The sequence below is a fragment of the Bactrocera dorsalis genome, chromosome 2 (genome assembly GCF_023373825.1).
Source record: "Bactrocera dorsalis isolate Fly_Bdor chromosome 2, ASM2337382v1, whole genome shotgun sequence".
In the NCBI taxonomy this organism is placed as follows: domain Eukaryota; kingdom Metazoa; phylum Arthropoda; class Insecta; order Diptera; family Tephritidae; genus Bactrocera; species Bactrocera dorsalis.
This window is the reverse complement of record NC_064304.1, coordinates 37,137,901-37,614,938: the sequence shown is the minus strand read 5'-3', so window position 1 is coordinate 37,614,938 and position 477,038 is coordinate 37,137,901. Positions and strand designations below refer to the sequence as shown.

The 477,038-nt window shown below is 36.8% G+C and overlaps 15 protein-coding genes and 1 long non-coding RNA gene across 40 annotated transcripts in view; 6 read left to right on the top strand and 10 right to left on the bottom strand.

Annotated features, from left to right (window-relative positions):
• Positions 1-6,334: 6,334 nt before the first annotated feature.
• Positions 6,335-18,163, top strand: LOC105226428 (probable serine/threonine-protein kinase DDB_G0282963). 5 transcript variants are annotated; one of them, XM_049447842.1, is made up of 6 exons: positions 6,335-7,169; positions 11,951-12,067; positions 12,136-12,487; positions 12,545-12,732; positions 12,813-12,902; positions 13,947-15,382. In XM_049447842.1, exons 1-6 carry the CDS (start codon positions 7,005-7,007, stop codon positions 14,730-14,732), a joined length of 1,698 nt encoding a protein of 565 aa, XP_049303799.1. In that variant the 5' UTR covers positions 6,335-7,004; the 3' UTR covers positions 14,733-15,382. The 5 variants fall into 5 exon arrangements, with proteins under 5 accessions (XP_049303799.1, XP_011203593.3, XP_029406119.2 ...); XM_029550259.2 differs by adding an exon at positions 16,721-17,124 and having other exon boundaries at positions 6,336-7,169; positions 12,136-12,732; positions 13,947-14,431; XM_029550258.2 differs by adding an exon at positions 17,152-18,163 and having other exon boundaries at positions 6,337-7,169; positions 12,136-12,732; positions 13,947-14,431.
• A 37,523-nt stretch (positions 18,164-55,686) lies between these two features.
• On the bottom strand, positions 55,687-61,644 carry LOC105226430 (carbonic anhydrase 2). Its single transcript, XM_049447844.1, has 4 exons — positions 61,419-61,644; positions 57,355-57,448; positions 56,368-56,724; positions 55,687-56,292 (listed from the first exon to the last, which is right to left on the bottom strand). The coding sequence occupies exons 1-4, from the start codon at positions 61,511-61,513 to the stop codon at positions 55,858-55,860; spliced, it is 981 nt and encodes a 326-aa protein (XP_049303801.1). The 5' UTR covers positions 61,514-61,644; the 3' UTR covers positions 55,687-55,857.
• Positions 61,645-66,308: 4,664 nt separating this feature from the next.
• LOC105226409 (V-type proton ATPase subunit D 2) lies at positions 66,309-67,317 on the bottom strand. The gene has a single exon (XM_011205270.4). It carries the CDS (start codon positions 67,255-67,257, stop codon positions 66,427-66,429), a length of 831 nt encoding a protein of 276 aa, XP_011203572.2. The 5' UTR covers positions 67,258-67,317; the 3' UTR covers positions 66,309-66,426.
• A 130,042-nt stretch (positions 67,318-197,359) lies between these two features.
• On the bottom strand, positions 197,360-312,817 carry LOC105226431 (TNF receptor-associated factor family protein DDB_G0272348). Of its 3 annotated transcripts, none has more exons than XM_049450547.1 (4): positions 312,661-312,817; positions 305,060-305,956; positions 204,449-204,506; positions 197,360-203,165 (listed from the first exon to the last, which is right to left on the bottom strand). In XM_049450547.1, exons 2-4 carry the CDS (start codon positions 305,492-305,494, stop codon positions 203,020-203,022), a joined length of 639 nt encoding a protein of 212 aa, XP_049306504.1. In that variant the 5' UTR covers positions 305,495-305,956; positions 312,661-312,817; the 3' UTR covers positions 197,360-203,019. The 3 variants fall into 3 exon arrangements, with proteins under 3 accessions (XP_049306504.1, XP_049306505.1, XP_049306506.1); XM_049450548.1 differs by having other exon boundaries at positions 305,060-305,916; XM_049450549.1 differs by lacking the exon at positions 312,661-312,817 and adding an exon at positions 312,610-312,631 and having other exon boundaries at positions 305,060-305,916.
• On the top strand, positions 210,147-211,917 carry LOC105226410 (alkaline phosphatase, tissue-nonspecific isozyme). The gene is made up of 2 exons (XM_011205271.4): positions 210,147-211,418; positions 211,485-211,917. The coding sequence occupies exons 1-2, from the start codon at positions 210,186-210,188 to the stop codon at positions 211,827-211,829; spliced, it is 1,578 nt and encodes a 525-aa protein (XP_011203573.2). The 5' UTR covers positions 210,147-210,185; the 3' UTR covers positions 211,830-211,917.
• Positions 214,658-216,516, top strand: LOC105226411 (membrane-bound alkaline phosphatase). Its single transcript, XM_011205272.3, has 2 exons — positions 214,658-215,926; positions 215,990-216,516. The coding sequence occupies exons 1-2, from the start codon at positions 214,700-214,702 to the stop codon at positions 216,335-216,337; spliced, it is 1,575 nt and encodes a 524-aa protein (XP_011203574.2). The 5' UTR covers positions 214,658-214,699; the 3' UTR covers positions 216,338-216,516.
• LOC125776861 (piggyBac transposable element-derived protein 3-like) lies at positions 285,537-287,867 on the bottom strand. The gene is made up of 2 exons (XM_049450546.1): positions 287,623-287,867; positions 285,537-287,353 (listed from the first exon to the last, which is right to left on the bottom strand). The coding sequence occupies exons 1-2, from the start codon at positions 287,637-287,639 to the stop codon at positions 285,568-285,570; spliced, it is 1,803 nt and encodes a 600-aa protein (XP_049306503.1). The 5' UTR covers positions 287,640-287,867; the 3' UTR covers positions 285,537-285,567.
• Positions 312,818-316,526: 3,709 nt separating the features above from the next.
• Positions 316,527-317,516, bottom strand: LOC105226412 (chymotrypsin-2). The gene is made up of 3 exons (XM_011205273.4): positions 317,342-317,516; positions 316,914-317,276; positions 316,527-316,855 (listed from the first exon to the last, which is right to left on the bottom strand). The coding sequence occupies exons 1-3, from the start codon at positions 317,453-317,455 to the stop codon at positions 316,562-316,564; spliced, it is 771 nt and encodes a 256-aa protein (XP_011203575.2). The 5' UTR covers positions 317,456-317,516; the 3' UTR covers positions 316,527-316,561.
• A 2,674-nt stretch (positions 317,517-320,190) lies between these two features.
• Positions 320,191-326,073, bottom strand: LOC105226414 (transmembrane protease serine 9). The gene is made up of 6 exons (XM_049449731.1): positions 325,903-326,073; positions 325,491-325,850; positions 325,120-325,416; positions 321,193-321,357; positions 320,638-321,000; positions 320,191-320,576 (listed from the first exon to the last, which is right to left on the bottom strand). Exons 1-6 carry the CDS (start codon positions 326,014-326,016, stop codon positions 320,274-320,276), a joined length of 1,602 nt encoding a protein of 533 aa, XP_049305688.1. The 5' UTR covers positions 326,017-326,073; the 3' UTR covers positions 320,191-320,273.
• Positions 326,074-329,757: 3,684 nt separating this feature from the next.
• Positions 329,758-332,722, bottom strand: LOC105226415 (serine/threonine-protein kinase ULK3). The gene is made up of 7 exons (XM_029550254.2): positions 332,287-332,722; positions 332,008-332,229; positions 331,580-331,940; positions 331,158-331,521; positions 330,778-330,962; positions 330,633-330,716; positions 329,758-329,989 (listed from the first exon to the last, which is right to left on the bottom strand). The coding sequence occupies exons 1-7, from the start codon at positions 332,520-332,522 to the stop codon at positions 329,822-329,824; spliced, it is 1,620 nt and encodes a 539-aa protein (XP_029406114.2). The 5' UTR covers positions 332,523-332,722; the 3' UTR covers positions 329,758-329,821.
• Positions 332,723-332,968: 246 nt separating this feature from the next.
• LOC105226417 (hypothetical protein) lies at positions 332,969-335,294 on the top strand. Of its 2 annotated transcripts, none has more exons than XM_011205278.4 (7): positions 332,969-333,045; positions 333,297-333,449; positions 333,512-333,650; positions 333,719-333,848; positions 333,918-334,012; positions 334,371-334,607; positions 334,672-335,294. In XM_011205278.4, the coding sequence occupies exons 2-7, from the start codon at positions 333,379-333,381 to the stop codon at positions 334,771-334,773; spliced, it is 774 nt and encodes a 257-aa protein (XP_011203580.1). In that variant the 5' UTR covers positions 332,969-333,045; positions 333,297-333,378; the 3' UTR covers positions 334,774-335,294. The 2 variants fall into 2 exon arrangements, with proteins under 2 accessions (XP_011203580.1, XP_011203581.1); XM_011205279.4 differs by having other exon boundaries at positions 332,982-333,045; positions 333,358-333,449.
• A 928-nt stretch (positions 335,295-336,222) lies between these two features.
• On the bottom strand, positions 336,223-344,144 carry LOC105226418 (nuclear pore complex protein Nup98-Nup96). The gene is made up of 13 exons (XM_011205280.4): positions 344,013-344,144; positions 343,528-343,833; positions 341,083-343,468; positions 340,866-341,020; positions 340,348-340,799; positions 340,160-340,268; positions 339,666-340,090; positions 339,335-339,599; positions 338,315-339,069; positions 337,863-338,122; positions 337,392-337,801; positions 337,195-337,322; positions 336,223-337,125 (listed from the first exon to the last, which is right to left on the bottom strand). Exons 2-13 carry the CDS (start codon positions 343,802-343,804, stop codon positions 336,775-336,777), a joined length of 5,973 nt encoding a protein of 1,990 aa, XP_011203582.2. The 5' UTR covers positions 343,805-343,833; positions 344,013-344,144; the 3' UTR covers positions 336,223-336,774.
• A 519-nt stretch (positions 344,145-344,663) lies between these two features.
• LOC105226419 (dedicator of cytokinesis protein 1) lies at positions 344,664-411,254 on the top strand. 7 transcript variants are annotated; one of them, XM_049448972.1, is made up of 24 exons: positions 344,666-345,022; positions 345,364-345,664; positions 376,721-376,832; positions 387,992-388,148; positions 388,311-388,580; positions 391,392-392,336; positions 392,410-392,556; positions 392,634-392,832; positions 393,340-393,476; positions 393,548-393,699; positions 393,855-394,075; positions 394,167-394,296; positions 394,369-394,543; positions 399,077-399,190; positions 402,401-403,241; positions 403,482-404,527; positions 404,595-404,868; positions 404,936-405,048; positions 405,305-405,420; positions 405,503-405,586; positions 406,161-406,239; positions 406,326-406,502; positions 407,437-407,593; positions 409,005-411,254. In XM_049448972.1, the coding sequence occupies exons 2-24, from the start codon at positions 345,598-345,600 to the stop codon at positions 409,280-409,282; spliced, it is 5,991 nt and encodes a 1,996-aa protein (XP_049304929.1). In that variant the 5' UTR covers positions 344,666-345,022; positions 345,364-345,597; the 3' UTR covers positions 409,283-411,254. The 7 variants fall into 7 exon arrangements, with proteins under 7 accessions (XP_049304931.1, XP_049304932.1, XP_049304929.1 ...); XM_049448971.1 differs by having other exon boundaries at positions 345,352-345,664; XM_049448970.1 differs by having other exon boundaries at positions 344,666-345,176.
• A 4,118-nt stretch (positions 411,255-415,372) lies between these two features.
• LOC105226369 (shootin-1) lies at positions 415,373-465,301 on the bottom strand. Of its 12 annotated transcripts, XM_049448965.1 has the most exons (9): positions 465,098-465,248; positions 463,735-464,309; positions 445,417-445,659; positions 444,854-445,040; positions 444,466-444,787; positions 444,272-444,384; positions 444,008-444,197; positions 437,884-438,307; positions 415,373-416,215 (listed from the first exon to the last, which is right to left on the bottom strand). In XM_049448965.1, exons 3-9 carry the CDS (start codon positions 445,601-445,603, stop codon positions 416,052-416,054), a joined length of 1,587 nt encoding a protein of 528 aa, XP_049304922.1. In that variant the 5' UTR covers positions 445,604-445,659; positions 463,735-464,309; positions 465,098-465,248; the 3' UTR covers positions 415,373-416,051. The 12 variants fall into 12 exon arrangements, with proteins under 12 accessions (XP_049304922.1, XP_049304925.1, XP_049304923.1 ...); XM_049448968.1 differs by lacking the exon at positions 437,884-438,307; XM_049448966.1 differs by lacking the exon at positions 463,735-464,309 and having other exon boundaries at positions 465,098-465,216.
• Positions 465,302-466,868: 1,567 nt separating this feature from the next.
• LOC125776262 (uncharacterized) lies at positions 466,869-470,988 on the bottom strand. Its single transcript, XR_007421580.1, has 2 exons — positions 469,763-470,988; positions 466,869-469,710 (listed from the first exon to the last, which is right to left on the bottom strand). It is a non-coding gene; the product is annotated as an uncharacterized LOC125776262 (long non-coding RNA).
• A 5,402-nt stretch (positions 470,989-476,390) lies between these two features.
• LOC105226366 (protein Skeletor, isoforms B/C) overlaps positions 476,391-477,038 on the top strand; it is a 97,986-nt gene continuing 97,338 nt past the window's right edge. Inside the window, exon 1 of the mRNA XM_011205220.4 lies at positions 476,391-477,038. This exon is cut by the window's right edge and continues 2,168 nt beyond it. The gene's annotated coding sequence lies outside the window, so the exon portion shown is untranslated.

Sequence of the window (477,038 nt, the reverse complement as noted above, 5' to 3'; positions counted from 1 at the left end):
ACAGAATATGAGTAAGGACTCCCAAAAGGGGGAGTTCATTCGAAACTTTACTGGATCATGGTTGCCAGCGATCCTCTCAAAAAGCTTGAGGAAACCGGCTTTCGGGTGGTTACCTACCTGGTTTGAACTAACTCAGGAGTACTTTTGCATTATACGCAACTAGGCACCTAAAAACGTTGTCTCCATGAATCCTAGCAAGCCCGAACTCGTTTTATTCACTAGGAAGTACAAAATACCGGAGGCGATGAGAGGAACGCGAGTTAGGTATGCTGACATAGTTGACTTCCTAGAGCTCATACTAGACAGAAAGCTCTCGTGTAAAACCCAACATCGAGGAAGGGGTAAGGATGGGATCAGTTGCTCTGTATGGCTGCAGTGGATCTATTGTTAAAAGGTCGGCACTCTTACCAAAGAAAACCCATTTTCTTCTATAGTGAAGGGTGTTGGAAAAATTACATGCACGTCCCACTGTAGGCGGGTCTAAGTAACAGAAACGGTTTAGGATTTTTATCCGGATCTTCTCGCACACTTTAATTTCATTTCAAAATACTAGGATTATCAGGTGACTGAGCTAAGCTTTCTGCTCACATATCTTCGGGGAGGCATGGGACGAAATGACTTCCTGCAGGTGCGGGATAAACCGGAGTTTTCGCATCGATATGTGGCAACGGATAAAACATGGCTCCATAATTTTACTCCGAGGTTAAATCGACAGTCATCCGAGTGGAATGCACACGATGCAACCGCTACAAAGCCTGGGAAACGTAGCAGTCGGCTAGCAAGGTTTTGGATTCTGCATTTTTGGAATACGCATAGAATAATTTTTATGGACTACCTTGAAAAAGGAAGAAAATACTGTATATTATATAGCGTTAATGGACCATATCAACGATGAAATGAAAAGCGGCATCCACTATATTACTAATTAAAAATGTTTTCCATACAAGAAAATACTTTGATCGATCAATTTTAAGTATAGCAGCTATAAAGCTATGTTATAGAGTCCGATATCGGTGGCTCCGACAAATGAACTGCTTATTAAAGAGTAATGGGCGGACGTGTGCAAATCTAATCAGATTGATATGTATTTCGAAAATTGAGGAACCAGTTCGTAATGATATTCGTTAAAACTCAAATGATTTAGTAGAATCAAGCATTCTGCTCCCTTGTTTTCAATAGGTGTGTCACAATAAATCGAGTTCCATTACACAGTTTCGGCGCGTGCAAATTGCGAAACATAATAACGACAGATCCAACTTTGAGACGCAAATGATACAATGACATACCAAGCCAAGCCAAGCCTCTCCAAAGAATTTAGAAATTCCACTGAATAATTCACGGCGTCGTCTTCATTGTCAAGATGATCGATCGTCGGAATTTGACTTTGAATCTTCCAGTTTAAGTCAACAACATCGGTATTTTCGGTAGCTAACATTGCGCGTGCACTTAAGGAATCGTAGTTACGATAATTTGGCCAGTGTCCGAACATTCGTGATGAGTTCATCTTTCGTGAATTGATAAAGGGAAGATGGAATTGATATCAAACCACCGGAAGTATCAACCGGAATTGACCCTTTTCCAATTATTGGCGAAGACGATGTAAAATTTAAGTGCAAAAGTAAATGTCCTACAATGCGATATTTTGCAGATCACGTATCGACCGTATCGTTCAAGACCAATAACCGCCATGTTGCTTCCTTTGGTGACATTAAATGCTGAATGTTCAGCCATTGTCGTCTGGTGAGCGACGCCGATAGAGTGGATAACCATCATTTCTAGTTTGTGTTTCCGAAAGAAAAGCACGTGGACAGTGTTTCGTGCATTTATTGTCAGACATACAAACCGATGTGGGATTGTGGTGTCCGCATGGTCCATGAATCATATTGGTTTTCACCACTTCGTATAATTCTGGATCTATCTCGGGATCAGGAATTTCCACAGAAATGATTTCAGCAATTTGATCTGGTGAAACCACCATCCACCATCCAAAGAAGAATGTGTGCGTACGGCAAACCTCTTTTTTGCTACTCAACCGAATACATTCAGCACCATATATACCAAACGTTGTTTCAGGATAAAGTCCATCAAACATCGTAGCTATTGCTTGAAAAGCCGTGCTGTGACATCGTGACGATCTTACTGATTGATCGCGATTCAATCGATCACTATTTTGCATTGCAAGTGAATGTAACAAACAAATCCGTCCGTCCATAATTCCGCACGTATGTATGACATCGCATCCTGGGAGTACTTTTTGCCTTGCCTTGGGCTGCAATACGTTGATGGCAAAGAGAACGCCGACCGATATTAGCGCGACCTCTTCGTGGCTTCGTAACTAATTTCAATATGTAATTGATCACTTTGCGTGAAACGCACATAAAGTTTTCACTGAATAATTTATCTTTTGAGTAGCTGGAATAAAAAAGTAAGCGACCGAAATTGAACGATTCAAATAATTTACAAATCAAAATTAAAAAAAAAACAAAACAAACAAAAATTGAAAAAATGTGTGTAGAAAAAAGTTACTTTTTGGAATTGTCCGATTTTCCGACTTTCCCTTATGAAAAGTTTTTTATTTCTAGATCTTCCCTGATCCTCAACGAATATCCTCTGAAAATTTCATCAAGATTGGTGCAGCCGTTTTCTTAGCGTTACTAACAAGTAAACATTCATTTTTATATACATAACGTTTGTATGGGAAAGAGAAAAAGGTTGTTTTTAGGAGTTTTCCGGCAAGATATGAGGATCCACGAGATTTTTTGAAGAAATATACATAAGTATAAAATTAAATAAAAATATAAAATATATAAAAATGGCACTTACAGCAAAAGTAGGCGCTTATTAGCTGTACAGTTTTCATTACCAGTCAAATGAAGGGATCTCAAAGTTTTTGAAGTCTTCAAATCGAAAATAAGATTTAAACATATTTTTTTTTTGGAAGAAATAGTATACCAGAGAGTTACTTCACCAGACGAGATATGTATGTGCTTGGATTAAGAAAGTTGAGTAATGGAAGGCAAATTGGAATTATGATGAAAATACAGAGCTTTCCAATAAGAGTGATATAAATTATTATCCAACAAGTAAGGAAGGCTAAGTTCGGGTGTCACCGAACATTTTATACTCTCGCATGATAAAGTGATAATCGAGATTTCATTATCCGTCATTTACATATTTTTTTATTTTGCTGTAAAATTAATTAGAATTAAATTCTGAGAGATTTACCGATATTTTCGGTGAAAAATTAGGTTAGATTAGGTTAGGCACTGAGTTCTTCGTGTTCGATATCAGGGACCTTGAAAAGTTATAGTCCGATCACGACAATTTTTCCACAAGGGATACCTCAGCTCAAATACCGTATTTGTGTAAAGTTTTATTCCGCTATCATCATTGGTTCCTAATGTATATATTATACAGAGAAGGCATCAGATGGAATTCAAAATAGCGTTATATTGGAAGAAGGCGTGGTTGTAAACCGATTTCACCCATATTTCGTACATGTCATCAGGGTGTTAAGAAAATATTATATACCGAATTTCATTGAAATCGGTTTAGTAGTTCCTGAGATATGGTTTTTGGTCTATAAGTGGGCGACGTCACGCCTATTTTCAATTTAAAAAAAAGCCTGGGTGCAGCTTTCTTCTGCCATTTATTCCGTAAAATTTAGTGTTTCTGACGTTTTTTGTTAGTCGGTTAACGCACTTTTAGTGATTTTCAACATAACCTTTGTATGGGAGGTGGGCGTGGTTATTATCTGATTTCTTCCATTTTTGAACTGTATATGGAACTGTCTGAAGGAAATGACTTTACAGAGCTTGGTTGACATAGCTATAGTAGTTTCCGAGATATGTACAAAAAACGGATTGGCCCCGCCCCCGCCCACTTTTCCAAAAAAATTACGTCCAAATATGCCCCTCCCTAATGCGATCCTTTGTGCCAAATTTCACTTTAATATCTTTATTTATGGCTTAGTTATGACACTTTATAAGTTTTCGGTTTCCGCCATTTTGTGGGCCGATTTTGCCCATCTTCGAACTTAACCTTCTTATGGAACCAAGAAATACGTGTACCAAGTTTCATCATGATATCTCAATTTTTACTCAAGTTACAGCGTGCACGGACGGACGGACAGACAGACATCCGGATTTCAACTCTACTCGTCACCCTGATCACTTTGGTATATATAACCCTATATCTGCCTCTTTTAGTTTTAGAACTTACAAACAACCGTTATGTGAACAATACTATTATACTCTCCTTAGCAACTTTGTTGCGAGAGTATAAAAACACCAAACTGTCAATTTAGGTGAATGTAATGGCTGTTCATATATGTAACGGGTGATTTTTTTGAGGTTAGGATTTTCATGCATTAGTATTTGACAGATCACGTGGGATTTCAGACATGGTGTCAAAGAGAAAGATGCTCAGTATGCTTTGACATTTCATCATGAATAGACTTACTAACGAGCAACGCTTGCAAATCATTTGAATTTTATTACCAAAATCAGTGTTCGGTTCGAAAATTTTTATCGACAAATTTTGTTCAGCGATGAGGCTCATTTCTGGTTGAATGGCTACGTAAATAAGCAAAATTGCCGCATTTGGGGTGAAGAGCAACCAGAAGCCGTTCAAGAACTGCCCATGCATCCCGAAAAATGCACTGTTTGGTGTGGTTTGTACGCTGGTGGAATCATTGGACCGTATTTTTTCAAAGATGCTGTTGGACGCAACGTTACGGTGAATGGCGATCGCTATCGTTTGATGCTAACAAACTTTTTGTTGCCAAAAATGGAAGAACTGAACTTGGTTGACATGTGGTTTCAACAAGATGGCGCTACATGCCACACAGCTCGCGATTCTATGGCCATTTTGAGGGAAAACTTCGGACAACAATTCATCTCAAGAAATGGACCCGTAAGTTGGCCACCAAGATCATGCGATTTAACGCCTTTAGACTATTTTTTGTGGGGCTACGTCAAGTCTAAAGTCTACAGAAATAAGCCAGCAACTATTCCAGCTTTGGAAGACAACATTTCCGAAGAAATTCGGGCTATTCCGGCCGAAATGCTCGAAAAAGTTGCCCAAAATTGGACTTTCCGAATGGACCACCTAAGACGCAGACGCGGTCAACATTTAAATGAAATTATCTTCAAAAAGTAAATGTCATGAACCAATCTAACGTTTCAAATAAAGAACCGATGAGATTTTGCAAATTTTATGCGTTTTTTTTTTAAAAAAAAGTTATCAAACTCTTAAAAAATCACCCTATATAATCTGACGATTTTATTCGCACCAGAGTCGATAGTTTTATCTATCGCACCACTCAAATGAAAGTGAGTATCATCGGAGAAGAAGATTTTCTTAAAAAATCGTTATCGTTTTCAAGTTTTTCCGAGGGAAAATCAACATATTCACGACGTTTACAGCGGTCCATGACTTCAGTTCTTGAATGAGAACCTTTTTATAAGGCTGTGAACACAAATCCTTTCTCGAAACCCACCAGGTTGTGGTTTGATGCAGTCCCAATTCTTGAAAACGTCTTGGAGTCGACAAATTGTGGTCTTCTGCAACACTTGCCTGAACGGTATATTTCATCACTTTGGGCGGTACTTTGTCTTATTGGCTCTTGAATATTGTGTAAAAAAATGAACACTCGAAAGTTTCAACCATTAGACGAATAGCGTGTACAGGTGGACGATTATTAGCACATTGTTCTTGCGTATATCTTTCTATGATGAAGTTGCTAACAATACACACCGAACATAATTCTAGGTTCTGTATGTTTTCCATAAGCTCTGCTCTCCCCTATACGGTTGTATAGTAAATGTGAATACCACTTATAAAAGCGTTCATATTGCAGAGAAAGGTGAAGTTGGCGGCTTTTAACTACACATACACAAATTAAACAGTTTAAAATTTTACTTTCAAAATTGTAAACAATAACACAGCAGAGTGCACGAGCGTGTGCAAAGTCGAATGGGAAAATATTTATCTGGCCCGATAACCCAGAGCTTTTAGTGCAGCCAGTTTGCAGTGCAAACGCACGAACAATAAGGCAAACACACGAGTGCGATGTGTTGCGATGCGGTGTAAGCGAAGTGGCAAACAAAATTGTGTATCTCAGCGGAGCAAAAAACAAGTGCCCTCAAGGACGCTTGCCAAACGCGCACGGAAGTCGAAACTTGAGCAAAAGTACACTGCAACAACAACAACAATAAGCACCGACGAGTGTGTGTGTATAGGGGCGCTGCGTGTAATGTCAATATATGCCAATTTGCTGTGTAAGCGAGCGCGCGCGCGCCCAAAACGCCACTATAAATAGGCGAGTGCCGCAGGGCCACGAGTGTAGTTGTTGTCGCAGGAGCTGCACCTGCAGCAGTGAAGCGCCGTACCGAACGCTAAACCGCTTTCAGCGCCAAGACAACGCGCGCGCCATTCGAAAACTCCGTTAGCACCTAAATAACCGTAAATAGGTGGTGCGCCTACGGGTAGGTATTGATTTCAGGCGCGCACACGGTGCGCTTCCTTAATGCAAGTGTGTGTGTGTGTGTTGGCGCGCGAATATAAATGGCATGGTAAGCGCCGTACCAGGCACCAGGCAGCGCATTCATGTTTGGCTTCTGACTGCTGACTTTTTCCACGGAATTTCCTAGTTTGCCTGGTTAGCGGCGCGCAGTTTTGCCTGTGACGCGCCAGTTGTTGTTTGGCAACACTTGAGCAAAGCATTCATTTCCGGCAGATTTATTTGTTTCCTGCGAACGTTGTAAGCGCAGCATAAGCCCTTCAGCCAGCCATTCGTTCTCCACGAAATTCGCATCTCACATCGTCACACACGGTTTGAATTGAGGGTTTCCGCTGCATTTAATGTGCAATAATCCTTTAGTGTGGAAGTGTCATAGATTGAAGTGTTGCAGCAGCAGCTGCGTCCTAGTGTGCCGCAACGTGTAGTCCCTAGACTCTGTTTGCATTTGTGTGTGTGTGTGTATGTGAGCGCAGGTGGCAAAATGACTACCAGTGATGAATTTTGCCGCGATCATTACGAGCATCCATTATTGTGGTGCGACGACAAGAAACGTTTGGTGGAGCGTAAGAACGCGGAGGAGAGTATGCGTATGTGGCGGCGTCGCAAGGCTGAGGAAGTGGCGCGCAAAGAGAAGGACAAAGCTGAGGTGAGTAATTTATTACCTAAGTTTGTGAATTTGTAGTGGCAATTTCTGTTTTGTGTACAAATTTTGAAGATGAAAATTGATTGAAAATTGTCTCAGAAAGTGGTTTAATTGAGTCAATTCGCAATTTTTCATTTATGAATGAAGCGCAGTCATTTCGGTTATTACCATCAATGCGAATAGTGAAATATTGCCGCATGGTTAATTTTAGAGGCTGACTCACAGATCCATTCCCCTCTTAATAAACAGAGTGATATAAAGGTCTACTTAGATAATTTGTTTGTGTTCCTTAAATCATAAGCTTAATTAAACATTTACAGAAAAAAAAACATTCTCTCTTATTAATTTCTTTCCATTTGGAAGAAATATGAATATCGCCATTAAATTAACTTGTACTCATTAACATTTTACAATAAAGTCAAGATTTCTGCAAATGAAATTTATATTATTTAAGGTTTTTACTCAATTAAATATCTTTGAGTAATAAAAGTCGAGTGTCAAAAACCGACTTCATCTGGCCTCCAACTTTTCGATATGTGTATTATTCATGATATCAAAAATAACTCAACTTTATATTTAAATTATGAAACATGTGAAACAACCTATAGAAAATTATTAAAAAAATATTGAAAATCTATAGAAAAGCATTAAAAAATAATTTCATTTTCTAGCGGCTGTCTGAGGATACGCCTAGGTCTTTAGCAGACTCATTGTAAGATTTCCGGCACTAAAATACCCTCACTCTACCACGCGTGCTTCTGCTGAAGTTCATTAGTACCAAAGTGTTTATGTGTGAAACCTAGGCAAAGTGCTTTTTCTTTCTCTTCTTCTTGTATGGTGTGCCTAGTATGCCCACATCTATGCCTATTAGACAGTGACCTGCTAGCACTCATACTATAGTCTTCATGTCAATCCTTTTCAAATTTAATAGTCGGTCTGTAAGGGTCGTATTGAACTCACTCGAAATCAAATTTCCGGCGCCGAAAAGTTTAGAAAGTTGGAACAGGCTTTCGGTGATAATAGTATTTATCGGGCAAGGGTTTTTGATTGGTACAAATTATTCAAAAAAAAGTCGGGAATGCGATGACGATGAACCATTAACAGTTAGAGATCTTACTGGTATCGTTGGAATATCGGAAGGATTAGTGAACCCATTTTGAAAGATCATTTGGGACTTAAAAAAGTGAAAGCACGGTTGCCTCTAAAATAACTAAATTTCTTCGAAAAATCCCGTCGCTTTAATATCTGTGAAACAGTGCTTTCCGACTGTCAGTATTTCATGAAAACGTTTTGAGTCACTTGAAGACATTAAACGTGAATCGATATGCGCAATGAAAGCTATTCCGGAAAGAGACTTTAACAATTGTTTCAAGGATTAGCAAAAATGTTGGCACAAGTATATTGAGGCCAAGAGAGATTATTTTGAAGAGGACGTCATAGCTTTAAATTAAGAATTTTAAAATTATGAACAAAGTCTTACTATTTTTTGGCCACAGTAATGAATAGTTCTTAAGTTAACACGACTTAAAAATGGTTGTGATTGGTGAGATTTAAATAACGACTAGAGACCAGGTCACCCAGAAGCTAGTAATCGTGCTGAATACATAAAAAAAAGTCATGAAGTTATTACCATCAATGCGAATTTTACCACGAGAATGTTGTCTGAGGGAGTATAAACTAGTAAATAATACTATTTGAAGAATTATAGAAGAGAAAGATATCTGTGTTATGTTCCACATTAATTAAATGAATTCTAAAAAAGTGAGAACATTCCAGCCATGTAAGCTATCGTAACCGAAGTGCTGAAGAACATTCCTATAAATAACCTAAGAAATCTATACTTGCGCTGGTTAATAATTTTAAGCTTAAATAGAGCTTAAATAGAGCTGAGTTTCGGTTCATGATTACATTTTCAAGATGACCAATTTCTCAAAATGCAGGGAGTGTCAAGATTACTTATGGCCAAATACGAATGATACAGGACTATTATCTCGATGAACCAACATTAAAATTATTGTGTTTTGTTTCAGGAGAGGTAGTTTTATCAACGACAATTGGCTATGGTTTGAAGATATTCAATGGAAATTATACTCGTACTAATGCTTTGCTCGCGGACCGCCGGACTGTTCTTTCCTGTGGTATTCTACTTCTTGTATTCCGTTCATTGGGAATTGTGGTATGCACTTCGTAGTGAAATAAGGGATCCATTTTCAAATATAAAACTTGCCAAAATAATCAATTCGTTAGTCGATTTAAGCTGTCCAGTAGATGGCCTGGGCACATACCTTTTTCATATCCGAATATTCATAAACGCTGTGTCCAACAGGGTCCTTGGAGTTTTAGCTACCTTGATTAATCTCAATTTATAGTTTTCTGAAATTATTCTGATTATTTTCATTTTATTTGTAACAGCATCTTTTGGATTTCGTCTGGCAAATATTTATATATTTATTAACTTTTTTGGTGTCAGTTATGTTTGTTTTCAACAAAACATTTTGATAAAGACAATGTTCGTTGTTCAGTCTATGTTTTACCACAATATTGTCTGGTCGTGCAGCTTTTATACATTAGGTTGTCAAATATCTCCCTTCCGTCTTTCTGTTTTTTTAATTTCGCGGCTATGTATAAAGCGTTACAGAGCTTGTATCTGGCAATACTATACATCTTTGAAAGGTCTTGACATAACCTACAAAACGACGCAATGCAAGATTAGTTTGTATATTGCGTCCAACAGTTATAGACGTATAAACATGTAGTTTACTAACGCCGAAATTCGCGCAATATTAAAGTTTTCCTTCGTTAAAGGCAAATCCGCTAGAGAAATGTTCCGTGAGATGAATGGTGGTTTAGGGGAGTGTACTCTATCACTTCGAACTGCGGAGGAATTGTTTCGACGATTCAAAGCGGGTGAAAACGACACCATGGATAAGCCACCCAGTGGAAGACCTGTGACGACGAATACCGAGCAAATCATGGAAAACAATGAGTTAGACCGGCATGTGGCTTCTCGTGACATCGCCCAGAAGATGGAAGTTAGTCATCAAACCATTTTAAACCATCTGCAGAAGATTGATGTTTAGGTGCCGCATGATTTGACGCAAAAAAAACCGTCAAGACCGTATCAACGCCTGCGATATGCTGCTGAAACGGAACGAACTCGACCCATTTTTGAAACGTAATGGTGACGCGCGATCACATGCGACAATATCAAGCGAAAACGGTCGTGGTCGGAGGCCGGTGAATCGTTCCAAACAGTGGCCAAGCCGGGATTGACTGCCAGGAAGGTTTTGCTGTGTGTTTGGTGGGATTGGAGGAAATCATCCACTATGAACTGCTCCCATATGGCCAGACACTTAAATCTACCATCTGCGAAAAACTGAACCAGAAGCGTCCTGAATTGGCCAACAGGAAGGGAGTAGTGTTCCAACAGGACAACGCCAGAGCACACACTAATTTGAATTTGCCGTCTAGATAGAGACAGATTAACGAACGAAACGGCGCATATTTGAACTAAATCCGATCACAGTAACACTTTTTTTAAAGCATTGAATAAAGAGCAAAAAGGCGGAAGGGAGATATTTGACAATCTAATATTTATTTATATATTTATTAACATTTAATGTCATTTGCATACAATGAAGCAACAATCTGTCTGAGTAAATGAGGTTAACGACCCAATATGATTAGAAACCCCAATTCAAATGAAAATTTATATACAAGTAATATAAAAGCTGTAAATAATTGGAAATCCAAGCGCTTCAGCGAATTCAGCAATGAAATATTGCCATGCAATTTGCAAGCAATGAAACCAGGAAATCAGTGCCTGACAATGTGATTTCACTTGACTTGTCTTGGCATTGCTGATTGGAATAGTTTAGCATAAATAGCGGCGCGCAAACGTACAAATTACCCAAATATGAAAGTCGGCAGAAATCGTAGGCCAAGAGCCAAGCTCGAGCAGCCTACCACAAGAAAGGCGAGCAACGAACTCAGACAAATATCGCGTGACTACAAATTGTGCGCTACTTCCTAGTTGTTTGTTAGTGTAGTGACGGTGTTTGTAACGGTTGTTGATAATGAAGTTGCGAAGCGGCATGCTAAAGACAAATCAGTGGCGAACTGACTGGTGGCAAGTATACATAATATTTTTTGTATAAAGGCAAGCAAAAAAAACAAATAAAAAATAAAAAAATAATAATTTCATTGTTGTTGTTGTGGTGCTGTTATTTATTTGCAACTATAACAACAACCTATAAACGAAGCCAATTTTGGCATTTCATTTTGGGCAAAATAAAATAAACAAAGTCAGCAAGAAAGTATGCGAAAAGTAACAGAGCTGGATGAGGGTGGAGAAAGCACGTGCTTGTGATACTAACGGTATATGGTAGTTAAATATGGCGCGCGCGTTGTAAAAGACAGTTGCCGTGCCTGAAAGCAGACAATAACTTTGCGCTTGTGCCCATATTTTCTCATTAAATGCGCGACGTTGGAGTGTGAGAGTGTCTGGTAGAGAGCTTTCCGACTTTGCCTGTGCCACAAAAGAGTTTCGCAGACTTTTGCGCGTTTTCGTGAATGTTGTGTTGTAGCATGTATGTATGGGTGTGTGTTTGGGATCTTGTTGTGGTGGTAAGAACTTTGCGCATGCTGTAAATGCAGAAAATAAAATAAATAATAAAATAAGCAAAAACAAATTGTGTATCACTGACCTAGTTAAGCTATATGGCATAGTTACACGCATACACACACACACAGTTACTGAAAATGAAACTTTTCTCTCAACGCAGTACTACGAATTGTTTGTTAAGCATTATCCCTGGGGTCGTCCTGGTGGCGGCGCGCCTAATTTGGATATCAGACGCAAGGACATCACAGCTGTTGGCCTGCATTCCACGCCTACAATTGTAAATATATATTTTTTTCAAATAATAAAATAGATTAAATATAAAAATATTTTCCTACTTCGTTCCAGAGCACTATGCATCGTTTAAACTGTTGGCAACCCTGTCGCTACAATGACTACTTCTCGCAACGTAAAAAATGCCATGACCCCGCCACCTGCTATCATCATCATCTACATCATCACATACCACCATTACCGCCTGCACCGCCACCAGCACCGCACATCACCACCCATACACACACGGTGCAAACCACCAGCGAGACTTGTCATCCCGGCGCCGGTGGCGTGCTGACCGTTTGCGAGCGTAGCGTTGGCGATGTTGGCGTTGGCGCAAAAGTTGTTGGTGGTGCCACCAAGAGCAATGTGACCGGCAGCAGCGGCGTTGGTGGCATTGGTGTTGGTCTGGGCGCCACAAAAAACGGTGAGACCTTGCATATAACGCTCAAAGATCACCCATCTATGTCGTTTCGCAATAAAGGACATCTCGACATTGAGGTACGCTACAAGCCGGGTGCCGCCGCTGCGGGTGGTAAGGGTAAGCCATTGCTAGAAAAGATTGTGGTATCGGATAGCGACAAGTGTCCTTTGGCGCAAGGTGTACAGACGCAGTCTTTGTTAAAGGGTTCGCCACGCAAGAAGAAGCTCGTCGCGAAGCTGGAAAAGCCGGTGAGCTGCAGATACTAAACTTACAATGCAATGATATTATTGGTTGGTTTTTTTGTGTGTGTGCTTCTATCTCATTTCAGCTGAGTAAAGATCCTTGGGGTAAAGCAGGACCTGGCGGCAAACCGTGGCGCAGTCCGAAAGCGGCGGGTAGCACTTTTATGAAATCGTTGGTAAGCTTATTTATGAAAACGACATTCATAATATTCCAGTTCCTTCAGAGCTTGAAAATACTTAGGTAGACATAAACTCGTCTTTGTTCCATCAAAATTCGACATTTTTCCGAGAAACATGTAAAACGTTTTTCTTAAAAAGCTCTAAACTGTAAATTTTAGAGCGTGTGAAAGCTCATTCTAACAGCAGAGATGAAGGAAGATGAAAATTCGACATGTTTTCTGAGAAACTTTCATATACAACTTTTTTCTTAAAAAGCTCTAAGCTCTTAAATTTTAGAGCGTGTATAGGCCCAATATGACAGCAGAGATGAAGGAAGACGAAAATTCGACATTTATTTCTGAGAAACTTTCATGTAAAACTTTTTTCTTAAAAAGCTCTAAGCTCTTAAATTTTAGAACAAGTAAAGGCCCAATGTGACAGAAAAAAATGAAAGTGGATTATCAAAACACCAAAATAGTTTTCCAGAAACTTTCGAAGCTTTCATATACAACATTTCACTTAAAAAGCTGTGGAATATATTATTCTGAGGAGCTTTCGTAGCGTTTTTGTTAAATTTTTCTTTTAAAAATGTTCTTGATGAACTTTAAAGGGTGTTTTTGGACCTCTTCAACAAAAGAAAATGAAAACTCGTCTTTGCTTCATCAAAACAATTTTTTTAAAGTCTTTTTCTAGGGAGCTTTCGAAGCTTTCTTGTTAAACATTTTTCTAAAATTAAATTTAATTTTTCTAAACCTTAGAGAGTGTATTTGGACCTGTTGAACAGAAGAAAAAAAGCTGAAAGCTCGTCTTTGCTTCATCAAAACAATTTTTTCATTAAGAGCTTTTAGTTTTTCTAAACTTTAAAAAGTCTTTTTCTGAGAAGCTTTCGAAACATTTGGGCACAACTTTTTTCTTAGAAAGCTCTTAGTTTTTCAAAGTGTTAAATAGTGTATGTGGAACTGAGATAGCAACAATTTTCAGCCTCTCAAACTCGCGTTTCCATTATCTCCTTAAAATGCTAAAAAAAATCCCTTAATTTCACCAAAATTTCCTCTCCGCAGGGTTGGACGAACAAGGAAATGCTGAAAGATCTCGATCAGGATAATCCCGTTACACCAGCTGAGAAGCCAACATTCCGTAAAGTGCGCACCAACAAAAAGGTGCAACGATGCTGTGAGCTCTGCATTTGCACCTGCCCCGGCATGGTTACCAATAAGGGGTGTGGTGGTGGTGCTGTTGCCATGCCAGCGTTGAAAAAACCACATCAAAGCTCATCTAACAAAGGCCAAAGCCATGCTACTGCAATAAATCCACAAACTACAACAACAACTGCCGCTATAAAACAAAAACACTGCCCACGCTTTGTACGCCATTGTGAAGCGCCAACTTTGGGCACGAGCAACACGAACAATACTGACCCGACCAGTGCCAATACGGGTGGTGAGGGTGTGGAATTGGTGCCGTTGTTGGCACGTCGACGCGCCAATGCACGCCCCGTCAGCCTTTCCAGCACGGATGTGACCAAGCGCACCGCCTCCAAAGATAGGTACGCATGCAACATGATTAGTCGTAGCAAATATTTGCAACATTTGCAACAACTACACTGCAACAATAGGAATAATATCAATATCAACAATATGAATAACAGCAACAACAATAATAATAAGACTAGCAGCAGCATTAGCAAATGCAAAATCAAACGCAATATTGCCAACAAAATTTGTAACCTTAGCAATGCGCTCAGTCACAACAACAACAGCAATAACATTAATATCATTAATAGTAATGAAAATAGTAGCAGCGACACTTCATGTTGCTTAAAGAAATTCACTTTGCATATACGCTAAGCTTTTTAATAATATCGGAGTTATGCTTGAGCTTTCGCTAAGCTTTTTAGCCCTATGAAAACAACGTTTATGCTTTCGCTTAACCTGTTTTCGGGGTATTATCATAGCCGTAACAGGGACTGAATTTTTGGGAGTACGTGAAGAGCAGGTTGAAAGGAGTTCCCAGATGAAAGCTAAATAATCTTATAGCAAGCTTTCATGTGTTCAATTAAAAATTTAGAGAAATAATAAACTTTTGAAGTTTATTTTCCAGTTAATCGAGCTTTATATTAATTTTACAAATAATGTTTTTTACGAAAGTGCGTGAAAGCTTTCATAAAAAAGCTTTTAATATTGAGCTTTCACAAAACCTTTTGGCTTCTTTATTTTTCAGCTTGCAACTATCTAAATAAGGATTAAAAGCTTTCACAATTATCGTCAAAGCTTTTGACTAAATGTAAAAAAAACTTTTTTTTGAATTTTTTGCAACAAATTTTCACTCAGAACCTTGAAATCGCTTGGCTAAACAAAATGGGTTACACAAAAATTTAGTTTCAATTTGGAAAATATATTTTTAAATATATTAATGATCAGCTGATAGCTTTAAAGCTTTATTTATAACCTTGTCAAGTCTTGTTAGTAGGTTGTGAGCAGACTAAGTGTACTCAAGCTTATAATTATCCACTTTAGAGCTTACATTAAGCTTTTTTAAAGCTTTTTATCACATAGTAATTAAAAGCTCCTCAAAGCTAAATATTACAATAATTAATATTGAAAATTAGATAAGAATTGTCGCAGACTTTTATCACCGAAAAGTTCTATAAATAATATTAGTAGAGCTTTTGCCCATCAGAGCTTATTTTATTTATTTTTTTAAGATTTTCAAGTAATTATAATTAAAATCAAGGTAAAATTAACTTAGTTTCGAAAAATAATAGAGATTTTGGTATACTATATACATGTCGGACCAGTTGGTTTAAAAAAAAAGCTTTACACCCTCTCAAGTCTTGTTTGCTTAAGCTGAACAGACTAATAGCATTCAGGCTTATAATTATCAACTTTAGTTATACTTGTGTAATAAATATGCAAAAGCTTTTGCCGACCAGAGCTTAAATTAAGCCTTTTCAAAGCTTTTTATCACATATTAATTAAAAGCTCCCTAAAGCTAAATATTATAATAATCAGTATTAAAAATGAGATAAGAATTTTCGCAAAAGTTTATCGCTAAATAATCCTGTAATTAATGAGATGCCAGATTTTGCCGATCAGAGCTTATTAAGCTTTTTTAAGCTTTTCAAACTATGAAAATTAAAACCAAGTTAAAATGAATTTAGTTCTGCTACGTACATAATAGAGATTTTGACATATATTGCTGACAAGCACATTACAAAAAAAGCTTTGTAGCTTTACTAATACTCTATTCAAGTCTTGCTTGCATATGGTCAGCAGACTTAGCGCATAAAGGCTTATAATTATACATTTCGATTACGCTTGCGTAATAAATAAGGCTTGGCCATACAGCGCTTTTTTAGAGCTTTTTACGCATTTATAATTATAACCAGTCTAAATCTATTTATTAAAAAAACTATAATTGGAAGTTATATTACATACAATTGAGGCAGACACTTGTCAATAAAAAGTCCTATAATTACTTATAGTGGAGCTTTTGCCTTGAACGCTTATTTTAAGCTTTTTAAGCTTTTTAAGCAATGGTTGTTATTGAAGGAGAACAGTAAAAGTGTTAAAAAATATTGTAGTCATTATAATAACAATTCTCTTCTATCATACTCACTCAACCCATCACTTTTATATACATTATATATATCATCATACATATGTATACTTAAATGCATATACCCAACTCATGTAGCTCAACACATAACTAAATATTTGCACACAAAAAACTTGACTTATGAATTTTCTTAATATTCAAAACTAGCGTTGCTTATTGGTTTGTTTTTTCATTTTGTTTAATTTTTCGTAAAATTACAACAACAAAAACAAAACAGAACAATTTCAATTGTAATCAATGTGAAAGTATAAAATAATATAGAACAATTAATTTAGCTGCAATGAAAACTTTAAATGGTAGCAAACAAAATTAGAAATTCAAAGCAAAAGCAAATAAAAAAAATGCAAAAGCAAAGCAAAGAATGCAAAAAGAAAAACAAAAACAAAAATAAAAGCTAGACACATCCAAAGCACTGATGCAAACTACATATATACCGTCTTCTCTGTACTCGCCAAACGCCAAACCAACACCGAATAACTACCAACAACCTAACAACAACAACAACACAACGATTCGAATAAACTCAATCGATTTCCGATGACTTCCTTTTTGGCCAAAATCACTGCCGCGCCGACATGGGCTTCCCTGTGTGTACGTGTGGCATGTGTTTGCCGTGTATATGCTATGGGTGTTTGTGTGTGTGAGCAGACTTGCCACCGCACAAGACATTCGCTATCTGCACGACTTGAACACACAAATGTCCGTGAAGCGGCAGACTACGTGCGCGGAGCAGCAAAACGAGCGCGAACTCTGCAGCAAACATTTCGAAACCTTCGACACCTTCTGGGGGCGCCCAGGGCACGGCGCGCCCGTTGAGGTAACGGCAAAGCAGAAATTGGACAATTTGCTTTACGGCACCAGCAGCGAATGCTGGAATTGAGTAGCGACGCCTTAGCATTGCCGGCATGAAAAGCAAATCTAGTGCAATGACCGCTTTCGCGATGACGCGCGGAATGTGGAGGGGGGATAGTCACAAGCAGAAGAGAGAGGCGAAAGAACACTGAAACACTTTAAATTGATTTTTGTTCGAAAGATTTGGTTACTTAAGCAAAAGTTATGCAATTTCAATCAGACTTTATCTTGCATAAGCAGATACATACATACATACATATGTACAGAAGTATGTGTATGTGTATGCGTATGCATTATTTTTTTTTTTTACCGAAACGAAAGCGAAATGTCGTGGCGCGAGAAATTTTGTCGATTTGCCAGGTTGCAAGTTGCACAAAGTTGAAACGAAAATGTGAAGACGAGCAGAAGAATGGAAATTTTTAGGTTAAGAAAATTTTATTTAACAATTCAATTGCTTAAAATGTTATTTGAATTATTGTTTTCACTCAAGAATCGTTTTTTATTTGTAAATACTTGTTTCTACTACGCTGTAATTTGTAGTTGTTGTAAATTTCAAAGCTGGCTTTCGCTGCATTATGTAAGTCAAACGGTTGGAATTTCTAGAGAATTAGCTCAAATATTATATAAATTATTTCAAATTTAATTAAATTATTAGTAGATATTTTGAAATTGTATTTATTGATGCATGCGCATAGATTAAAGGAAAAGTATATTTCAAATAAAATAATAGTATAACAAAATCGAATGTAAATTGTAAATATACATATACTAATTTATCAATAAATATCAAATGTTAAATTAATTTTGATGTATCCTTTTATTGTTCAGAATTTATAATCGTTATCGGTTCTTTTAAGTAAAGTTAGGTTCGATCGCATATGTAAAAGTGACATGGAGTTAGGTCAGTGGTAAAGGTAGGAACTAGTTTATATTAAGAAGTACGATTGACAACACGAAAACGTCAAAAAACGTTGCACGTTAACAGTGATCACTTGTAAACAGATTAATTAATATCGGGCAAGAGCGAAGCGAACTAAGTGAAGTCAATGGAACATTGGTCAACGAATTCTTTGGCTGGCCAAAAATCAACAATGAATATATTTTTCGGCCGAAGCTACACGGGACGTCGAGGGTGAAAAGTCTGTGATAAAGTGATATTTTCCATTATCCAGATTAGTAGTTCCTGAGATGTGTTTTTGGTCCATGAAGTTTATTACGAGGTACCACTTCCGTGAAAATTTAGTGTTTCTGACGTCTATGTCGGTTACGAGCTTAATCCGTAAAAAGACGATTAAATCCGCCGAATATATCCGGTGGCCAAAGTGAAGCCGAATCCGGAAAACCACATCAAAGAAGCTCAAAAGTCAAGGTAATGGTGACAGTTTTCTTCGATTATTGAGGTGTGCTGTACTCCGAATTCTTCCGACTGGCCAAACTATCAACAATGAATACTATTTGAGAGTTATGCGTCGTTTGCGCGAAGCTATTCGTAACAAGTAAGGAAGGGCTAAGTTCGGGTGCCACCGAACATTTTATACTCTCGCATGATAAAGTGATAATCGAGATTTCATTATCCGTCATAGATTAGTAGTTCCTGAGATATGGTTTTTGGTCCATAAGTAGGCGACGCCACGCCCATTTTCAATTTAAAAAAAAAAGCCTGGGGCCAGATTCCCTTCTGCCATTATTTCTTCCGTAAAAATTTAGTGTTTCTGGACGTATTTTTGTGTCTTAGTCGGTAAACGCCACTTTTAGTGATTTTCAACATAACCATTTGCATGTATGGAGGTGGGAGTGGTGTTATAACAGATTTCTTCCATTTTTGAACTGTATATGGAAATGCCTGAAGGAAACGACTCTGTAGAGTTTGGTTGACATAGCTATAGTAGTTTCCGAGATATGTACAAAAAACTTGATAGGGGGCGGGGCCACGCCCACTTTCCCAAAAAAATTAAGTCCAAATATGCCCCTCCCTAATGCGATCCTTTGTGCCAAATTTCACTTTAATATCTTTATTTATGGCTTAGTTATGACACTTTATAGATTTTCGGTTTTCGCCATTTTGTAGGCGTGGCAGTGAGCCGATTTCGCCCATCTTTGAACTTAACCTTCTTATGGAGCCAAGAAATACGTATACCAAATTTCATCATGATGTCTCAATTTTTACTCAAGTTACAGCTTGCTCGGACGGACGGACAGACATACAGACATCCGGATTTCAACTCTACTCGTCACCCTGCTCACTTTGGTATATATAACCCTATATCCGACTGTTTTAGTTTTAGGACTTACAAACAACCATTATGTGAACAAAACTATAATACTCTCCTTAGCAACTTTGTTGCGAGAGTATAAAAAGAGGCCCGAAATATGGGTTGACAACTATTGATTTTTGCGCCACGATAATGCACCATCATATGTATATAGTACATTGATTCTTGTGATTTCTATTTGAAATTCGGAGGGAAAATTTTGCGGATTAAAAGTTTTTTTGTGTCAAAAGTTTATATAATCGTCTTCATAGCATATATATAATATATATCTTGTATAACGAGTTTCAAACTTCCGATTGACTTTGCACCGCATATATTGATCAATATGTTAGTTATTTATCTTAGAAAAATTAGGTATAATATTGGATATATCGTTAATATAATATTTAATGGCGATATTTGGTAGACGAATTGCCACATATACGAAATAGGTATAATGATTTTCGTTATTTAAGAAGACCTTATGTCGAATATGTCGGTAAGCTTGAGAGTTACTGGCATAAATGAAAACGTGTTCTCGAGTAATATTCAGCACTTAAAATGCAAAATAACGTAACACTATTTATTAATCAAGTTTACAGGCGATTAAAAAACGATATAATAGAAACCACTCTTTTTGAAAAAGAATTACTTTTGGATATAAAATGGTTATGGTTGTTTCACAGCGGAAGCTGAAAATTTGATTTTAAGGCTCTCCAAAACTATTACAATTTAGAACAGTAATCTAGAGAACATTATTTTTTGACGCCGTTAAATCCATGTAATCCAGTTAAAACTAATTTTCATTCTCACTCAGTTTTGATTTCAAAATTTTCATCCGAAATATAGCTTTAAGTCATTTTTCCAGCGCTGGCATTTTAGTATGAGCAAATATCATTTGTGAAATGCTACCGCCCACTCATGACGTCTGTAACGCAACGAATGTGGAAAACGTTTCGTGTATTAAACTGTTATACAGCTGCTTTCGTCATCACAAGCAACAGTTTGGTAGCCACTTTCACTGCTATTCCAAAGCACTGTGATTCAAACTGGAAAGGCAGTGGTAACTGGAATGTGTAATATGTGGAAGGTAAGTTGAACAACGCAGGCAGCGAATGTGGAACATGTTTTACTTTCGGCAAGCCGTTTGTCGGTCATGTCTTAGTTTTTCCAGCTATGTTTTTCTTCACCGGGGGGATACATTGCAGATTTCGGTTTTTAAAAATTATATTATTTTTTTATGTTTTTTTTTTTTTTTTTTTCTCTTAACGCTTTTAGCTTTTGTTTTTTTTTTTTTTCGTTTCTGTATTTAAAAGTATGTGGAAAACGTGGTACAAATACATAGACAGATTTTGATGTATCCATATATTTCTTTTTTTTTTACATATTTCTGCACTTGATTTATCTTTTTTTTTTAATTTTTTCGCTGTTTTTTCAAATTATTCCTTATATGCTCGAAATCAATGTGATAATGCTATAGTATTATAGAACAACGGGTTAGAATAATAAAGTCATTGAATGAAAGTGCAAAGGAAGGAATTTGAAAATCGGCAAAGTAAAGAAAGTAATAAAATGCCAAAATTTAGAATTTATTATAAAATATATTTTAAAAATATGGAAGAGATAGATGATGAAAAGTAAAATTTTCCCTTTAGTCACAATAATTAAAGGAGTTCTCATTAGAGTAAGTATATACGAATATGTCAGTAGTGAAAAGTGCATACCGCCTCTCCTACTATGCTCACAACCTCAGCTACTATTTGTGTAGAAATTGGTGACCCTTGGCTTTCTTGTCAACGAATCTCTGTGGACCGAGGTCAGGTGGAAGAATCTTCCATCAAAATTACGAAGGCTCAACCCTTGCCTTGTAACCTTTCCATGGGGTTCCTACTCTCTTACTATCAAAAAATGAGTTCAAATGAATTATGAATGTCTCCAAGTTGCTCGCCAATCCCTTCACGGAATCCACCTGCCCCGGAAACAGGCGCATCGTATTTGGTTGTGCAAAACTCACGTTCAATTAGAAATGATCTTAGTGTACCTAGCAATAAATTTGCTACCGTAGCCCTATGCTAAGAGCCAAAAGAACTAATAGGAGAAGAAGTTGATGTATATGTATGCAAACTGCCACAATGAAACTAATTGATTACTCATTGAACCGTTAGGTAAAAGGAAGAAAGGTAAAGAAATTTCGATAAACTGAAGTAAAACCCTAAAAAGTAGATCCTTACTTAGGATTTACACACATACATAGAATGCTTTGCAATAAAAGCAAGACGGCTAAAATGTATCCAAGAATCTTATTAGATGACTTGCATTAACAGGGTTGAACCTGACTTGCCAAATGTCAGATATGGATGACTTTAAATTTCAATGGAGAGTAAAAGCCTTTATTAATGCCTTCAAAAAGACCCAGTTTTGAGTCAATAGCTGCATGCCAATGATTAATGTAATTTTTTGTACACTTTTAAAGGGTCCGAATGGTTTTTTGCTTTGTTAACATATTTACTATTGAAACTACCATAAACTCATGATGACTTTTCTGAAGCGAATAATAATAGTTTTCGAAAGTAAATTTGGCATATAACAATTAATAATTAATAATCAACATTTATTTGGGTGCGACAAAACAACTTTAAAAGTTTGTGCTCAGATACTTCTAAAATATCACCAGAATGATGAAAAAATAAATGAATTTTCTACTGAAAATGGATTCATAATTTAATTAGCCCACTTGAGGTTAGCCAATCGAACAAGCAGCCGGTATAAATAAAAAAAACTAACATAAATTATAAAGCTTGTTATAATGAAAAAGTCAGTAAGCGAAGAGGTTTTAGATTAATTGAAAACAAAACTAGCGAACCGAACATGAACTAGTATAAACCACAAAATGTGATATAATATGAGGCTATAAGGTGATACATTTCTTTTCAATTCTTCCTTAGCCAATCGAACAAGCAACTGGTAAAAAAAAACTGGAATAACTTATAAAGACTGGTATAATGATTATGTGATATAATATAAGGCTGTAAAGTCGTAAACACAGTTTTCTTTTTTTTCTTCCTTAGCCAATCAAACTGGTATAAACAAACTGGCATAAATTATAAAGACTGGTATATTGAAAAATTGATGAAGCGAGGAGCCTTTAGTTCAAAACAAAAGTAGTGAACCGAACATGAACTGGAATAGACCAGAAAATTTGATATTATATAAAGAAGTAAAGTGGCATAGATAATTCTATAAATATACACACTAACAGGTGTCATATTGTGATTTTGGATTTGTTTGGAAGCTATTACATATAAATTAATTATTTTATAATAAAAAAAACTTATTGTAGAAAATTTAGTGATTTACAAAAATTGTATGATTCTCCTTTTTAATAGGTCGACTCATTCAATATTCAAAGGTTATTCAAACTCAAAGCCAAATCTTAAATCATGAAGGTTAATTTTTACACCGTTTTATATTTTTAATAAAATAATGCCTCAAAACAATAAATAAATAATATCACGGTATTTAAGAAAAACATATTAACATTTTTGGCCCACCCTAATATTTATAGTCAGATAACATTTAATTAAACAATATGTACAAAAAATATACATTTTCCAGAAAATTTTATTTTATAGAAAAGATTTAGCAAAGAAAAAAATTGGAATTTTTTTGTCTCACCCTAATATTAATTCTAATAAAATCCACATTTAAACAAAATATACAAAACATATACACTTCATAATTTTTTTCTTATTTTAAACAGTTTACTTAGTGAGGAAAAAATTTAAAATTTTTTGGCTCACCCTAGTTTTTATGCTAATAAATTCTATATTCAAACAAAATATACAAAACATATACACTTTTCAGAAAATCTTATTTTAAACAGAAGACTTAACGAAGAAAAATATTACATTTTTTGGCTCACCCTAATATTTATGGTCATAAAATATATATTTAAGCAAAATATAGACCACATTATGCATTTCTTATACTAAACAGAAGATTTAGCGAGAAAAAAAATTAAAAAAGTTTTTGGCTCACCCTAATATTTATGGTAATAAAATATATATTTAAACAAAATATACAAAGCATATACATTTTTCAGAAAATTTTTATAAAAAAGATTTAGGGAAGAAAAATATTAATTTTTTTTTGCCTCACCCTAATATTTATGCTAATACAATCTATATTTAAACAAAATATACAAAACATATACACCTCTTAATTTTTTTCTTATTTTAAACAAAAGATTTGGCGAGGAAAAAAATTAAAATTTTTTGGCCCACCCTGATATTTATGCTAATAAATTCTATATTTAAAAAACATATACAAAACAACTACACTTTTCAGAAAATCTTATTTTAAACAGAAGATTTAGCGAGGAAAAAAATTCAAAAAGTTTTTGGCTCACCCTAATATTTATGGTAATATACATAATATATATTCAAAATATACAAAGCATATACATTTTTCAGAAAATTATATATTAAAGAAAAGATTTAGCGAGAAAAAAATTAAAATTTTTTTTGGCTCACCTTAAAACTTATGCTAATACAATCTATATTTAAACAAAATTTACACACTACGGATTTAGCGAGCTTTCAGCAGTCTCACGACTCTTTCGAAATCTTTCGTAATGTCACCGCGTAAGAAATGTTAAGCTAACTACCATGAAAATAATTATAAAATTACTTAATCTTTAACCACTATGACAGAAGGGTTGGTACGAATATCAAAAATTAGTGCACTTAATTCAATCAACAATACATTTCAGAAAGACAATTTCTATAAGAATTTTAACACAAGGCAAAATATGTTTCATTGCGGCCTCTCAAATTTATAAACTACTAACAAACATATATATGTATTTCTGCCAAATTTTATTCCTGCCTTGAAAAGCCACTTCGGCTTCGAAGTCACGTTTTCGCCATTTTTTCTTAAAGTCGCTTGATAAATTTGCAACTAAGGACGGCGCTAGCAGTGAGTAATGGCAGGCTTTCACAAAAGTGTATGTATGCGAAATGTTTTTCGAAAGTTGCACAAATTTGGCATGAAACAAAGCCTGTGACACACCTGCATATGCACATTTGTGTACATTTATAGGACAGGTATTTATCTTAGGCATCAAATTTGCATAAAGAACGCTCGCAGATATTTTTCATACGTTAGCAAACGTTTGAGCATATTTATCGGCATGTATTTATATGATATATGTACCCTGTATATGTATGTTTTATAGGTATTTTGCATATGATCTGTTTAACTTTCAATATTCACTTGCGACGTTAATATGTAGTAAATATGTGTTTACGTTTTTCACATGTTTTTAGGCTAATGTATACGTGAAACAAAATATATGATAAACAGCAGACGCTGTGCTTCAGTTTCGTTTAGATTGATGTATGTACATATATACATACATATATCACTTCGATACTAAACAGGTCAATTTAAAAGTTCTCGGCCTGCCATAGAAAAACAGACTTTTCGGAAAATTTGTTTCTTAATCAAATTGATTCCTTTAAGAGTAATACAATTTGATACAATTTTTTTTTCCAGCGAGCATTCTTTTGAGATCTGAGAACAGAAAATAATCGATATGAGCATGTGTGTAGCAGTTTTTTTCGGTCGAAAGTTTGACGATAAAGATGGGCTTAGCAAACGACATTTCAAATCTTATTTTCTTACCATATCCTCAAGTAATTGTTTAATATATCCTTCTAGCGAGTAACTCGATCCTTTTTCATTTCAAAATTAGACACTTTGTGAGCGCTATAGGTGGGTTTATCTATAATACAAAAAGGAAAAATTGATTCCCATCATAACATATTTTTTATGAAATCTACGTGAGTCATTAAGCCGATAGCGCCGCATTATAATTCAGTTGTCTACAATCTAGCACTCTTTTGTAACTCAAAAACACAAAAACTCAATAAAAAGTTCTTAGAATGCTTTTCCAATACATTAAATTTACCTGTAAGTTTCAAAGTTGATTGACAGCTGAAAGCAACGTCTGGCGTGAAAAGGGTGAAATCAAGGTGGTGGCAACAAAATGATTGACTACAAGATAGCTTATACTTTTGACAAGGGTACAAATAATGATATGTTCAGCAGTTTATTCATAACTTTAAATTGGCATCAATCATGACGAAAATAAAACATAAATATAAACCACTTTAGACAAGGGGAGGAGAATGCTGCGATTATTACTGGCAAATACATATATAAGAATATTGTTTAAGAAAAGATATTACTGAAAATACGCTGATATAGAAAGTTGTATAGATTATTATATTGAGTTGCTCCTTTGAATGCTATTTTTGGGTGAATTACCAGTATAAATACAATTGTATTTATTGCTGGTATTGGTTTATGGTAGGCTGTCTTAAACGTTTGTGTTGTTGTTGTACAAGAAAATATTTGTATTAAAAGGCTTATTAGCTCAAAATGGATGAGAGCTGGAATTATTGATTTTATTTGTGTATAAGAAAATTTTGAAGCATATGACCACCACTGCGTATACGTAACATTTTTAAGTACATTTGGTGGCTCTTTAAACTTTTACTTTGAAAAGGAAAACACGAAAATAATATACAATATTATTGATTCATTCGAAAAATAATAGAATTATTAACATTTTTGTATGTATTACTATTTGTGGTGTTTACTTTCGAAGAGCCCTTAAGCTAATGGTTTTATAACTTTGATGATTGTGTTGAAGCCATTTTCGAACGGTTTGCTTTGGCTACTGAGAATATGAATTGTTTTTTTGTTTAATATCGGGTTGCTGTTGTTGTTGTTGTAGCGTCTTAATGAGCTCTTACAAAAATTATATTGTTATGAAATTTCCAAGGTTGAGCGCTTTTATAAAATGATTGCTGATTTTGATGAAAGAATTGTAATTTATGGTATAGCATTACATCTATAATAATCCAAGATCCTCATGAAAAAAAGGAAAAGAAAACAATTTAACTTCGGCTGCAAAGAAGCTTGTTATGGTATAAAAAGGTAGTTAAATATCTCTATCTAGATTTTGATAGTTCAATTTGCTTGGAAGCTATATGTTCTAGTAGTCCGATCCGAACAATTTGTTTGGAGACTAGAGCGTTATTTTGCACAATAATTATAGTCCCTACCATATTTTGTGAAGATATCTCGTCAAATGAAAAAGTTTCCCATACAAGCACTTGGTACCGATCGTTCAGTTTGTATGGTAGCTATACGCTATAGTGGTCCGATATCGGCCGTACCAACAAGTGAACAGCTTTTTGGTGAGAAAAAGACGTATGCAAAACCCCAATTCGATATCTCAAAAACTAAGGTACTAATTCATATAGACACTCAAATTCTTCGTCTTAGAGAAACACACAAAACAAAGGTACATATTAAGACTTTTAATCGGTTGCTACCATTATGAATTAAGCAAGCCCATACAATCTGCCTATAACCTTAAGGAAATGTCCAATCCATTCACAGCACCCATTTATAAATGTAGCCGGAACAGCCAAGCAGCTTCACTGCTGTGTTGCTCCTCGAATGTTGCCAACTAGCGTAATTACAACCCCATTAAGTTCATGTGTTTGTGGCTACTCAACACTTCTGCACTTATTCCTCATTCTTTGCGCTCCCTATTTTCTGCTGTTAGTGCTGTATATTTAATGTGGTGTAATTTGCGGTTAAACGGTAATGGAATATGATTACCCAATGTTAAATGTTTAATGAAATTTCCGTAGCACTTCCGACATTTTTATTGTGCGCTCCCCTTTTTTGTGGCTCTCACATACTATTGCAAGCATGTTCATCACGGTGTGTGTGTATGAAGTTATGTGTCGACTTGTTTGCGCTTTTGTAAGTGCCTGAGCTGGTTTTGACGCTGATTGTGAGTTGATGATTGCCGTCAAAAAAGTTGCCATATGTAAAAGCTAATTACCAAACATTTGTAACAATGGCACTAACCGACAAGCTGAGCACGGCATAAGTTCACCCAAATGTGAATAACGCGTTCTCTAATGTAGAAATACTTTTACGGTTTTCTTGCAGCAGAAGTCCACTGTTGTTGAGCTGCTTGAAAATGTCTGAGGAAACTTCGGTGCTTTATACAAAAGCATACGGCGCATAAAAGTATCAAAACCATTTCTTTATAATAAGTTTAAATGTTTGTGCAAATGCCATGAAAAATTTCAACCCTTTTTAGCGTTGTAAGCTTCCTGTGAAAAGGTCGCCGCTGCGTATAAGTAACCTTTTTGGCACTTTAATTACATGCAACGGTTTGCACAGCTTTTTATAACATTTTTTATGCTCACTTAATGGTGTTTATGTTTTTAAGTCGTACTTTAACACGCATACATACGAAAGTTAATGTTTTTGTGTGTGTGTTTTTCAAACGATGTCACTACACAATTTGGGCGAAGGGCAGGCAAAAAGCGCTTGAAGTTGTCAAATATAAGCAAAAAGTGCTTAACGATTGCGTAAATGAAATAAATGTGGCGGTGTATATGATGAAAATAAATAGCTTATGAACAAGCGAAGAGGGGTAGTAAGTGGTGAAAAATGTCACAAAATCCAAACAAGAAATATATTGCTATTTTGAGTTCAGTGATTCTGCTCTGCAATAAAAGTATTTAAGTATATTTAAAATTATAACAAGAAGATGCTATCATTAGGCTTGTTATGAAAGAGAAAAGTATGTAAATAGCGATATTTCAAGTCGATACGTGTTAGTGACCGAAATTATTTCAAAGGAATTTTTATCAAATGAAGGATTGCGAGTAGAAGTTGAAGTTGAAGTTGAATTGAACATCTCTCGTAGATATAATGATAATTACTTAAATTATTAATTGAAAGCATTTTTGGATTGCATAAATTCCTAAGATGTCGTAGTCTTATTCCAAACCAAAGACAGGAGAATGTATATCAGCTGTAATGAGCTCAAACTCGTGGCCTGTTTTAGCAGTTTCTCACCCTATTGGAGTGATTTAAGATTTTTCCAATTATGAGGCTTGCCTCCAACAATGCTCCCAAATTACAAAAAAAAAAAACAAATATGAATAATAGAAAATCGCTTTATTGTTTTTCAAAATATTAACAACTAAGATCTATACATTTTATATGCGTTTAAATGGTTTGCCTAAGCATTTTTGCTACTTTGATGAAGATACCTCCAAATCATGCGTTCTGAATGTCCCAACCGTCTCTTAAGGTGCCTAAAATCGTTAACCTCTGAATTTATTTTTTAAGTACGGAAATGAAAAGAAGTCATTCCGTGCAGAGTCAGGACTATACGGTAGTAAATTCATCAAAGCGATGCTTTGTGTGACCGAATCCGTCTTCGGGGTTGGGTGTTACTGATTTCTTGAAACAAATGGTTGTATAACATTCAGAGTTTACTATTATGCGTCGTTTCAATGGTGTGATTGCAACGTGTTAAAATTTTTCCAAAAACATTTTTTTAGTTGAAATTAATATTTTAAGTTACTGTAAATCACACAAATAGTGCTCATATGTTAAAACGTTCTCAGTATCAATAATGTAAAACTTTTTGGGTAGTTGCAAAAGTTTCTTCATTATTTTGACTAATTTTTGAACTGTAACTTTTTTTTAACTTCGCCGAAATTTTTTTAGGTTATCTTGATTTTGATTAGTTAACTTAAATGACAGTTATATGCTATAGTTACCCGATCAGCACAATTTCTTCGGAGATTATACGTTTGACTTGGACAATAATCTATGCGAAATTGCTTCTATATGTTTACCGTTTGATCCCTTCAAGAAAATATAGACCACTTATTTTGAGACTTTTACTACACAAGAACTTGATTTTGACAGTTCAGTTTGTACGGCAGCTACATATGTATATGTTATAGTCGTCCAATATCGTCATTTCGACAAATAAGCAGCCTTTTGGGAACGAAAGGATCTGTGTAGAAAGAAGACCATAGGCAAATGGTCTCAGCTCGCTACACTGATCATTTATATTGAATAGTCGAATAAGACTTTTCGTATTTCTCCAGTACTACCAAGTACATTGCGTTAATGTCTCTAGCGAAAAAATGACAAAATGTGGTGGACGAAAATGTGCATATTTGTTTATTTAGTTATTAGTATAAATATAAAAAAATAAGTTGAAGCTCGATTAGAAATACGAAAATACTTTTCGACTACCCAATGTTATATACATTATAGGTTGTACGATCTTTGCTTCTGAGTGCTACATACTTCGTGGCAAACTTTATTGCATTTATTAAATCTTCATTCATACATATATATAGCCAAATGCGGTAAAATTTAAACAACGTTAAAGAATCACAAAAAAACACTCAATGGAAAATTTGCCATTCTATGAATATTTACTTACATTCTGTAGTCAGCTCCACCTCTTTGTACCTAGAAATAAATAGAAGAAAATGCCTTTTTACTTTGTTTCGTAACATCTCCAAATATTTACGTAACTAATGCTTCTACAGCGTCGCTGTATCTTCCTCTTTTTGCTTCCCTTGAGTTCACTGCTGAATTTCACAGTTATTCGCATCCTTCTGCGCTGCTTACAGTGCGTGCCTGACGCGCCTCCTTTCAGTAATTGTAAACTGGCAACGAGTCAAGTGTCTTCTACTCATCACTAACAACAACAACAACAGCGCTGCAACAATTAAACTCAAGCACTTGCTCGTGCTTTGAAATTATGTTTTCATGTGCTCACAGTGCTGCGGGCATCTTCAGTTGCAGCTGCAGTTAACTACACACTTGCTCCAGCATTAAAATTGAGCCCACAGGCATGTTAGCGGTGCGTACGGTAAAGTAGCAGAAACTTAACTACCTTTTACTTTGTATTTGCTATTGAAATGAGTTATGATATGACAAGTTTATTAATGTAATTAATGAGTGATGACTTACTTTGGTTTCTTAGAGCTTTTCTAGCTGAACTTTAAAAAGTTTGCGACAGAAAGATTCTGGACTCAGAATGTTTCGCCTTTTAGCTTTATCTCGTCTTTCGTCTGTGCCTAAAGCTATTGGAGATTTCAACAGGTGATATCATGGGCTTTGCAGGTAATTGAAAATTAGAGTCCTCTCTCTCAAAACCAAAACTAATACTCAAAAAGTCACTCATAATACACGTTCTCATATATTTTGCAGAAGCGTAGACGAAGTCGAACTGCGAAGTGCTTGCTTTAAGAGCGTTTGAGAGAAAATTTCTCAGTAAGATTTTTGGCCCGCTACACAAAGGAAATTACTGAAATCGACGTATTATGAGCCGTATATGTATTACCCGATTCGATACCGCCTACTGTTCGACGTAGAAATGAACGACTCAAACTCAAATGGGGAGATCAAGTGAGTGCAGATCTTGTGAAACTTGAAATACTCAATAGGACAATGTAGAGACGTCTTATGAAGGCTTACCTGTCAACCTGGTGATGACAAGAATTTTTTCCACAGAGGCATATTATGTGCTATAGAATAACGGTTTTAAAGCAGTATTGCTGGAAATACATGAACTAGCAAGGATAGGGACTCTTACCCCACTCACAAAGGATTGGGAATGAGCCGGATCTGCTTTGTGCTCTTGTGTTCTAACAATGAACCTGTGGACCTTACGTAAGCTGAGCGTGTGTTCGTCGAGACTAAAGTAGAAAGCAGCAATCCTTAGCAAAGTTCATCTTGTCGCAATTGTTAGAGTTTTTGCAAGACATTGTCCAAAAAGCATTCATGCTGTAGGGCTAAGTATGTTATCGGATTCAAGTTGTCCAAGTTTTATGAAAGAAGTTGAGAGGGAAACATCCAGCCACTTTCTGCTCCATTGTCTAGCATGAACTGACTGACTGCATGACTGAGGTTGAAACATTTCGGCAGTCATAATACCGGCGAACCCACTCTGGGGGTCTTTATGATCAATATATAGGAGTTTTAGGTACCAAAACAGACGACGTTTTTAAACTGGCCAAATGAGATTCCTGTTGAAGCACTGTATCTTTCTTTTTAATCTAACCTAATCAAGTACTGAAAATTTGTTTTATTCGGGGTCCATTGTGTAATGCATTTTTGTGGCAAATTGACTCGTTATACATATTATAACATTGTCCATTGTCTTTTGTGCGATCTTTATTTATTTATTTAACCTTTTTTTTAGTGGCAACACAACAATAACTGCTGCCAGTCAGACAACTAAGTCAGTAGTGAACTAGAGCTCGTGTCCTGAAGAAAACGAGAACAAAGCACCATAAAATAATGACACTCGACTTAAAAATAACTGAGCAGTGAACTGAGTAGAAAAAGGCGGAGTGCATTGTCCACACATACACATACGCCCACTTCCACACATACACTAAAATACACACATTCAAGCCACGTGACATAATATGGCCAGCGAAGGAAGCAATGAAGAAAGCAACAACTTGATGTGCGAGTAGTGGATCTGAAGGCACAACAACACTAACAATAACAAACAGCAACACAAAAAAGCAACAACAACAGTTTGTCTTCACTCACCGCCACATATTGTAATGCTGTCAGTTGCAAGTCTATGACCCGAATGAAGTCAAGAAAAAGTGTCAGCGTCGAGTGGCGGAACACTTGTAAATCACAAAAGTGGCGAACAAACCCCATTTTAAAGCACTCACATGTGGGCTGTTTGTGTGTGCGTGAGTGCGCAAAATTCAATTGTATGCAAAGTTGTGAGTGCACAAGCAATTGAGGTTAGAGTGCAGAACTTTACTGTGAAAGATGTCATACAAATCATAATTTGAGTATCTCTCGGCTCATACGAGTGTTCGTAAGTAACCGTCGCACCGCTTCCGCCTGCTCATTACATACACATATACTTGTAAATCCATACACATTAGGGTATTACGGCCAAAGTGTTCTGTCCTATTGAATTTTGACTCTCTAGCCTGTAGTAGCAGGTCAGTTGCGAAATAAGTTGAAACTCAACTCGGGTCCTGATCAAGGTGTGTGCATTGGACGCAAGAGTAGTAGCCTACGTTATCCCGGGCGAACGCCGATCCGTTCATGTTTTCCGGGATTGATAAAGCAAAAGAAAGGGCTCAGGGTCTGAGGTAGTGGCAGTGTCTCCGAGGGTATACCCGTTCCTGTCTATTTTGGCCCGCACCCTGCACACGATGCGCTGGTGAAAAGAAACATATGAGAAGCAAAAATAATAACAACAACAACAGCAACATTTTTGATATCATAGGAAGCAGCAGCACTGGAAACTTGAGCGATGGTGATAATAAAGTGTAAAACTCTTCACAAAAGACGATTATTGCGGAAATATACTCCTTTAAAAGGACACCAAAACTGGGTAGGCCCGCGACCAAAAATCTTGGTGTTGACAAACCGAGAGAGATCATCACCACCAATTTTGGACGACACTACTGCCCTGTCAAAGGTGATACAATCTGATGATAAGCCACCAAAAAAGATACTGTATAAGCCGCCACCTCGACTCGATGCTATAGTAATAGGAGAAACTGGTGACATGTCATATAGCAACATTCTAAGGACTATTAGGAAAAATGACCCTTTATAGAAACTAGGCAAAGTGTTTGAAAGTTCAAGAAGACTGTCAAATGACAAATTCTGTTAGAGGTGAAAGATGTACAGATGAAAAACACGGGAATCTTCAAGACCGAAATGCTGGGAGAAAATGCGCAGATAAATGCTTTAACCCACGAGATCATGCTAGACGTGACCTCGAAGAAATTTCAAATAAAGAGTACATTGCCGAGGTTATACGCCTATATGTAAAAGAGTTCAGCACTTTTGATGAAATTCCGATTAAGAATCATAGCATCAAAGCGATCTACTTAGGAACTTAAGCTGCTGTGGTAAACCCACCCGCGCGGAGGCGAGGTTACTACTTGATGCACACAAAATTAAAATATGTTGGGTAGTGTGCAAAATAAGGGCGAAGTAAAATCTCAGGAATTGTTTCAGGTGTCCTGAATACGAACAACTGGTGGAAACAAACCAGATAAAAGGAGACAGTGCAGTGTCAAGTGTGGAGAAACTGTTAAGATCGGATTACTATAGCATGGAGCTGCCATACAAACTACCCGAACAAAGCAAAGATAAGGATATTTTTATAATCTTTTATGTTATAAGGAGTGTATATAATAGCTTCGGTGCAGCGCAAGATAAGAGCATGCCTAGGTAACCATGGCGTATGAGCAACATGAATGCTTAGTATGACTGATGCATAACTCTGACTACGTTTAAGCTTTAATTCAATGTTTTTATGAAAAAAATCATTGAGACATGCTTGGTAGAGCAGACAATTTTGTATGACAAAAATATTTTTTCAAAGTTGAAGATTTATTTGTTTTGGTGTTAAAAAAAATTATTGCAAGGGATCAAGAAGGTGATGAAATATACATAAATATGAGAATACTGAAATGATAAAGGCACGGTGTGAAATGAAAACAAAGAGTTTGTTGATGTACAAAAAAAAACAAATTAACTTGGAAAATAACGCACACCCTAATACATACGCACACACACGTATATACATATGTATATTCATTTAACCAAATAAAGCTTGCAAAAAGGTAAGGTTGAAGTCTAACTGCGCTGGCTTGGATAATAAAAAAATTGAAGTTTTGTTGTTGTTGTTTTCCTAGAACACGTTCGTTCGCATGCGTCGCAGGTGTGTTGAAACGATATTTTGCGAGTTCTCCATACCAATTTGCATGCTCAGTAGTATGTGCGGCACTGAAAATAGAAAATAAATAAATATACATGTACTATATATATTATATGTATTTGTGGTTACATTTGCCACTGTAAATAAACAAAGCTTGCATGCAAATTATTTTGTGGATTTGCGTCTTTAAGTTAAGCCAACTGCGGTGACATATTTGCAAGCATATCCATCGCTTACAAATTACATATTTATATATATTGTTTAAGTGCTTATACAGTTACATACGTATACAACTAACTGTTCACTGATGTGCGTCACGAAATGTTCTCAACTGCTTCTTACTGTGCTTCTTATTGCCGTTCGTAGCTTCTTGCATTTGTTAAGGCAACACAGCCGTGTTGTTGTTATTTTTTTTTACCGGCAACTTTCGGCTGTGCAAGCGTATGGGAAGGACACCTAGTTCCTTGCATCGTTTTGCTTTGTGGACTTCGTAGTAATTTGTAAAATTCTGGCAACACACTTTATCTGGTCACATTGCTCGTCTGCTGGCCTGCTCGTGCTGCATTCATTCGCTGTCGAAATACAAGAATATAAATATGGATATTTTGCATATGGCATGTTGCACGTGTGGCTTTGCTGTTGTTGCGCTTTATGCTCGAGTAGATTTTCGTAAATTTATTTTAGGCTTTCAAACAAAATTGCTTGTGTTTCTTTACTAATAAATTGGGAGAAGTTATTTAAATATTAAGCGAAAGAATTTTTGATCTTAGGCCGCTTTTCTTTGAAATTAGAGATTTCGGAATATTCGTTTCAGTTGGAGCATATCAATATTAGGCGGGTTGAGAAGATTGCCAATGGCTAACCGAATGACTTTTGTGTTCCAGTTATCTACTTAGTATTCAATTTTAAAATTTAGGTGGATAATCATAAAAAAATCCTGTTGCATGAGACTTTTGTAGAAAATATCAAGTTCCACATGAATTCGAAACAAAGTAAATCATTAAAATTTGTTCAAAGAGCTTACATCAAAAATCATCTTTTTGTCAATGTTCGGTATGAAGATTGAAGTTTCTTGGTAGGAATTTTATTTCGATTTGTATAATAATGTGAAAAAATATAAAAAGTGTTTGTTATGTATACTAATAAAGAAATAAATAAGGGAGGCAAACATCAATGCCAGTGCGATACCTTAAGGTGTACAACGCCAACCAGAGGATCGAAATCCAAGCAATTTTATATGTACAAGGTGCGGTCCAAAGTAAAGAGGACTTAAAAAAAAACAGAACACATAGTTTTTTCGGCAAAATCAATTTATTTTATTCAAAATAGTCTCCATCAGCTTCAATACAGCTTTTTGCACAGTCCAAAATAATGTCGAACGAGTGTTTTAGCTCGTTGGCCGGTATGGCCGCCAGTAGGGCGGTGCAAGCCTTTTGTATGACCTCTACGTCTGCAGAACGCTTTCCTTTTATGGTGAAATACGGGGAGTGGTTAATGCTTAAGATGTGATTTTTGGTCAAATAATCGGTCACAAGCGTCGATCCATCTTAGCAATTTTGGGAAGTCAGTCAATTTGTGCGGAACAAACCGTGCACACACTTTTCGCAAGCAAATGTTTGGTCAAAATGCAATAAATTGATGTTTTGGAGCTGTTCAATTTCATTTCCATGAATTTCAATGATGGTTTCGGGTGATTTTTGATGAACTCACGCACAGTTTCGATGGAATTACCGGTGATTTTGATTGGCCTACATGTTGATCGTCATTTATGTCCTCACGACCACTTTGAAAACGTTGAAACCACTCATGCACTCTGCAAGGGATAGGCAATCATCGCCATAAACTTGTTTCATCAATTGAAACTTTTCGGTAAAAGTTTTAATGTTGTCTCTTTGTTCGAAGCTCATTTTTGCACCGACAACAGAAGCAAACTGACACTTAAAACGCAATAACTTCACTTCCAATCAATAAAATATCATGGAACTCTCACTGGAAAGTCGACAAAGATAGCAGATTCTAACGCACCAATCGACATTTAGATGGGGTCACCAGGGGGCGCTAGATTCAAAAAGTCATGTTTACTTTGAAAAGCATCTTGTACATATAGTACACTACTGTGATCAAATTGTAAAGTGATTTTTTAATTTATACTTCGCGTGTCAAAGTCAAAATATTCATTAGTATTTGAGATACGCGTCGTTTTGTGAGGCTGTAAAAGTGATTTTTTCGATTTTTACTATGTCTGAACTTATTGAACAAAGAAGTGCGATAATGACCATCTCATACTGCACATACTACTATCGTGCCACAACCACCGCATTCGCCTGATTTACCTTCTTGTAACTTCTGGCTATTCAGCAAATTCACATGACCACTCCGAGAACACCGTTTTGACTCAATTAAGGATATATGTAAAAGCTACATCGAAGAAGGTTTTGGTGGCCATCACGACGGGATTTTTCCAAGTGCTATGATGACTGGAAAATTCGTTGGCATACGTATATTGCAACGGGAGGGAATTACTTTGAAGGTGATGAAATGGACAAAATTCACCTTTCAATTTGTTCACAGTGGTATACCATATATAACTCATATACTGACCGATATATGGTTTCGGCATTCGGTTTGTTAGAAAAACGAAAATCATATGGGGGCTGAAAAAGTATGGACCCGATTCAACCCATTTTTGACATACAAACATATCACTATAAAATAAGGATTATCCCTTAATTTCAGTTATACATATCACACATTGACCGACATTTTCGATCAAAAGTCAACTATCGGTACCGGGGTCTAAATGTTCCTACCTAGAGGCTTGAATCCTTCCAACGGAGTGGAGGTCTTCCTTTCCCTCTGTTTCCCCCGGCGGGTACTGCGCCGAATACTTTCAGAGTTGGAGTGTTTTCGTCCATCCGGACAACATGACCTAGCCAACGTAGCCGCTGTCTTTTAATTCGCTAACCTATGTCAATGTCGTCGTATATCTCATATAGCTCATCGTTCCATCGAATGCGAAATTCGCCGTGGCCAACGCGCAAAAAATCATAAATCTTTCGCAGAACCTTTTTCTCGAAAACTCGCAAAGTCGACTCATCAGTTGTTGTCATCGTCCATGCCACTGCACCATATAGCAGGACAGCTATAATAAGCGACTTATAAAGTTTGGCTTTTGTTCGTCGAGAGAGGACTATGCTTCTCAATTGCCTACTCAATCCGAAGTAGCACCCGTTGGCATGAGTTATTCTGCGTTGTATTTCCAGGCTGACATTGTTGGTGGTGTCTACATATACTGGCTCCTAAATAGACGAAATTATCTACGACTTCAAAGTTATGACTGTCAACAGTGTCATTAGCTCCAAGTCGCGAGTGCGACGATTGTTTGTATGATGACAGGAGATATCTCGTCTTGACCTCGTTCAATGCCAGACCCATTTGCTTTGCTTCCTTACCCAGTCTGCAGAAAGCAGAACTAACAGCGCGGGTGTTCAGACCAGTGATATCAATATAATCGACAAACGCCAACAGCTGCACACTCTTATAAAAGATTGTACCTGCTCGATTAAGTTCTGCAGCTCAAAATATTTTCTTTAAAAAAAAAAAATAGTATTCTCCAAGACACTTTTAATGACTTTAATCTTAAAAGGTGCCAGTAAATTTCTGTAAATTTTTTTTGTTGGAGAATTCTTGGTACATTCCCACGCTTTTATTATATTTCTATTTTAAATTTTCTAATCTTTTAAGAACTGTGTGGACGTTATGAATACTCCAATATATCCTAGCACCTTAAAAAACTTTGCTTAACTTTTACTTTCAGTAACACCATTACTCCACTAATACAGAGAGGGTACAAAGTAAAAACATTTAGAGAAAATACATCCTTTACAAGCTACTAAAAGTCAATTAATAAACAACAAAAATAAATTCTTCTTGTTAAAAATGTACCAAATCGAAACCCTCCACACAAAAACGAAAAGGAAACCTTTTATTTTTGTAACAAAAATGACTGATCAAAAGGCTAAGTGGTAGAGCGACCACAAAGCTCTCAAAGTCATGCAGGCAACCTATACAAATACTACCACATATCACTATATTTATATTTCCGCACACAAACACATACAATATACATAAGTAAATGGGAAAAGCATGTTGTTGTCGAAATAACTGTTGCATTGAATTTTTGATAACTCGCTCGGATAGATGAAAGCTTTTGCAGTTCATGAAAAATAAATGTTGGTCAGTTTTCGACAGCTTTGAATATGCCGCATACAAAGTTTTGTAAATATATGTATATATGTATATGTATATATATATATATATGTATGGATATATCTATGAACATGTGGTGGTGGTTAGCAATTTATGGCTTCTACGAAAAATCGTCCTAAAAATATAATATTTGCGAAAAGGGTCAGCATGTCTAACTAAATAGAATGTGTACATGGTCTATGTGTGTGTGGATTGACTTTGTAGCCACCTGCATAACAGCACTTTTTGGGTTGCTCGCCACTAAAAGATAGGTGTGAATTTGTAAAAAAAGTTTCAGAATTTTAGAAACTGTCGAATATTCACGAAAGTCAATTTCCTATTTGAATTGCGCAGCGTGTATATTGGCTCCAGCCTTTCGACATTTTGGTGAAGTCTGAACACGGGTTAAGTCAAGCTATGTAATATATTAACAATTTGCTTTATGCATATATAAAGCTGTTACAGTATTTGATTAACTTTTGAGCAGTAAAGGCTTAATTTCAATAAATCAGCCACTCACTTCTATATAAAAGTCTTTGAGATTACTCAAAAACTTAGCAAAAGATCTTAATTTATCTTTACAAAAAGGAACTGTTGAAACGTAAGACTAGGGTTCGATCCCGAGGTGGCGTCTCTGGCTAGGTAGCTGTTCACAAGAAAGGGGTTGCGAGCCGGGGCGTTATCGTGGTGCAACTTAAAATCGGTTGCGATGTCTTGTCGGACCCGGTTGACCCTTCCTTTGAGTCTCATGAGGATTTCAATGGTGGACGATGCCTTTGATGTCAAAAAAGACCATGAGCATCATTTTCACTTTGGATTTGCTCATTCTACCGGTCTTCATCAGCGACCTCTTCCCGGCCCTCCAAAAAGACTTGCTAAAGCAACATCTGAGTAAGCCTGCTTGATCATACAAACATTTCTGTCGCAGATTTAACGAGTTTCACACAGAATTTAATCGCGTACCTCTGCTCTAACGAACGCTGGATTTTCGGCTTGCACAAGGCGTGAAAATATCCTCAGAGACAACACACCAACCGCTTGTTCGTTAGATAGGAACGCCCTCTCCCGAATCCAGTCGGTAGGCGCACGCTCCGAAGTACAGACGCAGCAGAAGAAAATTAGTCCCATTACTTTCCGGACAAACCCGTTCAGTTGAAATTTTTCCAGTGCTGCTATCTCGAACAACCTTACTTTGTGGTAATCCAAAATTATTTTATGGACTTTTTTGACGTTTTCAACGGTAACAACCCGGTGTCGGCGTAAACCAAGCCTAAACCAATCCTTGATGGTTGTTTTTCCTGTTGCAATGTTCGGAATCTCGTCATCATCCATTTTTGCATAATAACAAAACTTGCTTCACTCAAAATGCTGTGAAATTTATTTAGATGTCAGGCTGTATATTTTTCAATTTAGCTGTCATATGTAGGCTTAGGGGTCTACTGTGTTCGTGAAGAGCTTTCGAGGATAACATATTACCGACGGTTTTTGTAAAAAAAGTAGAATACTGATGTAAGAAATGTAAGAATGATGAGGTTAATTAGTTGAGTTCGAGACTATTTATTATGCAGTATTTAGGACTCAACCCCTAGTAATGTGGATCAAAGAAGCATTATGCTTCGAGTTCCATGCAGTTTTTTTCGTTGTTTGCTTGTTCTTTAAAAGTACTTGCATCTATTTAGCATCGTTCCCAACAAATTAAAAATTTTACTCTCGTTTAAATTACTGTAGCCTACCAGTCGCGTAAAGAAGCCATAGTCTAAACAAAATTTTAGGTTGTCTCAAGAGAATAGGTAAACAGTTAAACTCGACAGCACGGAAGCCTTTCACAAATTTTTTATAGCATAAATTATTAATAAAGTAATGTGAGCTATTGCGATTGCAGTGCTACCTTTGTCAATAATCTATTCCGAGTTTCGTAATGACATCTTTTCAAATAAAAATATGATCTTAATATTGAACGAAATGAGCAGAAAAAGAGAAAAAATTAAAATTGCAAAAGTTATCGAGAAATCGCCAAAAGTCTTGAAAGACATTACTCCTAATTATAAAAAATAAAATGTTTTGAATCCAAGACACGTTCTGGACGTCTACAGAAATTAACTGAAAGTGAAGAGCGCAATATAATTACACTTGTGAAGTGTAATCCCCGATTGGCAGCGAGCCAAATTTCAAAACATATAGAATTTAAATTCTAAAAGAAGTTTGTCCAGATGCAGTACGAAAAACTCTGAAAAGTTTTAGATTTCGCGGTAGAGTGGCATGTAGAAAGCCCTTCATATGGAGAGCAAATCGACTTAAGAGGATTGAATTTGCAAAAGAACACTCATATAAGTCTCCAGAGTTTTGAAAAAGCCTTATCTGTTCAGATGAAAGTAAGTTCTACATATTTGGTATAAAAGGTCGTAAGATTGTTTGAAAGAAAAGTGGAACAGCATGGGATAAGCAAAATCCAGCTAAATTAGTTGGGTCAGTGAAATATCGTCCATTAGAAGTCATTAAAAGACTTTGATATCCAACTAATTTTCGATTGTATTAAATCATATAAATATATGTACTTTGTATACTTTTTAACCTTTAGCCTTTTCATCTCTTATTCTTGAAATGAAAGCAGACTTTTCCTGTTTGGTTTGAATGACCATTTATTTTTGTGTGAAATCATTTTCAAATTAATTACGTTCTTGGTTCTCAGTGTTACTGAACAGTTGCTATTTATTTATTTTGTATCATCTTTATTTATATCGATTCTGATAATCGATAGATTTATGATGAGTAGGCGATTGGCTGCTGGTAATGTTTCTATTCTGGAAGGAACGTAGGAGTTCTCTCCTCGATGATGATAACATTAAACCGCCTACACTTGAACGTTATTGCCTTTTATGTTGTGGGCAATAATCTGGGGAAGGTGTGTTAAGGATTGAAATACAATATATTTTCCTATAAATAAATAACTACATTTTCCCATTTTCGGTGTTAGCTTAATGGCCCCCTTTACGGGGTACAACTTCTTTGCCCACAAACCAGAACTTATTGAGTTAAATGTGTGTGTGCTGACTCAGCACTTTTCGGCAATTATGAAATTGAAGAAAACCTTACATTGTTTGGAACTGCTACCTGCAGAGATCGCCTAACGGTTGTCCGAAATGCCGGTTTCAACAACACGATAACCGATAATTGGAAATGCGGCAAAACAAAGGAAAGTGAAATGACTAAGGACGGGAGGGGAGAAAAGGGCTTCTTCAATTACCAGCAAAATGTTTTTGTTTGTTTAACCAAGGTACATACATACATAAGTACTTATTCCTATACATATGTATGTGTTTATTTAGAAATAAGCAGCATAAGCTCAACTGTGAAAATAACGGAAGTGAAGGTGGTAGCTACTTGCAACAGAGCACAGGATACAAATGTTGGCAACATGCAGCAAAATATCTGACAGGCGAGCGTTGAGCATGTGTGTGTAACTTACATGTGTTCATATATAACAGTTGTAGTTTTAGTCGCAGGCTTTTGGGTAGCATACTTTCTGGCGTTGAGCCAAATAAAAGGAAAATTAAAATGAAGGAAATCGCTGCACATTGATGCGCAGTAATGGAGTTGCCGAAAAATAGCAGGCCGGCAGTAAGGCCAGCAGTCAACCTACTAGCACCCGCTGCTACGCTTTGGGCTGCTGTGCGTATAGAGAGGGAGAGAGAGGGGTGTTGTACCCCGCTTACCTTGTTGTTGGCTGTTGAGCTGCTACACTCTTGCTTCACTCGCTTTCATATTAGTTTATTTGGGTCATGTTTTTATGCCTGACTGCTTGTCGGCGCACCGTTACAGCTACATACATAGCTGCAGGCACAAACCCATGCACCCAAACGAACATATGCCGCATACGTAGCATAGCATATAAGTAAGTATGTGTTGAAAGTAACTAAGTATGGCTGTTGGTATGTTGAGCGCCGGCGTTCAGCGAGAAAAATGCTGCCATGCTTGTTTGTGGCACTGCATATTTGCTGTTGCATTTTGGTTTGTGGCATGTGGTGCATGCAGTTTATATATTTCAGCTATGTACTATACATTTTTCGTTTACTTGCTGGCGTCTTTGTGAGAAAGCCAAGGCGCTGTTTTCTGTGTGCTCTCGATTTCCAACTGTTTTCGTTATTTCTGTCATGCGATCATAAATTTCGAAAGCTGCTGACAGGCGATAAATTTGTAACTTTTCTTCTTAATTATTTGTTTTACCTTTACTGCATCGACAATAATGATTGCGTGGCAATTTTAAAGACGAAGAAAATTTTGTATGAAGATACTAACACCATGTTTACACAGGACGAGGATAACCTTCAACTAATTGTACTGCAAACAAGGCATATATTATGTAAATTAACCAGAAGTTGGTAACACTGAGAAGAAAATATCGGAGTCCATATAAGGTATACATAGGCTTCATATCTAAAACATTAACCAAAATGTATTGGGTCGTTCCATAAGATATTTTAAGATCCTGTGTTATCTCTCTGATGCCAACGCGACGATTTTCAAGTCTTTAACTTTTAAGATGTCAGCGTCATTAACAGAGATATTTATTTTTCTTCGTATGAGGCAAGTTTTCGATGACATCTCGACCTTCAGTGAATGCTTCATGCCACTCAAATACTTACATATGTTCGTGATAAACTCCCAAATGTTATGACTCTTCAAAACACTTATGCTACAATATATTTTCAACAATTACCATGATTCCATAGGAAATTCAAACTTTCAGGCAAACTCGCCGTTAAATTGTTTTAATTGTTCGCGTCGTAAGGTGTTAAGTTTTCTTCACATTTATATAGCGAGTCGCTTGTTTAAAGACCGACGCCCGCTCGCAGCCCCACCTCTGGTAAACAGATGCTGAATGTAGATTTTAGCGAACCCTTAAACCGAATGTGTGACCCCAGGGTCCGCATCTTACGAGGTTTGAAAATTAAGTAACGATACTGCTTTTATTCCCTTTTTCTTTTTCCGGCATCCCTCCCCTCTCCATTTATATATGTACCATCGCTCTAGCTTGTTTAGTTCGCCTGCTGGGTCAAGTTGAGTAGACGTGTGTTTGTAGTGCTCGTCACGAAAATGGAAAAACGAAATCAAGAGCAACGTGTCGCGATAAAATTATACACCAGATTGGGCGAAACAGCTTTGGAAACGTACGCTAAAATTGTAAGAGTATATGGTGGTAGTGCTTTTAGTCGTGCCAGAGCTAACAATGGTTGTATCCGCGCACCCCGCCCGGAAAAAGCTCACATGAGCAAGTCGAAGGTGAAAATGATGATTATTGCCTTTTTTTGATAGCCGTGGAATCGTCCACGAAGAACTCGTTCCACCGGGGAAAACTGTGAATCAAGTCTACTATTGCCAATTACTCGAAAGATTGCGAAAACGAGTCAACAGGCTGCGCCCAGACATCGCTCGTAACTGGATCCTTCATCACGCCAACGCGCCGTGCCACACCGCCCTCAGCGTGTCCCAGTATGTGGCCTCTAAAGGGATCGCCGTGTTGCAATAGCCGCCTTATTCGCCCGACATGTCACCCTGTGACTATTTTGTGTAATAAAACAAATGAACCCATTTTGAATCGTTTACGGACATCCAGATGGCCGTGACGAGGGTACTCGCGGATATCCCAGTCGAAGCGTTCCAAAAATGTTACGAAGCATGGAAAACGCACTGGAATCGCTATATAGCTGCCCAAGGGGTGAAGGGGGTGGCAGAGTTGTAGAATAATTTTCAAATATACGATTTTTATGGAATTAATCTCATTACTTAATTGTCATACCTCGTAAATAAGCGTTGTTCACGATTCCAAAGTGCGCAACGTGGAGGCAAGGAAGGAATTGGATATAGTAGGGCTATGAACGTAACTGCTTACTCAGAATCATAGTTATACCCCATTGTACCCCACACAAAATAAGGATAGGTACGCCTGCCCGCTGAGTTGCTTACAACTACTGGATATGGATCAAAAATATCCCTCATATCGAGGAAACGCCTAGAGCCTGTTTAAAGAAAGTACGGCAACCGAGAAACTTCAACCTTCGTCTGGCGAAAGCTGGACACTGAAGAGAAAGAGTTTCCACCTCTTCTTTTTCATTGAAACTTTGACAAGTTGCGTTCGCCAAAAACTAAAAAAAGCATCACCGCGTGAGTGTCAATAGGACAGTATCCAGTTAGGTCACCTATTTTCAACATAATACTGATTTGCTTCCACGCCCCGAAGGTAGAGAAGGACGGTATGATCATTCATCCCTTTTATGAGCGGCTGGCTTGCTCATGACGACTGCTCCCGCCTCGATTTAAAAATTGTGCTTAGTGATTTTAACGCCAGGGTGGGCAAAGAAGACATCTTTGGTACAAGAGTTGGAAAATTCAACCCCCATGGTGAAACCTCTCCAAATTAGTTAAGGCCGATCGACTTCCCAGGTGTAGTAATAGATTCCACCACAAGACATAAGCTACTTGGTTGTCACCGGATTGAATAGTTCAAAACCAGATCGTGTATGTTGTGATAGATGGACAACATGTTTTCAGTGTTGTTGACTTTCGTACGCTCCGAGAACCTGACATCTATTCGGACCACTATCTTGTTGTAACAAAGCTACATGTCCGTCAACACATACAGGGAAGGTACGAGAAGCTGCTATCACAACCGAAAGCTAAACGGTTTTCTACTTGACTTGCACTGGGAACGGGGAAAAAACCGGACAGACTCCCTCGCAAGGTTACGGTCGACCACAACACGAGCAGGGTGGAATAAATATCTAGAGTTAAAGAGGGAAGCGAGTCGCATGGATAGCTGGCCGACTCAACGAAAAGATGCGGCAACTAACAGAAGGTTTCAATGCCGGAGCATATTTTTATAGTACCCAAAGTTTGTAATGTCCAGAGCATACTGAAGTTTTGGGGGGATAACACTTCTCCAGCCTGCTGAAAGGGAGAGAAAGCGTAACATCTGGAGGTGGCGAATCTTATCATCCAATCGATAACGATGGAATAGATCTTCCATTGCCGAATTATGATGAGATTCGAATAGCAATTACGCGCCTAAGTAATAAAAAAACGGCAGGGGACGATGGATTAGCGGCCGAGCTATTCACATATTATGAAAGCATGCTCGACCATTGGAACCTAAGTGGGCTCTGTCCAACCCAAAAAAGTGAGATCAGACCAACCGATTTCGCCTTAATTTACCACGTAGCATTCCTATATAACAATCCAAAACTGGACTTAATCGAACTGCAAGTTATCTGAAGGAAATTTACAGAACATTTTTTACTCATAACGGTGTATCCTTGTGCCTAAACTAGATAAAATTGTGCGAAAACGTGACCAAGAAGAGGGAAATGGTAATCCTGGCATAGAGAATATACTTAGTATATTTCTTGTAAAAATAAAATGAGTAAAGTGATGGATTGTTGCCATATTTATGCATTTTTAATTATTTATTCTGAAATTTAATTAATTTTTCTTAATTCACATAAGCATAATGATGTATAGTATGTACATATGTAAGTACAAACACATAAATATAACACTTTGTACAAGCAATAAACGCTTGCAGCTTTTAAAGCGAATGACTTTCATTACAGCCGAAAGAGTAAATCAAATATTTACAAATATAAATACGCAGCGCAATAAATTCAGACTTGACGACGCAAGGCAAACAGCTGCAGACTCGTGGGTAGCCATATGTGCGTGTCGAAATTTATATAGTAGTTGTATCAACTGTGGTGGTGTGTGGTGCGAATGAAATATATAGTCGTGTTGAAGGCTGCAAGTAGTAGAAATAAAAATCGCAGAAAATGCTATGTAAAATATTTATGTTTTTACATAATATACATAGTTATGTATGTACATATGTATATATGAAATGTAGGTGGGTATGTAAACATATTTACATACTTATGTGCGCTTGCTTGTGGGTGTTTCTCTGAGTTGTACTTAAATCCAGTTGGAGTTATTCCCTGATTAAATAGATATTTCATCACCGCTCCGGAATGTGGGTGACTTTTTTCTATAAGGTAGTAAAGTTCAAAATTGCTGAACAATGAATGAGACATATATTTCATGATGATTTTCTAATATTATTATTATAGTTATGCATAGATTTGACAATACAAATGGAAGGAAGAGCTCTTTTAGCAAATTAATATATTTATATTCTTTCAAAAAGTACACAATATATTTATATACTGTATCCTTAACCCTACGATTGTTGAAAGTTATTTCTTTCATTTATTCAGTAACAAAGGGAAAACCGATTTTTGTAAATCAATAATGTTGTGATTAAAGTTCAATATATAACTTAAATTTTAGTAACATTCGAGTAGAAATACCAAAAATATCAATATTTTTAAAAGACTTATTTCCAATCCATCGATTTCGATGAATCGATAAATTTTATGCACACAATTTTGTGGCGAAAACTACAAAATATTAAATTTGTAGGATTTTTCGATAAAAAATTACAAATATATCGATATTTTTAAAGGTGTTTTCTAAATAATCGATTTCGATATATTGATACGTTTCATATTAATACTAAGGTAATAATTTTTTGAACAAAAAATAATAATTTCATAGTTGTTTTGTCTCTTGGACCTAATGTTTGCTTGTACATACGTAATCAATAAAATAATAATCGATATTTTTATATCGATACTTTTTCGGCTTCACTTTTAAATAACATTCAAATACACAAAATTACCAATTACATCGATATTATGTAAAGTGTTTTCTAAATAATCGACTTCGATAAATCGATATATTTAATATTATTAGTACGGTAATAATTTCTAAACAAAACAAAATTTTGATAGTTGTTGTTGCTTGTAAATAATTATTAAAATAGACAAATAAGCACATTTCGATATTTTTAAATCGATACTTCTTCTGTTTCACTTTCAAATAACATTTCAAATTTAAAATCGATAAATTTTAAATTATTTTTACGGTAATAATTTTTTGACGACAAAAAACAATATTTTGGTAGTTCTTTTGTCCATTGGCTCTAATGGTTGCTCGTAAATAATCTATAAAGTAAACATAAAAACGTTTGTCGATATATTTAAATCGATACTTTAAGATTTAAAATTTAGTTACTTAGGAAAATATCGCAAAAATATCGATAATTTCTTCAATATTTTTAAACTACATATTTCCTAACTGATCGACTAAAAATAAATCAATGAATCAAAAACAATGGCTTCGATAAATTGATAATTTTGTACTTGATTACTGTGAAACTAATGAAAAATATGAATATATATGTATATAATTATTAAGCTGGATTGATATGAATATAATACGATACCAGCTATTTGATGTTCATTGCGAAGTATAATTTTAACCTTTCAGTTATAAATATCTGAGACTTATTGACGATTTTTTAAAAAATATATCGATATTGGAAACTTCAGGCACACATCTCTATATAACGCTTATCATATGCCATCGCTGCCATCTAAAGCTAACTTAATCCCACATACAATTAATTTCAATTAATTTTATTATACCAAACAACCAGCTTTTGCCTGAATAATCATTCATTATAATCGATAAATTTGTAAAATAAATATACAAATTGATGAAGGTGACTTATTTGGAGTTTCCTCTAAATCCTTTATAAGCAAAATTATACAAATAAAAAATTTGTTTGGCAAATTGTAAGAAATTTATCACAAATTTTGCAATAAAAGTGTCAACGGCCAACTGAACGATAACTTAAAGGCAAACAAATTTGTATAGAATATGAGTAGAAGGAATATAAAATAGCAGTTGTCCCTTTTTTATGTCTTTCATTAGACGTGTGTTGAGGTTGTGCGGCGCTATGGCATAAAATTGGGACCCTATTTTTTATTAGACGCATTTGACTCCATCAATCACGCGTCCCAGCCGCAACCGGGAACAAGTGACGTCAGCGAAAACCGTTTATTTACGCCGAGCGGTGTGCTGAGCTGACAACATTGACGGCCTCAGTGGTGGCCCAAACAGGCATAACAACAGCTAAAGCCAATGGGAAGAGCAATCATGGTGAAAATGTCCACTGTCAGTGACAGCAGCGACGTCTGCTACTGACGGTGAGTGTGACAGTGACATGACATACTAGCACACAAAAAGCTTTGCCAGACACACAGACAGACACTTACGCAAATGCTTTTGTTTTTCAGTGCCTTCTGTTTTTGCCAAAAATTGCACAAGTTGCCCACTTCGTTTGCAGCGTGATTTATTCTAACGCTTTTTAGTAGAGTGCTAAAAATTAATAAAATCCGCTTCAACTCTCTATTTTAAGCATTGCGTTGCTGTTATGTTGGCATGTGTGGAAATCATCTGCAATTTATTAGAATTTCAAATATTGATAACCATTTATTTTTACCTTTTCCATATGATGTCCAATTAATTTGGAACAGATTTTATGATTTGATTTTTAAGCAAGCACTCAATCAAATAAAAAAAATTAAAATAAAATGAAATGGTTAAGGGATTATCATAAATAAAAAAATACCTGGTTTCTTTTGAATACCCGTTTATATTTTTTGGGTGGTCGAAGAGGCTACCTTTAAATGTGTATTGCCTACATTTAGGCATGCTGTTGATAATTTATCCGAGTCATACACCTTTTCATATAAAATGACGAAGCAAACGTACTGAGTTGGAACGAGTAATGATAACTGTAGTAAAATTAATTTCTAAGATTTCCAAAATCCCATTTATCTTGCTATTTGCGCAACAATTTAAACATTTTTTTAATTTTTTAATACTAGTTAGTTAATAAGAACTCTGCTTTTTGTTTGTTCTATATACAGAAACTAATTACAGTTCGCCCGAAGCTATATCGCTCTTTCTGGTTTTGTCTAAATCTTGCACACATTTAGGAGGGCGTTTAAACTAATTAATTGATCACAAATTTGGAATATAATTTGGTAAAAAACTACTTTGCAATAAACTGTTCTCAACATCCTTTTGAGCTTAATATAACTACATGAAAAAAAAAAAAAAACGCATAAAATTTGCAAAATCTCATCGGTTCTTTATTTGAAACGTTAGATTGGTTCATGACATTTACTTTTTAAGATAATTTCATTTAAATGTTGACCGCGGCTGCGTCTTAGGTGGTCCATTCGGAAAGTCCAATTTTGGGCAACTTTTTCGAGCATTTCGGCCGGAATAGCCCGAATTTCTTCGGAAATGTTGTCTTCCAAAGCTGGAATAGTTGCTGGCTTATTTCTGTAGACTTTAGACTTGACGTAGCCCCACAAAAAATAGTCTAAAGGCGTTAAATCGCATGATCTTGGTGGCCAACTTACGGGTCCATTTCTTGAGATGAATTGTTGTCCGAAGTTTTCCCTCAAAATGGCCATAGAATCGCGAGCTGTGTGGCATGTAGCGCCATCTTGTTGAAACCACATGTCAACCAAGTTCAGTTCTTCCATTTTTGGCAACAAAAAGTTTGTTAGCATCGAACGATAGCGATCGCCATTCACCGTAACGTTGCGTCCAACAGCATCTTTGAAAAAATACGGTCCAATGATTCCACCAGCGTACAAACCACACCAAACAGTGCATTTTTCGGGATGCATGGGCAGTTCTTGAACGGCTTCTGGTTGCTCTTCACCCCAAATGCGGCAATTTTGCTTATTTACGTAGCCATTCAACCAGAAATGAGCCTCATCGCTGAACAAAATTTGTCCGAAAAAAAAAAAACCGAACACTGATTTTGGTAATAAAATTCAATGATTTGCAAGCGTTGCTCGTTAGTAAGTCTATTCATGATGAAATGTCAAAGCATACTGAGCATCTTTCTCTTTGACACCATGTCTGAAATCCCACGTGATCTGTCAAATACTAATGCATGAAAATCCTAACCTCAAAAAAATCACCCGTTATAACTACATGAAAAGGTCGTTGCCGACGAAAACATCAAAAAAGTCCATAAAAATAATTTTGGATGACCGTAAAGTGAAGTTGTTCGAGATAGCAGGCACTCTAAAGATATCAGCTGAGGGTGTACATCATGCCATCTGTGCAAAGTGTATGCCGCAGGAGCTCACTTTTAACCAAAACCAACAACGAGTTTATAATTCGGAGCAGTGTTTGGAGATGTTCAGGTGTAATAAACCCATGTTTTAGCGTCGATATGTGAAAACGGATAAAACATGGCTCCACCATTTCACTCCGAAGTCCAATGGACAGTGATCCGAATAGACTGCACACGTTGAACCCGCTTTAAAGCGTGGGAAAACGCAACAGTTGACTGGCAAGCTTATGGCGTCTATATTTTGAGATGCACATGTACGAGGGCTGCTATATATATTTCTGGCCTAATAATGAAAATAGGCATATTTATCAACGAAAATGTTTTTTTTTTTTCGTTGGATTTGGCTCGTCTTGGAAGACCCACACGGTCGATTGCTGTTTTGTTTCGGGCTCATATGCATGGATCCATGATTCGTCATCTCTGACGATCTTATAGACGTCTTTTGAAGCACCGCGATCGTATTTTTCAGCATTTCTTTACACCAATCCACACGAGCCTTTTGTTGAGCAATTGTCAAATTGTGCAGGATCCAACGAGAACAAACCTTTTTTACGGCCAGGTGTTCATGCAATATCGAATGTATGCTGGTGGAAGAAATGCATAGGCATGCCTCTATCTGAAGGTATGTTACATGACGGGCTTGCATTATCAGTTCACGTACGGCATCGATGTTTTCTGGCACAACGGCTGTTTTTGGATGACCTTCACGGAATTCGTCTTTGAGCGAGCGTCGGCCACGATTGAATTCGTTGTACCGGGTTTTCACAGTGCTATAAGATGGTGTTTCATAGCCATACAAAATTTTAGTTCATCGATGCACACTTGTTGTGATAATCCACGTCGAAAGTTGTCAAAAATGATCGCACGAAAATGTTCACGAGTTAATTCCATTTTTTGGCCGAGATGAATATTTTAATTCCCTGTAAATAAAACAATTCACTATTAAATGACAAACGTTCTGAGTGATGTTATGCTAAAAAATGTCAAACTTTCCAATGGAAATGTCACATTGCACCTGGCAACACTTAGTGTCCAGTACAGAAATATATAGCAGCCTATGTAACCGTTTTTAGTGGTTACCTTGAAAAAGGAAGGGCCATTAACAGCGATTAATAAATAGCGTTATTGGATCATTTCAAGGACGAAATCACTGAAAAACAGCAAAATTTAAAAAAAAAACAAGAAAGTGCTGTTTCACCAAGTCAATGCACCGTGTCACTGGTCAGTGAAAGCCATTACAAAAATCCGAGAAAGGAGCTTTGAATTACTTTCGCTTTCACAGTATTTTCCAGATTAGGCATCTAGCGACTATTTTCTGTCTCAAAAGAATGCTTGCTGGGAAGCAAGTTGCGTCGAAGGAAGAGGAAATCGCCGAAACTGAGGCTATTTGGAAGCAAAGGCCTAATCGTTCTACAACAATTGTATCGAAGAGTTGGAGGGTGTTTTATATGGTAAGGTGGAGATTTTTCAATTGACCTGTTAAGTACACCCTGAAAGTTGGCCGCCTAGTTTGTAAAGCAATGGACAAATCGTACTACAAAAGTGATATTGAAAAGTTGGAGAGTCGCTAGAATCAGCGTATCATCCTTGAAGAGAACTGTGTTGAAAAAACAAAAAAAAACAATTTTTTTTAAATGTGTTTTACTATGGAAAGCCGGCGATTTTTCGAAATCGCCGATAGCGGATCACTATAGCATATAACTGCCGTACAAACGGATCGATGAAAATCAAGTTCTTGTAAGGAAACCTTTTTATTTTTGAAGAATTATAATAGCTTCGGGGCAGCCGACATTAACATTTTTTTGGGGGGTTTTCATTACCTTCTTGCTGTCCCTCTGTTCATTTGAAATGATTTCGGTCCCTCAAACCACTTTAAATTCCATTAAAAAGCCTCAACTTGCTCAGCTTAAATGCGCAAGACTCTAAGCCAATATTGTTCACCAAATGTATATTTTTTACTGCGCCACAACTACTTATATAATATAAGACATACAAAGCATATGCTTTTATGGTAAATAAGTAAAGTCAAATAAATGTTGCGCATACCACCTGTGGTACCCTTATGTTTTATGTGTCTTTTGCTACGAACAAAAGCAGAGAGCAAAACGGTAAACATTTTAACATATTTAACAACGGCGAGCGAAACAAACGGTGTCAACAAAAAGCATTAACTTTTACAACTGACTTACTTAGGCTTTTCAAAACGGTTGACTGTGGCATATGCACATAAAGTCGAAAGCGTTGTGGCAGCGTGGGTATGAGCGAGTTGAATGCCACATTGCATGAAAGGAAATGAAAATCGTTGATTTTTGAGTAGGTGAGAAATAAAATATATTTTGTGTTTATATATTTTTTTTCTTAACTTGGATATACGATTTTAGTGAGTCGAAATATATTTTTTTTGTTAGTTTTATTATCAATAATGTTTTCATCAAACTTAAAACGGAATAAAATATGATATTTTTACTTCATATTTCATGCATGAAGTGGCTTCAGACATAATAGAATTTGACCTTTTATTTTTATTATACTTGTAGGAGCACACATAAAAATATTTTACAACAAATAAAAAAATGCCGTTAACTTTTTTTTATAATTTTTAGATCACATGTTCTTACAGGCAAGCTTATGCCACATAAATGTTTTTACGCCACTGCAAGTTTACACCGTGTACTCGCGACCCCTGCTGCGGCATTTTGTTTATCCGGTTATTTTGTTGCAGATTTAAACGTAGATTATATAGTTGCAGAGACCGCAGCCGAAACCTTCGTGACTTCAGCAAACGCAGCTGCAATGGCAAATGGAAATTTGTACAAGCGCATATGGATGCAGTGAGTCACATTACAAAAACACACAAACAAGTTATGGATGCATATGAACTAGTCCGAGACTTGCATTGTTAAATGTACATGCTTCGTTCTATTTTTTACTCATATGAATACATATGTATGTTTACTCGTACTTGGTGAAAAAGTCACCGCATTACAGAAAATATTAGCATAGCTGGCACCCTAATATTTTTGCTTGGCTAAGTATGTTTCTCTGTTATTTCGACCTTCTTTTGCTACTTTTGGGTTTCTTAATTTTATGTTATTCATGTTTCCGTAATAATTTATATATTTTTTTTAAAGTAATTTTTTGTTGAAATCATATTGTGAAAATATTTTTCTATTAAATCACATGCTGCTTTTTTGCCATATGTTTATTAAATATTAAAGAATCGAAATTTGTGTTTTAAATGGTCACTTTACTACAACTACAAAAAACAACTGTAAGCAACTACCCAAATTTCTACTATAAAATTCAGCCTTAGATCAGTTCTTCTCATCGTCATAATTTCCTTTGTGCAAATCGACTAAGGAATTAATCTGTGCCATTTGATATGGTGCGAGCACATTTTTTAGAATATCTATAGTCTTTAATTATGAATAGGAAAAGTAAATGTTAGATCGTCTTCGAGTGCTGCAGGTTTATCTGTACGCATCTTAAGTTATTGGGCATCTCGGGTTTCTTCGATGACCAGATTCCTTAGCAACTGGCCGGCGTCGTCGACCTCTTCCGTGTCGTCTTCTTCAGCCGCTTTGTCGCCTTGAAAGATTTTTAGTCTGGCCTCGCGAATTCCGAAGCTGGTTTTGTAGTCAGTCTTCTTGAGAGCCTCAATGGACTCATCGTAAATCGCCACCAGTATTGGTTTACTTGCTTTTTCCTTCTTGATAAGCTGCCACTCATCTATACCAGGTATAGATTTGTTCTGCAGGCTGATGTACCTTAGGAGTTTTTCGCCTGGCTCCTCTAGAGGGGGTAGCCAAATGCGAGCACGAGGTCTCCTGGCGCGTATAAGCCTCAATTGGAGGCCTACAAAGGCCTTAGTGATTTTAGCAACTCTACCCGTCAGGAAATCTAGCGAGGCCTGGTCCGCACACTTGATGGCCTTGTAGCCCCTGAGGGTCTCAGAGGAGTCAAACTCCAGGTGAGAACTCGCAGGTTTGACGAGTACAAAGCTTAGCACCATACTGTCGATCTCCACCCATCCTTCCTGTATAGTGCTCTGAGGGGAGGAATTTCCATCTATGATGGGCACTTGCAGGCTATACCTGGCTACCTTACAGAAATGCCTTGCCGTTGTTGTGCTGCTGTGTTCACCTTCACTCCGCCTAGGTTTTTTGGGTAGAGTTTCTGGTATTTCTGTGATAAAGCGATTCCTTTTTTTTTTTGTGAAGTGCTATCTTGTTTGTTCTCTTCTAGATCTTCCGATTGCTTCCTTTTCAGGTAGCTTTCATATTCCTCTACTATTGATTTGAGGCGCTTTGTTTCTGCCTCATCAACTGGGGTACCGGCTGCCTGGTCTATCTTCCCTAGTATGAAGACTGCCCTCTTGTACCGGTTTTTTCTCAGCTGATTCTGGGATTTCTTGCGCTTCTTTTTGTTTTCTCTTTTAGCCGTCAGTGTACTTTGGTTGGTGCTCATGGCAGCTTTGGAGGTGGACGCTTCCTCCCTTATATCTGCTGTTTTCACTGCTGTATCTACCGGTATACTTTGGCTGGTATGTCCAGCAGTACTCTTACTTGTCCCCTGGCTGGAGGCGAGTAATTCGTCCTCTTCGGATTCCGTAATGGGACTAATTCATGTCCTTAGTCGTCGCTGTTTGGTTGTTGTTGAGTTATTGTTTTCGTTTATTTTTGGTCCCACGAGTAAGCCGGAAATTGTTGGTCACTCGTCCGCAGAGCCGGTATGCGGAGAGAAGGCTTTTATACCTCCGATCTCGTCCGGGCATCGGAGGGGACCGTTCGCGATCAGCTATTTATTAATAAAATAATTAATAAAAAAATATGTAATATTTTACATGTGGGGTATTAAGAAAGACAGAAAAGCTCTTGTTATGTTGAGTCTGATATAAATATATAAACGCACCCTTCCGATTCAAATCAAAGATATGGAAAAGGTAGTCTGGTTTATTTAAACATAATTTTTAGTTTAGCTGGGGTACAGCATAATTTTTGATTTCAAAGGTGGCAGTAAACATGAGGGATAAGTCCAAAAGCAAAACTTCAATCGACTTGTGGTGAATAGTGAAAACGTAGACACATGTTAAGAAATCTATTAAACTATATAAAAATTCCTGGATGTAAGAAATTGCAAGGATATTATTATTAATATTATATATTTTTAGTATTTATTGTACATTATGTGAACTATAGTCCAGTATTCAATATTTGGTTGCGTTATTAGCAAGCAAACTAATGTCAAGTGTCTCAATCAGTCTTAACTTTTTCAAAAAATTCTTCAATTCTTAAATTGCTGCGCTTTGCAGATTTTCACTTTCCATCATTCGCCACTAGCTCTCCCTGCGGCTTGAGTTTATTCAACAGCTCCCAATAGAGCGCCGATTGCACCGAGGACTCTAGCACTCTGCGTTTTTGACGCAAAACAACGCTTCGATTACCCTTCGCCTGCAGGGCGCGATAATTGTTCTCCAATGTAGCGCCATGACCGTCGGACAGCCGGCGGAAACGCTCCATTTGGCTGGGCGTAATTGTGATGGGATGCGAGAACACCACCCAAGTGACGGCCTGCGAGCAGGGCGGCGTAGTCAGCGAGCCAGCGTAAGTGTAAAATTCATCAACGTCCATGTCGCCCAGTAAAACGGAGAGCAGAAAATTGTCAATTTCGGTGGAACGATTGAATTCGGAAATGGACTCCAAAACATTTATGACTTCATTTAAGCCGACGAAATCCTCTGTGACAGTAGCCTGAAGTGGAACATTTCCGTTATGTTTTTTTTGTTTCTATTTTTGAAATTTCATTTATATTCTGCTCAAACTTACATTCACCGCGTACAGCACGGCTAGCACAGCCAAGCCGTCTTCGTGTTCGCGCGCCTCCTCCACCGTCGCATATTTGGTATTGCGATGCAGCAGATGCATCTCCATCGAGTAGCGTTCACTGTCGAGCACATGCTCGGAGCCATGCGTGTCGATGGAGCCCCAATGAAAGTGCAAACTCTCCATTATGTAAGTCGTGCCGTTCAGCAGCGGCCCGCCAACGATGTAAGCGCTATCGAGTCGCGCCGTGGGCAACTGTATATTCGCCGTGTGTCCGTTATTCTCACTTCGCACCGCTTTCTGGTAGGGTACGTCATAGTGTATGAATTTCAACGACGGTAGGTCATATGATATAACGGCCTGTGTATAAATAAAAAATTATAGCAAGTCAAGTATAATTTATGGCAAGGCAGTATTTATGTCACGTATTGTTTGTCATTAGTGCATGACTTCCTGTTTGAGATTCTTCAAAGTCATTTTATGGTTTTACTGTGTTGAATGGCTAAGTGATACAAAGAAGTTTTTTTCAGAATAAAATCATGTCATCATCTCGCCTCGTTTAACAACATTTTATTACCCAGTGACAAGTTAAGATTTAGACTGACTGTTGTCTGTGGTCAAGATTTGGTTAATTCGCGATAAGAACCACGAATTTGGTGCGCTTATCTCATGCCTTAAATCTTCTGAGAAACCTAGTCTTATCGAATTAGCTTTTATTATGCTCATAAAAGAATAATATCACTAGTTATATAGATGACAATCATAAAAAATACAACAACAGTTAGTAGAATATGGGTTTAGAAGAATTATTGCGTAGAGACAGAAATGAGGGCGAAAGTTTTTGTGCGTGGGAAACAAATTTTTTGAATTTGACAACAATGTAAGGTTAGCCGAAAAACCATCAACTTTGCTTGACACACATTTCTTATATATTTTTTTTTGGAAATTTAAATCAAACAAAAGCACAAGTGACGGTGCCAAGCGCCTTACCTCATTAGAATTTAGTTCGATCGGAGATTGACGATTAAAGCTGCATTGCCGAAAATCGTCGTACCATTTGGATTGATGCTCATAATCAAACTCACTGCCCGAAAAAGTAGATAATTAAATTTATTTATTTATTTTAATATGACTTGTAAATAAATTTACAGACATACTAGAAAAAAAGGAACTGGCTGCTTAGGCCTTCGTCCCATTTTGTATAGATACATATTAATTTACTTATATGAACATTTCAACTATAAATTAATTTTAATAATATAGGAGGTAGATGTTTTCTTATATTTTCGTTGTCCGTTCGTTGACCGCTATGACAACAGCGGTATGCAAATCAACATTTTGCGATGTGTCATTGTAGCAGTTTATTAAGTGTTGCATGGTCAGGGTATCATTACAGTTCATGCAAATTGGTGGTGATTCTTTTGAAAGTAAATATCCGTGCGTTAGTTTTGTATGGCCGAGTTTAAGTCTCATCAAAAGAAGTTGCTGGTGTTTTGTCTTAAAATTCAATTTGCTGCCATGTTGTTGTGATAACTGATGCATAGTTTTATAATGAACATTAATTTTGTTTTCATAATTATAGACACGCTGTTTTTTAATAAAGTTTGCGAGACACCTTTATTATTTTTTTCGGTGTAATTGTTGATTAAAAAGATAGAATAAGTGTCTGCGTTTTTAGCTAATTGATCGGCATTTTCATTACTTGTAAGGTTTACATCCGCTGGAGTATACAAAATTTTTATATCTTTGCCTCGTATGAGAGTCTCCTTAACCCTACGTGTGAGAATATCGCTAATATTTGCAGATTTTAAAGCGTTTATTGATGAGAGACTATCGCTGCATATTATTAGTTTACAGCGTTTAGGTTTTAATTTTGCAGCTTCTTTAATTGCTGTAATTTCCGCGCTGAATATAGCGGTGTAGCTAGGCAAAAGTCCATTTTTGATTAATTCTTTAGATTCTGTTGCAATAACAAAAGTGTTTTCAACCTTCTTTGAACCATCACAGTACCCAATTAGTCAGTTCTTTTGCTTCCATGTTTGCACTTCCTCAGCATGTAGTTGCCTTAAAGCAAGTGGGTTCGAGCTATTTTTGGTAAAACCACTGTAGATGAAAAGCGATTCTGCAGATTTCCAGGGAGGACAGAAAACTTTGTAAGTTTTTAGTTTCGAAATATCCATATCCATCTTCTTAGCCATTTTGAAGATTTCCGTGATTGTAGAATTAATTGTTAACTATCTTTTCGAGTGAGCTAGTCTGTGTTCAGGATGTTATCTGTTAGTATGTATTTTATTCCCAGTTAATTTAAAATGCAGTCTTCAATAGTAGGGAGTTTCAGTTCAAAGAGTATGTTTGCAATTGGAGTTGTTCGAAACGCGATACTAAACATGCGCGCTGTCATGTGATAATATTTTTTGATTTTCTGCAGACAGCGTTTGGATATTTTTCCATATATAATAAGGCCATAATAGATTTTCCCCAATATCAAAGCTTTCATAATATTTAATAGAGACTTTTTATGTGTACCACTTTTCATACTGCATATGATTTTGAGTGGATTTATTCGTTTTGAAAGGTCTTGACATTCTTCTGTGCTCAAAAAATAAGGTTACATTGTATTTATTTTGAAAATTCTTTATTTATTCTTCCAAATAAATTTCATCCCCTTCAAAGTAATCCCCTCCCGATGCAATGCACTTATGCCAACACTGGTTGTAGTCACTTTCCGGGATGGCCTTCAGTTCCGTCTTCGCTGCGGCTTGAATCTCCTCTATCGTATAAAAACGGTGTCCCCGGAGCGGTCTTTTGAGCTTGGTGAACAGCCAGAAGTCGCACGGCGCCAGATCAGGTGAATACGGTGGTTGCGGGACGATATGGGTTGAGTTTTTGGTGAAATGATCACGAATTACGAGGGCAGTATGGGATGGTGCATTATCCTGGTGTAAAAACCAAGAATTGTCTTTCCACAATTCCGGCCGTTTTAGGCGGATAGCGTTACGCAAACAACGCATAACGTTCAAATAATATAATAGTATCGGCTCTCTTTTGGCACGATATTCGCCCGATTGATCGGTTGTTTCGGGGTCGAAAGCATAGATCCAAGTCTCATCGCCAGTTATAATGCATTTCATGACACCCTGGTAGTCGGAAAGCATCGTTTCACCCACTTCAACGCGACGCCTTTTTTCCAAAAAATTCAATGTTTTCGGCACCAATCGAGATTTGATGCGCTGGAGGCCCAAAACATCCTTCAAAATGGTATTGGCTGAGCCTTTCGATATGCCAACTTCATCAGCAAAGTCTCTAATTGTTAATCGACGGTTTTTCAACACCAAACCTTTGATTTGTTGAACGGGAGCTTCGTCGGTTGAGGTTGATGGTCGCCCTGGACGCTTTTCGTCTTCGACACGTTCACGGCCGGCTTGGAACTCACTATACCACTTGTAAATATTTTTTTTAGACATAGCCTCATCACCAAAGGCTTTCTGCACCATCCTCAACATATCCGCAGCAGAAAATTGATTCCGTAAACAAAATTTAATGCAAATTCTTTGCTCAACAAATTTCGACATCGCAAAAAACGAAAAAATCACTTCACGAATGAATATTTTGACATGAAATTTGACATAAATGTGACTGACAGTACGTACTACCAACCTAAAAAAAAATAATTCTCAAAATCCTTCGACGCGCGCAGTTTAAATTCAAATGTCACCTTTAGGCACAGTAGTAGGTCTTCAATTTGGTATTTCCAAGTCAGTTTTTGATCGACGGTTATTCCAAGGATTTTAAGATAGTCGAACACTTTCGTTTATTTGATTGTGAAATACTGGATCTGGAAGATTGCAGTTCCGCTTCATGAATATATATAGATGATTATACGTTTCAAAATTAACAGATGCACCCGATGTTAAGCACCAATTTGTAAATAAAGTAGACAACTTTTCCAAATCATTAATGTAAGTACTTACATCATTAATCTTCGAAACAAAATAGAGGTCATCTGCGTATAAATAGTGTGATATGTTATGAGCTTTTCCCATTAAAGCATTTATTTTTTCAAATGCAATTAGAAATAACGTCACCGATAGGGGAGAACCCTGTTGTACTCCATTTTCTAATTTTTTTAAAGCTGATTTATATCCGTTTATGCTGACCATAAATGTTCTATTTGATAAAAAAGCTTTTGTATAGTTGTAGATTTTTGGACCACTGATCAAGTTGATTGAGTATAGAGTGGACACCTATACGATCAAAGGCTTTTGTAAAATCAACACTTAAAACAGAGCAGTGATTTCGAGTTGATAAATTACTAGCTAGAAAATGGTCTAGGTAGATTATTGCCTCTATCGTGCCTGACCTTGGTTTAAAAGCAGTTTGTTTTGTACTTATTAGATTGGTTTAAAATAAAAAAAAATTTATACGACAGTTTGCTTAAACATGATAAAAGCGAGATAGGACGGTAATTTTTGTAGTCAACTTTCTTATTCATATTCTTTGGAATGATGCTTGATTTTTTCCAAGAGTGGGGAAACACACCAGTTTTGACGATTAAATTATATAAATTAATTAAACGAATTTTTAGTACCAGAGGAGCATTTTTAATCATTGCATAGATGATTCTGTCCGAGCCAGGAGAATTATCTTTAGTATTTTTAAGATTATTTTCCAGTTCAAACAGTGTAATTTCTTCTTCAAGACTACTAGCAGACTTTGCAATTTTATTCACCTTGTATACTGATTTGAGGACACGATTTTTTCAGAAATGTATTCACTTGAAAATAATTATAATAATATTTGTTTCTGTGAAAAGTGAAGCTCTTGAAATTTTTTTCTGTAAATAATTTTTTTATTTTTGATGAAAGATTCCTGTCTAGATGGATCACTAAATACTTCACTCTATGTTCACCGTGGTTCCAGTTGGACAAATTTGCTCTGAGTTTATTTTTTGAACACACAGAATATATACACTACACACAACAACACAGTAAATAACTTTTATTTGTATTTTTTTTTATTAATATTTTCGCTGCATGAACACTAACATAACTCACGTACCATTAACAGCTATATACGCCACTAAAATGTAGAAAACAAGGAATATGAGGCATTTTCTGTACATCTTCACTGAGTAAAGCTTTACTTTCATTTCGTAAAGTGAATTTCAATTGGATATTAAGGGATATTTTTTAACGAAAAACCACGAAATTTTCATATGAAAAATATGTTCTTCCTCAATTCACTTTCAGCACTGAACTATGAATGACAAGGCCAAATCGCTGCTTAAAGAAATTTATACCAGTCATTAGCGCTCAATCAAGCGCGCATTTCACCAACTCATTGTCTGGTCATTTGTTGCTCTTTTTTTTTATCAAAATATCAGTGGAGATATCAGCGTTATTCCGAAATCCGCGCAATCAAAGGTGTGTAGCGTGTAACGGTATCTAAGGCAACGGCAATAATAATAAAGTAATAAAATTTATCCAAATCGCAAAAAGGTAAATATATAACTGAAGTGTGCTTGTCAGCCAGGTGATAAAACAAACATAGACATTTCATCATACATAACTACAAACGCATGACTTCCAGCCGCTGATTTTATTAGATTTTTATTAATTGGGGGAAAAAATTCCACTCAATAAAGATACATAAAGCGTGTGTAGGTATGTTTTGAATAGAAAGAAGAAATGAGAAAGCAAAATCAAAATGTTTAGCAACGAGTTGGTTTGTAGCTATCTATCAAGTTAAGATACAAATAGCTACATATGAACCTAAAATAACTTGTATGTTAATACAGTTAGCTAATTTTGGTTTAACTGTTATTATATGTATTACAATAAAAGGCGTGTCTCTAATGTTTCATTGACTTCGAGAGCGCAAAAAGCGTGGTTAGCCGAAATGAGCTGTGAGATAAAGATACATACATAGTTACAGAAATATTTATATTTTTTCCAAACTTTATTCTTTCTTGATAAATAATGCTATTAATGCTTTTAAGATTTACTTCTTTGAATTGCTTAAGCTATTTGGGCTGAAACTAGTCATTTGTTTTTCATAAGCTGTCGCTTTTTCGCTTGTAACGGGTGATCCAAATAGAGGTACTTTTTTCAATAGCCTTTTTTTGACAGCTGAAGCGTGGGTCGTGTCAAGCTGTCATAATATTTAAGCACAGTATTGTTTGGCATTTCATCACAGAAAGATTTTTCGACTAAACAACGTTTACAAATTGCTCAAATTTATTTCGAAAATTCACTTTCTGTAAAAAATGAATCCGCGCGCTACGCTCAACTTATGGTCAATATATTTAAGCGGCCTACTGAGCCTACTATTTGCGACTATTTTGAGACCAAGCATCCACTATTGGATAATATGTGTACAGGAAGCCCGTGGAAAGTCGATTCGGCGCCTTACGCAACAACTCGCACTGACGTATGACGTGGTGCATTTTATGTGGAGATCTTAAATTGAAAGCGTTCAAAGCACAGTTTGTGCAAGAACTGAAACCGTTCGACCTTTCTCAACGTTTTCGGGTCAAATTTTGTTTAGCGATGAAGCCCAAATTGTCGCATTTGGGCAAAGAGCAACCTGAAAAGATTCCATTTATCTAGAAAAAACAATGGAATGGTGGAATCATCGGTCCATTTTACTTCAAAAAAGACGCCAGTCAGAACGTAACTGTTAATGGCGAGCATTATCGCGCCATGATAACCAACTATTTGTAGCCTGAAATTGAAGCTCGTGATCTCGGTGATACTTGGTTTGAACGAGACGGCGTCACTTCCCACACATCGCATCAATCAAGGGATTTATTGAGAGAACACTTCGGTTAGCAGATAATTTCATATTTCAAGTCGATCGATTGGACGAGTGATACCACACCGTTAGAGTTTTTGTTGTGGATATAAGTATGTAAAGTCTGAAGTCTATGCGGACAATGGCGCTTCGATTTAGGCCTTGGAGCAAAATACGCGCTTGTCATTCGCCTGTTACCAGTCTAAAGGTTCAAACGAGTCCTCGAAAATTGGACTTAATGGATAGACCATCCGAGACGAAGCCGCGGCCAAGATTTGGAGAGGATAATCTTCAAAAATTTATGCTAACAAATGTTCTTTCGAATTATGATAAATATTTCCCCTTAAATTTCAAATTTCTGTGTTTTTCTTAAAACAAAAGTAGAGAAGCTCGCAATGGATCACCCTTTATAAATAATTATAACTTGTACCAGATTTTATTACATTCTTGATAAATAATACTTTGTTAAATAAATAACTTAGGTTCTTAGATTTACTTCTTCGAATTATTTAAGCTATTTTCACCGAAACTAGTCGCTTGCTTTTCATAATCTGTCAACAACTTTTCGAGAGCTATATTCTATAGGGATAGTGCTAGCAATTGTCATTCAGTTTGTAGAGAATATTGTAGTAACCGGCTTATTTTGTGGTAACATTTGCATTAAACTATAAGTAAGGTCGCGTTCCGATTATGTACCTTTAGTATTTGCTATGGACTTAGATTAGATGAATGGGAGCGGGGCTAGGCTCCGTGGAAGATTGGTCAGCGCTGGGCCACCATCGTCACATGCGCTGTCGCAAAAACCTTTTGGCCCAAGATTGATCGCAAGAGATCTAGTGATCTCCTTGCCCTCAGTAAGGCTAGCCTTTCCCTAATTGTAAGGCTTTTAACAAGCCATTGCCCTATTGGCGTCCATGCTGCAAGGTTGAAAATCTTACCAGAGGCCATTTGCAGAAGCTGTATAGAAGAAGATGAGGTAAAAAAACTCAACACTTCCTTCTTGACAGTAGCAGTTTGGGGGGTCAAGACTTAAACACTTGGGAGCGCATACCTTCAGACATCCCCCCAAGTTGGCGGAAATAATATCTGTAATATTTTCATCGAGGAATCTTTAAAACACACCCACAAAACTATAATTCTAAGTGGACTTAATATTTTAAATGAAATAAGGAACGGAACCACGGTAAAGCTATTACAAATTTTATTATTGATTAGAGGGAACAAGAAAGTGGGGATAAAAAGTGCACACGGAGTGAAAAAATGATTAATTTTTAGAATTTAATTTAAGCATTCCAGGAAATTTTCCATTTGTAGTAATACTTACAATATGTATCTTGCAAAATTAATAAAAATTCTCATATTTTATGAGATATCATATCGACCACTGCTTTCGCCATAAAATTTATAATATACGTTTTTATATTAATATTCATCGCCGTGTGCTACTCCTCTGGAATATGAATAAAGAAATGCATTTGAACTGCAGCACTTGCCGCGCTTGTAAGTACATGAAGCATATGTCAAGATATATGACCACATCAGCTGCAACAAAATGCTATTAAGGCAGTCATGAGCAGCCTCACATGCGTTCAAACTATTTATTTCCCACGTAATGTGGACTCATGCAATAACATTGATGGCGATACATTATAATAAATGTGTGCGTGCAGCTGGCTGCGTTGCCACCGAAGAGTGCAAAGCGACTAAAGTCACACACACACATATAGCAATAATGGTAACAGGTACCCCGGTTATACATAGGAGTTTATATGAGTGCACAAATGTGGCTTACTGCCATACTTAGCTCTCAGAATGTTTCCCTTCATCATTAAATAGATTTGAAGTTGCAGTAGTAGCTTCAGTTGCTGCGGCAAAATGTAATTTTGTTGCATAGAAATCAAATTTGAGCTGCTACTCAGTTCTAATCAGTTTCTTTTATGCGCTTGATCTAGTTTATTCTCCGACCGACTTAGCCGACTTAGCAAGTGAACTCCATCTGGTATCGTAAAGGACCAAAGTTGTCTATGCGTGGCTTATTGACCTACCAGATTAACCTAACATAGTCTAATAAGCCAACTAGGAGTCCTAAAAGATGTAATCAGGCCCACTTTTAAATTAGAAATTCGTTACATATTGTGTCCATTATCAACAAGCCTCCGGGTTCGTAAAATACTTCTAGTTATTTATGAAGAAGACCTTATATAAAAAACTCTTAGAGCCTGCCACAAATTTATTGTGGCGGCTAATATCAATCCTCTCAAGTTTCCGCATTCGTAAATAATATGCCAACCGAGATGCTTCAACTTTAGTCCAGCGAAAGCTGAACAGTGGAGAAGAAAGTGTCTTAATATTTTCACCTCATCTTCCTCATTGAGATTTTGATAAGTGGCGACCTCCAAAATCTTTACACTCACCGCGCGGGTGTCAATGTGACAGTGACTAGTAAAATTTCAAATCATTGCGGCGGTGTGAGTCTTGCTAAAAGCTAGCAATGCATTCTTTACGTTCCATTCTGAGCCAAAAGTCTTTTCATTGGAGGAACGTCTGCTGAGCTCGAATGAAGCCTAAATATCCGAAGAAAGGATAAGCTCAGCTCGTTGTCATCCTGATGGATTTTACGTATGGGTGCCTTTTCTTGCGAGCTCACCGGCTTAATATTTTTTACGATTCCGCTGAGCCCAGGCATCCGAACAAGTTGAAAGTAGTTTGACGCTAGATGGGAGGCATTATTTGCCTTACATGCGTGTGTGCGGTGTAGTTTCCACCAGTAGTAGGTTCCGTGGTGCAGTGGTCCTAGTTTTCGGGGATTCTCCTCTCGGGGAGCCTTCATGGAATGGCAAATAAAACTGTCCTGTAACCCATTTTAGGTGTTTAGCGAATGAGGCTCTACTGACCGCCATTCGCAGGACACCATACATCAGTATTGGCTTAACTACGGCTTCGCAAAGTCGAAGCAGTACTTTTAGTGAGAGGCCCTAACACCTCCAAACAACTCCTTTACGAAAATGTAAGGCAAATAATGCCTCCTTCGCCTTTTCCTCAACATTAGATTTCCATGCTAGCTTTCTATCAAGTGCGCCAAATACTTCATCCCATCAATGGGCTGCATTCAAGAGCAAGAAAGAAAGAAGAAGAAATGTCTAGTTCATATACTTTTTCGAAATTCTCATGGTTTTTGCATTCAATACTATGTATATATATGTTCATGTACTAAAAGCGAAAGTAATCTCTGTTTTTCATTTTTATCATTTCGCGCCCATAAATAACAGTTCAATGTAATGGCCCGTCCTCACTATCTTCCTCTTTTACATCTGACACATCTGCAGCGTCATCGAATTTCTTCATATCAAAATCTTCCACTAGGCTAGGTAACGAGATAGATTTCGCCCTCTGAAATTCTATCTTTTCGAGTTCTGCTTTCTGTTCGGCTGACAAATGCTTCATCTTGATCAGGAGTGCAAACTTCTCTTTTCGGCTGCGTTGTTTCGCTTGCGAACGTTTCAAGCGATAGAAGTCTTCACGTTCATATTCCTCCAGTTCGTCGCGTATATAGTTGACGGTATTGTGAAAACGCGGCAGCACCACATATTCCAAACCGTTCACGCGCATATTATTGTGACGCACACCGTCGCGCAGCGTATTCACCGAGTACTCGAGCGAGGCGAGTGTGACCAGTGTACGTACGGCGTCTTGAAAGTTCTCACGCACGACTTCCACTTGTTCACCGCCACGCGACAAGCCGGTCAAAGGAAAACTGGCCGGATTATCGACGTACAGCTGGAATTGTGGCAGCAGTATGCCCGCTACCCTGGCATTTCTTATACGCATATAAATGTCCGCTTTGTCGATCTGCATGAGTTCGCAGGCCCGCAAGTCGGCGTCGAGGAAGTTCGCTTTTGCCATCGAAAATATTGCTTCGGCCATCACCTTATCCACTACTTCGCGAGCGGCTTCCAAATCGGCTGTCAGTTCACGTAGTTTCATTTCGAGTGCATCGCGTCTGCGCTTGAGCAAATTCAAACCTCTTGACGCGGCTACAATGCGCTGTTTCATGAGCACGAGATTGGCGCGCGAGGGAAAGATGTTGACGCGATCTTGCATTTTTCGGTTTCTCTTGTGCGATGACTTTTTTCAGTTTTTTGCTTTCTTCTGACTCTTTTTCCTTGCGCCAGCATACAAAAAATAAATGTAATGAAATGAAAATTGTTTGCCTAGGTAACTTGTTTCAATATTTTGAGAAATTGAGTGGTTTTTATTTTCTCACTCTGCTCCGTTATTGAATGGAGTCGAGTTTTCTACAATGACCACAAACGCAGGTAAATTAGCTTTAGTTAAGACATTATTATATTTGTTCTCTTATCTCTTATTATAAAGTCAAGCTAAAATTTAAAATACTTAAGTCTAAAAATAACCAGTTGGTTTCGGAATAAATATTTACTTTATTAAGGGCACTTAAATGTTCAATATGGTCCACCATCGATATGGATGGAGTAGCTTCGAACAAACGAAACCATTGGTATTCGGAAAAGACAAAAGAACAGCTGGTATAATAAGGAGTACCGTAACACTGTGGAGAGAAAACAGACTGCCTACCTCGCAACACAATATCAGGAGATGGTGAACTCGATTCCACAATCGATAACGATGGTGGGACGTTCCATTGCCCGACCATAAATAAGTACAAACAAAGCGGTGGAGGCCAATGGACTGCCGGCCGAGCTATTCAAATACGGCGGCGAAAAATTGATTAGGAGCACTGATATCAAAGGTGGTTTTGACAGCATGAAAAGGAGCTGCCTTTATTCCGTGATATCTGAATTTGGTATCCCCGGTAATACGGCTATGAAAACTGACATTGAGCAATATCGAAAGCTCCGGCAAGATCGGGAAGGACCTCTCCAATTTTAGAACTAGCATTAACTCCAACATCCACGTCAGCCTGGAAATCAAACGCAGAATAACTCTTACTAACAGGAATTCATTTTTCATGTTTTCAAAAAGTTGTCACAGTTTTATTGAATATGGAGAGTGGTTTTCGAGCTCCAGTGGTCATCAGTTCAAATACCCGCCCGAAAATGCATTGTTAATTATATAATCTACCGAATTTATAAAAATTTTTCGAGAATATTTCCAAAAATTTATTCGTCGTCGTCTATGTGCAAAGGACAAAGGCCAGCTCATCAGATGTTGTCATCGTCTATACTTCTACACCATATAACAGAACGGTGATGAAGAGTGGCTTGTAGAATTTGGTCTTTGTTCGCCCTCGTTTGGTTTCGAACGGCTCGGAAAGGTCCTTACCGATCTTGGCGGAGCTTTTGGTATTGCTCAACGTCAGCTGACGCAGCCGTATTAGTTTTGAGGGTGTAAATTAACTGAAAAAATATGCTACTTAGTAAAGGGCGTGTGCTCTTTAGAATTTAGGTTAAATTTGTTTTTGAAATCGCTTTATCACCCCTTACAATTAGTCCCGAAATATAGTAAAGTTTATATATGAGAGAGGGAGAGCAAAATAGGAATGTACACCAATACTACTTCTAGCATATTCACAGCTTCATGCCCTGTAGAAAAGTATTGATGTTTGAAAGGCTGTTTATTATTTTCTCTTTTGTCCACAAAATTTTTTTAAATCTATGTTGTGAAAATCTCAAAAGTTTTAATATTAAATTCTTTGCTCTTAACTAGCCGCTTTGAAATTGGATATATTAAAGTAAATTCTCACTAAAAGCAAATTTAGAACCATTTCGGAATAATTGACGGAATTTTGTCCAATATATTCGTTCCTATAGCTAGATATATCTCAAACACTATGTATTTTACAGTTACTTATTAACGTAGATATGCTTATAAATTGCACTGGCGCATTTCCTGCCGACAATTTCATATATGTATGTAGCTTTCACCGCCTCACTGCTGTCGTCGCTATAGTGGGTTGCCGCCAGTCTTAATATATTATTTACGACATTTTAATGGAGAAAAATCTTTAGACTCATAAAATATATGAGGTAAAAAAGAGGTTTTTCTTAGGGCAATGTACAGCATGAGCGAATAAAACAAATGGCGAGAAAAGACAGTGCAGACAACAAAGCAATTATTCTTTTGCGCCAGAGGAAGCAGCGTAAGTGGATAGACCAGATTGTGGGAATTTTAATGAAATATGGCACAAAGCCAAACAAATGCGCTTAATTATGTATGTATATGTAAATATAACTATTCAGATAATGGGTAAAAATGGCGTAACAACATAAAGATAATAAATTGTAATTTGTTGATTGCTTGCGACTCACCCTATGCTTTAAGAGTATTGTAAATTATTTTCTTTGACCTTTTCCAGAAAATTTGAGGCAACGTATTTTTATAAAGAATACATTTCCAATGAACTTTTTGCAATTTTCACACAAAAATCGTCTGTCGAGGTTACCGACAGTTCAACAAATCGTCGCAGTCTCAGTGCAAGTATACGGAACTTTTTACATTACAGTTTCATCGGATTGCAGATCTGATTTTGCTACATCTACAACAAGAGCATCTTATTCTTCATTGCTCAGGTAATTGTATATATATATACATTAGGGTGTTTTTTGTTAACTATTAATTTTTTCAATCCCGAAATTTTCTTGGAAATACCCTAAAAAAAATTCCCTGAAAATTTGAGCCCTTGATATTAACATTAAGAACTGAACCAAGGCACGTAAAAATTTTCCATTAAAAATACACCACAGCCCTGAATCTTTTATCTTTTAAAGTCATACAGCTCAGAGGTATTATATGGCATCGCTTTGACTTTAGACGACAATATTTCTCAGAATCGTTACTCTACAAAAATGCCCAGTTGCAACAATGTTCGTAAGCACACCGGCGGGGTTTACGGCGGCGCTAACCGATTTTCCCACGAATTTCGCATTTTTTTTGATATGTATACTGTGCCAAAGGTGACATTTTTATTATTTGAAAATTCTTTATGTTATTCTTCAAATCAATTTCATCCCTTCAAAGTAATCCCCTCCCGATGCAATGCCCTTATGTCAACGGATTTTCCAATTTCGGAAACACAGTTGTATTCACTTTCCGGGATGGCCTCCAGTTCCCTCTTCGCTGCGGCTTGAATCTCCTCTATCGTATAAAAACGGTTGTACCGGAGCGGTTTTTTTGAGCTTGGTGAACAGCCCAGATCAAGTGAATACGGTGGTTTGCGGAAGATATGAGTGAGTTTTTTGGCGAATGATTACGAATACGAGGGCAGTCAGTATGGGAGGGCATTATGTGAAGAGTCTCTTTCCACAAAATTCCGGCCTTTTTTAGGCGGATAGCGTTACGCCAAACGACGCATAACGTTAATAATATTCCTGTTGACGTTGTTGCACCGGTTGGAAAGAATCACAATGCACAAACACGACGATAATCGAAGGAAAAGTCAAGATGACTTGATTTTTGAGCGACTTTGGCGCGATTTTTTGGTTCTCGCCTCTTTTTTGGCACGATATTCGCTCGGGTAATCAGTTGTTCGAGCCGTAAAGCATAGATCCAAGTCTCATCGCAGATATTAATGCGTTTTCATGGACACCCTGTATCAGAAAGCATCATTCACACACTTCAAAAAGCGACACCTTTTCTTTTTTCCAAAAAATTGAATGTTTTGGTACCAGTCGAGATTTGACGCGATTGAGCCCAAACATACCTCTAAAATGGTATTGGTCTGAGCCTTTCGAATGCCAACTTCATCAGCAAAGTCTCTAATTGTAAGATGGTTTTTCAACACCAAATCTTTGATTTGTTGAACGTGAGCTTCGTCGGTTGAGGTTGATGGTCGCCCGGACGCTCTGCGTTGCTTCGGCACGTTCACGGCCGGCTTGGAATCACTTTACCACTTGTTACTATTTTTTAGACTAGCCCATCACCAAAGGCTTCTGCACCATCCTCAACGTATCCGCAGAGAAAATGATTCCGATAAACAAAATTTAATGCAAATTCTTGCTCAACAATTTTGACATAGCAAAAAAAACGAAAAAAACTCACTTTTAGAAATCACCAAAAACGACACGTACGCACACACTAATGAATATTTTGACAGGAAATTTGACATAAACGTGACTGACAGTACTACCAAACCTAAAAAAATAATTTCCTAATTCTTCGACGCGCGCAGTTTAAATTCAAATGGCACCCTTATTTTTGGGGCAAAGGGTATCTCGTAAATGGGACAAGAGCTCTAGAAAAAATGTACAATGCAAAAACTTTGTAGGAAGTTTTCATTTGCCTATAAAAAAGGATCCGTGGTCAAAATCGCTATCAATTAATACTTCTCGAAAATATTCGGCTTTTTGAGTAAGGCCTTTATAGAATTTGATAGATGATATGTATTAAAAAATCTATGAAATTCCATATCAAACGGTCGTCTCAGATTACCGAGTTTCAACGAATTTAACGCGCACCCTTTATTCTAACGAACGCTGCATTTTCGGCTGCACCACTCAGAGGAGCATGTCGCGCGGAAATTTTGTTCCACTGAATATTCCACGTACTCGGAGGACAACTGAATAGCCGTCGTTCGCTAGCTTAGGAATACCTTCTTCTAACGAATTACAGTCGATGCGCGCACGCTTCGAAGTACGGTCGCAGCGGAGAGAAAAGTAGACCTATTACTTTCGGACTAGCCTGGAAAAAGAGCGATAAATACGACATTTTAATTTACTTACCAGATAAATTGGAAGGAGGAGTTAGAATGGCTTTATGTATTCATGTTCCATATTAAATTTCATCACCGAGGAAACAGCGAAGCGATTGCAGCCTAAAAGGTTTTTCTCATATCAGGCAATCTCAGGTATTTCAGAAATTTGTTCTAATTCAAAGTACGCAGTAAATGCAAAAGTCAAATCTTGCATTAGAGAATTTACTTGGATGTCGCAATTCGTTATAACTAAAAGGAATTCAACTAAAATTCCTAGTAGTTTTACAATACTTTAAGGGAAATCCTGAAAATCTCAGCTGCGGATCCATACTTCTACAAACCGCCAAGTTATGGATTATTGATTAAGCAGATGGCCTTCAGGAAGGCATCAATGTTACTTGGAAACGTTCTTTACCACCCCTCAAAATATCAAATTAGGTTGGGGGGGGGGGGGGGGAATTGTAGGGTGGGAATTTTGGAAAGCTTTCGTTGTCCGCCCATCCATATGCAATGCTCACACACCTTGTGAGCACCGTCTAATATCTCGATTCTTCAAAGTTTTCGGGAAAATGAAAATTTCAATGAAGAAAAAAAAGAGACAGCAATATTATCGAAAGAGAAAACGTTTATGCGAAAAACATTTCATTGAAAACGTTTAAGTGAAAAGTGATGGACGTGTACAAGTACGGTTGTCATTTAAGGTATCACCTACAATATGGGCAGCTCAGAAAAAAGTCAGTCACAAAGCGATCTGTTTTATCAATTATTTCCAATATATTTAATATTCTCGGTTTATTTAGCGCCGTGATCATACGTGGCAAAATATTAATGCAAGAAATTTGGAAATTTGGCGGTGTCTACGCCAGTAAAGAGAAGGAAGAAGAAATTTGGATTTCGCTGGTAGATTGGGGATGAACACTACCACCCGATGTCATAACAATCTGGGTTGCCGATCAAGACGATTTGAACTTCATTAATAAAATCGAAGTCCCTCGTTACGTAAAAACAACATCCAGGAAAATTCAGAAGGTATTAGCTGGAAACACGTACCAAGTTCGCAAAATCTGATAGATATAGTTTCATGTGGTTGTAGCCCTCATAAACTTGTAATTACGATTTGGTTCTCTGGACCAGAATTTCTAATGAAAAATCGACGGCTGTAAATTTTTCGTGTTTTAGCAAATTATTGTTAACAATAAACTTACGCCCGAAATGATACTTCATCTACGGTAGAGGAAATAGAGCATACTTGGTGGCGAAATAGTCGAAGCTATTCAGCAGATCGGATTCACTGAACAAAATTGAAAGAATCTTAGCGGTAGTGACAGTTCAGTTACTCAGAGTCGTGGGAGTTGTCGGTAAGCCTAAGGGGAGGACCCTTAAATAGCCAGTCTCAGACGTAGGTTACCGATTCCTGGCGGCCTACGTAATAAGATAGCATTATTTGCGTAACGAAGACTATGTGAAAGCAGACCTACTTTCGTCTACACAAGTGAGTCCAGATTTACGAACCGTAATAATTAATAAGATATTAACATGGAGCGGAGCTAACTAGTTGTTCCCAGAGGAAAGCAGGTTTCGTAAAAGACTCGGAAGCAACCAGTACAAAGACAGGAGAAGCTTGAACTGGGTGTAAATAACTCTGCAGCTGAAGCTAAGCCTGGATTTAACAGCACCAGTTGCAATCGGAACTAACAATGTAGGCAAAGTATGCTGCAAAGTGAGGCGAGGGTAAAGGAATGCAATACGAGAAGCTTGTAGTAGAGCATCTGCCTAGAAAGGCTGAAAATTTATGAACCAGCTTGAAGAGGTGACCCGAAAGAACAACATTTTAAGATCCCAATGCAGTGGAAGCTTATATTTCAGTATTTGGGTACTTCAAATTACGGAATAATTTTTATATCCTTCTTCTTATTGGTGAAAGAAACAGCTGGCTGAGTTTACAACAGGCGCGCAGTCGCTTCTGCCTTTTCGCTGAAGTTGGGGGTCTACCTCTGCCTATACTCCCCCGACGACGGAGTTTTTTCGTCCATTCTTAGGACATAATCTAGCCAGCGTAGCCGTTGTCTTTAAAATTCGCTGAGCTGCGTCAATGTCTTTGACATCTCGTTATAGCATGTTCCACGGAATGCGTATTCGCCATTGCCAATGCACAAAGGATCATAATAAATTTTCACAAAAACTTTTCCCTAGAAAACTCCTAGCGCAGACTCACAAGATGTGGTCCTTCGTCCATGTCTCTGAACAATATAGTAGGACGGCCCTTAAAAAAGTTATTGTAGTGCTCGTCATCAAAAGGAGGGGCCTCTCATCCTAAGCAGTTCTTTTCACGGGGCGTGGAGGATTTTTCCCTTCCCAAGTTAGCTTGCCTTCAAACGTTGTGTTTTTTGGGCTACCCAGAGGACACTTGGTCTTGGTTTCTCAGTAATAAATCACCTTATTTATATTAAATGTATTATCTTATTATTGTCTGTGGTTTTTCAGTTTTCGCTGTCTCCTGTTTCCAATTTCGGTGGCATTTTTGCTCGTTTTATGGACTGATGTTCATGACCTTAGCCAACCGTGTTCAGCTTTGCACATCTGCACAGACACATATAGTTACAATATGAAAAAAGTTCTTGCATACCTATGCAGTTAGCTGCTAAGAGTTTGCAAATAAAGGCATGCATATCCTTTTACATATGTATATTCTTTCACATATATGTATATGCTGGCGTGGTCGTATAAAAATCTGACCTTAACTTACGCGACAACCGAGTTTTTTCTTTTCGCTGTACTGCTCCCACCATTCGCTGTTTGACAAAAGAAAATATTTGCCACTCGCGAGCGAAGGCTGAGCTGAAATTTTTGAATTTCGACTACAAATTGAGGTCAAAGCTATGGTATATACATATGTACATATGTTCCGAGGCACTATGTGCATGTGTGTTGTTGCGCCGCGATGTATCGTAAAAGCATTGCCCTTGACATCGGCAGCAATGCAACTTGAAGAACTTGTGAAGGTTTCCTCCATTATTCTAATATACCACGACACTCAAACTAGGTACATATTGCTTTGAGGTTTCGGTATGAAAGACACTCCAAAATATATATAAATCACTTTCACTTTTATATAAATATATCCATATACATTAGTTCAGCTTATAAGCATTCTAAAAGAAATATTTCTTATAGCAATTTTATTTTAAAGTGCAAAAATAAAACGTATTTATGAAAATGAAATGAAATCTTGCAAAATCTAGCCATTTCCTACAGCTGCCAAGCAATTTCGCGCCGGCATTTCATTGCATCTACGCCTTCATATTTCTATCTTTCCTTAGACATTTCCTTCCAGTTCGCCATCCGAGCGGCTGTCGGCAAAGCAAACGGAAAGTAACGTTAGAATCAGCTTTCAATGTCACGGCATATCAAGAGCGTTTCCTTGCCACATGTTAGCTTCCGTTTTATTATCAATTGGCGAATACGGCGAAGAGGCGCTCACATAAATAATTACACTGTACGGTTACAGTGGTCGAGATGTAATTAAAAACCTAGACATGCCGATACCGCTGAGACCGTCTTGCAAAGAGAGTTGAGTGCTTGACAATTCAACCGAAAGCTCGTGGGCCCAAAACCCGGCTAACAACGTGAAGGATTCAAGCTTACCAGGGTTCTCGGGGGGCGAAATTCAAATTCGGGTCCGAAATCATGAATCTTCCCTCTTTTGTTGTCACCAACAGGTGCTATATAAATGGCGAGTGAAGTTAATTAAGGTGTGCGCTTTTAAAAACCAAACAACTTAGATGAGATCTTCAGTTTCTTCATAGATTGCTAAGGCAAGACAGGTGGAGCTCTTGAGTTCTAATGAAGTTCATAAAGGTATACTCACTTAAGAACCTATTAACTTAGATTGAGGTCTTCAGTCTTCATAAAATGATAGGGGAAGATGAGTTTCAACAATCAGAAATATAATTTATCATCAAACTAAATCCGTCTTCTGCTTGAATAATTGAGATCGATGCGGACCTTATGCTTGAAAAACACCTCAGCTAAAGATATGATTGCAGAAATCTAATAACTAGTAGTCTTTACAACAGAACTTATGGATGGTTTAATGAAATGAACTAGCCTCTACTTCCAAGACCTGTGAGAAGGGCTCATCGATTCGCTATTATACCCGCTGATATCATGCCATTTTAACATTTAAAGCCGCTTTTAAAGTATGCAATGAGAACGAGATGCTTTAGCTTTCGATCCTGCAGTATTGTACATCATCAATTCCTGGAGTATAGAAGTCTGAATATGCTCACATGAAATTGGAAAATACTCGATTCATCTACGAAGAGTACGATTCCCTACTGGGTATCTTGCCATGTGCATTTGTATGCACGACGCACGGCGAACGCTTGTAAGCGAGACAGGTAACATGACATTTCAACCGTAAATGTTTCGCCTGAACTCGGTTGACGCATGGTGACGAGCATAGCGCAGCTCGTACCACCACAATCCAATATCTGGTTTAAGCGCCAGCACACGCCTGTCACTCTTTACCGCAATTCGTTTTCCTAGAAACCGTCTGCCTTGCTAGTAATTGCATAACTCACCAGTTGCTCGGCGCTGTGCTTTCACCTCGGCGGTTGAGATGCGGCCTTACCCTGTCTTTGGCGCTCTTGCGCTAAATGTCAACAGCGGCATTCTTGCTTGCAGCCGCTTGCTACTTGTGGATGCAGCTATTCGTGTGTGCTGTTTACCTCGGCGTGCCTTTAAATGCGAATTGCGTTTGCTTGGAATTCAATGTTTGCATTCGCGTTGTCATCGCCGTGTTCCTCTTGTGAGTCAACAAATAACAGCTGCCTACACATATGTGTGTACATTTATGCCTGTTTGTACATACGTATATAGCTCCTTGAGGTGCCCATTAGTCATTACTTCTTGATTGTTTGGCATTGCTCAGATTGTGTCTGCTTGTTATAAATTGGAGCATGCCAACTAACTGTTTGGCAAAGGTATTTAGTAAATTTGTTAGAAAATGAACACAAATATTCGTCGCTGTGCCATCGTTAAGGAAAGAGTGATTGGTATAAGTTATATTACGAGTATATCCTGCTTTTATGGTTTTGTGAAAGTTTACCATGGACTTAACTCTCTTTAATAGATATCTTGAACAACCGGATTCCACTAAGTTTATGTCAAGGAACAGGAAACTTGGTCACATTTAGTGTCAACATAATTTTTTTTGAACTCCAAAGATTTGGCCGAAAGTGAATACAATTCGCTTAAATTACAAAACGTTCATGTTTAATGCGACCGGGGGAAATTTCTTTGTGCTATTTACGCGGTAAAAACAAATTTGACGTAAATATTAGTAATTGAAGTGTAGGTTTGAGATAGAGTTTGTAAGCAATCTTAGCGTTCCCAAGGTTGAAGAGGTTTTGAGAAATAGTTAAACTCAGAGTCAGACAATCACTTACAAGTTAAAATATATCCATCTTTTCTGAAGCGAAAACCAAAATACTGTTATTAACGCTTTCATATAGATCCCTTATCTGTAGACGATAAGAAAGTATGGTTACCTAAGTCGCATTTGCGCCGACAAAGATGTCGAATATGAGCACGAGTAACCATTCATATTTTTTGGGAAAATTGAAACTGTTTTAAACATGTTTATTTTAGAGAATTATTTAAGGATTCCAACCGACCAAATGCATGGCATGGCTTGAGGGTAGTGATACCTACAGTCGTTACCTCTCCTAATCCCTAGATTGGATAATATCTTCAAATTAAATTTATAGGATTTCACTTTGGTGAAACCAGTCTAAAGTACAGTGACATTTTTGAATTTTTCTTCGATAACTAAAGCAGAATTTTTCATCTGCAGAAACACATTTCTTTGTAAATTACCTTGTGAAAGAGATAAGCGCTAAATGAAAATTTCTTTTGAATCCTAGAGACAGTTTGTAGTTAACTAAATTCTTATTGCCATAAACTGTTTATTTTTTGGAAAAGTGAAAGTGAGAAATTTTGATACTGTCACTTACTGCTTTTTTGCAGCTTGGTATCCACAGCAAAAATTCCACAAGTTCGATTACATATATAGATATATGATGGAAACAGGAAATAAACTTTGCAACTATAGTTCCATTTAATATTTGTGCCATGTTTGCTACGAAATTTGTAAAACGCAGCAGGAAATGGTGGTGGTATACTACAAGTATATATCACACCATTTGTACATACATATACTATATACTTGTATATATGTTAATTGATCAGTGTGAATCGCTGAATCAATTTAGACATGCCCTTTCATCAGTATTTACGCGAACTAGTCGCTCAGTTCTTGAGAAATCGGTCTGAAATTTTGTCGAAAGCACCAATACCTCTCCCTATAGCGTATAATTGCCATACAAACTCCTTGTATGGAAAACTTGTTTATTTGACAAGATTTTTTCATGAAATTTAGCACGGATTATTGCCCAAGGCAACGGTAAGGGTATAACGGGTGATACAAGTAGAGAAAGAGTTCAACTTTATTACGAAAAATCACATTCTGTAAAGACTGTGTTTCGAAGGCTTCGCTCAACTTATAGTAAACATAATCGGCCTACTGAACGTACTATTCGCAACAACATCAGCCATCTCGAGACCCAGCGTTCATTATTGCATAATATTGGTCCGAAAAGACCACATCCAACACACAGTGAAAAAAGTATAGTAGCCGTAGTTGAGAGTCTACACGAAGACTGTGGAGATTCAGACTGATGTATAAAACGACTTGACACATTTTATGTCGAGTTCTTAAATTGAAAGCGTACAAAATACGGCTTGTGCAAGAACTGCAGTCGTTTGACTTTCGCCAGCGACTTCGCTTCGCCCTATAGGCTCTTGAATACTTCCAAGAAAAAACAAATTTTGTTCAGCAATGGGGCCCATTTCTGGCTAAATGGGAATGTAAAAAGTAAAATTGCCACATTTGGTCAGGAGCAGCCTGAAGAGATTCAAGAGCTGCAGAAAAAACAACGGTTTGATGTGGTTTGTTGGCCAGTGAAATCATCGGTCTGTAATACTTCAAAAATGATGCCAGTGAGAACGTAAACGTTAATGGCAACCATTATTGCGTCTTGGTAACCGGCTATTTCGTGCCTGAAATTGAATCTGGTAATCTCGACGTTTCAACAAGGCGACGCCACTTCTTACGTATCGCATCAATAAATGGAGAACACTTGGGCGAGCTTATAATTTTACGTTTTGGGCTGGTCGAGTGGCTATAAAGATCGTGTGATATCACACCTTTAGAACTTTTTAATTTAAGTATATGTGAAAACCACCAACCAGGTCGATCATGTTGTGACAGACGGAAGACACGTCTCCAATGTTTTAGATGTGCGTGCGCTCCGAGGCCTAACATCGACTCGGACCACTATATTGTTGCAGCCAAAATTCGCACCCGCGTCTGTGGAGCAAAAAGCTCACGGCAACAAGCACAAGGAAAGTTCAATGTCAAGAAGCTGCAATCACAACAGACAGCCGAAAGATTTTCTACTCGGCTTGCACTCCTGCTAACTGAGAGCACTCGTCAACAACTCGGTATAAGGAAACTGTGGGACGGCATTTCAAACTCCTTACGTACAGTTGCAACCGAAACCATTGGTTTTCGGAAAATGCTAAAGAACAGCTGGTACGACGAGGAGTGCCGTTACGCAGCGGAGAGAAAACAGGCCGCCACGTTTTCGGTTCGCCACGTTACGATCGACCACAACACGTGCGGCACACCGAGAGTTGAAGAGGGAAGCGAGACGTATTTGCAGACAGAAAAAGAAAGAAGGCGAAATGCGTGAGTATGAAGGGCTTGATAAGCTGGCCGACGGGGGTAATGCTCGAAATGTCTATGAAAAAATACGGCGGCCTACAGAAGGTTTCAAGACCGGAGCATACTCCTGTAGAACCCCCAAAGGTGATCTAGCCACCGATGCCAGAGCATACTTAGATTATGAAGGGAACACTTCTCCAGCCTGCTGAATGGCAGTGAACACATAACACCAGGAAAAGGAGAACCCGATTCCCCAATCGATGACGATGGAGCAGACGTTCCATTACCCGGCCATGAAGAAGTTCGAATAGCAGTTCCCCGCCTGAAGAACAACAAAGCGGCAGGGGCCGACGGATTGCCGGCCGAGCTATTCAAACACGGCGGCGAAGAAACTGATAAGGAGCATGCATCAGCTTCTTTGCAAAATATTGTCGGATGAGAGCATGCCCAACGATTGGAATTTAAGTGTGCTGTGCCCAATCCATAAAAAAGGAGACCCCACAATCTGCGCCAACTACCGTGGGATAAGCCTCCTCAACATCGCGTACAAGGTTCTATCGAGCGTGTTGTGTGAAAGATTAAAGCCCACCGTCAACAAACTGTTTGGACCTTATCAGTGTGGCTTCAGACCTGGTAAATCAACAACCGACCAGATATTCACCATGCGCCAAATCTTGGAAAAGACCCGTGAAAGGAGAATCGACACTCACCACCTATTCGTCGATTTCAAAGCTGCTTTCGACAGCACGAAAACGAGGTGCCTTTATGCCGCGATGTCTGAATTTGGTATCCCGCAAAACTAATACGGCTGTATAAACTGACGTTGAGCAACACGAAAAGCTCCGTCAGGATCGAGGTTTCAGACAAGGCGACTCTCTATCGTGCGACTTTTTCAATCTGCTGCTGGAGAAAAATTATTAGAGTACAGAACTGAATCGAGCAGGGTACAATCTTTTATGAGAGTGTACAGCTGCTGGCGTATGCCGATGATATTGATATCATCGGTGTCAACACCCGCGCCGTTAGTTTCTGCTTTCTCCAGACTGAACAAGGAAGCAACGCAAATGGGTCTGGCAGTGAACGAGGGCAAGACAAAATATCTCCTGTCATCAAACAAACAGTCGTCGCACTCGCGACTTGGCACTCACGTCACTGTTGACAGTCATAACTTTGAAGTTGTAGATAATTTCGTCTATCTTGGAACCAGCGTAAACACCACCAACAATGTCAGCCTGGAAATCCAACGCAGGATTACTCTTGCCAACAGGTGCTACTTCGGACTGAGTAGGCAATTGGAAAGTAAAGTCCTCTCTCGACGAACAAAAACCAAACTCTATAAGTCGCTCATAATTCCCGTCCTGCTATATGGTGCAGAGGCTTGGACGATGACAACAACCGATGAGTCGACGTTGCGAGTTTTCGAGAGAAAAGTTCTGCGAAAGATTTATGGTCCTTTGCGCGTTGGCCACAGTGATCGCATTCGATGGAACGATGAGCTGTACGAGATATACGAACGACATTGACATAGGTCAGCGAATCAAGAGACCACGGCTGGGCTGGCTAGGGCATGTTATCCGGATATAAGAGAACACTCCAGCTCTGAAAGTTTTTGACGCAGTACCCGCCGCGGGAAGCAGAGGAAGACCTCCACTCCGGTGCCACGTAACGAAGAGAAGAAACGACTGGCGCGCTGTTGTTGACTCGGCTATAATCGCGTAAGCGGTGTCTACGCCAGTAAAGAAGAAGAAGATATGTGAAATCTAAAGTGTATGCGGACCATGTCGCTTCGACTCAGACTTTGTACAGAAGATCAGCCGTGTCATTCACCATTTACCAGTCGAAATGCTCGAATGAGTCATCGAAAATTGGTCTCAAGGTATGGAACATGTGAGGCGTAGCTGCGGCCAATATTTGAAAGAGATATTCTACAAAAAATTAATGCTTAAAAATGTTCTTTAGAATTATAATAAACATTCCTCATTATTGTCATTTTCAGTTTCTGTGTTTATTCTTTAGAAACTGGAAATGGATCACGCTTTACAAATACGTAGTTGCTGTTCGAAATGCATATGTGAAGGCTTGACAATTTTTCTGTATAAAAGCTGAGAGCAAAATTAGAAATCACTTAATCAGACACTTCGAAAAAATAGAAGAATTTTTTGTTTCGAAAGTGATTATTTATTGAATGTGTAATAATAAAAGAATCAAATATGAGCTTTGCGAAGTCTTATTTATGGAATATTTACTTTCATCTCGTTTGGGATTTATGTGCAATTAATACTTGCAGCCAAACATTAACACACATACACACGTACGAGGGTCATGATGCAAGAAGTTTTTAATTAGTTTTTCTTGCAAACCCAAAAAAGCCTCAAACGGTACGGCTGACTGCGTAAATACTCGACCAAGTCTGCTTTTCTATGTGTGTGTGAGTGCGTGTATGTGTGTGTGAGAGTGTGAAAAGTGTTCAACAATTGTGCAAGTGGAAAGTGCTGATGCATTGAGTGAATGAATTTGCTGCAATTTATTACTGCTGCGGAAGAATAGTTCAAAATAACACCTGAAGAGAAGCTGAAGAAGAGCGGAATGAAGAACGAGGTGTGAAAGGGAGGTCAAACGGTGCGTCCAACTCATTCTGAGGGACATAAATCAGCGTTGTTGTTGTTATTTGTTTGCTGGTTTTATTGCCTTACTTTCTGCAATCAGTGGTTTGGTTGCTTTCTTAGCTTGTGCTGTTGTTTGCTACTATTGTTCATGTTTTTTTGTTGTTGTTATTGTTTGATTGTGTTGGCTGTTGCTTTCACAGCCACCATTGTCGTTGCAGAACTTTATTGCTCTTTTCATTGTGGTGTTTAAGTATGTGTGAACGGACTGATTGCTATTGTGCCAAATTACCTTCTTTCACTTGTGTGTGTGTAGACGTGTGTGTACATGGACTATGGTATATGTATATTGTGAATGGGTTGTTGCGACTTTTTCAAACTGCTGCATTAGCTCATTTATAATTGCAAATTTGGAACTTTGATTTCTCTTGGAATTATCTTAAATGACTATAAGCAAAGTGATATTGGTTTTGCAGAAGTTTTGTGTTTGCAACCTGAAAGTACCTGAGTTCATGGAGTACTCACAACTCTGGTTAGAAAATAGCTGAAAAGAAGGGTTTCGGAGCGTAAATAATTTGGTATCTTAGTGCTTAGAAAGGTAATATTCTAAAGAAAACTAACAGACGAAACGGTTCAAACTATCAAATGGCATAGTCAAGTGGATGCTGGAGCTTTTTGGCTCAACGGTAGTAAAATCCTCACCATGGCTTTCAACCGGTCGCTGACAACTACCGAACAAACGATATGTAAAAAAATTGAAAGAGAAGTCATACTACTGAAGTCTAGAAAACTCGCCAACCACAGCGAGTTATCACCCGATGGCTCTTCCTTCCCACAGCAGTGGCAGGTACTTGAGGCCTTGCTACTCAAGATTTTCACTCATAAACTGAGCCTAGCTTCTTACCACCTTCATAAAAAAAAATACAATTTAAGAGGATATCCTAGTAGCGGTGGACTTGAGAAAAGCTCATACGCTCATTCATGCAACTCTAAGACATTGAAAAACGCACTCTTGGTTCTTCACTAAAGAAGCTAAGAAGAATTACATAGGGTGTTCCGCAGTTTGGTGTTGTCTGACCGTTATCGCTTAATAGTTATATATTCGAAACCACCTCCTCCACTAAAGAAACTCTCCATTAGCTCGTACGCTGATGATTGCACGATATTGACATTGGGCACTGAAAACGATGACAAGTATTTCGTAAGGAATCGCTCATTTCCTGAACTCTTCTCATTTTTTCGTTATAAAGAGACTAAAATTCTCTGTTGCAGGGACCTAATTCACCAACTGGAGGAAGGAATACAAAGTAGACCTCAACATTTATGTTTCTAATGTTAAATCAGGACAGTGCACAACCTCAAAATGTTGAGAGTTAAGTTTGGTAGTCTGTTGTCTCTCACTTCGCACACGATCGCATTCATTTCCAAAGTCAATCATTACTAAAGTTACAACAACATCCTCAAGTCGCGGTAACTGGCAGAAATACAATTGTTTTAACGATCGGCCAGCCATTAATTACGCAACCCCAATGTAGTCGCCTGGGTGGAGCAGGATGCCGCTGAAGAAAATGTAGACTGAACACATCACCGCAGTCCACACTATTACAGGATGTATTGTTATGTCTCCAGTCGAACGCTTCCATAGTGAGTACCGCATTTTGCTGGTTAAGGAACATAAATTACTTATTTCCAAGTCATTTCTACTCGGTTGCTTTTGCAGAAATCATATGCTTGAATCAGAGCCGTCTCATAAGAATATCGAGAGAACATACCTACAATGTATGGATGAACTTCAACAATATACCGCCGCGATTTCGAACGTGACTAAATGTGACAAATACTTAACGCTATTTCCAGCGGAGCCGTCTACACCTACATCGTCTCCCTACCAGTAAATGGCAACGTTGGAAACGAAACTCTACCCATAGTAGACTATGAACTCGAGTTACCGCCTGAAACTAACATGACTCCCGGATAACTCTGTTCTGTACAGCAGTCTCAACTCCTAAAAAACTAAACCCCGACATTAAAATTCCTGTCCCGCGTGCAATGAGGCTGACCACCTCAGTGCATGCTCGGTTAACACAACTCTACCTTTGGGCAGATTCCGCCGAAATAGTCCGTTTCCTGTACCTACTATATACTCGTCTGACGACTCTCTCCGAAATATGTTAGACATGATCTTGAGACCTCCATTTGCCAACTTAATTTAATTTGAATGGATGTATATGCAAATACCGCTTTTCCGCTCTACGAAAATATCGTTCTAAAACCTGGTTGACGCGATGCACAAACTGTCTACCTAAATATCACCGCTTTCAATCTGTCTTTAATTGAAGTATAGAGAACTGGTTCCTATAAGGGGTTTTTTAATAGGAACGCTACAAAAGTAGACCGATAGGGACAGCAAAAAACGCCATATTTTTTTACCGTACTTTTGACATTTCTCTTCAGTAAAGTTTGTCATTTCATCAGGGAGAAATATACGATCCAAAAACGAGTAGATACGAGGGCTGTCTGATAAATAACCGACCTCAACGTGAAGCCAGCGGCACATCTGAAAAAAAATTTCTACTTCAAATTGTGCATATTATAATAGCTACTCGCCAAAATTTCAGAAATTTATCTTGCGCAATTATCTGTTGACAGTCGTTTTTGTGAGTCTATTTCGGAGATTTCACCAAAATGGAAAAAATTGAATATCGAGCTGTAATTAAATTTTTATTTTTGAAAGGCAATACGCCTTCACAAATCAAAGATGAGTTGGACTCTGTGTATGGTGACTCTGCACCATCGTTTACCACCGTAAAATTTTGGGCAGCTGAATTTAAACGTGGTCGCAGGAGCTTGGAAGATGATGAACGTCCTGGGCGTCCAAAAACTGTAACCACTAACGATAACATCGCTAAAGTTCATCAATTGGTACTAGACGACCGCCGGATTAAAGTTAGGGAAATAGCTGAGATTATGAAGATGTCAAAAGAAACAGTTTGTCACATATTAAGCCAAGATTTGGACATGAAAAAGCTGTCCGCGCGTTGGGTGCCGCGTTTGCTTACGCTAGACCACAAACATGCGCGCATGAACATTTCCAGCGCTCTGTTGGCTCAGTTTAGAGCATTAAAACCCGTTTTTGGCGCCAATTGATAACTGTAGACGAAACTTGGATTCATCATTATACGCCCGAAACAAAAAAAAAACAATCTAAACAGTGGATTGAAAAGGGGGAACCAGCCCCAAAAAAACCTAAAGCTGTGTATTCGGCTGGGAAAGTGATGGCGAGTGTTTTTTGGGACAGCCATGGAATTATTTTTATCGACTATCTTGAAAAAGGAAAAACTATAACAGGAGCATACTACGCATCATTATTGGACAAGCTAAAGGAAGAAATTTCGAAAAATCGGCCACATTTGCAAAAAAAGAAAGTCTTGTTCCACCAAGACAACGCACCATCTCACACCTCAACAGTCGCCATGGCGAAAATCCACGAATTGCGGTTCGAACTGCTTGACCATCCAGCTTATTCACCGGATCTAGCACCAAGCGACTTTTTTTTGTTTCCTCAACTTAAAACTGCGCTCGGCGGCCAGAGATTTTCATCAAATGAGGAGGCAATCTCTTTCGTGAACTCGTATTTTGCAGACAAAGACGCCAAGTACTATTTGGAAGGGTTGCAGAGATGGGAGCATCGCTGGGAGAAGTGTGTGGAGTTACAAGGAGACTATGTAGAAAAATAAAAAAAACAAGTAAGGAAGGGCTAAGTTCGGGTGTCACCGAACATTTTATACTCTCGCATGATAAAGTGATAATCGAGATTTCATTATCCGTCATTTACATATTTTTTTATTTTGCTGTAAAATTAATTAGAATTAAATTCTGAGAGATTTACCGATATTTTCGGTGGAAAATTAGGTTAGGTTAGGTTAGGCACTGAGTTCTTCGTGTTCGATATCAGGGACCTTGAAAAGTTATAGTGCGATCTCGACAATTTTTCCACAAGGGATACCTCAGCTCAAATACCGTATTTGTGTAAAGTTTTATTCCGCTATCATCATTGGTTCCTAATATATATATTATACAGAGAAGGCATCAGATGGAATTTAAAATAGCGTTATATTGGAAGAAGGCGTGGTTGTGAACCGATTTCGCCCATATTTCGTACATGTCATCAGGGTGTTAAGGAAATATTATATACTAAATTTCATTGAAATCGGTCGAGTAGTTCCTGAGATATGGTTTTTGGTCCATAAGTGGGCGACGCCACGCCCATTTTCAATTTTTAAAAATAAGCTGGGTGCAGCTTCCTTTTGCCATTTCTTCCGTAAAATTTTGTGTTTCTGACGTTTTTTGTTAGTCGGTTAACGCACTTTTAGTGATTTTCAACATAACCTTTGTATGGGAGGTGGGCGTGGTTATTATCCGATTTCTTCCATTTTTGAACTGTATATGGAAATTCTTGAAGGAAACGATTCTGTAGAGTTTCGTTGACATAGCTATAGTAGTTTCCGAGATATGTACAAAAAACTTAGTAGGGGGCGGGGCCACGCCCACTTTTCCAAAAAAATTACGACCAAATATGCCCCTCCCTAATGCGATCCTTTGTGCCAAATTTCACTTTAATATCTTTATTTATGGCTTAGTTATGACATTTTATAGGTTTTCGGTTTCCGCCATTTTGTGGGCGTGGCAGTGGGCCGATTTTGCCCATCTTCGAACTTAACCTTCTTATGGAGCCAAGAAATACGTGTACCAAGTTTCATCACGATATCTCAATTTTTACTCAAGTTACAGCTTGCACGGACGGACGGACAGACGGACGGACGGACGGACAGACAGACATCCGGATTTCAACTCTACTCGTCACCCTGATCACTTTGGTATATATAACCCTATATCTAACTCTTTTAGTTTTAGGACTTACAAACAACCGTTATGTGAACAAAACTATAATACTCTCTTTAGCAACTTTGTTGCGAGAGTATAAAAATTGAAAAAGTCGCGTGCATAATGGTTAGGTCGGTTATTTATCGGACAGCCCTCGTATTATTAAAATATCGGAATTCGGAGTCAGTTGCTTCAAAGTACAAAATGTACCGTGCAAAGGAGACAAAGAAGTGTCAGTAATGTCGAGAATATTGCTGCTGCTAGCGCATCAATTGAGACCCAAATAAGACTCTCACACGCTGGGCATCTCTGTGACGTCGTTGTGGTAAGTTTTGGGAAAACATCTTGACCTACATCCTCACAAAACCAAATTGACATAAGAACTGAAGCCGCTAGACCACACGAATCGGCGTAGGTTCGTAAATTAGGCTGAGCAACAACTTGAAAATGCTCCGAATTTTCGTCGAAAATTCATCTTCAGCGATAGGGCTCATTTCTGGCGGAGTGGCTTCATCAGTAAGCAATATATGAGTTATTGTTCTGGCAGCCAACCCACAAGTACTCCATGGGTCACTATTACGAGTATATCCCGAAAAATTTATGGTTTGGTGCGGTTTATGGGACGGCGCACATTGGTTTCTGCTAGTGCATACTGCGGCTAAAAATATAAGGAGTTGTCGCAGGACAATGACATTTGGTACATCATTGTTTTGGATTCCAATTAAGAAAAAAATGAAAAAATTTTTTTAAAAAATTTTATTTTACGCCCACCTCCCATATAAGGTGAAACTTAATTTTTGACCTAGAGCACTGATTTTTGGTACATAGCATTTTTATGACATTATATATGTTGGTGTTAAATTTCAATAATATCCTCACAATTTTACGCCCACCTCCCATACAACTAAATTCTCTTTTATTAAGTCTCTTTTAGCAAATTTCTTACATCTTCGTGACATTCTGACATTGTTTTTTTCAAGGGGGGCAATTTGGGGCAGCTGAATTTTTTTTATCGTTTAGCTGAGACTTCAGGCTTTAATTCGGTATATGTATGTCGACAGCGGTAGACAGCGCTAAAAAGATGCACCACTTTGAATTTGAAGAACATTGAAATTTTGACGTCCAAATTATGTTGTTCCACAAAATTTTTTATGCATTATTTTTTTCAATGGATTTTGATGCAAATTTTTTCTTTGATACATATTATAAATGAAAAATAATAACAAAGTTGAATTTCAATAGTTGCTTTATTGTATCAATGATTTGACTTTTGAGTAAATTTTTTGCTAATTTTGATGTTCTCTACATTCACCAACTTTGGGTATTTCTGGACAAAAAACTAATGCAGATAGGATCCTAATACTTTGGGAAAATAATGTATAGATAGTTGGTAACAAACTGTGAAATTTTCATTCAAATCAGACAACATGACATTTTTGAATTTCGGCCACAGATATCCCAATGTGCGGCGGCGTCATTGGGATTTACTGCTTCCGTAATGACCAAGACCGACACGTTACTGTGAATGGAAATCTCTACCGCTCAATGATAACCTAATATTTTAGACCCAAATTGGATGATATGGATTTGGACAATATCTGATTCTAACAGGACGATGCCACAAGCCACAGAGCGAATGTCCGTTTATTGAAAAACAAGTTTGGTGAACGTGTTATCTCACGCAATGGCCCAGACAATTAGCCGCCTCGGTCGTGCGATTTGTCGCCGTTAGACTACGAATATTTCTTATGAAGCTACGTCAAGTCTATGGTATATTCCAATAAGCCAGCGACGATTGATGAATTTCCTACTTACAGCGCACGTGAAATTTGCGCAGTATAGGCCGATTTATGCCTGAAAACCGTCGAAAATTTTGTTCAGCGTCTAAACTTCTGCAAGCGTGCCGGCGGTGGGCATGCAAAAATTGAGTTCCATACATATTGGCATAAATGTAGTTTCACAGGAACATAGAATTTCATTGATATCCCAAACCGCTTTTGTATCGCTCTTATTGAAAATCCCGTTATTAAGAAGGATTAAAAATACATCAGGTTGAAAAACGAAGGTCACCCTCCGATTGCAGTGAAAGCTGGCGTCGTTTTCACTTTGTTGTACAGGACTTTCGCTCAAGAAGTATGATACTTATGTTCCCTTGATTACTTTATAAATGGGTCTAAAGATGTAATATTTTATGCCCATACTTTTTCAAAATTTTCTTGCAAATTCTACAGTTTTCAAAAAATATAAATTTATCAATGATATTTTGAGACATTCTTTTATCATCATTCCAACACCTCGCTGTCTCGAAAGCATTTTTAAGTGTTACCAATACGTACATATACGAGTATACTATACGAGTATAGTCTGCGAATACTTCAAAACTGAAATGCTCAAATCCAACACCAAAAAAGTCCAACGGTCATCAATAACACTCGCGCAAGTTTTGCCAAAATCAACTAAGAAAATTGTTTGCACTTATTGAGCGCACTAAGTTCGAACGAAAAAGTTACTTCAACAAAGTATCCACCGAAAAAATGCAACAACTGAAAACTGCAATATAAACACTCGAATCGACCTAAAGAAGTTGTTCAATCTGCGCGCTCAAATGCGGCAGCATTCGCTTGTAACGGGAGTTTTTTTTGAGGTTTAGGATTTTCATGCATTAGTATTTGACAGATCACGTGGGATTTCAGACATGGTGTCAAAGAGAAAGATGCTCAGTATGCTTTGACATTTCATCATGAATAGACTTACTAACGAGCAACGCTTGCAAATCATTGAATTTTATTACCAAAATCAGTGTTCGGTTCGAAAATTTTTTATCGACAAATTTTGTTCAGCGATGAGGCTCATTTCTGGTTGAATGGCTACGTAAATAAGCATTTGGGGTGAAGAGCAACCAGAAGCCGTTCAAGAACTGCCCATGCATCCCGAAAAATGCACTGTTTGGTGTGGTTTGTACGCTGGTGGAATCATTGGACCGTATTTTTTCAAAGATGCTGTTGGACGCAACGTTACGGTGAATGGCGATCGCTATCGTTCGATGCTAACAAACTTTTTGTTGCCAAAAATGGAAGAACTGAACTTGGTTGACATGTGGTTTCAACAAGATGGCGCTACATGCCACACAGCTCGCGATTCTATGGCCATTTTGAGGGAAAACTTCGGACAACAATTCATCTCAAGAAATGGACCCGTAAGTTGGCCACCAAGATCATGCGATTTAACGCCTTTAGACTATTTTTTGTGGGGCTACGTCAAGTCTAAAGTCTACAGAAATAAGCCAGCAACTATTCCAGCTTTGGAAGACAACATTTCCGAAGAAATTCGGGCTATTCCGGCCGAAATGCTCGAAAAAGTTGCCCAAAATTGGACTTTCCGAATGGACCACCTAAGACGCAGCCGCGGTCAATATTTAAATGAAATTATCTTCAAAAAGTAAATGTCATGAACCAATCTAACGTTTCAAATAAAGAACCGATGAGATTTTGCAAATTTTATGCGTTTTTTTTTTTAAAAAAAGTTATCAAGCTCTTAAAAAATCACCCTTTATTAGAACGAATGTCGTTCATGAAAGTTGCAAGTTGGCAAGTTGCAACTAATTTTAGTGAGGTACATGTGTACACACTGCCTTGGACTAACTCGCAGCGAGCTGGACAAATCGTAAAACTGAAAAAGAAAAAAAACAGAAATCCTATCACTTCGGGTTGTACGCTTTTCTTTTGGTTTTATGTTTTTTTGGTGATATTCAATTTAAGTTAGCCAGCAATATTTGCGAACTGGCAACAAGCAGTCGAAGTCTTTGCTCCGAAGAAACGAGAAGCAGCAATGGATTTAGAGGAAAAATCACTTGCAAGTGTGTGTGTTTACAAATCTATAAGTGACTTTCGATATTTGCACTTATGCAGGATTTCGCAGCAACCAAGTAAAAACTAAAGTATTTACACAAATTGAGAGGAAAACCGTTAAACCAACTGCTCAGACAAGTATTGCAGTTTCAGTTTTCATCCATTCCGCAATGGCTCTAGCGTGGAATTGCTTTTAGCATACTTTTATGCGCACAGCCTTGTCATGAGTTAAGCGGGTGTAACTAGAACCGGGCGCTGCCTTGTCGAAAACTAATTTCGAACGGTTTAAATCAATACCGTGTAAAACTGACCAAACGTAACGTGAACGAAAAGGCAGCTAATAGCACACGCTCACACATAAATAGCTGTATGTACATCGCTCACCAGCCGCGTTAGCTGGTGGCTGAAGGAGTGTGGGTTGAACGGTATCAAATTGTGCACTTAACGGTGGCACGCAAAGTTTTATTTATACTCAAGTACCTACACTTTCTTGGAATACATTGCGGAGGAAGTAAGCAAAACTTTTGCGTGGTTTGACGCTGATGAGAAATTCATTGCAAAGCGCCGCAGAAATTAATTTGGCCAAGACTCACCGTGTGGTAGTAACTTGCACGCGAGTATTTATCTGTATATTGCATTGCTTTTGAAAGGTTAGAGAGTTGCATGCAAGTGTGGACTATTTTGGGAGCGATGCTGGCAGCGCTTGTTAAGTGAAAATGCATTTCGTTTTATAGATTTCTTATACATATTTGATAAAGGTGGAATAATATTCGATTTTGGCTTAGGACACATGGGAGCGTTGATTTTAAGGACCACTGTGGTATTCTTTAAGGAATAAACCAGAAACTATCTACTAACTCTAGTTTAAGACTTCGAGACCTCTGCAGCGTACTTCAAGTGGAGGTGGCTGCCTTTAAAATGACGGCAGATCTAGAACTTTGGAGTGAATACACAATTTTCAGTCAGATGAAGGAGTTGGACATCAGGACAGCGAAATTAGAGTTGAATTCAATGACCTGGGCTCGAGATTAGTACAGCATAAATTGGAGTGTACCAAAATAAATTCTGGCCTTCGCGCATCGAGGTTTGAAGACAAGAATATTGACATCGTAGAAAACCAGTTAAGCTTGTAGAGATACAGTCTTGTCTCGATAACGTCAGACTGAAAACAATGTTTCATTGTCTTTTTACGGCTTTCTACTGGGCGACCGAATTTCACGTGAACTTGAAGTGTGCCGCTCAACTATTAATACTTGTGTAGTCATAAGTTCCTGCAGGCACGCTTAAAGTCGCAGAAAGTACGGTTTGTAGCAAGGTTCGTCTTTTTTTTATTGTAGGTATTCTAATGAGTCATTGTCCAGTGAGTTTTCTTGCCAGAGGCTAACGACGTTTTGAAATACCAACTGCTGTAGATCTTAGAAAGAAAGCAAGGAAAAATCAACTCTACACTTCCTTCTTAATATTATAGTACTCCTTTAGTGAGACTAAGATAAAGCATCGGAGTTACCGAACAATTTTCTTCAACAAATCTTTATTTAGTTCTATGGGAACTCTAGATTCTTGGCAAGGTAACTCTGAAACTTATATTCTGCTGAGATCGTAGTCAGGAGGACCGATGCGAAGAACCAGTTTCTTTTAATCTTTTGATATTGAACGAGTTTTTCCAGTTCAACAATAATTCGATCATTTGGTTTAGGTCCCAACCTTGAGCGGTTCTATGAAAAATTGAGTAATCAAAGCAATAGTGTTTAAGATAACTTTTTCCTTCAAACGAACATTCATATACGATATTCGTATATGTTGGTATTACTCAGATAGATCAAGGTAGATAATATTTGAAAGCAAAAAAAAATATCTTAGGATGTAACAAACATGGAAACGAAAAATGAAATAACAAAAATAAAAGGAAAGATAATTAAGTGGTGACCTGAGGTCGGACCGAGGTATGGGAGCGGCTTAGTTGAATTTTATGAGTTAAAATTGATCTATATCGATTTCCAGCAAAACTATGAGTCTAACAGAAAGAAGTTATAATGCGAAGTTGTAGCTAATGAAAAGACTTACAACTTTCCAATCAACACCTTTTTCACATAATCTCAAAATTTACTTGTAGAATTCAAATAACCAAGTTTTTGGTTTTTTTTTTATTATGTAAAAAATTAATCGTAAACAAAATCTGGCGCAAACTTACAATATAAAGACGGAAACATTTGTTGGACCTAATAGGGGAAAAAACACCTCATTTTCAAACCAAAACTCTTACATCGAAAAATTAAACTATTTTTCAAAGCTAAATTCCCAAACTTGTAAAATAATTATACTTATGTGTTTCAAGCGATGTATGACTAAAATTAACTTAACTTCCTTTCAGCCCTCAGTGACTACAATTAACGCTATCTCTGGCTTTAAGCTACCGTGCACACACACAAACACACACACACTCAAAAACTATACATGTGCTGTAAGCGCTCCTCACTATCCTCAGCCACTGAGTGCTCTATTCAAGCGTAGAGAAGTTTTTAATTTCCAGCATTTGTTGACATTTCTTATCTCTCTGTTTGCCATCGCAGGCAAATGGGGGGTTGCACTTTTGCGGTGCACAGCTGAAATAGCTATTTGTCAATTTTCATTAGATGGCAAATGGTTTAATAGACAGAAATTTTAATGAAGGCACAAAGCTTATGGCCGAGAGTGAGTGAGAGCGTGTGTGTTCCGACTGGATTAGTGCATATGTTTTTATTTCGTTGTATGTTTGTACTTCCATGAGAGGAGTGAAGAAGACAGTTTCACTAGTTCTACAAAATGTGCTATGGCAATGTGAGAGACTTTGATTAAATTTCGGAGGAAATTGCTCACAAATAAATAATGTATTCACAAAAATGGTGATTTTCAAGATATCTTCAACAGAATAATTTTCAGACAACTCGTTAACTAGGTATATGCATACATACATATAACTTTTAAACTAGAGAAGTGAAATAACAGACAAGTATCTATGTAAGACTATCCTTCATGCACCAAATATGTTAAAAACCAATATTATTTTAGGACTTTAGAACAATTAACTATTTTATTTCAGTATTTTTGTTTATAATGTTTCAGTTTTTTCTACAAATGTTGTTTTCCATCATTAGTAGCGCGCTTATCTTCAAAAGTTTATACAAATGGCTCTGGTGGTGAACGAGGGAAAGACGAAATATCTCATGCCATCAAACAAACAGTCGTCGCACTCGCGACTAGGCACCCACGTCAGTGTTGACAGTCATAACTTGGAAGTTGTAGATAATTTGGTCTATTTAGGAACCAGAATTAACACCAACAACAGCGTCAGCCTCGAAATCCAACTTAGAATAACTCTAGCCAACAGGTGCTACTTCGGACTGAGAGGCAATTGTGAAGTCTGGATGAACAAAAACAAAACTCTATAAATAATTCATTATTTCCGTCCTGCTATATGGTGCAGAGGCATGGACGATGACAACAACTGATTAGTCGAGGTTTCGAGTTTTCGAGAGAAAAGTTTTGTGAAAGATTTATGGTTCTTTGCGTGTTGGCCATGGCGAATATCGCATTCATAGTTCATAGTTCAGCGAATTGAAAGGCAGCGACTACGCTGGCTGGGTCATTTTGTCCGTATGGAGGAAAACACTCCAGCTCTGAAAGTATTCGACGCGGTACCCGCCGGGGGAAGAAGAGGAAGACCACCACTCCGTTGGAAGGACCAGGTGGAGAAAAAAATGGCTTCGCTTGCAATCTCCAATTGGTGTCACGTAGCGAAAAGAAGAAACGGCTGGCTGTTGTTAGTTAACTCAGCTATAATCGAGTAAGCGGTTTCCACGACAGTAAAGAAGAATAGGAAGAAGATAATTTCAGAATTGCCAACCATTTTATAAAATTAGAAATCATTTTTATAAATTTGTCGATATTTAATTGAAAATTTGCATTCCAATGTAGATATACATGCATATATTTTTTTCCATCGTCTTAGCTTTATTGTCTATTGGACCGTGGTTGCCACTTTTACTAAATTTTTTAATTTATGGTGTTGCCACCTGTTCATTCTTTGCAATTGAAATTTATTTTTGGATTTTCTAATCCGATTAAATTTTTTTTTTTAATTAATGGTGATATGATATAAGGCTTAATTAGGAAAGCAAACTGAATGATCGGAATAAGGTCTTTTTCTAGAAAACTCTTTAACTGACGATATGACACGATATCTTAACGAAATTTGGCATTAATAATTGTCTCAGAGAGTACTATTGTACTATTACCACCGAATATATTAGTCAGATCAAACTACTATAGCATATAGCTACCATTTTATTTTCTATTTTATACTATCCAACCATATCTATTGAATCTATTTCTTATTAAGTTGACTTTTAAAGCTAACAGATTCTAAAAGTCCTGACCAAAACGCAAAGAGTAAAATAATAAATATGTACTAGAAAATATTTAACCTTAGGGAGTCAGTAGGGTAATCTGGCCTGTTTTTTTTTATACTCTCGCAACAAAGTTGCTAAAGAGGGTATTATAGTTTTGTTCACATAACGGTTGTTTGTAAGTCCTAAAACTAAAAGAGTCAGATATATGGTTATATATACCAAAGTGATCAGGGTGACGAGTAGAGGTGAAATCCGGATGTCTGTCTGTCCGTCCGTCCGTCCGTTTTTTTGGAAAAGTGGGCTTGGCCCCGCCCACTACTAAGTTTTTTGTACATATCTCGGAAACTACTATAGCTATGTCAACCAAACTCTATAGAGTCGTTTCCTTCAGGAATTTCCATATACAGTTCAAAAAATGGAAGAAATCGGATAATAACCAAGCCCACTTCCCATACAAAGGTTATGTTGAAAATCACTAAAAGTGCGTTAACCGACTAACAAAAAACGTCAGAGACACAAAATTTTACGGAAGAAATGGCAGAAGGAAGCTGCACCCAGCCTTTCTTTAAAAATTCAAAATGGGCGTGGCGTTGCCCACTTATAGACCAAAAACCATATCTCAGGAACCACTCGACCGATTTCAATGAAATTCGGTACATAATATTTTCTTAACATCCTGATGACATGTAGGCAATAGGGGTGAAATCGGTTCACAACCACGCCTTCTTCCAATGTAACGCTATTTTGAATTAAATCTGATGCCTTCTCTGTATAATATATACATTTTGAACCAATGATCATAGCGGAATAAAACTTTACACAAATAGGGTATTTAAGCTAAAGTATCTCTTGTGGAAAAATTGTCGTGATCGCACTATAACTTTTCAAGTTCCCTTATATCGAGCACGAAGAACTCAGTGCCTAACCTAACCTAACCTAATTTTTCACCGAAAATATCGGTAAATCTATCAGAATTTAATTATAATTAATTTTACAGCAAAATAAAAAAATATGTAAATGACGGATAATGAAATCTCGATTATCACTTTATCATGCGAAAGTATAAAATGTTCGGTGAAACCCGAACTTAGCCCGTCCTTACTTGTTTACATTTATTTTTCATACAAATTTTTATTCTATTATTGAACTTTTTTCACATATTATGAGGTATATCGTGGATTATATTTTTTCGGAATTTTTTGATGACATCTGTCGGAGAAATGGCTGGGTGAATGAAATGTGTTTTTTCACTGGCCAACAAGGTTTCTCATGTTTGGATCATCTGAAACACAAAAATATATTTATTCTTAAAAAGGATTGTGAATGGCTATCGTCCCTATTAGAATCATGAAAAAATGTTGGTTAATAAAATTTTTTTTTTTAATTTTTTTTACATAAATTTTGTCATTTAGTAGGAACGATAGTCAGACATTTTGTGAATATTAAAAAAAAATGAAGCAAATCGGTTGAGTAGTTCGACCGGAATCATATCCGCCAGTTTAAAAAGTGTGTTTTGAGAAAACGCGTTTAAGGTTTGCACACCTCCGAGCTCCCAGCGCTCCGAACGTCGAGCGGTATTATTATTTCTGGGCCTTTTTCGAAACCTTCCAATGGTAAAATGGGGTTTTACATTAATTCCAAGGGTATAAAAGAACAGAAAATGAAAAAAAAAAATAAAATTGAAAAAATATTACCTTACTGGCCCCTTAATTTCGTCAATATTTTTCTATTTGTCCGACATTACTAATTGATTAAACTTCCAGTTGCTCAACAAAACCTTTTTTTTTGTAGCATTCTACAATTATTTTTATTTTCGAATTTCACAGAAAAATTCTTTCGCAATAAAAGCATTTGCAATGTGTAACTCAATTAATGTTTACATGTGAACGCCAACTAAGTTAAATCACAACTTTGTTTGCCTCTTTTCCATTGACAAACCGGAGCAAGAAATGCTGTGCGCTCTAAGAATTCATTTATCCATCACCAAAGAAGCCAATACAATGTACCAGCTACATAAGTACGTAGAATGCGGGGTGTGCGAGGTGGGTTATCCGATTAGATCCATTGAAGCGCAACGAGTGTTGTCAGCATCATTTGATGCTCGGTTTTTCACTCTCTTCACTTCCGCTTTCACCTTAGCTTTTGCTGCTATGCACTGTGTACAATTTCTGTTGTTGTTGTTGTTGTTAATTTGTTGTCTCGGTCTCTGCTTGCTACTTGTTTATCAGATAATAGTTGTCGTCCATCACAGGTTATTCGCATTGCTCCTGCCTTCGTCTAGTCACTAGCTGCATATACCGTTAACCTTGTGCTGTTTACCGGTTCGTGAGTATTCTTAACTCAACACAAGTACTTTATTTGTTCCGCATTTCCCTCAAAAGATTAATTACTATTTGGCACAACGGCAACAAATAACGTTGAGGGATAATAGAAAAAATGAGAGAATATCGCCACATAGTTAATCAATTTGATTGTTGTACGATGTACGTTAGATCTTCTGTCAGCACAAATTATCTGCTGTTGCATAATAGACAAACAAGAACAAAAAATTCAGCATGGAAGTTTTCGATAAGAATTCGATTTTTTCCTCTGCTACCACTTAATGATAAATCGATTATGTTGTGTAATTGCTTGGAAATGCGCTTTTGGAGTTTGCTTAGAACCGTTATATTTATAGCGTTAATTTTGTTGTGATTGTCATAATGATGTGATAATTACAACAAAATACAAATATGTGTAGCTTCGAGGAAAATGAAAGAATTAATCAACCAAATGTTGCTATGAGTTAATGCTCATATGGGAGCACATTGCGTATACGCAACATACTTCTACTGTTCATGCGTTCTTTAACCATAATATTATTAATTCAGTGTAATATTTTTTAATACTCCGCGACTTTAACGCCAGGTTGGGCAAGGAAGGTATCTCTGGCACTACGGTCGGTAAATTCAGCCTCTATGAGGAGACATCACCAAATGGGTTGAAGCTGATCGACTTTGTCGTGGTCCGAGATATGGTTATCGGGAGTACTAGATTTCAGCATAGAAAAATTCACCAATCTACCTGGATGTCTACGGATCGAAACACCACCAACCCGATCGAAGATACTTGTCTAGTGTTTTAGATGTGTGTACGCACCGAGATCCTAACATCGACACGGATCACTATCTTGTTGCTGTACCCGCCTTTGTGCAGTAAAAAATGCAAGTAAATAAACATAGAAAGGAGCGACGTCGAGAAGCTGCAATCACAATAGAAAGCCGAAAGATTTTCTATTTGACTTGCATTCTCATTCTCTGAGAGCACTCATCATCAACTCAGTATACAGGTACTGAGGGACTAGATTGTAAGTTCCTTACGTACACTTGCAAGCGAAACCATTAATTTTCGAAAAGGTCAAAACAAAAGCTGATGCGATGAAGACTGTCCTGTCGCAGTTGAAAGAAAGGGGACAGCCCATCTCGCATGGTTGCGGTTTACCAAAACACGAGCGGAGGGGAATATATACCGACGGTTGAAGAGGAAACCAAATGCATATGGAGACATAAAAAAAAGAGCGTTACGCTCTGATTGTGCAATACTTGAAAATATTGATAAAAGAATCGGGGTGTCCAATGTCCAGTTATGGAAGCACTTTTTTGTTGGCATAGTAGCTAAACATTGCATAAAAAAGTGTTTGAATCCCACAAAGAAAGCGTTGGACAGTAGAAACGAAAGCGTGTTTCATCTCGGCGTTTTGTGTCGGGATGTTCTTATTCGAATACAGCTTGTGCGAGAACTGAAGGCGACATCGCTTTGCTCTCTGTGCTCTTGTAAAGTTCCAAGAAGATCTGACATTTTCGAGACAAATTTTGTTCAGCAATGAGGCCCATTTCTGGATCAATGGGTATATAAATAAGCAAAATTGCTGCATTTGTGACAAAGAGTAACCTGAAGAGATTCAAGGGCTGTCATTTTATTCAGAAAAAAAAAAACAGTTTGGTGTAGTTTGTGAACCGGTGGAATCATTGCGGCATATTTCTTCAAAAATGATGCCGGTGAGAACATAACCGTTAATAGCGACTGTTTCCACGCCATGAAAATCGACTATTTGATGCCTGGAATTGAAGCTCCTGATCTCGATGACATTTGGTTGTAACGAAAAGGCGCCACTTCCCACACATCAAATCAACTTATCAATGGATATATTGACAAAACATTTCGGCAAGCAGAGAATTTCACTTTTTGGACCGGTCGATTGACCACCAAGATCGTGTGATATCACTCTATTTGACTTTTCGACGACAGACTTGAAGCAAAACATGACGCCTGTCATTCACCAGTTAGCTGTCGAAATGCTCGAACGAATCATCGAAAATTAGATTCAACGGATGGACTATCTGGAAGAGATAATCTTTAAAAAATAAATATCAAGGAATGTTCTTTCGAATGATAATAATCATTCCAAATTAGGTTTGAAGTTTCTGTGTTTTTTTTTTTTTTTTTGAAAAAATGAGCAACCTCGAAATTGATCATCCTTTATATTATTTCATTGCTTATTAAGTAGTATCTGTCACAATTTTATGCTTGTACAGAAACGATATGCTGTAATCCCTCCATCCACAATTAATTTTTGTGTTCACCGATAATAACTGTAAAATTTAATTTTACTCCAACAGAAATTCATTTCTTAAAATCCATGTACATTTAGTAATCACATTCAAATATTATGTTCCGTTTAAATTTTATTAAAATTATCATTATTATTATTAGTACTGCATATTACTCCACAAATAAAGCCCCAAAATGTGCAACAAGACTTAAGAGATGCTCAGAAGTTAAATAACAGTGCTTGCAGCGCACAAAATCTCGAAGGCTACAACACTGCGAAAAGGTCGCTGCATTTAATGTTTCGCAATTGTTAAGGCCAAGTAATATGAATTTAATATGCGGCAATATTCTAACACTGCAAATCTGTGTTCCATTAATGTAAATAGGGTTTAAAGGTGAACAATTATGCGCACGCACACCAGTGCAGATGCCGGCACCCACAGGAGTATGAGTAATTGTGTGTCAAGTTGTCTGACATTGTTTGCGAACGTTTATGCCCAAAGTGTGCATTTGATATGCGTGTATGGGCGCACATTTACTAAATAAACACACATCGGCCCAAAATTGAATGTGCTTAAGGATATGTACAAGTATGTGTGTGTAAGGATATTTTTGTGTATGCGTGCCTGACTAGCAGCTGTTCGGTGTTTAAGTGCAATTACAACACCTCAGGTGACTTTGTGGCACTAAACTTCAACAACTACTACACAACAACAACACAAATAAGGCAAAACTTTACGTGGACGTTCTGCTATTGTAAGCTTCTTAAATGTGCAATTTCTAAAAATTAATTTCTTCGGAAACAGGGTAAATGAATTCTATTAAAAATTGGAGTTGTCGGTGAATGGGTTTGTGTTACTTTGGAGCGCTTGTAGCGTATTTTTAACGAAGTTGTCAAAATCCAAACTAACAGCAAAGAACTGCTTGTGGCATACTAGTTTTAGTCTAGCTGAAGATAACATGTAAGAAAAAACTCCTTATTTAATATATTTTTTTAAGAGGGATTAGCGATCCATTTTTCATAACCACAATCCACATCAAAGCTCCAAACTATGTTTATTGAATGACTTACAGATCTAAGATAAACGATCAAATATAGATGATCATCTTATGGTACTTCAGCAGTGACTTAGAGGGTTTGAGATCATTCCGTTCGAAACTAAATAAAACTAAAATTAAATAAATTTTTTTCTAAAAAATGCTCTAAAAATAAACAATTCAATTTAGAAGAGAAAAGTGAAAATGAATAGATCACTAAAGTCAGGCTGAAAAAACAAGTAATTTTTTGTGAAACAAGCAAAGCGTTTAACTTCGGCTGCACCAAAGCTAATATACCCTTCATAGGTGCATTTCTTTTAGTAGCTATGTGTTCAGTTTGTATGGCAGCTATATGCTATAGTTAACCGATCTGAACAATTTCTTTGCAGATTACATTATTATCTTAGAAAATAATCTATACCAAATTTCGTGAAGATACCACGTCAAATGCGAAAGTTTTCCATACAAGAACTTGATTCCGATCGTTCGGTTTGTGTGGCAGCCATATGTTATAGTGGTCCGATATCGGCAGTTCCGACAAATGAGCAGTTTCTTGAAGAGAAAATGACGTTTGCAAAATTTCAAAACGGTATCTTAAAAACTGGAGGACTAGTTCGTATATTTACAGAACGACAGACAGATAAACGGAAACGGCTAAAAACTCAGCTGAACATACTGATCATTTATTTATATACTTTATAGGGTCTCCGATGCTTCTATCCGAACTTCGTGGCAGACTTAATATACCCTGTTCAGGGTATAAACATCAAAATTGTTAGTGACTAAGATTTGAGAACTAATTACTATGCAAAGTTTTAGTCACAGCCATTCATAAAAATAAATTATTCATTATGACTATTCTACCAAAAAACCCATAAATCAATGTTGACTAGTGTTCATTTGAACCTTCACCTTTAAAGTTTGCACTATTAACTGCACAAGTTTGCCTAAATTGCTTTTAATCACACCCTTAAATTGACAAAATTTCATGGAAAAGATTAAATAGACCTTTCAGTTCAATGAATTTGTGCTTATAAATATGTAAGTAAACACATGTGTATACTTGTATATGGACATTTATGCTCTCATAAACATAGAAAACTCATTTCTAATCTGGTATGCAAAAGGTGTAGTTTCTAAATCTCAAAATAAGTGCAGCAAACGTGTAAGAACAGCTTGTCCAGTTCTAAGTTAAAATTCTGCCAATTTAACAAGAATTACTAATTTGGTCTTTCAAACTTCTTTGAACCTTTCTGACTTTTCAAATAGCGATAAACATTTATTAAAGCGGACTCACGTGCAGAACTTTATAGCATATGATTACCAAGTGGTTTAAGTATGCGTTAATAAGTAAAAATTGAGCACCGTTGCGTATACGTAACTTTTGGTTCTGAGAATAATTGTGCGAAAGTGCTTCGATTTCAGTTTAATACTACATTTTTTATGAATGATGAAATATTTTGTTTTTAGGTAGTAGTTATAAAATTTGAAAATATAAAGTCGCTATTTATTGATAAATCAAGCGGCAGCAGGACATTCGTACAAATATCATTTTAGCTTGATTTGAATGGATTTCGGTTAAAATTGTATATCCACAAGTATATGTACGAGTATATGTCACTGCAAAGAACTGAAACAAAAAAAGGTTTCAGCGCATTTTTATTTATTTTCGCGCCATATTTCCGATAACTTTTGATTCCCAAAATTTAGCTGTGTTGCCAAATAATTTTACGACTTTTCGGAAACAAACGAGAAATTTACATTTCAAGCTTATTTTCGTTTTGTGTGTATATTTTTTTCCAAATATAATATTTTCAAATTTTTATTAGTAAATATTTTAGTATTTATCGTGGAAAAGCGCAGAAATTGCAATGCATCCAACTTTGGTAGTGGTATAAATATTAACATCGAGTACTTCAATCAACATTGTTGCCAATATCCTTAAGTATTAGGTACAGTCTTTGTAGAAAAAGATGGTTAGATTCAAAATTCGGTGTATATATGTGTATACATTCTCTCCAAAGAACTGCACTTTTGCCGGATTATCTGATATCAGGCAACCACAGTATATAAAAAATACAAAGCCGATTTCCCCACACTTCAGGAAATGCAATGCACGAAACTTGGCTGTTATTTTTCTGGATCTACCATGAGCTTTAATATACTTGTATTAATAGGCATAAATTTTATGTAGGATTTGTGGTTGGTCGAAAGGCTCCGTCACTTTCTCTTCAGATTCACCCCTATGAGCGAAAGGATATATGTACGTATGATAATCTTAAAGCCGTTTTCGACAACACTGGCAGGAGCCATGTCTAAATTTGGTGTCTCTACGAAGATCATACTGAAAGTGTTCTAGTTTATTTTGTATTAATTTAGTCCCCGTTGGGGTGGAAAGTTCAGATAAGTTGCTATCTAGGCCAGACAACGGTAGGCTCAGGAAATGTGTTGTTTCGACGGTGCCGGACTATAGGTGGATGGATGTCAAATGTGTAGGATTAGCTGGGCGTGCAAAGAGGTGGTTATAGTCACGCGAAGACTCGTTGCCTGCTGGATATATGTTTGTCGGGGTCGATTCTGGGTCCTCTGGTCAGTGGTAACATTTCTTTGTCTTTTCCCCATGTGCTGATGGCTAGCGGTTTGAGAATTTTGTTGCGACCCTGTACTTTTTCAATAATGCTGGTCGTGTGAGGAATGAAGTAGCACAGGCTGTCGAGTTTCAATGTTAACCCCAACGACTACAATATTAAGGACAAGTCTATATCCCTTCGTCCAGTTTGTGAACATGGTCACTGTGAATTTATTGGGGGAGAGTGTTAGGTTCCGTGCTGCGAGAAAGCGAGAAATGTCGGTGAGAAAGCCGTTAACTTTTGAGCATTGATTATACTGGAAACTGTCCTTAGTATGGTCATTGAAGATATTGGCGTGAGCGATGAGTACAAAATAAGGTGGAACTACAAACTTTATGGGCGCTACACAGACAAATAATGTAGCTATAGTTAAGCGCATAGAAATACGAGTAAAAATGTCGTTCGAATTGAAGATAATGGTCCAGCGAAAAGTTCTTTAGATTCAAGGCACATGGGTGAACAACTCGAGCAAGGCCTCACACGCATCCAATGAAAAGACCCAAGCGCAGAACGACCTGTATGCAGTTGGTATGTACAGTAGCCAGGACCTGGCAAAGGATAGAGACAAACGGTGGAGTCGGCCCAGAGCAACTCACGGTTGTAATGCCAAAGAAGAAGAAGATAGCATATAACTGCTATACAAACAAAGGGTTTTATAGCTCTGGGAAACGAATTAATATACATTTTTTCCTAATATTCTTAGTCAAACATAACTGGGGCCTTTGATGCTCCGTAAACTAATTATTTTAAATGTAGAAACTTTATCTTAATATATTAAATATGAAATATCTTATATTACATTCTATTTATTTAATCCTAAAAATGCCTAAACCTAATTAAATGAGACCGCGGCAGATGCAGATTTGCAACTAAGACCGCAGAGCTGGCACCAAGCACCCGCAGTGGTGACATTTCCCCCACTTAGTGAGTGGACTCTTATGAAAATGACCATTTTGGTCACATCTCAGCAGAACCATTTCATTTGCCATTTCAGCTCACAACTCTCACGACAATTTTACAAATAAGAGCAGAACCAACTACCCGCAACTACACTTTACATACAGACCCAAGCAACTACGGGATATATTCTGCCACAATACAGCGGCGTGCAAATGCCGGCTGTGTCCCCAGCAGCTGTAGACCACGGCGTATATACATATGTGTGTGTGAGTGAATGAGCGCAGTGGTATTTGCAGCATGAAAATTGCGCTATAAAACAAATACCATTGTTTATTCTAACGACGAACTGCATAACGAGAAGATACAAGAACCCGAAATGGCAGTAGCAAAGCAAAAAAAAAACAAAAAAGGTATAATGAACCAGCGCTGTGTCAACGTTTGCGGCTTGTAATCCCAGAGATATTGTGACCATTTGGCCAATGCCTCAGGTAACATAAAATTTCGTGTATTGTCCGCACTAACAAGCCGCGCACACACACACCAGTGTACTTGCGCGAGTTTGAGTGTTGTTAGTTGCTTATGTCCAGCTTTTTCTTTTTCACTCTTGTTTATGTACACTGCTGGTTTTGGTAGCGTACTTTTAGGCGCTTGCCACAGCTTGGCGGACTTGTGCGGCAATATGCGTTGACTCTGCGCTTCACGCAGTTGTTGAATGATCTGCAAATGTGCGAATTTCCTACGGAAGGGAAGCGAGTTCCTAAGGGAATCCGGCTTAGACTATTTTTGTAGTTTTTGTATTCACTTTAGACTGTTGAAAGCAGAAAAAGTCTATTGCACGAGGATAGCAGCGTGGCCTACACTTGGTAAGCCAAAGAGTTATAAACACAGAACAGTACATACATATGGCAAATAGCAAATGATTTCGTTTCTTTAGTTTTTTTTTGATAGACTTGATTTGTTCCTTTTAATTTGTTTTGCCATTTCTTTACCATTTCACTCGAATCTGCGTTGCTTCATGAATTTGCTTGGCCTTTGCTTTCATTTAGTGGGTTTCGTTGTCATCATTCTGTTTTACCACTGCTATTTGTCGTCGGTGGTTATAATTTATGCCATATTGTTTTTTTCTCTTCATCCATTTTCTTTGGAGTAGTAAAAACTGTGTGGAGTGTATTTTTGGTACTTTTTTATATTATATAACTGGTTCTATACATTTTTCCATGTAGTGGCATTCCCCTTTTGTTGTTAAGAAAACATGTTTTTATATTTTTGATCAGAATCAAATCAGATTTCCAGATTTGAATAGTCAATGAAATTTGAATAATTTTAAGTCTACGAACTAATAACTACATAAGAATTTTGTTTATTTCTTAGTATTTGCTCCGTCATATCTACCTATAAAGGTAAGAGGTTCCTTACTTTTTTAAAGAAAACCCACACAACTGTCAGTTTAATGGGGAATGTTTATTATCATTCAATAGAATATTCTTTGGCATTTATTTTTTGAAGTTTATCTCTTTCAGCTCTCGCTACGTCTCAGATGGTCCATCCGTTGAGTCCAATTTTCAATGACTAATTCCAGCATTTCGAATGGTAACTGGCAAATGACATGCGTGATGTTTTGCCCCAAAGACTGAATCGAATTGGAATTATCCCCATAGACTTCAAAGTTTACATATTCCCACAGGAAAAAGTCTAACTGTTCGATATCACACGATCTTGGTGGCCATTTGACTGGCGCAAAACGAGAAATCATTTGCTCACCAAAGTGTTTTCTCAATAAATCTAATGGGTTTCATTGCTAAACAAAATTTGGCTTTGAAACGTCGGATTATCTTGTAACTTTTCCAGAGCCCATAGAGCGAAGCGATATTGCTTGGGAAGTTCAAGGAGCTTTCAATTTAAGATCTCAACGTAAAATGCGCCAAGTATAAGTTGCTGCGAACGGCACCGAATCGACTCTCCATGGTCTTCGTGTACAATTTTATGTAACCCAAATCAAGTTACTTAGTCAATCGAGAGATGACGCTGATCTAAAGTTATTTATAATACCTATAGTATAAGCTTATTAACTCAGGGTTGTTATTGCCTTATAACACTATTCAACATTATTAATCAAATTTGTTGTGTACGGAACAGTGAGGGATCATTAGCTTGTGGCTCCAAACCAGCCTCGAAGGTGTGTTAGAAGTTGTATAGGAAGGTGTTTCGTTATACCACAGAATTTGAGTTTATTTTCATATTAAGGGCAAGTATCTCAATGAATATGAACGAGCGACCATCAAAGTCGCTTTGGATATGGAAAAATACGAATACCGGTCTGAGGTCAATATGAAATGGCATTGATCTTATTGAGATCTTCAGTTATCACTCGCCGTGATTTCTTTTTCTGACAATAATTCTAAAGCTAAGTGCATTACTATGACCATAAGCTGAAGACAAATAGTTGTGCAACAATATCACTATATTAAAAGAGTTATTGAAAAAATAATGTTGATAACCAAAGTTTGATGTGTGCGACCTCATGTTGTCGTGATAGAAAAATTTTTTGTCATGTTGGACAACAGTCTTGAAGTTGGCATCGAAAATTGAAGTACGAGTATATATTTATATGAAGTATAAAAGGCAGTTTTTTAAAAAAGACTCTAAATACTTTGTTTTTTCTCCAGTTTAAGTTTACAGCCTTAAACTGTTACTCACTTATTGATAAAGATTATTTTTTCATTTCCAGTTTCGAAAACAGAAAAATGTCACAGGGTTGCCAAATATGGCAAAAACGGTAGCTGAACGCTGACTCTTGTTTCGTGTTTGCCAAAAGCTCAGTGGCAAGCAAGTTAGAATGTGGCAGTACACTCAGGTCTTTTAACAGGAGTTTGTCATTAACAGACTAACAGATGTTGAAAACTTCTGTCATTTTCATTATTTTAATACGACGATTTTCAAGGATGATTGTTTTGACTTTTTCAAAGTTACCACCATTATCATAACCTCTGGATAGGATGACTCGCATGAGGTAAGTCTTCGATTATCTTACGATTTTCACTCAATGATTTAGGTCACTCAAATACATGTGCGCGTGATAAAGTAGACTCCTCTAAATTCTTCCGCAAAATCATCAACACCTTCCAGTCGGGATTCCATTGAAAACACAAAATTTCGAGCAAACTCGATGTCAAAAAGTATTACCACTAAGTCCAAACTCACTACCCAGTGTACAAACTTGTCTTCGGTCAACAGACCCGTCCTTTATAGTGACGAACTGCCTGTGCGAAAGCCTCCAGTTAAATGTACATATATCTGAAGGATAGATTGCCCATACTCAGCGAGGCAAAAGTTAAAGAAGAAAAATTTGTTGATACACAAAAACGGCAAACGATAGAGAATAAGAGCTTTGAAGTAAAACTGAATGATCAGAAAAAACTTAGCTAGAATTGTTTTGTGAACATTGTCCAAAAATTGCGTGGAAACCATAAATCGAAGAATTACAAAGATTTAATAAATAAACTTACAAAGTCATCTAAAACGTTGGGTTTGTAATAAACCCTTGAAAATTCATATGCTATGTACTTGTGAATGACGAACAAGGCGAGAGGTTCCATTAACACAATTCCTTAATGGAGAAGCGCTTTTAATACTTACTTCATATTACATTTGTCGAATACTTAAAAAGGGCATTTCAGAAGCCAAATATTCACGAAATTCATAATTTCTTTGAATGTAAAGTATATACATATCGCTCATTTGCTGCAAGACCGGCATAAATCAAAAAACGTGATTTTTGAGTTAATGCTGTAGAATTGTTCGTTATATCATACTTCATGTTGAGTGAAAAATTCATATGAATACCTCTTATATGCTCCGCTTGAGAAGAGGTGTAAGGTTGGAGTCACCGGCTAAGGTTGTAGTCAGTTGAAAACTTTAAACGCGTTTTCTGGAAAATCGAATTTTTGATTTATGCCAGTCTTGCAACAAATGAGCGATATATAAATGATCAGCGCGACGAGCTTAATCAATTTGGTAACGTCCGTCTGTCTGGCCGTCCACTCATCTGCCCATGTGCCTATATACGCGGACTTGTTTTCAATTGAGATACACTTTTGCATACCAGCTTTTCTTCCCAAGAAGCTGCTTATTTGTCGGAAATACCGATATCGCACCACAAACTGACCGATCGGAATCAAGTTCTTGTATGGAAAACTTTTTTATTTTAGAAGATATCTTCACAAAATTCGGCGTGGGTTACTATCTAAAGCAATCATATAAATTTCGAGGAAATTTTTCAGATTGGAACACTATGTAGCTGCCAAACAAACTGAACAATCGGATCAAGATGTTATAAGAATTGATGTGTAATTATGAAGATTATTAAAGCTTCAAACTTCACGGTCAAGACTCTCATGTATTAAGCAAAGTTAATATTATTGCCATCAACTTTTCTTTAAAGGAAAGCAAATAATAATTTGAAATTTAAATTTTAATAGCAAATTACGTGTAATTATCTACAATGCTGCTTAATGCATTACTTAGCTTCCTTTATCCTAATGATTAATTAAAATTTAATAAGTTCTTGTCATGGAAATGCCACAATGAAATGCATACTTCGGCGCCACAGTTAGCTTTGCGTTCCCAAACAGATACATATAAAAACATACATACATACATATGTGTGTATTTATGGTACCCAAGAGAATGCCGCAGCGTGTCTTGTGACAAATCCTTGTGGCGTCCAAATGCATTGCTGAAATATGACAAATGGGGCGTTGGCAATTATGGCAACGCCATTAAGTATTTAAAATTACGTTGTAACGGCAACTACAAATCAATTTGGCGCAAACCGCAAGCCGCCGACCGCTGCGCCGACAAACCGGCTGCCAAGTGCGCGGGCGCCTGGCAACAGCTGCCTGGCAACTTTGTCAACGCGTCTGGGAGGCGCGACAGCAGGCGGGCAGACGACTGTAGTTAGGTAGATAAAAATGTGTGCATGAGTTTGTGTATGTATCATACGCCTTGCTGAGTATATAGCTATGTGTGTGTGTTGGTGTGTCGGTCCCTGTCGCAAAAGCTGTCAACCACATATCCCCGCGGAATATCAGCTTGTAAACTTTTCATTATGCTCTCTCCACTCGCCACATGTACTGTGACTTTAATGCCACAAATAAAACAAGAACAAAACAAAAACACTTCGACAAGTAAATATTTTCGGTTTCGATAGTAATATGCCAGCGATGGATTAATTTGCTGCGACGGAAATTAATATGTTTTCCATTGTTGCTGCACGTGCTTGTGTGGCTGCTTGTTGTTGTTGTTGTGTTTTATGGCTGAGTGCTGCGTTTGCTGGCTGGTTATTTTCGGTTTGGCTCAATATTGTTGCGTTGAGTAAAAGAAAATCACAACAACTACAGTATTTAAGCCGGCATTGTGTGCTCAGCATATTAAAGCAGGCTTCACTGATGTGCTTTTGTCTATATATGTGTGTGTGTGTTCACATTGTAGCTGCCTGAATTATTTGAGTATCGCCAGATTTTCGCCTTGCAAATTTTTAAATCTTATCGATATGGCATTAATTGCACGTAACCTGCGCTCATATCCTGCCAACCTGACCCAGATGTCGTCCTGCCGCCGTTGTCTCGTCCTGTTTTCACGCACTTAAGGACACATAAATTTGCATATGTCATCCAAGTTAATGCGCGTGCATATGTCTATGTGTCTTTATAGCTGTAAAACACATTATTATTATGACTTCGTGGTTTGTGTTTGCATGCGGTTATTGTTAATGTTGTTGTTGCTGTAACAACAACACTTTGTGTTTACGTACGTGCTCGGCGACGTGTTATTATCCTTGTGGATTTTAAAGTTTCCCCTTTAATGTGTTTTTGTATGGCTTAATTATACCACATACGAGTATAGATGAGCACTTAACACCGTGTTTCTCAATAAATTCGAACGAATAATTACATCTGATAATATGCATTATCAGGCAAAATGACTCAGGAAAATCGTGAAATGTCGAAGATGCATTCGTCAAGGTGTCACGCACACGCATATTTATGCTGTTGAAAATTACTTGTAGGTGGAGAAAATTTTAATATTTATTTAACAGGGTTCTATTCAATTGAATTTGGGAGTATTAATATGGAAATATCTATGCACAAATATACAGTATGTAACAAATAAAGTCACTAATTTCGATTGCAGGATGGAGTCATGTGGAGAAGCTCACGCAAGTGGGGAAAGTTCTCTGTGCACAATTCACTTGGAAGTGGCCAGAAACGATTTCTTTACATATGGCTCAACTTCAGTCGACTTTCAGTTTTAGACTAAGTAACCTCTGGGTAGTCAAAGAATATCTGTTTGAAGGCTCGAGCAGCTCACGAGAAGTGAGAAGGCGGAGCAAGTAAGTATTAGACGCAGTACCCGCCAGGTGAAGCAGAGGAAGAGGAAGACCTCCAATCCGTTGGAAAACCAGGTGCAGAAGGACCTGGCTACACTTGGAATCTCCAATTGGCACCAAACAGCGAAATGGAAAAACGTCTGGCGCGTTGTTGTAACTCGGCTAGCCGCCTAAGCGGTATCTATGCCGATAAATAAGAAGAAGAAAAATTTCGAAAGTAACTCTGTCTGTCTGTTACTCCTTCACGCCTAAAAGGCTGAATGGATTTTGATGGAATTTGGTATGGTGATAGATGATAACCTAGAAATGGTCATAGGCTATAAATAATCATGCTATCGTTCTTAGGGGGTAGGCAGTTGGCAGATAACTAAAGTGCGTTAGTGATTTTTAGTCGTTTTTGTTGGGGCTTTTGCTCTTTCACGTCTAAACGGCTGAACGGATTTTGATGAAATTTAGTAACGTAATAGATGGTCACCTAAAAACGGATATAAGATCAAAATGATCACGTCATCGTACTTAGGGGGTATATACACATATATATAAAAAAGATAGTTGTTGTTAGTTACATCATTTATAACTCAAGAACGGCTGAACCGATTTGGCTGAAAATTGGTGGAGAGGTAGCTTAGAACCAGGGTAAGGGCATAGGATACTTTTTATCTCTTTATGTCAAAGTTTAATACAACTCATCAATACAAAATTTACATTTCAAATAATAAGCATTTGTTCAAAATTCATGTTTGTAGGAATCATTTGAATATATGCGGTCAATTTTATACAGTCTTCTCAAAAATAATACAATTGCTTAATATTCGGAATAGTAGAAAACAACAGCAACCAAATACGCAGTGAAATATATTTTAACTGGCTCAGTAATCAGTCATTGAGTACGTTTTATACCACGTGCATCCCAAAAGACTGATGTCATAACCTTTCAAGCCGACTTTCTCGTTTTTCCACGCCTGAGAACCGGTTCATAACGTGCAGTCCACTTAATGACTGTCGATTGGACTCCAGTGGGAAATGATGGAGCTATGTTTCTATCTGACGAAAAATTTCGGCTTTATTCCGATTAGGGAGCACTTAAACACTTCTCAGAATCAGTTATTCGTTGTTTTTATTGGATTATGAATTTACAAGGCACCTACTTTGCTCATTTCGCCGGTTTCCATGTTAGCAAATATCTTTTCAACGGTAGATTTCCTTGAGTCCAAATTCAACAGTATTTTCCCCAAAAAGCCCAATGATTTATTAACACACGAAATGCTTTATGATTCATTTTTTTGTAAACTAACACAAGTAGCTTCACAAAAATGCTGTATCTCATTATATCATAATAGTTATAATCCAACTGATAGAAATCATACAGATGGTAGTAGTAGTGTTATCTATGTATCAGCCACAGTGAAGCGTGGACGCGTCCTTTAGCCACAATCACCGCTTCCATCGACTTGGAGTTCCATGTTATGGCATAATTGTGTACCCTTTCTTTTGAACAAACCACAGGTTTTCGATAGGAAGTCCAAAGTCTCAATTTGTTGACTTCTAAGATACTCCATAGTCTTCCTAACTTTATGCTTAGGGTCGTTGTCTTGCATCGGAATGATTTTGCTACTGTCATGACCCAATTTGTCTAACGAAGAAAAATATTCTTGCTTTAACACATATTCGTGTCCATATTTCCCTCGACCCTCCAAAAAAAGACCTTTCCGCCTCCAAAGAGTGTTGGGATGACATCGCGACTGGTAATAAGTAGTTTTTTATGATGTTTTCCAAACGTATTTCACTTGACCCGTGAAGATTAATCTTGCTTTCGTCTGTCCAAAATACATTCACCCACTGTTCTGGAATCCAGTTTTGGTGCGCTTTAGCAAATTTTAGGCGTAGTTCTTGATGACGTTTAGTAACCAAAGGTTTTTTAATTTTGCGCCTTGTTTTTTCAACGCGCAGTGTTCAGTTATACGGTAAACTTGTTTTCTGTAAGTCCCCTCCAATTCTTTTTGAATCTCAGTACCTGGTTTTCCTGCTGCCAAGGCCGCGGACGATTGATAGTTCATCTATTATCGTTATATAAATAGATCAACAACCAGATCGATATTTTGGTACTGATTTGTCATGACAATTTCTAATATTTTTCACTGACCCATACGAAATTTTTACTAAATTTACAACTTACTACTATAAGAGCCCTTCATTCAATCATTGAAGCGCAGCTTTTTTAATAGAGTCAGCAATTTTCTTCATTTTTTCTAAAAAAAACAAAAACCGATTTTAAACAGCTTCACAGAAAACAATCTTTCTAATTCTTCTAATTCTGCTTATAAAATGAAAAATATTTCTGAAAATTTTATATGATAAATACAAGTACAACTACTGGTATATAAAATACTCGAAAATTGTGCGTTTGGTTTTAGCTATTCACACACGCCTGAACGCCTTATGAAAAGAAAAGTTACTTTTTAAATCATTGGCAAAGATTTTCTAGCGTCTTTGAGATTTGCTGATAGCAATTTTTCGCATGAAGTTTGATTTGCGATTGCCTGCTAGCATTGTACGACTGAAGAAGTACGTGCAAAAAGTAAAAAAGCTGTTTACACTCACGTGCTTGATACTTGAACTTTTATGCAATAAATAAACAAAACGTAAGAAAATTTTATTTACAGCTTTTTATACATATTTAGTGACATATAGAACATTAGAAAATGTTCTCAAGCGCCTGGCTTGAGGGAGGATTTTTTTGTCAATCACTAACATTTGAGAGGGTAAGAGTTGAAAAAAATCTCAAAATTCGTTTTTGAAGCACGCTAGTGTATATATTTCTGAATTTTAAAGTAATGAAATCGGTTCAGATTGGACAACGAAATTAGTGAAATAAGTTATAAAATACAAATATGCGGCTCTCCCATGAGATCAATTTGAGGGCATTAGAAGTCTTCTTTTAATAGACTGCGTTTAACATGTTCTTACATTTCATAGAAAGAAAATCCTTAAAACTTTAATAAAATTCCACAGAATATAATTAAAACAAAGAAGACTGTTTGATTTTTGTACCATAGCTTTCCACAATGTATGCCCTCGCTATAACATTACGTATACGCGATGCTGAACCGACACAAAGTTATATGAAGCAATATATTAACTGAATAAAAATGACTAAGAATTCTATATATACTTTTGAATTCCAAGAGAGTTGCTTTTCCGCTATTTGACAGTTAATTAACTGTTCTGATACCAAAACAAACTTGAAAATGGTTGTACTAAAATTCTTAGAAATTTGCAAGTGTTTCGAAGCAATCGGAGTTATACCTGCAATCAGCTGTAACAATTTTCACTTACGAACTAATCAAACAAGTCTGCTAGTATTTTCGAGTAAACTGCGCAGCCTTGTGTGAGTAGGGGGTACTACAATCGATACAGTTGGTGTTGGGCTTTAGTTGGAGCGCTGGTGGATAGACTAAGTTTTTGCACTTAACGGAATAGATAAAATAACTTGAGATAATTAAATTAGTTGGAATCAAATCTAAAAACTTGCATTCACTTTCAACTTTACGCTACTCACAATTACATCAACACACACACACACATACATATACAACTTATAGAGAAGAGATGCCGGCAGTGCAACTCAATGGAATAATGAAAATTTAACACAACGTCGCATCACATCAAAGTTATACGACGCCAGCCAAGCGTGTAATTAGCCTGATACAGGTGCAAGCTGGCAAAGGTTAAAAGCGTTGATGAGCGCAATGGAAGCAATGAAAGCAGTGTAAGCTACGGCGCAAAGTTTGCGCTGATTGAATCAATGCCTGTGACTTAAATGAAACTCATTCATTGTTTAACAAATTGCAAATTGAATTTAATTGCTTTTCAGGCACAATGCTGATTCTCGATAACATCTCATGTGATCAGCTGTTTGTACATTAAAGTTAAGGCATAAAATGTGGCACAAACGCTGCACAAAAGCACAGTTTCGCTCCATTTGTGGCGATTTCATTGCTCAACCCACAATAAATTTCGTTAATAATTCCACATAATTGTGCCGTTTCTTTTACAGCTTCCACCTTACTGACCGCAAATATAATTCCAGCAACATTTTCGATAAAGTTTTGCAAACGAGAGTCGACGCTCATGCAACTTTTGAAGCAATTTAATTGGAAATGTGCGCTCGAGGTCCGCTTGCAAGCCGAAACAGCTGAAGGGTTGCCATCGAGCACGCGGCATTTGTATGTGTGTCTGTATACATATATACCGCTATATAACTGTGACTGAAGCGTGCCGAATAAGTGCACTTCACCAGCTGGGAAACACAAAAGCACTTAAAAGTGCTTCAGAACTTTTCCAAGCATTTTGTCCAGGTAATTATGCTGCAAAGCAATACAATCTACTCTACTAAGTAATAATGGCAACAACAACAATGCAAGCACATTGCTGAAGTCCTGCTGCCTAATGATGGCCAATTATAGAGATTTTCATTTAAGTATGCAATATTGCGTTGGGGAATTTTGTGAGCATCAATGTTATTGTAACGGGTGATTTTTTTGAGGTTAGGATTTTCATGCATTAGTATTTGACAGATCACGTGGGATTTCAGACATGGTGTCAAAGAGAAAGATGCTCAGTATGCTTTGACATTTCATCATGAATAGACTTACTAACGAGCAACGCTTGCAAATCATTGAATTTTATTACCAAAATCAGTGTTCGGTTTTTTTTTTTTCGGACAAATTTTGTTCAGCGATGAGGCTCATTTCTGGTTGAATGGCTACGTAAATAAGCAAAATTGCCGCATTTGGGGTGAAGAGCAACCAGAAGCCGTTCAAGAACTGCCCATGCATCCCGAAAAATGCACTGTTTGGTGTGGTTTGTACGCTGGTGGAATCATTGGACCGTATTTTTTCAAAGATGCTGTTGGACGCAACGTTACGGTGAATGGCGATCGCTATCGTTCGATGCTAACAAACTTTTTGTTGCCAAAAATGGAAGAACTGAACTTGGTTGACATGTGGTTTCAACAAGATGGCGCTACATGCCACACAGCTCGCGATTCTATGGCCATTTTGAGGGAAAACTTCGGACAACAATTCATCTCAAGAAATGGACCCGTAAGTTGGCCACCAAGATCATGCGATTTAACGCCTTTAGACTATTTTTTGTGGGGCTACGTCAAGTCTAAAGTCTACAGAAATAAGCCAGCAACTATTCCAGCTTTGGAAGACAACATTTCCGAAGAAATTCGGGCTATTCCGGCCGAAATGCTCGAAAAAGTTGCCCAAAATTGGACTTTCCGAATGGACCACCTAAGACGCAGCCGCGGTCAACATTTAAATGAAATTATCTTCAAAAAGTAAATGTCATGAACCAATCTAACGTTTCAAATAAAGAACCGATGAGATTTTGCAAATTTTATGCGTTTTTTTTTAAAAAAAAGTTATCAAGCTCTTAAAAAATCACCCTTTAAATTGTGCTGTTTTACGGCAATCGATTACAGGAAATTGATATGCGCTAAGAGTACCTACTGTCGCTCTACAATTTATACGAGTTTGATTTTACAAGTATTATTAGAAGTATTTATGTGGATAACGTGTGTATAGGTTACTTATCGATGTAAGAACAATGAAAATTTCAAGTTAATGCCGTTGAGAAGCTAGAAGGCCAATTATCGAAAATATCGATAAAATAACTAAGACGAACGAGTCCACCTTATATGTACCGTTTAAGTTTTCGAGAAACTAAAAATTGTGTGTTTGGTGAATTACTAAGAACTGGTAACCGATGGTCAAACTCTTAATTCGAACATACACTGTCAACGATTGGACCGTCTTAAGCAAAAAATCGCATAGAAACAGCTGGCTTTGGCCATTAGAAAGATGGAGATGAAAGTCTGTTCCACTAGGGCCATGGTTCCACAAATATCTATAGTTGCCGCCATCTCACGATAGGTCACTTGTTGATTTCGAAATATCAGTTTGTGCACAGCATCAATAGTTTCCGGTACAAAAACCGATTTTGGGTGAACTTTTCGAAATTCGTCCCGGAGTGACCTACGATCTGGATTGAATTCACTATACCAATGATAAATATTGGTTCTTGATGGCGCTTCATCGGCGAAAATCGAATCAAGTTCATTGCTGCACTTTAATTTTTATACACCAAACGTTCTTTCCCCAATGGTACTATTTGAAACTGAATTCCCAAACACAATAATAAAATTGCAAGCAGACTAGAAGATGTGAAAGACAACATTCTCTATCGGCTCAACTAACCCTTCGCCAGTAACTTTGTTTGAATAAATATACAAATCTTCTAACTCTTAAGTTTAACTTTAGCCGCTGCGTCACACCTGAAGTCATCAAAGTTCGTGTAACATAAATTGAAAACAGACAAATTCACACAAATTCAAGTGAGTCAAGCGATAGATGAAAACAACAGCGCGCACTCACACCTACACAAGTGCGTATGTACAAAAGTGTCTCTGTGTGTGCGTGTGTCAATAGAAGAGTCTATAGAAATGTGCAAAGGCATAAACCCGCTGTTGACACATACAAAGGTTGCAGCACAATGCGCGTCTCTTGGCTTGCTTGCAAGATGGCTAGCCTTGTTGCGGGGCAGACAAGCCGTGCGTGTTTGTTCGTCCTCGCTTACATTATTCATAACGGCATCCGACATTGCGAACTACAACCACGCTTGCTTGTAACCACTAAACGAAACGAGACGAAACAAAGCAATCGACAACATGACATTTACGTGGCACTGTGTGTATCACCCGACGCATGCATATTTAAAATGTTACACATGTAAAACCGCATTTAGTGTTAGAGATGGGTGACGTGCGTTCTCGGGATTGCAAATGAAAGCTGTTATAGAAACTCAATGGAACAGTAAGTTTTCTAAGTTCGAATTTTCAGTTGAGTTTTCGAGAAAGACAGTTGCATTAAGGGACTAAACCGAAAGAGGAAACATCGGGAACATCGATACTTTTTCTTAAAGCCCACTTTAGAGTCCAAGGCATGAGCATGAAATACGAAAATCTGTCGAAGCTTTTTCAAAAGGTAATTCATAAAATCTAGTAGCTTCTATTGTACCAAAATGTGCAGCAAAATTTGTTGTATACTCAAAGTTTTGTTCAAAGAAAACTGAAAGAATGAAACTCGATATCTTTTTTTCCATAGAAAATTATCGAAACTTGATCTTTTTTGATGGTTATGATCTAATCTAATCAGCAAAGCTTTTTTTTGTCCATCTAAAATAAAAAAATAACAGCAAAGCCTAACATGGAAGGGCAATGTTGCTAAGGATTCTGCTCATATAATAAATAGAGTACGGTATATATAATGGTTATGTTCAGACCCTCCAGAAAGAATCTGATCTAGTAAAGTACTCCTGCGATTAACTTTAATCGAAGATTTAAACTTTGAGAAAAGTAGATATTTAGAAGCAAAGTCTTAAGTAAGTATCAAGATTAGGATCAGGATCAGGATCGGGATCGGGATCGAGATCGAGATCAAAAACGGGACTTAGAAGGAAACTGAGATATAAGTATCAGTATCAGAATCGGGATCAGGATCAGGATCGGGATCGTACTCGGGATCGGAATGGAAAAACGGGATTTAGGAGAAGTCTATTTATCAGATGTAAGTACCAAGATAAGTAACGGGATCAAGATCAGGATCGGGATCATACTCCGAATCGAGGTTGAAATCAAAAACAGGATTTAGAAGGAAACGCTTCGTCAGATATATGTATAATGATCAAAATCGAGATCAGTATCAGGATCGGGATCGGAATCAAAATCAAAAACGGAATTTAGGAGAAGACTCTTTATCAAATGTAAGTACCAAGATTAGAAAAGGGATGAGGATCAGGATCGGGATCGTACTCCGATTCGGGATCGAGATCAAAAGCGGGAAACAAAAGGAAACTCTTTGGTAGGTATAAGTTTCAGGATCAGAATCGGACCAGAATCAGAATCGGGATTGTGATCTAAGACGGGATTGGAATCCTACTATTCAAACTATCGCTCATCTCTAACGCTCGCATCAGGAAAAAGCAAGCAAATGAAAAAAATTGACTGCTGAAGGATTTGCGGGTATTAATGGAAGACCTTGAAAACTACCACTGCACATGCTTGCAGAAGTAAATAAGTATCTTAACATACGCCAACAACTACACAAACGAAGCACGAAAACCAGCCGACTATTTGATAGCAGATAAACACACACACATAGCTAGTTTAACACGGATATTAGTGTGTGGCCATATAAATTATTAACATACGCCACAAACCCAACAACAGTACGCATGTGTATTTATACATATATGCATGTGTATGTGTTTGGGTGCGTATGCATGTATGTGTGTGCATTTAGTGAGTCGCGTCGCCCGAATGAGGCAAATGAAAAACTCAACTTGTTGACGTCTAACAAATAGTGTCACTGCTAGTCGGTCGACCGCTGTGTGCTTCGTATTTGTTACTTCCACTTTTTTCTTTCCTCTTTCAAATTAATGTCACTGTGACAGTGACATATCAAACGCAAGGCGAACTCACTGCATGAATGCAAGCACTTGAAGCGTTTCGTAAGTGATGCATTGAAGGCAAACTAAACAAGATCTGCCAAACAACTGTATTTATTTGTGATTTTCTTTAAATTTGTGCTTTGTTATGCATGGCGTGGTCCTTTCAAAACAACATCAAAACAAAAACCCAAGCGTTGTCCAATGAAATGCTAAAAAGTGTACAAAAAATATTCAAATTTTAACTGCTATTTGCGTCACTACGGATACAAAATTAAACTCAATTAAAGAAACTTTAACCAGAAAACACAAGGGCTCTTCAAAAATGAAACAAAGGTCAAGTATATATGTATTTCATATAATTTATTAGGGATTTTTAAGGCATATATGAAAAATTTATGCATACCTTGTATGAAATATTCAACTATCTAGGCAAGGTTTCATTTTCTTCCTACTATATTTCAGTTTGATGTTCTTGGAAGCTTGTGCTATTGTTTAGTGCTTTGCTACAAAAACAATTTAATTAAAAGTTTCTAAATTTAAAGTTTTTTAAAGTAATTATTATACTTAATCGCGTGTGAGTCGTATCAAGTTTCACTTTTATTCAGTATGGTTTGGTATATTTAAGGAATGACTTACACTTGAAAAATGTTTACAAATCGTTCAACTTTACTCACAATCTGTAAATAATGTGTCTCCCATGCTTCACTCAACTTATTCGCAACATCATCACCCATCTTGAGACGCAGTATTCATTATTGGATAATATTAAATTGAAAGCATACCAAATGCAGCTTATGCAAGAACTGAAGCTGCTACACCTTCGCAAGCGACATCTCTTTGCTCTATGGGCTCTTATAAAGTTCCAAGAAGATCCGAGGTTTTCGAAGGAAATTTTGTTTAGGGAAGAGGCTCATTTCTGGCTCAGTGGGTATATAAACATGCAAAATTGCCATAATTGGAACGAAGAGCAACCTGAAAAGATTCAAGAACTGCCATTTCATCTAGAAAAAAAAAAACGGTTTGGTGTTGTTTTTGGGCCAGTGGAATCATCGATCCATATTTCTCAAAAATAAAGCCAGTAAGAACGTAAGCGTCAATGGCGACCGCTATCGCGCCATGATAACCAACTATTTGATGTCTGAAATTGATGCTTGTGATCTAGGCGTCATTTGGTTTCAACAATGCGGCGCCAATTCTCGCACTCGCACCAATAAATGGATTGATTGAGAAGAACACTTCGGTGAGCAGATAATTTCACGTTTTGGGCCGGACGATTGTCCATCAAGATCGTATGATATCACACCGTTGGACTTTTTTAAGTGGAATATATAGAGTCTATAGACAATGAGGACAATCACGCTTCGAGGCCTTAGAGTAAAGCATCATACGTGTCGTTCGCCAGTTATCCGTCGAAAGGAGTCATCGAAAATTGGACTCAGCGGATGGACTATCTGAGACGTAGCCACGGCCAACATTTGAAGAAGATAATTTTCAAAAACTAAATGCCAAAGAATGTGCTTTCGAATGATAATAAATATTCGCCATTAAATTTGAGTTTCTGTGCGTTTTCTTTAAAAACTAGGGATCCTCCCTCACCTTTTATTTATTTGAATTTTTCATGCTAACTCGAAAGTATTTTCGTTTCATTCTATTAATTCGATTAAGTTCCATGGATATTTATAACAAAATGGCATATTTATTTTCATTCACATTCTTTTCTTTTTTAGCCTACACTTCGCTTGCTAACCTCGATCCTTCCCGTATTCCTCAAACTTAAATCAACGAAGTTGTTCCTTTAGTCTCAACGAAGCTTCTAACACTGGAAAACCCTAAGCTAAAGGAAGTATTAAATACACTGGGAACAAAAATTCACTTGTTTTTTGGTGGCATGAACACAAAAAAGTGTTTATTATGTAAAAATTGCCAAAAATGCAGAAAATAGCTACAGATCCCGCTTCGATCCTATAGTTTTTTTGCTATGAGGATTTTTGTTAAATATTACTGTTCTATTATTTGATTAACCAAAGAGTATCTTAAAATGTTACTGTCGATGTTTTTCGACGATATTTTGTTTTTGAAGTATCCCTTAACAAGGTCCAGCAGTAATCGGCAAGCAAACTGGCACTCCACTTGCCTTGGTACTGTTTCTTCATAGCAGAAATGTCTTGGTGGAACCGTTCCCCATGTTCGTCACTTAAAATTTTTTGGAAAAAATCCAGATGGGAGTCCAGAAAGAGAATTTTAAGGGACATGTTTCAACCATTTTTTTTATATGTAGTAAGTGGTTCAGTCACAAGATCTTTGTAATTGTCAGCTTTCACATTTCCAAGAAAAAAAATTTAACAACGCTTTTAAAGCCAAATGTTTTATTTTTCATTAGTTCTCTTATTTGCAGACCCATAAATATGACCTGCTTAATTTTTGCTTCACTTACTCTTTGAAATTTTTGTTTCAGATGCACAAACCCTCTTCCATTTTTGTCCATTGCCTTAACAAAATTCTTCATTAAACCCAATTTAATATGCAAGGGTGTTAGCAATACCTTTTTGGGATCAATTAGAAGTTCACTGGTAACGTTTTTTTGTTCCGGATTGAGTGCCTGACGTACCGGCCACTGCTTCTGTACATAATGACAGTCTCTCGCACGGATGTCCTATTAGCAAAGGAAGCAGCAATATTTCGTATATCTTAGTTTCATTACAAGAAGGATTATTACTTTTAGGTCTCCACATATTGCCCAACCATACTCATGATAACGGATGTGCTCTAAAAGAACTCTCATATTCTCATATGATTCCTTCATATGAACCGCATGAGCTAAGGGCACAGATGGATATTTGGTACCGTTATGAACCAATACCGCCTTTAAACTAAGTTTAGAGGAATCAATGAATAGACGTTTCTGTCCTTGTGCGTTAAACAAAAGGTTAACTTATGAACAATATTCTAAATCCCCTTTTTGAAGAAAGCAATTTGTGAAGTCTTTCTGCCATTTTCTGTAAAACGTAATATTTACATCACTTTGGAGAAGGTCCCAACCTTTTAGTCTGGATGCTAAAAGTTCGGACTGCGATTTTGAAAGGCTTAGATCTCGAACTAAGTCATTATGTTCACCCGTTGAAATTAGATGTTTTCTGTCAGTTTTAGTAAATAATTAGCCTAACTCGCACGAGTACTATGGCTTGAAGAATCCGTTACATGGCGCGCAATAAGTTCAAAATTCAATTGCCAGAGGTAAGTACTTCGCTTTTCAGGTATAAGTCAGCAGTGAGAAGAACCTTCTAAAAATCCATCAGCGTTCAGAGTAACTATCTAAGACAGGATTTACATACTCGTAGAAGCCCTAGGTTTGCACAGATAAATTAACATGTGTAGTAAGTGGATAGACAAGTAAGTAACTGGCAAAGAAATCAGCAACACAGTGCTTGTTTATCTATGTGTAAATAAATATGTGCAGTTAGTTTGTCTAGGTATGACAAATCAATACGACGAAAAATATACATATAGTGCATACATATTTACATTTGTACAATATTTATACATAAATTCACATAGAAGGGCATTCCATTAAATTATGCCACAGCACGTATGCACTACAGCTTGTGGCTACGCATAAATGCACTAAATTAATTCGAATTTTTTTGTTGTACTCGAAGTAGCAAATAAATATTTTAGTATAGCACGACAAATGTGCTTTTCAATGAATGGATCACTTATAATTTCTATATACGTTATTTGAATGCAAATATGTCATATGCAGTAGATTCCAAAAAAATAAAAAAAATATATAAGTGAAAAGCGAGATTTTGCAAAATTGTAAAGAATTGGATTTATTTTTATTCGTATTTATATGCAGGAAACTTTCCACACTGTTGTTTTAATCCGTTGATATTAGCAGTAAATTCTCTACATTAGGTTTTGTAGACATAATTGTATAATGAAATTTTTTAAAACTTGCAAAATAAATTTAATTGAATTAAAATATTTGTTGATTTATATACCAATGTTACGTTTGATTTAATATATACTTCGAAATGCATCCTTGGTCATTTTTTATTTCAATCAGAGTATTGGATACATACTCAAATCAACAGTTGAAGGTTGTAGCAATGAAAAAAAAACACTTCATCCGTTTATATGTTATTAAAAATACATTAACCTTAGAACCGTGAGTTGGGCACTCAGTGCCCATTCTCTTCTTTGATATAGAATTCCTTGGTTTTGGTCAGTCCAATTTAATCCCTTCTCATCATAGTGGTAAACTATATATTTTAGTTATAAGTTGACAAAATTTTGGTATATATTGTATATAGCTCTTATAATAAGAAAGTTACGGCGTTTTATATAGTGAGTACACTATACGTGACTTGGGGCACTCAGTGCTCATAATATTTCTTCATATATTTTGTATGAAGAAGCGTAACATTCTAACGTGTTTCGTGATTATTGTGCATTTCTAATTAGTTTCGCGTAAAATTTTCAAGTGACAAATATAATTTTTTGCAATAACTAAAGAATTGGCGATGTATTTGGCCAACTTACTCCGTGAATTGACAGTAGAAGATGAGGGAGGAGAATATTTCAAATTGTTTGAATGCTAATGGTAGCGACGAAAATGATGGTGGAAGAGAACCACGAGTCGATACCCAGTAACCAATCCGACTTCGGCGATAATAATGCTCAATCCATTAGAGATCCACGTTTCAAAAAATATATCCACGAGGAGGCTGCTATAGATGTGGACTCTGAAGAAGCAGATTTTATTTGTCAAATATGGCTGTTGAGGGTAATCGTGGAGAAAAATGTTGTGGTTTGAGAAATATAGTCAAACTGTATGATGGTCAAAGCCAAGCCAAAGTGAATAACGGCGATCGGAACTGGCACTGGAAATGCGTAGACAATCAATACCACTATGCGCGGAAATTTTTGGATCTAAAAGCGATGCATACATACGTGTCTTCCCAGCGTCTCCTGTTGCAGGCTATTGAGATGAATAGAAAAGCTAAAATAATAATACAGGCAAATATGCATCAAACAGCTCCAAAAAATAAGATATTGGCAAAACACAACTGTCATAACTGTTTACATCCTCTGAAGAAGCTAACAGCATATTCTAAGAAAACCGTGCTAATGCTTTCAACGCCCATGCCAGCGAAGATGTAAATTCTGTAACAAAAGACCACAAGTCAATCATGATTATAATGAGCATAAAGGTGGTGTCGATACTTTTGACGTGGATTTTCTGGAAAAATAAAAACAAACCACTAGCCCATGGCATTATTTTGTAATATGCTGGATATTGCTGGACTTGCAGCACTCAAGGGTGACTGAGATCAACCCTATGTGGAACACCAATAAGTCTGAAAAGCGCAAATATTTATGATTGAACTCTCTATGGAACTAGCGCAGAATCAGTTACAAAACCGATGCAAAACAAAAAATAATTCTACGACTAAAACTGCAATGGACTTGATAAATTTCAAACGGTTTCCAAGTCACGAGATTAAGTTGTATAGCTTTGTCAAGGTCTAAAGTTAAGTACTACATTACATTGTAGGTATTCGACGATGCACTACCCTATTTGCTTAACCTGCGTTACTCATACGCCTCAACATCCTAACCCAAATGAACCTTAATACGTTTACTTTGTTCTCATCTTAAGTCAGAAAAACTAAAAATTATATTGATATTTTAATTTAAAAATTAATAACAAATAAAGAGCAGTAAATCGGGTGTAACTGAAGATTTCATACTTTTGCAACTTGCAAGGATCAAGACCGGGGAAATACATGAGCAACAAACCAGAAATAACGAAAAAAGACAATGAGCATCACTTTTTTTCTTTCAATTGCATGTCTCATCGGCAGTTATGGTGCTTTCGTTGTATCCAAAGAGACCTGTTTGCTTTTTGAAAAATGCAGTCTTATCGGACAAGTAGAGCAAGAACACGTTTCACACCCAAAATATTCACACAAATAATTCGAACGGACTCGAGAGAGATGTCGAGCTCTCTTGTCATCCCTTTAAAACTTATCCAGCGATCTAAAAGCACTATATTCTTCAATTTTTCAATACTTTCAAGAGTTGAAGAGTTCGAAGGTCATCCAGAACGAGGCATGTCTTCAACGATGTCTTCAACGGCTTTACACTACTCGTAGGATTGTGCTTTTGATAAAGCTGTATTATTGTAAGCCTTTTCAAAAATTCGCAACGATTCCGCACACGAAATTTGATTAGAAATACAAAATTTGAGAAAAATTCTTTTTTTCGATATTTTTATCCATTGTAAAAATTGCAACGCTCTACTGAGGTATGCTGACTTAAGCAGCTACTGTAAAGAAACTGGTTGACAAATCGTGCTTTTAATTGGCATAGTAATTAAGGACAGTCCTACCAACTTAGAACAATAAATTTTTGAAATATAATTTACCTAGGGAATTTAATTATAGAATTCGATTTTTTTTTGTTACAACGTACATATGTATATACAAAATACAGTCAAACTGAACTCCGAACAATTATATATTAAGAAAGGCGGAAAGTGGAACTATTGAACCAATTTTACCCATTATAGATCCAAGGGAAAATCAAGAGCAAGAAAGTATTCTACATCCATTTCATTAATAAAAAAGTGAGTTAACTATCTGAAGCTTAAAAATATATGATCGGAATTCAACCAAACTATCGGAGAATATTTTTTCTCTTTAACGTAATGCTTGTGGGCGGACCAAATCATAAATTCAAAAAAGCATGGCATCCAAACACATTAGTTTGGAAGTTGTAAATGCATTTACAGCAGTATCGAATAATTGCTCAGCATTAGTCAAGCTATTTATGACCTTTTTTCTAAAACTAGTATTCTTCTTCTCGCGACAATTCTTCTTCGGGGAACTTAAGCGGTGTTATTGTTGTATTTCGCGCTAGGATTTTATCTAAAAAAGTCTAACAAAAAATAATAAAGAAAGTGCTCTGTGACTTTACACATTTCTAAGGACTATGAATTAGCTTCTGAAACTAGCTTATTAGCTTGAAAAAGCGTTACGTAAGATTACTACTGTATCTTACTATTCTATTACTACGTACTATCCATATTACTACGTTCAAATATAAATTCAACATCTCAATGAAATGACAAAAATGATTTTTTTCTATTTTTTGTTTACCGCAAAAGCGCTAGAAGTACTTACAATAGCATCCACCTCATGAGCCTCAGCTTGCAACACACACATGAGCTGTAAACACACGCATAAACATATTCCCACAAGTGCATGCAATGAACAAAATATGCTTGCGTTCTGGTGGCAACATCATACGAGCACAGTTAATGCAAACAGTCAGCGGACAATGCTGATAAAGTGGCACGAAAACAAACTAGACAGCACAATGAAAACAAAACACACACATACACACACGCGAGGCGCATGAAAACAATCGTGTGTGCGAATGCCCACACAATGTTGGGAAAGGAATGATAACCATGAAGACGCGAAGCCGGGAAGCTGCTAAAAATATGGAAGGAACATTCCTAAGAGCCGACAAAAGAGCCAGCGGAAGAGCGCTGCGTGCAGTGGTAATGTGGCAGTTAGAGCAGCCGGAGTGCAGCTGTTCGGCGGGAAGTGAACATCCGCTGCGCACGGCAATATTCTAACTGTTGCTGATGGCCGGCTTTGCTCGGCTGCACACATTGTTGCACGATCGTTAGTTTATTTGCAGTGAGTTACCGTTGTGCTCATCAGTGCTGCCAATGTGCATTCAATTATACTGAAAGTAAGTCAATAAAAATATGTTGCAGAACATTGCACACTTTCTGTGCGTTTTACTAAATTATGGAGGCGGAATTTTCTTAATGATTTTGTGTAAATATGGCGCTGATTGGGAATTGCAATCGATTTGCCGACAAACATTGCAAAAATAGAAATTCTATTTTTAAATTTTTGCTTAAAGAGTAAATTAAACACCTTGGCCGTACGCTCAGGATATAGCAGCAGTATACAGTTCACTCAAGAGTATTTAGAAAATAAGGAGAAAATATATTTTCAATGCCATCTACAAGTAAGTTTTGTATAAAATAGTTAAATCTGTTGATATGCTAATTCGAATCTCAGATTGAAAAATATAGGCGGTTGACGAAAATAGGTCAGAGAAAGAAGAAAAGATCCCTTTGGAGGCCAAATACTGGGACACGCTGAAGGCGATGTGGCACGCCACGTTGTCGTGTTGAAGGATCCAGTTACGAACGATGTCTGGGCGCACGCTGTTGACTCGTTTTCGCAATCTTTCGAGTACTTGGCAATAGTAGACTTGATTCACAGTCTTCTTCGGTGGAACAAACTCTTTTTGGACGATTTCACGGCTATCAAAAAAGGCAATAATCATCGTTTTCACCTCCGACTTGCTCATGCGAGCTTTTTTCGGGCAGGAGGCGCGCGGAGACAACATCGAAACACCTGGGCACAACTAAGAGCACTATCACCATACACTCTTACAATTTTAGTTTCGAAGCTGTTTCGCCCAATCTGGCACAAAATTTTATCGCAACGCGTTGCTCTTGATTTCGTTTTTCCATTTACGTGACGAGCACTACAAACACATGTCTACTCAACTTGACACAGCAGGCGAACTAAACAAGCTAGAGCAATGGTATATATATCAATGGAGAGGGGAGAGATGCCGAAAAAAGAGAAAGGGAATTTTAAGGTCACAGGTTTACCACAAGCGCGGCAATAAAATCAGTCTCATTACCTAATTGTCAAACCTCGTAAATGCTATGTAATAAAATAAAAAACCTTTTGGAACTATGATTCATATTGACGTGGGGTTTTTTTTAATTAATTTAACAAAATAATATTATTGAAGGTATTGCCAATTTGAAGCTGCAACATTTTTCTATCGTTTTGATAATTTAAGGATTAAATTCTAAAATAACTATTTGGTACCGGTCAGTAATGAATCAAGACAATTTTTAAACCCTCTTCGTATCAAAACTAAATTCCAGTGAGGGCATTAAATTAATTAAAAGAAATTATAGATTATCCGAGCTATAAGAGAGCTGAGGCAGAGCTTATTAGTCGTTGTTTTCCACATAATTTTTCGTGGGTCTTGCAATATACAGCCGACACTGTCATAATGAAAAATTATTTATCCATGACTAGCTGCAAGTTCTGGGCGTTTTATGGCAATTACTCGTTTCATTTTGAACAGTTGTTATTGGTAGTGCTACCCATTCTTGGTTTCACCCAGTTTTGGAAGCTAATCATACAGGCCCCCTTTCTTATCTCACAGCACAAAAAGCATCATTCGTGGACATTCAGTTTGTCCGTTGATTTGACGGGTTGAATTAGATTTTCCTCATCAGTCACAACCCGATTGCAAAAACCAAGTCGTATTTCAATGTATCTTACCTACAGTTCATATGACACCCGGATTTCTAGCTTTTGAATGTATCCGGCTTCTTTTAAGTGCTTTAAATTAGATGCTTTAATACCACCAAAAATTTTACGAGATCTTTGTTTTGCCTACTTACAATCTTCATCGATTAGTGCTTCCAGCTCCTCATCTTCAAATAATAATCAGGTTACGCCGGGTCTTGGCAAATCGCATAAATATAATTAAAACTCAATATACTACTGTGCCTAAAAGATAAGGTGACATTTGAATTTAAACTGCGCGCGTCGAAGGATTTGGAGAATTATTTTTTTTTTTAGGTTGGTAGTGCTATCAGTCACTTTTATGTCAAATTCATGTCAAAATATTCATTAGTGTTTGAGATACGTGTCGTTTTGTGAGCTGCTAAAAGTGAGTTTTTCGTTTTCGTTGCGATGTCGAAATTTGTTGAGCAAAGAATTTGCATTAAATTTTGTTTACGCAATCAATTTTCTGCTGCGGATACGTTGAGGATGGTGCAGAAAGCCTTTCGTGATAAGTCTATGTCTAAAAAAATATTTACAAGTGGTATGGTGAGTTCCAAGCCGGCCGTGAACGTGTCGAAGACGAAGAGCGTCCAGGGCGACCATCAACCTCAGCCGACGAAGCTCACGTTCAACAAATCAAAGATTTGGTGTTGAAAAACCGTCGATTAACAATTAGAGACCTTGCTGATGAAGTTGGCATATCGAAAGGCTCAGCCAATACCATTTTGAAAGATGTTTTGGGCCTCAAGCGCGTCAAATCTCGACTGGTACCGAAAACATTGAATTTTTTGGAAAAAAGGCGTCGCGTTGAAGTGTGTGAAACGATGCTTTCCGACTACCAGGGTGTCATGAAATGCATTATAACTGGCGATGAGACTTGGATCTATGCTTACGACCCCGAAACAACCGATCAATCGAGCGAATATCGTGCTAAAACAGAGCCGAGACCAAAAAAATCGCGCCAAATTCGCTCAAAAATCAAGGTCATGTTGACTGTTTTCTTCGATTATCGTGGTGTTGTGCATTATGAATTCCTTCCAACCGGTCAAACAGTCAACAAGGAATATTATTTGAACGTTATGCGTCGTTTGCGTAACGCTATCCGCCTAAAAAGGCCGAAATTGTGGAAAGACAATTCTTGGTTTTTACACAGCGATAATGCACCATCCCATACTGCCCTCGTAATTCGTGATCATTTCGCCAAAAAATCAACCCATATCGTTCCACGACCACCTGATCTGGCACCGTGCGACTTCTGGCTGTTCACCAAGCTCAAAAGACCGCTCCGCGGACACCGTTTTTAAACGATAGAGGAGATTCAAGCCGTAGCGAAGACGGAACTGAAGGCCATCCCGGAAAGTGACTACAACCAGTGTTTCGAAGATTGGAAAATCCGTTGGCGTAAGTGCATAACATCGAGAGGGGATTACTTTGAAAGGGATAAAATTGATTTGGAAGAATAAGTAAAGAATTTTCAAAATAAATACAATACACTTTATAAGAAATTTATTATTATACAGACTTGAACTGAGACCCGATAGTAAAATAATATAAGTAAGAAAGGGCTAAGTATGAGTAAGATCCATTTGAGCTCTCTCATACCATATCAGTGGTAAAATTGAAAGTCTCTTAGATATTGATTTATTAAAGCGTTAAGTAGTTTTTAAGAGTACATTTATGTGGGAGTGAGCGTGGTTATCATTCAATTTTATCCATTTTCACCCTATCGGTAGGGGTTCTTATAATATTTGCACTTGGCGAACTTGGCTAGTTTAGCTTTAATGATTTTAAATATATTTAGGCCACGCCCACTTTTTAAAAATTTTTCTCCCACAGCCGCCCTTTGCTACTGCGATCCGCTTAGTTTATTAATTTAGTGAACGTGGCCGTGCCTGTGTATAAACTGTACATAGATCTATATTTTACAGCTGTTTGAACCATTTTATAATTTAGTGCTAAATTCTAGTACTCGAAATCTCTATAACTAGAAATTTTATTGTGGACTATGGTGATTCGAGTTAGGGAAGTTCAACTGTATTTTCATTTCATGTTACTTATACGACGCGGCGTCCTCCACTAAAGTTCTTTATTAGAAATATTATATTATTTATAGATTCTAGAAAACGTTGGCATTGCATTTTTGATAATATTCTGTCATTATTTAACTTATTTCAGTCTGTTAGTTTTTTTTTTTGCATAAAATATGTTCATATATCTTTAATAGTTTATAAGCAAATATGTTTAAAAGTTACTCATACGCCATGTGACCTGCTACTCAGACAAAAAATGAAGAAGTGAAATATAATTTATTATGGAAAATTTGATCAAGGCCTCTATGAAAAATCCATGTCAATAGCTTATGTATTTTTAAAGCTTTTGAAAAAGTATCTTTTGAGGCATATTTGAGACAAAAACAAGAAATTAAGACAATAAAAACACAACAATACGCTTTCTGATTTAATTTTCCAAACACACTTATACAAAATAATTTCTACTCCGCCGTTCAGAAGATGCAGCTCTTCAGCTTCTCTTTTTCCTTACAATTCCTCAGTTCACTTAAAATTGTTTGCCGTTTCACACTTTATCAATCTTTCGCAGCAAAATTCATGGTATTTTAAGAACTCAATAAATAAATGTGATTGTCAGTTAGCTTTTCATTAAAGTTTTCGCCTGCCAATTGATCGAGAAATACAAATTAAACTTCACTTAATAAAGATTGACAAGGCGCACGATTTCCGCCAGCAAATTAGCAGCATTTTTTCTCAATTTCGGCAGCAGCATGACGCTTGGCGCGCGACTCAGCTTAATTTCCTATTTTGTTATTGTTATTTTTTTACTAGCGACTGGCTAAATGCCAGCAATAAATCGAAAACAAACGATTTTTATTATCGGCGCTGCAGTAACGTTTGAAAGCGTGGTCTGCGCAGCAACGTTTTCCAATTAAAAGTGGTAAGTTCTCAAACATACATGCGACGGTGGCAAAAGCGGCGATATTATGTTACACACACAAGCACATATATTTATTTTATGTGTGTGTGCGTCACAATTCACTTTCAGCCGCGTCTACAACAGCGGTTGTTGGCGTTTGTCGCCTGCAATTTACTGCTGCGGCTTAAAAAATTTGCGCCACCACTTGGTACAACGCGCACAACAACAACAACACGCTACAACTTTTCGCATTTTTTACAAATATTCCAATTTTAAGGCGCGTAATTTGTACGTCGTAATGCGTGTGGGGAAAAAAACTTTTGACGCGTTAGCTGCGCTAGCAGGCGCACACACAGACATAATCGCCTCTGAAGCTTTCACACAACGCACACACCCATACAGGCACACACACACATGAAAGGCGAGTTATTAAAGCATTCATGCCAGCAGCGTTAAGCGCTCAACTGCGCGCTGCACAATCTCATTGCGAGCAATTACACGCAAAACTACTCAAAACCCACCACGCTCCTCGATAACGCAAGGCTGGGCCGACGCTGCCTGGTCCACAGCGCACTCCACGTCAAGTCGTGTTTAATTTTATGTGCCTTTCAGCTGCATTTTCACACTTGTGCTCTTAAATTTGTTGGAAATTTTCAGTTTAAAAGCTTTCACTTGGGCACTTGCAGCCATTAGTTGCAACAACCAGAACAACATCAAGCCAAAAACACCAAAAATAAATGAAATTATTAGCTTCACTTGCAGTGCTGGGCCACACTTAGCAGGCAAAACTGCAGCTAAGACTTTTGACCTCAGCGCAGGCTATAGAACAACAAAAACAACAGCAAAGTGAACAATGAAGCGCCAGAACTGAAATTCGTTCAAGCACTGGCTACTCGCACGCCCATCGTCTGCTGATCGCCACTTGAAAGCACAAATGTGTTTGGTTCGCTTTGAGGCGGTGCGCAATCTTTAAATTATTTGCCGAACTGAATACCTTGAATTTTAATTAAAAATGATATTTTATTGATTTCAGTCGGAAAGTATTTAAACCTGCAATTCAGCTGTTATTGGTTTAAATACTAGAGCTTCGGTGTAAGCTGAAAAAACATTTCTTTTTTACTTTTGTTTGCATCATTCTTGTTTTAATATATTCTAATCTTCACAAATGTTCGACTAGAACAGTATATTCCGATATAAAATCCATGGTCAATTTGATGAATGTGAAGATATAAATCAAGATCAAATAAAAAAGTTGTCCATACAAGGACTTCATTTGGACCGAACAGCTTCTATTATGAATCTATGATACTATTAATTAATAAGGGTATTGAAGAGGAAGTTTAAATGTAGAGAAGCCGCAATAACAACAAACAGTCGACCGATTTTCTGCTGGACTTACACTCCTGCTCCTTGAGAGCACTTATCAGTAACACGGTATGAGAGAACTGTGGGACGGCATTTCAAGCTCCTTACGTACAGCTGCAACCGCAATCATTGATTTTCGAAAAATGCAAAAGAACAGCTGGTACGATGAGAAGTGACCGAAATGCGTGAATATGAAGAGCGTGACAAGCTGACGGACAGAGGTCTCGAAAATTCTACAAAACGATGACTAGAACAGAAAATTTGAAGACTGAAGCCTATTCTTGTAGAACTTCCAAAGGTGATCTGGTGACCAATGTTCAGAGCATACTAAACTTATGGAGGCAACGCTTCTGCAGTCTGCTTAATGACAATTAAATGCTGAACTTGATTCCCCAGTCTATCTATTGGCCGAATGAATAAGTTCGAATAGCAATTACCTGTTTGAAGAACAACAAAGAGAGAGGAGGGCGGTGGCGATATATTGCCGGCCTTGCTGTTCAAATACGGCGTCCAAAAACTGCATGCCTCACGATTAGAAGATGCCAATTCACAAAAGGCAGACCTCATAATCTGCGCCAACTACCGTGGGATAAGTGTCCTAAACATCGCACAGCACACCGTCAGCAAACTGATTGGACCTTATCAGTGTGGCTTTAGACCTGGCAAATCAACAACTGACCAGATATTCACCATGTGCCAAAACTTGGAAAAGACCCGTGAATACAGGATCTACACACACCATCTGTTCGTCAATTTGAAAGATGCTTTTGACAGTACGAAAGGAGCTGCCTTTCTGCCGCTAAGTCCGAATTCGGTATTCACGCAAAACCGATACGGCTGTGTAAACTGACGTTGAGGAATATCAAAAGCTCCATCAGGATCGGTAAGGACCTCGCCCAGCCGTTCGTTACCAAACGAGGTTTCAGGCAAGGCGATTCCCTATCGTGCGACTTCTTCAATCTACTACTGGAGAAAATAATTCAAGCTGCAGAACTTAATCGAGCAGGTACAATCTTCTAAGACTGTACTGCTGCTGGCGTACGCCGATGATATTGTTATCTCTGCTCTGAACACCCGCGCTGTTAGTTCTACTTTCTGCAGACTGGGTAAAGCAGCAAAGCAAATGGGTCTAGCATACAAACAGTCGTTGCACTCGCGACTTGGCTCCCACGTCAGTGTTGATAGTCCTAACTTCGAAGTCATAGATAATTTCGTCTATCTTGGAACAAGTATTATCATCAATAATAACGTCAACAGGTGCTATGTACTTCGGACTGAGTAGGCAATTAAGAAGTAAAGTCCTCTCTCGACGCACAAAACCAAAACTCTATAAGTCACTCATTGTTCCCGTCATGCATTGAAGATCACCAATCCGTTGGAAAGACCAGTTGAAGATGCACCTGGCTACACTTGAAACCTTCAATGGACACCAAACAGGTCACAATGATCAAAGTGTATTAGTACATAACTGAGCATCCTTCTATTCATATTAACGGTACACTTGAACACGGAAATATTGAACATTACCAAAACTTACAACTCTTCTCCGCAATCACTTGCAAAGTACAGTGTCTTTCCACCATCTGTTAAGGGCATTCCATACATTCAACATGCGTTTGAAGATACCATACACATATATGTGCAAGTATATACTATGCCTAGTATATGTGCGCCCACACACAGCTGCCTGTGGTCCTTGTTAGTCGCTTCTTGACCACATTCTGATGGCCACGCTGCGTTAACAACACGCAACATTTGTTCCGACAACGGTTGGCCGCTGCTAAATGGCACCCAGTATTCTGCCTTCTTCTTTGTGCCCTTACAGTTGAAGGTAGTAGCGTTGGCTGAGTAATATTTCACTGGACATCGATGTGTTTCATGTTGTTAAAACTGCGGCTAATATTTAAAAGGTCATCGTAATGCACAAATCTTTGGAATTTACTGGCGACTGTTGAAGCAAAACTACGCCCATAAAGAAGAATAAGAAGAAGAAGTTTTAAGCGGTACACCCGAAAACCTCAACTAATCCTAACCCTTCGTCTCTGTCGATTTACTTCCGTGACAAAATTCGCGCTGATGTACTAAATTATTTTAAAACTGTCGCCGAATAATTAAATGCATTACCTAAATGACATGTTTTCATTAGCATATTTTAACACCAAATTGAAATTTCGGCCACCACACGCTGTTTTGCTGATTATTTAATATCTCGATTTAATTTTGAATTTCGTGTTGACGTTTTTAATTTTTCAATGAAATCAACGCAGTTAAATACCATTAAAAATATTTATTTTATGCAAGTGGAAATAATATTCTCACGCGATTATAGCTACTCTAACAGAGCACAACAACAAAACACTTAAAAAATTTGTATCGGATTCATGGAAATTCTCCAAATTTTATGCTTTTAATGCGCTTTTAATATATGGACAATTGTTAGCTGTACTCATTTAATGATATTCTGTTTGCAAAAATTTACCTAAGCCTGTTTAATATTCTACCGCACTACAATTGCCCATAATGCACACGCAGAACTAATTTGCATAATTTTCCAATTAAATTTATTTTATATTTTATTTACGAAATATGGAAAACGAATAATATGAATAATGAAAAATATCATTGTACGTTTATCTTTATATTACTTTATAAACACTACCGTAGTAAAATATTTTGTTTGATGGAGTTTAAGGAACAAAGAGTTAAATGTGATGAACGCTTATTATCTTTATATATAAAAATTACGTGTCACGTTGTTTGTCCCACTGAACAGAGTTTAACAAGATTTATCACAGTGTGTCTAATTCGAACCAACTAAGAGGATAGAATTGTAAAAAAGAGCACATAAATAAAAAATGCAGTGAAAACTCTATAAAATGGACGCTCTATTAAGCGGACATATCCTTAAACATGCGCATTGGCCTATCCCACTATTAGTTGATGTTTATTAAGTACAATCTGTTAAGCGGACAACTCTATTAACTGGACAGAAATGCTAGTAATCAGATATTGAGAAGCAGCCTTAAATTCATTATTTTTTCTAAAGGAATTTATTTGTATGAACATATTCAAAATTAAACCTCAAGTACAATACCGACAAGAACGTTTTCGCTTTATTAGTAAATACAATTTTTACTGTATTGAATAGTTTATTATATGAAATAACAATATAAACAATATAAATATATGATTGAAAACATTCGAAGTGCAATCAAACATCACCGATTTTTAAACAACAAAACCTTACACAAAAAGTGTAAAAAAGATAATACATGTTAGCGAGAGGTGTTTAATGTTAAACCACCAATGTGAGCATATCATAAACTTGTGTTTTTGGCAAAATATCAATGAAAACCAGGAAAACTGTTAACTTGGGCTGCACAGAAACTATAATCTAAGAGATCTTTTTCTTGACTTTGACCGCCCAGTCTGAAAAACCCCATATTCTTGGGTGGTGCGATCTGAATAATATATTTCGAGACTGTAGTTCCGCTTTATATAATAATGTCCGCCAAATTTCATACTGATATCTCACCAAATACAAAAGTTTTCCCTACAGGAATCTGAGTTAGATCGGTTAGTTTGTATGGCGGTTATGTGCTATGATTGTCCGATATCGATAAACCGACTCAGCATTTCATATTGGTCCTTTGCATACTACTGTAAGCAAGAAATAGTAGAACTATTTAACTTTAATTTTGCGCAAAACACCTTCGTATAAATATTTTTTCTAAGTTGGTATTACTGCCAGTAACATCTGTGTCAAATGCCAAATCAAAATAATTATAAGCGTTTGGTATACTCCTCTTTTTTTGAAGTACATAAAGTGCATTCGGCGATTTTTTGAAAACTAAAACAATTTAACAAGGAAGTTCCATTAAATTTTGTGTGCGGAATAAAATTTCCGAAGCATACAGAATGTTGGAAATGGCCTTCGCTGATGCTTTTCGACTACCAGAATATCATGAAACGTATTTATTACTGACGATGAGTTTTGCATCTATGCTTACGACCTGGAAAGGGACGTTCAATCTGCCGAACATCGTGGTAAAGGTGAAACGAAACCGAAAGAACCACATAAAAGCAGATCAAAAATTAATAGTTATGTTGGCAGTTTCTTTGATTGCTGGATTATTAAGGAAAGCATGTGAGTTTTATGCGTGTTTGCCCGAAGCTATTCGTAAAAAGAGGCTGGAATTAGGAGCCCATAGCTCTTTGGGTTTTGCCCTGCCATAATGCACCGTATAATGCATTGATTTTGGACAGTTTTTCTCTGAATTTTCAACCGATATCGTGCTGGAACCAACGTATTTGCCTGACTTAGCTTCTTGTGACTTCTGGCTACCCAGCGAACTCAAACAACCCGCTTCAGAGAAAACCGTTTTAAGTCAATTGAAGACATTAATTGGGAATCGCTACGCGCGTTGAAGACTATTGCGAAAACTGATTTTAACAGGTTTGGAAAAAAATGTTGACACAAGTATGTTGGGGCCAGTGGTTTTACTTTAAGGAGGAAAACATAGATTTTGAAGAATATGTTAAGAATTTAAAAATTTAAAATTATGAACAAAGTTTTATTATTTTTTGCTCATAGCAGTATATACATTACGAGGTCTACTCTTTCATTTCGGATGTTAGAGATTTTGTGGCAAACTTAATATACCCTTTTTATTAGCTGCTATATAAATTTTGCTGTTAATGGAAGATAGTTTTCTCTTCTTTTCTTAACGGCTACACTATTGTTATAGAATGTAATCGAAACCTGTTCTCTAGAAGAAGAACGTCATTGCTAATTGCTTGTTTCAAAATCCAATTTTATTTCCTCAAGTAAAAACTCTGTAGGTTCAAGCACAGAAATGTTGCCACTGAATTTTTATATTAACTATTTTTGGGTTCAGAATAATATCACAATGATGCTAATTTTGTTTTTAGACAGGTGGCAACTCTTTCGAAAATATCACAATATTCCGAGAACTTAAGTAGAAACAGTTTATTAGTTTTAGAAATTATGGAAAAAATGTATTATTACATACATGCTTAATATGTACTTATGTATACTATACTATACATACAAAAAAACATCTGTACATATGTACATCTATTTAAATTCATATAAATTACTTAAAATTTATTTAATTTATTGTATGAAATGTTCACATTTTGTAAAAGCTAGTTGAATTAATTAATTTAAAAACACTGCAATTTGTTTGAATTATTTATTTGTTTTTTGACCATGACGCAGAGTTACCATTTTGAAAAATGAAAATTCAATTATGCGGTGGCTGTGGTGGCACACATAAAATAACCGCAAATTTCGGTAAAATGCTCTACATTACACAAACATAATGTAAACAAAAGTTGCGAAACAAAATAATATTATATACACAGCCAGATGCAGTTACACACCGTTGTGGCACACGCACACTCGCACACTTTGTTGCCACGAATTTCCGAGCGAACGGAAATTGCACTATGGAATATAAATTCCTCATAAATGTTATGAATATGGCGCGTTGCAACTAGTTTGCCTGCCTGCATATACACAAATATACATCTATATATCTATATATACATATATATATATTTATATATATACATACATATGAAGTGGGTCATAACGGTTGTGGTCGTGCATGATAAACTATTTGCCACCAATCACCTAAAACGACACTTGTGTGACACATTTCGATTGCGACCAACAGAGCAGCTGTCAAAACCGTCAACACACACTCGAACACCACGAATGTCAACAATAGCAGCAACAACAACAGCTGCAACCAACATAGGCAGCAGTACAGTGTAACGATTGATCGACGGCGGAACACAACAGCAGCACTTAACGGGTAATTACCACAAAATATATTGCATTATTCAGCAACGCGCACCTTCATATGCGTCGCATGTGTTGGCGAGTAAATATTTGCATGTGTTAGTGGTGTGTACCAAGTGCCGTTAGTATATATGTACACCAACCATAATTGAATTACTCATATGGCAAACAAACAACAACAAAAGCGGCAGCACAGGGCCGTCAAGCTGAGTGCAAGTGTGTGCGTGTGCGCGCCGAACTCAAACATAAACGCGTACATTTACAGTTATAGCTTGCCAAAGCTGGTTTGCAAATGTGCGCCAGCTTCCGCTCGGCTCACAAATTCAATTAATCGGTTATATGAAGTGTGCCACATAACGGAATTAATCACATATGCACAAATATCGGGGAGAGCCGGCAGTCACTGGCTGTTTGCGTTAGCGGGATCGACACTTATACGAGTATACGTGACATATACATATATGTATATATATGTGTGCATATACATATGTATGTGTGCCTTGCACTCTACATAAATTGCACCATTCATCGAAGTAATGCCACCAATATTTCACTCCATGTGACCCCAGTATTGTTTGCAACACCGCCTGCGCATCGCTTCTCCGCACATACATATTTACACAAGTACTTGTGTAATGCATTACTATTACGAGTATTGGCAATACATTCAGGCATGCATCAGCAATTACTGTGGGCGCTCTTTAATTGCCTGCAATTAGATCGTTAGGCGCCGCTCATTGTTTTAGCAAATAAATTTCATTATACTCAATTTACAATGCAGGTAATAACAACAACAGCCACAGCACTGCTTTCGAGTCGTTTCATCAAGTGCTTTTGTTTTTAGTTTTCTGTCATAATTATTATTTATAAATTCTATTAACTGTGCGTTTAACTGAATTATTATTACCTTTTTGTGTGCCTTTTCATACATGTGAGGAACTATATCTCTGAAACTGAGATCTGACCAGTGTGAGCCTCTTCTTCATTACTTTAAATTGTATAAAATCTTAGCCTAAAATTATTATACCAGGTTGTTCAATAAGTTTAGTCGTGTTTGATAAGAAAACTACATTTTGATGATTCAAGATACCTGAACATTAATACACTTGCTCCAACGATCCTCCAATCTGTGTATCCCATCCCTGAAGTGAGAATCCGAAAGGTCTGCAAAATACGCTTCAACAGTTATGACGTCTTCATTTGATGATAAACGCTTGCCACGTATAGATTTTTTGAGTTCTGGAAACAAATGGAAGTTGCTGTGGGCGAAATCTGATGAATACAGTGGATGCTCCAACAATTCGAACTTTAATTCATGGATTTTATCCATTGTCAAATGCTCTTGTGACACGGTGCATTGTCTTATCTTTGTTTCTTCTGCAAGTCGGGTCTTTTTCACAAACTTTTCTCTTCAACTGATCCAAAAAGTTGCAACAATATTCAGAATTAATTTTTTTGCCAATTTGAAAGTAATTCACAAACAAAATTCCTCTCCCAGCCAAAAAACTGATGCCATAACCTTCTTGTCCGTGTTCCGGACACGAACTCGTTTCGAAGCCGAACAACCAGGTTCACACCAATCTTTAGCGTCTTGTTTTTATTCAGTATCAGGGTGATAGACTCAAGTCTCATCCATAGTGATGAATCGATGCACAAAATCCACTTTATCCTCTTTAAAACGCTCCAAATGTTGCTGAGAAAGTCGCATTCGAATGTGTTTTTGTTTCATTGTTAGCGAATGCGGCACCCATTGTGCGCACAGCTTTCTAAAACCAAAAATTTCACTTAAAATATTTCTCACACTGTCTAATGAGTTGTGTAGAGCGTCTACTAAATGTCTCTCAGTCACTTTACACTTTTCATATTCGTTCGTGAATTTCGTTTGGTGTTACCTTCCAAAAATAAAAATTATATCACTGCACGATATTCAATTTTTCACATTGTAAAAACAGGCTGTGACATAGCGACACTAAATGGCTTCTAAACAAAGAATGAATTGACAGATTGAAAAGAAACTTCACATACATGCGTTCATATGGCTGCACTTCGGAGTAGTATATCTACCCCTACCTTGATGACAGCCACCGCCGACTGAAAAATGCTCCAATGATCTGATAGTCTGAAACTAAAATTGAAGAAGAGGTCCCGACAGAAGACTATCCTCTCTCTCAACTTCGATTCATACGTGTAAAAGCTCACAACCACTCTGCTGCATACACAAGTCTGTCGGTTTGTGAGCTAGGAAGGAACGACCAGTAGAATGTTTGCAAGTCAGAAATATGAAATGTAAGAAATACAACAGTCGTTGTGTTTTGATGTGAGTACCTGCCGAAGACGGCTCTAGCCACAATCCGCATCAAAGCGAAGTTGTTTAATATATCGCTGCTTTGCGCTCACGCCTGGACGGTAGAGAAGAACGATGTGACCAAAAATGCCTTCTATGAGCGCTTGGAGCGCACCTATGAGAGCTGCCCTCGCCACGATGTCATAATCGTGCTCGGCGACTTCAACGCCAGGGTGGGTGAGAAAGGTATCTTTGGCACAAAGGACGGTAAATTCAGCCTCCACGAGGAAACATCCCCAAATGGGTTGAGGCTCATCGACTTCGCCGGGGCCGGAAATATGGTTATCTGTAGTACTAAATTCCAGCATAGAAAAATTCATCAAGCCACCTGGCTGTCTCCGGATCGAAACACCACCAACCTGATCGAATAACAATTACCCGTCTGAAAAACAACAAATCGTCGGGGGCCGCTGGATTGCCGGCCGAGCTATTCAAATACGTGGGATAAGTCTGCTCAACATCGCATATAAGGATCGAAACTTATCAGTGTGGGCATTAGACCGGGAAAATCAACAACTGACCAGATATTTACCATGCGCCAATTCTTGAAAAAGACCCCTGAGATGAGAATCGACACATTCTACCTCTTCGTCGATTTCAAAGCTGCTTTTGACAGCACGAAAAGGAGCTGCCTTTATGCCGCGATGTCTAAATTTGGTATCACCGCAAAACTAATACTGCTGAGTAAACTGACGTTGAGCAACATCAAAAGCTCCGTCAGAATCGAGCAGGTACACTCTTCTATAAGTAATATCATTTCTAGTAAGTAAAACATCCACAAATTTGTTATAATTTATGGCTTATTCTATTTCTCTCCTATTCTATATCTTGGTTACAATATATGTATAGATAACCTTGTGTAAAATCGTAATTGCTGTTTAAGAATCTTCATTTTACTGAAAGAACTAAATCACGGCCGCCGAGTTCCTCATGTTTATTCAAAATGTCATTCACCGATAGAATCCACAGAAAAGGGTAATGGTCGCCACCTTGCGGGATGCGAAGTGCAAGACAGTGTCTACCGAGAGGCATAATGTACTCATCTAATTTTTCTATACAAGTCTTTTAAAACGTTCGGCCTTTGATCCCTCCTCTGTGTGGACAATTTTTTTATAGTGATAATTTCTTTTGCTCTTGCAGCGAGTAAATATCATTGGTTCAAATGCGAAGATTATGCTGGATGTAGGGAAAGTGCTAAAAGTCTAAATCTCTTAGCTTCCATAAGGAAGTTACAGAAATGATTTTAACGGTGAATAGTAAGAAAACCCCTATGCTCGATCCTTAAACCAAAAAGTTTGAAAGATTGAACTCACGAATAATAATCCACAGGTTCTTACAGGTATATGTATTAATTACTCTGCATTAGTCTACATCTGGCATAATATTTGGTAGTCGAAAAAGTCTTTTCGTATTTTGTCAATGGATGTCGTTATAGTCGTATACTTGTATAAGTAATGGAAATACAAAATAAAAATTAGAATGAATAAATTCTCACTCAAAAAAGGTCTTTATTTTTTCCTCACCAGCGGCAAGAACTTAAAGATTCTTTTTTGAGTTCAATGTTTGATCATACAAATCAAACAATATTTATTGACCGTGCTATTTTTGAAGTCATTTTGGACTCAATTAAATTCATTCAATCTTATTCATTTCGCTATCAATGAAAACGTATGCGAAACATGGCACGAAACAAAGTTAATCCCAATGCATCGATTCCTTTTAAAAATATTTTAAAATAGACACTAATGACATGCGAACATTTAAAATCTTAAGTCTTTAGTTTTCTTCATTTACTATTTCATATAGCTAACTCTTTACTATCTGAAACTTTCTGAGGTTGCCGGCTACCTACACATTGGTTGTACTACGCGGCGGATACGTAACGTGATTCGAATTGCTTGTATACAGTTGTCCTCTTAATATGTATCTGAAAGCTACTGAAAGTAACGATACGTGAGACTTTTCACATTTGCTTCCAGCTATGCTACATAAAATATATATTTTTAAAATTTTGATTGCCGAATTTTCCCCAATTTAAGTTATTTCCAATTAAATTGCATTCCAGCGGTTACAGTCAAGCACATATTGTAAATAATTTCACATTTTTTATAAACTCTCTATATACATATGCTAACAAACCCGCAAGTAATTCAAATACTTTTGAAATTTATGACCGACATTGACGCTTTAGAAATGTTTTCAATTCAACTACCTTGTTCGCCATAAAATTTTATGTTAAAATCATACTTAACCTGCAAGTGCGCTAATAAACTTTTTGCCCAAACAGAAAATCGACAGGGGAAATTAACTTTTCTCAATGCGCAAAATGTGAAAGAAGAAAGCCAAACTATTGAAAAAATATCAAAGTGCAGAAGAGGAGGAAAAGAATGGGTGAAACCCAAAGATCAGTTATGGCAAATTTACGCTCATAATGATGTCGGAAAAAGTACGAAAAAGTAATAAAGAATCATGGCTTATTCAATGCAACATAAAGGCCACAACACTTTTGCAGTTTCATTAAAATGGCCAAAATTTTGAATGCCCGGTGCGGTGAGCTGCCGACGGCGCGCCACAAGTCAAGCACGCAAGTCAATGAAGGTTAACGGGTGAATGGCTGAGTGGGCGAGCGCAGGTGAGCGCGGGACTTTTGCGGCAGGACAAAGTGGCGCTAAAGTTCGGACAGGTGAATGTTGTATAAGTATGCGTGTGTATGTGTTTATTTGTAAAGCTGTGTGTGCGCACTTAAAATTAGCTCGGCCGTCGGCGATTTGCACATAATTTTTACACATTTTATTGAGTGCAGTTTGTTTGTGTGCGTGCATATATTTATTATCGCCGTGACTGCCCTTGTCAGCAGTTGTTTTTGTTGTTCGTCAATGATGGCACACCAGTGCTGTGCACACAAAAGCGCCAACCGAGCGAGATTTCAATTAAAAAAAGGCTCATGAACCATATTCACCTAATAGAAAGCGGTCGCTTGCTATTTTTTTGTTTTTTGTTTAACTCTTTGGCAGGTTAACCTTTACTTTATTTTACTCTTAAAAATTCCATTTCAAGCTATTATGTTATTTTTTTTGGTTTTTCTCCTTTCTTTTTGCTCTTGTGTCGTGTAGGTGCCAGTGCAAGTTGTGGCTTAAGCGCAAAAAAATTCAATTCTGGTTTAACCGACCCGCAAAAAATAATCAAAATTTACCGCTCGCTTGAAAATTCCAGTTGAATTGTGTGCCGCTATGTGCTGCACCGCACCACCGCACCAAAAGAGAGTGCAAATTGCTTCGTGCTCGTATGCGTGGTGGCGGGTAGTGGTTGGAGTGAAGTAAAGGTGTAACCGCACAATGCGCAATGGACTGTGCGGTTCTGCTTCGGCGGGCAAATGGTTTTCAAGTTTTCATTGTAACCGGCGTGGTGAATAGTGAATTGGTGTGGGTTTCTTCAAAAAACTGCATGACTTACTAGTGAGGTGTGAAAGTCAGTAAAATTGAAATAAGAACACTTCAAAATATTTAAATAAAACTTAACAGCAGAACTTAATAAACTCCACGATATTGAAAATATGGTAGAACTATTTTCTTTACAATGAAGTTTGCGGTTTTAATGGAAATATTAGGTTGTCGAAAAAGTCTTTTCGTATTTCTAATCAAATTTCAACATATTATTTTGAGAGAAAGGGGCGATTTAGTGATAACTTCAGCAACAATTGAAGCATGAATTTTTTTCGATTGTGACTCAGATTATATACAGTTCGAATTTTCAAAAAATCGATATCTTTTTTCATTTTATATTCTTAATGTACATTCTTGTATATTTAAGGATACACGCAGAAAATTTCATATCGTTTCGGTGAATATTCTCAAAGTTACATGCAAATTTAGATAGGCGTTTCAGAGTGTTTGGACGTGCATTCTAAACTTTAAACGCGTTCTTCTTGAATTTTAACACGAGTGTCTTAAATATATTTTTTAGTAAATAATTTAAGCATTTTTTCTCACCGATAAATATTTTTTTATTAACAATTTAAGGCCGAAATTGTGGTCAAAATTCGATTGCTATTATTTTAGACACCGCCATTTTGTCAAAAAAATTAAGTTTGCTTATTCTTTCGATTAATTACATATTAGATTTTGCATTGCTTTAAGGAAATCCGTTTAGTTTTTTAATTGCAGAGGATTCCAGTTCAGCGATGCGGTGGTCACCGCAAAACGTCTTTTTTGAGAAGAGCTCCTGGATATCAGCTATAGTTTGTTTCAAAATGAATATTTTTACTAATACTAAGTCTTAAAATACATTTAGAAGATACCATAATATGTGTACATATTTTTCGATCACTAAATTTTAAGTGTTTCTTAGAAAAAAATATGGAAAAGCCGTTTTTTCGGCCTTGTAACTGTACATAACTTCATAAGAAAAATTGTCGAAGATCATCAATATATAATATAAATCTAAGGCTTTCACTGCTTTATAATTAACAGAATGGTTACATTACATATTAATTTTCTAATTTTATTATTTTCTGCGAAGATTCATCAGTGTGAAATAAATATTTAAGCATTTCGCTTGGCAAAATTGTAAGGACAAACTGGTACTGTTCGCATGTACGATGCCATCGCGTGGAGATTTTTGAACGGTGACCGAGATTTTTTGGTATTTTCTCATGATAATCTGCAAAATTAATTTGCTTTACTTGCTTCAAAATGTAAGAATTACTCATTGCAGAACCGCAAAATTTCGTTTCGGAAATTCGAGCATTTTCAAAGGGTATTTTTTTGCTCCAGAAGTTGTTGCCAAGTTAGCGCATTATAACAAGTCTACTTACTTCTTCTTTACCTTTTAATATCGCTTAGAAGATCTGTCGAATCTAAATACTTTCCACCCATAAGTAATTAGTTGATATAAGCGTTTACCAGTAAATCAAAATTCATTTCTTTCGTCCTAAGTATTTTTTTTTAATGTTTTCAAAAAGTGATCTATAAATACTTCCAAAAAGTTCTTTTCGTCCAGCTCGAAAACAGGTGAACCGAAATTTTTCAAATCAAATTTTTCAATTCACTGTATTGTACATTATGATGATCCTGATCAAATACTTATGAAGCTTTTTTTGTCCAGCAAATTCATAGCATGGTCATATAAAACTAAAAAAAATTCAAAAGTAGGGGTGGTTCCCGTACTCTTATACGTTTCATGTACATGTCCACAAACCATTAAAGCAATTTCAACAAAACTGGCTGGGAAACACTTTGAGTGAAAACAGGCTTCTCAGATGATAACTTGATCACTTCCCACATAACAATTATATAAAAACCTACTAAATGAGCAATAACCAAATACAAAAAGTGCATGAAATATTAAATTTTTCACCCGAAGCGGCACGGAAGAACATTTAAGGTGTCGATATCAAAATCGGACAATGTATGTGTCATCGCCCACATTTAGGAAAACTTTTATATCTTAATAATTACTTGACCAAATTAAACTTAATTTGTTGTATTACTTAATTTCGATATTTGGAAATTACATGATTAAAATACAGGGTGGGCCATCTAACGTTTTAAATTTGAATTATCTATATTTCGACATTGGAAACGTCAAATACCATTCGGAAAGTGACAAATATTCAGTAAAAGGTCTCAAATTTACGAAATGGGTCGCTATTCACTAGAAGAAAACTGGGAAATATTGAAAACTTTTTTCCAAAGTGGTGAGTCTTCAACCCAAAAAAAAATCATCTTTTCGAACGAGGCTCATTTCCACTTCGATGGTTTCGTTAATAAGCAGAATTGTCGCATTTGGGGCACAGAAAACCCGCACGTAATCGTCGATAAGCCAATGCACCCAGCACGAATCACTGTATGGTGCGGATTTTGGTCTGGTGGAATCATAGGCCCATTTTTCTTTGAAAACGAAGAAGAAACCGCCGTAACCATCAATGGTGAGCGATATCGGCCAATGTTAACCGAATTTTTCTTCAAGCAAATTGAAGAGGAAGATTTGGAAAACATTTGGTTCCAATAGGACGGCGCTACGTGCCATACAGCACGCTACACTCAATATTTTACGCCCTATCTTCGAAAATCGCATAATCAGCAAAAGAGGTGATGTGAATTGGCCGCCCAGAAGCTGCGATTTAACTCCGTTGGACTGATTTCTGTGGGGAGCTGTTAAAGATAAATGTTACGCCAACCATCCAGAAACAATTAAAGATCTAAAGTACGAGATTCAAGCTGCTGTAGCTGCCATAAGGCCTGAAACCATCGAGAAGGTACTCCAAAATTGGGTGCTACTGTAAACTCAGCCGTGGTGGTCATTTGTCCGAAATTGTTTTCCACAAATAAATTTCATAAAACAACCTTTTAAATAAATGTTAAACCTTTGAAAAATATCAAGCCGTTTTTTTATTGACTTTTTAAATTTAAAATTTTATATGGCCCACCCGTTAGATAAAATCGAACAACAACTGGCTAATTTCTATATATCACACTTTTGAACTCCACATAATTACTTCACTTAAGAGTATCCAAATCAAATACTAATAAAGTTAACAAAGTACATAGAACTTCGCACTTTTGTGCGTTTAAGATACGCCAAATAATATTCAAAAAAGTTGAAATCGAAGTGTAAGACTTTGTTCATAATTTTGAAACACGGAGTTGAATCAGACGAATACGGTGGTTATAACACGATATTGGTTGCATACGTTGAGTAAAACTCACGAAGAATCAATGTAGTAATTGACGGCGTATTATCATGGTGCAAAAACCAATGGTTGTCTGCCCGTAATTCCGTCCTCTTCGCGCAAACGACGCATAACACTCAAATAGCATTTCTTGTTGACAGTTTGGTCGGTCGGAAAGAGTCCGGTGTGCACCACACCTCGATGAACGAAGAAAACTGTCGATATAACTTTGATTTTTTACCTGCTTTGACGTGGTTTTATCGGCTTCGGCTCACCTTTGCAGAAAAAAATCAGATATTCGGCCGATTGATCGTCTGTTTCCGGTCGCAGGTATAAATCCAAGACTCATCGCCAGCAATATGTACACGTTATCATGACATTCAAGTAGCCGGAAAGCATTGTTTCACAGACGTTAGCGCAACGCCGTTTTTCGAAAAAATTTAGTGATTTTGGAGTCAACCGTGCTTCTTTAACAGCAGTGTGTTCTTTTGCCAAAAATGCGTACTGTCGGGTCCCAACTTGCTATATATAAGTTTTTCTAATACCTGAAACTATGCGTGAGGCTCTAATCCTTGAAAGTTGCGAGAGTATAAAATACGCTTAACGCTTACTCACTCGACGAAAACTGCACTCACTTCATTCTGAAAGCCGATATATCACACAAATATCATAAGCATATATGCTTCATAATGAATGTTGATTGACCGACAAAATGGCTGCCACAAAAAAGTGGCAGCAACAGAGCACCACCAACTCAGTCTGTCTGTTACTGTTACGCCTTTCTGCAGTTCAACGTTACAAATTGTCGAAACAACAATTTGTGAAAGCTCAACGCATGACCTATAAAAGCTGTAACGGCTGTTGCAAGCGCATATTTCGGCTGGACAAGTCTTCACAGTCCATGTACTTCCAAGGGCCAAGAGGATGAAGTACCAAAAAGAGGCCACAACCAACATAAGTAGTAGCTTCGATATGTGTTTGTGTGTGTGTGTGTGCAAGTATGGGTGCGTTTGATGGCCGAGCTGGTGCCATGAAGCTTGTCGAGTGCGAAGGCAAACACGATTGCGAATCGCCAACAGACATTAAAGCAACAAACACACTTTGTGAGCAAGCAATGCCAACAAAAACAACGTACGTAAGAAGTGTCGCAGTGACAAGTGTGCGCAGTGTCAAGCAACAGCTATAACAGCAACAACAATAATAAAAGCGAAACGCAGTTTTCTCATCGAAAACAACTCAGTGCCGAAATTGTGTCAAAAACGCATCGACGAGAAACCAGCAAAACGCTAACGGTCCGCTCTAAGCATAAACTAGCTCACTGGCTAACCAACAAGCTGAGGCTAAGTGCGCAATGCGCTTTACGTTGCATTGGCTTTGCATGCTTAAAGCTGAAGCTACTAAACGCATACATTGACAATACTTCTGTCTTTCTACTTTCTGTTTGTTACTGCGCAGTAACGGTGAATACTCTTTAACCCGCGTTTCCGCTTTGATTTCAGTTCAACGCTTTAACTGTGTGACGTAAGACTTTAAAGCGCATTACTTGCACAACATGCCACTAACCTTCACTCATCTTCACACCTACTAGCGTTTGAAGTATGTCTAAACATATACATATATATTCCTATATGTAAGTAAATATATGCTTATATATATGTGTGTGTTGCATTTCACCACACAATCATTTCACCTTGGCATTTCGTAACTCAAACAAAGACATTCAAAGCCCCGCTGACAACGTGCCACACGACAACTAATGCCCTGCCAACCAGCCAACAAAGTCATCGCTAAGCTTGTCTACATATCCACAGTAGCAGCAGCACGTCTTACGTCTCTCTCCCCCGTTCTAGCGACCATTACTTTATCTTCAGTGTCCTTACAGCTGGCGCATCGAATGACTTGACTCATTGTTATGCAAACATGCAACACAGATTTCAACGCCTTCACTTGCCCGAACCCGCAATAGGTTCGATTGTTGCTCGCCATTACCCTGCTGGTTAGTTTTGTTGGCCAGCCAAGTGACACCGGAGCTATTTTGCCCTCCGCACACCGCACACCGCTGCCTAGACAGTTGTGCGCGTTGCATATACACATGTAGCAAACCTTCATTCGCTATTAAATTCGAATTGATTTCTCTGCAGTCAGCTTTGGACGTGCCAAAAACAGCGTTAGCAACAACAACGGTGAGTTAAGGACACAGGTGGGTAACAAAATCATGTTAAAAAGGGTATGTGCTGAAAGCTAATGAATTCTATATCGAATTTAAAAGGACCGCTCGACCAACCTTCCCCCCAAGCTTTGACCCATTAGTAAAGAAGCTCACTGCTCCTCTCTTCCAACGGCTTATTCGAACCCACAACTCCCCCGCCGGTACATGGGCAGAGGAGAAGTTGCCAGAGTTCGGTTTGCCGACTCCTTGATCCAAGTGATCCGGTATGAAGTCAAAGTGTGTGAGGATTTCCAAGTATTCAGACAAGAGTCCGATAGCAACATTCGCAGCCATACACCTCCCGCTGATGTCTACGGGCACTATGTGCAAGATGCCGTTAAGTCTCATGGTTGGAGCGAAGCTTAGTTCTTCACTCATGCTGATGAGCCAGCCCGTTGGACGCTTTCGAGATTTTTTGGAAGTGTGGCATTTTTTAGAGGCCTCTACTAAATAAAGATAGAACATACTCGTAATAGGCTAGTCATACTCCCAAATCTAGACAGTTCGTTGAATGAAGCAGTAGTTCGCAGTTTTATGCGAGCGACTTTTCCGACGCAATAGGGAAGAGGTGTATCAGTCCGTTGTCTTGGTAGAAGGACCTTTACTCCTTTTGTTTCATTTCATCGAACCAGGTTCGGCTATAATCGCGTAAGCGGTGCCTACGCCAGTAAAGAAGAATAATTCAGGTTGCTAAATACATATGACCATTTTGCGCTTTTTCGATCTAAATATCATTTTATAAAACCCAGAAAAATGCGTCCATTACTCTTCCTCTAGTGTGTATCAGTGGATCCGTGTTTCGACGGTCGTCCAGCAATGAAACAGGTTTGGACTTTGGATTATATTAGAATAAAATGTAGGATTGCACTGCAATCTGGGTTCTGTCATTCCCTCATATAAAAGCAGCTGATGTAATCCAATTGTATCAAGAGGGCTTAGCAAAGCTCTTGAGCTCATAGATGTGAGATGCCACTAAGTGGAGCCTGACTCCTTTTTCTAGCAAATGAGGAACAATTCGTGAGTAAATGATCTTGAGTCTACATTGCAGGTTTCCAGGACTGTCCGTAGAAAATAACCACAATTTGTGAAGATGACTCCTTAGCCTGCTCTCTGTTGTTTCTTGAGAGAACAACTGATTAATTGAATCTTTTTCTGTCGTATCCTACCAAAAACCACTTTGCGAGCCGAAGTTCAGAGAAGATTTATCGTTCCTAATATCTCATATAGGATATGAGTCTTTCGAGATTCTTATTTTCTCAACTCACTGGCTCCCCTTCAATCAGTGGTTTTCTAATACCAGATCGTAGACTTTTGTCAAGTTATCTCCTGACGATACTCTTTGTGGAACATTGAACAATTTCTCAGTAAGACTACCTATATTCAATTGCACTACATGCTGGCCACATTGCTCTACAAAACCCTCCATCCCTCCAACTACTTCCATCTCTGGCGCTACAATAATTTTAGCGCTGCATTTTATATAACCAGCTTAACGCAAAGCGAGCAACTACATTGTCACCACTTGAACTTGTCGGAGTGTGGGCCTCACTCCAGCCGCCACGGTCAGTGGTTGGCAAGTGGTTAATGGTAAACTGTGTCGCTGCAGCCATCACCGCTGACACCGCTGCTGCAACCGCCGTCGCTTGGTCGTTTGTCGGGCAATTGTTGCAGCTGTCGTTGTTGGTTTTCCCGTTGGCCGCTGCAAGCGCGAACAAACAAAAAGTAAAAGCAAAACGAAATTCGGCGAAACGTCGGTGATAAATGCCAAAAGCGTCGGCTATAATGGCTTTTTCATGTGAGCAATTGTAGTTTAATTACGGTTACTCACATTTCACAATGCCAATTCGATGGAAAGTAACGGCATTTTACACGTGCTAACCCAGAATAAATTTAAAGTATTAGAGATGGCTTTCGAACTCGGTTTAAAATTCGACAGCTTTAACCACAATTCGTGGTTTTCGTCTAGTTTTAGTAGCTTTTGCACTTTTAAGCAATAAGTAGCAAGAAATTTGCATAATATAGATCAAGGTTATATGGCAATCAATGGTCTAATGTCACTTCACTATAATTGAAATGATTTCATCGTAGCAGTTGGAAAAATCCTCCGTCGTGATGGCCATCAGAGCCTTCTTCAATTTGATCACAGTCTTTGATTTGAAGACATCAAAATTTGCTAACATTTCCAGGGCAAAAAAAAAATAGTTGGTTTATTCTTTAATGTGTGTCAGTATGTTTGAAGTTGACATTTTATTCAAAAAAATAAATATTTTCTCTGAAAATATTGGGTTGTCAAATATCCTTCCGCGTTTTTGCTCTTTATTCAATGCTTTATAAAAAGTGTTACTGTGATCAGATTTAGTTTAAATATGCGCCGTTTTGTTCGATAATCTATTTCCATCTTGACGGCAGCTTCATTATACCCCCCTCTCGGAAATCCCCCTCCTTATTTACGAAGAACTCGGACAGCCACTTTTCACAAGCCTCTTTTTAGTTCAACTTTACACCAACAAGGGCATTCGCCATGGACAGGAGCAGGTGGTAATCACTCGGCACTATATCCTGGCTATATGATGGATGCGATAAAATCTCCCATCCGAGCTCCCGTAGCTGCTGACGAGTCATTAACGAAGTGTGTTGTCCTGGTGGAACACTGCACCCTTCCTGTTGGCCAATTGTGGACGCTTCTGGTCGATCACCTGCTTCAAGCGGTCCAGCATTTTACAATAGATGGTAGATTTAAGCGTCTGGCCATATGGGAGTAGCTCATAGTGGATGACTCCCTTCCAATCCCACCAAACACACAGCAAAACCGTCAATTCCAGCTTGGCCACTGTTTGGGGCGATTCATCGGCCTTCGACCACGACCATTTTCACTTTATAATGATCAATTTTTCGCCGCCAGTCACCATCCGCTTCAAAAATGGGTTCGTTCGTTCCGTATCAGCAGCATATCGCAGGCGTTGATACGGTCCTGAAGGTTTTTTTGCATCAAATCATGCGGCACTCAAACATCAAGCTTTTTGTGTATCCAGCCTTCTGCAGATGGTTTAAAATGGTTTTGTGACCAACTCTCAACTTCTGGGCGATGTGACGAGAGGCCACATGCCGGTCTAACTCGATGTTTTCCATGATTTAATCGGTATTCGTCGTAACAGGTCTTCCGCCGTCTGGCTTATCCATGGTGTCGTTTTCACCCGCTTTGAATCGTCGAAACAATTCCTCCGCAGTTCGAAGTGATAGAGTACCATCCCCCAAATCACCATTAATCTCAAAGAACGTTTCCCTAGCGGATTTGCCTTTAACGAAGGAAAACTTTAAAATAGCGTGAATTTTGGCGTTGGTGAACTTCATGTCTACACGCCTATAACTGTTGAACGCAATATCCAAACCAATTATGCATAGCATCGTCTTTTAGGTTATGTCAAGACCTTTCAAAGATGTGTAGTATTGACAGATACGAGTTCGGTAGCGCTTTATACATAGCCGCGAAATTCAAAAGACAAAACTAATATAAATGAATAAATAAAATTTATTTTTTTAATCTTGATCTGAAGAACTATTACTTTCTTTTATGCAGAAAACAAAAATTCGAAAAAGACATGGGAATATTTACTAAGGGTACAGCTAATGGCAACGCGTAGTGCAACGATATCATATGATAGAAGTCAATAGAGGTCAAGTTGAAGGAGATAAGCGATATCAAGCCAAGTCCCGCTAAAAATCTACAGAAGTCAATTGCAGAGCAGCCAATCGACAGCCAGTCAATCAAGACACTGTAGTCCTTCTATTTGGAAATATACAGCTGGATTTCGATCATTTCAGGCTAAAGTTTGAAACACATAAGAAGCACGGTTTGCGATTATATTTTAATGTAAGACACTAGTACTCATTTGCGTTTGTTGAAATCGGTGTCATATGGGAAGTAGGCGTAGTTGCATTCCGCTTATAGCCATCTAAAAGCACACGCATGCGTCGAAATAATGTTATTGCACAAATTCATGTTCCCAAAAAAACGCATGTTTACCAAAAAATCTCATTTTTAGATTAAGCCTATTTGTGGCTTAATGGCGTCGTCAACATGGTGACTATTGCGGTGAGTCAAATTCACGGGCTCTTAAAGAAACGCAATTGAGTCCTTAAAAAATTGATGCGGTTTGTAGTATGGCGGCATCATCGGGCGTTATTTCATTCGAAATGAGGCAGAACTTGCCTTTACCGTCAATAACGAACACCATCTTGACTGACTTTTTTGCGAAATTTGATGAAATCGACGCGGAAGATTCTTTTTCCAATAAAACTGCATGCCGCCTCAAGTCTCATGTCTTAAAATTGACACCTTTGTACGTAATTTGGCGACTCGTTAATTTCGAGAAGTGGCCCAGGCAAATGACCGCCAAGATCATAAGATTTAATGGGTTAGGTGGGTTTGAAAATTTCAAAAAATCGATTTTTTGTTTTTTGTATTTTAAAATAGTACAATATATTTTAAATATTCCCCCGAATTTTTAAATCGATCCGAGTAAAATTCTAAGATATAAACCCAATGGAAATTTCGCTTATCAGGCTACGTCGGTGTAGCGCACCAACTTTATCTTTAAAACAAGTAAGGAAGGGCTAAGTTCGGGTGTCACCGAACATTTTATACTCTCGCACGATAAAGTGATAATCGAGATTTCATTATCCGTCATTTACATATTTTTTTATTTTGCTGTAAAATTAATTAGAATTAAATTCTGAGAGATTTACCGATATTTTCGGTGAAAAATTAGGTTAGGTTAGGTTGGGCACTATCAGGGACCTTGAAAAGTTATAGTCCGATCACCACAATTTTTCCACAAGGGATACCTCAGCTCACATACCGTATTTGAGTAAAGTTTTATTCCGCTATCATCATTGGTTTCTAATGTATATATTATACAGAGAAGGCATCAGATGGAATTCAAAATAGCGTTATATTGGAAGAAGGCGTGGTTGAGAACCGATTTCGCCCATATTTGGTACATGTCATCAGGGTGTTAAAAGAATATTATATACCGAATTTCATTGAAATCGGTAGAGTAGTTCCTAAGTTATGGTTTTTGGTCCATAAGTGGGCGACGCCACGCCCATTTTCAATTTCAAAAAAAGCCTGGGTGCAGCTTCCTTCTGCAATTTTTTCCGTAAAATTTTGTGTTTCTGACGTTTTTTGTTAGTCGGTTAACGCACTTTTAGTGATTTTCAACATAACCTTTGTATGGGAGGTGGGCGTGGATATTATCCGATTTCTTCCATTTTTGAACTGTATATGGAAATGCCTGAAAGAAACGGCTCTATAGAGTTTGGTTTACATAGCTATAGTAGTTTCCGAGATATGTACAAAAAACTTAGTAGGGGGCGGGGCCACGCCCACTCTTAGTTATGACACTTTATAGGTTTTCGGTTTCCGCCATTTTGTGGGCGTGGCAGTGGACCGATTTTGCCCATCTTCGAACTTGACCTTCTTATGGAGCCAAGAAATACGTGTACCAAGTTTCATCACGGACAGACGGACGGCCGCACAGACAGACGGACGGACAGACCGACATCCGGATTTCACCTCTACTCGTCACCCTGATCACTTTGGTATATATAACCCTATATCTGACTCTTTTAGTTTTAGGACTTACAAACAACCGTTATGTGAACAAAACTATAATACTCTCTTTAGCAACTTTGTTGCGAGAGTATAATAATAATATTATATCTAGTTATTGAACGAGGGATTTTTTTAAGCCAATAAATGGCGAAAATATTACCCAAAAATTATATTTTTTGTTCAAAGTTGGAGAAAAAATTAAAATTTTATTTTCCTTCGTTCAAACACGAGATTTATATATTATGCATACATATGTAATAATAGTACATTTTTGGTCTTTTAATTTTAAGTGAACCAATAATAAGTTATGTTGTCCACGACGAGAGCATTTTTTTTTGTATACACCCAGGGAGATGACGTTTCAAAGGCTGAATTTTCAATATTTTTGTAACAAAATTTCAGGAGACATTTTTCAAATATGTACCTTTGATATGCCATATTATAATATTTTTGAAATATATGATTGGCATTATTTTCTCAGGAGATATCGATTAATTATTGTCATAAAATAAATAAATCACAAAATCCGTTTGTAGGTGAAATTAATTTTATCTAATTAAAACTCAAAACGCAAAAATGTCATTTACTGTAAGGTCAATACTCATACTTTTACACATAGCTATACAAACACACTTACATTTTAGTATAGTACAACAGCACATTAGCTTACGTTTTCAGTTATTTAGTGCTCGAGCATGCTAAATTGCAATCAACTGAGTTGCATTTGTAACAGCAAATATAACTGTGTTTAATTAATATCACAAAAGCAATAAAAAAGCGAGCATTTTCGAAAACATATGTACAATATATATATCAGAAGAGCGAAAAAATTGAATTTTCCCATTTTGCTCGCGCAGAAAAATGGCAAGCCTTTGTGCCTCTTATTTATTTTTCATTTTCAGCCGACGAGCCACTTTCCAAATGTTATTTTCATTGTCATTTATATGGCATTTTAATACCAGCAAACGCGCGCAAGCCAACCAGTTGGTCCGAAAAATCGCATATTTGTTGTTGTTTTTGCTGTTGTTATGCGCATACATATATGTATACGTGTTTGTGTGTTTGTTGTGTTTTGGCTGCGGTCGGAGAAAATTTGGGCCATTGCCAAAGCGGCCAAACGAATGCCACTCAACTGGGAATTTTTCTGTTGACGTCTGCAAATGAGCAGCGCCAAAAAGTATACTAACGGGATTTAAATGCGTTCAGCAAATTCACAATTTTGTGGCCGTGTGTGTGTGTGTGTGAATCGGGCAAATGCAGTATGAGCACCAGGCTCAGTGTGCTGTAAACAAACGGGTATAAACACCTACAGGCATACGCTCACACAAATACACACGTATCAATGCATATATGTATGTATGTGAATTTGTGCGGTGGGCATAACAAAAGTTTGAGCCTTGACTGTCGCAGCGCCATAAATCACTCGAGTTATGCGCAAATACATGTATGCGTGTGTATGTGTGTGAGTGTGTGCATTACATGTTTGCCTGCTTGTTTATGTGTGTGTGATTAATGTGTTTAATACGAATACTTTATGACTTAAATTGACCAAAATGACACGCCCATTGCGCTGCGTGTTGCCCGATTGGCTAATATGCTCACTCAGAAATATTAATAAAGTCACAGTGTTCCACTGGTTTAAAGTTCGTAATATTTCATGACAAATTTTGAAGTTTAGAATACCTTGCTCTGAGTTTTATGCTAAGCATTTTTTGGGGAATTTACTTGCCATTATCTAGATTTTGAGTTATAAATTAGTTCCACTAATGGTATATGCTGCCAGTAAATCTTCTATTTTAAGATATTTTTCTGCCTCTAGACTAGAGTACATCCTTAAACGAGTGTCGAAAATGTCTCTAAACTTCTCTGGACCGATCGACTTAAAGTTTTGATACGACCTTCTTCGATATATTTATCAGGTAATGAGGTCAGTTTTGTTGTTCAGCGATGTCAGATTAAGTACCGTTTCGAAGTCCATGAAAAAAGTTAACCTGCAGACTGCCAGGGCTTGACGTGAATTCCAATAAGTTCCGTGGCCTCTTTATCGATACCTCATATCGTGGGACCCCTCGTTTTTGGAAGCGTTGCCTTGCTAGTGCGAAACAAGTGCATAAGAGTTGTTTCCTTGCGGGTTACTCTTGATATTCCTACAGTCTTCTCGATGCTTGAGCTTCATTCTGGTGACCGCAAGATTGCGACCAGTGTGTACTCCAATTATGAATATAATTCTTCAGTCTCTTCTATCAAGAGTGAGCAGAATCTTTCTGTTTTTGCAGTTTTGTATACTGATAGATCTGTCCATCGAGTTTTAATCTTCCCTGTCATGCTTTTTTCCAGATTGTCTTTAAGATAATACATTGGTTTACCATCGTCGTTCACGTACAGCACTCTTGGTAGTCTCGTCCACTATGACATTGCCGTAAATGCTTTTGCGCCCTGGTCCATAAGCGAAACTAAGTTGTTTCCTTCTAGCCGCTTGGTTATCTGTGTAGAAGTCGATGCTGGAACTGCCATTAGATGCTGGATCCGTGGCTTCACTATTAACTAAGACCTCTGCTTCATATATTTTGCAAAGATCCGGCAGCTTAAAAGCTGCCTTATGCCTAACTCAGGACAAAATATTCCCACACTAACTCAGTCGTTGCGTGGCAGAATAATGTAAGGAATAAGACAACTAAATGTTGCGTCGCCGTGAACTAAATGAATTAAAAAATCTACTCTGCTCGCCAAGTTCAAAGTTCAGTCCGTAACATTCTTAACTTTTGAAGCGAAAATTTTTATCAATGAAGGGTATTTTTAGAGCCGTTCTTTAGTATTACCATGTTTTAGTATTTGCAGTTAATTAAGGTAAAGGGAAATTGACACATTCCGTGGAATAATTGAAAACTTTTAAGTATCTCTAACCTCACTGGTAGGCATGCAATGCGATGGAACCTGCCATCAAGGCCAAAGTAGGTACTTACTTAAGACAATAATTGTGATGATCTGAATTCTATATTAAAAATATGCAAGGAGGTTGGACAGCTTATAGTTCTAAAACTAAATCCTAAAACTCAGTTTTGGTTATTATAACGGGAAATTAAAATGAGCTTAGATGCCGTACTTCGACGGATAAAACCGGCCTTAATTTCGATGCCGTTAAACCGGTGCTTATGAAAATATGTTCTGGGTCATCGAGCGCTTTCCAAAAAGTTGAAAAATATGCTTTCGCAACAAAAAAAATCATATACCTTAAAAAATGGTACTAAAGCTAATAAATTTCAGACTAAAATCAGAGTATTTAAACTTAAGTCAAATAATGACAATTCACCTGGAACCACAATTTTCAAATATATTTTATATCTCACGCATTTCAAACATAAACCACTGTGCAGCAGGGGATATATAATTCATATTTTTATATTTAAGTTAACACATAACGGTAAACACCCACAAAAGAGTGAATAGGCTTTAATGGACTTCACTCAGCGACAACCGACAAGGCACCTAAGCAAACAAAGAGGCTGGTCGACTTACCAACTAGCGGTGTCGGAAATAATGTTAATCGAAAAAATGTCACAAGTGGCATAAATATGTATATGTTTGCACACATATGGGTCAAACAAAAACAAACCTAATATAAATCGCACGGAAAGAGAATTACGAAGGCAAGACGCATAATCAAAATAAATTATATGTCAAGTATTGTAAACAAACAAATCTTTGATAAGGCAGCATAGAGGCAAGGGAAAGCCATGAAAAATATATAACGGTTGTAAAAACAGTACACAAATACACATATGTGCTGAAAAAGTTGAAATTTTCTTTATATAAATATTATTTTGCCATCCACTTCAATATTAGCCTGTTTTACAGTCGCTGGCATTCATATAGGCACACATAGAAATAAGGTTCGGTACTGCTTGCGCTTTCATACAATCTTATAAATATGCGTTTATATAAGTACATATGTTTATTGTGCTCCAGTTTCCTTAGTTTGTTTGTGCAGCGCTGACGACAGTTGTAATTTATCAAACTTCTGCGTGGCCGAAATCTCAGTCCGAGGTAGGCTGGCGAAAATGTCAACAGCAAACGTCATGTGAGCACTGTTTGTGTTGACTAGAGGAAAAAATTAAACAAGCCAAGCAAATATATGCAGGCTTTAGTTGTTTAACTAGGGTAACAAGTGGCAAAATACATGAGCGGAACATGTATAAAACATACATATTTATATACTTCCTTGTAATAATAAAGGCACCTGCGAAGCATTTCCCGGAATTACTTATATCATTCATTTAATAATTGGAAGGCAATGTAATGCTTTGAAGAATTGATGCTTCGATGGAAATCCGCAGCTTAAATTTTATATTAAAAGATTATTTTCAAGAAATTTTAATGATTTAAAGTAAATAAGTGATTTATCGCATTTTTTGGAAGTCTTTTTTCAAAGATTTTTTTAGATATCTCGCATGAGGCAAGTTTTCAATGACTTCATGACCTTCAGCGATGGCTTTGCGATACTCAAATATTTGTGTGATAAAGCAGACTCCGCGATGTCATTGGAAATACAAGATTCAAAGAATACACCATCTGTTTTTTATGATAAATGCAGTTTAAATTGGAAAGCTCAAGTCAAATTTGATCAAATGTAAAATAACTTCCAACAATTCAGTTTTTTTATACATCAATTTTTCGATGATTTTAATATGAAGCATATTTTTATTAAAACGCACATTAGGGCCGCAGCGTCTCCTAGAAGATTGTCCAAGGCGCAGCACGCACATACGAAGGGCACACCGTTCACTGGTATTTAATATCAAGAGGACTCTTGAATGTAAAGAATACATTCAGGAACATCTCAGGAGCGTTCAAGAAAGTCTCAACGCAAATCTATTCTGAATAGTATCCAGTATCCAGTAGTTGTTGATCCTGCTATACAACGCTGGATCAGAAGTCTTTTGACCTCTAGAGGGATAAGAACTGAATGGAACGGAGCAAACATAACCAAGGAAATCTGTAGAGGAAATCTGCAAGGTAGAGTGTTATCTTTGCTTCTATGAACATTAGTGGTGAATAAACTGCTAAGGAGCTTGGACGGCAAAGTGCTTAAGATAGCGGCATATGCGGACGATATTGCCATCTTAATAACGGGTAGGTGTCTACAGACCATTAGCAGTACTATGACCATCACTCTCATAACGGTCTAAAATTGGTTGAACCCGGTGAAAACGGATCTGCTTGTGTTCACAAGAAAGCACAAAATTCCTCTATGAAGGTTCCTTTCGATAATTGGGACCAACTGTCGCTCAAGGACCACACCAAGTACCTTGGGGTAATTGTGGGCATAAAACTGCTCTAGAAGCAAAACGTGAAAGAAAGAGTGACAAAAGCTATAAATTCTGATATATGTGTAGGCAGATGCTTGGCACAACTTGAGGCTCTCTCACGCGCTGATGGTACATATGTAGCTATTTTCAAAACAATTCTGTTCTACAATGCAATAGTAGAGGTTTAGAGGTTTGCTGCGCTCTGCATAACGGGAGCTTTAATAACATCTTTAACGGTGGTCCTTGAACTGGTTCTAAACCTGCCACCTATAGACCTTTTCGCTGAAAACTGCGCAGCAAAATCGGCGGGACAACTACTGGCTGCAGATGAATTTACGCATAAAACCTTTGAGAATAGCTCGGTGGGTAATGGCGGTTGAACACACACCGACCACTTGATCCCACTTTTCAACTCGGAGAAAAGATTCAAGTAAGTATGGAAGAATATGGCTGGCGTAAAAGTATGTTAGCTACACGCAACACTTTAAACATCAATTTTAAAGGCTCAAAATTGGACGATGGAGTTGGTGCGGGAATATACTGTCCGGAGTTAGGCATAAGGCATCCCTTTATGCTGCCGGACCACGGTAGTATATTCCAATCTAACTGGCAATGCAAATTCCTAAGGCAAGATCTACGTAGACAGCAAAGCAGCAATCAAGGCAGTAACCTCCTATTGTATAACGGCCGAAGTGTTGCCTAAGCAAGGCACTTCACTTCTACTGGATGCCAGCCACAAAGGCAACGATGGCAATGAAATAGTGGACGAGATTGCCAAGAATGGTGTATGGTTAACATTCGAAAACGTGATCATACATTGTCTAAACGACGACCTTGACATAAGCATGGTAAAGAAAATCAAGACCCCATGAAACTAGCTACCTGGGTACAAAGCTGTAAAAGTCATGTGCAAAACGGTAGAACGGAAGTACTTAAAATTCCTATTGGCAATCGTTAGAAGAGCCTTTAGGAACATGGTCATTGTCTGGTGGCGACACACGCCCCCAGGATAGGGCTCACAGATCGATAAAACTGCAAGAAATGTCTAGAGCAAGGCATCAAGGAACATTGGAGCATCTTTTGTGCACTTATGCCGCAATGGCAAGACTACGCTGTAAGCAACTGGGGTCCCCACGGTATGATACACTGCAAGAGATATCGATAGTAAGGCCGCAGAGCCTTTTAAAATTCGCGCCATACGCAGGCATCCTTAAGGGTGACTACTTCTCATTGATCTAGCAACTGAACACCATCTGGTAGGGCAAAGGTCCAAAACTGGTCTATGTGTGGCTTATTGGATAACCAGATAAACCCGATCTAACCTTTATTGAGACGAGTTTCCCATCAATACCCTAACCGGCAAAAAGATAAATTCGAAAATTAGCTGATATCTTATCTGATACCTTAACTGGTAATTTAACTAAGATTATTAAGATGAGTCGAATTAAATTCGTGAATTAATTTCTAAACATTTTTTTCGCAGTTTTACGAGTATTTTATCTGAAGCTACAAATATTACACTATAAATATCTCAATATTATGTGGAATAAACAATTTTTATAGAAACATTTCTTCAGACGCTAGATCCACGAGGAATTGAATAATAAAATAATGAATCAATAGTTCTATGATTGACAGTGCCAACGACTAAATCTGCCTATTCATCGACGGATAAACGGGTGAAATAGAAACAGAAACGAGCTGCTTCTGTAGTAATTTGAACATAAAGGCAACTTTCTATGATTACAAGTCAGTCTTTCAAACCGAATTTTTCGCATTAGAGAAGGTGGTCTTCTGCTCTAACTAGCAACACCATAAACCATCCAGTGGTTAGTTCAGCGACAATTAAGGCTACCCTTAGCGTAGATACTAACTATCATTGCGTTATGTTATGCAGGCAGGCAATAACTAGACTCTCAGCAGCTAACTCGCTTAATATCATCTAGATACCCAGTCATATGGGAATAGAAGGCAGTTAAAAGGCAAACGAAACAAATAGATGGAAACACATTGCCCCGAAGCTTACCGAAATACCACAGGTCTTGAATCATAAGCAACACAGGACAATGAACAAATATTTTTTGAACTGAATAGATCAAAAAGATCACGGAACAACGATTGCCTGAAAAAAAATTCAAATTTGAGGATACGGATAGTGCCAAACATGGACAAGTCTATAAAAAAGACTCTCCAAAAATATCAAGTAAATCAGTATATTAGAGCCTGAACTCGTAAATATCGTTATGGAAAAAACAGTTTGGAGAAAAACGCATTTAAACTTTCAGTTTCGGCCAAACCTACCTGTTTCTAAGTAGTAAATTCAGTGTTGCGTATACGCCATGTCTTTCCAATGAAAGTTTCCGCTATTAAATTTATAAGGAAAGTAAAATCATATTCTGAGCAGATGCGCTCAGAAATACTGTTATTGTAAAGATAAAAAATAAATAAAAATAACAACATTCGAAAGCTTATTTAATTAAGTTGCGTATACGCCATGTGTAACATGTAAGCGTCCTCGCTTTGACAAAAGAGTGCATACACATATTAATAATAAATACAGACACAAATTTCAGTGTAAATAAAACAGCATCTGATTGAAAAATTATATGAACAGCGCAAATATGTGAAATTCATGGAATTCGAGGATATAAGTGGCTATTCCGAATGCCGGCGCTTGAAGCATTTTTAGTTAGAACGCAAATATTATTACAAGATGATTTGAGCTTCGAATGAATTCGTTGCAAGCAATGAAATATTTTGAAATAAAAATATAGTATTTCTTCGAATACTTGGCATACTCGTGCGCGCACTTCTTGACAACCGCAAGCTCATGGCATGCGCGGTGAATTGAGTGTGTTGCGCTAATAGTATGCAGACGGCCGCTTGCCGCGATTGAAGAGCTCGCCGCAGCTCATTCGCGCCTTAATTTAGCGGAATTCATGTTTCGCCACTTGAAAGTCAAATTGAAATGCGGTAAATGCACTCAGCCTCGACAATGCAAATGTCTATATGCAAATGGTTTGCCCTTCCGCGTAGCCCCATTTCCAGGAATGGCAGCCAAACGCAGAACACAATCGAAATCAAAGCAATGGCTTTTACGCACAGCGGCAAATATTCGAGTGGGTATTCTTTGAAGCCTTCGCTCGCAACCAAATCGAATGCATGCGCGTGTGCATACAAATATTTCTGTGAATGCGTGAGTGTATCTACTTGGAAGTGTTTAAGTGCAAATGCACGTTGGATTGCGGGCTTTCTTTTTATGTTTCCTTTTGCAACGCCAAACGCTTATTAAGAACTGTGCAACAGCGTAGTCGCTAACCACAAAGACTTCCTATAAACTCTCACACACACATACACATACAAATTTATGTATATAGTGGAGGTTCATTCGTTGTAAAGCATCAGCGTAAAAATAGCGCACGGCAGCAGTAGCACGTAACGAAAATATTAAGTTCGCTTCTGCTTTGTACTTTTGCTTGATGGAGCGTGAAGCGTGTTGCATACCGAATGATGCATTGCCACCTTGAATTATTCATGCTGGCGTAATTTGCAAACTACAATACTGCAATATGAATAAAAAATATATACCCTGTGTAGTGGTTATTCAAGTTTTAGTTGCTCATATTGGCAGTTGAAAGTGAAGAAAGTAATGTCTTCGCAGAAGGTCACCAGCGGCGAATGCATTTACTAGTGTTGAAAATATGACTTTTATAAACATAACTGCAGAACAATTCCAAGGTACTTCGGCTACCGAGAAATGGCAGATAATAAAAATAATTAAATTAAATTGCACAACAACAACATCATTATCAAAATATAATTTTATATATATATGTGTTGGGTTAGTACGCATTTACTCTGAGATTAAAGTCTAAAAAAAGGCATTCAAGTGTGCATATTTCATATTAAGCAATCAAAAGAGAGATGAAAATAGTTCCGAAAGTAATCAAAAATAGGAAATGACGTTAACTGTGGCTGCACCGAGGCTATAATACTATTCACAAATCAAAAACTTTTCCAAACCAGAACTTGATTTGGATGGTCAATTTGATTGGCGGCTATAACTTGTAGGAGTCCGTTTTCAGTGATGCCGTCAGATGAGCAACTTCTTGAGGAGAAAATGTTGTGTGCACGATTTCAGATCGATATCCAAAAACCTGAGTTACTCGTTCACGTATATATCTGGTTGTTCAATAAGTTTTGTCCTTTGATAAAAAAAGCACAATTTTATCATTTAATACGGAAAGTCTACAAAATACACTTTAACAGCCATTATGACCTCTTCATTTGATGAAAAAAGCTTGCCACGCATACATTTTTTGAGTTGTGGAAACAAATGAAAGACGCTGAGGGCCAAATCTGGTGAATATGGTGGATGCTTCAACAATTCGAACTTTAATTAATGGATTTTGGCCATTGTCAAATGCTCTTGTGACTTGTGATTTAAATCCACAGGCATAATACACAACGTTTCCGTGCCAGCGAGACAAAATAATGCCCATAGTGTCGAGAGTATTGCTGCCGCTGGCGCATCAATTGAACAAGACCCAATTCACTCTATCACAGGTCGTTCCCAAGCGTTGTGACTCTCTGTGATGTCGTTGTGGTACATATTGCAAAAGGATCTTGAACTGCATCCTCACAAGATCAAATTGACGCACGAACTGAAGCCGCTTGACCACCAAAAGTGTCGTATGCTCTTGAATTGGGCTGAGCAACAACTGGAAAATTATACGGATTTTAATCGTAGAATCATCTTCAGCGATGAGGCTCATTTCTGCCTGAATGACTTCGTCAATAAGCAAAATATGCGTTATTGGCCAGGCAGCAATGCATGAGTCGCCATTACATCCCGAAAAAATTACGTTTTGGTGCGGTTTATGGGCCGGCGACGTCATCTTCTTCCGTGCTGATAAAGACCAGCACGTTATTATGAATGAAAATCGCTACCGCTCAATGACAACCGAATATTTTTGGGCCGAAATGAATGATATGGGCTAGGACAATATGTGGTTCCAACAGGACGGTGCCACAAGCCACACCGCGAATGTCACAATATTTGTTGAAAACCAAGTTTGGTGAACGTGTTATCTCATGAAATGGCCCAGTCAATTGGCCGCCAGTAACGAATCGAAAAATCAATGTATTTTTAATTCAAAATCCCTTCTTTGGTAAAACTTTATAATGATCAATATGAAAATATAAATTATTAATTACACAAATATTTATTTGTAATCATATACTATGTATATTAGATAATCCTATGATCGATGATGACGTTAAGGTACTTAACTATAAATTTTTCTCTTCTTCTTGAAATTGATTCATTTTATTTTTCATATGCATTCTGAATGGTTTTTGCCTTTTGCTGGAGAGTTTTTCATAATCAGTCAACAAACTTTTAAAAACTAATTCACTTCCATTTTCCTTTGGTTTCTGCTTCGTTTTGAAGTTTAGGAATTCAATCATTGGTCCTGCTGAGTTCTCTGAGACATAGATATCTTACTCTTTTTTGCAGGTATTGGACTGCTTTTGTCAGTAATTACTGCATCCATAAAATCATTTTGCGAACAGTTGGTAGTTTGTTCTTCGACATCAGGGCTATTTACAGGTAAATTACTGCTCATTACACCATGCTGATGTACAAATTCTTTTAAGAAACACATTGCATCAGCCAAGTACCGCTTCTGCTTACCACTCGATCCAGATGGTTTTTTTTTTTCTTCCCTCAAATAACTCGAATATGAGTTATATGAGAATCTTAGTCATCGGTTGGCCACCAGGAGGCAGCAGCCGCCACATATAATGGTTTGAGCCGCTGTCAGCGCATATGACTGCTCTCCAATTGTTTTCATCGAGCGTCAAAGTAAATGCGACATATTATCGAGAAAGTGTTCTGGAGGCTGCTTTGAAGCCGTGGGCAAACAAACATTTCGGTCGCAAACCATGGACGTTTCAACAAGACTCAGCACCGTCTCACAAAGCGCGAGTAAACTAAGAATGGCTGAAAAACAACGTTCCGAACTTCATTACGATCACACAATGGCTCTCGAATTCACAAGATGCGAATCCAATGGATTATTCTCTCTGGGCCATTTTGGAGAGCAAGGTTCGAAGTAAAAAATACACCAGTATCAAGATGCTGAAGAAAGCCATTGTTCGTGAGTGGGCCAAAATACCGGCAAGCCACATTCGGGCAGCTTGCGGTTTGTTTTTTGACCGTCTCAAGGCCATAGTTAAGGCAAAAGGTGGTTGTATCGACCCAAAGGGAATTCGTTCTGAATTTATGATTATTTTCACACATTCATCGCGATGCTGCGTTGATGACAAACATGAAAATTTGACGCGCTTACATAAATGGTGTTGCGACGGAGATTTTGTGTGTCACACGCACGTCTACGATTTGTAATGTGTTTTTCCAATTTAGTAGGACTTGATATTAGAAAATCGATTTGAAACTGTTGCACCAGATTTTTAAATATTCAAAAAAAGGTTTTATCTAATCATAATCTTACTTATAACTGTAAGTAATTTTTTTAATTTCAGGTTTATAAAGCTGAAATCTATAAACAAAATTTGACGGCAACGCAGCAGCAGTAATGCATTGAAAAGCGCGTTAAGGACAAAAGTAAATTGTTTTTCTATAACCAAGTTTACTTGTAGGAGTTAATTAATTAAGTAATATTTTGCAATTTTTTGATTTTATGTTTTTTGTTCTTTTCTTTTTTTTATTGGAATACATTGCCAAAAATAATCCGAAATTCGAACGTGAAGTTAAACGACCCGATTTAAGAAGCAAAATATTTCCCCGAAAAACTGGCATTTACCACTTACGCAAATTAACACAAAGGCGAAGCAAAGTATTAGTTATATATTACTTATTCACATACACACATATGTATGTAGTACATACATACATTGCTAAGTTCGCTTCTTAGTGACACATTATGCAAATGTTACTCATACGCACCGCCTAACAATGAAGTGCCGATAAATCTTGTTTACGCATAAATCTCTCCTCGCATTATCTAAGCGCATCAATTATACTTGCTAATACTTTAGTAATCTAGACCAAAGCCACTATAACGGGAAAGTGAATTTTGAAGAACAAAAAGTTGGGCGACGGATTTATAAAGCAAATAATGATTTGTTAATGTTTTATTGACATAATTGATTAATTTTCATAGTATTACTTAATAAATGTTTGGATATTAAAAAATAAAATAATAATAGAATAACGTCGAGAAGCTGCAATCACAACAGACAGCCGAACATTTTTCTACTCGGCTTGCACTCCTGCTCTCTGAGAGCACTCATCAACAATTCGGTATAAGGGAACTGTGGGACGGCATTTCAAACTCCTTACGTACAGCTGCAACGGAAACCATTGGTTTTCGGAAAGTGCAAAAGAACAGCTGGTACGACGAGGAGTGCCGTGTCGCAGCGGAGAGAAAACAGGCTGCCTACCTCGCAACGTTACGATCGACCACAACACGTGCGGGATGGGATAGATACCGAGAGTTGAAGAGGGAAGCGAGACGCATTTGCAGACAGAAGAAGAAAGAGGCCGAAATGCGTGAGTACGAACAGCTCGATAAGCTGGCCGACAGGGGTAATGCTCGAAAATTCTACGAAAAGATGCGGCGGCTAACAGAAGGTTTCAAGACCGGAGCATACTCTTGTAGAACCCCCAAAGGTGATCTAGTTACCGATGCCCAGAGCATACTTAAATTATGGAGGGAACACTTCTCCAGCCTGCTGAATGGCAGTGAAAGCACAACACCGGGAGAAGGCGAACCCGATTCCCCAATCGATGACGATGGAGCAGACGTTCCATTGCCCGACCATGAAGAAGTTCAAATAGCAATTACCCGCCTGAAGAACAACAAAGCGGAGGGGGCTATTCAAACACGGCGGCGAAGAACTGATAAGGAGTATGCATCAGCTTCTTTGTAGAATATGGTCGGACGAAAGTATGCCCAAAGCTTGGATTTTAAGTATGCTCTGCCTAATCAACAAAAAGGGAGACCTCACAATCTGCGTTAACTACCGTGGAAAAAGCCTCCTCAACATCGCATATAAGGTGCTATCGATCGTGCTGAATGAAAAATTAAAGCCCGCCGTCAACGAACTAATTGGATCATGTCAGTGTGGCTTTAGGCATGGAAAATCAACAACTGACCAGATACTCATCATGCGCCAAATCTTGGAGGAAAGAGAATAGACACACACCAACTCGTCGTCGATTTCAAAGCTGCTTTCGATAGCACGTAAAGGAGTTGCCTTTACGCCGCGATGCCTGAATTTGGTATTTCCGCAAAACTAATACGGCTGTGTAAACTGACGTTAAGCAACACCAAAAGTTCAGTCAGGATCGGAAAGAAACTTTTAGAGCCGTTCGATACCAAACGAGGTTTCAGACAAGGTGACTCCCTATTGTGTGACTTCTTGCATCTACTGCTGGAGAAAATAATTCGAGCTGCAAGGCTTAATCGACCAGGTACAATCTTCTATAAAAGTGACCAGCTGGCGTACGCCGATGATATTGATATCATCGGCCTCAACACCCGCGCCGTTAGTTCTGCTTTCTCCAGGCTGGACAAGGAAGCAAAACGAATGGGTCTGGCAGTGAACGAGGGCAAGACGAAATATCTCCTGTCATCAAACAAACAGTCGTCGCACTCGCGACTTGGCACTCACGTCACTGTTGACAGTCATAACTTTGAAGTTGTAGATAATTTCGTCTATCTTGGAACCAGCGTAAACACCACCAACAATGTCAGCCTAGAAATCCAACGCAGGATAACTCTTGCCAACAGGTGCTACTTCGGACTGAGTAGGCAATTGAGAAGCAAAGTCCTCTCTCGACAGACAAAAACCAAACTCTATAAGTCTCTCATAATTCCCGTCCTGCTATATGGTGCAGAGGCTTGGACGATGTCAACAGCGGATGAGTCGACGTTGCGAAAACTCGAGAAAAATTCTGCGAAAGATTTATGGTCCTTTGCGCGTTGGCCACGGCGAATATCGCATTCGATGGAACGATGACCTGTTAGAGATATACGACGACATTGACATAGTTCAGCGAATTAAAAGACAGCGGCTACGCTGGCTGTCATGTTGTCCGGATGGACGAAAACACTCCAGCTCTGAAAGTATTCGATGCAGTACCCGCCGGGGGAAACAGGGGAAGAGGAAAACCTCCACTCCGTTGGAGGGACCAAGTGGAGAAGGACCTGGCTTCGCTTGGAATATCCAATTGGCGCCACGTAGCGAAAGAAGAAACGACTAGCGCGCGGTTGTTAACTGGCCTATAATCGCGTAAGCGGTGTCTACGCCAATTAAGAAGAGAAAGAATAGAATAACGTAGACAAATTATTTAAAAATCTGAAGATAATACAATAAGTGAGGAGAATCTGCAAAGACAAAAATTCTGACCAAGAACCTTGTGACATCGGCATACCACCAGTTGCCAGCTAGTAAATCAAATTTAATTCCATTCAAAACCACACACACAGCTATGCATTTTATTTCTGCTGTGACCACAGTTATTAGTCCGCGTGTATACCCAATGCAGACGCAGAGCCAACTTTTCATTTTTGTAATTCAAATCAAAGCAATAAATTTTTTTTATATTTGCCACCAAATTCAAACTCATAAATCCCTGCGCACTGATGGCATATAAATCTCTGGCACACACATATATACACACACATACTCACGTACTTTCTTGCTGTGTGAGTTTTGCATTTTTTGTCGCCATTTTCGAGTTTAACTGCCTCACTTGCCTTACTTGCCGCGCCGCATCAAATCAAGAAACGAAGAGTTTCCTCTTCAGCGCGCACAGAAAGAGATGCTTCGCAAGCGGAGACCGTTATAAATCGCAGTGTGCCTTCATATTCCATGCAATGCGGCAGCTGGAATTAATTTCTCTCAACTGCGACGGCAAGTGGACCAACGACATACACAACCGCACACACACATTAGAGTACCACGTGTCAGGCATTTGCATGTATATGTGTTTGTGTGTGTGTAGATGTGTGCTGATACTTTCAAAGTCATTGCTATTGACATTGCAGTCACTGCCACAGTGGTTGTTGCTTTAGTTTTGTCCCTGCATAAGCCCAGCACATCCATTTCCGCAGCAATTCGCTTAATAAAAATTCGCTTCGCACTCACCAGTGACGCCCGCCTCCCTTAGTGACCTACGACCCATGGTCGCCAATAAATTCAATTAGCTCTTGAGTGAGTTATCTGGTGTGGCTCCGTCGTAAGCAGTTGGCGGCGTCTACAGGGTTGAAGAAAGTGTGCTGCTGACACTTGGCTTAGCCAAGCGGTCGGTCGGTCAAGCTGCTGTGTTGGCTGTGCTTAGCGAAGTGTCCAAGAGTAGAGCTCCGTTGGCTTTAATGTCACAACAAAACGCACGCACACACACACTTACAGTCACACCCAGTCACTTGAATAGTAATTGCTTTTATTTTATTATACCCACTGCAGTTGCATGAATCTTTCAATAGCACACCCCCGCGCATAACCAATGAGGGCTGTGTACGAGGGGGAACACCAGTGAGACAACAAACTAGGCAACGATGCCGCAAACCAAGCATCTAAGCAGCAAGCTGACAGTTGGCAGCAGTCGCTCTCTCTGCTACGTCTCTCTGCAGCCTTTTGATGTGTCTTGCAACACCTTAAGTGATTTCATTGCTGTGGCATCTCAATTTGTATTCAGGACATCACAACTCGCCCAACCGCCCGCACAGCCGTCCGTTGTGCCACGGAAAACTTGTTTTCACTCTCTTCGACTGGGAATAAATTCAAAGTTCTTCGACTTTTACAACTTTTGAGTTGCTTTTCATGTTTTTTTTATTATTTTTTGTATTTTCTTTAGTTTACATATTTTAGCTAAATCCTTACATTTTGTGCCAGTTCTTTCGATTTTTGTCAAGGCTGCTCTAATGTACGAAACTTTATTATTCCAGTATCGATTTCAAATTCAAAGTATGCCATACTTTCAGCTGAATTTCGAGCGAAATCGTCGCAAAAAAAAAACAACTGGTCAATCAGCTTGTGTTGTTCAAAACTAGTTAGGCTTCAAGGTTTATTTTAATAAATTTTGGGTTTCTGCGAGAAAACTAAAAGAATTAACTTGTGTCCCATAATAAAATTATTGTTTCTTCCATCCCTAAATGGTTCGATTCTTCAATTTGGAGAGGATATCTTAGTGAAAAAATGCTTGGATGCTCTGCTGACTCTTCTCTTCGTTGGTTTGCTTCCAAGGTGGTCGCCGGGCGGTTTCTGATGAGCCACGCCTTAATAATCTGAAAACGGTTATCATTTATTCATTCTGGACAATAAGCGCAATCGTAAAACCTTTGCACAGCAGTATTTGATGATTCTTCGGCTATCTCGCTATAGCCTAGCCAATAACCCTAAAATTGTAAGTTTGACTTCGACACACGGTACTCCTTAACTCCTCACGCGACTGCGACTATTGCCAAAGAACCGAGCCGCAACAAAGTTCCCAAGTCGCTAACCATGGGAAAAAGACAAAGAAACGTTGTTGTTAACATACAAGGCAATCGACCGCCGGGTCCATAATTATGCCGCACCAATACGGTCGTGTGGATGCAGAGAAATGCAGACGAGGAAGCTTCAGACATGTCGGAAAACTGCACTCCGGACTACAACTGGATGCTTCTTGATGTCTCCCATTGAACACCTGTACCGTGAGGACCGTAGAGACCATCCCTGCCTGCAGTCGCCTGCTTGAAGTGGAACCGCCTCCTACGAACGTCAAGGAGTCTTTCTTCAGCTATGTCGACGACATAAAATAATACGTCTACTAAACTTCGGACGCAACTAACAACCAACAAGCACTGACCGCCATTCACAGCGAAGCCAATAACACCTTAACCGACTCCCTCTTAAGGAAATAGCGTACTTGAAGTCAAATCCCCATCCATTGCAGAGGAAGAGCTCGAGTTGCTGCTAGAAACGAGAGTGACCCTTTCGCAACTTCGGTCTTGATATCATAGCTTGTTAAGCTACTATTTATCCAAAATCGTCCCCGACATATCCAATCTATGTCCTGCGTGCAATGAGTCTCCGCATGACGCTGGCCACCTCTTTGCATTCTCTGTTAACCCTACCCATCCAACACACATCTCCCTATGGTCCGACCTCGTTGAAACAGCGTGTTTCCTGCGTCTACCGTTGAATGACCTCGATGACAACTTATCTAATTCTCTCCATTTTAATGGAGATTAGGTACCCGTTACAATAACAACAACAACTTAGATGTAATTTGGGATAGTTTTTGCATCGTTTCGTTCATGTTGCCGGAATATGTTTCCTTTGGTACATACCCGTGATGAAAGAACAATCAAAATAGTCAACTTCAATCTGCAAATCTGCTCCGAAAAAACAAATACTGTAATCCCAACGGACCAAAAAGGAACGTTCCTTTTTCCTATGACAAAATGAGAATTTCACGATAAACCTGCAGTGGGTTCCAGAAGATATTCCTGGTAACTGTGAAGGAAAAAAATTCTGCCTAAAGTAGGCACCATTCTAGAATTACACTCCGAGAAAGAGGAAATATATATGCCTTTGGTCACATATAGGTATTAAAAGATGAGTCTCAATGGAGTAAATCCTCGATTTGCTCAACAAGCAGATAAGCATAGCATGAATGAAATATGGGTCGCATATGTCGACTATTGAAACTCAAAAAAATTACATAAAAACTCTAGTGGTGCTAACCGCATAGATATAGTTGAGTCTCATTGGATAAGTCTCTAGGAGGGCTAACCGGTCACAATCTAATTGGCAAGCATGTCAGCAGATTAAGAACACCATATAATGACTATCGTAGAAGCTGTTAGGAGATAGAAGAGACTATAGAAAATCTTGAATGCTAATCGAACTCTTTTTATAAAAAAAGTGTCGCAACTATCAGTCATACCTTAAAAGCTGCACATAAAAAATTTCGGTTTTAATTAACTTCATCCGGAGCATAAGGTGGTTCAGAGAGAATAGACTGAGGGGTTTCACAAAGGGATGACTAAAGTTAATAGCCTAAGTCCCTCGTCAGAGATCCAACCTATCTACCTACTAATCCCAACTATTGTAATAACCGTTTACCCTTCCATGTACCTGCTCACAGCTCCACTGTCACCATTTGACCAAAATTTTGTTTTCTCCCACTTGAAGTGATCACTTGCCGGACAGAAATTTGTGGCGATTGAGTGACTATCGCCACGACCGAATTTTATTGGCTTTTGTAATTACTAATCGGACACATCGCATCGGCAATTGTAACAAAATATTTTTTCCCCCGCTAAGTGATATTAGCCACAGTTTTAAAGTCACAATGAATGGAAAAAGATCATTAAACAGAAATGGTCAAATGGCAAATATTTCCCATGATTATTGCACTTCCCATTATATCCATAATATCGCTTCCTACTTACGATAGGAGACCAACTTTATAACTGGTCACTTATTATATATATTACAACCGTATAACAAATTTGTCTAAGCTGATCCACTTATAACTAAACCAGCGTTTTGAGGGCAATAAGGTAATCAAGCAAAATTAGAGCCAGCCTTTCAAATTTCAGTCTTTCATTTAATGGTTTCTTTGCCAATGAAATGAATGAATTCCACTTAATTCTACATCAAAGCCATCCATCACTTAACTTCATGCTTTTACGCTTCATTACACTTCATAACATCACCGCTGGCATTAAAATGATCGCTCGTCTTGTCAGTTTGCCAATAGCTGAGCTCTTTATTACAACAAACGCTTAAGAAATTTCGCATAACCAATGATTAAAGCGATTATTTGCATGGTATTATTTTTCCAATTTTGGCACTTTAAACCGTTTAAAGTCTATGTAAAATCTAGCAATATTAGTAAGAGTATATTCGTATATATGTATGTATGTTTGAATGCTATACAGTAATTCTAGCTGCAAGCGGATATTCCCAGATGTTGCAGTCAGCCAGCGTCGCTGCCAACAAGTAACGAATCAAGCAAAATTCGCAGGAAACGTGTTACACTCAAAGGAAATATCAAGTAATATGAGTGGAGAAAAGAACATAAAAGGATGCAGGATATAATAAAATACAGTCACAAAAAAAAAATAAAAATAAAAAACAGCAAGAAAATTCGTGGAATTTGTCTTATGATGCTGCATGCTGATGCAGTGACGCTGAAGAAAATTTAAGATTTTCATGCTCATGAGGGCAAGTGTACAATACAAGTATTATAACTGAGTATGTATTACAGTGACTACTCACCATTGCTGCAGCATTATTTTGTTGGTCACTTCAATCAAGTGGTCGCAGAAATTTTATACATTTCAGCCGCACTGCCAAAGGGCATGTTCTCATTTGTATGGAGTAAAAACACAAATAAAATAAAAAAAATCATATTGGATAATGCTGGAAGTATGTTGTAAAATGTTTATAAAGTATTCTAAGATATCTTAAAAATACTGAAAATATTGGAAACATATTTATTTATATATTTGAAATTATCTACGAATTCGAAGTTATGTAAAACCATAACATTATTACATCTCAATAAAAAAAAAATAATAATAAAATTTCAGTAATGTTTAGTATTAAACATTATTTTTAGAAGTCTTAGTTTGAGCCTCAACCTGTCAGTTTGAACTATTAACTGTACAAGTTTGCCTAACTGCCCTTGATAGCTATTTTAAATTGAGAAAAATTCGTGGAATTGCTATCATCAGGCATTAAATGGCTCTTTCAGTTCAATGAATATCTGCTTATAAATATGTAAGTAAATACATGTATAAGTAGTCAATCAGAAATACAGGAAATTGCTTTATACTTTTGTTATGCGTTATAAGTCAAAAAATAAGGACAACTAAAATGTAAGCTTACAATCAGCTCTGGCAATTTAGGAAGATTTAGTAATTTGGTATAGCAAAGCACCGTGACCTTTAAAATTTTGAAATTGCATAAAATGATATTAAAGTTCATTCACGTGCTGGGATTTATAAAATATAATTTTCAATTGCTTTAAGTAGTCGTAGTAGACTAATAAAAATTATACTCCGTGGCGTATACGTAACATTTGGTTCATAGAAAAATTGTGTGGAACACGAAGTTTACAACACACAGAAAGAATCGTTGGAGATTATTTTTGCACAGAACCATTTCTCACTAAGAAGCTGATCATTTAACGAAACTCGATATCGGACCACCACAGCATATAAGTACTACAAGTATGTATATGTAGCTGCTATACAAACAACAACTGAAGTCCTTGTATAAAAACCCGTATTAATTGACAAGATTCCTTCCCAAAATGTGGTCAAGCATATGGATCAAGGTAACCCTTTAATTTCCATACATATTGTGCAGATCGAGCCACTATAGTATATATGTAGCTTACATAGAAATTCACCCATCAAAATTAAGTACTTGTTAGGAAACGTTGAACCTGTGAAGGGTATTAAAGCTTCGGTTGTGCCAAAATTAATGGTTTTCCTGTTTTTAATATATGCTAAATTATAAAGAAAATTAGATACGTATAATAATTATTATTTTAGTGGAAAAATTGTATTTTCTTAAGACTTTAACTTTACACCTGTTTAATCACCAAGATTGTAACTATTTAGAAATATTAATAGTTTTATCTTCCTTCCTTATCTTAATAATAAATATATCTAGCTACTAAGACATAGTTATATGAACGAGTCGTAAGAATGTATTACTCTCTCTCCACTCTCATTTCACCAAAGTCTCGTAATTATGGTTTAATCATTAAATACGTTTCCAATTTACACGCCTTAATGACCTTAGTTGATCCCCTGCTAAGCGCGGTCAACTGGATTACCAGATTTTAACTGATTACAATATGCTCTAACGGTATTTGCTGTTATCCACACATACACGCTTACATAATTCACAGGTTTGTTATTAGTAAACGATTACGCAAGTCACTCACTGTATCGCTTTAAAGACACAAACTAATAATTAAGGTGCCTACGTAAGCGACACACAGGTAAACAGCCCTCCATGCGGGGGCGTAAGAATAATAATGTGTGGGTATTTTCGATTAGAATCTCCAAATTACACTTTGATGACTCAACACGGTTAATGAATTTTGTTATTTATTTGCTGGCATGTGTCTTTAATAGCCAATTGCAGGTGGTTATTTGAGTGGCAAAGAAATTTTATTATGAAAGTCTCTTGTGGTGAATTCCGAGGAAAATTTGTTTATTTCCATATATGTGATATAAATACAAAAAGAGTATATAATTTTGCAAGATTGTAGGCGTCTTTGAGGCGAACAAGAAAACTTTCATAATTATGTATTTATTACGAAAATTAATCATTATAAGGTCCATAATTATCCTAAAAAGGGTCAATGTGATAGAGACAAGCAAATTATAAGCTTAGTCGACAATGGAAAATTTCGAAACTTCAGAAAATAATATTTAATACATACCTTACAAAAACTAAGAATTACGAAAATGACTTTCATTAAAGCTACGAAGAAATAACACAGTCAAAGCTTCATATAGCAAAAAAAAAATTTAATTCGGAGAAGTTGAATAAAAGTTACAGCTGTTCAAAAATGTGTGAAAATAATCAAAACATTCGCTATATTTTGAAATATTTTGTATAAAATAGTGAAGACTTCCACGGAAGCCACCAATGAAATTTGTGAAGTTTACGGAAAGGATGTCGTATGAGTTCTTGTAGCACAACAATGGTTTGCTCGCTTCCGTTCTGGAAATTTCGATATGAAAGATGCACCTCGCTCTGGTCGACCTATCGTTGAAAAAGTCGATGAAATTATGGAAAAGATTGACCAGGACCGTCACATAAGTAGCCATGACATCGCTAAGGAACTTAACATTCATCATCAAACGGTTTTGAACTATTTAAAAAAGGCTGGCTACAAAAAGAAGTTCGATGTTTGAGTACCACATAAATTCTCTGTAAAAAAATTATTGGACCGAATTAACATCTGCAATTCTTTGCTGAAACGAAATGAAATCGAACCATTTCTGAAGCGAATGGTAACAGGAGACGAAAAGTGGATCAAATACGACAATAATGTGCGAAAAAGATCATGGTCCAAGCGTGGTGAAGCTCAACAAATGTTCGCAAGGCCTGGATTGACGCCTCGAAAGGTTATGCTGAGTGTTTGGTGGGATTAGAAAGGAATCATCCACTATGAGCTGCTTCAGCCTGGTCAAACGTTTGATTCTACATTTTACTGTCAACAACTAATGAGAATGCAGCAAGCAATCGAAAAAATGCCCAGAAATAATCAACAGAAAGGGATTCGTCTTTCATCAGAACAACGCTAGATTATACACATCTTTGATGTCGCGGCAAAAACTGGGAGAGCTGGACTGGGAAGTTTTGATGCATTCACCATATAGCCCTGGCGTTGCGCCATCGGAATACCATGTGTTCTAGTCAGTGCAGAACTCCCTTAATATAGTAAAGTTGGCTTCAAGAGAAGTCTGTGAAAATTACTTGTCACAGTTTTTCGCCGAGAAACCAGAAAAGTTTTACGCTGACGGAACAATGACTCCAGCGAAAAAATGACATAAAGTGGTCGACCAAAATGGCTCTTATTTGATTCATTAAAGTTCATTTTAAATATAAAAAAATATTAGAAATACGAAAAAACTTTTTCGACTACCCGATACATTAAATGTCTCCCTAATTTTTCAAGTTTGTGTCATTGTTATCACCCTTCAGCTAACAGCAAAACATGAAAATTGAAATTTTCAGAATAGTAATCGTCAGTTTGCCACACCGAAATCCATCACCAACTTTTCATTTCAATTTTTGATGTTTCGCCAAAAGTTTTTCAAACACACACACACATACATAAATAGTTGGTTATGCAGCAATTTCGTGTCATTTATTATTCGGATTGTCAACTCCGTTATTTGCATATCAATTTCGCCGTAATCACACGTATTTACTTAAATGCAGCGCCAAAAACTTATGAAACAGCGCGCTAACTTTTTCGCATTGTAATTTCCAAAACGAATGCAATAAATAAATGGCACACATCACAACTGCAAAACTGCAATCAATTTTCATGCTGTCGCCGAAAACAATGCATTACACAAATATCTACATATATACATATTATCGTGTATATATATATATATATATATGTATATGTCTCATGTGTGTTATGAGCGGCTTAAAGCATATGCAGCTGGCAATAAACTAATATACTGTAGTTTGCTATGACTATGCGTGTGTGTGTATGAGGGAAGTGCACCCCAGCTAAAAATAAAAGTTTTGTGGCACTCAACCGCAGCACCGACTATGATCCATCATAACTGGCAGCGAGAAGATATTAGACTTCTTGTTCATCAACGGCAACTATTCAGGCGGCAAAATGCGCCCAGTAGGAAAAATTTAAGTTGTATTTGCGTAGCGTTAAGTTTTATTAAACATTTATTGTTGAAAAATATTAGATTGTATACTCACTTAAGAGCAATGCTAACAGTGACCGAAGTCTAAAAAAAGTATGCTATTTATGTAGCCCAAATTTCGAACTGTTGAAGTAAGTTCTGGGCTGAAAAGGGGTTATAGACAAGGCGTAAGGTAACCTCATCAAGAAAATAATGTCTGCGGAAAAAAACATGTCTCTTAATGGTTATGCAGAAAGACGCTGAGCACAATCATCAACTCTAACAAAATCAAGAAGAACCGCCCCGAGTCGTTCGATACCAGATGAGGTTTTTGACAAAATGATTGCCTCACGGTTGCCTACTCCTGTATAATGCTAGGGAAAAATGATTCGTGTCGCTGTTCTGAACCGCAGGCCTTAACAACAGAGCCGGCAACAAAGCTTTTTGTAAGCAAGATTAGATAAAGTATCTCGACTTCACACAAACATCTAATATTTCTCGCGTCTTGTCAACTACGACACCATTTTATACTTGAAGAGATGGAGGACTTTGTCTAGCTCGGAACCTGAATGAACACCACCAACATCCTAAGCCTGGAGATCACGCGCAGAATAACTCTTGCCTACGAATTACCCATAGCTGTAATGTTAAAGAAGATGAAGAAGACATTTTATTTCATAAGATTCGATGTCCAACGATATACTTTACAAGGTGGTTTCCAAAGTAAACAGGACTTAACAGAAATAACAACTGGTTTCTTCGGCAAAATCAATTTATTTTATTAAAAATAGTCTTCTTCTATTTCAATACAGCTTTTTACACGGACCAAAAGCATGTCGAACGAGTGTTTTAGCGCGCTGGCCGGTATGGACGCCAGTATGCCGGTGCCGATGCCTGTTGAATGGCCTCTACGTCTGCATAACGCTTTCCTTTCATGGTGAAATGCATTTTTCCGAAAAGGAACAAGTCGCACGGTGTCATATCAGGTGAACACGGTGAGTGGTTAATGATTAAAATGTGATTTTTGGTCAAATAATTGGTCACAAACGTCCTTCGAATGTTGGATTCTGAGAAATTTTTTGTCGTCAGTCAATTTGTGCGGAAAAAACCGTGCACACACCTTTCGTAGGCCCAAATGTTCGGTCAAAATGCGATAAGTCGATGTTTTGGAGATGTTTAATTCCATTTCCATAAATTTCAATGATGATTTCGACTGATTTTTGATAAATTCACGCGCAGTTTCGATGGAGTTTCCGGTGATCACGGATGATTTCACTGGCCCACATGTTGATCGTTATGTAAGTGCTCACGATCACTTTGAAACCGTTGAAACCACTCGTGCACTCTGCTGTATAGACAATCATCGCCACAAACTTATTTTATCAATTAAAACGTTTCGGTAAAATTTTAGCAATTTTACAACAAAACTTAATGTTGGCTCTTTGTTCGAAGGTCATTTTCGCACCGATAACACAAACATACTGACACTTAAAACGCAATAACTTCACTTACAATCCATGAAAGTCATAAAATTCTCACTGGACAATTGATAAAGATAGCAGATTCTAACGCACCAGTCGACATATAGATGGCGCCACCAGCGGGCGCTGGATTCAAAAAGTCCTGTTTACTTTGGAACGCACCATTGGGTCCAATATTATTTAAAATATGGATTGAGATTGAGATTCTTATTATCAATTTCAAATCAATTGATTTTTGGAATTTTTATTCGGAATATTTTAAACGGCTTTGAAAAATGCAAATGAAAGCTCTACTTCCGATGTAGAATGACTTTGTTATTACAAACTTTGTTCCTCCCAACGAGGTACTCATAGAAACTGCACCTACTTATGAACTTATATACTTATCAATATCTATCTTCCTATGTAGTATGGATATATATCTCCTATAACTGAAAGGTGCCGCACAAAAATAGAACGTCCTTGAAGCTTTCAAGTGTGTGTGAGTGTGTAACATCAGGATGTGGTTGTCATTTTACCAAAATGAACGAACGCAACACCAAGAAAAACCACAAATGGTGCTTGTATGCATCACAATTAGGCGACCACAATGACGCAGACACATACAAACACACACACAAGCATTTGTTAGTGGCCATACAAAGTGTACTAGCAATATACACATATACATACATATAGGAATACAAATTATAAATATATATGCGAGCGATTTGGTCTAAACATATATAGGAAACTGCTGGCTTTACTATTAAACGTAAACGATAGGTGCAGAGAAACACATCACAACACTCATACAATTTTTGGTAACCAACAAAGCAGCACAGACTTTGCCACATTGCATTGCTGTTGGAGATTTTGTTATTGTCGTTTTTGTTGTTACTGCTGCTAAAGCCTCAAATGATATAATGAGAAGTGCCACTAATCCCACTGTCGCACACAGACGCATGTGACTCGTGTTTCGACGCAGCTATATGTGTGTGTGTGTATGTATGCGTCTGTCCGTCCTTGCCACAAGCGTAATGGTCACTGGACGTTGCACATATTAAAAATGTACAAACACATATACTATATGAATGTTTATATTTATACACACACATACACACAGCTGTCTATACATGTCTGTCTGTAAATATGTATAAAGAGCAGCACGAAATGAAAACTAGTTGAAAAGCAAGGACTTGCCGGGATTAAAATAAATGCTTACTGCATTGCAAGCGGCAAAACGTTGACAAAATGAAGGATTTCAGCACATAAGCCAGCGTATGTGTCTGTGTGTATATTGCTGGTTGTAGCAGTAGCCAGTGTGTCAGGGCGTATGCGCAACAACGCCAGCGCCTGCAGCTGAGTGTGATAATGACCATGATGAGTGTGATTTCAACTTATGCAAATTCAACTGCGTTCCAAACTCGAGCTTTATATATACTTACCCAAGCAATATGCGCTTGCCTCTTTGCTTCGCTTTGTCTCGCTACTTTAGTCCCTGCAGTATTCTTCTCGCTACTGATTTTGGTCACTTCGCTCTTTGTGATTTTTTACTTCCACAGAAGACTTTGTTTGCTTCATTCCTTTTGACGGTGTTTTTATATATGTTTCAGTGTGTGTATATACATGTGTTTGTATGTGTTCTAATATTTTCATTGCTTGACAGGCATTAAAAATTGCTTCCTTGCACACTCAAAGACACTCAGCAGAGTTGAAGCGTAGTTTTGTGGTAAGCCTTAAATGACGAATGAGACGAAAATAATACTACTGTAATTTGAGTGCTATTTATTTTGCATTTTTCCTCTTTAACCACAGCGTATATGCTTTTGATGCAGGCGATGTCTAACATTTAACAGTTTTTCTATGAAGGGTAGAGTTAGCCAATTGAGTATATATAATATAAATTAGTGTAAATTTTCTTTAGTTATTATTTTGAATATTTTGTTGAAAGGGGAAGTCGAAGGATGCCTGACCGCAAATAAGTCATCATTAACAATTCATTAGCTTCAATTATTTTTACCATTTTTTTCCTGTCCGAGTGGCATCTGTTCTTCCAGTTCCGAATATTAGTAGTGGGGAAAGATATCTCTTCCAAGTTGACTCAAAGCCGGCCATTACCCAGGTTAATATTCTAACGCTTCATAATTCTAAACAATATGCTTCTCTGAATCCACCTTACCATATTTACCTAAGTTCATGTTACCCACGCTTTATATGATATTTTTGTGCAAACCAAGAAAAAACTAACTTCGGCTGCACCGAAGCTCTAATACCCTCCACCGTGGCATTCTTTATATTATTAAAGGGTATAAAAAGATCTTTATCCTGATTTGCATCGCTCAAATTGAATGACAGCTATATGCCCTAGGGCTACGAATTGAGCAATATATGAGACTATGGCGCTGTTTTCGATAATAACCTATGCCAAATTTTGACAAGATACATACATTTTCGTATTAAAAAATTTTCCTTACAAGGACTTGAGTTATGTAGGTCCATTGATTTGCGTATTTACTGACAGCTGAACACTTACTTTGCTTTATAGGAACTGCGACGTTTCCTTCTGCTTATTAAAAACTTCTTTGCAAACTTTCTATATCATTTTCTGGATTAAAGATATTAACCTCAATATTTCCAGGAACTACATAATATGGAAAGAATATATCTGGATTGTAGTCAATACTAATTGATATTCCGAAAAGTAATATCCCGAAAATCATAAAAATGTCGATCAAAAGGGTAGTAGACTATTATTGTCTAGGGTTGAAGCAATACGAACAAATCAAAACTCATAAATCTCGTATTTATTCTAAGATAATTTCCTATATATCTTCTTGAAAACACTTTCTGTAAACAAAACAGCAAATGTGTCATAATACTGAACAAAGAATGTTTTCTTAACTGTTTTTGTGGTACAACTGGATCAAGTATATTCATATATCTTAAGATTTTGTGCAAGGTTAAGATTTCCTAGTTGTTATAGTTTTACCAAGTCACCGCTCAATCGGTGTAAACGCGCTAAAATTAAACAGACCAACGGATGCTAACTTTGAATTAAGTCTCAAAATAGAGATCTCTACACTTCCTGTTTAACTGTTCCGTCTAAAGAGGAAGACTGAAACACCTCAGGCCTCACACCTTCACATATTCTGTTTAGCTATCGGAAGGAGAAATAAAACACCTAAGCAGTTGTGCAAGTATATGATATTGGGTTCAAAGAGTTTTGTCGAAGCATGAAATTTAAAAAGTGAGTTTACCTTCACAAGCTTACAGCAGTTCCAGTGCGCTCCCCGCCTTGGTCTGTCATAGAACCCAGTCTAACTGTCTGCTTTATTCTATTAATTTTTACGTCAAATATGATCCATGATTTAGAAGACCATTTGTCGAAAGTATCGCTGAAATATAGGAAATCGCAAAGTTCGGCTGTTTTATAATGGCACATAACCTTGTTTGGAATCATTTAAGTAAACTTGGATAAAAATGAAGCTCAGTGTAGGAATCCCACATGAGTTAAAACAAAAAACGTAATAGAAATTATATTTATGAATCGCTGTTGAATGACAACAAAATCGATCCATTTCTGAAGTGGATGGTTACTGTTGATTAAAAGCGTGTCACGTACGACAACGTCGCCATTAATAAATCAGACTACATTTTCCCAAAGCTGGACTTCAATAGACACTTCCAGGTGGGAATACCATCTCAGTCTATACCGACGGGTCCAAAATGGACTGCGGAGTAGGCACGGGGGTATTCTCCGCTGATCTAGGCATATCTCTCTCTATACGTCTACCGCTAGCATCTTCCACGCATAAGTACTAGGCATAGAAAAAGCCTGCGAAGCTCTATTAGAAAAACACGGGAATATAAATAAAGCAACTATATTTACGGATAGCCAAGCGGCGCTCCTGGCCTTGTCTTCACCCATGACAAATTCCAGCGTAGTTCACAACTGCAAGAGAGCACTAAACTCAATAAAAGACAAGCTCCAACTAAACTTAATCTGGGTTCCCGGCCACAGGAACATTTTCGGTAAAGAAAAAGCAGACAAGTTGGCAAAGGCAGGAGCTTTCCGCAACGAATCCGAGGCGGAGCTAATACCAAGCCCGCTAAGATCGATCAAAGGAGAGATCAATAGACAATTTCAACAAGTTGCAAATAACAGGTGGAAAAACATTACAAAATGCGTCATAACTAAACAATTATGGCCAATATATGACACGAAAAGAACCAACGACTTATTAAATAGGTCAAGAAAAAGTATTTACAGAATAACAGCCACCACAACAGGGCACTGGCCATTTGGGGAACACGCATCCAAAATGGGTATGCCCTACAAGGACATCTGCCGTGGCTGCGGAGTAGCAGGGAACAAGGAAACAATCTTCCACATTCTCTGCGAATGCCAAACTCTAGCACAGATCCGACACAAAACACTTGGAATCCATCAAGCACCAATCCTTGAATGGATTTCCACAAAAAGTATATCGGAAATAAGTAGTTTTATCGAAACCTCAAAATGGTTCGAGAGAGAAGGTGAAACGTAATAGCAGATGCAGGAGGTTCTACGAACAGTGTATGAAAATGGCACATCAAGTGCTAATTGAGCCCGATAGGGCTGCACTCCTATCTATGTACCTACCTACCTATGACAACGTCATGCGAAAACGGTCGTGGTCGACGCAAACGGTGGTCAAATCAGAAAGATTTTGCTTCCTCAACAATTGGCACTCACCCGAACCGAACGTCTTTGGCCAGTGGAGAAATGCGTTCCTTCAGGTTAATGCCAGGCACACGCATCGGAAGTGACTGACCAGAAGTTTCGGGAACTTTGTTAATGGATTCTAATGCAACTACCTTACAGTCCAGATCTGGATCCAAATGCTTACTTCTGTATATGATGAATGATCTTGCTGGTAAACAATTAGCCTCAAGAGAGGCTTGCGATAATCGGCTGTCCTAGTTTCTTGCCTAACTAAAGTAGAACAAGGATTTCTACTTGTATGAGAGTGGTATTATGACATTACTAATAAAATAGCAAAAAGTTATCGAACAAAATTGTGCTTACTTGATGTAAATCAAAAGACTCTAACTAAAGGCCTGCAATTTAATGTAAAAAGAATGATTTTCTTTTTTCTAAACTTTACGTAATACCATCCAGAATATGTCACACGTTTTCAAACCAAGTTCTTTATAGACGCTCTGTACCAAACGTGCCACATAATACGTTCTCAGTGGCGAGAAATATTTATAATAATTTCACCACTGGCATGCACACCTCAACAAAGCCTGATCCCATCGAAATGTGACTTACAATTGTATGAAAAATACGCTCATCACACAAAGCCATGACTCCTGCCACTGACAATTCACTTCACGCAAATGTTTGATCGAGTGCAGTCGAGCTTTCTACACGCCAACGCCCACACACAAAGCTACACAAACACATCGCCTCCTGCACACACACACTGCACACCCCCACCACCCCCATCATCGCCTTTGTTAGCGACGTGGACGTGGTTTATCGCGTGCCACATGCAAATCGCCAACACTTAACTGTGCGCCCAGCAACTGCTCGGGTACTTAACTATTTATGTCCGATTATATGCACGAACCTCAGCTTTAGCGAGCTGACATTTACTTTGGAGCTCAACACTTTCGGCGCAGCTCGAGCAAACTTTGCTGTGTGACCCATCAGCTGTCGCTTCGTGATCTGTTTACCAAAACCCGCCAACACGCTGCAACTTTGCGCTTAATCTCTAACGCATGGGCTTTCCGTGTTTGTGTAATGAGAGGTTTTGAGCATAGTCCTCATTACTTTACTTAGGCGCAAGCGGACAAAGCCTATTTTGTCACAATGTTTACAGGCTCAGCGTTTTGTTCGAACAATCACGGCCGTGTGCAGCGACGCTTCCAAAATGTCAACGCTATTGTAGGCGGCTGTTGTTTACTGTTAACTCCACTACCTGCGCACGTGGCGTATAAGCGTATTTTAATTTAATTTGTTTCTTTACTTGCCTTTCCGCTTAACATGACATTGGGCGCACCGGCACCGTGTGGAGCACCCTTCACTGCTATTCGTTCCCTTCTCCCCTCGACGCAACACTCGCTACGGTAGGCATTGTTTGGCTGTTGTATTGCTTAAATTTCCATTTGCCTTCTTCTTTAATTTCGTACGTGTATTAACAATGGGTGAATATCTCATTGCGCCTGCATTATCCTTGAGGCTCGCTGAGGCGTTATCTGCTGCGCTCTTCGCCTTGTCCTTGTGCAGTCGCAGTGCAGCAGTTTTCGCTTGATTTCTTGTTGTTTGTACTTTGCCTGGATTGCCGCCTGCGCAATTTCCGTTCGTCGGCGCTGAGCTGTTGAATGTGAGAAATGAGCTCATGTCAGGAGTGATTTTCGTTGGGCTTTTATTAAAACGTTGTTAATTTTAAGCGGGTCGACGCACCGCCCGCTCAGCGCTTACTGCAGCACCAATGCCGTTGCCAGTAAGCTGCTTGCTGTGCTTTCCTCCGCCAGCAAGTGAGTTGGTTACACAATGCGACATGAAGTGCATTTTCGTAATTAAAATTTCGGTGGGATTTTATGCCAAGACACTTAACTATTTGCTGCTCTCTTTCTTTCTTTATTCGCCTGTGTTCTTCTTTATTATTTTACATGTTTGTGTTATTGTTGTTCCTCGTTAAGGCATTACCGTCCTGCGATCGCTTATAATTACCGTCTCGAAAAAGTATTGGCATTTATTTACGGTTTTGACATCAATATAATTGAAGGGTTTGTTTTCGAGGTCGCCGCAGGCAATAATTATCCTCGGTGTATTGGCAGTTAATGGAAGCGTTAGTGAATTCTGGCAATTTTCTTTCTTTATGGCTTTCTTCTTTCAATTGGGGCGACCCAATGTCTTTTTGTTTCACAGAAAGTATAATACGATTTTTATTCTAAGAAATAAAACTCAGTGTTCCGCACCGCCTGTTGAATAAAGCAAATTTATGGGAAATATTTTTCTATATACATACTTCTTATGTATTAATTGGATTTCGAAACATTGTTTCACCGAATAGCACTCAAGTAATATATAATATATATATATAATACCATACCAACAATCTTACTAAGATCTTTGGAATGTAACGGGGCAAAACACTGCCTACTTTCAAATTTTTTTCAAGAGCAGCCCGAGGCGTTTGTGCTGGACACACCTCCAAAACACTTTTACTCCTAACGAGTTTAGTGACTGATCTAGCAATGCGGCGGTTAGCAATTTTACGAGTGTTGCTTGTCAAATAGAATTTTCGAAACATTGGCAAACAAAAAGTGAAGCTATGCTGATGATACTGCACTGAAAGCATCAAGAGGCAGCCTTACTACTGCTTCCAGAAAACAGAAAGGCAATTGAATGCTCTAAAACCGTGGCAAGCCAAGTGGAGTATTGGTACTAAAACCTAAAGGCCCGTACAAGTACTCGTAGTATATACCTTCAAAGTGGCTTTGTATGACCAGTTGTTACCAACAAACATATGCGCAAAATATTTGATAATTACAATTGATAAGAGGCGCACTTGGAAAGTTCACGTAAAAATAAAAAAAACTCAGCTACGATTAAAGTTGGTGCAGCTATAATGGCTCCTTAGGCCAAAATCACGCCTTAGTCTGAAGAATAAGTTCAAGTTTTTCAAAATAAAGTTCTACGCACCAGGTGGGGCAGTGTATTCAAATTTAGAAACTATGTCCACCACCTGGAACTAAAGAGCTTACTGTATTGTAACAATCGAAGAATATTTAGGGACTTCACCTCTTTCGACTAAATTTAGTACGTGGATTTCATTCTTACAATAATATGTGACAACGTGAAGATGGATGAAATGGATAACAACCACGCTTACTTCCTATTTAGATTCTCAATTTTAAAGTTAGAATAGGTCTTGATTCGTTAATTATCTCCATAAAGAAGTCTGACTGGATAAACTCGAACAAATTGCTTTCAATTTCGAGAAATCCTGAATTGCAGTGATCGCTCTCCATTATTTTTAAGGACATATGTTGTCATGGGTCATGTCAGAAGTGTTTTAGAGAGTCTACTTTAACACGAACACAAAGTATTCAGTAAAGGTTGTGAAGTCGATAACTTACCTTATGCGAATCATCCATCCACTTACGTTAATGACGATAACATCGAAAATTTTAAAGATATCAGAGAGCAAGCAGATGATCTATGCATCGATTCTACAAAATTTTTTTAAGATTTTGGGTATGAAGCAAAAGCTTGTAGAGGTTGCAAAGGAGATGCTTGAATACGTAGCTAAATAACACACACTCATCGAACACATTACTGCTGATGAAGAGTCGTGGGTTTATGAATATGACGTCCTAACCGTTCAACAATCTATCCATAAAAAAAAAACATTTCTTTTCCTTTGAATAGCGTGATGTGGTTCACTTTAAATTCTTTCCACAATGTGAAAAGATCAAGAAAAAATGCTACTTGGCTATTTCCACCGCAATAATATGTCGTCTCATTCTCGCTTGAACGTGAGTGAATTTCAGGACAAACAGGAAATGAGTGTCATCACTCAGCTACCGTATTTACCAAATTTGGTTCCCTATGACTTTTTGCTTGTCTCTTTCGAGTCAATTCTTTGTTTTAAGGAGACAGCGTCGAAAAGGTTAAGGAAAGTAGCGATTTAAGCTCGGAAAATGTTGATTTTAAGAACACAACATATATAGATTTTTCTCCCTGCTTTACACCGGGGTTTTAGTACGTAGTTGCCAAATTCCTTAGAAAATGCCGAAACAAATTTCGATAACCAAAATAGGGTAGGGCAGTTCGTTTGGAAATTCATAGCAATCAAATTTTATCAAGTATTATACTATGGTAAATAATCGAATAAGAGTTATTTCCAGAATTTCTTTCTAAAATATTGACGACTTTTTTTTAAGAAAAAACACCGAAACTTCAAATCTAATGGGGAATGTTTATGATCACTAACATTCTCTCAAAGCTGACCGCGACTACGTCTCAGGTGATCCACCCGTTGAGACCAATTTTCGATGATTCATTCGAGCATTTCGACTGGTAACTGGCGAATGGCACGTGTTTCATGTTTCATTCCAAAGCCTGAATCGAAGCGAAATTGTCCGCACAGACTTTAGACAATACCTATCCTTACAGGAAAATGTCTAACGGTGTAATATCACGTGATCTTGGTGGCCACTCGACTGGCCTACAACGTGAAATTAACTGTTCACCGAAGTGTTTTCTCGCTGTTTTTTCAAACTTTCTCCGAGATCACGAGCTTCAATTTCAGGCATCAATTAGTCAGTTATCGTGCCATTGACGGTTGAGTTGTCATCCCATCATTTTTGAAGAAATATGAACCGGTGACCGGCTCACAAACTCTACAAACCGTTGTTTTTTCTGAATGATATGGCAGTTCTTGAATCTCTTCAGGTTTATTTTCAATTTAGCTTGTTTACATACCCTTAGAGCCAGAAATGGGCCTCATCGCTGAACAAAATTTTACGCAAAAAAGTCGGATCTTCTTGGAACTTTTCAGGAGCCTGTAAAGTGAAGGGATGTCGCATGGGAAGGTCTAGCAGCTTTGTGAATGCTGGTTCTCGAGATGGGTGATGGTTTTACGAATAGTACTCTCTGTAGGCCGATTACGGTCAAGTAAGACATTTTTTACAGAACGTTTGTTTTCGTAATAAAGTTGATTAACTTATAAACGAGACACGATTCACGCGTTGGAAATACTTTTATCCTCCTCTTACATCACCCGTTATATCGATTAAGAGACCCTCAAATATATTTTTACTTACACAGACATATATGCTTCCATTATCGCAATGGTCTGACAATATCAGTGACCAAGCAAAAAAAATACTAGAAAATATTAACCGATGCAAGTTCAACAGTCATTATTTACTCAACGCAGAACTACAATAAAGTGTTATATATGCCACCAATGGAACACAGTTTCCTTTCCGCATTGCACTTCAGTGCAATTGAGAGAGTCCTGGTGTAGTAATTTGTGGCTTTATTATTTTTGTTTCCATTTCAATTTGAATTCCTCTTACTTTTAAGGCACAAAGTCAAAGCAAATGCACAGGAATATCAGAAAAATGCGAATTTTCCGCCTCAACTTTTTTCACAAATCACAATTTCTCTTCGATACTAGTACTATATGCAAAAATACATGCCTTACAGGTAAGTAAAAGACCAAAAGCAGGACTGCACAGAGATAGGAGATACTCTTGAGACATCATTAACAACACTACAAAGTTCCTCCACATCATTTGCTTACATAAATCTTTTTTCTTATTTTTTATTTCTTTTCTTTTGTTTTTCCTTTTGTCTCTGTCTCTTGGCTGTTTCGTTTTGTGGCACTCACTGCAATTACAGTTATGCCAGCGAACTACTTTTCTATTTACTTGTCTCTCCTTTGCGTGTCTCTTCGTTCTCCGCCACTTTCGGTTTGGACTTGAGTTGCGGCTCTTAGCCAGAGGCCTCTTGAGGCTAATTTGGCATTTAACGTGGCCATTAGTTGCTTACCCAGTTTTAGTGGTTAGTTGGTAAGTAGCTGCACTGATGAACATGAGATGATATTTTTGTGGTGGTGGTGTTGTGTGTGTGTGTTTCTGTGTGTGGGTGAAAATGAAATCAAGGCAACTTTGTCGCTCTTTGTTTAACCTGTCATAATTTCTAAAGCATACTTTTGGGCTGTGCAACCTCTCGCGTATCTCTCCGGTAGCTGGCGGTAATTAGCTCTGCGACAGAGCAACGCTGCGCAAACAACTGAGCTTGTGAAGATTATATTTATTTATTCCAGCCACATTTGAAAATTTCAACAGCGAAAAAATATATGCTCCCTTAATTAAAGCATTTAATCGCTTAAAGCGAAATTATTTCTACAAATTGAAAATATCAAATACCCACCTCCACCACCATGCCGCCTCACTGCTGTTTTGCACAACAAAGACATGCTCCGTACAATGAGTTGCGCTCGGATTATCCGGATTATGCATTTAAGCGCAAAAACATTCGCATTCACATACACCAACAACAGCGGAATGCATTCACCAGCACGACCAGCGCGTTCGTGCATGAAGTGTTTGTTAGCGGCAAACAACAACAACAGCAACAATACTGCATTGAGTGTTAACAATGCAAAACAGCAGCGATAACAACATAACCGCTGCATCGGCAGAAAACAAATGCATCACATCCCTGTCATGAGACAGATATATACAGGGTGCGATGCGAAATTGTTGCGATTTAATAGAGCTGAGTCTGATGTAAAGTTAGTGATTTGAGTGAAGTCAGTACGTTTGGAACAAATTTTATTCCAACTTCTGAAGTTTTCGGTGACGAAAAGAAAAATATTTCCAAGTTGAAATTTTTCTCTCCACGTCTTCTTCTACATACCTTCTACAGATGGGGTCTGGTAAGATTCAACAATTAACGAGGTTAGGCACTCCTAAACCAATCCTGCATGCACTGTTAATGAGTTCAAAGTTAGTATCGCTGCCCTGCTATCTTAGTAGATGATCACTTCTCAGAAGCACTCCAGAGCAGTAAATCTACTGCTACCTTAATGGCTGCAACCTCGGAAATTATTGTAATTGTCAGAACGTTGAAGCTGGAGTCGATAGAGAGCTCATAACAGTAAACCAAGCCACAACATCCCTACCGGTATATGGGTAGAGAAGGAGCTGCCAGAGTTTGTATTGCAGATTCTTTCATCCAAATGATTCGGTATGAAGCCAAAATGTGTGACGATTTCCAAGTGTTCAGACACATGTTCATTTAGGAAGCTAGATGCTCTAAGTCTGATAACAACTTTTGCAGCCATAGACCTTCCGACGATATTTACGGGCAACATGTGCAAAATGGCGTTAAGTGCCATGGTTGGAGTGAAACTTAGTACACCACACATGCCGATGAGCGCCTCCCAATCATTGACCGCTCTGGAGTTTCTTTGCAAGTGTGGTCTTCTCTGGTGTCCTCCATCACATAAAGACTCCATAAAACGTAATAGACTTGACTATAGTGTCGTATAGCCAGAGGACCACTTTCGATGAGTCACTACTACCAAAAGCTAATCTACAAAGATATAAGGAAATCGAAATCCCTCCTCGAAATTCGGCTTCCATGAAAGCATTTTATCCAGGATGAGTCCTAGATATTCCCCTTTTCCATGTATCCGCCGGATGCAGACGGATGCCCCTCGTTTGCTGCAGTGGTCCTACCGGAATCTTGTATTTTCCAGTAAATAAAACCACCTCGGTTTTATTTACGTTGATGGCGAGACCACTTCCGACTGCAAAATTTTTTACGACGCTGAGATACTATCGTACACGGTACTCAGGAACTTTCCTTTGATCATAAGGCAATCACCTGGCGGCTACGATCCTAAAATTTAGAAGCAGATCGTTAATAACCAGGAACCATAGAAATGTAGAGAGATCTTTACCTTATGGGATTCCCTTACTTACATTTCGAGCACGAGGGTCGCCCTCTTTCGTTTCAATCACTCTGTCGCACAGAAGACAAAAAATGAGATGTTTGAGGTTTGATTCGACCCCAATGCCGTCAAAATGTTATTGAAGGCTCCCTCAATATCAAGGTAGGTCCTAACAACAAATTGCTCAAAACTATTGGCTTCTAAATACTAAATTTTCAGGAACCCAAAATTGAAATTTTGTATTTCCAACTGAATTTCGCGTACGGAATCGTTGCAAATGTTTAAAAAAAACTTACTGTCTTCCAGTTTTCTTCAAAAATATCGTTGATGGCATCACTCGTTCTGGACGACCTTCGACCTCTTCAACTGATCAGAATATTAAAAGAGTGAAAGACATGGTGATTGGAAATCTTCAGGCAAGTGTTTAAGAGAGAGAACTCGATATCTCTCGCGAGTCGGTTTGAATGATTTTGGTGGATATGAAACGCGTTCTGGCTCGACTCTTCCCGATAAAGCTGCATTTCTCAAAATATATAACGTAAACAAGTCTCTTTGGACATGATTGATCGTGCGAATTCCTATGCCACATTCATGGAGAGCATTATCACTAGCCGAGAGATATGGGTTTTTGAGTTTGACATGGAAACAAGTCAACTATCATCGGAATGGAGGGAAAACAAGCCGAAACCAAAAAAAAACTACGTCAAACATTCTCGATATTCGTGGTTTGGTCGATAAGCAGTTCCACTTGGCTTTGTGGAGCCATTGGTGTGAGAACATTTGCCGAAAATGGCAGGAATTGTAGAGGAACAGTTCATGAATTTTACACGATGATAATGCACCATCGTATCGAGCCACGATTGAGACGGAATTTAAAGACAATGAGTACCATCAATCAACCACCGTATTCACCATATTTGGCTCCGGAAGATTTTTTCTTGTTCCCCAAACTAAAAATTACCGCTTCGTGGAGCCCGTTTTCCTTTGATCGAAGAAATATAACAATATTCGCAGAAAGAGCTGAAAGCCATCCCATAAAGTGCTAATGAAAAGTGCTTCGAGGACTTGAAAAACCATTGTCATAAGTGAATTACATCTGGTGGGGATTACTTTGAAGGCGGTAAAATAAATATTATAACTTTATAATTTCAGGGTAATGTTTTGTCTTTTTCTAACGAAAAATATATAGTTTATTCCGTTTTGTGATCAAAGTATGAAGATTTTGAGTATACCACAATTCTTTGTTAAATATTATGCTAAAATCTTCATTCTTAGGTTTCGAAAATTCTGATTTACATAAATATTTACTTATTTATATTTGTTTATTTATATATCATCAAACAAACCGATAAAACTCAGTACTCTTATCAAAAACCATTTCATTCACGTGCACGTTCTCTGTTTTCTGGAACACCCTTACATATACAACTGGATAATTGTGCTTACAGCTATAAATGATAGTTATCAGTTCAATTTATAAAGCAATTACTTCATTCACCAATGATAACAGATTTTTTCAAATTTTATGCTTATCTACACCTGCCCTGGGTTTATCAGCACTTCTGTGCCTAAACAGAAGCAAAATGTTTATATGCTTTCGATCGTCTAGCTCATAGATAATAGTATAATAGTATGGTGGTTATTGTTATCAGAATTGTAGATTAAAAACAAGAAATACTTTAACCGAAACTGTAATACCCTTGACAGGTTCAAGTTTACTATAAAATAATTAATTTTGTTTGTTTACTTAATGTCGCAGCTATATGCTATATTGGTCGAATAGCGGCGATTCCGAAAAACGAACTTCTTGAAGAAAAAACGAACGTGTGCAAAATTACAGAACAATGTCTCAAAACCTGAGAGACTAATTCTCATATACATAGACTTAGTAGGGTTTTTGTCGTGGATTGAATATTACGAACTTCGTGGCAAACTTAAAATAACCTGTTTATGGTATAATAATTAAATTCGAAAAGATACGTACAATTTTTTCACTTGCATATATCAAATACTTAGAAAATTTCCGCTGTGGAAAAAAACATTTGTATTTTGTGAAGTCATATGTTATTTGTTTGCCTCGCGTTAGGCTGACAGCAGCGGCAAATTGCAAATATAAAATTTTGTGTTAAAGTTGATAAGGACCTTTATAAGGAAATTCCCTAAGCCAAAGACCAAGCTCAATAGGTTGTAAAATGACTTCAAATTCACGCGGTTAAGGCTCAGATCGTCCATCCAAATTTTCCAGTCAAGTTTTCGATGACTTGTTCGAGCATTTCGACTGGTAACTGGTGAATGATACCGACAATATTTTGCTTCAAGGCTTGAATCAGAGCGGGATTGTCCGCGCAGACTTTATGTACATATCCCCACAGGAAAAATCTAACGGTGTGATATCACATGATAGTAGTGGCCAATCAACCGACCCAAAATGCTATCTGCTCACTGAAGTGTTTTCTCAATAAATTGGTTGATTGTTGGGAAGTGTGAAAAGTGGCGCTGTCTTGTTGAAATCAAATATGGATCACGAGTGAGACCACAAGTCGCAATTTCAGGCATCAAGTAGTCGGTTATCATGTGCGATAACAGTGGCCATTGACGGTTACATTTTCACTGGGTGAAATGAATTTTTTCAGTTTGCTCATTGTCTCAAATGTGGCAATTTTGCTTTTTTACATACCCAGTAAGGAAAAACTGGACATCATCGCTGAACAAAAGTTGGCTTGAAATCGTCAGAAATGGGAATTTTTTAGAGCCCATAGACAGAAGCGATTCTTTACAGAACGTGAATTTTCGCAATAAAGTGGAACGATTTGGAAACGTTGTTCAGGCGTAAGTCTTTCCATGATGAAATGCTGAATAAAAATTACATGACAGCTTCACACGACTCGCACGCAATCTGCCAAAAAAAATTATTAAAAAAGTACCTCTACTTGGTTCACCCATAGTTCCGTCTTACTACATTTAATCGCTTGTCCATTATTTGCGACCCATAGGTGTAACCGTTCAGTGCCCCTGCCTTCATATGATGATATAAGCCAACAACGAAACCTAAAACGCAGCTATTTGGTTATTCTAAAGATGGGAATATCAGGTCGACTGTAAAGTACCTTTTATAATTTTCGGTGAAAAATACTTGATATTCGAAACCAACTTTCGAAATAATCACGTATTACTGTGGGCAAAAAAGTGAGACTTTTTGTTTGAATTTCGCGACCAAGTGTTTTAGATTGGTACTAATTATGGGACCGTGGGGGGTTCAGACCAATTGGATTACCTGGTGGACACTTGGAGCTTTCAGCAAAACCATCAACCTCCCTCCTATATTGGCGATGAGTCTTGGATCTGTGCTTACGACCCGGAAATAGACGCTGAATCGACCGAATACTTGTACATATAGTGGCAAAGGTGAACCGAAGCCGAAAAACCACGTCAAAGCAGGTAAAAAATCAAGGTTTTGCTGACAGTTTTCTTCGATTATCGAGGTGTGGTGCACTCCGAACCATTTCCGACCGGCAAAACTGGCAACAAGGAATACTATTTTTTTATGGCCCTACAACTCTTGGTTTATACTGCATACTGCATTGATTCTTCGTGAGTTTTTCGTCAACCAATATCATGTTCATTCATTTCGCCCTTAATTATACCACTGACAGTGTATTCGGTGATAAATTAAAACTCGTTTTCGTTTTTATTGAATTTTATTTTACTAAAATCAAAATTAAACATTTTACATGAAATTTATTACAGTTATCTTTCATAGTTCAGTTTTGCGCATGTGAGAGTGAGAGTGGATGCGTTTGCATGTGTTTACATATGTGTATATGTGTGTGTGATCTGAGTGAGCTTTAGTTGCATTGTTGAGTTTTCTCTTGCAACTTTTTTGCACTTCTAAATAAATGTGTTTTATTTTGTCAAAATTAATATTAGTTTTTTTAATTTAGTATATATTTATAGATTATTAGTTATTTTCAAATTAATATTTTTTTAAATAAAGATTTACATATTTTAAAATTAATAATAATTATATAAGGTTTCACTTAACTTCTTATGAGCATATGAATTTTTTATGCTTTAATAAATTTGGTATTTTTTATTTATGCATTTTAGTGTATTTTCTTTTTTATTATTTTTAATAATTTTTTTTGCTATTATTACTATTATTTTTAATATTTTTATATTTAGTAATTTTTTTATTATTTTTAATATTTGTTTTTTTTTTGCTATTTCTGCTTATGCGGCAAACTTATTTATTATTATTTACGCGTATTTATGCATTACTATGTATGTTGTTGTTGATGATGTGTTTTACTTCTGCTTCTGCATTTTCGCAGCTAATGTGTTTACTATTGTAACGATAAATTATTTATTTTTATGCAAGCAATTCTATGTTTATGCTTTACACTATTATTGAGTTGTTGTTGTTATTTTTATATAACTTTTTTTGCTATATTATGCGCCTCATCGGAAACGCTGCGTTCGGTTTAGACATTTATTTACTGTTACTATTGCGTGACTGTTTAAAAATGCCGTTATTTGCGCAGCATTTCAGCGGAAAAGGAAATGTTAATGAATTTTGTAATATTTCAATTGTGTATTTAAATATATTTTTTTACTAAATATTTGCGTTATTGCCTTGTAATGTGGATTAGAATCAAAATTACTTTCACATATACATATATGTATGTATGTGTATACTTATAATCACTATGAGTGTGTGTGTATTGGTAATGCGCATATACATACATACATTATATTAATCAATAATAGTATAACAATGTATTAGTTAATAATAATTAGCATAATAATATATAGAAATTTGTATATATGTATATAAGAACGTAGCTACATATATGCATGTAGTTACATATAGTAATAAAATATTTTATTTTTTCACAATATTCTTATTTTTTTTTTGCAATTAAGGTCTGTTTTTGCAGCTTATTTTATCTGTGTGTTTACTTCATTTGTCAACAGAAAAAAATATTTTTGTTGAATTAAATTTAATTGAATTAATTTAATCATCGTAACTATAGGATTTTACTGCTTTTTGTTGTTGTAGCTAAAAAATATATTTTTCAGGGTTTTTTTTCAGAATTTTTTTAACTATTTTGTTTAACTATTTTTGTTTGCTATAACAGTGGTTGCGCTGTGAGGAGCATGCAGGCGTCTACACATTGCTATATTACACACTAAAACCTGCACTTGCATGGATAGGTGAGTGTGTGTGTGTGTTATTGTTTCTACGTGTGCACTGAAGCATGAAAAAAAAACAAAATAACTGTGACAAATACGCGGAGAAATTGCGCAATATTGTGGATTATTACATAATTAGTTGAATAACTCGCGACAGTGCCGCATTAAAAGCGCTTTGAAATCAAAAAAAAAACACACACACACAACTTAAAGCAAAAAATCAAAAAAATCGCAAAAAATTAAATAAAAAAAATTAAATTAACGCGTATTAAAACTGCTTTGTGTCCGCCATTTGTCTCGTTCGTACTTAAACGCTGCTTACATTGAGCTTATTGTATGCTTTGCTGCATTTTGTTGTTATTGTTGTGGCTATTAACATATTAATTATATGATACTTATTGCATTTTTTTCGGTCTCTTTTACGCCTCACCTTCTTGACGCCGCTTTGTTAAGGAACTAATACGTTTATGATTACTGCTTTAAATCGTAATTTGCTTTGTTTTTGCTTTTGTTGTTAGCTTTATCAATAGGCTTTATGTTGATGATTCGATGCTTAACTTACCACTAATTAACTGTGTGTTAGTGTGTATGTATTTTGTTGTTTTTTTATCTTAATTTTTTCTTGCTATTGCCCCTACTACTTTTATCAATTCAATTAGCTCTTATTTGTATAAAGAATTTGTGAAAGCCTTAAATGTAAAGCTAATTAAAAAAGAAGTGTGCTTTTATTTATATATATATAATTTCTTTTTTGTTAATATTTTCTAATGTACTTTTAATATGTTAAAATGTTTTGTTGCACCTTTTGTGTGCATTTCTTTTACAGTTTTGTTTTTGTTTTTGTTATTTTTTTCTACATGCGTATCGTTTTGTTTTCGCTTTCTGCTACATATGTTTATTGTAATAGCGAATATTTTCCTTGCTCTTACTTATATTTGTTTTTGCTTTTTTCATTTTCTCTAACTGTTATTGAAATGTGTATTAACACTAATTGTTTGCTTTTACATTTCAATAAATTTATTTTTTTTTTTTAGTTTTAATTTAGTTAAACAATAATTTAGAATTTCTTGTACAGTTTCATAGGGTTTGTTGGGAGAATTCGCTGCTCTGTTGCTACACCGACACCAGCTGAGTGATTAACGGTATTATGATTTATAATAAAAATTAAACAGAAAACTATATTCCAGTTGAGAGTTATCTCAAATAATTCAAATGCTCTTTAAAATTCAAATAGTTTTGTCGAAATATACAAAATATCTCATTTTTAAACAAAACCAGAAACTCTCACTTAGTTTGCCAACCCCTGCAGTATACTCACGATAGCAATACTATTCGATAGCCAACTTAGAAATAGCCGATAATAACTTGTGTCCTCTTAAAATATTCAGAAGCCTTTCTACATTTATTTACTAATCTGAAAATGATCTTTGACGCCGACAAGGCTATTAGTGCCGCCTGGTTGCCTGTGTAAATGGTCGCCAACTGCATCTTCACGAGCTGGTCCCATTCAGCTGATACCAAAAATGGGCAAATGGGGTTGGTGATGCGAATATATAGCCTATCCCTCTCAACCGTCAACCTCACCTTCGCGCGGTACCCTCTGTTCACTACAAACGAGGCTCTGTCGACCGAGAAAAGGCGGTATAACCTTAGCACCTGCGAGGAGGAAATTCCTACGCCATTGCCTGCCTACAGGCGGAACCGGCAGCCCCGGAACTAAACTCGAATGCAGAAGGCTAATCACCTACTCATCTTAAACCCTCTGATTACCGAAACCGAATTAAACAAAGTGAAGATTAAGAACGATAAATTGATGACGACCTTCAGCATGAAAAATGGATAACGAATAGGAACCTGGCCCTATGTTCCACCTAGGAACTACGGGAAAATATTGTATATATACAGGTCTTTACTATTCGCAGTACTTCCGCTTGGTAGATACTAACTGAGTTTGGTTGACGGAAATATAAAGAGATTTCAAGATCTCATTCCGTTTTGAACTCATCTTTGAGTCAGTTAGTATCTTCATCCCCTACTAAATCTCTTTTTAAAAGCAAGAGCTTTTCAATAGAGCATCAACTTTCATGAGAACGAATTCGTGGAATTTTACGCGCTTTGGATTATAGTTCTTGTCGTCATAGAGCTCAATCAGTTCGTGGTCTCATACTTTTCAATATCCATCACTCACCTGGACGATTTCAAAGATATTACGAATAATAGCTCTCTCGAATGCTTCAAGTATTTTCTCATCTCGGGTCGTCATTTATACGTTATAAGACTTACGACTCTGTTATTAAGGCCTACGATGTCAATATCATCTATGTACCTAAGTAGCAATGTAATTTCAGTGTCGACATTGCCAGTGTGGTCCGGACTAGCAGCCTGAATCATTTTCTCCAGCATTATATTGAAGCAGACACATGAGACGGAGTCATCCTGTCTACAACCTCATTTGGCATAAAATGGCACGGAGAGCTGCTTCCAGATTGTGATTAAGCTCCTATTGTGCTCAACGATATTTTGCATAACGGTATGAGTTTCGCAGACATGCCAAGTTTAGACATGGATTCTAAGCCAGGGACGTTGATTTATAGAAGTGATACACAAATATAGACTAAACTTACAAAAATAAGCGACATAATTTAAAATTCACCTCAGCTGCCACTCACCTCCACCAATCCGTTCACTACCCACCACAGAGAGCGGCCATAGACCTTGAAACTGTTTAATTTCGCAGAGATTTAGTTGTAGTTCGTTGCGTATTTCAATTTTTCTAACTTCATCTCCTAGGTTGTTTTGTTCTAACAAACTACTTTTTTATTTTCAGTATTGTAATTTAGCATATTTTTTTTTCGATTTAAATTTCTAATGAATTTTTAAAATATTTTACTTAAAATCCAATGATGAAAATGACCGAATGCGTTTAATAACTTTCATAATGTCACATTCCCTATTAGAATGCGTTGCCGTTAAATGTTCATTTAAGTGTCTCTAATATAGAAGGTGTGTGTTGCTTTTGAAAAATTGCGCGATTTTAGAATATATATATTTTTGTTGTTATAATGTATGTATAATAAGTTAGTAAATTTTAAAAAAGTTTTTTATGAAAAATGAAATATAAAACATTGCAAAAAATACACAAATCTTATTACATTTTATATTGCCGGGAAGCAACCGCCCCTGCCAGCCCCAAAATATAACAAGGCGAGGCGATTGTTTGCGCAATATATGACTACCGGTTTTTAAAAATTGTATCTAATTAAAAAAAAAATATTACAAAAATAGCAAGCGCACAAAAGTATGCTGCATAAGCTCTAACTTCGTTATATAAATGTTGCAAAATAATTGTGTATAAATGGTTTTCGAAAATGTCATGATCTACTTTTAGGCGCAAACGAGTTGTTAATGGATTTTTAAAAGTATTGTGTTGAAACTGTTTACTAAAATTTTGCTATTAAGCTTTATAAGAGTAACTGTAAATCATTTTCGCTTGAATGCTTTTCGTTATTAGCTCTTACTTTATAATATATTTCAATATTTTTCTGCTTTCAATTACGAAAAGATTGTTGTTTTGAGCTGAAATTTGTTTTGCATAATCTTGTAACTATATATATATATATGTATATATGTATTGTATTTTTTATTTGCATTATTATATTTAGAATTTGTTCTAATATGCTTCTTGGTTACTTAAATCGCAAAATTTTCAACATTCGGATTTAGATAATGTACTTTATATATTGATTTTCCCCTACACTTCTGTTACTCAATCCGCGTATTTATTAAAGTTTGCCGATTTTTTCTTAGCTTGTGTTTAAGTTTTCGCTTTTCGCAGTATATTTCTACTAAAATCTTATCGGGAAGACTATTAAAAGTACAATGTTGAAAGCGCAAAAATGCAAAGTATCGAAAATTTTTCAAAAATATTTGCTGAAAATTACTTAAGGATTTCGAAAAGTCCAATCTTTTGTCTTAATATTGATTAATTAAAATTTTACACACATAGCCATTTTTGAATTGCAAAAAATTAGAAACATCATTAAATTACTTGCACAAAAAAATTAAAAAAAAATTACAAAAAAAAATTCTGGATTTATTTTTGAAAAAAATTTTTAAAAATTGAATTTTTGAAAAATCTTTAAAGAATTTAATTATTGAAAAATTTAATGGCGAAATGAAAAATCACACAGTTATTAGAATTTGTTTTTTTTTTCAAAACATGCTTTGTATATGTTACGAGATTTTAATAGTTAAAAAAGAAAATAATTGCTAACAATTTCATTTTTATTAATTTACTTCGTACCGTTATTATTCGTTTTATTACATGCCCAAATTTATGTTTATAGGCGCCTATCCCTTTCACTACGCTCTTCGCATGTTCCTCAACTTAATGCCGTTCGTTGAAAGCGCCTGTCAGCGCTTTATAGATGCCATATATTAACGGTAATAATAGTAGAGGTTTAGAGATCTGCAAGATGTTGGAGCCATTGCAGCCATCGGTGTTGCAGCAATAGGTTTGTGTCTCCCAGATTTCTGAAAATAAGAAAATGCACAAAAAATCACGTTTATTTAATAGATTTTAGAGAAATTTAGTAGATTTTTATACTCTCGCAACAAAGTTGCTAAAGAGAGTATTATAGTTTTGTTCACATAACGGTTGTTTGTAAGTCCTAAAACTAAAAGAGTCAGATATAGGGTTATATATACCAAAGTGATCAGGATGACGAGTAGAGTTGAAATCCGGATGTCTGTCTGTCCGTCCGTCCGTCTGTCCGTCCGTCCGTCTGTCCGTCCGTCCGTGCAAGCTGTAACTTGAGTAAAAATTGAGATATCGTGATGAAACTTGGTACACGTATTTCTTGGCTCCATAAGAAGGTTAAGTTCGAAGATGGGCAAAATCGGCCCACTGCCACGCCCACAAAATGGCGGAAACCGAAAACCTATAAAGTGTCATAACTAAGCCATAAATAAAGATATTAAAGTGAAATTTGGCACAAAGGATCGCATTAGGGAGGGGCATATTTGGACGTAATTTTTTTGGAAAAGTGGGCGTGGCCCCGCCCCCTAAAAAGTTTTTTGTATATATCTCGGAAACTACTATAGCTATGTCAACCAAACTCTACAGAATCGTTTTCTTTAAGCATTTCCATATACAGTTCAAAAATGAAAGAAATCGGATAATAACCACGCCCACCTCCCATACAAAGGTTATGTTGAAAATCACTAAAAGTGCGTTAACCGACTAACAAAAAACGTCAGAAACACAAAATTTTACGGAAGAATTGGCAGAAGGAAGCTGCACCCAGGCTTTTTTTAAAAATTGAAAATGGGCGTGGCGTCGCCCACTTATGGACCAAAAACCATATCTCAGGAACTACTCCACCGATTTCAATGAAATTCGGTACATAATATTTTCTTAGCACCCTGATGTTATGTACGAAATATGGGTGCAATCGGTTCACAACCACGCCTTCTTCCAATATAACGCTATTTTGAATTCCATCTGATGTCTTCTCTGTATAATATATACATTAGGAACCAATGATGATAGCGGAATAAAACTTTACACAAATACGGTATTTGAGCTGAGGTATCACGTTTAAAAAAATATGTAAATGACGGATAATGAAATCTCGATTATCACTTTATCATGCGAGAGTATAAAATGTTCGGTGACACCCGAACTTAGCCCTTCCTTACTTGTTATTGCAGAATTTAGTATGGAACACCACCTTAAAGCTTATGCTAGTTATTATAGTTATATAACTTACATTTAAAAAAAAAATAATAATTAAAGACAGTTTGAGTCTACTCACCCTTCTCAACGCACTCAGTAGCGCAATCGCGCACTGTCGACAATTCGCTTACATATTTCTGAAAATAAAAGAGAGAAGACAACAATTTAGTATTTTTTGTGGAAAGACATGTGTAAGAAAATAGTAAATAAGCCGTTAAGAGACTCTTACAGACAAACTCTAATGTAGAATGCATATTGTTCCAATTTCGATGTTACACGCTAAATTGAAAAGGTGTTTCATAGTGCTTGGAAGTACAAGGCCTAACTTTAAACGCGTTTCTCTCAAAATGGTGTTGTCAAAGTCGGTGACTACAATTACTCGAACGGCTAAACCGCTTAGACTCAAATTTTAACACGAGCTTCTTAAATATATTTTTTTAATAAGTAAACGAATATTTTTTCTCGCCGATAAATAATTTTTATAAACAATTTCAGGCCAAAATTTGGATCAAAAATCGATTTGTTTTAGGAACTGAAGTTATGTCAAACATTTTTTTCGTTTTTTTCGGTCTTTTAACTATCTATAAACCCTTAAAGATAACAAATAAATGCCTTTTCAAATATAACTATGTAAATAGAGAACTCCATTCAAGGAAATTAACTAGACTAATGAGGGACTTAGTATAAATGATAGCCAAAAATCATAGACGAAATAAATCCAAAATTTGGATTAAGTCATTATTTGCCGCTAAGAGCATATTCTCTTTTTTCGGTTTCGGTGAAAGAAATTTGTATTTCCCTTCGATAAGAATTTATTGGTCAACCGATTCAAATTTTGAGATAAGAGAGGAAAGAAGCCAAATAAATCTACTCGTGCACGAAATGTAACTGTAGAGGCTTATGTTTACCTATAATTGGGTGGAAAGTAACTAGCTATCAACATATGTACGTACAAGTATGTACATATGTGAAATCTAAACAAACGATAAAGGGAAACACACGGTTACGCAATAACTTGAACAACTCAACAATCTTTAATATCTAAAAAGCCCATGGAAATTGTAATTAATTTTACCGGGTTAATGATTTCAAAAAAAAAAAATGATGATATTAAGTTTAAATGATCTTAATAGATATTTTGGATATGAAACGCGTTCTTGCTCGCCTCGTTCCGATAAAACTGATTTTTCTTTTCAGAAAGAGTCCGTAAACAGGTCTCTTTGGATATGTTTGAACGTGCGAATTCCCATCCCACATTCATGGAGAGCATTATAACTGCCGGTGAGTCATGGGTTTACGGATTTGACATGCAAACAAGTCAACAGTCATCGAATGGAGAAAAAAAGAGACGAAACCAAAAAACAGACGCCAAAGCCGCTCAAAAATCAAGGTGATGCTCATTGTTTATTTCAATATTCGTTGTTTGATACATTATGAATTTGAATTCCATTTGGACTCCGCAATGAAGCGTCTGCGTGAGAGGAATCGTTAAAAACAGCTAGAATTGTGTGGATTTTACACAATGATAGTGCACCATCGCTACGAACCACGATTGTGACCGAATTTAAAGCCAAAAACGCAAAGAATACCATCGATTAACCAACGTATTCACCAGATTTGGCTCCGTGTGATTTTTTCTTTTCATTTTTTCGACCATCGAATCGCACGTAACCCCTTGTAACCATCAAACTACCGTAATTTAATGATGTTTCTAATTTTTTGCAATTCAAAAATGGCTATGTGTGTAAAATTTTAATTAATCAATATTAAGACAAAAGACGAAGATTGCATTGCGACTTTAAATCTTGTATGCCCTTTCCAAAATCACATAAACTTACCTAGCCGCAGCATATCGGTTAAGTCCATTTAATGCTAGATGCTAGTGAGGCGATGTGATCCATGTTTGGAAATATGGATCCCAGGGTCAATCAATATTAGATTAATCCAAAAGTTTTAGTAACTTGTTTCAATTGATCATGTGTTAATCAGTTGAAGCCAATGCAGTATCCATTCGGCCAAAATAAAAATTTAACATTTCTCTTAGCAACGCGAAATGTGGCGACTATCTTTTCTGTCTCTTCAAAAGAACTAGGGTCGTTTCTGATCACAAATACAGACATACATATAAAAATATGTGATATTTTGTGTGCAAATCAACGGAATACTCTCAAACAGCGCATAGCAACATACAAGATACAACAACAATTAGGTGATAATTATAAAAAAATTAACAATAATTCTGATGTTGTTTATCATTGTTATCAAAAAGCGAAACTATGACTGTTATTTAGTACACCGTATCGCATTAGAAAGGAATATCTGTTTTTTTTTTTTTTAATTTTGAAAAATTGCAGCACCGCCTCCTATTACGTTTAATGTATGTACATGTATACCTTCCAAACCATTCAAGTTATAACGGGTGATTTTTTTGAGGTTAGGATTTTCATGCATTAGTATTTGACAGATCACGTGGGATTTCAGACATGGTGTCAAAGAGAAAGATGCTCAGTATGCTTTGACATTTCATCATGAATAGACTTACTAACGAGCAACGCTTGCAAATCATTGAATTTTATTACCAAAATCAGTGTTCGGTTCGAAAATTTTTTATCGACAAATTTTGTTCAGCGATGAGGCTCATTTCTGGTTGAATGGCTACGTAAATAAGCAAAATTGCCGCATTTGGGGTGAAGAGCAACCAGAAGCCGTTCAAGAACTGCCCATGCATCCCGAAAAATGCACTGTTTGGTGTGGTTTGTACGCTGGTGGAATCATTGGACCGTATTTTTTCAAAGATGCTGTTGGACGCAACGTTACGGTGAATGGCGATCGCTATCGTTCGATGCTAACAAACTTTTTGTTGCCAAAAATGGAAGAACTGAACTTGGTTGACATGTGGTTTCAACAAGATGGCGCTACATGCCACACAGCTCGCGATTCTATGGTCATTTTGAGGGAAAACTTCGGACAACAATTCATCTCAAGAAATGGACCCGTAAGTTGGCCACCAAGATCATGCGATTTAACGCCTTTAGACTATTTTTTGTGGGGCTACGTCAAGTCTAAAGTCTACAGAAATAAGCCAGCAACTATTCCAGCTTTGGAAGACAACATTTCCGAAGAAATTCGGGCTATTCCGGCCGAAATGCTCGAAAAAGTTGCCCAAAATTGGACTTTCCGAATGGACCACCTAAGACGCAGCCGCGGTCAACATTTAAATGAAATTATCTTCAAAAAGTAAATGTCATGAACCAATCTAACGTTTCAAATAAAGAACCGATGAGATTTTGCAAATTTTATGCGTTTTTTTTTTAAAAAAAGTTATCAAGCTCTTAAAAAATCACCCTTTAGTACCCAAATTCGCTCACGATATAACTTTTCGACAGAGTAAGAATGTACGAAATTGGACGAAAACCACGCCCACTCCACAAAAAATAGCAATTTTAAAAAATGCTAAAATGTGATAAATCAATAACCGAACGCCTCAGAGACATAAAATTGTATATACAGTGTGGTACAAGAAGGCTTTGTGGAAGATGGAGTCAAAATTGAACACTAGACGTAGCTCCGCACACCTTTAGGTAAAATCACATATACCGGTCCTACTCCACCAATTTTAAACAAATTCAGTACATACCATTATCCTGATATTCCTATATTACAGTGCGAGAATGGCCAAAATCGGGGTACAACCACACAAATTTCCTATATAACATTATAACATTAAGTATTATCGAAAGCTTTCACCTTCCAGTCAACAAATCTAGCAACAATTAATGCAACGACATACAATTTTGCCCAAATAGCGCCTTTAAGATATGCCATCTTAAGTATAAAAATCGGACCAAAACTATTCAAGCCCCCACATACCGTATATGTGGACCCCAGTTCTAATTGCGAACTTTTTATCGAAAATATTGGTCAAATTGTGTGTCATATTTTGAAATACGGAAAAGTTCCACGGCTATGAAATGTCCCTCCTTACTTGATGTTTATTGTTTTCTGATATCGAACTGCTTCTTAACAAACTACTAAATTACCATTTACGCTATTATTTAACGGTTGACACGAGGAACACCCAAATATGACGAATGCTATAAATTACAAACGATTAAATAATCAGTCGGCGCATACTACAGCCCAAATCATAAATAATTTCTTATCAATATTAGGCATTAAATAGTTTGTCTGTCATATCAAACAAAGCCATAAATAATTTTAATCAATGCTCCGATAGCTAGCAGTTGACTCACATAAACTTCCATTGCCTGACATATAATTACTTACAAATTTGGAAATAAATGGTGCGCAATCAATTTTGACATGCGATCGATGGATCTTTATGTATGTGTATGGTATATAAAAATATATAACGGGTGATCCAAGAGAAGGAAATTTTTTCAATAACCCTTTTTTTTACATATCACACGTCAGTGGTGTCAACTTTATTTTACATTATGACAATATGAATTTTTATTATGACAATATTATTTTTGTTCAGCATTGTTTCGTATTTCATCATGAAAAGACTTCAACCTGAGCAACATTTAAACAATGTGTTTCGCGCGCTTCGCTCAACTTTTGGTCAAAATAATCACCCTACTGAGCGTTCTATTCGCAACGCCATCACCCATCTTGAGACTCAGCGCATTTTATGTCGAGACCTTAAATTGAACACATACAAAATGCAGTTTGTGCAAGAACTAAAGCCACTCGACCTATCCAAGCGACATGGCTTCGCTCTGTAAGTTCTTGAAAAGTTCCAAGAAGAACCAACGTTTTCGACCCAGAATTTGTTCAGCGATGAGGGCTATTTCTAGCTCAATGGGTAAGTAAACAAGCAAAATTGCCGGATTTGGGAAGAAGAGCAACCAGAAGAGATTTAAGAGCTGTTATTTCATCAATTATCAGTCCATATTACTTCAAAAATGATGACGTTGAGAACGTAACCGTCCATGACGACCGTTATAGTGCTGAGATAACCGACTATTTGATGACTGAAATTGAAGCTCGTGAGATCGGTGACATTAGAATTTAACAAGTCGGCGCCACTTTTCACACATCGCATCAACTTATCAATGGATTTAGTAAGAGAACATTTCGACAAGCAGAGAATTTCACGTTTTGGGCCGGCCGATTGGACACCAAGATCTTTAGACTTTTTCCTGCGGATATGTTTGAAGTCTAAAGTCTATACCCGCGTCGATTGAGGCCTTGGAGCAAAACATCACACGTGTCATTCGCCAGTTACTAGTGGAAATGCTCGAACGAGTCCTCGAAAATCGGACTCAAAGGATAGACCATCTGAGACGTAGCCACGGCCAACATTTGAAAGAGATAATCTTCAAAAAATAAACGCCAAAGTGTGTTTTTTCTCTAAAAAAGTAGGGAGCCTCTAAATGGATCACCCTTTATGATGCGTGTGTTTTTCTTAATGCGAGTATTATTTTTAACCCGAGCAAAGACGAATTGAAAAATTTCGATTTTTTTATAATTTCGATGCTGCTAGGAAGCTTCTCCAATTCAATAATTGGGCGGAAGTGACAGTTCTCTTCAAATACCGTTTAAACAAAAATTATTCTTTGCAAAAAGGAACCTTGAAACAAATTCGAGCAACGCCTTGAATGGCTAATCTAATCATTAGCAATAATGGCGCACAAACGCCAAACGTCAATATCTCAAGTATTTTTACTGCAATAAATCCTAATATTTATGTATCTACGGTTATCTATACTTATATTTGGCAAAGTCCACTACACCGTTGAAATTTTGACCAGCAAGCTTCAGTTGATTTTTGACTCAAGACATAACACATCATGTCGTACGCACGACGCACACTTTTCTTAGCCACACTCGCTTGTGTACTGTACGCCGCATTGGCGCTGCCGCCATGCGCACGCGATGACGAGGATTGCCGCGAGAGCCGCATGCATCCCGATCTGCCTGACCTGCCGCAGGGCAGAATATTGCCACGCAAAATCGATGGCGATGACACGAACGATTATTGGCGCAATCAGGGCAAAGAATTCATCCAGACTAAAATGGCACAGAAGTTGAACACGCAGAAGGCTAAAAATGTGATTTTGTTCTTGGGCGATGGCATGGGCCTAACCACGCATTCGGCTGCGCGCAATCTCATCGGCGGTGAGGAGCAATACCTATCCTTCGAGAAATTCTCCTACACTGGTCTGTCGAAAACGTATGCTGTCGATATTATTGTGCCCGACTCGGCGAATACCGCGACTGCGTACTTGTGCGGCGTCAAAGCCATGGAAGGCACGATCGGTGTGAGCGCACAGGTGGAACGCGATGATTGTGCAGCTATACTAAATACCACCAATCACGTTTACTCGATCGCCAAGTGGGCCATGGATGCTGGTAAGTCGGCCGGTGTGGTGACCACGACAAGAATTACGCATGCCTCGCCTGCGGGTGTTTATGCGCACACAGCCGATCGCGATTGGGAGGATGATACTGAGGTGGATACATGGTGTGGCGCTAACAGCGGCGTGCCGGACATCGCCTACCAACTAATAAATGGCGAGGTGGGCAGCAAGTTGTCGTTCATGATGGGCGGTGGCAAGAGACATTTCATCGACAGTAAACTATATGCGAATGGCACACGTAGCGATGGACTGGACTTAATCGATCAATACAAGAAACTTAGTGACCGAAATGCCTTTGTTGAGTCGCGCACTGAACTCAATAATTTGAACTTCAGCAATGTGGATCGCGTGTTGGGCATTTTCAGCGACAGTCACTTGCAGTATCACTTGGAGACCGATGAGAACTCACGCCAACCCACACTGGAGGAGATGACACGCAAGGCTATTGAGTTTTTGAGCCGCAACGAAGAGGGCTACTTTATCTTCATCGAAGGCGGACGCATCGATACGGCGCATCATGACAATATGGCGCGCTTAGCACTGGATGAGGTAGTCGAGCTTTCTAAAGCCGTCAACGCGGCACGTGAGTTGACTAGCGAAGAGGACACTCTGATTGTGGCCACTGCTGATCACTCGCATGCTTTCAGCTATTCCGGTTACCCAGTAAGTAAGCACGTTCAGTTTTAAGTTTTTGAAATGTTTGCCTACATATACTTTCCTACCCAACAGTATCGCGGTAATGACATTTTTGGTCGCACACCTGCAACTCCTCTTGACAAGAAGCCGTTAATGACCTTGAGCTACGCAAATGGTCCGAGCTTTGAGAAATTCTACGATGTTACGAATAAGGAGCGTCGTGACCCGACTACGCTTGTCACCGGTGATGTTCATGATCAATTCCCCGCAACCGCTCCATTTGACTCGGAGACCCATGGTGGTGATGATGTTGCTGTATTCGCTTCCGGACCCTGGGCTCATTTGTTTACTGGCGTTTACGAGCAAAATACCATTCCACATATGATGGCCTATGCTTCGTGCTTGTCCGACGGTCTGACGGTGTGCTCCACGGCTTAGGCATAGGTTTTTTCAAACCTACAGTTTCTATTAAAATATCTGTGTTTTGAAATAAATTATGAGTATCTCTATTTAATAGAAAAGGTTAGTTAAGTTTTTTCTAATGAAGTTTATGAGAACGTTTGCCATGGTCGTCATCAAAAGGGGTGTCTCGTACCAGGCCGTTGTTTACTTATAATAGAGGGTGTTTTTTACATGGCGGGTCCAAAGCCCAGCGCACATCCCTGGGGGCATGATTCGCCTTTTCACTTTATCTCGCCTTCAAACGAATTTTTCTTTGACTACCCAGAGAATACTTGGTCAAAGGCCAGAAGTAGTTAGCAGCTCGAGCAATATGTAAGAGAATCGCTTCTGAGCACTCCCAAGAGAATAGCGCTTAGAGAACTTACCTAACCTGCGTGAACTTCTACACATGGCGCCATCCTCTATCTTAATCTCTAACGCATTCGCTGTTTGGCGCCAATTGGAAATTCCAAGTGCAGCCAGGTCCTTTCCCACCTGGTCTTTCCAACGAAGTGGATGTCTTCCTCATACTCTGCTTTTCCGGCGGTGTTTTCATTCATTCGGCTCTAAATTGGTCTAAAACGTTTACTACCGCTCCATTAGAAGTATTTATAAAGTATTTGTTTCGATAAAAGAGCTGCTATCGAATTGATTCAATAAAAATACCGCAAGACTTTTTTGACAATTAAAAGCCACATAAACTTGACAAAGCTTTGAAAGCTATCCTATTTGACTGTAACCAAACTTAAGCTCTTTGGATGCTCAAATCAGTTTTTATATTACTCTTCACCAACGAAATCATAACACCAGTGTTTCTAAGTAATTTGACAAAAGCTTTTTTAGCAATTTAATCATATCTCTTTACAGTTGTTATCAAATGTTACCAAATACTTTCTATATAAGGGGTCGGTTCGAGATATAGATAAATCGAATAAAAACTATTTATAAAGTTCGGGCTAAGCAGTAACATTCAGTGCAATTGGAGAGATTAAGCAGCATTAATGATGGAAAAAGCAAGCAAAGCGTTAACATCGGCTGCACCGAAGCTTTAATAGCCTTTACAGGTGCAATTTCTAAAACTAAAGGTTTAAAAGCATGTTTATCTTGATTTTCCACGATTTTTATCTTGATATTATTACGATTTCCAACGGTTAGTTTATATGGCAATTACTTCCTCTAGTGGTCCTATCGACACCATTTAACGGACGTTGTTTTAGGCGCGTAGTTTTCAATGAGGCAATACTTTTTTCAAGGTCTTTTTGACAGCTGTTACTTGATTTATTTGGTTTTTTGTTTGCCATTTCAGAATGAATAGACTTAATTCCGAACTATGTATGTCTGAAATGTTTTACCAAAATAATGATCCCCTCGGTAGACATAATCGTCCAGCGTCTATAATTCGAGTAATCATAAATCAGTTTCGCTCCGCTTTTACCCTAGTGGCTACTGCGTATCCTCAGACGCCGTACAGAGCAAGCCGAAGACCTTAGTGCTGTTGTGAAGTAGAGTAACGAAGAAGACCCGAAACAGTCCTTTCATTGCACGCGACAATTAAAGCTGTGCCCATCCACGCTCAAGAATCAAAGCCGCATAAGCAACAAGCTCGTCACACGTTCGATGAGTGGACCCCAAACGAGATGGCCACCGATCGTCAGTTTCACAACAAACTTTCGTTCAGCGTTGAAGTTCACTTTTGGTTGATAAAACCGTTCATAAACAAAATTGTCTCATTTGGAGTGATAATGATCCTTAAGCCATTGTTGAGACCATTTACTTTCTCAAAGAGTCACTTTTTTGTGTACTCTTTGCGCAGGTGGAACCTTGATTAATAACTTTCTCATTCCTGAAATGAATGATGTTGTCGTGGACGACCAGAAAGAACCAATTTATTGAAAGAAACTTTTGGAGAGCGCTTTGTTTCGCGTCGAGGATCTGTGGACTATTTTTTGTGGGATTATGGAAAGTCGCTTGTCTAAGCAGATAAACCCAAGACTATTGACACCTTGGAAGAAAATATTCAGCGCCATATTGCTGACCTACTGACTGAATTTCTGCAAAAAGTGGTCAAAATTTGGTACTCTCGGCTGGATTTCATTCGACCTAACCAAATTTGAAATCGATATCACGAAAACTGAGACACTAGTATGCGTATATACAGTTAGACGAACAGACGGTGAAACGAACAAGCCTAAATTGGCTCAGCTCGTTGCTCTGACCACTTATATGTACATATGTATGTACGTATGTGTATGTATACTTTCTGGTGCCTCCGACATTTCGTTCTGGGTATTGAAAATAATCAAATATCTGAAAACACTGTTCAGGGTATAACTATTGACCGTCTTGAAATCTTGACAAAATGTTTCGGCGAACAAAGATTTTTCAAACGCTTATCGAGCCATCCTCGAATGGTAAGCTTTTAAAATTATACACCATTTTATTGCCCCAAATTTGAAAACGTGTGGTTGAACTTGTGAGAGCAGAACTTTTTATATCGACTAATTTGATAACTTGATAACTTAATAGCAGCATGCGGAATGTTTTGGGGCTAGTTGATAAGATTCGAGTGATCATAAACTAATTATTGGTGGTAAAATCGTATGTATATGCACATAAGAAAATCACCTGAAAGTCTCGTTTATACACGATACCGCTTTCACCGCCCCAACACAAATGGGACATGTTTCGATGGCAGACCAATAAAGCAGCATCGGTCTCTCACGTGTCCGCCTTATCTTTAGCTTTTGGACATTCGAAGAACACAATAGCTTTACAAAGAAAAAAAAAGAATTATATCATTAGCAGTATTTAAGTAGTTTCAAGACAAACCTTTGGACAGTCTATCATTTACTCACAAATCGTAAGCTATGTCGCGACTAATACTCAGCGGAATTGTATGTTGTCTAGTGTTGCGGACTGCATATGCAATTCCAGCTTGCGCGCAGGACGATGAGGATTGTCGGGAGAGTCACATGCATCCCGATTTGCTCAGCGAACGCGACAGACTCACATCTCAAAGTAGGATTGCAGGCGAAGAAACCACAGAGTATTGGTTGGATCAAGGCAAGCAGTTTGTGAAGGAAAAGCTGCACACGCCTGCCAACCAAAATATCGCCAAAAATATAATTATGTTCCTGGGCGATGGCATGGGCATCACCACACACTCTGCTGCGCGCACTCTACTAGGCGGTGAAGAAAAGTCGCTCTACTTTGAAACGTTTCCGCATACTGGGCTGTCACGCACCTTTAATGTGGATAAAATTGTGCCCGACTCGGCGTCCACGGCCACCGCATATCTGTGCGGCGTCAAAGCAATCGGTGGCACCATCGGCGTTAGTGGGCATGTGGACCGTACCGATTGTGTTGGGTCGGCAAATGTCACATACCATGTGAACTCGATTGCCAAGTGGGCGGTGGATGCTGGCAAATCAGCAGGTGTGGTGACCACCACCAGGATAACACACGCCTCACCGGCTGGCGTCTATGCGCATGTTGCCGAGCGCGATTGGGAGAATGACAGTGAGGTGAAAGGTGATTGTGGTACCGACACCGTGGTGCAGGACATCGCATACCAACTGATACATGGTGAGGTGGGTAGCAAACTATCCGTTATATTGGGTGGTGGCAAACGTGAGTTCATAGACTCCAAATTGTATGCGGCCGGTAAACGCAGCGATGGACGTAATTTGATTGAGGAGTATAAGCAGCAAAGCAGTCGAAATGCTTATGTCGAGACGCTTGATGAATTGAATAGCTTGAATGTAACTGAAGTGGATCGCCTTTTAGGGCTCTTCCAAGACAACCACTTACTTTATCATTTGGAGACGAATGAGCAAAGTAATCAACCCACATTGGCAGAGCTGACCCGGAAATCTATAGAGTTTCTAAGTCGCAACGATAAGGGCTACTTCATTTTCATTGAGGGTGGACGCATCGATCATGGTCATCATGACACTTACGCACGCCTGGCTTTGGATGAGACGCTAGAGTTCGCCAAGGCCATACAACTAGCGCGTGAGTTGACCAACGAAACGGACACTTTGATTGTGGTCACCGCCGATCACTCGCACGCCATGACTTATTCGGGTTATGCGGTAACTTTTGCCACTTATATTCACTTAATTTTTGTTGTATTAATTATTATATTGAAATTTTAGGATCGAGGCAATGATATTTTTGGCAGCACAACTTATACGGGCAAAGATGGCCAGCCATTCATGACCTTGAGTTACGCAAACGGTCCGAGTTATGAAACATTTTTTGATGTCCAGCAGCACGCACGCCACGATCCTACCACTCTGATAACGGGTGCAATATACGACTCATTTCCTTCCACAATTCCATTGGATTCCGAGACACACGGCGGTGACGATGTGGCTGTGTTCGCTTCGGGTCCGTGGGCTCATCTGTTTTCTGGTGTTTATAATCAAAACACCATTCCCCATATGATGGCTTATGCTTCATGTGTGGGTAGTGGCTTAAAGGCGTGTTCTACGGCGAACTAATTCATATTACGTCATTTGTGAAATATTATTGTGTGCATGTGTTTGTATTATTATTTTTGTAAATTTATGTGTTTTTGTTTTTATAATTGAAAAAGAAGTATGGACAAGTTTTTACATTTTAGTTAAGGAGAGCAGCTTCAGTCATTCTTCTTGTAATTCCGAGTACAAAGATATTGGAATACACTCAATATTTTGGTTAATATTTCAGAAATTCAGAAACTCTAGAGGGAGCTGAGCACTCACCTCGCGAATTTAGTATGGCCTTTCAAACAACCGAAAGCTGACGAAGTAGACTTTTGGTAAGCGTTTCAGGGATGGACTTTAGTAAAAAATTCTAGAGGGAGCTGAGCTCTCCCCTCGTGATTTAGTGTGGCCCATCGTATACTTCGGACGAGCTTTATGACACGAACTAAGTTTTTCAGACGCATGACCGCAATGAGCACCTTATACATATAGGTTCACGTGATCAGATCAATTCAGTTGATAAACATCTTTATTGTGATAAATGCGACAAAGCAGACTTCTGTGAAAATTATGTCCCTCTCCAAGTAATTTTTATAGATCACACCTTCCCGATCTCAGAAATCCGTAATCATTCTATTATCAGTCGAAAAAGTTTTCGTCTTCTTCAGGGTAGCTTAGTAAAGTGAAGTCCACGGTTACGACTGTTCCTTAGTTTCTGATGTGTACCAATGGTTCCATCATTCGTCAACGGCCACGAAACGACGCAGAAAACCCATTTAAATAAAACTTCCAAACTAAGAGTTCGATTTTGCTGAAATCTAGGGGCGTCATCGATAATGAAAAATAATTGTTTTTTACGTCCAATATATTGTCGACGTACTCGCTCAGCAGAGTTGGTAATTCAAGCAACAACGGTTCTGTTTCGCGCCACGTTTACGCTGGTGGATAATGCGCATTCTCTGAGACGCCGTACAAAGCATACCAGCGACGTTTTTGCTGCTGTGAAGTAGAGTACCGAAGAAGACCCAAATCAGTCTGCCGACATTTGAAACTGTTTCCAGCTACTTTATCGAAGGTTTAGCTAAAAGATCTGGGTTTGAGGTCACACAAAATCTAACTGGTGCAAGAATGTACGCTGAACATCAAACTCGTCGTACGTTTGGTGAGTGGGCCACAAATGAATGATCCCAATTTTTACAGGAAACTTTCGTTCACCGTTGAAGCTTTGGTTGATAAGAGACCGTTCATAAACTAAAATGCCGCATTTGGAGTGATGATGATCCCCCGTGAGACCCCGTTATGTTACAGTTAATGAAGAATGCTATAAAGCCATAAATAAATACTTATTCGGGCCTATTTTGATGTGGACAACAAAATTATCTCGCGTCGTAGACCTGGAGAAGCTTAACATTGCTGAACAATTTTCTAAAATTATGTGAAGTCGCTCGTCTGAGCAGATAATTCCCAGACGATTGACGTCTTGGAACTTTTGACGCGTTATTGCTGACATATGGCCTCAAAAAGTGTTCCAAAACTAGGCCTCTTCGTGGCAGTCACTTGACCGAAATCATTTTTAGAACACAATGGCTAGTCTTTATCTTTGTAATAAAGCTATATTCTTAGCCATAACATTAAATTCTTGTTGTAAACCATATGTCTAGAACACACATAAGTTTGGTTTGGTTGCTCCGTGCCATATAAAGATAACTCTTGAGGTATCAGTAGAGACTAAATACCTAAAATATCGATAAATTATCGATATTTCGATGAATTATAATTTTACATGATTTAATGTCTATTATTATAAATCATCGGTATATACTGTAATATAAATAGATAGGTATCGATAAATTATCTATAATTCGATAAACTATGTTATAATAATAATTTTTATCGATTATACGTAATAGAAAAATTTTCAACATATTAAGTGCTTGGAATAAGACCGTTAAATATTTATATATTTATTTACATAACAAATTTTCAGGGAATTAATACATACCATCTATAAAAATTCTATAAAACCTTACTTAGAAAGCCGAATATCTCCAGAAGTATTAATTATACTTTTTTGTACTAAATAAACTATCCTACAAGTTTATCATTTACATTTTTTCTATAGCTCTTCTCATTTACGAGATATATACAAAATAATGCGAAATTCGTGGAAATATGAGTTTCAACTTTGTCACAATAGGCACTTTTGAAGAATGTTTAATTCTGAGGAATATGTGTCTATTGTCAAAGCGATGCCATAAAATGCATCTGAACTATAGAAATTTAAAGATAAAAAATCACGATTGTCGTATATTTTCAATGGAATATTTTTACATGCCTTGGTCCAGTCCTTAATGATAATATTAAGGGCTCAAATTTTGAGTGTATTTCCAAGGAAATTTCATGACGGGATTGAAAAAAATTAAGAGTTCAAAAGAAAAAACACCCTAATATACATATGTATATATTATATAGGAGATATTGAATAAAGTTATTGGTGTTGTTTTTGTTGTGGCGGCAGAATTCTGTAGACTTGACAGTCCTTGACCGGAGTTTCTGAAATCATGAACCATAACCTGTAGTCAAAGTCGGTTTAAAAACCTTTCATATAGTCCATTTTTAATTACAAATTGTGTATAAAACTTTTTTCAAAAAAACGAAACTAATTTGAACGACATGCAAACTGTGTGCTTTCCTGTCAAAATGAAAATTACAGTTAGCCAAATGTCACATTTGCATGCCATAACTGCTTGTTGGACGAACTGCCTTCAATTTGCGGCTGACAGCATGCAATTTGTATGCAAAATACGAACGCACGCAGCAGCTGAACACGAAATCACAAGTCACACACACACATGCACACATATGAAATGTAAATACACGATTAAATTGCTTGCCACAAATTGCTAACGGAGCAAACCCATTTTGGTGCAAATTAACATTAAGATAACCTCACCGATTATCGCTGCCATTACTAAGATAGTAAATACCAAGTCACACATACCCACACATACGCATATACACATATACAAAAGCAGCAGTAACAATTGCCGTTGAACGTTATTATAACGGTTTCAAGCTATTATTGCAGGTCATAATGGCAACTGCCAATGCAAAAGTGCAACGCTGGCAGTAGTCGCAACAGCAGACGCACAGGAGGGAGCAAATAAGCATGAGAATGACTGCAGTCGCAGTGCTGGCATGCACACAACATGAATATTCATTAACCAACATGTGTTTGCATGCGCTGTGGCAACACCTCGACTACAGCTGAGCGACCCAAGTGCAAAAGAAAATGATAAAAAAATAAAATAAAACGAAAATTGCGCACTAAAATGGTCGAATGGGGAAAATAGAAATATGCTAGCATATATTTAAGTGCATGTCAGCGCAAATGCAGGCATGTTGAATCAACACAGACACACCTACACATAAAAGTTAGCAAGCCAGACAGCAGGTGAGCAATCATCGACGCATTGACATTCCCTCGATTGACAAATAGACATGCAATAAAGTGCTTGTGCCACCTGCGCTCTCAGGGCGAAGCTTTCAGGTGTCTGCTGGAAGGTGGAAGATAGCTGTATGTCGATTGCACACAGCAGCAGGCAAGCTACAATAATTATTAATCCAAAAAAATAAATTTGCATAGGAGAAATCTGCTTTTAGGCGCTGGCATGGATATGTGCGAAATAAAAATATTATTTTCGTATAAATTTAGTTGCAAATTATTGAAATGTTTACAAAGCAATCTTCACTGCTTAATGCTCTCTTCTGCACACAAAATTTTATGTGCGAATTTTTCACAACTCATTTGAAATTCATAATAAATTATAATGTCTTCTAAACTGTCAGCAACATTTTGTTGATGCAATTTCTTTGCTCCACTCTTTCTTTCCTGCTACTCTTGATTTTATGACTTTCAGGTAGCTGTAGCTAACCTTCGTTTGCTTAAGCTGTGCATACATTGCATGTGTCTCCATGTGCGCAGCGCTCCTTTCTTGCTTTCTTGTGTCATGAAGTGTCTTTATTTGTTTGCCGAGGTGAAAATTATTTCCCAATAAATCTATGTCATAATGTTGATTGAAGAGCGTCATTTTTATGTACATATATCGTAGGCCATCACCTGCATGCACCGCAATTGCGAATCAATAACCTTCAAAGACAATTTATTGCTTATGAAAATGTAAATGACTTTGTGCCCTCACATGGCGCATGAATATATTTCGGCAAGAATGCCTGTCTTGATGCTTAGCTATAATTTCAGTTAAATATATTCAATGCAGGATAGGCGAAGTAAGGTCATTGCCGCTCGTCTTTTTTATTAAACTTATTCGTGTGTGGAGTGCAATTAAGCTCAAACTTTTGAAATCATCAATTAATTTTTTATATGTAACTTATAGGTCAAGGGCTCATTGCAAAGCAAAAAGGATACACACAGAGTTCACTTATGATGGCAAAAAATACTTTGAAATTTTAGGTATCGATAAAGTATCGATATTTTGATAAATTATCAACATATTTTGTTAAATAGGTATATTTATCCAACATTTTTAATTTCCCAATTTCCTGCTTTTCAAGTCTTTGGAATAACTCCGTTGAAGATTGATATATTAATATACCCATATTTAATGCAATGACTTATCAATGTTGTTGAAGATTGATGTTGAAGCTTGATTGATTGATTGATTGATTGAAGAAAGTAAATTGTTGTACAGATATTTAATGCCTTTTATTATAATTCATCGATACATAGTAAAATATAAATGGGCGTTTATCGATAAATTAACGATATTTCGATCAACTATGCCATAATAATATTGATATATCGATATACACATATTTAAAGCCTTTTATTATAATTAATTTTATTATAATTAATCGAAGTCAATTATTAATAGGTAGTTATCGATAAGTTATCTAATATATCGATATACACATATTTATGCTTACTATTATGGTTCATTGATATTTACCTAAATACAATTAGATATACGTAATAATAGTTTTGAAATAACTCCAATGAATATTGATATATCGATATAAACATACTTAATTCCTATTATTATAATTAATCGATATATATTTAAATATAAAAGTATACATCGGTATCGATAATTCAATAAATTATGTTATATTAATATTTGTATCGAATATGCGTAATAGCAAAAATATCACATTTATCACTTTGATACTCGATATATATCGAAGATCGATAATTTTCGACTAAAATGTTAGCCTGTTTTCTTTGAATAAGTCATATGCCTTAAAAAATATCGATTGCCCATAATTTTTGACTAAAAATATCTAAAAAATCTTCTTAAAAAAAATTTAAAAATAAGCTATTGCAGGGTTTAAAAAATATCGGACTCTGTAAAAAATTGTATCCTCAACAATAAATATGGATTACCGATGCTTGGAAAACAAAGATATCGTCACGTCTAACGACTACTCTGCTAAATACCAAAAAGTTGTTATTGTTTACATAATCTCTATATGTCAGTTAGTCAGTATTTATTTATTTGAGATTCGAAAAAATGATCTGGCGATTTTTACTATGTTGTTGTTTAAGGAACTCAACTTTATGTGGAACGAAAGTGTATGAGTGGCACAAAGCATTCAGTAAAGAACTCACCGACATGCCTCATACGTCTCGGCCATACATTTCTGTTAATGACAATAACATTGTGAACTATGTTGTTGAAAATCGTCGTTGAGCATCAGCGAGAAAATGGCGTTCCAAAAATAAGCCGCAACCTCAAAAAACCAAAATTCTTTGAAAGCACTGAAAACCTTCTCAGCCGAAGCTTATAACAAGTGTTTGATAATTTTGATTAAACCTTGCCGTGCTAGGCTAATGAGTCAGTCCGGGTCAATTTTAATAATGCTCCAACAAAATCATTGCAGCTTTCGCCCAAACATTGAAATTGATACAAACAAATAGTAAACAACATTGATACATTGCTAACTGCCGGCAATATGTTGCTGATCCACAAAGATAAAGGCAAAAAGCCAAAAAATGCAGTGAAAGCAAAAAGTGAAATGAGAAAAAACTGTCAAGAACTGAAGATAAAAACAACATACTATTATTTTGAAGACAAAACAGCTGTCAGGCTAAACTATTTTTGAACTCAATATATATATATATATGTATGTATATGGGTATGTTACGATTGTATGTATGTATATAAGCACATATTTTGCTTTTTGGCCCTACTTTATGGGCGTCAAAATGCTACAATACGGAATTACTTTGTCGGCAATGTGCCACATCTTTGGCAGCAAGCTAAGTATGCATGTGCTGAGTGCTGCCACAAAGTGAGAAGGGTGTGTGTGTGTGTGTGTGCACAAATTGGCAAAATAACAAGGCAAAGAGGCAGTCGAGTGCTGACAGTTGCAAATTGTGTTGTTATGTACTGAGAGATATATGCTGAGCACAGCAGCATACAATGTCAGACATTTCTGTTAAAAGATGGATTTTATGATAGTTTTAACACATGAAAATGGAATCTAGATTAAATTGCAATACAATAAATGTAATATAAAATAATATATAAAATACATGTATAACTAAATAAAATTTTAAAAATATGTATTAATTTGTCATATACTTGATATATGTCACGGAATATGTTTATGAGCAACATAAATGTCTCTTATACACCCACAAGTACCTTGAAATTACAACGCTCAAGATTTTTAATATTTTTTATCGCCCCGTAATTGTCTTCGAAAAATATTGTTTGCCATATTTGTGCAACTGTAGCAATCATATTACAAGCGCATATCCTTACGTGCCATAAAATCGCTCTTGCAATCATAATTTTTAATTTTTAAGTCAATTTTTAGTGCCTACTAAAAGAATATGCGCGCAATAACATGTCAACCTTAACGGTTGACCAGGGCGTATACGCAATCTTGGCTGCTTGGTGTCTTTAGAAAAGTAAGTAAACGCATGGGTGTTGGCTTGTGCGCATAACGGGAACATATGTCAGCTTCATATAAAACATTTAAAAATATTACATATGAACCGTTATGTGTGCGCTTACACGCTATATTATATACAAATTGGCAACGATGTACGCACACAGAAGCAGTTCAACATCTACAGATGCGCTCACAAGCCTGTTGGAGAATGTTTTATGCTTCCCATAAATGTTAAGTACAACAATTTTTCTGTCATAAAAATATGGTTCTTCAACGTCACAGTAAAGCTCAATGTTTGTAACGGTAGTTACTTGTAAATAAATGAAAAATTCTATTGATGCAAGTATTTTCAGCGAATTTTTAAGGTTCATAAACGAAATTCCTTTCGGCAGTGTGGTGACATGCGCTCTTTATATAAATTTACTACTAATAAACGCTTTATGTGATATGAAGAGTTAATTAATTTGTAGGGGACATTGTTGTGGTGTTTTTTTCGGCAAAAATTTGACTTTGAACAATGCGTAATTTTCCAAAGGACACTTAAACTGCGTGTGAACTTTAAAACAGTCATTAAACTTCAAGTGTTAAATAACATATACGCGTAGGTTTTAAAGTAAAATAGTTGAGGGTAGTTTGAGCGTTGTGGTAATCAATCATTTTCATAGTCCCATAAATTAGTTCCTACCCCCTAATATAATATGAAAACACTTTCTAAAAACTTGTTTATCCTTTCTTAACTCAGCTTATAAAGGGATCTTAATTCGTCAATTGAAAGTCCTCGTACTAATAAAAATAAATTTCGAATGTTGATAGTATATTGCTTTTTGAAGAGAAAAAAATGCACTTGAAATAAAAACTTGGCTTGATAACGAGCTTCCGAACACGGCCCTTGGAAAAGGTATGCTAAGTTTAGTCTCGAAGATATAAGAAAAAATACGGTGAACGCAGTAGAAGCCCAAAAGAGGTTGTTACCGACGAAAAAATCAAAAACAAACACAAATAATTTTGCATGACCGAAAAGTGAAGTTGTTGGAAATACCAAACGCTCTACAGATATCAAGTGAACATGTATATACATCATAGCATTCGTGAATACTTGGCTAAGGAAAAGTTCTGTGCAAAGTGGGTACCGCGCGAGCTTACTTTACACCAAAAACAATGTCAAGATGATGACTTGGAGCAGTGTTCGGAGATGTTCGAGCGTAATAAACCCAAGTTATTACATCGATATGTGATAATGGATGTAACATGGCTCCATTACTACCCTACGAAGTCCAATCGACAGTCATTCGAGTGAACTGCACTCGATGTACCCGCTTCAAAACGTATGTAGACAAATGTAACAGTTGGCTGGCAAGGTTATGACGTCTGTATTTTAGGATGCGCTTAGAATAATTTTTATTGACTATCTTGAAAAGGAAGGGATCTACAGCGACTATTACGAATTGGACTTCGACAGCATATTGTTCAGACCTGGGCCTCACTAACTATTTCCTGCTCTCAAATCTTAAAAGAATGCGCGCTAGGAAGAAGTTTTCGTCGAACGAAGAGGTGATCAGCAAAATTTAGGCCTATTTTGAAGTAAAGAACAAATCATAATACAACCAAAATGTTATCGAAAGGTAAGATACACGCTATATTTAGTGTATCATCCTAAAAGTCCTATCTCGACGAACAAAAGCCAAACTCTATAAGTCGCTCATAATTCCCGTCCTGCTATGGTGCAGAGGCTTGGACGATGACAACAACTGATGAGTTGACGTTGCGAGCTTTCGAGAGAAAAGTTCCGCGAAAGATTTATCGCGTAATTGGTGTCTACGCCAGTAAAGAAGAAGAAGAAGAAGATAATGGGACTAAGTACCATTTGATGAGGTGGCTGAAATCAACTCCAGTCAATGCACCGGATTCATAGAAAATAAGACTACAGAGTTGCTTCAACTTTAGTCCAACGGTAATTGAAAAGTGAAGGAGACAGTGTCTAAGTCTTCCCACCTGATCTTCTTCCATGCAACTTTGACAATTTGCATCCTTCAATATATTTTGCCTCAACGCGTGAATACCAATAGAACAGAGGTCAATTAGAACTTCTTTAATTTCCTTAAATTACGCTTTGAACCAGACGGATTTCGCCCAAGTGCTGACCAACGCTCGCTAAGCTCTGATGAGGTTCACTGATTCACTGCCAGTACGCAAGAGGATAGTGAACTCTGACTAGTTCCTAGCCGGCTGTGGTATGCGTTGCTTCTTACGGTCTCATCGTCTTTGCAGTTTCCAACGATACTGCAATGACTATTTACCCAACGATGTCTAATGTGAATGGCCTTTGACGCTACCGCTAAGCTTTGATCGCTAAAGCTTTGATCGCACTGATCAAGTTCTGTATCGCGGCTCGCTAACGAAGTGAATGTGTACCGTTCTGAGAGAACCTGCAGTTCGGAGAAGTATACCTGCCATTACCTTAATCGCTGCCACTTCTGCTTGAAATATAATACACAGGTCTGCGATCCTGAGACAGGAGCTTCCGACAGAGTACTCTTTTTCCGACCTTTCATTAAGCTTCGATCCACTCGAGAAAAATCTCACTACGCTTCTCAGTGCCAGCGATTCAACCTCAACCGCATAAGTGCACGCCCAAAAGAGCACCAGTAGTACGCTTTGCGATACACAAGTTCTGCATTTGAGGAATAAAATAGATGCAACACGACAGTTGGGTCTAAGTAACCTGAACGGACCCGAATTCTTATCCGGCCAAGGACTGTCAGCTCGGTAGCATTCCTCGAAATTACTTCAGCAATGCTTTATGCCGCTACAACAACAACAGTGTACCCCTTTCTGGAACCAGTTATTTCCTCGAGTCTGTTAGCAACCTTCTCAGCAATGTACCTACCGACTACGTACACGCGCATTCGATTAAGATTCCACTATAAATTATACCAAAGTATGGTAAAAGTCAGCCTCGAATTTATTTGTCAAAATCGGAAGTGATTTGCCTCATTTCCAAGAAAGTTACCTTTGTTTAAATTCTTGTTAGCGTCTTCTACCACCTTATCTCCTCTTATTACTCACAATTAAATATTACTCTTTCTTTTAGCTTTTGGCAAGTACGTCTTAGTTTCCTTTTCAGCATCAGCTTACGTTCGCTTAAAGCTTACAATGTTCTTTGTGCCCTATTCTTCACTAACAAACACACACACATACACACGTACTAACAATTGCCACAATACCTCACGCTTGCCATGCTTCAAACATGTCTTTGCCATCTTTCAACTATCAGCAGTTTCCATTGTAGCAACACAGCTGTCAAGCTGTCAGCTTGACTCACCTTATCACAGCAACAACAATGAAAACAACGCAAACAATGTAAACAAATAAAATGTATGATGCATTGCCATTCTGCGTGACTGCGCTCCACTGCGCTCGCCTGCCATATTTTGCACTCAAGTAATCATTTTAAGCATATGATTTAGAGAAAAGGTGAGATTTACAAGGCACAGGTTGCCTCAAACACACACAAACATGCACACGCGCACACATGAAGGCAACTAACAGTTAGTAGATGCGAAAAAATAAGAAACTCTATGCAAAAAGCACAACACTAAGCTACCTTGGATAGCGAAAAGACACTACAACAACAATGGCAAACGTGGAAACATTAAAAATCATATTTCGAACAAAAACACAATCACAGCAATCACGCTTTGCATCTTGGCCTCGACGCTGACAACGCATCGGCAGGGAAGTGGAATGAAGGAAAACCGTACGAAATGAAATGAAATCACATCAAATGAAAAAGAAATGGAAATGAAAATGAAAATGAAAACGAAAACGAAAATATTGCCGGCAACACAGATATATTGTATGATAAAGCTTTCAAGAAAACAAAACAGAAATCTTCAAATCGCATTTGGGCACAGCTCACTTAACGCGCACAGCCGAAAAAAACAACAATCCAGAAGCGTTAGCAGGCAGCACACACGCTCTCTGTTTTTCATGTCCTTTCCAATTATCAGCAAAATGAGCCCGGAGATATGAGAAATCGCTGCTAAAAATATCTAAATTCTAGCAGATAAGTCGATGGAGTGGGAGGACACGGGAAACGTTAGAAATGATGGCTGGCTCAACTCATTGAGCCGCACCGAGGCACAGCGGCACTAAAAATGGAAAATAGCAATTTCGCAAGGAAGACGCACGAAGAAGATGTGTGTGTATATGTGTGAATTCTCTCTTTTTTTCTACATACATACATACACACACGTATGCTGCGCAGCTGCGTCAAGGCGTTGGCATGAGCGAAATCACTTCACTAAAGCCAAATGCAATTTCATCATCAGTCAAGACTGCCAGCAACGACAATGTATATTAAGCGCAAACATAACTGCCAGCAACAATAAAAACAAGCAAGCTGCTTTGCCTTTGTGCACCACAGTTGATATGTGTAAGTATGTATATGTTTGAATGTGTATGCTTTGGAATTCCATATGCATATATGTATGTCTGTGTATCTGGCATGCTTAAGAGAAATCATTACCGGCTGACACGAACAATTAGTACAACATATTTTTATAGTGGCAGGTATATCCGGCAGTCAACTGATTATATTGTATATAAGTGGATATGATCATTGGAGTTATTATTAAGCAAAAGAGTCTTCCAAAGTGACCAATAATCTAGCGGATGTCGCTCCAGTTGAAAGGCGGATTCCAAAAATTCTCTAAAGGCACAGAAGACCATCCACGCCGATACTTAAAGGAAGATTACAGGAAATTTTGATTGGTTGAACTGCCTCACGAAGCTATTTTGAAGGCGATAAGACATACAGATTTGTATTAAAATACGTTGAAATATATTTTTTATCAGTCCGGATCAGATTTAATAGGATGGTATTTCGACTTTTATTACCGCTCAATATGAGCATAAGAAACGTCAGCAGTTCTAAAAACATAAAATATTTTTCAAATATTTTCGTCATCGATTCACTATTATTCTCGCTCTTAGGCCTTACCTTAATACCAAACAAACACATAACAAAAAATAGAAATGTCTGAGTGAATCCATGAGTCAAAAAAACTGTCACGATCTCTTGATCTGACACACCTGGCTGAACACTGGGAAAAAAAGCCAAAACTGTGCGTTGGCTTAAAGAATTATGCAAATTTTTGCCAGAAATGCTGAGAATTGAAATAATCCTTGCATCTTCAATCATTTTTGGCAAACGAATGTGTCCGCCATTTCTTGAGAAGGCAAGTTTCCAAGGTGAAAGACACACAAAACCTAAAAAGTGGAATAGAAAAAGTTCGAAAAAGTAAACGAAAGCGGCAAATAAAGTTGGCACACATAACCGTGAGTGCACACACACCAACAAATATTTGTATACACAAACACATACATAGATTGCTGCAGGACTGTATAAATATACAAATGCAAATAAGAGCTCATGCATATTTTCATGCAAAATTGCAATTGAAATCTAAACCCAATTGAATTCGCTGCCAACAAACAGGTGGCTCACGACTTTCACACACACTCCCACAAACACACTTATATAACTAAGCAAATAAGCATATTTATTTCGACAACTGTAGCTCAGCAACGTTTGCTTTGAAGAGTCGAATATTCGCATTCTCAATCTTATTTCAATTTGTTGCACAAACAAAGATAAGCGCCCGAAATTCACTTCGCAGCGTATTTACGAACCCTTTATTCCATTTTGAAAATGCCAACAGTAGTCAATTGTGCAAACTCACTTGAGATTTATGCGATTTGCACAAACAAATAAATACGCTGGATGAGCAGTGTGCTGTGGAGAAGCTTTGCGGTGCTTCTGCTGCAACTGATCCCGTCTATAAATATTCGCTTGACAGTCGAAATATGTTCAGCATTCATATTTGGAAAAATAGCAAAAGATTTGCATAGAAGAACTTTAAGAAATGATAAATGGCAATGTAAATGCCATATGTTGCATAACTGCTTCCAAAATGTACATACATAAAAAAATCCGTTTGAAGGTGAGCTAAAGTGAGAGTGAGCTACAGGTCTGTGCGTTGAGTTTGGGACCAACCACGTAAAAAAACACGCCCAATGAAAAGAAGAAAGCAGCCTCGGATGAGAGACCCCTTTGAAAGGGATCCCTATACTTAATTTGGCATTGGACGGCTAATGAAATTTTCTACATAATGTTTCCATATTGAAACTAACATTTATATTTTTTAGATGTTACTTCGGAAGAACTTTAAACCTACTACCCAACTATATGACTTTCCAACCGCCATGACAGCCATAGATATACGAAAGCAAACAAATAAGCAAAATCCTAAGTAATCCTGAATAAGTGCTCTCCGCGCTCACTGCCCTCGACGCGGACTTACGCCACTTTAGTATTCAATAATAATTTTATATTTTTATAGACAAACTCGTTGCATATTTCGCCCCATTCAGCCCTGGTCCTTGGGCGAGCATGTGTTCGCAAGCACTTAAGCGCTTGTTTTTGCTGCATTGAGCGTTTTTAATCGAAGGGCTCTTCCCACTTACTCACGCCGAACCAGCGATTGCGCGGCGTGTCCTTTAGGAACGCTCATAAACGTTGCGGCGTTCGTATTCAATAAATACACGCCGTTTGTTTGTTTATTTACATTTTATGGCGCGGTCCCTGCAGGCGTGCTTTCGCTTTTAAAAGCGCGCCACCGCCTCTCCCATCCCTCTCATTTCTCTGCAGTCACAGCCTCGGCACCGTATCGCCCACGTCCTCTCGTTTTACAGCTACATTTATGTAAATACATTATTTCTCTTATCTCTGGCGCGCCCACTTATACGGTTCCGCTTGTTGGGGTACTGTTGCTTTTATTGAATACTGAAATTAAGTTTTATGTTTTTGCTTTCGATATTCTCTTTTTCACGCCATTTGACTTCGCCGCGGTACTCGTCGGCTCCTTGGCGCGTGTAAAAGACATTCGTGTTTATTTGTTGTTGCACAAGTGTGCAGTCGTTAAATGGACTTGTGTCACGTGCGCTGCAAATTATGGCGAATTAAAGCACCAACTGCCGTTGCACAGCAGATACTTCATATATCCGAAACAGTAAACTCTTGCCCGGACTTAAGGAGCCAAAGGCATTTTTTTAGCCTTATACCGTTAACGAAGTGTGCAACATTTTATGTGGTGCCGCAGAGTTGCATTTAGACAACAAAGATTTATTTTAATTTAATATAAGTTAATTTAAATAATATAATAAAAGCAAGTACGTCAAAAGATGGCACCCAGTGGCTCATTAACAGAAGCAGAGCATAGCCACGACGAGGTCAAGACGAAATATATCGTGTAATCTAGCATACAATTGAGAAGTAAAGTCCTCTCTCGACGTACAAAGACATAATTCTAAAAGTCTTTTAACATTCCCGTCCTGCTATATGGTGCAGAGGCATGATCAATGACAACAGCTGATGAGTCGACGTTACGAGTTTCCGAAAGGAAGGTTCTGCGGAAGATTTAGAGTCCTTTGCGCATTTGCCACCGCGAATACCTCAGTCGATAGAAGGATAAACAGTACCAGATCTACCACCACAATGACATACATCAGCGAATTAAGAGACAACGGCTGCGCTGACTGCGTCATGTCGTCACTCTAGCTCCAAGAGTATTCGACGCAGCACCTACCGGACGAAGCAGAGAAGGAGGAAGACCTCCACTAGGTTGGAAAGACCAGGTGGAGGAAGATCTAGCCACACTTGGCAGCTCCAATTGGCGTCAAACAACGAAAAGGAAGAACGACTAGCGCGCCGTTGTAAACTCGCCCATAACCTCCTATGCCGTGTCTATCCCAAGAAAGAAGAAGATATACGTCGATTGCCCAGAGGAAAAACATGCTCCCTTTTACGCACACATTCTCAAAAAGAGACTGAAAAGAGACATCTTCTCTGCTTCTGTTCAGCCCTATTAAGAACTCGTCTTCGATATCGAGAAGCTTCCGACCTCAAGGGACTACACTGTTTGTCCGGAAAGTAATTGATCCGATTTCCTTCCGCCGCGACTATACTTCGAAGCGTGCCCGCACCGACTGGATTCGGTAGAGGGCGTTCCTAGCTAACTAACGAGCTGCTGGTCAATTATCTTCGCGCCCCTGGGGAGTCATGACAAACATTTTCGCGCGACTTGTTTCTGTGAGTGGTGCAAGCCGAAAATATAGCGTTCGTTTGAGCCGATTAAATTCTGTGTGAAACTCGGCAAATCTTCGACAAAGGCATTTGACATGATCAAGCAGATTTTGCTTTAGCAAGAAGTGGTGTGACAAAAGAGACAATCTTCCGAGTGGCACGCGCCGGCGTCTCCTCGCCCAAAAAAGGAAGAATGAGCAAATCAAAAGATGTATTTTTTGACATCAAAATCATCGTCTACCATGATTTGGTTCCACCCGGACAAACCGTCAACGCCAAGTGTTACGTGGAAGTCCTCAACAGACTCAAACGATGGGTCAATCGGGTCCGACAAGACATCGCAGTCGATTGAGGGTTGCACGACGACAACGCCCGGCTCACACCGCCTTTCTTGTGAACAGCTATCTAACCAAGGCCGGTATCCCAACGCTTCCGCAGCCACCCTATCCACCCTATAGCCCAGATGTAGCTCTTCGAACTTTTTTTGTTTTCTTGCCTGAAAAGACCGATGAAATGGTATCCAAGTAACATGCATCTCGCCTCTCAAGGCTATTCCGGAGAACGCCTTCCGTGACGCCTTCAATTTTTTAAACCGTCTCATTCCTATTACTTACCGGACAAACCCTTTAGATGAAGTATAAAAAGTGGCTTTCAAATCGCACTTAAAGTTCTTAAAAATCATTGACATCTTGTGTGACGAATACTTCCCTTGAAGTATATTTAAAAATATCAGATTACCAACGATCTCATTACGCATAACTGGCGATGATTTCTGTTTAAATTATGCAAAAATCTAGAATTGCTTTCAATAAAGTTTAAGTATTTTCAATTTAGATGGCAATATTCCAAATTTCCAATAATAATTGAAAATCATAAATGTTCACGTGTTTTGAAGCTTGAAGCCATTTGACAATGCCAATACTACAATGCACACGCTATTTACACAATTGTTCATTGGACACAAAGTTCGCACTTTAAATTCAATTTAATATTCAACTGGACAACAGACGGACAATGGCGAACAACACAGCTGCTGTTGGAATAGAGAACACAAACAAAGTGCAACAACCAGGACATAAAGGGAAACCAAACAAACAAATAGCCTCATTGTTGTTCTGATATCATGCAGCAGAAAAGTTCAGCACGTGCGAAAAGATAACCACACTTATGTACGACAATGCACACACACATCCACGCGCACATATATACAAACAAATAAGCAAACGCTCGCCTACCACACATAATAGCCTGCAGTGGCGTTTAACTTTTTAGTTATTTCGACATTTACTGCATATTATTTTAGGCTGCACCGGACACTAACAACAGCAATGAAGAAAAATTATTTTTTACATACATACAAACAAACACTGAAGAGCACACTGTATTCATATATACTTGTATATGAAATGAAAACAATTTTGGTCAAAACTGTTAACAAAGGGCGTATACATGATATAGTGTCTTATGTGTTTGTATTTGTATGTATTTTTTTCCATATTTGAATGAAAGTAAACCTTGTTGTATTATAAAATGAAATAAAAATCAAATAAAGCCACACCTAATACACATGAATGCCTCTATGTCTCGATATGTACATTTATATGTATTTCAGGGTGTGCGTTATTTCCAAAATTGATTTTTTTTCGATGACGCCTTGCAAAGTTGTAGCTTTTGCCTCTAAAAACCATATGCAACGTAAAAAAGCTCTTAATTTTCAATTTGACTTCAATTATTTGCCTTGTATTTTTGATACTTTGCTTGAAGCAAGTAAATCAACAATTACAATGGAAGAATAAGTATGTATGTACTTCTACGAATGTTCATTCAGTACACCATGTCGTATGAGTAACACAAAGCTTATAAGGCACTTCTATGAGTGATCATTCAGTACACCATGTCGTATGAGTAACACAGAGTTTATAAGGCACTTCTATGAGCGATCATTCAGTACACCATGTCGTATGAGTAACACAGAGTTTATAATGCACTGGGTCAAACCACGGCAAATGGTTCACGAAAATTTCGAAAAATCTCCGATTTTGAAAATTAGCAGTTCATTAGGAAGGGACCAGACGCATCGATGTGCCATACGTTTTAAGAGCGGTAGGGAGACAAAAAATTCAATATCTTTGGAATGGTATGAATGAACACAATTTTTTTTGCAGATTATTAAAGGTGAATATATTCTGCGTTGTGTCACATACTTTTAGATTTTTTTAGTGTGAAGAACACTTTACAATTTTATCATCACAATTTTACAATTTTATCATGCTCTAAATTTCAACCTTTAATAACTTTAACAAAAAAAAAAGAATTTTGACGAAATATTTATATCACTGGGTATGCGTCTGGTCCCCTTCCTAATGAAGTGCTGATTTTCAAAATCGATGATATTTCGAAATTTTTGTGAACCACTTCACGTGGTTTGACCCCACCTTTGGTACACTGGTATAGCCCCTTAAGGAAAGTTTTTAATATAATAAACAAAAAGACATTGTTTGTAGAGCAAATAAATTCTTATTACATTATTTATTTATTTGTTTTTTAAGGCAAAAACTGAACCTTCAAGCATTGGCTTATGTATGAACACCCTAATGTTTATATTTCTATACATTTATGTTCACACCAGCTCGAAACAACAACTAAAAACACTACTATAACCAGTGTCCAGCAAATTTATCACAATGAACACCGTTAACAACAATGCCGCACAAACTAGTTGCAACAACAACGACAAACACCATCGTGCGGCTTTGTGCGGCACACAATCGTTTGCAGTAGCAATGTAATTTAATGCAGTCACTATCTCTCCGAAACACTTCATACATTTTATTCATCGTGTACACTCGTCTTCGTATTCAAACACGCGCACGTATGCTTGTTATTGTAGTTATATTTATTTGCCGATCGGCAGGTTTGATTATTTGTTTGCAGCATTGAAAAGCCGCAGGGCGGAAGTTTTGCTATCCATTGTATTTTGCCAGGACATACTTATATAGAAATATTCGATAGACAAAAGCATCTCTGCTACTGAAATTTAAAGCTAATACTGCTTTAAGCAATAAATTGTTTTGTGTTAGGTGCCTTTACTAGTTAGTTTTTGATTAAAATTAAATAAGGGTTTTGGTTGCCTTCAGTACTCTCACTTTCAAATATAAAGCTAATATCTCCGTTGAAGAAGTATTTGGAACATTTACTCGTATGTATCACATTTCAAGAGTAAACGAAATAAATTTCAACAAGTAAGGAAGGGCTCAGTTCGGGTGTCACCGAACATTTTATACTCTCGCATGATAAAGTGATATCGAGATTTCATTATCCGTCATTTACATATTTTTTATTTTGCTGGAAAATTAATTAGATTAGTAGTTCCTGAGATATGGTTTTTGGTCCATAAGTGGGCGACGCCACGCCCATTTTCAATTTTTAAAAAAGCCTGGGTGCAGCTTCCTTCTGCCATTTCTTCCGTAAAATTTTGTGTTTCTGACGTGTTTTGTTAGTCGGTTAACGCACTTTCAGTGATTTTCAACATAACCTTTGTATGGGAGGTGGGCGTGGTTATTATCCGATTTCTTCCATTTTTAAACTGTATATGCAAATGCCTGAAGAAAACGACTTTACAGAGTTTGGTTGACATAGCTATAGTAGTTTCCGAGATATGTGCAAAAAACTTAGTAGGGGTCGGGGCCACGCCCACTTTTCCAAAAAAATTACGTCCAAATATGCCCCTCCCTATTGCGATCCTTTGTGCCAAATTTCACTTTAATATCTTTATTTATGGCTTTGTTATGACACTTTATAGGTTTTCAATTTTTGCCATTTTGTGGGCGTAGCAGTGGGCCAATTTTGCCCATTTTCGAACTTAACCTTCTTATGGAGCCAAGAAATACGTGTACCAAGTTTCACCATGATATCTCAATTTTTACTCAAGTTACAGCTTGCACGGTCGGACGGACGGACAGATAGACATCCGGATTTCACTGTACTCGTCACCCTGATCACTTTGGTATATATAACCCTATATCTAACTCTTTTAGTTTTAGGACTTTCAAACAACCGTTATGTGAACAAAACTATAATACTCTCCTTAGCAACTTTGTTGCGAGAGTATAAAAATTGCAATGAATTTTCATTAAGCTATATGACCTTGAGTAGAGGGAACACAGACCGCGTAGTCCACGTTATGATTGCCATCCTTGTGGTCACTTAAGCAACATTACGGAAACTTCTTTCCTTCTTCTTCTTACTGGCGTAGAAACAGCTTACGCGGTTATAGCCGAGTTAACAACAGCGCATATTCTTTCATCATATTCTTTCATACAGCTACTGCAGATGGCGTCCATTAAGGTTCTCAACCTTACGGATTGTTAAAACCCCATAACTTGGGAGGGTCCAGCCTTACCGACTGAATCGCTTTCGATCGATCTTGAGCCAGAACCATTTTGCGATAACGCATGAACCGGTGAGAGCCCAGCGTTGGCTTAGTTCCTGCGAAGCCAAGCTATCAAGTAGTTGAGCACTAGGAGAAGGAAGAATCGACCCGTTCCCATTCACTGATAGCTGAACTATGCTATACTTTCTTACCAGCTCATTAGCTTTACAGTTGCCTGCGACTCCGCTGTGGACTGGCATACATACTAGTCTTGTCATAGGTGACTCCATGGTATTAACAACGAGGTTAGGCACTCCTTTACCAGCTCTAAACGGTTTGTGAGCTCAAGGCTAGTATCGACGCTCTGCCATCAGAGTGGATTGCCACTTCTCTGAAGGTGGCTGCACTCCGGGGCAGTGCATCTACTGCGAACTTAATGGCCGCAGCCAGGGCTAGGAAAATACTGCGTTAGTCAGGAAGTTTGAAGCAGAAGTAGATGGACAGTTCCTGAAGATATATTCCTCCACCAACCTTACCCTCACTCGTTAACCTATCTGTTAAAAAAGCTCACTGCCGCTCTCCTCCAATGACTTCTACCCATCCCCAGCTCCTCGCAGGTATGTGGCTGTAGAAAAAGTTACCTGAGTTTGGTTTGGCGAGCCCATGGTCTAAAAGCTCCGGTATAATTCGGTGTTCGACCATGCACCTTCTGGCGATATTTATGGACAATTTACATATGCAAAATGTCATTAGGTGCCACGGTTGCAGTAGATCTTAGAGCAACACATATGCTCTCAAGCGCTCCTCATCGGACGCTCTGCAACTTTCTTGATAGTACGGTCTTTTCTAGAGCCCTCTATCCCCCAAGAAACATAATATACTTAAATCCTACCTTCGGTAAGACTCCAAACCAACAATCAATTTCTTCTTTGCTCTCTTGTCTCTATTAAGCTTCCATGAAAACTTCCTATCTAGAACGAGTCGTAAATACTTCACCGAATCCAAAGGAGAATGCTTCCCATCCGCCGGAATGGTACGTCGGGGATCTTGTATCTCATAGGAAATAATTGTAGTTCAGTAATAATATATATGTATGTCAAAACTGGGACAATTCACAAAATATAAGTTCTATGAGTTGATACAGCCGTAGAAATTAAAATAGCGCAAGCTTACAAACGGACAGGGAAATATGAATCAGTGTGAAAGGATTCCAGCATATCCATGAAGGGAAAAACTTCTACCTATAGCCTATAGGTATATCTGGCATAAAGACTTCCCCCAGAGGCAAAGAACATTTACTGAAATAGATGAATTTTAAACCACTCTTCATTGAATCCACTGAAGTTTCCCCGATGTCGGAATAGCACATAAATTATCACAAAAGTACATACAATAAAAGATATTTTCTTTCATATTTACTTAGCCTTAAATTTCAGAAGAAATATGGTGGCAACATTATTGGAAAATAAGCAAAAATTCATTTATAAAATATAAATCTCTCACTCCTTCTCTGGGAATTTATTTCGTATCAATGATATTGCTTTGTGTGTCGCCGACCATAATGGCAACGTAACGCAGCCTTGCCGTAAGCCAAAGTAAATAGTGTAATAAATGAAACCTTGTTGTTGTTTGCCCTTATGTCCCAAAAGCAAACCGAGCAATCGAGAAAATTTATGGTGCACCAGACATATGTACACTGACACTTACAAATGTACATACACACATATATCTGTATATTGAAGAAAAATATAAATAAATGCAATAAATAAGACAGCTGGCACATTGCTACTCGCTACCAACATTATATTGCTGCATGGCACTTCCTTCGAGCGCTCGAAGTTGATCAATAACCGTTGCTGGTCAGCGGTTGGAAGGCCAACCAGGGCCACGGCGCACCACAACGGGGTGAGTAAATAAGAATTAAATCAAATCGATGATGATAAGAAAGCTCGCCGCTGCATGCATGCTGGTATCAAGAGGCCATTTCGGCACTTTGTGGTGCAACACGAATGTGGAAAGTGAAGAAAACGGACTGTTTCTGCCGATAGTGAAAGGCTTTGCAGTTAAAAGCTGCACAGCAGACACGTGTAAATGAATGCAGGCGGCGGGATGAAGATGTGTAAAGCTGCAGATGAGGTAGAGTATGTGGCACGTATGTGCAGAGGCAGCAAGTCTTATACGCCGCAGCAACCGCAATACAAATCCGACTTATCTCAAACAATATTTACTGCAACATTTCGTTATTGCTGCCATTGCAGCAGAGATGCCTCATTTCCAACGAACACACACACAAATACATGTATGCGCTTAAGGATGTGTGCGTGCCTTGCAACAAATTTCACATAGTCACGCTTTGGCACGCGGTTGCAAGTGTTCGATAACTTTATATTGCCTGATATATGTATGTGTTGCGGCATTTGCTTGAGTTGTTACGGTGTTTGTTGTTGTGTTATATTTAGTTATTTTTTGTCCTTATTGCTGTAGCAGTTTGTGCGCTTGTGTGTTATTTCAATTTCATACTCACTTCCTTCACCGCTTTTTCTTGCGGTTTTGTGGCGTTGCACCATAGGATACATTTGTAATTTCAAATGTCTTGCGGACACGTTGCACGCTACTATTGCTGCCCGTTGGGTCATGTCTGCAACAAATGCTTCTCTGCCACATTTATTCTACATGCACACACTCACTTATGTATTGTTGATTTTCTGTCTGCAACAGTTACGGCTCCATAAATCATGCAACATTGCCAGCTCCAAAGCCTTTGTTGTGTTGGTGCATGGACCATTGTATATGTGTGTAAGTGTCTGTGTCTTGGACAATTTATATTCTTTTAATAGTGTCAATACAGTTGCCAGCTAATGTGACACCAGTCCGGTTCATAAAAGACAGGGCAATTCTCCAGCGAAATGCTGGTTGGTGGAAGACACACAATTTACCGTTTATTATGCTGTTGTGGTATTTAAAATATTCTTGATTATAGATGCATACCTAAATAAATAAACTCTGTATTATATAAATTTTAAATATTCGTAAAAAGAAATAAATTTATAAGCAATGCTAAGTAGCGGAAGGAATATATTTACTAAATATTGTTTTTTAAGGTTCCACCATATTATTGATTGGCCCTTTCGGATAATACTTACTATGATACATATAACATATATAATTGATAAGATACGATAAATAATTCCTCAAAAAATCCTAGTCGTAATTCTTCACCTCCGATCAAGAAAGATTACAAGCCTTATAAACTATATTTTCGACATTGGTTATCAAAACCGATGATCCAAAAAGAGGTACTTTTTTCAATAGCTCGCGGTCACGTATGGACGTCTTAGCGCATTTTACGTTGAGGTTGAATATAAATACAGCTTTTGCAAGAATTGACGCCGCTCGACTCCCCAAGCGACATTGCTTCGCTCTATGGGCTTTTGAAAAGTGCCAAGAAGATCAGATGTTTTCAAGCCAAATTGTATTCGGCTATGAGGCCTACAAGGTGCCTTTGCCTTCCAGAGTAAACAGGACTTAAAAAAAAAACAAAACAAATGCTTTTTTCGGCAAAATCAATTTATTTTATTCAAAATAGTAACCTTCTGCTTCAATACAGATTTTTACGCGGTCCGAAAGCGTGTCGAACGAGTGTTTTAGATCGTTGGCCGGTATAGCCGCCAGTATGAATCGCTTCTATGTCTGCACAACGCTTTCCTTTCATGGGCAAATACATTTCTTCGAAAAGGAAAAAGCGCTTACTGCCATATCAGGTGAATACGGTGAGTGGTTAATGGTTAAAATGAGATATTTGGTCAAATAATCGTCCTTCGAATGTTGAATTCTGAGCAATTTTTGGTCGTCATTCAATTTGTGCGGAACAAAGTGTGCACACGCCTTTCGTAAGCCCAAATGTTCGGTCAAAATGCGATAAATCGATGTTTTGGAGATGTTCAATTTCATTTCCATGAATTTCAATGATGATTTCGGCTGGTTTTTAATGAATTCATGCACAGTTTCGATGAAATTTCCGGCGATCACGGATTTTGATTTGCCCACATGTTGATCCTCACAACCAATTTGAAAACGAGTGGTTTCAACTCGTGCACTCTGCTACGGGAGAGGCAATCGCCATAAACTTGTTTCAACAATTGAAACGTTTCGGTAAAAGTTTTACCAATTTTAAAACAAAATTTAATGTTGGCTCTTTGTTCGAAGCTCATTTTCGCACCGATAACTCAAACATACTGACCCTTAGATTTCTTCCTTACTTCCAATCAATGAAATGTCATGAAATTCTCACTGAACAATTGATAAAGATATCAAATTCTAACACAATACTCAACATATACATAGATGGCGCCACCAGGCGGCGCTAGATTCAAAAATTCCTGTTTACTTTGGGACCCACTGTAATTCTGGCTCAATGGGTTTGTAAACAAATAAAAGTGACACATTTGGGACGAAGAATACCCTGAAGAGATTCAAGAGTTGTCATATCATCAAGAAAACCGCTGGTGGGACAGCTAATCATCGGTCCATATTTCTTCAAAAATGGTGCCGGTGAGAATGTAACTGTCAATGGCGACCGTTATCGTTGAAATTGAAGCTCGTAATCTCGGCAATATTTGGTTCAGCAAGACACCACTTCTCACACATCGCATCAGTCAATGGACGTATTTAGAGAACATTTCGGCGGGCAGATAATTTCACGTTTAGGGCCGGTCGATTGGGCACCAAGGTCGTATGATATCACAGCGTTAAACTTTTTCTTGTGGGGATATGTAAAGTCTACAGTCTATGCGGACAATCCTACTTCGATTCAGACCTTGGAGATCATGCATGTCATTCGTCAGTTACCGGTCGAAATACTCAAACGAGTCATCGAAAATTAGACTCAACGGATGGACCATGGCCAGAATTTGAAAGAGATAATTAAAAAAAAAAAATGCTAAGGAACGTTCTTTCGAATTAGAATGAACTTTCTCCATTATGTTTGAATTGTCTTTGTTTTTTCTTTAAAAAGTAGGGATCTCGAAATTGATCAGTCTTATTTCTATGGCATGGCTGGTATCATAAAATACAATACTAAACAAACAATTCAAATTTAATGGAAAAACAACACATTTAATATGAAAAAGAGATGCAGCACGGATGTTTTTGAGAATAATTGCTGTTATAAGAACTTCAAAAGTTCAGAAACTAATTCTCGATATCCGCCCAATAAACATGCAATTGATGTGTGAGGTTCAAATTTTTAAACATATGTATAAGACATCCTACTAGATACTGTAATTAAACTTCCCACTAAGAATATGGGAATAAGAACAGGGAAAAAGACAGCTTGGGAAATAAAGTCAGTCTTACTCAGAGGAGAGCAGACCCAAGGTACAATTACGGTCAGTAGCGAGGTAGGAGAGTTTATGCTTAATCAAAATATGAAGTATGAATCCTCCTTGGAATCTAGGAGAATATAATTTCAAACTAAATGAAAAAAATTCAGGCTCTCTGGTCGAGAATATGAGATTTAGAGAACACGTTATATGCGCTTTTGCTTTAATCAGCAAGTCCATTAAGCTTATTTTCGAAAACAAAGCAGCATTTAGCGCGATAATAGGGTTACCTATATACATATGTAGGTATTTAAAAGATATTGGGCAACTTTTGCAAATCGATATCTTTAAACCACTTCAGCACGCAAAGCTAGTCAAAGAGTATCTGCCCTTTTTAGAAATAGCATCAACCGCCTTCATCTTCAGGCTCTTTTGGGTGCTTGGTCACAACAGTACCGCTGGCAACTGCAAAGCCAACGAGCTAGCAGAAAGGGCACCATTTCCACGCCCACACCAATGAACCTTGCATGTGGTTAGCAGGCGCTGGTTGATGTTCCGTTCCTGTGCGACTGCGATGTACATACATTTAGAGTAAAATGCAGAACATCTTCTGAATAACTGCCCTTAGCCAAGTTCATCTTGGCCCAATAGTGGAAGTTCTTATTCGACAATGTCAGATTAATCCCTGAATGCGATAAAGTTACAAATTTTGAGGGACGCAATTCGTCAAAGCTATATGGAGGATATGATAGAAAAACATCCCATATCTTTTAGCTTCGGCGAATCAGAAGACGTAGCCAAAACTGGCATTGGCCGTCTGAACAAATTTGTGAAAGGCTCGAAGCGCTTTCGCAATTTGTAAAGGTCTTATGTTCTATTATATAAGAGCTTCAGCTAACACAAAGAACCGGTATTTTAAGGTGTCCAAATAAGACCCCAGTTAAGATCGAACTCTTTGCATAACCTAAACCAATTCTGAATAGATAATGAATTTTTGTTTAAGACTTTTTTGCTGGAAGTGGGTATGTCCGCGAATTATAAAAATGGGAAAAAAGTCATTTCGATCAGAGATCGGACTCCTTTTTTTTAAAGGAGAAACCCCGCCGTTTGTCTAGTTTCTGCATAATCGCACATCTCGATTTTGAGAAATCACGTCCAAGTGTCCCGAAAATTACCACCATGAAGTGACAAAATTTCATTTCTCCGTAATCACAGACTACCAAATGATGCTGCGCGAAACAGTAGGCGTCTCTAACGACGCCGTGTGCTGTAACCTAGATGAAATGTTGGTGATGAGAAATATGTTGGCGTGTTGGGTGCTGCTATTGCTCACTCTAGACAACAAAAATAAACAGCGATTGGTAGTACTTTAGCGCAATTTGAAGAAATTGTTCTGTCGTTTCGTAGCGTCGACGAAATACTGATATACGCCAGATTCAGGGAACAGTGGACTCCACGGTCAACCTACTCTAAAAAAAGTGAAGGCCGCCCTTTTGCTCTGAAAGGTGCTATATGCCGTTTTTTTTTTGAAATTTTCAACATGTATTCTAATCGATTGTGTGACAGAGCAACTTAATCCAGCAACCTGCCAAAATCCGAGAAATCATATAAAACATATGTGAATATTTTACTTAATCAAATTTATCTTTAAAGTAGTCAAATAAAAATATAATAATGTGAATAATTTATCACACGACAACTATGGTACTTCTCATACGAAGAAAAGAACTAAATAAAAAGCCAAAAAGCATTTGCAGTAAAAAGCAGCCCATAATCATCTTAGTTTTCATTACATTTAATTAAAAATATTTTTTATAAAAAAATATTAAAAATTTTTTATCAGTTCCAGACGAAAATTATTCCTGAAATAATATACAGTTATATAAAAATGCTAGCTAAAAAATGCTAACGGTATTATTTACACCGAGCAATATCACTTTTAATTTCCAATTAAACAAAATGAGCTAATATCACATTTAAATTTGTTATTGCGCTGCTGAAGTTGGGGGTATATATATATATTAGGGTGTTTTTTTTAACTATTAATTTTTTTCATTCCCGTCATGAAATTTCCTTAGAAATACCCTAAAATTTTTCCTGATTATTTTAGCCCTTAATATTAACATTAAGAACTGGACCAAGGCACGTAAAAATTTTCCATTGAAAATACACGACAATCGTGATTTTTATCCTTAAATTTTATAGCATTGACTTTAGATGCATATTCTTCAGAATTGTACACTCTACAAAAAAGCCCATTGCAACAAAAATATAACTCACACCGGATAGGCAGAACGGGGCTCTAAACCTGATTTCCACGAAATTCGCATTTTCTTGTACATACGAGTATCTGGTAAATGACAGGGCTATAGAAAAAATGTACATGACAAGTTTGTAGGAAACTTTTTTTGCTATAAAAAAGGTTCAATGTCAAAATCGCTATCATTAATACTTCTCGAGATATTCGGCTTTTTAAGTAAGGCTTTATAGAATTTTTATAGATGGTATGTATTAAAAAATTTATGAAAATTGCACCTTTGGACCTTTTTTATAGCAAATAAAATTTCTTAGAAGTTTGTCATGTAAATTTTTTACATAGCTCTTGTCATTTACAAGATATATACAAAAAAGTGCGAAATTTTTGGAAAAATCGGGTTTAGAGCCCCGTACTACCTCGCCGGTGTAAGTTAAGACTTTGTTGCGCTGGGCACTTTTGTAGAGTGAATAATTCTGAAAAATATGCGTCTAAAGTCAAAGTGATGCCATAAAATACCTCTGATCTGTGGGAATTTAAAGATAAAAACTCACGATTGTAGTGTATTTTCTATGGAAAATTTTTACAGGTTTTTGTCCAGTTCTTAATGTTAATATTAAGGGCTAAAATTTTCAGCAAATTTTTTTTAGGGTATTCCTGAGGAAATTTTGTAACGGGACTGAAAAATGAATAGTCCAAAAAAAAAACACCCTAATGTCTATATTTCATGCAGCTCATGTCCACTTATTTTATGCATGACAATGAAATATTAATATTTTATAATTACTTACGTGCAAGCAAATTTTCTCATATAAAATTTTAATAATGACAGCTTTCATTATTTTAAATTTATAAAATTAATTTAAAACATTAAAAATATCTTTCATATGCTTTTCATTGAAATTCGAAATGATGCTTGTGCAGTCGCTGTCATATTGACCCCATCGTCAGTCAGTGTCAGGCGGAGCAGCAATGAGTGCGCTTGTCAGCAGCGCAAATGGCAAATGGCAACTACCAACCTACACTCACACACCCACACGCATCTGCATGCACACACGGTCTCTCATTTGCCTCGACATTTGTCTGTTAATCACTTGTATTCATGTACCAACATTTCAGTTAATATTTCCGTTAGACCACATGTCTCATATAAGGGTATGCGGACCCTGCGGACAGCTGACTGTCTGCTTGAATGAGTTGGCTGCTTGTTTCATGAGGTCAACATGTCACTTTCGTCATATAAATGACATTTTACTGCACTCGACATGAACTCAGTGAGTGGTGCTCATTCGCACACGCACACAAATGTTCATATCTGCATACATATTAAATATGTTCAATGTGTGTGTGTGCTCTTTAAGAGACTGTGAGTGCTTATTTGATGTATTGCATGATATTCCACATATTTAAATTACGGATTCAAAAATTTAAAAATGTATATATTTTTTAATGCAAACATATTTTTTGTAGCAAAACAATATTGGTTAAGTTAGGTTAGGTGAGATGCCTGATCTAGAGAGATCGCACGTGTATATATATAGTCCTTTATGCCATAGAAAATTTATCCGAACTTATAAATCAGCTAATACAAATTTGCATAGGCGTTTAATTTTCATTTCCGCCAATTTGGTGAGATGTCTGAAGGTTTGGGTTCCCAAGTGTTTAAGTCTTGACGTCCCAAACACGGGACAGTCAAGAAAGAGGTGTTGAGTTATTTCCACCTCCTCTTCTTCCACACAGCTTCGGCAGATGGCGTCCCAGCCTTACAACATAGACGCAAGTAGGAAAATGGGCTATTAAAACCCTCATAACTGGGGAGAGGCTAGCCTTAATGAGGGCAAAGGGATCACTAGATCTCTTGCGATCGATCTTGATCCAAAAGGATTTAACGACTGTGCATCTACCGATAGTGGCGCAGCTTCGTGAAGCCCAGCTATCTGGTAATAAAACACAAGAAAGTAAGGGAGCACCGACCCGGTGCCCTTCTATTGATAGTGGTTCTAGGGTGAATTTTCTTGCTTCACAATTTCCTGCGATTCCGCTATGGCTGGCACCCATACCAGTCTTATCACAAAGAGACTCAATGTTATTAACAGCGAGGCTGGCACATCTTGACCCACCCTGAACGCACTGTTATTGAGTTCAAGGCTAGTATCGCCGCCCTGCGATTTCAACCTGATGGTCATTTCTCTGAAGAAAGCTGCACTTTGGAGCAGTAGATTGGTAGTAGAAAACACTGCATTAGTAAGGAAGTCTGAAGCTGGAATTGATAGAGAGCTCCTGACAGTAAATCCCTTCACCAACCTTTCCCCCCAGCTTTATTTCATCCGTAAAGAATCTCACTGTCCCTCACCTTCAATGGCTTCTTCTCACCCACAGCCCCTTATCGGTATATGAGTAAAGAAAGAGCCGCCAGAATTTGGCGACCTGTGAAGCGATTAATCAAGTATGAAGTCAAAGTGTGTAATAATTTCCGTGAGTTCAGACACTTGTTCTTTCAGGAACCTAGATTCTCTGAGTGTGATAGCAATTTTCGCAGTCATATGGCTTCCGCTGATGTCTACGGGCACTATATGCAAGATTGCGTTAAGAGCGTTGAAGTGAATCTGCCGTTAAACGCTCTCGAGTTTCTTTGCAAGTCTTTTCTAGAGCCCTCCACCAAATAAATACTCCAAAAATACAGTAGACTTAACAATGATGTCGTAAATCCAGAGGACCACTTTTGGTGAAAAACCCCACCTTTTGCTAATGGCTCCTCTAGAGCCGTTTAAGGCAATCTATGCCTTTTTTGCTCTTTCTTCTATATTCAGCTTCCATGAAAGCTTTCTATCCAGGATGAGCCCTAGACGGAAGTTTCCCGTTTGCGGCAGCGGTGCCAACTGCTCAGTTTCTTACGACGCTGCGATACCCTTTCGTCAGTTCACACACGGTACTCAGGACTTTCTTTTGACCATGAGGGCTACATCATCTGCATAGGCAATCATAGAGAGAACGTCTTTAGATCCCCGGGATTCTTAGTGCCAACTTCCCCTTTGCGTCCTTAAGATAACCCCTTGGGGCGGGGTTCTTTACAAGGCCCTCATGGCAGCATTTCAATTTTACGCATACGCTTTTCTATGAAGTCCTCTTTGCTTTCCTTAAAGTATTTTAGCTAAAAAACTTATTATCAATCCTGATTGTTACAGTACCTAACCTCTTTAAACCTCAATTAAAGCCTGACTAATCTGAACTAACAAAAGTCAATTAAAGCTTTTCCTGCTCTATTTACAGAATCTACATCACAAATTAGTTCAACCAGTGATCCCACTTGATATAAACAAGCTTCATTAAAAATATTTTTTTTTGTCCTCAATCCCAAATAAATATTGGTTAAGCACTTTACTTAACTGGGCCAACGAAAATGCGTATTTAATCACTCGCGGCAGATTAAGCGCAAACACACCCACACACACATACACTCACATGCAGTTGCATGTTAAAACAACCACTTAAGAGTAAACAGGCAAACACAAACACATATAAAAAAATCATTGAACGCACACTCACTCTTCCACACACCGGTTCTTTCCTTTCACCCACACAAACTAATCAAAGCGCACACGGACAAGCGGGAGTGGCTAGATTACGAACCTATAGAGCAACGACTCGAATTTAGGCCAGAGTAGCAAAACAGCGTGAATTAGAGATGCAAAAACGCACACCAAAAGAAAAATAAATTGGACAAAATCAGGCGGTGGGAGGGGCAAGGGGGACGCACGGCTGCTGTCGACACAAATACAAGCCACTGAGTAAAGTAATTAAATATGATAAATGACACGATGCCATGCTCGCTCTCCACGTACAAACACTATTGCCACACTAACGGTAGATTCACACACAGCAATAAAAACCACGAGACAAATGGAAAAACAAATCAAGAGCGCTGAGTGCGAAAGGATGGCGACAAAAACCAAAGCTTGAACATAATATATAGTATGTATTTTCTATATATATACATACAAGTTTATCCACATACATATACAGCTATCGGGAGTGTTGCATTAGTCAGCTAAGTAGTGTTGAAGCGAAGCAGGAAATCAGCAATGAGCTGGAAGAACAAGTGGCATTATGGCACAGCTGCAGTGCCGATGAGCGAGCACTATTAATAGCCTTGCTGATGGCGTTATTTTCTGTGTGCCAGGATTGAATTAGACTGTATTAAACAGAAGCTCTGCACATAACTCATTTTAGTTTCTCACTTCCTTAATGACCATATGAGATGCCTAACCTAGTAGGACCTAATTACTGTTTATAATACTTGTATAAACCTTTTCGCTGATATGATACAAATGCTCATTATAAAATATTAAAATTTTAAATACTTAACACTCTTTTACTACTTTTTTGAGCCAAGCAATTGGCAATTTTATCTTCGGAAAACCATCAGATAAAACGTAAGCTCCAACTAATGAGTTGAAGATCTAAAAAAATGGATATTCATACGATTGTCTTTCGTATAATTAAGTATAGCTTTCTCAGTCCAAAATTTTGATCTCTTTCACACTTGGCTTGAGATGAAGATGTCTATAAGTAGATTTTGATTAGCTTATATAAAATTGTTGCCTACATTTGTGCGTAAAACTTTCAACGTTACACATTTCTGTTAAATGCGAGTTTCATATAACTGTTGATGAAGGAAACTTATTTAATATCAAACAAAAATTTAATTTCTCGTGAGAAGACTTCAAATTTTAGACTATTTCGGCATACTTTGATCTTCACTAAAGTTAAAATGATGCCTACATTTAGGCTTTGTGTATTTAATGTAGCATTGGAATTTGTGTGTATCAAAAAAAACGGGTTTACAAGCCTTTACAATCCTAGGGGCTCAAAAAGTTATAGTTTTTTTTATCAGAAAACTTAAAGTTTTCAAAAATTGTTCAACCTTTTTTTTGCTTTCCTACAGGGTTTGCAGTACAAATGACCACGTGATCGACCGCAATAACAGCAATCACATTAGATGAGCAAGTGAGAAAAGCATGACTAGTCAGTTGGAAGTTATCTATGATTGCACTAATTTGGCAAAGCAATTAATCGTTATTGAGTTAATACTGCTTTATTTAATCACTAATACACGTTCGTGTCGAATATAAATATATATGTATGTAGAAATACTTTCTGCATTTAATACCTAAATTAAAGTGGAATAAAGACACTCTGCTTCCACTTAAAGCGAAAACGCACACATAGGTGAACAGAAGTAACTGTAATTTATGGTCAGTATAGACCATCAAATTAAAGAATTTAACTGAAATATATATTCATTAGGGCGTTTTTTTATTGAACTATTAATTTCACGAAATTTCCATGGAAATACCCTAAAAAAAATTCCCTGAAAATTTTAACTCTTAATATTAACATTAAGAACTGGACCAAGGCCTGTACAAATTTTCCGTAGAAAATACATTACAATCGTGAGTTTTTATCTTTAAATTCCTACAGATCAGAAGTATTTTATGGCATCGCTTTGACTTTAGACGCATATTTCTCAAAATTGTTCACTCTACAAAAGTACCCAGTGCAGCAAAGTCGATTTTTCCAAGAATTTCTCATTTTTTTGTATATATCTCGTAAATGACAGGAATAGCAGAAAAAATGTATATGACAAACTAGTAGGAAATTTTATTTGCTATAAAAAAGCTTCGAGGTCAAAACCGCTATCATTAATACTTCTCGAGATATTCGGCTTTTTAAAGAAGGCTTTATAGAACTTTTATAGATGGTATCTATTAAAATATCTATGAAAATTGCATACAGCTTATTCGGAACCACTTATTTCGGACAACAATAACATATAGCTGCCATACAAACTGAATGATTTAATCCAGTTCTTGCATGAATCTTCTTACTTGTTTAGTATTTATTAGAGCAACCACAACGATTATTACAAATGCTGCTTAAACGTATACATATACACCAATTTAACGGTTTTTATACTTTTATTTGGCACAACTAACTTCTATTATGAGGCAACATGATTTATGTGCCCACATTTATTTTTATATTTTTCGCACACACTCTCACTCCTAACCTCTCTCTCATTTGTAGTAATTACTAAAAACCAATCAAATGTCATTACCAACAACAAAGCAACAACTGGGAGGTATGCATGACCGAATAATTTAATTAAAATTGCGTTCCCATCACAACTTCATTCTGGTTTTGCTTTCGCACATTGACAAATATATTTGCCGAATAAAATTTATTGCTGTCAAACCACGTCTCTCAAAAAACGGTTTTTTAATTACTGCAATATTTATGACTTTCATCCGCGCTGTGTTTTAATTAATGCGATTAAAATTCATTTAGTTTTTATTGAATTTCAACTGAAGTCGCTTTAATGGAATGCTTTGCCACAAATGATCCACAAACTTAAACAACCGTTATGAATAATAATCGCTTAAATTATATTTTTTGCTTTAATTAAGCTGTGAACTTTGACAGCAATTGTCACAGCGCAGACATGTTTTTTTAATACAATTAACTGATGTGAAAAATTGATTAATTTCTTCCCTGGCGCCTTACTTTATTTGAGAATGTCAGAGAAGAGTGCTGAAAATATGGATTAAATTAAGAATTTAAATTAATTGAAGAATGTATGTTTAATTATTTTCAATTTGCAATATAAAAGAAGAAACTTATTAGTAGGTGTATAAAGAGAGAGAGAGAGAGAGAGATAATGAACAGCAACTAAACAAATTATGCCACAATTCATTACAAAGGGTGATCCATTTCGAGGTTTTTTTATTTTTTTAATGACACCAAATTTGATGACTCGATCGAACATATTTTGCTCCAAGGCCTGAATCGAAGCGGGATTGTCAGCATTGACTTTAGACTTTATATATCCTCACAGAAAAATGTCTAACGGTGTGATATCATACGTTCTTGCTGGCCAATCGACCGTAAAATTGTCTAGTCACCAAAGTGTTTTCTCAATAAATCCATTGATTAATGCGATGTGTGGGAAATGGCGTCGACTTGTTGAAACCAAATATCACCGAGAACACGAGCTTCAATTTCAGGTATCAAGTAGTCGGTTATAAGGGCGCGATAATGGTCGCCATTGACATTTACGATCTCCCGGTCATCATTTTTGAAGAAATATGGGCCTCATCGCTAGGCAAAATTTAGCTTGAAAACATCGGATCTTTTTGAAACTACCAAAGAGTTATTATTTTAACGTGCAACCAAATTTACTTCATATTCTACAAGAAGCGGCCTCCAACATTTTTTGTAGCTTCTCTTGAACTATGCAGTGGTTTCTTCTCGTGCAGAAGAACAGTAGCTTCTTTCTCATTTTTATATGGCACGTGATTCCTCCCGCTTTCTAGATTTGAAACTACGTTTCTAATTTCCTGTTGCCCATTATGGTCAGACCACGTCTTCAGAAAAACTGCTACGAAAAATTATACTGAGCACTAATTTTTCTTATTTAATATTGTTTAATTTGCTAGAAAATAAAAACAATTTTCAGCGAAAATACCGTATTCTTCGTACTTTGCAGACAATGGCACAATTTCGACAGGAAAAAATTTTGAAAATCACGTATACGCACGGTATATCCATTTAATGAATGTAGTAAAATTTTAGAATTTCAGTTCGAATTAGGATTCCTTAATAAGAGAAAAAATATTGTACGCAGACATTTTACTTAATTTTGGTAGGTCCTTGTGGAAAATAGCTGTAAAGCATGGGATATCGTTATCGGAAATTCCAAACATAGTTTCTTCGGGAGGAAAGGATTTTGATGTGTGTGCAAAATTACAGAATTTAATATACGATATTACTGAAGGGAGAATTTAAACATATTACTACTAAAGGGAAAGCTTGTAGTAGCATAAAAAGTTAATTAGTCAATGAAAGTATAGCAAAAAGTTCATTTATTTTTATATAAATTAAAATATTAAATGTAATTTATAAATTTTTCATGAAACGAGTCCATTTTTTACATACATCGTAACCAAAAAGCACCCAGAAATTGTAATAAAATTCCCCGGGTAAATGATATTTCAAAAAAAATTATTTTGTGATCTGCCAACGCACGTTGCGTTAGCACGTTGCGTTTTTTCCTTTAGATAAAAATATCAAACAAATAATTTGTTTCAAATTTTCTATTTCTAAACAAATTTCGTCTACGGAATTGTTGCCAATATTGAAACAGGCTTGCGGTGATTAATTTTATCAAAAACACAAACTTACAAGTAGTACAAAGCCTTTAAAGACGGTCAAGAGATCGTTGAAAACCTGCCTCGATCTGGAAGGTCTTCGACCTCTTCAACTGATAGAAATACAAAAAAAGAGTCAGGAAATTGTGCTTGATCGTCAGGCAAGTGTTAAAGAGATTGCGAGAGAACATAACATATCTCTCTGGTCCGTTCGAATGAGTTTGTTGGATATTTTGGGTATGAAACGCGTTGTTTCTCGACTCGTTACGATAATACTACATTTTTTGCAAAAAGAGTACCGTAAACAGATTTCTTAGGAATTAGGAATTCCCATCCCACATTCATGGAGAGCATTATAACGATGCCGAAACCAAAAAAACGACGTCAAATGCCCTTAAAAATCAAAGAGGGAGCATCCCCTTGTTTTTGTGCGACTTTTGTGGTTTGGTGCATCATAAATTTTTTCCAGAGGCACAAATGGTCGATAAGGAGTTCCACTTGACGTCGTATTCAGGCATGTGGGTGTAAAAATGCGTCGAACACGGCGGCCAAAATTGTGGAAAAAGGATTCATAGCTTTTACACGATGATAAGGCACCATCACATCGAACCACGATTGTGGCCGAATTTAAGGCCAAATACGATATGAGTACCATCGATCAACCACCTCATTAACCACCGCATTCACCAGATTTGGCTTCATGTGATTTTTTCATGTCACCGATATTGACATTGCCGATCCGTAGAACCCGTTTTGAGTCGATCGAAGAGATAAAACAAAATTCGCTAAAGGAGCTGAAGATCCTCCAAAAATGTGCTTATAAAAAGTGTTTCGAGGACAGGAAAATCATTAGCATAAGTATATTACAGTAGATACTCTTTTGAAGACGAGAAAATAAATATTGATAACTTATTAAGTATTTTGCATTTTATTTACTATTTCTGAGTACTTTTTCGTTCCAATGTATGTATACTACATCTATTATATTTAATTTATAAATTTTCATAAAGCGAATCCATTAATTATATATATGTTATTAAATTAGCAAGTATATTTATATTAACAATTAAATTTAAAGTTTTTCCGCAAGCACTTCGTATCAATGCACAACACAATATGGAATTGATTGAATTAAATTTAATTTATGCAATCAGTTTAATCTGTCATGTTTGTCAATCACTCGGGTTCAGAATAAATTTTAATAGAAGCCAATATCATGCAGACACATTTGTTGACAATTACTAAAAATTTGAAAATGCATTTGATGTATTAAAAGTCGAAATTCTATACACAATGCTGAAGGATATACGAAAAACTGCTGTTTAAGGTTTGTTGAGTTGGGACTTTGACAAGAAAATAATAAAAAACAGCAATAATATTATATTTATAATTCCACCTTTTGTCAGATTTAAGGCCAAACTTTCTCGTTCAGTTGTGGATAATTTTCATTTATTTCTATTCAATTAGTAGGAAGTGCAAGAATCGAAAGGCATTTCGGTGTACATTTATTGAGTAAAATATCATTCGATTATTCTACATTGGAACTAATAATTAGAGGCATTGGATTTTCTGCAATATCTCTAGCTCGAACCAAACACGCAGCACTTACTGCATTCATGCACCCACTGAGAGATTTGCCACTCTTTGCCTTTTTGACTTGCTGTTGCTTGCATTTATGTCAATATTCAGCCACCTGCTAAAATTCCACTCTCCAAAGACACGTTTCACATATCACTTCAGCGTCGGCATGTTGCACTCGGCAGTGATGAGCGTTGCAACAACCAAAGTGGCAGTCGTAAAAGTCAAATCCCAAACAAGTTGATAAAAATCGTAAATTGCTTTTAATGCTTGCCACATGCTCACCATTAGTGCAACAATTTGTTTTTAAGCTGCCACCTTGTTGATGACTGTGAGTCGGTCGACATTTATACACATAAATATATGTACATATGCATCTGTGTTGATTCTGCCGCAATGCGTTGTGGCGCTTTGCAGAATTTATTTGCTTTAATGTTACTCGCTTATCTTTGTGTGCGGCAATTCACGAATTATCGTATGTCGAATAATAAATTGGCATAAATTTCATACGCTAGGGATTTGTGACACTCGAAATGTGAAAATATCAAGTGCTTGTTTGCAGTTGTTGTTTTTGATGTTGCAGTGTGAGGTATTTGCGACATTTCAAAGCATTAAAATGATTAACTGAAAATTTGATTAGTAAATGTTTGTAGATATCGAGGATATAGTTGCATAATATGACACAAGATTGACAGCTGACAGTGGTTATATCGGATAGTGGTTTTGAAGGTTACGTATACGCCGTGTGTACTGATAAGTGATTATGAGGTATAACGTACAGTTTCAAATTTTTCTCTACAGCATAAATTTAAATTACTACAATTTAATAAAATTTTCAGTGTTAATTTTGACACAAAAAATTAAAAAACGGCGACTGGACTTGGTAGGAAAAGCAACTCACTGCTTTTCGAACTTAACACATCTTACACTACTTACCTAAACTTGCTCGCTTAAGCACAATTTTACTAAATTCACAACTTTTGAGAAATAAATTTAATTCACCACACCTAACTCACCATACTTAATTCACCACAGCTGAACTCACCACACTAGAACTCAGTCATAACCAAATAAGTAAAGTTTCTGCAAATTCGTATTTCGCAATTTCAATTACTATTAACCACTTTTTTACAGAAATGAGAGCTGCGAGTCGTTAGCAAGCACTAGGTGCCTTTTCGCCGCCTTAACTACATTTCGTAATTGTTTTTCACTTAAGCAACTTTTTGAAATTTACAACTTTTAAGTAACTCCAACTTATTCACCACACCTGATTCCGCATACCTGAACCGCACTTGAACTCACCATACTAAACTTCAGCCTCAACTACCTACCTACTTATATAAAAATTTAAAAATTCTCATTTTACAATTTCAACTATTTTCATAAATTTTTTACGAAAAGAGAAACTTCGAGTCGTTAGCAATCTCGTGCCATTCCGCCCGTCTTAACTACAGTTCATATTTTTTTTCACTTAACTGCAGTTTCTCTTAAATTCAACTCCACATACCTGAACCCACCAACCCTAACTCCCCACTCCTGAATTCACCACACTAAAATTCAGCCTTAACTACATACATAAAGATTCTACAAATTCATGAGTCGCATTTTCAACTATTTTCAAGAATTTTTTTTTACGAAATGCGAAGCAGCGAATCGTTAGCAATCTGTAGGTGTCATTTGGCCGCCTTAACTACAGTTCATAATTCACATACGCATATTTATGACCAGCAAACGTTTCTGGGCGATGATTTCGCATCTCTGCCACAACTTTACGATTCTCAACACAAATTTACGCCTTTTACATGTGGCAAGTTTACACATTTGCTATGCGCTCTCATATGTACATACATATGCGTGTGTGCGTGCGTTTGGAAAATTTACGCGATTAGCAATTATGCCCCGCCTCCTATAGTAAAAGCTCGCAAACTTTATGGGCTAACGCTGAGCGAAAATTCGTGCAAACACAGCATTCTGTGCAATCTGAATTATGGCTTACATTCATCGTATTAACACACATGCACACAAACTCACGTATTTTTGAATTCATATAGCATTTGTGGCGCAAAAATTCACCTATGTGTAGCGGTGTGTGTGTGTGTGGCAAACAAATTTTATGTGTAGCTTTAGTTTATATTTTCGGGATTTCGTGTGGCTTGAAACTGTCGAAATGCCGCGCACAATTTGCTATATGCCGCCATCTGTTAGGGCAAGGCAAACTGGCTGACAAGGACAGCTCGCAGATTTGCTTTTGTTTTCGCCTTTTTATTACGCTAGGGCGCAAAGCTGTCTACTTCCTCTGCCGGAATAGTTAGGGTGAAAATCATATTTTAAACATCAGCCCCACACTGTGCTGTCATATATCCACACACATGCAAATATGCATTCAAACATATATAGAGCATATGTTATGGTCCCTTTTTAAACTGTCAGCTTTATCGAATGCTTTGGAAATAATTTCAGCATTCCTTAAAGAGATCTTTCCATGAGTTTAATACTGAACATTTAAAGTCTACTAAACCGAACCTTACATATGCCAGAAACAATTATATATACAATATTTGTATTATATATACATATATACATACATACTATACTTATGTATATATAAATATATTTAAATTTGGCAACTTAATCCCAATTTTGTTCTTTTGTTACCATCATCTCAATGAAAAATCTACATAGAAATTCGTAAATTCACTCACACACACATATACTTTCCTGTTATCTATACACTCCTAACAAAAAACGCTTTAACCGCACACATGTTTTCTACCCGATAACAGTTAGTTTAAAGTTTACAATACAAACAACACTACCTTAACTTTGAATCAGCTTATAATAAAGCCATAAGGAAATATTTATGCCCAAATAATAATGTTGTTGGAATTTAGTTTATTAACAAAAATATTTCACAGCTTTATCTTGGAAAAGTTTGTACATACATATATCCTACTGACAAAAGCAGCAGCCAATTAAACTTTTAGGTTAGCTTATGTTAGACGTTTGCCTGCTGAATGCGTATTGATTATTTTGCGAATTATTTCGAATACTCCAGGCTAAATTTAGTTCTTTGTTTATATTTAAATATGAAAGCTTTAAAGATTTGTGCGCAACAACGTTAATACACTTCATATCCTAAAAGCTAAATACATATACAATATATTATGGTGAGACAAAACGAAAAAATCAATTTTTACTATATGCTCTGAAAGGTAAAATAGGTTATTAAATAGCTCTTAAAAATTTTTTTTAAGCTTTTCAGGTTTTCTTTTATTTTTATACCTTAATACATAAGAAGATTAAAGTTTACTTATTTTCAAGCATATTTATTTTTTTCCTCAATTTTTTAACTTAAAAAGTAATAATTGTATTGTATGAGGACATTTTTGCAGAAAATTCACTTTCGTGCCAATTAAATATTTTTTCAAATAGTGGAAACTGAGATAAGAATTTTCCGTTCAGTAATAAGGAAAAATAGGAAACTGAGGGCATTCCTATTAATACTTGGAGAGTTTTTTCATACACCTAACAACGGTTATTTTATCATGGAAAGATGTACGATCCAACAAAAAGTTGAATTTATTAAAATTTACTACCAAAATTCGGAGTCAGTGGCCTCAACTTTAAGAGCGAGGTTTTTATTAAAAGCACTACAAAAGTTTCTTTTTTTTAATAAAACAAAAACATTTGGAATTTCAATGAAATTCTTTATTCCTGTGAAAGTACATTCATACGTGCTGAATAAGTCACCATTGCATCCCGAAAAAATTACGGTTTGGTGTGGTTTACGAGCCGGCGGCGTCATTGGGCCGTACTTCTTCAGTGATGATCAAGACCGGCACATTACTGTGTATGGGAATCGCTACCGCTCAATGATAACCAAATATTTTTGGTACGAATAGGATGATAGGAACTTGAACAATATGTGATTCCAACAGAAAGGTGCCACAAGTGACACAACCAATGTCACAATCGATTTATTGAAAAGCAAGTTTGGTGAACATGTTATCCCATGAAATGGCCCAGTCAATTGGCCGCCTCGGTCGTGTGATTTGATGCTGTTATACTATTTTCTGTGAGGCTACGATTGATGAAATTCGTACGAATATCTAACGTGAAATAAGTATCGGCCGATTTATGCTTGAAAACCGTCGAAAATTGGGTTCAGCGCCTCGCGCAAAAGTAATCGAGTTCCATACATAATGGCATCGAATGTACTGGAAATTTTTTTGTTTTATTTAAAAAACCTTTTTTAGCGCTCTTATTGAAAACCCTATAATTGTACTGACGGGTGATCCAAGTAGAAATATTTTTTGAAATGAAATTAAAACTCGTGATCTCGGCGACAGTTCGTTTCAACAAGACAGCGTCACTTCAAACACAGGGAATCAATCAATGAATTTATTGAGAGAACACTTCGGTGAGCAAATAATTTCACGTTTTGAGTCTGTCGATTGGCCATCAAGATCGTGTGATATCTCACCGTTAGACTTTTTTAAATAGGATATTTTAAGTCTAAAGTCTACGAAGAGAATCCCGCTTTGATTTAGGCAAAACATCACGCGTGTCATTTGCCAGTTACAAGTCGAAAGGCGCAATCGAGTCATCGAAAATTGGACTCAGCGGATGGACCATATGTCATCATCAGCCAACTTTTGAAGGAGATAATCTTCAAAAACAAATGCCTGGAAATGTTCTTTAAGATAAAAATAATTATTCGCCATTATATTTGAAGTTTCTGTGTTTTTTCTGTAAACAAGCAGTGAACCTCGAGATGGATCACTCTTTATTAATATACTTCCAGCCAATTAGAAATCCAATTATACAACCAAATATTTACCATTTGAAGAAATCTGAATTTTTTAAGGAAATTATAATATTTGCTTTGTTTTAACTGTAATTTTTTCCAGTCCATTATTCATGTTTCTCTCTAGTTCATTAATGTAAAGATGCAATGAAATCAGATTTGATAACTGGATCATTAGCAATTTATTGAAAAAAAAAATTAAAAAAATCTACATTAAATATTTTGAAGAAAATATTATACGAAAAAACTTGTAAATAAAATGAGCTGTAGAATGGTTTCTAAACCATTATAGCTGGTCGGTTAGAGTTTTCATATGTCAAATATTTGAACTTTTTATAGCCATTACAAAGCTCGAAGTAGCTAACAACATATTTTTATTATATACCCTCAACAGGAAATATTAAGTTTGCTGCACAAACTAAGCTGCTAAACTAAGTAACGCTTTGTCAGTAGATGGCTGCAACATTGGAAGTCACCCGCCAAGCCATTTCAAAGAAACTACATGCGTAGGGAGCGATTCAGAAACAAAGAGCTTGCGTTCCCTATAATTTGAAACCCTACGGCAAGAAAGAGTTTGCGTCACCGAATCGTAATGGAAAATGTAGATTAATTACAGTAATTCAAAGCATATGTAGTCATGAAGACTTCATGATTCAATGTAACCTTCTTGGCCGATTACTCACGCTGCGAAAATTATGCTGTGTATTTGGTGGAACCAGACTGGCGTTATCTATTATGAGCTATCGAAATCAAAAGGAACAATAATAGGGTACCGTGAATTGAAACGACTGAGCCGAACACTACGCGAATACTAGTTAGTAGAGGCATAAAAAGTTATTTTGGTGCTCCGCTTCACTTTGCCAAATCTGGTAAATCCTACCCGAAAACGCTTAAATGAGAAATTTCATCCCACACATCATATTCTGCAGATATTGCAACGTCCCACTATTATTTGTTCCATTCGATGGTCTGGTTTAGGAGCAGTTCTACTCACAAGACGACTTCGAAAAATGCCTTAATTCTTGGATAGCATCAGTAGGTAAACATGTTTGCCGTAATGGTATTCAAGCTTTGCCAGAAAGATGGGTAATACTTTGAATAATTCATTTGTAATAATTTCCTTACAATAAAATTGTATTTTTATTACAAAAAAAAGTAACGAGAACTTCCTTATGCACCTATTTAATATCATTAACAGATAGTAGAAATTTAAAAATAGGGGGGTTTGGCGAATCTCAAAGAATAAAGTTAAAAGTAATGAATGAAAGAAATCAAAGAAATCCTTCAGTCAAAGCTCTAAGTCGTAAATTTTATGTGAATTTAATTGGAATTGATGATTCTGAACTCGTCTTTTGAAAATTAGAACAATCGAACACTGTCTGGTTAACAGTCTTTGTTATATTTTAATGTCAATTAAGTAATTAAAAGCAAGCAGTTCTCATTCTTGAAAATGCTCGAATATTGTACGAAAAGACCAATCACCGTGGGTCAAGCCTCCTTAATATCGCATATAAGATCTTATCGACCATTATATGTGAAAGACTGAAACCCACCGTCAAGGTCGATTAAGTAAATAAAGACAAGCAGTTCTCAAATTCATTAAAATTTCTTGATTCTTCATTATTTTTGTGCTACATGTGTCTTACGCCTAGAAATCAAGAACAACTTGCTTTTAGTGTTTATTTACCTATGCTAAGGCAAGACGGAGAACTAGTCAATAAGTTAACTCCCCCTAACATATAGTATGTCTTATATATACAAGTATATTTTAAAGCTTGTAGTGATACAGCAACCTTTCCAAAATTTAATTACGAAGCCTCTCCTTTTCTTATTAGACATCTTTTGACCTTTAGCTGCACGCATACTTAAAATATTCTTGCTTTGCTCACAAAATTTAGTTTTCTCAAACATGAAAAATCAGCTGAAAAGACCAAAGCAATGTGTAACTTAATTTCAAAGGTCTATATGTGTTTTTAAAGTTTTTGCAAGCGAAAATTACTTACTTTTTAAAAAGAAATAGAAAAAAAAAAACAAAAATACATGCACATATACACACACTTTTGAGTCTAATTGAAAACGGAAAGCATGTACAAATATTTCTCAAAAACGTCACAGGCTCCAGCTACAAATAAAGGCGTAGAATCATGTCAAGAGTAAAAATGTATAGAAAAGTATGGCATTTCTTTTAACACACACGCAAGTAAGCAATCAGAAAACGAGCTTTAAAGTATTGAGCATAGGTGTGTGCCTCAGTGAATATGTATGCATATTTGTAAGTGTGTTTGTATGCATGTATGCATGTACTAATATATATGTATTAGTGTGTTCATATGTATTTCACTGTGTATAAAGCGCAAGCCAACTATAATTCAATGCGATAGTAAATAAATTCAAGGCAAAGCTCTGATGTTACTCATACGCACTGCTGGTCCACATAAATCTACGAAAAACACATGCACCTAGCTAGCGAGTGTAAAGTCACTTTAAGTGAGCGGGTACTAATTCCGAAGTACATAGATATTTTCAACACATATGCATACATGCATATATATATAAAAATGTAAGTGTATGTGTGGAAATTCTCAAGTAAGGACACAAGTGTTTATGCCAGCGGGCGCAAACTACTAACCAACTTCTCAACTGAACTTTGACGACATTTTTCGAGGACTTAAACAAAACAGCCGCAAGCAAAGTTTTTCTTCTTACTATTATAGCTTTTGTTGTTGTTGTTATTGCTTAAGCAAGGCGACAAGTTGGCCACTGTAAATTGTCAATGTGGTTGTTGGTGCGCCAATGCAAGCGAAAAATATGTAACAAGTCAAACCGTCCGACTAAAAGCCAAAAGGGGTAACCTTGTGTGGGTGCATGTGTGTATTGTATGTACATGTATCATGTGCGCTCGTGTGTAATGCACACATAGTACAAACTTAACACATATGCTTGAGGCCTTTCAAGCTGCACATGAACTCGTATGTGTGTATGTGTGTATGTATATTTTATATGTGTCTGTATATTTTATATGTGTCTGTATATATTATATGTGCGCGTGCCAGCGCCGAGAAAACAATGCCGAACATTCCGTTTAGTGTAGCAGAAGTTCTTAATTAATTGCCTAATGACTTTAGGCGCTGGCTCACCACCGGCTGTTGAGTGGCAAATTTCGTGCAAAAACAACAAAAGGTAAAAGGAAAAGGGCACGAAAAACTTCAAGTACGGCATTTTATGCGAATTACTTGAGAGCTCGTGCAGGACTTTTTGACATGTAACGGTAGTTTGCCGCCATGTTGCCTTCAGTTGACAGCCATCAACAGCCGATTGTGGTTGCAAATAACGAATTACCGTTGATTAGCAGTCATCAAAAAAAAGTTTACTGTTATGTGCTAATGAGTGTGTGTGCTTCATAACAAATGATTGAGGTTATGGCGCATGCATTAATTTTATGTGTGAAGAAAGTTTTTTGGTTGCCATGGACATATTTCCGAGCCCAAAAGTTTTAATTAGTTTCAATAATTTCATTTTAATTTCTTAATAATAAGAATGGCTGAGGACACACAAATGCAAATACAAAAATAATTGCAACAACAAGCGAGCTACTAATGTGGCTGTTTGAAGTAGTTGAAACTTAAATTATATTATTTTCATCATTTGTGCAAATTGAGCAAACACATGTTTTGCTGCTAATGACCAATTTGCTTAAAAGTGATTGTGAATGGTACTAGTCACCAAAGATAATCAGAAGGATATAACTACCAAAAACTGACCGTTTGACTTCAGCAGCGGGAGATAACTAAAATCAAGGATCAAAATAAAGTTCTTATAAAGAAAACTTTTTTATTAGATAAGATAACTTCGTAAAATTCAGTGTTTGCTATTATTCAAGGCAACGCTATAATCTTTGAAGATTTTATGCAGATCGGAGAACTATAGCATACAGCTGGCATACAAACTGAGTGATAAATATCGCTTTTTGTATGGAAAACTTTTCTATTTCCAAAATATCTACACGAAAATATTGTAGTTCAAGGCTACGCTGCAATATCTGCAAAAATAAGTCAGATCGAGTAACTATGGCATGCCGCTGCCATACAAACTGAAGGCTCAAAATTGAGTCATTCCGTGAAAAACATTGTTATTTGATAAAATAGCTTTACGAATTTTGTCATGGATTATTGCCAAACTCAGTGCTCTAATTTTCGAATAATATTATTCAGATCGGAGAACTATAGCATATAGCTGCCATATAAACTGAACGGTCAAAATCAAGTATTTGTTAGGAAAACTTTTCTATTTGACGTTATACCCACACAAAATTTGGCAAGAATTATTGCCTAATTCAGAAATATAATTTTCAAACATATTTTACAGATCGGATCACTATAACGTGTAGCTGCCATACAAACTGACCGCTAAAAATTAAGAAAAATATTTTTTTTTTTAATTTGTATGCCATAAAAAATACACCTTTCCACGGTATTGCAGCTTCTATGTAGTCCAAGATATTTTTTTTTATTTTAAGAAGTTCAAAAAAAATATCTCAAAAATTTTCATTTTGTACATTTTTACACATTGGTATATTATTTCAAATTAAGGACGACTATGCGTATGCGTAACATTCAATAATATCCATATCAAATATTGCTTATATATACTCTCTATGCAACCGAAAATAACATTTTTTCTTCTTTTATACAACAAAAGTTCATAAAATATCTTAGAAATTAATATTCTATACACATTTATACATATTAGTACATTATTTTACTTTACGGGCGACAGGGCGTATGCGTAGCATTCAACAATATCCATATCAAATAAAACATGTACACAAATATTCCGACGAAAAACTTAATTGTATGCTTAAAGTTCATGAGTAATTCATACGAAAATTATAAATTATTTATTTTACTATTTTTAAGCTCAAGTCCCGTTGTGCTCATTAATGAACGCCAATGAACGAGCTTTATATTGCCCGAGTGCCAGCAAATTTGCACAATTCAAGTGGATCGTTGGCATTTAAAATATTTAATTGGAGTAAACAATTCGATGAATGAGTAAACACAAACACAAACAAGCAAAGCAACGGCAAATAGCAAAAATAATGAAATAAAAACAAAGCAAGCACGTGAAGCCAATAACATGCTTTTGTAGCGGTAGAGTAGTCATTTTTGCAAAAGCCAGCAAACAACAGTTAAAAATGAGAACTCAATTGGCTGTATATATATACACACATAGTATACATGGAGCACAAATAGCGCTGCGTGTATTAGTAGGTCGTGGCAATAGCAGAAATAGGTTGCTTGGAATAATGGCACTTTTCGCAATAGCCCCCCACCGAACCGCCGGCTAACGTATAGTGGATAAATTATTCAAATTTGCATTTCCATTAATTCAGCGCAAACGTGAGCACAAACAAACGCACACATGGGCAATTTGCTGCCAGCTAGTGACGTGCCATGAAATTTGTTGACTCGCCTGACGAAGTCAAATTGCTGCCGAGCATCAAAGCGGCAGCAAACATTGCGCATCCATCAGTGAAGCAGTAGCACTGCATTTATTATTAATACATTTTACATTAATACATGGGCTGCTGCATACATATTATATATGCATATGTATGAGAGCGGAGAGTTATATTTGTGCTAGCAAATATTTGCCGCTATATATGCGTGTGTGCGTGTGTGCATTTCCGCTGTATTTTAATGAAAGCGCCCAAACAAATTTTTTGCCCAAAGCGCTGATGTCTATTTTCGCATGATATACAAATATTTTTTTATCGAATTTATTACAAATTTTATTAAAGCCGTGCTTTGTTTTAATATTTCTGAAAATACTTCAAAATTTCAAAAACACAGAAATTTCAAATTTAATTCAACAGTAAATTAAAATTTAATTCAAAAGCACAGAAAATTCAAATTTAATGACGAATGTTAATTATCATTCGAAAGAATATACTTTGGCATTTATTTTTTGAAGATTATCTCTTTCAAATGTTGGCCGCGGCTACATACGTCTCAGTCGGTCCATCTCTTGAGTTCAAGTTTCGCATCGACTTCACACTTTACATACACACACAGGAAAAAGTTAAAAGTTGTGATATCGCCTGATCTTGGCGGCCAATAGACCGGCCCTAAACTTGAAATTATCTGCTCAAAAAACAGGCTATTGAAGCAAATACCTCTATCAATCATCCTATCATTCTATTGAATCATCCTTTATAAGCTTTTCTGCTATATGTTATTGTAGATGAATAAATTAATTATTATTATGAATATCAACAAAGAATTTCGAAGTTTGGTTATCTTGTCACAATTCACATGAAATTTATTAAAATAATTCACATTTGGTTGTCTGTACTCCTGGCTTTCAGCGCAAGAAAATTCATCAAGTTACTTGACTGATTTCGGATCAAAAAGTTCAAAACCAGATCGACATGTCTTCAGTGTGTTTGAGGTGCGTACGCTCCGAGGAATTAACATCGACTCGGATCACCACCTTGTTGTAGCAAAATCACACGCCCGCCTGTGTACAGCAAAGCACGCCCTTCGACAAACGCAAGGAAGGTACAACATCGAGAAGCTACAATCATAACCGAAAGCTAAGCTGGTTTCTACTCGTGGAAGTCGAGTGCTGCTCTCTGAAAACACTTATCAGCAACTCGGTATGCATGCAAAAACCAAAGCATATTGATGTCATTAACAGCATACTTATCAACTTTGAGGTAAATTATTTTTTTTTTGAAGAGTTGTGCTACAGAAATCTGTGAGAGTATCTGAAAGTTAGCATACGTCAGTTCAATCTATGCAAGTGATCCGAGAACTGCTACGTCCAATCTTTCCTCATACATTGTATGATGGGCTCAAGGTTCATTCTGTCTATATGAATAAAATATATTCACAGTCGAAGTATATCAGATTAGCTCCAATCGTAACTTATTGATAATTATTTACATGTTAGAGTACGAGGTTTCACTTATACATATTCTCAACAATATTTAGAACCATCGCGAACGAATCCGACATCCAGCTTCTCTAATGCGACATTGATGTGATAACACATCAGGGAAGTATGACCAAACTCGACGACTCGACGACTCAACGCCTATGGTAACCCACTTGCGCTCTCACAGTAACATCATCTCTTACTACAAATTTAGAAGAAGATGCGGATATCAAGGCGATATTTGACGGATATTGTTATCTTGGACCTGCGAGTTTTGAGAATTTATATGGAAGGACCGAAACCATTAAGCCCTGCAAATACTAGATGGTGTTCATCCGCTTATCAACAACGATAGTTTTGTCTCTAACCCGAATTCAGAAGAAAAAGTAGAAAAAATATGGCATCCCGAAAAACAAGCCTATATTAAAGATTTGAAAGCACATTTTCTGATAAAACATAATAATTAAAATTTATTTAAAACTCTTCAAAGGAATCATGGCTCAAGGCCACACAATTACAGTACAAAAAAATATATATTTAATTGGATTATACAGAGTAAACAACGTGCTAACAAAGCTGCTTAAGTACTCAGAATCCACGCTGCATGTGTGTTTGTTTGTGTGAGTGACACTTGTGTGCAAAAAAAATTAACACACATTTTTTCTGATTTATACATTTTTTAGGCACCACACCAGCAGTCAACCACCAAATCACGTTATAAATAATCCAGCTCAACTCAGTTAGCGGTTTTGCTATTTAATTTTAGTTTTCATTTAGTTTTTCTGCAAAACTTTGTATTTGTAAATGCACTAGTCGCCGCCGCAAGCCAAATGTGGGCGCGCAAAGCGCAAACACATCCTAAGTACATACATAAGTGCCTCGTAAATATACAGAACAGCAGCCAAGCGAGCAGCGAGCGAGTCATTTAACCAGCCGAAAGTGTGGTAGCCCAGCGGCACTGCCGGTTAGTGCTTTCTTTCTTTTTTCTGGTGCTTTCAGTTCGTTTTTCATTTAAATTTATTCACGTGGATTTTTGCCTTTGATGTAGCGTGTCCGAATTTGCCTTTTTTCCGCTCATTGCAGGCGATTTTTTCGCGATTCTTTATTTCATTTATTTTGGCGCGCTTTTATGGCGAAAATCATATATCCGTGAAATGGCGCTCGAAGCAGTGAGGCAAAAGAGCCACGCTCGGCAGTTGTGGACGCGCCAGCTCACCACAGCCGCGGCGACCACTACGCGCCGTCACTGGTTTGTCGCTAACTCGATGGCAACACTGAGCGCCTTGCATATGTGTATATGTGTGTACGTACTTGTAGTGGTGCTGATATGCCATTAGGTTGGGCTGCTCGTATTTGTATGTCGCCGAGCTGATAAACCTGGTTACGACATTGTCTAAATGCAACCGAATGCGCCACCAATGCGCTGCCAACGAACTGGTGGGTCCATTAGTTAGTCAACCAAAGCGCAGTGAGCGCCGTGTAACGCCATCAGCATCCGGCGGCATCAGCTCTGCGTCCGCAATGTCGAATTGTGGACAAGCACTACAGCAAAAACAACAGCAACCGCAAGTATTTAGGCACCAAAAGAGAGACGCAACCTTATTGTGGGTAGCGGTGAGGCAAGCGCGCAGCTCCGTTACATCAGCGGCAGCGGTTGTTCAACGTTTACAAAGCGCTGCTCTGTTACTCTTTTGACGCTTTGTTGCTTTTTTGTGTCGGATTGTATGTTTACTGTTTATCCTTCATTTGTAGTTTGTTGTGTGACCTCAGTTCACTCTTTTTTTTTTCTTTCGTCGATTACGAGCCATGGAGCGTTTGCCGTTTTCTTTTTTGGACCTCAGCTTTCGCGCATATATAGCAAAAACACCCTTTAAGATTTATGTGTTTAAGTATATTGTAATATTTTTTAGCCTTGCCTGTATGTATGCTGTTTTTCGGCAATTCAGGTGTTTCGTTGTATGCTTACTTCTTGTTCTACTTTATTCTGTATGTTTACTGCCGTGCAACCAAATTTGCTATCACATCGATTGGCCTTTGATTTATGTGTTCAATTTTGTAATACTAAGACAAGCAAGATTCACGGAAAGAGTTCAATTAAAATTTTTCTGACTACCACGTTTTTATAATCGATATATGAATTATCGAAACCTTAAAAAACACTAAATACTTAAAACTTAAAACTTAAAACTTAAAACTTAAACTTAAAACTTAAAACTTAAAACTTAAAACTTAAAACTTAAAACTTAAAACTTAAAACTTAAAACTTAAAACTTAAAACTTAAAACTTAAAACTTAAAACTTAAAACTTAAAACTAAACTTAACACCTAAAACTTAAACTTAAAACTTAAAACTTAAAAATTAAAACATAAAACTTAAAACTTAAACTTAAAACTTAAAACTTAAAACTTAAAACTTAAAACTTAAAACTTAAAACTTAAAACTTAAAACTTAAAACTTAAAACTTAAAACTTAAAACATAAACTTAAAACTTAAAACTTAAAACTTAAAACTTAAAACTTAAAACTTAAAACTTAAAACTTAAAACTTAAAACTTAAAACTTAAAACTTAAAACTTAAAACTTAAAACTTAAAACTTAAAACTTAAAACTTAAAACTTAAAACTTAAAATTTAAAACTTAAAATTTAAAACTTAAAACTTAGAACTTAAACTTAAAACTTAAATTTTAGAACTTAAAACTTAAAACTTAAAACTTAAAACTTAAAACTTAAAACTTAAAACTTAAAACTTAAAACTTAAAACTTAAAACTTAAAACTTAAAACTTAAAACTTAAAACTTAAAACTTAAAACTTAAAACTTAAAACTTAAAACTTAAAGCTTAAAACATAAAACTTGAAACTTAAAATGTAAAACTTAAAACTTAATACTCCAAATAACCAATTCCAAGTAAATAAGTATCAAATGTCAAAATTATTTATAATTTGGGATTCAATAACCTATTCTATTGATATTAAAAATGCTTCCCAGAATTGCACTTAATATAAAAAATGTCTTAAGAATAATCATTTTAAGCACTAATGGAAATTATATAAATACAAAAGTACTTGCACTACAAAAGTTCTCCAAAAAAATGTCACTCATACGCAGTGTACAACTGCGTTACAATTGACTCAATAGCTACTGAAAAATTAACTGACAAAAATATGCATAAGCTATGGAAGACCCAAAATAACGGTAAATAGGAGAAGTATATGAAAATGAACGAAAATGATAATTCCGTTATGAGCTATGAAGCGTGAGTAAATAAAACATTGCGAGTTGCTAGCAGAAGCGCGAATTTATTGTAGCGCACAAAGCACGCGGAATAGCAAAGTAAAACGGAGTAGGATGAAAATGTGGGCGACACTACACTTTTGTGCTGAGAAGCTAAACCGCCAAACAAGCTTTTTTATCCAAAATTGCGGAAGGAAAGATAAAATGAACTGTGTAGTCTACGCAACGGCGCCATACACCGCCATAATAATATCAATCCCTAATTTATTCAAATTTACTTCATTCACTTATTCTACGCAGCAGCAAGACAATAAAAGCACTCAAAGCGAGCGGAGAGTTTCTCCGAAACAGCTGTTGTGAGTAGGCTTTACAATAACATTTATTAGCATGTTATATATATTTTATATGTATTTATATTTTTTGTTTGGAAGAGGAACAATTTTTCCTTTAAGGCACTTTAACTCCGCTGTAGTTGTGGCAATTTTTATGCAGGAAATTTGTAATTCAAATATTTTTCGATGACAAAATGACAAGCGCTGAGAAGTAAAATTGAAAATGGCGCATTTGATGTTGCGTAATGTAATAATGGCAATGGTAAAAAAAAGTTTTGAATGAATTTGATTATTTTGGTAAAATATTCAGTAAAAAGGTGAGTGTAAATGCAGCCAGTGAAAACTCCGCAAAAAATAATGAAAACGGACAAACTCAATTTTCACTTTACTAGGCACCTGTGTGGCTTATTTAATTATTCAAAATACACACATACACAAACATGCGTATGCTTACAAATATACATATGCATATGTATGCTATGCTAATGTAAGCAAGAATTCACATTCGAAAACGAAATTGAAATTTGCATTTGGAAATTGTAATGCAATTTTATCTCTACAAACTGCATTCGTCCTTTCCCTATTTTCTTCAGTTAGAAATATTTTCCAAAAAACAAGTTTGCGTTTAAACTACTTGCATGTAATAACTTTTTTGAAATAAACATTTGGTAAAAATTTTAACTTGTCAAACAGCAGGTGTGCGAGCATAAGAATTTGACATAAACCCGAGACGGTTTGTATAAAATTCTGAATAATTCATGCCAAATACTCATTTGAAAGTATGTATGTATATAAGTATGTATGCAAACTCAAAGCCAATTCACTGCAAACTAAAACAAATACAAATATATAAATAATTTGTGGAAATTATAAAAATTCTGCTACGACGTTTTTCAAATATAAATCTGTAATATTAACATAACATTGCTTATGTAGACTTTGATGGAAAATCATAATTTCATCTCACTTAATATGTAAATAAACACATTTTCTCTGATTTTTTTACACTTTATTTCATTTTTTATCCAATATATATGTTTTATATATGATTACGCCCATCTTCGAACTTTTTTTGTACTGAGGAACTCAAATACCAAGTTTTATAGTGATATCCCAATTTTTACTCAAGTTACAGCTTGCACGGATGAACGAACAGACAGACAGTTAACCGAATTTCACTTTTTTCGTCTTCGTGATCATTTATATATGTACAACTTTATATCTATATCGATTAGTTTTAAGTGATACGTACAACCGTTAGGTAAACAAAGCTATAATACTCTGTAGCCACTGGTTGCAAGAGTATAATTAGAATATTCTTTCCTGTCAAGGTGCTGAACTCAAATATAATGGTAATTAAAAATTACGGTGCATTTTCTGTAATGTTAATGTTAATGTAAATTCTTAACTTATGCTTGAAGATAAATTTCATCAGTTTCCAAACAATCCCCTGCCGATAAAACACACTTCACATATAATACACCATTCATACAAAATCTAACTCTCATTCCCGGCTAATCTAGCTGTATGATCACCCAGACTCAAACAAAATCTGAAGTCTGGGTTATCCTCAACGAACCCAGCATCCCGAATGTATTCGTAGGTCGCTCGGCCGTTAGGACTATTGTCCCAACGTTCTTACCACCTCCACCTAATCCCATCATCTAGAAGACTCTTGCTCCCTAGATATCCCTACCCCTCCACATCATGGTTGCAAATCCAGTCATTCCGTAGCAATGACACATTCAAGCCTGCACAGCACGCTGTATGACAATCAGGTCGAGAGGGGGTGCACCCAATAAAACCTGCATAGCATCCGTTGAGACAGTGCGACATGCAGGCAAACAAGCAAGCATCTTACAACGCTGAATTGAGAGGAGTTTTTGAGATCCCAAGACAGTCGTGTCTGCTTTCCACCATACAGTGTTCCATTAGTGCACTACGTTATATAGTGCGGACAGCATGACGCCCGAGACCCCAATCACTCTTCAAAATGCGTCGTATTTTGCCTACGGTTGACTGCAGTCACTCTTTTACATACGCTAAGTGTGGAGATACTCGAGGGACATTAAAATTTACACCTAAAATATTTTTATAGGGGCCAGGGTCAAAATTGGACGAAGGAAGAGACACCGCCCAAATTTGGGTGAAAGCCATATCTCAGAACGTACTCGACCGCTATCGACCATATTAGGATCATAACATCATCTTCATATTACTATGTTTTAATGTGAGAACGATTAACCCTAGGTGGACAAAGCCTACTTCCCATATATCACAATATTTATTAATTCCCTTTCTTTTTAACTTTCCCGTACACAAATCATGAAGTAATTTAAATAACGGGATAACACTTTGCACAAAAAATGTCTTTGATGTATGTCGCCTTACCTGTTTAAAACGCACATAACTTAAAGTCTGACTTAATTCCAGTTTATTCAAACAATTTAATCTGCTAAGTGCTCTCTCAAAAAATAAAAAAATATCACCATTATACAAGGTGTTTCGAAAAGCTTTGCTTTGGAAAAAACGACCAGACAATCTCAGATAGTGTCATGAAATAAATCATTTTGTTGAATATGTTATTATTCTGCTTCAAAAATCTCCTCCAACTCTAAGACTACTTTCTACTCAAATATAGCGGTTATATACAGTTAGAATTTTCAAAAACAAAAACCGTTTTTTATTTCATTCTCTTAATGTACATATATTTAAGAATACACACAGAAAATTTCACATCGTTCCGGTGAATATTTTCGAAACTACACGCAATTTGTAAGTCGGTGACCAACATTACTCGTTAACGACTGAACCGATTTGTCTCAAATTTTAATACTTTTTCACAGAAATTTTTCGTCAAAACTCGATGTTTTTAGAAACCGTCATTTTGTCAAAAAATTTTATTTTGCTTATTCTTTCGATTATTACAGCAAAATGTCTTTTTTGAGAGGAGCTCCCAGATATTTGCTATAGAAATCATAACCCCTTTCATTTTCTTAAACGGTAGGTGTCTACAAAACTTCACATTCTTTTACAAAAAACAAGAAAAAAATTGGAAATAAAGAAGATTTTATTGTCTTGCAACATGTGAGCAAAAATTTCACACCAAAAACGCAATCAAAGTATGTAACGCAAAGCCTTGCAGAAAAAAGAATAAAAAACACACAAAACAAGGAACGAGTCAATGAAAAATGTATGCACATATATTGCGGCAGAAAGTTGCATGCGAATGTGGCGAAAACCATAGCCGTTAGTCGCTTAGAAAACTGGAAGCGACGATTGCCAACACGGAACACAGATGTTTCCTAGTGCAGCTTGGCAGCAGACAAATGAAATTATGTGCTTGTTAACATTGAGAAAGCTGGCAACATGCCGCAGCGGAAGCGAACGCAGACGGGAGCTGTAAAGAAATGAAGTGAGCGCCAGGCAGCAGCGGCAATAAACGCAAAGGAAGCAATGGCAGTGGCGGTTTAACCAGCTGCCAAAGTAAAACGGTGGTTTGCACACAGTCAACCGCTAGAATAGCAATAATGGGAAAATTGCAGAAATGGGATGAACACAAAATTGCAATATGATTGTTGTGGTGAAAACTCATTACAGCGCTTACAGCCATGGCTACTAACGCTACAGTGCATATGTTTAACTTGAAAAAAATGGCTTAGGTGGCATATATGAACATTTGAGCTGAGAATTTAGCTTAGGCTGTGCACATAGTGGAGCGTAAGGCACAGCAGAAAAGTACTTAAGCCGGAAGGAGTAGCGAAATGAGCAGCTAGAACGACATAAATATGTATATATTGAATATACATATAAGTTTTCTTTGTTAACATATAGAATCCTAAAATTTAGGAAACGGCTACGAAACTTTAGAAATTTTAATATTAGCTACCATTGCCTTTAACAAACATTCATTATGTACCTTATGTTGACATGAATAAAAAGATATCATTGCATTCCACTGACAGTTAGTTATATAGTACACTTGACTTTTCTTTCGCGCTGATGTTGAAAAACCAAGATAAGTGTCTGTCTGAGTATTGCGCTCTCGCCTTTGACTTATTATTTGATGGATACCCGAACACATTCATCTTGCTTTTGGATATATTTTCTTAATGGAAAAAACCATAAAAGTATTTATGAAGATTTATATAATATACTATACAGAATGTAATTTCAGCGTAATTTTTTTCATTTTTCATTAAATTTTTTCGCTTTTCCCATTTTTTCAAATATTATTATTCCTCATTCGCTCATTTATTTTATTTGATTCGTGCAACTTTTTTTCACTTTTTCGCTCTGCTTCTTGTTGGCCGCTGAATCAAATGAAAGCTGTCATAATAAGTTAATGGCGCTTCCTGGCCAAAAGCGTTGACTTGTTTGCCGGCTGAGTGACGACGGCCATTAGCAACAACAAAAAATGCAGAAAAACCGAAACGAGCGAGTGAAAGTAACAATCGTTAAAGCGCCGCCATTGGCAATAATGATGTGCGCAGACTGCTGTAGACAGACAGCGGAAGTGCACAGCCAAGAAAGCGCCGTCGAAGAATTGAAGATGAAAATTGAACGTAATAATGACGCGACAATGGATTGTCGTTGGCGATAACGAAGCTAAACGGCCTTTGGGCGTAATTACACCTACATAACGGAAAAACGGAAAATACAACAGTAATAGTAATGCTGTTATATGTATATAAGTATGCTGGCAGGCGACATAAGTTCTCTACACTGTTGTGGGGGTGGCAGCTTACAATCACACATGGCAACGAGGCCTCTAACCGGCAAAATTTGATTGCCTCAACGGTGTTTCGATGTCGCGTCGCCACTACAGACAGTGATTTGTTATTGTAAGCTGACAACAGCGTTAATAAATAGCTTCTCTAATAGATGTAATGCCGAATTTCCGGGAATCACAGTTGCCGATCTGGTATTTCCTGCTTAAGCCGTTAGAAATCAACGTCCTGCAAGCGCTGTGTAGCCTTCTTGGATTCTCACAATTAAAGGTGGCTATTTTTTGCCTGTGATAACTGTTTGCTGAGGCAGCTGACAGCGGTGACGATTAAATTTTACGTAACTGTTTTTTTCTTTTTCTTTCTTCGTCATTTATTTTATATTTTAAGAACTATTCACGAAATTACTGACGTCATTACGAGATCTGTGCCCACGTTAAAGTATAAATGAAGTTATTGTTTCACTCGGACATACATAAGTTGTAACGGAATCAATATTAGCAGAAGTAAACTGGGTTTTAGATTTTCAGAATTCTGTATGTAGACTATGGAGCATAGGATGAAGAATATAAAATATCGAATAGAAAAAAAAGAATAAAGAATAAAGAACATAAAATTTACAATATAGAATATGGACTATATGTGTTGAGCATAGAACAAAGGATAAAGAATTTAAAATGGAGAACACAGAATATAGAAATAGAATTTAGAATAAATAATATAGAATAAAAATATAAAACGGAAATATATGTTGTGTAGAGCATAGAACATAGAACAAGTTATTTTGAATTTGGAATAACTAATGTGAAATATGGATTATAAAATATAGAATAAATAATTTTATTTTTAAATAGAGTACATAGAACATAGAATACAAAATATAGAAAATAAAACATAGAATATAGAATAAATAAAGTGGGTTGCAGATAAATTGCAAAGCCACAAATATGGTGTATTTTATAGACCTAGAATTTTATAACATAGAACATAAAATGTAGATTATAAAATATATAATATAGAAAAAATATAAATACAGAAATAGAATACAGAATAAATTATATAGAATGTAGAATAAAGAATATATAATAAAAACATATAACATAGAACATCGAATAAGTTATATGGAATTTGGAATAAGTAATGTGAAATATGGAATATAAAATACAGAATAAACAATATATGTATGTATACTTTGAATAGAGTACATAGAACATAGAATACAAAATATAGAAAATAGAATATAGAATATATAGTGTGTAAAAATAATGTAGGTTGTTGATAAATTGCAAAGGGAAAACTATGGTGTCTTTTATAGACCTAGAATTTTATAAGATAGAACATAGAATGTAGACTATAAAATATGTAAAAAAAAATATAAAATACGGAATAAACATATATACTTTTGAATAGAGTACATAGAACATAGAATACAAAATATAGAAAATAGAATATAGAATAAATAATGTTGGTTGCAGATAAATTGAAAATCCAAAACTATGGTGTCTTTAATAGACCTAGAATTTTATAACATAAAACATAGAACATAGAATGTAGATTATAAAATATAAAATATAGAATATAGAAAAAAATATAAATAAAGAAATATAATACAGAATAAATTATATAGAATGCGGAATAAAGAATATATCATAAAAACATAGAACATAGAACATAGAACAAGTTATTTTGAATTTGGAATAACTAATGTGAAATATGGATTATAAAATATAGAATATAGAATACTAAATATAGAAAATAAAATATAGAATATATAATGTGTAAAAAAGGCTGCTCATAAATTGCAAAGGGAAAAATGAAATGTATTTTACAGAGATGTAATTCCATAGAGGCACGGTCTGCAAGCCCTTCGCCGAGAAAATTGGTAATCACCCAGCTTATAAGGAAGAACAGTTAAAAATCATATTTGGATATGAAAGCAAGTTACTAAAGAGCTAATAATTATTCTTTAGGAAAGAAGATTTTTGGTGATTAAGACATATAGTGCAATGGGACTGCCAAATTGAATATTTTTTACAGCATTCGGCTTGCTATTGACGAATATGGCGGCTATGCTGAGAAAAGTGGTGCAAAATTTAAATTTAAAGCTGCAGCAGCGATGGAAATGTAATCGAAATACTGTACGAATACGGACTATTGAAGCCAAGGTATTAACTTTTTAATCATTTGAAGTAAAATTGTATGTCTCCTCAGAAATATGGCCTACAGATCAGTACTTTCCATACAGGTTTGTATTTTCTGCCAAATTATATATTAATGAAACTAAAGAAAGTCTACCTAGTAAATCATCGAGAGCAAAAATATATAGTAAATGAGTAATGAGTTAAAACCTTGCTCATACGCAATGTCGACCAAATGAACATAGGAAAAAATTTTTATTAATAAGGGGAAAAAAGTAATATTTGTACTATATTCAAATAGTTTAAATTCACCAAAGAAGATTTTCATTATTTAAAAAACATCCTCATTAAAAACTTTAACTTAACTTTTAAACTTAGCATTCGCGTTTCAATCAACTCATCTAAACTGCATCAATATCATATTGAAAATTCAATTATCTTTAGCAGATTTGCGAAATCTCCTTCAAAACTTACCTTTACCATTCTACACAAATAAAAAATACAAAATTTATGAGTTTGTTAGACAACTGCCGCACAACTATCCTCCGCTACTAATCAAAATTGATAACTTTCTACGGCGAAACGTAGAGCGCAAATATAACGGTAGCGTGCAACGTGAATTGCAGAAATACATAAATTTCAAAATGAAATTAAAAATTTACGAAAGCACAAACCTTCAAAAGAGCAACAAACAGACAACGGATAGACCGTTATGTACCAGCTCTTCAGCAGATTTGAAGCGTCCAACAACTGCAGCAAGCGACAGCGCCAACTAACTAACTAACGGAGTACGCAAACGGACGTTTGTCTTATCCAATTATGGATATTCCTCCCCGGCGGGTGATTGCAATAAATAATTTTGTGTACTCCAGCACAACGACGCACACACATACACAGGCAGATATGCAAACGCACTGTTTTAGTGCTTCGGCTGCAAGGACCAAGTTGCACGAACGCAATTAAGTGCTGTGACAATGCAGTGAGCGCGCTGCGGCAGATGAGTTGAGCTGCGATGAGATGAGATGCGATGCGATGAGATGAGATGGGTGGAGATTATGCCAGCGCTGGCTTTAATGTACTTTAGATGAGCTACTGAAGACGTTGCTTCAGAGCACGAAGTGATGAATGGCAAGGTGGTGCACGGATTAAGTTCTCTGCGTGTGCATCATGGCAGTGCTTGTGACTCTGGGTCAAATTTGTTGCTTTTGTAGTTGCATACTGAGGTGCTAAGTAAATTATGCTGGCAAAAGGAATAATTTAATTTTCATTGAAGTGAAACTGAAGAGCAAAGGGCAAGTGCTTATGTTGATATGTAAGTTACTTAGAGCTTTTTAGAGAGTATAGAATAAGAATTATTTGAAATATTTCGGTATAAGAAAATATGAAAAGCAAATAAGGAAAGACTCAGTTCATGTATAGCCGCATGTTTCATATGCAATGCAATTATAATACTATAATATTTGTGATATAAATTGGGTAGTCGAAAAAGTCTTTTTGTATTTATAATCAAACTTCAACTTATTTTTTTTTATTTATACTAATGAATCGTCTGACAATTAAGTAATGAGACTGATTCCGTAAAAGCCGTATTTGAAAATTATTCTACAACTCTGCCATCCCCTTCAAAGTAGTCCCCTAGGGCAGCTATACAGCGATTCCAGCGCGTATTCCATGCTTCGTAACATGGAACGCTTCGACTGGGATGTCCGCGAGTACCCTCTTCACGGCCAAAATGGAGTCCTTGAACCAATTTTATTTTAGGAAACAAGTCACAGGGTGCCATGTCGGGCGAATAAGGCGGCTGTTGCGGCACGGCGATCCCTTTAGAGCCAAATACTGGGACACGCTGTGGGCTATGTGGCACGGCGCGTTGTCGTGATGAAGGATCCAGTTACGAGCACCCTGTTGACTCATTTTCGCAATCTTTCGAGTACTTGGCAATAGGAAACTTGATTCACTTTGTGCGATCGAAAAACCTGGGCACGACTAAGAGCACTATCACCATGCACTCTTACAATTTTAGCGTACGTTCCCGAAGCTGTTTCGCCCAATCTGGCGCAAAATTTTATGGCGATGCGTTGCTCTTGATTTCGTTTTTCCATTTTCGAGACGAGCAATACAAACACACGCCTACTCAACTTGACGCAGCAGGCTATAGCGATGGTACATATCAAAGGAGAGAGGAGGGATGCCGAAAAAGAGAAAGGGAATTTCAAGATCACAGGTTTACCACAAGCGCGGCAATAAAATCAAGCTCATTACTTAATTATCAAACCTCGTATGCGGTCAATAAGGAGTTCTATTTGGCCATATTGAGCCTTTGATTATGAACATCCGTTGAAAACGGCCAGAATTTTCGTAGAACAATTCATGGATTTTTCACCCTGATAATGCCCCATCGTATCGAGCCAAAAATGTGGACGAATTTAAAGCCAAACCCACTTTCCGTCGATCGAAGAAATAAACAAACGTCGCTGAAGGAGCTGAAGGACATCCCAAAAAGTACTTATAAAAAGTGTTTCTAGGAATGGAACAATCGTTGACATAAGTGTATTACATCTGGTGAGGATTACTTTGAAGGCGATAAAATAAATATTGTTGCTTAATTGAATATTTTCATTTTTACTTACAATTTTCGGGTACCTTTGTCACAATTTATACCTTTTTACATTTTTATATTAATAATGGCTTAATGACTTCTGCCATACCTCCCTTGGTAGACTGAAAACACAAGCTGAGTCTATTTAGTTATGCCCGTCTGTCTGTATATACTTTCTCATATCGCTGCCACAAAAACTGAACAATCGACACCAATTGCTTGCATGGAAAGAGCAATAATGCAATTTCCGAAAAAATTATTCAGATTGACTAACTATAGTATACAGCTGAACGATCAGAACCAAGTTTTTGTAAGTAATATTTTGTATTTTAAAACTCATAGTAAATTCCAGAAAAAAAAACGAGAAGTAGAAATATCTAAACTTTTTCTACAATACGAATCATACGATTAAAGCTACTTAACTGCAGTATGTAGAATATTTTAGCAGCCGTCGCTTGCTATCCAAATCAGGCCAAAAGCACTCTATCACTCACGTACACACACACACTCATACATAGACCTCGTCTCAATTACAATCAATGCTATTTTCCGCACTGTTTATATTTGCCTATGGCAAAGTTCGCCAAGAACTTTGCATCAGCGTTAAATACCTTTATGCAAATGAGGTGTTGCCCTAAGTGAGGAAACTCACAAAAACACACGCACACAAATACTTAGACAACTGCGCCGACACTTAGTCATGCACTTATACAGTGACACAGGCAAACAGCGCGATGAGCAAGGAAATGAAGAGCAGCTTTGTGTGCGAGAAAAGAAGCGAAAAGTTTGCCAACTGGCAGAGAACAAGCAAAGCCACTTACACATGTACACATACACGCACACACTAACACCGTTATAAATGAAAACACCTATGTGAATACTTTGAGCAACACCCGCTTTTATGTGGCATCTTTATTCACAGCCATTTGAGTGCGAGAAATATGAGCAAAACGTTCTGCGCAAATCGCTTCAAGGCTTACTTGCACATTACACCTTCGACAGCAACAACAATAGCAATAGCAACAAGAGAAGCGTAGAAATATGATGCGGATTGTGCGGTGAAAAATAGTAAAATTGAGTGCGCGTACAATTTTCTAGATTTTTTTTCATTTTTTTTCTCACTTTTTCTGTATTTTTTCTATTTTTTACTTTTTCTCAATTTGTAGTGTGAATAAAAAAACCTTTGCCATGCACAATTTGGCAGGGAAAAGCAGTATGTCAGCACCATTGCCGGCGTGTTGAAGCGTGTGAGAAACTTGAATTGTAGCTTCGCTGCTATAAATTTAGAGACAACATTTGTTTTTCTTCAGCGTATGGAATTGAGTTGCCAAGAAGGTGCATTTGGCAGCGTTTTACAGGTTTATAAAGAAATCACTAAAGAGAAATGATTTAGAGACATACGTGATTGATGTCGCAAATTCTTAAGGGTTAAGTAGATATGTACATTTGTACGGGAAGCGAGTTGATAACAAAATACTTCATAAACAGTAAGGCAACTTTTAGCATTTAGTGAAACGATACATTATGACTCTCTGTATTTTAATTGATCTGTTACGTATACGCAGTGGTGTGCTTCGGCTTATACTATAACGATATTATTAGTTATGAAGATAAAGGGTGATTAAAACAAAGTTCTGATTAATAATTTAGCTAATTAATTTATAAAATACTAGCTAATTTCCATTAACAGCCTACGAGACCAACACTGCGTATAAGTAACATTTGATTCAACTTTTCAATCATTTTTTGCTGACGCTCAAATGAAAAAGTAGAATATTTCATAATAAGAGACTGTTTTTTTAATATTATTGAATCAAAGGAACACTAAATACACTGCAATGTATGCCCGCCTGTTTTGCGAATTTATATTTTATTATTTTGCAAATAATTTCTTATAGTCAAACCAACAGTAAAAGGATTGCTGAATGCTGAAGAATACAACAGTTCTGTAAAATATGTTTAAAAATGAGGTCAGATTCAGCTGATGAGGCAAAAGATATTTTTAAAGGTCGTGTTCTAAAAATAGTCAGCTAGAAAAACACAAATTCTAACAGATAAGATTTAAAACTCAAACAAATTGTTTACGATTTTATTTATTTAGAGAAAATGATTATGTGTGTTTAATTGTAAAAAAAATATTCAGATAAATAAAATTTGCAAAAATTGGAATTAAAATCAAAGCATATGCGGCGGAGAGGTTATTTTCATTCAAAATTTGATCTACAAGACCTTAAGGGTCTGAAATGCCCCAGTAAGCAAGTCTGGGCATTAAATTGAACTTCAAGCTAGAAACAATAACTACAAACTGATCCATTCAGTATTTTCACTAAGAATATAATATTAATTATAATATATAATTCAAAGCATTGCACTACGAATAGTGAGTGTAGGTAGCTTTAGAAGTGGTAAACAATTAACAGACAACTAGTTCCATCAAAAAGCCCACAAGGTGAAAAGCAAAAATTTTTTTATTAAATATTTTAACATAATTTAAACTACCTTTTTAATTCCCTTCAGGCTAACAAAATTTCCTTAGTCATTTCCGCTTAAGCCACCTTGAATATTGAATAAATATGTATTTTGACTCCTACGCATAAATTATCTCGACGAACTACAGTAAAGTTTTCTAAAAAATATGTTAAAGTGAGATTTTAAGTCTTAGAAAAATTCCAAAAATTTACTTTTGAAGTAATTATAAGAAGAATATAGAATAATAGAAAAGAAGAAAAAGGGATAAGAGAGATAAGAATATAAAGAAAATTATAAGGATGAGAAAAAATATTTCTCATGTTTTCGAAGAAGGTCCTTGAGAAAAGGTCTATCCATGTTTATGCGTTGAATTTTGTAATTTAAAGCAAATTTTCAATGTAACACAAATATCAAATTGGAAATTCTCTTGAAACTATTTTACTTGGACTCAGAACCACAACGATAGTTTAAATATTTCTGATTAAATATTTCTGAATTTTTAATTATTTCTTACATATTTTTAATTATCTCTGTAGCAATGACACTGAATTTGTTGTATAATGCTTTTACATGTAAAATAAAGTATAATATTTAATAAATTTCCAATAGAATGATGGCAGCTTCTCCAAAATTGCTTTACTTTTAACTAAAATTACAATGCTCTCCACTCGAATCTGCACTACTGCACAAAAATATTTGGAAAACTCAAACCCAGAGCTCATGCTCTACTCATTGCCAACCCACAGCCAATTTCACAGAAACTAGTTCAAAGTTAAAGCATTAGCTATCACATATACATAGAAAATATGTATGTGGATACATGAAATTCGAAGTGTGTGCATACTCAGTACAAGTAGTAAAAGAAATATGTCGTAAATCTATAAAAATAAGTGGCAGCAGCTATAAAAATTTAATACTGAGTTAGAGGAAATTGCTGCAATTTCCTACTCAAAACAGACACTTAGTTGTGAGCATGCAGCACACAAACACACACACCAACGCGCATGCACTTGTGCCAGCCTGTGCACAGAGGCGCTGCACGTCCTTCCAGCACACAAACGCATAACCGCACACACACATATATGCATAGACAAGCGCTGATTTAACGCTCACTTAAGATTAAATGCAATCGGCTTAGACAATGGCCGAAAGCGTAGAAAGCTTAGCAAGCGTAAAATTACACCATTTTTATTGTACAAATAACGGTGGATGTGTATGTGTGTGTGTGTTTTTAAACGGCTGTTTCCTATCTATTATGCTCGGCTGTGTTTCTATTTCCATCGACGGCGTGCTTTCGCTTTGTCATCCCTTTCTCTGGCGATTACTTGATTTTTTCTTTATTTTTTTTTTTTTTCGAATAAGATTTTAGTGATCATCTTTGTTGTTTTTGTAGTTATTTCTTTTGTTTCTCTTTCATTGCCAGTGATGGCATCGCTTTCAGTTAAAGTCTTTTGTTTGAACGCCTTGTAGGTATATAAGACATATTTATATATACTAAATATATATATTTATATATTATATAAGTTTCTACTTGCGTCCCATTTGTTGTGAATATACTTTGCCTACGTTTATATAACTTTTATATGTATCATTCCGGAATTCCTTAACGCTAAAGACCTAAAGAACCATTTACCATAAAAACAAAAACAATAGTTCGCCCTTTGAACGCACCAAAAATAGCTGGGTCGTGACAGTTAAAGCAAAAAAGCAACAAACCATTTAACAAATAATCCTTTTGAACGAAATTAAAAGCAAATCGGCAGAAGCGGCGACAAACCGAGGCAACCGAGGCGTCCGTCAGAGCGAAGCGTCTAATGAATGCCGAGAGCCGTTTGGGGCGATAAGTTGTTAACAAATCAGCCAAAAGAAAATGGAAAATAAAACAACAAATATTGTAGCACAACAACATGACCGTTAGGTATGCTATAAACAGCGGAAGGCATGTGAAAAAAGAGTGCTGAAGGGAGATGAATAGAGAAAATAGCATATTGTAAAGCTTTCAGTTCAGCATGTGCGCCAAACGGAACCGCGGGTGCACCCTCATCCGGTATCATCAATACATTCAATTAATGAAAACAAAAGTTGGTTATTTTTTGCCATTCTCCCAAGCGTAATTGTTTATTCAATTTTTGTTTGTCGGTTTGGCTTTACTCGCTTTCTCTTTGCACGGTCATTACTTTCAGTGGGGGTTTTCCGCCTGGTGGAGGGGTGTATGCGAATATTTCGGTAATTCAAGCAGCATTTCAGCTATTCAGTTGGCACGGCAAATATGAGGGATAAGCGCTTTTCTTTTTGCAATTAAATACTTTGCCAAATTGCCATGAGACACAATAAAAATATTTTGCTCGGCATTTCGGAATTCATAAAGCTTCGTTAAGGAATGTCTGATATAATTACTTGAAAGGGTGGCGGAAAACACAATAACAAATACATATTTCTAGTGGTTTGTAAGTAGATTGGTTGTAGAAATTAGTGCGATTAAATCATTCAAGGCGATTAGTGGTAATGTTAGTCATGAAGTATACACAAAGGCGCAACGTCATTCACAGCTAATACTACTTTGGATTAGTTATGGAATAAGCTAATAATCGGTTATTGCGAGAATTCAAGTAGGCGATATTAAGTGAAATGCGCCCCAAATTCTATTCCGAATATATCATGTCAGAAACTCTAGTTCAAAAGCGGAAACGAATAAGTTAGATATATGCTACAATCGGCAATGCGAATTTTCTTTTATATTTATTATAGGTCGTAAGTAAGGGCTAAGTTCGGGCGCAACCGAACATTTTATACTCTTGCAACTTGCAATAATCAAAACCGGGGAAATAATTTATGATGTAAAACCAGCCGGATCAGCCGGATGTTCGAAAATTCTGATATTAGTGATATAGGAGGTAGGTAGTTTTCGCTCAAATTTATCTATTTTGAACACAAAGATACACTGTTATGAGTAAAATACTCTCTCTTATTTTCATTGGAATAACTCACATATTTGCCGATATATGCGGTACAAAGTCAGCCCGAAATTCGAAAATTTTAATTTTAGGTACATGGGGGCTAAGGGAGTATTGGCCTGATTCAGCCCATTTTTGACATACAGACATACCATTATAAGAGCAGGATTATCACCTAATTTCACTTATATATATCACACATTGACCGATATTTTTGATCAAAAGTCAACTATAGGTACTGGGGCCCAAATATTCGGTACCTAGGATCCTGAACAGTTTTGGTTGGATTTGAACAATTTTTTGTCATAAGGTGGCATACACTAAAGGCATTATTCGCGCAAAGTTTAATCCCATTATATTAATTGCTTCTTGATTTAGGTACTGGAAACTGAACGAATCAGGTAGAATTTAAAATTGTGTTTATAGGAATTAAGCGTAGGCGTATTGTCCGATTTCGGCCATTCGTCCACTTTTCCCACCAGCTCATATAAAGCTCTCTCATGCCATCTCGGTGGTAAAATTTAGCGTCTCTGGCGTATTTAGCTATTGATTTCTCGCGCTTTTAGTAGTTTTTAATAGTAATATAGGGAGTGAGCGTTATTATTCTCGGATTTCATCCATTTTCTTATAAGTTTCGTACTCAGCAACTCGTTGTTGTAACTTGAGTGGTTTAAGAGATATTTACATTAAATTTGCTCACGCTCTCTTTTTTTATACTCTCGCAACAAAGTTGCTAAAGAGAGTATTATAGTTTTGTTCACATAACGGTTGTTTGTAAGTCCTAAAACTAAAAGAGTCAGATATAGGGTTATATATACCAAAGTGATCAGGGTGACGAGTAGAGTTGAAATCCGGTTGTCTGTCTGTCCGTCCGTCCGTGCAAGCTGTAACTTGAGTAAAAATTGAGATATCATTATGAAACTTGGCTCGATAAGAAGGTTAAGTTCGAAGATGGGCAAAATCGGCCCACTGCCACGCCCACAAAATGGCGGAAACCGAAAACTTATAAAGTGTCATAACTAAGCCATAAATAAAGATATTAAAATGAAATTTGGCGCAAACGATCACATTAGGGAGGGGCATATTTGGACGTAATTTTTTTGGAAAAGTGGGCGTGGCCCCGCCCCCTAAAAAGTTTTTTGTATATATCTCGGAAACTACTATAGCTATGTCAACCAAACACTACAGAATCGTTTCCTTCAGACATCTCCATATACAGTTCAAAAATAGAAGAAATCGGATAATAACCACGCCCACCTCCCATACAAAGGTTATGTTGAAAATCACTAAAAGTGCGTTAACCGACTAACTAAAAACGCCAGAAACACAAAATTTTACGGAAGAAATGACAGAAGGAAACTGCACCCAGGCTTTTTTAAAAATTGAAAATGGGCGTGGCGTCGCCCACTTATGGACCAAAAACCATATCTCAGGCACTACTCGACCGATTTCAATGAAATTCGGTATATAATATTTCCTTAATACCCCGATGCCATGCACGAAATATGGATGAAATCGGTTCACAACCACGCCTTCTTCCAATATAACGCTGTTTTGAACTCCATCTGATGCCTTCTCTTTATAATATACACATTAGGAACAAATGATGATAGCGGAATAAAACTTTACACCTATATAAATATATAACTTTTCAAGGTCCCTTATATCGAACACGAAGAACTCAGTGCCTAACCTAACCTAACCTAACCTAATTTTTCACCGAAAATATCGGTAAATCTCTCAGAATTTAATTCTAATTAATTTTACAGCAAAATAAAAAAATATGTAAATGACGGATAATGAAATCTCGATTATCACTTTATCATGCGAGAGTATAAAATGTTCGGTGACACCCGAACTTAGCCCTTCCTTACTTGTTTTCAAACAATTTTGCCCACAGGTGCCCCTTTCTACTGGTATACTCTGTATCAAATTGCAGTTTTTTATCTTAACCCATATTATCCCAAGGTGTGATATTACATAGAAAAATGTTTTTTTTCTATGTCTATCTAGTGAGTAGGCTCTAAATAACATGAAAATAAGCTTTTATCAAAAATATTTTCTATACTGGCTGAAATTCAGGACCGCACCTTAAATGGGGCGCTGGGAAAATATGCCTTCGGGTTTTGTATGCGAAGTCGGTTATTATTTTGAATGGTTTTTATTAGTAAATAAAGAATAAGTACACAAAAATTATGATAAATCACAATATATAAGATCAATTATAAACGTAAGCTAAAAATCAAAGTTGATATGAGAGAAAAAAAATTACTTTATGGTATGAAAAGCTTGAGAACAATGTTGATGGAGGCCAACTCCACATTTACTGCATTTGAATTTCGTATTCTTGTGACATTCGCGGCATCGAATTTGAGTTTCGTTTCTAATGATATAGTGTTCCTTCCCATCCAGCCTTACCGAATCTGGCAGCTTACTTTTCGTAGTTAACGGTGTCTTGCCTCCAATGCGTTTTGCTATGGATGTAGAAGGTTTGCCAAGTATCAAATAAGTCTGCACAATGTATCTTGTAAAAGACAAGAAATCATGAGCGTCTTTAGCTTGGCCTGCTGGTGAAACTCGGTATAACTGAAAAGCATTATTAGCACAGGCATTTATGGGGAACATTATCATTTGCCAATACCATCTCTTCAGTCTTATTGAAATTCTATATTTTCCAACATTTTGGTCGAGTCGATCGACTCCGCCCATATATTTGTTATATAATAGATAGCAATGCGGTTGATCTACGTCTACTCTTTTATTGCCGCACCATCTCTTCACCTTACCAATCGGATGAACACCGCTTTCCGTTGAGGCAATAGTTACGATGTTGTTGTCGTTGTAGCGCACTAAAGTCATGTTGGATGATAAATCCGTAATTTGGTGGTGCGAACCCCGTGATGTCTTTTTCATCTCCTTGATGTCTTTTAGCGGGGCACCTTCTGTTCTATTAGCACGTAATGTACCAGTGATAACATGACCCATCTGACTTACTTCGTCTAGTAAACGTAAAGAAGTGAAAAAATTATCAATATAGAAACTGTAGTGGTTATCACTTGGCAGTTTCGAAATCAAATTTGTCACTACAGAGCCTCCAACGCCTAGATTTGGATTGGTGTTACCAGTTTTAGCTCCTTGGTAAGGTTCTCCATAAATAAGATAACCCAATCGTGTACACAGTGACCAAATCTTATAGCCAAAACGTATTGGTTTACCGTGAATATGTTGTTTTGCGCCATGTTTTCCAAAATAAGGTACCATAGACTCATCGATAGACAAATGTTTGTCTCCGGGATAAAACTTTAGCCATCTCTCATTCATAAGATTCCACAGTGGCCTTACTTTTGCAAACTTATCGTCAGAAGGTAGGCGGTTGTTATCGCATGCATGAAAAAAACGTAAAAGCTCTTCAAAACGATTACGAGTCATGCATGATGCAACTCCTGGATGATGAGTGTCAATACTTTGATCCCAGTATAATCTATAGCGTGAAGCGCTATTGTAGCCTGACAAAAGCAAAATACCGATAAAGTTTTTAATTTCTTCAACAGTGACTCGAAAATTGACATGTCCTTTTGCAATTGCATTTTGTTCCGTGCTAGACCGCAGGAGCTCGAAAACTTCTTCGTCAAAAAACATCTCAAAAAAATCTAATGGATTATCCTTATCTAAAACGAAATCAGGTTGCATCGACTCCCTTTCAGGGTTTGCAGCTATATCTTTTTGTCTCCACTTCCTCGTGACAATAGTCTTAGATTTTTTTGCAGGTGGTTCATTTGACTGAGACGCGGACGGCTGTTGTTCCTGTTCATCCTGATTTATAAATGGAATTCCATCTACGGTTTCCAGGACCCCATCTGCTGATGGTAGCTGGCATCGCACCTCAGCTTCTGCTAGTAGTTGCCGACGCGTAAGATTACCTATTTCTCCCGCTTCTTCGCTTCCGCTGTCTTCATCGCTGAAGTCATTGTTTTCAGGTGGTGTGATAAATATATCTGCAGACAGTATATTATGATCATCTTCTAATGCCGATATAATTTCGTGAACGTTCAACCTGTAAATAACAAAACATATAAAAATACGGTAAAATAGTTCTAAATATAGTTTACTGAAGCTGGGAGTACAAGGGCCCGTAGCAAAAACCACGGTGCCTCCTATTCCCAGCGCACCTCAAATGGGGCGGTACACAAAACTTAGTAAAATGAACACATAAAAGCAAATTTTCGTCAAATTCATGATGTTAACTAATAGACTAGTTAAAACTTAAAAAAAAAAACGAAAACGGTAAAATTAATTATAAGTATAAAAAAAGTTTTTACTTACCCTCTCCTGGAATTCATGATGGCTGAAATTCACAGAGTTTAAATAATTCCTGAGAGATAACCGAAAACAATAATCACTTTCAACAAGTTTTAGGTGATAATGACATACGTCAAGAACCCAAATAAATTATAGCCTCTACCAACACAGAATAAAATTTGCGTAATCTGAAACAAAAAAGAAGTGCACCTTAAATGGAGCGCTGGGATAATATGGGTTAATTCAGTGCTTAATTATGGCATTTTATATATTTTCGGTTAACGGCGATTTGTGGGCATGGCAGTCGTCCAATTACGCCCATCTACGAGCTCGAATTCTTTTTTTTATACTAAGGAACCCACATACCAAGTTTCATCGAGATATCTCAATTTTCAATAGACAGTCAACCGGATTTCAACTTTTCTCGTTATCGTGATCAATTATCTATCTATCTCGCTTAGCTTTATGTGATACGTACAACCGTTTTAGGTAAACAAAACTATACTTGTAATACTCTGCACCAACAAGAGCAAGAGCAAGAGTATAAAAACAGGGAAGTAAATGTGTATGGTTACTCACTCTACGGCAGTGTTCGACAAGAGAGAAACTGCAACTGTGTAAGTAAGCACTAAAATAAATACCTAGTGAGAACTTTTTTCGTTGCTTGACTTTGTTTGCTCATTATCGGCAAGTTCTGTTTAGGTGTCGCTCATTAAGTTCACACGATCGTCACAAGTCCGAAAACTTGAATTGGTTAACTTGCGGCATTACATTTCTTATCACACTTTCAAATTCTTGGAAAGCCATAAAAAATTGTTAAACTCTCACTTTAGAATTGAGTATAACCTTAGACTGACATGAGTAAAATATCTTAAGAAGATCACTTTGGAGATTACTTTAATGCTGCTCTTAATATTCAAATTAATTCCGATAAAAATAGAAAAAAACTGAAGATTGCACGAGATTTATTAAAAAAGGAGTGAAAAGTGGAATTTATTATTCACTATAGCTATCAATTGCCAAACACAGAGTATAGCGACCTTCAAACTTTTCGATGTCACCTTCATAGTAAAAATTATTACATATTTGCTTGAAAATAGGGCGAGCTTTATCTAATTTTCTTTAAGGTGTGAGAACAAGCTGTAGTAGATCCGGTGTTTATGATGAATGTGGAAACAATTTGAAGAAACTAGGGTTTTCCTTGATATCATAAAGAGAGAAGGGAGAGAGAAGAGAGTAGGGTGAGGGCGGAGAGGGAGAGAGAAAGAGAAATAGTTTTTTATTGATTTCTAAACTCGCACAACAGCCGTTATGAACCAAATATTATGTCCAACTATGTTGTCGATGTTTTGAGAGTGTCAGTTATCACGAAGAACTCCATTTTACGATTATCCAAAATAATTTGTAGATGTTTTTTTATATTCTCGTCCGTAACAACCCCTTTTTTGGAAAACTCTAACGAATAGTGACACTAACTCAGGACCCAACTTTTAACTACAACTTAGGACCGAGCATATACAAAATTTATTTTCTTTCGACTAGTCTATAAACTCGCTGAAGTCGAGTCTGCAAAATTAAAGTATTCTAAAAAAATCCACAAAAAACTTAAAACCTTAATGCAATAAGTTGGTATGCAAATGTTTCTGTTGCTGGCAGCCAACAAATGAAGGGTCAGTGGAAGTTCGTAAGTAAACCGGAAAAACTGACAAAAACAACCGCTGAACTTATTTTTTAGATGCTTAATTGTTGTTGTGGCATTTTGCATATTCCTCTCCACTTGTTACTTTTTTCTTCATTTTATTTCACTGTCATTTTCCATCAGCCACAAAAAATGCAAATACGGTAAATAGTATGCTATTATGGAATTTTTTGTGGCAAAGTGCTATGAAAATAAAAATTCAACAAATTAAAATAATGAAAAACAGTATTTTGTTTTTTAAAACAACGACCAAAGGACACTTGCTTCGATCGACATAACCAAGTGCTCTTACGTTCAGTTTATTAATTTTTTCCATGCTACACGCGATCTCCGGTCCGGTGCAGGTCTCCTTCACTGCAAAAATGAAACTGGACTATTCCGTGGATGAAGCCTAAAAAATGCTATATCTAAAGATAATACCTGCATTCGAAAAACGGTTGTGTTTATCCGAGTAATCACTCAAGATATTTCGAAAAATATAACTCTATGGAAATTTCGTTTAAAGCTAACTTATAGAACCGATTGAACTGAACGGCTACAAATTAGAAAGCTATAACTCAAAGACTAATTGAGTTAGCGATTAAAATTTTAGTACATTATTATATTAGTATTATAAGCTAATGAAAATGTAAGAGATCTCAATTTAACACAAACAAGTTTAAAGCAAGTGGCAACACTGCTGTTTCCGCATTAGCTGCCGAAACTCATGCCAAGCAGTTCGCAAACGGCACAATCGCAGCCGTCTTCTAACTAATAATAGCTTTAGAACTGATGCAGAGTACAAGTGTGCGCTTTGTGAATAGCAATAACAGTTATTTTTAACAACAAAAAAGCATAACCATGTCCCCTCTGTCCATTTTATGCAAAATTACCGTTTGCACGTGTTGGTTTTTATACGTTGCCGCTACTTACCGTAAAACCGTAAAACTGTGCAACATTAACTCGTGCCTGTCCGCCTTTGTTGCGGTTGACGACAGCTGTTTTACGCGCGTTATCAAACATTTGCATAAGAATTGCGAACATTTTCGCTTAGCTGCACGTGACATATTCACGCCGCTTGCGCTTGTCAGTTAAGTTTGTTTGGATTTTTTGTTTCGTATCTCATTTGTTTCTGTACGCTCGGATGATAAACTAGGGTCAGAGCACACGCTTGGAATAATTAAACAAATGTCATGATTCCATAGCCTTTGTGGTTATCTATTAAAATAAGCAGTTATGAAGTAAGTAGCCTAAGGTTCGCTCATCTTGAGAGCCCGCATTCATTATTGGATAGAATTCGACCGAATAGACCACGTCCAGCACGCAGTGAAGAAAATAAAGCGGACGTAAGTAAGAATATACACAAAGACCGTGAAGAGTAGATTCGAATCCGTTTGCAGCAACTGAGACTGTCGTATGGAACGACTTGTCGCATTCACATCGAGATCTTAAACAAGAAATGAGACCACTCGACTTTCACAAGTGACATCGCTTTGCTCTATGGGCTCTTGAAAAATTCCTAGAAGAAGAAGTTTTAAGCCTGTCGATTGGCCACCAAGATCATGTGATATCACACCGTTAGACTTTTTTCTGTGGCGATATGTAAAGCCTAAAGTCTAGCAACAAAAACCTCGCTTCGATTCAGACTTTGAAGCAAAACTTCACGCCTGTGATTCGCCAATTACCAGTCGAAATGGATATAACCGGAGAATACTATCGATAGCAACTCATAAAATTGAAGTGACCGATTGACGAAGACCGAAAGAAGCTTACGACTAGACACCAAGTAATAATTTTCTGTCGTGGCAACACTCGATTACATGTTCCTTGACCGGACTATTTGGAGAACAACGGCAGACCACGCTCCTTCCAACTACCATTTGTTCAGGACGACGCAGATCGCTCTTCCTAGAAACGTTTCTCATCAGAACTGGATATCAAATCTGACTTGATTCATTCTTGGCCCTCAAGCTGTATGTTTAGTAGTACCGAAATATCAGAACATTCCCACTCGACAACTATCACATCACAATGATGATGGTGACGGAAAAAGCTAAACTTCAGGTCCTATGAAATATACATGTTATGGAACTCTTGTGCCGGGACCTTTGAATTATCCCCAGCGGGAAGGGGATAGTATTTGTCTACGGTTAGGTATGCCAGTCATAAGAGGCGACTACAATCCAAGTATCCATAGTGCATCTATGTCTGTTATTTGGCTTGCTTTAAATTTTAGCATAGTCGTGTCAAAAATAGTGCTATAATAATCAGCTTGAACTGAGATTGTAGACATTTGAACTTCAAGCGACAAATGTCACCAGTCATTGAGTTTCATGGATGCTCAACTGGTAGTAGGAGACCAGAGACTTAAATCAGGTACCACGGGGAGCAGTTAGCCTTTGGAGCGAACTCCAAACTGCTCAATTCAAAATTAATTCAATGTAAAATCGCCCTGCGACCGAGTGCCTGACCCACAGCACGGCAGAGGTTTTAAGTCGGCCTCGAACACAACCAAGGTGGAAAAGGTGTCCCTTTCACCTGAAAATTGGAAAATAAAAAGGCCGTCGAGGCCAGGTACTCACGTAAAAATACAACGACTGTTGAATCTTTGAGACATAGGAGCTCAATTAGTTAGGAGCCAAATATCTTTTCAAATCAAATTTGAAAAAGGAGTTATATCACGAAGACCTGTGATCAAATGAAGAGTTTTTGGGAAAGGCGTCTTTTTGAGAAATACAATTTAGAAAATCTGTGGGTCCAAATCCTTTTTAATAAGTGCCGTATCTTTCGTTATACCACACTGGAAATGGAGTTGCCAGTTCGTCGTAATTTAGAGAGTATTTATAAATTATTTTATCAATATGTGTATTATATAGAACATCATCTATCCTTTATTTTATCACTTGAAGACAACTAAAGGCTGGCCTTCGCGTATAACTTAATGCCTTTATTGAACTGTTTACTTGACTTTGCGAGCCGATAAAATCAAGCAAAACAGCTACCTCGCTTCCAAGCTACACAGCTCTCAAATGCTTAACTTCTCCTTTTTGAAATTATGAATAATTCATTGTTGTTATTACAGCACTTCGTTGCAATTACCATAGCGTTCGTCCGTTCTTGTCGCCACTGCGACCAGTAACGAGATTCTTGGCACTTAAACGTCGAGCCGGATAATTATCCACAGGCACTGCAGGACAGCGGCGCTGGCAGACATAAGCTCGCTGGCTAATCAACCTTTCTAACATAAGTTGGGCAACTGTGCAAGTAAGTATGTTTATACCAGATGTTTGTACGTAAATATGTATGTGTGCTGTTGTGGAAGTTTCTCAGCTGCTAATTTGAATACAACTGCATTCGCAATAATTTGCTAGCCGCTGTCGTGCCAAGAAATGTAAACAACTTTGGCTCAGTTGCTACATTTCATTTACTTGGAGTTGTTTGTTTTTTTGCTATTTGCCATATTTATTTGTAGCTAGACTAGTTGACTACAAGAACGTAAGATACAGTGGTCTAAAAAGTTAATAGGCTTATTTATAAATTCTGATCTTCAAAATTGCTCAGCGAATCGCAGAAAATAGTATGGTTACTTTTTCTGAGTAAAGTTCTACGTAGACTCGCATTGCTACCTTTCGTTGTGCTGAATATCATCTTTACATATTTGACTCGCACTATTCCATGAACTTTTCGTGAAGTCATCGAAGACTTGCCTCCTCCGAGTCGTCCATTCACTTCTGTTAATAACGGGTTAATTAAAAACCAGTGATTTTCAAAATCATCTTCTTGGCATCAACGAGATGGTGAAGGAGATCAACATCTCTTATGGATCAACTCAGCCTATTTGGATCAGGATTTCGGGTTTGAAACGTGAATCTTTTGCAAAGCCGACATCAAGTAGAGGTCCCGAGCGAGATGGTTGACAAGGTTAGTTAGGTTAGTTAGCATGGCTGACAGTAAGGCGCTCCAAAAATGAGTGGAAACCGAAAAAAAAATTCAGTCAAGTCCATCCCAGCTGAGGCCTATAAATTGCATTAAGCTTTAGGGTGCTTGTTTGATTATTTTTAAGGACTGTGTCAAATTTTATCCTATCATAAAACAATCATTGGGTACATGAACCCATTATGTGGGCTAGACTGAGCTCCAAAGTCGGAAACATGTAGTTGGCCGAATTCTTCATATTACTATAACATTGAACTGGAGAAGACTTTTAACTCCGACTTTACTTAGCTTGGTTAGGATGGCTGACACTAAGGCGCTCCAAAAATAAGTCGAAACCTACAAATCGAAATTCAGTGAAGTCCAAAGCTTATAAGTTACGTAACATATTCATTTGACTCCGGAGCCTATTTTTAAGGTCCGTGTCCAATTTTATCGGATCGTAGAGCAATCATTGAGAGCATGCACCAATTAAGTGGGCTGAGCTCCAGGGGCGGAAATAAGCAGTTGGCTGAATAGTTCGTGTTACCATAAGCTCAAACTTGAGAATATTTTGAACTCCCACCTTACGAACGTCAGATTTATAACCCTTGAAGTTAAACTGAACTGAAATATATGTCAAACGATTTGGACATTTCCCTTATTCTACTTCCATAAAATATTATACACTTTTCTAAAAAATCTCATCCATACTCTATTAGTTACATAACATACAAACATAATTTATTCCGGTTATATTAACTTAGCCTTACATCTACATTTCACACAGTAAACACACAATAAATCTGTCTACCAAACCATTCACGACGAGAGTCGCAATTCCCGCAAGACGCAACCGAACGCAACTGAATCAGTCTGCCAGCACACAATCAACAAGACCTTCACAACACAACCAACACAACGCAACTCTTGAATGTAACTTTCTTCTAGAAGTGGAATTGTCTTAAGACCAGCTGGTAAAGGCAGACTCACACACATACACACTTGCACTTGACTCAAGGGTGAGTATTTGCTTGGCCGTAGTGACCTGGTTCACCCATACAAACAAGAATAATAAAGCTCCGAGTGCGCTTAAGTGAAACTGCGCTACTTTGGTCTGGTCTTGTCCAGTCTGGTTTGCTTTGCCTTGCACTGGATTTAGCTGGCTGTCTACTATGCGCTGCTTAGCGCCGCTTGTCACTGACCATTTACTGGCAACAATCGCATTTTGTCCAGCTGCGTGCAGCCAATGTTCGTTTAGCCAAGGCTTTCTCTGACAGTTAGATGTTGTTATTGTTGTTTTACTGAAGCTTGCACGACAATTGTTCTTTGCCGCTGATTTGTACTTATTATTGTTGTTCTTGTTGTAAGCAATTTATTTAGTTAATTAAGTGGGCGCCATTTGTTTTTGCCTTAACGACTCGGTGGACTCGGTTGACTCGGTGTCGGCAGAACGGCAATTGTTTAGTGCCGAGTTTGAAGGTGTGTGTGCGTTTGCTCTGTTTATATGTATGGCTACATATATGTATATGTTTTGCTGAGGTTGCCTGAAGGCTGCAGTTGCCAACATTGTGAATTATCGCTCATTAGAAAGCGGCAAGGCGAAGGACTATTATTGTTTGGCATATTTTTTAATGGGTCTCGTAAGTTCTGTGGCACACAGAGCGAACACATACACTTATAGAAATATATGTAGTAACACATATATATGTTATATTTATTATTATTTCTAAATATAATATATTTTTCCTGAGCGCAATGTGCGCCAACTTTACTGTCTCAAATATTTAAATGACGGCAAAGTTTTCATATTTAGAAAAACATAAATTCGGCTTTCAGTTTATTTATAAATTCATACGTCATTAACAAGCTGAAGTGCTGGAATTTTAAATGGCGTTTCAAATAATTTATGTTCCTATTAAAACTCAATTTAAATAGCATTTATTGGATAATTAGCTTAAGTCCTTTGAATTAAGTGCTTGAACATTATTTGCTTGCCATGAGTTAGACATCGTTAAAGCAATTGGTAAGGAGAGTGGGCTTAAAGGGAAATTAGTTTGTGTGCTCAAGCTACTACTATAATCATTAAGGATTTAATGGAATTGGATTATTGGAGGATGGAGCCATGTGTAGAAATTCACGCAAGTGAGGAAAGTTCTCTGCACAGCTGGTTGATGTCCTCGTTAGAGTGAAGGCTAACATCACAGATCTCCAAGCGCTTGAAACGCACCTATAAGAGCCGGATTAAAAAGCCACCAACTAGATTGATCATTTTGTGATAGACGGAAGCCACGTCTCCAGTGTTTTAGACGTGCATACGCTCTGAGATCCTAACATCGACTCGGACCACCAATTTGTTGCAGCCAAGATATGCACCTGCCTCTGTGCAGCAAAAAACGCACGTCAACAAACACAAGGAAGATTCGACGTCGAGAAGCTGCAAACAGACAGCCGAACAATTTTCTACATTGGGTTCTGGAAAAGACAGAAGAACAGCCGGTATGATGAGGAGTCCCGTGACTCAGCGGAGCGAAAACAGACAGCCTACCTCGCAACATTACGATCGACCACAACAAGGGCGGGATGTGATAGATACCGAGAGTAGAAGAGGGAAGCGAGTCGCAGAGCTTGACAAGCTGGACGACAAGGGTAATGTTGAAAAAATCTACGAAAAAATGCGGTGACTACCAGAAGGTTTCAAGATCGGAGCATACATACCCTAGAGGTGGTCTAGTAATTGATGCCCAGAGCATACTAAAACTATAGAGGGATCGCCAGCCTGCTGAATGGCAGTAAAAGCATAACGCCGGAGAAGGCGGCGAACCCGATTCCCCAATAGATGACGATGGAACAGACATTCCATTGCCCGACCATGAAGAAGTCCAAATAGCAATTACCCCTCTGAAGAACAACAAATCGGCGGGGGCCGATGGATTGCCGACCGAGCTATTCAAACACGGCGGCGAAGGACTGATAAGGAGCATGAATATTGTAGAATATGGTCGGACGAAAGCATGCCCAACGATTGGAATTTAAGTGTGCTCTGCCCAATCCACAAAAAGGGGGACCGTACAATCTGTGCCAACTACCGTGGGATAAGTCTCTTAACTCGCGTATAAGGTTCTATCGATTGTATTCTGTGAAAGATTAAAGCCCATCGTCAACAAACTGATTGGACCTTATCAGTGTGGCCTTATACCTAGAGAATCAATAACCGACCAGATATTCACCATGCGCCAAATCTTGGAAACGACCCGTGAAACGAGAATCGACACACACCACTTCTTCGTTGATTTTAAAGCTGCTTTTGACAGCACGAAGCCGCCTTTATGCCGCGATTTCTGAATTTGGTATCCCCGCAAAAGTAATACGGCTGTGTAAACTGACGTTAAGCAACATCAAAAGCTCCACCAGTATCGGGAAGGGCCTCTCCGAGCAGTTCGATACCAAAAGAGGTTTCAGACAAGGCGACTTCCTACCGTGCCACTTCTTCAACCTGCTGCTGGAGAAAATAATTCTGCAGAACTTAATCGAGCAGGTACAATTTTCTAAAAGAGTGTAAAGCTGCTACCGAATGCTGATGATATTGATATCTTCGGCCTCAGAACCCGCGCCGTTAGCTCTGCTTTCTCTATAATGAATAAGGATTCAAAGCAAATGGGCCTGGCAGTGAACGATGGCAAGACGAAATATCTCCTGTCATCAAACAAACAGTCGTCGCACTGGCGACTAGGCTCCTACGTCGCTGTTGATAGTCATAAGTTTGAAGTTGTAGATAATTTGGTCTATCTTGGAACCAGCACCAGCACCAGCACCAACACCAACACTAACGTCAGCCTCGAAATCCAACGCAGGATATCTCTTGCCAACAGGTGCTACTTCGGACTAAGTAGGCAATTGAGAAGTAAAATCCTCTCTCGACGAACGGAAACGAATCTCTACAAGTCACGCATTATTCCCGTCATGCTATGTGATGCAGAGGCATGGACGATGAGAACATCTGACGAGTTTTCGAGAGAAAGGTTATGCGAAAGATTTATGGTTCTTTGCGCGTTGGCCACGGCGAATATCGCATTCGTTGGAACGATGATCTGTATGAGATATGCAACGATATTGACATAGTTCAACGAATTAAAAGACAGCGCTGCGCTGGCTAGGTCATGTTGTCCGGCAGAAGCAGACAAAGAGGAAGACCTTCCACTTCATTGGAAGGACCAGGTGAAGAGGGACCCGGCTTCGCTTGGAGTTTCCAATTGGCGTCACTTTGTGCTAAGAAGAAACAACTGGCGTGCTGCTGTTAACTCGGCTATAATCGCGTAAACGGTGTCTACGCCAGTAAAGAAGAATATTATTGTATTATCAAGAAGTAGGCTCATAAAGTTGGACAGTGTATTAGTTAGGGTGAAAATTTCAAAATAAATTTTTTTTGTATTTTTTCATATATTTGAAAATATTCTGCCAAACTTCAAATGTGTTCTATCGAAATACTGTTTTCAGTGTTGGCAAAGAAATTTTCTCTGAAACATCTCAACGAACGAGTTGAAGCTTTCTTATGACCTTCTTAGATATATTTGTCAGGTAATTATTGATGGAATACTATTTTTGATTCAATTTCGATTTTTTAAGCTCCCCTGAAGTGTAAACTTTTTTACAATAAATTATCATTTTTTAACTCACTATTTAGACAAAAATTAAAACTTTTACTAGTCCTTCTATCATTACCTAATACCATGTTCCGACTAAAAATTTGAAGTTATTAGATTGCATTTAATCTGTTCACTAATCTAGCAACAGCTGTTTTTGACATTCAAAAATTCACATCGTTCAACATTTAGTAAAATAAAGCATTGTAACTTCATATTTTGTTAAAAGTCCTCTTGTTTTAAATATTTTCCATTTAATAGAAATAATTAGCCGCATTTTAGGATCTGGGAAGTCGATTTCATTCATTGATTTTTTTACATTTTTTTCCTTTATAGTATCTAAATCAGTTGTGATATTGTAATAAATTTCCTTACTGATGGTGATAAATCAGAGTCACACATGGAGATTTCTAGTAGATTAGCTTTCTAGTTAGTCGGGGAGGGGATTAACATGTGTCAATTTTGTATGCCGAAATCTTGCTTAATCTAGTAGATTATTGAGATAAACTACTCAACAGCCTGAGTCTCGCAATTAAGTGTCGGTCGGTGCTGGGTATAAGAAAAGTGGAAAAAATCAGTGGCGATCTGTGATTCGATTCCTGTTTTAGAAAGCAGAATTTCGGAGTGAAAGAGCGCTTGTTAGCTGATTTATATGATAAAAAATATCTTACACTCCATATATCCGACCGCTTGGGTAACATCTTGAATGAGACAGCTTAAGGAAATGTCGAAACAGTAAACTTTAGCCGGCAATTTGCGGCGAAGAGGTGTTAGCCACCGTTTTCTAACCAAGATATAATCTGCATCGTCCGTCTAGAGAAAAGTCAAACATTCTATGACCCTGTCATTAGGGGTGATTCTTTCCTGAATTGTTAAAAAAAAAAACCTATTTCTACAAATTACTTTTTCCCATCGACACACAACTCCGCCATGGCCAAGGCCAATTCAGTCAAACTAGGCTATGAACTGCTAATTTATGCACCAAACTCTTCAGATTTAGCTCAGTGTCACTTCTTTTTGTTTTCAAATTTAAACGGTCACCTTCAACAGTTTTAAAAATTCGGATCATCACTAGGACAAGTGTATCAAGATAAGGACAAAGCTGAAAAAGAAATTGATTTTCAGAAGGCAAAGTACTTATCATGTAAAAATATATTTATCTTTCAATATTTCATTGAACCGATGTTAAATGTAAAAAATCATTTTACTCCAATATTAACTGCCATACCCAAAGGTATTGGGTCTAAGTAACCGAAACAGACCAAAACTTATGTCCGGTTAATCACCTTCAACTCGTCAGAAGTCAACAAAACTAATTAAAGCTTTAGCGGTTTTCTAAAGTATCAAAAAGTTGCACTCTCTTCCGGTCGCCATAACCTCTACATAAACCAAAAACAATTATTTATAATTTATCACTGTAAGCAACCCATTTCTTTCACTTTCGCTTCCCTTCTTAACCACTCGAATTTTATATAGAAAAACCACATTTAATTTTTCGTTTTAAACTGGAATCATTGAAATTCCACTGAGCTTTTTGCGGCATTGGCAACTCCAAAAAATATGCCACAATACAATACCGTAATTTTCATTTAATTGCTTTCGTACAATTCTGGTCACAAATCACATTAATATTTATCGGCATATTCCGCACGTATTCTCGTTCAACTAAAGGAAGAAGAAGAATGCATGCTTGCGCATTTGTGTGTAAATGTGTGAGTGTAAGCCCTGAGTAGATGATTGTCAGTGCAATAAGGCATGACAAATAAATTTTCAATAAATACCGAAAGTAACGAAACGCAATTTGTACACACACACTCATACATACGCGCACCCGCCAAATTACGTGTTTACGAAGTGAGGTCGGCACAAATCAACAATAACAATTTCCTGTCAGCTATGTATTTCTCGGTTTGTCGGAATGCACACAAAATTTTCGATTATTATTAGGCCATACATTTTGGTTGGCGGTAAAGGCAATCAGGTTCCGAAATAGTGAAACGAACAGTGGCGCAGAAAATCAGCTTTATGTTTATATAAACTCATACCAGCATAACTAATGTTGACGGTTGTAATATCTACCTTCATATCGTCTACTAAAATGTAAAACAACGTATCATCAAAAAAATCGAAATTGAGTTTTTTATTGTATATGATTCACTACATCACGTCATATATATGCAGCATACAATTTTCAGCGTCCGCTGTCAGATATAACTAATACATAACCAATATATAACCAACACATAACCAATATATAACCAATACATAACCAATGCATAAGCATTTTATAACCAAAACTCAATTTTTTTGAATATGAGTGGTTTCTTTTAAATCGTTTTTCCTGCGCCTTTAAACTTACGTCAGGTGATGTTACGTTATTTTGCATTTTAGATGGCGACTTATACATATTATATATCATACTTATATATGTATGTACATATATAATATTTTACTAAATTGGTTTCATATATGTCGTCAATAATAAGATTGCAGCTTATGTCCAAGAGCAAGCTAATTCTGTATTTTCTCAAAGTATGTCCGAATAAGAGAAGCCAATATCACTGTAATAAATGCAGAGTAAAGCTGTCAGAAATATTCACTAATTATTTTCGGAAGACCTTTCAGGAGACAAGAGACTTATGTTAAATAAAAAGTTGTGTTATTTTCCAACCCTAAAATTTTTGTATCGAACACACAGTCTTACGACATGCAGTCCGCGTACAAACACCCTCAGCTACAGCAACCAGACATTTCCGAGTTAGTAAGCCTCTTAGAGCAAGCCCACCAATACCCATACGAAAAAATAAGTTGTTGTATACAACTGAGTCTATATATTATACAAGTAAACAACATGCGAACCTTTGAACACGAAATGACCAACAATTCATTTGGGAAATAAGCACAAGAAAATTATTGCCAAAAAGGTTATAAATATGCGCGGAGCACATACCAATAAGATACTAACAATGACTGGCAATTGCAGCAATATTTATAGCTCAACTTATAAGGTTATAATGGAAGCCCATATAATCTACTATCCTTAGCCTTTGAATTGAAAATGTGGTGGAACATGCAAAATTACATTTAAAACATGAAATAAGTTGCTTTAGTGTACTTAGTTCTTTTCTATAAATACACACAAACTATACATCTATTCTATATATTGGTGTTAGTCAAAACTCTTTTCGTATTTGTCAATAGAGTCGTTGCAGTCAGTATATGTATATCCAGTACTAATAATCACGTTCTGTCATATCATATAGTGTTGGAAAGGTGAGATTTTGAGCATCATTCAACTCGGGGAAGTTCAAAAAAGTTATAGGTATTCAAAAATGCGTGAAAAAATGAATTAACTGGCTATATTTAAAAAAAAAATTGTATTAAAAAGGGAATAAACTGCCACACAAGCCCACCAATGAAATTTGTGAAGTTTACCCCGAAGACCGATGCTGTATCAGTTCGTTTAGCACAGCAATGGTTCGCGCGTTTTCGTGCTGGAAATTACGATGTGAAAGATGCACCTCGCGCTCTGGTCGAACTATCGTTGAAAAAGTCCCCCCCCCCGATGAAATAAGGAAAAGATGACCACGACCATCACATAAGCAACCATGACATCGCCTAAGGAAAATTAAAATTCATCATTGAACGATTTGAACAATTTAAAAAAGGCGTGACTAACAAAAAAAGAAACTCAATGTTTGAGTAACATAAATCTCTGTAAAAAATTATTGGACCGAATTAACATCTGCGATTCTTTGCTGAAACGAAATGAGATCAAACCATTTCTGAGATGAATGGTAACACACGAGGACGAAATGTAGATCAAATACGTTGATAGATATCTCCCTTCTCCCTGCGGAAAAATATCCATGATCCCAAACGTGGTGAGGCTCAATAAATGTTCGCAAAGCCAGGATCGACGCCTCGAAAGGTTAGCAGAGTGTTTTTGGAATTGGAAAAGAATCATACAGTATGAGCTGTTCCAGCCTGATGAATGATTGATTCTACATTTTACTGTCAGCAAACTGATAAAAATGAAGCAAGCAATCGCGAAAAAAAACGTCCAGAAATAATCAACAGAAAGGGTTTCGTCTTCAATCAGTACAACACGCAAGATCACACACAACATCTTGATAACTCGGCAAAAACTAGCAGAGCTTGGCTTAAAAGTTCTGATGCATAGCGCTGACCTTATACCATCGGACTACCATTTGTTTAGGTCAATGCAGAACCCCCTTAATGGAGAAAAGTTGACTGCAAGAGAAGCCTGTGAAAATTACTTGTTGCAGTTTCGTACAAAATGTTTCTATCTCAATAAAATAATGATCAACGAAGTTTTTATAAGAAACCGCAAAACCAGCTTGGACTTAAGGCAACTTAAGCTACTTTTATATTTTGCCACAAAATTGTGTAGGATGATAACTTTGTAAATTAATTGGTTTATTGGATGCACAGAAGTTCTAAAATTTCGAAGGTAAGGTTTATAAGAGTTAACGGTGGATGGTTCATGCTAAAACTAATGACTTGGAAAGATGGCAAGAGAGCTCGACATGTCTAGCGAGTCCACTCGCATGATTTTGGTGGATACTTTGGGTGTGAAAAGGCGTTCTTACTCGACTCGTCCTGATAAAGCTGATTTTTTTTTCAAAATGAGTACCGTAAATAATTCTCTTTGAACATGCTTGATCGTGCGAATACCTATCCCACACTCATGGAGAGCATTCTGACTGCCGATGAGACATTGGTTGATGAGTTTGACATGCAAATAAGTCAACAATCATCGGCATGGAACCCTTTTTCAGTCGTTCGAAGAAATAAAAGAAAATAAAAGTGTTTCGATGACTGGAAGAGTCATTGGCATAAGTGTTTAACTACCTGGTGAGGATTACTTTGAAGGCGGTCAAATAAATAATGATGAATAATTAAATATTCTGAATTTTATTTACAATTTTCGGGTACCTTTTTGTCACAATGTATAATTATTATAGTTTGTTTTAAATTTATTAACTTAGTACACCTGAGCATACAGTTGTATTTAACACATTTTCGATATTAACTTGACCAGATTTATCCAAGAAATTTGACAGAGATTATAAGTCAATATAAAGCCATAATTATCGGATATATTTTTCAGATCGAAACAATATAGCGTCTAACTGCTATACAAACTGATCTATCAGACTCAAGTTTTTTATGGAAAACTTTTTTATTTGACATGAAAAATGCACTTGTAAAAAGGTATTGGGTTGCCAAACAACGTCTTGCGGGATTTTTCGCTCATTGGCGCTGAATCGCGTAGTTCTAGTTTTTTTCGTCGCATCGGGTCATGCTATACCTTTTTGGAAAGCTCAATTCACGCGCTAACACGTGTCTTGATGAATGTCGTTTTCTTTTAAGGCGTCGTGAGTTATAGCGTCGCAAACACTGGAGCAAAATAAAGAGAAAAATACGGGCATATTTTTACAGTACTACTACGATAAAAGCAAAACTGGCATCTCAAGACCGCCAATAAAATTGTGCAGTTTTTTCGGACCCGATACAGTTTTCACATTTCCACGCACATCCACGATGGTTTCAAACCGTTTTTTTCGTTTATGGTGTAGAGGTGTCGAAGAAGGAAGGCCTGTCAGTCGAAAAAAAAAAAAAAAAAACTTGCGATATAAAAATCGCTGAATTGGTTGAAAGAGACCGGCATAGTAGCAGCTGTAGCATGGGTCAAGAGCTGGGCATGAGCCATCCAAAAATTCATTCAATTTCAAAAAAAAAAAAACTCAATAAAAATACCGCAAGGGGCTTTTTTAACAACCCAATATTATAGTTTCTGCGCAGAAGGAAGAGTGGATACCCTGTAAAGTATATAAATTATAAATGATCAGTATGTGACCTGAGTCGATTTAGCCATGTCCGTCTGTCTGTCTGTCTGTATATATGTATACGAACTAAGACCCTCAGTTTGAAGATACAGTTTCAAAATTTTGCAAACGTCATTTTCTCTTTAAGAAGCTACTTCATTTGTCGGAACTGTGATATCGGACCAATATAACATACAGCTGCCATACAAACTGAGCGAGCGGAATCAAGTTCTTGCATGGGAAACTTCCTCATTTGGACAAGATATATTCACGGGGGGGAAAAAAAAAAAAAAAAAAAAAAACTTTTTTTTTGGTACAGTGGGGATTTTTTTATTTTCTCAAGAAAATTATTTACTATGAAATAAATTGTTCAGATCGGCATCACTATAGCAATATAACTGCTATACAAATCGAAACGATTGGAATCAAGGGCTTATATGGAAAAAACTGTCGCATTTGACTTGGTATCATCACGAAATGTGACAATGGATTAATGCTTAAGTGTATAATATAATGAGATCTCCGAAAAAAATTATTTTCGGATTACTATAGCATATAGTTCATACAAACTGAACACACATAGTTACTAAAAGAAATGCACCTGCGAAGGGTATATTAGCGCCTCGGTGCCAGCCGAAGTTAAAACGTTTTTCTTGCTTTTAATTCATTTAGAGTTTTTTTTATTATTTGAAGCAACCTCGCTGAATTTTGAAAAATATGCTAATTTGTGTTGTTGTTACTACGTTTTTTCTAAATTAGCAATTATTCCTTTTCAGCCCTTGCAGTACAAAAAGTCACCAAAAGTCTGCTGAAAATTTTCTAATACGCATCAGACAAATTATAGCCCAAAACTAGAAGAAACCCAGTGGTTATTAGGCAACTGCATTTAAATCCGCCATTAATGGATCAAACAAAAAATATTATCATATTTTACAGCGACAAATGTGATTACTACTTATTGCTGATCTTAATCTTATAATCTCATGGTACATAGCCACAACTGAATAAGTTTATGTGCGACCAAATATAGCAACGCACCACCACACAGACGCGCCGAAACACACACACAATGCCACACATGAGAGCTTGAAAGCCTCGTAAATTGCACACATAAAAGCAAAAGAAAAAAACTACAGCCGACATAGCAATAACAATTGCAGTGCAAATAAACATATGTAAATATGTATGCATTAACATCGAGCATATGAGGCATTGAGGGACTTGTCTACCCTTGTCTAGCGCTGTCCTGAAGCGAACGCAACGGGTGGGTGCGACAAGGTCACAAAAAACACACTGCGCACATATATATAAGTACACAGTGTAAATAGCTTGTGCATATGTAAATATTTATATGTTTGTATTGCGGTTTCACTTACCACACAGTATTTCTCGCTTTTCTTCGAACATTCCTTCAAGTAGAGATGTGCATATTGATCCGAATAGTTGAGACAGGGCGTAATCGAGCCGACGCCCTCGTTATACTGGCCGCACATGTGGCACTTGAGCCCGTTAACAGTGGCAAGGCCGCACACCAATACCGTTAGCATAACGAGCATATTCTGGTAGCTCATCAAATTGCTAGCGCCCATGCTGATGTTGCGACGGCAGCGACTCAGCAACGACATATTGTCACATCCGCTGCTGTTGTCGCTTTCGTTGTTGTTGCTATTGTTGTTGTTGTTCATGTTGCTATTGTTGCGGTTGGCATTGTCGCTGGCATTGCCGCGTGCCATCAGTGGCATGCTGTCCGCATAGCTCATCATGTTCATGTTGTTGCTGCTGCCGTTCAAATCGCTTGTAAATGGTGACATTATTATTTACCGTTTAGTCGCTTTATTATTGCTGTGTCGGTATGTATTGCACTGCCTTTTCGCTGTATTTTGCTTACTTTACGAGACACTTTCGTTTGCTAGATGAAATGCGTGTGGCTTAACGGGTTTTTCGCTGATCTCGAGATTTTTGTGTTATTTTTGCTTTTTTACTGTTACACTTTTTCACTCACTTTTAATGCGACTTGCTTATTGTTGTATTTATTTTTTTCTACACTCTTAAGTAGCACTGTCGGTATAGGCGAAGAAGAAGAAGAGCACTGTCGCACTTTTCTTTTTACTGAAAATTCTTGATATCTTACAAACACATGTGTTCTTATATGTACATATAGTTGTAACAATATGTATGTATATTTGTAACTGTTCTTATACGCTTAGCTGCTCACACGTAACGTGATATCTTACTGCAAATAATCGAATTGCAAAGTGCAAATATTTGATTTGCTGCTCGGCATCGAAATGTGATTTTAATTCTTCATTTAAATGCAAGCACGCTCTCGAATGCCTCAACGAGCGGTTGAGTAGTTGATTGAATGATTGGTGGCATCAGCGTATGTGTGACGCTGGTGGCACTTTAATGGCACCGTCAGGCCATAAAATCGCTTGGAATACTATTATCGTCGTAATGAATATGCAAATCGTGTCTGGCATTGGTAATGATTCGGCAAATCCACGTATTTAAAGCATTAAATGGCTATTCAAGAAAGGAAGCGACGCTTGACGCTTTTTTGAAGAGACATTTATCAGCTTTTAATGAGTAAATGTTTCTGACAGAATACAAGCTCAATGTGATGGAGTGGATTTATTTTAAAGTGGCATGCAAAATCAAGTGAAATGTTGATTTACATTTTCATATACATTTATTTATACTATACACTCGTGGCCACGCAAACCTTACCACTATACTTTCTTCAATTTTCTTCCGACTTTTCCCTTCTTTCGGCATTTTCTTCAATTTTGTTTTTTTATGTTTTTAGTAAACATAAGTAAACGGAATAATAAAATATTAATTTCAATTCAAGTGTAAATGAAATTAAATAAAATAAATTAAAAAATATCATTTTTCATCGCATGTCAGTCATATACTCGTACATATAGTAGGATGTAAGTTGTTTCCCAAGTTGTACATATGATACACTGTACACCGTGCCGTATACGCAACATATAATTTATCAAGCACTTGTGTGAATGCTCAGTGCATTTGATGCATAACTTTAACTCTGTATATCTTTTAGAAGCATATTTCCATTAAAACCTAAATAGGTCATTTTTGTAGAACGCTAAAACTTATATTAGAACATTTTCTTTACAAAGTTTTAGAAAAACTTGATGGAGATAAAAAGTTTCAAGGCAAAAGATCAAAAAATCTAGTGGAAAAGTTAAATGATTTAACTACAGTTTGGATTGAATTTAAAGTGCTTGTTATACAACATATGATTTTTTTGGAGCAAAAACTGCAAATGCGGGTTTTTTCCACTGAAAAAAAATTAACAACGAGTTTTCTTTTTTTTCTTTCCAATTAAATTATGACTGTACAAACGTTGAAAATGTTGCAGTATTGTGTGCGTAGTCTGTTTTATCACGAACACAAGTATTAGAGTGGCACAAACATTCAGTGAAGGTCACATAGTCATCGAAAATTTGTCACTTCCTCTATTAATGACGATAACATCGAAAAATTTTAAGAAATACTTCTTGAAAGCCGCCGTATTGGCATCAGAGAGATAGCAGAGGATGTCGACATATTTTATGTATCGACTCTGCACGTATTGGATAATGTTTTGGATATGAAGCGTCTCAAAGCTAGACTCGTAAAAAAGTACCTGAATCTTTTGAAAAAGCGATATGGAGTAGAGGCTGAGTCCGTTGACAAGGTAGCTTAGAACATTATATTTATCAAACGCCCGTTACTGGTCGCAAGAAAGGAGATTTATGAATTTGTCGTAAAAATTGTCCAATCATCAAACGTTTGGCGCTCCAAATATAAGCAGAATTATCATATACTCGTAAGCGGAAATACACAAAAAATCACTGAAGGCACTGAAGACCGTAACAATAACGACTGAACAGAAATATATGTTAACAAGTGTATGAAAAACTTAATTAAGGGCTGGCAAGTTTTTAAAGGCTCGGAAGCCTACGTTAAAGGCGATAATACAGATTTGTGTAAAAAAAACAAATGCAAATGTTCTTCTGTTTTTCAAAGTATAAAAGTTCGGGTGCAACCGATATAGATTCATTTCGCACAACCGGTAAGGGTTTTTATAGGATTTATCTAGAGCGATTGTGGTTATTTTGGGTTGAACAGTTTCCACTTTTTCAAAATTTTTAGCCCACAGGTTATCATACGAGCTCTATAAAGACCCCAATTAATTTTATAGTTAGTCGATCAGTAGGCAAGCAAAGGTACTCTTTATAGTTTATCAACGAAATTAAGACAGCAAAATAAAATATAGGACCCGTCAAAGACCTATGTACTTTGGAGTGCTGCGAATGACGTGCAAACAAAAAGGAAACCAGTACAATCATGGCATGTTACAAGACTCAGAGTTTTTATCTCCTTAGGCTGGAAAACAAATTCACCAAAATCTGTGCTCACTCTGAGATTAATGAAAACTTAGAGAGTGTAATATATACATTAGGGTGGTCCGAAATATACAAATGTTTGCTTTACCGCTTCGTACGCTGAAAAACTAAACAAAACTCCTTTAAAACCCAAAAACGAAATATTTTTTTAAGTAGTTGAAAGCGAGATGCAAATATTGCTCTCTGAGAAATAGAAAAAAATAGAAAATCTTTAGGAGAAACTTTCCGTTACAATTAGGAGCTCATACTTGGAGAGCCTTTCTTAGAGGTGTCTATCAGCCATTTTTTCAGAGTACCAAGCGAAAAAAACACTCTTTTTTTTTGATCCAACCTAATATGTATACATTTATCCATATTACATTTCGTTCAAGGTGGAATTTGTTTTAAAGTGCCAGTGCCTCAAATTCATGAAAATTAATCTTTTTATATGGAAAGCAAAACAAAATATTAATCTGGACATGCCTTTCCAGCATTGACGCTTTTTATTTAGCCTCTTTTGGGTTGATTAGGATTCCTTGCTCAAAACTGAAACAATGTTTGCGAGCTATTCAACAACGACAAATTATAATAGAGCTAGGTAAGGCAACTTTTCTTATTAAGTGTTAGAATTCAGGCAATATTTTGAGCAGAACAAAATTTTAAGTCTCTTAAGGTCCTTAAATAGCTTTTCTAAGAACTTTAAACTTAAAAAATACTAATAAAAAATTACTAAACATTATTCCAAATATAATATGTAACACATATGTAATATGGAAATGATGTAAGCCAAAGGTATTGTGTCTAATACACACACGCAAAGCTTGTTTGAAGCCCTGCATACAACACATGTGTGATGCCCTTTCAGTATAAAATTGGTTGCAACTTTTGCCCACAGTTGAATATATTATGATTTCAAAAGTTTCCATTAGTTTACCGAGAGTGAACATGTGCTAAGTTAAGTATGTCTCACAATTATTCGGAACATGTTTTCTGTCATTACAACAACAACAAACACTTGTATGTTTACATTCTCAAATGGGAATCATCACAATAATGCAAGAAGAAGCTCGGCCAAACATTTATCCTAGTTAGAGGCTATTTTAAAATTTTGATTACATGATGATATTTGTAGTATTGTACAAATATACAATTTTGGGTATATTATTTTAAAATCATTCGGAGCTGGTTCTGCAGTGGCTTTGGCTCAATTTTACATTTTGCTCTTTGCTATTGATGCAAGTGCCTCGAGCAGGATAATATTGGCAATGAATTGTATAGTATTTTGATAAGAATTATTTATGCACAGGATACCCATATACAGCCATATATGTATATTTTAAATGAATAGAAGTGTATAGCAAAATATACATGTATGCAGTCTGAGTACTTTTGCGAGGCACATAAATATAATATAGTTAAGTGGAACGTTATAACGTTTGCGGGTTTTGAAGAGGAAGAAAATTACTAAATATTACTACCGTTCAATCAACCTCTAACGTATTATTATTTTCCAGGTCTGAAAGATATTAGATGCTATAATATGAAGTTTAGTTAAAGAAATTTTATATTTTGTGTGACGAAAATTTTTCAAAAATATATTTTTTCCCGTTGAAAGCCAGTTGAAGCCATGATCATAAATAATATAAGCTTAAGATTTTGAACAATTATACAAATTACAATTTTATTAATTTTTTTTTTTGAAAAAAATCTTTGAATTCTTGAATATACTCAGCCATCACGGCTATAAAGGTGGGGCACAAATCAGCCCTATATTTTGTATGGGGCTAAAATGCAGCTATTCGTATATAATTAAGTTATAACAAGGCTAAAGTACAGCTATTAGTATATAATCAAGCTATAATGTAACTATAGTTTAAGAAAATATTATTTTTTATGTTAAGAGAAGCTAAACATTAGCCGTAGCAATTAGTCTATCTTGTCTTTATAACACTATCCCTTTCCACTACAACTATAGAGAAAACTTTGAGAATCAATGATGTATTCTATGAATCTCAGCTGCGGTGTCAAGCATCTAACTTACGACCTCTACTCTACATCGTTAACACAAAAGGTTCAAACCTTTTGCTACGAGTCCAGCATTGACAGGCTTCGTACCCAAAATGTTAACCAAAATGTGTAGTGTCCAACCATAAGATATGTTGAGATCTTCTGCTAACATTCTAATGCCAACGAGAAGATTTCCAGGAACTGTTTTTTTTTTTTACTTTTTGGATGTTGTCGTCATTAATGTATGAGCCACTTGCATGAGGCACAGACCTTCGCTGATTTCACTACTCAACAAAACTGGATGACAAATTTGCGACTGATGTGCTTAGAGGTCTGTGGGGTATTTGAAGTGCCCTAATTCTGAATTTGAGCTCAAAAATTTCCCCTCACTTGCATTTTTTTTTGTCATTTTAGTAAATGGTGGTAGTTTGACCCCTACAACAATTGACTACAACACATAAAATCCAAACTGCTTGGAAATTTTGACTACCCATATTTAGCAAAAAATAGCCTCTAACATCATAGTCGTTCACAAGACAGTCAGTTCTATAAAACCAGAACGAACCCTTAAACTTTTCGTAAATAGAGGCCGGAATTATGGCCGACAACTATTTGTTTTTGCACGACGATAATGAATTGTCGCATGTTGCATGGATTCTTCATGAGTTTTTCGTCAAATTTTCTACCAATATCATGCCGCAACAATCGCATTCGACTGAAGTGGCTCCGTGTGACTTCTAGCAATTCAGACAACTCAAACGAACGCTCCGAAGGAAACATTTTGAGTCAATTGAAGACATTGAACTTGAATCGCTACCTGTATTGAAGGCTATTTCGGAAAATTAGCAACCTTCGCACAAGTGTATTGAGGCCAAGAGGGATTACTTTGAAGGGACGGCAAATATTTTGAAGAATAAATTAATAATTCTAAAATTATGAGCAAAGTCTTACTTTTTTTGCTTATAATAGTATATCCATTCAGAAACGATGAAAATGCTTTATAGCAGAAAATTAAGAGAAAATATCTGTTAATTTTTCTTATATATTTCTCAGAAAATGCTAATTTCTTAATAAAATCAGAGCATGCGGCACAGCAAGCAAACAGGCTGTTTTGCTAATCAATTTCAAACTCGAAATTTTCAATTTTTCTGAGAACTTTGTGTAAACTGAATATATCTTAGTAAACATTAAAATTCCCATTAGTGCTTTCTTTTAACCCCAATAACCTGTAGGTAAGCACATTTATGTACAAGTACACAATGAAACATAGCGATGCCAAAAGCAAAGTTCATCATACGCCTAGTTGAACCTCAAATTTAATTAAACGACAAATTAAACAAAGTGTGATTTTAATTGTTTCAAAGTCTCGCGATAAGTGCAGCAAGTGCTTTACACTTCACGCATCCTTACTTGCGGCCGAAGTTGAACCGCGCACTGTCAAACCAAAAACAAAAAACATCAAAGAAAAAGCCGCAAAAGTCAATAAATGGCAAAGATGCCTTGCCACTGAATTTAAGGTCGCAGCCAATGTACAATAAAAACAACAGACAAACAGTTAAGTAAACGCGAAGTTCAAAAGATTGCTGAGTGGCGCGAATTGCAAATCATACACATACACCAACAAACACATGCAACTGTATGTGTGTCAGTGGAAATAGTTTAACGGCACACAATTCGGCATGCAAATGCCAGGCGTTCACAGTTATTTAGTGTATGTTGATGTTACTACTGCAATTGCTGTTGTTGTTGCTAGCGTTGTTGTTGTAGTGCAGTCACCCTAGCTGCTGTCGATGCAACATGCCGCCGCGTTTACAGCACTGCACGTAATTAAATAGCGACGGCACCAGCAATTTCATCTCTGAGCACTGTACCAGAGTAGTAGTTGTTTTTGTTTTTCTGGTGGCAGTTGCAAGGCTTTGCAAAACAATTATTTGTCAATGTAATTATTTATGTAACACACTTAGCACACACACACACACACGCACACGCTCGTACATATGGATGAGGAGCAGAATAAACACCACACAACTTGCATTGAGCTGAGCTAAAAAAGTAATAAAAACAATCACAGACATGTGTTGCAATGCCATGTGGCAATTATTGCGAAATAATATTTGCTTGTGGTTTGGCATTCGCTTGAGCTGCGCTCAAAGTCAGCCACTAATTAAGTGCAATGAAATTGTGTCACTGAAATACGGATTTGAAAGCATTTACTGTTTTCTATTATCTGTTTGGTATGCTTTTTCTTCGCGTTTCATAATTTCACATTTAAGTTAATATTTTGTTTATCGCACAAAAATATTTTGTTTTAATACAAATGATTTTTTAAAAAATTTTAAATATTTTTTTCCGAATTTTCATGCTCAATTCACTTTCGAATCGCCATGGGAAAGGAATCTTTACCAAAATCACACACAAATTTACTTAAATATTTTGCACTGTTAATATTTTATGTAAGGTTATTCAAATCTCTAACGCACTCTTCGGCATTTGTGTGCATATTTCAGCAATTCTTGCGCTTTCACCTCGTTCTTCCGCTTCTTCTTGCCACAATAACACTTCCACACACACTTTACCTCACTATTCTTCATGCACACTTTGTTGTATTTTTTGTTATTTTTATTTTTTTTTTAACTGCTACTTATACACCGTATGGTCGCTTATCCGCTACGTACAACCGCTCGCGTCGAGATCGTGAACGTTAGTGATTTGTGTTGTGCAGCTGCATGGACCACGAGGTGTCCAATCAAAACACAAAACGACGAAGAAAGCACGTGCAATGACGGAGATAGCACAGCGACTGCATGATGCCATGATGGGTGGTTTTCAAACAGTTTAAGTGCCAGTGTAGTGCATTATAACAGTTTCGTTTGGTTTCGTTTGCTTGGATTTATCGGTGTGTTAGTGCTTTATGAACGGTTGTATTCGTGTGTGGCTGTATATACATAATATATGTGAAGGAGCTATATATTTGATTGCTGAACTTCAGACAACAATTTCAAAATTGTAACATACCTTTAGGCGCTTTTATTTTTGTAATTCCAAAATTCAAAAACGCTTTCAGAAGTGTAGCATAACTTTAGGCGCTTTTAGTATTGTAATTTCAAAATTCAAAAACGTTTTCAGAAGTATAGCATACTTTTAGGCACATTTAGTTTTGTAATTTCAAGATTTTTGCGGAGTTTCACCTTTAATGTGAGCTTAAGTTGATTTATTTATATAAAGTTCAGTTAAAATTAATCCTTAATTTATGCATTAAATTTATAATTTTACTAGCTGACCCCGCAGCCGTTGTTCTGCGTGAAATTATATAGTTTGAAATGAAAAGAAAGTTAAATTTATCATTTCATTTTTTTTTTCAATGTAACGCAGCTTTATAAACAACATTTTTCGGTTTCTGTTCCGGTGTACAGAAAAAGTGGTTTTCCAACTCGTGAGCACGCTACGGCCGCGTGAAAAACATAGCATTTCCAAATTTATGCCTCACACTATGCGACTATATTTGGGTCCTGGTGATTGTCATCTCAAATTCAATTTTCACTGGAAACGGAATACGTTTGAACTGAAATGGCAAATCGTTAGAACTCAAAGGAATTCATAGAATCAAGCATTCTGTCCCCTTGTATTCCATAGCTGCGTCACAATCTGTCGGGTTCCATTACACAGTTTCGGCGCATGAAGATTGGGAAACATAATAACGACAGATCCAACTTTGAGACGCAAATAATGCGGTGGCATACCAAGCCTCTCCAAAGAACTTAGGAATACCACTGGATAATTCACGGCGTCGTCTTCATAGTCAAGACGATCGATCGATTTGTATCAGCGCAAGTCTCTCGGAATTTGACTTTGAATCTTCCAGTTGAAGTCAACAACATCGGAATTTTTGGCAGCTAACATTAAACGTGCACTTAAGAATCGTAATTACGATAATTTGGCCAATGTCCGAACATTTGTGATGAGTTCATCTTTCGTGGATTGTGTAAATTCGTCCTAATGCATTAGTTGATAAGATACCTGGATGTCAATCCACTGGTTGGCCTTGCTTTCTGCCTAACTATTCCTTCGACGATGCATTCCCTGTATAATATCAAGGTATTTTCGAATAGAGCAATGTTCTCGCAAACGAATCACTGACGGAAATTGAGAAAAAACTCGTCAATGTTAATTTTGTTGCTGGCGATATTTCCACTGGCTGAACTGTATTCTCTGGGTTGAAATACACTCTTCATTCTCAAATTAACTGCTAGATGTACAACAGTCGGAAAACGTTCATGAATTGCAAAAGTAAATACAAAGCGCTTTAGTGCAGTTCACGTATCGACCGCATCGTTCAAGACCAATAATATATAAGATTTAGAAAAATTTAAATAATCCGATTTTGTTGAGTTAAACATCGTTCTGTTCGACAACTTATCACCATTTTTAAAATTATTTCATAATGCCACTTTCATGGAAATCCACTTCCTTTTTGGCAAAAAACTGGGAAAGTTGACTTTCACAAACTTTCAGGAGGCGAATTTTTCACCAGCAAAATCACTCGCCAATGACAGCAGCAGGTAGTAAGTACCAGATCCGGACCGTATGTTCGGTACATTAGAACCCCAATCCAAGTTACCAGAGCTTTTGTCGACTTCTTATAAATATATATAACTAAGGAAACAAAATTTATTTCCTCTTGGCCAAAGGTAATGATTTCTTGGGGGTTACATCCTACAGACAGTCCAATTATTGACAGTAAGGATTGGAATTAAGAGTTTGACCATAGAGCAACAGCTCACAGTAAATTATTACCCGCCAATCCCACTTAACGCCTAGCAAACCTTTCCTGAGTTTCAATCCTGGCTTGACCAACATTAGCGCCGGTTCAGCGCGCGGAAGTGGTCCACTTTTCACCACCAGCATTCATATGCTTCAAAGTGTAAGAATTTTGTTGCGATTCTTCTTCTTATTCTATACTGACGTAGACAAGCCTTACGCGGTTGTAGCCGAGTTAACAATAGCGCGCAAGTCGTTTCTTCTTTTCGCCAGGTCCTTCTTCACCAGATCTCTCTAACGGAGTGGAGGTCTTTCTCTTCCTCTGCTTCCACAGGCGAGTACTGATTGAAAACCTGCAAAGTTGGAGTGTTCTCTTCCATCCGGACAACTTGATCTAGCTAGCTCAGCCGCTGTCTCTTTATTCGCTGAACTATGTCCATGTCGCCGTACATCTCGTACAGCTCATCGTTGCATCGACTGTGGTACTCGCCGTTGCCAATGAGCAAAGCATCATAAATCTTCCGCAAAACTTTTCTCTCGAAAACTCCTCTGGCCGACTCATCAGATGATAACAATGACGTGTGAGCCACTCCGCAAGTGCGACGACTATTTCTTTGATGACAGGAGATATTTCGTCTTGCCCTTGTTTTCTACCGATTTGCTCTGCTTCTTTGTCCAATCTGGAAAAACCTAAACTAATGACGCGGTTTTGAGGCCAATATCATCGGCGTATGACAGCAACTGTACACTCTTCTAGAAGAGTTTACCTTCTCTATTTGGCTCTGCAGCTGATATTATTTTCTCCAGCATTATATTAAAAAAGTTACACACAATATGGAGTTTGTTGTCTGAAACCTCTTTCGGTATCGAACGGTTCGGAGAGGTCCTTCCCTATCCTGACGAAGCTTTTGATGTTGCTTAACAACAAATTATTAGCTTTGCGGGGATACCAAGTTCAGACATAGCGGCATAAAGCCAGTCCTTTTCGTGCCATCGAAGACCACTTTAAAACCATCGAAGAGGTGGTGTGTGTCGATCTTCCTTTCACGGATCTTTTCCAAGATTTGGATCATGGTGAAAATCTGATCGAAGAGATTTTCAAGCCTAAAGCCACACTGAGAAGGTCAAATCTGTCTTTCATCTGATGCTGTTGTTTCCTTTTAATTGAGAGTGGTTTCTAAATAGCGGGTTCGAAACCCTGTCCACAACCTCGCTGAGCGAGTAGTATAAAGCTGTATACACATTTACAAAGCGAACCGCTTGTTTCAAGACCTACGATACTGCTAGCAGATACAACTCTAGAGAACAGACGCTGAAATTAGACTTCCGAATATGTCGGAGTTGCTCCGCTGAAGCTTCCTCTCTTTTAGCCGTAACTCCAGGCACCACACGGGTTGACTACCGCATCTTACACAAAGGTTATTTACGTTTTCAGGGTGAGCGGCGAGAACGCAAGAGTAGGAATTAGGTATAGTCCTACAACTGTAACTGCTTACTCAGAAGCATACTATACCTATATCCGTTATTCCAGTCTATGAAGAATCTTTGCCTTAACCCATTGGGATATCATACACCGAGCTTATTTTTGTAATTCTTTTAACTCGGAAGTGGAAACAGTTCCATTTAGACAAAGAGCGATACCATAAATATCTACAATAATTCACCGATATAGTACAATGAGGTCTAATTTTCTTCTAAGTTTTTATTTATTTAGACTCATTAATTCATGTTCTCCTCAATCCAACTAATATAATGCGAAACTTTCGTATACACACCGGGATATGGATAAACGGTACACGGTTTGATGCTCCACGATACTATGCCCAATTGTATAGAACCGTTATAAAGCAAAGGACCACCTGAGTCACCATTGCACTGACCCTTGCCGCCTTCATCGACGCCACCACAAAGATGATCTGTGGTCGTGCGTCCATTATGGCGTTCGGTACACTCATCATCCGAGAAGATTTTCAAATCGACCTCTTGCACAACCGTTTGAACTGGACCACCAGTCTAAAGCATAATATAAATTAAATAAAATAATAATAAATAAAATTAAAAAAATATTTACCTCATTGCGTCCCCAACCAGCGAGCACGCCTGGTGCGCCGGCCGGCACTTGTGGTATTTCAAAGTATGGTTCCGGTAGAGTGACCGGCGCAATGGTTTTATAGTTGTACACCAACTGACCGAACAACTCCAACAAGGCAATGTCATTGGCGTACGCGTCTGCGGGTCTGTAATCCTCATGTACAATGATGCGTTTCACCTTCGCCACATTGCTGCTTGCGGCGGCGATTTCCGTCGAGGCGTACTGAATGCTGATCCTGCTGGCCGTTGCACTAACAACACAATGCGCTGCAGTGAGGATCCAACGTGGCGCTATTATGCTGGCGCCGCATGAGTGCGAACCGGTCGAACCGCGCAGTGATACCTTTACAAAAAAGTTATATTTAAGTAGTTAATTTTAATTTTTTTTTTAATTTGAGTTTAACGCACCAAAAATGGGAATTTCGTGATTTCCGAATCAGTTCCATTGACAACACGTCCTTCGGGGTAGCAGGACACCACGCCTAATAGTGCTGCAAAAACCACAATATATCCAGTCCACATTTTGCTTTATAATATGCTCAGCACTTTCATCGAACTAAGTCGAAACACAGACTGATTTAATAGCCAGTTTACGGTGTCTTATTACCTTTGTTCTTAAGCTTAATCTAATCGTCTAAATACGAAGGGTTTTATTTTTATGATTGCCTGGTTTTTTATAGATAAGTTGGCTTTTCCTGATTTGCGTGCACAGTAGCGGGTAATATAGTTTTATTGCTTTCACTGATTAAATATTTTAATTACAACCGTAAACGACAATTATTCAATGCAATTATCCGATTAATAGGGGCGATCGAACCTTCAAAATATATAACATACCCAAAACTATGCGATATTTATTATAATTGTTTGAAGAATCTTTCAGAACGTAAAGCTGAGCACATAGTCAAGCATGACAAACGAAGAGTTTATCACTCGGGTTCATTCTGACTTTTTTACGAGTACTCTCACTATTTGCTGAGGAAAAATTAGTATAGAAGACGAAAAGAATAGGAAATATTCTAATCATTATTTTTGAAAAGCAACTGGTAGAAACTCTGCAAACAAACATAATTTCCTTCTTCTTTATTGGCGTAAAAACCGCAGCCGTTACACGCCATTTGGAGATTCCAAGTGTAGTCAGGTCCTTCTCCACCGGCTTTCCAACGAAGTGAGGGTCTTCCTCGGCTTTCTCCGACGGGTTCTGTATCGCATATTCTCAGAGCTTGAATAATTTCAACCAAAAACAACCCTTATTACCACTTTCCCACCAGCCTCACTCTAACTGTGTTGGACATGTTGTAACTTCTCAAATATTCATTAAGAGAGAAATGTACAATATATACAAAGACAGTCTGATAAATACTTAACCTAAAAATTACCCTAAAAAATTACCTTGTAAAATAAGCCTGCGTGGCGGCGACTCAAATAATGACCCTATGAATTGCAGGAAACGTTGGTAACCCTCTTTCTGTCCGATAGGACAGCCTTTGAGTTGTATGAAGCAGCGTCACTATTTAAATTTCACTATTTGGGCTATTCCTTGAAATCTCCTACCTCTTCTCCAGCTTCTGGTGTTGGTGCTGCTGCCGAAAAAAAGGTGGAGGCCAAAAAGTGGGAGTCGACGCCAGAAGAAAACGAAGATACGGGATTCGGTCGTTTCGACTAAACAGCTCAGTACTAAAGTTATGCTCAGTGAGTCTACTGCACGATAGTAAACTTTTCTCGCTATAAGAGCGTCATCTGGCGGCGAGGTAAAATAATGGATTTTTCAATAGGGACGTTATGAAAGCAGACCTATAGGGACAGCAAACAACGCCATATTTTTTCATGCTCTTTTTACATTTCTCTTTAGTAAGGCTTACCATTTCATCATGGAAAGATATATGATCCAACAGTAAGTGGTCAAAATAATAAAAATTTTCTACCCGAATTCGGAGCCAGTGGCCTCAACTTTAAGAGAGCTACGTCCAATTTATGGTCTCATAATCGTCCTGCCAGATTAACAATTGAGCGTCTAGTGGAAAAATCTACAGACACAGCACAAAGTTTTCAGTTGACCGTGAAACAAAGAAGTGTCCGTAGTGTCGAGAATATTTCTGCCGCTAGCGCATCAATTGAGGAAGACCCAAATCAGTCTTTCACACGTCGTTCTCAAGCATTGGGCATCTCTGTAACGTCGTTGTGGCGAATTTTGCATAAGGATCTTGATCTACAAGATCAAATTGACGCAAGAACTGAAGACACTTGACCACCAGAATCGTCGTATGTTCGTGATTTGGGCTGAGCAACAACTTGAAAATGATCTGGATTTTCATGGATGAATCATCTTCAGCGGTGAGGCTCATTTCTGGCTGAATGGCTTCGTGGATAAGCAAAAAATGCTTTACTTGTCAAGCAGCAATCCACACGTACTTCCGGAGTCACCATTGCATCCCGAAAAGGTTACTATTAGGTATGGTTTATGGGCCTGCGTACTTCTTCCGTGATTAACAAGACTGGCACGTTACTGTGAATGAGAATCGCTATCGTTCAATGATAACCAAATATTTTTAGATCAAGTTGAATGTTATGGACTTGGCCGTTATGTGGTACCAACAGGTCGGCGCCACAAGCCACACAACGAATGTCAGAATCGATTTATTGAAAATCAAGTTTGGTGAACGTGTTATCTCACAAAGTGAAACAGTCTATTGGCTGCATCGGCCGTGCGATTTGACGCCGTTAGACAATTTCCTGTGGGGCTGTGTCAAGTCTATGATCTATGCCAACAAGCCAGCGACGAGTGGTAAACTTTGTACGAATATGGAACGTGAAATTGCAGCAGTATCGCCTCGGATTATGCTTGAAAACAGTCGCCTGGACTTTTGCAAGGTTGCCCGTGGTGGCCATGCAAAAGAAATCGAGTTCCATACATAATGGCATCGCATGTACTTTAATAGGAATAATAATACTTTTGTTGCGCTCTTGTTGGAAAACCCATTATATACATATCTGCAATTCAATGATTAGTAAAATGAACACGTTCTCCGATTAGCTTTGTTCATTTGTAGAACTGTAAGTGTATATTTGTATATTTCAGTAATAAATCAATTAAACCTAAATTGATAAATCTATGACTTAAATAATATATACGAGCATTCAGGCAGCGTTTAGAAGACAATAAATTATTTATATATAATTATACACGTAATGCTAATTTAAAATAGTTTCGAGTCAAACTCTTTATAATGTTAGAGGTACCTAAAGTTAAATTAGTAAAGAAAAAGCTAAAAAGGTAACAAATAACGGTTTACAATTAAGTATGGCAAGGCATAGTCATACATATATATTTCTACTAAATTCAAACAACTGCATCGGTATGATTACGTATCCAGCCAATATAGTGTGAAACTTTTGTATAAACGCCCGGATAATACTTGACGCCACACGGTTTCACGCTCCACGATACGATACCCAACTGTATGCTGCCCTTATAGAGCAGAGGACCACCGGAATCGCCGGTGCACTGGCCCTTGCCGCCCTCATCTACGCCAGCACATAACTGATTGGCATCAGTCTGGCCACCAAGACGTGTGCCGCACACGCAATCGGAATACACTTTCAGGTGGACATCCTCCAGTGTTGGCGTATTGACGCCGCCAGACTGCAAAGTTAATGGTACTATATTATAATTGTGGATATACAGAAAAAGGGGCATGGCTTACTGCATTCAAACCCCAACCGAGCAGCACACCAGCGGCACCTGTCTCCGTCTGCGGCACCTCAAAATATGGATCCGGTAATGCAACTGACGCCACACGCACATAATCATAAACCAGACCGTTATATAGTTTTATCAGGGCAATATCATTGGCATATGAGCCGCCCGGCGTGTAATTCTCATGCACTATAATACGTTCGACTGGCGCGAAGTCGCCTTGGTATCGACTGATTACCGTTGCGGCGAACTGTATGCTGAGATCCTTGGCCTCGCGCTGGTACACGCAATGCGCGGCCGTAAGTATCCAGCGGGGCGCAATGATGCTCGCACCGCAAGTATGTGCGCCCTTCGCCAAGCGCAGAGAGACCTTTACAATGAAGATGAGAGAACTTTTTTTATGATAAATAAATTTTTTATAATTTTTTTTATAAATTTTTTTTATAATTTTTTTTATAAATTTTTTTTTATAAATTTTTCATAAATTTTTACTTTTTACTGATATTATAGATATTTTGCTGTTATTTTTGTACATTAGTCACTTTTTGTAGTTGGAACACACCATAAATGGATATTTGGCAATCACAGTCGCTGTACCGTTAACAATGCGTCCATCGGGAAAACAAGCAACCGCGCTTAAGAGAGCAAAAATAATTATCGCGCGCCGAGTCCACATTGTATTACGTTCATTTATCAATTCACTTCTAGACAGAAACCGCACTTTTATCTAACTAACGGATTTTGGCGTATGCCACCAACCTTTATAAGAAACCAAAATTTTTTTACCTAGAAGAAGCAGAATGTGTTGAAGGACATTATCAGCGCCCTAATTTATTGTTATTAAAAGTATATATTTAAAGATAATTTTTCATATATTTTGCAACGGTTCACTGGCGAGGTAGGCATTTCATTTATTTGTATTTCTCAAAGCAATATTTCAACGCCGACTTTTGATTAGATATACACATGAAGCTGTCAAAAATATAAGTAATAAATATTTGTTTGGCAATCATTTAATAACAATGAAATGTATAAAAAGTATAACAGACTGGCGCCTGAGTTCAAATTTCGTTTGTCAGTTTGTGTCCAACCAAATAACAAGAAGCCCGATAGTAAACAAATATCAGATAAAAATTGTTGTTATTTCCGCACTTCCGTTATGACGAAGCTCCAGCACTATGCGTGGTATGCAATATTTTTATCGGACATCAGGCTTAGTGATAATGGACAATGTCAAGAGCTTTAAAAGCAAAGTACGAAGTACGTTAATTTGGATGAAATGTTCTTAAGGTTTGTCAGCGAAGTCCAAGTTTATAACATTTCGATACTTTGTGAGAAATTTTAATGAATGACATTGTACTTTGTACCTTCAGAGTACAGCAAATAGTATGTAACTATATTACTCGTATTAGCATTTGGATATTACGTAAATAATATGTATGTAAATAAATAAACTGTGCCAAACTGCAAGCACAGTATAGACCCGAAAGACTGTTTATTCAAGAATGGCAAAGTTTATGACAGTTTCGATTCATTATTTTTTTGACAGGAACTTCTGCCTGTTTTTAAGACGTCATTACCGGAGGTAGGTACAGATAGAGACAACATTCCTTCTCCAATGGTACCAATTAACGTATGGGATGGGATAGATACCGAGAGTAAAAGGGGGAAGCGAGACGTATTTGACAAAAAAGTATGAGTTTGAATTGTTCGAAAATTCTATGAAAATATGCGGCTGCTAACAAAAGATTTCAAGACCGGGGCATATTCTTGTAGTTAGACGCTCAGAGGTGATCTAGTAATCCGATGGCCAGAGCATACTAAAATTATGGAGCGAACACTTCTCCAGCATGCTGCATAACACCAGAGATGGTGAAACCGATCCCTGAATCGATGACGATGGAGCAGACGTTCCATTGCCCGACCATGAAAAATTTCTATAGTAATTTCTGGTCTGAAGAACAACAAAGCGGTCGTTGGATTGCCGGCCGAGCTGTTCAAAGTTGGCTTCTTTGCAAAATATGGTCGGTTAAGTGTATCCACAACTTCGCGTACTATATACTATGAAGCATACTGTGTGAAATATTAAAGCCTATCGTCAATAAAACGATTTAGTCTTATCAGTGGGGATTCAGGCCTGAAAAATCAACAACTGCAAGCTGCCTTTATGCCGCTATGTCTGAATTTTCGTACACCCGCAAAACTAATATGACTTTGTAAACTTACGTTGAGCAATACCAAAAGCTTCGTCAAGGACGGAAAGGATCTCTCCGATCCGTGTGATTCAATCTATTACTTGAGAAAATAATTGGAGCTGCAGATCTGATTAGAGAAGATACAATCTTCTACTAGAGTCTACAGCTGCTGGCGTACACCAGTGGCCATTTAATTCAAATATCAAACAAACTTAGAATGACCTAAAAAACCTCGGACATAAATAGATTAATCGAAAAATGATTTAACGCTGGGATGAGTCGTGACTGCAGGAAATAATAAGAGAGCACGGTAGTGTATGAAAATGGTAGTTAACGACACAACTGATTCAGAGGGCATAGACTACAGACAAAATCCGAACCAAACATATTAGAAAGCGTAAATAGTAAAAATTGCTGAATTTCGTTTTCTTATTATTTGAACAGAATGTCTATATTTTTAGCTGTTTTCTTTGCATCTATTGATAATTAATGCGTCTACAGCCCCTGTCATTTTACACTCGTTCAATATCTTTTTAAGACTGGTAAATTCGTTTTGGGTGGCATTTATCACAATGAGGATGACCACGAATCACCATATGTCCAACTTCCTCGAGGATATGTATGTATAATAATTCTGAGTGGAATGCCGGTGGTAGCTTAGCTACTGGAAGCGCCATCCATGTTGATATTAGAACTGGGTACCGAAGAGAAAACAATCCTTCAGCGAGGTTGGTCGTAACGTCTGTTCATATGATAGTAACGGCTGAAGTAAGCTAACCCCCCATTTTTTTAAAAATACTGAATATACTGAAACCAAAAATAAAGTAAAGAAGAAAAACCCGAAAACAACGTTGACGAACATATTTAGTATGAAACAAGTTACTTGAATTGGATACTGGAATGTTCTGACACTATATTATATTGTCAAACTATAACAATTGTTTGCCCTGAACTCCAACCGGAGAGATACTACCCAACACGGAGAAAACATTTTGGTCGATCAATTTTTGCCATTTTCCAGAACGGAAGCGAGCGAACTACACAGTTGGTGTAGCACAGAACTAATACAGCATAGTCTCCGCAACCTTCATAAATTTCATTGGTGGCTTTCGTGGCATTCTTCCCTTGTTTATGCAAAAATTTCAAAATTTAACGAATTTCTTCATTATTTTTACTAATTTTTGAACACCTGTAACATGTTTTCAACTTTCCCGAATTTAATTTTTGTCTGGCTAAATAAAGCTTAAAATCTTACCTTTCCAACACTATATGGTATGACGCAATGTGATTGGTAGCACTGGAGATATACGACTGCAACGACATTTACTTATTTACAAAATACGAAAACACTTTTTCGACTACCCAATACTAGTAGTAGTTTAACTGATAAAAGTGGGTACTTGTTATAATATATTGCCATTATTTTACAATTTATTGTAAAATACAAATTTTTTTTATTGATTATAAACTTTTTTAATTGTAATTTTTAAGTTTTTTTCTTGGAATGCTATCTATACATAATTTTTGGCCGGGTTTTTATAAATTTAATTTATGAACGGCGATAAGTATTAGTGAGCCCTTATCTAAGATCAATAGAAAACAAGTTACCTAAATATACCCAGTAGATAAGGCAGGGCGAAGGAAGTGAATTTAATGGCAACTCTAAAAATTTGGCAACTATAGTGAATCTGGCAATCTTTTTAACATATTTCTGGTGGTTTCATAGTCGAATTCCAACTCAAACTCTAGTTATAAACAAACATGGAGCAATAAAATAGTAATTATAAAAAAAGACCTACTTTCTTGAATGACGTCACAAGCTAATGTGAGTTTCTGTCAAAAAATTTCCAAAAAATTGAAAGACAAAACTGCCGCATCTCTCCTTCTATTAGGCTTGCACTAAAAGTACTGAACAGGTACTTTCTGTCTAAGCGATTTCAGTAAACTCGTTCCTCTACTCCCAATTTAGTTCTCTGTGTTCTTTGTCTCGAGAGTTAACACCTGCTAATAGACTACATAACAGTCTGCAGACGCAGGTTGAAGGCTAGGGATCACATCGCTTCGCTAGCACCTAGCAATATATTGGACTTTATCAATATGCTGGGGCTAGGTGAGTTTATGTGATTTAGGAGAGGGCACAATACTTGTAGACCTAAGGTCGCCTTGCATTCATCGTTTATCAATCTATTAAATCATGTTCATGTGGCAACCAAAAGTAACTTATCAAATTTTTTCAAAAAATAATCAGAAAGTTTTTATTCGGATTGGCCAACTACATATAAATTTATTCAAATACATGATTCACAGTTCTCCCTAATCCAATCAACGTAATGAGAAACCTTTGTGTATACACCGGGATATGGTGGTACTGTACATGGTTTGATACTCCAAGACACAATGCCCAATTGAACGTTGTCCTCAGAGAGCAGAGGACCGCCGGAATCGCCACTGCATTGACCCTTCCAACCTTCATCGACACCACCGCAAATATTGTGAACAGTTGTTTCGTTGTTGTGGCGTGCGATACACTCTTCGTCGGAGTAGATCTTCAGACCAACTTCTTGCAAAGTTGTTTGGATATAGCCGCCAGTCTAGTAAGAACGAAATAAAAGGAGGTTAACGTCGTAAGTATATGTTTTCCGAAAAACCAGACAATACAACATACGCCATTCAAACCCCAACCGGCCAAAACACCGCGCACGCCCTCTGCAACCTGTGGTATCTCATAGTCCTGTGCTGGCAATGTAACCGGTGCAATGGTATTATAATTGAACACCAACTGACCGAAGAGCTCCAACAACGCGACGTCATTCGTAATGTAGTAACTCGAATAGTTCTCGTGCCAAATGATGCGTTTCACCTTCGCCACATTGGCGCCTTGGGAACTGATCACTGTCGACGCGTATTGTATGCTAATGGATGTGGGTCTGCCGCCGTAAACACAATGTGCTGCGGTGAGTATCCAACGTGGCGCTATGATGCTTGCACCGCATGAGTGGGAACCAGTCGAACCGCGCAATGATACCTTGAAGAGCACAAATTAATTTCAGACACAACCTTTATTTAAGCCAACACACCATAAACGGATATTTTTCAATGGTTGTCGATGTACCATTGACGACGCGACCTTCAGGGTAGCAGTAGGCCATGCCCATCAGCGCGAACAATACTAATGCGTACCGGGTCCACATAACGGAAGATGTAGAATTAGTTCTTCAAGAAATGTAACCTAAGACTGACTAATTTCCACCAATCTGTGTCTTTTATAAACACGGCATTCGGATTTATATGAATATTATTCGTAATAAATAGATTATAGTAACGTAAAACCCCATAATTCACACGGTAAATACTGGGTATTTTATTAACTGCTTGTGTCTTTAGTGCGCGTAGGTGATAAGCCATCGATAAGCTGAAAAAACGACCTCATTCTTAGTTATAGCGAATCATTTTCAAAGCCCCGATAAGATATCTTTGACAAATGAATTACAATATCCCGTCAAGTGCTTGACCGCAATCAGTGCTACAATTAAGATTACTTGCAACGAGCCAATACAATGCCTTACCACAATTTCGCATGTTATCGTCTATAATAGATTTTTGACCAGAAGCAAGGTCGTATCCAAAAATATTGTTAATGAACTGGATCGGCCGTGATCTTCAATTAAATCCTCTTTCGTTGATTGGTTGGTCTTTTGAGCGAGTACATCGCAAATTGCTCTCTTTATTTTGAGATCTCTACTATTTACTACTTTCTTGGAGCTGGACGAACAGCCACTACAACAATAATCGTTACCTCTGTGCATGCTGCACCTACTTATCGAACCTCATAAGGACTTTTTATAATTCAGCGTATTAAATTTAATAAATAACGCTGTCTCGTTCACTATTACCAATATCGTTTACGAAAATATTAATGAGAGTTGGACACATGTGTGATCCCTGGGGAATTCCGGAGATCGCATCGTACTTGCTTAATAGACTTCCATCCAATTTAGCGCGAAATTGCCTTCCAATTAGATATATTAGGATATTTGGTAAACCATCAACGCCCTTACTTGTATTCTTGCCATATACAACGTTCTTGAAGTCGAAGAATGGTAAGGGTACTGGCTTGAGGCTGGGCTGAAGCTCTATAATTATAGCAAGAGCGGTCAATACAAGGTGAACTGCTTGGAAGGTGCAGATAAGGATATGGAAGCTCTGGGGTTTTCTTTTACATATTGGAGTGTGTCGAGCAGTGTCTGGAAGGCGCCAGCTGATGATCTTAAAGGATAGTAGACGCATACGATGATGATATTGGAGTTATTGCACTTAATTTTTATGTACATTTGTTCGATATTATTACCTCTCTTCAAATACCCGTCGTGTGGAAAATCAGAAAAGTGGTTCCAACTCTCCTTTCCCCAGTAGTAAAGTCACTGAAAGCCTTGCCACGACTTTCACTCATCACCTGGGTCTAGAAAACCACCCCTCATTTATCGAAGCATGCTCCGTAAAAAGCACGACAGCGCTTAGCGTCAGATAGTTCGTGGCTTCAATCAAAAACCATGCTGTGAGAGGACGAACCTCGATTTGTTGGACTTGTCACAAACCTTTGACACAGTCAACCACACAACTCTACTTAAGGATATCGAAAAATCTCTTAGGGTTGAAGAGGGGTCTGTAATCATCCGTACTATTTCTAGGTAAGAATTCTAAATTTAGAAGAATTAAACATCCTGGGCCGACCGTTGGACGACTTCGATAGCAACTTATCTGATTCTACCCCCCCTAACTGGGACGAGCTTTCTCTAAGGAAACTTTATTATTTGTGTAGCGTATTATAGCCTCAGTGCGGAGCGTTCAAAAACGTATCTACGGAATATATTCTGATTAGTATCCAGTCAGTAGGTGTTGATCCCGCAATAAAACGATGGATCAGAAGCCTTTTGACCTCTAGATGGATAAAAGCTGAATGGAAAGACGCTAAAGTTACTAAAGAAGTCTGTAGAGGTACTCCCCAAAGTGGAGTGCTATCTCCGCTTCTAAGGACATTAATGGTGAATAAACTGCAAAGGAACTTAGAAGGCAAAGCTCCTAAGGTAGTGGCTTATGCGGATGACATTGCCATCTTAATAACGAGTAGGTGTCCAAAGAGCATTACCAGTACATATTATGACCACCATTCTCCGTACAGTCGAGAGCAGAGAAAACGGATTTGCTTGTATTCACAGGAAAACACAAAATTCAAGGACTGTACCTAGTACCTTGAGGTAGTCTTGGACAGCAAACTGTGGCTCGGCATAACCTGGTTGCCGAAACCCCATAGTTTATTTCAAGCTGAAGTCTTTGCTATTGCGAAAACCGCGGAACTGGCCTCTAATGCACCAACAGGCAATTCCAGAGTCAACATCTACGTAGACAGCCAAGATCAGTCAAGCCAAGGTCAATCAAGGCAATAAAATCGTGTCACATATGGGCCAGAAGTGTCTTTGGAAGCAGGGTAGTAGTGGAAAATGTTGTCAAGAGTAAGCAACTTGACTTCTACGGAGTGCCAGGTCACAAAGGCATCGAGGGCAATGAAAAAGTGGACAGAATTGAGAAGAATGGTGTACGGCTAGCATCCGAAAACGTTGGGAAACCCATGCATAGTCTAAATGACTATTTCGACAGAAGCATGGTAAAGAAAATCAAAACCCGATGGAGCGAGCTACCTGGGTACAAAGCTGCAAAAGTCATGAGCAACACAGTAGATCGGAAGTACACATTCCTATTGGCACTAGATTGAAGAGACTGTAGCAGCATGATGGAATACTAACTGGTCACTGGTGGCGACACACGCCCGCAGCATGGGGCTGACAGATCGATAAGACTGCAGGAAATGTCAAGAACAGGGTACCTAATAAACAATGGAAAATCTCTTGTGCACTTGTTCCGCATTGGCAGGATGCTACGCTGTAAGCAGCAGGGTCCCTACGGTATGATACACTAGAGGGGGTATCGATGGTGAGGCCGCAGAGTCTGTTACAATTCGCGTCAAGCGCAAGCATCTTAAAGGATGAATACTTTTCATCGATCTAGCAGCACCAATATGGTCGCCTGGATGCAGTGGTACGCAGATGAGGAAACTTCAGACCTGCTGGAATACTGCTCTCCGGACCACGACGGGATGCCTTTTGATGTCTCCCATTGAACACCTCCACAGTGAGACGCTTAGGCTACGTGTAAAGGAGCATAATGAACTCCTCTCCAAGCAGTTTCTGCTGGGATGTTTCCGTAGGAATCACCCTTGCAGCCATCTGCTTGGAGCGGAACCGCCTCCTAGGAGCATCAAAAGGTCATTTCGACTAGTACACCGACCGGACCTCGGACGCAACTGACTTTCGACAGGTACTGACCGCCATTCACAGTGGAGCCATCAACACCTTCACCGACTCCCTTCCCGTGAATGGCGTTCTTGGAGTCAAACCACCACCTATCGCAGACGAAGAGCTCCAGTTGCCGCGAGAAACGCGAGTGAACCTAGTGCAACTTCGTTCTGGATATTTTAGCAGGTTAAACTCCTACCAATCCAGAATCGACCGCGACATACCTAACGTATGTCCTGCATGCAACGAGTCTCCGCATGACACTGGCCACCTCTTTGCATGCCCTACAAACCCCACTCATCTAACACCCTCCTCCCTTTGGTCCGACCCCGTCGAAACAGCACGTTTCTTGGGCCTACCGTTAGATGACCTCGACGACAACGCAAATGACCCTTACTATCCTAACGGGGATTAGCTAGCCGTTAAAACAAAACAAAAACAACAACATGACTACTCATGGATCGCGTAACTAAAGTCCATTTGGTATCACGCCAGTGAAGAAGAACCCATAGCCTCGTTACAATCGAAGTTAACGGTTTCATTTTTACCCATTTCCATCCCGTTAAAATAAAACTGCAAATATCCGTTGCATGGATAAAACTGTATATGTGTTTATATATTTCAGAATTGGAAAATGATTTTAATATTACTTCAATAAAAGCATAAATAGATTCTTAACTTCTAAAACGTGTACATAAAATGCGAATATCAACATTAAGCAGATACTATAAATTAAAACTAAGCGTATGCGCGTACATGAAAACCGCTGTGTGTGTTGGTGACGCGCATGGAATGTGTGGCTGAAACTGCAGCGCTAATGAATATACAAATGAAGTGTCATTAATTATGAGGCAATTTAAGAAAAAATTTAAAAATACTAAAGCGTTAAAAATCACAAAGTTTACAGACACAATTGGGAAAAACATTGGCATTGAAAAACTTAGTACATACATATTTGTATACAAGTACATACATTAGGCTAAATGTAAAACAGAACGACAATAAGGTGCATGCACTCAATATAACATATAAGCTTATAGTTCAACTACATTACTGTATAAGATGATTTCAAATTTTCTAATATACTTTATGTGTATAGCTGCGCTTGCGCACCATTGCTTGGCATTGTTAAAAAAGTTTTTTTGAAACAACTACTTTTATTTTTTTTTTATTTGCTACTAACGCTAACAGTACATACCTATGTAAACATATTTTCTATTGTGTTATAAATACACATACATATACATACATATGTATCATTTCATACATACAAAATTTGTATAAAGCTACGTAAAAGCGTGAACACTATGCGCTGATTAAATTCGATTTAATCATTAACGATTCGCTTGGTTTAGCTTGCACTGGCGTGTGTAGCACGACTTATGTTATTTTAGAAAAACAAAAACTATACGTAATTTTCATTATACTAAGTACTACTGCACTGAACAGTGGCGCACCGATGTCAATTTCTGCTCATCTACCATTTCCTTAGCAGACAGTATGCTCTTAATGCTCTCAGCCTCCTTCATCCAGATTTCCAACTAAGAAATATTTTAAGGTATTAAATTTAATTTTTTATTGCCATAAATAACAACAAAGTACCTGTTGTAGCAGCAAATTGCGGCGCTCGCCTTTCGGCTCATTGTTTGTGAACGGCACCAGCATGCCCAAAGCGTTAGTGTATGCCTCCAAAGCTGCCTTGAATTTTCGCTCGTACAAATAAAGTTCGCCTTGGCGTCCAATTTCCAGCGCACTTTTCAATTGTGGACTCGAGTGTGAGAGCGCAACTAAGGCAAGTAAATTTTTAATTATGATTTTAATTAAATATAATTTTAATTAATTATAATTTTAATTAAATATAATTTTAATTAAAAATAATTTTAATTAAATATAATTTTAATTAATTATAATTGTAATTAATCATAATTTTAATAAATTATAATTTTAATCAAGTAAAAGTTATAAACAAAGCAAATACTTACATAACTGCTTGTAACGGACATCTGGCTCCAGCACATCGGCTATGTTCGGCTGTGTCGTTTGCGCAGCGGAGCTGCTCGGCAGCTGCTCCTGTTGCTGGGAATGCACTTGTTTCTTAAGTAGATCTTTAGCCGCTGCGGCCTTATATTCAGCATCGATTAGAACATTTTTGATTTCTTCAGCGCGTTTGAGGTAGGTAAGTGCACGATTGCGCAAAGCCAAGCGTTTTGTGGCATCTGCTTCCTCAGTGATGAGCGGCACAAAATATTGCAACGCGCTGCAGTATAAATAATAAGCCTCTTTGTAATTTTGCTTTTCATCATATTCGACGGCTTTGGTGACAAGGTCGGAAGCCTTTTGTAAAGTCTATTAAAATATTTTAATTAAAAATGTATGAAAAAGATATATATGATGTAAAGCCTACATGTTCCGTGGGCAAAGTTTTGAGATCGATGAACGGATGTGCAAAAAACGAATCGAATGAAATACGTTTGGCAGGATCGTGTTCCAGTAGACGACAAAGCAGATCATGACACTCATTGCTAATGCTGGCATTCGCCGGTATGGTTATTTTCTCTGCATTGCGTATGCGCTGCAAAAGCTCTTCGATACTCTTGGAAGTGTATGGCGCCTTGCCAAAAAGGCATTCATATAAAATCACACCAATACTCCATAAATCGGCTTTGGCGTCATATTGATGTTTGCGCACTATTTCTGGTGCCATATAAAGTGGTGAGCCCTTAAGTTGTTGATTGATCTCACCCAATTTCAAATGTTGCGCAAAGCTGGAATTTAAAAACAAAAATATAGATATATAAATATTTACACTCGTGTGCATGTATATGTGCTTACCCGAAATCTGCCACCTTTAATATCACATTTGGATTACGCGTTAATAATAAATTTTGTGGTTTCAAATCGAAATGACAGATATCATTTGCACGCATATACTGCACAGCAGCTGCCAATTGACGCAGAAAAAAGCGGCAAGTAGCCTCCGGTAATGATTTTTTTGAACGTATGAAGGCCGATAGATTACCAGCGTTACAAAACTCCAGCACTATGTAAATTTTCCTAAAAATATAATATTACAATTCATAAAATGAATCACACACAAAAATATACACATACTTATCATCCCAAAAGAAGTCTTGTAATGTCACAATGTATTTGTGGTTGAGTGAACGTAGAAGCCTTATCTCGGTAATAAGATTTTCGCGTGAACTATCCGATAGCGTTGACATTTCCACAATTTTAATGGCATGATAGCTGCGCTCCTTCTTGTGGCGTGCTTTGTAGACGGTTGAATAGCTACCAACTCCAAGCTTCTCCAGCAGGTCGTAGTCGGTGATGCGGGGCAGGGTCATGTTGAACGTGAACAAATTATGTCATATACCAACACGTTAATTTTTGTTGACGCACACTACACTGCACTTCACTTACTCCATTTGTTGTGGTCAATTTGTGAACAAAAAATATGCGCAAAGGAATAAAAACCAAAAAATATAAACGAAGAAATTGAAATGTTGATAATGAGATCAGCTGTTAATTGAGAACGTTGCCGTAGTATATGAGAACTATTTACTATTTTTTAATCAATTGGAAAGGATGCAATAAAATTTATTCATTTTATATTTAATAAATTTAATAATCATTTTCATAAATTTAATTACAATTTTCTAAATATTTATAATAGGACTCAATACCTTTATTTTTAAAAAGTATTGCTTATCAAATAGATCGACATGTTCAACTCTAATCATTTATTTTGCACCTGTACAAATTTTATCCAACAGCGAACTAATCGATTACTCACTCGATAACAAAACTTATTAGACAATTGTCGAAGTGGGATTATTCACATTTCGTGGAGCGCATTTTTCATAAACAGTAATGTTTTGTTCACTTATTTATATTGTTTACCTTCAAATTATATTATAAATATAGATTATTACTAAAACAGTGTATGGTGCACAAATAGTACTACAAAAAAGAATAATTAAAGTATTAAAACTATTGAATGAGTGGTGTTTCTGTTTGACAACTTGCCACAGAGTTGGGGTGACGCCCAAACTTAATCAGCAAACAACATTAATTAATGCACAAAACAATTTAATGCAGTCAATCTAATCTATTTGCAGTCACACAATTTTTAAATAAAAGTTATTTATTTAAACGAAAATCAAAAGAAGATAATTGCAGCTACATTGCTAAGGCTTCAACATGAATTATGGCCGTAAGACACCGTCCACGTATCGCTCCAACCATTCGGTGTACTCCCACACCACTGGCAGGTCAGTTATACATTTAGAATATTTTGTTAATATATAAATATGTGATTCTTACTTACCACCAGATCGTCGACAAATTTACATTCGATAAAATCGCGGTCAATGCGCTCGGTGCGCGTGCCATGGTATCAGCGCCCTATTTTGAAGAACAACCAATACATAGATATACAGAAGAATTCAATGCTAATCGGAATATTTGCCATTGTAAGTTTGCTAAATTAATCTAAAAATAATAGTATTTTGGTAATTACTAAAAATATTTCAAATTTCAGTTTCTTGCACTCTTCACCATTGGCACTGCAATTTTCGATATCTACTGCTTAGCTATGGCTGCACCTGGCTCAACTCACTATGGTTACTATATAATCTCGTACGAATTTGTTTATGTCGGTAACAAATTTGGTAAGCACCTCTATTGTAATTTTTTCAGTAATATACATATATTTATTTAATATTATTATATTGTTACAGTGCGCAACATGCTTATTGTGTTTGCTTTATTTTCTCTGATACTGGGAATAGTTATATTATTTACAAGTATTTTGCTTGTAATTGCGCTTAGAAAGGTAAGTGTGACTTTATAAAAAATAAACATTAGGCATTTTCCGTTTCTTTACGTTCACCACAATATCTTTATTTGCAACAATAATTTTCCTCTTTACTCATCATATACACTGTTTTATTTTCTTAACCTATTTCTTTTTGACTTCACTTCATCTACTAACATTCATATTATTCCACAAGCTACTTACAAAAGGAAAGAAACGAAAGCACTTCGTTTTCATACCGGTACGACTCATTAAATACATACTTTTCATATATATTAACACAAGTTTTTATATTATTTGATGCAATTGCTTATGATTGTGCTTATTATTTTGAATTATAACAATGTTTAGTAATTTAACTATTTTCCGTTTACAGGAGTACGAGCGCAAAATTCTGCCTTGGTTGAACACATTTGCTGTGTTTACCATTTGGCGCTCACTAGCTTTGATATTCTTTGCAATAGTTAACGATTTGATCTTCGCTTACAATATTATTATGGTATTGCTATGGAGTGTCGCTTTAGTTGTTTGCATCTATGGCTGGTGCGTGGTGTACTCGTTATTCCTTGAGTTGACCAACTTGACGAAATTGGAGGATTTGGCACATTTACGCGTAAGCAGAATGAAATTCTGAAATAATTCAAACAATGTAAAAAATATTTTTAAATTAATTATAGATGGGCACGATGGCTTCTTTGCATGCATCAGCTGCCAATTCCTTGGCTGGTTCCCGTCCAACTACACCGCATAGCACCGTGTCTACTATGCCTGTGGGTTAGAATACACTTAACAAAGCCTTTAGCAACGAAAATATTTTTTTTCTAATTTTCCACAACGCATCATGACTATATCAGTGCAAATGTATACCGTCCAAAATTCTTAGATTTATATACATATATATTTTTTACACAACATGTAAGACACGAATCTCAGCATTCCACATGTATTCATTTTTTTTTAAATATATACATATATTCTTAAAGTATAAGCTAGAAGCTCGAAATATAATAGCATAAGTGGATGAAGAACTTGTAATTTAAAAACAGTGCCTTAGAACTTCTACATATCTGTTATGTACAATTTATACAAGAAAAAAACTTTTTTACAATTGAAAAATCATAATTTGTATGCAAATGTATTTAGTGTTACACTTTAATTGTTAAATGAAATAATAAGCAAAAAAAGCATAATTCAGATTTGTAAAGCTGGCAAAAGTATTTATGAAATATGAGCACATTTAACCGTCCGATTCACATTTAATTGTGTCGATTTTTTAATAAATTTGTAAAATTTAATAAAACTTCATTTTTATTCATTATATTTAATATTAATTGAACTACAATAATATCCAGTGCATTGTACAAACTGCAATTTGCAATAATAAGTCCATCTTTTAATCTGGAAATGAAAATATTTGTAAACAATAACAAACGTGATTGTCAATATCAGCTGATTAGCTGTCATTCATTCACTTTTAAATAAATATAACAAAATTATAAATTTAAATGAATACCAACGAAAAATTAAAAAACACAAATCATCAATAGTCACGACCTCGAGGTTATAATAAAAGAACTTACCATATAATTCTATATAGAAGTTCCATCCGGTTCATCTGTTATTCCAAAAATTAAAATGCCGCTAACATATTTTGGAGAAACCCAAGAAGTTGAAAAAAGATTGTACGTTTGCAGGACCATTTCGTTCACATAACCAGAAGGGAAGAGAATTTATATTCGAACAACTAATGTTCACTCCACAAAACTACCTAGAACTACTGTAGCAATAAGGAAAACGTTAATTACGTTTCATTAAACTTCCTTTGATTTTAATTGATATTCATCGGCTGATTCGGAGATTATACCGTAATTTTGAACAATAATATACATATATATTTCCAAGGACATGATTTGATCGATTAGTTTGTATGTCAACTATATGTTATAGTGATCAAATGAGCGGCGTTCGGAGAGAAAAGGTCAGAAAATTTTCAGATCGATATCTCAAACTGAGGTCAGGCAGACGTACTTGGCTAAATCGACTCAGCTCGTAACGCTGATCATATACATATACAGATATTTTAAAGTGTCCCACGTTTCCTTCCGAGTTTTACAAACTTCGTAGCTAACTTAATACACCCTGTTCTAGGTATAAAAATGTCTACCAATATTACAATAAATTTTCAAAACTTACTCATAACAAACGTTAATCCAACACAAAAAAGCACATTTAACGGTAATTGATTTTTTATTAGAATTTAATATGGTTTTACACTAAACTATACGCGAAATATAAACAAATTGTACGAATTGCTGTGGACTATAACAAGTATTTATGGAATTGTGTACTTTTTCATAAGTAAATTAAAGAAAATAAATTCTTACATTAAATTAAACGTGACGGCAAGTGTAGGACCGCAGGTCTAACAATTACTTTACTTTACGCGGTGGAAGGTGTTCTTAAGCACAATATTATATGAAATTTCAGTGACGTTTACTTCAAAAACATAAGTGCAAAATTCGGTACTTAAAAAAACAGCACACGTGCTGGCGCTCAGCTCATAATGCTGCTATTTGTTTTCGATACACAATTTCACTTTTGGTTGTTATGGTTTTGTGGTAAAAATCACCGTTAATTCGCACAAATATTTTTCGAAAGTCACCCAAATGAGTAGCTATTTCAAATTTATAATTCAAAACTGCTTGCAATTATAACATTTTTCTTTTCTTTCACTAAAACTAAACATAACTTTACTTCTTCATTTTAGACGTCATTCAATGTCATTTAGCCATGATTAATTCATTATTATCGCTGGCATTCACTTTAGCCAAGTCCTCGACCAGCGTGTCGAGCAGTGCCCGCAGCTCTTGTTGTGCAAATTCCTGTGGAAGAGGCAGGCGTTCCAATGCAATTTTTATAATTAAACATGGATTCAACACGGGACAGACGAGCAATACGCCGCGCACGAGACAAGCAAGATTTTGCGCGATCTCACTTTGACATAGACGGTGCTTGGCCGTGGGGCAGGGCAAGAGATTTATGCGAGAACATAAATCAGCCAATTGTGGTTTCAAATTCTCCCAACGTGCCTCGATATCTGCCTCCGTCTTCAGCGATTTCAAACTCTTGAACTGTGTGGGAAAGGAAATCGCGCAATTAATGAGTGTACACAAAAAAAAACATTATTAATGTGAACTTACCTTCTCATTAATATCGATAAAATCTAAGAAGATTTGTCCCTGACTCGACCAATTGGGTACTTTTATGGTTTTAGTTGCCTCGGCACCCTCGAACTGGCTCAACAAATCGTGTAAATAGTCGAGGTTGTCTGTGCGTGACAAAAAAAAAACAAATAATTAGCTCAATTTATACTAAACTCAGTGCTGCTCGCGCTTACCATTAATAATTGCATCGGGTGCGAGATGTTGGAAGATGACTTCATGAGCCAAAGCCCATTGTTTGGCCTTCAACAAATATTTTGCTTGCAATTGGTAATTGCCAATAGCGCCTGCTTTCACTGCTTTAGCATAATCAATCCATTTTTCTGGCACGCCCAAATTATTGATAACGAATTTCTCCTTCTCCGACAGCGCGACATCTTTGGAAACACTCACATAACGATAAAGTACATTCTGTACAGACAATTCACGTTGATTGCGATCCTTTATATGCAACAGCACGAAAATGGCCCATTCCCAGAGGTCATTACACTCTAGTTGACTGGCGAAGCCAACATGCAATTGACTTTCGCTCAGTTCGGAGCAGTGGCGATAACCGATGGCCTCCAAAGTTTGCAGCAGTAACCAACTGCAAGAAAAATTAGTAAAATAATACAACTTTGATTTTATCGGATTATTACTGTGTATACCTCAAACGATAGTCCATGGGATCGGCGGTGTGCGTGGCTGGATTCAGCAGACTCTCCATTGGATGACTGCGCTTGGAGTAAAGCTGCAGCAAATGGTAACGCAAGTCATAAATCACGTGTTTTTCATTTAAATTAGTCTTGTCAATATAACACGGCGTTGGCGGCATTGAGTAGAACTCCTCCGACTTGAAAGACTTATCGTAGGCCAAAAGAGCGTCGGTTATGGATGCAGTGGGCGATGAGAGGTACCACAATTGAATCTGCAAATAAAGGATTTTTTGTTATTTTACTTTTATTTTTTAATATTATTATTATTTTTATATATTAATAATATTAATTTTTTTATATTATTTTTTTAATATTATATTTTTAATTTTTTTATATTATTTTTTTAATATCATGTTTTTAATTTTTTTATTTAAATATCTACAATACAATAACAATGCACTTACCGCCAGCACTTTGATCCATTCAATGCCATCCAAAGTGTTGATGGGTCCATGTCCGGAATCCATTAGCGCCACACCGGCTACCAGCATGTATAACTTCAAACGTTCCAATTGTATAAATTTGTCGGCTTCGTTTTTGTGCCAGGCGGCCAATTGATCCTCCATTAACTGACGCACAGTGGGTCCCGATGAGAGTTGTGACAGCAATAAGGACAGATTCACGTCGTCGTAACGCACAGCCAGCTCACATGCTTCGGTCACTTTGTGACACATCACCAGATCCAACAAGTGATCGAGATACGTGTTTTTGGACACACTCTTCGTGAGTAAATCTTTCTCGGTTAAGGTATTCTCCAACCATTCGGAGAGTAAATTGCGTCGACACATAACGGCAAAGTGTGAAGCTGGTTCGCGTCCCTCCAACTCTTCATGCTCACCCCATAATGCTAAACAAAGTGACCACACCGAAACGGCATACTCCTCCAGTGGACTCAAATTGATTTGTTTGATTGCTTCGTCAAGATGTTTCACAATCAAATCAGTGCCATTATCCGACTTTATCCAAGGACATTCACTGCCCTCAATGTCTTCTTGCAGAGAGTTGTGCAATTGCAGCTCTAAATGTGTGACAATGCTCTCTTTGAAGTGTTCGTAGTGCATGACTGAGGATATTTTGACGTGCTGCAATACAATGCTACTGAAATCGTTTGAGGCACGACCCTTGAATATATATGGTGCGGCATCGTAGAGGTGTTCATCTACAAAAAAAATAAAAATAAAAAAAAATGTGATAAAAATTCTAGACAACAAAAGTTAAAAACATCAGCATCAAAATTACATCAGCTAAATGCACAACAACAACAAATTTCAAAACAACAGCAAATTTCTCAACAAACAAATATGTTATTATTATGAACAAATTTCACAATAACAACAAATTGCACAAACACAAAAAACCACAACAACAAAATTTCACAACATCAGCAACAAAAATTCACAACAACAACCAGGTAAAACTATTACTTTGCACTTCACGGTCCAGATTCTTGCGTGTAGATGGCACAATAAGCGTGTTCTGTGGGCCAAAGCCCAGTTTAAAGCGACGATAGTTATGCATGCCCAAATCCGCTGCCCATATTCCGTTCAATTTAAATGCCAGGGATTTTGCAATTGGCACTTGATGTGCCAGCCCTTTCACGCTGGCCACTTTGGGTCTCACGGAAAATTTCGGTAATTTAACCATTTGCAAGGGCGCTGTTGAGTCACTGCCTGCGGCGGGTGTCGATCTCTACAAATAAAAAATAACGGTATAAGTTTAGCGTCACTATCTACAAAATCACTAGAAATAATTTACCTCGGTGTCGATTTCGCGCATAATGCTCATAACGGAACCCGACGAAGATGGTGGCAATGGCGAGTTCTGCATAACGAAATCCAATTGACTCGATGCCTCCGATAGGGCACCGCCAAGGCCAGCCTCCTTCCATGAGGAATTTTGCGATGAAACGCGCATATCCTGCAGATGTTTTCCAAATAAACCAGCGCGACGGCTCCGATTGCGATTAAATTCAGAGTAATTATTTTCAAGCTCGGCGCCAGTGCCCTCTGACTTATTGTCTAAATCGTCGTCGCCGAAGAAAGAAGCCTTCATCAATTGCAGCTTGTGTGAGTCAGTGCCTGCTTCGCGCGCCAAAAAAGCTGTTGGGCTAGTTACGCGTGGAATTTGCTGTTGTTGCACTTCATATAGCGAATAATCGTTGCCATTTGCTTGAAGAAATTCTAATGTGAAAAAAACAATTTAAATTTAATATAAATAAATGTAGAAAACAACAAAAAGAAAACACGTACGTGTCTTATCCATCAACATGAATTCGGCGGACTCATCCATGGGATAAAAATTTCCACTAGCGGCTGCGAGACTTTTTGGATCTAGCGCACGTGCAGCATCCTCGGAAATCTGCAAATCACAAGAAAAAAATTTGGAATTGTTTGGTCGTTGTTTTTATATTTCTATTTCTCTTCTGCTAAATATTAACCTTTTGGGCATTCTTCAAAGCCGCCATTGTAATTTTGTCAGCTGCAGCGGCATTGGCTGCTGCAACTTGCCCCGCTACCACAGCAGTGGCACCTTGCGCACCTGCTGCCGCACCCATCTTTGCTTTTTTAGGATCCGTTGGCACACCATCGTCCTCTTCATCGCTGTCGTTGAGTCCATATTTCGAGAAATGTTTCACACGAAACACCCAGCTACCCGTCTCCGGACGATATTCAATGAAACGTGTATCATTCTTATCACAAACTCTGCGCAATTTTGATTCCCAATCCATGTCCGCCAGACGCACTGGATCCTTAATGGGCTCGTGCTTGGTTTTGTCATGCGGCCAAACTTGATCCAAAGTTACTTGCGCTTCGCGGTTCAAACCACTACCAATGGGTGGCTTATTGTCATCATCAGGATAAATAATAATTTCCTTGTTTCGGAAGTGTACTACAGAGAAAAAGGTTTTTAATTATTAATTTTACTCCCTTAAAAATCTAACAGCTCTGGAGTTACCTATTTCATCCAGATTTAAGCCAGCCACGTCCATTTCCTTGCCAAAATACACATTACCATATCCCTCGCGGCCCACTGTAAAGTTGGGCACAATACAGGACCCATCCTCGGCAAGATAAGATTTCAGATCGTCCAGTGATGGTATCGTATAGTAACTAAAGTTCAGTATAAGCCAATCAGAACGCCTCTCTTTATTTTGTACTCCATCCAAACTTACCCAATGCGTCTCAGAGTGATGCCAGTAGGGTGTTCTTCGTATTCTTCCGCTGCTTCTTCGATAACCGAGCGCTCGTCGCCGGGATATGAGCGATTGGAGAACAAGCTTTCGTCATGATGTGCTGAAGCATCGCGACGTGACGCTTCGCGACTCGTTTGCTCTTCAAATGTATTCTCCAGCACTGTAGAAACCGACGGGCGCCCGACCGGTGTGCCCGTTGTACCGGCGCCACCCGTTGCGCGATAAGTGTCCAAGGGTTTGCGTGGCACCAACTCAGAGAGTGTGCTATTCAGTGGCACAACGCTTTCAATGCTGCTATTCAAATTTTGTTGACGCATTCGCTCCACATTATTGGGATGCAGCCAAGATTCGCGACGTCCTATATCACTTTCTCGTCCAATTTGCGGCGCAATTACTGCTGTAGTGTATGCGGAAGATTTCGCTGCCTGCGATGTTGGTGGATCCAATGGTATTTGCCCTGAGAATGATTCGTTGCGAAGCGTCGATGTAGGGGCCTGAGCCACACCTCCCGACTGGCGCTGTCCACTATTGGTAAGCGAATTTTGCGCGGTTGTTTGTCTGTTGGGACTAGTATTGGTACTCGACCCATTGCCGACAACCGTATTTGCCGGCTTGGGTTTTATTATAAGTCGTTTCGCATTAGGCTTTAGGCTGAAGGTCTCCACACTCGAATCAAATTCCTCAAGACCTTCGAAAAGGGATTTTTTCGTTAACGCACTTGTGATTGGCTTAACGCGCACTACGCTCGGACTGGAGCGAGTAGAAACCTTAAACTGGTTCATTGTTGTCTCGAGTATTGCCTTTTGCGCGGCGGGATTTGTGGCACGTGTGGCATCTGTTTCGTCGCTTCGTTTTAAGTCTTTGAAAATTGGATTATCGCCGTAAGGGGAGGTGACTTTTGCCAATATTTGTTGATGAATAGGCGGTTGTTGCTGTTGCTGGTTACCGCCAAGGCCCCCTAACGACATATTTCCACCACCGAGAGTACTCGAGCCAAAGCCACCACCTAAAGTGCCACCGGTGCCAAAAGCACCAGCACCCCCACCACCAAAGAGCCCACCAGTTGTGTTTGTGGCACCCTGGCCAAGAGTGGAACCGAAAAGTCCACCGGGTTTGGCGGCAGCATTACCAAACAATGAAGTGCCAGTGGAGCCGCTGTTAAAATTCAACGGTGCTGTGGAGGTTTGTGCGCCAAATGCCCCAAATCCAGTAGTTGCAGGTTTATTTAGTGTTGAATTAAATAATCCTCCACTTGTGTTTCCAAGTGAAAAATTTGTGAAACCTGTATTGGCTGTGGATGTTGCGCCAAATGTAGGTGCAGCACCGAAACCGGTTGCAGCGGGTTTGGCACCAAACAATCCTGTGCCGGCGGTACTAGTTGCCGCAGTACCAAATCCACCAAAGCCAGTCGTGCCTGCCGATGATGTTCCAAGGCCGAACGTGGGTTTGTTAGCATCAGCGGCGGGTGCGCCGAACAGCGAAGTTTGTTGCGCAGGAGCTGCGGCACCAAAGCCACCAAAAGCGGTGTTAGTCTGTCCAAATGCAGACGCTGTTGTTGCTGTCGATGTTTGACCAAACAAACTTGGTTGTGTCTGTCCAAATCCAGGCTTAGCGCCAAACAAATTAGAAGAGTCCGTTGTAGCTGCGCCAAAACCAGTGGTGGCTGGCGCTCCGAAAGGTTTGCCCAGAAAACTATTTTGCTGTGTGGTTGCGCCGAAGGCAGAGGTGTTGGTTTGACCGAAGGCACCGCCACCAAATAAACCTTTATTATCTGTTGTCGTAGCGGCTTGTTGGCCAAAAAGTCCGGTAGTTGGTTGAGCGGTTGCGCCAAAAAGACCCGTACCCGTAGCTGCTGGTTGAGTGGTTGAACCAAAGAAACCAGAAGATGCTCCCGATGTGCCAGCTTGTGGACCTTTTCGATTCGCCATGTAATCTTCCAAACGCAATTCTTCCAAAGATTTACCTTCGTACTCTTTCATGGCAGTAATGCAATGCTGTTTGGTATTCACATTATTTGGTTGGCCAGCTTTCATGAGCGTGTCGGTACCAATTGTAGGTTGATATTTTGCTATCGACGAGCCAGCATTAGCTCCCATCATCATAGTTGTGCCACTACCAAACACATTGCTTGTAGTTGGTTGCGTTTGACCAAATGAACCAAAACCAGATGTGCTAGTTGCAGCAGCAGGTTGACCAAATAATGATGAGGTTGGTTGAGCAGCTGTCTGCCCAAAGCCACCTAGCGTACCAGGTTTAACAGCGGATCCAAAAGCAGATGTTGTTGATTGCCCGAAAACAGAGCTAATATTGGACGCTTGTTGCGGTGCGCCAAACATCGATGGTGTTTGTCCCGTTTGTTGGAATCCTAAATCACATTACAAAATATATTAATTCCGTTAGTTACATTTTGTTTACAAAACTAACCTCCAAAAGCTGGCTGTGCAGTCGTGGTGCTGCCGAAAGCCGAAGTAGTATTTGCAGCACCAAATAATCCAGTCGATTGAGGTTGCGTAGGATTGGCACCAAACAATGAAGGCGTTTGCTGTTGTGTGCCAAAAGTAGGTGCAGCGCCGAAAGTTGATGTTGCCGGTTTTCCAAAGGCAGACTGGCCGAATGGTGAAGCAGTTGTCGTGCTGCTAAAACCTCCGAAACCAGTGCCCGGCGTAGAGGTACCAAATGTGGGTTTAGTTCCACCAAACATTGTATTTCGTCACTAACTGCGCAATTTACCTAAAAGATGTAATCAAACAAAGTGCAACTTCTGACTCACAATAGTAAATTTCACAATGCATGCAACACGCTCTCCATGTGTGGTATGCAACAATCAAAAACAAAATTTATAAATTGTTAAAAGGTATCGTAAGTCTTTAAAAAGTTTTGCTCGAAAATATGCTTTTTGTTTCACTTACACAAATTATTTAATTTCTATTACAAAAATGTTTAAATGCAATATACAAAAACCGTTTACAAGCAGAAAAATGGCGCTATTGTTCGGAGAATTTCTGCAAATTTGACGTATCACATTTGCTATTCGAGCACACAGTTATCGATACAACACATGGAATTTTTGATTAATCGTTTTTGATGTAGAATGAGCAAAGCAATTTTAATTGCGCTTCATATCCAGTGAATGGTATTTATTAAAATCTAACATTAGTTGCAGCAAAATTAAAAAATAAAGGAAGTCTTTATTGGGAGATTTGTTGTAATAAAAACTAGCATAAATGCGAAAAGAGAGAAAATATTAAGCAGTAAATTTTTTGGAATGCTGCTTTTCGAATAAAAAAATCATGTATTTCTACATAAACGTTTATTTGTCTACAAATTTGAAGCAGTGTAGGCCGCGCACTATGTTTTCAAAATTTCTTCAATCTATCTAATATTTTATTGCACAATAAATTGGAACACAGGTCATATTGTGTGCTCTTTCTTACATTCAATTTCCAACCAAATCAAATATTTGTTTAACTGTTCCCACATCGAAAGCAAAGGAAAGAATTTGTAGAGCAAAGCAAATAGCGCTACAAATTTATGGAACTGAAGTAAAATGCAACCATTCAGTCTTCCATACCCAAAGGTAAAATTGAAGCAACAGACGGAAAATGTTAGTGAACGAGTGTGGAACAAAATAAAGTGATGTGAACAAAACCGCGGCAAATGGTGCAACAATTAAGTTCCCTATTTTTTATGTTGTGTTGAAATCGTAATTTAATGATTATTACGTGTAGTGGCACAGAGCGATTTGAAGAATGTTAGTTAACTAATTTCTACAGGCTTCGTACGAACTGAATATAATCAAGAAAGAAATTCAAGAATATCGAATAATATACGATGTGCTGTGTAAGCTATTTACGCTGTTGGAACAAAGTCATCTCGATAAGGCGTGGTGATGAGGAGATGATTGTGTGTTAGGGTGCTGGTGAGCTATAGCCAACTTCAAATTAAATAAAAAAAAAGTTTATATGAATTCGAAAGAATGACGTTTAAAATTACACAACTTAACCACACTGTATTATTTTTGCAAACGAATATGCTTGTTAATTCTTTTTAGTGTGGTTAATCGAGTATATAATGTGAGTTTTATGTTGTTTAAATGAATTTGTTTTACTCAAATGCTTGTGAATTTGAAAAATAATATAAATATATATATTGAAAATTGTTAAAAATTAATTATTCGTGCCGTGCGTATTTATACCTTTATAAAATTTTATGCTGTGAAAATATCACTCTATGTAAATAATGTAATAGCTCTCACCGTAGTCAAGTAAATTGAAACGAAAGTTAACCAAACTCATGCAAATATGAACTCGTTAAATTGGAATTTCATTTGATATTCATAATTGCGAGTTTATACCGTCAATTTCAAGAAAGCGGCAGATGTTGATAGTGATAGTAAAAGTTGTTGCAATAGCGAAGTGTATAGCAAAACAGGAAAGATAGAACAACAACAAAGTGTCTCAATAAGGTGTCAATTCAAAGTGAAAACAAAACAAGATGACGTCGACTGCAGCGACGACGCCAGTGTGGAAGGAGGCGAATAGCAAACATGCTTTCGGGATTGGTAAGTTTATATTAGAAAATTTGTTATAAATAAATATAGTAAAAATAGAAAAACTTGCAACACGATTTTATTGCTTTAATGTAATATTAATAACAATTATGGTGTTGACAAATCCACAAAAAAATCTGCCCAAAGAGATTCTTACTAATCAAAATTTTATATATGTATGTATGTATATGTACATATGTTGCTGATTTCACACGAAATCATCACAAAAACGCTAATGCTATCCACACAATGCGATTTAGTAACGCACTGTGCATGTACTTAACTCTCCTCTATGCTTCAGTAACACTCCTTCTGTCAATTATTATTCGGGGTACATGTTTGAATTTCTAAAACAATCTAAAATTTACATACATACATAGCTTTTATACAATTTACAATAGTAAACAAGTTTTTCTTCAAATCCGCATACCCACACCTAGTATTCCTCACTTAAAGATCTCAACTTAATTTGTCCTTTCAAAAAATTTCTTAGTAGGTACCATGGACGACCATTAGTGTTTCTATTTACCTACCACTTTTCCTCTTCCATTATCTTGTTCACCTTTCTTTTGTTGTGTATCATGCGGGCACCTTAGGTCATTCGTTTATTTTTAATGTTTTGTCTGGCGTGTAGAGTTCTTCACAGCTACAAGCCAAAGTGCAATTAGAAGTCTAAAGGACGGTAGCGGCAATTGACCTCCTGCTGAGCAACTTGTTACATAGCATCATCGACGTGTAAGCACGCACAGCAAATAATGCACACATATTACCACGATACACATAGTCAGAATGTGCGCGCATTTTCCACATTTCATTATTGCTGGTCGTCCAAAATTTTGTACACACACTCCACATACTTACATATATATTTATGTGTATGGGATTTGCCACGCTGGAAAATACTGGTCGCACTTGGAAAAGTGGAGCACGTTTCGTGTTTCAATATTCTCGTACTTGAAAAATTTAAAAAATAAGCATGCCAGGCGTTGCTGATCGGTATATTTTATGGTGGCCGGCCGCTAATGTGCACCTACATACATATGTACGTAAGTATTGCCTATGTGGAATTTCAGTAGCTCGTCATCGAGTGTAATATGGATTTTAATTTGCTTCAGATGACTCGCAACATATTGTATACTCTACATTTTTGTATGTTTGTATGCACATCCCGTGTACTTGTGTGGTATGTACATACGTGCATATTTATGAATGCTCGTGTAGTTACCTATCTGCTACAGGTACATCGTCAAATATATTCAACGCTCTTGCCTCTGAAACACAAACTGGCCTGCACTTGAATAAGAAACAACTATCAAGTAACATACGGACTTCTCTGTTCTAGAATAGCTGTCGCACCGAGCGTAATAGCTGTGGCAGTGACCATGAAACTCGATTTAATTATCTATTTATCTGAGGTTTCAAATAATATGTGTATGTTTGTATATATGTAAATATGTATATCTGTAATTGCAATTCGCGTTGCATAGCTACAGCCTGTGGCACTCATGTTCTCTGCGTAATCTTTTATAATCTGCTAGTTTATCGAAATGTCATAATTTAGCTGATTGAATTCTGCTAATTGAATTTCATAGTGTTGACTCTCTGATTGACCTTTGATTGAATGACATTGAACGATTTCAACATACAGTATAATATTTACGTTGTAATGTATGAATAAGTAATGTTTGTTATTATAGATAAAAATACAACATAGAATAGCTTATATTGATTTTTTAAGTAGGAATGAGTTATTATACACATGTACATATGTGTGTACATTCGTTTGATTATACTGACACTTGCATTACGTATGTATGTATATTACGCAACATATAGGATTATTATTAATCAAATGCTAAAAATAATGTAATATTATTTCTTATCTTCGGAGATATTTAAAAGTAAAATGGTTTTTTAGGGTCTCGAACGTTTCTGATTGGGTATTACAAAGATCGTTGCAATCTTGACATAGCCTGTTGAGGGTATAAATATTTACATACTAATTATATTCTTGCTTGTTTTCGCAATAAGACCTAGCCACGGTCTATGTGTATACAAACTAGATATCTACATAGCCCTATCAGTCACTTGGGCACTAGTATCTTCGAACACCATAAATAAAATTCATACGACTAAATATCTTAATCCCCACATCTATCTTTGATTGTATGACAATAAGTTAAATAATTGGTGGTATGTAAACATATACATATGCATTATAACAATACCACTGGCCTATATTTACAAAAAATTCACTACATATCTATGCACAATCTATAAAAAAAAAGTTGTATAACACAAATCATACTAACTCCAATGGAAATTAATCGCATACAACTCAAAACTGGCGGTTCCACTTCGACGCTTTCGACGAACAATTCAATATTCAGCTAGTGCCAAGCGCCTGACGCCCAACAGCCAGTCTCTAAGTACGTAAATAAGCACGTAATGCCGTCATAACAAGCCAACTTGCAATGAAAAATGAAAATTATAAAACTAAAAACAAAAGATAATTTAACAAAAGTAGAAAATATTTGGTCAAAAAGTAACAATTATTCTCATAGTACGCGTTACTTGAAAGAAAAACTTATAATTGGCATGAGGCGTTTCTCACCTCAAGCCTCGCCAGCCACAAACTTAGTTATACATATACAATTTTATGTATTATGTATTTATGTATATACGCTGTTGTTTATGGCTAATATCTACGGTTGAGCTGTCCGCGCGTTGCTGATATTCATACTACTTATAGCGACACGGTATCTCGGTTATCGTCACGTTATTTCTTAGTTTTTTTTCAACAGCTTTTTGCCTTTATCTTTTGCCTGTTTTTCTTAATATTTTTCACTACTCATACGGCCGTCTTTACAATTGCGTTTTTTGTTTTTAATTTGTTTTTTGTATTATGTGCATAAACTCTAACGCAATATGTCTGTATATAATTTTTTCTTATTCCTTATTTCTTTGCTTGTCTTCCATCTCGTGAAATTCTCACTTTGCTATCGCTCATTTTTTCGTTTACTGTTTTTTTATTCCAATTATATTCGATAATTATTCATTATTAGCAATATATGTATGTACATATGTATATGTACGTTTTATTACGCTGTACTGTGTTGCTTGCCGTAATTTGTGTCATTCATATCGTGTGTATGTGTTTGTTTGTAGGAGTTTGCAAGCATTCGCACCCACATCATCTTATTCAATCATTTAGCCATATTACTGTTTTATTGTTATTATTTTTTAATTAAATCAATTATTCATATTCCATAACATTCCAAATTCTAGTTATGGCTTTTGCTTTTCTTTACTTTTGGTATTTACAAGGGTGAAAATAAATATCGGTTCATTTGTTCACATCAAAAACATTGTCGTTTTCTAAAATATTTCAAAAATGTTTATTTTTGGAATCTGATCCGGTAAACTAAAATTTAAAACTCAATCAATGATTTCTGTTACACTTTGTGTTGTATGGAATAAACATGTTCCAACTTGTTTACTTCTCAAGGCAAACAAAAACTAAACGGCAATTGCTCAAAAAAAAAATTACAACTATGTTGGTTCAAAACGAACGGTGAATTTTAATTAATATTTTTTGTCAAAAAAATCAATTAATTGAAAAAAAAGTTGTAAAATATCATACAGAAGGAATCATTTTGCATTGTATTGAATGTATTGTGTAAACATGTTCCATCTTGTTTACTTCACAAGGCAAACAAAAACTTATTGGTAATTACAAAAAAAAATAAAAAATGACAACTATGTTGGTTCAAAACAAACGCTGAATTTTAATCAATATTTTGTCCGAAAGTTATTAAATTTGCTATAATAAAAAAAAAATTAATAATTATATCAGTAAGTTTTGTAAACTAGTGTAGAAGTCTTTGAAAATGATAAAAAAAAAAGAAATTAATAGTGGGATGAATTTCAATGGAACAGGAACAGAAGATAAAATTACAAACATTAAAAGAAAAATAACTTACGGACGATCGGAGATCGGGAAAAGAAAGAAGAGGCCGTGGTTGTTTTTTTTAAAGGTAAAAATGGTTTATCTCTGTTATTATTATTATTGAATTATTTTTTATTTAATAATCGTAATTTTTAACGAAACGAAATAAGAACAAATTTTGAAATATTATTTTAACTTAATGTTTTATGTAAAATAATTAATGTACATACATATATAAATAAATATTGAAAAGTTATAATAAAATGTATGGAATAGCAACCGCTATTTAATTCTATTAATTTAATTTTTTTTATTATTTTTTTTTGTAAATTTCTTATTAAGAATCTGTTTGATTATTAAAATAACTAAATTTCATGAAAACACAATGAGAATGATTCATGATTTAACTAAATAAATAAAAAAAACAAATAAAATCAAATTAACATATTTTTTTTTATTTTTATGAAAAAATGTTATGTATAATATATGAACTGCAAAAACTAAAATATAGTATTTTATCATTTTCCAAAATTTTGCATATAACTTCTGAAATTATTTTCCAAAAAACTATAAATTTTATTAAATTACCAAAATGGCTTAATTTACACATTTATTTGATTTTGTTTATATAATCACAATGCTGAAAATAACTTCAAAAACTTTTCCACCTAAATCCTCTTTCCACAAATGCATAAAAACCGCTCTTTGAATTTCACTTCTGGCTGCTTGTTTACGTATTTAACTCGAACTCGCTATGTGGCCGGGTGAATGCCACCTCTCGCCGCCTCATGCCAAAACCGCGCGTTCCATACTGGAAGTGAAGTACCCGAATTCGTATAAATATGGAGTAAGTATCCACATTTATTGGAGCTCAACAGCACTTCACCAGCGAAGACACCGCAATCAGCTCTTCCTTTATATACATTTACAATAAATATTTCATTTTATAATTTATTTCTTGTTTTTCCAAAGTTCTTTGCGTTTTTCCCAACACCAACTCATCTACTTACATATAATTGCCGCACATCTGTGCCTGTGCCGGAGGGTGTTTAAAAATAAGCTCCCTATGCTTTGCCAACGTAGTCGCTTCCTTTAACTTTTAATCTCTCTTGTTGTTGCTTTTGTTTTTTTTTTATATACACATTGCATTTGCTTTACTGTTGACTTTGCCGCCGCTTGAGCCCACTTGCATGTGCATTGGCCTACACTTCACCTGCCTGCCTGCCGGTTGTGGCTGTGTTGGTGGCGCTGCAATTGGTTTGCTCTTGCAAGAGTCTGCTCGTCAGCGCCGGCGAGGGCAAATGTGAACACATTGGTTGGGTGCTGCTGCTGTTGCATGCTGGTTGGCGCAACACGTGAGTCAATTGTGTTTGTGTAGAGCCCTAGTTGTTTGCCTTTAGTCTTAGCGTATTGGGGCGCACTTGATTTCTTGATTCTTTGTTTCATTATTTACCCTGGCACTAGTGCGTTTAATGCTGTCTGTATGCTCCTCTAATGAATTCTTAGTTTTGTGAGTGGATAATTTGGCTCTGTATTTGCTCACAGGAGCAAGGATAAGCGTAAAAATTGGGCTAATCGCGAAGTGGAGTTTTGTTCAACATTTTAATTAATTGCAGTTTTTTTGTGTAATTATTAAGAGTGTAAAGTTTAATTAAAGTTATTATTTTCGTTTGGTATTTTGAAAAATAATTTATTAGACACCTCTAAGAAAGTCTCTTCAGGTATAAGCTCTTGATTGTGAGGCTTATTTCTTGCTCAATGGGTATGTCGCATTTTTGACGAAGAGCAACCTAGAGGTTCAAGAGCTGACATTTCATACCGTTAGACTTTTTCCTGTGGCGTTAAGTAAAGTCTGAAGTCTATGCGGACAATCTCGTTCCGATTCAGGTTTTGGAACAAAACCTCACGCATGTCATTCGCCAGTTACTAGTGGAAATGCTCGAACGAGTCATCGAAAAATCGACTCAAAGTATGGACCATCTGAGACCTAACCACGGCCAACATTCGAAAGAGATAATCTTCAAAATATAAATGACAAAAAATGTTCTTTCGAATGATAATAAACATTCCCCCTTAAATTTGAAGTTTCTGTATTTTTTCTTTAAAAAAGTAGGAAACCACGAAATAGATCACCCTTTATTGCATATGGCTACCATACGAACTGAGCAATCAAGTAATTTTGGGATTGTTTTTTTTTTTTTGTGTATTTTTGAAGGGTATATTTCACTCTAGTGCAACCGAAGTTAACGTTTTGTCTTGTTTCATTTATATTTTTGTTTTTTTTTTTGTAATAATTTTTATGTAAACTAAGTTTACTTATGGTTTTTATTATTGTTTTGTATTATTATTTTTCTGCATAAATATTTTATTTGCCTTTAATTGTAGTATTTTTTTTTTAATTTTTGAAGTGTTTTTCTTTTTTTGGATTTAAATTTTTTTTTGATATGCATTTACTTTCTAAAAATCAACGAATCCTTAAATGTAAGCAAAACTACATACTACATATGTATGTATGTATGTACATATTCATATGCCTCTTTCAATTCCACCCTCATTTATTTGCTTGCTATTTAAAAACTCAAAAGCGTGATAAATACTTATGTACATACTTGTAGTACTTATGTATATGTATACATATGTTTACATACAAACATAGTGTTTCTGAAATGCTTTCAACATGTTTGAAGTCCAATAAAGGCTGACTTAAATGGAAAATTTACAAAATAATGCAAAAATGCGGCCAACACTTAAATATGCCAACGCATATCAATGGCCTTAAGCTTTAAGTACATAATATACATACATTTATATAAATAAATATCTGAATATATACATATGTATGTGTAAATATTTCTTTTATAATCTCACACAAGTAGCTAAAATATGTCACCACTTGTGGTGCGTTTAACCCTACAACAACGCTTTGTTGCACTTGCTTCGAGTGGAAGGACAAAAATATTCATACACACATACACGCATATTTGTTTGTGTGATTGTGCCTATATTTCAGTACTTTGTATAACTTCTAGCATGCTCTCATCACAGAATTGACGGTCCATTAACACAATTAAGCAAGAATTCTGTGACTGAATGATCAAATGAAGAAACGAAGAAACTGTCGCCGCGACTCGCACTTTTCACCCCATAACCGTTGAATGGCAATTAAGTGGATATGCATACGAACATGCCCTGCAGGAAATGCTAATGGCATTTAGTCGCTGGTATTCACATAGAACCGTGGTTTTTTTTATCAAAATCAATTTATTTTATTGAAAATAGTCTCCTTCTGCTTCAATACAGCTTTTGGCACGGTCCAAAAGCATGTCGAACGAGTGTTTTAGCTCGTTGGCCGGTATGGCCGCCAGTATGTCAGTGCAAGCCTTTTGAATGGTCCCTACGTCTGCATAAAGCTTTCCTTTCATGGGCAAATGCATTTTTCCGAAAAGGAAGAAGTCGCACGGTGCCATATCAGATGAATACGGAGAGTTAATGGTTAAAATGTGATTTTTGGTCAAATAATCGGTCACAAGCGGCGATCGATGAGAGCAATTTTTGGTCGTCAGTCAATTTGTGCGGAACAAACCTTGCACAAACCTTTCGTAAGCCCAAATATTCGGTCAAAATGCGATAAATCGATATTTTGGCGATGTTCAATTCCATAAGTTTCAATGATGATTTCGACTGATTTTTGATTTTTTCACGCTCAGTTTCGATGGACGAATGGATGGAATTTTGATTGGCCCACATATTGATCGTCATTTATGTCCTCACGACCAATTTGAAAACGTTGAAACCACTCGTGCACTCTGCTACGGGATAGGCAATCGCCATAAACTTGTTTCAACAATTGAAACGTTTCGGTAAAAGTTTTACCAATTTTAAAACAAAATTTAATGTTGGCTCTTTGTTCGAAGCTCATTTTCGCACCGATAACTCAAACATACTGACAATTAAAACACAATAACTTCACTTTAAATCCAGCAGTCACGCACCAGTCGACATATAGATAGCGCCACCAGGGGCGCTAGATTCAAAAAGTCCTGTTTACTTTGGAACGCACCTTGTATATATGCGAAACTTTGCACACGTTCTTTTCTTCCCAAGAAGCTGCTCGGAACCGCTGATATCGAACAATAGCGTATAGCTACCATACAAACTGAACGATAAAACTGAGGTTTTGTATGAAGCTGAATTTGACATGGATTCGATAATATCGAAAGCATCGGTACAAGCTCTGAACAATTTGTTCGGACCAATGTATATTTTTAGCTATTAGCAATGAACCTGAAAATAATATTTTTTTGCTTTTGTAATTAAAAAAAATTTTTATGAATTATGCGAGACCATGTTACCGGAATCATAAGAAAACAATATTTTTAAATAAAAAAGTAGTTTTTTGCTTATTGATTTAAGTTGAGATTACCAAAACTAGAATTTGTTTAGCTTTAGTAATTTTAATATAGATTTTCTTGCCATCCTCCCTCTTTTTATTTGAGAAAAAATACTGTCCCGCTAAATATGCCCTAATTCCGTATTCCAAAAGGTTGTACATATACTGCTCCGAGCAAAAAGTAGAGACTTTTTAATTTGAATTCCGGGAGAAAATTGTCGAATTATTATTGTATAGGTCCAAGACGGCCATCAACATCAACTGATGATCAAAGATCATTTGGGCCTAAGAAAAGTGAAAGCACGACTGGTTCCAAAAACACTCAATTTTTTTAAAAACACCGTCGCGTTAACGTCTTTGAAACAATGCTTTCCGACTATCACGATGTCATGAAACATACATACATACATATTAGTACTGGCTAGTCTTGGATCTATGCTTAGGACCCGGAAAGACGGCAGAATATCATGGCAAAAGTGAGCCGAAGCAAAAAAAACACTTCAAATGAGGACAAAAACCAAGCTTATGTTGCCAGTTTTCTTAAATTATTCAGGTGTGGTGCACTCCAAACCCCTTCCGACCGGTCAAACTGTCAACAAGGAGTACTATTTACGTATTATGCGCCATTTACGCGAAGCTATTCGTAAAAAGAGGCCGAGATTATTGGATCAATTCGATTTTATTCCGGAATTCGGATACCTTTTCTTACTAGTGTGGTGTTTCATCACAGGGTGTTCTGTAATAACTACATGTACTCTCGATACCCATATACATATGTACATATATACATACATATATTTATCAGTACAAACAACTTTTTGTATCTAAATCTTTTCTTTGATTGCTTTCTGGCAATGATTACTCACTCCACTATATTGGAAAAAACTAATATACTCGTACACATAACTCCCCCACTTTTGCTGCATGCGCCTCGACCATTGCTGATTAAGCGAATTGAAATTCAATCGACGAAAGCAATCGACATCAACGCTACGATGGGCTTACTGCACTTTGGCATCGATTGCATGCTCGGCTCCAGTTTATATTATATGTATGTATGTGTGTGTAAGTACCTAAGCAAAGTATCTGAAGCATATCTGAAGATACTTATGTATGCACATAAATACATGCGTTGATTAGACTGATCGGCAATGATTGAAAGCCTGGGCGTGGCAGGGCGGTGTGTGCAAGCTGTTTAACTTGATTTTCAATTTTCCTATTGCCAATTGCGGCCTTAACAATGGAACAGCAAATGACACACATATACATACATACATGCACACACGTATACATACACAAGTGTACTGTAATTTACAGCTTAATTGCCCGTTGCCGTCAGGGGACAATTGAGTGTCAGCCGCAATCAGACTGCTATTCCGTTACTCCGCTATCACTAGGATTTACTGCTACTTTGCTGCTTACATTTGTGCACTTATTTATTAGTATTTGTTGTTGTTGGTATTTTAGTTGGCGCTTGTGTGTATAATTAAATAAATAAATGTATATTTTTAATATCGTGCGCATTATTTTGGCCTCAATTAATCGCCTGCCCCGCCACCACGCTACCCTCCCCTCCTCATCCCACCGCCGTGGTGCGCAGCTGTACGCGGATGTCGTACGCCATCCACACGCTTAGAAATGTTGAAACGCTCTGGCCGCCGAGCTTATCGTGGCGACGCCCTCCTTCTTTATCGCCTTCCGATGGCACTTTTGGTTGCTCAAACGCTTAAGCCGCCACCGCAGTCGAAGCCAAAGCTCGGCTTGCAATGTCGTCGCATTGAAATCGTAAAATAATGAAGCTATGAAATTTCTTTATTGTGAAAGATGGAAAGCGGGATGGGGTGCGAGTGACGGGCGGAGCGTGATTACCAGTTGCCTAACTGACAGACCGAGTGATTGTGAGCGCGGGGCGTGTAGCCAGCGGGTGACTTTGGGAGTTTATTTTTTCAGCTAAACCTTCTAATGCAATGTGCGTCATTAAAAATCTATTTAATTTTATTTGTTTCGTTTGATTTTTTGTTTTTCTTCATTTAATGCCCATAAGTTATTTCCTCCATTTCAAGCAAAGTGTTAGTTTTATTTCTCTTTTATTGCTTTCCCGATATGGCAAAATGTTGCTAGATAAAAAATATATTGTATATACATACATACCAAAGTATATACATACCTATACCCTCCAGTCCCATAAAGTTGTTGTATTAAACACTTTTTTATGTATTAAGGCGGCTCTAACTCACAGCGACATTTTTGCTTCATTTGTTAGACATTTTTCTCAAACGGTAAAATTTAGTCTCGATTTAAGTTAACTAGTTTTATCAGAAAAAAAAATCCTGAGACTTCCTCCAAAAATATACCGTCACGTACTGCTAACCTTTTACCGTTATCCGATATTTGTTAGGCATTTTACGATCTTTGCTTTCGTGCATTACTGTTTTACTCGCATTCAGTGTGATAAAAGTTCTTATTCTTCGCTTTTTAACCCTAATTGACATTTGAAGAACATGTGCGTTTGTGTGTGTAAGTGTGTTTGCATGTCGCTTCGGCAATAAATTGAATGCTTTGCTCTTTAAACTCACTTCCGTTAGACGTATGCACAACGTATTTGAGCAATAACGTAATCTGTCACCAAGGAAAACACATTTTGACAAAATATGACCCACATCAAGTTTCAAAATTAAGTGCGACAAAATGCACGGCTCGGTTGTTGTGTGTATTTTGACATAAACAAATTATTTCTTATTGTATTATGTTACATAATAACTCGGCAGACGCTATTATATTAATATAAAAAGTATGTGGGCGGGGACATTTGAAAGCGGGCGGTTGCTAAAATGCTTTTTCATAAATCTTTCGCTTTATATAATCTTTTCTAAGGATTTTTTTTGCTTCTAGGAGAACAAACAATGCAAAAAGGCTTATTGTAAGTGTTTGACTTGTAAGACCAAATGATGACGAAACTATGCATACAATTTTATCTTACCCCTGGTGTGGGATTAAAATTGATAGACACGTCATCTAGTGAGAAATATTTCATTGTTATATTATTTAATATTCTTAATATGTATCCCCGCAAAACTAATACGGCTGTGTAAACTGACGTTGAGCAGCACCAAAAGCTCCGTCAGGATCGGGAAGGACCTCTCCGAGCCGTTCGATACCAAACAAGGTTTCAGACAAGGCGACTCCCTATAGTGCGACTTCTTCAATCTATTGCTGGAGAAAATTATTCGAGCTGCAGAACTTAATCGAGCAGGTACAATCTTTTATAAGAGTGTACAGCTGCTGGCGTATGATATCATCGGCCTTAACACCCGCGCCGTTAGTTCTGCTTTCTCCAGACTGAACAAGGAAGCGACGCAAATGGGTCTGGTAGTGAACGAATGCGAGACGAAATATCTCCTAGCATCAAACTTCGCACTCCCGACTTTGCTCTCACGTCACTTTTGACAGTTATAACTTCGAAGTTGTAGATAATATCCTATATCTTGGAACCAGCATTAACACCAACAACAACGTCACCCTAGAAATCCAACGCGGAATAAATCTTTCCAACAGGTGCTACTTCGGACTAAGTAGGCAATTGAGCAGTAAAGTCCTCTCTCGACGAATAAAGACCAAACTCTATAAGTCACTCATTATTCCCGTCCTGTTATACGAGTATGGTGTAAAAGCATGGACGACGGCAACATCTGATGAGTCGGCGTTAAGAGTTTTCGAGAGAGAGGAGGAGAGGAGAAGATTTATAGTCCTTTGCGCATTGGCCACTGCGAATACCGTATTCGATGGAACGATGAGCTGTATATATATGTATGTATGTACATATAACGATATTGTCATAGTCCAGTGAATTAAAACACATCGCCTACGCCGGTCAGGTCATGTCGTCTTAATGGTCGAAAACTCTCCATCGCTGAAAGTATTCGACGCAGTAACCGCACCACAGCTGAAGATGAAGACCTCCACTCCGTTGGTGGATTGCAACTAAGTAATTTTAGTGCAGTTTAACCCGAAAAAAATCCTGGAATTTCCCCTCTTTTGTTCTGTACGAAATCTTATTCCGACTAGTGTATACGTATACATATATATTTATATTCTAGATTGGTCCGATATCGGCGATTTCGTCAAATTAGTATCTTCTTGGCGAGTACAAATTACAGGTCGATATCTCAAAAATTGAAGTCCTAGCACACGTACTCACAGATGGCTAGACAGGCAGGCACCCACGACTGAATCAACTCACACTCACTATCTATCAAGATAAATACAAAATAATTACTACCAATGCTCTATTGTGCCTTTCCAATATCACATATGGTCACAAAGGCCCAGCACTCTGAATAATTCAAAAAGCTTGCTAGGTGCGACTGTGATGTGTCCATGTAGCTGGAACCCAGGGCCTTGAGCCTACTTCTACAAATTGCTGGGTAATCTATAATCAGGTATTCTGGAGTTTCCCGTTCCATGGCGCAATACCGGCAATTTGCGCAGGAGACCATGCCCATGTTGGACAAGTGCTTTCTGAGCCCGCAGTACCCTGTACAGAGCAAGCAAACGGAATTTGCCTCGGGGGAGGTTGACCATATCTCTAAACCTTGCAAGGTTGTCACCTTCCAGTAGTAAGCGTGGCACTATCTATCAAACTAAGAGTATTAACTGAACAGGTTGGCGAATTATGAGATACTTATGTATGTATGTCTCCCATATAACATATTGTTGAGATATTCATTATTATTTATAATCATTCGATCGATCATTCATGAGATGTGGACAGTTTTTCTTAAATATTTTTTTTTGGTTACAATATCACAGTTTTATTCTACATAAAATAAATTTTAAACCGTATTGGACTTTATCTTCTTCTGTATAGTCATATGTAGGTTCGTATTTCGCTCGACTATAGAGTGATCGTTTGCAATTCATCATCAGTCCATCGTTCATACATACATATGTACATATTCATGTATGCATGTATTTCCTTCGTATGTTGAATATGATGACTAATCACAAGTATTAACTGCAATAAAAATGTGGGTATTCAAAAATACAACAAAAAGTAACACTACATTCTCGTACATAAATAACTGTGCCGCCGATAAAATATTATAACTCAGCAAGCGGCTATCAAAGCCGAGGCAGCATAAAAAGCTCTCGAATCATTCGTTTTTAACGAAAATGCGTAGTATTTTGCACCTTTAGTTTTGTTTTAATAAACAGTTATAAACAAATAAATTGTGTATACTACATTTCTGTATATTGCTAAATATACACCTGTTAGCAAAAACCGTTTTATTTAGACGGCTTGCACCCGGTAGCTAAATAAATAAAAACAAAAGTAAACTTTTTTGCTAAACAAAAAACAGAGAGACACATGTAGATGTACATATGTATGTATGTATGCATGTAAATACGCGTATCGTAACTCTAACTGACTTGTGACTTTGGAATGCCTTGAAATTCACTCAAATGATGTAAACATGTATCGGCTTTCCAGCTCGTATAACAGCGCTCGCTAGCTATCCAAGTCATTCGGCGGCTGCTCAGATGATGACGAATCATATGCATCTTATGACTACTCTTGTTTATGGCGGTGTGTGCGTGTATATGTGTTTGCATAATATTTAGTGTTTGTTGTTTGCATTTTTATCTCAAGTTTTTGCTTTATTTCGTTTACTTTTTTTTTAATATTTTTTATAAAAGTTATTATGTTTTTGTCTATGGCGTATTTCTTTGTTAACAAATATATAGTTATATGTATTTGTTGCCATGTACATATGTATGTATATATACCTATATGCTTTTTATATCAGTAGTTTTTCTTTTTATTTATTTTTTCTTAGCTCGTCATTGTTAACTGCCAGATTGAAGTTGCATTTGGCATATAAATACATACGTGCAAATGTATGAATGTTTGTATGTAAGCATGTGTGTGTAAATGTGTATTGTATGTATGTATTGTATGCATATAGTATATAGTATGTGGACATGCAGCAGGCACGCGCATTGCATATCTACGCGACATTTGGAGGCACGTGTTTTATTTGGTGTCCACAAGGTAGTCACGCATGCGCACAGTGTGTTTGTGTTGGCACATTAAGGTAATCGACAAAGTAAAAATTTAAAATTTTTTGAAGTAAAGTGAAATGAATAACATAATAATAACAAACATTAAAGGAAAAATAAATTTACATGCGATCTATGATCGGCTTAAATGAAGAAGTGTTTGAATTTTTAAAGGTTAAGGATGGTTTATCTCGATTTTCAGCAAAACTACAAGTCCTACGGAAAAAAGTTATATGGTAATATTATAGATAATAAAAGGTTCTATAACTTTTGGATATCGACTTTTTTCACATAACCTCAAAATATACCTATGAAAAAAATTCAAATAATCTAAGTTTTCGATTTTTTTATTTTTACCTTGTGCAAAGCATTTGTTTCTTCCACGAATTTTGGTGTAAACTTGACCTCTTATGCCACAAACACGCCGTTTATTTTTATTTCAAATATTAAAGTTGAAACTTTACCTGGGCCAATTTAGACATTTGCGTCTATCTGTCTTCATATACGCGAACTAGTCTTTAAGTTTTTGAGATGTCGTTCTAAAATCTTGCACACAGCCTGTTCTCCTCAAAAAGATATTTATTTAACTGCCGATATGGAGCAATTTCTACATATGTACATACATATATCTGTCATACAAACGGACTGATCAAAATAAAGTCTTTATATGGAAAAATTTTAATTTGACAGGATATCTTCACGAAATCTGACATAGATTATTGTCCGAGAGAGTGCTACAATCTCCGAACAAATTGTTCTGATTGATCATTTGTTTCCGGGTCGTAAGCATAGATCGAAGACTTATCGCCAATAATAATACATCATACGTTTCATGACAACCTGATAGTCCAAAAGCATTCGCGGCAACGACGCTGTTACGAAAAAAACTTAGTAAATTTGGAACCAATCGTCCTTTTACTTTTCTTAGACCCAAAAGATCTTTCAAAATGGTTTTCATTGATCTTTTCGATATTGCAACGATGTCAGTAAGATCTCTGACTGTTAATCGTCGATCCTCGAGCGAAATTTAAATTAAAAATTCTTACTCAGAGTAGTAGATCTTAATTTTATGCACGTTTGAAATTAAATACATTTCTTTAAGATTTACTTTTAATGCTTTTTGGCTGCTCGCTCTGGCGCAGTGTTCGGCAACAACAAATACTGCTTCCAAGGTAAAAGCTAATGTGAAAGTATGCAGTAGCGAACACATAAAGACACATACGTGCGACTGAATGTTCATACATATACGTATGTATGTTTATATATTTATTTTGCTTCATTTTTGCCAGAGCGTGCTACTCCAGCATGTTGGGTGATATAAGCTGTCGTATTTGCATTTGTCAGCACTTGAGTGAATGCAAACTCAATGCTGAGGTACAGAGGAATACATATGTACATACATACACACACACACTCATAAACTGTCGCTTGAGATTTGTGGCGCTTTTTATTTACAAATCCGTGCTACTTTTTGATTTTTGTAAGTTTTTGTGCGAGTCACACACTCCCAAACACAGGAAGCTGCGGTAATTTCTTCCGCAAATTATTCATTGTGCCACGCTTTTCATTCAAAGCTAATGTTTTTTGATAAAATACCGGCAAAAGCAACAAAATTTTATGTGGGTGCAGATTTTCATGTTGTTGTCACCGTTGTTTTTGTTGTTTTAAGTATTTTTGTCACATCAGTTGGGTCTCTTGTAGACGCTTTTGTTGCAGTTGTTGTGGCTTATGTTAATATATTTGTAGGCGAAATGCTTGTGAATTGCTATGTTTTATGTTTGCGGGTTAGTATAAGTACATATGTATGTATAGTATGTATGTATAAAAAAAATGTGTGTACTATGTGTTTATGCTTCAAGTGCCGTCCCTTTTGTTTTACGATTTGTTTGCCATTTCTGCATAATTGCTCATAAAGCAAGCTTCCTTTGCACACACACACTCACTCACACATACATAATTTCCACTTCTTCCGCCATTCGCTGGTATCTCCTGTTGCATTTCCGTTGCTGCTGTCAGCGCACTCGCTTTTGACTTCAATTTTGTGGCATTGAATTTTACATTTCCCATACTTATGAATTCATAAAGGGAAATTTAGTGCGCCGCCATTCAGCCATGACCGTCAGCCTAAACGCTTAACGAGTGTGCATTTATGTCTGTATGTATATTTGTATGTGTTGCGCCGCACCTTCCTTTGCTTACCTGCACACTTCGCAGCCACACTTGAAGAGTGAATGTAAGTGTGTACTTCAGTGTGTGTGCGTTGAGTATGTGCTTCTGTTTGCTGCCTGTCGCTCAGCGCCTTCAACGTCATTACTTATGACTTCCGGCCGCTAGGCAGTCGCGTCAGCTAGTGACTATGTGAAATTTCTAAGTTCGCCACTAAAAATCTGCTTTATATTCTAGGATCCTGCTACTTTTCGTGTGTTTTTTTTAGGTTGTTTCGATTTTGTTTTATTGTTTTTGTGAAAAATACATATGTGTGAAGGCAAACTGCGCACAGTCTATTTACACGGCAGTTTAAAGGCTAGTTGTTGTTGCGTAGTTTGTTGTTACTTTGTTCGGCTAATTTGCATACATTCACCTGTGGCGCAGACGTCACTTTTGTTCCCCTCTCTGCAATAACTTGCCATGCAGACCGTAAATTTCTATTCTAATTTAAATATTTATTATAAGTTTTTGTTTTCACGGCTGATTGCCCACTTACTCACTTAGTTATGCAAATAGAAACACACATGAACACCTTTGTATGTAAGTATGTATGTAAGTATGTTTGATTGTATGTTAATATGTATGTATGTATGTATGATTGTATGTTAATACGTATGTAAGTATGTTTCTTGGTTAATACGTTTTTACGTAAGTTTGTATGTGTGCATATAGCTTTTCGATCGGCGTCTTTGGCGCAACCGTATCACGGTGTTGCTTTGGTGGGTGAGTCATTTCACTGCGTTGGTGATTCCAAGAAATTGATTGAGCATTTTTTGTTGTTGTTATTTAGTATTCTTCAAGTTTATGTATATCTCAGCTGTGGATTGTGTTGCTTGCTGTGGGGTGTTTGCGTAAACGCTGCTGGAATTAGCGCCTGCTCAATTAATGTAATTTTCTTCTGTTCATATCTTGTAAATATGTTTATGTGTGTGTATGCATATTATTTAGATATATTTATGTGCTTTTAAATATTATTACTATATAAATACTGGAAATAATCGTATTTACGTACATATTCAGCACATAATTACATCTACACATGTAAATATGTAGAGCATTAGGGTGAGTCAAAAAAAATTAAACTTGAATTCATGGAGTAAATTAAAAAAAAATATATCCTTGCAAGGCGGATTTTTAGCTTAATTTTATAAGATGTCTCTGAAAATTCAAAATTTCCATGTATAAACACACACACAAATGAATCTATTCTCATTAAAAATGCCATAATTTTGGAACCGTTTCAGATACAATTTTTTGCGGGTTCCCTTAACGCATACGTTTTTCTAAAAATTCTACCTTCGGCGCAAATTTTTTTAGTTTTTTCAATACAAAAATTCGAATGTTTAAAAGCGTCTTCTTTATTGGTGTAGACATCGCTTACGCGCTTATAGCCGAGTTTACAATAACGCGCCAGTCGTTTCTTTTTTACCCAATTTGGCGCCAATTCTAACTCAACTTAGCTCATCGATTCGCCAAGCGGTACTCTTCAGCAAATCGAACAAACGGGGAGGATTTGTGGTGCAACCCTGCGCTAACAAGTCTTCTGGCCTATGCGCAATAGCATTATGATTCTTTCATACCGAAGAAATAGTTTTTTTTGCATTAAAAACCCTTAATTTTTGTTTCCTATGAAGAACTATTAGTTGATTTCAGGAAGAACAGAATTTTCTTTTTTCATTTGTTATTCGGCCCATTTAACCCATATTATCCCAGCGCTCCCATTTAAGGTGCACTTCTTTTTTGTTTCAGATTACGCAAATTTTATTCTGTGTTGGTAGAGGCTATAATTTATTTGGGTTCTTGACGTATGTCATTATCACCTAAAACTTGTTGAAAGTGATTATTGTTTCGGTTATCTCTCAGGAATTATTTAAACTCTGTGAATTTCAGCCATCATGAATTCCAGGAGAGGGTAAGTAAAAACTTTTTTTATACTTATAATTAATTTTACCGTTTTCGTTTTTTTTTTAAGTTTTAACTAGTCTATTAGTTAACATCATGAATTTGACGAAAATTTGCTTTTATGTGTTCATTTTACTAAGTTTTGTGTACCGCCCCATTTGAGGTGCGCTGGGAATAGGAGGCACCGTGGTTTTTGCTACGGGCCCTTGTACTCCCAGCTTCAGTAAACTATATTTAGAACTATTTTACCGTATTTTTATATGTTTTGTTATTTACAGGTTGAACGTTCACGAAATTATATCGGCATTAGAAGATGATCATAATATACTGTCTGCAGATATATTTATCACACCACCTGAAAACAATGACTTCAGCGATGAGACAGCGGAAGCGAAGAAGCGGGAGAAATAGGTAATCTTACGCGTCGGCAACTACTAGCAGAAGCTGAGGTGCGATGCCAGCTACCATCAGCAGATGGGGTCCTGGAAACCGTAGATGGAATTCCATTTATAAATCAGGATGAACAGGAACAACAGCCGTCCGCGTCTCAGTCAAATGAACCACCTGCAAAAAAATCTAAGACTATTGTCACGAGGAAGTGGAGACAAAAAGATATAGCTGCAAACCCTGAAAGGGAGTCGATGCAACCTGATTTCGTTTTAGATAAGGATAATCCATTAGATTTTTTTGAGATGTTTTTTGACGAAGAAGTTTTCGAGCTCCTGCGGTCTAGCACGGAACAAATGCAATTGCAAAAGGGACATGTCAATTTTCGAGTCACTGTTGAAGAAATTAAAAACTTTATCGGTATTTTGGCTTTTGTCAGGCTACAATAGCGCTTCACGCTATAGATTATACTGGGATCAAAGTATTGACACTCATCATCCAGGAGTTGCATCATGCATGACTCGTAATCGTTTTGAAGAGCTTTACGTTTTTTTCATGCATGCGATAACAACCGCCTACCTTCTGACGATAAGTTTGCAAAAGTAAGGCCACTGTGGAATCTTATGAATGAGAGATGGCTAAAGTTTTATCCCGGAGACAAACATTTGTCTATCGATGAGTCTTATGGTACCTTATTTTGGAAAACATGGCGCAAAACAACATATTCACGGTAAACCAATACGTTTTGGCTATAAGATTTGGTCACTGTGTACACGATTGGGTTATCTTATTTATGGAGAACCTTACCAAGGAGCTAAAAACAGGTAACACCAATCCAAATCTAGCGTTGGAGGCTCTGTAGTGACAAATTTGATTTCGAAACTGCCAAGTGATAACCACTACAGTTTCTATATTGATAATTTTTTCACTTCTTTACGTTTACTAGACGAAGTAAGTCAGATGGGTCATGTTATCACTGGTACATTACGTGCTAATAGAACAGAAGGTGCCCCGCTAAAAGACATCAAGGAGATGAAAAAGACATCACGGGGTTCGCACCACCAAATTACGGATTTATCATCCAACATGACTTTAGTGCGCTACAACGACAACAACATCGTAACTATTGCCTCAACGGAAAGCGGTGTTCATCCGATTGGTAAGGTGAAGAGATGGTGCGCGCAATAAAAGAGTAGACGTAGATCAACCGCATTGCTATCTATTATATAACAAATATATGGGCGGAGTCGATCGGACTCGACCAACATGTTGGAAAATATAGAATTTCAATAAGACTGAAGAGATGGTATTGGCAAATGATAATGTTCCCCATAAATGCCTGTGCTAATAATGCTTTTCAGTTATACCGAGTTTCACCAGCAGGCCAAGCTAAAGACGCTCATGATTTCTTGTCTTTTACAAGATACATTGTGCAGACTTATTTGGATACTTGGCAAACCTTCTACATCCATAGCAAAACGCATTGGAGGCAAGAAGACACCGTTAACTACGAAAAGTAAGCTGCCAGATTCGGTAAGGCTGGATGGGAAGGAACACTATATCATTAGAAACGAAACTCAAATTCGATGCCGCGAATGTCACAAGAATACGAAATTCAAATGCAGTAAATGTGGAGTTGGCCTCCATCAACATTGTTCTCAAGCTTTTCATACCATAAAGTAATTTTTTTTCTCTCATATATCAACTTTGATTTTTTAGCTTACGTTTATAATTGATCTTATATATTGTGATTTATCATAATTTTTGTGTACTTATTCTTTATTTACTAATAAAAACCATTCAAAATAATAACCGACTTCGCATACAAAACCCGAAGGCATATTTTCCCAGCGCCCCATTTAAGGTGCGGTCCTGAATTTCAGCCAGTATAGAAAATATTTTTGATAAAAGCTTATTTTCATGTTATTTAGAGCCTACTCACTAGATAGACATAGAAAAAAAAACATTTTTCTATGTAATATCACACCTTGGGATAATATGGGTTAAGATAATAAAACTGATCTAAAATATGCAAAACAAAACTTGGTAACATTGAAGATGGCGGTTATTCCACTTTAATAAGGTATCCACATACCCTCTTGCAACAATCCAAATCGATAACTTTGTTGTTACTATTATTCATATAATAAACTATTCAATACAGTAAAAATACAGGCATAAGAATCCAAGGAATTATACTTGATGTTTAATTTTGAATATATTCATGTAAATAAATTTCATTGGAAAACGAATTTAAGGCTGCTTACTTCATGTTTGGTTACCAGCCTTTCCCTCCTGTTAATAGAGATGGCCGCTTAATAGATTGTACTTAATAAACATCAAAAATTTGCATGGTTAATGGAGATGTCCGCTTAATAGAGCGTACATTTAATAGAACTTTCACTGTATTTTTTTATTTATGAATTGTTTTTACTGTCCTGTCTTCTAAGTTGAGTTCAAACTGGACACAGTGTGCTAAATTTTACTAAAATCGGTTCAGTAGTTTAGGAGTCCATCGCGGACAAACAACGTGACACGTACTTTTTATATATAAAGATATGTAGAAGTATATATTTTATATGGTCGAAGCGTAGACTCCTTCTGCACATTCCAAATTTCGTAGCTTCTAGCTCACCCTAGTAAGTATGCCTCCAAGTGCACGTTAGTCTATAATTTCGAATAAATAAACTTGTTGTGGTTATTGTTTTTGCTAATTATAGCAACATGTTAATAAGAAAATGTTTAAATAATAAACATTTTTATAGCAATTGATTTTCGTTTTATTTGGCAAACAGATGTACGAGAATTTTTACCGAAAATATTTACTATTTCTGCGGTTGTTTTCTTTCCAATTTTATATTGCGCAAGTGAGGTTATGAGAAGTGGCCTATTTTATTTATAAATATTTAGCTTCATAAATTTTGTAATATATTTGTATTATTTACAGTTATTTATAAGAATTTTATATATAGGTAAATTAACGGAAATTCCTATAGGTATATGTAGCTTTCACACCACACCAGTCGCAAAGTAAACCCACGTCTTTGTTTGTTTTTACCTTGGCGAGTTACCAAACAAAAATTTGCTGTGATTACACCTGAAGGATATTCATTTTTAAACCTCACGTTTCGTGTGTTAAACTCACATCACATTTTTAACGTTCAGTAATTTTCCATGTATGGCTAACGGGTAAACAAAGTAAATATTTTAAGTGTGAAAAATTGAAATTCTCCGCGCTCTCTTCTTTCAATAAACACAAATCAATCTCTGCTGTGGTTTGCATGCCACAAATAGTATTGGTCCATGCTCTTTTAAAGGTGAACACGTAGCCAACATTATCGGCAATTGCGGGCACTACCTGGCGATTGCTCAGGTCGTAGTGCTAAATAATTTCAGCAGGACTTGGCTATAAGCCATACAAAGCTTAAAGCCTTAGCACGCATTTTGGAAAATACTCTGAAAAGTGGCCAGCTAAGAAAGACATTTATGGCTGACAAGTGGTGTTCTGATGGTAATGTGTCCGTAATATTTTTAAAATATTAAAAAATATAGTTTCTAGTTTCACTTATTTATGAATTGTATCCTATCTTCTAAGGGTCTAAAAACAGAATGCCCATTTTTTACTTTACTTTTAAATATTTAGTTTTGGTATTTGTTATCAATCATTTCTAAGTTAATTAAGTGTAATTTTAAATATACCATATTAAATTTTTCTTAAACTATTGCGTTTAAGTAAGATGCTCTCGAATGTCTAAACTTCACAGTTATAATAATCGATAACACAACTTTACCTTGGTTATTGATTTTGGGATACGAAAATTTTTGAAATGTGTTCTGTTATTTTTAGACAAAAACTAGACTATTATACCATGGAGCAATATATTGCAAGAGTATAACAAATATGGATCTTACCCATATGCTACGAAGTTCAACCGGTGTGAAAACGACTTTGTCCATGATCAGTATCCGTAATATCTAAAGATCAGATCTTCTATGGGTTCACGGGCCTTATATCGGTCAATTGTATGTATAAAAAATATATCCTGTAATGGTTCGATCTGAACAATTTGTTGGCAGAATGAATCTATACCATATTTCGTGAAGATATCACGTCAAATAAAAGCCATTCCATACAAGCACTTGTTTCTGATCGTTCAGTTTGTACGACAGCTATATGCTATAGTATTCCGATATTGGTGTTTCCAAACAAATGAAAAGCTTTTTGAGGGGAAAAGAACATGTGCAAAATTTCAAATTGAAAACTCAAAAACTGATGGAAAAGACAGACGTTTATGGCCAAATCGACTCTAAATAAAACGCTTTGGCCCCAATACACTTGCGGCAATGTTTGTTCCAATCCTCGAAATAGTTGTTAGATTCGTCTTCCCTAATAGCCTTCAATGCGCGTAGCCATTCACGTTTCATGTTCTCAATTGACTGAAAACGGTTTCCCCGGAGCGGTCGTTTGAGTATGTTGAATAGCCAGAAGTCACACCGACCTAAAACAGGCAAATACGGAACGACATAGGTTGAAAATTTGGCGAAAAACTCACGAAGAATCAATGGAGTATGCGACTGTGCATTATCGTAGTCAAAAACCAAGAGTTCTTTTTTTAAAGAATAGCTTCGCTTATAACACCCAACTAGAATTCCGTGTTGACAGTTTGGCCGGTCGGAAGAAATTCGGACAACATAACCTTAATTTTTGACTTGCTTTGAGGTGGTTTTTCGGTTTCGGCTCATTTTTGACACGGTATTCGGTCGATTGATCGTCTCTTTCCGGATCGTAAGCAAAGATCCAAGACTCATCGCTAGTAATTATATGTTTCACGACATTCAGGTAGTCAGAAAGTATTGTTTCACAGACGTTGACGCGACTCTTTTTGTTTATTAAAAAAATTGTGTGATTTCGGTAACAATCGTGCTTTCACTTTTGCTAGGCCCAAATTATCTTTCAAAATTGGTTTTCCGGTTCCAATATTCGAACGATGCCAGTAAGATCTCTGACTGTTAATCCCCGATTCCCAAGCACCAATTCCTTTATTTTATTGACGTCTTGATCATCAGCTGATTTTCATGGCCGTTCTGAACGTGGTTCGTCATGAACGCTGTCTCGACCCTCTTTGAAAAATTAGTACTAATGAAAAATATAGACTTTCAAAATATTCCACTCATCTGATTATCAGCCTGAGTATTGCACTATAGCTTATAATCAGTTTTTTATACCAAAGGTGAAGGAAGGTATCAATTACAAATGATTATGAAAAATAATTTGTAACTTACAAGCTAGCTCAAAACCCACTGCAAGCTTCTAGATGAGTAGTATGTCTGTATGTATTATCGCTGTTGTAATTTCGACATTTTCAATTTATTGCTAAGTTTTGTTGTACATAAATGGCGTGTAACCAATTGCAGCCAATTGCCTTTTGAACTTTTATTGTTTTTCGAATGTCGTGTCGGCGATAGCGGACCTTTAAAACTAATACCAAAAGGTATACAGTACATACTTATGAATGCATGTATAAATATTGTGTGTACATACATATGTATGTATGTAAGTATATGCTCACATGTTTAACCGCCAAATGGTATATTAATTTGTTAGCACATATTTGACATGCTTCGCCGCCGATTACAATTGATCTGGCGGTGATGTCGCTACTAGTCGGCCAGCACCACGCCACACCACACCACACACCGCATAGCACATCAGTAGTGGGCAGTAGTAGTTGCTCGCTCACTTGCTGCTGCTGCCAGCCACCGCTGCAATTACCACACCCCATCAGCGCCGCCGAGTGAGTTCGTGAGTGGAGTGTCCATTGCCACGAGTGTGTCATTTAGTGTTGATTGCCAATTTAATGCCGGTATCTTAATACACAAATTTATTTATGTATGTACTATGCATATATGTACAGGGTGTTTCAATAAGAGTTACATATATATATTATCTTAAAAAAACCCTCATTGTAGTGCAAACAATACTAACGTTGTTTTCAATTAAAGCACTACACAAATAAAATAAAAACGGTTTTGTATATCGATGAAATTCAATATTCCTATAAAAATACGTTCGTTGCCATAATGTATGGAACTCTTTTGCATGGCCATCGCGGGCACGCTTGCAGAAGTCCAGACGCTGAACCCAATTTTCGACGGCTGTGAAGCATAAATCGGCCGATACTGCTGTCGTCGTCAATCGTCGCTGGCATAGACAATAAACAGACGTAGCTCCACAGGAAATAGTCTAACGGTGTAAAATCGCACGGCCAAGGCTCCAAAGACCCCATAAACCACACCAAACCGTAATTTTTTCGGAATGAATGGTGACTCTTGGAGTATGTATGGATTGCTTCCTAACCAATAACGCATATTTGGCTTCTTGACGAAGCCATTCAGCCCGAAATGAGCCTCATCGCTGCAGATGATTTTTCGATGAAAATCCATTTTTCACTTGAATCATTTTCAAGTTGTTACTCAGCCCAATTCACGAACATCCAACGATTCTGGTGGTCGAGAGCTTTCAGTTCTTGCGTCAATTTGATCCTGTAAGGATGTAGGCCAAAAAACCTTTCGCGAAATTCGCCACAACGAAGTCACAGAGATGCCCAACGCTTGGAACGACGTGTGGGAGACTGATTTGGGTCTTCCTCACTTGATGCGCAAGTGGCAGCAATATTCTCGACACTAAGAGCACTTCTTTATCTCATTGGCAGGGAAACATTTTGTGTGGTGCCTGTGAATTAAAACTACCAGACGTTCAATTGCTGATCTGACAGGACGATTATGACAACCATAAATTGGACGTAACGCTCTGGAAGTTAAGGCCACTGACTCCGAATTTCGGTAGTAAATTTTAATAATTTCGGCTCGTTGTTGGATCGTACATACATATATCTTTCCATGAGGAAATGGCAAATCTTCAGTTTGCTGTCCCTATGAAAAGACCTGATATTCAGTTCGGAATATAAACTCATTCAAATGGCTTCCACGACTTCATTTGCAGGAACGAATATAATGAACCAATTTTCGATTACTTTTTCCACTAACTCAAGTCGTATGTTATGTATAGCACGTTCAAAATTGACTTCTTGGAGGCAATTCAATGTCAAAATTTTTTTCGTAATAATGCGGTTGTTGCACGTGCTGTGTGGCACGTAGCCCCGTTTTGCTAGAACCAGATGTGGTCAAGATCAACTTCGTCTAATTACGACCATAAAAAGTTGATTATCGATCTATTCCGCTCTCCTTTGACAGTAACAGCTTTATTACGGAAGAAGTACGGACCGATGATTTCACCAGACCAAAACCATACCATACTGTTAATTAAGGTGAATGTCATTTTTGTTAATGTGTAACTTGTGGATTTTCTCTACACCACAATCGACAGTTTGGTTTATTTACCGCACCATTCAGATGAAAGAGAGTCTCATCGAAGAAGATGATTTTCTTATAAAAATCGTTATAATTTTGAAGTTGTTCCAAAGCAAGATCAGCAAATTCACGACTTTTACGGTGATCCAATGGCCTCAGTTCCTGAGTGAGAACAATTTTATACGGATTCAAGCACCAATCCCTTCTCAAAATCCGCCAGGTTGTAGTTTGAGACATATTATTTTCATTACTTCGAGCGATCATTTGTCTTATTGGCAATTATGTAAAGAAAATTTAACGCTCAAAAATTTCATCTAATCGACGAATAGCGAGCACAGGTGGACGATTATTATGACCACAAAATGGCAAGAGCGCACGAAAAGTTCAAGTTGGAGAAGGATTATTTTGTTCATGAACAAAAAATACAGATCATAACATATTAAAATTGGCCGAAATGACGCTAAGAAATCATATTATCCCTATTGGAAAACCCAGTATGTATATATGTATATGGAAATGTGTGAATATTGTTCGCGTGCCCCTCGACTCCACTGCCACAGCGGAAGGGAGCATTGTTCGTTGCACTTGTTGCATTCCTAAACGCTATTTTTTTATTGCTGCTGTTGTCGGCGTTGCAGTGGAGGTCGCTTCAATGCTGTACGACATTTTATGTGCAACATACAAACACACATGCACACACACACACGTACATATGTACATGCTTACTATAAAATTTCAGCTCGCTTCGTCTATTGTTGTTTTCGTAGATTTTCGGTCATTGGACGCTGAAGTGGAGTAGCTACAGCCACCGCTTAGCGTGTGGTTTCCAGCACATACACACGCACATACAAACCGACAACTATGGTCGCTTTGGTCCATAATTGATTGCAAAGCCACATACAGACACACTTTAAGGCATGTGGTGGTGTGTATGCATATACACATGTACATATGTATGTTGGTATGTGTGCTCGCAGATAAGTGCGCACAAATTAAGTTATACTCATGGAAGTAACCACATAAAGCGCAGATATGCTAATAACTAGCTGGTGAACTCCGGCAACTATGGTAGTTGCTGTTTTGCTTGTTGATTAGCAGACTTCACTCGGCGGACACCGGCCACCATCCACCAGCCAGTGGCTACTGTCTACCGTCTGCGAGCTCTTTTCTTTTTTTTTTTGCATATATTAAAATATTTTCACTGGCATTTGTCTGCGAATGTGATTTGTGTAGTTGAAGACACGCGTTTGTATGTATGCTCAATGGAATGAAGAAAACAAAAACTATCAAGAAATGGGAAAGTAAATTGAATTTGTTGTTGTTAAGCTATATGCTATAGTTTCCATTGAAACCACTTTGAAGTGGGTTACGAACGGTTTTCGCCAGTTTTAAATGGTTCTCTAGTTGGCTTTTGTTTACTGGCGTCATGATGAATAGTGGCTAGCGGGTCATCGATTGATTTGTGGCTTAAAAATAGTAGTTTTTGGTACTAAACAGTTTTTTAGTAATCTGTTATATTATCAGTAGTGAAATTTCAGAGCGTAAGGCCAGTGTAGAGCACCGTAAAAAGATGAAACTTTGACAACCACCCAAGAGGGTCTCTACGGGCGAGTGTGATTCCAGCAGCTAATTATCTGAAACAAAATGAAAAGCAAGATTTTAATGCACATACGACTTGCTTGTAAAGTATGTATGTGCGTTTAGCTTTACATGAATTTTTTAGAAGATGGTTGACTTCTAAAATAAAATGTTAAGCGTATATATGAGGTCCGCCTCCCCCAGGTGGAATGGCAAAATGGAGCGTTCTGTTTGTATGAAATAAAATGTATAAAAATGTCCGACTCAAGTTGTCGTACTCAGGTCGCTCGTCAGAACGCAATGAGCGATGTCAAAAGAGAACTCTCGAAAATAAGCGTCAAGAAAGTCCTCGTGTGGATGCAGTATTACTTTATAAGACGCCTTTTGGGATGAAAATTATAACAGTTTGCTTGTTTCCTATTTATTAGCTATTGTATTCATGGCATGTTGCAATGTAAAACATACCATATTTTTCTCTTAAAAAAAATATTAATATTGGGTTGTCAAAAAAGTCTTGCGGTATTTTTATTGAATTTTATTTGTTTTTATTTTTTTATTTATTTTTATTTTATTTTTTTTTATTTTATTTTTTTTTTATTTTTTTTATTTTATTTTATTTTATTTTTATTTTTTTAAATTTTATTTTTATTTTTTTTTAATTTTATTTTTTTTATTTTATTTTTTTTTATTTTTTTTTTTATTTTTATTTTTTTTTATTTTTATTTTTTTTTCTAATATGTCTCTTTCGACCAATTCAGCGATTTTATCGCAATTTTCGACGACAGGCCTTCCGGAGCGTGGCGCATCTTCGACCACCTCTACACCAGAACGAAAACGTTGAAACCATCGTTGTGCGGTGGAAATGGAAACTGTATCGGGTCCATAAACTGCACAAATTTTATTGGCGGCTTGAGATGCAATTTTGCCTTTATCGTAGTAGTACTGTAAAATATGACGATATAACGACTTAAAAGAAACGACAATCAATCAAACACGCGTTAGCGCGTGAAATGAGCTTTCCAAAAAGGTATAGCATGACCCGATGCGACGAATAAAACTACGCGCTTTCAGCGCCAACTAGTGAAAATACCGCAAGACTTTTTTGACAACCTAATATTAACCTCACATACTTATACCCTGACCAGGGTATATACATATGTACTTATAATACTCAGAAGGAAGCGTCGGAGATCCTATAAAACATATACATTTATAAATGGTCAGGATGCCGAGCTGAGGCGATTTAGCCATGTATGTACGTCCGTCTGTCCGTCGAACTAGTAATTCAGATTTCTTTCTGAAAACTTGCACACGTCCTTTTTTTTCTTAAGAAGCTACTTATTTGTCGGAATCGCCGCTATCGAACGAACGGAATCAAGTCTTTGCATTGAAATGTTTCTTATTTGACGAGATATCAGCATGAAATTCGGCACGTGTTGCTATTGAAACCAACGATATAAGCTTCGAAAAAATTGTTCAGATCGGACCACTATAGCATATAGTTACCATAGAAACTGACAGGTCAAATTTATGTTCTTGTGTGGAAAATAAGAAATTTGACGAGTTATCTTCACCAAATTCGACACGGATTAATATCCAAACCAACGAAATAACCTCTAAAGAAATTATGCAGATCGGACCACTATAGCATATAATTGCTATAGAAACTGATCGATCAAAATGAAGCCCTTGTATGGGATCTTCTGTATTTGTGAAGCAACTGATTGTAGCTTCGATGCCATCAAACTTAAAGTGTTTTCTAGATTTCTATTGTGATTACTTTCACTTATCACATATCTTTTATCCACTCTATTAAAAAAAAAACACTTTAAAGTTGCCTTAAAACACTTAATAATATTAATTACGTGCTTATAAACTAAAATTTAAATAAATGAAATTAAAGCAAGCCCCTTTGCTGGTGTGTTATTCCCAGTAAAATTATTCAAATTTCCGGCCAATTGTATGCATCACCTAGTTTCGCTGCGAATATTCATAAACACATGCATACTCATATAAATACATAAGTATGTATGTATGTATACCATATATTTTATATACATATGTATCTACTTTGTGAAGCAAATGTGCCAGCTGGTTTCTGTGCATGACAATATTTTTTAGTACTCTCACGTGGCAGAAATACAACAATTACTGTACATACATCTGCACACATACACATACATAGTTTCATAATATTTTTTAGCAGTCATTCATCACCTTGCAAGTTCATTGATATGCGCACCCTAACACCCCACGCCGTGTGTGGACACAGGAAATGGCATGATATGTAGATATACATATGTATATATATTTATGTAAATTGCATGTTCCAATTTCAAAAGTAGCCTCGCGCACGTGTCCCCAGTTCACATTTGAAAAGTTCGCCTTTTTGCGAAATAAATTTTTTATCAGCAAATCTATTAGTTTCACCCCAATTCACGACAATTGCGCATAATCAAATTTAAAAATCACTTTCAGTAGCGCAAGTGTGTGTATATATACATATGTATGTATGTGTGTATGTAAGCACACCGGCAATAGGTAAGTAAGCGAAGGTGAAAACTATAAAATCTCCCACAAATTCGCACGTTCGTTTGGCTGCGTTTCAGCGTGAGTCTCCCACATTGCTCTCATTACACACTTTTCGCTGCCAAGCTTAAACGCTGCTACTAAGTGGCAAGCTTTTCTAAAACACCACTATTATATAGTATATATACATACATATATGTATATATGCATACATACTAGTAACATATTGCACGTAATAACTGAGTTTTGTATAAAATAAATATGATTGTTTTTCCCCCATAAACCACGTTTGAGCGTAAATATGAAATCTGTTTCGCAATGCCCGATCAAGCTGAAACATTTCTTTGCAATTATTTAGTAGCGACGTGTCAGCAAAACGCTCTGGTTGCGCCATTGTTTATATTTCAAGCGCGATTATTTTCTACACCAGTTCCAGTTTGCTCCACTGAAGCGGTTAATTTCCATAATTTCCCAAGTTGTGGCTAAAGTGTTTCAAGTGCAAGCAATTATTGTGAGTTTTATTTGTTTTATTTTCGAAATTACTTACTCTTTGATCTTATCCATAATAAAAAAAATCGTGGTGTGAATAATAACATTAACTTGCGAATTTGTTAAAATTAACACACTTATGTAAAAAATTCCGATTGTATTGAAATAAAACTAATTTACGCAATTTTTCTTCTCTTCTTTTTAGCAAAATGCAATTTCGATCAGGAAGATAAGCCACATCGTTTGAGTCTGGATGTGGGCGATTCGGTTGTGATACTGAAGGAGACAACACATTGGTATTATGGTTACAAGCAGAGGTGAGTTTGATTTTCTGTAAAGAAAATTTTAAACTAAGTACCCTAAAATATCACATATTTGTGCAAATATTTCGATTTTTAACTCAAGTGTACTATTTTTGCTAATATCTTTGGAAAATATTCGATTTGCTCATATTTAATACTCACCACAGTACACAATACTATTTATATCTGATTATTGCATTTTTTAACTATCAAGTCATATATAAATATGAAAACAATACTTAATCCTTTTTAAGACTACAAATTTTAAAAATATTCATAAAAATTATCGATAAGTGATAATCGAAATATCGATAAACGATTCTTATTTACCCACTTCAAATGTATATACACAGATCTTAATACAATACTACGAATTTATGCTCTATTAGGAACAGCACTTAACTCTTGTAAGACTAGAAAAATTTAAAAATATTCATAAAAGTTATCTCAAACTAATAATCGAAATGCTGTCAAACGTGTTTCTTTCTCTCCAAACAAATTGTATTCAAATATTAATCGTTTTTAAAGTTAGAAGAATTGGAAAATATTTCTCAAAGTATCGATAACTAGTAAAATAAATATCGATAAACGATTTTTAATTTCCTCCTTCAAATATATATGTATACATATAGGAAAATACTAGACTAGGAATTTATGATCTATTAGGAACAACATTTAGTCACTTTTAAGACTAGAAAAATTTTAAAATATTCATAAAAAAATATCGATAAGTAATAATCGAAATATTGAAACTCTTTTATTTCCCTCCAAACATACATATATTTCAATTGTTTTTAAAATCGGAAAATATTCATAAAAGTATAGATAACAAATAATCGAAATATCGATAAACGATTTTTATTTCCCTCCTGAAAATAAGAATTTATGCTCTATTATGCAAATATCTCATTTTCAAAAGTGCTCTTAAAGAAGTTTGTGGATCCGATAACACATTCGTTATCCCTTACTGGCTACTGAAAATACTTTGTCAAAATGTTTTAGATGATGCAAAGAAGAATTTATGGAAATCAAAAATTATTGAACAAATTTAATCGAAATAAAAAATTGGTATATCGATTATTATAATATGCCTGTAGCCAAGAAATCTAAAAAAGGGCTTGTTGTCAAACTATAATAGTTTAAAAAAAAATAAAAATTTTATTTTACAATATTTTCAATCTTCAGAAATATACTGTAAATTGTCAAGACTAAAACTGAAGTTTCATAATTAATGCATTTTTAACGGTAATTTGAATTCACGACATAGTCTATAGTTTTATTAGGTAACCCGCAAGAAGAGTAAATATTTTTGATTTGCTATCTTTGTTTCAAGAAAGCAAAGTTGAACAAATAAATTGTAAGCACATTCTATCTCTGAAACCCCGTCTTCGCATTTAAAGGCTAATATTATATTAATTGGTCTTAGTTCAACATTAGCGCCAAGTAGACCGAATCCACTATATTACTTTGAAATCCCGCTTTGTCACTCATACCTCAGCCGAGCATGCAATTAGTTTGAGTTTTAAGCGAAATTAACTTATTTTGGAAGTGACATTATTAATAACCGCACAAAGTAAAATTAAGTAATATACTTTGCTGTGGAAAAGAAAATAATGTGTGTACAAAAAAGTATGACAAATTAATTTTAAACGATTATTTCATACATTAGTGTAAATATGAGTGTCTCCTAAAACGTTTGCAATTTTTGTGACTTTCAACGAATTCGTGTCTATGCAAGTAACTATTGCCCTGTAGGAAACGTCGATAGTAAAACTGGTTCACTAACGACTTCCGAAGTAATTTTCTTTGTTGTGAATATTTGGTATATGCTTGTGATTGAGAATTTTCTACTAGAGGCTGGACTAGGTTAGTGTAAAAATTCGACAGTTTCGACGTCATATTCATAAACCCACTACTCGTCACCAGCAATGATGCGTTTGATAAATGTAGGGTCTTCAGCTACATTGTCAAGCATCTCTCATGCGATCTCTACTCGACATCTGTTTTGCAAAAATTTAGATCTCTTGGTACGAGTCTACCATTGACACGCCTCATACCCAAAATAATATAAGAGTTGTTGAGCTCCCCTGCCATGTCTCTGTTTCCAACACGACAATTTTCAAACACTATTTCTTAAACTTTTTCGATTTTAATGATGAACGGAAATGGATTGACAACTCACCAGATTCACGTTTTCGATGACGTTACGATCTTTACTATATGTCTTGTGTTACTCAAACACTTATGTATGTGATAAGTAAGACTATCGAAAGCACTTTATAGTGATCCCATTTGAAACACGATATTTGTAGCAAGTTTTTCTCATAGTAGAAATCATCCGACAAATTTTTTGCGTTTTTGACAAACACGCACCATATGACATATGAAGAAAATACTACACACGTACGTGAAAGACGGTTGCACCAATCTAGGAATTTTGTTTATCAGTCCGGGTCAAATTTGATCTGATGGTATTTTAGAGGAGAAAAAATAAAATATTATGTATATTTTTATTTGAAAGAAAGAAATTTCATTTCGATAAACGACTTTTATCACGCTCCTTCAAATATATTCAACAACTATACTACTAAATATTTTGGGATTCGAGAACAAAAACAAATTTTAATTGTCGCAAGTCGCCTTTTGTTTTTTCAAAATATTCTTCATTAATATCTTTTTACTTTTACATGCTTTTGAATCAATTTTCGAAGTGCCTTTGCCACTCTGATTGAAGAGTATTCAAAGCATGCCTTTTGAACGCATCAACCGCCGCTTCAGGTGTCAAACGTTGATCTCTTGGTTTATTTTTTACGTAGGACAATAAAAGAAGTAATTCGGTACCAAGTCAAGACTATATGGTGGATGACTCATGAAATTCATGCTCAAAAATGCAGTTATTTCAGTCGAAATGTGAAATCCAGTATTGACATGATGAAGAGTGATTCGTCTTCGGCGGTTGGTTTTCCTGATTTCTTGAAAGACAACTGGCAAACAGGTGGTTGTGTATCAATTACAATTTACTGTTCTGCGGGCTCATCTTGAAACACCCATAGAGTCGATTGCTTACTCTTACTTTCGGGCTCAGACGAGTAAATTTACAACTCATCAACTGTCACATTGTCATAACGTGTTTCGAAGCACCGCTATCGTATTTTGTTAACATTTCTCCCGACCAATCGGCACAAGTATTTTTTTGAGCATTTGAAATTTTTTTTATGTTCATGCATATTGAATGTATGTTAGTCCCACTAATGCCCGTAGTTGTCTCAATCTCACGATAGGTCACATAATGATCTTGTAATATCAGTTTGCGCGCAGTGTTGCAGAACAACAACTGATTTTGGACGACCTTCATGAAATTTGCCCTGGAGTGATTTACGTTTTCGATTAAAATCACTATACAATCGATAAACACTGGTCATTGATAAAGTTTCATCCTCAAGAATTCATCGATGCACTGTTTGATGAGTTAATCCAGGTGGAAAGTTGTAAAAAACAATTAGTTTTTGGTCGAGAAGAATATTTTAAGTGACTGTGAACAACACAAATGGCGCTCATATGTCAAAACGTTTTGGGTAGTTCTGCAAATTACTAGCTCCTAGCTTCTTAATTGAAGGCAGGATGCAGGAAAATAAAATATCTGAATAATAGGCTGTGTGGCAGATATGTGATATAGTTGTCCTATCAGGATCCGATTTCGACAAATGATCAGTAGAATTTTAACATGCACTTACGGTATGTATTAAGTTTCATTTGGATATCTCAAAAACTGACAAAGAAATTTCTATAATCCTAATAATCGCTGACTCGAAACCAGTTTCAGACCCATAGTCTCTTTGGCCAAAGTGTTCAGAATGATCCCGCATACACGATTTTATAAAAAAAGATAGACTCGTATACATATGTATGTACATTTCATCCCCCCTCCCTCCAAAGTTCCTGGGTGATACACAGGGCCGCATGTATGCTTAGACCAAGTAAATAGTTTTCTTAATAAATTGCTTCCGTTCACACAGATTTCTGTATAAATAATACGACTTTGCGCGTTTTTGCCTGCAATAATATCGTAAATCATCTTAAAATGCGCTCAGTATATATTTATATAGAATTTATTTATATCAGTTCCCAAACAACACCCTTTCACAGATACTCCATCACTATCGCAAGCGGCTGCAAACACATGTTGGCACTCCTATATTTGCAATAGCTACATACATACATAGGTACATACATATATACCACCATATGTAAATAATTGCTGCCATACTGAGTAGCATACCTCTCAATCGTCCCGCTTATCACCGCGAATGCCACAATTCGAACAACGCACATATTGCACAAGTCCACACACACTCACATATGTATGTACATACGTTTGCTGCAAAAATCGCCTTTAATACTACTTGCAATGCAACACAATATTCGAATTCTTCGACATGTGTTGCACGGCATGCCAAACGGTGTGAAAATCCCGCAGGGCGGCGCCATGTGCGTTACACATACTCGTATGTACATTGCCAAACACCGATCATCGAACAACGTTTACCGATCACCGCTTGACGTTTGCAAACATTTGCCGGCTTTCATCCTGTCCGTCGTGGATATTTACTTCTGCCTGTCCGCCGACCTTCTTTCATCACTTATCTATTTCTCAACACTGTTCACAATGCCTTTTTTTGTGCTTAATTCGCTATTCGTTGTTATTTCATGGCTTGCGTTATCAAATCGTGCATTTAAACAAACAACAATTTCACACCATAAATGATAAATGAGTGGCGTTTGTTTGTATGATGTTGTTATCTACAATTTCCCTCTTAGCTGCGTTTGTCATTCTCGGTGTTTTATCTATAAGCGTACACACATGCATACATGCATATACAATTGTTTATCTATAACCGCCGTTTGTGCCCGCTGACCTCTCCAGCGCTACAGCCATACACTTCAGCGCTGATAAACGCTGCATTGGCCACTACTGGCCAGTAGTTCCAAAGCATAGAAATTCAATTTTAAACTTGAAACTTGTATTTGTATATGCACAACATACATATGTACATATGTATGAGTGTACTTAGTGCACAGTCTTATCATCAACTCTAGTATTGACTGACTGACTGCACTGACACCATACTTTTCGAATGCCAGCGCTGTTGTTGTTGGCACTTCGCCATAACTCAATCTTTCGCTTCCTATTGTTTATAAGCGGCACTTGTTTGTATGGATGTGTGTGTCCATATGGTATATTTGTATTTATAAAATATATTTTATGTCTTCCCATTTTTTATATGTGTTGTTTTCTTATTTTTCCATTTTCATCTTCATACACCATTAACGCATAGCACTGACCTCTTTCATACTCCAACTGACCCGTGCTGTCCACACAGAGTCACTTGAAAGGCACTGCACGCAATCACACTCACATTAACACAAATGCGTGATTAAGTGCGCCGCCGCACTGGGTTCGGAAATGACAGCAATATGATTCAATAAAAGTGAAAAAATGAACGACAAAAACAAAATGTTCATAAATAAAAAAGTAAATAATAAAAAAAACTGTCAGCGTGTCGAAAGGGTCAGACAAATAAAAGAATTGAAATGAAATGCTTAAATGTGGAAATTGATTGAACATCTTGATGAGGAAATATCGAGTAAAAGCGCCACGAATTTCTTAATTTTGTGTGTCTTTCTCACGACTTGACCGATGTGATTACAAACATTGACCGGAATTAAAGTTAATATTTTTATCATAAATTGCTCTAACGATGCGTAAAAAATCCAAAAAAAAAATTTGCTTAATATTTAATTTTTAAATTCACTGGCAGCACTGCCGAAATTTCTAAAAAGAAACCGCAAGTGGTTACTTCCTAATCTACCATATGATCAAATTTGACCCGGACTGGTCCATTTAAACTGCGCGCGTAAATCGAATCGTAAAATATTATTTCTCTAGTTTGGCACTTAACTTCAAAGTCATAGATTATTTCATCAACAACAACGTCAGTCCCGAAATCCAAAACAGAATAACTCTTGCCAACAGGTGCTACTTTAGACTGAGTGAGCAATTGAGAAGTAAAGTCTTCTCTCGACGAACAAGAACCAAACTTTCTAAGTCACTCATCATCATCGTCGTGCTATATGGCGCAGAGGCATGGACGATGACAACATCCGATGAGTTGGCGTTGCGAGTTTTCAAGAGAACGGTTCTGTAGAAGACTTATGGTCCTTTGCGAATTGGCCACGGCGAATACCGCAGTCGATGGAATGATCAGCAGTACGAGATATACAACGCCATTGACATATGTAAGTAGTTCAGCGAATTAAGACGTAACGCTGTTTAGGTCATGTTGTCCGAATAGATGAAAACACTCCAGCCTTGAGAGTAATTAAGCAGAGGAAAAGGAAGACCTCCACTCCGTTGGAAAGACCAGGTGGCGAAGAGTCTGGCTACACTTGAAATATCCAATTGGCGCCAAAAAGCGAAAAGGAAGAACGACTGGCACGCTGTTGTAAGCTCGGCTATAATCGCGCAAGCGCTGTCTACGCCAATAAAGAAAAAGAAGAAAAATTTAGAAAAATATTTTTTTATAATGAAAGCTAAAGTTAAGCTTCAAACCTGAATATACTTTCTAACGAGCTTTCATAAAGAAAATACCTTTGTAAAGCTCTAAAAAAGCTACTATACAGGGAATATCATACATACAAAAAAAAAAAGACATTGTCTAAAAGAAAAATATGAAACGCTTTAGCAATGTTGGAAAACCTCCGTATTTTGGTACATACATACATACATACATATGTACGAGGGCCGTCCGATAAATAACCGACATAACCATTATGCACGCGACTTTTTCAATTTTTTTTTTTTATTTTTCTACATAGTCTCCTTGTAACTCCACACACTTCTCCCAGCGATGCTCCCATCTCTGCAACCCTTCCAAATAGTACTTGGCGTCTTTGTCTGCAAAATACGAGTTCACGAAAGAGATTGCCTCCTCATTTGACGAAAATCTCTGGCCGCCGAGCGCAGTTTTAAGTTGAGGAAACAAAAAAAAGTCGCTTGGTGCTAGATCCGGTGAATAAGGTGGAAGGTCAAGCAGTTCGAACCGCAATTCGTGGATTTTCGCCATGGCGACTGTTGAGGTGTGAGATGGTGAGTTGTCTTGGTGGAACAAGACTTTCTTTTTTTTTGCAAATGTAGCCGATTTTTCGAAATTTCTTCCTTTAGCTTGTCCAATAATGATGCGTAGTATGCTCCTGTTATAGTTTTTCCTTTTTCAAGATAGTCGATAAAAATAATTCCATGGCTGTCCCAAAAAACACTCGCCATCACTTTCCCAGCCGAATACACAGCTTTAGGTTTTTTTGGGGCTGGTTCCCCCTTTTCAATCCACTGTTTAGATTGGTTTTTTGTTTCGGGCGTATAATGATGAATCCAAGTTTCGTCTACAGTTATCAATCGGCGCCAAAACTCGGTCTTATTGCCTCTAAACTGAGCCAACAGAGCGCTGGAAATGTTCATGCGCGCACGTTTGTGGTCTAGCGTAAGCAAACGTGGCACCCAACCCGCGGACAGCTTTCTCATGCCCTAATCTTGGTTTAACATGTGACAAACAGTTTTTTTTGACATCTTCATAATCTCAGCTATTTCCCTAACTTTAATCCGGCGGTCGTCTAGTACCAATTGATGAACTTTAGCGATGTTATCGTTAGTGGTTACAGTTTTTGGACGCCCAGGACGTTCATCATCTTCCAAGCTCCTGCGACCACGTTTAAATTCAGCTGCCCAAAATTTTACGGTGGTATACGATGGTGCAGAGTCACCATACACAGAGTCTAACTCATCTTTGATTTGTGAAGGCGTATTGCCTTTCAAAAATAAAAATTTAATTACAGCGCGATATTAAATTTTTTCCATTTTGGGGAAATCACCGAAATAGACTCACAAAAACGACTGTCAACAGATAATTGCGCAAGATAAATTTCTGAAATTTTGGCGAGTAGCTATTATAATATGCACAATTTGAAGTAGAAACTTTTTTTTCAGATGTGCCGCTAGTTTCACGTTGAGGTCGGTTATTTATCGGACAGCCCTCGTATATGCCTCTTAACCGTGTTACAACAAAAATACATACTTTTTTATTTCGAATGCATTTTTGAACCGTTTTCTATTTTCGTCTACACCGCTTCGCCTCTAACGCCTAAACAGCTCGCCAACCGCTTTTGTTTTGGTCAGCTTCAACTGAAGTATGTAAAAACAATTCTTCGGTTAATGACCGAAACCTTAGCGCGTGAAAAAATAATGAAACGTTTTTGTGGCAGTACGTGCCTTTTCATATTTATATATATTTATTTGTTTGTGTTTATTTTATTTTATTTCGCTAAGATTTTTTTCCTGCGAAAGTACTGGGTAGTCATTGGTAAGTTTCACAATTTCCGCGCAAACTCGTTAAATTCGAAGTGAAGTGCGCTTATAATCACAATAGTGGCAAACTGAAAGTATGTAATATAGTATAAATACGGAATATTCAATGTGTAATGCACATATACATACAGACGCGATAATTAAAAAATTACCTTTTTCATAAAGGCCAGCCATTCATTGCAAAATTCTCCACTATATATGTACATATGTATGTGTCTGATTGTGCCGTACAATTCACTGGCGGATCTCTGCTTAGTGACTTCTTCAAGCTATAAGCTAACAATCTAATAATTGTTATCTGCTATGCCATGTGCCCCTTCCGCCGCAGAGCGCGATGTTCTACAACATTTTTGTCCAAGGCATGCTTTCTTGTAACACCATCTGTCTAATATATCTAACGGGTGATTTTTTTGAGGTTAGGATTTTCATGCATTAGTATTTGACAGATCACGTGGGATTTCAGACATGGTGTCAAAGAGAAAGATGCTCAGTATGCTTTGACATTTCATCATGAATAGACTTACTAACGAGCAACGCTTGCAAATCATTGAATTTTATTACTAAAATCAGTGTTCGGTTCGAAATGTGTTTCGCGCGCGTGTTTTGTTCAGCGATGAGGCTCATTTCTGGTTGAATGGCTACGTAAATAAGCAAAATTGCCGCATTTGGGGTGAAGAGCAACCAGAAGCCGTTCAAGAACTGCCCATGCATCCCGAAAAATGCACTGTTTGGTGTGGTTTGTACGCTGGTGGAATCATTGGACCGTATTTTTTCAAAGATGCTGTTGGACGCAACGTTACGGTGAATGGCGATCGCTATCGTTCGATGCTAACAAACTTTTTGTTGCCAAAAATGGAAGAACTGAACTTGGTTGACATGTGGTTTCAACAAGATGGCGCTACATGCCACACAGCTCGCGATTCTATGGCCATTTTGAGGGAAAACTTCGGACAACAACTCATCTCAAGAAATGGACCCGTAAGTTGGCCACCAAGATCATGCGATTTAACGCCTTTAGACTATTTTTTGTGGGGCTACGTCAAGTCTAAAGTCTACAGAAATAAGCCAGCAACTATTCCAGCTTTGGAAGACAACATTTCCGAAGAAATTCGGGCTATTCCGGCCGAAATGCTCGAAAAAGTTGCCCAAAATTGGACTTTCCGAATGGACCACCTAAGACGCAGCCGCGGTCAACATTTAAATGAAATTATCTTCAAAAAGTAAATGTCATGAACCAATCTAACGTTTCAAATAAAGAACCGATGAGATTTTGCAAATTTTATGCGTTTTTTTTTAAAAAAAGTTATCAAGCTCTTAAAAATCACCCTTTATATACCAAAGTCATCAGGGTGACGAGTAGAGTTGAAATCCGGATGTCTGTCTGTCCGTCCGTGCGTGCAAGCTGTAACTTGAGTAAAACTTTAGATATCATGATGAAACTTGGTACACGTATTTCTCCATAACACGGCTAAGTTCGAAGATGGGCAAAATCGGCCCACTGCCACGCCTACAAAATGGCGAAAACCGAAAACCTATAAAGTGTCATAACTAAGCCATAAATAAAGATATTAAAGTGAAATTTGGCACAAAGGATCGCATTAGGGAGGGGCATGTTTGGACGTAATTTTTTTGGAAAAGTGGGCGTGGCTCCGCCCCCTACTAAGTTTTTTGTACATATCTCGGAAACTACTATAGCTATGTCAACCAAACTCTATAGAGTCGTTTCCTTCAGGCATTTCCATATACAGTTCAAAAATGGAAGAAATCGGATAATAACCACGCCCACCTCCCATACAAAGGTTATGTTGAAAATCATTAAAAGTGCATTAACCGACTAATAAAAAACGTCAGAAACACTACATTTTACGGAAGAAATGGCAGAAGGAAGCTGCACCCAGGCTTTTTTAAAAAATTGAAAATGGGAGTGGCGACGCCCACTTATGGACCAAAAGCCATATCTCAGGAACTACTCGACCAATTTCAATGAAATTCGGTATATAATATTTTCTTAACACCCTGATGACATGTACGAAATATGGGTGAAATCGGTTCACAACCACGCCTTCTTCCAATATAACGCTATTTTGAATTCCATCTGATGCCTTCTCTGTATAATATATACATTAGGAACCAATGATGATAGCGGAATAAAACTTTACACAAATACGGTATTTGAGCTGAGGTATCCCTTGTGGAAAAATTGTCGTGATCGGACTATAACTTTTCAAGGTCCCTGATATCGAACACGAAGAACTCAGTGCCTAACCTAACCTAACCTAATTTTTCACCGAAAATATCGGTAAATCTCTCAGAATTTAATTCTAATTAATTTTGCAGCAAAATAAAAAAAATATGTAAATGACGGATAATGAAATCTCGATTATCACTTTATCATGCGAGAGTATAAAATGTTCGGTGACACCCGAACTTAGCCCTTCCTTACTTGTTTTCATAGCAATACATCAAGAATTGCGCCACACTTTGTCATATAAGAATTTATGTCAGACATATGTATGTCCATACAAATACAACAACCATTCTTTTATAGCACATACATATGTATGTTCATACATAAGTCTGTTTTGTCGCATAATTGCGAATCTTGTCTTCCCATGCTTGTCATGTGCGCTTTATTAATTGCCTCCTGCCATATTTATTAACGCAGATATTTTTAATTTCAGTTATTTTTTCCATTCAAATGTCTTCTCTTTTTTCTCTAAATAAATAAGTCTCACTGTTTTCTTATTTCTTGCAGGCATAAAGAACAACGCGGCATATTTCCGAAAAGCTACATACATCTGTGCGATTACACAATCGTCAACGGCGAATACTGTATCAAGCGTACAGAGATCGTCGAGGAAATCACCAAAGTTCTCCTGGAATGGGGCTCTATATTGAAACAGTATTTTTTGGTGAGTGCAACCGTTATCTGTCTCCCGCAAAATTCATTCATTAAATTCATTTTCATAAATAAAAATTGAATTAACTCTTTATTGTCATTCTGCCCTATTTTACTGCCACAATAATGGTTATTGCATTCCATACTAAAAGCGTTTATTTTCATTCATTTGCAGATCACACATCGTGACTTTAATTCCATACGCGCAAAAATGATCGAGTTGAATAATAATCGCGCACTGCTCATATCGGGCAATTTGCCTTTGGACGAGATGCGTAAAGTGAAGCTGATGGCCACATCGCAAATCGACACAGGAAACAGTCTGCTGGGCTTAGATATGGTGGTGCGCGATGAGAACGGCGACATATTGGATACGAATGCGATATGCACAACGGAATTGTATGAGCATCACATGAATGCGCAGGATCGCATTTTCAAAGCGAACGTAGGTTTTTCTTGCATTTACAGAAATATATTTATTTGTTGGTCTGTATATAGTATAGTACATGCATTTGCATATGGCATGTAATCGTAGAAAATATATGCTTGTACATGGGTTCTCTGTGACTACAATGAAAAAGACCAGAGCGAGCTGTTGCTTCTTTGGAGTTATTGCACTTGCCAAGGACGTAGCTTTTGTTTAAAAGTAATTAATTGTAAGAAGAATAGCGGTATTTTCACTTATATCGGGTGATTTATGCAGAGGTACTTTCTCAATAGCCTTTTTTGAGAGATATCGCGTGAGACGTGTCAAGCTCTTATGTTATTTTTGTATTCATTACGAGTATTTAATAATATTTGATCGTTCGCAACAACTCAGAATGACGTATGAAACGACTTGGCGCATTTTATGTCGAGATCTTAAATTGAAACAAAATACAACTTGTGCACGAACTGAAGCCGCACTATCTTCCCAAGCGACATTGCTTCGCTCTATGGGCTATTGAAAAGTTCCAAGAAGATTTGACGTTCTCGAGCCAAATATTGTTCAGCGATGAGACCCATCTCTGGCTCAATGAATATGTAAACAAGCTAAATTGTCGCATGTGGGACGAAGAGCAACCTGAAGAGATTCACCATTCTACTATTTCATCCAGAAAAACAACGGTTTGGCGTGGTTTGTGGGCCGGTGGAATCATCGCTCCATATTTCTTCAAAAATGATGCGGTGAGAACGTAACCATCAATGGCGACCGTTATCGTGCCCTGATAACCGACTATTTGATGCCTAAAATTGAAGCTCCTGATCTCGGCCACATTTGGTTTCAACAAGAAGGTGCCACTTTTCGCACTAGCATCAATCAATAGATTTATGGAGAGAAAACTTCAGTGAGCTAAAAATTTCACGTTTTGGGTCGGTCGATTGGCCACCAAGATATGTAAAGTCTGAAGTCTATATCACTTCGAGAATCATTCGGCAGTTAGTAGTCGAAATGCTCGAACGAGTCATTAAAAATTGAACTCAAGGGATGGACAAGCTGAAACATAGCCGCGGCCAACATTTGAAAGAGATAATTTTCAAAAAATATATGCCAAAGAATGTTTTTTCGAATGATATTCCCCATTATATTTGAAGTTTTTTCTCACAAAAAGTAGGAAAACTTGAAATAGATTACCCTTTACTTCCTACCCTCAACTGAAATTCCTATTAAGCGAATTAATTTTGTACAAACCAGAAGATAGTCAACTTAAACAAGAAAATCATATAAATACTATCTGATCATATTTGATCCGGACTGAAAAAAACAATATTTTCACGTTTTTTAATTCAACTCTTTATTAACGCCTTTCAGATAGGCTTCTTTAGCGATTTTTTTTACAGGGTTCACAGGACTTGTCCGGAAAGTAGCAGGGCTGAGTCGATTCAAAAACATTTGTTGAAACAAACGTTACAATTCTTTAAAAACTTTCAAAACAAGTTCCTTCTGCGTCGATGCTGCGCTGTCAGCGCGAGTTCCAAGCATTGAAGACGTCACAGAAGACATTCTGCGGAATAGCTTTGAGAGCCGATGCGCATGCTGTTTGGATCCCCTTTGTCCTCTCAAAATGCTTGCCTTTTATCGGCCTTTTCAGGTCTTTCAAAGAAACAAAAAAGTCCGGGTAGTCCACATCTGGGCTGTAGGGTGGCTGTGCTCGGAGGCAACTGACCAGTCACTTGTTCGTTAGCTACGAACGCTCTCTACCGAATCCAGTCGGTGCGTGCACGCTCCGAAATAAAATCGCGGCGGAAGAAAATCAGTCCTATTACTTTTCAGACAAACCTTATATTTATTCCCAAAAAGTTTTTGTATGAAAATCCCAAAAAAAGTTTATATAAATAAAATAATATTCGCTAAATCCAGGTTACGTTGGTGGATTTAGCGAATATTTTTTTTATATAATTTCTAACTTCAAAATAACGCGTCGAATCTTCTCTTTCAAAATGTCAATCGTCTCGGACTTATCTGTGTAGACAAGCGACTTCACATAATTCCACAAAAAATTGTGAAGCCTATTCAACAGGCCCACCACAAGAGTTAATGCGCTCACCAAAAGTTTCCGTTAACAAATTGTTAGAGCCAAGAGGTTGTTCACGTCAACTTCATCCTCCAATCCAGGCACGAAAAAGTCATTACTCATGGCGCTATAACGTTCCCTCTTGCCTGTATAATTATGGCCGGCTCCATTTTTGAAGAAATAGGGAGCAATGATTCCATCTGCCCATAGAGCACAACAAACAGTGACTTTTTGAGGATGTTACGGCATCTCAATAATGGCTTGGGATTGTCATCACACCAAATGCAACAATTTTGTTTAGTAACGTATAACGCTATAATCGCGTAAGCGGTGCCTACGCCAATTAAGAACGTATCCATTCAACCAAAAGTGAGCTTTTCATAGCAGAACAAATTTCTCATTTGAAAAAGTTGCTAAGTTTGCTCATTATGAAATGGCAAACCAAAATAAGAATAGATCAAGTAACAGCCGTCAAAAAAAACTTCGAAAAAAAGTATTGCCTCATTGAAAACTACACGTCTAAAACAAACACCATGTATATTCAATTTAAATATATGAAGTCGACTAAAACTTTTCCCAGTATAATTTAATTTATTTAATAATATTTAATATTTCATTTAATCCCACTTTCTCTTCATTTTCTTTGCTTTTTGATCTTTCTCATAATAGATAACTTTCATATTAAATTAAATTAAATTTATTTATCATTTATGGCCAAAATCTCATTATTGAAAACTAATTCAACATCCCTCTTCCCCCAGCGTCCACAAACAATTCAACGTTCACCACGCCCACTCAACAAATACTCGCACAACATATTGCTGCATGTGAACGCCTTCGTGTGCAAATTTCAAGAAGACTCCGATCTGCTCTTCACACTATTCGATGGCGAATCACACAAGCCGATAAGCGAAAATTATGTCGTCAAATGGTCGCGCACCGGCATTGCACGTGATATCGATCAATTCGATAATAATCGTGTACTCTTCACCGATCTCAGCAAAACCGATCTGAATATACCGAAAATGTATCTGGTTTGTTATGCGATACGCATTGGTGCCATGGAAATGAAGGAGCATGACTCGAAACGCGCCAGTATAACTACAGCAATGCTAACGGCATCAAGTAAGAAGCACTCACAACTCTCGATCAGTTCGAGTGGTTCGTTCAATAGCACCGAGTATATAATGCGGCGACCATTTGGCGTCGCCTGCAAAGATCTCACCCCCATATTACATAAGCCGGAAGACTTCCGTGGCAATTTGGATTTGCCATTCATGTTGTGCGAAAAGGACACGCTGGATGGCACGCTGCGCAAATTGATCGCTAATAAGGATATCGGCAAGATCGATTCTAAAATGGCCGTCACCATTGAAGTGTTGCAAGGCGATATTAAACAGATCAAAGAGGACTTCCCACGTTTGCTACACACAAATGTGCCGTTGGCGCGTAAAATGGGCTTCCCCGAGGTGATATTGCCCGGCGATGTGCGTAACGACTTGTATTTGACACTGTGTGGTGGTGAATTCGCGCGCATTGCGAAAACATCGGAAAAGAATGTCGAGGTGACAGTGTATGTGTGCAATGAACAGGGACAAGTGGTGCCCGGTGTGATGAGCATCGGCGCGGGGCATCCACCCATTGATGAATACAAATCCGTGGTGTATTATCACGACGATAAGCCGAAGTGGCTGGAAACATTCAAGGTGCGTGCATAATTATTGTTAAGCAACTTTTCGTATTTGAATTAATATATTCATATCTTTATTGCAATTTTAGATACATGTGCCGATAGACGAATTCAAGCAGTGCCATCTGAAATTCATTTTCAAACATCGCAGCTCCAACGAACAAAAGGACAAATCGGAAAAGCCTTTCGGCTTGTCGTATGTGAAGCTGATGCAGGACAACGGCACGACAATACTGGCAAGTCGATACAAGTTATACTCAGTTGTTAACATAACGGTATAATCTTGTTATTTTTTTACTTTCAATATTAACAGCAAGGACAACACAATCTGGCCGTGTACAAGATGGACCACAAAAAGTATGACAAGAACAATGCCAACGTTTACATGGAATTGCCTTCGACGGTTGGTGAATTGCAGGGCACCAAGCCATCGCTGGGTGGTTTGTCCCTGTTTCCCAAGGATCAACTCACAATTTGCGTTAATCTCTGCAGCACAAAACTCACACAAAGCGGTAATTGTCATGAAAAGAATGTTAACACATGTACAGGGTGGTCCATAAGATTTTTCATAAACATATGCACAGTATGGTCCATAATTTTTTTTTATTTTAATAACAAAAGTTAAACAGCGAATTTATTTCGACGAGCAAATAATCTAGTTTTTTATGGTTAACAGTTTCATTTATATGTATGATTCGAGTAGTTTCGAAGAACATTAAGATTATTTTTGACGATTTGGGGCTCTTAAAAAAGCACTAACTTCACAAAGGATCTATCAGTAACGAATCAGAGGTTTGATTCCTTCTGATGAAACGAAATATGGCCTAAGCTGTCGTTTTCAACTGACTTATAAATGAATATGCCTCCTCTGATCAGACAGCATTTAAATATTTTTAATAAAAGAACGTCACATTAATGATTTTGGACAAACACCCTGTATATTTTTGTATGTTTGAATTTCATTTATTTAAACTTATATTATTATAATTTTGTTTTTATTTTACTCTCACGACTCTAAGTGAGCCTCTTGGGTTTGCTAAACTGGTCTGCGCATAAGGAAACACTGGAGGAGTCTTTGAATGCGCTTTCGAATGTACCCGGCGAAGAAGTAGTGAAATTTCTGCAAGACATACTCGACGCTTTATTCAACATTTTGGTAAAACACTTTAACTTTTCTGTCTTTTTTTTTTGATTTTGTGACACTTAAAATCTACATCGCTTTCACAGGTTGAAAATGACGATCCCGAACGCTACGATCAGTTGGTATTCATGAGTATTATACACTTAATCGAGACCGTATCCGATCTGAAATATCAACATTTCCTCACGGTATTGGATGTTTACATAAATGAGAGCTTCTCAGCGACGCTGGCTTATAGGTTGGTGGCACATTTTTATTTTGCTGTTTATTTTATTAATTTTTTTTTTTTTTCTATTAATATATTTTTTTCTAATAATATATTTTTTTCTAATAATATATTTTTTTCTATTAATATATTTTTCCTACAAATATTTTTTTTTTCTAAAATTGCAGTAAACTAATAAATGTTCTGCAAAAGAACATCCGCGAAGCCATCGAACCCAAAGAAAAGTCAGCCGATGGCATTGAGATTGAAGAGCGCGTGGAGGTGAAGCGTCTATATAAGACCACTAGATATCTGCATTATGTTATCAAGTTCGTTATACGTTCACGTGTGCTCTTCGCAGCCATCAATGGCAATTCGGATTACGATGATTTTGCCAATAAGTTGCATGGTGCGTTCAACTTGCTTTTATTATAATAATAATTTTAATTTTTTTTGTCTAAAAATTGTTTAACATAAGCATATTTTACTTATATTACTAGAACTGCTGGAGATGTTTATCAAAATGATTGCCTGCCCCACCGATTTGTTGAAGTCCGAAGGCGCTTTGCTCAAAAATTTGCACATCATTGCCACGGATTTGATGGCGGTGTTCGATGAAGTGCGTCTAAGGTTTGTTTTACATTAATTTATACAAATATTTATTTAACTAATTTACTGTTATTTACACTTCTTTTCCGGCAGTAATGTGATTGTCAATATCTTGCGTCAATTCCCACCGCGTCGCTTAACACAATCCAAAATGGGTTGCATTAAGGACTTTGTCGACTCAAAACTGTTTCTCTCGCCTGACTGTCGCGCTGTGCTACTGCCCGTCTTTTGCAATCACATCAGAGATCGGCTCGAGAGCAAGGAAGAGGTATTTACATGCATTTAATTTAATTTCCACTTTATTTATGTGTTTCGTTATTTCCTTGCATTTGTGTTTAATTTTATTGATGAATACTACTTTTCGCATAAGCAAAATACAAATTATAACATTGGCTCGCGTAAGGTGTTCACGTTTTGCCCGTTAACTTTAACATTACCATACATAAATATGTGTGTTCGTTCATCCAAGTAAACTAATTACATGCGTTTACCTTTTACTCTTTTACTTTGCATAAGTTCATTTAAAAATTAAAAAAAAATAATAATTAAATTACGAATTTTTCTTATTTTACTGCAAGTTAATTTGCGTTAACCTCAATTTGTCACTAAAATGTCTTGCGCATAACGGTTAAAAATCATGAACAATAAAATACAAATAACATTTTAATACAACACTTCCATTATTACTCGAAAAATTATACGAAATTTTGACTTTGCAGCGTCAATGTTGTTAGTTTTGCGAGTTCAAATAGTTTTCGCAGGCATTTTTGAAACTTAACTGTATATACGTATATTTTATTATTGTGTATAGTGTAATATTATAGCTCGGCATTAACAGCTTATGATATATATTCGTATGTATATTAATTTGAGCATGTTTTGTTTTTGTTTTATGTCCGTGTTTTGTGCCTGTTTTTTACACGTTTTTTTCAACTAGTTTATTACGCATTTTTTATTAGCATGTTTAATGAGTGCACTAATTTTAAAATTATTTTTGAAAAACACGTTTTCGATTTGTTTTTAAATATACCATATATAATTTGTATGTATTTTCAATGAAATACTTGTAAATGTTTAGTAGTTGTTTCACAAATGTGCTATCGACATACATACACATGTATGTATGTATGTGCCCACTCTACTTCAATGGAATGTTAAATACAGTTAATAATAATCATGTTATCATATTTTAAAAGATTTAAGTAGGTGAGGTTTATTCATGTGAATGCGAAATTTTTAAAGGAAACCACTGTAAATAATAAATGGCAACTGCACAATATAACTATATGCACTGAAGTAACTGCGAGAAATAATGTCTGTCTAGGCGGGTGTTAACTAAGATTAATAATTTCGGGGGGAAAGCGTTTAAGAATACCTTTCACTCAACCTTTTTCATAATTATGTATTTATATACATACTAGATGTAGAGTTATGTATATATATAAATGATTAGGATGACGAGTTGAATTCAACGTGACTGAGTGTCCGTCCGTGCACATTGTTACATGCGTAATATTTAAGTAAACTACTATAAATGAAACTCGGTAAACGTGTTCCTTGGCACCATAAAAAGTTCGGTATTGTAGAAGAGCAGAATGGACGCCACAATTCACGCCACAAAATACCATTAATCGAAAGCCTATAAGACCATAGTAGGTTGCGGTGTATGATTTGAAAATTTTCAACAAGTGAACTCGGCCCGCCTCTAATAGATTTAATGTTCATATCTCACAATCTCTTAAAGCTGTATTAAGCAAATTCGTTCAAAACAAATCATTTCGGCACATCTTACGACAACGTGAAAATGGGTAAAATCGATTGACAATTTCGTCCACTCTACATACCATATAACGATTGTGTTGAAAACTCCTGAAAATGCAATAACTCGCTAACTAAATACGTAAAAAAACATAAAATTTCAGATTCTATATTGTTCGGAAGGGCTTCATTGGAGTTAGCGTAAAAATTGGTCAAAGGACGTGGCACCTCCCACTTTTAGGTGAAATTCTATATCTCAGGAATAAGTCTAAAAATTGTCGAAATCGGATCATAACTTTTCAAGGCCTCAGATACCGAATATATGGACCCCAATGCCTGTGTTTGTTTTTTCTTTCTGAAACAATTTTTCTAGTAATGAAATTAGTTTTGAAAATTTTTAATATTGTAGATACACGTTTAAATGTGCAGCTTTTGAAAGTTTTACTGCTTAATCGTAGTCTTTACGGCCTCTTTTTACGAATAGCTTCGTGCAAACGACGCTTAGCACCCAAATTATATTCCTTCTTTCACGGGTCTTTTCCAAGATTTGGCGCATGGTGAATATCTGGTCGGCTGTTGATTTTCCAGGTCTAAAGCCACAATCAATTTGTTAACGATGGGCTTTAATCTTTCACACAATACTCTCGATAGAATCTTGTATGCGATGTTGAGGAGGCATATCCCACGGTAGTTGTGGGTTCTCAATGTTTGAGGATTGAGAAAAGCACACGTAAATTCCAATCGGCAACCATGCTTTCTCGTCCGACCATACTCTACAAAGAAGGTGATGCATGTTCCCTATCATTTCTACGCCGCCGTATTTGAATGGCTCGGACGGCAAACCATCGGCGGCCGTCCCTTTGTTGTTCTTCAGTCGGGTAAAACCTATTCGGACTTCTTCATAGTCGCGCAATAGAATGTCTGCTCCTCGTCGTCGATTGCATTGCATTCAGCAGGCTGGAGAAGTGTTCCCTACATTATTTAGTATGATCTAGGCATCGGTGACTAGATCACCTCTGGGATTCTACAATAATATGCTATTGATTAGTTTTCATTGGGGGCGTTTTTTACGTGGCGGGTCTCAAACCCAGCGTACAAGCCTATGTAGGGATGGTTCGCCTTCTCAATTTGCCTCGCCTTCAAAGGGATGATACGTAAAATAATCGTTTCTGGCAACTCCCAAATAAATGGTGATTAGAGAACTTTCCTCACTAGCGTGAACTTCTACACATGATTCCATTGAATAATTTCACTCATCGTAAAAATCGATGAATGTACTTAATGTACTTCAGAAAAAGTAGTTATTTTTTTTTTATGTGACATTTGACACAGATGTCACTGACAGTCATACCAACATAGAAATATTTCGGCGAATGGGTTTTTGTGCAAAATTTAAATTAAAAAGTCTTACTATTTTTTACCCACACATACATAAATGCAATTTAACTTCGCAATATTTCCCTTAATATACTGTACCGCCGCCTCAGCGCGTTTGGTTGGTTCCACAATGGCTTTTCTGTCGGCTATAAGCACTCCCAAATAAATATTTACATATGTATATGTGTTAAATTACATTTAATGTTAATTCCGAATATTACAATAAGCATAACCGAAAGCAACATTTGATCGAAGGATTATAATTTTCAAAGTTGTCCATGTTAGACGGAGAAATTTTATTAGGAAATAATTTTTTTTTATAAAATTACAATATTAATGCTATGATAATTCTACTTAACGATTTTTTTTTATATATTTTTTTTAATCTTTTTTTTAAATATTTCTTTTTTTTATATTTTTTTTTAAATTTTTTTATTGTTTTGTTTTTTTATTTTTATTTTTTATTATTATTAAAAAATTTTTTCTATTTTTTTAATTTAAATTTTTTTTATTTTTATTTTTTTTTTTTATTTTTTTTTTATTTTTTTTAATCTAATTTTTTTTATTTTTCTTTTTTTTTTTATTTTTTTAATCTATTTTTTTTTTATTTTAATTTTTTTTATTTTTCTTTTTTGGTACAAATTTTTTTTTTTTATTTTCTTATTTAATTTTTTTATAAAATGTTATAACTTTTAGTTCAGGCATGTCCCTTATCAGATAATACTAGATATATAAATTATATCTGGCTAGATTTTTCACTTAATTCCTTAGAGTCTCCGTTCCACTTATATTTGGGGTGTAAATGTTTTTGTTTTATGTTTTATCTGCGTTGTTTGGTGTAGTTGTTGTGCACGCAGTATAGTGTACTCTAGCAAAATCACATTATCACTAAACACATAGCTACTGTGTGTAGTTAATTGTGTCTTCACGGTTGCCATCACCCATCAGCATCACCGATATATCACAATATTAAATCTAAATTTTACTCAAAAATCACATACTCATTTGTCACATGCATCCATGTTACTCATACATACATACTTTCATACATAAAAATACTCATATAATTCATTCATAAAACTTGGTTGTAGTTTCTCCATTCATTTTCGTTTTCGTTTGTGTGCATTTTTTTTTTTTTTTAAATAACTAGTAACTAGACACAGCTCTTTTTTATTAAGCAATATTGTAACTCCAATAGTATATACACAGTTAGCGGCGATAATAAAAACGTCACACTTCATCATTGGAATGTTCACCGCACTTTAATAAATATTTCTAATTTTAATAAATTTTTTGTTGTATTTCCTTAATTTTCCGTTTTTAGCTACAAATTTTCAGTTTCTTAAAGAAAAAGCTATAATTTGCATTAAGGTGTGTCACTAATACACACGCACACATACATACTAGCACTTGGTGCGCTCAGAAAATCGAAGAAATCCTTTTTTCAAAGTAACTGACTCACATACAAACATACAAACATGCACACAACTACACTTTCCTCTATATATTTCTGTACATTTGTTTTTTTTTCTATAAATATTGTATATGCAATACATCTCTTGTTTTGTTTTTGTTTTACTTTTACCACTCGTTCGTTAATCTATTTGAAACACTTTTGTGTGTATTATTCGCTTTCTGCAAAATGTTTGTGTATCGAATTGTCTAGGGTGACCCGAAATCTGATATATGGCAACAAGAAAAGAATCTCTCGAAAGCAGCTAAAGTCCTCGGACAGTTAAAATCACATCTGCACACGCGTGAAACAACTGCCAAACAAAAGGTAAAAATAAAAACAACAATAAATTACTAAATACGAAAAGCAATAAATTAAAACAACAACCACCAACAATAAAAAAACAAAATTAAATTAAATCAAACACGGATATACATTTAAGTCATAGGGAAAAGCAACAAGAGCAACAACAACACTAAGTAATAGTTACCAGCACACGCGCGTTTGCGTCCAGCAGCACACACTCAGCAGGTGTCCAGCGGGTGGTTGTGGGTGCATTTATGCACTACTTTCGTTTTTTTTTAATTTTTTTTCTTTTCTTTTCGAAGGTCTGTCATGTGTGCGCTTAAGCTTGTATTATAACTCCATTACACTTTGTTTGTACTTTTCATTTATTACCGTTCAATTTAGTCGTAGGCGTGTTCGTAAGTGTGTACGTCCACTTTTCCTCACCACACAAGCAAACATACATATATACAAACATACGTAAAAAAATATCGTAAACAACAGGAAATTAAGCTTTAGCAGTAGTACACACACATATATAAACACATTTCTATGAGTAATTGTGAATAGAGGCACTTGGCGAGGATATTTTGACTTTTTTTAATTTTAATCTCCAACAACACTCAACAAGTGTCAGCTTTTTGGTAAACCATCGAGTAATCAATGCAAAATGCTTTTAATATATATATACATACATACTTATGTATCTAGCGCATAATATTTTGTAATTATTGTCTTTAGCGGCTTATTATAATCCACAGTTAATAGCATTAAAGCAAAAATATATTATATCTTAAATTTGTTTTGTCAGCCTAGTATTTTATTAAAACTGTGCTTACTTGTTTTAGCGCTTAATTAATTAGCTGTAAGTGTTATAAGTCGTGTTTAACTTTGAAAAGTGCTTAAGTAGTGTTATAAGAATTTTCGAAAATTGTTACTTATTTCAATTTTTATTTATAAAAACTAAGTAGCTCTTAAAAAGGTTTAAATAGTTTAGTTAGTTGTTTTTTTATACATTTTTACATAGTCATGTATATTTTTATACACCATCTATCGACTTAGCATATATATTGACGTGTGAATTTTCTATTGAAAATTAGACTTCTTTTCCGATTTTAAGTCAAAATAGGTTTACCTCAAACTTTTTTGGAAAACTAAAGACTCGAATATTTGAATTTTTTACAGCAATTTTGAGGTTGGGTAAAAAAGTATTGAAATTTTTACATCAATTTTAAGGTTAGGTAAAAAAGTAATTGAATTTTTACATCAATTTTGAGGTTAGGTAAAAAAGTAATTGAATTTTTACATCAATTTTGAGGTTAGGTAAAAAAGTGTTTGACTTTTTACATCAATTTTGAGGTTAAGTAAAAATTTTTTTGAATTTTTACATCAGTTTTGAGGTTAGGTAAAAAAGTGAAAACCAAAAGGTTGTACGTCCTAGCTTTTTTATTATAGACCTTATAAATATATACAGAATCATGCTACAAAAACAAATCGTAATAGCTTTTTTAATATATTACTTTTATTTATTTATTTATTTTTTTGGTAAAGCAAATTTTATTTTATTTTATATAATTAATTAGTTTTAAAAATGATGGACCGTAAATGACCTCAGCCACGCATATGCGATACCAGATTAGAAAATTATATTTATATTGTGGCCTGAAAAGTTGAAGTCGATATTGGCTCAGTTATCGTGGGTTTTCTCTCGCCTGATATGACCCCATAAATAAGTCAGATGCAGTCAGGTCAGGTGACCTTGGGGCCAGCGATCTTGATTTTTATTTTTTTTCAAATTTTCGTTGGAGCTTCACAATAACTGATCTGACTATGTGTACAGCTGCTCCATTTTGCTGTAACTAAACGCCATTGAAAGCAATACAATGTTCTGCGCCGAACTCATTGAACATGTTTAAATAACGGTGCCCATTGTCAATTACTTCAAAGAAGTATAGTCCGACAATACACCTTGATGAAACTGCGAACCACACTCTTTCTGGGTGAAGTTTCATTGCGTAGATTATTTCTGGATTTGATTCACTTCATATACGGCAATTTTGCTTGTTTATATTTCCGTTTAGATCAAAATGGACCTCATTAGATATAAACAGGCAATTTATCAAGTTATTATCTTTTTCAGCCATTTCAATATTACTTTTTTTGGCAATATCAGAGGGTTTAACCGCCTTGTTATTTGAACTTTTTACGGAAAAAATCTATTAATGAATTATCCGTTGCAATGACCGTCTGTAACTTCAAGTTGCGAGTGGAAACACTTGGGTTTGCCTGTATTGACGATGCAACAACCGCGCTTGTTTCCTGCGATACTTCCAGATTTGGCGAACATGTTTACCAACCTAATAATGGTCCATCTACTCGGTGCAGTGCCGCCAAAATCCCGTCTGAATTTGCTTTGGACGGAAATGAAGGACTGCAAAACATGATACCACTGCACTACCCAAACACTATTTTCGGTATCACAAGTATTAATTTTTAAAAAACTTCAAAAATAACCTGCCAAATAGAAAAAGTAAGTCGATGACTCACACAGAAAACAAGTTATTCCGATTTGTTTCTGTAGCACGATCCCTGCTCCACACTGTATATGATCGGCATGATTATCTGCGTCGAATTAGCTATGCAGAGTGTCCGTATGTATATAAGTATGCGAACTACTCCCTCAGTTTTTTAAATATCGATCTTTTCTCTCCAAGAAGCTGGATTTTTATTTTTTTATTTAGCATACTTTATAATCTTGTATTTTTCGATTAGTGGCAACTTTGTCAAAAAAAATTCCCAAATTAAATGCTTATGTATATAAATCTTTCGAATGACTATTTTTAGTGTTTATGAGGACAAGCAATTTTTATATTTTCATTAATTTAATATTATGATAGGTGGCAACTTTATTTCAACACATGCCATGAAATTTCTATAGGTGTTCAACATTATTCATGTTTTTACAAATTTACATAAGAATTGAGAGCCATTATGTGAAACTTTAGGTTATGTTGAATATGCAACAAATTTAGAGAAGCGATAAAATAAAAACGCAATTATAATAAATTTAAAAAAACACAAAACTCCTGTAGAATAAAAAAAAAATATTTTAAAGATAAGATAAAAAAAATGTTTTTCCAAAAAATATAAATACCAAGCGCTTAAAGTTAGGTTATATTCAACTCATTTTTATTCGTGAATAATTTACCAATATTAAAATTGCTTTCTTCGCCATTTCAACTCTCGCAACAGGTGAACGAATGCATCGTCATCATGAACAACATACTGCGTCTGCTGTACCGCAAGGACATCGGCAAGACACACAATGATGTGCGCGACATAATGCTCATCCTGCTGCGCACCATAATCAAAACCTCGCACGCACTCGATCGCGATAATCAATTGGTCGGCAATTTGGTGGCCATCATGTTGGGTATACTGCAGCGCATGGATGCGGCACATTATGAAATCTTCGTATGGCATTTGAACAGTCGCTTCGAGCTGCAGGACTTCATTATCGAAATATTGCTCGTTTTCGAGGAGCTCGTGTCGCCACATCAGAAGCCAGTATTTTCACGTGATTGGATGGATATGATTATGCATCAGAATACCGTTATATTGCGTTCATTACAACACATCTCGGTTGTGATCATCGATCACTTCTTCGATCCATTCGAGAAGCAAGTGTGGTCGAATTTCTTCCAATGCTCCATAGCATTCCTCATACAATCACCGTTACAATTGAACGATTTCAACGATAATAAACGACAAATCATATTCGCACGTTATCGTGATATACGCAAGGACACAGCGCAAGAGATACGCAAGATGTGGTTCCAATTAGGCGAACACAAGCCGAAATTTGTGCCACAACTAGTGGAGCCGATACTCGAAATGAGTATGATACCCGAGGTGGAATTGCGCAAGGCCACCATACCGATATTTTTCGATATGATGCAGTGCGAATATTACAGCTCGAAAATGCTGCCGAACAGCTACGGCGATACGAAACGCAACAATGCGCATTACAAAGCGAACTTTAACGAATTCGAAACGGAAATGATTGAGAAGCTTGACATATTAATCGGAGCAGGTGAGTAACCAGAAATGTGCTACAAGGTTGCAATTTTATAATAAAAATTATTGAATTTAACCGTTTTTTGTTATGCCGTTAATCTTTATTAAAAATTACGGTATTGCAAATAAAAAATATTCCCAAAATCCGGTTTAAAAATCAGATTTTTAATTTTTAATTTTTTTAGTAAAAATTTCGCAACCCCAATTTTCTATAAATATAAAATATGCTGACACTCATTTAACCCGTCGTTTGCAGGCAAAGGCGACGCCGAGTACAAAGATCTCTTCCACAGCATACTGCTGGAGAAATGTCAGGCGCACAACACACTCAACATAGATGGCACCAAATTCGTGAACATGGCGACGAAACTCATTGAACGTCTGCTCGAGTATCGCTGCATTATACAGGACGAGAGCAAAGAGAACCGCATGGCTTGCACATTTTCGCTCTTACAATTCTATTCGCAAGTAAATCGCAAAGAGATGTACATACGTTATGTCTACAAGCTGTGCGATCTACATATGGAGTTCAACAACTGCACCGAGGCGGCCTTCACGCTCAAACTACACACTGAATTGCTGCAGTGGAACGACACGGAGTTGTCGCCACTCTTGCGCTCACACCGCCATACGGCATGTCGCACACATCGCGAGCTCAAAGAGGCGCTCTACTATGAAATCATCGACTACTTTGACCGCGGTCTGATGTTCGAATGCGCCATCGATATGTGCAAAGTGCTGGCGCAGGAGTACGAGAATGAAATCTACGACTATTTGAAGTTAGCCAAACTCTTGGTCAAGATGTCGCAATTCTTTGAGAAAATATTGAAAGAATTTCGCCACACTTCGGAGTATTTCCGTGTTTGCTTCTACGGTTTGGGCTTTCCGCGCTTTCTACAGAATAAAGCCTTTATTTTCCGTGGTGAGAACTACGAACGTTTGAGCGATTTTTGCTCGCGCATTTTAGCGCAACATCCACAAGCGGAGCTAATGCAGACGCTAGAGTTACCGGGTGAGGATATAACGCAGGCCGACGGACAATTCATACAGGTGAACAAAGTGGAACCGGTAATGAATGAGAATTGTACCAAATTCGAGGGCAAGATGGTGTCGAGTGAAATCGTTAAGTATTTCACATCGAATAATGTGCAAAAGTTCCAGTTTTCAAGGCGTTGCGAAAGCATTGGCGGCGGTCCAGATGATGTGCGCAATCTGTGGCTAGAAAGAATAGTGATGACCACAAGCTTTCCGCTGCCGGGCATACTGCGTTGGTTCCCCGTAACGGAAACAAAGAAATTCAAAGTAAGACGACAAATTAAGAAAATAATTAATTTAATATTTATTAATTCCCTTGAACTTCAAATAACAGATTTCACCAATCGCTTTGGCCATTGAAACAATGAAAAAGACCAATAAGGAAATACGCGACCTGATTATCGAACATCGAAACGACGAAACATTGGATATAAAAACGTTGAGCATGAAAATCACCGGCATTGTCGACCCAGCCGTGATGGGCGGTTTCAGCAAGTATGAGAACGCTTTCTTAACTGACGACTATTTGGAGGACCACCTAGATGATAGGCATCTGGTTGAGGAGTTGAAGGATCTGATCGCATCGCAAATACCGCTACTCGAGATCGGTACTTTTACATTTTTTTTATTAAAAAAAAACAGTAGTAAATTAACGCTCATTTATCCTCTCTTTAGCCATTACGCTGCATAAGCACCGCGCGCCAGACACTTTGAAACTCTTCCAAGAGCACATGGAGCAATGTTTCGCTGACATGCAGGCGAATGTGGAGGGCAAATATGGCAAGAAGGTAGGTTGAAATCGGATATTATTTCAAATATAGTTTTTATACCTTACAGGGTATAAAATAGTACGAAGTTCTTGTACAGATATTTTTATAAAATTCGGCACGGATTAAAGCAACGGTACAATCTTCGTTGAAATTGTTCAGATTGGACCACTTTTTTTTTTATTTATTAAGCCTATTATATCTTCGGTGCAACCGAAGTTAACTTTTTTTCTTGTTTTTGTTTTTGTTTTTCTAACGCGTGTATTAAATTTTGCAGACTTGTGACTTGAAGTTGGATCGCGAGTCGGTGATTATGCGTCGCAATGGTTCCTTTATGCCTGGCATGTTTGAGGGCAACAATCGCTTGTCAGAAACCAGCATGGGCTCTTCCGAGTAAGTATTAGCTATGAAGCTAGACGCAAATTCACAAATATACTATATATTTATATTATATTCGTTATATTCCCAAACGCAGTAGCGGCTTGTCGAAATCTACTTCCTCGGCACGACCACAAACCAGTTCGATAAAATCAACATTCGCGTTTAATTTCAGTCAAAGGTAACGCAGTAATGCAAATAGAAATAACTTGCATGCAACTGTAGTAAAAGTAGAAAACTAATTTGAATAACACTTACGTTATGAGTATCTAACCCAACCAAGCACGCACCATATACATAAATACATATATATATATCCTTTTAAGTACATACTATATATATGCACAACATACACAACTATAAGAAATTGCGGGTGACTGAACGTTATACTAATCAATTAAATTCCCCTTCTCATTTGTTCCTTGTGCTCTGCATTTTTAGTTTAAAAATCTGATTGATTTAAAGCAAATACTTTTATTTTTTTATTATTTTTATTATACTTTTTTTTATTTACCATGAATTATATGATTGATAAATTTTAACATTTTCTAATTAAATTTTACATTTTAATTTTGTTAAATTTTCCTCACGGTTTCTGTTGTTGGTTTGATTTGTTTTCCACCATTAGTTTGCAATTTAATTTCTTTATTTTTCGATTTCCTATTTGGTTTTTTGCTTATTTTTGCAATGTTCGCTTTTTCGTTTCCATTTTTCTCTCTTTTGTACCTCAACAACATCCACAACAATATCAACAGACCTAGCCTCGGCCATTCGCCCAGTACAAAAAGCAAGTCTAAAGAGAAAACGCCCTCAAAACGGCGCTCAATGAAAAAGGTTTGTGAAATTTGTTGCCTCGCTTGGTGGTTCCTTATGCCACGCGAATTATTTATAATTAATTTTGTATATGTTTTATGTCATAGTTGGATCGTGAAACGCTAAGTTTACCAGTAGCCAACAGTAAATTTTATACACAACCGTTATCAACAATAACCTCAACGCCCGAACGGGAATCAATAACTTCAATAGCATCTATAACAAGCGCATCAAATACTTCCTTGACAGCCAAATCGCCGGATCCAAAAGTGTTGACACAAGAGGTGAGTGGAAATTACACATATACTACATAAAGCAAAATAAATGAATATACTTACTTGTATTTATAATTAAACTAAAATAATTTAAAAAAATGTCGTTTTCATATATATCAGCTAACTTGAGATGCTTGCGTTAAAACCAGACAAACTAGTTGAAAAACCAACATTTTTAAAATTATTTGTCTTGTTATACCAAAAACAGGGTATATTATGTTTGCCAAGAAGCTTTTAACATCCAGAAAGAATCATCGGAGACCCTGATAAGTATTTAATAATTTATCAGCGTGACCAGCTGAATCGAATCGATATGTCCGTTCCCATGACAGTCGGGTCGACGTAACCGGCACAAACCCGGATTTTTATCCGGCCAAGGACTGTCAACTCGGCAGAATTTTGCCGCTACAACAACAACAACATTAAGCTATGTCCGCTGTATAAACGCGAACTAGTTCCTCAGTTTTTGAGATATCGAACTGATAGTTTGCATTCGTCTTTTTCGCTCCAGGAAGCTACTCAATTCTCGGAAACACATATACAGATCAAACTTAAGTCTTTGTATGAAAAACTATTTTATTTGACAAGTTATCTTCTCGGAATTTAGTATAGACTATTATCTAAGGTAACGCTACTAGCTCCGCATAAATTGTTCAGATCGAACTATTAAAGCATATTACTGCCATTCAAACTGATCCATCAAAATATTGAAAATTGAAAATTTTATGCAAATAAAAGATGCACCTGTGAAGGGTATAGCTTCGTTGCAACCGTTGTTAACGTTTTTTCTTGTTTATCCATTTGAAATTTAATTTAAAAAATTTTAAATAAAAAATTTAATTTAAAAAATTTTAAATTAAAAATCCATGTTTCTCCAATGTCTATTAAAAGTTACTTCTTTATTTTAAATTTGATTTATATATATATATTATTTACACCTTAGTTAACCACAAAGCGTCCATTACGCTCTGAGAAAGAAAAGGAACGTCGCATGTCACGTCCTGCCAGTATAGCTACACCCACAACCGGCATGAAGGGATTCTCCAGCACAGATGCGCACTCGCTGTCAGGAGCTGACAGCAGTAATCGGAATTCAGTTGGTGAGTAAAGAGTTCACAAATTACTTATAGTAAAACTGTGGTTCTTAAAAATAGACAAATCGAAAATAAAGAAAAATAAGTGAATATTTCGTATGGGGAGAAGTTCGGGTGGATTATCGAAATGCCTACAAAAACAGATTGTGAAAAATGTGGCAAATTAATTGTCCGATTTTGGACAGCAGCTTACCCAATGCTAATTTTAACAAAGTTTACATTTTGTTTGAAATATCCATTTTAGAGTGAGCTTAGACGCAGAATTCGGATTATGGTTATATAGCGTATAGAGTCTTTGATTTTACATTAGGTTTTAATCTTCTGACTATTCTCATGTATGACTAATGACTCACATATTGATCAAGAATTTATTAAGGATATAAACCTAGACAAAATATAGATCGTTCTTAGAACATATTTATCTCAAACTAGGGTGACTCTATACAATTTTATTTCGATGTCTTTATTTATGTTTAAATGAAAAATAATTAATCTGTTGAAAAATGTTTTATGGAAACTAGATTTGAACGAAGATCATTTCTGACTTTTCTCAAATATAAATTTTTTTTAAAAAAGTGCGGTATCTAGTGCCTATGTAAATTTTTAGACCTTATCTTTTTGTAAAATTATTTTACATTTCATAACTGTTTTAAGGAGTTACAATTCTTTCAAAGGGTTACAATTGTTTTAAAGGGTTACATGAGTTTCCTCGGGTAAAAAACAGCATTTTTCATCAATTTTTTTCTCATATAAAAAATGAAATATTTTATTAGAATTTTTTGTTGTTACAAACATACACTACTAACAAAGAAATTCTGAAATTTTTGGAAACAAAATATTTTGAACGCAGCCATTACGAAGCCATTTCCGTTGAGCCATCGGAAAAAATGGGCCAACTCCTTACAGGATCATCTAAAGTGAAAAATACGTGCTTTAGTTAAAATATTAATTTAAAACTTGGACGAAATAAAAAAATAAAGCTGAAAATTGAATTTTTGACAGACTTAAAAAAAAAAATGAAAATTTCGCGACATTTTTTTTCAAATAGTTATAATCGAAAAAAAACTTTGCCCAAGTCTAAGAATTGTCTCTCAAAGACTATGTAAAATTGCATGAAGTTCTCGAGAAATCTTCCCAACTGACTTCAAAAACACAGTTACGAGATGAACGCGTTTGAAAACGGCGCACTAACTAGCCTCTAAAGCACAAGTACTCAAATCTGTATCTCCGAAACTATTATTCGGTGTTACAAAATTTAATAAGACAATAAACAAAATTAAATTTTTTGAAATCCATAAACCCATGTAACCCTTTAATTTTTTTAAAACCGATAGAATAATCGAATTTTTATGACTTTATGTTTTCAAAAATTTATATTAAATCCATAATTTGAGTTAATTAAATTTCTATTTTTCAGATACAACAGATTCCACATCGGAGGAGGATCTCATACCGCCACCGCTACCAGCAAAAACACGTGACTCCACTGATTTTAGCAGTTTTACTTACAGCATGGACTTCCCCATACCGCTTGTTGGTCCCTACACACAAACCCTCGTGACGACTACGACGCAACACACCAGTATTTCAAATAGCTCTTACGAATATGTGGAGGCCAAAAATTTCGTGCTTACTGAAAAACGGCCACCCACACCGCCACCAAAACCCTCGCGCAATAGCAAACACATTCCATAACTTGTGGCTGGGCAAGCAATTGCGTATGACGTCCGAGTCCTGCTAAACGCGAAAGCGAAAATATTTAAAAAAGTAATACAAAGCAGTAAAGTAATTAACGCTGTGAAAGTGAAGCCATAATCAAAATTGATATTTGAGTGCGTGTGATTGAGTCATTGATTGCTTGGCGACTGCAAACATAAGTGGTCAGTTGCCTGGCATACACCTGTAGAGCGCGCGATGAGAAGAAGAGTGAGAACAATGAAGTCCGAACTAAAGGAATTGATGCGTTAATGCAGCAATACAAATAAACAAGTGCCAAAAATGTAATTTAAACAAAAATCATAAATAATTGTTTGGGTGTTGGCGTGCCTTTCGTCTGGCCGACAACCATGTACATAGCAACGAGCGTGCGCTGGCACTCATTTCCCAGGAACACACACACACGCACACTTTTGTTAGAACAAAACGAAAGCGTTTAGCGTTGATAGCAGCAATATACATATATATATATATATGTAATTTAATATAGTTAACGATATTAAGCTATTTCAGAGTTTTTATTGAACTTTGCGTTTCAGTTGTACAAACGTTTCGGCTTGAGCAAATTTCTTTAGTTATTAAACTACTTGTCTTCCTAACTTAACTAAACGCACATATAGGCAAGTAAGTCTTATTTACTTTACATATATATGTATATGTATATAATATACATGTGTATATGTTTATTTATATGCATTTTATTTATTCTTTTATTTAATTAATTTAATTTCAAGCCAATTAGGCACTTCGCTGTGTACAAAGTGCTCACAGCTGAGTTCATAATAATTTCGCCGTGAACTTTCAATATGTTCGTGTCTGTATTTATGTGTACAGCAATTATGATTTAATTAGTTATAGTAAAACGACCACCACGAGCCAATTAAAGGTTTCAAACATACACACACCCACACACACAACTGAATTTATCGCAACATAATTTCAGTATTCGTTGTTAACGAAGTCGAGTGAAAGCGTGTTAAATGTAATGTTTAAATAGCAAAAATTTACAAAAGCATTTTTAATACGAAAATGAAACTAACAAATAAAAATATAGCAAAAATCGAAAAGCATTTGCACTTTTTTATAAAAATAATATTTACTTTGTTATTACTTATGACAGAAGTGCCACGAAAATTTTGTTATTCAAACTGAACAGAGACACTATTTATACAAGTTCATACATATTTACATGTACAACTATTTTGAAATGATACAAAAATCCAAAAAAAAAAACAAATTATATAACTTGATGAAATTAAAAAGTACCGTGAATAGCAAATTGCATAACAACAAAACTGCATATGTATGTAATTAAATAATGTAAGCCAGCATTTGATTTGTAAACTTTCGTTATTATATAGCAAAATATGTACTAAATAGTTTTTAAGCAGCAGAACTTTTTTTAATATCAATAAGTATGTTTATATGTTACGAACAGAGCGCGTTTTTAACGTATTTATTGTGTACTTTATACACACATAGCATAAAATTTACAATTTTTATAAGCACAAAAAAAAAAAATAATGTTAACGGTAAATAAGCCGACCTCTAGCGAAAGTCAGCTTATTGCACTTATTTAATTTAATTTTATTTTACTTTACCGCGAAATGCAATTGTTTGTGTTGCCTTATCTTATAGACACAGACACACACGCTTATATGTGTGTGCGTGTGCATTTTTAATTTAACTTAATTATTCGCTTTATAGTATTTTAAAACTTATCATTCACAATCTACTCAAAAGTATCGCGTAAGTTACTATTTAATTTCGTTTATTTGTCAATTTTTGCAATGACAACTCAATTACTACGTACATATATACCTAAATGGAATTTGGCATGCGCCGCAATCTTTGTTTAATGTAATTATTATTATTTTTTTAATTAATATGTTCACCAAAGATTTATTAAGATTAAATAAAATGTCAATTCACTTACAGGATAAACAATGAATGTTTGAGTGTTAATCCGTGGAAGAAAATTATTTAGTATGTATGTAAATATATCTTTTAAAAGGGTGAGCCATTAGTCGGCTAATCAAAATGGCATAAGTAACTGCTCAGTAATTCTTCCGCTATTTGATCATGCAAGTCTATTACATTTATACCAGTTGTTGTTCGATTCACACTCTCTAATTTTTAGCTTTTGGTATAACTGCTCGCTATTCAGCCATTATTTCTTTATACCAATTTTTTTGATTTATATGCCATATAACTAATATCAGAATTTTCAAATATCTGGCTGACTTTACTCCATGGTATTGGGAAAAATAGATGAAATCGGGTCGATACTACCCCAACTGCCATATAATACATATAATGGTGTTCGTTTTTCTAACAAATCAGTCTATGAGCTATATATAGTATATGTATGTATGTATATAAAAAATTGCTTGGATTTCGATTCTCTGGTTGACGTTTTACACCTGTCATGCCATTGAAATACGCATCTAAACTTATTTTACGACAGAAAACACGACTCGGTGTCAAGAGAAGGAGAAGCCTAAGAGCACCATCGAAGACGAGTCGACTGCTGTAAAACTACGCTAATATATTTTTGTATTTCTTTATTCATTTAATTTAGTTACCATAAAAGTTCGTTTGTCCTAGCATGTGTATCGTGACAATATTCAGAAGTGGAATGGTACCATTACGCTTAAATGTATCGTGTCACACCTTAAAGTATTTCCCTGGCTTTGATTCTTAGTCCTTTCTTACTTGTTTTAGATAATATTTTTCAGAGCCAGAATCTACTTGAGCCCATAGGCATGAGGTTCTTTTGCATACAAGATTTCACTTAGATATTATTCTGAATTTATGGCTAGAATGTTTCAGCTAACGAATACATCCAGTTATTCAGCGATCGTTCAATGTAAAATGCATTATTTCATTCATTCGTCATTCGGACCATTAGAAAGGTCGAACGAGTGTTTTAGCACGTTGGCCGGTATGACCGCCAGTATGCCGGTGCAAGCCTTTTGAATGGCCTCTTCGTCTGCATAACGCTTTCCTTTCATGCGTAAACGCATTTTATCGAAAAGGAAGAAGTCGCACGGTGGTATATCAGGTCAATGGTTAAAATGTGATTTTTGGTCAAATAATCGGTCACAAGCGGCGATCGATGAAAGCAAATTTTGGTCGTCAGTCAATTTGTGCGGAACAAATTGTGCACACACCTTCCATAAGCTCAAATGTTCAGTCAAAATGCGATAAATCGATGTTTTGGAAATGTTCAATTCCATTTCCATGAATTTCATTGATGATTTCGGCTGATTTTTGATGAATTCACGCACAATTTTGATGGAATTTCCGGTGAACACGGAGATTGATTGGCCCACATGTTGATCCTCACGACCACTTTGAAAACGTTGAAACCACTCGTGAACTCTGCTACGGTATAGGCAATCGCCATAAACTTGTTTCAACAAATGAAACGTTTCGGTAAAAGCCTTACCAATTTTAAAACAAAATTTAATGTTGGCTCTTTGTTCGAAGCTCATTTTCGCACTGATAACACAAACATACTGCCACTTAAAACGCAATAACTTGACTTGCAATCGATAAAATGTCATGAAATTCGCACAAAGATAGCAGATTCTAACACACTAGTCGACATAAAGATGGCGCCACCAGGGGCGCTAGATTCAAAAATGTTCCTGTTTATTTTGGAACGCACCTTATAAATGTAAGTATATATAAATTAAACTTAACTAAAATGAAATCCATTATTTTTGCATTAAACTGAAGGTTTGCTCTCAGAGAAACCCTCACCGCTATAGGAAAAAAACTGTGATAGTCGATTTCCACAAGCGTCTCTAGAGTCGAATTTTTCACCAGCGAAATAAAATCACTAGGTAATTTCCTTCCAATCCGACCAAACCCGTATCGCTTGAAACTGTCGTAAGTGACCCAACCAACAACCAGTAATCAGCCATTTCAACAATGAATAAATATTGTTTGAATTCAACAGATATTCGAGGATTGAATTTCGGTTCACGACGTTTTTTTTTCGTTAATTCATATGCTGCCGATATATTGAGCTTCTTTTTGTATCCAGCCTTATTAAAATGCCCCCAATGGTCTCTAGGTTCTTTTTTAGCTGTTTAACAAAAAAACTTTGCCTATATGACGATGATGTTCAGACTCAGCGATTTCCATAATGTGGTCGATAAGCTAAACTCTAAATTTTAGTGTATTCTCAATGTTCGATTACACGTTCGAGCATTTCGACTGGTAACTGACGAATGACACGTGTGATGTTTTGCTCCTATACCTAAATCGAAACGGAATTATCCACATAGACTTTAGACTTGAAATATCTTCAAAGAAAAAAGTGTAACGGTGTGACGTCACACGATCTTGGTGCCCAAAACGTGAAATTATCTGCTCTCTGAAGTATTCTCCCCATAAAACTATTGTTCGATGCCATGTGTGAGAAGTAGCGCCGTCTTGTTGAAGCCAAATGTCGCCGAGATCATGAGCGTCAATTTCAGACATCAAATAGTCGATTATCATGCCGCGATAACGGTCGCTATTAACGGTTACGTTCCACCCGGACTTATTTTTGAAGAAATATGTACCAATGACTCCACTAACCCACAAACCACACCAAACTGTTTTTTTACTGGGTGAAATGGCAGCTCTTCAAACTTTTCAGGTTGCTCTTCAATTTTCCAAATGCGGCAATTCTGCTTGTTTACATACCCATTGAGCCAGGAATGGGCCTCTTCGCTGAACAAAATTTGCCTCGAAAACGTCGGATCTTTTTGGAATTTTTTAAAGGCCCATAAAGCAAAGCGATGTCGCCTCTTGCACTAGCTGTATTTAATGCTCTTTCAATGTAAGATCTCGACGTAAAATGCAACAAGTCGTTCCATACGTCCGTTCGAATTGCTGCGAACGGCGCCGAATCAACTCTCCACGGTCTTCGTGTACACTCTCAGCTACGGCTGCTATATTTTCTTTACTGCGAGCTGGACGTGATCTATTCGGTCGAATAGTATCCAACAATGAATGCTGGGTCTCAAGATGGCTGATGGCCTTGCGAATAGTACGCTCAGTAGGCCGATTATGTTGGCAATAAGCGCGAAACACATTCTTTACAGAACGTGAATTTTCCTAATAAAGTTGAATGATTTGTAAACGTTGCTCAGGTGTAAGTATTTCCATGATGAAATGCCAAACAATACTGAACAAAAATAACATGACAGCTTAACACGACTCACGCGTGATCTGTCAAGAAAAGGTTATTGAAAACAGTACCTCTACTTGGATCAGCCGTTACAACTCGGGATACAGATTACTAAGCCTTGCATTGGTAAAATTAAAAAAATCTTTTCAGCGGACCTATATTAAACTAGTGATATGGCACCTAATTATATTCCAATAAATAAATAAAACCAACAAATTTCGAAAATTTTTTTATTGCTTAAAATTTTTTTAAAGTTAATTGAGATATATAAAGTGTACATTTTAAAAAATATAAGATCTTGGCTGTCAGTGTGTAAAATTAAGTAAGCGTGCAAAAAAATTATCGCTGCCAAAAGTTAAGTGATTTAAAAATGAACACAGGTATGAGTTAGAAACAGGTTATAATTAGATTTATAAGTAGATTAGAGGCAAGATTTAAGAAATTATTTAAGAGTTATTAAATGCTTGTAATGGCAAAAAGTTCGAGTGAGACGGAAATATAATTACAAATATAAATTATCGCTTTTGGGGGTTAGGATTTGTTTTTAAATATTTTTGTATTTGATTTTAATATTTAGTGCGTTTATACGTATATGTGTCACTGTATAAGGTAAAGTAGAGAACAATGCATTAATAAATTTAATCTGTTTTTTTGCTTTTTCGTTTTTTTTTTTAATTAAAAAATATAGTAATTCGTCATTTAGGGACACACCTAGTGTGAATTTATAAAGAAAATATTTTTTTTTTATTTCGATTGGTTATAATTTTTTAAATTTGTTCCAATGATTACTTGGAGAGAAATGATGCTTTTTCTTAGGCTGTCTCACTATGTGTGTCCCTTAAAGAGTTTAAATAATATTATTTTTGTTTTAATAAAAAGTATTTAATGAAAATTTAACAGAAATACAACTTTCTAAAAAGATATTAAACAACATTTGCATTTACTAATTTTTTAACAAAAAAATTGTTACCGTTTTTAAACAATTTCCTAAGGAAGTTGAATTTTTTTTATAAAGAGATTTTTAAAACAAATTCCTAAGGAAGAAGAATGTTTTTTATAAAGAGATAATTGAAAGCGCTAAGCGTTAAAGCAAAAAAGGGTATACACGAGTGGTCACAGACGAGTGGTAGTCAAAATAAAATAAACAAAATTTTATAAAGAAAAGTAAGGGAAGTAATATCGAAAGGAAAAAATAAATAACCGCCAAAATTAGCAGGAAACAATTATGAGTTTACACATTTTCGTTCACTTATTTGTTCGTTGTACACATAAATATGCACGTATAAATATATAAAAGAGCTGTAAAGCTGAGTGAAAGGCACAAATACTCGTACATTTTAGATCTAATAGACAATTCTTATCAAAAAGTGCATACATATAAATTTATAGACACACACATACAAATACAATAAGCCTAGCATGTCTAAAATGTGGATTTCAAAAAATGGTCAATTGATAAAAAAAATACATTCGTGTGTATGCATGCGCGTGTATAGGTGTAAGATCAGTAACTAATACTACTACAAATATAAATATAAGGGCGGCGGGTTCGGATGCCGTTCAAAATTTCATATCGATGCAGATTTTCGAGTTGCGATTCTGCTTCTGACTTATCTCTAAGACTTGAAACATTTCCTGCAGTGCTTCGTTTGTACGCGTTTTGCGGCGATTGCGGCGCAAGGTGACACGTCCCGACTTGAATTCATTCACTAGAGCGTCAAGACCTGTGTAAAGAGAGAAATGCAAATGGGAAATTATTACTAACGGTTTAAAAATGACAGCGAAAGTTTATTGGTGGCAGTTAGAGACAATGTGTATGTGATAGATATAATGTGTTTTAGTTATACACATATTGATATTTTACAATTGAAGCATCGCCTCGAATAACGTTGTAAGTGCCATCGGCTATGAATGGCACTTACAACGTTATTCGAGGCGATGATTCAATTATTTTAACACATTTGGCAATAAGTAATATTAAAATAACTTTTTTAGTATTAATTATTTGCAAATTAACTATTCGATATATCACTAACAGCTCTTTGGTGTTATTTACAAACATACAATTAATGCAATCTAAGGCTGAGAAGGTAAAGTAAAGAAAAGATGAGGGGGAAAAAGAAAGCTGAAAACTATTTAACCGGTTACTATAATATTTTTGAAATTTCCTAAAGTTTAATCGATGAATAAAATGCACAAATATACATACATATGTATAAGATGATTTTTTTAGGTATAAATTTTCCTGCAGAGGTAGCTGTCACACCAGCTGTCAAAGTAACCTCCGTTTGATAGTTATATTCTGTAATATTTGGCAAATCACAATGCAAAATTATTATTTTAAATTGTTTTTAATAATTTCATTAACACATCGTTAATATTCATAATACTAATAATACGCCGATACCGGCATTGTTGGATCATTCACCTTTTTAATGGGATATTAAGGAATCTTAGGCTGACAAAAATTACGCAAAATTAGACAAATAGGAAGGCCTTGCAAAAAGCAGGTGCGATAATCACATACTCGAATTTGCATTTAAATGATATAAAAAAACCAAAGAATAATTTAAATTTTTCTGAAGTTCCATAGCATTAAAGATTACTCTAAAAGAATTTTTTTATGCTTATGCGGTAAAAATTATCTTAAGTTCTACGAAGCGCGTCACATTAATCATATTCTATGTACAAGGTGTTTTCCAAAGTAAAAAAAAAAAATAGAATAAATGGTTTTTTTTTGGCAAATTCAATTTATTTTATTCAAAATAGTCTCCTTCTGTTTCAATAGAGCTTTTTGCACGGTCCAAAAGCATGTCGAACGAGTGTTTTAGCTTGGTGGCCGGAATGGGGTCAGTATGCCGGTGCAAGCCTTTGCAACGTCTGCATACCGATTTCCCTTCATGGGCAAATGCATTCTTCTGAAAAAGGAAGAAGTCGCGCGGTGGTATATCAGATGAATATGGGTAGTGGTCAATGGTTAAAATGTGATTTTTGGTCAAATAATCGGTCACAAGCGGCGATCGATGAGAGCAAATTTTGGTCGTCAGTCAATTTGTGCGGAACAAACCGTGCACACAGCTTTCGTAAGCCCAAATGTTCGGTCAAAATGCGATAAATCGATGTTTTGGAGATGTTCGATTCCATGTCCATGAATTTCAATGATGATTTCGGCTGATTTTTGATGAATTCACGCACAGTTTCGATGGAATTTCCGGTGATCACGGATTTTGATTGGCCCACATGTTTATCGTCATTTATGTCCTCACGGCCACTTTGAAAACGTTGAAACCACTCGTGCACTCTGCTACGAGATAGGCAATCATCGCCATGAACTTGTTTCATCAATTGAAACGTTTCGGTAAAAGTTTTACCAATTTTAAAACAAAATTTAATGTTGGCTCTTTGTTTGAAGCTCATTTTCGCACCGATAACAGAAACATACTGACACTTAAAACGCAATAACTTCGCTTGCAATCGATGTAATGTCTTGAAATTCGCACTGGACAATCGACAAAGATAGCGGATTCTAACGCACTAATCGACATATAGATGGCGCCACCAAGGGGCGCAAGATTCAAAAAGATTCTTATTTGGAACGAACCTTGTATAAGTACAATGTACTTAGTACATATATCCAACATTTTAAGGTTCAGCTATCTGATATAACCCAGTTTCAACCAATATTTAAATTTATCACTCATGTTCTATTTTATTACCGTGTTTCATTCTTTTATTTTTCTTTTTAATTTTCCTGTATTCTTGTAATTTTAATAAATAACTAATAGAAATTTGATAGTAAAATACTAGCTTTTCAATATATACATAAAAATATTTTTTAATTTAATTTTTTATTTTTTTTTTCTTTTTCAAAAAAAATACCGCGAGGCCATCTAACACCTTGATGTCATTCAAAAAGTTTCGACTTATTTTCATTTCCGCCAAACAAAAAAAAACACATTTCTGATACCCCTTGTTGCATGCCGACATATTTACTAAAGTCCAAAAAATAAAGCATTTTAACTTTTCCTTAGGAGTTTTAAAGCATGCCAAAGATAATATAATAATATATAATATAGTACATCTAATTTAATGACGAGATGAAAATACAGCAATAGTAAAGATAACTGTGAAAGAAAAGTAGAGTAGAAACGAAAAAAAATAAACCGTAAACAAATACGAAATGTGAGAAGAAAAAATCGCAGAAAATTAAAATAAATCTTCTGGTCTTACAACGAAGGACGTGCATGCAAAACTACTACCGAGTAAGAAGACAGCGAAAATATAAAAAAAAATAAAAAGTAATAACAACAACAATGTAGCAGCACTAGCAGTAGTATTTGCCACCTTATGCAGCGAAGCAGAGGAAATAAGCAACAACTGGTATAAAACGTTGGTAAAGCTCACACGCCAACACCAAATATGTTACGTATACGACTTGTTGAACGGCAGCCAACACACATGTGTGTCTCCTTCCACACTCGTTTTTGGCACGCGCAGAGCACGTTGCATGCGTTTAAGGCTCTTAACATAAGCGTCTGCTGTGTTGCTGGCATGTGTGTGATGGAATTGAAAGCGCCAAAAATGACAAACAAAACGCAAATAAACAATAATACTCAATAATCAAAGATAAAAAAAAATGAAATGATGATGATGGCATGAGCAAAGCAATCAATCTGTGAAAATATGCTTAAGTTGCGTAGGTATATTTATATGTGATTTTGTATGCGTCTTTCAACATGCGAAATTCTCACACACTTTAAAAATTATTTTCATGCAACAAATATTGAAGATATATCAAAAAAATATTATATGCCACTCGGAGAAACAAATTTAGCAAATTATTTGGGTTATGTTTGGGGTAGAAAGGCAATAGTCCATAGGATGATGATGATGATGAAAAAATACAATTTCTCAGCTGTGCTCAAGGCTTTTGGTCACATTTAAGGTCTCAGACCCTGAACAGGCTATATTAAGTTTGCTACAAACTTTTTAACACTCAGAAAATATATACAAATATTAGTCGGAGACCGCATAAAAAATATATCTAAATGAATAATGTGACGAGCTATACAATTTAGCCATGTCGGTCTGTCCACCTCCCTCATTTTGAGATATCGATCTGAAATTGTGCACCGTCTCATAAAGATGCTGCACATTTGTCAGAGCGGCCGATATGGTATCACTATAGTATATGGCTGTCATAAAAACGCAACGAACGGAATAAAGTGCGTGTTTGGGAAATTTCAGCATTTGACGAGATATATTTACGAAATTTGGCATTAATTACTGCTTAGACAATAATGTAATCTTCGAAAAATTGTTTAGATCGGATAACAATAACATATAACTGAACGATCAAAGTTCTTTTAAAGAAATTTTGTTTATTTGTGAAGGGTATTCTAGCTTCGGTTCTTGTTGTATAATATAATTTGCATTACATAACACAACATTTAAAGAACCTTAATCACTACTTCGAATACTTTTTATACTCTTGCAACCAGCTGCTACGGAGTATTATAGTTTTGTTCACCTAACGGTTGTATGTATCACCTAAAACTAATCGAGATTGATATAGGGTTAATATATATAAATGATCAGGATGGCGGGAAAAGTTGGAATCCGTACTGTCTGTCTGTTCGTCCGTCCGTCCGTCCAAGCTGTAACTTGAGTAAAAATTGAGATATCTCGATGAAACTTGGTACTTACATGGGTTCTTCAGTACAAAAAAAGTCGAGTTCGTAAATGGGCGTAATAGGACTTCAAATCGTCCTTAACGGAAAACGTATAAAGTGCCATAACTAAGCACTAAATTAAGATATAAATCTGTAATTTGGTACAGAGGATCACTCATGGCAAGTGGCACCTGGGAGCAAACATTTTTGAAAAAGTGTGGCCCCGCCCTAAAACAATCAAATTTGCTGGGTACAAATATCATAAGAATTTCTACCGCCAGTGTTAAAAAGGAAGAAATTGGAGGTTAACCCCACTCATTCCCCATATAATGATACTGTTAAAAACTACTAAAAGCGCTATAAATCAATAACTAAATACGCCAGATATGTACATTAAATTTTACCACTGAGATGGTATAAGAAAGTTTTATAGGAGCCGGGGTGAAGATTAGATGATGTGAGTGGCACCGCCAATTTTATGGTGAAATCCCATATCTCGGGACCCGACTAATCGATTTCGACAAAATTAGGTAGGTGACATTCTTCTTACATTATTAGAAATTCGGAACTTAAATGTAGAAGATAAAAAAGGGCGAAACGTATCAAAAAATATCTGAAAAATATTCCATTTCGATCGGAAGGGCAAGAAATATTTTTGAAAACTTCAAGAAAAGAAATACGGTGGAGCCCAGAATTTCCATACACGCTGAGCGACTTGCATGAAGAAAAGTTGCCGAAAACCACGAGAAATTTCATCGAGGCAGTTGATCGAAAGCTTAGGTTTGGATGTTTACATTAGTACAAAGCAAAGGAAAATACGAACATCACGTTTGAAAAACTATGTTGCAAAAATCGATATATGATTTCCATTGCGAATATGGAAAACGGACCAGAGTTTGCAAAACAATATCTAAATATTCCTAAAACCGTAAGCGAGTGTAGCGTGAACCCTCTGATCGCTTGAAACCACATTACATACAATCACCGGTGAAGCATGGAGGAGATTATCTCATAGCTTGGGGCTGTTTCCCAAAAACGGCGGGTGCTTCATATGTTGACATTACTAGCAAAAGTTTTACAATAAATGCGGAAAAAAGAGTTTGAGATCGTTTATCTTCCAACAAGATACACCTCTCACCGGCTACTCGCTTTTTTGAAAAAAGCTTAATCGAAAAACTGATCTACCCAGCTCAGCCGTTGGATTTAAATCCAATTGAGCATTTGTGGCCAATTTTGAATTCCAAAATACCAAAAAGCAGCCGTACAAACTTGCCATCATTTTTCTTAGAGATGAAGCGTCAATGGGATAATATGCCATTGAAAATATTAGATTTGGTCCGAAGCATGCCAAAACGTTAAAAGTGGGAAGACTAGTTGCTAAATTTACTTTTAAAGCAAACGTTTTGTATACAAACGTTTGTATTGTAGACTTTGCTTCCGCCTTTTTTTGTAAATTTAAGGCTTTATTGTATAAAAACGGTTCAAAAGTGTTTTCCCTTATTCCCTCAAAAAGCAATGCTTAATTAACACACGAAATCCTTTATGATCCATTTTTTTGTAAACTAACACAAGTTGCTTTACAAAAATTCTATATTTTTTTTTAATACCTAATAGAAATCATATAGATGGTAGTAGTAGAGTAGTCGTATTATCTATGTATGTGTCAGCCTCAGTAATAAGTGGACGGGTCCACAGCCGCACTTTTCTTGGAATTAAAAAAGAAAAGCAAAATTTCCCGCAAATGTCGAGAATTCGGCTCAAAAAGTGACATTTTCAGTTTGGGATGCAAATAGACCTCTATAAATATTTTGTTGGGTTAATGTTGACACAAATGTCTAAGATCGATATAAAACGATTTAATCGACCAGTGCTGGACCTTAAAGACATTTATTGGAAAACGGCGGAAGCAAAGACCTAATAAGTTTATATTTTGATATGACCATCTTTGTTTAAGAACATTATATACAGTTAGAATTTTCAAAAAATCTATATTTTTTATTATATTTTCTTAGTATACATATGTATATTTAAGAATACACAGAAAATTTCATATCGTTCCGGTGAATATTTGCGTTTCATAGGGCTTGAAGTACAAAGCCAAACTTTGAACGCATTTTTTTCAAAATGATGTTTTCAACGTCAGTGACCATTATTACTCGAAAACGGCTAAACCGATGAGCCTCAAATTTTTACACGAGCTTCTAAAATATATTTTTTAGTAATTAAACAAAGATTTTTTCTCACCGATAAATATTTTTTTCTTTTATAGACAATTTAAGGCCGACATTTTTGGTCAAAAATCGATTTTTTTAGAAACTGCCATTTTGCCAAAACACTTTATTTTGCATATTCCTACCAATAAATACTGGATTCAACCTTATTTCAACGAAAACTGTTTTTTTTTTTGTTTTTTAATTTCAAAGAATTCTGTTCAGAGGTAAAGTGTCCATCGCGAATCGTCTTTTTTGAGAGGAATTCCCGGAGATCAGCCGTAGTTCCTTTCCAAATAAATATTGTTACTAATATTAAGTTTTAAAATATATCATAATATGTGTACCATTTTTGGATTAATAAATGTAAAAGTTTTCTCGGAAAAAATTCCGGAAAATAAGCTTTTTTCGCACTTCTAACTGTATATAACCGCTTTAGAAACTTTATTTTGAGGTGAACCTCAATATATTCATTTATAATTAATTATTTAAATACCTACGTATATATAATATTATTATATAAGGGAGTAAAAAAAAATATTTATTTAAGAATCTTAAGAATTAAGAATCTTGGTGGTTGGAATAGCATCCATAAATTGCCAGAAAGGGGGTCAAAAAAGCATGGACCATTGTTTACTTTCAATAATTTGTTTTCCCATTCAAAATTAGTATTCCATTTTCACAAAAAATGCCGGTACACCTGATAATATTGTATACTACGTATGTACGAATAAAAGAAACAATTCATTTTACACACAAACTCTATAGGCTCTCTAGTATATATTTCATAAATCCATACATTCGAACATATCAACATATATTCCGAGACATAAGAAAGAAACATATTTGTTCAAAATCTAAAATCCAAAATTCAATTCTTTTTCCACCATTTCACCACTAACCTCAAAACAATTCTATAGCTCTCTCGGTAATTTACTAAAATTGCATTCATAGTTCGCCATCGCCCACGCAATTGGGTTTTTATGAATTTCGCTTTTGCTTTGCTAGTTTCAGATGAGTTGTACGGGGACAAGCAGCTGTGGTATTGAGCATGAAAAAAAAGGTAGATTTTTGTGGTTGTTGTTGTCACATGAAACCTACTAAGTTATACACAAAAATACACGACGCACAAGCAAATAAGGGACAGTGAATTGCTCGCCAACAACCATTTTTAGGCGCTCGCCATGACAACGTCAAAAGCAGCACACCCTTCGTACCTGCGTCTACAGTACCTTTAGCGCGCAAAAATTGTTACTATTAGCGACCCTAACGGTTTGGCCTTCAAATACCAATATCATTGGACTTTGTATACGCCAAGTACGCCATTTCTGGAAATTATAGGTGGATTTAAATTATATTAAAAATTTTGAAAAGAAAAAATGCAAGCAAAAATAGTTTGGAAACTAATTCTTTTTATGCCTATTTTTAGTAATGTCATATGAGTTTGGACTCAGTTTAGTCTAATAGCTAACTGACTTCAAGTTTAAACTATTTTTTCTAACACTTTTTAGATATGAGAAACATTGCCTACATTTAGGATGATGTTGCTTAAGCCTGAAGAAAATAGTAGAAACAAGTAAGGAAGGCTTAAGTTCGAAATTTCCAGAACGGAAGCGAGCGATCCATTGTAGTGCTACACGAACTGATACAGCATCGTCTCCGTAAACTTCACAAATTTCATTGGTGCTTTGCGTGGCAATCTTCCATTTTTTATACAAAAATTTCAAAATATAGCGAATTTCTTCATTATTTGCACTCATTTTTGAACAGCTGCAACTTTTTTTCAACTTCCCCGAGTTTAGTTTTTTTGGTTAAATGAAGCTTAAAATCTTACCTTTCCAACACTGTATGGTATAACGCAATGTGATTGGTAGCACTGGAGATATACGGCTGCAACGACATCTATTGACAAAATAAGAAAAGACTTTTTCGACTAATCAATATAACTATTGAGGCTCAAATAGTCGGTACCTAGCAGCTTGAAAAGTTGTGGTTCGATTAGGCCGATTTTGGTGGAATATTTCAAAGTGCTTTGTTATGGCACTTTATTGATAATGGAGTTTTGAGGGCGTTGCAGTGGTCCGATTACGCCCATCTACGAGCTCGTCCTCCATTTTTGGCCTGCCAAGTTTAATTCCGCGATATTTATACTAAAAGCTGCCTACTCAAGAGGTAAGAAATATACGTAGCAAAAGCTTAGCCTTCGTCGACCGATTTCATACATTTCGGCAATAAACTTTAGTATAAGTAATATAATATTTTGACATAATTTTCGTAAGATAACTTACATAGTGGCCGATATATTCAGTAGACCCGAAGTTTAGTGCTATGTGGAGGTTTTATTAGCGATATGGGGACTACGGGAAGTACTGACCCAAATTTATACTTCTTTGGTAACAGAACGCACAATTACTGGAGGAAAGCGTTTTGCGGTTTCGTTATTATACCTCACAGATTAACCAATATTTTCGGTAAAAAATCAGCCATTGCTACTAAGGAACACATATTCGGTATACGAGTATGGAGACTTGATAAATTATGACCCAATTTTAAAGGGTTTTAGACCTGAAATAGCACTGACCTGAGGGCACTTGATGTGCAAAGTATTATGCCGATATCTTTATTCGTGCTCAATTATATAATGTACAGTGAAGGAAGCAAAGTTGTGTGATATGAGAAGTAGGCGTGATTGTCCTAATGAGACCATTTTTTAGAGCAGTAAATTACCTACAAGACTAAAAGTTTACACTTAAAAAAAATGTTTCTTTGAGTTATAGAATTAGTAAATATTTTCCTTAAACCAATCAAAATTTAAACTTTTTTGTATTCAATTTCCTACAAAATTTATGAAACGAGATATTTAGTGGTTGGAAGTGAGATTTAAATTTTTCGATCTGATAATAAGAAAAAAATAAAAACTGTTAAGCTGAGAACGTTTCCGTTAGAGTTAAGGACTCCTACTACGAGGGTTTCTTATTTTTCGAACCAAAGAGAGAATTCGAAGTTTTGGGTTGCTATGTTGTTGTTAACTCTGTGGTATGGAGAATGGTCAATCTCAAGGAAGATAATGCCTTAAATATTTGTATGCTAGACTTTATTTAAGAGGTTACGTGGGTTTACGGATTTCAATCGATGTTTTTAATGTCTTATTAAATTTTATAACACCTCTAGAACATTGTCCTAAATTTCCAAATTGATCCGAGCAATAATTTCGGAGATACTCTGGTCTTTAAGGTACAATTGTTAAAGACTTGGACGAAGGAATTTTTTCGATTACAATTATTTGAAAACAATGTCGCAAAATTTAAATTTTTTTGTAAAAATGTCTGCCAAAATCCATTTTCAGTTTTTTTCCCTTCGTCCAAATTCTAAGTTAAGGTTTTAACTAAAACACGAATTTTCTCACAATAGATGATCCTGTAAGGAGTTATCCTGCTAAAGCGAGCGCGTTGGCCAAGTTTAAAATATTTTTTCAAAATTTTCAGAATTTCTTTGTTAATATGTAGTGCATGTTTGCAACAATAAAAAATTCGAATAAGATATTTAATTTTTTTATGAGAAAAAACTTGTTGAAAAAAGGCTATTTTTTACCGAGGAAACCCAAGTAATCCCTTAAACAAAACTGGAAATGGATTCTAAAATGAGAGCTCGATAAATGAAGGTTTTCGAGCAAAAATCAAGCCCGCTTGTCATTTGACTTTGAGTCTACTCCCAAATTGTTAGCCAAGCTTGTGCTAATAACTGCCAGCAATTTTTAAATAAAAATGTCTTTCTTTAAATATTTTAAACTCATAGTAAATCGCGCCGATTGCTATTCACACATTTAAGCTACTCAGCTACTACACCAGCCAGTTGCAAGGGAAGCACAAGCACCTTGTTTTCCCTGAAATAACTTCAGTAAATTAAATTTGCTCAATTACTTTATTAATTCAATATTCTTCTTTCTGCGCTTCGTAAAAAAGTGAAACGGATATTTTAGCCGTTAAACAGCAGCATAAAATACAACAACAACACAACAGAAGCAGACATAACGGAAATTATGAGAAACGCACATAATTTTCTAAATCGAAAGAATAAATCAGCGCATCCATCACCGTCCACGGCCGACTTACTTTTCACCGCAAACGCGCATAAATTTACAGTCCACACACACATACACACAAGTAAACATATAGAACACAAACGCGCGCCGAAGAAGAAACCCCAACACAACACAAGTTGCCACCACAACAACAACACAGAAGTATGTAGGCAAGACAGACCCCAACCCAGCGCCGCTGCGATGAGGTAACGGCTCAGATTACCAGCGCGCGCACGGCGCTGCCAGCTAACAACAGCGAATGACAACGGCGTAAATGAGTCGATGCAACAACAACAACAACAAAGCTTGTATTGTGTGAGTAATGATACGGACTAAGCTAGTGTGATATTGTAACACTTTCGTTGAGACAGCGCCAAACAACTGACACACACACACGCACATATGTATGTATATGTGTAGATACAGGCGAGCGAGCAGTGCGTCCTTGATTGCCTGCATTTGCAGACGGGCGACAAGTACCAGGGGCAAAAGAATGGAAAAAAAACTTAGAATAAGCGACAAACCGTCGGTTAAAAAAGCAGCACGTTGCAGCAAGTGTGAGTGGCAGCGGGCAAGTGGAATAAGCCAACGACTTGCTGGCACAAGCAAAAGACGGTTGCCGTGTAGACACACGGTAATCTAACACCACCTGCCAGTAGCCGCCGAGTGGCGGAGGACACGCGCCCAGCAGCTTTGTTAAGCAAACGGATGCTGCGTGGATGCTGAAAAAACAACAACAACAAACAAAGAACGCTAGCTATAGCAACAGCAGGAGAACATAACGGTGTCCAAGAAGTTCTCGGACTCGACGAAGCAATAATCAGAAATCGTGCCATTGAAGTGTTTGAGTGGCAATCAACAGGAAGTTGCCTTGGCAGGCGGGCTTGATGTGGCTGCGCTGTAGAGGTCAGTTGCTAGGCTCAGCGGCACAATAAGTGTGTGTCTGTGGACGGCCGGTGAGTGTAGTTGGAAAGCGAAATAAGGAAGCAGAAGAAAAGCAAATAGCGAAGCAAAAGTGTATAGGCGTTGGGGGGGAAGTGCAGTAGCGTGGGCCGTCAGGCGCGTCAGGCCGTCAATGTCGGCTATGAAATGTATTATTTAGAGTGCGAGTAGGCACTTTTGTTGCTGCCAGACTATGCATGTTGCGCTTTTTTGCTGGAAAAACATGTGTATGTACAACAATGAAAGCAAACTACAGAACACTTATGTATATCCTATATGTATGTTTGTATGTGCGCGCATAAACACTGTTGATTCACTTTGTTACGTTGACATGTGTAGTACACGCATGCTTACCTACAAAATCTCTGTTCTTGCTGCCAGCGTTGCTACTGCTGATTGCTGCTACAATGGCTTTTGCTGTTGTTGTTGTTACTGTGCACTCGTATTGCTACACTTGTTTTGGCATTGTGAAGTAACGAAGCAACAGCAACAGCCACTCTGGCAGCCATTAGTTCGGGCAGCTTCAGTCGCAGACGCAGACGCAAAGCAATAGAGAGGTAGCAAAACAACAGCAACAAACACAAATAGGAGCAACATACGACAATAACAATAAACATGTTGGCTGGCAAGAGCACATTGTTGCCGCAGCATTTCACATTTTCGGTTCATTTGTTCGCGCGCGTTCAACGGACAAGCTACGCTCTCGAAAAATGCTTTAATAATTTTCAGCGTTATTTTTTTCTTGCGGTTAATTTACGAAATATATTTTCTGTGGCAAGCTGCAAATAAATGCATTAAACGCAAATTGGCTGTAAATTTGAAGTGAGCGCAAGCATTTCATATATTTTGCTATGAGAAAACGTTTTATGCGTGTATTACCCTGCGTATACGTAACCTGTTCTGTGGGCTGGCTGCAGTTTGAATCATAGCATGGTTACTCATACGCCCTGTAGTGCGTCTTTTTTGGTTGAGAGTGTTGAAACGTGATTTGTTGGTGAATAGTTGTTTTTTTTTTGAGTAATCTATTCAAAATATAAGTGAATTAAGCACATACATATTTATATATGTATGTATATATATTGAAATATATGTGTGTTTGCGGTTACCAACCGTTAGTGGTCCGCGCGTGCATGTCACACCGATCGGCAAGTGTGTATTGTGTCACTTACGTCCAACACCTAGCAACGTACCGCGTGTGGCTCACATAGAAATCATCATTACAGACGCAGCGGCGGAAGCCCGCCAAAAACCAAAGAAATCGCAGCCTATAAAGCGAAACCAAAGCAAATCAAATTCAAACGCCGCTGCTAAACGAGACGAGAAAAATCATTTACAAATGCGCGTTGTGTAAAGGAAATACATACATATATAATATATGTACATAAATATTAGCGTGTGGGTGTTGAAGCACGAAGTGGTAACCATGTGAAGTGAATCGAGCAGGCGGAAGTGGCGCTACCATTGTCGTTGTGGCGTTGTTGCTGTCGTTGGCGCTTTGCTGGCTGAATCGGTTGCCATTGCCAATCTGTACTCCAAAGAAAACATACACAACAACAATTGCAAATTTATGAATAATACATACATATATGCATGTATGTCTGTATGCGTGTTTGTTCGTGTTCAGCGCGCAGGATAATATAGTGAGCGGCAATCAAAGCACTGCGCCGCCTTCCGTTATTAGCTGCTCATTTTTTAATGATGTGAAAATGTGATAATAAAAAAATTAATTGCTGGCAAATTGCCAAATTATTGAGTGGTTTTGATGAGTTTATGTACAAAAGAAAAAACGAAGTGTTATACAATATGTGTTATTGGAAAGGAGGTTTGGAAGAAGGCAAATTCGGGAAATTGTTTATTTAATGAAATTTTTAATTCCGATTATTTTCGGCAAAAAAAAAATTAAGTGAAAATTGATACAATCAAATTTTAGTTAAAATAAATTAAATTAGCTTTTTAAAGCTTAGCCCAAAACGATTTGGTTTGAGAGTATTAAATGGCAAAATTCGTTTATATGTTTATATAGTTAATAAATTTATAATATTTGTACTCAATTAAAATTATTTTAATAACCTCAACGACACTTCTAAATATATACATATCCTTGACTAGCGCTTTAACCATTTTGATTTATAAGTAGGTTTGGAATTTTCACACAAATGGGTGTATTTGAGACTCAGCAAAGATAAATTTAGTTCGCTTAAATGTTAGAGCGCAAGTTTGAAAGCATTACATGACGATCAAGCGACGATTTGAGCTCTCGAATCATCCATGGTATCAAAGTTGAAGATAGGTGCTATTTTCACTCGGTTTAGTGTCTAATTAATAAGTGTCTAGAGGGGGATTTCTTCGGAATGCAAACTTTAGAATATAAAATCGAGTCTTTTATAGGTTTTTATTTTCGACACTTTCTTACCATACAAGATTTCTAAGTGGAATAATATTAAGTTTCGTTTACAGTGACAAATTCGCAATACCTGGTTGGCATAACCACCACGGAGTTTTGTTAAGGCACTTGCCATAAAAAAACAAACACAACAAAAAAAAAAAACAAAAATGGTATGGTTGCGCTGAAGCTATGAGGCCATTCACAAATACAAAATATTTCTCACAGCAACTTGATTTTGAACGGTTAGTTGTATGACAGCTATATGCCATAATGGCCCGATCTGAGGTTTCGCTACAAGCACTTAATTTTTATCGTTCAGTTTGTATGGCGACTATTTGCTATAAAGCTACGATCTAAACAATTTGTTCGGAGATTGTACGGTTACCTTGGGCAATAAGCCATGATATGTTGCGTAAAGATATCTTCTCAAATGAAAAAGTTTTCGATACAAGCACTTTCTTTTAATCGATCAATTTGTATGAGAGCTTTAAGCTCTAATGGTCCGATCTGAAATTTAATTTCGGAGATTGTAGCGTTACTTTTAAGAATATTCTACGCCCAATTTTGTGAAGATATCTCCTCAAATGAAAAAGGTTTCAATACAAGAAGTTGATGTTGATCATTCAGTTGGCAGCTACATGCTATAGTGGTCCCATAACGGCGTTTCCGAAAAATAAGCAGTTCCTTGGAAAAAAAATAATGTGTGCAAAATTCAGATCTCAAAAATTGAGGGATTAGTTCACGTATATACTGAAAGCCGCCCACAGAGATGAATCTGGCTATTTTTTCTGGGTGATACAAACTTCATGGCAATATACCCTCTATAGGGTATAAAAACTCACTACAGAACCGTTGTAATGATATCATTAAACTATATACTAAATATTTATACATTTAGGTTATCCATGTGGAATTAAAAAATTAGAATTTGAAGGTATAATTCTCTTCCCCAAGAGTAGATTTTTGGAAATCACTACTTCTAATACTCCCCAGCGAAGTTTTACCCCTATTCTCTCCCAAATATCTCTCCCGAAACTTTTACTTTCTCCGTTGTAAGATAAACTTTGTACGACAAATTTCCCATTCTCAAGAAGGCATAGATCCACTAGACCATATTTACATAGAATCAGATATTAAATTTAACTATGGCTACCTTATCATAATTTACTTTGAGTATCCTTCACAGGACACACATCAATATGCGCTCATTTCCGTTATCAGCTGACTGAGGTGTAGACACACTTAAAAAACACACCATTCACTGAAATAGCGCATCATTTCCTTGCATGTCGATGCCGGTAGCATCATGTACGCACACACACACACACATACCAATATCACTGCCATTATCAGCATTATAGAAGAAATAGAAACATCAACATCAACAAGGCTATCAAGAAGAGAGCAAGCATAAGCAACGCCATCATCAATGAGCGGAGTACATACTCGCATTTATTAGTTTATTTTTGTGTCTATTTGTAGTGCGAGTGCAAACAAATATGCACACGCATACACATACATATATATAAATTTGTATTATATCTAGGGAAAAATAATTGTGATTACATGCATGTCACAGGGGCAGACATTTTCATCATAATCATTTACTTAACGATCGATATTTCAAACAATATGTAGAGCTGTAACACGCACACATTCACCTATACACATATACTAAGTATATGTATACATATGTAGGTACATAATATAAATGTTTATACGTCTTGGCAGCAAAAGGTATTTGCTAGGTGCTGTTTGAGTGAAGAACCCATGCGTTTCTGGGTAAATATGCAACGCATATATTTGTGTATGTATTAAAGATAGCGGCATTCCTTTTGTACGCGCATACATATACAAATATTTGTTTGTGTTAACATATACATACATGTGTATGTAATAAGATGCATGGCAAGTCTGCATGCCGACCAACTAAGCAAACGATTTCCCAGCGACATTTGTGAGCTTTGCTGCTTTGGTATGCTTTGTAGCAGGTAAATTTGCCAAAAGCATATGTACAACTGCTTGTAAACATCTACATGTATATGTATGTATACAACTGTAGTGTTGGCGGTTCGATCTCATGGTGGACATAGTTAACAAACTTTCCTTCTCAGCCAGCATCCAGCCAAGCAAAGTAAATGAAGATATATTCATTTCAAGATGTTTGTTTGTATGTATTTATGTTCAAAAATATCGTAATTGGTCTAAATGCATATTTTAATAATGTTATTAAAGAGAAAATTAAATTTTTTTACAAATTTTCCGTTTTCAATTGCCAATAGCATTTTGTTAAATAAAAGTTTTGAATTTGCAAATTTTATATATTTCTACCAAAAACTATATCAATCACTTTGTCGCAAGACAAAAAACAAAAATAAAAACAACGTTAACTTCCGCTGCACCGAAGCTATACTCATAATACACTTTACATGTGTCTTTCTTATAGCATAGAAAGGATATAGTAAAAAGATATTTGACTTCATTTTGATCTGCCGGTTTGTATGGCGGCTATATGCTATAGTGCTTCGATCTAAACAATTTGTTCGGAGATTGAACCGTTACCGTGGACAATAATCCATGCAAAATTGTGAAACGATATCTCGTCAAATAGAAAAGTTTTCTATACAATGGCTTTGTTTCGTCGGATCAGTTTGTATGAGAGCGAAAATTTATTTCGGAGATGGTAGCGTTACCTCTGAGACAACACTATGACCAATTTCGTGAAAATAACTCGTCAAATAAAAAAGTTTTCCATACAAGGACTTGATTTGAAAAGGTCAGTTCATATGGCAACTATAAGCTGGTCCGATCTGACAATTTATTTCGGAGGTTGTAGCGTTACTTACTATTCTATATACATATGTATGTTACTATTATATGTCCAATTTCGTGAAGATATATTATCAAATAAAAAAATATGTCATACAAGGACCTAATTATGATCAATCAGTTAGTATGGGACCTATGTATATCCCAGTGGTCCGTTGTGGAAAATAATTTGAAAATTACCAGCTGCTTAGGGAGAAAGGGTCGTGCACAAAATTTCAGATCGATATCTCAAAGACAGAGAGACTGGTTCGTGTATATTCAGAGCATGCCTTAATAAAATTAGCCTACTTTTAGGTGCAAAGATAAATTTTATCGCGGACATCCACTATATTTTAGTGGAGACACACTCTCCAAGATGACAAACAGAATATTTTGGAAGAAATTTAGAATCGATATAAAAAAATGGCAATTTTTTTTTATCGATAATACTTTGAAAATTCATTGCTTTTCTTAACAATTACTACTTTTTTTAAGATTACAATATTTTGTATACGGTTTATGAATGGTTTTAGAAGCTAAGATATTACTTTAATATACGAATCATTAGTATTAATGTTTTGTAAGTATAAATTTTTAATTTAATTTTTTATTTTATTTCATTTCATTAAAACTGTGCTATTTTGATTTTACTATTTTTGCCGTACCTTTAAATGTTTCATATATAAAATTTGTAATTCATTTAAGACATTTTTCAGCAAAGAAAGCTTTTCACAGCTTTATTACGCTAAATTCTTAAAAAAATTGAATGGAGTGTGCTAGCAGTAGAGAACTTATCCACAAATAACTTAAATACATTACATTCACACGCGCTCACAAAAAAATGCCACACCGACAAAGGATAATAGAATTTATGATGATAAAAATACGAAAAATCACGTGAAAGTGCACACAAAAAAGGGTCACGTTTATGAGCCTCTGTGGCTCACACAAAAACTGCACATTGCACAGTGGTGCATGTTAATAAAATCAATATGCACAAAGCCAAAACTTTTCCATTTGAAGTGTGAAAAACAAATCGAGTGAAGAAGAAAGTTAAATGCTGGCAGAAATTGAAAGCACCAACAACAAAGCCAAAAAATAAAATACACCAATCTGTATGTATGTATATATATATAATTCTATATATATCTATACATATATGATATACATATGTATACCTAGAATTGTGCTAATGCCAAATTGCTTATCAACATGAGTTTGTGCCACTTAAAGCGCTCTCGCTGTCACTAGTTCGCCGTGGCTTCGTCTTTTTAATATAAATTTGTATGAGCGCAAGGTTAAGCATTGATTTTGATTTTGAATTTTGCTTTTTCTTCTGCTTTTGTCTGCTTGTGCAAGTAACTTTCACTAATTAGATTCGAGCTTTAACGAAACTCTGTCGCTGCGGCAGCGAGTAGCGCCAGTGCGTATGAGTAACCCTACAGTTGCATAGTGTTCGAATATTATTATACATACTATATGCATGTACATATGTGTATCGTGTATGTGTCTAGGTTCGTAAGTAGCATCGACAGGAGAAAAATTTAATTATGCCAATATTGAGGGTGAAACTGTTGTTTCTTTCCGTGCATTTATATGCACTTGGACAAACTTTGTACATATGTATGTATGTATTAGTGCATATATGTACATATGTAGGTATACATTTTTTTAAAATAATGATCACGTTTATATATTATTGATAAAATTGACGAACTATATTTTCAGTTTGGCCGTTGAGAATTTTGCAGATTTTTTAAATAGAAATACAAAGCTATAATACCCTTCAAAGGTACATAGATTTCTTATAGCAACTACCATGCGCGCATGTACATACATATGGTATGACTAAATCTAAGCATGTAAACGGCCAAAAAAGAAGCTTTCATACACATAAATAATCTTCAAGTCGCATTAAGGTTATTTAATAAGGCAAACATTTTTGTGAATATTTTATTTATCTTCATTTTGATCAGTCAATTTATTTGGCAGCTATGTTATGTGCAATAAGAGTCCGTTCTAAACAATTTGTTCGGATGCTGTACCGTTATCTTGGAAAATTATTCGCGTTTAATTTCATGTATGCAGCTATCTTGCCAAAAAAAAGGACGTGTGCAATATTTCAGAACGATATCTCAGTACTCAGGGACTAGTTCGCGTATACTTATAATCAGACAAACAAACTTATGGAATAACGGAAGCTCTGTGCAAAGTAGGTGCCGTACAGGCTAGCAATTGGGACAATGAACCTGATCCGAGACGATCGAAGAATTTCTTTTAATTAAACGTCCTCCGCATTTTTCTTTTTCGTATATGGTCATTAGTGATATTTTTCTGTGCGGAGATCTTAAGAAGGCGCTCGCTGCTAAAAAATTAAGCGACGTTGAAGCGGTATCAAAGAATTTGGCTATCTGCTCGAAAGGCTATTTGAACCAAGAAGCTTACACTTACCAGGGTAAGACGAGACAAACTAATTGAAATTTTAGAAGAGAACGACTTTATATCCTTCATTGGTACTTTGGGTGGATTTAATATTTCGAATTGGGGAACATTTGCTTGAGCAGGAAACTGCCGACGTTCACTTTTCAAGTTATTATATTGATTAGGTTGTTAGAGCGGACACAAAATGGCAAAAAAAACATCGAAACACACCTAACAAATTTCTAGTAAGTGTATATGCTGATCCAACAACAGATATTAGAATATTTATATTAAAGTTGTTGATTCTTTTTAACAGCCGCTCCATAAAATTTCAATTTCTGTCTAAAAAGAAATATTAAATGTAGAAAAAATCTTTTTTTTCTAATTTGATTTGATTTTTATTTTTAGTTTGGACCGCGCCTAAATCATTTTCCTTTTCCCCATGTATTTAGCATGCGATTTTTATATTTTTATACTCTCGCAACAAAGTTGCTAAGGAGAGTACTATAGTTTTGTTCACATAACGGTTGTTTGTAAGTCCTAAAACTAAAAGAGTCAGATATAGGGTTATTTATACCAAAGTGATCAGGGTGACGAGTAGAGTTGAAATCCGGATGTCTGTCTGTCCGTCCGTACGTGCAAGCTGTAACTTGAGTAAAAATTGAGATATCATGATGAAACTTGGTACGCGTATTTCTTGGCTCCATAAGAAGGTTAAGTTCGAAGATGGGCAAAATCGGCCCACTGCCACACCCACAAAATGGCGGAAACCGAAATCCTATAAAGTGTCATAACTAAGCCATAAATAAAGATATTAAAGTAAAATTTAGCACAAAGGATCGCATTAGTAAGGGTCATATTTGGACCTAATTTTTTTGGAAAAGTGGGCGTGGCCCCGCCCCCTACTAAGTTTTTTGTACATATCTCGGAAACTACTATAGTTATGTCAACCAAACTCTATAGAGTCGTTTCCTTCAGGCATTTCCATATACAGTTCAAAAATGGAAGAAATCGGATAATAACCACGCCCACCTCCCATACAAAGGTTATGTTGAAAATCACTAAAAGTGCGTTAACCGACTAACAAAAAACGTCAGAAACACTAAATTTTACGGAGGAAATGGCAGAAGAAAGCTGCACCCAGGCTTTTTTTTAAAATTGAAAATGGGCGTGGCGTCGCCCACTTATGGACCAAAAACCATATCTCAGGAACTACTCTACCGATTTCAATGAATTTCGGTATATAATATTTTCTTAACACCCTGGTGACATGTACAAAATAGGGACGAAATCGGTTCACAACCACGCCTTCTTCCAATATAACGCTCTTTTGAATTCCATCTGATGCCTTCTCTGTATAATATATACATTAGGAACCAATGATGGCAGCGGAATAAAACTTTACATAAATACGGTAATTGAGCTGAGGTATCCCTGGTGGAAAAGTTGTCGTGATAGGACTATATCTTTTCAAGGTCCCTGATATAGAACACGAAGAACTCAGTGCCTAACCTAACCTAATCTAATTTTTCACCGAAAATATCGGTAAATCTCTCAGAATTTAATTCTAATTAATTTTACAGCAAAAATAAAAAATATGTTAATGACGGATAATGAAATCTCGATTATCCCTTTATCATGCGAGAGTATAAAATGTTCGGTGACACCTGAACTTAGCCCTTCCTTACTTGTTTGTATTAAATTTTTATCTGCAAAGCGAATACACCTACAACATTCAAAAAAATATTCCAATACAAAACTCAGCGCTCTTCAAAAAAGCTCTGATTGAGTTTTCCCTAAAATCATTCCTTAAAAGGTTAAAGTAATGCAACAAATGTACTGTGGTCATACAGTACACCATGTCGTATGAGCAACCTATAATTTATTAGACACTTGTATGAATGCTCGGCACATTTTGCGTACAACTTTTGAAGGAATTTTGTAAGAAAAAGTCCACAAAACCTTTCAACGTCCATATGAGGTTCTCTTGTTCCAGTCTGAATAGCGAAAGGAGTTATCTGCTGATTTCAAATATAGCAATAAGTTTGCTGTTTAATGCAAAATATCAACAAATCCCATATTAAATACATGGGAGAGAGATACTATGATTTAAGCACGGTTTAAATTGAGCTTCTTTACGTTGAATAATGTTTTTTAAGGCAAAAACGTCTATATAAGAAACTAACTTGGGTGATAACAGATAGTATATACACTATGTAGATATGTAATAATATTTAATAATTAAATAAATATTGTAAAAAATCGTCTCTAATAAAATAATGTCACGCTATGCTCTTCTCAACGGGCGTAATTTTCAAAAATTATAATATCAAAAGCAAATACAACAAGGCGAAATTATATTTCGGCATATCACAGGTGATAAAGTGCACATTAATTTAATCATGAAAACTTTGCGGTCGCAAAAACAAAGTAAAATTTATGTAAATATGTAGCCATGACAATGGAAAACGAATTGCACACACACACACACACAAAGTCAATTGAACTTAAATGTGGGCCAAGCGCGTTGAATGATATGGACGTATGCTTGTGTGGCTGAGCGCGCGGACAAGGGAGCACAGAGAGAACGTGCGCGAATGTTGATGAGTGTGAGCAATGTGACATACAATAATATGATTTGCATTTACTACTATATACGATATACAGCAAGCGTAGTTGTGTGGGTGTCAAACACATATACATGCATATGAATGCTTTCATGCATATTACACACACACACACGCACACTTGCGTGCTCTTTGGAGTTGCTGCTGGTCATGGTGGCGCATACATACATAGTACATGCGCAAACACATAAGTAGTATGTACAAACGTAACGGTATGCATGTATGTGGATGCGTGTGTGACCTACCTGTTGCTGCGCCTTGCACATGTTGTTTAACCGTACCGATAATTTTCTCCTTTTGCAAATTGTGCGCGACGATGCTATCGCTGAATGTCGCTGCTCCCGCTGCCCCGCCGCTGGGACCAACGTCCGCTTGCTTATAAATTAGTTTAGTTGGTAGTGGTGGCGGTATTGGCGGCGGCGGCGGTGGCGGTGGCGGTGTTGGTGCCGCTGTCGTTGTTGTTATTGTTAATGGTTCAGTCTGTGCGGATGTTGTTAAGCAGTTTGTCGATGTGTTAGAGTTATTTTTGTATTTCTGTAATTCAATCTCGGCATGCTCGGCACGTGCAATCGCCTTGCGCAATTCCTCTTCCAGAATTTCCACTCTTACTTTGAAAGTGTTTAGTTCATCGTTAGTATTTTTTTGTATAGCCGCTTCCATAAGAGATTTCTACAAAGTGAGGGGGGGTTGGAAAATTAGTAGAAAAAAATTATAACATAAAAATAAAGTTAAAAGATGAGTTATGAGCGGCATTGGAGCAAACAAACGCAAGTCAACATAAAATACGAGTTTCGAACAAATCAAAATAACTCTAAAGCACAGTTATGAGTAGTAGAAAAGCAGTAAACATACATATACAACTAATCAATACAAAAAATGCATTGAAAGAGAAAATAAGTAAAATAAACATAATAGATGAAAGCGGTAAAAACCTATGGGAAAGTTGGTTGTGTAAGTGAGTAAAGCGCATGCGCCATATTTTATTTTGTGTTAAAAAAATAGCGATTTGTTATGTTAATAAAAAATAATAATAGAAACATGTCATATAACGGTCACAGCTAATGTAAATTTACAAAAACATATATTTTGTTTTCAAAAATTTGAGGTTATAACGGGGTTTTCAATAAGAACGCTACTAAACGTTAAGTTTAAAAACAAGTTAAAACAAAAACGGTTTGGGAGAGCGATGAAATTATTTATTCCTGTTAAAGTACATTCGATGCCATTTATGTATGGAACTCGATTTCTTTTGCATGGCCACCACGAGCTAATTTTCGACGGTTTTCAAGCATAAATCGGCCGAAACAGTTACAATTTCACGTTCGATATTCTACGAAGATCATCAATTGTCGCTGGCATGTTGGCATAGACCATAAACTTGACGTAACCTCACAGGATATAGTCTAACGGCGTCAAATCGCACAACCGCGGCGGACAATTGACTTTGTGAGATAACGCGTTCACCAAACTTGGTTTTCAATAAATCGATTGTGACATTCACTGTGTGACTTTCGACACCGTACTGTTGAAATCACATATTGTCCAAGTCCATATGATCGAATTCGGGCTTCATGATAATTTTTCAATGAAAATCCGGATCATTTTCAAGTTGTTGCTCAGCCCAATTCACAAACATACGACGATTCTTGCGGTCAGCGGCTTCTTGTAACAATGTTAGCCTAACATTTTTGCGCAAAATTCGCCACAACAGAGATGCCCAACGCTTGAGAATGACGTGTGGTTCTTCCTCAATTGATGCGCTATCGGCAGTAATATTCACTACAATACGTGCGCTTCTTTGCCTGACTGGCATATTTTGTACCGTGCCTGTGGATTGAAATTTTTCCACTAGAAGCTCAAGTGTTCATCTCACAGGACGACTATGGCGACCATAAATTAGAAGTAGCGCTCTTAAAGTTGAGTCCACTCTCCGAATTTCGATAGCAAATTTTAATAATTTCGACTCGTTGTTGGATCGTTTATCTTTCCATGATGGAATGGCAAATCTTACTGAAGAGAAATGTCGAAAGAGCGTGAAAAAATATGACGTCGTTTACTGTTTCTATTGGTCTACTTTTATAGCGGTCCCTATTGAAAAACCCATTATCTTCAAAAATAGCAAAAAAAACAGCATATATTCATATCTCAAATAGTTTTTGAGTTACAGCCTTCTGCAGTGTAGTCCTGTTCAATCAGCTCTTTCAGTTTAATTTTAAAAGAGTTTTTTCTTAAACTACATTTTTACATGAGTGATTACTTGGAAGCAAATTATACGAGTACCATCACTATTAAATATTTCTTTCGACCGTAAGTCGTTGTACGAACAATATCCTTTATTAGAGATTTTTTTAGGCATAGTCTACGTAGAAGGCCGGGAATAACTATTGCAGATCACTGAATGATCTTTGTGTTTTAGATCTCGTTTAGATATCGTTTTTGTTAAATGACAGAGTTAACAGCCTATATCACATTATGTGAGCCACTTAAAATAGCATAAGTTAAAAAGCGCAAAATTGTCATTTTCGCCAAGCACAAATATTGACAGCTTATACTTTCAGAAAGCACTTGCTTATTATGGTCCGTATAACATTGGACAATTTCGTAATTTCCTTAGTTATTTAATTACCTACATATACTACTATGAGCAAAATATAGCAATACTTTGTTTATAATTTTAAAATTCTTCATTTATTCTTCAAACTCTATGTGGTTTCCCTCAAAGTAATCCTCGTTGACCTCAATATATTTTTGACAATATTTTTTCCAATCCTCGATACAGTTATTAAACAAAATTTCCAGAAAAACTTCAATGCGCGTAGCGATTCACGTTTAATGTCTCCAAAAAGTTTCCTTGCAGCGGTCGTTTGAGTTTTGCTGCAATAGCAACAAGTCACACGGAGCTAAATCACAAAATTGGTTGAAAATTTGGCGAAAGACTCCTGAAGCATCAACGCAGTATGTGGCGATGCATTATCGTGTGCAAAAAACAAGAGTTGTCGGTCCATAATTCCGTTCTGTTTTTACGTATAGTTTCGCGCAAATGACGCATAACAATCGAATAGTATTCCTGGTTGACAGTTTGGCCGGTCGGAAGGAATTCGAAGCGCACGCCACCTCGATAATCAAAAAAACTGTCAACTATATCTTGATTTTTGGTCTGATTTGCTTGTTTTTATCGGCTTCGGCTCACCTTTGCCACGATAACCGACAGATTGATCGTCTGTTTCCGTCTCGTAAGTATAGATTCAAAGCTCGTCGCCAGTAATATGTTTCAGGACATCCGGGTAGTCGGAAAGCACTCTTTCACAGACTTTATCACGAAGCTTTTTTTCGAAAAAATTTAGTGATTTTGGAACCAACCTTGCTTTCATTTTTCTTAGGCCCAAATGATCTTTCAAAATGGTTTTCACTGATCTTTACGATATTGCAATTAGATCAAGCACCAATTTTATTGACGTGCTGATCATCTGTTGATGTTGATGTCCGTCCTGGACGTAATTCGTCGTCAACGCGTTCTCGACCCACTTTGAATAAGTTGTACCAATCAAAAACACTTGCTCGCGACAAGCAATTACCACCGAACTTTCAAGTCGAGAAATTTGATTGCGCACACAAAATTTAATGGAACTTTTTTATTGAATAATTTCATTTATCGAATTCACTCATCGAATGCAGTTTATGTGCTTCAGAAAGACAAGCGTATACTAAACATGAATGATTATTTTGATTTGACATTTGACACAAATGCATCTGACAGTCATACCAACCTAGAAAAAAAAAATCGACGAATGAGTTATCGCGCGAAATTTAAATTAAAAAGTCTTACTATTTTTTGCCACAGTAGTATGTTTTGTTGTAAAAGTAAATTTTAAGAAAACTTCTATTCAATTATCACCTCTATGTCATTATTACCGTTGTATCGTCGTTGCAGCGCTAAAAGTCTATGAGGTTTATTCAAAAAGCAAAAAAAACAAAAATTCCTGTGTAAAATGTATGGGAACCTAAAAAAAATAGCGACCCATTAGTGTTAAGCTATAGCGCCTGACTTGAGGGAGGATTTTTTGTTTGTCAATCACTAACATTTGAGGGGGTAAGAGTTGAAAAAGAAATTAAAAAAAAAAAAAATTTTGGAGCACCAGTGTGTCCGGATCACATTAACTTTGCTCAGCGAAGCCTTATATTTTAAAAAATTCATAATCGACGCCTTAAAGCAACTTTCTCAATTTTTGATTGTCTAAATAGCAGCTTCTAAACTAAATTTATTCTCCTTTCTTTTGATACGAAGATTATTATTTATATTTTCTAGCTTAAGTATTTAAAGGGGGTATACCAGAGCAGTATGACACTTTCAAAAAATCTGTTTTTTTTTGCTTTTTCAATAGCTTGTATTTTCAAAAATATTCTATGAAAGGCAGGGTCGTATCTTGAATAGTTTTTGAATGGCAGCGTTCGAAAGAGCGACTGCTCGCAGATATATGTAATTCGATAGTTGAAACTTTAAAAGTTTTTCTCAAAACGATATTTTTCAAAATTGCTGACATCAGAACTCAACGAGAAAGTGGCTGATCGACTTCAAATTGAAACGAAGTATTCTAGAATATATTTACTATACAATGACCTACGATCTTTTTGACTGGTTGAAAATTTTTAATTTGGCATTAAAAGCACAATAAATTTTTTCAGAACTATAGGATATACTTTCAACTTTAATAACCTTTTTGAATTTGTTTGTTTCAGCTAGTCATTCTGCCAGAATCATGTCAGCAGTTGGGTAAATTTTTTTTTTGACACCTACGAAGACAGCACATAACTCCGTTATTTTGCAGTATTTTTGTAAAAAAAATCTTATTATGTCCAAAGAAGTTCGAACCATTCGATCGAGTTCTTTTTTTTTTTTTTAGTTCACGAAAATCTACTAATTTTTCATGTGTTACACTGGTATAGCCCCTTAAGACGTTTTCCTGCCGAGGAGGTTGTTGCTCTAGAAGCCTAATTTATAGGTCATATGATATAAGTTATTGATCATATTATGCTGTCAGATCAAATTTCGACGCCAAATACATAAGTTCGAAATGTACCAAAGGTAATTGTTAATGTAACGGTTATTTAGTCCCCGTTGGGGTGGCAAGGTTTAGATAAGTTGTCATTGAAGTCAACCAACGGCGCTGGAACTGTGCTGTTTCGACGGGGTCGGTCCATAAGGTTAGCTGGGCATGCAACGATTCGCACACAAAGTAGTCAAGTAAAGCTTTATTTTATACAGGCAGCATGGCAATCAAGCATTATTAACACAAAATATTTCGCTCGCTTTTGGCAAAATTTTATTAGAGCAAATGTTAAAACTCTTCATCTCCAATTTAAGCCAGCATATGCTTGATAGCCCACGAATTGTACCTTAATGATTAAGTTTAGAATACAACAAAAACATGCGCTCGCTTGGCTGTAACATTAAACAGCCCCAGACTGCACGAACATCTACCTAGAAAGTAAAGCTTAAAATAGATGAGCTTCACTAGTTAAATTCCCCGCGCACAGCACAAAATGCACATATAACAAACAATTTCCTGTTCATGCAGTAAGAAATAGAATGCGGCTCTATTAAAATAGCAGCAACTGTTAAAAGCGCACTGTCAACGTTTCGTTCTTACACTCTTGGTATATGTATTTTTGTTGTAGTGCTATGGTTCAACAAGAATGTGATTCGCTTTTCACCTCCACCAAAGCATACTCCGTACGCCATTACACCTATGTATGTATGCCCTCTGTATGTGTGCTGTTTTGATTTGAAAAAGTTTCGATATTTGTGCCGCACGCTTTTAAGCTTAAGAGCTTCTAAATATATTATGAAAGAAGCCAGAGACCCTTTTCAAACCCTAAATATAGCGGATTTAATTAATTATTGGTTTATAGATATACTATATAATTTTTTTGCTTAATTCTAAAGTAAATAGATAGATGTAAATTGTATAGGTATATGTATATACAAAATACATATGCATATATGTTTAGAAAATTCCAATTCAAATTCTAAATTTGCTATAAAAAATTATAGCACATTTATTATGCTATAAATGTTCCTATAAAAAACTTTTATCAAAGAATTTTTAGTCCGTACACAAAAAAACTTTTATTTTTATGTATATATACACAAAATATTATAGCACATTATGCTATAAATGTTCCAATAAAAAGATTTAATATTAGAATCTTTAGTCTGTACAAAAAAACTTTTGTTTATATACATATATGTATACACAAAATATTATAGCACATTATGCTATAAATGTTCCTATAAAAAATTATATTTTCAGAACCTTTAGTCTGTATAGAAAAAAAAAATTTTGTTTATTTATTTCAGCCCCCACTTACCATTTCGACAATGCGTTCATTATGGTCGCGATTTTGATTTTCGACTTCCTCTTTGATTTGTTCGATTTCCTCATTCACCTTTTCCGTTGTCGGTGAAGGACTTGGCGCTGGCTGGCCATCGGTTAGATCGCGTGCGCGCGCATTTAGTTCATCGTTGCGCTGCTTCAATTTGATGAGCGCTGCTTCCATTCTGGTTTAAAAAAAATATACATATGTATATAATTAATAATTCTGCAATATTAGATTAAAATTGTTTATTCATACTTTTTGCTTGTTTCAACGCTTTCTTTCATGTTGTCCGTCAACAGTTTGGCAACTTTGGTCAGATTCGTGTTTTCCGTGCGCATGGTTTCGTTCTCCTCCTCCAAATGGTGTTGCTGCAAAGCAAATTTTTTTTATAATAAATATTATTTGGTTTTTTATTATTATTTTTTGCTTAAATTTTACTTGGCACTCACATTTTCCAGCAACTCGGCTATTTTCTCATTGGCTTCATAGAGCTGCAGCTCAACCGCATTCATTGAGTTCTTCAATGTTTGAAATTCGTCGACCAAACGCTCGACTAGTTCGCTTGTAATGGGCAAGGCTGCCGTGGGTTCCACATCTACGATGCTCTCCATTTCATTGCTGCCCAACGTAGGTATGATTTTCAGCAATTTGCTGCTCAAACTGGCTGAAGCTAAGGGTGTGGCATGCAAAAGCGTCGTACGCGGTGTGGTTGGTGGTGTTGCCGCTAACAGTTTTTGCTTTTCCTGCAATGTTTGCAACTCCTGCTCCAAGCTGGTGGTATGAGGAAAGGCATTTGTTTTAATTTACTGTTATAAAAGTAGTTTGATTTGTTCTTACCTGCTGATCTTTTCGATCTTCATCTTATGCAACTTATCCAAAGCGTTGCGTTCAGTGCTCATTTTATTCAACTTGATGGTCAACTCTTTTAATTGTGTTTCATTGTCGAGTTGTTGTTTCTTCAAAGCGGATAAGTCATCGAGAATTTTTGTCTTCTCCGACTCCAGCTCATTTTGCGCCCTTTTGCCTGCAGGGAAAATTTACAAACGCATGAAATGTATTAAAATAAAGTGGTCAGAATTTTTGGCAGCATTTTATTTTTTATTTTTTTTATTTTATTTTATTTATTTTATTTTATTTTTTTTTATTTTATTTTATTTTTTTTTTCTTCTTTTAATTATATATTATTAACTATATGTATATACCTTAGGGTAAGTCAACAAATAAAAACTAATATCGATTTAGTTCAAATTAACATAAATACAGAGGAAACAAGAAGAACCGTTAACTTTGGCACTTTACCACCCTAATATGCATATTATAACTTTATATTTATTTAAAAACTCTTTTTTTTATTTTAATTTAAATTCTATTTCAAATTTATATTCTTCCCTCCAACTTACCATCTTCAATTTCGATCTTCAGCGCTTTATTCTCCTCCTTCAGCGCAATATTGTCTTCCAGCAAAGTGAAGAGATCAGTCTCGGGATCCTGCTCATTGTAATCGGGATCACGTACACGACTACGACTGCGCGTTTTGCCCTCCTGCGTGCGAAAACGCGCTACCGGTATGCGGCCACGTCGCTCCATCTTCGAAACAATTGACGAATGAGTAAATTATGATGCTATGCCTTGCGGTATGCTTACTGTTATGTAAAAAGAAAATAGAAAAATTAGTATTTTTAGCTACAATTTTTCTTATCGCGCCCAACACCACAAACAAATTTAAGTGGACAAAAAATGCTACAGAAATATGTGTTAATTCCTAAGCATAAAGCAGCCAGATTAGCGCACCATTCATGCGGTCATTCCTCCACGCAATTTCGAGACATTTTTATTTCCTCAATGCCAACAACCTAACTAATGAAGTACACTATCGTGTAGTATATAATTGAAAATAAAACACAGCGTATTTTCGTTTTGTTTAATCCATTATACTATGGGCGCACAAGTACTCGTACATATTCGTGGAGGAAATATGTCGTAGTGTATGCACGCTTCATTGTTGTTTATGTTGTTTTTATTTTAATTTTAATTGTCTTATTTAAAGTCATAATGCTTCTGCGCTTGCGACATGCTGTCTCTAACAATCTTCGTTACTTAGTATATTGAAACATGTCAAGCTTTCGGGCTTTCCGGCTATTTGCTATTTGCATTTACTTCTTATGCCTTTTCTTTATGCCTTCAATTATTTAGTTTTATGAATTTTATCTTTATTTCTTTTTCAGTGTGGTGTTATTTTTATTACGAGGATATCGGTTTGATGAATTGGATTATATATGTGTGTGTGTTTGACGCGTTTAATTCTTTAATTCTTTTTTCATCTCATTTGTTAGTACTATTTTTAGTAGGTATGTAAATGTTTTGTTTATTTGTTTGTTGTTATTTTGTGGTTTCACATAGTACCTATAGCTATTTGGTAGCTCTTTTATGTTTCATTTGATTTTAATATTTTATATTTTTTAGCCTTTTCATATAATATTGGCTGCTGATTACTAACGTCTTCTCCGCTTGAAATTCCATTTAATAATCGGCATTTATATTTGAATACGTTTACATGTAAATGTTTCATAAGCCTAGGTTTATGATTTTCTTTCTCATTCTATATTATATTCTTAGCTTTTTGTTTTTAATTTGTTTTACACATTTCTTATTTTTTTTTATAAAAAAAAAAAGAAGTTCATGCTGCATTTTTAAGACTAACAAAATTACATTTGAATAAATAAAAATTATATTTTAATGAGCAAAATTTATGTAAGGAATATGATATTCAAAAAAACATAAACAATTTCGAATAATAGAAAAGGAAAGTAAAAAAGTTGAATTAATAAAAAAATAATAATTAATTTTAAATAATTAATTTTTATAATTAAATTAATTTTTTTAGTTAATGCTTTAATTTGAATTAATTATATTGTGTTTTATTATAATGAAGTTAATTACTTTAAATGAAAAAAAAAGATTGAAGAAAGCATTTGAAAACTTGAAAATTTTTGCGTTAAAAGTATTAATTTAATTTAATTTAAAAATTTCGGTTATTTCGGAGAAAATTATTTAAGGCATAAATTAAAAGAAAAAAATTGGAAAAAGACAATCAAACAAATATTAAAAATAGCACATTTTATAAAAACACAAAACAAATATGTGTAAACAACAGAAGAAAACAGAATTAAGAGAAATTAAAAGGATATATGTACATATGTACATACATATGTATGTATATTAATATATGTATATACATAACAAGTATTAAAATATAAAAAATAAAAATAAATGAATGAAAATTCACAGAAAAAAATAAAAATAAACATACTAATTAAAAATAATTATGGTAAACAATTTATAAAATAAAGGCAATAAAAAGTAATTTATAAAAAAAATTTATAATTAAAAAAAAATTATAATTTATAAAAAAAAAAATTATAATTTATAAAAAAAATTTATAATTTATAAAAAAAAAAATTATAATAATTTATAAAAAAAATTTAAAAGAATAATTTACAAAAAATAATATTTAAAAAAATTTGGCATAATGTATAAAAAATATAATAAAAATAATGGAAAAATTAATTTTTAAAAACAAAATCAAAAAAAAAAATTTATAGAACAAAAATAATGCAATTGTTTATCAAAAAAAATTATATAATTTAATTTTTAAATCATATTAAAATCAAACCAAAAAATATGTAAAATATCATATGTATGTATGTATTTAATAAAAAATATTTATGTAAAAAATTTAAACAAAAAATATTTATAAAAACTTTATCAATTTTATTATTCACGATTTAATATTATATTATTATAGTTTTAACATTTAGCAAACATAACAAACAATTATGAGTACTAAATAAAAATATAATTTATAAATTAGATCAAATATAAAAAAATATTATACTTAAAATTCTATACACACATTGTATAATAATTAAAAGAATATGAAAAAATCAAATTAACTAAAAAAATGAGAAAAAAATATAAAAAAAACAAATAAAAAGTATAAAAAAAAACAAATAAAAAATATTAAAAAAAAAAATAAAAGATATTAAAAAAAAATTAAAAATATTAAAAAAAAAACAAATAAAAAATATTTAAACAAAAATTAAAAAAAAATCATTAATTAATTAATTGTACAAAAATTAATAATAATAATAATATATAAATAAAATATAAATAAAAATAATAAAATAAAAAAACCACTAAAACAAAAGTTAATAAATTATACTCTTTAAGTATAAAGAAAATAAAAAATAATTGAAGAAGAATAAAAATATTTAAATTGTTAAAAATAAAATAACTAAAGAATAAATAAATAAAAAAATTAAAAGTTATTAAAAGTGAGCAAAAAAACAAGCAAAATAAAAATTTATAAAAATTAATAACTGAATGGAAACAAATGCTAACAGTAATTAGAAGTTATTCGAAATTTGTATAACTAAAATCATTTAATTTCATTTTTTATTATTAGAAGTTTTTCCTTTTTGTCATTTTTTACTTTTATGCCAAGATAAAGTTGTTGAAATTTGTTACACTTTTCTATTAAACTGAAAATATGAAATTAATAAAATCATAAAAAATAATATTAGAAATAAAAAATAAAAATATGAAATAAAAAATAAATTAATTAAAATAAAATATTAAATAAAATAAAATATTAAATAAAATAAAATAGTAAAATAAAAAGAATAAAAGATAAAATAAAAATAATAAAATAAAGAAAAATTAATTAATATAACTTAAATGGTAATGAAATTAAACAAAAAATAATTAGTAAAAATTAAAAAAAATTAAAATAGTTTCAAAAAATATTTTAATATAAAAATATGAAGCCTTACAATTTCGTTAACCTTAAATATGCAGCTGATTTTTTTTTTAGTTTTTAATTCATAAAAATTCATAAATTTCTTACATTCATTAGTTGTTTTCTAAATAATTGTCAGCAATTAGTTATATCATTTAGATTTTGTATTTGTTATACACTTTGTAATTAAATCATACCTAAAATTGAGAGCTACTTAAAAAATATTTATGAAAAAATTGCGAAATTTTGTTGTTCGTATTTTATGCTTGTCTTGCTGAAACGCGTTCAGAGACAATTATTATGTATTTATAACGCTTTTATTTTTATACTTGAATATGTAGACTATGCCGTTAGTAGCTATAAAAAATCTTTATACAAAAATAAAAAATAATAAAATAACAGCGTAAAATATTGAATTATACATATTTCTGTTTATATACGTATAAATGTATGTAGCTTATGTTTTACATAGAAAATAAATAAAGGCGGCTTGAAGCGCACAGGGTACATATTATATTTTTATACTGCTCTAATTTAATACGGTTCATTCTAAAAGCACAATGCTCAGCCACTCGAAAATTCCTATATGCTTTTATATGAAATTAGTAAATTTTGGTTTATTTTGTGTTTTTTTATTTGTTTTTATTTGAAACATTTTTATCATCGAACGTTTTACAACATTTTGTATTTTTCATTGAGTTTGAAAACAAAAGTTACAACAATCCTTTGGAATTTCTGTATGCGCTTTTGTAATTTGCGGAATTTTTCATTTCCAGTGTTATTGTTTTTCATACGGTGCATTCATTGTTAGTGTGCGTGTGTGTGTGGAGGGGGTATGGATGTGGGGGAGCGGGGGCTTAATGTGTTCTGAACTTCATCTTATAAATTTCGTCAACTTCACGCTACTGTACTTCATTCAACAATTACACGAAACATAGCCAATTTTGTATTATGAATTATAACGGTTATATATAGTACATTTATATAAGTGGTATATATGTATATTTGTATGTGTGTGTGTATGACATTTGATTAATTTCGTTTTTGTTTAAAATTAAAATAATAATTCCGATCACAGAATTCAGACAAATAGTTTCAACATACTTACTCGACATCGACGAGTAAGTTAAAAACATAAAATTTTCTTAAACAAAAAATATTATATAAACAAAAACAAAAAAATACTTAAATTTACTGCATGAAATTTGTGTTGCACCACTCAAATGTAATATGCGATTTTATACATACATATGGAATAAACGATTGTATGTGTGTGTGTGTGATATGAAGAATTTTTAGCATTAGTATACCTTAACGGTAAAAAAACGAGTACCAAAACTAATACGAAAATGCACTAAAAAGGAAGTACACAAATAGCTTCGTTTGCATATGATTGCGGTTAGAGTGTGTGGCAATGGAATGGCTCAATATGTAAATATGTGAGTGTTTTGAGCCTGTACCCAGACCTGAACCGGGACCAGTGACAGGCGTCAATGAAAAGTAATTTAAGGCAAGACAAGACAGCGAGTACGACAGACGGCAATGAGTATGATATGATGATAAATAAATGATAAATAAATAATGTGCGTGTGAGTATGCATATCTTTAAAGTTGCGATATTTGCTTAAGCATTTACATATATGTATATATATTTGGGTATATATACGAAAATAGGAATGATTTGTAACGGTACGCGCAGAAATCACTTGCCAATACGTGTAGATTTGACGCTTTTGCTTACGTTTACGTCATAACGTAACGTTACGCAGTTATTTTGATGTGCCTTCTGCTTGTCACCGCCATTGAATGGTTCATTCTTACACTTGCCTTGCAATTTTGCTCAGAGATTCAAGTGTACTAACTGCTATGATGCAAAAATTATAAGTTTTAAATATTTAATTTACAGTTCTGTGATTTTTTTTTTAAACTAATTGTACTACAAAAATATTATGTATGTATGTATAAGTGTAAGCGTCAGTTTTTCATTTTTCACTTGCAACAAAAAAGTGAGATTTCTTTTTAATACTCTTTGGAGTTTCCAAAACAAAAATGAGGAAAGCAATTAAAATAAAATTAAGGGGTGTGGCCAAAGACCAGTATTGGCGCATTAAATTTGATTTTGTCAAATTGTAAAATGTTAGTAAAAGAAAACATAAAAAATGTTAGGGAGACGATTTTTGAAATACGCCTTTGAGACCAAATAGTTGTGGATTGTATGTTTTTTTTGTTTTTTTTTTTGTGTTTTTGTTTACCGAAAACTTTTCAAAAGTTACTCGTTAAATATCTTACATGCTAATATGTACACACGCAGACACACATACACACGCTAATATAGTAGTTTATTTTGAATTTTTAGTTTTTGTTATTTTGCTTTTTCATTTCTTTCATGTTGTTTTTTTTATGTTTTTGTTTTTAGTATTAGTTTTTGCCTATGATTTTTGTTTGTTTGTTGTGTTTGGTTGCTGTTGCATTTCTAATGTCTTTCGTTTATCCAGCTAAAAATATGCAGTTTTCATATATATACAGTGCTAAATTTTATATGTTTTTGTTTTTGTGTGTTTTCTTTTTCTTTTTCTGCTCTTTAATTATTGTTGCATGGGGGTTTTGTGAAGAGGTGCTACGCTGGCGGCGACAATACATGAGCCCAACATCCAAAGATCCAATGTGTCTACGCAATTTTCGCTATACTTGTTCTAATTAATTTTAATATGATTTCCTTCGATTTAATGCACTCCTCTCCAACGCACTCCCTCCTCTCGCTCTCTCTGTGCCACTCTTAGCTGCATTTCACTGGAATAGCAGCGTCGCAAAGTTGCGTTGCTTCTTAGCCAAGCCTACGTTGCCACCACTGCCACCAACTCCTTCGCCGTTACTGTATTGTTGTTGCTGTTGTTGTGGTTTTTGTTTATACTTATCCGTGCGTAGTTGGCGCCTACGGCGCTAGAGCAGTTTTTCCATATAAGCGTGCAGCTCTTCATTCAGCCGCGCACCGCCATTGTTGCCCACTTTGCTGGCGGCTGTCGCTAGACCAGCTACCGCCGCTGAGTACAGCGCGTTGCTGTTCGACACATTCGCTTCTTTAGCGGCACTTTGCTGCTCGGCACGATACCACTTGTCGAAGGATTCTTTCGGTATCACTTCGCTGTCGTAAATCAAATCGAATACACTACATATCAGCTGATTGGCAGTTGGTGCGTCGTAATTTTGTTGCAGCGCGTCAACGATGGCGTCAAGGCAGGCCAGCTCATGTGTTTCGAGACCGTCTAGGCAACGTCTCAGCAACGGTATACACTTATATCTGAACAGTTCTGTGTCCAATTGACGTAAGCGGCTCGTGCTACTACTTAGTTCCGAAGTCGACGGTGGCATCACAGTTGCATAATCACAGCAGAGGAATTTCGTAAGGCTGCGTATAAAGTGTGTGTTTATGTGCACATTCGTATTTATATAGTCGATGGCTAGATCGCAGCCATTCACCGCATTCAATAAATACTCAATGCGCATCACTTGCTCCACTATGGCAGCGGGATGTGTCGACGTGGATGTAGCCGGCTGCTGTGGTGGCTTGTATGTACGATCGTGTATATACTGAAAGCCATGTGTGTTGATGAATTCGCGCCATTGTGCATTATCGCTCATAAATTGTTGGCCATGATCCAATTTGAACACCTTATTCCAGAGTTCGCGCGTGTAAGTGGCGCCAAATTCCGTGGTGAAGTAGGTGATGAGCGCATGTAGGAAACGTTTCGTGAAGTGTTCGTCGGCCGACCATTGTTGCAGCCAAATGTCAGTGAAATGCAAGAGTTGTTCGTGCAATAGTGGACCGATAAATTCGAATACGTAGGTCCAGAGGTTGGGCACGTCGACCTGCAGATCGGGCAGTTCGTCGGCCAACTCTTTGTAGACCACATTGAACAGTTGCGGTTCGCACACTTTGGAACGCATCAAATGTACGAAGATGGCGGCGCAGGCTTTGCGTTGCGCACGCTTCACGGTTGTCAAGTGCAGATAGTCGGTGAATATATAGTTGAGCAATGATTTATGTTGGCGGCGATTGAGTTGGCACCACTCGTTGACCGCCTCTTGTTGCCAGCTATTGCTGGCATTACTGCTGCGACTGCTGCTCGCATCCAATAGCTCCTCGATCAGCCGGTTGAGCAGTTTTTGGCATTCATTTTTACTCAAGTCCTGCAAGTCCAGGTTTTCCAAAGCGTATTGTATGTCTTTCGGTTCCTGCGGTGATGAGGCTTCACTTGTGCTTTGCTCGTACATCTTTTCCGGTCTGTCGAGCGCCTGAAATGGATTGTTGGCCATTGGTGACATTGTCGTTGCGTTTGCGCCGCTTAACGTGGCGATTTGACGCTTGAAACCGCTGCCGTTCGACGCATTCGTACTGGTGTTTAGGCTTAGCAATGTGGCGGGTGTATTACTGCTGCCGCTGGTCGTGGTTTGGCGTCCAGACGAACGCCATTGGTAGTTGATTGAGTTGCCGAGTTTCGGTGTGCTTTGTGTTACCTCATCGCTGGTGAATTTCAATTTGTTCGGATCGATATTTAGTTTCTGTTGCTCGTGCTGTTGCATAAATTGCTGTGACTTTTGTGATTTTTGAAAGTAGTGTCGGTTGCCCTGATTGCCGCCGCCACCGCCCATGTTACCCCCGATGCTGCTGCTGCCGCCGTAGTTGCCTAGCCGATTGCTTTTATCGTACATGTTGCTGCCGCCGCCGCCGCCACCGATGCCACTCTGCATTTTCTCATCCTGTTTGGCACCGATCGCTGTACGCTTCTGTGTGTTTTGCTGCTGCTGTTGTTGTTGTTGTGACATCTGTTGTTGTTGTGTTTGCGAAAGCTGATGATCCCAGGTGCGTCCGCGCAAGTCCATGACATCCTGCATCATGAAGCGCACGCGACTGCTAATCTTGAAATGGCTGCTCACAGCGCCGGACTTATTGCTGCGCGATTTATGTATGATGTCCTGTATTCGGCGAAAGATTTTATCCATGCGCGCATTGTTGGCATTATCGGCTGATTCCAGTAGATGTCCAACAGTGGTGAGTAACTTACACATGTACTCTAGCTTCTCTTCGGAACCGTGTTCCAGTAGCGATTCGATGCACATGAACACACGATCATTGGTTAGTGACTGTTGTTTAAACATTTCGCCAATAAAACGTACGGTGCCCCAAGCACGACGTCGAAATTGGTACTCTTGATCCTCCAATTCGGACTGTAGTTCCAGCCGCTCTTTCGAATCTTCGCAAATCTCTAGCTTATCGACTAGCGGTTGCAATTTCAGCTTTTTCGCATCGGCATTGTTCACATTTGTTTCGAATTCGTGTTGAATTCGGTTGATCAGTAGGCTCGAGAAGAGCGATTTGCTCTCGGTTTTGCTTTGGAAAAGCACTTTGCAGAATTTGGCGTATGTGGGCGCGAAATTTGGTTCACTAACGGTTTTTTCGAATATTAACAGCATCACCTGTGAAACAAGAAAGTACAATGTTGAGTAACATTTTTTGATGGATAAGTTTGAGCTTACTTTTTATACTGCAAAAAATAGAAGTGCGAAATTTTCGAAATCAGATTTTAAATTGAAAGCCTTTGGAATCAATTTAATATTATCGAAAATCAAATTTAAAATTTTTCGAAATTTAAATATTTTCGAAATTTGTCGGAAAAAGTGCGACAGTTTCGAAAATAATTTATGAAATTGAAAATCTGTGAAATTAAATTAGGATACTATTCCCGAAATTAACACTAATTTCTTTGTCTTTGAATTTTAATTAATTTAATATTTTCGATATCGAAATTTAATTTTCGAAAGTAATTTTAATTTTTTAAATTTTCGAAGTAAAAACATTTCAGAAATTTGTCGGCGTTGAACGAAAGTTCGACAATTTCGAAATTAAATTTCAAAATTTACGAAATTGATTTTTTTCCAAAATAAACTGTAAAATTTGAAATAGCCGAAATTATTCGGTGAGAAGCGATAATTTCCAAATTAAATTCATGAAATCGAAACTTTCGAAGAAAATAAAGTTTATTTAACAATATATGCCTACTTGTTGCATTTTCTCCTGTGTATTCATGGTGATGCAAGTCATCGATTTGAGCAGCACGTCGAAGTTGTCTGGCGTCAGCTTGTTCAGCACGCCGCGTACCTTCTTCAGCACCGCATCGATGTCATCGTTGGCACCCGACGGTGAAACGTTATTTGATTTGCTGCGCAATGTTTCCGGCTGCCAAGCATTCTCACATTCGGACAGCTTTATCTCCTCCTTCAGCGACAACTGCACGCGTATAAAGTCAACTTTACGCTGCTGTTGAGCGCTCATAACACCGCCCAAGCCACCCACAACCATAGCACCGCTGACGCCTGCGGCCGCCACGCTAAGCACACCGCTCAAAGCGCCCCCGCCCGATTGGTGATCGTGATGTTTCTTCGTCTGACCGCTGCGTCCACGCTTACCGCTGACTAATTCCAGCGATTCATTGAAGTTCATGTGTTGATATTGCTGCTGCTGCAGATGCTGGTGCAGCGCCAGTGAAGACATGTTGTGTGCGTGATGTGCCAAATGATGATGTTGCTGACGCGAAACGAATAATTGAGAGATGCAATCGCCGCGCTGACACGACACCATTGGCGGCTTACGCGCCTCGCTGGACTTTGAGAGCGCCTTCAGTTCGTCTAGTGTGTATTTACGCGGCTTTGGCGGAGAAACAACGCTAACTGGCGCGCTCGCTGGTGTGTTGCTATTGGTTTTGTTTGCGTTTAGCGCTTTCTGGGCGACACGTGTATTCTGTGCGCTGTTCTGTTTCAAGAGCGTTGTCGTGCTGGCATTTAGCATACAGTCGACAGTATCCTTCGAAGAAACTGTTTTAACATGTGGCATATCTTTTTGTGGTGAACTAGCTTCGGCAGGCTGTGATTGCTGCATTTTTTGTTGCTGTTGCTGTTGCTGTGCCACATTTGTTGTTGGCGATGCCGGACTGTGTGGGTCTTTCTCCTCGGCGAAATCGCCGAACCGAATGTCTTGTACATTGTTCGCTGCTCCAGCAGCATCTTGTTCCAACTGCATTTGCAGGCGTGTGCTCATTTCCTCCTCATCTTCGCATGCTGACGACGAGCTGTTCAGGAATTGCAATTGTTGTCCGGGTGCTTCAAGCAGCGCTGCGACTTGCTGTTTCGTTGGTTGTTGTTCTTGTGTTGTGGGCGCAGGCGAAGCACGTTCGGCCACTTGATGTATGTCCGTTAGGGAGTCACCTTGTGTAAAACGACAAACGAATGACAACATTAGAGTTTATGTAATACAGAAAGCTTTTGATTAAAATATGTTTCCATATGGTCTGAGGGCACAATAGACCTTTGGTCGCGGTGCATCCCTCTATTATTTATCTTATATGGTCAGCTTAGTACAGTTCGGAATAGCATTCTATGGTCAGTGAATACAGACGGACAAATGATGTTTGCATTGTTAAATTATCATAGTTGATATTTTGAGGTTACGTCAAGAAAAATGTCATTATTGAATTATAAAATATAAAGGACAAAATTGTCGAAATTTACGAAATTTTAGTATATTTGCTGAAGACAACGAAAGCAAGTAAGGTGTTTGGCTTGCAGTTACCGTTTTCTTATCAAGAATATGCCTAAAAAACATTTTCGTTTGTATTATGTCTATTTAATCAATTTTGTTGTTTTTTACACCTACTTTTTGTGTTTGTTGGCGTTGGTGTGTCTCGTGTCAGACTCCCGCTTTTCGTCACACTGCCGCTACATTGTTGTAGTGCGTGTTGATGTGAATGTTGCTGTTGTTGTAAATTTGATGTTGTTGTCGTTTCTCTTAAATTACCGTTATCGCTAGAACTATTTGCATTAATTATATCAGTCGGGATTTGGGTTGTTGTTGTTGTTGACGTTGCCATTGTTGTTGTCATATTTTTAGTTGCTAAATTATTATTAATATTATTATTGGCATTGTTTAATATACTTTTGTTGTTGCTACTGCTGCTGCTACTGCCACCGAAGCCGACGCCGACGCCGCTGCCGGTGCCGGTACCGCCACCACCGCTATTATTACTAATACTACTGTTATTGTTATTGTTATTGTTGCTGCTGCTGCTGTTGCTACTGCTGCTTAGTATTGCTGCATTCGCGCGTTGGCTATTAACCTCACACTGTTTATTAAGCTTCTTTTCGCGCTTCGACGCCTTGCGACCCTTCTTTGGAAACACCTTAACTGTGGCGGTGCTCTGGGTTATTGATGGACTACTACTACCACCAGCACCGCCACCTACAACGGATTGAACATTCGCCACTGTGCATGTGTTGGTGCCAGTTTTTCTTTGTGTTTGCTGCTGCTGTGTATGTTGTTGTTGTTGATACTGTTGTCGCTGTATTTGTTGTGGCTGTGTGTATGAATGGTGTGTGGGTGTCGATGTAGCTGATGAGGATGCACCTGAAGTGTTGGGCGAATGCTTTTGTGTCGTTGATTTACCGGCAGCTGGTGGTGGTCCGGCCATGGTTGACGTAGAAGTGACGCCAGTAGTGGTTGCAGTATTTGATTTACTAGTCTTAAGTTGTAACTTCGCCATGTTGGCAGGTATAAACTCCGTATCTGTGTTCGAGGGCAAGTTGTCGTTGTCTGCAGCTAAAAACGGAAATTTAATTTATTAGAAAATAGAAAAATTCAGGTAGTCACATAAACATATACCATGATATATGAATGTACGTAGATATGTATGTATATGTGTGTGTATTTGTGGGTGTGTGCATGTGTGTTTGAAAAGTGCAGCATACTTACTTTGAAGTTCTGCGTATTTTGAGCGCTGACCCGACTGTACTGGATAAACTGTCACCGTCATTGTAGACGTCTGCTCGGACTGAAAGCTAAAATGAGACTTGTTGTTGTCCTCCTCGCCGCCACTAAGTGTGGTCGCAGAGGTCACAGCGGAAATATCCGATTCTTCTTGTCGATCTAGTGCATACTGGCTCTCAATATCATTGTCTGTAAAATGTTGCTGTTGTATGTCTTGCGCTTCGTCGTAGACATCTATTAATTCCGAATTTTCTAGCTCGTTTTCTGCAATGTCCAACATCAGCGATGTGGACTCTAAAAATTTAAAAATAATTTATGCTGTAGCTTGCTTATTACTCAACCTGCTAATACTTACCATCATCGTAATTGCTGTCTTCGCCGTCGTCGCCGGTCACGCTGTGTATAATAGTTGTAGTGTGCATTCCCGTTTGTTCTGCGCACGAATCAAGCTGGCGCTCGTCCTCATTCAAATACATGGCTGTCTCATTTGAATCGGCTATGGAATCGTTGCCACGAGCGGTCTTCAAGTCGCCATAAACATAATTGTCAGTATCCTCATCACCGGAAATTTGGGAAGTGGCCGGAGAGGTGTCGGCCGCAGACGCATCGTATGCGTTTACATGCCTGACTGTGCTATGATCACGATCACGCACCGCGTCTGTTTGCATTTGCTGATCGATTTTCTCCTTTGACGTAGTGCTTTGCACCGCAACACTCACCGCTGCTGTAGTGGCGCCGCCATCGCTGTGCGGATCCTTCGTCATCACAATGGCTGTCACTGTTGGCGTCTTTGCCATGGAAACAGTAATCGATTTGTCACTCCCGCTAGCTGTGCTCTCCTGTGTACCGGCCGCCATGTCAGTGGGCGACGGCTTGGCTTCTACCGCAGTGCTTTTCTTCTGCGGCTTCGGGTCCAATATATTCTCATGTGTGATCGGGTGTATTATGGGTATAGCGTGTCTACGTGGTTTGACTATTTCTGTGCCACCAGTCCCAATGCCACTGCCGCCGACCGCGCTGCCAACTGTACTACCACCGAGGCCGCCGCCGCCAGCAGTCAGAGATGTCGTCGACGATGAGTTAGAAGCAGCCGCGCCGGCTAAATGTCCATAGGTTTGCAATGCTTGCTGTGTCATGGCGGACGGTGTCGCCAGCAAAGGTTGGGGTTGCGTCAGCCCAGCTGCGCCCATCGGCAGCGGCGGTTGGCAAAATGGTGAAGTAATGTACGCGGTTGGACCGCCAGCTGCACCACGTGCACCAGATTGCAGCAGCGGAGTTACAGGCATTCCACCGCCAGCATTGCCTGCCTGTTGATGTGCGCCGGCGGCAAGCAGTGACGTACGCGGCGCAGCCGTTAGTGGACCCGGCGGCAAGGCGAATATCGCATTTGCTGGCAACAAATATGCGGTTTGTGGCTGCCGTTGATGTGGTGGCGCTGTTAGTACGCCACGCAACTGATGTTGTTGTGGATGGTGGTGTGGGTGTAGATGTGGTGGCGGCGTTGGTGCAGCACCAGCGCCCGTATGATAGTAGTGTGTATGCAGCGCTGTCTGTGGATGATGAAGCGCTTGATGATGTTGCTGCTGTTGTTGTTGGTACAGCGTGGTAGCAGCTTGTGTACTGGCGCCCGGTCCGCCATGATTATTTGCAGCTGCAGCTGCTGCTACCGCGGCATTGTTGTTGTACTGTGCAGCCGCTGCAGCAGCGGCGATTACTGCCGCCGTCTGTTGATGATACTGTTGCAAGTAGTTGGAGGTCATGAATGTCGTACTCGTCGCCGGCGGTTGCATGAGCGCCGTCCCAGTCGCGTAATGTTGCATATTGGCGCCATTGTTGGCGGCAGCAGCTGCCGCTGCGACAGCCGCCGCATGTTGTCGGGCGATATTTGTGGCGCTGGCACTATTGCCAGCGTTGACACCTCCGCCGCCGACGGGTATACTACCTGCACCACCGCCCCCCACCATACTGTGTGATTGAGTTGCGGACACAGACGACGCACCGCCAGCTGTATTGGACTGTGTGGGTGGTGACGGGGCCATTTGTGATGCCGTGACTGTTGCATTATTGGGCGCTTGCGGATGTTGGGCGGGGGGTGGTGGCGGCTGTGTCTGACTTAATTGATACGAATAGTAGGCTAACTGCGGATGGTGATGTGGTTGCTGTTGCTGCTGCTGCTGTTGCTGTTGTTGCTGCTGCTGCGATTGTTGTTGATGTTGCTGATGCTGTTGATGGGAATGCTGGTGTGACTGATGGTGAGGGTGGTGGGAATGCGTTTGCTGGGGCGCTTGATGACCGTGATGTACGGACGGCGGTTGTTGTTGTTGCTGCTGTTGTGGTTGCGGCTGTTGCGGTTGTGGCGCGTGTGGATGATGCGACTGGTGGTGCGATTGATGATGCGACTGGTGGTGATGTTGTTGCTGCTGCTGCTGCTGATGCTGTTGATTTGGGCGTATTCCCTTCCCACCCCCTCCCGTTTGAAGGAACATAGGAGGATCTTTAAAAGACCTATTTTTACAACAACAAACACAATCCCAAATATCGACGAGAGTTGGCGTAAGTTGAGGTGAAACATATGATGAGCACAATGAGGAATTGATAATGATTTTTGTTATGGATTTTAATTTGTTTTTGTTTTTTATTTTTGATGATTTCAGGATTAAAATTGTGGAAATTTTGCGGCAATTTTTTAGTTTTTTTTATAATTTTTTTGTTAAAATTTTTGTTTTGGGTTTTTGTTTATTTCGCGTTTGCATAATGAGTTGCGTGTTCATATACATTGTTTTTTTTTATTGATTGTAGTAATTTTTGTTTGAATTGCAAGCAGTAATAAAAGAGAACAAATACAAACAATCGTATGTTAGTGACAATATCTTATGATTTACGAGGAGCATGATGTTAAGAGAGGTAAAGTGTATTTTTGCTGTCGCTAGTATGGCTACTTAACATGATTTTGAATCGTTTTGAAATGGACTAACTACAAAAGCTAACAAAACAACTAATGATACATGCAAACAATTGTTCAAGCAGGAATCAATTTCACAAATAATTTTAAAAAATATAGATCATAATCGATGGACTTTTGATTATACTCTAGTCATTTTGCATAGTAATAAAAATATAAGAAAAAACTAAATAAAAAAATAATTAATATTGAATAAAAATATATAAATATCACTTTGTGTTATTATTGTTATTTTTGGAATAATTTTACATTTTTCACTTTCTAACGTTGTACTAAATAATACTAAAGTAATTGGACTAATCGTTGTTCTCTAATTGTTGAATAAAGAACAGTTCCAATAAAAAAACACACATCAAAGTCAAATGCAATTAAAATAGATCCAAAAGGACTGCGAGGGATACGTACATACATGCGCTGACACAAACATACAAATAATACAAAATAATATTATAAGGAAGGTGATACGAGAAATAATACAAAAACAAAAAAGATGTGAAGTTATCTTTTCAAATAAAAAAGTATTCCACGCAATAGCTCGATTTTGATATGGCAGCAACTTGCTAAAGTTGTTTGATCTAGAACATTTGTTAATATCCCAACATTGTCTTGGATAATAATTCATAATAAATTTCTTAAAAATATCTTGTCATATAAAAAAGTTTTCCATACAAGAATTTGATTCATATCACTCAGTTGGTATGTCAGCTATATCTTATAGTGACCAGCTTTTTGGGAGAACTGGGAGAACAAAAACTGAGACTGAATATGTATATTTAGTATATATTTAAGTTTTACAAGCTTCGTGCCCTGTTAAAGGTTTAAAAATTAAGATAATACATGTATGTGGCATCTGTTGTTTATTCGGCCCATTCAAGTTTTTACTCAGGAAAATAATTATTGGGAACCAGGCGTCCAAAAACTATACAACACTTCAATTGCCCAGGTCCTTGCAGGTGATTGAAGAAACTGTCGAATCAACCAATTCATCAAAACATTCAGAGGCTCTTGAACATAGTATACATAGCCCCATACCATGCCAGAAGTATCTTGTAAACAACATTTAAAAGAAGTCTCCTAAATCACTGACGTCGTTCGAATTTATTACTGATAGTTCTTTAAATATTCACTTAAAAATTTACTCAAATTCTTAAATATTCTGTTCCCCTGGTACTTGTATGCTTATATGTACATACATACATATATACAATAATATGTACATGTGTATACAGTAAATTCAATTGTTGAAACTAATTGTGTGAAAATCTTAAATAATGATGTCATACACACTTATAATAGCATTTGAGTAGTCGAACGTCGTTAGAAAATTCAGTAATTGATACCGGGCACATGAACTCTTCCAAATGCTTATCACCGCATGAAGTAAATAAGCAAAACAAAGCAAAAGCTTTTTTGAATTTGCTTCCTCATTGTTAATGTGTACGAACATAGGTATGTTTTTACATTTATGCAATATATATTTTTTTGTAATAGATTATATGCTGTCACTGTGGCTGTTCGGTGTTTGTTGACATACAACAGGTGTTTTTGCTGACCAGTCCATTGGTTCAATAAAGTCGATATAAGCAAAACATTTGAGCGTGCGTTTCCCATTAGCGGTGATAAACTTTTACAAGCATCAAAACTGATTTTAGCGATTTAAAATGTCAATCGAAAGACTAATACAACTAAAGAAGTACCTTTGAAATCATTAACATCACCTTGAAGCCAATGTGTGTGGGCGGCCGTTGTGCCATTTTTGGCAAATAACAAAAATATTGTATTATTAATATAATCGTATGTACAAACATACACCAATATAGCGTTTTAAAGAACACTTGCGATTGCTTCGCAAAGGCAGAATTGAGTGGCCACTTACAAACATACACACATACATATTTGTATGTATAAATCGTCTCATCACCATTTCATTATTACAATTAGTCATACAACATTTTACTGTTTTTCTTTGTTCACTTAAGTACAAAATTGAAATAAAACGATGAAGGAGTGTATAATGTTCCTTCACATTTATTTTGTGTAAATATAGTGAGCAAACTACGGGGTGTTTCCAATTTTTGCCCTACTTAATTTTATGCGCTAAATTTTTATGCTTTCTTGTCAATTTATTTTGCGTGCGGCAAATAAAACAAACTGCATTCCAGGCATAACTGATAGCAGAGAATTAATGTGGCACAAGGTAACGTGTTTTGGGAACATGGCACCCGGAAGACAGGTTACTAATAGCTATTTTACGAGGCATATGCTAGACGTAGACACTCTTACCATACTTACATATGAATGTACACACAGATTGTAAGTAATGATTAAAATGCTAGAAATGCGATTGAGCTTGGTGTTTGACACTGAACACGGCCCATTTTATTTTTTACTCAGTTATAATCGCTTTTAAAACACAAAAACTTATATCTTCTAAATTTATATCATATTTACATCCATGGAAGTATTTTTATATTAATAATCCCACAATAACTAATAAGTTGTTCATAATAACAACTCATTCCCACTGCTTTGTGAAGTGACAAGTGTTCTTAATTTTTTTTATTTTGACAAATTCAAAAGTCAAAACAAAATGACTTCGATAAAAGGGAATAGGCGAGAAGATGGTAGTGGCAAATGTTTAAAATCAATAACAACAATAATAGCGAATATACAGGCAGGCAAACAACTAAGCGGGCTACCAGGTATAAGAATTCCTGCATTGAAAGGATGATCAGATTATGTATGTACGAACACACATGCAAACGCATGCAATTTCAATTGAACAATTCAGGAATGTGTTATTTATAAATACAAAAAGGCAACAACAAACCTTATGAGCGGGAGTTGGCAAAATACTAAACAAAACTCTAGCAACAAATTTAAATGATACATACATATATTTATTATTTACAAAATGTAAGTATTAGCGAATATGTTTGTACGCCATTTAGGTGACATTTAAAGATCTACATAAATACAAATTTATTCACGAACTAATATTTCCAAATCTTTGGCAACTGGGAGAAAGGATGTATACAGTTGAGAGTTTTTAGGAATATTTACTTTTATAATACATACACACTAAATAACAAAGACTATAACATTAGTACATGTATGCTAGTTAATCATGTTTGCCGACTTACCGCTTCCTTTGTTGTTGCTGCGTCTTTTATGATTAATATTTGGTACAATTCGTAGTTAAATCTGAAGACAGGTAGTTGCTTGGGTAGCCTTCAAGACGACCTGCGTTAATAGGCTATGTTTGGCAGTCAACTGCCAAATATACCTTTTCACTTCACGGCTACAAAGGTGCCTTTTCACTTTTAGGTATGTAGTCCTTTAATTTGTCTCGAATACGTGTTTAGAAGCAAATGATTTTTATTCGAATATTTGTATTTTTAATTCGCTTATATTTATTTGAATGTTTTTAATTGATCGTTTGTCACAAGTGTATTGCAAATTTATTTTGCAAGTTTTTCACTATTCTAAACTTTCTTCCTTTATTCTTTACAAATATTTCTATGTAAAAAATTTTGGTTTGATTTTATTATGTTTATTACTTTTTTTTGCCTTTTTATGTTACAATAAAATGTTTTATTGATGAGCAAGTTTGGACGACAAATTTTTTTGTCGCCTTTGCGACAATTTCGCAAAAGTAACGGTCACGATTTTTCTGTTCCTATTTGTTTTTTTCTATTCTGTTTTGATTTCTTTTGAACTGCAAAAAAACAAATAATATTTAATTCTTTTCAAATAGCTATACAGCAAAAACAATTTGCACACAAATTCCAGGTAAATTCCTTCCGTTAACACAATGAGTACACTACGAACGAATGTGAATGACACAAAAAAGCAACAAAGCGAAAGTTGTTCAAAACGGAAATTCGCAAAAAAAAAAAGTGCAAGTATCAACGACACGGGCCGGCGAAGACTGTGGTGCTGCTCAAACATCAACGGCGATGAAGGCGGCATAAATCCACGCACAAGCCGCGAAATGTAAACTCAAAACACACAAAACGTTATATTGCACAAAAATAAAGAAACGACAAAAACACCCACGAAACACAATTCGAACGAGGAGAATGCAATCGAGAGCAATAAAAAAAAACCAAAAGCTAAACTGAACTAAACGAAACAAAGCGGAAGAAGGAAGAAACGGCAAAAAAATGCAAAATTTTTAAGTTGTCTTGTGATTTTTGATGTAAACTGTTTTTCCCCCAAAAAAAGGAAAATGAAAAGCTTTCAAATTTGATATTTAAAACAAAACAAACATGTTAGCAGAAATTTTTGAAGCGAAACTCAGCTCCGGTTAGTCGCTTCGGTTACAGCCAATACTCGTAAAACTTATTAATGCCCGCGCCCCATTTCCTCCTTCTTCTTCTTGAACCAAATGCTCCACAAGCACTCATTTCACATAGCCACACAGAAAATTTTCATTTCGAGCAATATTTTGCCAAATTTGCACACACTATGAAAACACAACGATTCTCGGACAAGTTTTCTTACTTTTGTATAGATTTTACAAATAAATTTGTAAAATTTAAGGTATTTTATGCTTTTTTCACATAACACGAAAAATCACATCAACGCGCACGCAACGAAGCGACGTGGAATGGAAGAAAAACCAAAGTGTAATGCAAAAATAACAGTGAATCCCATCGACTAGTGTTGCCAGAACAAAAGCACCGCAGAGGGTAAAAAAGAGTTGGAAGCTATCGATATTGACCCATACGAGTGTAATAAGAGTTAAGTTGATGTATTTGTTTGTTAATTATATATATATTAAATTTAATTAAAAGCATTCATTTGTTCATTTATTATGCTTTACTCTGTAACATTTAAGGAAAATCAATTACTATTTATTTATTAAAGAAGCTTTTAAAATTATGATAACAAACTCCTCTTATCAGTGAAGTTTGCTCATGGCAATAGCAACACTGCTGTGGAGCGTAGCTATAGTTCCACAACAGTTTTCGTTATTTTAATGTGGAAGAAAATGCATATGAAAAGAAATTTGCGGTTGGTGTCTTGGCTAAATGGTCTACAGATGGCGCTGTCACATTGGAGTAACATTAAACGGTTCATGGAGAATTTGAATGTATAGTGTGTTGTGTAAGAAGTAACACAAATTATTTCACCATTGAAAGTATCGTACGATAATGCTTTTACGTTCTTAGGACAACTAAATTCCCACAACTATGGTGTATAAAACATTAAATGTCAATAATTGCGCCAAAATAACACAATTTTTGAGAATTTTGACTAATTAGTGCAATCATTCTTTTCCGGTGACGATTTATTAGTAGATATGAAAGTGCAAGCGTTTCTCGTTGAAAATTCAAAAGTGTAGTGATTTCGGTTGCGGTGTAAGCCATTGCACCGGTTTTAAACTAAATAAGTTTTTAACCGGAAAACAGAAATCTCAATATTGTAAGTAGTTTGCATTATTTTATTTTATTGGTAAGCAAGAAAGTTTTAGGGATTATACTAGAAATTTAGGCGAGTTAATTGGGAAATTCGCGAAATATGGGTATTCAGAACCTCAAGAAAAAATTTAGTGGCCTTACCTGTTTTATTGAGGAAAGTAATATCAAAGATTGTCTCTGCGGTGTCAGGCGTTAACAGCAAGGAAAAAGAAGGTGCTGATAAAGCCAAATTTAAGTAAGGATAAGGTTCTACTTTTTTTAATAAATTATTTTTGATGTTTCAAAAATATGATGTAAAATCGTCGAAGTTACGAGTTTTTTATACCTGTTTTTTAACGGTTTCGATAAGATTCCAAAGCGTTTTCCCTACATTTCACGTGTCCTAAGTCAATGCCTTTCATATCTTAAAAACTACTGCACCGCTAGTTCTGAAACTTCAAATACTTTTTCTGTAGAAAATGTACGAATGAGCGTTTAAGAATTATTTTATTTTTTTTTATTTTGCAATAAAAAATTGGTAAATTTTTTCGCCAAGAAAACAACTCTTCCTTCAAAGTATTCCAAAAAATTGAAGAACTGAAGATAACTATTATCTAACCAATGAACCTTAATAGTGTATTTCGAATGATCCAGCACTAGGGTATGAGGGACATTTCAATCTTACTTTTATTCCAGAACGAAACGTCGGCTACGAAACCAAAACGAAATAGAAATGACGATAAATTGCCAGAACCGCGCCCATTAAAGTACAGTATTTTAATTAATCTATGTTTAGCAGCCTAAATGATTTCCAACTTAAATATACTTGTATATTGCATTTTTTCCCTGGTATAATTAACGTTTGTATTGAATTGGAATGGTACATGTTTTCAAAATTTTATTATCAAATGATATTTAGTCTTAAATTTTTTTTCACCAAAACTAAATAACGAACTAAACAACAAATTGCATTCCGTCAACAACTAATAAATATACATATATACATATACACTATCAAAAATGTCAATCTCTACGATAAAGTTGTGTGTTGTCAGATTGCAACAATGGTGTTGCCAAATCACGAAATCATAACGGGGTGAGTTGCACTAGCCATGTCCGTCTGTCTGCATATACGAGACTAGTCCCTTAATTTATGAGATATCGTTCTGAAATTTACCACACGTTCTCTTCTCTCCAAGAAGCTGCTCATATGTCCGAACCAGCGATATTGATCCACTATAGCATATACTCATATAGCATGCCATACAAACAGAACGATCAAAATCAAGTTTTTGTATGAAAAACTTGTTTAACTAAAGAGTGATCCGTTGCGAGGTTCCTTACAGCATTCGAAAGAACATTCTTTGGCATTTATTTTTTGAAGATTGTCTTTTTCAAATGTTGAACGCGGCTACGTCTCAGATGGTCCATCCGTTGAGTCCAATTTTCGATGACTCGTTCGAGCATTTTGACTGGCAACTACCGAATAACTCGCGTGATGTTTTGCTCCAAAGCTTGAATCGAAGCGGGATAGTTCCCATAGGCTTTCGACTTTAAATATCGTCACAGGAAAAAGTATAACGGTGTGATATCTCACGATCTTGGTGACCAATCTATCGGCCCAATACATGACATTTTCTGCTCACCGATGGGTTCTCTCAATAAATCCATTGATTGTTGCGATGTGTGGGAAGTGGCGCTGTCTTGTTGAAATCAAATGTCACCAAGATCACGAGCTTCAATTTCAGGCATCAAATAGTCGGTTATCTTGGCGCTTACTTCTTCAGCGGCATCATTTTTGAAGAAATATGGACCGACGATTCCACCGAGCCACAAACCCGACCAAACAGTTGTTTTTTCTGGATGAAATGTCAGCTCTCGAATCTCTTCAAGTTGTTCTTCCTCTCAAATGCGGAAATTTTGCTTAGAAATAGCGAAAATAACATGACGGCTTGACACGACTGTCAAAAATCTACTGTCCGAAAAAGTGCCTCTACTTGAATCACCTGTTATAATATCTCAAAAAAAAAAAAAAAACTGAATGCTCCAATTCAAATTCTCGTATGGATTTTTGTTTAATCTATTTGCTCCAATTTTGGAATAGATATCCAAAATTTTATCCGGTCAAGGGCTGCTATTTTGACGATCTTACCTGTTGTTTTTATACCCTGAACAGGGTAATTAAGTTTGCCACGAATTTTGTAACAGCCAGTAGGAAGCGTCGGAGACCCTACAAAGTATATAGATAAATGATTAGGATGTTGAGCTGAGTCGATTTAGCCGTGTCCATCTGTCTGTCTGTTTGTCTGTCCGTCTGTATATATGTATACGAACTCGTCCCTCAGTTTTTAAGATATCCTTTTGAAATTTTGCAAACGACATTTTCTCTTCAAGAAGCTTCTCATTTGTCGGAACGGCAGATATCGGACCACTATAACATATAGCTGTCATACAAACCGAACGATCGGAATCAAGTTCTTGTATGGAAAACTTTTGCATTTGAGAATGTATCTTCACAAAAGTTGGCACAGGTTATTTTCTAAGATAATAATGTAATATACGAAGAAATTGTTCAGATCGGATTACTACAGCATATAGCTGTCATACAAACTGAACGATAGGAACCTAGTGCTGGTATGGGAAACTTTTGCATTTGACAAGATATATTCACGAAATTTGGTATAGATTATTTTCTAAGACAACAATTTAATCTTCGAAAAAATTGTTCAGATCGGCTCACTATAGTATATAGCTTCCATACAAACTGAATTATCGAAATCAAATGCTTGCATGGGAAACTTTCTCATTTGACGATATATTCTTTATTAAATAACTTTAATATTTCTAGCAAGCAACCTGGCTAAAAAGAACTAGTAAAATGTTTTCCTTTGGATGAAAACAACTAAATTTACTTAAACACATAGTTACTAAAAGTAATGCACCTGTGAAGGGTATATTAGCTTCGGTGCAGCCGAAGTTAACGTTTTTTCTCGTTTTTTGTTGTTTTAGCGACAGAATTCTGCCGAGTTGACAGTCCTTGAGCGGAAGAAAAGTCCGGTGCTACAATACCTCAACATATTGTTCAGATTGAACTGCTATAGTATATAGCTGTCATACAAACTGTTCGATCAAAATCATTATAAATATTATTTTATACAAAAATGCACCTGTGAAGGGTATTGTAGCTGCAGTGTGCCCGAAGGCAACATTGTTTATTGTTTTTAATACGAGTATATCTGATATATAATGATATTTTTCATTTAAATACTAAAACGAAATCAACGCTCATCACTTTTTAATTTAATATTCTTTATTGCCAAATTAGAGACTATGACGGCTTTCAGTTCAACCAAGACGATATTTCTTTAAATAAACACAATTTTATTTAGAGGTAAACACGTTAATATCTGAATGAATTTCATTTCAAGGATTTCCGAAAGTTTCTTCTAGCATTTGTTGCTTTGAGACAGCTTTTCCAGAGCATTTTCTTTGTTTATACACTCAATAAGTCGCACTTTACACAAATTGTACCAAAAATTACGGAAAACAAATTTTTTGTTGTTATTTTGGGTTGTTGTTGATTTTTTTTTTTTTTTAATTTCGGTTTTAACTTTCTCAACCATCAGAAGTTCATACTAAATTAAAGAATATTTCATAATTGTAGTAATTTATCACAATTCTCCACTATATTTCAGTGCATTGTTTGAAATTCACCTAAAATGAAAAATTTTAATAATATGGTTATTAAGAAAAAAATAGTATAAACATTTTGCCCCTGTGTGTATGCTAAGTTATGCAAAATAACCACCAGCGAGTCCTCTGTGTACGCCACACTGCGCCGCCCAGCAGCTGTGCGCACGTCCTGCCACCGCGACGAGAAGTTTGCGAATGTGTTTAGCCGGCGAGCATTTTCCGCCATGGAGTCTAGCGCTGGTGGAAAGTCCGCCCACTTCAGTGGCGCTTATGTACTGCGCTCAATACATAAGTACACACACACACACACCTAAAAACTCATTTCTGCATACACCTGCGCAGAGCAGCACTTCCATACATATGTATTAGTGGCTGTGTGTGCGTGTATGTGCGCGTACTCACTCTTTTCCATCGCATTTACCACAGCCCCGGTGCTGGCGTCCATTGGTACTCCGTGACATGCGCTCAATGCCGCACAAATTCCTGCTGCCGCCTTTCTCCTCCTTACGCTCGCTTTTATGGCTGCACTGCTCACTGCGGTTGGCTGTTCTCGGCGAAGCTGGAAACACTATATGCGTGCATGTGTGTGTGTGCTACTGCGCGCTGACTTTCGGTGGACACCCTGTATTTCGTGAAAGCTTTTTACGCGACTTCTGCAGCCTTCGATTCATAGACGTAGTAAAATCTTGCCGAATAATGCCGGATGCATTGAAATGTGGATGCGAAGGCATCCATAGTATAAAATTTTGCAATGCACTTCTTTGTGCGCTTTCTGCCAATGAATGTGTGTGTGGGATTTTGCTGCGTTTTTGTCAGTGTGGTGAACTTCCAAGAATCTAATTTTCCGTCAGCATGAAGGCTCTTCTTTTGCTTCTCTAATAAGTGAAAGGGGGTTTCTTATGAGTCGCTAGTTCATAAGAAACTCTCTGAAATTATTTTTTTGGAATCGTTAATTGTAATTAAAAACGTTTGTTGTTGTAGAACCAACACTGTAATTTGTGAATCCAATAAGCCCATTAAGAGTCTGTAATTACCTCCATTGGTTGAGAGGATTGCAGTTTCATTGGCTTCAGTGATGCTTGGGTCTTGATTTGTCTACTCACTCGAAGGAATCGCTAAGCAGAACTTTCTCGATTGTACAACGCCGGTTGAACTTATAAGTATAGGATAGTTTATTATAAAATTTCGCCTCGACTTTGCTACCATGTGTGGGAAAAATCGGCTAACGAGAAACCCTCAAGACACATCTCGATCAAAAGAGTGCCGTCTTATCTAGAGTAAAGTATAATTAGTGTGAGGAGGGGCATTGACTAGTATCTAAAATGGACAAATGGGGTTGGTCATGCGAATTGCCAATAAATGCTTACGTCATATACGGTACTCCCTGTTCATAACGAACAAGGCTCTGACGACCGACAAAGAGTAATATCCTATAATCTGTGTAGATGAAATTACTTCACCCCTGCCAGCCTACAGACAATACTGAAAGCTCTGGCCGCAGGATGCAGAGGGTCAATCATCTTAAACCTATGGACGTTCTTTTCAGCCTAAAGGCAGTACCGGGCCCTAGGACTAGGTCCAAATGCAGAAGGCCAATCACCTACTCAGCTCAGCCATCAAGAGGTATTGATAACAGAAGCTATAATACACCAGGAATGAGTTTCCATATTCCACCTAAGCACTGCGGTAGTATCTCTATTATATGTATAAAATTACCAACATATAAAATATTAGATCGTCTATTTAGAAGAGGTATCCTTTTCGATTTAGTTACTTTGTGTTAAGCGCTAGAATAGAAAATAGATTCCAAGTGTAGCCTCTTCCTCGGCTTCCCCGGTGGGTACTGTGTCGAATACTCTCAGAGGTGGAGTGTTTTCATCCATTTGGACTACATGACCTAGCCACTGTATCGCTGAACTTTCTCAATGTCGTCTACGGCATTCGACGTTCCCAATGCGCAAAGAGCCATAAATCTTATGCAGAATCTTGCTCTTAAAAACACGTAACGCCGACTTATCACATGCTGTAATCGTCCATGGCTCTGAATCATATAGCAGGATGGGAATAAAGAGGGAATAGGGAGAGATAGTTTGGTTGGTTCTTATTCGTCGAGAGAGGACTTTACTTCTCAATTGCCTACTCAGTCCGAAGTAGCATCTGTTGGCAAGAGTTATTCTGCGTTGGATTTCGAGGCTGACATTGTTGTTGGTGTTAATGCTGGTTCCAAGATAGACGAAATTATTTACGACTTCGAAGTTATGACTGTCAACAGAGACGTGGGAGCCAAGTCGCTAGTGCAACGACTGTTTGTTTGATGACAGGAGATTTCTCGTTCACTACCAGACCCATTTGCTCCACTCTGGAGAAAGCAGAACTAACGGCGAGGTGGTGAGACAAATGATATCATCGGATCGGATCATCGAAGATGTTATCTTCTCTATCCAGCTCTGCAGCTCGAATTATTTTCTCCAGCAGTAGATTGAAGAAGTTGCAAGATATGGAGTCGTTCCAAAGAGGTATTTTCCAAGATTTAGCGCATGGTGAATATCTGGTCGGTTGTTGATTTTCCAGGTCTAAAGCCACACTGATAAAGTCCAATCAGCCTGTTGACAATGGACTTAAATCTTTCACGCTCGATATAATCTTATATGCGATGTTGAGGAGGCTCTGTTTTTGTTCATTTGGGTAGAGCACTCTTAAATTTCAATTGTCGGGCATGCTTTCGTCCGACCATATTCTAAAAAGAAGGGATGCATGTTTTTTGTTCTTTAGACGTGTAATTGCTATTCGAAATTCTTCATGGTGGGACAATGAAACGTCTGCTCTATCGTCATCGATGGGGGAATCGGGTTCTACATCTTTTGATGTTATGTTTCTACTGCCGTTGAGCAGGCTGGAGAGGTGCATCCTCTCCATTATTTTAGTATGCTTTGGACATCGGTTACTAGATCACCTCAGGGGGTCCTACAAGAGTATGCTCCGATCTTGAAACTTTCTGTTAGTCGCCGCATCTTTTCGTTGAATTTTCGAGCATTTTCCCTGCTGGCCAGTTTTTCAAGCTCTTCGTACTCGCGCATTTCGATATTTTTTTTTGTCTGCAAATGCGTCTTGCTTACCTCTTCAGTTCTCGGTATCTATCCCATCTCAAATTCAAAATTCTCTTACTTAAAAAAAAAAACAACAGAGAAACATTAGACCATATAAGTATATGACATTTAAATACACATTTGTATGAAAACATTTAGTTAACCAGTGATTTGTGTTTGCTTGATGAAACAAATGAAAATACAACACAAAAGCAAAAACATCGGCGAAATCTTCATCAACTTCATCACAGCAGTTGGAACTTTTGGAGTCCCATTTATCTTTTTGTGGCGACGGCGCTGTCATTGTAGTTGGCTTTAGCTTTCTGATAGTTTTCTGGCTAAAGCTGTGGATTACACATACGTACACATACATGTGTATATACGTACAATCCCAAAAAGATGGCAACACAATATACCGCAGGCTAATGTACTTAGCGCTTAAAACTTACCGAGCTGCATAAATAACGGAGAACAAAAACAATTTAAAAAGATTTTATTTATAACTGGAATGAAGCGACCGAAACTCTTTGGCGCACCACAAAAACGAAGGTGCAAACGAATATGAAATGTACAAAGAGTTAAACCAAACATTAGGAAGGTAAATAGAAAAATTTGCCAAAAAAAAGATGATGAAAGCTTAGAAGCGAAAATTAATTTAAAACACACGGAATCAAGGGTGTGAGTGTACTTTTAGTGAGTTCATTCATATTAGAAAAAGTAGTTGCACACACACACACAATCATATCCAAAAACATTTGTAAGTGTTAGTTGGGAACGCAGGTGGGTCATAATTTGTATGCTCATGACATTTGTACAATACATATATATTGTACTGTATATTTAGTATACAGTTATGTTCGCATAGACATGTGTGTAGTTCCACATCTGAGCGTGTGTAGTGCATATGTATGTACAGGTATATAAACATAGATATATCGGTTAATATGTGTGCTCTATCATTGGCTACTGTTCATTTATGATTTGTTGCTTTTGCGCTTCCTTATACTCTCGCAACATGTTGCATGGAGTACAAAGGTTTTGTGCACCTAATTGTTGTTTGTAGAATTTTACCAAAATAGATATTCGAAAATATAGAGTTATTACATCTGATCAAATTTGACCCAGACTGGCAAAAACAAACGATAAGTAAGTTGTTTCACATATTGATTGATATCGCACTAAGAATAATGGACAAAATCGATGAATTGGTCTATAGAGTTTTCAGGCAGTGTACGCATTTCTGGTCTCCACGGTATGGTACACTGTTGGAGATATCGATAGTGAGGCCGCAGGGTCTTTTAAAATTCGCGTCAAGCGTAGGCATCCTAAAGAATAACTACTCCGCCTGGTAACTGAACTCCATATGGTATCACAAAGGACCAAAACTGGTCTATGTCTTACCTAACCCATGTTACATTCCAATCTCTTAATTTATATAGGATATATATATATAGGATATATATTATTATATATTATATAGGATATTAAGATTTAATGTTTATAGCGAAAAAGTCATTCCGTATTTCTGATCAAATTTCAACAAATCTTTTTTTTATATTTATATTTTTTTTTTATTTATAATGAACTTTAATGAACCAAATATGTACCATTTTGGTCTAACACTTTATGTCATTTTCCCACTAGGGACGCTTATCCATCAGTGTAAAAATTTTCTGGTTTTCGCGAAAAATTGTGACAAGTAATTTTCACAGGCTTCTCTTGAAGCTAACTTTACTACATTAAGGGAGTTCTGCATTGACCGAAACAAATGGGAGTCCGATGGTGCAAGGTCACGACTATATTGTGGATGCATCAAAACTTCCCACCCAAGCTCTCCCACTTTTTGCGAAGTCATCAAAGATGTGTGTGGATAGCGTTGTCCTAGTGGAAGACCCTTACTGTTGATCAACTTTGGCCGCTTTTTTCAATTGCATTCTTTAATCTCATCAGTTGTTGACAGTAAAATGTAGAATCAATCGTTCGACCAGGCTGGAGCAGCTCATAGTGGATGATTCCTTTCCAATCAAACTAAACACTCAACATAACCTTTCGAGGCGTCAATCCTGGCTTTGCGACCCTGACCAAGCTTGGATCATGATCGATTTCGCACATTATTGTCGTATTTGATCCACTCTTCGTCTTCTGTTACCATTCGCTTCAGAGATGGTTCGGTTTCATTTCAACAAAGAATAGCAGATGTTAATTCGGTCCTTTCAATTTTTTACAGGCAATTCATGTGGTACTCAAACATAGAGCTTCTTTTTGTAGCCAGCCTTTTTTAAATTATTCAAAACCGTTTGCTGATAAATGTTAAGTTCCTTAGCGATGTCATGGCTGCTTATTTGACGGTCCTGGTCAATCTTATCCATAATTACCTCGACTTTTTCAACGATAGGTCGACAGGAGCGAAGTGCAGCTTTAAAATCGAAATTTCCAGAACGGAAGCAAGCGACTATTGTATTGTGCTACAAGAACTGATACAGCATCGTCTCCGTAAACTTCACAAATTTCATTGGTGGCTTGAGTGGAATGCTTCCCGTTTTTATACAAAAATTTCCAAATATAGCGAATTTCTTCATTATTATCATGCATTTTTGAACAGCTGTAACTTTTTTTCAATTTCCCCGAATTTATTTATTTTTTTTGGTTAAATGAAGCCTAAAACCTCACCTGTTTGTTTGTTGTTGGAAATTGGCATCAAGAGAAGCTTGCAAACATCGACTGCTTCCGTTTTTTGCCAATACCTAAAACTGGGATAGAAACCTATAGTAGTGGTTTTATCTTCAAAATGGCTATCTGACAAAATGGTGCATATTTGATCTCAGTCGGATCGTGCTAACTATGCTAAACAAAATCTTCAATTTAGTACAAAATTATGAACATCGTTTTACTATATTTTATTTAATAATTGTACAGACATTTCGAGACATTTACACCACTAGCTCTACTACAATTTAGCAGAGCATTCATTTTCGGTTTCGGCTGAGCTTAAACCTTTCTTAGTTGTTTTTGGGGTTTCGAAAACAAAATATGTAATAACCACGGAAATAACAGTCAAAAATAGAAGAGCAACAAAAATACCGGCTACAGAAGCAGCATTAGCAGGTTGGACGATTAAGTTTAATTATGTTTTTTTTTTCTCTCTTCGGCGCTGCATAGAAATTCTGCTGGCTGCTTTGTTTTGGAGTTAACGACTTTTTGTACTATGTGAATTTATTATTGTTGTTTGTTTTTTACGTTTTGCTGTTATTATTTTTGACTTTTTGCTGGAAGGGCATACGCAGCGCGTTGGAGCTTTTTTAGTGTGGAGCTCAACGCCGAATTCACCACACTTGCCTGGTGGCGACAGCAGCACGAAAAGCGCCAACCAACAGAGCTTCGCAGCAGCGCTGTGCGCGTCTTCTTGCTGAGGGAGGCCAACTGGCGCATGTGGTGAGCTTAACAAGCGTTGTTGTTGTTGAAAATGTAGTGTAAGCTCAACGCTAACTGGTAACGACACTGCAGAGAGCAGCAAAGCGGCTGCGGCAACAGCAACAGCAACAGCAACAGTTCAAGCAGCAGCAGCGTCAGTGGCAGCACCAGCTTTGACTCCAGCGACATTTTGTATGGTGTGTTGGAATTACGGTATTCAGTCCGAGACCGAATTCCCTGACGAGCGTATTGGATATCGCGGCGTATGCTTAGCATCGTCATAGACGTTTTGCTAATTGAAAATTTTTGTGTTTCCTTTTTCATTTGCCTGCGCGCGTGTGTGTGTCTGTGTATGTAAACAGCAGCAAATTTAAGGAAAAAAGTTGAAAAATCATAATATTTTTGGTTTTTTTCTGCAGCGCAGCCAGCAAAAATGTTGCAGAATTAATTAAGAAAAGTTGAAAGAAAAAATATTTTTGAACGCTGGCAAAAGTGTTTGGGAAAAGTTTTTGTGAAAAAATCAATGATGAGCAACGAAATGGAGTGATAATCAGCGTTTGGTGAACACACTTTTTAAGTTTATGTTGAAAATTTTTGTTTAACGCATTGCGGAGCGTGGAATACTGCAAAGTGAAGGAGTAAATAGATATAAAATAAACGAAAAATACAAAGCAAAGTAAAAATATATACAAAACGATGAAAAATATTCGAGAAAGAGATGAAATATTAACAAAAAATAAATAAATAAATTTAAAAATTAATTCGGAAAATTTTTGAAATCATAAAAAGGTTAAAAAAATATAAAGATTAAATATACCAACAAAAAAAAAAAAAAAATACAGAACATAATTA

What these genes read in the sequence shown, in the direction of transcription:
- LOC105226369 (XM_049448960.1), bottom strand. Translation starts at nt 460,115, where the DNA reads ATGTTCCTTCAAACGGGAGGGGGTGGGAAGGGAATACGCCCAAATCAA. An exon ending in AGACAGCAATTACGATGATG is followed by an intron (nt 457,924 to 457,984) that starts GTAAGTATTAGC and finishes TTAAATTTTTAG; the next exon opens with AGTCCACATCGCTGATGTTG. An exon ending in AACGCCAACAAACACAAAAA is followed by an intron (nt 456,075 to 456,522) that starts GTAGGTGTAAAA and finishes GTTTTACACAAG; the next exon opens with GTGACTCCCTAACGGACATA.
- LOC105226428 (XM_011205291.3), top strand. Translation starts at nt 7,005, where the DNA reads ATGACTACCAGTGATGAATTTTGCCGCGATCATTACGAGCATCCATTA. An exon ending in TCGCGAAGCTGGAAAAGCCG is followed by an intron (nt 12,733 to 12,812) that starts GTGAGCTGCAGA and finishes ATCTCATTTCAG; the next exon opens with CTGAGTAAAGATCCTTGGGG. An exon ending in GCACTTTTATGAAATCGTTG is followed by an intron (nt 12,903 to 13,946) that starts GTAAGCTTATTT and finishes TCCTCTCCGCAG; the next exon opens with GGTTGGACGAACAAGGAAAT.
- LOC105226417 (XM_011205278.4), top strand. Translation starts at nt 333,379, where the DNA reads ATGAATTATGGCCGTAAGACACCGTCCACGTATCGCTCCAACCATTCG. An exon ending in TAATCGGAATATTTGCCATT is followed by an intron (nt 333,651 to 333,718) that starts GTAAGTTTGCTA and finishes TTCAAATTTCAG; the next exon opens with TTTCTTGCACTCTTCACCAT. An exon ending in TTGTAATTGCGCTTAGAAAG is followed by an intron (nt 334,013 to 334,370) that starts GTAAGTGTGACT and finishes TTCCGTTTACAG; the next exon opens with GAGTACGAGCGCAAAATTCT.
- LOC105226430 (XM_049447844.1), bottom strand. Translation starts at nt 61,513, where the DNA reads ATGAAAGTAAAGCTTTACTCAGTGAAGATGTACAGAAAATGCCTCATA. An exon ending in TATATAGCTGTTAATGGTAC is followed by an intron (nt 57,449 to 61,418) that starts GTGAGTTATGTT and finishes TTTTTCGGGCAG; the next exon opens with TGAGTTTGATTATGAGCATC. An exon ending in CCGTGCTGTACGCGGTGAAT is followed by an intron (nt 56,293 to 56,367) that starts GTAAGTTTGAGC and finishes GTTCCACTTCAG; the next exon opens with GCTACTGTCACAGAGGATTT.
- LOC105226411 (XM_011205272.3), top strand. Translation starts at nt 214,700, where the DNA reads ATGTCGCGACTAATACTCAGCGGAATTGTATGTTGTCTAGTGTTGCGG. An exon ending in TGACTTATTCGGGTTATGCG is followed by an intron (nt 215,927 to 215,989) that starts GTAACTTTTGCC and finishes TTGAAATTTTAG; the next exon opens with GATCGAGGCAATGATATTTT.
- LOC105226412 (XM_011205273.4), bottom strand. Translation starts at nt 317,455, where the DNA reads ATGTGGACTGGATATATTGTGGTTTTTGCAGCACTATTAGGCGTGGTG. An exon ending in TCACGAAATTCCCATTTTTG is followed by an intron (nt 317,277 to 317,341) that starts GTGCGTTAAACT and finishes TTTTTTGTAAAG; the next exon opens with GTATCACTGCGCGGTTCGAC. An exon ending in CTGGTTGGGGACGCAATGAG is followed by an intron (nt 316,856 to 316,913) that starts GTAAATATTTTT and finishes ATTATGCTTTAG; the next exon opens with ACTGGTGGTCCAGTTCAAAC.
- LOC105226431 (XM_049450547.1), bottom strand. Translation starts at nt 305,494, where the DNA reads ATGTCACCATTTACAAGCGATTTGAACGGCAGCAGCAACAACATGAAC. An exon ending in AAAGCGAGAAATACTGTGTG is followed by an intron (nt 204,507 to 305,059) that starts GTAAGTGAAACC and finishes TTTTATTTTCAG; the next exon opens with AAATATGTAAGCGAATTGTC. An exon ending in TACTGAGTGCGTTGAGAAGG is followed by an intron (nt 203,166 to 204,448) that starts GTGAGTAGACTC and finishes TCTTATTTTCAG; the next exon opens with AAATCTGGGAGACACAAACC.
- LOC105226414 (XM_049449731.1), bottom strand. Translation starts at nt 326,016, where the DNA reads ATGTGGACCCGGTACGCATTAGTATTGTTCGCGCTGATGGGCATGGCC. An exon ending in CCGGTTGGGGTTTGAATGGC is followed by an intron (nt 325,417 to 325,490) that starts GTATGTTGTATT and finishes CGTTCTTACTAG; the next exon opens with ACTGGCGGCTATATCCAAAC. An exon ending in TCGGTTGGGGTTTGAATGCA is followed by an intron (nt 320,577 to 320,637) that starts GTAAGCCATGCC and finishes TTAACTTTGCAG; the next exon opens with TCTGGCGGCGTCAATACGCC.
- LOC105226419 (XM_049448972.1), top strand. Translation starts at nt 345,598, where the DNA reads ATGACGTCGACTGCAGCGACGACGCCAGTGTGGAAGGAGGCGAATAGC. An exon ending in ATCGCATTTTCAAAGCGAAC is followed by an intron (nt 388,581 to 391,391) that starts GTAGGTTTTTCT and finishes CTCTTCCCCCAG; the next exon opens with CGTCCACAAACAATTCAACG. An exon ending in TTCGATGAAGTGCGTCTAAG is followed by an intron (nt 394,297 to 394,368) that starts GTTTGTTTTACA and finishes CTTTTCCGGCAG; the next exon opens with TAATGTGATTGTCAATATCT.
- LOC105226418 (XM_011205280.4), bottom strand. Translation starts at nt 343,804, where the DNA reads ATGTTTGGTGGAACTAAACCCACATTTGGTACCTCTACGCCGGGCACT. An exon ending in ATCACTCTGAGACGCATTGG is followed by an intron (nt 341,021 to 341,082) that starts GTAAGTTTGGAT and finishes ACTGAACTTTAG; the next exon opens with TTACTATACGATACCATCAC. An exon ending in TCTGGACCGTGAAGTGCAAA is followed by an intron (nt 339,070 to 339,334) that starts GTAATAGTTTTA and finishes TTTTTTTTGTAG; the next exon opens with ATGAACACCTCTACGATGCC.
- LOC105226415 (XM_029550254.2), bottom strand. Translation starts at nt 332,522, where the DNA reads ATGACCCTGCCCCGCATCACCGACTACGACCTGCTGGAGAAGCTTGGA. An exon ending in AAACTTTGCCCACGGAACAT is followed by an intron (nt 331,522 to 331,579) that starts GTAGGCTTTACA and finishes ATATTTTAATAG; the next exon opens with ACTTTACAAAAGGCTTCCGA. An exon ending in ATGAGCAGAAATTGACATCG is followed by an intron (nt 329,990 to 330,632) that starts GTGCGCCACTGT and finishes TATATTCATTAG; the next exon opens with CGCTGCAGTTTCAGCCACAC.
- LOC105226409 (XM_011205270.4), bottom strand. Translation starts at nt 67,257, where the DNA reads ATGCAAGATCGCGTCAACATCTTTCCCTCGCGCGCCAATCTCGTGCTC.
- LOC105226410 (XM_011205271.4), top strand. Translation starts at nt 210,186, where the DNA reads ATGTCGTACGCACGACGCACACTTTTCTTAGCCACACTCGCTTGTGTA. An exon ending in TCAGCTATTCCGGTTACCCA is followed by an intron (nt 211,419 to 211,484) that starts GTAAGTAAGCAC and finishes CCTACCCAACAG; the next exon opens with TATCGCGGTAATGACATTTT.